Source organism: Hemitrygon akajei, chromosome 26 (genome assembly GCF_048418815.1).
Source record: "Hemitrygon akajei chromosome 26, sHemAka1.3, whole genome shotgun sequence".
Taxonomy (NCBI): domain Eukaryota; kingdom Metazoa; phylum Chordata; class Chondrichthyes; order Myliobatiformes; family Dasyatidae; genus Hemitrygon; species Hemitrygon akajei.
In genome coordinates, this window is record NC_133149.1 from 39377846 (window position 1) to 39874399 (window position 496554).

Here is a 496554-nt window from a genome sequence, read left to right on the forward strand (position 1 = left end):
TCCTGCACTTTCAACAAAGGAAGTTTACATATTTATGTATTTTGCTTTTGTGTATTTATTCCATAAAGTGAACAATGAAAAACATTGTGTCCTGCTCTATTTACTTGGAGGTGAGTCCATTCCTTCTGGAGTGTCTATTATTTTCAATTTTGGAATGTCTGCTTCTATCTGTGGTTGATGGGGGTGGGGAGAAATTGAAGAGTGAAAAGTACTTCATAGATTATTTGAGATGTCATTTTTGAAGCACAGGAAGTTTAAACAGTGAAATCATGACGAAGTAATCTTTTTTTGGCAATGGTGGTTTAGAGATTAACTTTGCACTTGGGAGATATTGCTCAAAGCTGACCTCAGTGACCTTTTATATCCATCTGAAGTTCCCAAAGCAATCAGAAGTTGTTCCTCTCTGCGCCTTCTGACACATCAGGCGGCAACCTTTGTGGTTTCCTTAGCATTTGTCTGGTTTTTTTTTTAAACAAGGCCAAGTTGCTAGCTCAGCGCTGAACCCAGCACTAATGGAAAGCATGCAAGGAGCCGGCCGGATTTTAACCCGGAACCACTTGCCTCGAAGTCCAGTGCAGATGCCTCTACACCACTGGCCGGCTAGTCTGGAATTGTTTTACACTAATTAGTGCAGGATAAAGAAATACATAATTATCCTTGTACTGCTGACCATTTTGTGCGCGTGTGTGTGTGTCCCAATTCTCTTGACACTGCAGAAATTAAAGAGTTTTGTCAGCCTAGTTCCTGGAATGGGGGATGAGTTAAAGAAATTGGATTTATATTCCTTGAATTTAAGAATGAGGTATGATCTCATTGAAACTCCTAAAGGAGCCTGCTAGAAGATATATTAAAGTGTTTCTATTCGTATAAAGTCCCAAATGAGGGGATATAGTTACAAAATAATGGAATGATAATTTAAAACTGTATGAATTTCATCTCTGAGATGGTAGTGAATCTCTGGAATTCTCTACCCAGGTATATGTGGACGCTAGATCATTGGAACTATTTAAAGTGGAGCTGGGTAATTTTTTGTAAAATGAAGAAATTGAGGGTTATGGGGAACTGGCACAAATAAGCAGTTGAGGCCTGGGACAGATCAGCCACAACTAATCTGAATGGAATGGAGGACATGAGGAACCATGCCCTATTCCTGATGCTATTTTCTTGTCACTTTTTTTTTACCATAATTGGTTTGGCGAACAGTTAGCTTACTTTGGCATGCCAGATTTAGTGTGCTCTGCTCTTTGCTAATACAGTCAGCCCTCCTTATCTGTGAATTCTGCATCCGCGAATTCAACCAACCGCGAATCGCGGAAACCTGGAAGTGCTCTTCCAGCCCTTGTTGTTCGAGCATGTACAGACTCTTTTTCTTGTCATTATTCCCTAAACAATGCAGTATAACAACTATTTTACATAGCATTTACATTGTATTAGGTATTATAAGTAATCTAGAGATGATTTAAAGTATACGGGAGGATGTGCGTGCGTTATCGTGCATCGGGATCGAAAAAAATCGGAAGTTCTGTTATTAGGTAAGTCGGAACACGTACATCCGGTATTATTTAGCGTCAGTTAGTCAAACATTTGCATTCATATATAGTATATATTTTGCCTTTCTGTGCATATAAAACACTTAAGAACGCGTGTTTCAGCGCCGTGCTCGGGAAGTTCCCGAGGTCAATCTAGTGACAGATCGCTATCGAGCGCGCTCTCCACTGTGCCGGGTTGACGTGGAGGATTTAAAAACCCAAAACCCCAAAACCCAATAATTAAACCACTGCGTTGCTTAGTAATAATTGTAGCTTTCATCGGGGCAGGGCCTTTCTCACTTTATCCTTTAAAATTGTTCCAATCGTTGACTGACGTAGCCTAGCGCTTTTCCAATAACCGAGGGCGTTTCACCTCTTTCCAATCGCTTTATTATTTCCACTTTATTTTCAATCATTATCATGATTATTTTCGTGAACAGAAACACTGTGGATTCAGATCTCTGCCGCCGGTTCTTAATATCCACCGCACTGAGACAGGTTGAATAAGGGACTTGAGCATCCACGAATTTTGGTATCCGCGAGGGGTCCCAGAACCAATCCCTCACGGATAAGGAGGGCCGACTGTATGATGCTAGGTTATGTTTATTCGTGTGAGTTAGGCCTTGGAACTCAAATACCAAAGTCCATGAGACATAAAGTTGCACAGCTCAGAAATAGGCCTTTCAGCCCAACTCATCCACACAGATTCAATTCTGTAAGGAGTTTGTACATTCCCCCCGTGACCGCGAGGGTTTCCTCTAGGTGCTCTGGTTTCCTTCCATGGTCCAAAGATGTACTATTTGATAGGTCAATTGGTCATTGTAAATTATCCTGTGATTAGGCTAGGATTAAATCGGGGGATTGCTGGGCAGTGTAACTCGAAGGGCCATTAGGGCTTATTCCTTGTTATATCCCAATAAATAAATAAAGTCTCCAAGCATAGCCTCTTTGACACCTTGCACAACTAAAACATCCAACTTCTGCACTCAATGTCATGACAAATGAAGGCCAGTGTGCCAAAAGCTGCCTTCACCACCTCTCTACCTGTGATGACACCTTCAGGATGTAAAATGTGGTGGGTTTGGAACCAAGGTGGTGTTTAGCTGCCAGTTAGCAGATACGCCGAGATGGGGGACAAACATTTCACCTCTTAGCTCTTTTTAATGGTTTTTGTGAGTGTGTGCTCATCGAGGGATCAGCAGTGGAAAGGGTGACCAGTTTCAAGTTCTTGGATGCCAACATCTCTGACGATCTATCTTGGGCCCAACATATTGATGCAATTACAAAGAGGGTATGACAGCAGCTACTGTATATTTCATTAGGAATTTGAGGAGGTATTGTAAAAACCCTCAATACCTTCAAGTTAGACATTTTTTACAAAAATATTTAAGTAATTTTCCTTACATATTGGAGGCTGACTTGTTAGATACTATTATGAGTATGAACCCTTCGATGAAAGGTTCTATTGGAAGAATTTATAATTTATTATTACAATGGGATAAGCGTCCTTTATTTAAGATTAAACAGGATTGGGAAAAGGAACTCAATTTGACTTTTATATGGAAGGACTGGGCGCAGATTCTGAAGCTGGTTAACTTTTCTTTGATCTGTGCTAGTCATTCACTGATTCAATTTAAAATTGTACATTGTTACCAGTTGATGAAGGAGAGACTCTCTAAAATATTTCCCAATGTTGATAGTTATTGTGATAGATGTAAAACTGAGATAGCTACACTGACACACATGTTCTGGTCATGTTCTATACTGGAACAGTTCTGGAAGTCAGTCTTTTCGACAATTTCTAAAGCACTCAATCAATTTACAACCTAATAAATTGACTGCACTTTTTGGAATAATTCCTCAAAATATCCATGGTATTTCTGTGTCTGACCAACATGTTATTGCATTTGTCACATTGATAGCTAGGAGGGCTATTCTGTTGAAGTGGAAGGATATATCAGCTCCTACTTTGTCACAATGGTTCTCTCGAGTGAAGCTATGTCTTAGTTTGGAGAAAATTAGAAGTCGAACCTTTGAACCTTTATTTGATTTTGAGAAGAGATGGGGCTCATTTGCTTGCTATTGTCATTTGAGCTAATTGATAGATCTTCTCCACGATCTAATTGTAAATTTTTTTGATATATTCTTTCTTGCTGGTGGTTTGATGTTTATTTTTAGAAGCTTTTTGCTTAGTAGGGGTTTTTTTTTCTATTCACAAAATCTTCGATCTTTAAGATAATTTTTTTTTTCCTTGAGGCATTGTAAGTGTTGTTACTTCGATGTACTTGTGTTATTTTTGAATAATAATAATAAAAAGATTTGAAAAGGAAGGATTTTGAGGAGACTTAGTAGCTGCCCCCCAACATAGAGGACATCTTTAAAAGGCAATGTCTCAAAACTGCAGCATCCGTTATTAAGGACCCCCATCATCCAGGGCATGCCCTCTTCTCGTTGCTTCCATCAGGGAGGAGGTATAGGAGCCTGCAGAAGCACATTCAATGTTTCAGGAACAGCTTCTTCCTCTCTACCATCAGATTTCTGAATGGACAATGAACCCGTGTACACAACCTCAATATATTTTGCTCTCTTTTTTGCACTAGTTATTTAGCAAAGTTAACAAATTTCATGATATGTGCTGGTGATATTAGACCTGATTCTGATTTAAATTTTAAAATAAATGTCCTTTTGTAATTTATAGCTGGGTTTTATTATTATATGCAGCTGCTGCAAAATAACAAATTTCTCAACATATCAGTGATATTAAACCTGATTTTGATTCTGATTCTGCTATATGATTCTGTGACCACTGAATTTCAAGAAGAATGGAGATTAACTTCCACTTCATTCACCAAGCACTCTTGGGGTTAATCTATTTACACTAATAGTTTGTTTTGGAAGCTTGCAACCAGTTAGTGAGAGGCAAAATCTTAAAAAAAAAAGGTTTGGAAAGCCTCTCTCCACTACAAAGTCTGGCAATCTTTGAGCTCACATAGTAACAGTGAAATTTAAATCACTGCAACAGCTGTTTTAAAGGGCATTACTCCTCTTGGAATTTCTGTGAGCCTGATAGATAAAGTTATGTTTTTATTAAAACTGGCTTATTTTGCTGGCTTTAACAAATGTATCTCAATACATAATAGTGGTTCTGATGACGGTGACAGTCATTTCTCAATATACAAGTGACAAATGATGCTAGTCTTGGGTGTGGAAGTTAGTGCATCACACCCAAAGACTTAGAAAGAATCAGAAATGAATCATAACAAACCGTCATCAGTTTAGTAGAGACTGATTCTGGAGGGTTCCCATCTTGTTATGATGGGCCGTTCCAGGCCTGGAGAGTGAAATGCGATGACTCCTAGCCTAATCAGTTAATTATTGACTATGACCACCTTAATCACTTTTCACTAAAATGGGCTTTGTGTTCTTTTTGTTCGAATCGTCTTCTTTCATATAAAAATTGTGGGCGATTGATGTTTAATTTTTTTGCTCGTGAATGTTGTGCATCAAAATGCTGTGCTGCCCGTGATGTTGGTACAAGTGAGTTTTAATAGCACCTGTATGCACGTGTACTTGTGCATGTGACAATAAACTTGACTTTGGCTTTTGATTGGTTAAGTATGAGAAAAGTCACATCATGCTGCCAGCTGGTATTCTATGGCTCAGGGACTATCAACCTCCTTTCCTCTCAGCGCCCTTAAGTTCTGACAAGACGAAACTTGACCCGATAGCTTGTACTAAGTGTGTGCTTATATAACCAAGTGTTACTTTTCCCTTCTGAAATTCTTCAGTGGAACTAAATTCCAGCAGCAAGATTATTTCTGCAGGAATATTACATACATAAACAAGGTTGGAAGAGTACAGAGAAAATTTACAAGGACGTTGTGGCTCTGGAGAGCCTGAGTTATATGGAAAGATTGAATAGGTTAGGACTTGATTCCTTGGAATGTAGAAGATTGAGGGGAGATTTGATAGAGGTATACAAATTTATGAGGGATATAGATAGGGTAAATGCAAGCAGGCTTTTTCCGCTGAGATTGGGTGGAACTACAACTGGAGGTCATGGGTGAAAAGTTTAAGGGGAACATGAGGGGAATTCTCTTCACCCACAGGGTGATGAGAGTGTGGAACAATCTGCCAGTGCAAGTGGTGCATGCAAGCTCAATTTCAATGTTTAAGAGAAATTTGGATAGGTACATGGACAGTAGGGGTATGAAAGGCTGTGGTCCAGATGAAGGTCGATGGGAGTAGGCAGTTTAAATAGTTTGGCATAGACTAGATGGGTCGAAGGGCCTGTTTCTGTGACATTTTTCTATGACTGTATACATGTTTAGTGCAAACTTCGTCTTTGCTAAGTATCCCAGACTAACATAAAGGCTTCTCTGTTTAAAATGGTATATGGAAAATCAGAGTGGAGATTAATTGGTTTTGCTATGTTGTATTGATATTTCTCATATGCAGTTTGTGGAAGAATGGTGGAGGTACTGTAGGTTTATCAGTAATTTGCAAAAGACACTAGAATAAATACAAATCAAAAGTATTGTGGTTTTGAGGAAATAGTAGACATTTTCAACATATAGCAATGCTGCCATTGTTGCTTTGCTGGACTAACTGGTGATAGAAGCCCACATACGTAGGACATAGAAGAGTACAGCACAGGAACAGGACATTTGGGCCATAATGTTGTGCCGAACCAGCGGAAAAGCAAATCAAAGACACCCAAACAGTAATCCCTCCTACCTGCATAATGTCCATATTTCTCCATTCATGGGCCTATCTAAAAATCTCCTAAAATCTTCGAATGTATTTGCCACTGCCACCATACCAGGCAGCGCATTCCAGGCATCCACCACTCTGAGTAAAAATACCCCTCACATCCCCCTTGAACTTACCCCCTCTTGCCTTCAATGCATGCCCTCTGGTATTAAACATTTCTACCCTGGGAGACAGATACTCCCTGTCCACTCTACCTATGCCTCTTATAAACCTCTGTCAGATCTCCTCTCTGCCTCCAGAAACTCAGGAGAAAACGACTCAAATTTGTCCAGCCTCTTGTGATAACACATGCCCTCTAAACCAGGCATCATCCTGGTAAGCCTCTTCTGCACCCTCTCCAAAGCCTTGACAAACTTCCTATAGTGGGCGATCAACATTGACCATCAAGCACCCAATTACAATAATCCTATCCATTTTATTCTTTCCACTTTCTTATCAGCTTGTCTACTTCCTCCCCACCCCCAGATCCTCCCACTCACCTACACACTAGGGGTAGATTACAACGGCCAATAGACTTCCTAACTGGCACATCTTTGGGACATGGGAGGAAATCAGAAGTTCCAGAGGAATTGAGGCTTATGGGGAAAAGGCAGGTAGGTAGAGATGAGTTCATGGCCAGATCAGCCATGGTCTTATTGAATGGCGGAGCAGGCTCGATGGGCCAGATGGCCTACTCCTGCTCCTATTCCTTATGTTCTAACAAAACCCACAAAGAATGTGAAAACTCCACACAGACAGCGTCAGAGATCAGGATTAAACCCAGGTCTCTGGAGCTGCATTGTTAAAAGATTTTTATCTTGGAATACACAGAGATTTTAAGGACTATACTTTGTAGCTTTGAAAGCATGCTCCTATTCTTCGAAGGAAGTTAGATGAACAGTGAAAGCAAAGTGTACGTGTCTAGGCTTGAAGTATTAATTAAACTCAAAATTAGATTCACTGTAAAAGAAAGCGGAATGAAAGGCAATGATTGTTAGACATTAGTTCTGAATTAGCTATGCAATAAATTGCAGTTTTGGAAATAACTTGTTAAAATGGCTTGAAGCAAGTAAAACTGCCCACACAATATCATACTGGTCTGGGTTGCATATTTGAGAGGGTGTGAGAATCATCCCTGGAAACCTCTGTAAAGGAAAGTGGAGGGGGAGGAGGTGGCTGGCTGAAGCCAAGGCCTGGAACTCAGGAGAGCCAAAGGCACTGAACAAAGGCTGCCTTCTCTTCCTATTCCAGGCAGATCAGGAGATTCAGGGCTTCGAGTTACTCCATTGGAATACACCTCACAAGCCTGTGGAATTTTTTTTTTAAGATATGGAAACTATGTTATAAGTAAAGGGCTTTTCAACTTGGCAGCAAAGCTGAGTGAAGAGAGATTTATTTAAGTTTGTTTTATTAAAAGGGGAAGCGTGGTTGGAAGAGTTTAATTTGTAGTTCTGTTCCCCCGTTTTGTTTGTGCAAAAAATGCCATGAAGATAATTTTTGCACGTACTTGTTTGAAGACCGCAGGATGTCTGAAATGGGAGAGCTCACCTGATGTAAGGAAATGTTTGTTTTCCTCTCTAAGCAACTTTTATCAATCTCAGGACCTGCACCGTAAAGTGCAGGGAGTGCCAGGTAGGAAAATAGTGAATAAAGTTTATTTTTGAATTCAAAATAAACTGATGCTGTTAGCTTGGGTATAAGTTTGTTTAATTAAAATCTGTATAAAAGTTATTTTAAAAAATAACTACCGGTATGTTATCTATTGATCTCCTCAGATGTTTGAAATATTCTGGAAAAAAATGGGGTGTGTTTTGGGTTTAATTATTCTGATGTCATCATGAGAATTTCATGAAACTACTAGCAGATCAAATGGCTCACTTGCTCCTCTCTTCACGATGCAGTTATTCTGAAGTGCCATGAGGAATTAGTCACTGACCTGGCCAAATTCCCAACCTTGGCTGCTGTTGCACTTGCTCCCCGTGTGTGCAAATTCCATATAGACAGACCACGCAGATTTCTGCTAGTGCTGTTGTCTCCTCCCATGTCTCGAAGATCTGCTCGTTCGGGTTAGTTGCCCCCGTGCAGGTATTTGGCAGGAGAAGCAGAGGTTGATGGGAGTGTGTGAGAAAATAAGGTATAAGGAAATGGGGGTATTGATTCTGATGAGATTATTCTTAGGGTTTACATAGACTTGATGAGCCAAATGGCTTCCTTCTATTTTCTTGCTAAATATAATACTACGTTAACAATAGTATCTGAAGATACCAGTTCAAACTCGGATCCAGACAATGCCAGTGAATGGAACAATGGAATTCTGTGTTGATATCCAACAGGATCCTGCCATCTAATGGGTGTCTTAAACATGGATTGTGGAAATCCATAGACAACTTCTCATGTAGGACTAAACACTTCCCCAACCCTCCGTTGAGGCTTCCTAAAGCATTGGTCAGACTGCACTTGGAGTATTGTGAGCAGTTTTCAGCCTCTTATATAAGAAAGGATGTGCTGGCATTGGAGAGGGTCCAGAGCAGGTTCATGAGAATGATTCCAGGAATGAAATAGTTAATGATGTCTCTGGGCCTGTGTTCACTAGAATTCAGAACAAAATAAGGGGTGACTTTACTGAAACCACATTTTAATGCAAGGAGTATCATGAGCAAGACAGATGAACTTAGGGCGTGGATCAATATGTGGAACTGTGACATTGTGACCGTTACAGAGACTTGGATGACTCAGGGGCAGGAATGGCTGCTGAGTGTGCTGGGCTTTAAGTGTTTCAAAAAGAACAGAGAGGGAGGCAAAAGAGGTGGGAGAGTTGCACTGCTAATCAGGGATAGTGTCACAGCTGCACAAAAGGTGGAAGTCATGGAGAGATTGTCTACTGAGTCTCTGTGGGTGGAAGTCAGAAACAGGAGGGGGACAATAACTCTACTGGGTGTTTTTTTATAGACCACCCAATAGTAACAGAGACATCGAGGAGTAGATAGGGAGGCAGATTCTGGAACGGTGCGACAGTAATAGAGTCATGATGGGAGATTTTAACTTTCCTAATATTGACTGGCATCTCCTGAGAGCAAGGTGTTTAGATGGGTTGGAGTTTGTTAGATGTGTTCAGGAAGATTTCCTGACACAATATGTAGATAGGCCAACTAGAGGAGAGGCTGTACTTGATCTGGTATTGACAAACGAACCTGGTCAGGTGTCAGATCTCTCGGTGGGAGAGCATTTTGGAGGTAGTGATCACAACTCTATCTCCTTCACCATAGCGCTGGAGAGGGATAGGAACAGACAATTTGGGAAAACATTTAATTGGGCTAGGGGGAAATATGACACTATTGGGCAGGAACTTGGGAACATAAATTGGGAGCAGATGTTCTCAGGGAAATGCATGGCAGAAATGTGGCAAATGTTCAGGGAACATTTGCATGGAGTTCTGCATAGGTATGTTCCATTGAGGCAGGGAAAGGATGGTAGGGTAAAAGAACCATAGTGTACGAAGGCTGTAGAAAATATACTGGTAGTTAAGAAGAAAAGAAAAGCTTACGAAAGGTTCAGAAAAACTAAATACAGTTAGAGCTCTAGAAAATTACAAGGGTTCCAGGAAGGAGATCAAGAATGATATTAAGAGAGCTAGAAGGGACCATGAGAAGACCAGGATTAAGGAAAACCCCAAGGCATTCTACAAGTACAGTGGCATGCAAAGGTTTGGGCACCCCTAGTCAAAATTTCTGTCACTGTGAATAGCTAAGCAAGTAAAAGATGACCTGATTTCCAAAAGGCATAAAGTTAAAGATGACACATTTCTTTAATATTTTAAGCAAGATTACTTTTTTATTTCCATCTTTTACAGTTTGAAAATAACAAAAAAGTAAAAGGGCCCAAAGCAAAAGTTTGGGCACCCTGCATGGTCAGTACTTAGTAACATCCCCTTTGGCAAGTATCGCAGCTTGTAAATGCTTTCTGTAGCCAGTTAAGAGTCTTTCAATTCTTGTTTGGTGGATTTTCGCCCATTCTTCCTTGCAAGAGGCTTCTAGTTCTGTGAGATTCTAGGGCCGTCTTGCATGCACTGCTCTTTTGAGGTCTATCCACAGATTTTTGATGATGTTTAGGTCAGGGGACTGTGAGGGCCGTGGCAAAACCTTCAGCTTGCGCCTCCTGAGGTAGTCCATTGTGGATTTTGAGGTGTGTTTAGGATCATTATCCTGTTGTAGATGCCATCATCTTTTCATCTTCAGCTTTTTTACAGACGGTGTGATATTTGTTTCCATAATTTGCTGTTACTGTATTTAATTGAATTAATTCTTCCCTTTACCAGTGAACTCTTCCCCGTGCCACTGGCTGCAACACAAGCCTAAAGCATGATTGATCCACCCCCGTGCTTAACAGTTGGAGAGGTGTTCTTTTCATGAAATTCTGCACCCTTTTTTCTCCAAACATACCTTTGCTCATTGTGGCCAAAAAGTTCTATTTTAAATTCATCAGTCCACAGGACTTGTTTCCAAAATACATCAGACTTGTTTAGATGTTCCTTTGCAAACTTCTGATGCTGAGTTTTGTGGTGAGGACGCAGGAAAGGTTTTCTTCTGATGACTCTTCCATGAAGGTCATATTTGTGCAGGTGTCGCTGCACAGTAGAACAGTGCACCACCACTCCAGAGTCTGCTAAATCTTCCTGAAGGTCTTTTTCAGTCAAACAGGGGTTTTGATTTGCCTTTCTAGCAATCCTACGAGCAGTTCTCTTCGAAGGTTTTCTTGGTCTTCCAGACCTCAACTTGACCTCCACTGTTCCTGTTTGTAATTACATTACGAACTGAGGAAACAGCTACCTGAAAACACTTTGCTATCTTCTTATTGCCTTCTCCTGCTTTGTGGGCATCATTTATTTTAATTTTCAAAGTGCTAGGCAACTTTTTAGAGGAGCCCATGGCTGCTGATTGTTGGGACAAGGTTTGAGGGGTCAGGGTATTTATATAACTTTGAAATTTGCATTGCCTGGCCTTTCCTAATGATGACTGTGGACAAGCCATAGTCCTAACAAGCTAATTAAGGTCTGAGACCTTGGTAAAAGTTAGCTGAGAGCTCAAATCTCTTGAGGTGCCCAAACTTTTGCATGGTGTTCCTTTCCTTTTTTTTCCACTCTAAAATTGTACAAAACAAAAATAATACACTAATCTTGCTTAAAATGTTGAAAAGAATGTTTCATCTTTAACTTTATGACTTTTGGAGATCAGTTCATCTTCTACTCACTTAACTATTCACAGTAACAGAAATTTTGACCTGGGTGCCCAAACTTTTGTATGCCACTGTATATGAAGAGCAAGAAGATAAGACGTGAGAGAATAGGACCAATCAAGTGTGACGGTGGAAAAGTGTGTATGGAACTAGAGGAGATAGCAGAGGTACTTAATGAATACTTTGCTTCAGTATTCACCAGTGAAAAGGACCTTGGCATTGTAAGAATCACTTACAGCAGACTGAAATGCTTGAGGTTATAGACACTCAGGAAGAGCATGTGCAGGATTTGAAAGGTATTAAGTTAGATAAGTCGCTGGGACCGGATGAGATTTTCCCCCAGAAAATCTGTGGGAAGGAAGGGAGGAGATTGCTGAGCCTCTGGAGATGATCTTTGCATTAACAAAAGGGGCAGGAGGATTGGAACCTTGAGGGGGTATAGTTTTAAGGTGCTTGGAAGTAGGTACAAGGGGCTATCAGAGATAGGTTTTTCACACAGAGAGTGGTGGGTGCATGGAATGCACTGCTAGTGAAGGTGGTGGAGGCGGATATAATAGGGTCTTTTAAGAGACTCGTAGATAGGAGCTTAAAAAAATAGAGGGCTGTGTGGTAGGGAAAAATTCTAGGCCGTTTCTAGAGTAGGTTACATGGTCGGCACAACATTGTGGGCTGAAGGGCCTGTAATGTGCTGTAGGTTTCTATGTTTCTATAAACCTATCGAATATTGAAAGGTCTTGATAGAGTAGATGTGGAGAAGATGTTTCCTATAGTGGGGCAGTCGAGGACCAGAGGGTACAGCTCCAGAATAAGTGAATGTCCTTTCAGAACAGAGATTAGGATGAATTTCTTCAACCAGAGGGTGGTGAATCTGTGGAATTCATTGCCACAGACAGCTGTGAGGCCAAGTCATTGAGTGTATTTAAAGTGGAGATTGATAGGTTGTTGATTAGTCTGGTCAGCAAAGGTTATGGGGAGAAAGCAGGAGAATTAGGTTGAGAGAGAAAATAAATCAGCCATGATGAAAAGGCAGAGCAGTCTTGATGGGCTGAATGGTTTATTTCTGCTCCTATGTCTTATATAAAGATAGTCCTGTCAAGCTGTGGAACTTTTCACTATGTCACACTTGTATCCAAGAGTGAAACAACATCTTCAGCTATAGCAGACAGCTGCTTCCTGCCCATCATCTAACAGGAAAAAGGCAGCTTTCAAAGCAGATGATTATAATTTTCACTTGACCTACTGACTGACTTGTAAAAGTAGTAAAAGGAATGGGATGACAGTTGATGCTATTGATTTCACCTTCTCAAGTCTGCTTTTAGTTTGGCCATCATGTCTCTCACCATCTGTCTCATTTAAATTTGGAAAGTGTTGCATGGTAATTTTCTTTTTATTGTACAGTCTTTTTGTAATTTTGTTTAACATTAACACTTATCTGTTATTTGGGTATGGTTCCCTAACCCTTTTGTTTTATTAAACTAAAGCAATATTTCTTGGTTAAATTTGTTGAAAATACACATATCACTAGTTTCTGATTGTTTGATATTTTCTAGAAATTGCAACAACTGATTCATATTGCATCTCTGAATGCTCCAAACTATTTAATGTTTCAAAGCTATTTAAATCTGTCAAATGGAAACTTTGATGTAATATAGAGAAATGTGGTTCTCCATATGCACAGTCCATATCAACATAATTACAATCCGATGATCTAATTTTGAGTACAGTAAATTTGAGACTGTTTCAGTAGAAAAAAATTGTCAAGAGATATCATGGTTAGGGAAAGACCATGATCACTTATGTCAGACAGGTTTGAGAGGGAAATATCATCCAGGTGTTAAGCTCAGTAGCGAGAGTGCTTTCACTGTAGATAGAATCATTAACATGAGGACAGATCATTTTGACTTGATGTATTCCCTTGATGATAGAACCAAGATGTGAAACAGCCACGTTGGAGCTGGAGAGGAGTTTGGAATGGGAGGGAAAAACACATTGTCCATATGGGAACTAAGGCCTCAGAAGGAACAAAAAGGAAGTTCTGCTGAAAGAATGTGAATAGCAAGGATCCAAGTTAAAGCATAAGAACATAAGAAATAGGAGCAGGAGTAGGACATTCGGCCCATCAAACCTACCCGACCATTCAATAAATTCATGGCTGATCTGTCCGTAAACTCAGCTCCATCTACCTGCCTTTTCCCCATAACCCTTAATTCCCTTACTATGTAAAAACCTATCTAACTGTATCTTAAATATATTTAGTGAAGAAGCCTCAACAGCTTTCCTGGGCAGAGAATTCCACAGATTCACCACTCTGTGGGAAAAACAGTTTCTCCTCATCTCCGTCCTAAATCTTCTCCCCTGAATCTTGAGGCAATGTCCCCTAGTTCTACTCTCACCTACCAATGGAAACAACTTTCCTACTTCTATCTTATCTATCCCTTTCAAAATTTTGTATGTGTCTATAAGATTCCCTCTCATTCTTCTGAATCCCAGAGAGTATAGTCCCAGGCGACTCAATCTCTCCTCATAGGTTAACCCCTTCATCCCTGGAGTTAACCTGGTGAACCTCCTCTGCACTGCCTCCAAAGCCAGTATATCCTTCCTCAAGTATAGAGACCAGAACTGCACACAGTACTCCAGATGCGGTCTCACCAGTACCCTGTATAGTTGCAGCATGACCTTCCTGCTCTTAAATTCAATCCCTCTAGCAATGAAGGCCAACATTCCATTTGCCTTCTTAATAACCTGTTGTACCTGCAAGCCAACTTTTTGCGATTCATGAACAAGCACTCCCGAGTCCCTCTATACAACAGCATGCTGCAATCTTTCACCATTTAAATAATAATCTGCTCTTCTATTATTCCTTCCAAAGTGGATGATCTTGCATTTACCAATGTTGTATTCCATCTGCCAGACCTTGGCCCACTCACTTAACCTATCTATATCCCTCTGCAGACTCTCCACATCCTCAGTACAATTTGCTTTTCCGCTCAGTTTAGTGTCATCAGTAAATTTTGCTACACTACACTCAGTCCCTTCTTCCAAATCATCAATGTAAATGGTAAACAGCTGCGGGCCCAGCACCAAACCCTGCGGCACTCCACTCTCCACTGACTGCCAACTGGAGAAACACCCATTTATACCAACTCTCTGCCTTCTATTGGTTAACCAATCCACTGTCCATGCCAATACACTTCCTCCAACTTCATGCATCCGCATCTTTTTTACAAGTCTCTTGTGCAGCACCTTATCGAATGCCTTCTGGAAATCCAAGTATACGACATCCACCACAAAGCTTACAATTTCAGAATTTTTGTCTAATCCATAAATAAATTGGCATAGAGTCATTAAGTTGAAAATCTAGCTGAGAGATTGGTTTGGGAGAAGTAAGTCTTAATCCATAGGAACACACACAAAATGCTGATCAGGCGGCATCTATAGCCAAGACTCTTCAAGGACTTCCAGCATCTGCAGAACCTCTTGTGTTTAATCCATAGGACACTGGCACACTAACTGAAGGAAGAGGATTCCATTAGGATTGGCTACTCCTGTGTAGGACTAGGACCAGTGTCCTAGCAAAGTAAATACCTACAGCTGTAAGTGAAGTTTGAAAGTAAGTAGTGGGTGGAGAGTTTTGGTGAAAGGAATTTTAGGAAATTAACAAGGACCGAAGAGATGGCATAGGGTAGGAAACTGCACAACAATAACCAGAGGGAGGGACAGAGTATACCTTAAATTAGTGCAGAGAAAAATTGTAAAAGACAACATTGAAGCCTCTTTTTCTGAATTTAACACTTGATAGAAGAGTCAATGGTATAAATAAAATGATAAGATCTAATGAACAGAAACGTGGTTACATAGTGACTGAGTTTGGACACTTGACTTTTAGAAGAGATGGCAAAATGGTGGAGGGGAGGGGAGTGCCCTAACAATAAAGTTTGGGTAAAGGAAGTAGTGATTAAAACTCTAAACTCAGAGAACAGAGGTAGAATCAGTTTGGTTGGAGTTGAACAGCAGCAATGTGTAGAACGCACTGGTTATGTAAAGATTCCCAAACAGCAGTGCTAATGTAGGTCATGGCATAAATCAAATATTAAAGATGAATGTGATAATGACAATATATTTGTGGGGGACTTGAATCAGCATATAGATCTGACAAGCCAATGAGATAAATTAAGGAATGTACAGAATAAAGAATGGTTTTCCAGATCAGCATGTTGAGTGAACATGTTATTTCAGTTAACAACAACACACACAAAATGCTGGTGGAACACAGCAGGCCAGGCAGCATCTATAGGGAGAAGTTATTTATATATTATAGGGAGAATGTTATTTCAGTTCCAGTAGTCTTCCCCTTTGCACTTTAGCTCTACATAAAAACAGTAAATTGTACCACACCACTTGCACTCAGAGCAGAAGTGGAATCCAGTGTGGTCTTCTGCTGTGACCCACCCACTTCAATGTTCAACATGTGCATACAGTGATGCCTTTCTGCACACCACTGTTGTAACATGTGGTTATTTGAGTTACCGTCACCTTCCTGTCAGCTTGAACTAGTCTGACCATTCTCCTCTCACCTCTCTCATTAACAAGGCGTTTTTGCCCACAGAACTGCCACTCACTGGGTGTTTTGTTTTGTTTTTCACACCATTCTCTGTAAACTCTAGAGACTGTTATGGGTGAAAATCCCAGGAAATCAGCGGTTTCTGAGATACTCAAACCACCCCATCTGGCACCAACAATCATTCCAAAATCACTTAGATCACACTTCTTCCCCATCTTGATATTTGGTCTGAACAACAGCTGAATCTCTTGACCATGTCTGCTTGCTTTTGTGCATCGACTTGCTGCCACATGATTGACTGATTAGATATTTGCAGTAATGTGCAGGTGTACCTAATAAAGTGGCCACTAAGTGTACTTGTGATAGGAGGAGTTTAATAAACATTGAACCTTGAAGGAGTTCATTTTATAAGGAGTAATTAATTAGAATGGGCTTATATGCTCTAGAGCTTAGAAGAATGAAAAATGAGCTCTTGAAACAGGATTGAAATGAGCAGAAATTTCTTCTTTCAGTGGATAGGAATGTCTGTGAAGTTAGTCACTGAGTGTATTCAAGACAGACACAGACAGATTTTGAATATTGAGGGAGTTCATGGATAAGGTGATCATGCAAGAAAGTGACACTCAGGTAAAAGGTCAGCCATAAATTGACTGAGTGTTAGGGCGAAACTCAGGGGGTCAAAAGACCGACTTCTGCTTCTATTACCTACAAATGGCTGGATTTCAGGTGTGTTGTTCCAGCTGCAGTCCTTTATGTGATCACTATCCAATGATCCTTTTGAAAAGCATAGGTATGGATGTTGTATGAGGCCTCGGGTGTGATGATAAATTGAACTTATGCTTCTGGAATGACCATCTAAGGGAAAAAGTGAAGGGTGGTAGGCGACTCTTTCAGATAACTGCCATAAATTGGAAATTGGTACGTTATTGTCACATGCACTGAGGTAGAGTGAAAAACATGTCCTGCATATCGTTTAAAAAAAAATAAAAGCACAAAATACTGGCAGAACTCAGCAGGCCAGACAGCATCTATGGGAGGAGGTAGTGACGACGTTTCGGGCCGAAACCCTTCATCAGGAGTTGAAGGAAGGAAGCCCTCCTGATGAAGGGTTTCGGCCCGAAACGTTGTCACTACCTCCTCCCATAGATGCTGTCTGGCCTGCTGAGTTCTGCCAGCATTTTGTGTATTTATTTATTTCCAGCATCTGCAGATTCACTCGTGTTGCCTGCATATCGTTTGTACAGATCAGATTATTACACAGTGTATTGAGGTAAAACAATAACAGGATGCAGAACAAAGTGTTCCAGTTACAGAGAAAGTGCAGTGCGTGTAGACAATGAGATGCAAGGTCATAATGAGGTAGATTGTGAGGATAAGAGTCTATCGTATCCTGAACTCTGCGCATTTTCCATTCTTCTGCAAGAATCTGTCCTCTAAGGAAGTACCAATGAAAGAGAAATATTATTTTCCTACATTTATTTAAAAAACAATGAAGGGTCTTGGCCAGAAACATTGACTGTTTATTCTCCTCCATAGATGCCGCCTGACCTGCTGAATTTCTCCAGCATTTTGTGTGTTTCACTCTTGTCTTTCAGCATCTGCAGAAACTCTTGTGTTCAAAACTACTTTGGTAGCTATGTGAATTTTGTGAAGCTATGTAAAACTATGTGAATTTTAAGTCATTTTAAATTCACAAGACTTAAAATTATGAAAGCACAAACCAGGCAAGGGTTCTGAAGTTGAAGATCTGAGAATTTCAGCTGTTGGTTCCTTAATTCTGCAATATATGACAGTGGTGACTAAGGAAATGCTGAACTGCAACATAAAGCCCTGTCTATTAGGAAAGGAAGTTGATTTTTCTTTTACTGTTTGTGCTGCTCATGACATAACTAGTCTAACAAGCCACAATATTCAAGGGCAATTGAGATGACCAAATGTGGTCACTGATACCCGTGTCCCATGAATGGTTTGCATTGACAACTCTGCTGAAATCACAAGGACAAAGTTTAATTGAGCGAATGTTTCATATTAATAGTCTCTCTTCTCACAGAAGCTACCTGATGAGCTGAGTATTTTCAGCATTACATTTTTTTAAAAATTTAAGCTTCTGGTATTTACAGTATTTTGCTATCTTGAGCATAGCGATGAACAACACCTAGGCTATGATATAGAGGGATATTAAGAGTATTGTTTTTGTTCCTCTTTCTTTAAATAGCTTTATTTACTGGCTATAATAATGTCAGAGGAGAAACGGACATTTGGTTTAATGGGACATTTGAAAGGAGGGTAAGTGATGTAATTTCCAATAATAAACCCAGTCAGTGGCGGCAAATGTTTGTAATTTTTAGATTATTCCCGTTAAAGAGAACCTTTCCAATCTTTTCATTTCCTTTTTTCATTTTCAATTTTTTTTTTGTTTTTTAAACAAAAAAAGATACAAATCAGAGGAGAAGTTATAACAAACACATAATGCAAAAAGTGTACGAAAGGGATATATACTGTCAAAGTCATGTAATATTCAGCTATTGCTATAAACAAGAAACCACAATTCCTCCTGGCAAATCATAGAAAAAAAGACTGGAAAATTTTATGAATAAAGAGAAAAAAAACCCCACTAACCTAACCTAACCTAAAACACAAAAAAAGAGAGACTAGGCAGTCCATTTGAGGATAAAATTAAAAAAAGAAAAAAGAAAACATCCTTCTGGTCAGTTCTGAACCTTTATGGATGAAGAGGGGAAAAAAACAAAACAAACAAAAAACAAAAAAAAAAGATTTTTACCTAAAAAAAAAAAAATCCGATCTGATAGAATGTCTGGGGTAATGGAATGAGCTGGCTGTGTTTAGAGTATTCCTTGCATTTGCAACATGTTAAACTCAGCTTTAAAAATGGTATGTTGTGCTCTGCTTTGATCAAATTTTTAATATGAGGAGTACTATGATTGCAAAGTTGCTCAGCTTTGTATTTGGAAGTACAGAGAGAAAGAACCAAAATAAGTCAGCAATTGCAATTTTATTCATATCCTTGTTTTCTAATTCAGAGAGGAAAAATCAATTCTGTTCCCCTGCTGTCCATTCGGGCTTGGTTAGATTGCCCATCATGACCAATGATTACCCACGAAATGTGTCCAAGGTGCCAAATGTGAGTGTATTAAAGCACAAACTAAGTCTCCAAAATTACATATTATGTTGGCAAACAAATAACAAAGTTCTGCCCAAGGGTTTTGGTCCGAAACGTCAACATCTTTTCCAAGATGCTGGCTGGCCTGCTGAGTTCCTCCAACATTTTGTGTGTGTTGCTTCGATTTCCAGCATCTGCAGATTTTCTCTTGTCTGTGATCTTCAAAAGTAGTGCCTAAAGAAGGCAGATCCCACAGAGACCCCTCACCATCCGGGACACCCCTCTTAGCATTGCTACCATCAGGGAGGAGCTACAGGAGCATGAGGATGCACACTCAATGTTTTAAGAACAGCTTCTTCCCCTCTATCATCAGATTTCTGAACAGTCCATGAACTTCATTATTCCTCTTTTCACTATTTACTTATTTTACTTTTTATTGTAACTTAAGTAACTTTTTTATGTCTTGCGTTGTACTGCTGCCACAAAATAACAAACTTCATGACATACTTCACGATAATAAACCTGATTCTGATTCTGAACCCTTTGGCAAAATACCTATTCCTGTGTTCTCCAATCCATTCTGTTAACCTCTGTTTATTTTTTCTATCTATCAATGGCATCTTAATGATCTACAGTATGTGTATGGGCTCACAATCTCTTTAGACCACTACTGCATTTTGCTTTTCACAAATTGAAGTACTCTATTTAATCAACTTACGGTCTAAAGTTGATGAACTCACAAATGCCTTCATTAAAATCCATTCATCTCAATGTTGCGCATTCATTAAGTTTATTAAACTCACTGGGATATTTATGCTTCCATCCATATTGATTATTGTAGTGCCTAGATTTCTGCATTTGTGTGCCATCATCTAAGTAATAAGAAATGAGAACAAGAGTTGCCAATTAATCCCTCAAGTCTATTCCCTCATTTGTTCTTTCTCTCAGGCAATTGAAGGTGATTTGCTTTTATGCTGGTTTTCTGGGTTCTGAGGTGTAAGAACCACAGACACTTTTGCTGGTGCAACAGGAGACATCCAATGGACAGATGGTTTAGCCCTTCCTTGTCTTATGAGGGGACCTGTGATGCAAGGCCTCAAGGTTCTCAGAACCATAATGAATGCTCCTCTACTTTGAGTGATTCTTGGCATTTGCAAATACAGTGGATTCCAGTTAATTGGACCATCAGTTAAGTGGGACAGCCTCTTATTTGGGATAACTCTTAATGATCAAAAACTAATTGAGAAAATAGCCCTTCATTTATTATGGGCAGTATGCTGCTTGATTGGGACAGGAGACTGTTCCTGAACAGTTTCTAACTAGCATCAGTCATGTGCGATTGTGTGGCTGTTAGACTGATAGGCTGTTGTGCTTTGAGCAAACAATTTTTAAGTGCAGTCAGTTGCGTGTGTTTGTGTTCAAAAAGCAGTGATTTTTGTCACTGACAGTCGCTGAGAAAAAAGCAGTAAGACTGTTTTGCTCACTGCGGTTTCAAGCATTCAGGTTTGCAGATGCCAGAAACAGCCAGCAGTGAAAATGAAATGATTTTACTACTTCAACAAGTTAGGAATTACGAAGAATTTGAAGGTATGGAAATCAGCTTGAATGTTACAATGAAAATGAAGATTTGGAGGACGCAATCATCGATAGCAGTGTATGAAGGCTGTTCGTTATCTACACTAGGTGCCAGCGCTGATTTTGTTCATTTACAGTCAAACAAAAGGGTGCAGTATCTTCTATTGATAATTAAAAGGAACTAATACACAGTTTTATGGTACTGAAATAATATTTGTAGTGTTTTAATTCTGTATTTCATTTAAATACATAATTTGTTGTCCTTTTTTTTAATACCTTTTTAACTATTTCCATGAAACTTTGGCTAATTGGGACAGCCACTTAATTGGGCCAAAAGGCTTGTCCCAATGTGTCCCAATTAACCAGAATCTACTGTATTTTATTTTTATATTTTAATTTTTTAGTTTGTGTTGCGGTGCAAAGTAGGCGCTTCCGGCCCTTTGAGCCATGCCATCCCAGCAATCCCCAACAAAACCCGATTAACCCTAAGCCAGTCACGGGACAATTTACAATGACCGATGAACCTACCCAGTACGTCTTCGGACCGTGAGAGAAAACTGGAGCACCCAGGGAAAACCCGCACATTCCATGGAGAGAATGTACAGATTCCTTACTGGAATTGAACTCCGAACTCCGGACTGCCTCGAACTGAAATAGCATCACGCGAAGCGCTATGCTATCATGGTGCTTAATACTGTGAATAATTAATTCCAGCCTCACATAGGACCCCTCTAGATACACACTGCAGTTTCTCCCTTTCTACTTGCAAACCAGCCCGTGTCCCTGCTAATTCAATAAATCATCTTCAGTTCCTTGAAGTTCAATTTTTGCAAACAAACTGTTGTGACTGGTATTATCATAAGTCATCTGGAAGTTTATATAACTTAAGGCCTTTGGCATTCACCTGTCACTAGTTCAACCGCCTCTCCAAAAAGTTCAGTTTGGACTGTCAGGCATGATCAACCTTTATAATTCCATGGTAACTCCCTCTGCTGATTCATTCCCTCATCAACTATACGCACTGGTAATTAACTGATAGGAAGTATTAAGATATTTGGTCAATAATTCTCATATTACCCCCTCTCACTTTACTGAAAGAACATAGTGGAATGTGCAAATACGCTAACCTGAATGAATAAACCCCGAACCAAGAGAAGTTTGGAAAAATTGTATCTATTAAGGAATATCCAAGGTTCCTGTGAAAACTTTAGAATGACAACTCATTTGGTATTTCTCTCTCTCTAATTCAACTGAACGCCATGGATGCTTTACTAAATGAGAGAAAATCTTACAATGTTAACCTTCCATTTTCTTCTTATTGCTGCCTTCTCCACACAGATGTGTGGACACTGTGACATGCTCTGTGTTAAACGTTGCACCAGCACAGAGAGCAGTTGATTATATCCTAAAGTGGTACTGGCCAACATTACGTTCACCACATATTATTAAGAAACTTTGAAGCCTTGTGACTGCTTTAAATGTATTTTTTCTTCTAATTATAGATAGATAGATGATAGATAGATAGATAGATACTTTATTCATCCCCATGGGGAAATTCAACTTTTTTTCCAATGTCCCATACACTTGTTGTAGCAACACTAATTACATACAATACTTAACTCAGTAAAAAAAAATGATATGCATCTAAATCACCGTCTCAAAAAGCATTAATAATAGCTTTTAAAAAGTTCTTAAGTCCTGGCGGTAGAATTGTACAGCCTAATGGCATTGGGGAGTATTGACCTCTTCATCCTGTCTGAGGAGCATTGCATCGATAGTAACCTGTCACTGAAACTGCTTCTCTGTCTCTGGATGGTGCTATGTAGAGGATGTTCAGAGTTATCCATAATTGACCGTAGCCTACTCAGCGCCCTTCGCTCAGCTACCGATGTTAAACTCTCCAGTACTTTGCCCACGACAGAGCCCGCCTTCCTTACCAGCTTATTAAGACGTGAGGCGTCCCTCTTCTTAATGCTTCCTCCCCAACACGCCACCACAAAGAAGAGGGCGCTCTCCACAACTGACCTATAGAACATCTTCAGCATCTCACTACAGACATTGAATGACGCCAACCTTCTTAGGAAGTACATTCGACTCTGTGCCTTCCTGCACAAGGCATCTGTGTTGGCAGTCCAATCAAGCTTCTCGTCTAACTGTACTCCCAGATACTTGTAGGTCAAGTTCTTGTCCTGGATTCAATATAATTCTTCAAAAAAATTATCTGGAGTGGACTCTTTTACTGCTATTCCAAGCACTGATACAGTAATAATCCAACATGCCCTCCATTTTAGAGCATAAGACATAGGAACAGAATTGGGCCATTCAGCCCATTGAGTCTGCTCCCCAAACCTGACTTTCTCTTACTTTCATTGACAACTCCACTGTTACCTCTTTTCTAGCATGGGCAATTGAAAGAATGTCAGTGTAACTGTGGGTGGGACATCAGTGTCTGTCGTCTGTGGTGCAGTCAATGCAGGGTCACCCCATTTTGTGTAAATATTTGTAAAGTCTTTTGTATTAATATGGGGAGACCAAATATGAAACAATAACTTACTTTTGCAATAGCAACCTGGAACTTTACTTCTTTATCACACCCATCCCTAATACCGCTGTGGAAATCTCGGTGTGATGGTTGCCTTTGAATTCCATCTGCTCAGAGTCTGATGAATTCCACCTTCATTGTCTGGCAGTGCTAATTCCTTTGCCTTCATTTGAAGCAGTAAAAGAGTCCAATTGTGCTTGTGCAGTAATCCGTAACTCAGCAACTAATTCGGAATTATCATTGGATGCAAATGTTCTCTTCCACTGGAGCACATAAAAGGGCTGAGTGTGGGGGAGCTTTTCCACATGCATCTTCCTCATCAAATCCTACATGGAATGCTTCTTATGGATTGGGATGCTTTTTAAAAATAATCTGTGTTAGTCGTCTGCCTTGGCGAAATCAGCAGGGTCTATGTTCTGCACCTTCGAAGAATATTTTGCACCATGGAAATAAGAATCAGGAGAAGGCTATTCAGCCCTTCGTGTACCCTGCTGTTCAATATAATCAGAGATAATCATTCAAATTCAGAATTCTCTTCCTCCTTTCTCTTCGTACACTTTGAGCGCTTTAACCTGACTGCTTCTTCAATATACTTAATAATTTGGTGCCTCTGGTAAAGAATTCCACAGGTTCACCACCTCTGGGTAATAAAAAAAACTTCAAATTTCAGTCCATAAGCAGAATTAGCCATTTGGTCCATCAAGTCTGCTTCACCATTTCCTCATGGCTAATTTACTATCCCTCTCAACACCATTCTCCTGCCTTCTCCCCATAACGTTTATTGCTCTTTCTAATCAGGAACATCAACCTCCACTTTAAATATACCCAATGATTTGGCTACCACAGCAGCTTGTAGCAATGAATTCCACAAATTCACCACATTCTGGCTAAAGAAATTCCTTCTCATCTCTGTTCTAAAGGGATGTCTTTGTATTCTGGTCTTAGACTCTCCCACTATAGGAAACATCCTCTTCACATCCACTCTATCTAGGCCGGGAGTTCCCAATCTTTTTTATGCCATAGACTCCTACCATTAACCAAGGGGTCTGTGGACCCCAGGTTGGGAACCCCTGATCTAGGCCTTTCAATATTCAATAGGCTGCTAAATATTCTGTCCATATCCTTAGGATGTGGCCTCCCCACCACCAGGAACATCTTTCCTACATTGTGTTTGTCCGTTCCCATAGAATTTTCATAAGTTTCACGTGCATTATCTTCTTGCAAAAAAAATCTATCGTTAACATTGCTTTTAGTGGTTTACATCCTTTGTTTGTTCAGCTTTTCTCTGACCAGTAACGAGCCGAAGGTTTAGATCCCAGCAGTGAGTTCTATACCTGCCATAGGATGAGCAACTTGGCGGGTGAATTACCAAAGGGCAGCTGTGCTACTGGACTTGTAACCCAACCGCTTTGGGGAGGAGATGGGGGATTTGGAGTTGTTTTAAGGCTCTCTCTTCCTCCTCGTTCAATCTTTGCAGGACTTCTTAAACTGGTAATCTGGTGTCAGACTTCAATATTGATCAGTAAATCAACGGCCTGACCAAGTTTCAAAGGCTGACACCATCAGGAACTGAGCTTGGGGCTGAAGCACAACTGTAATGGATAAGCCTTTGGTGCTCCATCCTTCCAAGTGTGAAGTGCTGACAGCTGTCGTGGTAACGTAGCTGACTGAATGGGCAGAGCTGGTATTATGTGACGGAAGCAAAATATCAATGCACTGAGCCTTCTGTCTTTGCAGTTTCTGTGAAAAATGCATATTGGATATCATCTGAGGGGAACATATGGTGGGAATAGAAGACACCTGTTGGTTAGACCGGTAGGACATTGACTCCCATTTGTTTGAATGCTTAAGGAGGGTAAATATCCTTCACAATAAAGGTCAGAAATAAAAACTCCAAGAATCCTTTTGAAGCTCAATTGAAAACATTAGTTCCGAGAGTAGTGAATTCAAGTAAAAGGTAAGATTACCCAGACGTGAAGCAAGGACACAAAATAAATTAATGTAATTAATTGATGGGCTATTTATTATTAATTTATTCAGATTTATTTATCACATGTACATCGAAACATGCTGTGAAATGTGTTGTTTGTGCTAACAAGCAACACGTCCAAGGATGTGCTATAAGGGCATCACACATTCCAGAGACACCATAGCATGCCTACGATGTTCAGCAGAACAGCACGAATAGCAACAACAATAGAACAAAACAAGTCAAGAATGGCAAAACAAGCCCTTTCCCCACCCACTCACACACACACAGCCTGTCCTTGACCCCGGGCTGTCAGACTTGGGGAGAGATCAGCCATGATGGAATGGCAGAGCAGAGTCGATGGGCTGAATGGCCTAATTCTGCTCCTATGTCTCATATCTTAGGGAGAGGCCTCCCTGTTCCTGTGTCTACCAGTTAGGTTTTTGAACCTTTTCATTGAATCCCCAGATTGTGTGGACCATCTGTTATCTGTACAGAACCTGTATGTATGGGGGGGGGGGTGTTGAGATGATGCAGTCTTTAAGCTTGCTGGTTAAAATGGCAGCACTCATAGAACTGCAATTTGATGTGACTTACTGTCACATAAGGAAGAAAAGTACAGCAAACTGAGGCATTTATTTTTGTTCTATTTTCTTTAATAAAATTAACTTTGCTAGACGTCAGCAGATAGGGATGCTAACACTGTCCTAGACACAACGAGCAATAGGGAGATAATTCCCAAGGACTTCATCACTGCATAAAAATATTGTCCAGAACATAAGAATAATTGTTTTGCTAAATTCTGTGGAACACCATGATCTCAGCAACTTGTAATCTTAGGACACTGTGGGAACTGTTTAAAGTTTGGATAAAGATGGCACTTGGTTTGTATCACTAAAAGAGTTAATCTCACCATTTATAGTTTCTGGGATGTTGCTAATTGGTAGTCTGCAGATGCTGGAAATCCAGAGCAACACACCAAATGCTGGAGGAATTCAGCAGGTCAGGCAGCATCTATGGAAATGAATTAACGTCAACATTTTGGATCAAGACCCTTCATTAAGACTGAAATGGAAGAGGGAAGAAGTCAGAATAAGAAGGTGGGGGGGGGGAGGTGGGGGGCCAGATTTTGTTTCTTCCAGACAAGAAACAAGAAGATAGTTAGTAAGAGAATTGGAAATTAAACCCAGCTGCTGGTTGATTTCACCCTTCGGACAAGTAGGTAAAACATGTTTGGTGCACTCTCTGTTCCTGGTTCTGCTTGCACCCTTGGAATTTACTTGAATAGTATTAAAAGTAAAGATGAAATACTTCCACTGACAGGAGGGCTTGGTAAAGAACACAGATAACTTGACAAAAGAACTGAAGGCAACAAGAAGAATTTTTTTTTCTACTTTTGATTTATGGTCTGATCTGTCTGACAGAGTGTTGGAAGCAGACAGCAGTAAATTCCAAAGTGAAGTTGGTTTGATCATCAGAAAGAAAAAATATCATAGCTATGTGGAAAAAGTAGAGGAGTAAGATGAATTAGATGGTTCTTCCAAAGATCCAGCATGGGCATATTGGTGACACACACAAAATGCTGGAGGAGCTCAGCAGGCCAGCAGCATCTATGGAAAAGGGTACAGTCAACATTTTGGTCCGAGACCCAAACTGTCGACTGTATACTTTTCCATAGATGCCACATGACCTGTTGAGTTCCTCCAGCATTTTGTGTGTGTTGCTTTGGATTTCCAGCATCTGCAGAATTTCTCTTGTTTGTGACTGGGCATATTGGACTGAAATGCTGATTCAAAGTTGCAAAGTCATTCCCTGGGTCGCTCTGAGGCCGATAGGCTGTGCATAAATAAACTGTAAATTAGAATGATCATTGGCTGGCTGGTGCTGTAGTGGCATCCGCACTGGAATTCAAGGCGAGTGGTCCTGGGTTCGAATCTGGCTGGCTTCTTGCACAGTTTCCATCCGTGCTGGGTTGGCCATTTGGGCTAGCAACTCCGCCTAAAAGAAAACAAACGTTAAAGAAGCAGCAAAGTTGCCACCAGATGTCACAAGGTGTGGAGAGAAATAACAGAATGGTCATTCCATGTAGTAACTACACAGTGACTATGTGACAGGAATCCATGTATAGAATAGTTGCATTAATATCTAGGAAACGGAGGCAATGGAGGTCTAAGTGGTCCCGGGGAAACCCCAGATAGTTCAATAACTTATCAACAGTAAGGTCTAAATGAACCTGGGCAGAGGAGGTCCTCCATGCAACTCAGCAGCCCAGCGGGTTGATGCTGAGTGTGGTGTGGGTGATCGTAGAGCAAGGCAGGGAGATCACCCGTACGTGCAAGGATTGTCATGCAGATGGTGTGCAGTGCTGTCAGATGAATGGAAAACTGATCTGTTCGCTCAGCTGGACAAGAGGGGGCCAGAGGGTGGGATTAGTGAGGCTCTCTGATCGAGTCATGTTGGATATAACGGGTCAAATAGCCTCCTACTCTCTCGTGACCATTGCTTTGATTCTCTTTTCCATGATTGAAAATCAACATGACAGGGAAGAGTAGGGGTGGTTATTCTCTCTGGCCAATATTTATTCTCTAATTAAGAGAACTTGATTTGTCATTCTTGTTGCTCCTCCAATCCCGGATGTTCTTTCTTCTTGCTCTCCATCAGGCGGAAGTTCAAAGGCATGATATCGTGTGCTACCAGGCTCAACAACTGCTTCTGTTGTAAGATACCTGAACAAACTCGCTATATGATCATCTTGATGTGTTGATCTCTCAATGTCACAGCCCTTGCACTTCACTTGTCTACCTGCACTGCACTTTCTCCATAACCAGAACACTGTATTCTGCATTTGTTTCCATGCTACCTTGATGTACTTATGTATGGAATGATTTGTTTGGGCGTCACACCAGCAAACTTTTTCCACCGTATCTCAGTACATGTGGCAATAATAGACCAATTATCAATTACAACTGTTCATGAGAGCCTGCTATTGCACAGATTTGTTACTGTGTTGGCCGCTTGAAATTCAGTAAAAGTGGACGTATCAGTAGGCAGTTGCAGCAGAGAGAAAGTCGCGAAAGGTTAACGGAAAAGTTGGCAGGTTCCGGAAAATGCTAACTGTTATTCTGAGCTGCCCTGGTGAGTGAAAGGACACTTGCTTCTTTGTTGACCTCCATTCAGGCAGGCAGTGTGTGTTTATATTTCAGGGGAGTGTAGGTGGGAGTCCACAGAGCTTGCTCATTGTCTCGCTTCCTCGCTACATAAAAAGGGGAGGACGATTTCCATTTTAAGTGCTCTGCCGGTTTGAACAGAGAATGATCTCTCCTCGAGGGCGGGGGAGGAACGGCATTCGGGAGTTCCAAGTGCTTTATCCTTGTGTCTCTTCTCCCTGACAAGCCTGTGCTGCTCTGACTGATGCAGCAAGCGAAAAATCACCTGCTGTGCGAGAGAGAAATCAGGAAGGAAGAAATGCTTCCGGACAACAGATTTACTTTGATTCAAGGGTCGTTTTCCTGAGACGTTTGGCGTGGCAATCGGTGGTGCAGGTGCTCCCTGACCTCTTCCAAAAGCCAAGGGATTGAAGGAGAGACATGAAGGAGAAGAAGGAAGGCCAGAGAGTGCAGGAGGACTCCAGCAACCAGGTCTCCCTGCTGCTCGAGAGCAGGGCACAGTACAGCCATGGTGAACAAACCTCTGCCTTGCTGGTGGTGGACAACAAGAGAGTGGCAAAAAAAGTGCGCTTTAAAGTAAGTCCTCCATTTCTGTGAGTGAGGTTGGGTAACGTGGGAGGAGGCTTTAATGGAGCAAAAAATAACAGCGCAAATTGGCAGGGCCGGACGGACAGCTTCTGGGCTCCAAGTTCTGTTTAATCCATCTGCTGAGCAAGTAGTTTGATTTTCACTGTGCTTGTGAAATGTTCCCATTCCTACGGAGTCCTCTGGGAATGTGGGAGATCTTTGGTAAACCGATTCCTACTGTTTTAATCTGAGCTTTGTTTTAGTTAATGGTGCAATATTATTCCACTGGATAATAGCCAGAATTTGTGAGTACAAATGCTATTACTATACGATAAGAATTTAAACTCAGTTCTTTAAAAATATTGCTATCAGGTAAAGTAATTATAAAGTTGTTGCAAAAATCACTGGTTGTTCAGCTGGGCTGCACTGACTTTTTGTTTAATTTATTTCACTCCAGTAACTTCACTTGCATGCCATTACTCCTGGAATCCCGTAAGCTTGGATCAGTCCTTTGCTCATCTCCCTACTGTCTCCTTATAGTATTAGAAAATGCAACAGGGACAAGAGTATAGTGAATCTGTTACTGGACAAACATCCAAAGGCCTGGATCTTTGAACCCGAAGCACAAATTTGAATTTCACTACGGCAGCTAGAAACTTTAAATTCAAATAATTAAATAAACCGGGAATAGAGAAAAAATAAGTCTGAGTCATCATGGAAACAGGCCCTCCGATTCAACTCATCTATGCGATCAAAGATGTCTAGCTGAGCTCATCTGATTTGCCTGCATTTGGTCCATATCCCATGAAGTCTCTCCTATCCATGTACCTGTCCAAATGTCTTTTAAACATTGAAATTGTACCCACCTCTAAGGCTTTCTCTGGCAGCTTGTTGCATATACCTACCACCCTCTGTATGAAAAAGTTACCTTCAGGTCCCTTTTAAATTTTCCCCCTCACCTTAAATCTAAGTCCTCTAGTTTTAGTCTCCGGTAACCAGGGCAAAAGATTTGTAACCTGATCTGAATTTATATACCCCTATGAGGTCACTGCTCAACCTGAACCTTCTGATTTTCTCTTTATAACCCAGCGACAGCCTTCTGAATCCTTTCTGCACACTTTTGAACCTAATGACATCATTCTTATAGCTGAGCAACCAGAAGTGCACTTAGGTTTCTGTAATAATAATCATTAAATCTATTAGATCAAGGTAAGAAAATGATTTGTTCTTCAAGGATGGAAATTTGCATCGTTGCCTTAAATGCCATTGTTTGTGAGTCTAGATCCAAACAAATTCACCCCATTCTCTAATTGTATGAATATTGCTGCACTCCCCGACTTGGTTCTCCTGCACAGTCTGAATTTAGACATCCCACAGTAAGAGCTGTGAGTGCTTTCGGGGTTCTAAGCTCCAGAATTCTTTTCTTAAGCTTCTCCATCCCTCAGCCTCTCTTTCTTCCTTTCAGATTCAGCTTAAAACCTACTCTTTTGTCTAAACTTTTGGTTACTGTTCTTATTTCCCCTTATTCAGCTCCAGGTCATATTTTGTTTGATGATGGCCCCATTGAAGCATCTTGAGACTCTTCATTAATTTTAACCTCTATATAAAACCAAATTGTTGTTGTTGATGATGAAAAACTAAAGCACAATCCATGTTGTTGTGTGTGGTGGGTGTCAGACAGTTGAGTATAGCAAGTCCTCACAAATCTCAAGAAAATAAATGATGCTGATTAAGAAACAAAAGTGCTTTAGATTTGCCATGAGATTGTTCATATTTGTTTAGAGTGTAGACAGTACCTTGGTTCAACTCTCATCTAAGAGAATGTAGATCTGAGGTGTAAACCATAAACACAAGGGATTCTGCAGATGCTGGAAATCTAGAGCAACATACACAAAACTCAGAAGGTCACAGAACACCTATGGATTGTCAATGTTTCAAGCTGTGACCCTTCTGAGGCCTGCAGCCTTTCTTAGTTCTTCTCTGTGTGTATTAACTTAGAGTAAGACACCAGATCTTTGAACTGGGATCTGAATCTGAAATTATAGACCAAGACGTAAGAGGCAACCCACAAAGCCATGGTTGGTATTTACAAATTGTCACTGAACTGTGTGAATGTAAACGTTGCGGAAGATACCTGACGCTTCAGATTGAAGTGTCAGAACAAATCATTCAATCAGAGCTGGAAAACACCACAATATCTGAAAGCTAGAATGTGCCTTCCTGTGTAAAGGGACTGTCAAGTGGATGTGTGGCAACCAGCCGTTAGAATGTGGCTTGTACCTCTGTGAAGACTGTCAGTACTTCACTATGCTTGAGGGCTCAACATCTGGAAGGAGGTTTAAGATGGAGAATGTTTGATAAAAGGTAAACTTACATTGGAATTTCTTATGTATCTGTGGAATTTCTGTCAGACTTCTGAAGGTTCGAAATTTGTGAGAAGTTTCCTCCCAGCAGGGTGGGGGAGGGTGCTATGGATGCTAGAATGCAACAACTATCTATGGTAGAATACTAGTTGGTAGGAAAATCTGTTCTCCATAAACTATTTCTCAAATTTATCTTTTCTCTTGCCTCCTCTGAAGTTGGTGATTCGATTTGCCAAGAGTTTCTTGCAGGCACAGGTTGGCATCTTGTTCTGATCACAGAGCAATAGAAAATGATCAGGTGGCATCCATTTGGCCCATTTTCCCTGCACACCCCAAAAAAAGAAGTTTGCACTTATCTGGAGCTTGTTGTGTCCCAAAGTAAAAGGTAACCATTGAAATACATATAGAAGAATTTATGCCCATAAGTAGCATGGTACAGAGCTAGATAATTAATTTTTAGTGAGGTTAACTGAAAAATAAATATTAGCCTAGGATATTAGGGAGAAATTTGAGAGATTTTATGGACAGCTCAGAGGGCAGATATTTGATTGAACAATTTCTGAGTTTCTTTTAATTTTCATTAATGGAATGTGGACACGGTTTGCCAAATTCTAGCCTTGATTCCCATTGAGCAGATGGTGTGAGCTGTCTCCTTGAACCACAGCAGTCCAAGAGCGAATTACTCCCATAGTGTATTTCTGCATGCACAGCCACTTCAGACATTAGTTAAGAATCGACCATGTTATTGTGGCTCAGCTCATGTGAAGGAGGGAAGGGTGGCAGATTTCCTTCCACTGAAGAATGCAGATAAATCGGATTTATTTCTTTTTACAACAGTCTGTTAGTTTTGTTAGCTTTTTAATTCAACATTTATTAATTAGTTAGATTTAAATTCACTACACTTAAATACATTACATTTGAAAATAGATGTGCTGTGATTTGTATTTGTAATGCCAAATTGCTTGGCTAGGAGGCCTCTTGGTTACTAGTTTAGTAAAGTCAGCAATACACTACTGCATTCCCTTTATAGTATACTTTGAGCTGGTAAATAATGGGCAAACTATGCTTTCCTTCTTTCTAATAAAACCATAAGATATAGGAGCAGAATTAGGTCTTTTGGCCCATCGAGTCTGCTCCATCATTCCATCATGGCTGATTTATTATCCCTTTCAAATCCATTCTCCTGCCCTCTCCCCTTAGCCTTCAACACCCTTACTAGTCAAGAACTTATCAACCTCTGCTCTTAATGTACCCAGTGACTTGGCCTTGACAGCCGTCTGTGGCAATGAATTCCACAGATTCACCGCCCTCTGGCTGAAGAAATTCCTCATCATCTCTGCAGGTGTCTAAAGGGACGTTCTTCTATTCTGAGGTTGTACATGTACAATTACACATCCAGAAACACACTGTATGGTAAATCAGATCTTCATTCTCCACTCTACAGTTCAGTAGGATCACCTATGTCACTATCCAGTTCTTGTGCCCCATCTGTTACTTCTTTACAAAGCTCTGAAATCTACCAACAAACTAGTTCACTCTGTGTGTTTAAAATGTGGAACTGAACACTGTGACAGCGTGGTGTGTCTTTGCTGCAGGTACTGTCACAGCACCTGGATCAAAAGAGGTAATTCTCAAAAGCACCAGCTCAAATTGGAGTAATTGCTGCTTTTGGAATTGATAGCAACACACACAAAATGCTGGTAGAACGCAGCAGGCCAGGCAGCATCTATAGGAAGAAGTACAGTCAATGTTTCAGGCCGAGACCCTTTGTCAGGACCCTCCATCGAAACACCTGGTGCTTCTTAGGCCCACTGCTCTTTCTGGATCCTGATAGGATTAGCAGTCCCTAATGTAAATGGCTTTGTTCGGGTGACTGATGCACCATCAATAACTCTCGGAGACGGGAGGTGAACGATAGGCTTTTATTAGCTGCAAGAGACCACGATCAGCAGCAAGAGACCACCACACAACATCCTGGAGACTGAGGGAGGAGCAGTGCCTCCAACCGCCTTTATACAGGGGTCTGTGGGAGGAGCCACAGGAGCAGTCAGCAGAGGGGCATGTCCAGACAGGTATATGTAGTTCACCACAGTGACACATTAGAACACCCTCTCAAGTAGACCTAATTTTGAAGAAGAGCAGGAAACTTCTAACCTTCTGCCAAATTTACATTTTAACCGGCACAACCAAGACAAAACATCTGATTACTAAGACGTTGCTATTTGTGAGGTCTTGCTCTGCACAAAGTGGGTGACAAGTCTCCCTTCATGTTACGGTGGTCGCTGGCAGGACTTGCACCCAAGTGCGGAGGAACAGCAGACTCTGTCACAGTGAGCATCGGCAGTGACTCAACCCAGGAGCAGAGGAACGGCAGATCCCACCCCCACCCCCCCATGGGAACAAGAGATTAAACATATGAATACCAACAGGGCATCGGTGGCACGATTGAGCGACACCACGACACAAGTCATTCTCCACACAAGGACTCCACTCCTGTGCTAAATGAGAGACCCCTTAAATAATCATAGAATGCAGGAAACCCGTGCCAGTCACAATTAACTTGACAAGATTAAACAGAAAACACCGGGCTTAATGGCTCTAGTTAAGATAACAATTGGTAAATATAGGTACTCGGGAAACCTAGAAGCCCAACGCAAAGGGCCAGCAGTGCTCGTGACACTTCAATACAGTAACTGCACTATAGGAGTACAACTTTGATGGTAACACGCTGTGTAATGTCCTTAGATCATGAAAGGCACTATGTAAATACAGGCCTTTTATTTACTATCAGACTATTAAAGATGGACAAGGAAATCCACCGCTTACACCCCCCACATCAAACCCATCCCCCGCCCTGCACTAAAAACGAATAGCATCCTGATTATCAACCCCCTAAATCCCCCTCCCCCACACAAAACGGAACAAGAACATCAACCCCCAAAAAACAACCCCTCCCCACACAAAAAACTAACAGAACATCAACCTCCAAACACTCTCCCCTTGCACAACAAAATGAAAAAGGAATGGGCAATTAAAAAAACACAATATAAAAAATAAGTCTGAAAAACTCCACAGTACATAAATGCAATAGTCCAATCCATAAACACAGACTGCGATACCATCATCTGGTATCACCGACATTCATCGAAAGGGACGGACACCATATGAGGCAGAGAAGCCTCCCCATGTGCCACGGCGAGGCGCATAGCGATAGGCCGCTCACAGACTCCTCGGCAGTGATCAAAAGGATGGCAGTCATCGCAGAACTCTCACTCTCACTCGCCTTCCACGGTTACATTGGTTAGATTGCACTACTATGTATAGTTCTGGTTGCCAAACTATGGCATGGATGTGGCAGCAATAGAGAGGGTGCAGAAGAGGTTCTGCCACTCCCTTTTGGTTTTCCTCTGGGTGCTCCGGTTTCTTCCCATGTCCAAAAATGTATGGATTAAAGAGTACCATGATATGTTGGTGCAGGAAACATGGTGACACTTACGGGCAACCCCCAGCACAATCCTTGGACTGTGTTGGTCATTTACGCAAACAACAAATTTCACTGTATGCTTTGATATACACGTGACACACAAAGCTAACCTTTTCTCTTTATCTTTAATCTTTTGAATTCTGTCTGTATTTTTTTATTCAATGAAAGATTAAACTATTGCATCTGAAATCAAATATTATTCACTGTAAGTCATTCCCTCTTGAAACTCTACAACGTGCAGGATCTACGCAGGCTAAGTTTATCACATACAGCACTCACTATTTCCATTGTTAATGAATTGATGACAAAAATGTGGCTTTCAGCATACGAGGTGTAAAATCACACCTTCAGCAGTATTTATAACAGCTGGGAAATAAAGTTCATAAGATTTGCATTTTCACAACCTCATAACATCCCAAAGTACCTTACAGCCCATGAATCTTTTTGAAATATAATTGTCTTTGTAATGTTGCTATGCCTCCGTTTTAAAATCACCTTAAATCCAAGTCGGAGTGTAAATGAATCAGTGAACTGACGACAGGAGCCTACGGCAGGCATTCCACTCGTTTCACAGCCAATGCAAGTCCTGGGAGAGTGAATGGTTATCTCCCAAAAGTGAAATCAACCTGATTACAATGGTAATAAACACTTGTAAGTGATTATAAGCTTTGGAGTTTGGAGCAGGAACTGCTGATGGAAGCTGTAGCTGAATGAATTGTAAGTAACGTTTGTAATGTGAAGTCATTTCGGTATGCCAGATGGAGCCTGGATGTGCCAGAAAGTAAGGTTGGATGTTAGTTTGCACCTGTGATTCCTCAGTATGGTAATGACCTTGACCATCCATTAAGGAACGGCTTTAGGGGGAGGCAGGTGGTAGTTGACTGGAACACGCGAGTGTGGTGAATGATGTGTTTTTAAATGTACTGATAATAAGACCATTGACCTGAAGTGTTGTGTTTGATTCCAGATATGTGCTGAATCCTTGGGTCTTGGTTGAGACGACGATTGTAGTGCAAACAGGCCTTAACTGATAGTGGGAATACTGATTAATACATGGATCTTAGGACTTTGCAAGGTAGTGATGGGAATACTTGGATAGTTATACAACTCCCTCTTGCATTTTGGTCCCTTCAGCCAAAAGCTTGACAGGTAATTGTGGAATTATTATCCCATTGGTAGCCGTGTCTCAGAAGTGTGGATCTGAGATGTATATTGCTGGTTGAAATATTGGAAGTAGTCCATCAATTTTTCATCTTAAAAGGGATACAGTTTATGTCAGGGTTCTCTTCCTGTGAACTGTCCATAAACCGAGCAGTTCGCAAGTCAGAATTGCAGTTGCGAATGAAGTTTCCAGGCAATAGAAGATGTTTACAGTCCCATAGCAGTCAACAAGGCTAGGGTTAAATCAGAGGTTGCTGGCAGCATGGGCCTATTCTGCGATTTATCTCTAAAGAAAATAATGAATAAACAAACAAATGCATTCCCTTGGTCTCCCAGATGCTCATTTGTGTGTGTAACCTGGGGGGGACCTATAGTTGAGAAAGAGGGTGAATTTCTTATTTAACACACACAAAATGCTGGAGGAACACAGCAAGTCAAGCAGCCTCCATGGAGGGGAATAACCAGTCAACCTTTTGTGCTGATGAAGGGTCTCGGCCTGAAACGCTGAATGTTTATTCCATTCCGTAGATGCTGCTTGACTTGCTAAGTTCCTCCCGCATTGTGTTTGTGTTGCTTAAGATTTCTAGCGTCTGCAGAATCTCTTCATTCATGCATTTCTTATTCATTTGGACTGAGGCTACTTCTTAATGAGTGAGGCAGGAAGTCATTCTAGCTAATGTAATGATGTCTTCCAGCTGTTGCTTTATATGGAAATAACATTGTAGTTTTGGGGTCCAAAGTTTTTTACAAAAATGGAACATGTCCTGTCTGCTCTGGATGAGTAGGGTGATTATGAGCCAGAATTTCTGCACAGCACTCAAATATTTCCTCACTTATAGACTCTTAGTTGGTCAAATCATTTGGTTAGTGCAAGATGATCTAAGGCTGCACAATCCTGAGCTAATGAACCAAACGATCTCCTTCTGAGTTGTTAATCCCTATGATTCAATTGCAATTTGTGTCATTGTGAATCTTTGCAGTTGACAATAGCCTCAAGATTAATGGCAGGATGTCTTTTGCACTCCGTGTTGTTAGTGCTACTTATGATTTTAGAAGGGATATTGAAAGAATAATGAATCATTTCAGCAATTTTTTTCTGATAGATTTCCAAGAGGAGATAATTAATCAACAAAGTCAAAGTCAAGATATTATCAAATTATATATATATATATATGTCATCGTATGTTTCTTTGTAATTCACTTTCTTTCTGGCATTTACAAGAAAATTAAAAAAATACAATAGAATTCATGGAAAATTACACATACATACATATACACATCACGTAAGCCCTAAAACGAGATAAAGAGAACCCAATTAAATGAGTAACACACAAAAAATGTGCTGCATGACCTGCTGAGTTCTGCCAGGATTTTGTGTGGGTTATCCTGGATTTCCAGTATCAGTATCTGCAGAATCTTTGGGGTTAACTATTTAGTTCAGAGCTTTGGCAAGAAGTCATTAACTTCTTTAGCATTTGTCTATTTTATTTTAATGAGGCAGAGGTGCTAGCTCGATGCTTAACCCAGCACGATGGAAAAGGGTGTAAGGAGCCAGCCGGATTCGAAACCAAGACCACTCGGCCCAAAGTCTGGTGCAGATGCCACTAGACCATCAGCCAGCATGCTTAAGAGATACAGCACAGTAACAGGCCTTCCGGCCCATTGAGCCCGCACTGCTGTTTTCATGAGTGTGCTTTTTTGTATCATCAAACCACTTTATTAAGCTTTAGTAGTGATACAGCACGGTGAGAAGTCCTTCTGGCCTAATGAGCCCGCACTGCCTAATTACACCCATGTGACCAATTAACCTACTAACACGTATGTCTTTGGGATGCGGGAGGAAACTGGAGCACCTGGTGGAAACCCACGTGGTGACAGGGAAAACATACAAACTCCTTACAGACAACAGCAGAATAGAATCCATGCCACTGACTCTATAATAGTGTCACACTAACTTTTGTGCTACCATGCGGCCTCCGTCAATAAAACATACATACACATACATTCACGTATATCTATCTCTTTTATGTTAGTCCTACAATTTGATAGTTTAGTCATGGCTTTCTTCATTATATAGAAAGGGTGGTTCTGCATTCTTCATTGTAGTATTGGTAGGTAAGGGGTCAGCTTGGCCAACTAGTAGCACCTTCTTCTTGAACCAAATTATGGGTTTCGTTCACAGAGATAGCATCTAATATGGCATGGAGTGAGTGCTTTCTTGATGGAGGAGCCAACTTTCTAATCAGAGGTTTAATCAAATCCTTTTCAACTGGGTGTAAAAGATTCTGCAGGGTTATTTTAAAGAAGACCAGGTGAGATCTGCCTGGTGTCATATTTACGCCACCAAAGTAGACAATCTGTTCTTGTTATATGTTACTGTGAACAAATTGCCTCCTACGTTTACTGATTTACAATAGTGACTGCACTATTCCCCCACCTACCCACAACCTTCACCCTCACCTTGCCTCACTTATCACCTGCCAGCTTGTACTCCTTCCCTTCCCCCCACCTTCTTTTCCCAGCTTCTTCCCCCTTCTTTTCCAGCCCTGAAACGTTGACTGTTTATTCTTCTCCATTGATGCTGCATGACCTGCTGAGTTCTGCCAGGATTTTGTGTGTGTTGTCCTGGATTTCCACTATCTGCATAACCTCTGGTGTTAACTATTTAGTTCAGAGCTTTGACAAGAAGTCATTAACTTCTTGGTAACATATAATCAAAATCAGAGCCCAATATCTGACCCGATACATCTCCTAACTGGCGATAATGAGTACACAATTAATCTTTCACTGGTTGTAATTTGCTTTGGGTCTAATTGAGATTGTACATAATTAATTTGATTGATCTCTAGTTAACATGTGTGGAATAATATTTGGAAATGATACAGATGAGCTAGACACAGGAAGCTGAAGCCATTGGGCAAGTGTCCAGCAGCTGACATGGCTACATTTGAAGCAGTTCAGATGCAAAGATCCAATCATTAAATATACAGTTCATGTTCTCACAATATTCAGATCTCCAGCCCCGCCCCTTGCAGTAAGTGAGCAGTCATGAGATGGCTTGGCCATGCAACCAATATTTGCAATTTCTTTCTCTGCTTGTGAGTGGGCATCAAATAACAACAGGTGGAGTATGTACCCGGTCCTGGGAACATCCAACTCCTGTGTGAATATTCCCAAGCACCAGCTCAGAAACTGGAAACTTTTACTGGGGCTCTGTTTGGGTGGAACAGATTGCTGGTTTGCTTCTCACTTCCTTGCAGCTCTTGTGAGAGTACGGTCTTCTGTATGAGGCAGTTGGATTTCTGAATGCAATCCTAGGTTGTCCTTTCTGTAATTAACCAAACGCCGTCCTTCTTCAGCCTGTCATGGGAAATAGATTGTCTCTCTTCCGGAAGACACTTCAGGACAAAAAACTAGTTGCAATGTACTTTAAGGTATTTAAACTTTAATACTATCGCATTTTATTTTCATAATTGCAATATTTATTTAATTAAAAAATTAATTTGTAATCCTGGTTAAAAAAATTGAAACAAAAATAGCAGAAAGATATAAAAAAAGCATAGGTAGAGATACAGGAAATAGCAGAGAGGATGGGGTGTCACAGTAGCATAGCAGTTAAGTAAAACACAATTACAGCACCAACAATCTGGGTCCAGTTCTGCCACTTTCTGATGAGGAGTTTGTGCGACTGTGTGTGTTTGCTCCGGCTGCTCCAGTTTCTCTCCACGTTGAATCAGATGCATGGTTAGTAGGTTACACGGGTTGTTGTAGCTCCTTTAAACAGGTTGATTGCCAGGACTGCAGCCCAACATGAAGGCTGTCTTTATTCTCAGCTCCTGTCTGACTTGTATCGTCTTCACTTCTCAACAGTTGGAATCCATTGATTTTCCACAGAGAAGGTAAATATCTGTCCTGCTTCCATGATGAATTGGCAGTGGTGTGGAGTGTGTGACCAAATGTGTGAACAACCCTGTTTCATATTGCCCTGTAAATTAACAGGGGTCATAACACATGCTCTCACACACTCATACACACAGACACAGACACACACACAACACACACACAAACTCACACGGACACACACACTAACACAATCAAATACACAACATGCACACACACACTCATACAGACATGTGTGCAAATACACACTCTCACACACACATTCTCACACACACACACATTCTCAAATACACAACACACACACTCACACAAACCCATGCAAACACACAGACATACAGTCTCTCAACACACACATTCACATGCGCACAAACACACATTCACAAAAGCACTCACACCAGACACACTCTCACATGCATTGACACACACGCACACTTAATAAACACATACATACATACACAAACATACATGCACACCCACACAAAAATACACACGCACACACTCACACAAACACACACACACACACACACACACACACACAGACACATGCATACACACACACATAAACAGACATACACACACATTCACACAATTACACACACAAGCACACACACATGCACACGGACACTCAAACACACACATACACAAAAACACACCCACACACTCTCGCGCACACCGACACATTCACACAAACACACACATACAAGAACACAAATATACACACTCACACACACACATTCACACACACACACACACTCACACAAACCCATGCACACACACAGACATACAGTCTCTCAACACACACATTCACATGCGCACAAACACACATCCAGCCCAAGATCTTAAAGCACAAACTAACGGAGATGGGAGTAGACTCTCACATGGTGGATTGGATAGTGGACTACTTGACAGATAGACCTCAGTATGTGCGGTTGGGAGACTGTAGGTCTGACACGGTGGTCAGCAGCACAGGAGCGCCACAGGGAACCGTACTCTCTCCGGTCCTGTTCACCCTGTACACATCAGACTTCCAATATAACTCGGAGTCCTGCCATGTGCAGAAGTTCGCTGATGACACGGCCATAGTGGGGTGTGTCAGGAATGGACAGGAGGAGGAGTATAGGAAACTGATACAGGACTTTGTGATATGGTGCAACTCAAACTACCTGCGTCTCAATGTCACCAAGACCAAGGAGATGGTGGTGGACTTTAGGAGATCTAGGCCTCATATGGAGCCAGTGATCATTAATGGAGAATGTGTGGAGCAGGTTAAGACCTACAAGTATCTGGGAGTACAGTTAGACGAGAAGCTAGACTGGACTGCCAACACAGATGCCTTGTGCAGGAAGGCACAGAGTCGACTGTACTTCCTTAGAAGGTTGGCGTCATTCAATGTCTGCAGTGAGATGCTGAAGATGTTCTATAGGTCAGTTGTTGAGAGCGCCCTCTTCTTTGTGGTGGCGTGTTGGGGAGGAAGCATTAAGAAGAAGGACGCCTCACGTCTTAATAAGCTGGTAAGGAAGGCGGGCTCTGTCGTGGGCAAAGTACTGGAGAGTTTAACATCGGTAGCTGAGCGAAGGGCGCTGAGTAGGCTACGGTCAATTATGGAAAACCCTGAACATCCTCTACATAGCACCATCCAGAGACAGAGAAGCAGTTTCAGCGACAGGTTACTGTCGATGCAATGCTCCTCAGACAGGATGAAGAGGTCAATACTCCCCAATGCCATTAGGCTTTACAATTCAACTGCCAGGACTTAAGAACTTTTTTTAAAGCTATTATTAATGCTTTTTGAGTTAGTGATTTAGATGCATATCATATTATTACTGAGTTAAGTATTATATGTAATGAGTTTTTGCTACAACAAGTGTATGGGACATTGGAAAAAAAATGTTGAATTTCCCCATGGGGATGAATAAAGTATCTATCTATCTATCTATCTATCTATCTATCACACCCATTCACAAAAGCACTTACACCAGGCACACTCTCACACGCATTGACACACACACACACACTTAATAAACACATACATACACACACAAACATACATGCACACCCACACAAAAATACACACGCACACACTCACACAAACATACACACACACACACACAGACACATGCATACACACACACATAAACAGACATACACACACATTCACACAATTACACACACAAGCACACACACATGCACACGGACACTCAAACACACACATACACAAAAACACACCCACACACTCTTGCGCAAACCGACACATTCACACAAACACACACATACAAGAACACAAATATATACACTCACACACACACATTCACACACACACACACACTCACACAAACCCATGCACACACACAGACATACAGTCTCTCAACACACACATTCACATGCGCACAAACACACATTCACACCCATTCTCAAAAGCACTCACACCAGACACACTCTCACACGCATTGACACACACACACACTTAATAAACACATACATACACACACAAACATACATGCACACCCACACAAAAATACACACGCACACACTCACACAAACATACATACACACACACAGACACATGCATACACACACACATAAACAGACATACAAACACAAATAAAAAATACACACACATTCACACAATTACACACACAAGCACACACACATGCACACAAACACTCAAACACACACATACACAAAAACACACCCACACACTCTCGCGCACACCGACACATTCACACAAACACACACATACAAGAACACAAATATACACACACACACACATTCACACACACACACACTCTCAAATACACAACACACACACACTCACACAAACCCATGCACACACACAGACATACAGTCTCTCAACACACACATTCACATGCGCACAAACACACATTCACAAAAGCACTCACACCAGACACACTCTCACACGCATTCACACACACACACACACTTAATAAACACATACATACACACACAAACATACATGCACACCCACACAAAAATACACACGCACACACTCACACAAACACACACACGCGCATACACACACACACAAACAGACATACACACACAAATAAAAAATACACACACATTCACACAATTACACACACAAGCACACACACATGCACACGGACACTCAAACACACACATACACAAAAACACACCCACACACTCTCGCGCACACCGACACATTCACACACACACATACAGGAACACAAATATTCACACTCACACACACACAGACACAAACACACAGACACACACACTTAATAAACACATATATACACACATAAACAAACACACATGCACACACGCACCCACCTACACACACAAATACATACATACTCACACAAACATACAGTATATACTCACACAGACATACACACACTCACACACACAGACACAGACAGACACACATAAACACATGCACAACTCACTCACACAAACACAGCAACACACTCAAATACACAAGCTACACACACATACTCACATACACTCACACAAACTCATGCACGCACTCACACAGAAATGTGCACAAACACACACTCTCTGTCACACACACACACAGACACACACACAAATGCACACACAGACACACACACACACTCACATAAATACACACGCACACACAAATATACAGACGCACCCACCTAAACACACACACTCACACAAACATACACACTCACACAGACACAGACACACTCACGCACACACACAGACATACACACATAAATAAAAAAATACACACGCACATACAGACACATTAACACAATTACACACACAAAACACAGTCCAGCATAAACTGATAAATCTTCATCTGGTTATTTGGTCTACTCACTTTCTGATCACCGTGGGACGTATTCTCAACTTGAATAGTGACATTTAAGAAGAATCTTTTATTAGCCAGTGCTTGTGTGTGATAAAACAAATGTATCTGGGTCTGTCTATCTCTCCGCCTGCCTTGTGTAAACATGTGTATCTTTCTGATGTGCATGTCCATAGTGAGTGAGTGTGTGTGTGTGTGTGAGAGAGAGATATCTGAAGATAGGAGCAAATATGACATGCAATGCCTGTTGCAAATATGGGAATCCAGGTCATTATTGGAGAGAATTCATGTTTTATTCATGTTTCGAAGTCTTGTCTTGTATGTAGATATGACCCGTTCAAAACACATTCACTGCTGACCATGCTGAGATTGCTGGTAATTAATCCCATAGGCTGGCCCCAGTGCTGATGCACTGCCTGACTAAAGAAACTGAAAGTTGTATCTGTGGCAGAAAGTCTCAGTTATTTCCCAGCAGTCCTGGGTTTGGTCCATGTCTGCCATCATAGTGGTTGGGGATTCACACGTGCCATTCATCCATGGCAACTTCAAAACCAGGCCCAGCCCAGTCATTGGCTTCTGTTCTATTTGGGCATAGGCAAATCTAGAACTGATTCATTTGACCCAGTACCTTATGTAGGGGCCGCCGGGGACAAGTGCTAGTTGTAGTAAAATCTTGAACCATGTATCGGGAGAGAGGATGGGATGTGGAGCACAGATATGCTAACCTTTAGAACTGAACTTTGAAAGATATCCCTCAGCCCCAACCACCCATTCACGATGTGAGCAGCGGTCTTCCTTGAATCCTCTTTCTTCATCAACTGTTATGACACCACTTCTGTCTCCCAGACTCGTACTTACCCCTTCTTTTAATCTCTCTGCTTTTTCTTTTCCTCTCTGTGTAGATTTGTGGTATCTCTTTCCTCAATTTCTTTTCCCCATCTCCTTCATAAACACATGCATAGTAGATTCTCTCTCTCTCTCTTTCTTTCTCTCTCTCTCTCTCTCTCTCTCTCTCTCTCTCTCTCTCTCTTTTTCTGATCTGAGCTCCTGCAGTCAGGATGTGACATATCCTGTGGCTGAGGATTGAGTTTATTCACACCCTCTGATATTACTCAGGAGAAACCTGTTGTCTTCGTTGTCAATCCTACAGGATGTTTGTGGCGATTATCTCTTCAATTAAAGGGCTAAAATTAGTCAGACACTGTAACTACAGGAAGTTCAGAACACTTGTGATTATACCACCAAGTTATGTGCAGTTTATTACTGGGACACAATAAAGTCATGAGAAAAAAAATCCTCAATATCCTGTTGAGTACACAGTTCATTGAAGGAGACTGTTCATTTTTTGACAATCCACAAAATAAGACCAGGGATGTCAGGTAATAAAATTGCAAGCTCTTCTGTGTGGGAATATTCCACGGACAATTCCACTCCTAGTGGGGAAATCTCTCTCCTTCCCGTATCTTCACCAATCTCTGTCCCTGCTCTGATATCCAGGTGAGCCACAAGTCTTATTTTCCTGTGCCAATCTATGTTGATGCTCACTGCAAATGCCAGAGTAAATTAATATAAAGGTCAGGCTAAAGAACACACGATATATAACTCAGCTAAGCAGATAGTATTTTGTTCCAGCTGTAGAATTAGGAACAATTCTTTTCCACACAAATGCAAGGCTCTGCTTTGATCCAACCCACTCTGACCTGTCTTTGACACACATAATTTCTGACATCTGAAGACCTAACTTTCCTCATGCAACTACAGTGGGTGTAACTCCTGACCGGTTGATCTGAGGAGTGGCAAAGAACAACTAATAAAGACAACAGGTTTTTCCAGAATAACATCAGACTCTGCATGCCAATGAGCCATTTCCAGGGATTATAGCCGCTAATCGAGCCCAGGTTTGACTGTACACTTGTGTTTATGGGAAAATATATAGTTTTAGTAAATGTATCATAGTTCAAGTTCAAGTTCCAGTTTATTGTCATTCAACTGTACATCATGTATACAATTAAATGAAATAATGCTCCTCTGGGTGCAAGGTGCAAAACACAGTATATATGTCACATACAGCACATATGTCACATATTAACAGATAAAAAAATCTGTTGATGTACAAGTTGACTTAAAGTACATTTACGCCATATGGTTAAATATACAAAAGTATAATGTTACTGGCACTGTCATAAATGTGTACAGGGTGGTGGCAGGATGTTCAGAAGTCTCAGTTGAGTGTTTGGTTTGGGTCTGTGCTCTGGGGTTTCATTCCTATGGTTTAATAGCCATTCCAGTGACTTGATCACTTCCATCTTGGCTCTTATGATTAGTACTGAGGAAGTGCCTTACAGCTGAAGATGGCATCATTAAAACAAGGCCTTGTTTGCTCCTTCTGAAATATCCCTTGTTTCTACTTCGAAAAGAGGAGGTGAGTTCTCGCCTGCATCCTGGTCTGTAATTAAAATAGAAAATGCTGTAAGTACCTAGCAGGTCAGGAGCTATACCCGCCGTAGTTGCAGGAAGGGAAGTTATGTCTGGAGATGTCAGAAATTATGTGTGCCAAAGACAGATCAGAGTAGGAGTAGCATGCAGAACTAAGGTGACACAGTACAGCAAATTCTTGCCACCATTCTGTTGCATTGGGCTCCTTGCTCTATTTATAATTGTATTTATTACTGGATATATGGTTTATTTTGTGTGAGATTAGACAGAGACTACCTTTATTTCAAAGTTCCAAGTAAATTTATTATCAAAGTACATACACGTCAGCATATACAACCCTGAGATTTATTTTCTTGCGAGCATACTCAGTAAATCCAAGAAACAAAATAAAATGAATGAAAGATGGCACCCAACAGGATAGACAAACAGCCAATGTGCAACAAACTATGCAAGTGCAAAAGAAATAACAGTAGTAAATAAATAAGCAATAAATATCGAGAACATGAGATGAGTCCTTCAAAGTGAGTCCATAGGTTGTGGGAACAGTTCGGTGATAGGGTGAGTGAAGTTATTCTCTCTGGTTCATGAGCCTGATGGTTGAGGGGTAACAACTGTTACTGAACCTGGTGGTGAGAGTCCTGAGGCTCCTGCATAACTTTCCTGATGGCAGTAGCGAGAAGAGAGCTTCTCCCTATAGATGCTGCCTGGCCTGCTGTGTTCCACCAGCATTTTGTGTGTGTTGCTTGACCTGGATGGTGAGGGTCCCTGATGATGGATGCTGCTTTCCTGCAACAAGGCTTCAAGTTGACATGCTCAATGGTTGGGAGGCTTTACCCATGATGAACTGGGCCGTATCCACTAGTTTTTGTAGGATTTTCCATCCAAGGGTATTGGTGTTTCTATACTCGGCCATGATACAACCAGTCAATATACTCTCCACCACACATCTATGGAAGTTTATCAAAGCTTTAGACGTCATGCTGAATCTTCATATACCTCCAAGGAAGTAAAGGCGCTGTTGTGCTTTCTTCAGAATGGTACTTACAAGCTGGACCAAGAAATACCCTCTGAATGTTAATGCTGAGGAATTTCAAGTTGCTGACCCTCTCCACTTCTGATCCTCAATGAGGACTGGCTCATGGACCTCTGGTTTCCTTCTCCTGAAGTCAATAATCAGCTCCATGGTCTCACTGACATTTAGTGAGAGGTGTCATTGTGGCACCACTTGGAAAGATTTTTAATCTCCCCTCTATATGGAGGAGATGTTGTCAATCCAAACTGACTGGGGTTTGCAAGAGAGGAAATCGAGGAGTGCGCAAGGAGATATTGAAGCCAAAGTCTTGGGGCTTATTGATTAGTTTTGGACTGAAGAAGGGTGTTGGCCCTTCGATAGATGCTGCCTGACCTGCTGAGTTTCTCCAGCACTTTGTGTGTAACTTTAACTCTTTTGCCACTCAAAGGTGACCTTTCACTGACCAGTTAACCTACCAACCAGTATATCTTTAGGATGTGGGAGCAAACACATGTTTACAACTCAAGTAAACTCACAGAGAGCACGTATGACGTTCACACTGATGTACCAGAGGCCAGGAAAGAACTCAAGTGGTTGAAGCAGTGAGACTGCGACACTGTGCAAATTTGCAAATAATGGGATCCTTCTAAATCTATATAGGTTGCTATGCTCCCTACAACACCTCACAGAGTAATACATCATGGACACAGGCTTTTCAGTCCAACTCATCTCTGCTAACCAACTTAGCCACCTCAGCTAGTTCCATTTACTTGCATTTGTCCCATATTCACCTAAATGTATTTTAAATATTGCTATTGTACCTGCCTTAACTACTTTGTCTGTCAGCTTGTTCTATATACACCCCCTCCCCCGAGTGAAGCCATTGTCAGGTCCCTTTTAAATCTTTCTCTTTCACCCTAACTGTATTCAAGTATAGATTTTGGTTCCATTTGCCTGGGGAAAACTCTGCATGCATTCACCATATCTATTCCCCTTATGACCTTTCATGCCGCTATAAGGTCACACTCACTCTCCTATCCTCCAAAGAATGGAGTCCTCGCCTACCCAAACTCCCCTGGAACTCAGGCCCTCAAGTCCTGGCAACATTCTTGTAAACCTCCTTTGTACTCTTTACATCTTAACCTGATGTCATAACAAAATCATTGGGTATAAAGCACTTTAGGATATGCTGAAGTTGTGCTGTATAAAAATGTTAATCTGTATCAGTGAGCTTCAACTGCATTAAATTGTGAACTGGAAGCCAAGTGGGATGTTGACTGTGTGTTTGTTTCTTTCTATCTCAATAAGTAGCAAACACCATCAGGCACCTCCCAGTCTCCACCCAGCTAACAGGAGTCACCTGCCACTTGTTCACAACACATCACCTGCAGCCTATTTAATCCAGCTCTCATCTACAATCTTTGTTCGCCCATTGAACCAACTAAACTCAATCAGTTCTCTTAACCTTCAGTTACCTTGTTGTAACTGAATTGAATTGAGAGTATCTGTTCTCTCTCATTTTGTGGCCCCTTGTGGTTTGTTATTTTGCCATTTATTAGTAAAAAAATTTTCACTGCTGAAATTGTCTCTGCTGCTCTGTTTTTGGGTCAAGCCTCCTTCACACTTACTGACAAATACAACTCTAACAGGCCAATACAAAGAAACAGAGCATGTAAGCTCAATCATGGATTATATGAAGGACACAAGCAAAATGAAAAAGTGAAACCTGCATTCAAAATGAGAAGAAACACATCAAGACTGGTTTAGAAACCAGAGCCCACACATTTCCAAGAAGTCTGCATCAGAGGGCTTGGTATTTCTCACATTAATACACAGTCTGTAAAAGTCATTAACTTGGAACTCCCATCAAGTTAAGGTCAATGGCTTACTGAATGGACCAAACTGTTTTGGATGCAAAAGATGCTTTCCTAGTCATTTAATTGAAAGATTGCAAGCTAAAATTAGTATTAGTTCTTTTAGAACTTTTTAAAATAATATGTTTTAAGTATTTTTGGTTAATAATTTTTAAAAATATATATATATTTTACAATTTTCATATCTTTGGAGGTAAAGTGTAAACAATTGCTCTTGATATCAAGGTAACCAGGAGCCCTGATAAATGTGAAGTTGAAGGATATCAAGGAGAAAACATTCCAATGGTTAGACTCAGACCTCCAGAAGGTGAAACAATTGCAGTTATTGGAAGTTAATCAACCCTGGCTGTAACTTCAGGAGTTCCTTGGAGAGCTCAACTAGATTTAGACCTGGATATGACCACCTTCATCTGTTTCATTAATGATCTTCCTTCCATGAGACCATAAGACATAGGAGCAAAATTGGACCATTTGGCCCTTTGAGTTTGCTCCACTGTTCTATCATGGCTGATTTGTCATCCATCTCAATCACATTCTCCTGCCTTCTCCCTGTAACCTTTGATGCCTTTACAAATAAAGAAGCTATCAACCTCTGCTTTAAAGATACCCAATAATTTTGCCTCCACAGCTGTCTGTAGCAAAAAATTCCACAGATTCACCACCCTCCTCATCTCTATTCTTAAGGGACGTCCTTCTATTCTGAGGCTGTGTCCTCTGGTCAAAGACTCCCCCTCAATCGGAAATATCCTCTCCACATTCTATCAAGGCCTTTCAATACTCACTAGGTTTCAATGAGCTCCCCTCTCATTCTGCTGAAAACTGCTCACAATATTCCAAGTGCTCTCTGACCAGTGTCTTATAAAGCCTCAGCATTATATCCTTGCTCTAAATTCTAGTCCCCTTGAAGTGAATGCTAACATTGTATTTACCTTCCTTACCATGGAGTCTACCTGCAAGTTAACCTTTAAGGCTCCCAAGTCCCTTTGCATCTCTGATTTCTGAATTTTTTTTCCGTTTAGAAAATGGTCTATGCCTTTATTCCTTCTACCCAAATGCATGACTGTATACTTCCCTACACTGTATTCCATCTGCCACCTCTTTGTCAATTATCTTCATCTGTCTATGTCCTTCTGCACATTCCCTGCTTCCTCAACACTATCTGCCCCTCCACCTATTATTGCATCATATGCAAACTTGGTCACAAAGCCATCAATTCTGTCATGCTAATCATTGACATACGTAACATAAAAAGCACCAATCCATGTGACACACCACTCATCGCCAGCAGTCAACCAGAATAGGCCTGCTTATTCCCACTCTTTGCTTCCTGCCAATCAGCTAATTTTCTACCCATGCTGGTATTTTCCCTGTAATACCAAGGTTTCTTATTTGTTTAGATCTTAAAACGAGAAAGTGAATGTCACTGGTGATTACATAATGTTTAATTCCATTGACAACTCCTTTGAAAATGAAACGGTCCATGCCAACATACGAGGGGTCATTGATAAGTCCGTGGCCTAAGGTAGAAGGAGATGAGTTCTTCAGCTCTCGTTACATGCACATGCAGTTCAACTCTTTGAGTGAAAATGCAGAAAGTTTGACGTTAATAACTCATCTCCTTCTACCTTAGGCCACGAACTTATCAAACACCCCATGCTGTGGACCACTTTCTGGAGGTCCAAGACACCGACTTCTACAAAGAAGGGATCCGTATGCTCCATGACCACTGGACTAAGTGTGTAAATGTAGGAAAAAATAAATGTGCTAGGTTCTCTAAAATTGACTCCTTCTACCTTAGGCCACAAACTTATCAATCACCCCTCATATCGCAAGCCTTGGGTAACATTTGGGGTAACACAACAAATATTGAAAGAGGAAGAACCACATTCCAGGCACCCCATCTGATCTCCAGAGGAGCAAGCTACGGTTATTGGGGTGTCATGGTAGCATAGCAGTTTGCGTGATGCTATTACAGCTTGGGGTCAATTCTAGTCCGTCTCTAAGGAGTTTGTACTTTCTCCCCGTGACCGCATGTGTTTCCTCTGGGTGCTCTGGTTTTCTCCCACAGTCCAAAGACATACCGGTTTGGAGGTTACTAATCATAGGTTTTTCTCCTATGATTAAGCTAAGGTTAAATAGGTGGGTTGCTGGGTGGTACAGCTGTTTGGGCCAGATTGGCCTGTTCTGCACTGTATCTAAAAATAAATAAATAAAAATAGTCATGGGGGACTTTAGTGAAAAGTTGGCAAAGTATGACGAAGTGTTGTAACACACGCAAAATGCTGGAGGAACTCAGCAGATCAGGTAGCACCTATAGAAGAATAAACGGTCAATGTTTTGGGCCAAGACCCTTCATCAGGAGGATCTCAGCCTGAAACGTTGACTGTTTACTCATTTCCACAGATGCTGCCTGGCTTGCTGAGTTCCTCAAGCATTTTGTGTGTGTATGTGTGTGTGTGTCTGTTGCTTGGATTTCCAGTATCTGCAGATTTTCTCTTGAAGAGTTGTAAAGTGGTTTGGGATGGTTTCTTGGCACACCATATTTTGAAGCCAACCTGAGAACTGTACCTGGTTTTGTACAGTAAGACAAAGCCCTGGACAGCAGCAATCACAACACAATTGAATTTTAATTTCAGTTTGAAAGAGATAAGAAGGGATCAAAGAGTATTATTTCAACTTAAATTGAGCAATATTGAGGCCATGCAAGCAAACTAAATTAACCTGTTAACAGAGTCTGAGAATCATAGAGCACAAGTTGAGGGATTGGTTAGCTGTGATATCAAAGGAGATTTTTTGCATTACAGAGAACAGGAGAGGATCCATTATCTGTCATTAACTAAAAATGTTAAAAGTAGTATCAAATTTACAGGGGAAAAGAAAGCATAGCATTGTGCAAAGATGTGTTGCGGATCAAAAGTTTGGACCCAATAAAAACAACAACAGATAACAGATAATGATTTATAAGGAAGGTAAAATTGAAAGAGAAGATAAGCATGCCCAGAAACATAAGAACATAATATGATTTTCTGCAAGTATTCAGCAAAGAAAATGAACAAGGGGAGCATTAGCCCTGGAACATCTGGACCGCATTGACTGTGGCTTATGTACTATCACCTCCTTGAAACTAATCATAAGCTCCAAGTCCTAGGCCTCAATGCCTCTTTATGCAACTGGATCTTCGATTTCCTCACTTGCAGACCCAGCCAGTTTGGAATGGTAACATCTCCTCCACGATCTCCATCAGCACAGGTGCACCGCAAGGCTGTGTGTTTAGCCCCCTGCTCTACTCACTTTAAACTTTTGACTGTTCTGGCTAAGCACAGCCCCAATGCCATATTTAAATTTGCTGATGACGCCAGTGTTGTAGGCCGAATCAAAGGCGGTGATGAATCAGCATATAGGAGGGAGATTGGTGCCACAGCAACAACTTCTTATTCAATGTCAGCAAGACCAAGGAGCTGATTATTGACTTCAGGGGAATGAAATTGAAGGTCCATGAGCCAGTCCTCATTGGGGGATCAGAGGGGGAGAGGGCCAGCAGCTTTAAATTCCTTGGTGTTATCATTTCAGAGGATTTGTTCAATTATGAAGAAAGCATGAAAAAACACCTCTACTTTCTTAGAAGCTTGTGAAGATTCATCATGTCATCTAAAAATTTGACAAACTTCCATCAGGTCAGTGGGACTAGGCAGAAAAATGGTTCGGCACAGCCAAGAAGGGCCAAAAGGCCTGTTTCTGTGCTGTAACATTCTGTGGTTCTATCAATACATGGTGGAGAGCATGTTGACTGACTGCATCACCACCTGCACAGAAACACCAATGCCTTGAAAGCAAAAGCCTACAAAAAGTAGTGGACATAGCCCAGTCCATCACCAGTAAAGCCCCTCACTCTCCCACCACTGAGCACATCTACATGGAGTGCTGACACAGGAAAACAACATCCATCATCAAGGATCCCCACAATTCAGGCCATGCTGTCTTCTCACTGCTGCCATCAGGAAGGAGATACAGGAGCCTCAAGACCCACAGCACCAGGTTCAGGAACAGTTATTACACCTGAAGCATCAGGCTCTTGAACCAAAGGGGTTAACTTCACTCACCCCAACACTGAACTGTTCCTACAATCTATGGACTCACTTTTAAAGACTCTTTAGCTCATGTTCTCGATATTTATTGCTTATTTATTTACTTATTATTTATTTTTATTTTGTTTCTTTTTGTATTTGCATAGTTTGTTATCTTTTGCACACTGCTTGTCTGCCCTGTTGAGTGCAGTCTTTAATGTATTCTATTATATTTCTTGCATTTACTGTGAAGGGCAGTATATGATGGCATATATGTACTTTATTAATAAATTTACTTTGAACTTGTAGAGCAAGAGCATGAGGAATTAAAAGTGGAAAACAAAGGAATGGCAGATTAATTAACCATGTCATTTGGATCAGTTTTCATAATAAAGGATACAAGTAGCATCCTAGCAAGGATAGGAAATCAAGAGGCCAAGAAAGACTTTGGAAAACTTCAATCTTCAGGCAATGTTACTGAGCAAAGGGTTAAAGCTGTAAGGCTGACAAACCTCTGGGACTGCTTCTTAAAAATGTGACTCCTGACTTAATTTCATGGAATGCCCACGATCAGCGATATGCTCCATATGTTGAAATATTACAAATCTAAACACTTTATTCTCAATCTGAAAGCAGAAACTGTAAGCCCAGGACAGGTTAAGTTCCTTAACATCTGTTATAGAGAACTTGATAGAAGCTATCACTACATTTGTAAAAGGAGGTACTTAGAAAAATTACCAGGCAATGTCACCATGGTAAAAAATAATATAATTCAGATGTTGAAAACCTGGAATAAAATGCTGGACTCTCAGCAAATCAGGTTTATTACTATTGTCTTATATGATGTGAAATTTGTTATTTTGTGGAAGCAGTGTTGTGCAAAGCCATAAGATGGCTATAAATTTAGGTCATATAGAATAGTGACAGTAAATCTAATTCTGAAATTGCAAAATAAAAAAACCCCTATATTTTAAGAAAGAAAAGAATAACAAAATAGTTTTCATGGATCATTCTGAAATTTGATAGCAAAGAGGAAGAAACTGTTCCTAAAATGTTGAGTGTGTGTCTTCAGTCTCCTGTGCCTCCTCCTTAATGGTAGCAATGGAAAGAGTGTGTCTCTTAGATGGTGAGGTTTCTTAGTGTTGGAGCCACCTTCATGACACCCCACCTCTTGAAGACCTCTTCAATGATGGAGCTGCCTAAGTTTATAACCTTTTGCTGCCTTTTAAATCCTGTGCGTTGAAGCCTCAATGCTACTCAGTGGTGCATCCAGTCAGAATGCTCTCCTTCATACATCTGTAGAAATTTGGTGACATACTAATTCTGCTCAAACTCTTAAAGCAGTTGCATTATTAGCATGCCTTCCTCATGATTGGGTCCAGAATAGATACCTCAAAATGCTGACTCCTTGGAACTCTTTCTACCATTGACTCTTCAATGTGGTCTGGTGCAAGGTTGTTATTACGACACCACTTTACCAGCTGATTACCCATTCCTGTATGACTTCTTGTTGTCATCTGATATTTTACCATCAACAGTGGTGCTTTCTGCACATTTATTGTCAATTGGAAATAAACCAAAATTAACATTATTGGCCAAAGTGCATTCTTTTTTAAGTAACACCAAGCTGGTTTTGTGAAAAGGAAACTAATTTATTGGAGACTTAATAAATTACCCTCAGCAATATACACACTGAGGGTAAAGTGGAAATGATGGTTATAGATCAAAGTTGTGGTGTAAAAAGTGCAGGTAGAAGATTGGTTGGCAAACAAGAAATAGGATATACATAATTGGATCTTTGTCTGGTTAATGAGTCACCTAATGTAATGCTGAGGCTTTATAGTGCATTGGTTAGACCACTCTTGGCATATTATGAAAAGTTTTGCTGACCTTACAGAAGGTCCAGAGGAGGTTTACAAGAATGATCCCGAGGTTAATATATGAGGAGCGTTTGATGGCTCTGGGCCTGTACTTGCTGGAATTTAGAAGAATGAGGGGTTATCTCATTGAAACCTGTTGAATATTGACATGGACATGGAGAGGATGGTTCCTCTAGTGGTGGAGTCCAGGACCAGAGGGCACAGCCCCAGAATAGAAGGACGACCCTTTAGAACAGAGATGAGGAGGAATTTCTTTAGCCAGAGCATGGTGAATCTGTGTACCTCATTGCCACAGACAACTGTGGAGGCCAAGTCATTGGGTGTATTTAAAGTGGAGGCTGATATGTGGCTGATTTAAAGTGGAGATGTTTCAGAGAGAAGGCAGGAGAATGGGGTTGAGAGGGATAATAAATCAACCATGGTGGAATGGTGGAGCAGACTCCATTGGCCAAGTGTCCTAATTCTGTTCCTGTATCTTATGATCTTATAGTATTCCTTGCTGCCTTCAATACCACCAATTTTCTTATCTACGAGCTTCCTTATCATTACCTCCTGTATTCGCATTCAAGTTAATAATGCTTCTCGCAAACGTAATGGCCCCAGCACCGATCCTTGTGATACACCACTAGTTACAGATTTCCAGTCAGAAAACAACTCTCCACCAACACTCTATAACTCCCACTATTAAACTGATTTTGGGTCTAATTTCTCACACTGCCCAGATTGCATTTGCTCTCACCTTTGCCAATAACCATATAACCATATAACAATTACAGCACGGAAACAGGCCATCTCGGCCCTTCTAGTCCGTGCCGACGCTTACTCTCACCTAATCCCACTGACCCGCACTCAGCCCATAACCCTCCATTCCTTTCCTGTCCATATACCTATCCAATTTTACTTTAAATGACAATACCGAACCTGCCTCTACCACTTCTACTGGAAGCTCATTCCACACAGCTACCACTCTCTGAGTAAAGAAATTCCCCTTTCTGTTACCCTTAAACTTTTGCCCCCTAACTCTCAACTCGTGTCCTCTTGTTTGAATCTCCCCTACTCTCAATGGAAAAAGCCTATCCACGTCAACTCGATCTATCCCCCTCATTATTTTAAATACCTCTATCAAGTCCCCCCTCAACTTTCTACGCTCCAAAGAATAAAGACCTAACTTGTTCAGCCTTTCCCTGTAACTTAGGTGCTGAAACCTAGGTAACATTCTAGTAAATCTTCTCTGTACTCTCTCTACTTTGTTGATATCTTTCCTCTAATTCGGTGACCAGAACTGTACACAATACTCCAAATTCGGCCTTACCAATGCCTTGTACAATTTTAACATTACATCCCAACTCCTATACTCAATGCTCTGATTTATAAAGGCCAGCATACCAAAAGCTTTCTTCACCACCCTATCCACATGAGATTCCACCTTCAGGGAACTATGCACCATTATTCCTAGATCATTCTGTTCTACTGCATTCTTCAATGCCCTACCATTTACCATGTATGTCCTATTTTGATTAGTCCTACCAAAATGTAGCACCTCACACTTATCAGCATTAAACTCCATCTGCCATCGTTCAGCCCACTCTCCTAACTGGCCTAAATCTCTCTGCATCTCTCTCCAATAATCTGCACATCCTGAACAATCCATTCCTGCAGGTGGTACATGTTCTGAGCAACCACCTATGATCGAGTTTCTGTCTACCATTGTACAAGATTTCAAAGTTCAAAGTAAATTTATTATTGAAGTACATATATGGTACCATATGCTACCTTGAGAGTTGTTTTCTTGCACTTATTTACAGGAAAAGTAAAAATATACAATAGAACCTATGAAAAAAAGTACATAAACAAAGATTGACAAATAGCCAAGGTGTAAAAGAAGACAAACTGCAAAAAAAACTTCAAATATGAATTGTAGAGTTCTTGAAAGTGAGTCTATAGGTCACTGGATCAGTTCGGAGCTGTGGTCAGTTAATTTATCCATGCCAGTTCAGAAGGCTAATGGCTGAAGGGTAATAACTGTTTCCGAACCTAGTGATGTGGGACCTAAGTCTTCTGTACCTCCTGCTCAATGTTTGTGGTGAGAAGAGAGCATGGATTGCATGCTGGGGTCCTTGATGATGGACGCTGCTTGCTTGTGGTGGCGCTCTGTGTAAATGTACTCAGTGGTGAGGAGAGCTTTGCCTGTGGTGGGCAGAGCAGCAGTCACCATTAGGGATCAGCTGGCTCTTCACTGCAACCTCTTGTGACTCAGGTTTTCCCGTATAAGTTTATATAGAAGTCAGTGGTGAGCACAGGTGGTCACCAATAGATTTGTAGACAGCATTCAGCCAGCCTTTAAAGTGACCAATCCTTCTGTTTCTGGCTGCATGTTCCCTCCTTTCCCCCTTTCAGAGAACCTACAACAGTACAGCAGGGCCCTTTAGCCTATCATGTATGTGCCAAGCATGATGCAAAATCAAGCTAATCACAACTGCCTGCATATGATCCATATCTTTCAGTTTATTGCACATTCATGCATCTATTTAAAAGCCCCTTGACCTCCACTATCATAGCTACTTCCACTACCGCACTGGGTGGTGTGCTCCAGGCATCAATCATTCTCAAAGTATTTGCACAAAGCAGATATCCTCGTAACTTCATACGAAGATGCCTGCGAGGTTGACAGTGCACCAACCACGAAGCATCTAAATGAGTTATCTTTTCATGCATTTGAAATATCTCAGAAGTGACAGCTGACTGCTCCAAGAACATAGAATTTCAGTCGCGCATATACCAACAGCAACATTGAGAAGAACAGACCAGGCAATTGGGCAAGATCAATGTGGTCTACAAAATCCAATGTGGGGACCGCAACAAATATTACGTTGACCAATCTGGGACGAGCGTGGAGGTTGCTATGGTCAATAAGGATCAGTTGGGCTGAAGGGTGGGTTACACTCTGTATGTGTTGTAGTTTAACGGTAAACTCTTACCACTAAGCATTACATAATTTAAAAATACCGTAAGAAACGATAAGATTTGGATTGCAAACGCAAGAAAGTTGCAGATTCTAGATATCCAAAGCAAGACCCTGACCTGTTGAGTTCCTCCAGCATTTTTTGGGTGTTGCTTAAGATTTGGATTGGTTCAGTTTCAGATTACGAATAGTGAAATGGATAGAAAAGATTTCAGGAAGAGAATGCCCCAATTGATTCAACACGTAAGTTATTTATCAAGAAGACAGGAGGTATTTTTCCTGTTGAGACTAAGTATGATTTGACGATTACCCAGCAATGACTGAAAATCCTGTGTTTGATTACTGAAATGTGTTTTGTTTGAGTGACAGCTGCCTATTGCATTTTAGGGAAATAAGCCCTAAATAGGAAACACTACCACAATTTTAGTGATGATGATTGTTTTCTGTAGTTTATAGTAATTTAGTTGAAATATATTCAGTAAATTGCTGCAATCTGTTGGAAATATATTTCTACAGTGCCTATAAAAAGTATTCACCTCCCCCCCCCCCCTTGGAAGTTTTCATGTTGCATTGTTTAACAACATTGAATAACAGTAGATTTAATTTGCCTTTTTTGACACTGATCACCAGAAAAAGATTCTGCTGTGTCAAGTAAAGACAGATCTCTACAAAGTGATCTAAATTAATGACAAATATAAAGCACAAAATTATTAATTGCATTAGTATTCACACCCCCTCCCCTTTCATATGACACACAAAATCATCACTGGTGCAGCCAATAGATTTTAGAAGTCACACAATTAGTTAAATATCTCAGAAGTGACAGCTGACTGCTCCAAGAACATAGAATTTCAGTCGCGCATATACCAACAGCAACATTGAGAAGAACAGACCAGGCAATTGGGCAAGATCAATGTGGTCTACAAAATCCAATGTGGGGACCGCAACAAATATTACGTTGACCAATCTGAGACGAGCGTGGAGGTTGCTATGGTCAATAAGGATCAGTTGGGCTGAAGGGTGGGTTACACTCTGTATGTGTTGTAGTTTAACGGTAAACTCTTACCACTAAGCATTACATAATTTAAAAATACCGTAAGAAACGGTAAGATTTGGATTGCAAACGCAAGAAAGTTGCAGATTCTAGATATCCAAAGCAAGACCCTGACCTGCTGAGTTATCCAGCATTTTTTGGGTGTTGCTTAAGATTTGGATTGGTTCAGTTTCAGATTACGAATAGTGAAATGGATAGAAAAGATTTCAGGAAGAGAATGCCCCAATTGATTCAACACGTAAGTTATTTATCAAGAAGACAGGAGGTATTTTTCCTGTTGAGACTAAGTATGATTTGACGATTACCCAGCAATGACTGAAAATCCTGTGTTTGATTACTGAAATGTGTTTTGTTTGAGTGACAGCTGCCTATTGCATTTTAGGGAAATAAGCCCTAAATAGGAAACACTACCACAATTTTAGTGATGATGATTGTTTTCTGTAGTTTATAGTAATTTAGTTGAAATATATTCAGTAAATTGCTGCAATCTGTTGGAAATATATTTCTACAGTGCCTATAAAAAGTATTCACCTCCCCCCCCCCCCCCTTGGAAGTTTTCATGTTGCATTGTTTAACAACATTGAATAACAGTAGATTTAATTTGCCTTTTTTGACACTGATCACCAGAAAAAGATTCTGCTGTGTCAAGTAAAGACAGATCTCTACAAAGTGATCTAAATTAATGACAAATATAAAGCACAAAATTATTAATTGCATTAGTATTCACACCCCCTCCCCTTTCATATGACACACAAAATCATCACTGGTGCAGCCAATAGATTTTAGAAGTCACACAATTAGTTAAATATCTCAGAAGTGACAGCTGACTGCTCCAAGAACATAGAATTTCAGTCGCGCATATACCAACAGCAACATTGAGAAGAACAGACCAGGCAATTGGGCAAGATCAATGTGGTCTACAAAATCCAATGTGGGGACCGCAACAAATATTACGTTGACCAATCTGAGACGAGCGTGGAGGTTGCTATGGTCAATAAGGATCAGTTGGGCTGAAGGGTGGGTTACACTCTGTATGTGTTGTAGTTTAACGGTAAACTCTTACCACTAAGCATTACATAATTTAAAAATACCGTAAGAAACGGTAAGATTTGGATTGCAAACGCAAGAAAGTTGCAGATGCTAGATATCCAAAGCAAGACCCTGACCTGCTGAGTTATCCAGCATTTTTTGGGTGTTGCTTAAGATTTGGATTGGTTCAGTTTCAGATTACGAATAGTGAAATGGATAGAAAAGATTTCAGGAAGAGAATGCCCCAATTGATTCAACACGTAAGTTATTTATCAAGAAGACAGGAGGTATTTTTCCTGTTGAGACTAAGTATGATTTGACGATTACCCAGCAATGACTGAAAATCCTGTGTTTGATTACTGAAATGTGTTTTGTTTGAGTGACAGCTGCCTATTGCATTTTAGGGAAATAAGCCCTAAATAGGAAACACTACCACAATTTTAGTGATGATGATTGTTTTCTGTAGTTTATAGTAATTTAGTTGAAATATATTCAGTAAATTGCTGCAATCTGTTGGAAATATATTTCTACAGTGCCTATAAAAAGTATTCACCTCCCCCCCCCCTTTGGAAGTTTTCATGTTGCATTGTTTAACAACATTGAATAACAGTAGATTTAATTTGCCTTTTTTGACACTGATCAACAGAAAAAGATTCTTCTGTGTCAAGTAAAGACAGATCTCTACAAAGTGATCTAAATTAATGACAAATATAAAGCACAAAATAATTAATTGCATTAGTATTCACACCCCTTCCCCTTTCATCTGACACACAAAATCATCACTGGTGCAGCCAATAGGTTTTAGAAGTCACACAATTAGTTAAATTGAGATCTGTTTTTGGAGACCCATGTGCAGTCAATGTGTTTCAATTGATTGTAGTAAAAATACACCTGTGTCTGGAAGGTCCGACTGCTGGTGAGTCAGTATCCTGGCAAAAACTATACCATGAAGACAAAAGAACACTCCAAGCAATTCCGCAAAAAGGTTATTGAAGAGCGTAAGTCAGGAGATGGATACAAGAAAATTTCCAAGTCACTAAATATCCCTTGGAGTAAGTCAATCATCAAGAAATGTAAAAGATATGGCACAGCTGTAAATCTGCCTAGAGCAGGCCATCTTCAAAAACATAGGTGGTTTACTGGCAGCAGGAGAGAGGAACTAATGTAGTTGCTGATGCGTGTTGGTTCTAGTAACACTAAAAAGTTTAAGCCAGACTCCAGAGCTGTGCACACATGATTCAAACTGTCTTGGAAATCCTGTACTGAGGGGGTAGTTACGGTATTAAGAAACTGTAGTGGGAGCTACTGCTGCACTGAACAAAGCCAGCTGAGGGAGTATTGCTCTGCCGAAGAAGTGGCGCAGACTAGCTTTGGAATTGTCAGAGGTGCGATCACGAGGTTTGCTGTATCCAAGTACACAGTGTCAAGGGCATCCTGCGCTGATGAAGGATTAGTTATGAGGGGGTGTTACATAATTGGAGGAGCAGTGCAGAGAGAAATTTGCATTCTTAAAGGGGCAGTAGTGTCAGCAAGGCAATGCTGAGGGAGCACAACATATTTTATGCTGGAAGTCTTGAGCAACACATGCAGGGTGCTGGAGGAACTCAGTAGGTTTTTTAGGTTCCTTCTTCAGCTCTTTACCTTTTCCACCTATCCCCTCCTAGCTTCTCACATCACTCCACCCACCTTCCTCCTTACCGGTCTCACCTATCACCTGTCAGCTTGTACTCCTTCCCCTCCCCCTTCACCTTCTCATTCTGGTTTCTGCCCCCCCCCCCCCCCTCTTTCCAGTCCTGATGAAGGGTCTTGGTCTGAAAAGTTGACTACTTGTTTTCCTCCATAGATTGGAAAGTTGAGGATCAGAGGGCACAGCCTCAGAATAGAAGGACGTCCTTTTAGAACAGAGATGCGGAGGAATTTCTTTAGCCGGAAGGTGGTGTATCTGTGGAATTCATTGCCACAGATAGGTGTGGAGGCCAAGGCATTGGGTATATTTAACAAAAAGGTTGATAGATTCTTAGTAAGGGCATCAAAGGCTACGGACAGAAGGCAGGAGAATGTGGTTAAGAGGGATAATAAATTTGGAGAATGTGCGATGAGACAGTTTCACATTGTTTGAAGGAGAGTTTAGGAGAGGAAGCTTTTATGAGACAATCATTGCCAAAAGATTGGCTGAAACCTTTTCAACTGTAGTCTTAGACTGCAACAATAGTAATAGCAATCGAAGGAAATCTGGAAGGCTCCCAGGTAAAGCTGATGGGAGTAACACCTAATAAGCAACCCAGAACCTTGCAAACATGGAAAATATAGCTTTTCAGCATCTGAAGCTGTCACATACCCCTCCTCAGTAAAGCTGCTGATTTGCAGAACCTCAAGTTAACTTACGGCCCAACTGATCCATGCTGACCATTTGGGAGGGTGGAATAAGGGTTTTGTTTTGCTGTTGTTGTCTTGTTACTTTCCTTTTGCTGTCTTGTTTTGTTCTGGGCAACATTCTGGTGAATGTGGCCTCCTCTGTAATGTGACCATGTTCTTCCTGTAGTGTGAATGAGGATGTGGTAAACTATGTATACCTGTCTGGACACGCCCCTCTGCTGACTGCTTCTGTGGCTCCTCTCACAGACCCCTGTATAAAGGCGATTGGAGCACTGCTCCTCCCTCAGTCTCCAGGATGTTGTGTTCCCTTTTTGCTGTTAATAAAAGCCTATCGTTCACTACCAGTCTCCTAGAGTTATTGATGGTGCATCAGAGGACAATATGTATATGTATATTAAAATAATCTTATAATCCAGAAGATTTTGTGAGATGAAGTTGTATTGTACATGAAGCTATCTTCATATATGGGTTCAAATCTGCTACTTAGGCTGGGACTCTGTAATAGTCACTTCATTAACGACCAGAACTATCTTCTTCATTCGGCTTAGATGGTGATGGCATTCTTTCTGACTAATTGCTGCTGTCCCTGATTGTGTATCTTAATGTACTGTGTGAAAAAAAAGTCATTAAGTGTCACAAATCTGTGCAGTCCTGGTCACCTTCCTACAGGAAAAAGAGTGAAGAGAATTTACAAGGATGTATCTGGGACTTGAAGACCTGAGTTATAGGGAAAGGTTGAATAGGTTAAGAATTGATTCCCTGGTGCATAAGAAAATGAGGGGAGATTTGATAGTAATATACAAAATTATGAGGGGTATAGATGGGGTAAATGTAAGCAGGCTTTTTCCACTCAGGTTGTGCGAGGCTACAACCAGAGGTCATGGGTTAAGGATGAAAATTGAAATATTTAAGGGGAACATGAGGAGAAACCTCTTTGCTCGGTGTTGAGAGGGTAGAACGAGCTGCCAGTGAAAGTGGTGGATGCGGGTTTGATTGGAACATTTAAGAGAAGTTTGGATAAATACATGGATGGGAGGGGTATGGAGGGCTATGGTCCCGGTGCAGGTCGATGGGACCAGGCAGATTGATAGTTTAGTCAAAGGGCTTGTTTCTGTGCTGTCGTGCTCCATGACTATTTTCTAAACAACATTTGGGTGATATAACAACTCTAGAGGGCAGTGGTGAGACCACATCCAGACTTCTGTGTAAAGTTTGATTCCCATTGTATCCATTTGAGATGATTCTGAAAAGGGTCATTAGGTTTGTTCCTAATGAGGAAGGGTGGAACAAGCTGGATCCATACTTACTGGAATTTAGGCATAAAACATGTAAGTTTCAAAGGGGAATTGATGTGGTGGATGCTGAGAAGATATTATCCTTTAGTGAGGACTTTAGAACAAAGGAACATATATTCAGAAAAGATATTGTTGATGTAAGACAAAGACAAATTGAAAATTTCAATCTCAGAAGCTCGTGGATCTGTAGAATTCTCTACACCAGAGAGACTGAATTATTGAATATATTTAAAGCTGAGATAGAAATGTTGGTCTGCAAGGAGTCAAAGTTAACAGGAAGGAAGGAAAGAGAGACTGGGGCCAAGGTTAGATCAGCTCAGTTCTTAAAAAATGCTAGTGCAGAATTGAGAGATGATGTGATTTACATCTGCCCTTTTTGTTAAGTTTGCTGGCCGTGGCTGCTGCTTCCCACTGCCATATGAGCACACACATGGGACATCCCTCCTCTCCACTTCCTTTCAGAAATTCACTGAGTCCATTCTTTCCAGGGCTGTTCCATTCTTGAATATCTCCTGGGTCAGCTCCAGTACCAGAACAATTCCTCTTTTTGTTGTCATCACAATACATCTCTAAACTAGCTGTAACTGAAGTGAGCTAATTCCAACTGGTACAGACTAACTAACTCGTGCAAATAAGCTCCAATTAGTGCCAACCAGCTCTAATTTCTGCAGCCAAATTGCCAATGGTGTAGACTAGCTCTAACGTCTGTAGATTAACAAAAGAATGTAGATTAACTATCTGGTACAGATTACAGTCGGCCCTCCTTATCCGCGAGGAATTGGTTCCGGGACCCCTCGTGGATACCAAAATTTGCGGATGCTCAAGTCCCTTATTCAACCTGTCCCAACACAGTGGATCTTAGGACCCAGCAGCACCCCAGATCTTATTCAATCTGCCTCAGTGCAGTGGACATTAGGACCCGGCGGCAGAACTCTGAATCCACAGTGTTTCTGTTCACAAAAATAATCACGATCACGATTGAAAATGAAGTGGAAATAATAAAACAATTGGAAAGAGGTGAAATACCATCGATCATTGGAAAAGCGCTAGGCTACGTCGGTCAACGATCGGACCAATTTTAAAAGATAAAGTGAGAAAGGCCCTACCTCGATGAAAGCTACAATTATTACTAAGCAACGCAGTGGTTTAATTATTGGGTTTTGGGGTTTTGAGTTTTTGATCCTCCACATCAACCCGGCACGGATGGAGAGCGCGCTCGGAAGTGGTCTGTCACTGGATCGAACAACTTCCCGAGCCTGGCGCTGAAACATACGTTCTTAAGTGTTTTATATGCATAGAAAGGTAAAATATATACTATATACAAAGACAAACGTTTGACTAACTGACGCTAAATAATACTGGATATACCTGTTCCGACTTACTTAGTAAGAGAACTTCCGATTTTTTTCGATCCCGATCCACGATAACCCACGCACATCCTCCCGTATACTTTAAATCATCTCTAGATTACTTATAATACCTAATACAATGTAAATGCTATGTAAAATAGTTGTTATACTGTATTGTTTAGGGAATAATGACAAGAAAAAAATGTCTGCACATGCTCGAACAACAAGGGCTGGAAGAGCACTTCCTGGTTTTCGTGATTCATGGTTGGTTGAATTCGCAGATAAGGAGGGCCGACTGTAGTTCTAAATGATTGATGCAAGTTAATTCTACCAGTTAAGTGGTACAGGCTAGCCTCACTCGTGAGCCATCCAGGTGTAGACTAGCTTCAGCTGGTGTAGAATACCTCTAACTGGCTAGCTGCTCACAAAACAGGACAACCAGCTGGTGTAAAAGCAAACAAGCCGGACAAATAGTTCTACCTGATTGCAAAAGCCATGCTAATGTGAAGGTAGCACCACTTTACACATGCTACCTACACTGAACCACGAGTTAAGTCTGTGATTCCACTCCTGTCTCTGTTTTTCAAGTTCCCCCTCCCAATATTTCACATTCTAGGAAGATATTTGGCCTTCAAAATCTGTGATGACCTAGTCCTTTCCTCAATGGTACTTTTTTTTAAAAATTCCAATTAATTCCCATGCTTCTGTTTTCAAAACTGTGCACTATTTTTTTGCCTGCCACATTGCTTCTATATGTGTATATTAAACAAAGCTGCTCAATCCAAAATGTTCAGCTTTATCTCTCATTCCACAAATACAGTGCTGGAGGTAAATTCAGAACAAATCATTTTATGCTTCAGAAATTCAGCATCTGTTACTTATTTTCATTTACTATATATGCATGTCAACTTGTATTTGTGTCACAATTGTTCACTGTGTGCTGTATTACTGCGTGTGTACATAGGCATTTGTGTGTGTGTGTGTGCGTGCGTGTGTGTGTTATGCGTGTCTACACTCCATGTGTGTGCATGTAATGTGTTCTGCACCCAGAATCAGAATTATTATCACTGACATATGCAATGAAATTTGTTGTTTTGTGGCTGTAGTGCAGCACAATAATTTTTTAAAATTACTATAAGTTACAATAAGAATATGTTTTAAAAATGTAGTGCAAATAGTGAGTAGTGTTTATGGGTTCATGCTACTGGCCGTTGCGCCGTGGGTGTTCAAGGCAACAATGAAGATCCTCCATCTCTAGTGGTGTTCAGGGCTTCTTTCACTGTGTCAGTAGCTTCCTCTCGGTTTTCACTACTGTCTGCCATGCAAGTCCCAGGTGGAGACTCAGGAATACCGTCGCACTCAGATGTAGAAGGATTCTTCATCGCTGTCTCCGTAACAGTTTTGTTTGACCACTCAGGGTTGTTAGCCCTGAGCTGAACCCCTGAACCTGGAGGACCGGTGGACCACTCTTAGTCTGACCTTTATCCTTTGACCTGTTTGGCATGGGTGACCCTGCCAAGAGGCAAAGCATAAAGCCCTGACTCCAGCCAACACTGTTCTCTGGGTCATTGAGGCGCGCAAGCCTCCAAACCCTATGACAAGGTAGTGGTCCTCTTGGAGGAAAGGGTTCATGGGTTCATTCAGTAATCTGACAGTGGAGGGGAATGTATGTATATGTGATATGTGTCTGCACTCTGTGTTTGCGTGTGTGTGTGTCTTTCTATCTACATGTCTGTTTGTGTGCATGCATTTGTAAAGCAACTGGATCTACCATAATGAGCTATTTGCTTTGATATTTCCTACACTTTTAAAAATAATACAATTATTTCACTAACTCACTTAATAAGCACATGCAGCCTAGAGCACCAAGCCTACATAATTGCCCAGACTACTCGTTACAAACTAATATTTTCATGCTAGATGAATTTAAGCTGATAATTAGTAAATATAATGCTGTAAAACTCTGTTTATGTGTTTATATTAAACAGTTATTTTAAGCTAGAAGCAGGGTTTTATTTTAAATGTTTAGGCCTGTGAACTTTGACTAATGAGGTAAATCTGTTTGCTTTGCTTCACCCCATTGTGTCAAGTTATATTAAATAAAACTAAAAATTAAAGAAAATTATCACAGGCAAACGTATCAGGCTTCTTTCCAGCAAGGGTGGAAGTGAGGCTGAGTGCGATATTCATTGGGGTTGTTGATATTTAATGCTTACACTTTAACATTCTGGCATTTTAAACTGTGGACCTTTTCTCCCTTCGGATGAACAAGTGCTGTGTTATTGAGGCCTTTCCAAAGGAATAAAGGCAGCCTTGTTGTTTGACGGGGTGGAGGAGTAGGGTCACATTGCCTTAGGCAGGGCTAGTTTGAAAGACAACCCTCAGTCTGAGAGCTCCCATCCTTGCCAGTTCCCCCTTCTCTCCCCTCCCTGCACTCTCTCACTTGCACTGTCTGTCTGCATGTGTCCTGATTTGTGAGAAGGCTACGGGCAGTTGAGTCGGGCTAAAAAGGGACTGCAGAGAAGGTTAGCCATGGCTCGGGTGTTTGCATGAGCTTTTGGGGAATTAATTCAGGACAGGAACACTCAGGGACGTCCTGATACTGCCGGATTAATTCATAAAGGAGCTTCTGAGTGGAGTGAAAGGTACATTTTTTTCACCATCCGAACTATTACTTTGTATAATTGACAGACAAAATGCTTTCCTTCACAGAGCATTGTTAATCATTATGATGCTGAATTGAATTATAACATTAGAGCATCATCTCGGATCATGGGGGAGACCATTTGATCGATTAAGATTGTGCCAATGCCAATATCAGGAATTAGATTTACTAACGATGTCTGTTCGAGCCCCATTTTCTTTATTCCATATTATTTTCTATTTTTAAAGCTCAACTGTTTATTCTGTGTCTGGTGAAACATTCTGTGGTCTCACTATGTGCTGGGCTGGACGACGATATGTGTTGAGAGTAGGTCTGTTAGTAAGGGGTGCGTGAGGTAATTTAGGTTAGATGTATTCGTGTGGGATATATCGAGGGATCCCGTGTGGGAGTGTGCTGGTGAGTGTAAGGTTGTGTAGGATGTGTGCGTACCCAGTTGGAGGAGTGAGTGAGGTGAATGAGTGATGTTGTATTTGTGCACTTTGCAGAATTCAAGGGCAGATTGCATTCCTTCAAGCATAGTTGATCACTATTCTACTGAACCGAAGTATAACATTATAGCATAATTGCAGATCAGATCATGGGAGGAGGCCATTTGACCATGAGTGACCAGGCTTACATGAGTGAGTATGGGTCTTAGTGTGGGTATATCTGTCATGGTGGCAGTGTATGCTCAAGTGTTGAAGTCCAATTGGTGGGGGATGTTAGTTGTGTCTGATAATGTAGTAACAAGAGTGTGAGGGTAAACGTTATGTTGATGCATTGGAATGATGGCATGTGAATGTATCTAGTGGTATTGTCTGTGATTATGCGTTGAAGGTGTGAGCGTGTATGTTGGTGTGCTGGTGACATTGTACGGTGAGTGTAAGAGTGTGGATGTGCTTGTGTGCTGGATGGTGCTGAATGTCTGTGCTGGAGCGCTGATGGGTGTCGAGGGTTTGCGTGTTGGAAAGACTAAGGTAAGAGTGTGCTTGGCCACACATTTCTGCTCACTGTTCTGTAGGAATGATGAGACTGCACTGGAGAGGATGCAGAGGAGATTCATCAGGCTGTTGCCTGGGATGGAGCATTTCAGTAATGTGGGGAGACTGGATAGGCCTTGGTGAAGACCAGACTGAAGGGGACCTGGTAGAGGCATATAAAGCCATGTTGGCATAGATAACATTGAAAGTGGTAAAGTGTTCCTCACAGCAGAAGTGAGGGTTTGGGTATGAGGTAAGGGATAAGGGATCCAAGGAAGAACATTTTCACTCAGATGCTTGGACTGCCTGAGTGGGTGTTGCAGGCCAGTACTCTCACATCGAAGGCTATGGACCAATTGTTGGTTCATGGGATCAGCATTGATGGATACTTAATGGCTGGCATGGACCTGGTGTGCCAAAGGTTCTAAGTCAGTGCTGTATGATTCCGTAACTTTAATCCTTCTATTGCCCCCATTTATTTAGAGATACAGTGTGGAACAGGCCTTCCGGCCCAACAAGCTGTGCCACCTGGCAACCCACCTATTTAACATTAGCCCACTTGACAATTTATGATGACCAATTAACCAATTAAGGAAACCAGAGCATCCGGAGGAAACCCACGCAGTTCATGGGGAGAATGTATAAACTCCTTACAGACGGCTCTGAAATTGAACTCCAAACTCTGGCGCCCTGAGCTATAATAGCATCGTACTTACTGCTACACCACCATGGCACCATTTTTGTCAGTATACCAGATCTCTCAGTATCTGCTACACAAACTCATCTCTTCTAACCTCATGACTTATTCCTCCTTCTGTTTGCCCTTCCTTTCATCCCCCATCATGTCATAAGGGACATAAGAGACTGGACTCAAATGCAGGACACAGACACTGAAGTACTAGGAACAGGACGGGACAAAACTAAAGGACGGGACAGGTCGCAGACTAGGCTAGGGAAGCAGGGCCAGGATGAGGGACTGGGAACAAGGAGCCTGGAGTGGACTCTGAGCCCGAGACTGGACAAGGACCCAAAGCATAGGTCTTGACTCGGGCTCGGACCCCAAACCAGGCGAAGATGTGACGAGGCCTGGGTTCTCGGGTCTTGAGTCTCGAGGCCCGAGGCTTGGGTTCTTGGAGCTCGAGGCCTGAGGCTTGGGTTCTTGGAGACCACTCCTGGGCAGCACGCAAGACTCTACCCAATGGAGGCAAGGGACAGGAAGGGACAGAACCAACCACAGGGTAACAGCAAACAGCCTGGCTTACCCGACGGAGGCAAGGGACAGAACCTACTGCAGAACAGCCAAATCCATAACTCAATGAATGTACTAGCCTTCCACCAGTGGATAGCTCCAAGGGAAGCCTGACAAGACAACTTCCCCAACCACACACAATCTCAGGTCCACTTATATTCCCAGCCTCCAAGATGAGCATCAGGTGCTTATGTTTAAGTCCAATCGAAACAAGGGACAGTCGGAGGACCCAGAGTCCGGAGTCTGCGGACCAGACCGTGAACCGGAATGCGGCCTTCGGACCGGACCATGACACATCATTCCAATCCAGGCTGCTTCAAACTTGGCTAAGTTTGGAATTGGCAACCCATCCTCACCTCAGCCAAGTCACAAACAGGCCCTTCAGCCCACCTGGTCCATGCCGGCCACAGCATCCTCACTGCTAGTCCCAGTTACCCAGCCTCAAGGCCCGCACCACCAGGTTCAAGAACAGTTACCACCCCTTAACCATCAGGCTCTCGAACAAAAGTGGTTAACTACACTCACTTGGCTCATTATTAAGATGTTTCCCACAACCAATGATCTCACTTTAAGGACTCTTTATCTTGTTATCTATTGCTATTTATTTATATTTGCATTTGCAGTTTGCTGTCTTCTGCATTCTGGTTGATCTTACATTGATCCTGTTACAGTTACTATTCTTTAGATTTGCTGAGTATGCCCACATGAAAATGAATATCAGGGTTGTATATAGTGACATATATATACTTTGTAATAAAATTTACTTTGAACTTTGATAGCCTCATATCTCAGAAGGCAAACAGGAACACCAGAAGACACTGGAGAGTGGATAAGATGCTGTAGGTGACACATAGGTGTCCTTGTAACCAGTACAATAGCAAACCTATCAGGTTGCAGTTTGGCTGTTGTATTTTAAGTACTTTGATAACTATTGGGAATGGTTAGAGTCCTGCTGTTCATGCTGGACCTTCACCAGTAACCCTTTCCATCCTAACTTAAACAGCACATTCAACACCTGTAGCTTAAGGGCACAGGGGACCAGTCTCTGTCAGCAGTAACTGGGCATGGTTCCCAAACAAATGTAAACACAAGTTTTACAATGTCATTGTGTGATTCATTGCTCGTGCTGTTGCAAAAGCTTTTGCAGGCTCACAAGTGCCAGCATCATGGATAGCTGCCAAATTGACATGCACTGTTTGTAGTGGTCCTTTCCCATGGGTATCTTCATCTGTTCACTTGGCCACGATCTTCAGCATTTATCTTTTCATGTACCAGGCCATGTACAATTAGCAAGGTCTGCCCAGAGTACACCCGGAATGTGACACTGGTGTTTACCAAAGGAGTTCAAAGCTCAAAATAAATTTATTATCAAAGTACATATATATTGTCATGTACTACCCTGAGATTCATTTTCTTGCAACTTGCGTGGTCCATGAATAAGTGATCTTCATCCATGTCAATCGCCACTTTTCACCAAAAAGGTGGCATGGTCGGGTAGCGATAAGTGTAACGCTACCACAGCTCCAGTGACATGATTCAGTTCCGTCGCTGTCTGTAAGGAGTTTGCACGTTTTCCCCATGATCATGTGGGTTTCCTCCAGGTGCTCTGGTTTCCTTCCACGTTCCAAAGGCATTAGTATGTTAATTAGTCACATGGGTGTAAATGGGCAATGTGGGCTCATTGGGCTTGTTACCGTGCTCTATCTCCAAATAAATAATTTATTTTCTTCTTCTCTCAACCATCGATTGGGATTAAGGATGCCTCCACTATGGTTTCATGGGTTCTGCACTGATTGATTAGGTCAAAGAGGGAACCACTGATTCTTCCACAAATGGAGTAAGCAAAGGCCAACAGGTGGGTATGACACATGATCTCACGGTCTTAAGTACCATTCCAAATGCTCCACTTTGAGTGGTGATTGGCCAGAGGTTCCCAAGTGAGAGTGGAGATGTTGAACTTCATCAAGGAAGTTTTGAGCACTTACATTAATTTTTTTTCCTCTGATCTTCTGGCAGGCTCTTCCCATGATGAGGAATGGAATAGTATGTCTACTTTGGGAGTCTGATGTTGAGCGTGAAAACAATGTAGCCTGCCCAGTTGAGCTGACTGAATGATGTAACAAGGACCTTAGAGTTGGCTTGTGAGAAGATACTGATGTTAGTGCACTTATCCTTAAAGTGAATTTGAGGGATTTTCCAGAGATGGCATTGATGGTAACTGGGCAGAAGCTTTTTCTTGGAACATGAGCCACATGTGTAGCAGTTCAGGAACCATTCATGATAATCTTGACCATTGTATTAGAAATCAATAATCTGTGGGATGCTCTGTGTTCCTGCAATACTCCAGTCAACTGAGCACCACTGTACTACTGCTTTCCACCATGGTCTCACAAGTCTTCTCAGCTCTTCTTACACCATAATTTCACACTCTATTCAATCTATGATAACATAATGCTGTGGGTAAAGAAAAGAAAATCACTATTACTGTCTTTTGCCTGCTTGAACTTCACCTTGAGAAAATGCTTTCTGTTCTTAAGAAATTTCCATGGTCGTCCTGGAATTCCATTGAACATTAAGGACTCCTTATAAATTCATCTGAATTCTCCCATCTGCTATTCCATCTCTAAGCAAACCCACATTAAAAAACCTGGAAATTGTACCATTTTGCCAGTGTCTTTAACCTTGTCACAATTTCACCAGCTATTTCTTCTTGTCTCTGGTTTTGTTCTTCCTCGTAGGCGGTCCCTCAGGATTAGAACAACTTACTTCCTCTCTTGTGTATGGGCTCTGATATGACTATTGAGACCACCAAAGGGAACCACAGAGGTCCACAGCTGGGCCACTGCTAGATATTGCTGCACTAAATTTGTGGCGTTGCTGAAATAAAAATTCTCTTCTAGGTTTTCATCATGACACCCAATCAGTAGTTTAAGGATATCAGAGAGATCACCAGCTTTCATACATATTCGGTCCTACTTGGGATGCATATTGCTATTACAGCACCAATGATATGGGGTCAACTCCACCACTGTTTGTAAAGAGTTTGTATGTTCTCCCTGTGACTGGGTGGGTTTCCTCTGGGTGCTCTGGTTTCCTCCCACAGTTCAGTACCGTATGGTCAGGGTTAGTGAATTGTAGGTATGATGGCGCTGGAAGTATGGAGACACTTGCAGGCTGCCCAACACAACCCTCACTGACTTGCTTTGACGCAAATGACACATTTCACTGTCTTTTCTGATATTTTGATGTACATGTGACAATTAAAGTTAATCTTTAATCATTTCCACCACTGGGAAAAATCTCTTCACATACACAAGTCTCTGTTTTGTGTCCTCTCCCAAAGATATAATTTCCCCTCTGGAATGTTTCCTTTTGTTCTATGAGAAGTGCAAATGGTTGTGGGTGCTTCTCTCACTTGAGCTTAGTGATGTACTATATCTAATAGCTCCACTGCCATACTTAGGTAGTTCCATACTCTATTTTGTTCACACCTAAACTTTGCTGGCCTCCCAGTTAGCAAGACCCCAAAATCAGCACCAAGTTTCTCTTGTGTCGCTGCTCGCAGAGGCAAATAGCAGAAATAGAAACATTCAATAGAATCTCATTTTCTGAATGTTCAAAATCATTCCATCAGACACAGATTCTTACAGGTCCCTTCCCTTTCACTTATTTATTCTACCAGAGGGACCAGGAAAGAAACTGTGCCATCCAAAATGGAGATCAGTTCAAATATCTCTATGTGAAAGATCTTATTTCAGTTTAGTCAGAATATCCATGACAACCACCTTGTATACACTTTGCATATGATGAGATTATTGGCAGCGAATTTGCTGTCATTGCTGATCATTGTTATTGAATTAGATCATGCCTTTTGTTATTCGTCATGCTGCCCCTGCTTCATATTTTGTGTCTATCTGTGAGTTGCGATGCCGCTCAATTATATCAATCAAGTGCAGTTACGTTAAAGGCTGATCCTAAATTTGTCATAGTGCCAGAGTTCAAGACCTGCTCTAAACAGCTTGTGGACACACATCCGTTCATGTGAATGGTTATTGTGTCTTGTGCTGCTGTTGCTTCCTCTTTGTAGTATTGTTTGTGCCATAATCTCCAGATCAGAGACTGGTGAATAATTGTGTCTGAATGTTTTTTTTAATTCTATTTACAGACATTAGTATGGAGTTACTGTGTTTCCAAGAGCTCTTTTTTTTTACATGCCAGAGGTGTAGGACTGTTAAAGAAATCTCCCTTTGTAAGTTTAAAGTCCTCTGTTAATTGAATCCTCAGTCTGTGCACGATAGTTCTAACCTCACGGTTCTGGGTTCACCTTTTCCAAACGTCTTTTATATCCTTTATATGGTAAAGCCACAAGAACTATACACTTTCTGAAAATGATTTAACTAAGACAGAATCAGGTTTAATATCACTCACATAATCAGGAAGTTTTGTTTTGCAGCAGCAGTGCAATGCAATACAAAAAAAAATGCAAATTGCGATAAGGAAACTTACTAATAAATACATATATAATGCAAAAAGAGAGCAAAATAGGGAGGTAATGTTTGTGGACTGTTCAGAAATCTGATGGTAAAGGCAGTTTTCGATCAAGAAAATTATTTCTTGATAGCAAGCCTCCTCCCCCTTTTCATTTCTACTTCAGAAATAATCCAAAGGCCTTCTTAACCCTGCTTTACTATCTTTATGGAGTTGTATATTTGTACTTTGTCTTTTAGATTATTACAATATTTGTCAACCAACACAAGATCTTTTTTTTGAAATGCAAGTTAATTGATTATCCCGTTTGGTCATTTACTGGGGCTGGGGGAGGCTAACTAGAATGGTTGATCAGATTAACTACCTGGGGGAAGTAACTTTTAAGATGGTGTGAAGCTTTTGTTTTAATAGCCATATAGTGCTTTGAAGAAGGGAGCTTTTTGGAAATCCAAAACCCAATAACTTGGCCTCCACAGCCATCTGTGGCAATGAATTCTATGGAGTCACTCCCCTCTGGCTAAAGAAATTCCTTTTCATCTCTGCTCTAAAGGGACGTCCTTCTATTCTGAGACTGTACCCTCTGGTCCTAGACTCCACCACTAGAGGAAACATCTACTCTCCGTTCTAATCTTGAATTGTTTCTATGCAAATATGATGTGACTTTTGCCTGTATACCAAAAAATGATTGTTTCACTAATATATTCCTTTCAGATTTGCAGATTGTCCCTAATTCTTAGTGTTTCATATTGTGTGTGCTTAGATAGGAATGAATTAGGGTGTTTCTCTAACGAAAATGACTCAGAGCAATTCCTGAGAGATTTGTAATGATGTAATTAAGTTGTAATTTGATTTTGGGGTTAAAATTAGTAAAGACTTTAATTGATATCTAAGTTTTCTGAGTCATTTTCTGTCAATTATATCACAGGAAGATAACAATCTCCATTTTGTCCCCAAAGCAGTGGATCACATTCTCCTCCATCTTCACAGAGTTTGACAAAACATCAATATACAGTAAATTGTTATGGGCAGTTACAGAGAGTGAGCAGAAATGTTAATGGAATACAGGTCTTTACACCTTGGTCACTGAGATACAAAAAGGTTGGCTTTTAAGATGGCGTGAAGTTTTTGTTTTAATAGCCCTATCGCACTTTCCAGAAGGGAGCTTTTGAAAAAGGCAGTTTGCAGGATGCTGGCCGGTGGTGTAGTGGCATCTACACTGGACTTTGAGGCAAGTGGTCCTCGGTTCAAATCTGGGCAGCTGCTTGCACGCTTTCCATCAGTGCTGGGTTGAATATTGAGCTAGCAACTTGGCCTCATAAAAACAAACAAATGCTAAGGAAATGGCAAAGGTTGCTGCCTGATGTGCCACAAGGCATGGAGTTGAAAAACAAATTTTCAGGATGCAGGTGAGTTGTAGAACAAGCTGACTATTCATACATTATTCATTATGATATGGAGTGAGTCAAATTTGGCATGATAGAACAAAAGAAAAGCTTGATGTTGTTCTGATTAAATTACTCCATGACACGATTCATAAAATCCCCTGATGACAAAATCCACTGACGTCCAGATTTACCATATATCTCTTAACAGATTAACTTTTCATTATTTAATTGGTGTTTTGGGAAGCTCACTGTGCACAAAATAGTCACATTTCCTTACAGTAAGGCAGCCTCAAAAGCAATTCATTGAATGTGAAGCACCTTTAGTTGTGAAAACTGCTATATAAATGCAAACCTTTATAAGACCATAAGACTTAGGAGCATAATTAGGCCATTCCATTACGGCTGATTTACTATCCCTTTCAATCCCATTCTCCTGCCTTTCCCCCGTAACCATTGACACCCTGACTAATCAAGAACCTATCAACGTCCGCTTTAAATATACCCAACAACTTAGCTTCCACAGCTGTCCATGACAATGAATTCCACAGATTCATCCTCTGGCTAAAGAAATTCCTTCTCATCTCTGCTCTAAAGGGACGTCCTTCTATTCTGAAGCTGTGCCCTCGTCTTAGACTCATCCACTAGAGGAAATATTTATTCTCCATTGAGTCCATTTGTTAGTCTTGAAATGTTTCTCTGCACAGGTGAAGTGACTTTTTTGCCCATATACAAAAGCAAGTGACTGTGTTTCACTAATGTATTTCTTTCAAATTTGCAGATTGTCCCTAATTCTTAGTGCTTGCTGCTTCATATTTTGTGTGTATAGATATGAATGAATGGAGTGTATCTCCCAAATGAAAATGACTCAGAGCAATTCCTGCATAAATGTGAGAAATTTTAATGATTCAGTTAAGTTGTATTTTGATCTTGTGGTTAAAACAGTAAAGATTCAATTGATATCTAATTTTTAAGAGTTATTTTCTGTCAGTTCTGTCACAGGAAGTCAATAGTCTCCATTTTGACCCAAAGGCAGTGGACCACATTCAAAGATTCAAAGTACATTTATTATCAAAGTAGGTATGCAGTAGACAACCCTGAGATTCGTCTTCCCCACAGACAGCCACAAAACAAAGGAACACCATGGAACTGTGCAAACATAAGCATCAGTCCACCTCCCCTCACCTTTACAAAACATCGATATACAGTAAACTGTTATGGGCAGTTACAGAGAGTGAGCAGAAATGTTAATGGAATACAGGTCTTTACACCTTGGTCACTGAGGTACAAAAAGGTTGCACGAAGCCCTCCGTTGCAGCACACCTGGAACGTTGAATAGTCTGAGATCACAGTTCAGAAATGATGTATTAGTCTTGGAAGTTTAATCGGACTAGTGCCAAATGTCCAAGATTTAAATTATGAGGTGAGATTATATAAACTAGAGTTTGTATTCTCTGGAATTAGAAATTTAGGAGGTGACTTCACTGAAGTTTTCAAGATATAAAGGGAAACTGAATTGGTTAATAAAGTGAAGCTGGTCTGGAATGTATAATCTTAAATTAAGTCTCCTGTTTTCAGGAGTCGTTAGGTAATGCTTCTACATACAGTGATGGAAATTTGGAGTTCTCTTCTCCAGTCAGCATTTGATGTCAATTTAGTTTTAATTGGTGGATTTTAATTAATCAAATATAGTTCTGGATGTGAGGGAAATTTGGGGTCAAGGAAATGGCGTAGATCTGCCATAATCTAATTAACTATTTCTTAAACTGTTTTCCAATATTTTAATCTTTTCCATATTTTCATGGGCTCCTTCATGGCTCTGTCCATACCATTCAACACTGAAGAGAATTAACCCAGTATGAACTGTAGAATGTGATTCATTTATTATTGTCCTGTTGCCCTTTTGAGCCCAAAAGGGCAACAAGATAGTAATGAGTGAATCATAAAACAGAATTAGATTTTGACCAAAAGGAATGTGCTATAGATATTGGCAAAGCAATGGAAGCTCACTAACTGGGCAAACACTGCAAGAATGGTGAATTTGGACTCTTCTATCCAGAGTGGCACTGTGGCACAGCTGGCAGAGCTGTTGCCTCTTAGTGCTGAGACCCAAATTCAATCCTAATGGTGTGTGTGTGTGTGTGTGTGTGTGTGTGTGTGTGTGTGTGTGTGTGTGTGTGTGTGTGTGTGTGTGTGTGTGTGTGTGTGTGTGTGTGTGTGTGTGTGTGTGTGTGTGTGTGTCTAGTTTGTATATGCTTCCTGTGACCAAACGGCTTTTCACAAGGTGCTCTTGATAAGTTAATTGGCCACGGTAAACTTCCCCTTATGTCTTGGTGAGTGCTAGAATCTGGCTGGGAGCTGAGGTGAATAAGATTAATGTAAAGTGGGGGTCTGATGGTGGGTGTGGATTCAATGGGTCAAAGAGACTGCTTCTTTGCTGTATGCCTCAATGACTGAGGACCCAATGGAACCATCAAAGTCCCAAGTTCAGAGTAAATTTATTATCAAAGCACATATGGTTTATGTCACCATAAATTACCCTGAGATTCATTTTCTTGCAGGCATTCACAGTAGAACAAAGAAATACGATAGAATCAATGGAAAACCACACACAAAGACAAACGACCAATGTGCAAAAGAAGATGAACTGTGCAAATACAAAAAAAATACTACTACTGATAATAAATAAATAGTAAATAATATAGAGAACACGAGTTTTAGAGTCCTTGAAAGTGAGTCCATAGGTTTAGCAATCCATTCAGTGTTGATGTGAGCGAAGTTATCCACACTGCTTGAGGAGCCTCATGGTTGAAAGATATTAACTGTTCCTGAATCTGGTGATGATAATAACAAGAGAGCATGGTATGGATGGTGTGAGTCCTTGATGATGGATGCTGCTTTCTTGTGGCAGTGATACTTGTAGATGTGCTCAATGGTGGGGAGGGTTTTACCTGTGGTGGACTGGGCAGTATCCAGTGCTTTTTGTAGAATTTTCCGTTCCGGGTTATGACCAGTCAGTATACTCTCCACAGTGCATCTCCAGAAGATTGTCAAGTTTTTAGATGGCTATACATGCCAAATCTGCACAAACTTCTAAGTTCAGGACTTTGGGAGAAAATTGGAGGTAGTCGAATATTTGGGAATACTTCCAGTCCAGCTGTCATGTTAACAGTTGGCTCTTTCCTAGAAGTGGAATTCTCTGTTGTGCCTGGTTTCCATAGAGTCATTATATTTGAATGGCTACCTTCCAGGGTGAGGCTGTCTTACTGTAACTGCTTACATAACTGCTGTGTGGATTTTCTGAAAAGAAAATATAATAAAAACCAAAATCTTTTGAGTTTTGGAGTCGTGATCAGAGTATTTTCCAAAATGGTGAAAATTAACCTAACAAATGCCAGTTATGAAATAGAGCACCAAATTTCTCCCACTAGCTGCATCTAGAAGTGTTTACCAATTACTACTGCAAAGTCTGGCTCTATTTTGTATTGTTAACAGCAGCAGTGTATAATAGTCAATACTCCTTTGCACAAGTATAGGGAAATCTAACTTGCTTAAACACACTTTTTTGCACTTCTCTGATCGCTGGTGAATCACCACCATTGCTGCTCAGAGCACTCTGAGAATTGCCTATCAAATACTGTCAATCTTACTCAAGACACCCTGAAGATTTCCCCTCCAACGCTACTCAGCACACTCTTGGAACTCTCTGCTATTGCTGCTTGCTGAAACTTTAAAATTCCCCACCAACGGTGTTATCTACACCCTTGATCTAGATAGATAGATACTTTATTGATCCAAAAGAAATGACAGTGTCACAGTAGCATTACAAGTGCACAGATAGAAGAGAAGTAAGAAAGAATAAAAAAATAAGTTACCACAAGCAGTCTAACAGGAGAGAGTCATCACTTCCCCGGCTATAGGTTGACTCATTATAGAGCCTAATGGCCGAGGGTAAGATTATCTCATATACCACTCTTTGGAGCAGCATAGTTATCTTAGTCTGTTACTAAAAGTGCTCCTCTGTTCAGCCAAGGTGGCATGCAGAGGGTGAGAAATGTTGTCCAGAATTGCCAGGATTTTCTCTAGGGTCCTTTGTTCTACCACAGCTCCAGTGTGTCCAGTTTGACTCCTATATCAGAGCCAGCCATTCTAATCAGTTTTTTGAGCCTGTTGGCATCACCCATATTGATGTCATTGCCCCAGCACATCACTGCACAGAAGATTGTAATGGTGACAACAGACTGGTATTTCTGAGTCATCAGAGAATTTCTGCAAATGACATGACTCAGTGTTAGATCTGAAGTTCGAGGTATAAAAGGTAAACAGGAAGGGAGCCAATACAGACCCCTGTGAGACCCCAGTGCTATTTATAGCCATGTCTGAGACACAGTTCTGAAGCTGCACAAACTGTGGTCTGTCAGTCAGGTAATCCATTATTCAGGATACAATGGAAGTGCCAATCTGCACTGAACTGAGCTTTTCCCCCAACAATGAGGACTTGAGAAATCAAAAAAAAATGATCGTCACAGTGCTGCCCTGCTTATCCAAATGGGGGTAGGCTCTGTTCAGCAGGTAGATGACAGCATCGTTGTCTCTAATGTGCTCCTGGTAGGCAAACTGCAGGGACTGAGGGCTAATCTGACCAGGGGTCAGAGATGAGGCATACCAGCCTTCCTAGGGTCTTCATGATGCGTGAGGCCAGGGCCGCTGGACAGTAGTTATTCAAGACTTTCATTTGGCCCTTCTTGGGTACTGGGCCACACATGATGTTTTCCACAGTCAGGACCCTCTCTAGGATGAGACTCAGATTGAAAATGCGCTGGAGAACTTCACACAGCTGCTCAGCACACTCCTTCACAATGCTTTGCCGTGCCTGAGTTTCCCCAGAGCCCTTCCCACCTGCTCAGTAGTGAAGGTGAGTCCATGATGACTGGGGAGTTGGTGGGAGGTGATGATTAGGACAATTACAGTTAGTATGTGGAGGTGTGGATGATAGGTGCAGGGCTACCTTGGACTACCTACCAACTCTGTTGTACACTCCCAGGTTTCGGTTATGGGATAGGTTTTTGGAACATACACCATGCTTCCTGCTCAGAAATGTCCTGACCAATGAAAATAAGTTCTCCCAATCTGCACTATTAACTTCATTTTAATATTTTATCTTCAATCAAATCACCCCTGATGCTTTGGATCTCTTGTTTATGTAATTGTTCTGTGTTCAAAGTAAAATGTATTATCAAAGTATGTATATATTACCATATACTATCTTGACATTCATTTTCTTGCAAGCATTTACAGGAAAATAAAGGAATACAATTGAATTTACATAAAACTATACACAAAGAGCCAATGTAATTTGTCAAAGAAGACAAATTACACAAATAAAAAATAATAGTGACACCATGAGTTGTAAAGAGTCCTTGAAAGCGAGTCTGTCAGTCATAGAATCAGTTCAGAGTTGAGGTGAGTGAAGTTATCCATGTCGTTAAATACGAGTGATTGTTACTTGTGTTTAACTTTAAACCAGGCAGCAAACCAGATGAACTGGACTCCCTCCAAGGCCAAGATATCCATCCTAAAGTGAAGGAGATCTTTCATTTCAGTTTTATCCAGTCAGACAGTTTCCTTCCTTTATTTTCTAGAACTATTCTGAATTTGATTAGCTGATGAGATTGGGCAGAAAGTCCAGAAAAAGGGAACATAGTTTTAAAATTGTTGTTTTTTGTGGTTAAAATAAGAAACACTTTTTCACACAGAAATTTCACGCAAACTGAAACTCAGAAGAATGAGGGGTGACCTAAATGAAACCTAGCGAATGGTGAAAGGCCTTAATGGAGTGGGTGTGGAGAGGATGTTTCCTCTGATGGGAGAGTCTAAGACCAGAGGGCACAGCCTCAACATAGAGGAACGTGCATATTTAATGGAGATGAGGAGGAATTTCTTTAGCTAGAGGGTGGTGAATCTGTGGAATTCGTCACCACAGGCGGTTGTGGAGGCCAAGTCTTTATGTATATTTAAGACAGAGGTTGATAGGTTCTTGAATGGTTAGGGCACGAAGGGATATGGGGAAAAGGCAGGAGATTGGGACTGACAGGAAAAATTGAACAGCCATGATGAAATGGTGGAGCAGATTTGATGGGCCAAATGGCCTAATTCTGCTCCTGTATTTTATGGTGTTATGGTCTAAAATGTAAAAGTCATCTGAAACTCCTACCCTATGAAGAGCTGAAGTTCTAACATCCAGGAACAATAGATCTTGGTGAGTGACTTCAAAGGATTAGAGCAAAGTGTCATTGAGATAATATTCTATCTGCATTCAGCTTAATGGCAGAAAACTTTTGGGGGGGGGGGGTGAATGACTATCTATTGTCCCTCTAGCATTAAGTTGGAAGTTACTGGTACTTACTCAAGTATTTTAAAAATGACAATTAAAAAGCTGGAGATTTTGTAAATTTGAAATGGAAACAAAAAATGTAGGAAGCACTCAATGGATCAGGCAGCATCTGTGGAAAGAGCAACATTTACTGTTTTAGGTTTGGTCCTGGAACATTAATGGTTTCACTTTCCACAGATGCTACTTGACTTGCTGAGAGTTTTCAGCATTTTCTTTTTTTATTTTCTATTAATAAAATGACAATACATTAAAGAAACAGTTGTTTACATTGGATAATAAATCAAAAGAGACACAAGAGCTATTGAATAATTCTATGTGCATATTGACAGAAGTATTCAAAAGGTGGCTTTGCACAGCCATAGTCCAATTAGAGAACCAGATCACCTCCTTGGATGTTTTGTTTTGGAGATGAACGTCAAGATTGGATTACAGTCTGCCCATCATTCTTTGGCAAATGTCTAACATGATCTCTAATGAAGTCAAATTAATTCTCTATTGATTTAACAAATGAATAAGTCCATGGCCACGGTGCAATGATGTGAAATTGACTAACACCACTTCACAGAAGGTATCAAGAAAAGTTGGTTTGAAAGTTGCAAAAAGTCACAATTATCTTTGGTTTTGCAAAATGACTGACCAACACATACAGTTATTTTGAGGTTGCAAATATGGATTCAAATATAAAACAAACAAGGTTGACAATGTGTTCTACATTTCCTTCATCCCTTTGGTACACTCATCATTTTGTGCCAAGTTGTACAAACTAGTAAGGTGTCAACTTGGTACTCATATCTCAATAAGACTGACTTCATGACCTCTCAGTGGAGGAAGAAATGCGTACAAATTTGTACCTAAATTCTGTAATAAGTTCTATGGCTTTTTGATGAATGGCACCAAGCTCTTTTATGATGAGGATCTTCTTCTCTGAAAGTGTTGAATTCATATTACTTGAATTTACATTTAATTAAAATGCAATTGCAATTGTTCAAAGAAACTCAAGAAGGATTGTTAATGTTATGCAAAAATATTGTACAATTATTTTTGTGAGTATACAATTAAATCCCCTTTCTCTAAGGGGGTTTAATATTCACCAGTAGGGACTTTATTAAAATGAAGACAAATATTTGATGCTGAAACCATGACAAGTTGCAACACAAATTCCTGTTGGTAATGTAGTAATATGGGGATCTTATCATTAAAAACTTGACAACAACTGGAAGTAGGAAAAGAGGTGGGCTTTAAGGACCCATCTGTGGAGAGCGAGGCTTGGAGACATTTGGTGATAAAAAGAGCCGGATAGTGGTTGAGCAGTTAAAACTGAAGACGCACAAGAGCTAGAGGAGAGGAGAGAACTCATAGAGCTCTGGGGCTGGAAGAAGAGGACAGGACTTGGTGTAAAAAAGGCAACGGGTTTTGGATGAGCCTGTACAAGCTGGGAGGTTAACCAGGAGAGGGATAAATAAAGCATTAGTGCCACCTTCCTGCTCCATCAACAGCTCCAAGGAGCAACAATAGTGAGTTTACGAACTTGTTGAGATGAAGGACGAGGAAGGCTTGGGGAGTGGATGATAAAGTACACACTTATTTTGAACTAGCCATTGGAGAGAAATTTGACTTGAAATGGGCTGGAAGGAGTTAAGGGAATGCTTTGCCAGCCCAGGCGAGTTTCTTTCCAACTCTTTCTCCACCCATGGCGTCCTGTTCCTGTCTCCTTCCCCTGAAAATTATTTTTAAAACTGCAGAAGGTGGAGAGAGGGAGGGAATAGAGACAGAGAATGTTTCACTCCTGAGCTCTAGCAGAATTTTCGTTTGAAACGCTCTTATGATGTTAACATAAGAAACAAACTACTACAGTGGAGACCCAGTTCTGGAAATGAGAAATGTCAGTGTTAGTCTGAAATGTTACATGAACAGACTGCGCAGTGAAATTCTAGCTCAGTTCCAGACTTCATGATTAACTCTTTGGTTACCTCGGCTCTTATATTTGGACAGAGTTAGGCAGCTTCTACACATCTGTGAATTCACCCTTTGTATCACCTTTCTATCTTTATGTGGCTCTGAAGGAGTGGCTGAGGTATGCGATTCTCACCAGTGTTTATCACTGAGGGGAAAGAAATCTTTCAGGTCATCGGAGATTCCCAGGTACCTGCCTGGCCTCTGCTAAGCCCAGTGGAAGCATGAGATGGACTATAGAAAACTGGCTCGAGCAACCTGCCGTCTGAAGTTAACCACTGCCTTACTGCCTAATACAAATGTACAAGTTATTACCAGGGTAAGTAACAAACAATGTGTTAGCAGGCCAGGCAGCATCTATAAGGAGAAACACTGTTGACATTTCGGGCCGAGACCCTTCGTCAGGACTCAGTCCAGACTGAGTCCTGACGAAGGGTCTCGGCCCACAACGTCGACAGTGCTTCTCCTTATAGATGCTGCCTGGCCTGCTGTGTTCCACCAGCATTTTGTGTGTGTTGTTGTTTGAATTTCCAGCATCTGCAGATTTCCTCGTGTTTGAACAATGTGTTAGAAATGCTTTGAAGGATTATTTAGAAAGGAATTTTTTGTTGTACTGTAAATTGTTAAGAACTAGATGGGGAATGAAGGGGAATAAGTTAGCAGCTATAGGAAAGAGCATGGAGAGGGATTAGATAGATAGAGACTTTATTGATCCAAAGGAAATTACAGTGTCACAGTAGCATTACAAGTGCGCAGATACACAAATATTAGAAGAGAAGTAAGAAAGAATAAAAAATAAGTTACCACAAGCAGTCTAACAGGAGAGAGTCATCACTTCCCCGGCTATAGGTTGACTCATTATAGAGCCTAATGGCCGAGGGTAAGATGATCTCATATCGCGCTCTTTGGAGCAGCATAGTTATCTTAGTCTGTTACTAAAAGTGCTCCTCTGTTCAGCCAAGGGGGCATGCAGAGAGATGTTAATTAAACATCTATATCAAGGAGCCAGCACTGGAGTGATGGGCCATTAAGTCCTTGTGTTTATTGTTCTCTGGCTTGGGATAGTTGGTATTCATGAGAAGATTTTAAATGTGCAGGACTAAAGAGCAGTGTGATGGCACATTGGGAAAGTTACCCAGTAACATTCTGGAAAGGGCATTAGTTGACACACGACGACCTCCTAAAGAGGCATCCAAATGTGACAATTTCAATGTTCTGCTGGTCCGCTTCCCTCCTCTCACTATTCACAAGGTTTTGTTCATTTGTACATTTGCTGGCCACATTGTGACTCTTCTGTGGTCAAGGGTATCCATTGGAATGTTTAACTAAGTCAGAGCACCATTTGTCATTATTTACAACACTGCACAAATTGTTGTTGTTACCTTAGAAATGGATTGTAATTTATTCACAAGGCTGCAGTAATTTGCAAAGGTGGCCTCTTGATGCAAAAGAGTTTCAGACAATTATTTCAAGACTTCTCATTTTGTGGATATTGCAAACATCAGCTGAAGCACACCTTCGAGTTATTTGTCTGTAAGGAGCAAGAGGACAGATTTATGAAACATCTTTCATGAGATAACATCACTCACAAGTACTTCACAGGCAAAAAATACTTCTCTAACAATGAAGGGGGATCTGAATGAAACCTATAAAATATTGAAAGGCCTTAATTCAGTGAACATGGAGAGTATGTCTCCAATAGTGGGGGATTCTAAAAGCAGAGGACACAGCCTCAGAGTGAAAGGAAGTCCCTTTAGAAAAGAAATCTGATATTTGAAGATAAATATCAGAGTTGTATTGTACATGCACACTTTGACAATAATATTAACCTTTGAACAGAGATGAGGAGGAAGTTCTTTAGTCAGAAGGTGGTGAATTCATTGCCACAGATGACTGTAGAGGTCGTCATTGCTTACTTGGGCCCTTAGCTCCCAGTTGGGCATAGGCCATTGATGACCTCTCGTCTCCATTGTCTTCTGAAGTCGATGGTATGGTTGGAGTTCATCAATGTTTCTGCAATCTGTTGTATCCACTGTACTGGGGACTGGCCTATGCAGTTTCACCAGAACCCTCTTGGCTGGCCTTACCCGTTTCCACCTCTCTCGACGAGGACCTATAGAGTTAGAAGTTAGAATTAGAATTTATTTAGATCTTATCCCACAACGTGAGGGAGTAAAAATCTTTGCAGTATGACTCCGTTGCAATGTACAGACATGTGAATTTATAAGTCCAATGGCTTGTAGAAAGAAGCTGTCCCGGAGCCTGTTGGTCCTGGCTTTAATGCTGCGGTATTGTTTGCTGGATGGAAGCAGCTGAAACAGTTTATGGTTGGGGTGACTGGTGTCCCCAATGATCTTCCAGGCCTTCCTTCTGCACCTGCTGCTATAAATATCCTCACTGGAGGGAAGTTCATATCCACAGATGCACTGGGTTGTCCGTACCGCTTTCTGCGGTGCCCTGCGATCAAGGTTGATGCAGTTCCTGTACCAGGCGGTGATACAGCCAGTCAGGATGCTCTCAATGGTGCCCCTGTAGAAAGTCTTGAGGATTTGGAGGTCCATGCAGAATTTTTTCAGTGACCTGAGGTGGAAGAAACACTACTGTGCTTTTTTTGCCAGAAAGCCGGTGTGTACAGTTCAGGTGAGATCATCGGTGATGTGTATACCAAGGAACTTGAAACTACTCACCCTCTCAACTGCAGACCCATTGATGTTGATCGGGCCGAGCCTGTCTCCATTCCTCCTGTAATTCACAATCAGCTCTTTTGTTTTTTGGACATGAGGGAGAGGTTGTTATCCTGGCACCACTGTGTCAAGGTGTCAACCTCTCCTCTGAGGGCTGTCTCATTACCGCTCGAAGTAAGGTCGATCAAAGTTGTGTCATCTGCGAATTTGATCAGCAAATTGGAGCTGTGTGTGGCAGCACAGTCGTGGGTGTAAAGGGAGTAGAGGAGGGGACTCAGAACACAACCCTGGGGGGTACCCGTGTTGAGGGTCAGAGGGGTAGAGGTGAGAGAGCCCATCCTTACCACCTGTTGGCAATCCGATAGGAAGTCTGGGATCCAGCTGCACAAGGCGGGGTGCAGACCGAGGTCTCTGAGCTTCCTGTCAGGTTGGAGGGAATTATGGTGCCGAATGCTGAACTGTAGTCTAGGAACAGCATTCTAATGTATGCATCCCTCTTCTCCAGGTGAGTGAGGGCAGTGTGTAGTGCTGTGGCTATGGCAAAATCGGTAGACCGGTTCTGTCAGTAGGCGAATTGTAGGGGGTCCAGTGTGGCTAGTAGTATACTGCAGATATAGTCTTTAACCAGCCTCTCAAAGCATTTGCTTATTATTGTGAGTGCGACAGGGCACCAATCGTTCAGCCATGCCACCTGGGGTTTTTTAGGTGCAGGGACAATGATGGACGATTTGAAGGAGGAGGGCACTACACACTGGGAGAGGGAGAGGGAAAGATACACACCAGCCAGCTGTTCCACACACACTCTGAGGATCTGCTCTGGGATGCTGTCCAGCCCCGCTGCTTTGGAATATTCTACATACCTCAGCCTCGGAGATGACCAAGGTGCAGGTCTCATCGGCGGATCTCCTCGGGGGCTCAGTCCTGTCAACCTCAAATTGAGTGTAAAAAACATTTAGCTTGTCTGGGAGTGCGGCGGCAATGTTGGCTGCACTGCTGCATTTCTTCCTGAGGTCCGCGATTATTTGCAGTCTTTGCCGTTGTCGCAGAGTTGTGAGTGGACTTTGAGAGGCGAGACCAAGTCATTGGGTATATTTAAAGTGGAGTTTGATAGGCTCTTGATCAGTCAGGGTGTCAAAGATTATGGGAGAAGGCAGGAGAATGGGGTTGAGAGGGATAATAAATCAGCCATGATGGAATGGTGGAGCAGACTTGATAGGCCAAGTAGGCAAGTGCTACTACTAGTCATTACTACTGTAACGTAGGAAGCATAGCAGACTTGCTATGGAGTCTTGATGTTTGCCCCCACAGATGCTGTTTGACCTGCTGAGTTTCTCCACTAACACACACACAATGCTGGAGGAACTCAGCAAGCCAGGCAGCATCTGTGGAAAGAGTACAGTTGATGTTTCAGGCCGAGACCCTTCATCAGGACTGGAAAGAAGGGGAGAAGTCAGAGTAAGAAGGTGGGGGAGGGGAGGAAGAGGTACAAGGTGATAGGTGATAGGTGAAACCGGCGGAGGGGGTGAAGTAAGGAGCTGGGAAGTTGATTGGTGAAAGAAATACAGGGCTGGAGAAGGAGGAATCTGGTAGGAGAGGACAAGTAGGCCATGGAAGAAAGAAAAAGGGGAGGAGCACCAGAGGGAGGTGATGGGCCGGCAAGGAGATAAGGTGAGAGAGGGAAATGAGGATGGGAATAGTGAAAGGGGAGGGGGAGGAAACTACCAGGTTCAAGATATCAATGTTCAAGCCATCAGGTTGGAGGCTAGCCAGATGGAACATAAGGTGTTGCTCCTCCAACTTGAGTTTGGCCTCATTGCGGCAGTCGAGGAGGCCATGGAGTGACAAGTCAGAATGGGAATGGGAAGTAGAATTGAAGTGGGTGGCCATCGGGATATCCCGGTTTTTCTGGCGGATGGAGCATAGGTGCTCGGCGAAGCGGTCTCCCAATCTGCGTCGGGTCTCACCAATATACAGGAGGCCACTCCGGGAGCACTGGATGCAGTAGATGAGCCTAACAGACTCACAGGTGAAGTGTCGCCTCACCTGGAAGGACTGAATGGTAGTGAGGGAGGAGGTATAAGGGCAGGTGAAGCACTCGTTCTGCTTGCAAGGATAAGTGCCAGGAGGGAGATTAGTGGGGAAGGATGAATGGACAAGGGAGTCGTGTAGAAAGTGATCCCTGCGGAACACAGAAAGAAGGGGGTAGGGAAAGATGTGTGTGGTGGTGGGATCCTGTTGGAGATGGCGGAAGTTACAGAGAGTTACGCACTGGGCGCGGAGGCTCGTGGGGTGGTAGGGAACTACCCTGAAGTTCCTCCACTAGTTAGTTTTTTGCTGCAGACTACAGTATGCTCAGTTTCTTGTGTGAACATTCCAGTCAAGTTGTTCAGAATAAGTTTGTGCTGAGAAAGTACCTTACAAAATTTCTTCATGTCATAAGAGGCTATTCAACCCATTGAGTCTATGCCAGCTCAGTGAATCAATCCCATTCACCCACTCATTTCTCACACATACCCATCAACTCTTCCCACCCACCTACACCAGGGACAAGTTACTGTGGCCAACTAGCTATCATCAAGTGCCTGCGATGTGGGAGGAAGTTGGAGCATCTTGAGGAAATTTACACGAAAGAAGGAAGAAGACACAAACTCTTCACAGTAGGCAGCTGAGATCAGATTCAAACCTGGGTCACTGTAACTATGCATCAATAGCACTAACTGCTGCACCAGTGAAAGAATCATTTGTCAATCAAACTTCTTGAACATGACATCTCTGTTAACACCTTTGGTGAATAAAAATAGATGCATGTTTCTTGTTGTCCTGGAAGAGATCTCTAGAGAGAATTAGACCCAGATGTGCCACATGTGTAAAGACGATCAAGGTCCCACTATGACTTGGACTTCTGGCCCTCTGCAGTTTTAATGACAAAACATGGGTATCAAAAATTTAAAATGCTCTCTTGCCTCCTTCCCTCTGCTTCTCCACAGAAATCAAACCCCTAGTTCTCTTTGTTACTCAGACTAACAAAGAGAGTTTATCCAGCTGCTGTTTAGCATAAATATTTGTGCTATGTGCCAGAAAAGAATGGAGCACTTGAGCGGTTGGGGATCAGTTCTACATACATGGCTGACATGCCTTGAATTCCAGTGATCTTGAGAAATTGAATGAATTTTGAATGGTGACGCCTATGAATAGCCCTCAGTCTTTGGCAGAAATTCCAATAAAAAGCATGTATTGCAGCCTTTAGAAAGCACCAGCAGCAATTTGGGCCATTTCTGTGAAGTGAGGATTGTGCTAAAGGGCACTTCATCTTCTCTCAAAGCAGCCTTGTGTGTGTATGTTTGAGCAGCATCCCAGTCCTGAAACAAACCCCACCCCAGCACCTGACCCCTAAGCCTTTCTGCCTTGGTACTTTCTCTTCCTTCAAGAGGCATTTGTCTAGCCTCTGTCACAACCTGCAAATCATTCCTCAGCCAACAACTCCAAAGACAAATTATCCATTCATAAACATGAGCGATTCTGCAGATGTTGGCAATCCAGAGCCCACACACACACACACACACACACACACACACACACACACACACACACACACACACACACACACACACACACACACACACACACACACACACACACACACACACACACACACACACACACACACACACACACACACACACACACACACACACACACACACACACACACCCTGATGAAGGGTCTCGGCCCGAAAGGTTGGCTTACTCTTTTCCATGGATGCTGCCTGGCCTACTGAGTTCCTTCAGCATTGTGTGTGTTGCTTAAATTTCTTGGTAAAATCCTTAGAACAAGGTTGTAAAAGGTGCGATGTAAATGTATGCCCATCACCTGTTTTTCAGTGATGAAATCAGTAGGGAAATAGGCAATGCCAGACAAAGTTAGTGAAGGTGTTTGGAAGGGCAGTGAAATAAATTTTCCTGGTTATAATTCTCATAATCTCTGGAGAAAGTTCTTTGAGATATACATGAGTAATTTCACTTTGTGCTTTGGGCATCTTACACCATAATAAAGCTGATGGGGGTTTTCAATGAATGGGAGGGCTGATAACCAAAGGACATGGACTTAAAGTTACCTTATAACGACCTTGATGAGATTTGTAGAATTATAAGGGCCATAAATAAAGTGAATGGTCACAGTTATTTTACCAGGGTAGGGGAGTTTAAAACTAAAAGGCATAGGTTTAAGGTGAGGAGACAGATTTTCACACAGAAGGTGGCGGGTATTTTTTTAAACGGTTAGCTTTATTTGTCAAAACATACAGTGAAGTGTGTGTTGTTTACGTCAATGACCAATGCAGTCCAAGGGCGTGCTGAGAGCAGCCCACAAGTGTCACCATGCCTCTGGCACCAACATAGCATGCCCACAACTTACTAACCTGTACGTCTTTGAAATGAAGCAGAACACCCCGAGGAAACCCGCTCCTTACAGAGAGCTGCGGGAATCGAACCCCAATCTTATAGCCGACTCTGTAAAGCATTACAATAACAGTTATGCTACCGCGCCTTCTACTCTACTGAGTATATGGAACAAGGAAGTGACAGAGGCGGTTACGATTACAACATTTAAAGGACGTTTGGACAGGTTCATGGATAGGAAAAGTTTAGATGAACCTGGGCCAAACGCAGGCAAATGGGACCAACTCCAAAAGCAGCTTGGTCAGCATGGATGGGTTGGGCCTAAGGGCCTGTTATGACTCCATGACTAATCAGGAAAAGGGGAGATGGGAAAACTTCCTTTACTGCATTGAGTTTTTCTGAATTTGATCGACAAGCTGAACCAGATTTAGCAACTTATGAAAGGGAACTAAACAAATCCTTGGAAAGTGTGGCACAAGATGGTGGAATCCTTGGAAAACTTTTCAGAACTCTAGGAAAACTAGAGGGAATAGAATTAATTCCTACCACAAAATCATTAAATACAATAGAACAGAGTACCACAAAGTAATCATTCAGAAAGCCAGTATATGTACCATGGGCTGAATGCCCTTTGATGCCATATAATTCTAGACACGTTGCATGCTTAAACCTTTCAGTGCATGGCATATATGTAGAAATAATGAAATAATAAGATACCACATCTCAAGTGGGTAGCATTTGTGACCAGTTTAGACAAGCAATCAGCATGAAATCGAAAGCACGGGCAGAAGTCTTGGTCTTCTCCTTGTTTTGTGTTCCCAGGTATAAAAATAATCAGAAGTACTATTCTGAGATGTGTTGTTCTTTAGTTGAGTAGTTGGTGCTGTTCGGAATACTGAGCAGGTTGGAGCTCTTTTCAATGGAAGGAAAAAGAATGGGGAGGACCTCAGGATTTGATTTAGACTGTCAAGTACTTTATGAAGATTACCAGGGTTCCAGGGATTTGAGTGTGAACCACAGGTCACTTCGGGCAGCTGGTTGACAACTGAATTCCTCCCAATCACATACAGCACAGACATGCACTTGGCATCAAAGCTGCATGAAGACACAGTTAGAATCTTGGAGCTGAATGTTCTCAGGATAAGCTGCCTGCAGGTCTGTTTTCAGATGTCTAAAACAATGTTTAAGGATTTGACAGTGTCGAGGCAGGGAAATTTTTTCTACATGTGGGATTGTGCTAAACCAGGTCTCATCACTTATTCACTGACGTCAGTCAGGTCTTCAGGAGAAATTTATGTATCCATTTACTGATTATAATATTGAATTTGACTGATTTATAATATGGAAAGTGAGGGAAATACTCACTATGTCAGCCAGCAACTGTAGAGAGGAACAGAACTAATGTTTCATGTTGATAAAACTTCATCAGAATTGCTGTCACATGGAGTAACTGAGGTGAACAGCACCAGACTCTTTTAAGAAAACACTAGATAAACATGAAGGCAAAAATAATGAATATAGAAAAGCGTGAGATGATGTCGAGTAACAGGGGACTGACGTGGAGCATAACTATGGGAAAGACCAGTTGAACCAAACACTGATATTGTTCTCCTATTTGGGATGAAAGCCACATCATTTCTGGGAGGCCGTTCTTCTGTGCTTGGTCCATTCCATCTGAAAACTTCCAATAGCCTGCATTAAAGTTACACAGTTAGAATTTGCAAGCAGGAGGCTCCTGCTTCTGTTGCCTTAGCATGGACTCCAATCCAATAGATAGATTTTATTGAATTGCTGCCAGCACGAGATACAGCAATCACAGTAGCAAAAGATACTTTTTCTTCCATATCTCTGAAGATTTCAGTGTGGTTTGGTTTTGTGTTTGGCTTTTATCTGTGGCTCAGCGGATATCACTCTTGCTCTAGTGAGTCATGGAACTCTACAGCACAGGAACTGGTCCAATGGCCAATAATGACCAAGCCAACCATTTTGCCCTCTACACTAATCCCATTTGCCTGTGTAAGGACTATATCTTTCTAGCCTTTTCTGTTTAAGTGTATGTTATAGAAACATAGAAAACCTACAGCGCAATACAGGCCCTTCGGCCCACAAAGCTGTGCCAAACATGTACTTACTTTAGAAATTACCTAGGGTTACCCATAGCTCTCTATTTTTCTAAGCTCCATGTACCTATCCAGGAGTCTCTTAAAAGACTGTACTTAAGTGTTACTTAAGTGAATGCCTACACTGTACTGCTGCTGCAAATCAATACATTTCCTTGTCATATAAGGCAGTAATAATAAACCTGCTTCTGATTCTGTTAAGGAAAACAATTTTGATTATATACACTATGCTTCTCATAATCTTACATACTTCTCAACCCCTTTGTTCCAAGGAAAACAGCCTATCCAATCTTCTCCCATAACTAAAGTCCTCCAATCCAGATGACATCCTCTGTACCCTCTCCAGTGCTGTTACGTCCTTCCTATGGTGCGGCAACCAGAAATACAGACAATATTTCAAGTGCAACCTACCTAGTCTTTTGTAGAGTTATAATATATCCCTCCAAATGTTATATTTTATGCTCTGACCTATGAAGGAAAGCATGCCATGTGCCTTTTCAACTGCATTGCCAAATTCAGGGAAATATGGACTTGAACCTCTTCATCAACACTCCTTAGCACCATACCATTTATTATATATGCTCTGCCTCTTTTCAACTTCTCAAAATACATCATTTTCCACTTGTAAGGATTAATTTCCATCAGCCAACACTCAGTCAGCTTTTCATCTGATTGATATGGCTTGGACCCACATCTCACTGAGGTGTAGGTTCAAAACCCAACCAGAGTTTTGAAGGCAAAAAGGTACTCCAGGGTATTAAGGGTTGCAACATTGTCATTTGGATAAAGCGTTAAACCTTCTGAGTAGACACAAAGGTCCAAAAGCACTCTTTGAAAAAGAGCAATAGCCTTATTCCAGTGCCTTGGCCAATAATTATTCCTTAACCAACTTCACTAGAACACTTACCTGCTCATGTCCACATGGGACCTTGCTGTTTGCATATTGATTGCTTTGTTTAACACACTTCTGGCAATTCAGCACACCCTTACCACTGGGCTGATGCATCAGACTGGCTTATGTACTCACGACTAAGCTTTGGATCGATAAAGGGCTAAGAAATAAGAGAGTTACTGACTGATCCAATCTCTGAAAGGCAGCACGATAGTGTAACAGCGTAACGCTATTACAGTACCAGCGATTTAGCTTCATTTCCTGCTGCTGTCTGTAAGGAGTTTGTATGTCCTCCCTGTGGAATGTGTGGGTTTTCCATGGCTGCTCCAGTTTCCTCACACAGTCCAAAGACGTACCAGTTAGTAGGTTAATTGGTCACATGGGTGGAGTGGGCTCATTGGGCCGGAAGGGCCTGTTACTGTGCTGTATCTCTAAATACATAAGTCATTGTCTTCTCTCAACCATCAATTGAGATTAAGTATGCCTTGCCTCCACCATGGTTTAGTGGGTTCTGCACTCTGGGTATCTTTAAATGAAATAAATAAATCAATCTCCCTTTAGGTACTGTTTGCTGGCTCAGGAAGTTTGCTTCTGTCAAGGTTCTTCATGATTGCTTGTCAGTAAACACTTCATAGAGTCATAGAAACATACAGCATGGAAACAGGCCCCACGGCTAACTTATCCATGCAGACCAAATCGAGCCAGTCCCATCTGCCAGCATTTGGCCCATATCTCCCCATCCATGTCCCTGTCCAAATAGCTTTTAAACATGGTAATTGTGCCCACTTCTATAGCTTCCTTGGTGTTTCATTTCATAACCCCTACCCACCCTCTGTGGGAAAATGTTAACCCTTGGGTCCCTTTCAGATTTTTATCCTCCCCTTAAACTCTAGTCTTAGACTCCCCTACCCTTTGAAAACATTTGTGACTGCCCACTTACTCTGTATACAGTATGTCCCCATGATTTTATATAACTCTGTAAGGTCCCCTCTCAACATCCCATGCACCAGAGAATAAAGTCCCAGTTTATCCAGCTTCTCCTTATAAGTCAAGCCCCCTAATCGTAGTAATATCTCATGAATCCTTTCTGCATCCTTTCCAGCTTATGACATCCTTATCTTCATGCAGTTAGTTTGCAAAGGTTCCAGGAATGTCCTCAATGATAAGAGATTGCTGTCACACATCACATTCAAAACACTGAGTAAACGCAAAGAAAAATAACACTTGTGTCTTTTATAGACCGAAAGGTCAGTTTTCCCCGTAAGTCACGACGTGTTGGCTGGCTGGCCTGCAACCACAGGGAGCAATGTATGTGACCAAGTGAATCAGGTGGCCTGCTCTCCAGGCAACCAGTCAGAGTTGTTTTAAAACAAACAGGCCCTTTTTTATTCTGTAAAAGCTACATGAGACATTTGACACATGCACCGCATGTCTGCTGTCTGAAAGAAATCATTCATGAAGCAAGTTTTAGGGAATGCCAGAAAAATTCCATTTAAATCTCAAACTTAATTACTAACATAAGAGTTCCCCAAGCTCTGAACATTTGAGTGATACTTAATTTTAAAAGATTTTTTAAAATCTTTTGTGTCAGCAAAAAAACTCTTTGGGTCAGGCAGCATCCATGGAGGCAGAGTGATGGTTGATGACTACAACATCTGAACCTCTTTTGTCTCTGTTATGCGGGCTATTTGACTTGATAACCTTACAAATGCATTTTCAAATCTCAGCACATATGATGAATTATATTGACTGTTGTGTGTTACTTGGTATGCAGATAGATTCCACTGACAGTAATACAACAAGCGATCAGGTTAACGCTGCAGTGGGCGGGCTTTGTTGAAGGATATTGGCCTGAGACCCTTGGCTTTTGGAACTGTCTCCAATTTCTCAGAAAAGTATTGATGTAACTCTGGGGAGAATCCACATGCTATCCTTCCCCACCTGATAAAACGAATATGAGTTGAAGCATACTTAAGTTGTTTTTTTTATAAGTTCCCATAAAGCCCCCCACTAATCCTCTCCCCCATTCGTACACCCCGTTTTACAATGTTTCCATTTTGCTCAATGTGTAGGGTTGGATGTTTCATGTTCATCACCTCAGGCAGTGCAGGGAAGTGACTCTCAGCTCCAGGGACACAGGTTTAATCCTGATCTTGAATGCTGTCTATGTGGAGTTTGCATGTTCTACCTATATCGCTGTTGGTTTCCCTTTGGCATTCCAGTTTCTTCACGCATCCCAAGCATATGCTGGTTGGTTAATTAGGTATTGAAAATACCTAATTCACCTTAGTGTTGGTGAATGGCAAATTGAAAATACCTAATTCACCTAATACCTAAAATACCTAAAATACCTTAAAATACCTAAAATATTTAAAATACCTTAAAATACCTTAAAATACCTTAAAATACCTTAAAATACCTAAAATACCTAAAATACCTAAAATACCTAATTCACCTTAGTGTTGGTGAATGGCAAATTGAAAATACCTAATTCACCTTAGTGTTGGTGAATGGCAAAAAGAAACCATGGAGAGTAGATGGGCATATGTGAGGGAAATAAATTGTAGAGATGCAGAGAAATAATGTGAAGGAGAATGGGATTGCTCCCTTGGTGCTGGTAATGGGCAGAAATGTCTTCTGTATTATTATTATTGTTATTTAAAAAATATTTTTTCTCAGCTCCAGCTGGTAAAACACGAGGTACGGGCATAGCCAAGCACATTCATTTCTCAATTACTAGGAATTTTCAGACTATTCTAGTAGTGTTCAGTATTGTGGCTTTCTGAAGATTTACTTAAATATTGCTGTGTGGACCTAATTGTTTACTGCTATTGTGTAGTGACTTTGGGATGATACCAGTTGTAGATTATTACTATTGGGACAATGTATACCCTGTTCATGTTGCATAGTCCTTCAATTTCCTCTTTTAATTCAGCATATTTCTGGTGTATTTCACTTACTGATTTCTGTACATTGCATGTGTTTGGTTTGGTTATATCTATTAATTAAGTTGTTCTTGCTTGTTTGTCCTGTAATATTATATCTGAACGGTTATTATGGATTGTCCTATCTTTAATAACGGATCAGTCATAATGTAATTTTTGAGACTTTGACTCTAAAACTGGACCAGATTTGTATTTATAATAAGGTACGATATCTTCTATTATTAGTTTGTATTTTAAAGAAAATTTTGGTGAATGAGGTTTGCCATTTGATTGTGCCTGTGTAAGTAATCAGATTGAGTTAAACTGCTGCAGGATCCTGTAATGTGCTGGATTTGTCTGTGAAGGTTCTCAGTCATCCAGGTCATTGTACATCATTCAGTAGTAAATCAAGGCAACTGGACTTCCTGAGTTGTCTGGAAGACATTTCACCACTCATCCAAGAGGCTTCTTCCATTCTAATCTACAGTGGGTATTTTTTGGGGTTTCAACTCTGAGAGTTGTTCAAAGGTATAGCAATCACATGAGGATCATTAAGAGTCATAGAGGTAATGAGAGGATGATTAGTCTTATCTTTGGTGAATGGAGGTGTGAACTGTTGTGGATATGCTGGGGTAGAGATGTTAGGAAGTTCTTTATTTTAAAGAAGCCATCTTTGTTAAATTGGAAAACCCATCCCTGAACAGAGGGGGTGGGGTATGACACCACCTATCAGCTACTTACAATGTAGTCCTAACATCTCTACCCCTGGCATGAGAACAGATTAGAACTGGAGAAGCGTCTCGGATGAGTGGTGAAAGATCTTCTAGACAACACAGCAAGTCCAGTTGCCTTGATTTACTACTACTTGATAAATGTGTTGGATTGTTCCTGGCATTTTCTGCATTTACTATCTGGAATTTGTTGATCCTTTATTATGTATTTTTGATTATTTTAAAAAATATTATTATTATTATTATTATTATTAGAAGGCAAGATATTTGTTAGAAGTTAGCTATAGGTAGAAGTAACTATAGGAAACATTTAAGATTATTGTTAATGAAGAGAAATTGTTTCCGGTGGTAACCAACTCAGTAACAGTTTTAAAAAATTGATATAAAGAGAAAGGAAATTGTGTTTCTGCAATGTGAAAGCATCTGTCTGAAAGGGTGATGGAAGCAAATGTAATAGTACCCATTCAGAAAGAAGTGGAAAAACAATCTAATGTCACACTGTATGGGTGCTGCAGTGCCAGAATTGTCATCTCGTGATCAATTAGTTCCACTCCCCTGCCTTTATCCTACATCTCTGGAGACATTTTCCTTCCACATGTTTGTCCAGTTCCCTTTTAAAAGGTTACTATTAAACTTGCTCACTGCCCTTCCAGACAGTGCTATGCAGACTGTAACATATAGTTTTTTTAAAATCTCCCATGTCTGTTCATTGTATAAGACCAGAAGACATAGGAGCAGAAATAGGCCATTCAGCCCATTGAGTCTGCTCTACGATTCAATCAAGGCTGACTTATTATTCTTCTCAATCCCATTCTCCTGTCATCCATGTCCCTGTAACCTTTCATACCCTGACTAATCAGGAACCTATCAACTTCTGCTTTAAATATACTCCATGACTTGGCCTCCACAGCTGTCTGTGGCAATGAATTCCACAGGTTCACCACTCTCTGGCTAAAGAACTTCAACCTTATCTCTGTTCTAAAGGGAAGTCTTTCTAATTTGAGGCTGTGCCCTGTGGTCCTAGACTATTATTTTAATTCTGCTCGAGTTACTTGCCACTGAAAACTATTTTATTACGTCCATCAAAAGCCCTCAAACATGATCAGCTCTATTAAAGCTTCCCTTAACCTTCCCTGCTTTAAGATTCAAGATTGTTAACTAAGGTCCCTGACTAGAATCTTTGAAACACTACCTACGGATTTCAGACTCGTGCCACTTTTGGGAGCTGGAGAAGCCACAGCATTTCTGTGCACCGCCATTTCTCCTGTTTAAGGAGAATAATCCTCACTGCTTCAACCTCTCCTTCTGCCTCCTTGTTTCTGAGTATCAGGGAATTATTCTTGGAAGAATTGTTTCACTGAGGTAGTGGAGACTTCCTTTCATACTTGGAATTGGCACCCTATCTTGTGAAAGGAAGCCGCTGAGGCTCAGTCTGACAAGATACAAGATTCAAGGCTGCTTAAATTCATTTCAGTGTCATTTCCTGTACACAGGTGTAAGGAGAACAAAATATTTGTTACTCCAGATCCAAGGCAGCACAAAAAACACAAATTATTAAGAACACAATAATATAATAACAATTTTTTGACAGAAGGTATAACACATCTCTTACTTAAAGGAGAAATCACAAATGGCTCATCAAAATATCATCCTATTGCTTGTTTACAAACTATGTATAAAACTGTAAAATCGCGTATCTCCCAATTACTCACACTTGCTTAGATAACCACAATATGCTTTCAGAAGAGCAAAGGTTGCTGTAAGAGTATGAAAGGATGTAAAGAAGAACTAATAATAGATTCTGAAATTCTGAATCAAGCTCAGTGGAAAAGCAGAAATCTTTCATGTTGTTATATTGACTACCAAAAAGCATTTGATCCTGTACCACACTCGTGCTTAATAGAAGCTCTTAACATATATAAGTGACACTCAATACTTGTGAAATTCCTTCAACATCTGATGAAACATTGGTGTACTATAATCACCCTATCTATGAACAACAAAAAAAGAGCAACCAGCATTGTCAATAAACTGGGGTATTTTCCAGTGTGACTCTCTAAGCCAACAATGGTTTTGTCTAGCTTTAAACCCGTTCTATAGTTTACTGAATCGGACAAAAATAGGGTATCAAATCAGAAACAACCAAATAAATTCTACCTTGTCACACCTTCTATACATAGATGATTTGCAATTACATGCTCCTTCATCATTAAAGCTAAAACAATTAATACCAATAGTAGAACTTTTTTCTAAAGATATAAACATGAACTTTGAACTAGATAAGTGCAGAACATAAGTTTAAAGAAAGGTACAATAGAAAACAGCACAGCAGGATACAACAGAACCAATGGATAAAAATGTAACATATCTGAGATATCAACAAGCAAAGAAAATAGATCATACTGCAATAAAGGGAAAACTTTCAACAGAATTTACTTCAATGCTTAAGAAAATCTGCCAGAGAGAGCTCAATTGTAAAAATATTCCCAAGGCAATACACACTTTCGCTATACCCATATTAATAGCTTGGTCCAAAACTGATCTGGAGAATTTACAAGAAATATAAGAACTGAAATGACAAGTTTTAGAAAATGCTATGCACACTTGAGCACACTCATATTAACACTGCCTAGGAAAGGAGGAGGAAGAGAAATAACAGACATAAAAAATTGACACTACAGTCAGATAAAACTTCTAAGGATATATTTTCACCAACAAAAAGAAGATTCAGCACTCCACAAGAGCATACACAATTCTGATAAGAAGTACACACCACTGAACTTAAATGAAAGCACAACCCAGAAAAATGAAGAAATTATCACTATAGAAGAAAAAGTTAGCCAATGGAAGAGCAAGACCCTTCATGGAAGACACCGCCACGATCTGAGCAGGCTAGATGTCGATAAGGAAGCATTGAACGCCTGCTCAGAGTCAGAGACCTCTTCCCAGAAACAGAGAGGTTCCTTGTGGCAATTAAGGACCAGGTGGTTAACACAAAATGTTCTCAAAAATGCATAATAAAAGACCAACAAATTCAAGACAATAAATTCAGAAAATGGCAAAAGAAACCAGAAACAGCCCAACACATTACAGGATCCTGCGACAGCTTCACTCAATCTGATTACTTACACAGACACAATCAAGTGGCACTTACACATCATTCACCAAAATCTTGCTTTAAAATACAGAAAACACCATAGCTTAGTATAAATACAAGTCTGAACCAGTTACAGAGTCAGAGTCGCACAAATTATATTGTGACCAATTCATTCTTATGTAATTTTTTTTTGAAGTTCATCATCAAACAAACATTTCCATAAGGTGTATTTCAGACATTGTATATATATATATATATATCATTTAATCATATATATCACAAATCTCCACAAAGTATTTATCTGAATAGGGTGATCCATAGTAACCATCCAGATATAATAACACAGGACAAACACGCAAGAACAACTTACTGAATAGATAGAGCCATTCCAAACACACATAACATACAGAAATCAATAAGTGAAAACACCAGAAATATGGTGAATTAAAACATTCCCATGAACAAGGTCACCACTGTAATCATTTCCAAGAAGTACCATCGTACACTATGTAACCTACTCTAAGATCAACCTAACCCTTCCCTTCCACATAGCTCTCCATTTTTCTATTATCCATGATGGATCTTTAATTCATCATCTTAGAGTAGGTTAAAGGGTCAGCACTACATCATAGGTTGAAGGGCCTGTACTGCGCTGTAGTGCCCTATGTTCTATAACAAGCACAATGGCGGTCACTAGCCATAGTTGATGTTAATTTTCCATCTGGGTTCTGTTAATACTTGCATGATGTAATGGGGAGTTTTAATAATATTTACAAAGAGACCCCCATCCTTAGGAGTGAGTCATTATCTAAGTTTGTCTTCAGGTGTGTTTAAAAACGATTATTCTTAATGCAATGGAAGTTGGATCTCTATATTGTCCCCACATAAGAAAATGGCCTCAGGAGTTTAATATATATACATGGAAAACATACTGAGCCAGGAAGTATCAGAGAGCCGACTAAAAGGAGTTGGTTGATCACACGTACAGTATAACTTGTTAGCTGTATTTATACATTTGCCTCCAATATAAAGAGACCATTCTAAGTCCTTGGTTTACCCAAAAAATACATTGGTAGGTTTCAAATTTCACAGAATTATGGTAACTTCTTCACAAACAGTTCATTACTTGATATGTTCAGTCTCTGGAAATTTACCATGGCATAATGTGGCTTTATAACTTAAAATTACAGCTTTTATTTGAACAATCAAGAAGTAAGTGTGTGTGTGTGTATTTTACACTAATAGAACTATTGGATCTCATTATAAAGTGATTCTTCCTTTAGGGGTTTTATGTAAAGTTTATTTAACTAAATTTGAGAGAATGAATTGTTAATGTGTAGAAATCGATCCAGTGTAATGCTGAGTGAAATTGAATGCACATTTCCTGGCTAGAAAGGAGCTAGGTCCTGTTCTTTTTAATCTCAGGTGAGGTATAAAGAGGGGTTACTTACCTTGACCTTATCACTTGTGTGTTAGAGTTGTTGTGGGCTTCCTATACCACATCATAATGTTGTTTATACTGCAAAGCACATACGAGAGGAGGGCATCTTGGCTTGGCTATGATGCTGCTTGCATCTGATGCTTAGTATGGAGAACAGTGCTGGTCTGTGTTGTTAGTGACAAATGAATGCTTTTATTTAGAGATACAGCACAGTAACAGGCCTTTTCGGCCTAATGAGCCCTCACTGCCCAATTAACCTACTAATCATACGTCCTTGGAATGTGGGAGAAAACCCACATGGTCATGGGGAGAATGTACAAATTCTTTTATATAGAATTAGGTCATATAATCCTACTAAGTAATAGGTCGGTACAACATCATCAGCTGAAGGGCCTGTATTATGCTGTAATGTTCTATAATCACCTGTGAAATCAGAAAAATACAGAGGAAGATCCTACCCCTCATAAAACTCTAGCTTGGCAGTCAGGTTCCGTATGGCAGCATGTTCCATGCACCCAACACTCTCTGTGTAGAAAAGTAATCTACCTCTGATATCCATTGATACATTTCTCCAATTATCTTAAAATTATTCCCTCTCATATTAACCATTTCCGCACTGGGATAAAGGCACTGGCTGCCCACTCTAACTATTCCTCTTAACGTCATATAAATGCATATTTATCAGACAAATGCAAGCTGTTTTTTATTTATTACAGCAAGGAGTCAAAGCCTCTGAAGTTGAAGGTGTGAACGGGGCTGAGAAGGTGTAGCGGGAATTAATGATGAAAAGTGTCACATGAGTTATTAGAAAGTTGTCGGTTTATCTCTCTGGGGGGGAGGGGAAGTAACAGCATTCACCTCTGTGAATTAGCTCTCAGTTAGTCAGTATATCAGTTTAATTTTTTCATCTGCACAATCATCTCTTTCTTTTTCAATCCCTCGTTTTCTCTTCTCCTCTAGTTCCACACCCTGGTGAGAGCTCTAAATATTGAGAGTTCCACCTTGGACCATTTGAGATCCTTCTTCCTTGGCTCCTCACCCCTCAGTAACCTTGACTTCAGCTTTCTGGGCCCTAAATTCTGCAATTCTCTCCCCAGACATTCACTTGCCATACCCTGGCTTATCACCTTTAAGACATTTTTTAATGCCTAGCCTGTTTACCTGTTAATGCCTACCAATACACTACATCTCATTATGCTGCCCGGTGTCACTTTTGTGAAGTGCCAGGAATACCATTACCATTTGCAATCATGATGGAAATGCAGTTTCTTTCAATAGATGAACACTGGGATGTGAACACAAGGGATTCTGCAGATACTGGGAATCTTGAGTAACACACACAAAGTGCTGGAGGAACTCAGCAAGTCAGGCAGTATCTGTGGAGGGAAATAAATAGTCAAAGTTTTGAGTTGAGACCCATCATCAGGACTGGAAAGGAAGGGGGAAGAATCCAGAATAAGAATGTGAGGGGAGGGGAAGTTGGGGTAGGTGGTGGAGGAGGGGTGATGCCATGAGAAGCTGGCAGGAGATAGGTGGAAAAGGTAAGGAGCTGAAAAAGAAGAAATCTGACAGTAGAGGAGCGTGGGCCATGGAATAAAGGGAAGGAGGAGGTGATAGGCAGGTGTGGAGAAGAGAAGGGGTAAGAGGGGAGCCAAAGTGATGAGTAGAAGATGAGAAATGGTGGGGGGGGGGAAGAAATTGCCGAAAATGAATGTTCGAGATGTCGAGTTGGAAGCTACCCAGAAAGAATATGAGGTTTGCTCCTCCAACCTGAGAGTATCCTTATCGTGAACAATAGGACGTATTGGAGGTGGAACTTGTGAACCGCTGTTTCTGATTTGTTTCTTCTGCTTAGACTAATTCCCAATCCCTCTCCCCCACTATCCACTCTTCCTACACGAGCCCAGGTTGTTGCTGGGCAGAAAGTTTTTTTTTTGTAATTTATTTTTTTATTGAAGTTTATCATCAAACAAACATTTCCATAAGATGTATTTCAGACATTGTACATATATATCGTATAATCATATATATCACAAAATCTCCACAAAGTATTTATCTGGAGTATACACTTATAGAAAAGAGTGGAAAGAAAAAATAAGCAAAAGGAAAGAACTATGTACAAGTAAGGAGTGATCTTTTTTTTTACAACAGATTCATTGATTTATGAGAATAAAATCAGGCCTATGAGGCATTATGTAGTTAAACTATTTTGCCCAGTATGAATCAAATTGTTCCAGCTTATGGTTAACAGATGCTGTTATCTTCTCCATTTTGTAAATGTCCATTGTAATTTCCATCCATGTATTTAAAGTTGGGCTCTCCTGTGATAACCATTTCCTAGTAAGAGTCTTTCTACCAGCCACCAACAGTATATTCATTAAATATTTATCTCTTTTCAACCATTCTTGAGGTATATATCCAAAATATATGGTCTTACTCTCCAAGGGTATTTCACATTTAAAGATGTCTTGTAGGGCATTGTGTATCCCCCTCCAATAGTTTTTGATAACAGGGCAGTCCCAAAAAAATATGACAATGATTTGCATTTTGACTTCCACAATTTCTCCAGCAAACAGGGAGGTTACTATCATAATGGGATTTCTGAGAGGGTGTAATAAAATATCTTATCAAGTTTTTCCATCCAAACTCCCTCCATTTCTGTGAACTGGTACACTTCCATTGATATCTCCATATTGTTGTCCATTCTTCCTCAGATATAATTATCCCTCCTTCCTTCTCCCATTTTGTTTTAACGTATGAAGTCGAATGTGTTTTAAGATTTGACAACCCCTTATACATGCTTGAAATGATTCTACTACCATTATCTGAATTATATGCTTTTCTAAAGAGCTCTATCAAGCATGTATTTGCCTTGGTTACATTTTTAAGCGTCTTATTAACATATTGTCGCATCTGCAAATACCGATAAAAATCTTGTTTTTCTAATAAGTGTTTCTCTTTAAGCATTTCAAAACTGAACAGTGTTCCTTCTTTCATTATTTTGCAAAGAGCTGTTATTCCTTTAGCTGCCCAATCCTTAAATCTAGCATCCAATTTATTTGGTGTAAAATCAGAGTCATATGCACACCATTTAAGAATTGCAATATCTCCCTCTAGATTATATTCTTTTATAGTAGTTTTCCATATTTTAAGAGTCAATTTCACCCATGGGTTATCAATAGTATTTATGTACCTTTGCAGGTTGTTATCAGCCAAAATTGCTTGTATGGGGATGGGAAGTACCCGCTCCTCAATGTTTTTCCATTGAGCGTCATATGATGGGTTGCACCAACATATCACAGCTCTCAACTGTGCTGCAAAGTAATAATCTCTAAGAGAAGGCAAGCCCCATCCCCCCTTTTCCTTTGCTAATTGCAAAGTTTTGAGACGAACTCTCGGCCTTTTACCCTGCCAAATGTACCTTGATAGCATCATGTTCCATTCATTGAATTGATTTTGATTAATCTCTATTGGTAGGGTCTGAAAGAGATATAACAGTCTAGGCAGTATATTCATTTTAATAGACTCAATCCTTGAACTGAGACTGAGAAAAGGAATCAGTCTCCATCTTGCCACATCTTTAATTTTTTTATATAGAGGCTGATAATTACATTCTGATAATTTTGCCAAATCTTTTGGCATAATGATGCCCAAATATTTGAAAGACTCTGTGTGCCATGCCCAGGGATATCGACTTTCAATTTCTCTTGGTGGGCTATAGTAATATGAAAGTAATTGGGTTTTATCTATTTTGATCTTGTGTCCTGATAGTTGACCATATTGTTCAAAGGATAGCATCAAATTAAGTAAAGAGTATGTTGGTTGCCCTAGATAGATTAAAATGTCATCCGCATAACAAGCCAATTTATGCTCTGTCTCTTTAATAGTAATTCCCCTGATATCTTCATTTTGTCTGATGTATTGAGCTAATGGTTCCAGATATAACGCGAAGTGTAGTGGTGACCATGCACAACCCTGTCTCGTGCCCCTTTCTAGGTTAAGACTATTTGATAAATATCCATTGATTTTAATCCTAGCAGTAGGATTGTCATATAGTGTCTGTATAGTTTTAATAATTGTGTCTTGGAAACCAAATCTATGTAAAACTGTGTAAAGAAAATTCCAATTAACCGAATCAAATGCTTTTTCAGCGTCCACGCTTATCACTATTGCTTCGATTTTATTTTTTTGTATATGATCCATAATGTGAAGTGTCCTTCGTATATTGTTTTGAGTCTGGCGTTGTCGTATAAAACCTGTCTGATCATTACGTATCAATATGGGTAGAAACTCCTCTAATCGTTTGGCCATGATGGAGGTAAATAATCTATAATCTACATTAAGAACGGATATTGGTCTAAATGACCTGCATTCCATTTTATCCTTGCCTTCTCTAGGTATAGCTGAGATTATCGCTTCCTTCCAACTGGGTGGCATTTGTGCCTTTTTTAGAGCCCAGTTCAGTGTGGGGAGTAAAACAGGAATTAGCTCATTTTTAAATTCTTTGTACCACTCTGCCGTATACCCATCTGATCCTGGTGACTTGCTTAATTTAAGCCTACTAATTGTAGCTTTTAATTCAATTTCAGTTATGTCAGCAGTCATCCTTCTATTTTGTTCTTTGCTTAAAGAGGGTAACTCTAGAGAGTTCAAGAAGGTGTCAGTTTGGGTTATGCTTCCCCCTGGAACTTTGGAATATAGCGTTTTGTAAAACACTTCAAAAGCTTCTTAAATTTCACTCAGCTTATTTTTTATCATTTTCGTTCTTGGGTCCCTAATTCTATGAATTGTATTTTCTGCTATCTTTATTTTCAGTTTCCACGCCAGTATTTTCATAGATTTCGATTTCAGAAACATTAAGTTTTTTCTGATTTCTTGCATAGCCAAATTATTTATTTCATTCCTAATTCTTGTCATGCAAGGCCCCTTGGGTAAGAGTGACCATAATATGGTGAAATTCTTCATTAAGATGGAGAGTGACATAGTTAATTCAGAACCAAAGGTTCTGAACTTAAAGAAGGGTAACTTTGAAGGTATGAGATGTGAATTAGCTAAGATAGACTGGCAAATGATACTTAAAGGGTTGACGGTGGATATGCAATGGCAAGCATTTAAAGATCGCATGGATGAACTACAACAATTGTTCATCCCAGTTTGGCAAAAGAATAAACCAGGGAAGGTAGTGCACCCGTGGCTGACAAGGGAAATTAGGGATAGTATCAAGTCCAAAGAAGAAACATATAAATTAGCAAAAAAAAAAGCGGCACACCTGAGGACTGGGAGAAATTCAGAGACCAGCAGAGGAGGACAAAGGGCTTAATTAGGAAAGGGAAGAAAGATTATGAGAGAAAGCTGGCAGGGAATATAAAAACTGACTGTAAAAGCTTTTATAGATACATGAAAAGAAAACAATTGGTCAAGACAAATGTAGGTCCTTTACAATCAGAAACAGGTGAATTGATCATAGGGAACAAAGACATGGCAGACAAATTGAATAACTACTTTGGTTCTGTCTTCACTAAGGAGGACATAAATAATCTTCCGGAAATAGTAAGGGACCGAGGGTCTAGTGAGATGGAGGAACTGAGGGAAATACATGTTAGTAGGGAAGTGGTGTTAGGTAAATTGAAGGGATTAAAGGCAGATAAATCCCCAGGGCCAGATGGTCTGCATCCCAGAGTGCTTAAGGAAGTAGCCCAAGAAATAGTGGATGCATTAGTGATAATTTTTCAAAACTCCTTAGATTCTGGATTAGTTCCTGAGGATTGGAGGGTGGCTAATGTAACCCCACTTTTTAAAAAATGAGGGAGAGAGAAACTGGGGAATTATAGATCAGTTAGTCTGACATCGGTGGTGGGGAAAATGCTAGAGTCGGTTATCAAAGATGTGATAACAGCACATTTGGAAAGAGGTGAAATCATCGGACAAAGTCAGCATGGATTTGTGAAAGGAAAATCATGTCTGACGAATCTTATAGAATTTTTTGAAGATGTAACTAGTAGAGTGGATAGGGGAGAGCCAGTGGATGTGGTATATTTAGATTTTCAAAAGGCTTTTGACAAGGTCCCACACAGGAGATTAGTGTGCAAACTTAAAGCACACGGTATTGGGGGTATGGTATTGATGTGGATAGAGAATTGGTTGGCAGACAGGAAGCAGAGTGAGAGTAAACAGGACTTTTTCAGAATGGCAGGCAGTGACTAGTGGGGTACTGCAAGGCTCAGTGCTGGGACCCCAGTTGTTTATAATATATATTAATGATTTAGACAAGGGAATTAAATGCAGCATCTCCAAGTTTGTGGATGACACGAAGCTGGGCGGCGGTGTTAGCTGTGAGGAGGATGCTAAGAGGATGCAGGGTGACTTGGATAGGTTAGGTGAGTGGGCAAATTCATGGCAGATGCAATTTAATGTGGATAAATGTGAGGTTATCCACTTTGGTTGCAAGAACAGGAAAACAGATTATTATCTGAACGGTGGCCGATTAGGAAAAGGGGAGATGCAACGAGACCTGGGTGTCATTGTACACTAGTCATTGAAGGTGGGCATGCAGGTACAGCAGGCGGTGAAAAAGGCAAATGGTACGTTGGCATTCATAGCAAAAGGATTTGAGTACAGGAGCAGGGAGGTTCTACTGCAGTTGTGCAAGGCCTTGGTGAGACCGCACCTAGAATATTGTGTGCAGTTTTGGTCCCCTAATCTGAGGAAAGACATTCTTGCCATAGAGGGAGTACAGAGAAGGTTCACCAGATTGATTCCTGGGATGGCAGGACTTTCATATGAAGAAAGACTGGATTGACTAGGCTTATACTCACTGGAATTTAGAAGATTGAGGGGGGATCTTATTGAAACGTATAAAATTCTAAAGGGATTGGACAGGCTAGATGCAGGAAGATTGTTTCCGATGTTGGGAAGTCTAGAACGAGGGGTCACAGTTTAAGGATAAAGGGGAAGCCTTTTAGGACCAAGATGAGGAAAAACTTCTTCACACAGAGAGTGGTGAATCTGTGGAATTCTCTGCCACAGGAAACAGTTGAGGCCGGTTCATTGGCTATATTTAAGAGGAAGTTAGATATGGCCCTTGTGGCTAAAGGGATCAGGGGGTATGGAGAGAAAGCAGGTACAGGGTTCTGAGTTGGATGATCAGCCATGATCATACTGAATGGCGGTGCAGGCTCGAAGGGCCAAATGGCCTACTCCTGCACCTATTTTCTATGTTTCTTTTAATTTCCCCTAATGTGTCCTGTGCCAAATTCAATTTGTGTTTTTTCTCCAGTTCCTTCAGCCTATTTTGTAATTCCTCTAATGTTTTATTCCTTATTTTTTTCTTATATGAAGATATCGCTATAATTTTCCCTCTTAAGACCGCCTTCAGAGTATCCCATAAAATGGGAGGTGAAACCTCTCCATTATCATTAAATTCTAAGTAGAGACCAATTTCTTTTTTAATTTGTTCCTTAAGATACGGATCATTGAGTAGACTTATTGTATTCTTTGTTTGTAGGTCAAAATCAACAGATAAATATATAGGTGCATGGTAACTTACATTTATTGTCCCAATTCCACAGGTGTTTATTTTGTCTTTGTCTTTTCCAAATGTTATGAAATAGTCTATTCTTGTATATACAGAATGTGGAGCAGAGTAATGAGTGTAATCCCTTCTGTCAGGGAAAAGGTCCCTCCATATATCAATTAAACCAACATCCTCAAAAAGTGTATTAACTTTCTTATGTAAAGATTTTGTTTCATAGGTTTTTCTATTGGAAGAGTCTAAGTTTGGTTGTAATTGTAAGTTTAAGTCTCCCCCACATTATCAGGAGACCTTCTGTTTCCGTTACCATAACATCAGTAATTTTCTGAAAGAAACCAATATCACTTCCCAGGGGTGCGTATATATTCAATAGAGTAACTGAATTGCCGTCTATATTTCCCCCTTACCAGAATATATCCGCCTTCTTTATCTCCCATTTCGAATATTTTTTCAAAATTTAGCTTACTTGAGATAAGAATAGCAACTCCTCTCGTGTCCTGATTTATATGAGGAGAAAAACAGATTTGTGAAGCCCATTCTCTTTAGTTTTTTATGCTCATTATCACTTAAATGAGTTTCCTGTAAATATACTACATGGGCTTGTTCTTTTTTCATTTTGGATAAAATTCTCTTACTTTTGATTGGATTTAATAGCCCATTTACATTAAAAGAAATGAATTTTACCTTGTCCTTAGCCATCTGTATTTATCTGTCAATGTATCATTGAAATTAGAATAAAACTTAATCAATCTACTCCCTGAACAAATAAGAAACAAGAAACTCAAATAATAACAAAAATGGCAACGAACGTGTGATTCCAAGGCTGAGGTCTCTAGTAAATGACCCTGCGTTGAGCTAGAGGAAATGTCTAGCTGTGGGGGATAACCCCACCTACTTGTGAGTTGAGGGCCCCCATTGCAGTATTCATAAAAGTCAGTGAACAAATCCATTACACAGAAAAGATTTCCCTGTGTACTCCTCCTATATATACATATATATATATATATATATATATATATGCACACACACACACACACACACACACACACACAAATATATATATATATATATACACACACACGCATACATATACACACACACACACACATATATATACATACATACACACACATACACACATATATATACATACATACACACATACACATATATGCACATATTCTCATTTTGGTGGGGAAAAAGGAGTAAGTGAGCGAATAAAGAATAACAACTAAGTAATATAAAATCCACATTATAATAAGTATTTCTCGAGATAGGTATATCACCGTGTACTTTTGCTTCTGTTTAGCTTCTCAACATTTTTTAAGTTAGCCAAACCTTATGGCTCTTCTGAAAGGGGTGAGGACTGTCTTTGGGAAACTCCTGGTCTCTTCCTGATATGTTTCTCTTGGCTTCCTCCCGTCTCCTGCCTTCTCGTTTCTCGCACTATTTCCCAAGCCGAGCGGGACAATTCCTCAGCCAGGCTTTCTTTCGTTTTGGTCATGCTGACGGGCAACCCTCTGGCCTTCATGTCTGTCGTCGCCTCTTCCACTGTCTGGTACAACCACATCCTGTTGTCATAAAACACTCGAAGTTTAGCAGGGTACTGAGTTTGAAATCTAATCTTATTTTGCTTTAATACTCGCTTTACTTTGGAGTATTCTTTGCATTTCTGGAGGACCGCAGGGGGGTAATCTTGGTTGAAATATATTAATTTATCCTCTAAAAACACTCTCTTCTTACCCCAGGCCCTTCGTAGAATCTCCGCCTTGGTGCTGTACCGAAGGAATTTAATTATTGTTGAGCGTGGCTCTCTATCCTGGGTAGGTTTTGGGACTAACGCGCAGTGGGCTCTTTCGACTTCCAGCTTCATAGCCGGGGGAAGATCCAGCGCGTCCCGCAGTAACTTTCCGACAAACTCTGTCATAGACGAGCCCTCCGCTCCTTCGGGAACGTTGCAGATTCTGATATTTTTCCGCCGTGATCTTCTCTCCAGATCAAGCAGTTTACCTTTTTGGTGATGTATTATTTTTATTGTCTTGCTCAGTGTCCGTTCCACATTTTGAACGCGATCTTCCACCTTCTAAATGCGAGTCTCTGCCACCGCTATTTTTTGATTGACGCTGGCGAGCTCTGACTTAATATCACGGAGCTGCTGCTTTATATCTTTCTGGACCTCCATTATTTCTTTCAGGATTTCGAAGATATTCGCCGCTTCGTCAAACAAGGCCCGGCATCCGCCTCGCTCGCATGCAGTCGGGTGGGAGAGCCGCTTGCTGCACTCCTCTCGGATGCAGGCTCCGCAGTGTCGCTTTTTTTATTTACACTTCTTCTCCCCATTCTTGCCCCTCTTTTCAGTTCAATTATTTTTTGAAAAATATTATATTTGATGGGTTAATGGGGCTTAATATGCATTTTTCCGGAGGAGCTAGTGACTTAAGCTGCCATTCTCGACGATGACGTCACTGGAAACCCCCTGAGCAGAAAGTTTTAACGATGTCATCTCCCTCACTGACCTACAAAATATCAGACATCATGTGATGTGACAAGAGCAGTCATTCCTAAACCTGTGGACAGATTGTCCATTCCTCCATAAATGGCACACTCTCACATAAATGGCCTTCCCTCCTGCATTGTGGATCCAGCCTGCTCTCAATGCAATTCCCAAAGGAACTTGTGGTGAATTTTTCCATTTGAATCATGAATAGGGAAGGTTTCTGTTCAGGCCACATGTGAGAGCTGTGTGTAACACTCTCGCTCTAAGAACAAAGAGCAGTCCTGTTTGCACGATTGTGCTACAGAATGCACAAGCTGGTTGCATCATTTCCTGTTTTGCAACAGTAGTGGCCATATTTCAAACCTCAGAATGTTTGGTCAGGAAAGGTGCAGAAAAATAGTTAAATGCATGTTGAGCCATTTACATAACTGAAGACTTTTTGTATTTTCTCCCAGCTCCTCTGATAACTATTTGCTCAGAGGTCTAAGCAGTGACTATCTGCTGGCTAATTGGAAGTAGCATGGTTGACCTGGTTTAGTAACAGCCTAACCACAAAGCACTTCAGACTTCAGCCTCAACCAGAAGACATAAGAGCAAATTTAGGCCATTCAGCCCATCGAATCTACTCCATCATTTGATCATGGCTGATTTATATTCCCTCGACCCCATTCTCCTGCCTTCTCCCCATAGCCTTTGATGCCCTTACTAATTAAGTACCTATCAACCTCCACTTTAAATATACCCAATGACATGACCACCCCAGCCATCTGTGGCAATGAATTTCACCACCCTCTAGCTTAAGAAATTCCTCCTCATTGTAGCTCTAAATGGATGTCCATTGTGTATTTCATATTTCAGTAATATTGTAAATGTATTCTTTGATTAAGCATTCTTTGTTGTTTACATAATGCATTGCAGGGTATAGGTAAAAGTATGTAAATGGCATACGTCATCACGCCACCACGTGATAAGTGCGCGCCTTGCTTAAAGTGAAAAATAAGAACATAAAAAATAGCAGGAGTAGGCCATTTGGCCCATTGAACCTGCCCCACCATTCAATAAGATCATGGCTGATCTGTCCGTAAACTCAGCTCCATCTACCTGCCTTTTCCCCAAAACCCTTAATTCCCCTACTATGTAAAAACCTATCTAACTGTATCTTAAATATATTTAGTGAAGAAGCCTCAACTGCTTCCCTCAACAACTTATGAAAATGCCTGATCAATTGCAATGGAAGAGGAAAGCCAATTATGTTGTTGAGAACTTGGTGTTTGCTGACGGGAGCACGTGGAAGCCCAGTGAAAAAGCAGGGTGTTAACCACCTAGAGTATCCACAAAAATATCATCTATCACCTCAGAACAGACAGAACCAGAGGGGAAGCAAGTGGTTCTAACCATGAGGGAATACCAGAGATGAAAAGGAAAAATACAGACAACAATGGCCTTGAGATGAGACAGGGACAACCTTAGACAATAGGGGTAGTGGATTAGCATGTGAACAAAAGTGGAGCACATCAGAGGAATAAAACTCTTGTTAAAAACATAACCTGATATTTTAACATAACTATTAGGTCTAAAGAATGAGGCCATTCAGCCCATCTGATCTCTGTCATTTTATGTTCAACATGAGTCAATACACAACCTCCATCATTCTGTCACCAGGTCTATCTATTTTGTTTTTCTCTTTTGTTCCTATCTATCATTCCCTTACTATATCTGTACAGATTGCCATAAGTAGTCCATGTAGCAAGTTCCATATTCTTATCAGTAGTTATTCCTTTTGTGGATTTATTGTTGAGTATTTCAGTTTGATGGCAACCAGTTCCAAACTGTAATTTCTCTCTGTCCTCCATATTAAACTGCTTCATAAACTTAAAGGATATATGTCAGGTGATTCCTTTCACCTCTCCAGAGTAAAGAGCTTTAGAGGATTCGGTGATGTTTCTGACTTCTGATAAAGCATCAACAATTTTCATTGTTCCTGAAATTTATGGGCTACTTCCGTGGAATTTTCACTTTGTTTACCTGCCACATTGCCCCATTTCCTTTGCATCTTATCCTATCGTCGGTGCAGTTGGTGGAACCTGAGGGGTTGTTGATGGTTGTTGTGTCCCTGTGGGATGGATTGGAGGAATACATATCCTGCCTGCTCTGCTTTGTACTTCCTGTGAGGCTCCAGTACATAAAAATAACCATCCTTCCCCTGCTGGCCGCATCAATTAATGTAGAAGCACATTTCACTTCAGGTCAGAGGGACGCACCTGCAGCCAGTTAATTGATTAAGTCACGGAATGAAACAAAAGGAAAAGGCTATTTAAAAAAGCGATTCTGAGGATGTGTGATATCAGGGAAGACCAGCAGTTATTGCCCGTTAGTTGTCCCTTGAGAAGACGGTGAAGAGCAGACATCCTGAACCATACAGTTTGTATGGTGAAGGTTCTTGTACTTCCAGGTCTCCTTCCCCAATGGTTTTACCATATTATAGCAGCAGGTGAATCACAGTCAGGTTTGTTATTACTGCCACACGTTGTGAAATTTGTTGTTTGGCAGCAGCGGCGCAGTGCAATACAAAAGAAATCACCGTGAGCTGCGATAAAAATCTATTAAAAAATAAGTATTGCAAAAAGAGAGCAAAGAGTGAGGCAGCGTTCATACCATCATGGGCCATTTGGAAACCTGATGGCAGAGGGAAAGAAGCTGCTTTTAAAATGTTAAGTGTCTATCTTCAGGCTCCTGTACCTCTTCCCTGACGGCGGGAATGAATAGTGGGCATGTCTGTGATAGCGAGGGTCCTTTATAATAGATGCCACCTTCTTGAGGCACTGGCTTTGGAAGGTGTTCTCGATGATGGGGAGGCAACTGCTCGCGATGAATCTGGCTGAGTCTACAACCCTCTGCGGCTTTTTCCGATCCTGTGCAGTGGCCCCTCCACACCAGACGGCAATGCCACTAGTCAGAATGCTCTCCACGGTACATCTGTGGAAATTTGCTGCAGTCCTTGCTGACATGCCAAATCTCCTCAGACTCCTAATATATGAAGTATAGTTGCTGGCATGCCTTCTTTATGACTGGATCATTACATTGTGCCCAGGTAGAGATGGGCTCACTATTTATTTGTTTATTGAGATACAGCACTGAGTAGGCCTTTCTGACCCTTCAAGCCACATCACCTAGCAATCCCCTGATTTAATCCTTGCCCAATTAATGGAGAATTTACAATGACCAATTAACCTACCAACTAGTACGTCTTTGGACTGTGGGAGGAAACCAGAGCATTTGGAGGAAACCAGAGCACTTGGAGGAAACCCACGCAGACACAGGGCAAAGATACAAACTCTTCACAGGCAACGGCGGGAATTGAACCCGCATCACTGGTACTGTAAAGTCTTGTGCTAACCACTACACTACCATGCTGCCCTGAGTGACAACAGGAATGGGGTAATGTATGCTGACTTTGCTGGTCAGAAGATCGCGTTTATATAAAGTTTGAGCATCGGATCAAGCCTGGTTTTCTTGCTGTCCTCTGTGAAACAGTCCATCATCCAGAACTGCACTTCAAGGATCAAGGATCAACTTTGTTCGCCACATAGAATTACATGAATTAGGGATTCACTGTGGCTTGTGGTGTCATATGCAACAAAAACAATCCAACAATGATAAAGAATTATATAAAAAATTAAGTTAGAATTGAAGTACAAATATGGAATAAAACGTGCATAAATTCCTAAATACCAGCACATATTTACAATGCAGACAACATTATAAAAAATGGCTTAAAGTGTTGAAGGGCAGTGCAGTGACTGTGGTAATAGATAGAGGGGTGGGGTGGCTAACTAGAATGGTTGATTAGATTACTGCATTGGAGAAGAAACATTTAAGATAGCATGAAGTTTTTGTTTTAATAGCATTTTGTCTTAACTGAAGAGTAAAATGATGCCATTAACCAGTGCTTGTGAAAGTGCACTGCAAGAGCCAAGTCTTTTATGAGAGTTCTGTAAAATAATTGGAAAAGAGTAGATGAAGGGCTTCCATTTCTGCAATACCATGGCCTGAAGTAATTCACAGCTAATGAAGTACCTCTGAAGTTTGCCACTGTAACAGTGTATGAACTTCAGCAGCCAGTTTGGAAAGCAGCAAGATCCCACTGACAGAAACGTGTGAGTAACAGGACCAGATGTTTTTATGATGTTAACTGTGGAACCTGGCCATGCTTATACACACATCACTGGTAGCTAACATGCAATTGTAGCAGGGGATGAGGAAGGTAAATGTTAACCTTTGAAGAGAATATGAAGAAAGGAGAAAGGAATTTTTATTGCAGTTACACAGGATGGAGCAGGCTCAAAGGGCTGGTTGGACAACTACTGCCCCTATTTCCTACAATTCTTATGACCCAGGATTACTGACCTGTTCTTCTTCAAAGAAGAACCATGGAAGCTGTTGTGTCCTTCAGGTATTGTTCCCCTACACTTAGAGCAGCTCTGGAATACCAATCACGATCGTTGTGCAGAAGCCTCTGAAGTAGGCCAAAGCCCCAAACATCTGATTTGGAGATAAGTGTGCTGCCAGCTAAGACACAGCTGACAGATGGACTGCAGCTCGAGGCATGATGCGATGATGCCACTGTGCTGTTCACGTTTGTCAGCTTTCACTCACCCGTCATTCACTAAACTATATTTACTTTGGCCTATTTATAACTCTTGAAGGGAAGGCAGTGCAGACAATGGCTGTCAGCTTGTTGGTGTGGCTGTTCCGTCACTGAAGGTTTGTTTTAGCCCAGTGCCCGGTAATCGAAACAGATGTGGCAGCTGATTCCTACCAGCCCCCACACAGAGGCAGAAGCCTTTCCATGTGCTATTTATTTTGCTACAGCCACAGAAAGGATGTGTTGTGACTAAACTTCCAAACAGTGTCTCAGTTGACGGTATTTCCATTGGTGAGTAGCTCAAGGCAACGTGAAAGCCTTGATTATTTTTCTGTCCCAAAGTCTGTGTGCTGATTTTAGCTGGTGTCAGCCAAGGTGGTAATATTGACACTATATTTGGTTTTAGTAATGTAGGACCAACAAAACAGAATTTTTTTCTAGCTCTGTCACAGCATTAAGATGTCCCAGAGAGCTTTACAAATTGATTTTGCCATATAATGTTAACTACCAAATGGCCAATTTACTCATAGCAAGTTCCTATCAAGAGCACTGGGACAAATGAACAGATACCCTAGTTTGTGGTGGTTTTTGTTGATGCCTGGAATGAACCTCTGGCATTCCCTCCTCACCTTCCTTCCAATGAGTCTGGGAAGAGTATGGAGGAAGGTCCATCTCATAATGAGGTGCAACGAGTCATGGTCTCAGCCCAGTACATCTCAGATGCATTCCTCCCCACCATTGGTAGTATCTATATGAGGTCCTGCCTCTAAAAGGCAGCATCCATTATCAAAGATCACTACTATCTGGGCCATGCCTCCTTCTTGCAGTTGCCATTGAGCAAAAGGCACAGAAGTATATTGCCCCACTCCACCAGGTTCAAGAACAGCTACTTCCCTTCAACCATTCAGTTCTTGAACTAACCAGCACAACCCCAAATGCTACCTCAGTAAAGCAACACTATGACGACAGAGGGTTAGGAAGGTCCTGATGAAGGGCTTCAGCTTGAAACATCAACTGCTTACTCTTTTCTATAGGTGCTGCCTGGCCTGCTGAGTTCCTCCAGCATTTTATATATATTACTTTGATTGCCAGCATCTGCAGAGCTTCTCTTGTTTGTGACTATGACAACATTGATCACTTTGCAGATAATGGACATGATTTTTTGTTCCAATTGTTTTCTTTCTTGTAAAAGTTGTGAATAATTTACGTTTTATTTATGGTTTTCTGATGAATACTGCTCACATGATGCTAGATGTGCTTGTGAAGTGAGTTTTACATTACACCAGCGCATACATGTACTTGTGCACGTGACACTAAACTCAACTTCGACTTGCATTTTCATCGCCAACCCAGTAAAGTTACTGGAGTCGAGCCACTTTTGGTGCTGTAGCCCTCAGCTCTGTGGGCTGGGCAGCCTGAATGCAAATGTAGTACTGCACCATGTAGACTGTGGCTGTATGGTACATTCCAACTCCAACAATAACACCCTGCATTCATGTAGCCCTCTTAACATTGAACACCTGATGGATGGGTTTGAGTGGAACAGGAAAGTTGTTAGTAGGGCTTGAAAAAGAAAGGGGTAGGAGGAAATTCTAGAGTTTTGGCTGCTTCTTCAATCTAGTGCCTAGTTGAAGTCCCTCATCCCTGGAACCACTCTAGTAAATCTATTTCATTCCCTTAGTAGGAATTTCACATCCTTCCTGAAATGTGGTTGATGGAACTGGACACAGTACTGCATTGAAAAGGAATTCCATGTCGGTTTAGCCAAAATTCCTTCCTTTTATACCCTGTGCCTCCATTTATGGATCCAAAGGTCCCAAGGTGTATGTGTTGTGACTACTTCTGGATGTTAGGTTACTGGTCCACTGTAAATTAACCCTTGCACAGGTGACTATTGGGTGAATCAGAGGGGATTTTGGTAGACGTGCAAGAGAACAGTTTACAGGAGAATAATTAGGAGAATGGGATTGATGAGATTACTCTGACAGTGACTATAGATTCACTGGCTGCATGGCCAATTTCAACATTCTTGCAATTACAAATAGAATAAGGACATGGTTTCATTGGGGGGGGGGTACAGGGGAGATTTTTCTAGGATGGAAGGATTTAGTTCTATGAAGAGACTGGGTAGGCAAAATGATAAGGGCAGAGACAGGGTAAATAAGGTGAAGCTTTTTTTCCAACAGGAGAGGTATCTAAAATCAGGTTAGGCCAAGAGGTTTAGAGGTGATCTCAGAAAGAACTTTTTGACTGAGCGAGTGTTTCGAATCTGGGTTTGAGTGATCGAGTATTGAAGGCAGAGTTGTGGACCAAGTGGTGTAAAATGGGAAATGTATAAATTATTCTGTGATGTTTGGCCTGCAGTGGGAAAAGGTTTGTTTCTGTGACAATATTATAAGGAATCTGAATCAGAAACAGAATCAGGTTTAATATCACTGGCATATGTCATGAAATTGGCAGCAGTACATTGCAATACATAATGATAAAAATTATAAATTACAATAAGTATATATAATAAATGGAAATTAAATTAAATAAGCAGTTCAAAAAGAGAGGGGAAGATAATGAGATATTGTTAATGGGTTCACTGTCCATTTAGAAAACTGATGGCAGAGGGGAAGAATCTGTTCCTGAAACACTGAATGTGTGTCTTCAGACTCCTGTCTAGATTGGCTGCTTCAGAGGACAAGAGTCAATCCCATTGGACTGGGAATTAAATCAGTTTGAGGTCTTGTAGACCAAAGAGTCTGGTGAACCATTTGGAGATTTACAACTCTCCACCCAGATGAAGGGTCTTGAATGTCAACTGTCCGTTTCCCTCCACAAATGCCTCCTAATACACTAAGTTCCACAGATCCCAGCATCTGTAGCCTCTTATGCATCCAGCTTGATGGTCACTTTTTTTCTGTCAGTTTGTTTTAACTTTCAGATATTTAAAATCCAGTTCAATTCTTTCCAACAGTCTGCATGGAATTTGAATGCATTCTCTGGAGCAGCCAAACAGGAGAACCATGGTATTGCCCACACTTAATTATGACTGAAATGAGAAATAGTTATTCTCCAGAACTGACCAGTCAGCATAAAATTCACAAAAACAGTTAACAAAAGATTCTCTCAGTTAAAGTGCTCAATGCACAGAGAAACAAAAGGAGCTTTATTACAGATGCTGGTACATTAGCAGTGGAAAATATCAGTTGCCTTGTTGAATGGATAATGGAAGGTTTGTGAGTCTGAAAGCCAGAGGCTCTGGTACAGTGTCGGAAAATAAAATAAGAGCAACCTCATCAGTTGCCTCTCTCGGGGTGATAAAGAAAATAAATTTATAAAAGGATTGAGCACCCTTTCACATATCAAGTGAGGTCCTCGAACTGACTGTTGTGATTAATGTTGAAGACATGCCAGATATTTTTAAAGAAAGCCTTGCATTTATGTGGCACTGTTTAAGATCTAATGATGTCCCAAACTGAGCTATTTGAAATGTTTTGAAGTATTGTACAATGATTGGGAAATTTGTTATCGTAATTGAGAGTTACTGGAGAATGGTGCTGTTTCGAGTATATATGCTGTAATGATGGAATGATGATGCTCACAGGGCCTCTGAGGGATCTGGGCCAGCATGTGTAGAACATTACCTGGAAAAGGCATGCATTATTCTTTGTGAAAGGTGACTGCAAAGATCTCTCAGGCTGCTCTGGATGTTCCTGGTGTGAGAGTGCTGGGGTCGACCACATGTGAATGCAGTCCCAAAAACTACTGGGGCACCAGCACAGTGGCAAACCATTGGAGGCCATTGCATTCTAAAATGTGGTCTGAAGGAAAGGTAGCTGAGGTTTTCTCTTCTTAGGTGGCCTCCCTAATGCAGAAATGAGCAGCAATCGATCAGGTAGACCAGTAGCGATCGCTTGGAATGATCCTGTTCGGACTCAGATCAGATTTATTTATCGCATACACACCGAGACGTAACAGAGAAATGTGTCATTTGCTTTAACAACCAACACAATCTGAGGATGTGCTGAGGGCAGCCTGCAGGTGGAAAGAAAGATACAAGTGACCTCCACCCCCATGCGTGAGGCAGTCCAGGAACATGACCGAAGCTGCCTTTGAGATTGTAGGAGGTCACAGATCTCAGTGAGGACAGTATTGGTCAAGTCCATCTTCCATAGGCATCAGTCCTCATAGAAGTCTGGGACAAGGAACATGGGTCTCTGTAAACTTTGATACATACAGTTTTGGATGATGAGGCCTTCTAAATCTCCCAAACGGTCCTCAAGGCTGCCTGTTGTTCTTCTGATGTTTATAGTCCATCCCCATCTGGCGAAGGTCAGATCTCCTGGCAAGAGGTTTGCAGAAAGATTCCTGTAAGGGACAATTGCAGCGTTTGCAAGGTGCAACATTGCGGTGCATTAGTAATGTTGTTGCCTCACTGCGGAAGTGACATGGTTTGATCCTGGTAGCTGTCTGTTTGAAGTATGCATATTCTTCTGTGATTGGTTAGGATCCTCGCACAGCTCACAGGCAGGCGGGTTGGCCATTCAAAATTTGGTGCTGTGTTCAGTTCTGGTCACCTACCTACAGGAATATTTTCAAAGAGGTTGAAAGAGAGCAGAGAAAATATATAAGTATGTGAGGACCTGAGTTATAGGGCAAGGTTGAATAGGTTTGGACTTTATTCCCTGGAGTGCAGGACAACATCACCTGACTGTGCGGGTGATGCCTCCCTCCCAGATGCGCTGAACAACTTCTACGCTTGTTTTGAGGCGGAAAATGACGTGGCGGCGAGGAAGTCCACCCCTCCCCCAAATGACCAGGTGCTGTGTCTCACCGTGACCGATGTGAGAAGAACCCTGTGCAGGGTCAACCCACGGAAGGCTGCTGGACCAGACAACATCCCTGGTAGAGTGCTCAGAGGATGTGCAGACCAACTAGCAGATGTTCTCATTGACATCTTCAACATCTCCCTGAGCAGCACCGTCGTTCCAACGTGCTTCAAGGCCGCCACCATCATCCCCGTGCCAAAGAAGTCTACAGAGGATGTATTGAGAGCATCCTGAGCAGCTGCATCACTGCCTGGTTCGGAAATTGCACCATCTCGGATCGCAAGACCCTACAGCATACAGTGAGGTCAGCTGAGAAGATCATCAGGGTCTCTCTTCCTGCCATCACGGACATTTACACTACACGCTGCATCTGCAAAGCAAACAGCATTCTGAAGGACCCCATGCACCCCTCATACAAACTCTTCTCCCTCCTGCCGTCTGGGAAAAGGAACCAAAGCATTCAGGCTCTCACGACCAGACTATGTAACAGTTTCTTCCCTCAAGCTATCAGACTTCTCAATACCCAGAGCCTGGACTGACACCAACTTACTGCCCTATTGTCCTGTTTATTATTTATTGTAATGCCTGAACTGTTTTGTGCACTTTATGCAGTCCTGGGTAGGTCTGTAGTCTAGTGTAGTTTTTTTCTGTGTTGTTTTTATGTATTTCAGTGTAGATTTTGTACTGTTTCATGTGGCACCATGGTCCTGGAAAACACTGTCTCGTTTTTACTGTGTACAGTACCAGCAGTTATGGTCGAAATAACAATAAAAAGTGACTTGACTTGACTTGAATGAGGGGAAATTTGGTAGAGGTACACAAAATCATGAGGAGTATGGAGAAGGTGAATGCAAGCAAGCTTTTTCCCCTCAGGCTGAATGTGAACCAGGTAGACAAGGGTCGAATTTCACTTTGCTTATCCCCGGGTGCCAAGAAACCCAGAAATAGCCATGATTTTCCCTTACTCCTGGATTAAGTCTATTTTTAATTGCACAGCATAGTTTTTCTAAGTCTTTGAGAAGGAATTTCCAAGCAGTAATTCAGGTAGTGTCTAAATTGGGCTAAATAAAGAGACTTTGTTCGCCAAAACAGACACTTGCTTCATTTCGAGTTACTTTTCCTCTCCCAGCCCCTCTGTTCTTTCAGGGTTTTTGAGAATGTGTCAGAACTGCAATTTCCAGCAGTTTCTGCTTTATTTCAGATTTCCAGCATCTGCAGTTTTTTTTTGTAGCCTCAGAAAAAATACACCCGCAGGACAGCAAATACTTTTTCGGGTCTTTAATTCCTTCATCTGTTTTAGATGTTTTAATACAGAAAGAGAGTATTAAAAAAATGACAAAATGGATTTAAAAAATACAGTTCCTGCTGTTACAATCTCAGTCCACACCCTTGTTACATATGCAGTATGAAAATAAATAAAACAAAATATACAAAACCAATACAGGAGTAAAAAGTACAAACAGCATTAGAACCCCACCAACCCTGTACCTTATACACAACATCAAAATACGTATAAATAAATCTCATCTTAACTAAAAGATATACTCCCTTTGGCACACATGTGCTTAACTTCCAAACACATAGACCCTGAAATGAATTCTCCTCGCTCATGCTACGTGAACCGAGATTAACACATTCACATTACTCCATTACATTCACATTCGGTCATGAAGCAATAAAGAAAGACAAAAATAAACTTTTACAAAATCTTTTACAATATATTGACTTGGGGTTTAAATTACTAAAAAGACTAGGCCGATAAGGAACTTTGCACAACCATGCTATCCAGCGCTGATACCTTTCTCTTTTTTTTAATAAATTTTTTTAATTGAGTTTTCAAATAGTTACAAAAGGAAAAAAAATTATCAACCCTTCCCCCTCCCCCCTAACATATCCCTGTAGAAAGAGAAGAAAAAAGAAAGAAAGAAAGAGTGCCTGGATATCGGAAGATCCCCACATGCTTCACGGAGTTCGTAATAGCTTTAGTATATATATTTATTTCTTTCTCTAAATAACCAATAATTTTATCTTCAGAGCACCTATATATTTAATCCTATCTTTTGTAAATAAGGGCACCAAATTTTCAGAAATATTTCATATTTATCTCTTAAATTATAAGTAATTTTTTTCAAGTGGAATGCAGCTGAAAATTTCATTCTTCCAACGATCTATACTTAAGTATGAATCCAATTTCCAAGTAACTGCAATAGCCTTTTTGGCTACTGCCAATGCAATTTTTATGAATTCTTTCTGCTATTTATTCAGTTTGGATTTCGGTTTTATCCCTTCAATATCGCCTAGTACAAATAATGTTGGATTATGCGGAAGTTGTGTTCCAATAATTTGTTCCAATAAAACTCTTAAATTTGTCCAAAAAGGTTGAATTTTAAAACAAGACCAAGTAGAGTGTAAAAAAGTACCAATTTTTTGATTACATCGGAAACATTGATCAGATAAATTTGGGTTTAATTTATTTATTTTTGTGGTGTAATATATAATTGATGTAAAAAATTATATTGCACTAATCTTAACCAGACATTTGTTGTATTTGTCATACTGTCAAGACATAGTCTTGACCAACTTGTTTCTTCAATTTTAATATTCAAATCACTTTCCCATTTTTGTCTTGACTTATGAATTCCTTGTTTAATTGCCTGCTTTTGAATCAAACTATACATACAAGAAATAATTTTTTTAATTTTTCCTTTTTGAATTAAAGTTTCTATTTCATTAGGTTTCGGCAATAACATTGTTTGACCCAATTTATCTCTTAAATAAGCCCTAATTGGAAATAACAAAAAAGAGTGTTGTTTGATATTTTGTATTTATTCTTTAATTGATCAAATGACATTAATATACCTCCTTCAAAACAATCTCCTATATATCTAATCCCTTTTTGAAACCAATTGTATAAAAGTTGGTTATTCATTGTAAAAGGAATAAGTTTATTTTGAATTAAAGGTCTCTTTGCTAATAAAGATTTCTTTATCTCATCATCAACATTTATCTTATCCCATAAATCAATCAAATGTTTTAATATAGGAGATTCTTTCTTTTCCTGTATCCATTTAGATTCCCACTTATATATAAAATCTTCTGGTATATTTTCTCCTATTTTATCTAATTCTATTCTAATCCATGCCGGTTTATCTTCATCAAAAAAAGATGCAATAAATCTAAGTTGATTTGCTTTATAATAATTCTTAAAGTTTGGAAGTTGTAACCCTCCTAGGTCAAATTTCCATGTCAATTTTTCCAACGATATTCTTGACATCTTGCCTTTCCGAAGGAACTTCCTCACACATTTATTTAACTCTTGAAAAAACTTCTGCGTTAATTGTATTGGTAGTGTTTGGAATAAATATTGTAATCTAGGGAATATATTCATTTTTACAGCATTTACTCTGCCTACTAATGTTATTGGTAATGTAATCCATTTATCAAGATCTTCTTGAATTCTTTTCAATAATGGTAAATAATTTAATTTATATAAATTCTTTATATCATTATCAACTCTTATACCTAAATATTTTATACCATTTATTGGCCATTTAAATTGAGTTATTAGTCGACATTGACTATAATCTCCTTTAGTAAGGGGTAGAATTTCACTTTTATCCCAATTTATTTTGTAGCCTGATATTTTCCCATATTCTTCCAATCTAGAAGATAATTTACGCAGCAAATACAATGGGTTTGTTAAATAAAGCAGAAGATCGTCAGCAAATAAATTAATCTTATATTCTTCCTGGTTAACTCTGAAACCCATAATATCTGGGTCCGTTCTAATTAATTCAGCTAATGGTTCTATCACCAACACAAATAAAGCAGGTGATAATGGACAACCTTGTCTAGTTGACCTTGTTAACTGAAATGATGTTGAAATTTGACCATTTGTCACTACTTTAGCTTTGGGATTAGTATTTAAGGTTTTAATCTATTTTATAAAAGATACTCCTAATCCATATTTTTCCAATACCTTAAATAAAAAATCCCATTCCAATCTATCAAATGCTTTTTCTGCATCTAAGGCAACTGCCACACTCATTTCCTCCCTCTTTTGTGCCAAATGAATTATGCTAAGTAACCAAGTTACATTATCTGCCGATTGTCTATTTTTGATAAATCCTGTTTGATCCATATGTATTAATTTTGGTAAGTATTTAGATAAGCTATTAGATAAATTTTTTGCTATTATTTTATAGTCGGTATTCAACAAAGAAATAGGTCTATATGATGTTGGCTTTAAAAGATCTCTATCTTTTTTTGGCAATACTATTAAAATAGCTGTTGAAAAAGATTCTGGAAGTTTATGCGTTCTTTCCGCTTGGCCCTGTTGGAAAAGAGAGAGATATAGAGATACCGCTTCTACCTCTTCCAACGATTCTGAGTGAGGCACAGAGAGATCGGTATTTACTGACAATTACCTTTATTGTTCAAACTAACAAATATGTGAATTCATACATTAAATACCTTGTGTGCACACCTGCTAAGTACCCCTGACTCTCCTGGATAGTCAAAGAATAGCAAAGGTATTACCCGGGCGGAGGAATTTACGCTGGCCAGGCGTTCCTTGTTCCTCGTGGTCCCGACTCACTCTCCACGTGTTCATGCAGGGTTCTTCTCGCTTGTGTCTGCGATGGTTATTCTTCGAAGTTACCGCCACCGGCGCACACAAAGCATCCACTTTTATATCCATTGCTTATCAATTCAAATGTCTCATTCCCGTGTCATTGGCCGCAGGTCACGTGTCTGGCCTTTAACACCTGGTCATTGGCTCTGGTCCAAGCCAGCATCCATCTATTGTCCTCTCCCCATCAAGGGACAGTTGCTGACTCATGGCTCTTTGTTCTCAGTCAGCAATGAGCTCGAATCACCTCAGGCATTCACAATCCTGCATGGTATAGCCAACCAAAGAACACCTCACAAATAACTCCTTATTTGGAAATAACCTCCAGTCCAGCAGATTACCGGAAGAGTCTTTGTGCCTTCTTTAAAACACTAATCAAGTCCAGCATGTCAAGCTCACAAAATGGAGAATCGAGTGTCTTCACAAAATGGCAGCCTCCATCCCCCAAGCACACGGCAAGAACAAAGACTGCTTCCACTGTCCTTGATTTATTTGAATTTACTGATTTGAAGATTGTCATTCTTTCTGGCCAACAGTATATTAACTCCATAAAAGGAGGAATTAGTAAATCTTTAAACTTTTTATAAAATTCGGGCGGAAAACCATCCTCTCCTGGGGATTTATTACTCTAAAGTGATCCTAAAGCTTCTTCGACCTCTTTTAATGTAAAAGGCATATCTAATCCCTTCTGTTCTTCCGAATTCAATTTTGGAAGGGTTATTTGTGATAAAAACCTTTCTATCTCGACATCATCATTTTGTGATTCTGATTGATACAATTCAGAATAAAAATTCTTAAAAGTTTCATTAATTTCTAAAGGTTTATAAGTAATTTTATTTACACTTGTTCTAATTGCATTTATCGTTTTGGAAATCTGGTCTGTTTTTAACTGCCAAGCAAGAATTTTGTGTGATCTTTCACCTAGTTCTTAATATCTCTGTTTAGTTCTCATAATTGCTTTTTCTGTTCGGTATGTCTGAAGTGTATTATATTGTAACTTCTTGTTAACAAGTTGTCTTCGTTTTTCTTCTGTCATGTATCTTTGAGATTCTTCTAATTTTGTAATCCCTTTTTCCAATTGATCTATTTCTACCATATATTCCTTCTTAATTTTAGAAGTATAACGTATTATCTGGCCTCTCAAATATGCCTTCATTGCTTCCCATACTATAAATTTATCATCAACTGAATGTAAATTTGTATCTAAAAAAAACTGACTCTGCTTTTTCATGAAATCACAAAAATCTTGATGTTTTAATAGTATTGAATTAAATCTCCAACTGTAAATCGATTCCTCTTTATCCATCATTATCATTATCATTGTCAAGGGGGAATGACCTGACAATATTCTTGCTTTATATTCCATATTTTTCACTCTGTCTTGAATATTCATTGATAATAGGAAAAAATCTATCCTTGAATAAGTTTTATGTCTATTTGAATAAAATGAGTAATCTCTTTCTTTTGGATTAATTCTTCTCTATATATCAGTCAAATTTAAATCTTTCATCAATGATAAAGTTAATTTTGCTACTTTTGATTTTGTAACAACCTTTGTTGATCTATCTAAAACTGGGTCTAGACAAAAATTAAAATCTCCACCTATTAATATTTTGTCATGTGCGTCAGCCAAATTCAAAAAGGCCTCTTGTATAAATTTTACATCATTTTCATTTGGTGCATAAATAGTCATAAGAGTCCATAGTTCTGAAAAAATTTGACAATGTATAATTACATATCTCCCCGCAGAATCAATTAATACATTTTGTATTTTAATTGGTAAAGTTTTATTAACCAAAATTGCAACTCCCCTCGCCTTTGAATTAAATGAAGCTGCAATAACATTTCCAACCCAATCTCTTTTTAATTTCTGATGTTCTATCTCTGTTAAGTATGTTTCTTGTATAAAAGCTATATCTATTTTCATTTTCTTAATGTATGTAAAATTCTTTTTCTTTTCACCGGTCCATTGAGCCCATTAACATTAAAACTTTAAAAATTCAGTAAATCAGTCATTATTTTTAACAGGGTTACTCCAGTCTATAGTAATACCTAACTTTCTAACTTTCGTAGTACCTTGGGGAATCTTTTTAAAATTCTCCATGTTGCTATGTGTCTCCCCCCCGATTGTCCAGGCAAAGAAAGAAAGATTAAAGAAAAATAGATTATAAAGAAAAATATAACAAAATACCCCCCTACTAATGTTGTGAATTTTAAAAAAACACAACATTACCCCCCTCCGTTGTACGGGTCATGGCAATCGCCATGATTACACACGTGAATCCCGTAGCAATCGATCCGAAGTTCCTCCAGCTCCCCCGTAACATAAAAAAGTATATATAAGAGAAGAAAAAATAATATCACTACTCTCGATTAATATTTCTCAAATTTTTACCTTTCTCCCCCTGTATCATATAATTAAGAATATATTAAAATATTCTTCTGTCCTTAAACATCCATCAACTCCATTCACTGTCCCTGTCTTCATCTTTAATCCGTTTCACTTTTAAATCTTTGGCTGTGATTAGCGAATATTTGGGAGTTCTTGTGCAAATTCTTCCGCATCCCGGTAATCAGTAAAAAATCTTCTTTTTCCGTCATCCAAAAAAATTATCAGGGTTGCCGGGTGGCGCAATATAAATTTATAACCCTTTTCCCATAAAAAAATTTTCGCTGGGTTAAATTCCTTCTTTCTCTTCAAAAGGTCATAACTTATATCAGGATAGAAAAGAACTGTTTTCCCTTCTATCATCAATGGCCCGTTTCTCTTTCTGGCACGATGGGCAGCCGCCTTCAGGATCTTTTCTTTATCTTGATATCTTAAGCATTTTATCAAGATTGATCGTGGGTTTTGATCAACTTGAGGTCTTGATCTTAAGGCTCTGTGAGCCCTTTCAATTTCAATTAACTGGGTTCCTTCTTCCATTTCCAAAATTTCCGGAATCCATTTTTGAAAAAAATTTATTGGATCCTCTCCCTCTATACCTTCTTTAATTCCAACAATCTTAATATTATTTCGTCTGCTAAAATTTTCAAGTACATCCACTTTTTCCAACAACCATTTTCTTTCTGATGTCCAGGCAGAAATATTATCTTCCATTTTATTCACTCTATCAATGGTGTCTCCCATTATTTCTTCCAAGTTTTTAATTTTTTTGTCCATTTTGTCCTGTCTTTTCATCATTTTATCAAACATAATCTTCATATTTTTAATATCTTTTTATTACTTTTAATGCTTTTAATTCATGCTTTATTTGCACCAAAGATTTTTTTATGTCTCCAATATCACCTTCAACCTCTTCCTGTTGCTCTTCTTTATTTGTCTCTTCATCTTTGTCTGATTTATCCAGAGAATCTGATTCCACCTCATATTCACTTTCACTTTCAGTTCCGGTCATAGCTGGGATTTGTAGTTTGGGTTGCTCGTGTTTGCGCATGCCCCTTCCTTCACGCATGCGCAATTCCTGTTGCTCTTTTTTTTTGGAAGCGGTTGATGTTGCCGCAGTTTCCTGTTCTGTATCGCCGGAGGTAAATTGCACTTGAGCCCGAGGCTCTTTCATGGCGACCGGCCTTGATTCTTTTCCAACTTGTGTTGTCTTCAAAGTAGTAGTTTCCTTCTGCTTCTCTTTAGGAGACATATCTTAAGACAATCTTGAGTAGTTTATAAGTAATTTTAAAAAAATAGTTACTAACTTTTCTTCACTTAAACATTATTTTACTGGTTTTTACGGGAGAGCTGGATTTCCATGTCTCGATCCTACGTCATCACGTGACGTCCCCCTGATACCTTTCTCAGGAAAATCTAAAACATCCACAGGTAAAACATGTTAAATTACCGGCATTCCTGATTTACAAACAAGTGAAAATGAATTTACATGGAAATTATCAAATATTATTCACCTTTCTTCACCATACAACTAGCATTCGATGCCCTTTCTAGAACCTTGCAACTCTTCTTTCTACTACACACGTGCAAAATTACGTCACCATTTTCTCCTAAAAGCACAGGCAACTATCTTAGCATTACCAGGGTGAATACATAAGTGTACTTTAATAATAAAATTGACATTCAATGGTCACCTGGTTACATTTTTATCATTAGATGTAGCAGGTTCTGGTTACTGGATGCAGCATCAATTTTATACACTGCCCTAAACAAAATGCATATCCTTAAGTAACGTAGACAGCAGCAACACAGATTTATGTTGTTTGTCATACACAGCCAACACCTTTATAGTATGTAAGGTGGGAAGTAAGATCTTGGTGAAAACAGAAAATAAGGACAAGAAGTTAGAACTCTTAAAAGTTAGGAGAATTATTTAAAAATAAACCGAGGGCCAACTTTTACAGGCAGAGGGTGGTGAGTATATGGAACGAGCTGTTTGTGGAAGTGATTGAGTCAGGTAAAATAGTAGCATTTTAAAATAGCACTTGGACAGGACATTGCAACTCGCTAGTGGACAACATGGTTGCTACAGACTCATTGAGTTGAGGGGCCTCCATCCGGGTTTTATTGCTCCAAGTGGATAGCCTTCAGGGATTTTTTTGGGAGAGAGAGAATGTTCACTGTGGGCTTTTCCGTCTGCTTTTTCTGGATTGTTACCCAATCTCAGAATTTTATTTTACTTTAAATTTGAGATGGATTGATTTTTGACCACTGAGCAATATTTAAGCCAAATGATGTTCAGATACAGGTCAGGGCCAAAGGGCAGAGTGGTTTCCTGTTGCTTATCTTATCTGTATCACACACAGCTCCTTACAAATCTGGATTGTTGGACCAGACCTGATTACATGCTCTGTAGGAATCCACCCCAAAACATTGTACCATGGATTACAGAAGATGTATGAAGCAAGACTATAATGTAGATTGGTTGTCTGAAAAATTTGCAGGACACAGTCACATTCAGTTTAGTGAGAGATTTGCATTTTACATTGCAGCTGTTGTAGAGTGAGCCCCACCTTCTTGGCAAAGAGCCCATCTCTGCAGATTGATCTGACTGATGGGAAATAATTGGATTAGTTAGTTGTGAAAGGCTGCCCGTCTGAGTGTAATTATTTGACATGAAAGCGTCATGATTAGTGCTGACATTTCAAGGCTACTGCCTGGTGAAGGATTGAGTAAATTGTTGCAGTGTCTCACGTTTCGAAGGATCTTGCACGAATCCCGGAGCTCTTGAGTGCTTTCCAGACAATGAAGTATTTCTAGTGAGATTATTTTGGTCATGTTGGAAAAATCACAGCCAAATTTGTGCACAACAATCGCCCACAGGCCAGAATGCTGTGAAATCATTTTGTTTTCAGTGACAACTGAACTGAAGGATGAATATCGGTCATATCACTAGGAAGACTTTTCCTGTTCAAAGTAACATTGGAAGATTTCTTTATGTCTACTTGAAGGGGCAAAGGTGGTCTTACTGTAAAGACTCATGCAAAATATGGCATCTCTTCAACTTGGTGCTGAGGGATCATTTTCCCACTTGATAAATGGTTTATGATTGTCACATATACCAAGATAGAGTGAAAAGCTTTTTGTTTGTATGCCATTCAGACAGATCATTTCATGCATACATACAGTGAGGTAATGGAAAAGCAAAAAAAAAACAGAGTACATAGTTACAGAGAAAGCTATTAAAGAGACTAGCCATTATTTACTTATAAACATTGAAACATACAGTGAAATGCATCAATTGCATCAATGACCAATACAGTCTTAGGATGGGCTGGGGGCAAGTGTTGCCATGCATCCAGTGCCAATGTAACATACCCACAACTTACTAACCCTAACCCATACATCTTTGAAATGTGGGTGGAAACCAGAGCACCCGGAGGAAATCCACGTGGTCACGGCGAGAATGTACAAACTCCTTACAGACAGCAGTGGAAATCGAACCCCAGTTGCTGCCAGTGTAAAGCATTACGTTAAGTGCCACCCCAACTTTACAGTTTGCAACATGTGGGCAGTGCAGGTAGACAATTAAAGTATCAGGGCTATGATTGAGAGATTAAGAGATCACCTTAAGCATATAAGGGGTTGATTCAAGAATTTTATAACAGCTGAAGGGAAGCTGCCTTTGAGCCTGGTGGTACGTGTTTCTCAAGCTGTGTTGAGGACGATCATGGTGGAGCTGTTGCTGCCTATCCTGACTGACTACGGTTTGCTAGTCAAGAATCAGAATCAGGTTTATTATCACCGGCATGTGACATGAAATTTGTTAACTTAGCAGCAGCAGTTCAATGCAATACACAATGTAGAAGAAAATACATAAATAATATGTATATTGTATTCAATATATGTATATTGAATAGATTAAAAATTGTGCAAAAACAGAAATAATATATATTTGAAAAAGTGAGGTAGTGTTCATGGGTTCAATGTCCATTTAGGAATCAGATGGCAGAGGGGAAGAAGCTGTTCCTGAATCACTGAGTGTGTGCCTTCAGGCTTCTGTACCTCCTCCCTGATGGTAACAGTGAGAAAAGGGCATGCCCTGGGTGCTGGAGGTCCTTAATAATGGAGACACCGCTCCTTGAAGATGTCCTGGGTACTTTGTAGGCTAGTACCCAAGATGGAGCCAACTAAATTTACAACCCTCTGCAGCTTCTTTCGGTCCTGTGCAGTAGCCCCTCCGTACCAGACAGTGATGCAGCCTGTCAGAATGCTCTCCATGGTAGAACTGTAGAAGTTTTTGAGTATACTTGTTGACATGCCAAATCGCTTCAAACTCCTAATGCAGTATAGGCGTTGTCTTGCCTTCTTTCTAGCTGCATTGATATGTTGTGACCAGGTTAGATCCTCAGAGATCTTGAAACTGCTCACTCTCTTCACTTCTGATCCCTCTATGAGGATTGGTATGTGTTCCTTCATCTTACCCTACCTGAAGTTCACAATCAGCTCTTTCATCTTACTGATGTTGAGTGCCAGGTTGTTGCTGCGACACCACTCCACTAGCTGGCATATTTCACACCTGTACGCCCTCTCATCACCATTCGAGATTCTACCAACAATGGTTGTATCAACAGCAAATTTCTAGATGGTATTTGAGCTCTGCCTAGCGTTACAGTCATGGGTATAGAAAGAGTAGAGCAGTGGGCTAAGCACACACCCCTGAGGTGCACCAGTGTTCATCGTCAGCGAGGAGGATATGTTTTCACCAATCCACACAGATTATGGTCTTCCCGTTAGGAAGTGAAGAATCCAATTGCAGAGGGAGGTACAGAGGCCCAGATTCTGTAACTTATCAATCAGGATTGTGGGAATGATGGTGTTAAATGCTGAGCTATAGTCAATGAACAGCATCCTGACATAGGTGTTTGTGTTGTCCAGGTGATCTAAAGCCATATGGAGAGCCAGTGAGATTGCATGTGCCGTTGACCTATTGTGACGATGGGCAAATTGCAATGGGTCCAGGTCCTTGCTGAGGCAGGAGTTCAGTCTAGTCATGACCAACCTCTCAAAGCATTTCATCATTGTAGATGTGAGTGCTACCGGGTGATAGTCATTAAGGCAGCTCACATTATTCTTCTTAGGCACTGGTATAATTGTTGCCTTTTTGAAGCAAGTGGGATCTTCTGCCCATAGCAGTGAGAGGTTGAAAATGTCCTTGAATACTCCTGCCAGTTGGTTAGCACAGGTTTTCAGAGCTTTACCAGGTATTCCGTCAGTGCCTTCCGCTTTGCGAGGGTTTACCCTCTTTAAAGACAGCCCAACATTGGCCTCCAAGACAGAAATCACAGGGTCACCTGGTGCAGCAAGGATCTTTACAGCTGTTGTTATATTCTCCCTTTCAATGTGGATATAGAAGGTGTTGAGTTCAGCTGGTAGTGATGCATTGCTGCCATTCGTACTATTGGATTTCGCTTTGTAGGATGTAATGTCTTGCAGACCCTGCCAGAGTTGCCGTGCATCCGATGTCACCTCCAACCTCATTCAAAATTGTCTCTTCACCCTTGAAATAGTCCTCCGCAAGTCACACCTGGTTTTCTGGTACAGACCTGGGTCATCAGACTTGAATGCCACAGATCTAGCCTTCAGCAGATGACGTACCTCCTGGTTTATCCATGGCTTTTGGTTTGGGAATGTACAGCTAGTCTTTGTAGGCACACACTCATCCACACAGGTGTTAATGAAGTCAGTAAGAACTGCAGCGTACTCATCCAGGTTCAAAGATGAATCCCTGAATACAGTCCAGTCCACCGATTCAAAGCAGTCCTGTAAGCGCTCCTGTGCTTCCCTTGTCCAAACCTTCTTGGTCCTCACTGCTGGTGCTGCAGTCTTCAGTCTCTGACTATACTCAGGGAGTAGAAGTACAGCCTGGTAATCAGACTTCCCGAAGTGAGGGCGTGGAATAGCACAGTAGGCATTCCTGATGGTGGTGTAGCAATGGCCCAGTGTGTTGTTTCCTCTGGTACTGCAAGTGATCTGTTGATGGTAATTGTTTAGTGATTTTTTTCAGACTGGCCTGGTTAAAATCCCCTAAAACGATCTGAAGACAAGGATCCTGTTACAGAGGGGGTTGCCAAGTCTTAGATCTAGGAGTTTGGCGATGAGTTTGTTTGGCATCATGGTATTGAAAGCAGAACTCTAATTAATAAATAGGAGTCTGATGTAGGTGGCTTTGTTCTCCAGATATTCCAAAGATGAGTGTAGGGCTAGGGAGATGGCACCCAGTGTGGACCTCTTTCTTCTGAAGGCAAGTTGCAGTTGTCTTGGAGGCTGGAGTTGGTGTGTGTCATGACCTGCCTCTCTGACATAATAGGAATCAGAGAGGCCAAGCTTTAGCACACAAAAATGGGGAAGACTTCCCACCTGATGAATTCTTCAAAGTTTAATGTAGTAATTTAGATATTTCTAGTTGGTTCCTGATTGGGCAATGTAAAGGCAGTACACACATTTACCACATAAAAGACAGGAGAAATTCAACTTCTGGACAAAATTATACACATCTTACCACTTGTGAGACTGAATTTGGCTGACTTGTAGTGAACCTGTTTTGTGAAAGGGCCGTCTGTAAGCACCACAAAATTAAACAGGCAGCCGATTGCCTGCCTAGCAACTAGCTTGCGTCATACTTGCAAAAAGCAAGTCTAAATGCCTTATTTGCACAGTTGTCCGCTGATTCATGGGCTACATTGTGTTTCCAAAATTGTTGCAGGCAAATACAAAATTCTTTGTAGGCAAAAGCGCAAGAGATCGTGTATGAAGTGGCAGATTTGTGTCATTTTACAATGGCTCTGGATTTGCTGCTATAATAATGGTGAAGGAGATTGTCATAAGGGGGACGTTGGGAATGGACCCAAATGCAAGACACAGACACTGAAGTACTAGGAACAGGACGGGACTAGTTGCAGACTAGGCTAGGGAAGCAGGACCAGGACGAGGGACTGGAAACATGAAGCTTGGGCATGGACTCCGAGCCCGAGACTGGACAAGGACCCAGAACCTGGGTCTTGACTCGAGCTCGGACCCCAAACCAGTGAAGACATGATGAGGACTGGGGTCTTGAGGCTTGAGACTTGAGGCTGGGGTCCTTGGAGCTCGGGGCTTGAGGCTTGGGTTCTTGGAGCTTGAATAACTCAGAGGCTGGAGCTTGGAGGCAGTCTAGGAACTGTACATCAACGTTGAGCCGGGACTTATCCTTCGACAAGCCGGGACTCATCTTTAACAAGACACTAACATGAGACTGTGTAGTACATAGACATAGAGCCGTGACCTATCCTTCGACAAGCCGAGACTCAACTTTCACTCCACACCAAGGTGGGGCAGGACCATCCGTTGGGTAATGGCAAAACAGCCTGACTTACCCGACGGAGGCGAAGACAAGACAAGACAGATCATCCCGCAGGGCAATGGCAGAATGGCCTGACTTACCCCACAGAGGCGAGGATAAGACAAGACAGATCTCCCCGCAGGGCAACGGCAGAACGGCCTGACTTACCCCACGGGGCGAGGACAGGAAGAGACAAACACCGAAGAATGACAGACAGTTCCATCTCTGCATCGGGGTTGCTCCAAGTCGCAGGTACGGCCAGCAACCTTGGCTGGCTACGGAAACAACCGGATCCCTACCTAGCTCGGAGTGGCTGACGGCCACCCAGCTGGCCCGGGAAACGGCTGAATCCATACCACAATGACAGCTCCGACTACTGACAGCAAGGCTCCATGAAGCAATGGTTCTCCAACACAGCCTAAAGATGGCAAGTGGCCGCTCTAGCCTTCCACCGGCCATTTGCTCCCAGGGAATCTTGACAAGACAACCCCCCAACCACACTCAATCCCAGGGCCACTTATATTCCCAGCCAACAAGATGAGCATCAGATGTTTATGGTTAAGTCCAACCGAAACAAGGGACAGCCAGAGGACCCGGAGTCCGCGGACCGGACCATGGCAGAGATAGTGCTTTGATGTTGTTATTGCATAAACTTGACAGCTGCTTTTGGAGTCTGCCCATGAACAGTGAAATATCAACTGGTTTAGTTAGTTGTTCATGATGTATGGACATTACTGGCGATGCCAGCATTTATTATCCATCCTTAGCATCAGAGCTAACAGTCAACCACATTGGTGGGTCGACAGTAATGTTTTATGTATTTATTTATTTAGAGATACCCAGCAACCCTTGACAACCCCAATTTAGCCCTAACCTAATCGTTGGACAATTTACATTTCACCTAAACGATACGTCTTTGGACTGCGGGTGCAAACTGGAGGACCTGGAGAAAACCCACACATTACACAAGGAGAACGTACAGAGACTCCTTACAGAGGAGGCTGGGACTGAACTCCAAACTCCAACACCCTGAGCTGTAATAGCATCACGCTAACCTCTATGCTACCATGCCCCCCAATGTACACGCCAGACTGGGTAGGATGGCAGGTTCTCAGTCCTGAACCCATTAATTGTATTATTAACATTATTGAGTAAGGGTTATTTTCAGGGAAGTTTCTGCTAGTGAATCCCTGTTTCTTACAGAGTGCTGCTGGTGCAGATTTACAATGATTTTAATCTAATTTGTTCATATCTCATTTTTATATTTAATCCCACATGATTGCTCCTGTTTTTATTGTAATTCATTTTAAGATAACTAAAATGTAATCCACGTTTTTCCTCCCTGGTTTGCTTTCTTAATTCTTCACTCAGATTTCCAACTCAGGCTTCTGATGACTTCACTTGGATGCCACAAATTCCCATAGATCAGGGGTTCCCAACCTGGGGTCCATGGACCCCTTGGTCAATGGGGTAAGCTCCATGGCATAAAACAGGTTGGGAACCCCTGTTATAGATGGTACCAGACTAAATAGGGGAAATCAATGCCACAAAACCCACTGAACCTTTGTGCATAGATCCTTTCTCTACAAAATCAGGGAAAAATCAGAATTCTCTCTTCTCTACAAAATCAGGGGAAAATCAGAAGCTCTGGTTGGTGTGGACAATTTGGGCAGAAGGGTCTGTTTCCCCACTGAAAAGCTCTATGACTAGATGACACCATGTTAGCTTGGTTTTGGAGTACACTTTCTATTGGATTGACTTGGAAAGCTTCATTAGGATGTAAATTTCTGCTTCATGGAATTCCTTTGAAAATAGTATACAGCAATCAAAGTAAAATTTATCTGGCCAAGTAATATCCAAACTCAGATGTGCAATTCATAGTTTCCTCTGTGTCAGTAACTCTTGAGTAAACCAGTTAGCCAATGATGTTGGAAATATGTTAATTTATGCTCAGGACTCAAAGCTTCAAAGTACATTTATTATCAAAGTATGTATACAGTATACAACCCTGAGATTCATCTTCCCACATGCCATAGAGCCCGTTTAAAGAAAAACCCCACACAACAAAAACCATCGACCACCCAACACGTGATTAAAAGAACAAATTACACAAACAGCAAAAAGCGAGCAAGTAACACTCCGAACGTTAAACGACAAACTGCAGAGCCCACGCCCACGAGCTGCCGAGGTGAGTGAAGCCACAGCTACTGAGCCAGTCAGTTCAGTGCTGCGTCGATGGCTGCAGGCCACAGAGCGCAGAGCCAGTTCCGCGCTGAAGTGCCTCGATCAAATCGTTTAGTTGGCTCAAAAATACATCCTTAAGATGGAAATTACAGGTTGCAATTGATCACAATTCAGCAGAAGTATATTTAAAAGAAGAAGAGTATCTAGTAGTTTCCTGAGTTGTCTACAGGAAGTTGCCGTTGTTTGCTGGCGCCATCTTGCCAGAAGAGCCCCTTGTCTATTATACGTCCATTCAGATATATTAATTGAGGATTTTGTATTCTGCCAGCTGTCCAAACTGTTTATTTCCATGGGAACTTTGGAGAATTTAATAGCAGCTCTATGCCTGACCTGGTTACAGTTAATGCACTGCTTGTTAGTTTGGCATTTGCTCACTCATGTGGCAATCTGTGCATCCTTTAAATAAAACCCCTTTCCAACCAATTGTGTGCATCCTTTAAATAAATCCCCTTTCTAATACATCACGTATGTCATTTAAATAAATCCCTGTACAATTAATATACGTCACATAATTAAGACCCTTTTCAGCCTTTTTGCAAACAATTTAAAGTACTCTACCAACCAATTGTGTGTGCCTGTTAAATTAATATTCTTTCCAACCAATTGTCAAGTCTTTAACTAGACACTCCTCCCATCCAAGTGGAATGAGCTTAAGATTTTGAAACTTATGAATTATTTAGATTTTCATTCTGTGGTGTCAACATTTTAAAAAATCACATTTATTTATATGAGTAAACCTAATTAACCTCTTGTTTGTTTTATACTAATATCGTTCAAAATATGAAAACTCCACTTCCCATCATCCACTGACCTCAGTTTGTCCACTATAGGCAGAAAATGGACCTTCTGGCCTAAAAGACATGAGCCAAATTAAAGCATAATTTAGCTTAACAGTGGAGTCATGGAGTCATACAGCCTGGAAACAGGCCCTTTGGCCTAACCACTCCATGTTGACCAAGATATCCATCTAAACTAGTCCTATTTGCCCATGTTTGGCCCACATCCTTCTAAACCTTTCCTATCTGTGTACCTGTCCAAGTGCCTTTGAAATTCTATTGATGTACCAGCCTCAACCATTTCATCTGGAAGCTCATTTGAACCACCCTCTGGGTGAATGAGTTGCCGATCAGGTTCCTGTTAAATCTTTCCCCTCTCACCTTAAATCTATACTCTCTAGATCTTGATTTCCCATTCCTGGGATGCAGGCTGAATGTAACTTGTGATGTTCCAGTCTTTTATACAAGGCCAAATTCATCATTTCAGAATGAGCAACACTGTATTGGATCCATGTGCCTCCACTGAAAGTGTTCCAACTCAACATCGAACCCCTGTCAAACGACCCTTGCCAGTATTAAGAGTAAGAGCAGCAAAATGCTTTGGAACATTGACTTCCCCATGATTCACATAATCCCAAATTGGACAAATATTATCACTCTTTCATTATAAGGGGATGGAAATCCTAGAATTTCCAATGCCATTTTGGGAAAATCATACTTGGGCAATGAGTAAAAGGCCAACTCCAGAGTCTTGGGACAACTAAGAGCGGACAGTATATATTAACACTGTATGTGATGTTCCTGACTCAAGAATAACCGTATTGGCCTTTTACTGTGAACATCTGGGCAACTGCTTCCTTCATCAACTCTGCCACTTTGCTCCTTGTTGATGTTCCCAGAGGGTTGTCTAATTTATCATCCAATTTCCGGTAGTTTCCATTTCTCTTCCCAGGTTTGTTTCTTTTCCTGGGTTTATTGAAGATCCCAAACCAACTCAGCAGGTCAAGCAACATCTGCAGTAAGAGAAACAGAAAGAACATTTCATGTAAAGATCAATAGATTTCTTAGATATTAAGGAAATGAAAGGATATGGAATTATTTCAGGAACATTTCTGGGATAAAAGAATAATCACAATCTTATCAAGTGGTGGAGTGGGCGCAAGAGCGAAAAGACCTTCTTCCACTCTTTAAAATTGTGGGTGGGATGGTTTCTGTCAATGGCAAAAATTGGATTTAAATCCAACAAGTTGTCCTATCACCACCTTATTTTCATTAACATAAACCTCTTGTGAGGAAACGTGATCATGCAGGAACATAAAGAATGAGTCTCAAGCAGCAATAAGGCAATCACCAGCAATTCTGTTAATTTTAGCAATGCTTGAAAGATTAACTATTGATAGATAACTGGAAAGGATGGCTTTTCTCCTTGCAAGATCTTAAACACTCACCTGAGAGTAAAAAAGCTTTGCTTTTCGGTAGTGCTTTTCAAGATCTATGAAGTCTGAAAGTACTTGGCAGCAAATTAAGTCCTTGGTGTCAGATATTCACCGAGCATTGCAAGCTTCCACAGACAGTAAGGCGGTAATGGCTAGGTGTTGTTTTACTGAGGTTGCACAAGGAACAAACGTTAAGCTGGGAAGCTGGGCAGACCTCTCTTGCCCCACTTGGAATAGTGCTATCCTGTCAATACCTGCGGGAGTTTAAGTTTGAAGGATTGGTGTGGAACTAAGGAAAGGGATTTTCAATGAGAGAATGGTAAAGCTTTGTGAAGTTGCTGGAGGCAGAATCCCTCATTGTTTAACTCATTGAGTTTCATAGCATGGAATCAGGCCCTTTGGCCCAATGATGACTTCCCCATGAGTGAATGATGATGGCCCTATTCATCCATGCCAAATGTGTTAGTCAAAGAGCTAGCTGCATCTGTCCACATTTGGCCCGTATACCTTTAAACTTTTCCTATCCAGCTTATCTAGATGGAATTTAAATGTTGCTAAATGTGCCCACCTCAACATCTATTTCTGGCAGCTGATTTCAAATACACACCCACACTACCCTTTGTGCGAAGGAGCTGTCCCTGATGTTTATAGGCTTCCAAATAGCCCTCGGGACACTAAGGAGCAGATAAGCAGGCAGATTTTAGAATGGTGCAGGAAATACAGGGTTGTAGTTATGGGTGATTTCAACTTCCCTCATATTGACTGGCACCTCCTGACTGCAAGGGGGATAGATGGGGCTGAATTTGTCAGGTGGCATTTCGCTGGGTGGGGGAGCATTTTGGTGAGGGTGACCACAGCTTCAGCATAGCTATGGAAAAGGATAAAAACAGGCAAGATGGGAAAGTGCTTAGATGGGATGAGGCAGGAACTAGTGAGAGTAAATTAGAAACAGATGTTCAAGGGTGAAAGCACAGAAGTAATGTGGAGGAAGGTTAGGGACCACTTGTGCTGGGTTCAGGATAAGTTTGTCCCACTGAGACAAGGAAAAAATGGTAGGAAAAGGGAACCGTGGCTGACAAAACATGTGAGGCAACTCGTCAAGAGGAAGAAGGAAGCATATGTCAGATATAAGAAGCAGGAAGCAGGAGGGGCTCATGAGAAATATAGGGTAGCCAGGAGGAGCTTAAGAAAGGACTTAGGAGAGCTCGAAGGGGGTATAAGAAGGCCTTGGCATGTAGGATTAAGGAGAACCCCAAGGTGTTCTATGCGTATGTGAAGAATAGAAGGATAACAAGAATGAAGGTGGGGCCACTAAAGGATAAAGAAGGCAACATATGCCTGGAGGCGAAAGAGGTTGGGGAGGTCCTAAATGAATATTTTGCTTCAGTATTCACAGGTGAAAAGGACCTTGATCAGGATGAGGTTGAAATAGAACAGGCCTGTGTGCTGGACAATGTGGAGATTAAGGAAGAAGTGTTGGATCTTCTTAAAAACATCAAGATTGATAAGTCCCCAGGGCCGGATGTGATATACCCCAGGTTGCTGTGGGAAGTGAGAGAAGAGATGGCTGGAGTAGTAGCTATAATCTTTGTATCCTCTTTGGTTGCAGGGGAGGTGCCAGAGGATTGGAGAATGGCAAATGTAGTTCCCTTGTTTAAAAAAGGTAATAGGGAGAATCCTAGGTACTGTAGACCGCTGAGTCTTACGTCGGTGGTCTGCAAACTATTGGAAAGGATTCTTAAGGATAGGATCTACGAGCATTTGGAGTACAGTCTACTCAAGGATAGACAACATGACTTTGTGAAGGGAAGTTCATGCCTCATGAGACTAACTGAGTTTTTTGAAGAAGTAACAAAAGAAATTGATGAGGGTAGGATGGTAGATTTGGTCTACATGGATTTTAGCAAGGCATTTGACAAGGTCCCCCATGAGAGACTCATCCAGAAAGTCATGAGGCATGGGATCAGTGGAACCTTGGCTGTTTGGATAAAAGAATTGGCTTACAGGAAGAAAGCAGAGGGTAGTAGTGGAAGGAAAGTATTCTGCCTGGAGGTCGGTGACTAGTGGAGTGCCACAAGGATCTGTCCTGGGACCCCTGCTCTTTGTGATTTTTATAAATGACCTGGATGAAGAGGCAGAAGGATGGGTGAGTAAGTTTGTGGATGTCACGAAGATTGGAGGAGTTGTGGATGGAACTGTAGGGGTTGTCGAAGGTTACAAGAGGATATAGACAGGATGCAGAGTTGGGCAGAAAAGTGGCAGATGGAGTTCAATCCGGACAAGTGTGAGGTGATGCATTTTGGAAGGACAAACCAGAAGACTGAGTACAGGATTAATGGTCAGTTACTTAAGAGTGTGGATGAACAAAGAGACCTTGGGGTTCAAATCCATACGTCCCTCAAGGTCGCTACACAGGTTGATAGGATAGTTAAGAAGGCCTATGAGATGCTAGGCTTCATTAATAGGGGGATTGAGTTCAAGAGTAGAGAGGTCATGTTGCAACTCTACAAATCTCCGGTGAGACAACACTTAGAGTATTGTGTTCAGTTCTGGTTACCTCATTATAGGAAGGATGTGGAAGCTATGGAGAGGGTGCAGAGGAGATTAACCAGGATGTTGCCTGGATTGGAAAACAAGTCATGAGGCAAGGTTAGCAGAGCTGGGACTTTTCTCTTTGGAGCATAGAAGGATGACAGGGGACTTGATAGAGGTCTACAAGATTATGAGAGGCATAGATAGGGTGGATAGTCAGTACCTGTTTCCCAGGGCACCAATAGCAAACACCAAAGGGCATATGTACAAAGTTAAGGGAGGGAAGTTTAGGGGAGACATCAGGGGTAAGTTTTTTACACAGAGGGTTGTGAGTGCCTGGAATGACTTGCCAGGGATGGTGGTGGAGGCTAAAACATTAGGGGTATTTAAGAGCCTCTTGGACAGGCACATTGATGAAAGAAAAATAGAGGGTTATGAGGTAGTGTGGGTTTAGTACTTTTTTTAAAGGAATATATGGGTCAGCACAACATGGAGGGCTGAAAGGCCTGTACTGTGCTGTAGTTGTCTAGTGTCTAGTTCTAGTGTCTAATGTCCCTTTTAAATCACTTCCCTTTGACCTTAAACCTCTGCGCTCTTGTTTTTCACACTCCCTCCCTGGGAAGGAGACTTCATGCTTTTACCCTGTCTAACATACCTCCACCAGTTCACCTCTCAATCTCCTACATTTAAAAAGGATCTAGAAAACAAGAATAAAAAGAGAAAAATAGGGGCAGGAGTAGACATCTGACCCCTCAAGTGTTCCCTGGCATTCTATATGATCATGGCTGACCTTTGTTGGCCTCAACCCCTCTTCTGTGCCATTTTCACGTTGCTCTTCTAAATACCACTACTAATCTGTCTCTACCACCCGCAAGGCAGAGAGAAGAGCAACGCACAAAATGCTGGAGGAACTCAACAGGTCAGGCAGCGTCTATGGAGGGGAATAAACAGTTGAGGTTCCAGGATGAAACCCTTCGTTATGAGTCCTAATGAAAGGCCTTGGCCCGAAATGTCGACTGTTTATTAATCTCCATAGATGCTGTGGCCTGCTGTGTTTCTCCAGCATTTTGTGTTTGTTACTCTGGATTTCCAGCATGTGCAGAATCTCTTGTGCCTTTGAGAGGAGAAATTTATATTTGTTGTGCTGATGTCTTCAAGGATACAGAATGAAGGACATGGGATGTGGCTCAACAGCAATTTTAAGCTCTATTAAGACCATCCTCCCCTTGTGGTGTAATATCAATATAGTGCTGTAGGGCCCTGCATGTCTGTCTGAGTGGCTAGATAAAGTGTTGAGCTGAAATGCCTTCTGAATGACAGAACCTCTGTTAGTGTTGCAGTCTCTCAATCCCACTCCACTGGGACTTCTTATGCTGTCACCCCTGGAATGGGACTTAAACCCTTGGTTTCCTGCCTTAGGGTGAAACTGAGTCATGGCCACAAGGGAAAGACAAACAGCTCTACAATATTTCCTTTGGCTGAAGCAGCCCACAACACCCACTCAGAGAGCATCCAGATGATATTGAAATTGGCTCCAATTCCATTCATTTCAAGAATAAAGATTACTGAGTTTAGCACAAGGTATTTTATTTTTAAATGAAAAATGATTCAAGGCTAAGTCTTGAGTTGTGCTGCTCAGAAAGATGAATTTCTCTTCTTCTAGCTTTTCGGATAAGGGGTGGTTTTGCTTGACTAATTCCTGTTAAAATGGGTATTTTGAATTAAATTTACTTTATTACTTACATCCTTCAAGTACATGAGGGGTAAAAATCTTTACGTTTTGTCTCTGTTCAAATGTGCAATGTGCAATTTATAGTAATTTATAATAAATATTATGTACAACAGGTTAGTCAATATAACATAGAAATAAATTTGCGTCAGCATGAATTAATCAGTCTGATGGCCTGGTGGAAGAAGCTGTCCTGGAGCCTGTTGGTCCTGGCTTTTATGCTGCTGTACCGTTTCCCGGATGGTAGCAGCTGGAACAGTTTGTGGTTGGCGTGACTCGGGTCCCAATGATCCTTCAGGCCCTTTTCTCACACCTGTCTTTGTAAATGTCCTGAATAGTGGGAAGTTTACAACTACAGATGTGCTTGGATGTCCGTACCACTCTCTGCAGAGTCCTGCGATTGAGGGAGGTACAGTTCCCATACCAGGCAGTGATGCAGCCAGTCAGGATGCTCTCAATTGTGCCCCTGTAGAAAGTTCTTAGGATTTGGGGGGGCCCATACCAAACTTCCTCAACCATCTGAGGTGAAAGAGTCACTGTCGTGCCTTTTTCACCACACAGCTGGTGTGTACAGACTATGTGAGATCCTCCATGATGTTTATGCCGAGGAACTTAAAGCAGTTCACCCTCTCAACCCCAGATCCATTGATGTCAAAAGGGGTTAGCCTGTCTCCATTCCTCCTGTAGTCCACAACCAGCTCCTTTGACTTTGTGATGTTGAGGGAGAGGTTGTTTTCCTGACACCACTATGTCAGGGTGATGACTTCTTCCCTGTAGGCTGCCTTGTTGTTTGAGATTAGGCCAATCAGTGTGGTGTTGTCAGCAAATTTAATTAGCAGATTGGAGCTGTGGGTTGCGACACAGTCATGGGTATATAGAGAGTAAAGGAAGAGGCTTAGTACACAGCCCTGAGGGGCAGAGGGGCAGAGGTGATTCAAAATAAAGCAAATTCACTCTGTAGCAGAATTTACACTTTCCACCTCTCCAAAACTGTCAGGGACCTCCATTATTAAACTAAATCACTTTACCATCCTTTCCTTTGAGCTTTTCATTTTCAAAGTTCAAAGTTCTAAGTAAATTTATTATCAAAGTACTATCTGTCACCATATACAACCCTGAGATTCATTTTCTTGTGGCATACTCAATAAATCCATAATAGAATAATAACCAGAATAGAATCAATGAAAAGCCACATCAACTGGGGCATTCAACCAAAAGACAACAAACTCTGCAAATACAAAAAGGAAGAAATAATAATAATAAATAAGTAAGCAATAAATATTGAGAGCTTGAGATGAAGAATCCTTAAAAGTGAGTCCATTGGTTATAGGAATAGTTCTGTGATGGGGCAAGTGCAGTTGAGTGAAGATTTGTTATTACACACTCTGAGGCATGGATGAGTATTTAGTCTCAGGTTAATCCAGTTGGAGAGCAGTGAGATTATTCATGATTGGCGATGGGGAAAATAGCAGGAGTATGAGGGCTGACGAGTATCACTGCAAAACCAGCATACTGCAGCATACCAAATGTGAGACATCTACTCAAGAGGAAGAAGGAAGCATACTTGTATTTTAGAAAGCAAAGATCAAACAGGGCTTTTGATCCTTATAGAAGGAGCAGAAATGAAGAGTGAGCAATTTCAAGTTCCTGGATGTTAATATCTCTGAGGACCTATCCTGGTCCCAGCATATAAATGCAACTATAAAGAAGGCAAGACAGTGGCTATGTTTCATTAGGAGTTTTAGGATTTTTTGGAATATCACCTAAAATACTCGAAAATTTTTACAGATGTTCCGTGGAGAGCATTCTAACTGGCTGCATCACTGTCTGGTGTGTTGGGAGGATCCACTGCACAGAGTTGTAAAATTAGTCAGCTCTATTATAGGTACTAGCCTCCATGGTATCGAAGACACGTTCAAGGAGCAGTGCTTCAAAAAGGAGGCATCCATCATTAAGGACCCTTATCACCCAGGACATGCTTTCTTCTCAGTGTTACCATCAGGAAGGAGGTACAGGAACCTGAAGGCACACACTCAGTGATTCAGGAACAGCTTTTGTCCCTCTGCCATACGATTTCTGAATGGACATTGAAACCATTTTTAAAAATTTAACTATTTGATATATATATATATATATATATATATATATATATATATATATACACTGTACACTTACTGTAATTCACAGTTTTTCCCCTATATTGATCATATATTACATTGTACTGCAGCCGCAAAGTTAACATATTTCACGACATATGTCAGTGATAATAAACTTGATTCTGATTGAGAATTATAAGGTAGCCAGTAAGAAATGAATTAGGAGAGCTAGCAAGGGACATGAGAAGTCCTTGGCGAGTAGGATTAATGAAAACCTCAAGGCATTCTACACATTCATGAAGAACAGAAGGATGACTAGAGTAAGAGCAGCATTGGTCAGGGATTAGAAAAGTGAAATATGTGCTTGGAGATGGAGGAGGTAGGACAAGTCCTTAGTGAACACTCTGTTTCAATATTCACCAGTGACAGGGTCCTTGACAAATGTGAGCTTAGCATAGAACAGGCTAATAAGCTGGAACATGTCAAAGTTAAGAAAGAGGATGTGCGAGAGTTCTGGAAAAATGTTATGATAGTTAAGTCCTAGGACAAGAGGGGATATACCCCAGGATACTACAGAAAGAGATGGAAGAGATCGCTGCATCTTTGCAAGTGATCTTTGTGTCTTCACTGGCCACATTGAGCATTTAGAGATGTATGATCTGATTAGGAATTGTCAGCATGGCTTTATGAGGATCAGGTCGTGCCTCATGAGCCTGACTGAATTTTTTGAACAGGTGATAAAGCAAATTGATGAAGATAGCGGTGTGGAGGAACAGAGGAATCTTGGGGGTCCAAATCTATAGATCCCACAAAGTCGTTACACAAGTTGTTCAGGTGGCTAAGGTGTATGGGGGTTGGCCTCCTTTAGTTGGAGAATTGAGATCAGGAATCACAAAGTAATGTTGTAGCTCTATAAAACTCTGGTTAGATCACACTAGGGATATTGTGTTCAGTTCTGGTCGTCTGTTAATAGGAAGGATGTGGAAGCTGTAGAGAAAGCACAGAACAAATTTACCAGGACGTTGCCTGTATTAAAGAGCCTGTCTTATGAGGGTAGGTTGAGCAAGCGAAAGAGGATGAGAGGTGACTTGATAGAGGTATAGAAGAAGATGAGAGGCATTAATAGAGTGGACCGCCAGTGCCTTTTTCCCAGTGTGGCAATGGCTAATATGAGAGGGTATGACTTTAAGGCGATTGGAGGAAGGGAAAGGAGAATGTCATAGGTGGGTGTTTTCACACAGAGAGTGTTAAGTGTCTGGAGCACACACTGCCAGTGGTATTGGAAACATTAGGGCTACTGAGACTCTGAGATGGGCCCGTGGATGAAAGAAAAATGGAGGTCATGTGGGAGAGAAAGGTTAGATGATCCTGGAGTAGGTTGAAAAGTCCAGTGCATCGTAGTTTTATGTTCTTTGTTCAAATGTTTTAAGAACAGTTTTTTCAATTTTTTTTTCTTCTGAGGGTACAGGGGTGAGTTCTGACTTCCAGCAGCAGTGTAAATACACTGGGTAGCACCTTAGGCAGTGCTGGGCTCTCGCTGGGAGCTGAATGAAAGTAACTGAGCCCCTCAAGCCAGCAAGATCACCGGCCTCTCTCTCACTGTCCTGCCTATTTTCCTTGATTTGCCTCTGGACTGAAGTCAACAGAATTGAAAACAATGAATCCAAGAGCAACATCTCAAACAAAGCCAGAGAGGAGATCAGTTAACTGAACACAGACAGGGTATCATTTAAAACATTTTTTATGTTGACAGAGAGATCAAGACACTTAACTTGAGTGTCAGCCTAATTGAATTTTGTCATCGACATTTTGTACTGAATTCCTTCAGGTCTTGTTTTCTTAACAAAGGATATTGGAAAGTTGGACAGCTTATCTGAAACACAGTCTTTCACTGGAAACAAAGGATAAACTTTAGTTTCTATAAAGCTTTTCACAACTGCAAGAAAATCCGAGTTGCCTTACAGCCACTGAAGCACTATTAGAAATGCAACAGCCAGCTGTGCACAGTATGACCCCTCAGAATGCAATGTGACAAATGTCAGATAATCTCTTTTTTAATTAGATTCTTGAGGGTAAATTTTGGCCAGAACACTATTCTACTCTGCTTTGTAATAGTACCATTGAATATTTTACATCCATATTAGAAAGCAGACTCAGCTTAATATCACATCAACATTAAATTGATAAGTTGGTTTATTGTTGTCACATATACCGAGGAACAGTGAAAACTTTGTTTTGTATACCATCCATACAGATAATTTTATTACAATGGTGCATTGAGACAGTACGAGGGACAGCAATAAAAGAATGCAGAGTAAATTGTCCTGGTTACAGTGAAAGTGGAGTGTGGGCAAGGCCATGATGAGGTAGATGGTGAGGTCAAGAATTACTGCACCAGGGGACCATTCAATAGTCTTATAACAGGAGGACAGAAGCTGTCCTTAAGCCTGGTGGTTTGTGCTTTCCGGCTTTTGTATTATCTCTAACACTGCAGCTCTTCTCCAGCACTTTACTACAAGCATCAGCCTATATCAGAGCTGTACACAGAAAATGCTGCAGGAACTCAGCAGGTCAGGCAGCATCTATGGAGAGGAATAAACAGTCGATGTTTCGAGACTCTTCATCAGGAAAGGTGATAGGCCTGATACATTGACTACATAGTTGCTGCCTGACCTGCTGAGTTCCTCCAGCATTTTCTGTGTGTTAATCTGGAATTCCAGCATCTGCAGAATCTCTTGTGTTTATGATCAGACTATACCACTATGCTCGTCTCTAAGATACAGAACAATCCTGCAAGCTCCTGGTTCCAATGTAAATGTGCTATCCCCTGCTCAGTTGACTAAGTACAGGTCTTATACCTGGGAGCTCTCTGGAATCTTGAGTAATTTAGTACAACTGTTACATCTCTGTGGACAATTACTTGGACCGACCATCCCTGTATGTGTGGTTTTGACTCCAGGCCCATGAATCTGCTCCTAACCCACTGCCAGCTTCAATCAGTCTGTGTGGTCCCTGGGAATCCAGTGTGCTGGCCTGTTGATCCCAGAGACCTGGGTTCAAATCTGACCTCAGCAGTTGGACAATTTAAATTCAAGTAATTAAATAAATATGGAATCAAAAGTTAGTCTCAGTACGGTGAATTTGAAACCATCATATTGCTGTAAAAACCCCATTTAGTTCACTGATGTTGTTCAGGGAGAAAATCCTTACAGAACAGTACAACACAAGAACAGGCCCTTCAGCCCACAATGCTGTGCCAAACTAATTAAACTAGTTTATTTAGCTAAAATGCCGAACTAAAGTAAACTGCTCTGCCTAGCCAATATCCATATCCTTACATTCTCTGCACATCCATGAGCCTACCTAGAGTCTCTTAAACATCTTTATCATATTTGCCTCCACTAGCTTGGCAGCTCATTCTAGGCACCTATGTGGACAACAAACTTGCCCAGTACAACTTACCCCCTCTCACCTTGAATGCATACCATCTAGTAATAGATACTTTGGCCCTGGGAAAAAGACGCCGGTTGTCTACTTTCTCTATGCTTCTCATAATCTTCTAAACCCTATCAGATCTCTCCTCAGGCTCTGCCGCTCCAGAGAGATCAACCCAACTTTTCCAACCTCTCCTTATAGCACACGCCCTCCGATCCAGGCAGCATCCTGGTAAACCTTGCCTGCACCTCTCTGAAACCTCGACATTATTCCTGTAATGGGGCGACCATAACTGAGTGCAAAATTTCAGATGCGGCCTAACTAGAGTTTTACAAAGCTGCAACATAACTTACCAACCATTGAACTCAGTGCCTCAACTGAAAAAGCGAACATGCCATGTGCCTTCTTTACCACCCGATTAACCTGGGCAGCCACTTTAAGGGAGCTATGGATCTGGACCCCGAGATTCCTCTGTCTTTAAGGGAGCTATGGATCTGGACCCCGAGATTCCTCTGTACATCTGTTAAGGGTGTTAAACATTGAAATGTCCGGCTTGTTCTATATCTGACTTCAGACTATTCATTGTGGTTGACCCTAGGCGGCCCTACAGAATGCCCCAATAAACCACTAAATTCAGATGACAATTAGAACAAATCCCAGCCTTGTCCATGACACCTACATCCAATCAATGAATGCCAGATATCCCAATAAATATCAGATTCTGGTTGCCAGAAAAGGCAGGATCTCCAAGTGGCTACCCATTTCAACCTGACTTCCCATTCCCATTCTGACATGTCTGTCTGTGGGCTCCTCTACTGCCATAACGAGGCCAAATTCAGGTTGGAGGATCAACACTGCATATTCCGTGTGGGTAGCCTCCAACCTGATGGCATGAACATCAATTTCACTAACTTCTGGTAATTTCTCCCCCCTCCCTCCTTCTCTCTTTTCCATTCCTCATTCTGGTTACCCCTTCTCTTCTCCTCACCTGTCCATCACCTCCTCCCTCTGGTTCTCCTCCTTCCTCCCTTTCTTCCATTGTCCACTGTCCTCTCCTATTAGATTTCTTTTTCTTTAGCCCCTTACCTATTCCATCTATCCCCTCCCCAAACTTCTTACTTAACTTCCCTCCCCCACCCATCCACCTTAAACCTCACCTGGTTTCACCTATCACCTGCCAGCTAGTATTCCTACCTCCCCCCCACCCCCACTTCCATCTTTTTATTCTAGCTTCTACCCTCCAGTCCTGATGAAGGGTCTTAGTCTGAAACCTTGACTGTTTATTCCTCTCATAGCTGCCACCTGACCTGCTGAGTTCCTCCAGCACTTTGTGTGTGTTGTTCAAGATTCCCAGCATCTCCAGAAACTCTTGTATTTAAAATATCCCACATTGTTCCTGTAGATGGCATTGTGTCTGAGCTAAATGCAGCTCTCCACAGAAAAGTTTAAGGGATAAAGGAAACAGGAACAGTGGAATCAAGTAGCAACAGACCAGCCAGACTGACAGTATACATTTCCATGGCCTCTGCCTCTAGAATTACTGTCGGTCAGTATAATGATGCAGTCTGTCTATTTATACTGTAGGCTCTTTATCTGTACTGCAGGTTGAATCAAGAAAGGTCATTTCAACTGGGCAAAAGCATGAAGAGACAGTGACTAATTTTTTTGCATGTTCTTCAATACCAACCCTTCAGACATTCTAAATTCTAATTGCTCCTCCATGGGCGATAGGCTTTAAGTTCCCTGGACTCTCAGTCTTTCTTTAAAATGTTCAAATCAGTGTTGACTGAGCTTGTGATCATCTCTTTTATTCCACTGTATAATGTATACTACGGTGCCAAGTGTGGAATACACTGGGGGTTAAATGATCCCACTGCGCTGCTGGACGTTCAGGGGTTCTGTAATGTACTGAGGTGAGGGACCAGAAACACTTCTTTTCTGTTCCTTCAGCTTAATGCATACAAACAGGCCCATTCGTTTGAAAAGGGCCATTTCACAAAAGAAAACATGAAGACTTTATCTACTCAAATTAAATTAGTATCAACATTTTCAGTCAGTAAATTGAAAAGGGCTTTTAATATATTAGAATTACATAGAAGTACAGCACAGAAACAGGCCTTTTGGCCCATCTAGTTCATACCAAAACCATTTAAACTGACTACTCCCATTGACACCATAGCCCTCCATACTCCTACTATCCATGTACCTATCCAAACTTTTCTTAAATGTTAAAATTGAGCTTACATGGACCACTTGTGCTGGCAGCTCATTCCACATTCTCATGACCCTCTGAGTGAATAAATTTCCCCTCATGTTCCTCTTAAAATTTTCACCTTTCACCCTTATCCATGACCTCTGGTTGTAGTCCCACCCTGCCTCAGTGGAAAAAGCCTGCTTGCATTTACCTAGTCTATGCCCCTCATAATTTTGTATACCTCTATCAAATCTCTCCTCAATCTTCTATGTTTTAAAGAAAATAGTTCTAACCTATTCAATCTTTCCTTATAACTCAGATCATCCAGATGCAGTAAAATCATTCTTTTAATTATATTAATTTTTAAAACTAGTTGTATGTTTTTCAGCAGCTTCTAAATGCCCTCAATGTCTCTGATCATTGAATGTGATTAGAAATAGTAAAAAGGTCCTTGCCAGCAATAGATATCAGAGGATTATCTAATGATCTGTGAAAGGGGCCTGAGTTTCCTGTATATGTGGTCAGGCAGCCATGGCAATAGTGGTGAAGCTGAGTCATGAGCTGTGTTCAGAACGATCTGGAGCTGTTTCCTTCTGTGAGTTATGGTAAAATTTTTGTCTGGTGACTCTAATGTGAAGTGCCCTGAGAAAATTTACCCTGTTGAAGGTGGCACAGGAATACAGATATTGGTTTCTTTTTAGTTTGGAAGTGTGCTTTTGGTGGTATTTCTAAAATTTTACTTAGAGACACAGCATGGTAACAGGCCCTTCTCGCCCAATGTGCCCAAGCCATCCAGTTACACCCATGTGTCCAATTAACATACTAACCCGTACAGCTTTGGAATGTGGCAGCAAACTGGAGCATGCAGAGGAAACCTATGCGGTCAAGAGGAGAACATACAAACACCTTACAGGCAGCAACAGTAGTTGAACCCAAGTTGCTAGCATTATGTAAACCGTTACGCTCCTACCCCTGTGCCGCCCACAGTCTAAGCTGGAAGGACCGAATTGCCTCTCTCAGTATAATGACAGTTATATCATTTCTATGATCTGCCCTAGGTATGGCTCTGAAGATTAAGTTATATGATGCACCAACACTTTGTGTCATACAAGGTCAACTATATGAAGCATTAACTGTTTCTCTCCCCGCTGGTGCTGACAGGCCTCCTGAGTATTTATATCACTTTCAGATTTCCAGCAGCTGGAATAATTAACTTGTGTAATGTTGGGTTTCACTGAAGTCATTTCTTTTTCTGGTTGAACTTTGCATGACAAAGAATTCTAAAACTGGTTCTAAGCTGGAAAAACAATACCACTCACATCACCAAAGCCAGCACTTAACATCTGTTCCCGGAAACCAGCCCTTGGGATAGGTCTCCACTGAATACAATAGGACCAGATCTATTGCTCCCTCATGCAATCCTTTCCAGCTGTTGAACACTTCTATGTTTAGTTGTGCCAAACATGTCACTCCTGAGTTAAAACGATTCACTTGCATTGATGTTTTGGAAAACATAGATCTGCATTTATCCTATACTTTTAAGTAACTGATGTGCCTTTTTTATTTAGAGATACAGCATGGTAACAAGCCCTTCGAGCCCACGAGCTCACACTACCTCGTTACAACCATGTGACTAGTTAACCTACTAATCAGTGGGAGGAAAGTGGAGTACCCGGAGGAAGCCCATGCTGTCATGGGGAGATCATGCAAACTCCTTACAGGCAGCAGCAGGGATTGAACCCATGTCGCTGGCGCTGAAATAGTATGACACTGACTGCTATGCTACCAAAGGACCAAAAGTGCCTGAGATGTAACCTGGGGTCGTCGGGTGATTCAGTTCTTTCGACATAGGACACTCTCGGCCAGACGATCCAGCCAGATCAGGCCCTGGTTTCTGTCCCAGTGGCATCGGTCCACGACTCACACCTCTTGATCCATAGCTATCCGGAGGCTCACTTAGTAGCCTCTATGATGGCCCTGATGCCGCTTTGCAGCCCTCACAGTGCCAAGGAGAGAGTAGGTTCTGCAGAGCGAGCAGCTGGCAATACCTCCACACCCCACCTCTATATGCTCACATTGTACCCTCCACCCCTGTCTCTGGCACTGCTCTACCAGCTCCTGGTATTTGGCTTTCTTATGTTCAAACACCTCCTCAATCCAGTCTGTCCGAGTTAATGTCAGTTCTACCATGATCACCTGTGTCGAGGTTTCTGACTGAATGACCACGTCAGGCCTCGGTGATGAGGATGCGATGAAGTCAGGGAACTTTAATTGCTTTCCCACATCGACTTTCAGATGCCAGTCAGACGCCGTGACAAGCAAGCCTGCTGGCGATCTGGGCTGAGACTGTGGTTGGTCTCCAGCTCTGGAATGGGTCTTGAATCAGTGCAGAGGCAACAGAACAGCACTATCTACAAATCCTTGTTCTCAAGCCAATATTAAATTTGCATGCAAATATGCTTTTGTTTCATTTGTCATTTAGACAATCCATAAGTATTGAGCTTTCAAATTTTCCACAACGGGTTTTGTTCCAAAAAAATAGGTCTTTATTCGAGATGCAGTGACTTTTTACATCATCAAGCAAGTTGCTTCCATGGAAAGGTCACATTTGATCAGTTTTCTCATTTTGGCTTCAATTCACTTAAATCCCTACTGCATATCCCATCTCTTCATTACTTCCTCTCATGGAATTGGGAAATGCAGGAATCTCCTTTGCAGCATAATTACATCACTCTCACTCTCACATTTAAGTAGTTGACAGCATCTGATAGTTTGAAGATAAGTGTCTCCATGGACACTGGAACAATGAAGGTCGGCTGCTTGTGATTTTGAGTGTTGCAGGGGTGAATAGGGAGGAGGCTTCCATGGACTGGCACCTTCTGATTTAGAACCATTTCCTGATCAGCTATTCCCACGGTATAATAACTATCCATCTGACTCCTAGGTACAAGTGCTGGCGATGGAGAGCGTCATCGTGTCAAAAGCTCAGTTCAGGCTGTTGATTCAGCTGCTAATTCAAGAGGCCTCATAGACAATGCCACCTAAAGCAGTAATCTAAGATCATTAAACAATATTCTCCACCCACAACACAAACAAGCATAGACAGATGGAAGTGAAACAATATTATTCATAATTGTAATCCTTCCTAATGGTGTATGTTACTGCTGTGCATACCCGTCTGGTACGGGAATTGCAAGGCATCTGACCACAAGACTTTACGAAGGATGGCGAGGACTGCTGAGGGGATCACCAAGGGTCTCATTAATCAGGAGCATTGCATACACAGGGCCTTTAGCATTGTCAGTGATCCCTCCCATCTGTCCCACCATCAGGCAGGATGTACCGCTGCATTGGGACAAGGACGATTAAGATGGAAAACAGCCTCTTCCCCCAGTTCGTACACAACTGAACTCCCTGCCAACACCCAGATCTCAGCACATATGAGGCGACAGTAGCGTTCTACTGGTTACTTTTTAACTTGTGTCATAAATGCACCTTACTAATTTATTTGTGATAATATTACTTTATGCATTGTGTGTGAGTTATATGCACTGTGTTGTGTACCCATGACCCCGAGGAACATTGTTTCATTTGGCGGTATACATGTATACAGTTGAAATGACAACAAACTTGAACTTGAACTGGAATATTTGGAATAATAATACACAGCAGGGGAAATAATTGAACTGAAATGAGGGAATGTCAGTTTAGCTGGTACATCAGTACAGGACACTAGAACCCCACACTGTCAGAGGTGGCGTCCCCTGGATCGTACACTCAGTGGTCACTTTATTAGGTACACCTGTACACCTGCTCGTTAATGCAAATATCTGATCAGCCAATTATGTGGCAGCAACTCAATGCATAAAAGCATGCAGACATGGTCAAGAGGTTCAGTTGTTGTTCAAACCAAACATCAGAATGGGGAAGAAATGTGATCTAAGTGACTTTGACCGTGGAATGTTGTTGGTGCCAGATGCCATGGTGTGAATATCTGAGAAACTGCTGATCTCCTGGGATTTTCACACACAACAGTCTCTAGAGTTTACAGAGAATGGTGTGAAAAAAACAAAACAAAACATCCAGTGAGTGGCAGTTCTGCAGGTGAAAACGCCTTGTTAATGAGAGAGGTCAGAGGAGAATGTCCAGTCTGGTTCAAACTGACAAGAAGGCAACAGTAACTCAAATAACCACATCTTACAAAAGTGGTGTGCAGAAGAGCATCTCTGAATGCACAACATGTCGAACCTTGAAGTGGATGGGCTACAGCAGCAGAAGACCACACCAAGTTCCACTCCTTTGCCTAATAAACTGGCCACTGAGTGTACATTAAACTGATGCCTTGGCTGCTCTTTGAAGTAGGTGTGAAATGTTCCCATACTACCATTCAAAGAAAAGCAAGCCAACTCTCTCTGGTGTCCTGGCTAATAATTTTTCCTCAGCCACTTGTTTGATTATTGGATCATTATCTCATTGTGGGCAAATTAGCAGCTCTATTTCCAACTTTACACCAATGAGTGTCTCGGGAATGGATTGTCTGGTAAGTGGTTTGGGATGTCTGGAAGCCGTGCGAATTGACAGACAAATGTGAGTCTTTCTTACATTTTATGCAATGTACATTAAATGATCCTTTCAAAGGGTTCTCACCAGAAAGAGGCCAATAGGTATCAAAACATGGTCAAACATAGGTTTGAAGGACTGAATGGCCTGCTCCTCTGCCTCTCTTACTTCATAGTCCATAATACACTGTCTAGACATAGGCTTGAGTTTGGAAAGCCACATAACCCAACTGACCAAATTTCTCTGTCCGAGTTTAAACATGAAAGTTCCACACCCTTGCACACAGAATGGTAGTCGAGGCAGAAACTATGAATAGTTTTGTAAGAAACTTGAAAAGATTCTGCAGTGCTTGCCTTGCATGGGGGAAGGAGGTGAGAACGATGAGTAAGAGAGGGGAGAAACAGATGTTGACTGGGTGTAGTCTGTGTCGAGGATAAATTTAGTCATTTCAGTAGTTTATGGGTTTGGCTTCAGTTGCAAGGAGCAGTTTTGTCTGACCACACAGCTCCAAGTCCAGGGAAGTCGTATGTTTTGATACATATTTACTTTAGACAGTAGAAGTGAGTTTCCCTTCTCATGACTAAATGAATAATTTCAGATCGCAATGGTAAAATACAAAAATTAGGAAGGAGAGGAGGAAATGCTGCTAGCTTGAAGTAAACCCACAATAACAACCATAATCTGTCTTCACATAGAGGTTTAACATAGTGCGTTGCCCAAAGTGCAGGGCAGGGGTATTATTTTTAAAAATCATGCAATTGAGGGTGAGGGAATAATTTTTAAAATTTGAAAAGAGTTTGTGAGATTTTTATTACCAAGACAAGATGCTGAAGAAGGTATTTTGAATATCATGTACAGTACAGTTTTAGTTACCTTGTTATAGGAAAGACGTCATTAAGCTGGAAAGAGTGCAAAGGATATTTACAAGAATGTTACCAGGTCTTGAAGGCCAGACTTATAGGGAGAGGTTGGGCAGGCTAGGATCTTATTTAGACCATAGAACATATTATAGTACTGAGAAAGTACAGGCCCTTTGGCCCATGATGGTGTGCCGATTTTTTTACCTACTCCAAGATCAATCTAACCCCTCCCTCCCACATAGCCCTCCATTTTTCTATCATCTGTGTGCTGTCTGAGAGTTTCTTAAATCTCCCTAATTATTTCTTGGAGTGTAGAAGACTGAGGGGTAATATTATAGAAGTGTTATAAAACCATGAGGAGCACAGATAAGGTGAAGGCAGACAGTATTTTTTCCATAAGGCCATAAGTCCAGGTCACTTGCCCATTGAGTCTGCTCCACCATTCTATCATGGCTGACAACTTATTATCCCTCTCAACGCCATTATCCTGCCTTCTCCCCATAACCCTCTATGCCCTGACTAATCAAGAACCTATCAACCTCCACTTTAAATATACTCAATGACTTGTCCTCCACAGCCATCCGTGGCAATGAACCACATTCCAAAGACATACTGTTGTGTCCACTTGCCTTAACACCTCCCTCTTGAAGACAATTATCTGTAGGATGTGAGCCAAGGGTTGATTTAACGTGGAACAAATAGCTTGTGCTGGCGATCAGTCCTTCTTCACGGTTGCCGGCTATCCCAGTCTTGTTGCGATGTTTGTTGCTTTTGCTCACCTTAACACATACCGATTAGGGTAGTAACTTGTGAGCATGTAATGTTGGTGTTGGAAACATGGCAACACTTGCGGGCTGCCCCTGGCACATTCACAGATTGTGTTAGTCGTTGACACAAGTGATCTATTTCACTGTATGTTTCAATGTTTTGACAAATAAAGCGAATCTTTATCTTTAATCTTTTGCTAGTGGAGATGTGAAAGGCTAATGAACAACAAAATGTAAATCTGGGGAGGTGAGCAAGAGAGAATGTTGCAAGACTGGAAATTGTTGAATTGTTTCAGTACACTTTTAACTGCCCAAATTATCAAGAACAATAAACCTCATGAGCAAACCTCCATCACGGTGCAAATGTTTATATCACTACTGTTGATTTAGTGAGGACTCAGATTTTGATTTATTTATCACTTGTACATGGAAACAACTAAGGTTGTGCTGGGGGCAGCCCACAAGTGTCACCACACATTCCAGTGCCAACATAGTATACCCACAATGCTCAGCAGAACAACACAGAACACAACAAGCAACAACAGCAAGTCAAGTCTCCTTCCTCCCTTCCACCCTCCCTTGCAGCTTGCTCCCATGCAAGCGAGCAGTCCTTCAATTCCAGGACAAATGTCCAGTCTCCAGGGTTCAGTCATCATGTCTCAACGTCTGGACTTCTGATCAATGGTGAGGCTTCAATTTTCGGTATCAACCCTTGGACTAGCCGATGATGGGATACCGAACTCTCTGGGTTAGTGTTTACCATTACAAACACATTGTACAGTGAGCTTTTCAGCTGCAGAATGAGTCGAGTAGGACAAATGCAAAGGTCAGGGCACTTTGTGCAATCTTGCAATCTTAAATTAAATACCATTTTGTTTTCTATGGCCAAGGTACCTTTGTAATTATTAAGTATTTCTCTTGTGAAATTTGCAGTTTTTTTGAAACCTTACAGCTTTTTTGAAAGGTTGAGTTGGTGATAATATAATGTGCCATTTTTGAATCAAGCCAATGTTTCTTCTGCAAAAAAAAATTAGCTACTGTCAGAACAGAACAATCCACTCATTATATCTAAAAGTTTACTGCTATTTACTATTACCAATAATGCTGGACAGATGTTGGTGCTTTACTGATAATAATCCCTGGTTCAAATGTCAGAAATAACTTAGTTGATCTTCAGCCTAATGGCTGGTGATGTCATCTCACCTGCTCAATAGATTATGCTCCAATAACTCACAACTGTCCAGCGCTTCCACTGAAGGATGTGATGTGCCAGATGTTCCCAGGCCAGATGTTGCCAGGCAACTCTGGCCCTTTCATTAGATCTAATGAATGGTTGGCTGTTTTGAGTCACGCCACCTGCTGCAAGCCGAGGAGTTGCTGAAACCAGAGTACTTATGGAGAAAATCACCACTAATCCAGCGTAGCTAACATGGCTGAGGTGAACAATCCACCTAAAACCAATCTAAAATCATACCACACCATCTGGAGTGCGTTCTATTAAAACACCACCAAGTAACGTTGTGTAGCAGTGGAGAGCTGCATGCACCAACATCACCCAGCATAAACACTGCCTGGGTCACTCAACCTTATATAGAACAAATGATTCATCTTGAGCAGGACTAGATTTGGTCACGGTGAATGCCATCATTAAAGCATCAATCACAAAGTGATTGTAGATAAGAATTCCAATCCGTGGAGCACATTCCCAAAATGCCTAGTTTACTCTTAATGGGACACCACCAGAAGAAAAAAAATGCATTAATACAAATTAAAAAGTGAGTATTAACCATCACTGAGCATAAAATACACACAATGCCAAATTAAACTATATCTCTTCTGCCTCCAATTCCTGCATACGTATCTGTCTAGCATCCGTTTAATGCCAATATTGTATAAGCTTCCACCACTATCCCTGACAGCCCTTCCCCCCAGGCACCTACTACTCTGTGTAAAAAAAATCTTTTAGCACAAACCTACTTTAAACTTTTCCCATCTCATCTTAAATGCACAACCAAACAACTATGTGACAGAAAGTTAACGTGTTTATGCCTTATGCACGAATAATTTTTACCCATGAAGTTACCAGTGAGCTGATGATGATTCAACAGGGACATCAGGACCTCCAAGAACACAAAACTGGGGAGACTGAAAGATTGCGAAATGAGCAGAGAAAGCATTGAGAAGGAAAAAGATGAATTCACTGTCAAACCAGTGCTAAAATAAAAAGAAAAAGAAGTTGGATTAAGAGAGTGAAGAGAAAGGGCAAAAAGAAAAAAAGAAAAATGGATTTGAAATTTGGCACACCTAACCATGTGATAATCTAAACTTGTAAGGAATGAGAGAGACTAATGCACTCATGAGCTTTGTTTGATCATTAAAAGGAGACTGATGTTGTGAGTTAGTAGACTTTAGAGCAACTCTGAGGGAAACAAAAGGAAATCTACTGATCTTTGGGAGGATCTTTGGGAGCAGTAGGTTTAACCAGCATTTTGCGCTGATTTATATCTTCTTTTGCCATATTTGCAATGTGGTCATCCTACGTGCACCATTCTTTTTCTCAACAAAACTTGGTCATGAACTGTTTCTGCAGATTCCACCTAAATCCCTGTTGATTCCGTGGGTAAAGAAAAGTATTAGAAATGGGAGCAGGTTTAAGCTAGACAGTGCATTGAGCCTGCCCCACCATTCAGTAAGATTCTGGCTGACCAGACCTTGGCCTTAACGTCACTTCCCTGCTCCATTCACATTTCCCTTTGTAGTTTAAATGTCTGTCAGTCTGTGTGAATATATCTAAAGTCTTTGCCCACACAATTATCCGAGGTAGAGAATTCCAAAGATCTAGAACTCTTTCGGAGAAGTTTCTCACCATCTCCATGGTACAGTAGCGTAGTGGTTAGCATAACGCTTTACGGCACCAGCGACCGAGGTTCAATTCCTGCTGCTGTCTGTACGGAGTTTGTACATTCTCCCTGTGACTGTGTGGGTTTCCTCCTGGTACTCCGGTTTCCTTCCACACTCCAAAGGCATATGGGTTGGGGTTACTGAGCTGTGGGCATGTTGCCTTGGTGCTGGAAGCGTGGCAACACTTGTGGGCTGCCCCCAGCACACCCTCAGACTGTGTTGGTCATTGTCGCAAACAGGGCATTTCACTGTATGTTTCAATGTGCATGTGACAAATAAAGATAATATTTAAATGGTTTATTCTGAAACCATGCCCCCTTAATCTAGAGATTTCCACTAAGGAAGACGTCAATCCCATTCTGAGTCTTACCCGTTTCATTAATGGCCCTTCTTATTCTTCTATTTTCCAGTTAGTATGGGGAAGCCTACTGAACCTTTCTTTACATATCATCCCCCTCATACCTAATGTACCTTCTCTGCCCTGTCTTCCTTCTTTAAAGATGTCTCTCCAAACTACACACAGTATACGAAATCATAATCACAACAAATTCTGCAGATGAATCTGGAAATCTTGAACAACACACATAAGATGCTGGGGGAACTCAGCAAGTGTGGAAGCATCTATGGAATTGAACAAACTGTCAACGTTTCAGGCTGAGACCCTTGATCAGGACTGGAAAGGAAGGGGCAAGAAGCCAGAATGAGGAGGTTGGGGAGTTAGGGAGTGGAAGCTTGTGGGTGATAGATGAAACCAAACGAAGGGAAAAGTGGGTGGGCGGAGGAGGATGAGTGGATAGAGTAAGAAGCTGGGAAGGGATAGGTAGAAGAGGTGAAGGGTCAGAGGTAAATGGTAACAATATTCCAGATTTTCCCTCCTTATAAAATTTCATCAAAATGTTCCATTTTTTTATACATCGTGCCCCTTGCATTAGTGAACAATATTCCAATAGCCCTACTCATTACAGTTTAAATACCATCTTTCACTACCTTGGAATGTCAAATGGCCACATGTTGAATTGTGGAAAATACATTAGTTGACGTTGTGCACAACAAGTTGTCATAAACAGGAGGATAACAAATAAATCGTCAATTTCAGTGAGCATAATCATGGATAAACTTCGGCTGGGAATGATCCCAATAATACTTTGATAAACGCCAAAGCATTAGTATATAGCTACTTGAGAAGATTCTTGTGCGTATAAGATCTCATCTGAAAGATGGCATCTCTGGCACTGCTGTATACCCTCATGCCTGCCCTGAGGTCAGTTGATATTTACCTGGAACAGGAATGAGCATTTAGAAGGTTATTTTCCTCATCTGGCGGTGCTGTTGAGGTGAGAGTGCAAGTTTGATGGATAGTTGGGTAATGATAACAAGACTGGCTGTAATAAGTGGTGAGATTGCAAAACGGCCTGTAATGTCCTGATTTTCACATTACCACATTGAGTTCCTGGGCTGCAGTTCACAGCTCAGAAACAGCAGAATCAGAATCAGGTTTAATATCACTGGAATATGTCATGTAATTTGTTGTTTTGCATCAGTGATACAGAGCAATATATAAACAAAATTGACATTACAATAAGAAACATATATAGAAAATTAAATAAGTAATGCAAAAGGAGAAAAAAATAGTGAGGTAGCGCTCATGGGTGGGTTCATTGTCCATTCAGAAATCTGATGGTGGAGAGGAAGAAGCTGTTCCTAAAACCATTAGTGTGTGTCTCAGGCTCCTATACCTCCTCCTTGATGGTAGTCCAAACAGTGTTTCAAAAATTAGAGAGGGCAACAAATCTTTTTGCAAATTTACTTGCTGAAGGGTTGGGCTGAAGTTCTCTGCATTTTAGTGTGGCGGAGCTGGGGTGGAGAAACTATTGTTCCTTGTAAACAGGAAGGGAAACATTATAATTCTAATTTGCCTCTGTAACACACTGTGCCACTCATCAGAAAGATTGGCTGCCTTTGATTATCGTCACGCAGAGTAATTGGAAGTGGGACAACAGAATAATGATGATCATTATATGTGAAATATCCCACTTTCAATATGGTGCTTGCAAATTGCTTCGTGTTTCTGCACAGTGGGAAGAAATTAAATGTGCCACCAATGAATTAATAAGCTGATCTATCTGGAGTGTGGCTAAGCTGCTTATGTTCTGAGCTGTTGGTGAACAGAACAAGTGAAATTCTGATGAAAAGCCATTGGCCTAAATTGATGACTTCCACAGGCAACTGCTGAGGGTTCTCTGTTTCTATTTCAGATTTCCAATAAATGCAGCATTTGATCTTTGTATAAATATTTATCTTGCTTTTAATCTGCCATGATGACTGGATGGCCAAGGAAGAGAACCAAGGACACCTTTCACTGAAGTCACATAATTTAGCAATCTCTTCACATTCCAAGTAGGGTCTCGTGGGTTGGGATTATGTTATAACTTGACAGGGTCAGTGTGATGTGTATTAAAGCATAAGCAATAGATGACTTCCCAGAGCTTGGGACCATTGCTCGGTCTCCTGTCATTCATTCTTCTGCTGGTTCATTTCCAAAAACTCCTCCGTCTCTCCTTCCTCCTGCTCTTATTGATCTTTCCCATAGTTCATAGTTCCTTAAAGAAGTAGGCCAGTCGGCCCATCACGTCCATGCCAGCTCTCAGAGCAGTTCTATTGGTCGAAGTCTCCCCTTTATTTTCCTGTAACCAATTCTCACCCTCACTCTCTTCAACGCCAACCTCTCACCGACTCTTCTGACACCCATCTATACTCAGGGGCAATTTACCATCATTGTTGGTATATAGGTTAACCTATCTTTGGATATGCAAACTCCACACAGACAGCACCTGAGGTCAGAATTGAACTGCAGATTCTGGAGCAGTATGGCTTTATAGTGAGCCTGCTGCTGTTCTACACAATGGCTTGTCAGTCAGCTTCCTCAGAATCTGAGAAATAAAAAATCTGCTTCCTTTAAAATATGCTTTTAATTTGGAGCCAGATGATAATTAGTTACGTCTGATTTTACAAAGTCTGCCAAGCTTTTGCTGCCTCAATTACCTAGGGTGGACCAGACTTTGCAAGATCATGTAAAACAAACGATAATGAGTGAGCAATCAGTTTTTATACCACTTCCCATTTTTGTTTCCTTTGAAGCCAATCAGAAATTCTTATCTGCTTTGTACCATGGGCCAACTTGAAAATCCACCCAACATAAACGTCCTGAAGAAGGGTCTTGGCCCGAAATGTTGACTGTTTATTCATTTCCATAGATGCTGCCTGACCTGCTGAGTTTTGTATGTGCACTTTGTGTGTGTTACTCTGGATTTCCTGCATCTGCAGGATTTCTTGTGTTTATGTTTAAAATGAAAGCTTAGAAGTTAAGCATTAGTTTTCTTAATGGATTGATTTTAGGAATTGAAAAAGGTTGCTAAATTCCTCAGAGCCTCAAATTGTTTTCTTTAGCTTCACTGCGGTACGGTAGCGCTTTGATTTACAGTGCCAGTATTCACCATCGGGGTTCGATTCCCGCCACTGCCTGTAAGGAGCTTGTACATTTGCCCTGGGATCGGACATTCCAATTTCCTCCCACCTTCCAAATATGTACGGTCAGCGTTAGTGAGTTGTAGGCATGCTATGTTGACGTCAGAAACATGGTGACACTTGTGGGCTGCCCTTGCTGACTTGATTTGATGCAAACGACACATTTCACTGGATGTTTCAATGTACAGGTGACAAATAAAGCTGATCTTTATCTTTATGATCTTTATAAAGACCTTTATCCTTACATCATATATTTTACTTAAGTTTAAAGCAGTAGAATCCAATGTTTAGCCTTAGTTTGTGGCCAGACTCTCTTGCAGAGGCACTAATGGATAAGGTCATCGTAAATCTTTCCTCTACCCTTCACGCTGTGCAACCTTTATCTTGATTCAGATTATTTATTCATGACACATGTAATATGTCACAGAATCTTACAACACTGGAGGAGGTTACTTATCTTTTCGTGCCTCAATTGTGAGTTCAAACCCATTCCATACACTTAAATACCTGAACTGAAATTCCAATGCGGGGAGTGCTGAACTATTGGATGAGATGTTAGAGCTCTGGCTCAGATGGATGTGAAGTGATCCCTTTGCAATAGTTTGAAAGAATAATTCTGCATTTCGTTCTTACCCTTCACATCAGATGTGAGCTTTTTCATCTTGTTTGTTGGATTTCCTGTGCACAATTTGGTTGCCATTTCTCCTCCTTTACAACAGGGAGTACAATTTGAATACTTCACTGGGTCTAAGGTGACATGTGAGCAATGTGAAAGGTGGCCAAGTGAATGTAAATCTATTTTTTACATGTGTCTGAGAGATAAGGAAAGAGACTGACAATCTGACGAGGAAAGCGGAGTCAGATGATGAGCCGATGACTTTTCCGGACAGCAGGGAGCTCTGACTGAATGACAAGTGGCACCATCTGTCACACAAGTGAGAGCACACACAAGAAGTAAGAGTAACTAAATGGAAGAAAGAGGTCGCAGAGGCAGAGAAAGGAACAGTGAATCAATGAATGACCAAGATAAACGTTTCTATATTATACGAACAAGGGAGCTTGAAGAGCAGAAAGACTTGGAATATGATAAATTGCCTGTGCATATCTATCAAACAACACACACAAAGTACTAGAGGAGTTCAGCAGGTCAGGCAGCATCTATGGAGAGGAATAAACAATCAATGTTTCAGGCTGAGACCCTTCATCAAAACTGGAAAGGAAAGGGAAAGAAACCAGAATAAAAGGTGGGGGGAGGGGAAGAAGTACAAGCTGGCAAGTGATAGGTGAAGCCAGGTGAGGGGGGAAGGTGGATGGGTGGAGGAGGGGGAGGAACTGAGAAGATGGGAGGTGATTGGTGGAAAGGTAAAGGACTGAAGAAGAAGGAATCTGATTGGAGAGGAAAGTGAACCTTGGGAGAAAGGGAAGGAGGAAGGATACCAGGGAAAGGTGATGGGTAGGTGAGGAGAAGAGAAGGGGTGAGAGGAGAATCAGAATGGGGAATGGAAAAAGAGAGAAGGGGAAAGGGGTGGGGAGAAATTACTGAAAATTAGAGAAATCAATGTTCATGCCATCAGGTTGGAGGCTAACCAGACAGAATATGAGGTGTTGCTCCTCCACTTGGAGTGTAAGGCTCCTCCCCATAACCTGGTGCCACCTATCACCTGTCAGCCTGTACCCCTTCCCCTCCCCCCACCTTCTTACTCTGGCTCCTTTTTCCCTTCCTTTCCAGTCCTGATGGATGGTCTTGGCCTGAACTATCAACAGTTTATTCCTCTCCACAGATGCTGCCTTTCCTGTTGATTTCCTCCAGCACTTTGTGTGTGTTGCTCACAATTTCCAGCATATGTCGAGACTCTTGTGTTTACATGTGCATATTTATTAAAGTGTGGGTTCTTTCTGAAGGGCACTTTGGAGAACAATAAAACAAAAAGCATGAGAATTGTACACATCAACCTGAAATCACCCTGACACTCATAGAGAGATATCAACATTGCTTAACTGTTTATGTACGATGGATTTATATAGATTTCTTCGCCTGTGTGGCCTTGCTTGAAGCCAAGAACAGATTCACGAGGGGGGAAAAACAACCCCGCAGATCTTAAAGGAACAAATATTGAAAATATAGGAAGCTTGAAATGTAAACAGAAAATGCTGGGAGTTCCAGCAAGTTAGACAGAGAAGCAAGTTAACAGATCAGGACAGTATGCTATCGCTTGGTCATTGCAGGAGCATTTGACCCTTTGTGCTTTTTGGTATCTATTCAATGAAATCCATTTCCTCCAAAGCTCTGTAAATCTGCTCTCATATTCATTCAATTTTCTTTTGAATGTTGCTGTTGAGTCTATTTCTCCTCGTTTGTGGGTCATTGCTGTCCAGGTCACAGTAATTCGCTGTGGGTAAAAAGTCATTTCCTCACGTGGACTAAAATCTGAAATCCTCCTATTCACAACTTTAAACACCTTAGAGATATCTTCTCAAATATTCTGCACATAACTTAACTTCCTCCCCCAGTACCAACCTCATAAATCACCTCTGCTCTCACCCGCATTCTAAAATGCAGTGCCAGAATTGAATGCACTGCTCCAGCTGAAGATAAAGTATTATTTATAAAGATTTAGCATAACTTCATTACTTTCATCAACTTATTAGACATCTGTATTTTGTTTAAAGTGATGAGATCAGTCTCCTGTTATTGTTGAAGTTGGATCTCCAGCAAATTCTTGTACCGTCTCACTCATGTCAACTCTCTGCATGAGCCTAAGAGCACAAGATGTAGGAGCAGGAGGAGGGCATCTGGCACTTTGAGGCATTCTCAACATTCATCAAGATCTTTACCAATCTTTAGTGCCTTTTCCCAACACTCTCTCTTTTGATTCCCTAAATATCCTGAAATCTCTATCAATGACATGTGGTTGTGTGGAAGCTATTTTGAAATTATCCTGGGACCAGAGAACACTGAAACAAGCACAGATCCACAAGTCTTTATCCAGCCATTGTAACTGCTTCTTTGCAAAGTTCCTTGTTGAATCATTTGTCTCCAACTCTAATACTCCTTAAAATAGAGAATATCTTGCAAAACTGTTGAGATCTGTGTTCTTTCTGGACTTCCAGCTCTAAATCTTCAAACCCCAGGCACAGACCACCCTGATGGTGTAAAGCAGGGGTGTCAAACTCATTTTAGGTCACGGGCCAGATTGAGCAAAATGCAGCTTCATGCGGGCTGGATCAGTCGGATGCGTGCGAACGCAGCTTTCGTTGCCTCCGTTTTTTCAGCCTGCTCTCATGTGTCTCAGTCTCTGCTATAACTACAAAGTGTTTCACTTTACAAATTCCGTTTCTTATGAAGAAGACTGCCAAGCAAGACTGCCGAATAAACACTAAAAACCCTGAAAACCTGGTACCTGAATAAACTCAGCATTAGCCATATCATACACCATAGGCGCTTTGATTACTGGGGCCAGCTTTAATAGTAATTAGATATTATCTCGCGGGCCAAAGATAATTCCACCGTGGGCCGGATTTGGCCCGCGGGCCTTGAGTTTGACATATATGGTGTAAAGCAACATTAGCATCATTGCAGTTAATACTGCTGCTGCCCCACACCTCCAGTGACATGGGTTCAACCCTGACCTCTGTGTGGAATTTTCTCCTTGTGACCGCAAGGGTTTCATCTGGGGTTCTCTGCTTTCCTCCCACATTCCAAGATGTGGTTGTCATAGAGTCAAAGAGTACTACAGCACAGAAACCAGCACTTTGGCTCATACAGTTCATGCCAAACTGCTATTCTGCCCCATGCTATTGACTCACACTGGACCATAGCCCTACACACCCCTCCCATCTACGTACTTAGCCAAACTTCCCTTAAATTCTGCAATTGAGCCCACATCCACCACTACTGCTGGCAGATCATTCCACACTCACAACACCCTCTGACTGAAAAAGTTCCCCCTCAGGTTCCCCTTAAATATTTCATTTTTCACCCTTAACCCATGACCTCTAGTTGTAGTCCCACCCAACCTCAGTAGAAAAAGCCTGGACTGTACTCATCATAATTTTGTACAGCTCTATAAAATCTCCCTTCACCTACACTCCAGGGAATCAAGTCCTAACTTATTCAATCTTTCCCTATAACTCAGGTCCCCAAGTCCCAGCAACATCCTTGTAAATGTTATCTGTACTCTTTCAATCTTGTTGATGTCTTTTCTGTAGGTAGGTGACCAGAACTGGGATGCAAAGTTAATTGCTCACTACAAATTCGAAGTTAAATATTCAAAGTTCAAAGTAAATTTATTATCAAAGTACATACGTATATATCACCATATAGATTCACCCTGAGATTCATTTTCTTGCAGGCATTCACAGTAAATACAAGAAACACAATAGATTCAATGAAAAACTGCACATAATACAGACAACCAATGTGAAAAAGATAACAAACTGTGCAAATACAAAACAAAAACAAAATAATAATAATAAATAGTTAAGCAATCAATATTGATAATATGAGATGAAAAGTACTTGAAAGTGAGTCCCTAGGTTGTGGGAACATTTCAATGATGGGGCAAATGAAGTTGAGTGAAGTTATCCCCTCTGGTTGAAGAGCCCGATGGCTGAGGGGTAATAACTGTTCCTGAACCTGGTGGTGTGAGCCTGAGGCTCCTGTTCCTCCTTCCTGGTGGCAGCAGCAAGAAAAGAGCATGGCCTGGGTGGTGGGAGTCCTTGACGATGGATGATGCTTTCCTGTGACAGAGCTCCTTGCAGACGTGCTCAATGATGCAGAGGGCTTTACCCATGATGATCTGGGCCGTACCCATGATGGTCTTGGCTGTATCCTATTGTCCATAGTGTGGAGATGAGTGGTAGAAGCTGGCTGGAAAGTTGCAAACAATCTGCTGGAGGAACTCAGAAGGTCAATCAGCATCCGTGGAGGAAAGCCCTGCATCCAGACTCCACAGATTCTCCTCAAGGTACTGATTTCCTCCAGCAGATTGCTTGTTGCTCCAGATTCCAGCATGTGCAGTCTCATATCTCTCTGGTTGAAGAATTGATGTGAATGTGGGGAAATTGCAATGGATTAGTTTAGGATCACTATAAATAGAATTGGGATTGGTTTATTATTGTCATATGGGCTGAGATATCGTGAAAAGCATTTGTTTTGAATGTTATCCAGACAGATCATTCCAAACATATGGACGCTGAGGTAGCACAAAGGGACAAGCAATAGCAGAATGCAGAATATATGTCGTGTTCTAGGTATAGAGAAAGTGCAGTGCAGGTAGACAAATAAGTTACAAGGGCCATGTAGAGGTAGATTGAGAGATCAGGAGTTCATCTCTACTGTACAAGAGCCTTATAGAAGCAGGATAGAAACTGTCCTTGAGCCTGGTGGCACACACAAAACGCTGGAGGAACTCAGCAGACTGGGCAACATCTATGGAAAAGAGTACAGTCAATGTTTCAGGTGGAGACCCTTTGGGCAGGACAAAGGGTCTCGGTCCAAAACGTCAACTGTACTCTTTCCCATAGATGCTGCCTGACCTGCTGAGTTCCTCCAGCATTTTGTGTGTATTGCCTGGATTTCCAGCATCTTCAGAATCTCTTGTTTGAGCCTGATGGTATGTGTTTTCAGCTTTTGTATCTTGTGTTCAATAGTTCAACTGAATATCAGAGAATGTTCTGATGTCTGATTGAAGAGAGGAGGAGAGAGAGTGACTGGGATGGGAGGGAAGGGGTTGATTATGTTGACTGCTATCCCAAGGCAGTGGAATGTAGAGAGGGAGTCAATAGAGAGGAGGTAGGTTTCTGTGATAGACAGGGCTGTGTTCACAACTCTCTGCCATTTCCTGGGCTCTTGGGTAGAGCTGTGATGCATCCTGACCGCATGGTACATGTGTAGGGCTCATTGGGAATTCCCTGTGTGATTTATGATCAACATAGGCATGATGGGCTGAAGGTCCTCTTTGCATGTTGTATTACTATGATGAACCAAATAGCATCACAATAATCAAACATCTTCTATCAGACGTGCCACTTGTGACATTATTGCCAAAACCTCACGTAGGCTGAAAAATCTAAGTCTTGTCTGCAGAAAGGATATCTGATGAGTTTCAGTGTTAAATTTTGTTTGATAATGCTCCTCTGAAGTAGATTAGGACATTTTATTGGGAATTATTCTGTCATATGAATTGCTGTTGTTATTGGAATCGATGTATTTGCATCTGATGTTCTCAGTTCCAAAAGCTAGAAATGACTGGTAAAGGGAGTACTTCCAAGAGTGTCATCAAACCTAGGAGCTTCCACACACAGGGAAATATTCAGATTATGGAGCCATTATTGCTGATTGATCAATATAAAAAAGGCAGCATTGCTGAGAAATCTATTTTGCTGAATGTTGCACCTCAATTGGGACACGGTTATTTGCTATAATGCAATGCATGCTATCATCATGGAATGCTGAGAATTGATTTTACAATATGTGCTGACATATTACATTGCAAAAAATTGTTCACATTTTTGGGTTTCAGCTTGTGTGAACCTGCACGAACAATTTGCTAAGCACAAACATGCTCACAGACTGCGATTTGAGATTTCTTTTCTCTTAAAAAGCATGTCATCTCATGTTCTTATTCTGTATAGCCGGCAATGCCTCCAGGTCCCTTTCCTTCCCCCTACTCCCAGAGAGACATCTGCTCCTCTTATCTGTATTGAACAATGATGTGTGATTAGTTTTCACCTACAGTCGGTCTTAGCTCCCACCGTCAGAATATCTCCTTACCCGAGGAAGCACACTGTGTAAGTGATTACTTCTGTTGTGATTTTCTGTGCGTGTGTGTTGACTTATCTCTCTTGACCCAAGCAAACTCTAATGTGTTTTTCTTTTTTTAAAAAAAACCCTTAATATTGTCATTGACGACCTCGTGGTTTATACATTTGAAAAGCTGAAGTGAGCCAGGTAGAGAGCAAAGGGAAATTTTCTGGATGAGGTTATTTTTAAAAGGTGATGCCTCCATCATTAAGGACCCCCACCGCCCAGGACGTGGCCTCTTCTCACTGCTACCATCAAAAGGGTCGTGCAGGAGCCTGAAGACACACACTCAACATTTTAGGAACAGCTTCGTCCCCTCTGCCATCAGATTTGTGAACGGACAATGAGCCAACCCATGAACACTACCTCATTATTTTTTGGCTCTCTTTTTGCACTATTAATTTAATTTAATTTTACACATGCAGCATATATATACAATATTTCTTATTGTGGTTTATAGTTTTTATTATTGTGTAGTGTAATATACTGCTGCCATAAAACAACAAATTTCAAGAAATATGCCTGTGATATTAAACCTGATTCTGATTCTGAGACTTAGGGCCAGTTAATGTAGATAAACCTGAGAGGGTACTGTTACCTCTAACAAATTAGTACTTGGTTCCCTTTTCAACAATGTCAGTGAAAGAAATGTCCATTGACTCTGATTTCCAGTGCATTTGTTTTACTGCCTCTATGCTTGTTAATCTGCATCAACTCCTGAATTTATGATGAATTTATTTTAAAATTCTTATCTTGGTTTTCAGCTCCAAAGCATTCGAAGTATCTCTGTGCCCCTCAATTTAAGGCTTCTTGCTTCTCCCTGATTCCCAACATACACCTAATGATGATTATGCCTTTTGGAATGAACTCCCTAAATCTTCCTGCAACCTCCTGTAAAATCAAGCTCCTTTGTGACCCATCCCTGTTAGTTCCTTATGTGGTACACTGTCAGACTTTGCCTTATCTAAACTGTTGTCAAACTCCAGTGATCATTTTTACTACTTTGAAAGTGTAAAGAAATGCAAAAGTAATACACTAAGAGGCCACCTTATTGGGTACCTCCTGTGCCTAATAAAATGTCCTCTGTATGTCTGTGGTCTTCTGCTGCTGTAGACAATCCACTTCAAGTTTCGATGTGTTGTGCATTCAGAGATGCTCTTCTGCACACCATTGTTGTAACGTGTGGTTATCTGAGTTACTGTCAGCTTGAACCAGTCTGGCCATTCTCCTCCGACCTCTCTCATTAACAAGGTGTTTTCACCTCCAGAACAGCCGCTCACTGGATGTTTTTTTGTTTTTCACACCATTCTCTGTAAACTCTGGAGACTGTTGTGTGTGAAAATCCCAGGAGATCAGCACCTCGTCTGACACCAGCAATCATTCCACGGTCAAAGTCACTTAGATCACATTTCTTCCCCATTCTGAGGGTTAGTGCGATGCTATTATAGCTTGTAGTGTCCAACTTCAGAATCCAATTCCAGAGTTGTCTGTAAGAAATTTGTACGTTCTTTTGGGTGCTCCGGTTTCATCCTGCAGTCCAAAGTCACACTGGTTAGTAGGTTAATTAGTCTTCATAAATTGTCCTGTAACTAGGCTAGGGTTACATTGGGGGCTGCTGGGCATTGCAGTTTGTTAGGCCGTAAATGGCCAGTTCTGCGCTGTATCTCTAAATAAATAAACAAATGAACCTCTTGACCATATCTGTGTACTTCAATGCATTAAGTTGCTGCCACGTGATTGGCTGATTAGATATTTGCATTAAAGAGCAGGTGTACTTAATAAAGTGGCCACTGACTAAATACTCAGAAGATCAGAAAGAATATTTCAGGTCAATGATCTTTTATCTGATAAAGATAAGGGAGGGGAGACAGTCCAGGAGAACAATCTGCTGGAGGTGAAAAAACAAATGAATAACAAGCGGACTGTCTTGGGCGGATGTCACAGACCAGAAATGAATTCTGAATTTAGCCAAGAAGGAGAGAGAAGAAAAAAATGAATGCAGGAAGTGTGAGATATAAGGCTGTAATAGCCGATATTGTTAAATTTAGTGTTCCGTCTGCAAGGCTGTAACATGCGTAGCTGGAAGATAAGGTGTCATTTTTCAAGCTTGCTTTGAGCTTCACTAGGACTGCGTCGAAGGCCAGACGGAGAGGTCAGAGTCAGATGGAGAATTAAAGTTGCACTTAAAGATGAAACCCCACCATCCAGGCCAAACCCGCTTCTCATTGCTGCCATTGTGAAGGAGGTACAGGAACAATTATTACCCTTCAACCATCAGGCTCCTGAACCAGTGTGGATAACATCACTCACCACAACCTATGGACTCACTTTCAAGGTCTTTACAACTCATGTTGCCAGTGTTATATTACTATTATTAATTGTATTTTTGTATTTTCATAGTTTATAATATTTTGCACATTGGTTGCTTGTGTTTGTGTGTAGCTTTTCATTGTTTCTATTGTATTTCTTTGTCCTGCTGTGAATGTCTGCAAGAAAATGGAATCTCAGGGTAGTATATGGTGACGTGTACATACTTCAATATTAAATTTACTTTGAATTTTGAACTTTGAATGAAGCCTACAGGTAATTCTAGCAAGCTATGTAGGAAAGCTCTGCCTTTGTACAGTGCCTTAAACATTGTCCCAGTGTAATTCAGACATGAATACATCCAAACAAAAGTTTATGAAGAGCCTCTTTGTCTAGAGTGCTCACTCAGATGTGGAGTGGATGAAGCAAATAACAAAGATGCTGAATAACCCTTGAGGGAGAAGGGCGCTGAGGCTGAATAAGAAGAGGCTTGTATGAAGCATAAATACCAGCAGGGACGTTTACCTTGTGGCAACAGCATAAGGTACCTTATGAGTTTACAGCATGTGATGTAAACCTAATCATTAGCTGAGAGTGCTCTCTACCATGATATACTTGTGATCTCGGGGGCTTAATACTTTATTGTCAATTCTGGTTAAAAAGAAATTCTGCCAAATTAACGGTTTGAACTTTACATTATATAATAACCATATCAATCAGATTTAAATTCAGATTTATCTATCACATATACTTTGAAACATACAGTGAAATGCATCGCTTGTGTTAACAACCAACACACCCAAGGTTATGCTGGGGGCTGCCCACAAATGTTGCCACACATTCCACCGCTAACGCAGCATGTCTACAATGTCCGGCAGAAAACAGCAGCAACTGAACAAAACAAATCCCTTTCCCATTCCTCTTCTCTCTCTCTCTCTCTCTCTCTCTCTCACACACACACACACACTCCCTACGAACCTAAAAAAAGCTACTAAGTCTGAGCTAGGACATTGACGGACATTGCAGCTCAGCACCATCTTGACCAGAAGTCAAGACATAATAATAAACTGCCTGAGGCAGAGAGATCATCCTGCTGGTTGGGATATAACTGGGAAAGGGACTGAGCTCAGAACAGGCTGCACTGACCTTGCTTGGGTAGTTAGAATGCCCTTGAATGATGAGGAGGGAGGGGGAGGAGGCTCATTTCTGGACAGGAGTTAGTTACACAGCCTGGGTCCTGTGCCAGAATGACATAAACCTCAGCAGTAAATATTCCATTCTAAATTGTATCTCACTGTACAATAAAAATAGCTCCAACCACTTAAAGCTGTAATTTCATCAGATAGATGTGCCTCTGACCCTTTGATTAATCTGCAGCATGTAACTTACTTTTATGTTTTTGTTATTTTATATGTAAGTCATCCAAACTCTTCAATTAAGTCGCAGCCTATGCCTTATATCTTGTTATTTTTGGGCAATATAATTAAACCACTTCTTCTTAAATTATAATCCAAAAATCACTCCATGAAACTGTTATTCGATGTAGAAATCGCAGAAACCCTTGATTAGATTTCAGCTAACTCACTCCTGGAAACTTGTTATTCTACATATAATATGTATTCTATATGTAAGTTTTTCTGTACCAGCCTGCAGCTCACTCCCACTAATGTTTTCTGCTGAATGCCAATATCATAGAGTTTGCAGAGTGAAATTAGATTCTGGTAACTCTTGAAATAATTCCCTCCCCTGACACCAATGATTGTAATAAGTATATCTGCGGCAATGGTCTTTCCAAATTCTCCTCGCAACTTTAAGTTCCTGCCTCTGGCACACCTCCAGTGTTTAGTGCCCTATAAGGAAACACTCAAAAACTTCTACAAATGTACAGTTGTCCCATTCTGACGGGCTGCATCACCGTCTGGTTTCGGGGGGGGCGGGGGTGGGTGGGGGCTACTGCACAAGATCGAAATAAGTTGCAAAAACTTGTAAAATTAGTCAGCTCTACCACGGGTCCCAGCCTCCGTAGTGTCATCAAGGAGTGGAGCCCTAGGAAGGCAGCGTCCATCATTAAAGATCCCCACCACCCAGGGCATGCCCTCTGCACACTGTTGCCATCAGGAAGGAGGTACAGAAGCCTGAAGGCACACACTCTGTGATTCAGGAACAGCTTCTTCACCCCTGCCATCCGATTTCTGAATGGACTTTGAACCCATGAACACTACCTCACTGCTTTTTTAGAAATATAGAAAGCCTACAGCATAATACAAGCCCTTCGGACCACAATGCTGTGCTGAACATGTACTTACTTTAGAAATTACCCAGGATTACTCATAGCCCTCTATTTTTCTAAGCTCCATGTACCTATCCAGGAGTCTCTTAAAAGACCCTATTGTATCCACCTCCACCACCGTTGCCGGCAGCCCATTCCAGCACTCACCACTCTCTGCGTAAAAAACTTATCCCAGACATCTCCTCTGTACCTACTTCCAAGCACCTTAAAACTATGCCCTCTCATGTTAGCCATTTCAGCCCTGGGAAAAAGCCTCTGACTATCCACACGATCAATGCCTCTCATCATCTTATATACCTCTATCAGGTCACCTCTCATCCTCCATCACTCCAAGGAGAAAAGGCCGAGTTCACTCAACCTATTCTCATAAGGCATGCTCCCCAATCCAGGCAACATCCTTGTAAATCTCCTCTGCACTCTTTCTATAGTTTCCACATCCTTCCTGTAGTGAGGTGACCAGAACTGAGCACAGTACTCCAAGTGGGGTCTGACCAGGGTTCTATATAGCTGCAACATTACCTCTCGGCTCCTAAATTCAATTTCACGATTGATGAAGGCCAATACACCGTATGCCTTCTTAACCACAGAGTCAACCTGCGCAGCTGCTTTGAGTGTCCTATGGACTCGGACCCTCAAGATCCCTCTGATCCTCCACACTGCCAAGAGTCTTCCCATTAATACGATATTTTATTTCTGTTATTTTGCACCTCAGTGGAATCAGCCTGTTACTAAAGGAGCTCCTCTGTTTGTCCAGTATGTCATGGATGGGGTGAGAGGGATTGTCCATAATGCTCCGTAGCTTCTGAAGCACCCTCCTCTCAGACACAACCCCCAGGGAATACAGTTCCACCCCCTCCCCAGAACAGAACCAGCCTTCCTGACGAGCTTACCGATCTTCCTGGCGTCAGTTGCTCTCACCCTGCCGCCCCGGCAGACTACACCGTAGACTAGAATGCTGGCCACCACTGAGTCGTAGAACATCTGCAGCATAGAACTGCCGATGTTGAATGACCGGAGCCTCCTCAGGGAGTACAGTCGGCTCTGTCCCTTCCCGTACCGAGCCCCTGTATTCTTAGTCCAGTCCAGGTGAGTTCCCAGGTGTTTGTAGTCCCGGGCGACTTCCACATCCGTTTCCCTTGATGGAGAGGGGAATGCAGGGTGTTTTCACCTTCCTGAAGTCCACCACCAACCCCTTTAGTGATGTTGAGCTGCAGGTGATCCAGCCCACACCCCTCAACAAAGTTTTCCACCTCTTGACCCCGGCTGATACAGCCCACAACTGCCGAATCGTCTGAAAACTTCTGCAGGAGGCAGGACTCCGAGTTGTGTCTGAAGTCCGAGGTGTAGATGGTGGACAGGACAATCCCCTGAGGTGCCCCTGTGCTGCTATCCGCAGTGTCTGATACACAGCTCTGCCGTCTCACATTCTGTGGCTGCCTGGACAGGTAGTCTGTTAGTGGAGCATCCACCTGCATCTCCGTGAGCTTACTCCCCAGTAAAGCAGGTCGTTAAAAGCACTGGAGAAATCAAAGGAACAGTGCTGCCTGGCTCATCCAGATGGGCGTAAGCCCGTTCAGTGTCCTCAACTCCAATATGTGGTTGTATAGCAAACCGCAGGGGGTCCGGTGATGGATTTACGATGGTCCGGAGGTATGTCAGGACCAGTCTTTCCAATGATTTCTTAACATGTGAGGTCAGAGCCACTGGTCTGTAGTCACTGGGCATGGTGGGACATGTCTTCTTGGGTACTGGAACGAGGCAGGGTGTTTTCCACAGCACAGGGACCCTCTCTGGGCTCATGGTCAGATTAAGGATGTATTGAAAGGCTGCACCCAGCTGAGTAGCACACACCTTGAGTACCCTCAGGCTGATGCCATCCGGGCACAGAGCCTTGCCTGGGTGAAGTCTGCTGAGCTCTCTCCTTCCCTGATCGTCCACGTGTCTGTGGCTGTTGGCTCTCCGGTGTCCTTGGAGAGAGATGGAGGGTGAGGGGTAAGAGGGGCGGAGCTGGTGTGGGTGGGTTGTAGAGGGGTAAACAGAAGCCTCATCAAACCTGTTTAAGTCATTGACCCTGTCCCCGGTCCCATTAAATCACCTGGTCTTTTGTCTTTTTGTACCCTGTGATCATTTTCATACCACTCTCACACATCCTTTGTGTTGTTCTGCTTAATGTAACTCAGTTTTTATCTCTACATTTATTTATCATGTATTTTATTGAACTGCAGCCGTAAAGTTAACAAATCTTACAACATATGCCAGTGATATTAAATCTGATTTTGATTCTGATGATCATTCTTTCATTTGCCTGGGCCCTTAGCTCTGGAAAAATCCTGTTTCTCTCCCTATCTCTTTGTTAAACATTTATTCTCCTACAGATTTCTCAAGAATGGTGTCAACTTTTATCTGTGGAACTCTTCAGAATGTTTTATGTTGAGATCCTCTGTAGGTCTATTGCTGTTGAATAGAATTGCAATCCAAGCATTCCACAGTTCATTTGATAAGATTTCGTTATCAAGTGGGAACTTGTTTTTCCGACATCTGTCTGTCCTGATGTTAACTAATCTCCGTCACAATCTACTTAAAATGTTTTCCAGACTGGTTTCAGTTTGCCCTCAGATTTTGCTGGGTTTGGAGTTCTTGCAGTCTCAGACCTCTCGAGTTCAAATGTCATGGTTTGAAGCTCCCGTAATTGTAACAGAGTCATAGAAACCACAACACAGAAACAGGCCCTTTGGCCTATCTAGTCCATGCCAAAGTATTAATCTGCCTGGCTGTATCAACCTGCACCTGGGCTATAGCCTTACATGCCCCTCCCATCCATGTATTTATCCAAATTTCTCTTAAATGTTGAAATTGAATCCGCATTCACCATTTTCGCTGGCAGTTCCTTCCACACTCACACTTCCCTCTGAGTAAAAAAGTTCCCCCTCATGTTCCCCTTAAATATTTGTCCTTTCACCCTTAACCCATGACCTCTGGTTCTGGTCTCACCAAACCTGAGTGGAAAAAGCCTGCTTGTATAAGTGCTTACAAATGTGCAAATAGTCTGAAGTCTAGATTCAAGTGTTTCAAAGTGGAAACTTTAATTCCTTTGTCTGTATAGTGTACATCTGCCACTAATCCCATCCTGAGGCTGTTAGGGGAGTTTGCAGCTATTCTCCGGTATCTTTCCCAAGTGACCATTCTTTCTATATCAACTTCAATGGGTGCAGGCCGTTCATCACGAGGAGAATGGAGCTGAGACCAGCTCGATGTCTCCCGTTGTCAACACACCCGCTCTTGTACTGCATTTCCTGCATCGTTGGCCATGTCTCCTGAAAGAGGAGCGAGCAGGCAATTGGTGCACTGTCAAAGGTATCATCTTATGAACAGGATGTGAAACTAAGATCTTTTTCGCATGCAGCACGGTAGCATTACCACCATCTGCAAGGAGCTTGAACGTTCTACTCATAACTCTGTGGGCTTCCTGCAAATGCTCCAGTTTCCTCCTGGAGAAAACTGAGATATACACATAGGGTTAGTGAGTTATAAGCATGCTATGTTGGTGCTAGAAGTGTGACACTTGCAGCATAATAATTCAATTTGACACAATGTATTACACTGTATGTTTTGATGTGCTTACAACAGATAAATCTAATAATTAATCTTTTATTAGAATTGCAGACGATATCAGAGGCACAATCTTGAAAAAGTTTCCTGCGAACAGTTATTTCTCAGCCACCACTCTGATTATCTGACCACTTATGTTGCTGTTTGTAGAATCTTGCTGGTCACAAATTGACTAACACCTTGCAACAGCTCTGAGACCAAAATGTTTCACACTGAGGAATTTCTGATACAAGGGTTGATAGATGAAGTTGGGTTTATTATCTTTTGGAGTATAGAGAAGAGTTTTAATAAAGATACACAAGACAATCCAAAACTTAGAACTGGGAGTGTAAATGGGAAACCTGTTGAATCTATAGTTGATTTATAGATAGTTAATTTATACGTATATTTGGAGAGCCAAGGGAATATGAGCAAAGGCAGATGTAAGTAGTTAGGTTAAAGGTCAGCCAATCAGTTTGGCCTTAGAGATGGTAAAGAGAAAGAAACCATTCCCTTTAGCAGATGGTGCAAAGAACAAGAGACAGAGACACAAATGTAGAGTGATGGACAAAAGGCATCGGGGGAGGAGGGGAGGAGGGGGAGGGGAAGCTATGACCTGGAACTCACACCTGTCAGAGACAGAGGAAATTGTGTAGGCACCTGTGGGGAGTGGGGAGGGTAAGTGCCAAGCTATGAAGAAAGAGCAGGGATATTGACTGGATGACAGCAATCTGACACAGACTTGATGGGCCAAATGTCCTCCTTTCCTGCCATGATAACATCTGATTCCAAGCTAATGATGTCAGCGAAGAACAAATTCTTCCTTCATACTTTTAAGTAATGGATTCTCAGTGCAGCTTATTTGTTCGATGAGTTATAGACATTTTAGAGGATTACAGCCAAATAATTGAATTACAACAAGTCTGACTGTGAACTGATTGGAAGCAGTGAGGGAAGTGTTTGGCAGAAGCTCTGCTTTGCCCCTTGCACCCTGCCTTCACCCCAGTGGTCCCTCATGACCCTGCTGATAATTGCCTCCATTATCCAGTCCTTCATTAGAACCATTGTAGCGATTGTTTACTGTAACATTGCTGTTGTGTTGCCATGGCAGCTGAGCTCAGCAGCACACTGTCATCATTTCCCCGACAACCCCCTAGCACCACACTCACACCCCCTCCCCACGGCGGAACGCTGCCAGGAGTGGGGGTGGTGATTTGAGTAGGGACACAGCTGTGATTGAAATGCTGATTGTCGGGGGGATTTCTTTTCCATTCTTCTGGTTTTGTTCTTCTGCTCAAGACGGGCAGCTGGGCTGAAGCATTTTGGTTATTTGATTTAAATAGGAAAGCATTAAACAGGGGTGGCTTGTTAATGACAAAACTCCATCTGACCAGAGGGGGAAGTGGGCAGAGTGTGTGAATCGGCCTCAGCTGAGCTAATATAATTTTTTTAACCCTCAAAGTGCTTTGGCTGTTGGCTTTGGATTCTTTGTCACCAGGACCCATATAGCCATAGAACACAACAACACCTTTAACCCTTTCCTGTCCGTGTACCTGTCTAAATGTCTTTTCAACATTATAAATGTACTCACCTCTGCCACTTACTCCAGCAGTGCGTTCCATATACTCATCATCCTTGCTAGTCCACTGTGCCAGAGGTACAGGAAACTTCAGACCCACACTGTGAGGCTGTGAACTTCACTCACCTCAACTGTCTCCACACACTATAGACTCTCTTTCAAGGACTCTATAACTCATGTTCTCAGTATTATGTATTTACTTTGTGATTATTTGCATGATTTCTCTTCTTTAGCACATTGGTTGTTTGTCAATCTTTGTTACGTATAGTTTTTCATAAATTCTAAATTCTTTATTTCCCTGTAAATGTCAGCAAGTAAATGAACCTCAAGGTAGCATATGGTGACATACACGGTATGTAATTTGATAATAAATTTACTTTGAAATTTGAACTTTGATCCTCCACAATGCAAACCTTTGAAATCCTTCAAGACATTTGAAATCTTTATTAAAATATTTCTCAACCTTCCCTGTACCAGTAGGCTATTCGTGAACTGAAAGTGGAGCAATTTGATTTGAACAAATGTGTCCATTTTAGGTTACCCTAAAGAGGAGAAAGAGTAAATTGGTAGAGGGGTGAGCATGGTATTTCAATCAGATACAGCAGAAGGTGGGAGAGGAAGAGAGAGCAGGAGTGGGAGCAGTGGCCATAGGAAAAGTGACAAGGTTCGAGAAGTATTTCCTTCTTTAGGTGGAAGCACTTGACTGGAGGTACATTTTAAGTGAGGAGAGTAGGGTGAATTTAATCTGAACGCAGTAAGGGGAGAAATGAAAGCAAAATTTGCTGGAGCATCTCAGCAGGTCACTTAGCAGCTGATGCCTGCGAGTCTGCGGGAGACCCGGAGGCCTGCGTGTGTGTGTATGAGTGCGTGGGTGGGTGGGAGGGAGGAATGAGGCTTGTTGCTGTTGATCTGTTGTTGTTGCTTGTGTTGTTCTGCTGAACACTGTGGGCATGCTGCTTTGGTGCCAGAATGTATGGCGACTCTTGCAGGCTGCCCCCAGCACACCCTTGTGTTGTATTGGTAAGGCAGGCAACACATTTCACTGTATGTTTCAAATAAATTAATCTGAAAGATGGAAAATAAAACAGTTAATGCTTCAGAAGCAGCAATCAATCTCTGTAGCTGTTACACTTTTATTCTACGTTCAGTTATTGTTTTATCTTGTTCTACCTCAATGTACTTGTAACGACTTGATCTTTAAAAATATTACGCAAGATGTTTTTCACTGTATTTCCATACATGTGACAATAAGAAACCTTTTTTCAATTTCAATTCCATTTCTAGTCTGCTGGAGGATTTCAGGAGGTTGAGCTGTATCTGTGGAGACAAAAGGAATTGTTGATCTATTGACTCAAACTACTGCAATGAAACATCAACAATTCCTTTCCTCCCACAGACACTCTTTGATCCTTTGAATTCCTCCAGCAGAATGGTTTTTTTTGCAACAGATTCCAGCAACTAGAGTTTCTTATATGGGTAGTTCTTGCTTCATGTCTGGGATTCTTCATCAGAACTGAATAGGTCCGAAGGGGTAAAGTTACCAATCCTTTCATTACTTGCTGAAGTACTTCTATATCTGATGGTGTGACCTCTTTGTCAATCTAGAACTTGCCATAGGAGGCTGACATTCTGAGAAAAGCCTCTTAATCCGGAAAACACACTAATCCAGATGTACAAACGTAACACACACAAAGTACTGGAGGAACTCAGCAGGTCAAGCAGCATCTATGGAGGGAATTGAACAGTCGATGTTTCAGGCCGAGACCCTTCATTAATCTTTATGTATTATGCAAGCTTTCCAGCATCTGCAGAATCTCTTAAGCCCTGAAGTATAAATGCCCATTATCTGCCCCACAATCTGCATAGATCCATAAAGAAGGAGCAACATGTGAACTCATTTTTATATCCTTGGCTCATTTCAATCCAGAGATTGCTTATGAAGAGGTACAACATGACAGTGAAAGGAAGTTTAGAACATAGAACAGTATAGCACGGTACAGGCCCCCTGGCCCACGATGTTGTGCCAGCCCCTTAGTCTACTATAAGATCAATTTAGCCCTTCCCTCCCACGTTGTCCCCATTTTCCTTTCATCCATATGTCTATCTAAGAGTCTCTTAAATATCCGTAAAATATCTGCCTCTACTTCCATCCCTGGTAGCATGTTCCACCCCTATCACTCTTTATGTATAAAAACCTACCTTTGACATCCCCCCCCCCCATACTTTGCTCCAAACACCGCAAAATTATTAAGAAGTGTTGGAGACAAAGGGAATCTGCAGTATGCATTCATAGATATTTAAAAGGAGTGGGAGAGGTCAATGCAATGAGTTAAAAGGCAGATATGTTATTGGTTAAGACAGAGTGGAAAAGGAGGAAGGTACTGTTGAAATGATTACAACTGTAGTTAGACCACAGCTTGAGTAGACTGGTCACCACAAGATGTGATTGCACTAGAAAATGTCCAAAGAGGATTTACTAAGATGATGCCAGGGCTGGGAAACTGTAGCTATCGGGAAGGACTGGATGAGCTAGGGTTGTTTTATTTGGAATAAGCGAGAATACATGGAAATTTAATTGAGATGATAAAATCTATGAGGGAGCCACATAAAATAAATATAAAGGATCTACTTTGCTTTGCAGATGGGTAAAAAAAACAAGAGGGTAGTTGTTCAAAGCTTTAGAAGAAAGATGAAAAGATTTTCTTTCACAAAGGAGGGTGCTTCACATGGTGGTAGAGACAGAAACATTCATCGCATTATCAAAGTGTATTAGAGGCGCTGCAGTTTGCAGACCAAGTGGTTTACAATCAGAATCAGGTTTATTATCACTGCCTTATATGATGAGAAATTTATTGTTTTAAGGTAGCACTACAGTGCAAAGACATACTGTAGAACTACCATAAATTACAAAATAAATAAATAGTGCAGAGAGCAGGAATGATGAGGTAGTACTTGTCAACTGTTCAGAAACCTGGTGGCAGAGAGAGGAAGCTGCTTCTGAATTGTTGAGTCTGGTTCTTCAAGCTCCAGTGCCTCCTCCCTGATGGTAGTACTGAGATGGTGAAGGACTTTAGTGATGGATGCCCCAGATGGCGAGGGTCCTTATGATAGATGCTGTTTTCTTGAGGGTCCTTAGTGGTTGGGAGGGTTGTCCCCATGACAGAACTGACTGATACTACAAACCTCTGTGATCCTGTGAATTGGAGCCTCCATACCAGGCGGTGGTGCAACCGGTCAGAATGCTCTCCACTGCACATCTGTAGAAACTTGCAAGTGTCTTTGGTGACATACAAAATCTCCTCAAACTCTCAATGAAGTAGAGCTGCGAGCATGCCTTCTTTGTGACTTTATCAATGTGCTATTTTACTCCTGTATATCTCCTCATTGCCATCTGAGGTTTTACCAATAATAGTGATGTCATCTGCAAATTTATAGATGCCGTCTGAGCAGCGCTTAGCACATGATCATGACTGTAGACCAGAGGGTTAAGCATGCAACTTTGAGGTCTGCCTGTGTTATTTGTCAATGAGAAGATGTTAATCAGTGTATACTGACTGTGGTTTCCTAATGAGGAAATTGAGGATCCAGTTTCCGAGTGGGGTACAGAGGCCCAGGTTTAGAAGCTTGGTGAATAATACTGAGAGATGATGGTATAGAACACCAAAGAGTAATTGATAAACAGCAGTCTCACTGATTTGTTATTGTTTATGTGGTCCAAAGCCGAGTGGAGAGCCAGTGAGATTGCATCTGCCGTAAACGTGTTGTGGCAGTCGGCGAATTGCAGCAAGCCAGATCCTTGCTCCGGCAAGAGTTAATTCTAGTCATGACCAACCTCTGGAAGCACTTCATCACAAGTAGATATTAATTCTACCAGTTGATAGACGGTGTGGCAGCTGACCGCGCTGTCACTGGGCACAGTGATTGCTGCCCTTTTGAAGGTGAAGGTGAAGGCACTTTATTGACTGGCACTAACCTCATGCTCCCAATGTGTGTTCTCATCTATGAATTTTCCATGATTCTGTGGAATCTATATGTCAATCCAAAAGGCAGTTGAAGCAGATTCAAGAATAATTTTTATAACTACCTGAAAATGAGGAAAAATTACAGAGCTGTTTGGAAAGTTAAACAGAATGGGACTAACTGAACTGTTCTTTCAAAGAACTGAGACAAAGGACAAAATGGTTTTCTCTGTTAGATGCTAGGGCATAAGTAATCTGAAAATAAGAGCTTTTTTTCTCTCTCTCTCTCTCTCTCTCTCTCTCTCTCTCTCTCCTAATCTCAGGATATCCAGGAGTGTGAAAGTGCAATTGTGAATGACATCATGGACAAGAAAAACAGAAATACTCCAGACCAAATGAAAAAAGCACAGAAAACCATTCAGGTAACATATTGGATCAAAAGAGTTTGAACGTTTATGTCTGGAGAGTATTAGCAGCACCTTTTATTGACTTATTGGTCAATTTTAGTATGGGTGGACATTCCAAGACATTGCAGATGCTAATTTGGCAAATTGACTGGTTTGTCTTGTGTACAAATGTAATGTAATATGTATATTCAAGGTTAGCTAATTTCACAGTATTTGTATTTTGGTTCTGGCTCTGTGGATGACATTCATCTCTTTAGTGTTCAAGTTGTTAATTCAAGGCTTACGTCAAAGATTAAATCCTCTTACCAAGGTTGACGTTCTAGTGTAGCACCCATCGAGAGTGCCACGTCAAAGGTGTCATCTTTTGTAAGAGACATCTTCCCCCATGGATAGCTGCAAAAGATTCTAAAATTCTTTACAATCTCTTGGCTGGAACTTATAATTCAAATGATGTCAATGAAATAGGATTATCTTCTTGATGGGAAGTTGCAATGTCCAGATTACCTTCTGAACATGGCTTTCAAACGGCTTTCAAAGGCTGCAAAATTTTTAGTCATCTACTTAGTCATGTTAGTCATCATCTGTCATCTACTGAGCAGATGACAGGAGTTGTAAAAGTGAGAGGAAACAAAATGGTCATATATTAGAGGCACCTTCTGATATTATCCACATTCAACTTTCAGCAAGTGGTTCAATTGCCCTTTATGGAGTTAGTTGATTACTTTATTTTGAAACTTGGTGATAGACTTCTGAGGCAGATTTCAGAAGCCTAGAGCCTGAAACTGCTTCAATGCACGTTTTTTATACAAGTCACTCACATGCATCCTCTGTGCATGTATTGATGAGATAGGTGGTGCTAATGGTTTTTCTCAGTAAGTTTGAGGTGGTGATGGGTATCAGGGTCCGGTTCATTTAGAAAGTGCCAGTTCACTCACAGTAAAACAGAGAGGATTAATGTGAAGAAGGCTGGACAGTGAGGTAATAGCAAACTCCAAAAAACGGATTCATAGTTTCATTCTGCCCAGCTCATCCATGCTGACCAAGACGACTATGTAAGCTGATCACATTTGAGTGTGTTTTGCCCACCACCTTTCCCAGTACAACTAGAATATGTTGTGTTTGTTATTCCATTATCCTTTCTGAGGCTGCAGTATTAAATGCTGAGGGATGCACCAAATCTTGGTGCAGCCACTGCAAGGGTATGGTGGAGAAGGACCACAGTATAGGGTTCTTCCACTAGTGGACAGGAAAGGTCCAGGTTGGGTGAGGGAGTCTCTCAATTATTGTAGTGGTGTACCACTCCAGGGGGCCACATGAGGGGCAACGTCCTATTGGCTTTAAAGAATGTAATAGAACAGTACTGAAATGTAAGAATGTGAATGTAAGAATGAAAAAGCATTGCATGGTTTATTCTTGTAAATATTTTTTATTATGAATAAAGTTTGTTTTGATAAAAATATTTTAAAATTCTTTCTGCATCAAAGTTTGGAACTGAAAATTCACTCATTTTAATGGACTTTGCAAAATGGAAGGCTTCCAGTATGGATGTTTCAGTAATGTTTCCCAGCAGAGATCTGGGCTGATTTAATACAATGAATAAATCCCTGTGTGATCTGTCTTCTGTCACCATTCCTGGTTGAGTGACAATGCTTGGCCAGATTATTCTTGGTGTCTGTCATTTGGCTATTTGATCTGGTTGTAAGCAGAAGGAGGAAAGCTAGTTTAAATTGTGAGTGTCAGTCTGCACCTTTGGCAGTGTTCCCAGTACTCCCGGAATGTGCTGCATGTGTAAATTTATTCTTTCTGCATCAAAGATTGGAATTTAAAATCCAGTCATTTTAATGGACTCTGCATCAAAGAGTGTAATGACAGAAAGCTCCCGGTATGAATTTTTCACCAAGGTTTCCCTCATTATAACAGTCATAAAATGATGGTAACATTTAAAATGTAAAGTAAGTGCTGCATGGTTGCCTGAGGTAATGAGAGGCACTATATAAATGCAACTTTATTCAGAGCCAATGATATATTTCTGAAGTATAGTCACTGTTAAATTTTCAGAAGACAACTGTCAATATGCACATAGCAGACTGCAAAAACAATCACTTAATAATGGTTGAATAAATTATTTTTCATCAAGTTGGCAGAAAGATAAATGTTGGCACAGACACCGGTGACAACTTCCCTCCAGCTTGTTCTTTTTCATCCCAGTTTCTGCTGGCACTACAATTCCTGATTCAGACCCCTGTCGAATATCCAGGAACAAATGAAGAGAAATTTCCTTGCTATGGGAAGACAGAAGGCATCCAGACTGGTCTCTGTCACAAGTTCCATTTTCCAACTATTTTCTGCATCCGAACTGTTATGTGCCTTCCCCTCCCACGCCGGTTTGATACTCTCTCATTAATAGAAACATTTCAACATCTACCCTGTCAAGCCCTTTCAGATCATATGTTTTCAAATAAGATCACTCCTTATTCTTCAAAACTCCAAAGAATATAAATACAAGCTGTCTCACTTCTCTTGATAGGACCACCCTGTCATCCCAAGAATTAGCCTTGTGAATCTCCCTTGGACTGTCTCCTATGCTATTGTATCCTATTTTAGGCACTTGAACTAAAACTCTGCACCATATTCCCAGTATGGCTTCACCACAACTGTAACAAAGCCTCCCTATTCTGGACTTCAGCCCTTTCACAGTAAAGGCCAAGATGCCGTTTGCCTTCTTGACCATTTCTTGGACCTGCCTGCTAACTTTTTGTGATTCATGTACTAGAACACTTAGACCCCTCTGAACTTTAGTCTGTTGTAGTCCATCTCCACACAGGTAATAATCCAGCTTTTGCTTCCCCATGTCAAAGTACATAGCATTACACGTTGAACTCTGTTTGTCACATGGTACGCTCTACCTCCAAACCCAACAACTCCAACTAGAACCATCCATAGAAAGTCACCCTGCTCTATACCTGCATCAGCTCAACAGCTTCTGAGACCCTCATTCACATCTTTGTACTTATAGACTTGTTCATCCAACACATTCTGGTTGGCCTCCTTCCTTCTGCTGTCCTTGAACTTGTGATCATCCAACATTCCATTGCCTATGCCCGCTCCAAGTCCCAGACACCCATTTGTGCATTTGTCCTATTTACTGAAACCACAATGAACATTTCAAACTGGAGTTTCAAACCACTCCATGCCTCTCTCCCCTCTCTAGCTCCTTATTCTCCTCCAGCTGAGATATCTGCACCCCTATTATTAAGGCTTCTTGATCACATTCAAATTTAATAGCTGTACCATTGGCAGTCATGCCTTCAACCAAAGCAATTAGGGTAAACACAAAATACTCTGCAGATGCTGGCGTCAAAGCAAAACGCACAACACACTGGATAAACTCAGCAGGTCGGGCAGCATCCGTGGAAACGAACAGTCAACGTTTCGGGCCGAGAGCCTCGTCAGGACCGAAGAAGGAGGGGGCAGGGGCCCTATAAAGAAGGTGGAGGGAGGGTGGGAAGGAGAAGGCTGGTAGGTCCCAGGTGAAAAACCAGTAAGGGGAAAGATCAAAGGGTGGGGGAGGGGAAGCAGGGAGGGGACAGGCAGGAAAGGTGAAGAAGGAATGTAAGGAGAAAGCACTATGGGTAGTAGAAGGAGACAGAACCATGGGGAGGTGATAGGCACCTGGAGAAGGAGGCAGAGTGAAACTGGGATGGGGAAAGAGAGGGGGAGAGAATTACCAGGAGTTGGAGAATTCAATGTTCATACCAAGGGGCTGAAGACTACCCAGACGGTATATGAGGTCCTGCTCCTCCAACCTAAGTTTGGCCTCATCATGGCAGTAGAGGAGGCCATGTATGGACATATCCGAATGGGAATGTGAAGCAGAGATGAAGTGGGTGGCAACCAGGAGATCCTGTCTGTTGTGGCGGACGGAGCGGAGGTGCTCGACGAAGTGGTCCCCCAATCTGCGTTGGGTCTCACCGATGTAGAGGAGGCCGGGACAGAGTTCCCCTTGTCCTCACCTACTACCCCACCAGCCTCCGGATCCAGCATATTATCCTCCACAACTTCCACCACCTTCAACAGGACCCCACCACTAAGCACATCTTTCCCTCTCTACCCCCTCTCCACTTTCTGCAGGGATCGTTCTCTCCGCAACTCCCTGGTCCACACGTCCCTCCCCACGGATCTCCCACCTGGCACTTACCCTGCAAGCAGAAGTGCTACACCTGTCCCTACACCTCCTCTCTTACCACCATTCAGGGCCCCAAACAGTCCTTCCAGGTGAGGCAACACTTCACTTGTGAGTCTGTTGAGGTCATCTATTGCATCCGGTGCGGCCTCCTCTACATCAGTGAGACCCGACGCAGATTGGGGGACCGCTTCGTCAAGCACCTCCGCTTCCCCTCCCCCACCCCTTGATCTTTCCCCTTACTGGTTTTTCACCTGGCACCTACCAGCCTTCTCCTTCCCACCTTCCCCCTACCTTCTTTATAGGGCCCCTGCCCCCTCCTTCTTCAGTCCTGACGAGGGTCTCAGCCCGAAACGTTGACTGTTCGTTTCCACGGATGCTGCCCAACCTGCTGAGTTCATCCCGTGTGTTGTGAAATAAATTAAGTAGTGAAGTCTTGGACCATATGTTTATTATGAGGAAGGAGGTATCTGTGGTTTTGAAGGTATTCTTTATTTTAGGGGTTTCCAGAATCTGCAGTTGTCTTTTTATATCTTAATTTACTGTAATATTCTGACTGATTACATCTTCCAGTAACTCACATGCTCTTATGTTCTTGAAGCATATTAAAGTGGGCAGATCCCCACGTCTTGAGCACATGCACATTCAGGCTTATGGGAGGCCAAAGAAGAAAGGGGCACCTTTGTAGAGATATTTGCTTCATTGTTAGATTAGTGAAGTCCCAGAAGATGGCTAACGCGTCTACAGGGGACACAAATCCTCTGGCTTTCCACTCAGCTTTGGAGCACCTGGACAACATCAAAAATGTGTCAGGCTGCTGTTTATTGATTCTCTTTTCAGTGCTTAATACCATCATCCCTCAGTACTAATCAACAAGCTTTGATACCCGATGGCCTGTACCTCCCTCTGCATCTTTCAGATCCTTGAATTCCTCACCGGAAGACCACAGTTAGTTTGGATTTGTAATAGGATCTCCTCGGTGCTGAAAATCAACCCAAGAATACCTCAAGGATGTGTGCTTAGCCCTCTGCTCTACTCTTTCTACACTCATGCCTAGGCACAGCCTGATGTCCATCTGTAAATTTGCCGACGATACATACCACTGTTGTTGGCAGAATTACAGATGGTGATGAGGAGCCGTACAGGTCAAGGTTGTGCGACTGGTTGAGTGGTGTCTCAACAACCCTGCACTCAATGTCAGCAAGACCAAGGGATTGATTGAGGACTTCAGGAAGGGACATGAGAACACACTCCTCATTGAGGGATCAGCTGCAGAATGGGTGAGCAGCTTCTATCCTGGGTCCAAGACATTGATGCAACCACTAAGAACCCAGTGACTAAACTTCATTAGGAAGTTTGCTGATGATAAGAGATTAGGGGGTCTGTTTTGACATTCAACCCATGGTAGGACCAAAAAGTAGATGACAGGGCACTGACGAGTGTTGTGGATGCGAGGGATCTGGGAGTACATGCACTGCTTGTTGGAAGTGACTGCACAAGTAGACAGGGTAAGAAAGTGTTTAGTGTGCTGGCCTTCATCAGTCACCCATCGAGTTCAGGAGAGAGGACATTATGTTTGTTGTTCAGTCGTTAAGTCAAGTCTGACTCTTCATGACCTTATGGACCATGGGTTTTCATGGCAAGATACAGAAGTAGTTTGCCAGGCCTTTCTTCTGCACAGATACTGCTGCTGTCCAGGTTGGGACCCGGCTGGGTTTGAACTCAGGACCATCTGCCCTGAAGTTCAGTGCTGATGCCACCACACCACCAGCAGTGTTATGTTTCAGTTATATAATTATTTGGTACGGCTGCATTTGGGAGATAGTGTACTGTTTGGTTACCCTGTTATAAGCAAGACGTTGCCAACCGGAATTGGAATTGGTTTATTATTGTCACATGAAACATAATACAGTGTGTAACAGCTACAGAGAAAGTGCAGTGCAGGAAGACAATAAGGTGCAAGATCATAACGAGCTGGTGGAGTGCAGGAGAGATGTATGAAGATGCTACCCGGACTAGAGGATCGGAGTTATAGGGAAAGGATGGCCATGCTGGACCTTTGATCTTTGGAGCAAAGGAGGATAAGGGATGATCTCCTAGAAGTTTATAAAATCATGAAGGGTTGCTCAGGACTTGAGTCCAAAATTTGAAGGCACAAATAAAGAATATGAGGGGGAGAGTTTTAAAAGAGATATGAGAGTAAACTTCTTTACACAGAGGATAGTGAAGTATCTGGAATGAGCTGCCAGAGGAACTGTTCAAGGTGGGTACAACTGCAACATTTAGGAGGCATTTGGATAGGTACATAGAAGGGAGTGGCTTGGATGATTTTGGGCCGAATCGATTGTATTTCTATTGTATCATTGATTCTATTATATTTCTTTGTTCTACTGTGAATGCCTGCAAGAAAATGAATCTCAGGGTAGTATATGGTGGTGTATATATATACTTTGATAATAAATTAACTTTGAACTTTGAATGCAAGCAACTGGGACTAGCAGGAAGGATGCTGTAGTTAGCATAGAGCAGTTGGGCTAAAGGGCCTTTTTCTGTGCTATATGAGGTGACTCTAACTAGGACCTTAAACCCTGAAATTACCTCCCAAAATGTCCTTGCCTTATGTTCTACCCTTAACATGACCACCTTTGGTCATCTTATCGAATGTCACCTTACATGTCCCAGAATCGACGTTGATCTGAAACTTTCTTCTCTGTTAATGAAGCTCTGTAAATGAAAGGTGTCTCTGCATGGAGCTTCAGTCTAGATTACATGCTCAAACTTCTGGAATTGGTTTTGAACCCTTGACTTTCTGAACAAGAGGCACTGTACCACACAGACTGAATTGAGTGTGATTTCTGTCCATTTTGAGTTTAAAAAGTGCTGAAATCACATTGATGCCTGAGTGAATGTCGTTCTCAAATCATTCCATACATTGCATTGCTGATACTGTGAGATCTTTCATCTGACTATAGGAAGAGTTGGTTACAAATACTGCAGAGTCTATCTCTTAATCGCTTTTGTGAGTTTGCTGCCAAATCATTTTAAATGTAATTGGATGACAGTAATCTTCTTAAAACACCTCTGCTTTGCCTGCTACACTTTTGGAGATGGTGTGTCCCACAACTCCTCATTATGGGATGGGATCACCATCTTTGCCATGTTGGCAACAGATCCTGACTGGAGGAATTCTTACCTTTGTGTTGAAAAGCAAATAGTGCTGCCTCTGCTTTTTCAGCCAAAGCCAGTGTTTTAAACCACGCTGTACAATTGTCACACCTTGAGAATGAAAGTTCACGGTTTATGTGAAGCCTTTCACAACCTGAGGATATCCCAAAGCAATTTACGGCTTTTTATAGCCATTGTTGTAATCTAGGAACAATAAACGTGGATCAATCTAAAGGAAAAAGGCTATTTTAATACTTGAATATACACCCTCTCCATACGTGCACACATCTTCACTTCTCAGGCAGCCTCTCTGGATCAAGGGTAACTTGCTTCCACTCTGCTTTGTAGGTTCCTAGGAACAAGACGGACTGCTTCTTGCACTACCATGGTCTTGTCTTCGGCTTTTTGTTTGGCACTGATGTCTCATTTTTGCACAGACTTCTTTTCTCACTCTTCAAAGCCTTGTATAATTTAGATATGATTTACAGTATTTATAATTTACAGCATCTACAGTCGTGCTCCAAACACAAGTTTCTTACCATACTTCTGCACATGACAATAACTTGATTTGAAATTCTCAGTATCATCCTGAAGGTTCCTTCTCCACTCTCCACATTGACCAGTTATGGACTAAAAATTCCCAGGAGTCAGTGGGGATGTAATTTTTTTCAAGGAGGTTTTTGAGAACATACTTGAATCTTTTTCTCTCTCCTCCTGGAAATCTCTTGGTGATCTGTTAGTCTTTGTGCATGAGAGGGGTTGGGGGTGTTTGGGGCTTGCGAGTTTTTGGTTCTTTTTCTTTTTGTGCAGGGTGGTGAGGAATTGATGTCTTTCTTTCAACTACTTATATGGCTTTCTGTATTCTATGGCTATCTGGAGAACACACAATTCAGAGTTGTATTCTGCATACATACTTCAATAATAAAATAAACCTTTGAACCTTATGAACCTATTTTCCCCTGACAGAGCTTGTTTTAGGATCCTAGTGTCAGGCACTCTCAACAGACCTTAATGAGAGGAATCAGGACCTGATACTGGGCATGTTGGTTTAGGAGAGGACACTGATGGTTATGCAGTTATTCTTTTGGTGAGTTTGTAAAATGTTTTAGAGATGGCAACTTTCCAAAGTACATACACAAACATGCACACATACACACGTGTTTGGTTGTTTGGAGAGGGGGTTGATTATCCAAGGTATTAAACAAAACTAAAATACTAGAGATTCCACAGACGCTGGAAATCTTGAGCCACAGATGCAAAATGCTGGAGGAACTCAGCAACTCAGACACCATTTATGGAGGGTGTAGTGTGATGCAATCACTCAAGTTGTGGATAATGTTCTACTAAGGGGTTGTCTATTGGTGGGTCTTCAGGTGGCTGTAGAGGCTATCTGCCCTTAATGGAGAAAGTCTGTGTGTGACTTTGTTTAATGAGGGGAGTCTGATGCATAGACAGCCATCACACAGTACTTAACAGATTGAGGTCAGGGTCCAGTGCCATCATCTTCTGACATCTCCTTGACCTTACCACCATGGGTGACCCTGGCAGCAGCTAAGCAACAGATGACTAAACTCCAGACAGCATCACTCTCGGGATATCAGTAACTCACAAGCCTCTCCACCACGACAAGATGACAATCCTTGGAAAAGGGAGGGGAGTAAGCAGTCAATGTTCCAGGTCGAGACCCTTCATCAGGAAAAACAGAAATGGTGTTTTCTTTTGTTCATCTCAGTTACAACCAGTGATTCCCAGACACATTAGACTGGGGATTCTCTGGTGCGATGCGCTGCAGTTCCTGTGATTGATGAAATGCAATGAGCACTCGCTCATTGAAGGTTTAGAAGGTGACCTCACAGAAGCCAGGCTCTCTGAACCGAGGGTGATGGCTTGCTGATTAATTGAAACAAGGCTGTAGCGACATTTCTCAATAAACATCTCCCATGAGTGAGCAGTTGGAATTCAAAGGATTTGTAGCTGCCATGGCAACGTAAGTATTCAGATGTCATCCAGTTGCTTACTTACCAGGAACGACCCTTGTTGTAGAAAATGAAGGCTTTTTGCTACAGGTGGCAGTTGTTACTCAGCGGGTAGTTTTCTTGCCCCAAAAAGGCGCAGACCCAGGCTGGCAGCTCTGCTGTACTGAGAAGGTACTCTATTGCTTGTGTGTATTGCCCTTAATACATCAACACCTCAATCCTGCAATGTTAAAGTTAAATTACATTTATTTTCAAACTGTGAATGTTACAATATGCTATCTTAAGATTCATTTCTTGCAGACATTTACAGAAAAATAAAGAATACAGTGGAATTTATACACAAAGACTGACAAACAATCAAAGTGCAAAAAAAGACAAATTATGCAAATAGAAATTAAGTAATACTGGGAACTGTAGAGCCCTTGAAAATGAGTCTGTAGGTTGTAGAATGAGTTCAGAATGTGGTGGGTGACATTATCCACGCTGGTTCAGGAGCCTGATGGTTGAAGGGTGGTAACTGTTCCTGAACCTGGTGGTGTGGGACCTCAGGCTTCTGTACCTCCTGCCTGATGGTAGTGGCGAAAAGAGGGCATGGCCTGGATGATGAGAGTCCTTGATGATGGACGCTGCTTTCTTGTGGCAGAGATCCTTGTAAAAGTAAATGTGTTCAATTGTGGGGAGAGGTTTACCTGTGAAAGACTGGGCCATATCCACCATTTTCTGTAGACTTTTCTGTTCAAGGGCATTGGTGTTTTCATACCAGGCCATGATGCAACCAGTCAATATACTCTCCACTCTACATCTTTAGAAGGTTGTCAAAGTTTTAAGTGACAAACCTCAAAGTAAGTAGAGACTCTACCATGCCTTCTTTGTGATAGCATTTATATGCTGGTCCCAGGTCAGATCCTCTTATGTGATAATGACAAGGAATTTAAGGTTATTGACCCTCTGCTCTTGGACAATCTGAATGAATGCAGGATAATTCATTTACAGCTGAAGCCATAATCATATTCTATTTATCACTTACGGTGGAATCCTGTATCAGAATATTGTCTGTAAAGTACATGGAATGTCCTTAGGTTGTGAAAGGCACTATACAAATGAGTTAATATCTTTCTCCTTTAAGACTGTTGGCATTAAATGATGGTGGCATAATCCAAAATAAATCAAACTCTGGTTTGGACTTGCTTCTACTGGAGGTTTAGTTGGTAGTCACATGCCAGTGTTGAAATGAAGTAGTGGCAGCTCTTAATCACCACTGTGGATGGACCAACTATGTATAAGGAATGGAGAGTCTTAGAAAGATAGCAATTTAGGCAAGGAAGAGGTGGCAGAGACGGGAATGTCTATGAATACATGTAAACTAAAAGAATTCTCAAATGGGTGGAGAAGAGGAGTAGGAACCAATCAGTCAGCAGCGGCAGGGTAATGAGTGAGTTGAATTGGGACAATGTGAGCAGAGCTGAAATGCCTGGGTGTGAGGTGGGATGGTTAATAAAGGCACGAATGAGTGTTTATGTATAAGTGGTGCTGAGGAGATGGGAGATAAACCAGTGGATATTTCAAAGGTAGAAGCAGAGATTTGTTATGAAATAGTGAATGTGCATATGCAATGATGATGTCCTGTGGATCACAATGTTACACTGGCCTCCCCACTCAATATGTGGGATCTCCATAAAGGGGTGATGTAGCGCAGGGGGAAGAAAATCTGTCAGATTCTTAGTAGTAATTGAAACTTAGCCTGAATCTCACCCAGAAACAGGTCCAGCACTTGTGTAGTCCATAAGACTACAAGGCAGAATCAGAATCAGATTAAAATCATCGGCACATGTGGTGAAATTTATTAACTTTATGGCAGCAGTACAATGCAATACATGATAAATAGAGAAAAAAATACTGAGTTACATTAAGTGTGTGTGTGTGTGTGTGTGTCTTAAATAGTTAAGTTAAAATAAGCAGTGCAAAAAAACTGAAATAAAAAGTAGTGAGGTAGTGTTCATGGGTTCAATGTTCATTCAGAAACTGAATAGCAGAGGGGAAGAAATTGTTTCTGAATCACTGAGTGTGTGCCTTCACATTTCTATACCTCCTTCCTGAAGGTAACAGTGAGACAATACTGTAACAGGAACAGAATTAAGCCATTTGGCCCATCGAGTCCGGTCTGCCATTTCATCATGGCTAATTTACTTTCCATCTCAACCCCATTCTCTTGCCTTCTCTTCATAAACTTTGACACCCTTATTAATTAAGTACCTATCAACCCTTCTTTAAATATATCCAATGACTTGTCCTCCACAGCTGTCTGTAGCAATGAATTCTACAGGTTCACCAACATTTACTTCTGAAGCAATTTGGCAAGCCATTCCACTTAGCATTGGGCAGAATGCTTAAAGTTGAAAATGGAGTTGTGATATAGGTTTGCTGTGTGTACTTGGGAGAGGAAGCAAGTGAGGGTCTTTCCTGAAGGCTGGGCAACAGAGTGCAGCTTATGCAGAAAAAATGAATTCAGCTGGTATGTAGGGTTATTGAGGAGAATGAGGGGAGGATATGTCATGGAGGATATACCATGACATGTCGTGTTGTTCATGCTTTGATAATTCTGGGTTACATCTGAGATCCAGAAAAATGTTGTAATGTTTGCTGTCCCACTGTGCAAATTTTAAGTCAACCGAGCCAAGACAAACATCCTATCCATATGCGAGCTCACTACTTTAAACATTTCGTGTCCATTGTTTATTAAAAGGTCTGTGTTACTGAGCAGGGGAAAAAAACATATTTTGTGTGGTTTAGCAGAATGAAATTGTTGAAATGCATCAGATTCTTGTGGGACGCTGAGAGGCTGTTTCCCCAGCAGGAGACCTTCAGGCAGAGAGCCTCAAGGGATCTGCCATCCAGGACTCGGATAAGGTGAAATGTCTTCATTTTGAGGGTTGTGTGTCTTTGGAATTCTCCGAATCAGAATACTGAGGGTGTTCAGTTGTTGAATATGTTCAAGACAAAAATTGAAAGGATTTTTTCAAAGTCAGTCAAATTTATTGTCATGTGCTCCAGTACATGCATTCACACATGCACTGAAAAACTTGCAGCAACATCGCAGCACAGAGCATCAGATAGGTTGCATTCAGAAAAAAACATAAATTTAACATAATTCATACACAATTTGTACAAGAGGACACAACAAAAAAGTCCATTTTAGTGCAAAGTGATCAAAGTGTTGCTACACTGTAGTGATTAGGGCTGTGCTAGTTTGTTCAAGGACCGAATAGTTGAAGGGGAATAGCTATTCCTGAACCTGGTAGTGTGGGGCATCAGCTGCTGTACCTCCTGCCTGATGGTAGCAGTGAGAGGTTGGCATTGCCCAGATAGCGGGGATCTCTGATGACGGATGTTGTCTCCTTGAAGCAGCATCTCGTGTAGATATACCAATGCTGTGAGGAATGTGTCTGTACTGCATTACTGCTTCTCACTGTAGAGCTGAGTGGAGTTGTGATGATCCATTGATGATGTGACGCATAGGAGGGGGATGGTATGAGGGTGGGTGGCTTATTGCAGCTGCTATTATCCTTAACTATTTGGTAAACATGTGTTGGCCTTTTCCTTTCACTTCCAGAATACACCTCTGGACCTGATTGACACAGGGAAGGGGCTGAGAGTACAGACGGACAAGCCGCACCTGGTCAGCCTCGGGAGTGGTCGTCTAAGCGTCGCCATCACATTGCTTCCACTTGAAGAAGGTGAGAGATTGCCGGGGATGCCTTTGGGACATTGGCTAAATAGTCATTAACATTAACCCAGTTTCTCTCCACGCAGATGCTGCCTGATTTTTGGCATTTCCAATGTTCTTGTTGTTCTGATTACCAGCAGCAGTTGAGTTCCCCCTCTCTCCTCTCTCCTCTTTCTCATTAATGTTTCAGTTCAGGACCCTGTCAGAACCGGAAAAGAGAAAAAAAAAGCAATTTAATTTTCAGTAGAGAGAGGAATGGATAGAACAAAGGAAATATCTCAGATAGGGCAAGACCAAATGGACTAATGGATACAGCAGCACTCACATGAAACTGGTTTATCTGTGTAGTATGTTGTAATTGGCAAGGCATTACTAATACACAGAATAAGGAAAACTGAGCCAAAATGATCTGAGACAGAAATGGGCATTTCTGATATAGATAGAAAGAAAGAGCCAGTTGTTTAAAGTTGAAGACTTCAGCATTGAGTCTGGAAGATAAGACTTTGTTCTTCGGGCTTGTGTTGGGCCTTCTTCTAACAGGTCTAGATACCCACAGATAGGGTGGAAATGGAGTGAGAACTGTGTAGAGGAGACCACATTGTGGTGCAATACACCAGATTGGAAGAAGTTCAAGTTGACCACTGCTTCAGCAATAGAGGCTCTTTGATTCAGTGAGTCAATGTTGACCACATACCCACACAGCTAGTCCCAATTTCATGTGTTTACTTCATATCCCCCCAAGCCTTGCCCTCCACATAGCTACCTGTTTTTCTCAAATTATGCGATTATAGCTCCCTCAGCTATCTCCTCTGACAGTTTGTTCCATGTACTGACCACCTCTGTGTGAAAAAGTGGCCGTGCATGTCCTTTTTAACTCCTTCCCAGCAAGAGCTGTTTTGTGCCTGGATGGTTGGAAGACCTACAGTGAAAGGATGGATGTTGTATCTCTTTCAGTTACATTGTAAAGTGCTTTAAGCTGAGGAGTGATTGGTAAGAACAGAAGAGCAGAGAAAAGGGCCGCAAAGGGAATTGATCTCTTTGAAATGCTGAAAGGGGAATGGAGGGAAATACAAGTTGCATAATGGAATCTTGTAGGAGCCTTCCAGCACCAATATCTAATTCACTAACTTTAAGCAACTTCTTTTCTTTGCATCTCTATCAGAAATGGCCATTTCTGCCAATTATAATTTGCCCCCATTTTCCTTATTCTACTCATGTTGTCTGGTCAACTGGGCACATCTCACAACCTCACCATTATCAACACGTTACATAGACAAAGCAGTCATTAACCCATCTGGGCTCATCCTGCCAGAGATTTTCCCATCTACCCATCTACCCACAACCATCCCTCTTACTGAAAACTCAACTCACTTATCAATTCTACCGATGAGCCTTGGGCCAGAAGCATTAAATGTTTTTCTCCCAACAGGTGCTGCCTGGCCTGGTGTTCTAATGTTATTTCATATTCTAGTTTCTGCATTCTTTCATTTTCATTTCCTGTAATTTTACATTTTTTTGGGATTATGCTGAGTGCCAAAATGTAGGCCATCACTCCCAGACATCCATTCTGAGGACTTCTTCTGCTCTTTCATTTCAGTGAATAGATCCCATCACACATTTTGTAAAATGGCTGATGAAGTTCTCCCTGGTGACCAGGCCAATATATGCCCTTCATTGCTGTTTCTGACAACAGATTATTTGATCATTGCCATGTTGCTGTTTGAGTATATGTGTTCAAATTGGCTTTGTGACTGCAATGTACAAACTCCAAAATTAATTTGTTGGCTGTGCAGCCCTTTGGAACATCCTGTAGTTCTGAAAGAGCTTTATAAATGTCATCCTTTTTCTTCCAATTTTCGTGTCAGCTGATTCCATTGCGGCATTTCTTCTGTGTCTCTGATCATGTTCCTCTGGCTTGCGTGTCTCCTTATGCTCCATCCTCACTTGCAAACCTTCTGCCATTTTGTCTGTATGATCTACAAAGCTCTCACTACAGCCTTCCAGCTTGGTCCCCTCTTCTCAGACTCCAGATCAAAATTTTAAGCCTAGGTTTTACCTGGTCATCCACCTGAAGCAATGGAAGGGTTAAGAGGGTTGCCTGATGACATGAGTATTAAAAAAACTGTGCTCAATGTTATTTTCTGTGTCTGTTAGCACAGAAAGTGGTATTTTGTTTCACAAACTGAACACCTCTCCTTCAACACCTTGAGAACCCTGGTGTGAATATATAGCACATGATAATATTCCTGGATTGTACCTGGTAATATTAAGGATTGAGATATACAATATGCTTCTCAAAGCAGCTTGGAAGGACAAAAGACCAAAAAAAACAGAGCAAGATCAGGCAGCCCTGGAGCCTAGGCTGCCATTCAAGAAGGTCTTGTCCATTTTGATCTTAGAATTCATCCATTTTCCTCCCCAAGCCCATGATTCCACCCTCATCAAAGAATAAATCTGCTGCTGTCTTGAAGATACTTAATAATGCAGTTTTTATAATCCTCTGAGCTAGAGAATTCCCAGCACCCAGAGAGAAGTAATTCCTCATCACCTCAGTCTTAAATGGCCAACCCTTATCCCAAGGCCATACCTGTTGTGATGATATCTGTGCAGTCTTACTGTGCCAAAGTTTTGCCATCTGAAATGTTAATATTTAACACTAGCAGATTCTGCTGCCTATTTCTGACGCTTTTTGACCCCACTGGTAATTACTGCGTTTCAAACTCTGCCAGTATTTTCCAATCACCTTTAAAATTCTTTGGAAGTTCAGATATTAATTGTAAAGAGGAAAGACAAATGAGAAAATCCTCTAAATCTTCCATGTCAAATAAAATGAAGTAAAGAAACCAATAATTATGTATCACTTCCAACAGATCTTCAAATAAACTGAAATATCACATCCATAAAAGGTGTTAGAATGATTTGTTTGTCAATTTTGCTGGAAAAGTAATATTCGAAACAAAAGCTCAACTGTACTGACAAGTTCTGTTGAGAACATAACTTTGGGAATTTTTAAACTGAGTTTTGGAAAGTATTGTAGGCATATTGCTGGACATCCCATTCTCCATTCTTGAAGCCTGCCTTTGCTCCCAAGGAAATGGATCAGTGCTGGAACTGGGGATTAAACATCAAATTAAATTTCCCCGGAATGGCTGTGCAGAGAGAGATAACAGGCTGCCTGCACACAGCATTCAGGCCCAATCTCTGCACAGTAGACCAATCAAGCCACTGAATGTGCTCAGTGCAGAAGTCACTTGTTTCAGTTGAGTAGCACTTTATCAACTAAATGAGGAACATTTTCAAAGCTGCATCACAACTACTAAATTGTAATCTGGTTCATTTTCTCCCCCTTGCATATAAAGATTTGAGGTAAGTGCCTTTTTGAATTTTTTTTCCATGTTGTGCTTTGGACTGGAGTTCTTTTTCTTGCTGCCTGTGGAAGTTAGCAGCTGATTCCTGAAGTTTCTCATTTTCTACATTTTACTTTTCATGGTAGGCTGCTAAAAATCCCGCCGAGTTTGGCTAGAAGGCCTCACTGGCTGCCCGACCTTGTCACCTTATTTGCTCGATGATTTTCCTCAGTCCTGTGGTTCAGTGGGTTCACAGTCATGCCTTTGAAATGAGGTCCTGACTGCTCTCTCAGGTGATGCTGAAGATACCACGGCACTGCCACAAAGAGTGTTTCCTGTTTTCATGGCAAATTATTCTCTCTAATCAACACTTAATGGCAGATTATCACATTGCTTTGTGGAACCTTGCTGAGCGCAAATTGGCTGCCACATTTCCCACATTGCAATGATGACTGCTCCACTCAGATTTAGCTTTAGAACTCTGGGAGGTTTTCATACCTTCTTTCTCGTTCTCTTTCATCTGCCCATTTCTTTCTTTCTGTCTGTACTTCTACCCTCTCTCATATTCTCTCTCCTCTTTCTCATTGTCTCTTCTTCCCCTTTTCTCTAAACTACCATCAGGGAGGAGGTACAGGAGTCTGAAGACACACATTCAGCAATTCAGGAACAGCTTCTTCCCGTTTGCCATCAGATTTCTGAATGGACATTGAACCCATGAACTCATTACTTCTTTCCTTGTACTATTTATTTATTTTATAATTTATAGTAATTTAATGTCTTTGCACTGTACTGCTGCTGAAAAACAACACATTTCACATAATCTAAGAGAGCAATAAGTCTGAATCTGATTCTAGCATTCTCTCGTTCTTGTCCCCTACCTCTCCCTCTCTTTGCCCATACTCTGTTTACTCTTTCCTTTCCTTTCCTCTCCCTGCCCCCTTCTATGTTCCATCAGGGAGGGGGCTACGTACGGTAGCATCCACACCAGGACCAACAGACTCAAAAGCAGATACTTTCCTCAAGCAGTAAGACTGATGAACAACTCCACCCATTAACCCTCCTTAATACTACTTTATTATTTCCTGTCACTCACCTTATGTACAGACACTCCTATGCCTAGTGTCAGTCTATGGACATAAAATCAATCTATGTATATAAGAATTGAATTGAATTGACTTTATTTCTTACATCCTTCACATACATGAGGAGTAAAAATCTTTACATTATGTCTCCATCTAAATGTGCAATGTGTAATCATAGTAATTTATAATAATTTATAATAAATAGAACAGTCAGTGTAACATAGAAATACACTCAAAATAACATGAGTTAATCAGTCTGTTGGCCTGGTGGAAGAACCTGTCCCAGAGCCTGTTGGTCCTGGCTTTTATGCTGTGGTACCGTTTCCCGGATGGTAGCAGCTGGAATAGATTGTAGTTGGTGTGACTCTGGTCCCCAATGATCCTACGGGCCCTTTTTACACATGTGTCCTTGTAAATGTCCTGAATCATGGGAAGTTCACAACTACAGATGTGCTGGGCTGTCCGCACCACTCTCTGCAGAGTCCTGCGATTGATCAGTAATCGGGGTTCAATTCGCACCTCTGTCTATAAGGAGTTTGTACGTTCTCCCCATGAATCCATGGGTTTCCTCCAGGGGCTCCAGTTTCCTTCCCTATTTCAAAGATGTACAGTTAGCATTAGGGTGAGTAAGTTGTGAACATGCTATGTTGCCACTGGATGTGACACTTGTGAACTGCCGCAGCATATCTTCCCTGATTTGATTTGACACAAATAACACATTTCGTTGGATGTTTTGATGTACATGTGACAAATCAGGCTAATCTTTATATCTTTATGTGCACATTTCATTGGTGTGCCTGTGCTTTGCATATCAGTTTGCCCACTTATGTGTCTGTGTCTGTAGGCTAGTATGCAGTGTATATGTATCTGCAGCTATTGGTGCATAGATGTGTAGTTGTGTTTATGTGTTTAGGTACGTGCGTGCACTCTGCGTGTGTCAGTTCCTTGAAATATATTACATCAGCTTGTGGCTTCAAACAAGCTTTTTGGTAGTTTAATTCTTTAAATTCACTCCACTTGAAATGAGTTCCAATGTAAAACACAGCAAAATATGGAAGATGAAATGTTCTCATGACTAGTTGTAATTTTGCTCATGATTTTTGATGAAGACAGTTATGACCCAGCTAACTGTTGGCACAGCTGCTGTGTGAAGGGGAGGTGACTGCGTGAAGCTGTTGCCTTCCATCATAAACCAGGTCACGGAGGCATGTGTGCTCCTTGCACCGTGTTACAAGCAGAGTTGGGAGGGAACTCATCCAACTGTAAAGTGAGCCTTGGCCTGGATGGAATTGATGCCCAAAATAGTTCATGACAAGGCTTTGCAGCTCATTTAGCTTATGAGCCAATGTCGGAAATGCCACAGGCTTGAAGATTATATCAAGTCCTGTTGAGATTTTCTTGTTGACCTTTGTTGCCACTACAGTGTCAATGAGCAAGAAAGACTAAGATTTAAGGATAACAACAGTGCACATTTATATAGAACCTTCAGGGTCGGTTTGCTTCAGGAGAAAGCTATCAAACAAAATTGGCGCATACCCATCAAGGTCAGGGTGACTAGTTCATTCCAAAGATTTAAGGAACATCTTAAAAGAAGAAGAGGTGGATGGAAAGAATTCCAGAACTTAACATATAAAATCTTTGGCTTGTCTAGTGCTGTTTATATTTTATTGTTAAACCATTGGAAGCGTACTTCCCATGGAATGAAATGCAATTATGTCTCAGTTTAGATAGTTTCGAGTCACTCCAGAAATGTAACTAAGTACTTCTCAGTGTCAATATCACTTTCCATGTCAGCTGCACATCAAATTACCCCTACTCCTTTTGGGTCACTGGGGAGGAAATTAGACCAAGTTGCCTTGGGAGGTGCCATTAGATTAGGCGTTCACTGCATGTTAAATCCCACTTCCATCTTTTGCCCTTCAGCACCCCTCTCCCAACAGATCCCTTCCCCATGAACATGGCATTAACCTTTCTCGTATCAATCAAAATCTTCATCAGACACACCTTACTACTCTCTGAGGCTCTTGTTTGCCTCCCCCACCTCCCCCCATCACCTTATCTCCTTCTAGGTTCCCCCTTGCACCAGATCCCAAATTCCAGATCTCTTTTTTTTTGGAGATGAGGCTGTCAATCCCAGATTTTATTTTGGAGATGAGACCCAAAGCATTCTCAGTCAGATGTAAACAAAATCCTTGTTCATTACTGTGAAGACATGCAGGGGATGTTATCCCTGGTACCATGGGCAATGTTATTTCCTGAGTCAAAGTATGAAAACAGATTCTCTGTTTTTTTTTTATGGCATTGTTGTATGTGGAATCTTGCTATGAACCAATTCAATTTCCATAGTGTCATAGAGTTGTACGGCATGGAAATAGGCCCTTCAGCCCATCAAGTTCATGACAACCATCAAGTACCCTTTTAAACTAAGCCCATTTATTCTCCTCACATTGCCATCAATTTGTCCCACATATCACGATGTTGATAGATTTATTCAAAGGTACCTCAGTGGCTAAAAAATGCTTGAAATTTTAAAGGTGTCACGCAAAATGAAACTATGCTATAAATGCTTCAAACAAACTAATAAAACACTATAAGTAGCTTATTTGATCTCCTCACTACTCTCCCCACACAAAATAAGATGCATTTACGGGAAAGTGCACCTTACCACATCTATATTTATAAGAAGTAGTGAGAATAACCACTGTTGTTACCCAGAAATAGGTTCAGGCAAGGATCCACTGGTTTATTTTTATATATTCACATGAAACTATTTTTTTAAACTTCACAATTTTTTTTTTTGTTTTTAATGTAATATGTTAACCAGATGTAAACTGTTAATTTCTTAAAGCCCAATGGCAAATTGTAACTAATTATATTCCTGTCAAGTCAATCTTCTTTTAACTGTAGGCTATTCTAAAAATTGATTCTGTCATGTGTTCTTATGAAGCAGTCAGATCAATATATATATATATAAAATGTCTTAAATGTATCTCACCAGAGCCACTGTACAGTAGGAAGTGTGTTCTGTTTTTTTTTATGGACCAAATTGAACTTACTTACCTAATGTACTTCTGATGAATTTTGTAATGAATTTAATGACTCTCTGTGCACTCTCTGTGCATGGAGTCAGGATAGGTGGAGTCAGTGTCCTGTACTGTTAGCTAATTTTCTCTGTAACATAGTTTAATTCAAAAATATACATTATTCGTAAAATATACACAAAGGGTACATAACGTATGTTTGTTTTGGGGTGGTTTGGTAGATTGCAGTTAGTGCAATGCTTTACAACACCAGGGATGCGTGATCGAGGATCACCTCCCACCACTGTCTGTAAGGAATTAGTACGTTCTCCCTGTGATTGTATGAGTTTCCTCCTGAAGCTCCCAGTTCCTCACACATTCTAAAGACATAAGGTTAGGGTTAGCACGTTGTGGGCATGCTACGTGGATGCCGGAAGGTGGCTACACTTGCAGATTGCCCCAGCACACCCCTGGACCGTGTTGGTCATTGACACAGTCGACATTTTGCACTATATGCGATGTACACGTGGCAAATAAAGCCAACCTTATCTGATCCTATCTTACAATCAGAGCACATCTCTTTATTGTGCCATCAGATCAATACAGTGGATCATTGAGGATCGTTTCAGCTTTCAACAATAAACGCACAGAACCCAGCCCCTCAGTGTCCAGTGGCTGCAACACTCCAGACTGTGGCCTTTCCCCACAAAGTCTTTAGTCTTTGATCTTTAATGGGATCTTCAACATGATAGTAGGCCGGAGGGCCATTTTCTGTGCTGTACATACCCTGTGACAGTACAGAGGATGGTATATTTGGATTCAGTTCCCTCGTCCTGGTTGTGGCCAAGTGACAAGGTTCCTACCTCTAGTATTCAGTAAGGAGAGTGTCAGCCCCCAGTGCACATGCTCCCCATGGTGAAGCAGTCCATTTAAACTTACTGCCTGGTTGGACAGACCATATCAAAGCAAATGACTCTGTCTGCCAGATGAAGGATCTTGACTGAAAATGTCAACTGTCTATTTCCTTTCTCAGCTGCTGCCTGACCTGCTGAGAACCTCCAGCGGTTAATCTTTTGTTCCAAGTTCCAGTCTCTTTCATCTCCAAATGTTTCTCTCTGTTGGGGAGCAGGAATATGGGAGTGGGTGGTGGAGAGCGGAGAGGATTTGGAGCACCAAGGCTTTCTTGTTTTACAGTGGCCTTTGCCTCCGTTATCATCTGGTACGTATAAATGAAGAGTGAGTCTCCTGACATTCTTCTCAATCTTGCCTCACAGGGAAGACCACGTTTGGCAGCTCGGATAATCCCTCACAGGACGTCAGCATTCAAGGTCCGGGTATCGCAGCTCAGCATTGCTATATTGAAAACCAAAATGGAGTTATAACACTGTACCCATACGGGAATCTGTGCGCAATCGATGGAGTTCAGGTGAAACAGCCCACGCGCCTAACCCAAGGTAAGAGAAAATGATCAAAAAAATAAAATTCCAGTGCATTTAAATATGATATGAAACTTGCATTTATAAGGTGAGGTGTGTTTGCCAGGCAGAAGACATCCCAACTTCTTATTGCAAGAAAATCTTTTTTTTTCCATCCAGTCTTGGGATGTGAGTGTTTCTGGCAATCTAAACATCTATTTCCATCTCATTTTGTGATCAGAAGGCAGCATTGAGCCACATTCTAAAAGCATTGATGTATACTTACAAATATATTCACTGTGACATAGTGTTAGGGAGCTCCAACATCAGGTCTAAGTCTGATGAGGGATCAATGACATGATTCCAAGTTGGAATGGGCATTTAGTTGTAGAGTTTCGCAGTGTAGGACAGGCCAATTGGCTCACCCTATCTGTGCTGAGTATCAAATATCTATACTGATCCCAATTCACAGGACTCATTCTATAGCCTTCCACAATATGTCATGGCATTTCAAGTGCTCTCGAAGTGCTGTGGAAGTACTTGCCTCCATCATCCCTTTAGGCAGTGAATTCTGGACAAACAACCCTCTGAATGAGAAAGTTCTTCCTCAAATTGCCTCTGAAACCCTTAGTCCTAGTTCCTCAATCTCCACTGAATTTTTAAAAATAAAGATTATCTTTATTTTTCATATGTACATAAAAACATACAGTGAAATGCACATTTATGTCAAGGACGTGCATTAGAGGACAACCCGCAGGTGTTGCCAAGCTTCCAGTGCCAACATAGCATATCCACAACTTACTAACTCTAACCCTACCCTGTATATATTTGGAACGTGAGAGGAAACCGGAGCACACGGAGGAAACAGGGAGAACGAAACAGGGACACAGTCAGAAGGAGAACGTACAAACTCCTCACTGACTGCAGCAGAAATTAAATCCCAATCTTAGAGCTGCCGCTGTAAAGTGTTACGATAGCCGCTATCCACCCCATTTGTTCTGATGATAATATTTTCTGCACTGATGTCTCTGAAATGTCTTCCTTTTCCTGAACCATAGATTCCCCTCTACCATAGTGAGCCCTTGACCATGGTTCATGCATTTCCCACAGCTCTGCTCTTAGCTAAATCCTCCAGGGTCCTCACCTTCACTCAACCAGTCTCCTTCTACAAACAGCAACAGGGTTTCCACCACTAAAACTATGTTTGCCTCTCTTCCCCTTTCAGCATTTTGAAGGAACTGTTCCTTTACGACTCACTTGTCAGATGTTTGGTTCCCAGTAGTCAAAAGATTCAAAGAACATTTATTATCAAAGTGTGTATGCAGTATACAACCCTGAGATTCGTCTTTGCACAGACAGCCACGAAACAAAGAAACACTATGGAACCTGTTCAAAACAAATACCGAACACCCAACACGGAAAAAAAAGAAAAAAATTCGCACAAATGGCAAAAAAATGAATGAATAGCACACCAAATATTAAACTTCAAACCATAGAATCCATGAAACAGTCTGGGAATGTTCAATTTAATTCAGTTCAGTTCAATTTAGTGCTGTGCTATTCGTTGACTGCAGGCTACAGAGCCGGTCCCCCCCGATCAAAATCACACAAAATAGCAATAAAACGGGAGTAACCAGAAACACATATAAAGTGAACTGCAGAGTCCGATCAACAAACTGTGCAAATCAGACCTTGCCCAAGACCCAAGACTCCTACACCTTCCTCCAGCAGCGGTGAGCGAGAGGGAGACAGACTGGTCAAACGCAGGCAGACGCCGACGCCTTTCACTCTCCTCCTCGTTTATTTCAACCTTGCTCAACACGTTAATCGGTGCGATCAGCAAGATTGGCAAGAAATGGAACCGATTATGGGCTTGCACTCTGCTACTAGGCCTCACACTCCGTTCTCAGCCTTGCTTTCAACCATGCTGAATTCTCTCAGAGACATCGAAAGCGGCACATTGCTCAGTCGGCCCAAAAACACATTAGCAAAATGTAAATGACAAGCTCCAATTGCCACAGATTAGTAGTGGAAGTATATTAAAAAGAAGAAGGAGAAGTAGTTTTGTGAACTGTCTGCAGGACATTGCCGTTGGTCACGTTGGTCGTTGGCACCATCTTGCTCCTATCACTGTCTGTCCTATGACACTCTCTCCTGTAATTGCAGGAGATGTCCTTCCACCTTTTCAGATTAATGCATAATTCTCATCTTGTTGTCTATCATTTTAAATCACCTTCTTATAAATCTATGGACAGATTCAGATTTATTTATCACATGTACTGTACATAGAAACATATATTGAAATGTCTTATTTGGTTTAGCACCAACAAAGCATGCCGGCAACATTCAGCAGAACAAAACAAGCAGCAACGACAACAACAGCAGAACAAGCCCTTTTTCCACCCTCACACACAGAGACATGCCTTCAACCCCAACCCAGGCCAATTCCGGGTCTCCAGTCGGCCCCAGAATCTCAGATTTGCAGACATTAGGCCTCAAGCCTCCAGTCCCTGGCCTGGATTCGCAGTCTCAACCTTCGGGCCTCTACCTTCAGACTCACCGACCTCAGTCTTCAACCAGAGGTTTCTACTCTGGACTCATGGAGTCTGGACTTAGCCCTTAGGCTTTACCCTCTCGACTTGCTCAACACAAGCTTGTGAAACAGCACCTCATTTTCTTTCTAGGTATATTGCAGCCTTCCAGACTCAATACTGAATTCTCCAACTTGAGTCAACTCACATTTGCTGTTTCCATCTGAACTGTCCATTATGGCTTTCTCTATTCCTACAGCTAGATTGCTAGGCATGGTCCACAGGCCTGCTCTTAGCAATCTAGAACATGGAGGAAGAAGTATAATCAGCCTCTAACTACTCTACTAACGCATTGTTCTGGGTCTCACCCTATCACAAACATTTCCTTTGTCCTATCCATCCCTCCTACCACCTTCTCTGTGACAAAATTATCTTTACTTGATATATTTTCCAGTTGTGGCAAAAGTTCTTTGACTTAAGACATTAGTTTATTTCTTTTCCTGCAAATTTTTGCCGGACCTGCTGAGTATTTCCAGCAGTTTTTATTTTTTATTTCAACTTGTTCGGTCTCTCTTCATAACTGAAATGATCTACCCATACAACTTCCTGGTGAATGTCCTCTGCACCCATTTCTGTACTTCACATCCTTCCCTATAGCGTGGTGACCAGAACTGTGCACAATATTTCATCTATGGCCTAAACCAAATTTCATTTATTTTACCATAACATCTCTGCTATTATATTCTAAGCTCCACTTAATGAAAGCAAGTATCTTAAGTGACCAAGGAAGGGAATTTAGAGGTGACGATATATCTATTTCCTTTCTGTCCTTCTCTGGGGTGGAGATTGTGAATTTGGGAGAAGCCTTCGAGGAAGTCTTGACAGTTAGTGATACAATTATATCTGTGAAATTTAATGAAAAGTTTTTTAAAAATAATTTGGCCTAGAGCAGGAATAAGAATGAGGAGTAACAAGACTATAAAGCCATAAGACATAGGAGCATAATTGGGCCATTCAGCCCATCGAGTCTTTTCCACCATTCCATCATGAATGATTTATTATACCTCTCAATCCTTTTCTCCTGTCTTCTCCCCATAACTTGTGACACCCTTATTAGCCAAGAACCTATTAACCTCCACTTTAATTATACCTAATGACTTGGTCTCCACAGCCGTCTGTGGCACGAATTCCAAAGATTCACCACCATCTGGTTAAAGAAGTTCCTCCTCATCTCTGTTCAAAAGGGATGTCCTTCTATTCAGAGCTATGCCCCCTATCCTAAGTTTCCCCATTTCTGATTTGAAAGAAGGAAAATAAAAACAAAGGACTTCCGTCTATGTCAGCCGTCCAAATCCTTAGGATGTCCTCAAGCTCTGAACAGCCAATAGAATACTTCTGTTTGCTTAAACTATTGTAATGTAGTAAATACAGTCACCATTATAATCTCCAGTGCAATTCTTTGAACAGTACATTAGGATATTTTTCCTTCATCTTTGGGGATAGGGTCTCAAAGGGAAGTCTACACTACTGACAATGCGGAGCTTCCCCAGATCTGCACTGGTTTGGTGATTTTTGGATTTAGTGATCAGTGCTCTGGAGCGGAATGATCACAATTTTGCAGTTATCCAAGGCTGAGAATTCCAAGCATTCATTACTCTTGGTGAGAAGAAATTCCCACGCACTTCAGTTTGAAATGACAACCCCTTATCTTTGTAACCATGTATTCTTGCTTGAGCTGCTCCATCTCGTGAAAACATCTCAACATCTATCGTGCCATGCTTCCCTTAGGACCTTATGTTTCATTAAGATAAGAATATAGATCCAGTTTCTTTAGCCACCTAATACAACCCTCTCATCACAGGCTCCAGTTCCGGGCTATCCTGTTTTTTTGCATAAGGGGACCAAAACTATCTATAGTACTCCAAATGTAGCCTCACCAACACCTTGTACAATAGTAATGAGAGGAAACATTTTCTAAATCTTTCTGATAACATCAGATTTTCTCAGGCATATTAGTTCCCTGTTTACTACACTATTTCTTAAATGTTATTATTCTAGGTAATTTATGTGTTAATTGGTCCTTAGTGTGATCATATTGAGTTTATTCTCTCAAGCAATATGATAGAAGGGATTAACTTGCCATATACTGTAGTTAATTGGACCAGGAGGAATGCTTAATTCTTTTAATCCGAGCTTCACTGCTCTGAAAACAAAATTCCTCCTGTTTTCATTTTATTGCTCTTACCTCAAATTCTAAAAATGATCCATTTTAATATCTTCCACTTCAATGTAAGCTGTTGCCTGCTTGCCTAACGTGCAGGACTGACACCATGGAGCAGGTGCCTGATACAGAGTTTCTGAGTTTGCTACAGATGGTGAAGGGACCCACAATCATAACCTCCAGCAGATTGAACAGCAGAACCTAATCAAGGCTGACTCGGTCAACAGCAAAGTCTTGTCCAGTTTTGAATGTCGGGGATGAATTTGATGATTTAAGAAGCAAATTTGTGTCCACTCCATATAGGCCTGTGTGCCTTGATAAGCTCTTGCTTAGTAAAGGCATCAAAGATTACGGGAAGAATGCAGGAGAATAAGGCTTAGAGGGATAACAAATCAGTCATGACCGAATGGCAGAGAAGACGCAATGGGCTGAATGGCCTAATTCCACTCGTGTGTCTTATGGTGTCACAGTCAACATTATTCACACCAGAGGCTGCGTAAAATTAGAAGGTAGGGAGCACATTTATAGAAAACAGCAGGTTTCGCACACTTTTTTTTCAGTTTGAGTGGAGAAAGGGAGGGGAACAGGAGCAAAATATCTTTCTGAAATGGAGTACAGCATAAAAGATCTTTTGCTTTGTTCTGTCTATGAGATATACCAAGGCTCTTCAACAGTATCTCCAAAACCTGTAACCTCAAGGACAAAGGCAGCAGATGCATGGGAACACCAGGACCTTCAAGTTCCCTTCAAAGTGACCCACCATTTTGACTTGGAAATATATCTTCATTGGGTTTAAAACCTCCCCATCAGCACAGTGGAAGCACCTTCACCAGAAGTATCGAGCAGTTCAAGAAAGTAGCTCCCCACCACCTTCTCAAGGGTAACTGGTGATACGGCTTAAATTGCTTTCCAACCGACAACGTCCACCTCTACAACAAAAGGATAAAAATGAATGGTCAATAGGAAGGAATATTAAAGAATGATACTTCAGAAATTGAATGAAGGCAGTGAGTTTATCAGTAATTCGGTAAATATTCCTTTGTTTCTTTTTCAATGCCTTCCAGTTCATTACAGACAGACCACACCCTTAATGTGACAAGCTCAAACAGGACTGTCACAAGTAAAGCTTTATACTAGTGAATTGTTTGGATTTGGACCGTGTCTGGCTGTGCTAGAAAAACAAAGAGCAAGAGACAGGCATCGAAAGAAAAAGGGTACTCTATACTTTAGAGATTGTAATTGTGGCTCTGAGACTGATGTTATCACAGACTGATAACTGTTATCACTCTGTGGCAGATGTAAATGCGTGCCAGTTTTAAATGTGAACTTTTAAATTGGTGGGGACAATATTGAAAGTCTCAAGACTAGAGGCGAAAGGTTGAAAGATGGGAAAATGGAGGACTCAGAACCAGTAATCTAGGGAAGAGCTGAGCGAGACAAAGTGAAGAACCAAATATGAGATCCAAAGAATGATTTGGAAGTCAGTATGAAGTGGGAAAACAAGCCTGAGTGAGATAGGGTAGAGATTCCACAGCTTTAGAGCATCTGGAGTTTGTATAAAGCTCTTTGCCAATTGAAGTCTGGACAAATAAAATATGGTTTTCAGTTAAAAAGACAGAGATTATCTTCAGAGTCTACATTAATGATCATCGTGAGATATGAATATTTAACAAGAAGTGGAATACTTTCATAGTGAGAGCTCATGAGATCCCTCAGAGAAAGAGAGATGCTATGTCTTATAATGGCAAAGCATTTCAGATAACAGTGCAACTGGTCTGTCTATATTTTGAATCCAGTTTTAAATACCTTCAGCATTTTCATTTTCATGGCTCAGTGGGGAGCACTGTCACCTTCAAGACAGGAAGTTGCGAGTTCAATTTCCGCTCCAGAGTCACATACAGACCCTGAAACAGACCTTTAGGATCACCATGTTCATGCTGACTATCAAATTGTATCCATACTCATCGTAGGATCACAGTGCATGCAAACAAGCCCTTTATCCCACTTCGTCCATGCCAACCTTGATGCGAATCTGTGCTAATCCCATTTGCCTGCATTAGGTCTGTATCCCTCTTCTTCTTTCCTTTCCAAGTAGCTGCCCAAATACCTTTTAGATGTTGTAATTGTGTCTGGCTCCACCACTTCCTCTGACAGCTCCTTCCTGTACTCACCATACTCTGTGTGAAAAGCCTACCCCTCAGAGCTCCTGCAAATCTCTTCCCTCTCACCTTAAATTTATGCATTCTCGTTCTGGACTCTGCTGCCCTGGGGAAAAAAAAGACTCTATCCTCCCTATATCTCTCCTAACTTTATGAATCGCTTAGCTTCCTGCATTCAAGTGAAACTAAACCCAGTCTGTCCAATCTCTCCTTATAATAACAACACTCCGTTCCAGGCAATGTCCTGGTAAATCTCTGCAGCATTCTCTCTATGCCACCACACCCTTCCTGTGGTGACCAGGAACAAAATCCCCCCTTATAGTAAACACGAGGAAATCTGCAGATGCTGGAAATTCAAGCAACACACACAAAATGCTGGTGGAACACAGCAGGCCAGGCAGCATCTATAGGGAGAAGCACTGTCGACGTTTCGGGCCAAGACCCTTTGTCAGGACTAACCGAAAGGAAAGATAGTAAGAGATTTGAAAGTAGTGGGGGGAGGGGGAAATGCAAAATGATAGGAGAAGACCGGAGGGTGTGGGGTGAAGCTGAGAGCCGGAAAGGTGATTGGCAAAAGTGATACAGAGCTGGAGAAGGGAAAGGATCATGGGACGGGAGGCCTAGGGAGAAAGAAAGGCGGAGGGGAGCACCAGAGGGAGATGGAGAACAGGCAGAATGATGGGCAGAGAGAGAGAAAAAAACTAAATATATCAGGGATGGGGTAAGAAGGGGAGGAGGGGCATTAACGGAAGTTAGAGCAGTCAATGTTCATGCCATCAGGTTGGAGGCTACCCAGCCGGTATATGAGGTGTTGTTCCTCCAACCTGAGCGTGGCTTCATCTTGACAGTAGAGGAGGCCATGGATAGACATATCAGAATGGGAATGGGACGTGGAATTAAAATGTGTGGCCACTGGGAGATCCTGCTTTCTCTGGCGGACAGAGCGTAGGTGTTCAGCGAAACGGTCTCCCAGTCTGCATCGGGTCTCACCAATATATAAAAGGCCACACCGGGAGCACCGGACGCAGTATACCACACCAGCCAACTCACAGGTGAAGTGTCGTCTCACCTGGAAGGACTGTCTGGGGCCCTGAATGGTGGGGAGGGAGGAAGTGTAAGGGCAGGTGTAGCACTTGTTCCGCTCCCAAGGATAAGTGCCAGGAGGGAGATCGGTGGGAATGGGACGTGGAATTAAAATGTGTGGCCACTGGGAGATCCTGTTTTCTCTGGCGGACAGAGCGTAGGTGTTCAGCGAATTACATGTTGGACCTAGAGGCTGGTGGGGTGGTAGGCGATCTCCCTCCTGGCACTTATCCTTGCAAGCGGAGCAAGTGCTACACCTGCCCTTACACTTCCATTCTGATATGTCTATCCATATCAAGATGAAGCCACACTCAGGTTGGAGGAACAACACCTCGTATACTGGCTGGGTAGCCTCCAACCTGATGGCATGAACATTGACTTCTCTAACTTCCGTTAATGCCCCTTCTCCCCTTCTTATCCCATCCCTGATATATTTAGTTTTCTCCCCCTCCTTTTTTTTCTCTCTTTCTGCCCATCACTCTGCCTGTTCTCCATCTCTCTCTGGTGCTCCCCTCCCCCTTTCTTTCTCCCGTCCCATGATCCTTTCCCTTCTCCAGCTCTGTATCACTTTCGCCAATCACCTTTCCGGCTCTCAGCTTCACCCCACCCCCTCCGGTCTTCTCCTATCATTTCGCATTTCCCCCTCCCCCTCCTACTTTCAAATCTCTTACTATCTTTCCTTTCAGTTAGTCCTGACGAAGGGTCTCGGCCTGAAACGTTGACAGTGCTTCTCCCTACCTGGCCTGCTGCGTTCCACCAGCATTTTGTATGTGTTCCCCCTTATAGTATATCCCTACAACCTTTTACCTATTGCCTTATATCTATCCATTTTGTTTTAGACACCTTCCCAAGGAAAATAGGTTCTTCCTATCTACCCAATCTTGAAACCATAAGACCATAAGGCACTCTCTTTAGCCAGAGAGTGGTGAATCTGTGGAATTCATTGCCACAGGCAGCTGTGGAGGCCAAGTCTGTATGTATTTTTAAGGCAGAGGTTGATATATTCTTGATTGGTCAGGGCATGAAGGGATACAGGGTAGGGGGGGAAGGATAGAGATTGGGGCTGAAAGGAAAAATAGATCAGCCATGATGAAATGGTGGAGCAGACTCGATGGGCCAAATGGCCTAATTCTGCCCCTATGTCTTATAAGACATCATGGCTGATGTATTATCCCTCTCGACCTCATTCACCTGCCTTCACCCTGTAACCTTTGATATCCTGAAGACTATGAAGAGTACAATAAAATGAAATTTCTATTCTTCTTTCCATAAAAATTTCTCATAAATCTCTTTTCAGAGAACAGAAGTGTTCCTGATCTGAAACAGATGGTCTATTCCAGCTCCCAAATTAGACAAGCAGTCTTTGAATCACACCCTTTGTGTAACTGGCTCAGAAACAAGAGTCACAGGAAAAGCTTTATGCACCTTAGATAGGGAGCTTTTCTTTGCAGTTTGCCTGTTACAAACAACCAATGATTTGCACCATTGGGCTTCAGCTTTGCTCCTCCTTACTGTTCAGTGAGGATGGGATGGTATCATGAGCCATCACCAAAATGCAGCTTTTTCCATTAACTGAGGACCAGGGACATTCAATAAATGTAATTCACAATCGTGGAGTCCTGACACATGTCATCAATGACTCACATTTTAATCAATGTAGTCTCACTTCTATGGAGTTCCCTCTGTGTAATCCTGCTCCACTGTCCCCTCCTTATCTATATCACTCCATTAGGTCCCACTGTGTCGCTTTTGAATGTCTTTCTCTACACTTGCTCTCCCTGCACTCTCCCTCATCATGTTGCCTCAACCTGCAGCATCTCCCACTGACCCTGTCACTTAGCACTGTCTGATTCTGCACTCTTACTCATTAGAGCTTGCTGAATGTGCTGTAGTACAAAGGCAACCTGGTTTGTTCATATTATCAACTCATCACGACTGTTCCTGTTTGTGCATTTGGCTGAAGTGCTCTGATTTCCGGGTCTTGAATAGCTCCCTTTTCAGTGAATACTTTGCCACCTATAGGGTCAGGATCTGCTGCTTGCCAATGCTCCTGCTTTTCGAAGCATCACCAAGGGCAGCTCTTTCGTTCCCATTCCATTACCAATTGAACAGAGTTTGGACAGTTATGTATCACATTATATTTACAGGTTGGAAATATTTATTTCATGTATTTTATTGGAGATACAGCATGGTAACAAGTCGTTCCAACATAATGAACCCATGCCGTGCCGCCCAATTACATCCATGTGACCAACTAACCTACTAACCCAAACATCTATCGGAGGAAACCGGAGCACCTGGAGGAAACCCACGTGAACTCAGGGAGAACGTACAAACTCCTTACAGAGAAACCTAGCCCTACTCTATTCCATCTCCTCTGGTTATGGACATTGAGATGCCTGTAATTAATATAAGCGACACTGGGCAGATACAGTATGTGACCGAGATCATTGTAAATTGTCCCATGATTAGGTTAGAGTTAGTCAGGTTTGTCAGGAGCTGCTGGGGAGGCATGGCTCAGAAGGCCAGAAAGGCTTACTCTATGATATATCACTAATTAGACTTGGAGATATATATTTATAAGACCATAAGGCACAGGAGCAGAATTAGGCCATTCGGCCCATCAAGTCAGCTCTGTCAATCCATCATAGCTGATTTATTTTCCATCTCAACCCCATTTTCCTGCCTTTTCTCATAATCTTTGCAGAGATGATTATTGAATTTGTGGATGTCACTTAAGTTGTGCGGTTGTGGGTAGTGAGGGACATTGTCTAAGGCCACAGCAGGATGGAGATCAGATGGAAAATTGGACAGAGCATTGGCAGGTGGAATTTAACCTGAAATGTGAGCTGATGCATTTTGATAAACATGAGAAATTCTTCAGATGCTGGAAAGCTGGAGCAACACACACAGAATGCTGGAGGAACTCAGCGAGTCAGGCAGCATCTATGGAAAGGAATAAGCAGTCGACGTTTCAAGCCAAGATCCTCTTTAGGACTGAGAAGGAAGAGGGAAGATGCCATATCAAAAAGGTGTTGGGTGGGAGAGGAAGGAGGCTAGCTGGAGGGTGATAGGTGAAGCCAGGTGGGTGGAAAAAGTTAAGGGCTGGAGAAGAAGGAATCTTCTGCTTGCATTTTAAGAAGTCAAATAGGAGTAGAACATATATAGTAAATGGTAGAGTGCTAACGGATGTTGAATTCAGAGGGATCTTGCAGTTCAAGTCTAGTCTTCCCTCAAAGTAGTGGTACCATAGACAGGGTGGTGGAGAAGACATCTGACATGCTTATCTTCAGAAATCAGGACATTGGATATAAAAATTGGGGTGTTGTGTTTCAGCTTTACAAAATCCTGGTCAGACAACATTAGAAATACTGTGTGCCATTTTGGCTGGTACATTAGAGGAAGAATGCGGTTGCACTGACGATTCACCAGGATCAAAGAATTTTGTGGATAGTGTGGGCTTGCTTTCCCTGATAGAGTAATATTAAATTATGAGAGGCAATCAGAATGTATTTCCCAGGAGAGGCATGTCAAAAAAAAAGGGGGTATAGGTTTAAGGTGAGTGGAAAGTGTTTAAAGGGTATTTGAGGTGACAGCTTTTTACTCAGAAAGTGGTTATTGTCTGGAACTTGCTGTCGGAGTGCTTGATGGAATCACTATCACTATACTTAAGAAGGAACAGTCGCTGTGTGAGCAAACAGGCTGAGTGTGAATGGGTGAAAATGTCAGCATGGAGTTGATGGACTGACAGGCCCATTTTTGTGTACTGTGTGACTCTGACTCTGCACAGGCACAGTGGATGAAGTGGCCTCTATCTGAGCTTTATCACTCACCGATTCTATCAAATGTTAGAAAGAGGTGAGAGGATGCCTCGTACCTTGCCGTCTACAGATTCCTGATGGATTGGGTTATCACTACTCCAGCTGTATTTACGCAGTAACCTACCCTGTAAAACAAAAGCCTGAGTGATAGGCCAGTTAAATCAAATATCCAGAGGGTCTTTTCTGCACATCTGGCATTATTAGGCAATCTGCCCTTTTGTTTCCCCACCAGCTGTTTGATCTTGCATTGTAAGTACTTACAGATTCTCTAATTATGTATTCATGTGTGTTACACAGTTTCGCCTGGACTGTTCCTCGTAACACTAAACTGTCCCACAGCATGCTTCAAAGAACACCAGATTTTCTGACTGGATTCTGGGCCAATGTTTATCCAATAATAACCAAACCCTTAGAAACAGTAACCAGGTCATCACCACTACGCTGTCTGAGGGAACTTGCTGTCATGTTTCCCTATATTACACCAGTGCATATGATTCAAGAATACATCAGATTGGTTGTAAAACACTTAGTGCTTGGGATCATAATGCTTGGAACAGTTGGGGCGATGAGCACTGGCAGATTTAACAGTTTGCTTCGTACAGGAGGAAAAGTGGGATGTGCTAATAGGTTGGGATGAAGTCAAGCTTATGTAGACCTTTAGCACTGGCATGAACTATTAACTGTTAGCAAGATTGTCTCAAGTAATTGAGTAAGAAAGGAATATCAGCAATATACAGGGGAATGAGTGAAATCTGGAGAAACAAGAGATTGCAGATGCTGGAATCTCGACCAATAAACAATTTGACCGAAGAACTGAATGGGTCAAACAGCATCTGTGGCTTTGGGTCAAAACCTATCATTAGGACCTGCAAGGTTTCGGCACCAAAGATGAGGAAGATAAAGATTAGTTTTATTTGTTGCATTTTATTCTATTATAGATTTATAGAGTATATCGGCAAGAAAATGAACCTCAGGGTCATATATGGCGACATATATGTACTTTGATAATAAAATTACTTTGAACTTTTGCGTTGAAACCTCAAAACATACAATGAAATGTGTCATTTGCGTCAACAACCAACACTGTCTGAGGATGCGCTGGGACAGCCTGCAACGCTTGCCACGCTTCCGGTGCCAACGTAACTTGCCCACGACTCACTAACGTTAACCCATGTGTCTTTGGAATGGGGGCAGAAACAGGAGCACCTAGAGGAAGCCCACTTGGTCACAGGGAGAACGTACAAACGCCTTACAGACAGCGGCAGAATTAACCCTAGGTCGCTGGCACTGCAAAGCATTACACTAGCCACTGTGCTATCGTCCTGCCTTTTCCTTTCCTCCCACGGATACTGTTCAACCTACTGAGTTCCTCCAGCGATTGTTTGTTTTCTAGTAGTTGATGACAGAAAGTCAATGACCAGCCAATGCATGAGGAGTGGATTTTCTGAGGACGAACCGTTGTGTGGCTACTGAAAGCTGCGGGAATCACCAGATAGGAAGGAAATAAAGGCTTATGAAACTTAGGAACTAGGTTCTACTTACTTTGCTTGTCTTTTTGACTTATTTATGAAGGCAATGGCATTTTGAGTTTCTGGGGCCAGTGATATGTACATACTTATCTAAATCATAAGCACAAAAGATTATGCAGATGCTGGAAATCCAGAGCAGCACACAGAAAATGCTGGATGAACTCAGCAGGTCAGGTAACATCTAAGGAAATGAATAAACACTCAACATTTTGGGCTGAGGCCCTTTTCAGAACCGAGAAGGAAGAGGGGAAGATGCCAGAATAAAAAGATGGTGGGGTGGGGGAGTGGATGAGGGATAGCCAGAAGGTGATAGGTGAAGGCAGGAGGGTGGAGAAGAAGGAACCTGATAGGAGAGGAGAGTGGACAATGGGAGAAAGGGAAGAAGGAGGGACACCAGGGGGAGGTGATAGGCAGTCGAGAAGAGATAAGTGGACAGAGTGAAGAATAGAAGAAGAGGGAAGTGGGAGGAAAGATTACCAGAAGGAGAAATTGTTGTTCATGCCTTTTGAATTCTTATGCTTATCTGAATTCTGTTTCTGTCCGTCATACTTTCTTGAAGGTCCAGCAGTTTGTAGGGATTGTCTGCAAAAGCCTTTCTGATAGATTTGCATCAGAATCAAGTTTGTTATTACTGACATATGTTATGAAATGTGTTGTTTTTTGTGGCAGTAGCACAATGCAAGCCATAAAAAAATACTATAGGTTACAAGAAAAAAGCAAAATAAATAAATAAAGTGCTTGAGAGGGCTGGTGAGGTTCATGGACCGTTCAGAAATCTGATAGTGGAGGAAAAGTGCTGCTAGATTGGGATGTGGCTTTTGTGTTATTATTGCCCTGTTATCTCAGTGTGCCAGGGATAAGAATCAGAGATGGAGACTTTGGTAACTGAGAGATTGCAAAGGCGTCTCTATTCCTGAGGGTGCAGGAGCATAGGGAGCATGTCTTTTTTTTCATCGGGGCCTGGAAACAGCTGAAGCAAACCTCAGTCTTCTGAAAGCTTCGGGTCACTGCTTCCAGACCAATTATCTCTACAAGGCTGCAGGAAGTAGTGTTAAGCTTTGTAAGCACAAGATCCATAATGCAGTTCCAGAAAAGTGCCTCCAGGTTGTGGGATGGGAGAGACAAAAATGGCAGCTCCATTATGATATAAAAATTGGCTTCTTTCAGAGACATACGTTCTGATGGACTATAGGAATTCTTTTCTTTCTAAAATTCAGAATCAGAATCAGGTTTATTATCACTGGCATGTGTCATGAAATTTTTAACTTAGCAGCAGTAGTTCAATGCAATACATAATATAGAAGAAAAAAACAAAATAATAATAATAATAAATAAATAAATCAATTACAGTATATGTATATTGCATAGATTAAAAATCATGCAGAAAACAGAAATTATATATATAAGAAAGTGGGGTATTGTCCAAGGGTTCAATGTCCATTTAGAAATGGGATGGCAGAGGGTAAGAAGCTGTTCCTGAATTGCTGAGTGTGTGCCGTCAGGCTTCTGTACCTCCTACCTGATGGTAACAGTGAGAAAAGGGCATGCCCTGGGTGCTGGGGGTCCTTAATAATGGACGCTGCCTTTTTGAGACTCCGCTCCCTAAAGGTGTCCTGGGTACTTTGTAGGCTAGTACCCAAGATGGTGCCAACTAAATTTACAACCTTCTGCAGCTTCTTTCGGTCCTGTGCAGTAGCCCCTCCATACCAGACAGTGATGCAGCCTGTCAGAATGCTCTCCATTGTACCTCTATAGAAATTTTAAAAAGACTTGCATTTACATACTCATTTCCTGACCTCAGAAAGTCACAAATCACAGCCAAAATAGTAGAGTCACTGTTGTAATGTAGGAACCATGTTAATAAAGAGCAAGATGCCAAAAGCAGCTATGTGACATCCCTTTTTTTAACATAGTGAGGGATAAATATTGGCCAGGACATTGGTGTGAATCCCCTGTTGTCTGTAGGAATTACTTCTTTACATCCAGTTTGGAGGACAGCTGGGGTCCTGGATTGACGGCTCATCCAAATAATGACACATCCAACAATATAACACTCGCTCAGTACTGCACTGGACAACTAGACCCATCCTGTGAAGTAAAATTTGAACCACATTCTTTCCACTGATGGTATATCAACAGTGGCTGTCCTGAAACCAAAAGTGGTTTAAGCGGTATCTCTCAATGTAATAAAATCAACTAAAAACACAAAGCATCTTTAACCATTTAAAATTGATTTAGAGATACAGCGCAGAACAGGCCCTAATGGCTCTTCGAATCACGCCACCCAGCAACCCACTAATTTCACCCTAGCCGAATCACAGGACAATTTACAATAACCAATAACATACTAACCAGTACGTCTTTAGACTGTAGGAGAAAGTCAGAACACCCACACACGGGAAGGAACACACAATTTTGCTTACAGAGGATGTTGGGATTGAACTTTGAACTCTGACGCCCCGAGCTGTAATAGCATCTCACTAACCCCTAAGCTACCATGGCACCCCAAAATGTTGAACAAAGTAAAATAATCTTACCATGTGGAATCCATGAGTGGATTTCCAAGCATAAATGCTCGGGATTCTCTGGAACTCTCAGCTCCATGAGAATTCCAGCAGGGGTGGGGAGGGGATAACATAGAAAATAGAATACTCAGAAACAGGCCTTTTGGCCAGGATGTCTGTGCTAGCCATGATGATAAATGAAACTATTCCCATCTGCCTGCACATGATCCATATTCCTCCATTCCCCTCGTGCTTAGTATACGTCTAGACGCCACTGTCATGTCTGCTTCCACACCCACTCATGGGAGTGCATTACAGGTACTACCATGTGTAAACAATTTTTCCCACTCAAACGTTCCCCCTCTTGCCTTAAAGCTATGCCCTCCAGTATTTGAACTGGGAACTCACCAGTGCCAGCCAGATCATCTCTTCTACTCTCTTGCAAGAATCCCAAGGTTTGATCACATTCTCGTGGGTAAGTTCCAGACCCAACACAATGTGGGCCTGATTGATTGTTTGATACCTCTAATGACACAGTGGAGTCCATTCCGTGCATGATGACTCACTCTGCTTTCCCTGTATTCCTGCAACTTATTCTTTCTCACAATTGACCATTCATTTTGACATTGGTCTCCTCTGACGCAATTAACCTACCAGTTTATTGTTGAGATCTGGGTGGAAACTGGAGCTCCAGGTGTAAACCCACGCAATCACAGAGAGAACGTGTCAAACAAATTGATGAAGGTAGAGCAGTGGATGTGCTGTATATGGATTTTAGTAAGGCATTCAATAAGGTTCCCCATGGGAAGTTCATTCAGAGTCAAGAGACACGTGATCAACATAAGAACATAAGAAATAGGAGCAGGAGTAGGCCATCTGGCCCATCGAGCCTGCTCCGCCATTCAATAAAATCAAAGCTGATCTGATCATGGACTCATCTCCACCTACCTGCCTTTTCCCCAGAACCCTTAATTCCCCTCCTATGCAAAATACTTGGAGAAACTTCAAGAGAAACTTGGTTCTGTGGGTTCGGAATTGGCATGCCCACAGAAGGCACAGTGTAGCTGTAGATGGAGCATATTCTGCTTTGAGATTGGTGACCAGTGATGTTCTGCAGGGATCTGTTCTTTGTGACTTTTATAGATGACTTAGATGAGGAAGTAGAAGTTAGTAAGTAGTAGTAAGTAGTAGATGAGGAAGTAGTAATTAGTAAGTTTGCAGATGACACAAAGTCTGTTGGTGTTGTAGATGGTGTAGAAGGCTGTCATAGGTTACAATGGGACATTGACAGGATGGAAAGATGGGCTGAGTAGTGGCAGATGGAGTTGAATCCAGAAAATTGTGCAGTGACATACTGTGGAAGGTTGGGCTTGAAGAAACAATTCAAGGATTCTTAGCAGTATGAAGGAACAGAGAGATCTTGGGGTCCAAGTCCATAGATCCCTCAAAGTTACCACACAAATTGATAGTGGTTAAGAATGCCTATGGTGTGTTGGCCTTCTTTACTCAGGAGAAGAGTTCAAGAGCTGTGAGGTAAAATTGCAGCTCAATAAAAATCTGGTTAGACCACACTTGGAATATTGTGTTCAGTTCTGATTGCCTTATTATAGGAAGGATGTGATTGTTTTAGAAAGGGTGCTGATGAGATTTACCAGGATGTTGCGTGGATTAGAAAACATGTCTTTTGAGGATAGGTTGAGCAAGTTAGGGCTTTTCTCCTTGGAGCAAAGGAGGATGAGAGCTGATTTGATAGAGGAGGGAGTGTAAGATGAAAAGAGGCATAGAGAGACTGGACAGCTAGCTCCTTTTTCTCAGGACAGCAATGGTTAATATGAGAGGACATACCTTTAACATGATTGAAGTATAAGGGGTTGTAGAGGTAGGCTTTTTACATAGAGCGTATAAGTGCATGGGATGCACTGCCAGGGTGGTTGTCGAGGTAACGTAGAAAAATGTATGAAACTCCAAGATAGGCACATGGATGAAAGAAAAATAGAGGTCTCTGTGGGAGAGAAGGATTAGATTGATCTTGGAGTAGGTTAAAAGTTTGGTACAAAATCATGACCTGTGCTGTTCCATGTTGTATGTTGTATAGTCTCCTCAAACAGCACCCGAGATTCCCAAAATTAGAACATAGACCACAGAACAGGTCCTTCGGCCCACAGTGGTGTGAGGAAGCAGCAAGAACTGGTGAAGAACTTTCATTTTTAAAATGCAGTTCACAACCTGAGCACATGCCAAACCATTTCAAAGCAAAGGAGTTACTTTTCAAAAGTTCCCTCTTGTCCCTGGGGCAGAACGTTCAATAGACCTGAATGCCAAGATGCAGGCCAACACTCTGGTGGAGGGGCTTTAACGCAGAAGTTAAACTGAGTCTTCATCTGCTCTCTCAAGTCTACACTAACGATTGCACAATTTCAAAGTGTTCTATCCAGTATCCTGGCCAATATTTATAATGCTATACACCTAATAACAGACTAGCTGGCCATGTTTCACCCTATTGTTTGTGAGATGTTATTCTCACAAATTAAGCACAACATTTCCTACAGATCAACACTAATTACACTTCAGAGTGCTTCATTGGCTAGAAAATATTTGGGAAGTTTTGATTATGTGAAAAGCAACGTATAAATGCGAGCCTTACTTTTACATCACACAGACTGACGCACAAAATCACTAGTGGTTGCTGCATTATCCTAAGGGGTATTCTCAAGATTAAAGATCAGTTTTATTTGTCACGTATGTCAAAACATACAGTGAAATGTGTTGTTTTGTTTCGAATCAAATCAGCAAGCTCACAAGTGTTGCCACACTTCCGGCGCGAACATGCCACGTCTACAATTCATTAACCATAACCAATATGTCTTTAGAATGTGGAAGGAAACCCACATGGTCACAGGAAGAATGTATAAGCACCTTACAGAGGACAGTGAGAATTGAACCCCCACCTTAAACAGCAGGCACTGTAAAGCATTGCACTAACCACACTACTTCTTTCATAAGGCAAGAGTAGGTGTTCTCCTTTCTTCTCTCAAACACTGACCAATGTTCTTCCTTCATCTGGGAGAGAATTTCTGGTCAATTTCTCTAGGATTATGTTTTGTAAACTGGTTGTGACAGAACATGGAGACAGGACCTTTGGCCCTGTGACACCACAAAAAAACCATCAATTACTGTAATCCCAATTTATTCTTCCCCATTCCTACCATCTCATCCCGAGTTCTACTGTACACCTACCAAGTAGAGGCTACTTATAGTGGCTAACTACTTACGAGCCTACTCGCTTTGGGAAACGCTAGAGAGTGCAGATGCTGGGATCTGGAACAACCACCAATCTGCTGGAGGAGCTCAACGTGTTGAGCAGAATCAGCAGATCTGTGCAAGGAAAGAAGTCAACATTTCGGGTTGAGGTCCTGGTACCGGGTTTTGGCTTGAAAATGTCAACAATCCTTTCTCGCAGATGCTGCCTGATGCACGGAGTACTTCCAGAAGACTGTTTGTTGCTGCACGTTTTGAGATATGGGAGGAACTGGAGCACTGGAGAGCATCTATTATTGTTCATTTTACATTGGAGGTTGATGGATCCTTGCTAACTAAATATATTTGGATGAACTGGAGCTGGGTCTTCCTCAGAATGATCTCATCAAGGGCAGAGCTGCTCTGGGATGGGTAGATGGGCTCCTGCAGGCATTCCTACTTTGGAGGGTAGTTCACTTTAAAAGCAGAAGCACGCAAGAACCAGAGGAACTGTTGTTGATAAACGGCTTGCGCAGAAAACAATGTTTTTGAACATCTGAGCCGAGCTACTCCCACACACTGAGCACAAAATGCTCAAAGATTCATGAATAAAATCCTTAATTGAGTCATCACACATCCCATCCTGTAGCAGTCATTTAAACACCTTGACATTCGTGTTAAGGTGGAATGTTCTGTTTTGCTAGGGATAATCAATGTGAATACATCACCCAAGGTAACATTTAACAGCCTGGAATATTCAAGCAGCGCTTGATTTTTTTTGTCACTAAAAATGATTCTACCCACACTCTGATCATGGAGTGTCTGTAATTATAACCTCAGGCCATACTTCCTACAATAAGTAATGTGGAAGCCTGGTTTCTCCCTGTCATTAGTGCAGGCTGTGTAGCTAAAGATACAAAACAAAATTGACAGAGTAAGGACGGAGGCGTTGATTAGAGTGCCACTGGCATTTTTCACTGAGTCTCTAGCAGACCCAGTGCAGGCCACACTAGCCCCAGTCAGCAATGTTTCAGGTGAAAAATCTCCAGAAGTCTCCACGATGCAGCTGAGAGAATCACAAACAAATAAAAATATCAAGATAGTTAAAAACAAAATATCTTATTTAGTGCCCCTCCTCTCTCCATGCTGCACTATCCTGTCCTATCAGATTCCTTCTTCAGCCCTCACCTCTTCCATGTCTCTCCTCCCAGCTTCTCACTTCATTCTCCCCCCACCTCCCACCCTACCTTTCCCTTCACCTGCCAGCTCTTGCTCTTTCTCCTCCCCTCACCTTCTTATTCTGCCTTCTTCCCCCTTCCTTTCCAATCCCGATGAAGAGCCTCAGCCCACAATGTCCACTGTTCGTTCCTCTACATAGACATTGCCTGACCTGCAGATTTCCTCCAGCATTTTGTTTGTTATTCTTCTGTCATTTTTGTTGATCATTTTAGCTGAATGCTCTCTCTCTCTCTCTCACACACACACACACACACACACACACACACACACACACACACACACACACACACACACACACACACACACACACACACACACACACACACACACACACACACACACACACACACAATGTGATTATCAATGAGTTGTGAAAAATACATATGTAACAATCAGGGATCCAGAGTATCAGTCATTGCTATCCCAAAAACCTGCCTTCAAGACAGGAATTTCAGCAGAATTTTGATATTGTTACAAACTGGGAGAAAGAGAGAGAGAGAAGAAAGAGTTACAAAGAGAAAGATATAAAGAATGGGGGAGGGGCAAGCCCTGAAGAATTTTTTAAAGTGAGAATTGAAGACATTAATACACTTTTATTTTTAAAAAGATGGAGCTGACTGGCAGTGAAGTTATATTTGATATTTATTGGACTATTGCTGGGCAACCTTAGGAATACTGGGTACACTTCTGTTTGTTGTATTAGAGTTGTAGAGTGTTATAGCACGTAAACAGGCCATTCGGCCCACCAAGTCTACACCAACCATCAACCATCCATTTTACACTGGTAGTATAATAGCCCCTTTTTAAATTTTCCCCACATTCTCTTCGGACTCCACTACTCACTAACACACTAGGGCAATTTACGGTTGCCAATTAAAGTTCAAATTTCAAAGTAAATTTATGATCAACTTGTGTATCTGAGGGATGTGGGAGGAAAATAGAGCACCCGGAGGAAACCCACAAGGTCACAGAGAGAACATACAACTGCACACAGACAGCACCTGTGATTAGGTCTGAACTTGGGTCCAGATCTGTACAAAGACAATGGCTCTATTATCCATGCCACTGCCTAAATATAAAAGCACTGAAAAGGTGCTTAAAAGATTTGCATTGGTAGTACCAATCCGTAAAGTATTATTCATGGTAAAAGATGACCATTTCTGGAATGGAAAAGGCTGAGTAGTATTCCTGTAGAAGTCTTCACTCAGATTCTAGTTGTGCTCTCAATGAAAGTTCAGCATAAATAGAGACATTTCCATGTGGTGATGATTAAAAATAACAGCCTGCATGTAAGATTGTCACCAACAAAATGAAAGGAATTTGAAGGAAAATTCTTTCCCAGAAAATGCTATGAAATTCACTGGAAGTGTTTGAGGCAAATACTTGGATACCGTACATTCTGAAAGAGCAGAACTGGATTAGAAAGTACAGGAGGTGGACTGAGAGCCAAAGCAGGGACATAGAGTAGATGGGCTGAATGGTTTGATTCAGAATATTCAGGCCATTTATTAGATTCTTGTGAATAGACATACAATCTGAAATAAGGAACAATGACAGTTAGGGGAGAGAGAGAGAGAAGGAGGAGAGGTCACAATTTTAAGTCATTTCTTGTCATGCACAAGTATGGTGAGGTACACCTGAGGGAACTAATGGCAAATTAAAGCCCGGCGTTCCCTTGTGTGTCTGACAGGACAGAGTCAGTAAAGGAAGCATTATGCTGCTGAACTGAATTTGTGAGCAATGTAGAAGAAATTCATATACTTTTTCCTTTCCCTTATAATGTTAGAGTCCTTCTTGCCAACTGTATTCTAATAAACTGACAATAAAGAAGAAAGAGAAAGAACTTGATTTATGTTGGTCCTTTCTCATCCTGAGGATATTGCAAGGCACTTTGCAGTACCTTAATTACTCTTTAAATGCTTTTCCTGTTGTTAAAATGACAGAATTATGGGTCTGTGATGGCGACCAGGTTATTTGCTTAGTGATGCAGGTTGAAGGGTTTCAGGAGACTGAAGACAATGACTCCTCAAAGCAATACTAACAGATCGTTCACACAGTCTTATCCATATCTAAGAAAGGAGAGGGTCCAGAGGAGGTTCACAAGAATGATTGTGGGAATGAAAGGGTTAATGTATCAGGAGCATTTGACGGCTCTGGGGCTGTACTCACAGGAGTTTAGAAGAATGGGGGGGTGGTGGGGGGGATCTCATTGAAATTTACTGAACATTGAAAGGTCTAGAATGGACATGCAGAGAGAATGTTTTCAATAGTGGGAGAATCTAGAATCAGAGGGTACAGCCTCAGAATAGAGGGTCGTCTCTTTATTACAGAGATGAGGAGGAATTTCTTCAGTGAAGGGTGGTATATCTGTGGAATTCATTGCCACAGACAGCTGTGGGGGCTATGTCAGTGGGTGTATTTAAAGTGGAGGTTGAGAGGTTCTTGATTAGTAAAGGTGTCAAAGGCTATGGGGAGAAGGCAGGAGAATGGGGTTGAAAAGAACCATAAATCAACCATGATGGAATAGTGGAGCAGACTTGATGGGCTGAATGGCCTAATTCTGCTCCTAAATCTTATGTTCTTATGGTCATGAAGTGGAGCCTTGAGTTAACAGCTCATTGCGTGGCAGTGCCTCCACAGACGTTTCAAATGTTGGGATTATGTGTTCAAGTCACTGATTCACTGAAGCCATCGATTCAGCAGCGGGATTGAGATCCACCGAGCGGATATGATGGATGATAAAGTGAGGACAGAGCAGGGATAAGTTGTGTCATTAAACAGTCCATCCTTGTCCCCCAGTCACATGTACCAAGATACAGGGAAAAACATTGTTTTGCATGCCATCCATAAAATTCATTGCATTGCAATGACAGAATGCAGAATAAAGTGTTACAGTTACAGGCAGACAATAAGATGCAAGGCCAAAACAAGTGAAGTCAAGAGTCCATCTTATCATACTAGGGGACCTTCAATAGTCTTGTAAATACAGAATAGAAACAGTCTTTGGGCCTATTGGTATGCACTTTCAGGCTTTTGTATCTTCTGCCTGAGCCTTGGTGTAGTTTTTTTCTGTGTTGTTTTTTACGTAGTTCAGTCTAGTTTTTTGTACTGTGTCATGTAACACCATGGTCCTGAAAAACGTTGTCTCATTTTTACTATGCTCTGTACCAGCAGTTATGGTCGAAATGACAATAAAAAGTGACTTGACTTGACTTGGTGCAGTCACTGCAAGGGTTCAGTGGGGAAGGACAGAGACAGGTTTTTCCACTACTGGACAGGGAGGGACCAAGCTGGGTAAGGAAGCTTCTCAATTATTGTAGAAGTGTATCACCCCAGGGGGCCACATGAGGGGCAACAGTCCTATTGGCTTTCAGGAATGTAATAAAACAGTACTGAAGCATTGACTGTGAATGTAAGAATGAAAAGGTATTACACAGTTTATTTTTGTAAATAAATTTTCTTCTACCTGATGGTGGGGGGGTTAGAGAAGAGGGAACATCCGGGGTGGGTGGGGTCTTTGATTTTGCTGGCTGCCTCGCTGAGACAGTGAGAAGTGTAGACAGAGTCCATGGAGGGGAGGCTGGTTTCCGTCACAACGGGTAAGCAATGCAGTGGGGTGTTTGAATGTGACTCATAAACAGTCATTGATTTGAAGAACACAGGTAAGTAGTTCAGTAAACACAGTGGATAACATAGAAGGGTATATCAATTGCCATGAGCTGAACTGGATGGGAGGAGTTGAATCAAGTTGTTGAGAACTGAAAGACAAATGGGAAGAGAGCTCAAAGGAAGGTGTTTACTGTCAAAGGATGAGACTGGGAGGAGTGATATTCCTGGAAAAATGAGTAAGGGACGTCTGCGGCAAGAGATCTGTCACATTTGAGTGACAGTTAATGCTATAAATAAAGTGTGGTGAAATTAAGCAATAATGGTTTTTCAGGCCATAATGAGGCCATGAGTTATAAGACCGTCAGATATAAGAGCAGAATTAGGCCATTCTGCCTATTGAGTCTATTCCGCCATTCCATGATGGCTAATTTATTTTCCCTCTCAACCTCATTCTCTTGCTTTTTCCCTGTAACTTTCGACACCCTGACTCATCAAGAACCTATCAATCTCTGCTTTAAATATACCCAATGACATGGCCTCCACAGTTTTCTGTGGTAAAGAACACCACAGATTCACCAGCCATTTCTACTGGTTTATTTTAGCCACACTAATAAACCAATACCAACACCAAGCCGCTGCTCAGCCTCTGGGAGGAGGCAAGCATGGAGGACCGTGGCAATAGCTTACTCTGTGGCAAACAGGAAAGAGACCCCTCCCCAGTTTATTTCCCCCCTTGAAGATGTTTGCACTGAGGCCCCTTAGCATGTCCTCCTCTCCTTAGATGTGGTAATACAATAACCACAAGACAGGTTAATCAAGTTATCAGAAATACTGTGGAGAACAAATTCACAGAGTCCACAAATTCATGCGTTAGTACGTTGAGAAACTGGCAAGGGAACGTTCTGTTCTAGATTTAGTATTGTGTATGAGAGACAGTTAATTAACCATCAGGTAGCTAAGAAGCCTTTAGGGAACAGGGATCACAATTTTGTATTGACAGTGATTTCATTCAATCTCAAGGCAGGTTCTTAAAAGCAAACCCTGGAGCTATGAGGTGTGAACTGGCTATGGGAAATTGGTAAGCTATATAAAGGGGTTAATAAGCAATGGTTAACATGTAAAGAATTCATACACCAGCTTGGTTTTTTACTTGTACTTACTTACTGCCCATTAAACCACTGGCATTTAGGGGCAGCAATGAGGGTCCTCCATCTCTGGCAGTGTTCAGAGCTTTCTTCATCATGTTAGTAGCTTCTTCTCGGTTTTCACTGCTGTCAGTCATGCAAGTCCCGGGTGGAGACTTAGGAATACCGCTGCCCTCAGATGTAGAAGGATTCTTCATTGCTGTTTCCGTAACAATTTTGTTTGACCAGTCAGGGTTGTTAGCCCTGAGCTGAACTCCTGAACCTGGAGGTTTGGTGAACCACTCTTAGTCTGACCTCTACCCTTTGACCTGTTTGGCATGAGTGACCCTACCAAGAGCCAAGGCATAAAGCCCTGACTCCAGACAACACAGCTCTCCGGGTCACTGAGGAACGCAAGCCTCCAAACCCAAAGGCAAGGTTGTAGACCTCTTGAAGGTTTTTACTTGTAGTTCACAATATATAAAAATGTACTAACATAGTGGATATGGAAAGGATTATCCCCCTGGAAAAGTATATTACTAACTGAGGATCACAGTTTAAAAATAAGAGATGCCCATTTAAGACAAAGATAATGTGATCTTTTTTCTCTTAGTTGGTCCTGTGCCTCTGGAATCTTCTTTCTCAAAGTATGGTAGATACAAAGTCTTTAAATATTTTTAAAGGAATAGATAGATTCTTGATAAACAAGGAGGTGAAGGGTTACCAGAGGTAAGTGAGATTACAGAATTAATGTTGCAGTTAAATAAACCATGGTCTCATTAAACAGTGGAACAGATTTGAGGGAACTGATGGCCTGCTTTCACTCCTATTTCATCTGCTTGTAAGTTAAAACTGGCTTCGGTGCTATTTATGATAGAAGTTTATGGGAGTATTTATGGTACAGGAATATGAGGTTCTCCCATTTAAATTAATTCAGTCTCATCCTGTATGAGGTTTTGACACTTTGCCTCTCTCATTGATGGTCTTTGGCTGTTCTTTTCCTTTAATTCAGCCCAGGTTTCTGTCTGCTCTGCTCTGTATAAACACACATTCAGTCACAGCTCCCAGGTTAAACTTCAACTGGTTAGGTTAATACCTGAACAAGATAGGATTGTCCATCTCCTCAATCCCACTCCTCCATTCAGTTACATTACGACTGGACTTCACTCCAGCTCCATGACCCCACCCTTGTCAACCGCAGCACAAAAATCCACAAATGTGTTTTGTCAAGAAAGGGGATGTGTTTGAAAAATAAACTGTTTTAATGACTCGGAGCCAAGAACAGATCAATGGAATGATGTGGGGAACTAGAGCAGGACTTCTAAGTGAAAAGATTCCTTCTGTTCTGTAAAACCCTTAGACCTCCTCAATCTCAGTCTTGACAGTGCTACTTGGCCTTCAGCCTTCTAAGGAGTGAGTACCTCATTCCCTCATTCCCTCTGACCTTTGTGTAAGCCCTGCTTGGCTGAGTATGCCTTGGTGAGTGAGCTAGTGCCCTGGAGTGTGACAGAGGACCCGCTAACTCATGATCCTTCACCCAAGGATAACAACAAATTTGTTCCTCGCACAAAAGGGAATTTTAAACAGTACTTACTGTTCTGATAACTAACACTTCAGTGGTTTAGTTAAACTTTGAATAAATAATTAACTAACATTTTAATATTTTACAGAACTGGTTTTGAAATCCTGATAAGATTTCATTTAAAATGAGAATTGGAATATAATGCCTAGAAATATTTGGTTACAGTACAGATGAATCTCTCCAGAGTTTCTCCTGTCATCCTGAAGGAGTTAACGGCCCCAGATATTGATTGTATCTACTCCAGGACCCTCTCTTCAATGGCACGCTGTTTGCTTGAGGACCAGTACTATAAGAACTTAAGACCATAAAACATGGGAGCAGAATTAGGCCACTTGGCCCATCGAGTCTGTTCTGCCATTCCATCATGGCTCATTTATATTCCCTCTCAGCCCCATTCTCCTGCATTCTCCCTATAACCTTTGGTCCCCTTACTAATCAAAAAACTCATCAACCTTCGCCTTAAATATACCCAATGGTTCAGCCTCCATAGCCGTCTGTGGCAATAAATTCCACAGACTTATCACCCTCTAGCTAAAAGAATTCCTAATTTCTACCCTAAAGGGGACATCCTTCTATTTTGAGGCTATGCCACCTGGTGCTAGACTTCACCATTATTGGAAACGTCCTCTTCATGTCCATTCTACCTAGGCCTTTCAATATTGTTTAAATTTCTATGAGATACCCCCCCCCTCACTCTTCTAAACCCCAGTGAGTACAGACCCAGAGCCATCAAACAGTCCTTGTACGTTAACCCTATCATTCTCATGAAGCTTTAATGCCAGCATATCCTTTCTTAGATGAGGCCCAAAACTGCTCACAGTACTGCAAATATGTCCTGAACAATGCCTTATAGAGACTAACCTACAGAGGTCTAGTTGTACTGCATTGTGATTACTTCCCCACTTCATTACCCTCCCATCTTCTCCTGCTTCCTTTCCCTTGCTCTCTCATTGCATTCATCGTATTCCTCCCCCCGACCTTTCCCTTTCTTCTCCTTTCAGTCCCTTTGCATTTACTCAGTCTCCTCTTCCTTTCTTCCCTCTTTCTGTGCTTTCACCCTTCTCCTTCATCTACCATTTTCTCTTCCTTTCCCCCCACCCCTTGGTCTGCAACCTAGGAGTATCAAAAAAAAACAAGAGAAAGTAACCTGGGGCCATTAAGAGAGAATTCCTTTTCATCTCCATGTGTGTTGGAAATGAGTCCAAGGACTTGCATGGGTCAAAGATGAATATATTGTATTTATACACTTTCACATAGTCTGTACCACCAGCTGTGTGGTAAAAAAGGCACAACTGTGCCTCTTTCACCTCAGATGGTTGAGGAAGTTTGGTATGGGCCCCCAATTCCAAAAAAACTTTCTACAGGGGCACAATTGAGAGCATCCTGACTGGCTGCATCACTGCCTGGTATGGGAACCGTACCTCCCTTAATCGCAGGACTCTGCAGAGAGTGGTGTGGACAGCCCAGCACATCTGTAGTTGTGAACTTCCCATGATTCAGGACACTTACAAAGACAGGTGTGAAAAAAGGGCCTGTAAGATCATTGGGGACCCATGTCACCTAAACCACAATCTATTCCAGCTGCTACCTTCCGAGAAACAGTACCTCAGCATAAAAGCCAGGACCAACAGGCTCCAGGACAACTTTTTCCGCCAGGCCATCAGACTGATTAACTCACGCTGATTTGAGTGTATTTCTATGTTACGTTGAGTGTTCTATGTATTACAAGTTATATAAATTACTATGATTGCACATTGCACATTTAGACGGAGACGTAATGTAAAGATTTTTACTCTTCATGTATGTGAAGCATGTAAGAAATAAAGTCAATTCAAATTCAATTCAATTCATGAATGGGGTTTCTGAGACAAGGAGGGTGGCTACTGATCAATTACAAAAAAATACCTGGAATTTCCATCAACACACACAAAATTCTGGAAGAACTCAGCAAGTCAGGCAGCATCTATGGAGGGAATAAACCCTTCTCGGCTCAAACCGTTCTCCATAGATGCTGCCTGACCTACTGAGTTCCTCCAGCATTTTGTGTGTGTTGCTCTAGATTTCCAGCATCTGCAGAATCTCTTATGTTTGGGAGTTTCCATTGCCACCCACCCCTTTCCTATGTCCTTCCTTCTGCTCTCCCCACTCCAATTCTGTCCAATCTTTCTCCTCGTGAACCACCCCCAGTATTGAAATGGTGACAGCCAAGATTGTGAATTAAACATTAAGGCCCTGGATCAGCTTCCTTGACAAATTTAACACATAAACAGATTGAAACAGAGGGGTGCCAATTTTATATTCTTACAACTTCTGTTTATACATAGTGTTCAAAATTCAAGGCTTGAGGAAAAGCAAAAAGATAAGAGAGGTTTTCTCTTCCTGATGGGATCTGTCACAGCCTCAAAACATCTCAAACATGAATAGAACACCTTTAGAAATTAGTGTAGAAATATAGAGAAATATGGCAGCCATTTTTACAAAGCAAGATCCCATAAAACTGTTTTTCTCCATGATTTTAATTGGTGGGTAAATCTTGGCAAAGACTGTGTCAAACCTTCATGCTGTTCTTTAAATAATGTATGGTACTTTTATATCCATTTCAATGATTCCAAATGAATCTCAGGGTAGTGTATGGTGACATACATGTACTTCGATAATAATTTTACTTTGAACTTTGAACCTCAGAGCACATACAGCTCTTCAGCTTAACACCTGTAGGTCAACAGGTAAAATGGGCAGGGAATGGCAGATGGAACTTAGTTCAAATAATTCTAAAGTGATACTTTTTGGAAGTTTTGTTGGGAGTGTTGTTGAACAGCAAGACTTTGAGGTACAAGTACATAGTTCTCTGAGAATGGGAACACAGGCAGACGGGATGAAGAAGAAGGCATATGACTTGCTTGCATTCATTGGTCAAGGCAGTGGATATAGGAGCCAGAATGTCATGATATAGTTGTACAAAATGTTGGCTAGGCTACACTTGGAGTACTGTATGAACTTCTGGTCTCCATAATAATTTAAAGAGGGTACAGAATATATTCACAAGGATGTTTCTGGGATAGGAGGGTTTGAGTTATCGGAAGATATTGGACGGGCTACGTTTGTTCCACCTGGAGCAAAGAAGACAGGGAGATGACATAATACATGTATATAAAATGATTAGAGGCATCACTAAGGTTCAAAGTTCAAAGTAAATTTATGGTCAAAGTACAATATACTACCTTGAAATTCATATGCGCAGGCTACATTTTGGTCGATATGATCACTTGGCTTTCCTTCTCCTACCTGCATATGGGTAAAGGCTAAAGAGCAAAGCTCCAGAGATTAATCAAGTAAGTTGAAAGGGAGTGCAGGAACTGGGGCCTTGAGTGGAAAGAGTGAGTGAATGAGGCCTCCATTGGTCAGTGTCGACCATGAATGTTGTGTCCTAGCTGTTGAGGTGCACAAGCCAGAGCAGCACAATATGGAGAGCGTTGCCCATGTAGCAAGCTCCCCCCTCGACACAACTGATGAACCAAAAGGAACGGCAGAGATCATTACCAGCAGCATTACAGGAATTGCCAGTCAGCGATGAACTAAACATAGGATTGCCTTAGGGACTCCAGCTCCGGAATTTTCCCTCAGGGTTCACTCTGAAAGCCTTCCCCATGAGTGCATATAACCGCAAGGCAGCAGAGGTTTGAGATCAGAGTTTTCCTTCTCCTAGATGAGCTGCCAACCACGGCTGACAAGCCCCATCTGCCCAAAGCAAATGGTTTTAAGGTACCAGTAGTAACCCTCCTTTGCCCCTTCTCCTGTCAGTAGAAGTGGTTCCGCCAGACTTAGTAGATAAGCCACACGTGAAGGCCAGGAGCTGGACTTGGTTGTCAGAGGCTATTTGAGATACACACCATCAGGAGCATTTAATAGATAGATAGATACTTTATTCATCCCCATGGGGAAATTCAACTTTTTTTCCAATGTCCCATACACTTGTTGTAGCAAAACTAATTACAAACAATACTTAACTCAGTAAAAAATATGATATGCATCTAAATCACTATCTCAAAAAGCATTAATAATAGCTTTTAAAAAGCTTTTAAAAGTTCTTAAGTCCTGGCGGTAGAATTGTAAAGCCTAATGTCTCTGGATGGTGCTATGTAGAGGATGTTCAGAGTTATCCATAATTGACCGTAGCCTACTCAGCGCCCTTCGCTCAGCTACCGATGTTAAACTCTCCAGTACTTTGCCCACGACAGAGCCCGCCTTCCTTACCAGCTTATTAAGACGTGAGGCGTCCCTCTTCTTAATGCTTCCTCCCCAACACGCCACCACAAAGAAGAGGGCGCTCTCCACAACTGACCTATAGAACATCTTCAGCATCTCACTACAGACATTGAATGACGCCAACCTTCTTAGGAAGTACAGTCGACTCTGTGCCTTCCTGCACAAGGCATCTGTGTTGGCAGTCCAGTCTAGCTTCTCGTCTAACTGTACTCCCAGATACTTGTAGGTCTTAACCTGCTCCACACATTCTCCATTAATGATCCATATTAGGCTCCATATGAGGCCTAGATCTCCTAAAGTCCACCACCATCTCCTTGGTCTTGGTGATATTGAGACGCAGGTAGTTTGAGTTGCACCATATCACAAAGTCCTGTATCAGTTTCCTATACTCCTCCTCCTGTCCATTCCTGACACACCCCACTATGGTATCCCCTCTACCCCAAACCTCCCCACATCTGGCTCTAACAACCTTAAGGAAAGGGACCATGGCAAACATTACCCAATAAGCTAAATGTCGAACCATGAGGTTTCTAAACAGTTAGATAATAGATAATCAGAGTCTTATTGTACAGGCTGTTTAAAATTCAGGTTAAAACCAAAATGCAGTACCGCCAGATTCCTACAGGCTACATTGTTAAGTCCAGCAGCTCAGTACTGCCATTGACAAGCTGCCTGTGGTACTGCAACTAGAACTGTAGAACATTACAGCACAGAAACAGGCCTTTTGGCCCTTCTTGGCTGTGCCGAACCATTTTTCTGCCTAGAACCACTGACCTGCACCTGGCCCATATCCTTCCATACACCTCTCATCCACGTACCTGTCCAAGTCTTTCTTAAATGTCAAAAGTGAGCCCGCATTTACCACTTCATCCGTCAGCTCATTCCACACTCCCACCACTCTCTGCGTGAAGAAGCCCCCCCCCCCCCAATGTTCCCTTTAAATTTTTTCCCCTTCACCCTTAACCCATGTCCTCTGGTTTTTTTCTCCCCTAGCCTCAGTGGAAAAAGCCTGCTTGCATTCACTCTATCTATACCCATCATAATTTTATACACCTCTATCAAGTCTCCCCTCATTCTCCTACGCTCCAGGGAATAAAGTCCTAACCTATTCAACCTTTCTCTGTAACTCAGTTTCTCAAGTCCCGGCAACATCCTTGTAAACCTTCTCTGCACTCTTTCAACCTTATTAATATCCTTCCTGTAATTAGGTGACCAAAACTGCACACAATACTCCAAATTCGGCCTCACCAATGTCTTATACAACCTCACCATAACATTCCAACTCTTATACTCAATACTTTGATTTAACTGATGATGAAGTTTGCTCAAAAGCAAAAGGATGGCATCATTTTTCCTGATAGCAGGCATCCAGGACAAAGCACTTTACTTTAAAATGTAGAGCAGTATTATTCAGGATGAAATCAAGAAGCATTTTCTTTTAGCTGGAACTCTCCCCCAGAAACTCACGAGGCCTGGTGTCAGGAGCAGGAGTATAGTGTGAATGAAAACTTTCAAAGTAAGCTTTGATAGGTATTTTTGGTAAGAGTAATCAGGGTCACAGAAACAAGGTACGTGAGTGGAATTCAATCAAAGATTATTATTGCAATAGGTCATGGCAATATGTTAAGGACTTAAATATAAAAATAGAGATTGTCTAATCATGGGAGAGCTCCAGGAGAGTTTATGAGGTAACAATATTTCTCCAATGAAGGAGATAAGTGTATTACTTTATCGTCTATAATCTGTACTTTCTGGTCTATAACCTGAGTTGCATTGTCTGACTCATGGTCTGTCTATCTATGCTCACAGAAGAGTTATAAATATTGACCTGTTTATGACCAGATGTTGTTGACAAGCCATCAGTATCTTTGATGTGGATAACCAATATTAAATATATAATTGAATAGCTAAATAGCCTCTTCCTTTCCCATGTATCCAATAGACACTGCAGAGCATAAGGATCAGAAGTCAATAGTTAAGAGGTATGTTTCTCCGGTGTATCGCAAGAAGAATGGCCATTTGTGTGAGGATAGAAGGAATGAAAGAACAAAAATATCTCTCACAGCAAAAGGAAACTGCCTGTACATTTGCAAGGAGAGTATTTGGTTTTCTGTTTGCAGTTGCTCCATTGAATCCCTCAGAGACTGTCTCAGCCCATGCTTGCCTTGAGTTTCTCGGTTCCTCTCCCAAAGGTTCCCTCACGAGTGAGTAATCAGATTGCTCCCTGACAAATCATAACTTTCCACAACGAGGGTCACCACAAAATTGTGGAACTGTAAATCTGTCTAGCCAGAGGACAGGTTATCCTGGAAATATCCTTTGGTTATATCTTTCATTCCAGAAAGATTTGGCAATGTTTCCTTTCTTTTATAGAGTTATCTTAAGTATAGCTTCCACCTCCCCCATCCCCGCTTGTCTCTCTTTGTTCATCTTTGTGAATTGCTGTCTCTCAGTTTTTCAGAATGTCTCTCTACTTGTTGCTTATCTATGTGTGTCTTTCCATTACTTGATGTTTTTATGTCAGTGTCAGCATCTTTTACCCTGTGTGTCAGTATGTGTCTGTGTCTTTGCTGAGTGTTTCTGCCTCAATGTATCTTTCTAAGTGCTTACGTCTCTTTCTCTCTCACACACTCCTCTCTCTGTATATGTGTACATGTCTTTGTCTCTGGTATTGTGTTTGTGTGTTTTTACAATGTATTTTGTGTGGTGTGGTGTTTATGCGTGTATCTTTGCCTCTGTATTTCTCTGCCTACTTGTCCATCCACTCTGCTTTCTGTCTGGCTGAAAGAAACCCATTTATTTTTAAATGATTTTGGGACAGGGTGCAGGAGGAGGAGGAGGAGGTGGATAGCTGGAGTGCTTTTGGAGTGGGAGGAGATCTTCAGTGAGGTCAGTAGCAATGAAACTGGATCCTTGCAGTGCTCACACCAAGAGAGGAATGTTCATTACTCTGTGCCGCGAAGTAGGAAGGCCAGCCCCTCGAATAGAATCAGCTACAGCCACCATCCAGTTTTAACTGCTTTCCCCCCTCCCCCTTCCCCTCCCCACCCCCCACACACCCACACACACACACCACCCCCCTACAGCCCTTTAACCAACACACAATCTCATCCTGTCACAAAAGCAGTGTCACTGAAATTACTACTCCCGTCTGGAACAACTTGGTGTGGCTCCGAGGACTTATTATTCAATTTTGAAAAGCAAAGGGGGAAGGAAGAGGGAAGATTCTGGAGAAACACTGGGATTGATTTAAATCCGGCAGCACCGCTCTGACCTCCTTTTGGACGGAGGGCAGTGGAGGAATTAATTCGAGTCGGGCAGTCTGTGCGGTCAGCTCGCAGTTGGAACCAGGAGAAAGGTGAGGGAGAAGTGGACTGACAGATTTACAAGTCTCGCTGCCTCACTCGCTTTGTTCTTTTGTGTTTTCCTTTTCTCTTTGTGCGTGGCTCACTTGTCTCTCTTTGTGCGCCACAGTTCTCCCTACATGGGAGACTTTGCCTGTTTAATTTATGTGTGATTTCTTTGTCTCCGATGTGTGTGTACATGTGGATGTTTTGAGCCTGTGTGTGACTCCGTGTGTGCATGCAGGTGTGTGTGTACATGTGGATGTTTTTGAGGGTATATATGTGTGTGTATGTGGATGTTTTGATGTATGTGACTCCATGCATGCGTGTGTCTCTATCTTCATATATTTGCCCTTTTTTGTTTTGCTTATGCTCTCCCTGTGCCTCAAGTTCCATCTGACCTTTGCTCCATGCATATCTTTTTCAACTTTGTCTCTCCATTCCTCCAACTGTCCATCATTCTGTCCCTCCTTTTATCTATCTCTATCTCTGTTCAGTCTTTACACGTCAAAACTTGACTTAGATGTAGGAGCAGTAAATCCCACGGCATGGAGTGGACTGTTTCCCATTTAGACCGGCAATACTGAGAGTTGTCTGAAGCTTTGATGTTAGAAATGTGATCCTCGTGCCAGTGTAGAGAGTTTCCCCATTCTCAGATCAAACATCTCAACATTCAACCAAAGAACAAAAGGAACAAATGTACAAAATTGGACTGGAAAACAGAAGTTTGTTTTCTAGACAGATTTAAGATGATTTCGTTTCATACATTTTAAGTTATTTGAAAGTGCAGCTGTAATAAAAATGAAATGGAGATATAATTGTGTGATATCAAAATTTGCTTTATATGCGATATCCTGATAGATTGTCAGCATTTTCAGCAAGAGTTTCTTCACTGAAGCTTTGATATTTGGATGATCACAAAATGGCCCCATTGTTGAGGTGCTCACGGTGTGACCCCATTGTTGAGGTGCTCACGGTGTGACCCCATTGTTGAGATGCTCACGGTGTGACCCCATTGTTGAGATGCTCACGGTGTGACCTCATTGTTGAGATATTCACGGTGTGACCCCATTGTTGAGGTGCTCACGGTGTGACCCCATTGTTGAGATGCTCACGGTGTGACCTCATTGTTGAGATATTCACGGTGTGACCCCATTGTTGAGGTGCTCACGGTGTGACCCCATTGTTGAGATGCTCACGGTGTGACCTCATTGTTGAGATGCTCACGGTGTGACCTCATTGTTGAGATATTCACGGTGTGACCTCATTGTTGAGATATTCACGGTGTGACCCCATTGTTGAGGTACTCACGGTGTGACCCCATTGTTGAGATGCTCACGGTGTGACCCCATTGTTGAGATATTCACGGTGTGACCTAATTGTTGAGATATTCACGGTGTGACCCCATTGTTGAGGTGCTCATGGTGTGACCTCATTGTTGAGATGCTCACGGTGTGACCCCATTGTTGAGATGCTCACGGTGTGACCCCATTGTTGAGATGCTCACGGTGTGACCTCATTGTTGAGATGCTCACGGTGTGACCCCATTGTTGAGGTGCTCACGGTGTGACCCCATTGTTGAGATGCTCACGGTGTGACCTCATTGTTGAGATATTCACGGTGTGACCTAATTGTTGAGATATTCACGGTGTGACCCCATTGTTGAGGTGCTCACGGTGTGACCCCATTGTTGAGGTGCTCACGGTGTGACCTCATTGTTGAGGTGCTCACGGTGTGACCTCATTGTTGAGATGCTCACGGTGTGACCTCATTGTTGAGATATTCACGGTGTGACCTCATTGTTGAGATGCTCACGGTGTGACCCCATTGTTGAGGTGCTCACGGTGTGACCCCATTGTTGAGATGCTCACGGTGTGACCTCATTGTTGAGATATTCACGGTGTGACCTAATTGTTGAGATATTCACGGTGTGACCCCATTGTTGAGGTGCTCACGGTGTGACCCCATTGTTGAGGTGCTCATGGTGTGACCCCATTGTTGAGATGCTCACGGTGTGACCTCATTGTTGAGATATTCACGGTGTGACCTCATTGTTGAGATGCTCACGGTGTGACCCCATTGTTGAGATGCTCACGGTGTGACCTCATTGTTGAGATATTCACGGTGTGACCTCATTGTTGAGATGCTCACGGTGTGACCCCATTGTTGAGATATTCACGGTGTGACCCCATTGTTGAGGTGCTTACGGTGTGACCCCATTGTTGAGGTGCTCACGGTGTGACCCCATTGTTGAGATGTTCACGGTGTGACCCCATTGTTGAGGTGCTTACGGTGTGACCCCATTGTTGAGATGCTCACGGTGTGACCCCATTGTTGAGATGTTCACGGTGTAACCCCATTGTTGAGATGTTCACGGTGTGACCCCATTGTTGAGATGCTCACAGTGTAACCCCATTGTTGAGATGTTCACGGTGTGACCCCATTGTTGAGATGTTCACAGTGTGACCCCATTGTTGAGATGCTCACGGTGTGACCCCATTGTTGAAATGTTCATGGTGTGACCCCATTGTTGAGATGCTCACAGTGTAACCCCATTGTTGAGATGCTCACGGTGTGACCCCATTGTTGAAATGTTCATGGTGTGACCCCATTGTTGAGGTGCTCACAGTGTAACCCCATTGTTGAGATGCTCACGGTGTGACCCCATTGTTGAAATGTTCATGGTGTGACCCCATTGTTGAGATGCTCATGGTGTAACCCTGTGTTGAGATGCTCACAATGTAACCTCATTGTTGAAATGTTCATGGTGTGACCCCATTGTTGAGGTGCTCACAGTGTGACCCCATTGTTGAGATGCTCACGGTGTGACCTCATTGTTGAGGTGCTCATGGTGTGACCCCATTGTTGAGATGCTCACAATGTAACCTCATTGTTGAAATGTTCATGGTGTGACCCCATTGTTGAGGTGCTCACAGTGTGACCCCATTGTTGAGATGCTCACAGTGTGACCCCATTGTTGAGATGCTCACGGTGTGACCCCATTGTTGAGATGCTCACGGTGTGACCCCATTGTTGAGGTGCTCATGGTGTGACCCCATTGTTGAGATGCTCACGGTGTGACCCCATTGTTGAGATGTTCACGGTGTGACCCCATTGTTGAGATGTTCACAGTGTGACCTCATTGTTGAGATGTTCATGGTGTAACCCCTTTGTTAAGATGCTCATGTTGTGACCCTGTGTTGAGGTGCTCATGGTGTGACCCCATTGCTGACATGTTCACGGTGTGACCCCGTTGTTGAGATGGTCACGGTGTGAGCCTATTGTTAAGATGCTCACCATATGACTCCGTGTTAAGATGCTCATGTTGTGATCGTGTGTTGAAATGTTCACAGTGTAACCCCATTGTTGAGATGTTCATGCATGGTGTGAGCCCATGTTGAGATGATCATGGTTTAACCCCATTGTTAAGATGCTCGTGGTGTGACCCTATTGTTGAGATGTTCATGGTGTGAGCCTGTGTTGAGATGTTTGCGTGTGACCCCCCTGTTCAGATTCTCATTTTGTGACCCTGTGTTGAAATGTTCACAGTATAACCCCGTTGCTGAGATGTTCACAGTGCAACCCTGTATTGAGATGTTTTCGTGTGATCCTGTGTTGAGATGACACTGTGACCCCATGTTGAGAGGTTCACATTGTGACACCATTATTTGCACCCTTATGTTATGACCTCTGTTTAGATTTCTAGACTGGCCCTATTTTTGGGACCCTTAGAGAAGATGGCTCCCACTGTTATTGGAATTCTTAGTGTGTGATTTCTTTTATGATGAAATTATAATCCTGTATCATGGCCCCCCTCTGTCACAGAGATTCTTCTAATGTGGCTCTCTCTGAGGATACGATCCTTCTGATGGGAACCTCTGTAGATTATGTGACTACCCCTTTATTGTTGGGATCCTCATATGAGTTCCTGGGAGAGTCAAGTCCTTAGGATGTCACTCCATCTATTCATGGATCCTTCCAGTGGTATTTCCTCCATCACTGGGATCCCTTCATTGCAACTCATTTATAATTTGGATCTGTTTTATGATGTCCCCTAGTGAGTGTGCTCTTTTTTTAATATAGTCGTACCATCGTCTTGACAAATGCAGGCTTAATATTGTCCTTTTCATAAAACTGACTGGAATCTATAAGTAGTCATACAGTTTTGACACTTTACAGCAAAACGCAGCAGGTGCATAGCGGATGTATCTGATTGATATTGATATATGGCCTCAGGCAGAGGAGGTACAGTCTGAGGGCGGAGTCGCAACGGGGGATCAAGAAGAGACTCCAATTTGCATTCAACAACAGGCCAAGTGAATTTTCAATGAAACAAGTGGGAAGGTTAAAGCACTTCTTTTCCGAATCTGAATTGGGTTTGTTGCTACTGACATATGTTGTGAAATTTGTTGCTTTGTGGCAGTAGTATAATGCTTATAATGCATAGATTGGTTAAGCCATATCCTATATTAGGATGTCAAAACTTGAAAAAGTACCTTATTTGTTGTGGTGTTCTTTATATTGTCTTAAGGTCATGTAGCTTGTGAAAGTGCAGTTTTTTCCTTTCCTGGTCTTAATAGCAATCTTCATAGTGCTATTCAATTGTGGAGGGTTTGTCCCACACCAACTTTCAGTTACTGTTAATACTGGCCCAGGGCAGTCCCACACCTGCCGTTAATAGCTCAAATGTTACCATACCTGCTTTATCTTGCACCCACATTAGCAAGCACAAACATTTCTGGGTTGTCATGCAACTGGACTTTTCTGAATGTAGACCCACAAATTTTCCTCCCTCCCCCAACCAATTTCAGCTCCCCGGCTAACATTAGCATTTGATTTCAGCTGGAGCCCAGGCTGTGATTTAAAATACTTTAATTGCCCATTTACAGCCTGGCTGTCAAAGGCTTTTCAATTTCTATTCTTTTTAAACATCCAAGCTAAAGGTCCATTGGTCAACCAGTTAGTTTTCCTTGCAATTTACATCTGATTAAGCCTTCTGTTTCCTAAGGTGCTGGAGTTTTATCAATCCCACCCCTCCACTGTAGCCAAATTGCTTCTATTAATCTGCATAGCCTCAATGCTTGACTGGGCCAAAACTGGGAGTGCTGGGTTTACAAGGCGATCAAGTCCATCCACAGGATTATGAAGGTCTATGAAGGTTTGGCAGTCTACATTTCACAGTTTTACATGTTGTATTACAACCACTTCACGGTGTAAGAAATCCATGCAGCAGAGAGTGATAGATGAACCCTGGGTTCAAAGTCAAAAGTTAGAGTAAAATTTATTATCAAACTACATATACAGTATGTTAGCATATACTGTCTTGAGATTCATTTTTGCAGGCATTTACAGGAAAATAAAATACAATAGAATTTGCAAAGAAAGCTATACATAATCAAACACTGACAAACAGCCAATGTGCAAAAGAAGACAAATAAGAAAAAAAATAGTACTGAGAACATGAGTTGTAGAATCCTGTAGATTGTGCAGTCAATTCAATGTTGAGATGAGTGAAGTTATCCACGCTGGTTCAGCAGCCTGATGGCTGTAGGGTAATAACTGTTCCTGAATCTGGTGGTGTGGGATCTAAGGTGCCTGTCTCCTGATGGTAGTAGCAAGAAGAGGGCATGGCCTGCATGGATGGGGTCTTTGACGATGGTTCTTTCTTCTGACAGCACTCCTTGTAAGTGTGCTCACCGGTGGGGAGGGCTTTCCTGTGATGGACTGGGCTGTATCAGCTACTTTCTGGAGACTTTTTCATTCCTGGGCATTGGTGTTCCCATAGCAGGCCGTACTGCAACCAGTTACTCTTCACTGTGCATCTATAGAGTTTTGTCAAAGTGTTTGGTGACATGCTGAACCTATGCAAACTTCCAATAAAGTACAGTAGAAACCCTGTTATACCGCCTTTGTGATGGCAATTCCATGCTGGTCCTAGGTATGATCCTCTAGTGTGATGAATAGACTCTTCTTGGGCTTCCAGCCAGGTACAGGTATCAGTTATAACTGACGTTTCAATGACAAACTTTGCCATCTTCTTCAGGGATGATGCCTGGGCATGTCTAGACCAGTGGTATTTATAACCCTGTAGTCTGTCCCTTGGTTATAAATATTACCAGTCTAGACATACCCAGGCATTGTCCCTGAAGCAGACGGCAGAGCTTGTCATCGAAACCTCAGTTATAGTCGAAACCAGCAGCTAGCTGAAAGCCCGAGAAGATTTTATTTGTCATATATGCCAGGAAAGCTAGATCCTTTTTGTCTAGTGTGATAACGCCAAGGAATTTAAAGTTACTGAGTCTCAACAGGTTCAATAGTTTCAAAGGTACATTTAATGTCAGAAAAATGTATACAATATACATCCTGAAATTCTTTTTCTTCACAAACATCCATGAAAACAGAGGAGTGCCCCAAAGAATGAATGACAGTTAAATGTTAGAACCCCAAAGCCCCCCCCAACTCCCCCCTCCCATGCACAAGCAGCAGCAAGGCAATGTCCCCACCAACAAAAAGTATTGGTGCCCTCCACGGAGCTCTCAAGCACGCAGCAAACATCAATAAAGACACAGACTTGCAGTGCTCCAAAGAGTACTCATTCACCCGGTAATTCGACAGGCTGTGTCCCTAATAAGGGAAAAAGAGGTGTCCCCGTTTCACAGCGAGAGGTGAGACATAACAAGCAAGTCACTGATTTACGATGTTAAAAGTCTGTTGAGTTGTTTTTTCCAAGCTCTGCTCCCAGAGAATCGATCCTGGAAAGGCTCAGGTTTCTGGATACACAGCTCCTGATGATCTGTGTTCTCCCGCGACGCCTCAGTCAGGGGCACCAGCCTTGAATCAGCCGGTCTCCAGAGCCAGGAAAATCTGGCACCCTGAAGATGCGCTAGTCTTCCAGGCCGTGACCTTGGCATATCCAAAAGCGGCCGGTTGTGATGCCCTGAGAGTGAAAAACCAAAGTCAGAGTGTAAATCCAGGTCAGGGTCTTCAAAAGAACCTTGAAAAGGGAAAAGAAGAGATATCAAAGATAGAAACAGAGCTGTTTCCAAAGATGCAAACAAAGGAGTCGCCGTTTAGCACCATCTCTCCAACTCCGATCCCGTAATGAGGACCTTCGGCTTCTTCCTCCTGTAGTCAGTAATCAGTCCCTTGAATGAACAGATCTGTCTTGATGCTTCTAGATTAACAAGGCAAAATATTCCCTCTGCTGGTAAATGCTTCCTGGCTTCTGAACATATGGAAGCTGTACATAACTGTACATGAATCTTCATCTGTGCTGTTTATATGTGTAAATCTAGATAGACACACGTGTGTGTGTATGTATAAGTTTACAAGGTATGCACATGTTTGCACACTGTTTGTAGATATATGTATGTTTGTGCTTGTGTATATCGGGTTTGTGTCGTACACATCCCTTTCAAGTTTATGCAGGCAGGTAAGTCTTATTTAACTTTTAGTGATGTTGGCAACAATAGAATCAGCTCAACATTGCTTACAGCTTGGGGTCAAACGTGACCAGTTCATTTGGGAGAGCCAACTCAGGGCTGTCAGTTTCCATCGGATCAACAAAAATAATCAAAGCTTGTGGCGGATAAATGGAGATGAAAGCGAGAGAAAACATCAAACAGTGCAGTCCATGATAGGATCAAATGAATCAATTAGTCTCCAAGAGCTTGCTTCCTCTGGGAGTCGTGAGTTAGCAGAATAACAAACAAAATATTAAAGCATCTCACAACATTGTGTTTAAATGCAAGTGAAAACCAACCAGGAAAATGTGATTCAGTCTTGGGTAAATAGCCCAGGTTTCTTCCATTCCGAGTGAAAATTCAATAGGTTTCAAAGGTACATATAATGTCAGAGAAATGTATACAATATACATCCTGAAATTCTTTTTCTTCGCAAACATCCATGAAAACAGAGGAGTGCCCCAAAGAATGAATGACAGTTAAATGTTAGAACCCCAAATCCCCCCCCACAAAATAAGCAGCAGCAAAGAAATTCCTCCTCATCTCTGTTCTAAATGTTCATCCCTCTATTTTGAAGTTGTGCCCTCTATAGGAAGCGTCCTCACCCACTATAGGAAGCATTCTCTCCACTCTATCTAGGCCTATCAATAGTTCATAGTTTTTAATGAGATTCCCCCCCCCCCAGTCTTCTAAACTCCAGCGAGTGCAGACCCAGAGCCACCAAACATTCCTCATGTATTTCCTCTTTTATTCCCATCTTCCTTCTGTAAAATGTTGAAAACTTCTTTGCAATTCCTTCTAGCTGTTGGCACCTGAGCAAGGACAGGGTGTTGATGGTGGGCCTTCTCATGGTGAGATTGATGTCAGTGAATGGCCAGCAGATTTACTGTACTTTAGAGGACAATTGAGAGTTAAATGAGAAGGAGAATTTGCATTTCCATAGCACCGTTCATTATCAGGACACCTCAAAGCTTTTCACGGCCACTTAAGTGGTTTGGAAATGTTGTCATTTATAATGTTGGAAATACACACGTTGGTCTGGGAACTGGAATTGCATAAAGGACAAGTGGGATTAAGATGCCATGTTCCCTTCTTCGGGGAACTGCCTGGATTTATTGCAAGTTATTGGTCACATTTAACGACGCCTGCTTTTTAATTTAATAATTTTAACACTGTTCAAATGGAACTGGTACTACACTGAACTGAGCTTTGGTCCTCGTATCTTCTCCAAGATCAAAGACAGATTACCGCTTGCCTGAATACAACTCCAACCCTGCCTCAGCACCTCCAGATATAATTGTGGCAGTAAACTGGTGCACAGCCTCCCACATTACATGCTCCATACATTTTCTCACCTCTCACCTGAGTCCCAACCTACCCAGTCTCCTTCACCCATCAGTGTCCCGCTCACTGATCGACAATGCTCCTGGTTCCCCCTACATATTGATTTTTAAATTCTCATTCCTATTTTCAGATCCCTCCATTCAGCTGCACCACCATCCCAGATGTCTCTTGCTTCTTGGAGACATTTGAGTTTGCATTCTCTCTCCAATGCTGTCCAGTTGTGCTAATCTTCTCTCATCTTCCGAAAAGCTTCGTAGTAATAATGTTGCCAAACATTTTGACCAGTCCTTTCAGCCTCTATTCCCACATTTTTTCCCCCTGTTAAGTTCCTTGGTGCATTTTATTACTTTGTAGGTGGGTTGCAAATTTTAGTTCGTGATCTGAAACTCGTAGCAGTCCATATCCATACAATTTTGCACTTTATTTTCTGTTTCCCAAACGTGTGACTTCTGTTGCCACAGATTCTGATGTGTAGTCCAGATTTCTGCTGATAAATGGTACAAACTTTTGCAAGATTGGGAAGGGAGCCCTCTGGGGTTTGCACAGATCTGCAGGGAAAGATACCACACACAAGGTAGTCTGCACTGAGTTACTGAAGAAAGAGTTGCATTTGTAAAATGAGTGTCAAAGAGAGAAAGACCTGTTGTAGATCTCTGTACATTCTCTGAAAAGGAGGCCTGCTGTACATTGTGCTTACCTCTCCACTAGCACATGGCTTGTCCCTCTTCTGGAAGCATTGCAATTCTCAGCTGGAATCTCCAGTGTGTTATATAGGTTGTCGGGTTTCCGAGGACTTGGTTGTAAATTCTGCCATCATTTGACCCGAGTGCCTGTGGTGTAGAACCAAACTTTGACTTGCATTTGAACATCCAAATCTGAATTTCTCAACTGTACACCCAAACTGGTTTGGGCTGGAATGGTGAGGGGCAACTGCACCTGTGGCAAATGAAGCCTGAATATACACATAGGTGTTTTTTTCACTCCTTTACAAAGGAGTTTTCCATTCTTTTCCTCAATATAGTTAGCATTCTTGCCTAATCTGAGGTCATTTAGCTTGAACACTGACATAGTAAATTTATGCTCTGCCAAGTATAACTGCAATGGGCAGAATGGCCTCCTTCTTGAATTTCTATGATTCTATTGCTATAAAATGCTGAAAGCTCCCAGCGGGCCAGGAAGCAGAGAAAGAACTTGAGCCGATATTAAAAGCCGATAACCATGCAATGGATAGGTGTTGAAGAGGGCTGAGTTGAAGAACAGTTTTGTTATTCAGTAGGGCAATGAAGCTTCAAAATTCTCTACCTCAGAGAGCTTAGTTGCTGAGTTACTGAGAGCAAACATGATAGGATTTTGGAATGTGGGGAAGTGAGGATTAAGTGGAACTAAAAAAGATAGGATCATATTGAATCACGATGTTGGCTCTGCTTTGACTTTTAACATTCTTATATAATGTAGAAATGTTGTAGTGAAGTAGTGAAGACCAAATTCAAAAAAGGGAGTGTTTTCCTAATTAATGTTGGTTATAGAGAAACAGGTTCAATGGCCAAATAAGAGTGAGATAGCTTGTAGATAGCACATAGAACAAAGAATTGTTATGCTCTATAACTTCAAAACATTAAATTAATTCCAATGAAGACACAGGAAGTACGGGTATAACTTTGTCTGTACTTTAAGTGAGGTGCACTTGTATCACATGGTAGTGTGATGATGTATGCAATTAATGTATTTTTACATATTACCTGTAATTAATTACAGGCAGTCCCCGGGTTATGTACGAGTTCTGTTCCTGAGTCCGTCTTTAAGTCGGATTTGTACGTAAGTCAGAACAAGTACATCCGGTATTATTTAGTGTCAGTTGGTCAAACGTTTGTCTTAGTATATAGTATATATTTTAATTTCTATGCATATAAAACACTTAAGAAACATATGTATTCCAATAATTAAACCACTGCATTGCTTAGTAATAATTGTAGCTTTCATCGGGGCAGGGCCTTTCACATGCTCCATTATTCTCACTTTAACCGTTATCCTTTAAAATTGCTCCGATCGTTGACCGACAGTAGCCTAACGCTTTTTCAATGACCGATGGCATTTCACCTCTTTCCAAACACTTAATTATTTCCACTTTATTTTCAATCGCGATCGCTTCCCATCAATGGAACAGAAACACTGCAGGCGGCGGGTCCGGACCTGCGCCAGCTCCCGAGGTCCGCTGGGTCCTAAAGACCTGCACCGCACTGAGACAGGTTAAGTGGGACAAGTGGGGGCTGTGCTGGGTTTGGGTATTTGATCCTCCTCAGTATTCTGCGTGGGAATTTAAACTGGAGGTGGCAGTGTTTTTCTTTTAACGAGGTGGAGTTGCGAGCTCGACATCAACCCGGCACGGGAGCGGTCTGTCATTAAATTAAACTCAGGACCCTCCGTTCTCTAGCCCGGCGCTGATCTGACTGCGTCACCAGCCGACCGGAATGGGGGGGGGGGGGGGGAGGGGGCGGGGTCAGGGAGAATCTTACTAAGAAAAATTGTCAATGTCAATGGCAACGACTTAAATGGCGGACGGTATTCTCCTTCCTCGGTTCATAAGTACGAGTTGTTCGTAAGTCGGACGTTCATAACTCAGGGACTACCTGTAAATGAACAAAAATACTCAGTCAAACAATATATATACATACAAGATTATTCAAATATCATAGAAATATTAAATACACAACAATAACAGTACAGGCCCTTCGGCCCATGATGTTGTATCGACCCTTTAATATAGTCCAAGTTCAATCTAACACTTCCCTCCCACATAGCCCTCCATTTTTTTTCCACACATGTGCATATCTAAGAGTCTCTGAAATGCCCCTAATAGTATCTGCCTCTACCACCACCCCTGGCAGCTCATTCCACACGCACACCACTCTGTGTAAAAAAAACCTACCTCTGACATCCCCCCTGTACTTTTTCCCAACACCTTAAAGTTCTTCCCTCTCGTGTTAGCTGCAGGCACATGTATATGCATGGGATTTGCTTAATTGGGCATGATGGAAAACAGACATCGTGGGCTGAAGGGCCTGTTGGTGCACTGTTCTATGTTCTAGGAGGCAAGTACCTTGTGCTTGTACCTGAATGGTATTGAATGGAGCTTCCTTTTCATTTGTGCTTGCTTGCACATTTATAGATTCTTCAGACAGCAGGATTCCAAATTGCAAAATCATATTTCCATTACTACTGTTCCCCTTGCTGACTCCATTAGTACAGTGAATAAAAGCTTCCTCATGGGCAGTGCTCCCCAAGGCCTTATAAAATGTGGTGGATAATAAGTTTAAATTAAAAGGCAATTCAGATAATATCATACATAATTACCCAGCCCACTACAGAGTGATTGTGTTCCATTTTATGTGGAGCAACTCTATAAAAATGATGAGACGTGAAAAATTTCAAACAAATATTTACACACCCTGGTGAACCTATTTCCACGCACAGAATTAGTGACACACTTACAGGTTCCACTTGAATTATTGCCTCTCAAATACTAAACTGGGGCAACTCCTGCAAAAACATTTCAGGGAAACCAACCCCTGCATCCAGAGATGTTATTCAAAGGATATCCCGAGAGATCATTGTAAATAACAATAAACTTCAAATGTGGATATTCATGTCAGGGCAAATCTTGTACAGTTCTGTTCACATGTATATATAGTTAGGGTGCCTAAGACTTTTGCACAGTACTGTACATTGGTTAAACTAGGATGGTGGTTGGCAAACAGAAATAAGAGTACTTCGCTTTGAATTAGCGAATGTTAATAGTATTAATAGCGAATAGTATTAAATGTTATTTGGTAACTGGAAAGACATAATATATAGTACCATGCAAAATTCTTATGCACCCTAGCTATATATACTGTATGTGCCTAAGACTTTTGCGCAGTACTGTATATAGTGATACATTTTAGGGAAAGCCTTGCAAATGTAGAGACCTTTGGAACCTCAGTAGGTATGGATACATTTTAGGACACCCCAGAAAACACTAATAAGTTTGGGGAGCTCTTCTAAGTATTTGTTATATGTTATATAGTTACATAAGGATTTCAGGGCATCCCCGCAAATAAGATACATTTCCAAATAACCTCTGTAATGTGGGTATATTTCAGGATAAGCTCTGAAGACTTTGAATCATTACGGAGGAATCACTGTCAAGTATTGCCATGTAATTAAACCCCTACAAAAACTGACAAGTTTGACTGAGGGAGTCAGTTATCAAAACTATTGTTCAGTGGCATTAATTAGCAATGAGAAAAGTGAGTAATCTGGTATTGGAGATGGCATAGTAAATAGCAGAAATCTAATGATCTCTGCCTACAACTTGGTTTGAAAGCCCGACATTCACGACAGACAAGTGAGCTATTCCAGTAGCACTGCTGTATTAAATGTTTTAACGCTTTCAGTGGATAAATTGAAACGAGTGATGAACAGTTAGACACAGTCTGTAAATCCAAGTGAGTGCTCCAGGAACAATACACTGTTTGATCCACGGTCCACTGAGAAGAGGTCTACAAGATGGAGAATTCAAAATATTTGTTGTAGGAGGTCTTATACTTAAACCTAGTTTTTCATTCTGAATATTAATAAACTGTAAAGTTATTCAGTATTGGAATAGCTGGCTGAATAATTGCTTTACTTGAAGACGGAGGCTCAACATAGTGAAATATCCCAAAGAACCAGAAAGAGGATTGCACACCATGAGCCTGGTCTGAAACGTGGGTTTTAAAGGGCTTCATAAAAGAGTTGGAGAATTCAAGGGTTTTCTGGAGACAGATGGCTTGACCATCAAAGTTGGAGTGAAGAGTGCAAGGGTTGGAGCGGTGTGGAGTTTTCAGGAAGTTGGAGGGCTGGAAGGAGGGATATAAGCAGGAAATGGAAGTTTGTTTTAAGTTCTAGGTTGCTGGACCAAGAGTCATTGTACATCAGTGAACATAGGGTCGATAAGTGAAATGGACTTGATGCATTACAATATATTTTAAAGCACTGAAAATTTACAACACAGTTGTTCCATTGGTCCTAAGCCTGGCAGATTATTATCCTTGTAGGATTCATCCAAATACTGTTCAAATGTGATGGAGGTTTGTGCATCTACACATTTTTGGGTAGAACAATCCGGTTTCCTATCACCTTCAGGTTCAAATCACTTCTCCTCTTCTCCCTCTGTCAACTATTTTAGTCCCATACTCCTGACATATTGACCTGTTAAGAGACAGTGGTCCTTTCACTTGAGGTTCCCAACCTTTTTTCTGCCATGGACTAATACCATTAAGCAAGGAGTCCATAGAGTCTCAAGTAGATCATGAATGGATCGGGCGGGGCAAGAGAGATTTTGACCCAAATAAAGTATAAGTTCAATTTGTTTTTGAGCATGTAGGTATCAGGTTCAACATCATCTGCTTTTGATCTCCATAAAACATAGGAGCAGGATCACGCCATTTGGCCCATCTAGTCCACTCTACCATTCCATTATGGATGATTTATTTTCCCTCTCGACCTCTCCTGCCTTCACCCCACAACCTTAGACACCCTTACTAATTAAGTACCCTCTAAGTTTCTTGTTGTTTAGCCAACAGATCACTTACGTTATGGGGGTCACACTTTACAAGATAACACATCTATTTTGATTGAATTATAAGGTCATGCTTCAGCTGAGTGGGTTTGAAAATGTCTAAAACATCCCAGGCTGAATTATTACCTCTTCATTTACCAGAGAGCTAAGCACAACACACTCCCTGTCAGACGTCAGTGCTGCAGATTAATAGGTTGTAGGCTGTTACATATGAAATTCCTTTCTCCTCTTGTAATGTGGTGACAAATGTTTTAAGATGTCTAGCTTTACGACTCGCCTGCATGACATTGTTCCATTGTCAATTGCTGTTTCAGTTCATTCATAAACTAAGATTCTTTCTTCAGCACAGTGGATCGGACCATGGAAAGGTTAATCTGCTTCAGACCCAAAAAAACATGGTCCAAATCCATCAAAAGCAAAAGCCACAACTATCACCCTGTGTCAAAAATAAACTACTGTAGACGTTGGAACCTGAAATTAAAACATAAAATTGTGGATACACTCAATGGGACTGCGGTGAGACAGAATTAGCTTTTGACTGTTGCCAGAAACAACACCTTGCATTTTTACAGTGTATATAATAATGTAAAATAGCCCAAAATGCATCCAGAGTATTTGTCTCCAAGTCAAATTTAAGAAGGATTAGAATGAGTAGATAGGCTTTAAGAAGCATCCACAAGGAGTCACGTGAGGCAGTTAAGAACTTAAAGACTGAGTAGCTAATAAATAACTGCAAAGTTGGTTGATTAAAAATTGTGATACATAGGGCCAAGTATTGGACAAGAGTAGATAACTTGAAGGAATACTTTCTGGGACTAGAAGAGCTTCCAGATTTGGGAAAGGTCAAGATCCTGGAAGGATCTGAAATCAAGGATGGTAGTTTTAAAATGGAAGCATCATCAGATAGAGAGCTAATATTGGCCAGGGAGCAGGTGTTGATGGCTGATTCAGACTTGAGGGGCGGTCCTTATGGTTTCTAAGTGGAAAAATAACATCTACTACTGCGGTAAGTGGAGTCCCCAGCAAAATTCAGGACAGATTGGGGTCAGGGTCTAGTGGTATAGAGTGCAAGAAGACTGGGGACGCTCCATTGCTGCAGCCTTCTTCCACCTTTACTGCCGGTATGACATGTTATCATCCTCCACCAGTTCCACTCTTTGTCTGGAACGTCCCCCTTCCACCATTTGTGACCTACCAGGAGCTAAGCACCAGATAGCTACACTCTCACTCTCATGATCTCAGGAACACACCATGTGACAAAGTAATGATCCTTGGAGAAGTTAAAGCCTGGTAAAATGAAAGCAGGACCTCCAGTGATGTCATAAAATGGCTGGAATAAGCAAGGGGCAGGTTGGGAAAGTGGTAAGCATCTTTTTGGGCTGGTGAAGAAAACAGAGACAGGGATAGTGAGGCCAAGAAGGACTTTTGACAGCGCTGAGGCTAACAACTGTTCGAAGTCAACAGCTGCAGGAAGGAAGGCTAGATGCGACTCAGTGGGTGCCTGTGGTTTGGCTGGGTAGATGGTCTTGGAGACTTGAAAAAAGGACTGCTGAGGCAGGAGGTAACAAAAGCCCAGATGAGGGGCAACAGAAGATGAGCTGAGGTGGGCAATTTCTTTGTGGGGTCTTCTCAGGAAGAATCAGAGCACATTAGGAGTCAGTCCTGATGAAGAATCTCGCCACGAAACATCGACAATCTATTCATTTTCATAAATGCTGCCTGAGATGCTGAGAGAAACTAAAAACACCAAGAGAAAATTTTGAAGGCATCGAAGCAGATGTGGTGCTGGTAAATATATGGATTACTGGGATTTTAGATGAAATGTTTAAATTAGCTTCCACAACACAAAAGTATATGTTGGACAGATGTCAGCTTTATGTGAAAATAAACTATTTCTGGATGTACTGTATAATTACTTCACTCGTGAAGTTGGCAGCCCCTGGGCCTTGAGGTGGTGTGTGTCGCAGAGCTGCATTTCTCAGCACAATCCTTGATTTAACTTTATGACTGGTTCCAACAGTTATGTGTGTGGTTTACAGCCACTAGTGGACAAGGGAACCTGGTCATGGCCATCGCAATCAGAATCAGCTTTATTATCACTGACGTACTGTCTGTTGTAAAATTTGTTGTTTTGCAGCTGTAGTACAGTGGAATACATAAAAATTACTATAAGTTACAATAAGAATATATTTTTAAAAATGCAAAAGAAGTAAAATAGTGAGGTACTGTTCATGGGTTCAGAGGGAAAGAAGCTGTTCCTAAACCATTGAGTGTGGGTCCTGTATCTCCTCGTTGATGGTAGTAATGAGAAGAGGCATGTCCTGGATGGTGAGGGTCCTTACTGACGGATGCTGCCTTTGGAAGATGTCCCTGTTGATGGGGAGGCTAGTACCCATGATGGAGCTGGCTGTTTACAACCCCCTGCAGCTTCTCTGATCCTATACATTGACGCCTCCATGCCAGTCAGTGATGCAACCAATCAGAATGCTCACCACGGTACATGGAAATTCGCCAAAATCTTAGAACCGTAGAACACTACAGCATAGTACAGGCCCTTCAGCCCTCCATGTTGTGCTGACCCATATAATCCTTAAAAAAAAGTACTAAACCCACACTACCCCATAACCCTCCATTTTTCTTTCATCCATGTGCCTGTCCAAGAGGCTCTTAAATACCCCTAATGTTTTAGCCTCTACCACCATCCTTGGCAAGTCATTCCAGGCACTCACAACCCTCTCTGTAAAAAACTTACCCCTGATGTCTCCCCTAAACTTCCCTCCCTTAATTTTGTACATATGCCCTCTGGTGTTTGCTATTGGTGCCCTGGGAAACAGTCTTTGGGTGCCCCAGAGGTGTAGCGCTTAGCATGATGCAATTACAGCTCGGTGCTTCCCAGAGTTCAGGGTTCAATTCTGACGCAGTTCTGTGAGGAGTCTCTATATGTCCTCCCCATGGAGTGCTTGGGTTTTCCCTGAGTGCTCCGGTTTCCTCCCACAGTCCAAAGATGTACCGGGTAGGTTAATTGGTCATTGTAAATTGTCCAGTGATTAGGGTTGTGGGGTTGCTGGGGCATCATGGCTTGAAGGGTCGAAAGGGTCTGCTCCACACTTTATCATGAAATAAATACTGGATCAGAATCAGGTTTAATATCACCGGCATGTGTCGTGAAATTCATTAACTTTACGGCAGCAGTACATTTTAATACATGATAATATAGAAAGAAAAAATAAGTAAGTTAATCAATAAGTAAGTATATACAAGTATATTAAATATAGTGATAAACAGAAATAATACATATAAAAATTAGTGAGGTAGTGTCCAAGGGTTCAATGCCCATTTAGGAACCGGATGGCAGAGGGGAAAAAGCTTTTCCTGAATCGCTGAGTGTGTGCCTTCAGGCTTCTGTACCTCCTACCTGATGGTAACAGTGAGAAAAGGGCACGCCCTGGGTGCTGGAGGTCCTTAATAATGGCTGCCACCTTTCTGAGGCACCGCTCCGTGAAGATGTCTTGAATACTACGGAGGCTAGTACCCAAGATGGAGCTGACTAATTTGCCAGGTTCAGTTTGATAGCTGCTGGGGACTGGAACAACCCCCCCCCCCCATCCCTCCCCTCCATTCAGTCTGTTGTTATGGAGCAGTCAATCCCAGCAAAGATTCGTCTGTAAAGTCAGAGAGTAAAAAGTGAGGGAGTTAACAGTAGCCTTCATTATTATTCAGGCCGGGCATACCATTTGTAATTTATTATCTCTAGCAGTCAATGCAGAGCCGGTTTACAGACAGACAGAAAGGAATATTTACTGCATGAGAATGGGTCGTTCAGGCCAACAGTTCTGTTTATTCTCCAGCACATCCTCCCACCCTCCTTCACTCAACTCCACACGCAAATCCTTTCATCCGTGTGATCATCTAGCTTTCATTTTGAACCTCCTTGCTATTTGCCTCAAATGCTCCTTGTAGTAGTGAGGCCCAGATGTCAGGCACTGTCTGGATAAGGACATTTATTTTTCCTCTATTTCCTATTGTTATATCCATGGTTCCTTATTGCCCATTTCCACTTTTGAGACTGACTTAGAAGCTCTGACTTCACATCTGTCACAAGCATGGGCTGGATATGCACTCCATTGTTCGAGCCGGAGCACGATGGACACCTCTGGGCTTGATTCTGTTCTGTGCTGTAGGTCAATAGGAAAATAGCTGGAGGAACTGGTTTCAAGAACCTGAGTGCTGATGAATCGTCTTAACCCGACACGTTGACAATTGGTTTCCTTCCACAGATGCTGTCCTACCTGCCAAGTTCCTCCAGCATTTTGTCTGTTGCTCCAGATTGCAGCATCTGCAATCTTTTGTATCTCTGATATAGATTGTCCATCATTAAAGGCTGCCCAAGAGCTGACTATGTGCAACAGTCATCTTTGTTCCTGCCTTGGTGTGTACAACAGGACAGACAGTTCCTGTCTTTGTGCACCAGGGTATCTGTTCAGGTGTTGATACATGCTGCCACAGTACACTTTCGGTCTTGGTGTGTGAAACAGGGTTGACCACATCTAGATGAAAGGTCTCGACCTGAAAAGCCAACTGTCCATTTCTCTCCCTGGACATAGCGGGGCTCATTGACTTTGTGTAGCACCTTGTATGTTGCTCCAGATTCCAGCATCTGCAGTCTTGTCTCTCCAGAGTTGACTCATTTCCCATTAACACCCCAATGTCCCTTTCCCACCCATTACTTAGGACGAACTTGCTAACAGTCATTACGCAATGTTTAGAGGGACATGGTCCATGGGCCACAGGGAAATGGAGCAAGCTTGGATAGACAACTTGGTTGACATGGTTTGAGTTAGGCTGAAGAGACATAGCTTTATGAATCAATGCCCCTTATCACTGAATCTGTTTTAATCTATGTAAGCTCTTTTTAATACCTCACACCTCTGCCAGCTCTAGCCTAAAAATTGGCAAACCCTCTGCTCTCCCCCTTTCCCCACCCCTCCACTCCCACTAGTTCTGAAGGGGTGTGACACCCCTTCCACAGATGCTGCTTGACAAGTTGGGTTCTTCCAGTATTTCAGTTCTTGAGATTCCAGCATCTGCAATTTTATTTGCTAATTTATGTGAAAAATAAATGAATCTAAATCTGTACAGGACTGACTGCCGTGGACCCAATTGTGTTTAGGACAAGATTTATTGGATAATAGCAAAATTTGTGGTTGCCACAAAAGTACATTTTCATTCCACTTTTAACTTTATCTTCAGTTCTGTGAGATTTACTTTGATCCTGATCTCCCATCTGAGTGGAACACCATGCCCTGCACGCCGCGTTTACGCAGGTACCCTGAGGCCATTTGAAGCCGAATTCTCATCTTGACTGAGATCAGCATGGTCAATACAGTTCTTGGAATTGAACCAGGAATTTTTCTTGAGAGTGCTTCTATAAGAAAGCTGATGGCACCTTCTAATATGGCAATTTTAAGTTCTTTATGACTGCACTTGCTCTCTAGGGAATTGAATCAACTTCCTCCCAAATGCGTGACCACCAACACCCAAATGAACAACAAACCAGGTGAATGGCAACAAAACATACTGCAGATTTTGGGAATCCAGAGCAACACACACAAAATGCTGGAGGAACTCAGCAGGTCAGGCAGCATCTATGCAGGGGAATAAACAGGATCGTTTCAGGTTGAGACCCTTCACCCGGACTGGAAAGGAATGGAGAAGAAGCCAGAATAAAAAAGGTGGGTAGATGGGCAGGAGAACAAGCTGGCAGGTGATAAGTGAAACCAGGTGAGTGGCTGGAGGAGACAGGATGAAATAAGAAGCTGAGAGGTGATGGGCAGAAGAAGTAAAGGGCTATAAAAGAAGGAATCTGTCATAGGAGAAGGGGGAGGAGGAGAAGCACCAGAGGGAAGTGATGGGCAGGTGCCAGCATTTCTTCTCAGAGTTCAGCCACCTCAGTCAATTTTAGGACATTAATCAGCTGTTCTTTGGGTTAAGGTCTTGGAAGGCTCAGCCTTGGAGGTTAATGGTAATAAAACGGACACACAAGTGACTAGAGGGTTAAAAAACGTGAGCTCACGAGCACTGTCATCACATTCTCTCTCTCACGCATGCACACACACACACACACACACACACACACACACACACACACACACACACACACACACACACACACACACACACACACACACACACACACACACACACACACACACACACACACACACACACACACACACACACACACACACACACATTTTCTCAATAGCAGTGACTGATGGGTGATAGTTGCCAGATCACCTGTGATGGCAACTTCAGGAATGAATACAAAGTATGTCAGTAGCTTAAAAGAAGTACAGTAGCAGTGTCCAATGGAAGTGGTAGCAGGGTTATGTGGCTGGTGGTGACAAATCAGCATTTAGGAGGGAGATTGAAAATCTGGCTGAGTGGTGCCACAACAACAATCTCTCTCTCAATATCAGCAAGACCAAGGTGCTGATTACTGACTTCAGGAGGAGGAAACCAGAGGTCCACAAGCCAGTCCTCATCGTGGGATCAGCAACTTTAAATTTCTCGGTGTTATCATTTCAGAGGATCTGACTTGTAAGTGCCATTGCTAAAAAGACACAGCATCACATGTACTTTCTTAGAAATTTGCAAAGATTTGGCATACTGTAGCGGTGTGCTACACGCAGCGCTAAAATAACAACACGGAGTCGGTAAACTGCAGTTAAAGAAGATTTTATTCGAACTTCACAGCCTTGCTTTAAAGCCTCCCTGATCCTGCGGGCGCGGATGCTGTAAGGGGCACGTACTCACAGTCCCCCGCAGGCTTTTCCCTTTGTTGGTGAAGCAGACCTGGCCCTTGTGCCGGCGCGCTGGTTATTTGTGAGCCGGTTCGAGTGCGCCAGGAAGTGGGTCGCCACAATACCATCTAAAACTTTGACAAACTTCTATCGATTTGTGGTGGCGAGCATATTGACTGGTTGCATCATGGCCTGATATGGAAACACTGATGACCAGGAGTGGAAAAGCCTACAAAATGCTGTGAATACAGCCCAGTCCATCACAGGCAAAGCCCTCCCCACCACTGAGCACATCTACACGGAGTGATAGCATGGAAAAGCAGCATCCAATATCAAGGACGCCCACCACCCAGGCCATGTTCTCTTCTCTTCTCGCTGCTGCCATCAGGAAGAAGTTAGTTAAAAATTAATCACGTCAATGGACGATCATCTCAGTGTCAACAAAGAACAGGCACTAGGACGTTCTACCTCTGTACTCAGTGAAAATGTAAGATTCAATTTAAAGTGTTTTCCTCCTTGTGACCCTGTTAAACCAAAGTCACACCACAGTCACGATTCAGTGTAATTCAGATTTATGGTTTGGTGTCAATTTAAGTCAGCTGACACCTCTCCAAGGAAATGGCAATGAGTGGTGGAAAGTAAGGGAAGTATCTCTTTGCCTCAGCGATTTCGGTCAGGCTACTGTAATCTCTCCCCCCTCAAATAAAGATAGTTTATCATAAATACCCCTGGTTAGGTGATTGGGAATAGTATAGATATGGTGGGATGAAGAGTCTGTTTCTGTGTATGACAATGATTTCTGTAGCTAGTGGTAATACAATTCCTGGTCCATTGTAAACATAGATTAGCAGGGGGGACACCAATCTGACACAGACAGTTTGTGTTGAGTGTTAAATGTTTTATTCATTACCATCTGGTGTTTTTCAGGTCACAGGCACCTCTGGAATAAGTTAACAACACTAGCCGGGTTATTTCAAATCTGGTATTTATTTTGATGGCACTTCAATTTATTTTGAATTGGGAAGAGATATTAAAAAAACTACTCAAAAGGTGAACCAAGATTTTGATCAGTTGCTAGTAGGTACCGAGCTCAAAGGCACTTTTGCATACCTTCAGTCCAGTTTGTCCTTGTGCTGACAGCCACAACAGTTACTTGTACGAATGTGGTGATTTTAAGGCAGAGAAAGACCAGAGGAGCAGAGGACAAATTTAATGAATTTGTTCATGGTAATTGTGGGCATGCTATATTGGTGCCAGAATGTGTGGCAACACTTGTTGGCTGCCCCCAGCACATTCTTAGGTTGTTAATGCAAAAGATGTATTTAAAAAAATTTAAGCTTACAGGCCTTCTGGCCCTTTGAGCCACACCACCCCAGCAACCCGTGACAAACCCGATTAACTCTAACCTAATTACGGGACAATTTCATGATATCTTTCAGTGTGCACATGATAAATAGATGAATCTGAATTGGAACCTGTCACTGCTCCTTCAGTTTAATGAAAGGATCACGTAGGATGCCAGCTGGGTGAGCTGACAACTCATCTGTCAACTGTGGGTCATGGAGAGTGGATGAGTGTCTAGAGGAATGATTGGGAGAAATTTATAAGCAATGCTGTCATTGTGTGTAGGGGGTGAATTGCTTGAAGAGATGGTTGAGTCAGGTACAATAATTTTTAAACATTTGGACAGGTATATGTATAGGAAAAAAGAAGGATGTGGGCTAGACGTGGTCAAGTGACACTAGCATATCGGTTGGCACGGATGAGTTGGGCTGAAGGCCCTGTTTCTGTGCTTTATGACTCTGGAACTGATTGCCACAGACAGCTGTGGAGGTCAAATTATTGGGTATATTTAAGGCAGAGGTTGATAGGTCCTTGATTAGCAAGGGTGTCAAAGTTTACAACAAAAAGGCAGAATAACAGGGTTGAGAGAGAAAATAATTCAGCCATGGTCAAATGGCAAAGCAGTCTTGTTGGGCCAAATGGCCTAATTCTGCTTCTCTGTCTTATGGTCTTTAAATTTAGGCATTTAGAGGAAACTGGAACAAAGAGCTCTGCAAACACCAAGCAAGCAAGATTATTTGTGTAGCACTTTTCAAACAGAAGGCAGTTCAAAGTGCTTTGCATGGAACAAGATATAAAAATCAAACATTAAATTTCAGACAATATACAAGAGAGTAAAATCACATAAAATAGATCTGATAAATTGAAGTTACAGTGCAGGAGATTCTAATTAAAAGTAACATTGAAAAGAAAAGTTTTAAGCCTCAATTTAAAAGAGCTTAAAGATGAGGCAGACTTCAGATCTTCTGGAAAGTTATTCCAGATACGTGGAGCATCATGAGTGAGTGTGCAGAGCTTGGCTTGGGAGAGCACAAGAGAAGCAATGGTTTGGTTCAGTAGCCGTCTGTGGATGGTGGAGGATAGGAAGCCAGCCAGGAGAATTTCAGTTTGTATAATCTTGTGGCTTCTGTTTTAGCCCAGCAGCTGAGGCACAGTGCAAGGTTCTGTCTCAAACAGGACTTCTAAACACTCTGAACCACTTCAACATATCAAGAAATGCAAGCCAGATTTGTTTTTCAAAGTATTTACAGTACTGTATTAAAAAACTTGGCATTGAAAACCATAATTAACCTTGAATAAGACTCAAAGGCATTAGAAGACAGTACAGGACAGCTGTGAAAGGCTTGTATTTCTGTAGCAGCCTTCAGGATTTTGAGATTCTTTTGAGGTAAATTGATTGCTGTAGTCTTTTAAGACTGCTCCAGGTTGTGAAAAATGTTATGAAACTGTTAGTTCTCCTTTGTAATTTGTTTCTGAGAAAGAGTGTGCACCACAGCAAGATTTGTCTGGACAAGGTGCTGAACATTAGATAAAAATGAGGTTAGCTTTTTTAGCAAATCTCCCAGCTTTGATCTGTTAAGTTGGCAACTAGTCATTGTAACAGGACTGTTAAACCCAACTATAACATTCACATAAATGGAAAAGTTTTGTCTGATTTTTGCACGGGAGCGGAACTGTTAGTAATCTTCGGTTTGCTACAGCTTTAAGCTGATTTGCACTTATACAAATGGCGAAGACTTTGATCTTCAGACCTCTTCCTTTCGTCTCCCCCACTTCCACCATCCTCTCTAGCTTCTGGCTAAGGCTATAACAACCACAAATATGAACATGTCTGAGCTTGTTTCTGATATGCTTGCAGATTGAAGAAGTCCACATGAGAAAAACATTGAATTAAAAACGGAAAGTGAGATTTGCATTGATGGACCCTCCAACCTAGGCTTCTTAAAAGACCTTTGAAGAGCTAAATGGACAAGATTACTCAAAAAAATATGAAATATAATGACTGTTGTCACACAATGTAACAACTGTTTTGTGCATAGCAAGATTCCATCGGCCATCATAAAATGGCTAACCCCTTTATCAGTCTGGATATTTGCAATATCCAAAAAGTATAATGTAACAAACTCACATCATTCAATTGCATAAGGCTGCTTTTTTTACTCCTTAGTCCTCTCTTGCTTTTCTCCAAACATTTCTAAAATCAATCAGCCGTGTGCCCCAACATTGATGCTACCCCAGCAGTGCAGGAGATGCCCACTTTATCAATGCCTCATAGCAGCTACAGAGGACAGATATATAATAAGATGCAAATCATAACAAGGTGGATTGTGAGGTCAAGAGTCCGGCTTATCATACTAGAGAACTATTTAATAGTCTTTTAACAGTGAGCAAGAAACTGTGTGTGGAGAGAGAGAGAGGTTGCTCAAGTGTGAAGACTGGTGCTCGTTTAATATGGAGCTGGAGTGATATTTTCAGAATGATGGAATTGGAACCAGCTCTTCAAACTGTGAAAAAAATTAATGCCACTATAAAGTGTTTAATTTAATTGTGTATGTCCCTGAGTGTTGTAATAAAACACTGGAACATTTTCATTCATTATTTTGAATCACATCTGGCACTCCTTTCAAAAGCTCTTCTGATGTCGATTGTGAGCTCTCAATAGGAATATAAATTGTGACGTCAGTCAGGGAACTTCTTCACTCAGAGGATGGAGAGAGCGTGGAACAAGTTACCAGCAGAAGTGGTGGATGTGGGTTTGATTTCAGCATTTAGACCATGAGATGTAAGAGCAGAATTAGTCCATTTGGCCCATCGAGTCTTCTCTGCCATTCAATCATGACTAATTTATTATCGCTCTCAACCCCATACTCTTGCCTTCTCCCTGTAATCTTTGACACCTTAACTAATCAAGAACCTATCAACCTCCATTTTAAATATACCCAATGACTTGTTCTCCACGGCTGTCTATGGCAATGAATTCCACACACTGGCTAAAGGATTTTGTCTTTATCTCTGTTCTAAAGGGAAGTGCTTCTATTCTGAGGCTGAGTCTTCTGGTCTGAGACTCCCCCAACATAGGAAATATCCACTCTATTTCCACTGTTTCTAGGACTTTCATTATTTGATAGGTTTCAGTGAGATCCCCCCCCCCCCATCCTTCTAAACTCCAGCAAGTACAGGCCCAGAGCCATCAAACACTCCTCATATGTTAAGAGACGTTGGATAGCTACATGGATGGGAGAGACGTGGGAGGGGTTATGGTCCAGGTGCAGGTTGATGGGACAGAATAATCATTCGACATGGAGTAGGTGGGCCTGCTTCTGTGCTGTAGTGTGCTATAACTCTATGAAAAACAATGTGAATGTTCACACCTCTGGGGATGTGCTCCACCAGTGTAACTAAGCATCTAGGGTCCTGGGAAGAACCCTAATCATTCCTCCTGCAAATTGCTTATCCTCATCTAAAGTCTGATCTGTGGCATGTAGCTCTTTAGAAGTGAGTTCAATTGATTTCAAAATGTGAACAGTCTGATGTTGTCATTGTTAAAATAAACACACAACTGTGATATTCCTCATAAACACAGGCCTGCCCCTTTAACATCTCCCAATAAACACAGGCCTGCCCCTTTAACATCTCCCAATAAACACAGGCCTGCCCATTTAACATCTCCCAATAAACACAGGCCTGCCCCTTTAACATCTCCCAATAAACACAGGCCTGCCCATTTAACATCTCCCAATAAACACAGGCCTGCCCCTTTAACGTTTCCAATTAAACACAAACCTCCTACTATGATATTGTCCAGAAAATGTGGATCTATACCTATGAATCTCCCCAGTAAACAAATGCCATTCCTTATATTCCCTAATTAGCACATGATATTCCTTAATAAACATGGTCCAGTCTCCACAATTTTTACGATATATACATATCAGTCCCTACAGTAATCCCCAGTAAGCAAAGGTCTATATCATAGTTAAACAGGGAGCAGTGTGCTGGAGTTGCTTGTTTAGTTACGATGCATAATCATTTCGATGTGTTGTTTTGCTGGTGTGCTGTAAAGACCTTTGACCTGTCTTGTGGAAGTTGTGGTAAGACAAAAGTTAACATAATATCCAGACAGAGTGCAGACAACATCGGCAAGAATGAGCTTTGAGGACCATATTTCCCTTTGTATTACTGAAGCTATTTTGCTTACTGGAGTAAAGAATGTAATAGAAAGATGCGAAACACACACACAGCAATTAAGGAACAATTACATTACTAACTTCAAAATATGGTCAGTTGTTAGCTTGTAGCTTCTATTGACTTTTAACACTTGTATTGTGAATGATGATTGGTCTTGCAAACAAGGAATTCAAACATACACATTTACTAACTGGTCAATACCCGTAACTGGTTGTCAATTTTGTGTAAAAATAGCATTCCTCTGTTCAGACTTACTTCAGTCTGGTGATAGGGGTCATGCTGTTCTCCTTGTGCACAAGTAAATAAAGTATGGTTGATGAATGAGTCCAGTTAATCGGCGCTGACTGTCATACACAAAGGCTGGTGTTTCAGTTAATTGACCAGTTTCTTCTGCTGCTTTATTTTAATAAAGTTCTCAGAAAAATTGCAGGGAAGATAAATCAATGCACCTTTTGCTTTCTCCTTACAGGGTGCATGCTCTGCCTTGGGCAATCAACATTTTTTCGCTTCAACCATCCAGCTGAGGCTCACAAAATGAAGAGCATGATGTCCGGGAACCAAAACTCTGCAGTGACCTATGGCCGTTCTTCAGGTATAGTGTCATCACCGTGCATTATTCTATGTTGAGGTGTATAGGTTTGTAGCAGCCAGACAGATGTCAAGTATCCCATCTGTATCATTATTAGGCAAAGTTATTGCCTGGTATGATTTATTGCGTGTTTAATTCAGCAACAGGTTCATTGTTGGTCTTTAGAGATGTGGATAAGCACCGGGCCTTGTGAAAATAGGACAGAGGTGTGAAGGTTTCTACTTACTCACTAATTGAAATGCAGATTATGTTAATGAACTTGTTATCCAAAGATCTACACTAGTAACCCAGAGACAGAGAGTTCAAAAGGCAGAATCTGAAATAAAGAATAATTTTGCAATAAAAAGTTGGTATCAGTAGGATTGCACTGAACAAAAAGTCAACTGGTTGACTGATATCTATTCGAGTAAGTAATCTTCTGGTTTTATATTTATTGTCTGCCTATACTGTATGTGGTTACTTTGAAGGAAAGCTAGAAAAAATCAAAGAGAGAAGGGATAAGGAGAAGATTTATTGATAGGATGTGTTATAGGATGGGAGGAGGCTCATGAACTCTGGACACTGGGATATGAACGTATGAATTAAGCTACTTAAAGCCTTCAATCTGTCCAGTATTTAATAAGATCATGGCAGATCTTAATATAATCTTGACCCCCCCACATTGATATATTGACCAGCTGAGTTAAGTGCTATACCTGCCCTATGACATTTATCTCTGAATTGTCCCAGTAACCATTCGGTTTTATGCTATTATACTGGAGCTGAAGATGATCTGTGAAATAATCTGTCATTTTTTTTCTTTTGCTCCTTACTGTGACACTCATGAGCATTTCTTTCTTGGTGTGATCTCCGTGCGTTAGTAATGTTTCGTCCATGTCTGAAAAGGTCAGAAGTGACTTTTTTTGTTGTCAGTGTCTACTTCCTTAGTATTGCAATATAATGTCATGAGACAGTTTTGTTGCTCATCACAGATGTCAAGCCTTTTACTTGCTTGGAAATAATTGAGTAAAAAAACACTGCAGGAAGTGGGGCAGGGGGATAAAAAAAAGTGACGGTGAAGCTTTTTCCATTTATTTATTTTTTATTTATTTGGAGATACAGCGCGGAGTAGGCCCCTCCAGCCCTGCGGGTCGTGCCGCCTAGCAATCCCCAAAAAATCCTGATTCACACGAACCTAATCACACGACAATTTACAATGACCAATTAACCTACTAACTGGTACATCTTTAGACTGTGAGAGGAAACTGGAGCGCCTGAAGAAAACCCACTCATCTTATGGGGAGGGTGTACAGGATTGAACTCCGAACTCCAACGCCCTATGCTGTAATAGTGTCACGCTAACGCTATGCTTCCGTGGCACCCATTGCTTGACCACTTACACATTATGATGCTTATTTCTCATTAGTGCTAAACTATGCCATGCGTGGGCTCCTGCTTAAACCACTGTGCTATGGTGAAATATTTGAATTTGACCAAGGGGACTGACTCAACAGTAAGTTTGGGTATTGTTTGAGAGAAGATGCGAAAAAGGCTGGGGAGTTTGTCCCTGTTCATAAGCAAGTGAACTCCAGTAGGTAAATTGAAATGTAGTTATGAGATAGATAAAACAAAACGTCCACTCTGGTCTCACCATGAGAAACAGTATTGGGATCACATTTTAGTGCATGGATATATGAAAGATATAGTTTACCATTCAACTCAACCAGCAGGTTGGTCTTTGTCTTCTAAAACAGAATCTAGTTGTAACTTTGTTGGTAGCCTATTTAGTGCATACCCTCCTGAATTTTAAAATATACACTGGAAGGGGCTTTTTATTGTATTTTGACACTTCCTTGCACTCTGAAACTCTACTAATAGTGTAAATGATGCAGAGCAAGACTGAGAAGTTGCAAATAGAGTTCAACCCAGAAAAGTGTTAAAGGTCAAATTCGAAGGCAGGATACAGGGTAAATGACAGGATTCTTAGCAGTGTGGAGGAACGCAGGGATCTTGGGGTTCACATCCATAGATCCCTCAAAGTTGCCGCACAAGTTGATGGGGTGGTTAAGAAGGTATCTGGTGCGTTGGCCTTCATTAGTCGGGGGATTCAGTTGAAGAGCCACAAAGTAATGTTGCTGCTCCATAAAACTCTGGTTAGACCACACTTGGAATATTATGCTCAGTTCTGGTTGCCTCATTGCAGGAAGGATGTGGAAGGTTTAAAGAGAGTACAGAGGAGATTTACCTGCAGATGCCTGGACTAGAGGGCATGCCTTATGAAGATAGATTGTGTGAGCTATGGCTTTTCTCTTTCGAGCGAAGGAGGATGAGAAGCAACTTGATAAAGGTACACAAGGTGATAAGAGAGATAGATCGAGTGGATTTTTTTCCCAGGGTGGAAATGACATAATTTTAAGGCATTTAGATGAAAGTATTGGGGACAATGTCAGAGGTAAGCTCTTTACACAGAGAGTGGTAGGTGCGTGGAATGTCCTGCTAGGGATAGTGGCAGAGGTGGATACACTAGGGATATTTAAGAGACTCTTATATAGACCCATAGATGATAGCAAAATGGAGGGGAGGGAAGTGTTAGATTGATCTTAGAGTAGGTTAAAAGGTTGGCACACCATTGTGGGTCAAAGGGCCTGTACTGTACTGTTCTATGTTCTATGAAACCAGCTAATTGATCTGAAACTAGAAATGGGAAACTGGTCCTCGCTGAAAATTAGGCAAAAGTAAGGGAGGGAAAGAAGAATACACAAAAGGAAATTGACCTGATATTTCCCAGTAACATCTGCGTAATAAATATCCTGCTGTTTCCCTGATAGCTGACTACCACCCTACCCAGCTTGTTTGAACAGAAGGGAGCTCAGCAGTAAGATAATGTTTACTCAGGATATTGGAATAATTGTGATCTGATGCAGACATCTGAAAATACAGGGACATTCAACATTGTCCCTGGCGACTGAAAGAGTTGTGGTCATTAGATATTGGTTGAATGTTTCCAGCAGGAAGTAAGAGATGCAGATGAAGGTGTTATTTATTCCACATGACAGCACTGACACTGAGAGGTGAGTAACTGCAAAATCACTGGGCTTCTGTTGTCACATTAACCATTTCATCTCATCTGGGATAAAATCCTGTTCCCAAGGACAGCGCTCCTCTCAAGACTCAAGATTCAAGATTGTTTAATGTCATTCTTCAGTTAACAAGTGTAAAAGAGAATGAAATGATTGTTACTCCAGATCTAATGCTGCATTAAAAAACACAATAAATATAAATATATATGTAAATACAAAAGACACTCACCATTTAAAAAAAAACCCTCAGGTGAGTGGACAGAGTTGGAAGGAATTTCCGGTACCAAACGCAATAGCTTCATCCCTGCCCTGAGACCCAACCTTGCATTTGAACATAATGTTTCTGGTCTTATTGCATTAAACAGAATGTTAGAAAGGAACTGAATGGTAGAAGTTGGGTCATAAGGAACAAAAACTATAAGCACTGGTCAATTCCATGGCAACATCATAGCAGGCTTGTCAGGAGCAGGGATGAAGGATCTCTAATAGACCATGACAGTAATAAATTTATTGCGGCCTTGCGATCTCAAACTGTCAGATCACAAGCTACGCAGCCACCCATAGAACTCAATGGATTTATATTACATGCCACTGCAAATAATTTCAGAACAGACAACTCTTATCTGATCTCACAGTCTGAGTAATTAATGTCGTTTCCCAGTTGGACAATGCAGTTACACAGTTTGCAGTATAAATCTTCAAAGTCAATCAGAAAAGGGGAGATTTCAACTTGAGATCCTAATAATCTTAACATCAGTATCTGTTGACAGATGAGGAACATTTACCATCAAAAATAGTTAAATGTAAATATTATGGAATATGACACACTTTGTAACTCTAATCAATACAAATGGCTCGGTAGCGGAATTTGTGCTCCTTTTTACAGAAAGATTGAACTTTTGTTGTTCTCGTCACTTCTGTACAGCTGCCTCTAAAAGCTCAGTCTTTCCTAGTCTTCCCTCCTCAGTGGTATGGACCTATCTTGCTGGGAAAGGGACAGAAGCAGCCATGTTCAGTTCAGGAGTTGGTCAACAATGAGAGTGTTGAAACTTCTCACCATCATCAATGTCTCTCTAAACAGGATTGAAAGACTTATTTTAGTCCTGGTTTATGATGTCACTGATATTTTTCAGACCACCCCTATACAATACTTCACTTGTCTCATGAAAGAATAGATAATAATAGGTCTAGCATTCAATTAAGCAATGTAATAGTTCTCAATTTCAGCCAACTTCTTTTTCCTTGAGAAACAGTTTTGTATCGTTTTATTTTCTGTGCCTTCGTGACGCTTGCAAGGATAAGCAAAGCCTAGAACACGTGAACAGGATATCAAAAAGACCTTGTCTAAGATTTATTTATGATGGAACTGGTGCAGCATGCCAGTACTGTGATAAACAAAATACAAATTATGAAAGTAACACACACATAATACAGGAGGAACTTGGCAGGTCAGGCAGCAGGGGAATAAACAATCGATGTTTTGGGCTGAGACCCTTCATCAGGACTGGAAAGGAAGGGGGAAGAAGCCAGAATAAGAAGGTAGGATGAGGGGAAGAAGTACAAGCTGACAAGTGAAAGATTTTGGCTTCTTCCTCCCTCCTTTCCAGTCCTGATGAAGGGTTTCAGCCCAAATTGTCGATTGTTGATATATTTCCATAAATGCTGCCTGACCTGCTGAGTTTCAGATTGTTTAATTCAAGATGGTTAATGTCATTTCTGGTACACTAGTGTAAGGAGAACAAAATAATTGTTACTCTGAATCCAATGCAGCACAAAAAAACACAAAGTAAAAAGAACACAATGATAATAATCATAAAAACACACAATAAATATAAATGCATAAGATAACGCTTGTGTTTGTGAAGTGAAAGGTATGGCTGTGGTTGTGAGTCTGGGTGAGTACATGGTCGAAGAGTTGGAGGGCATCACAAATCACAAGGTGACGCAGTGAGAGAGGGTCTCAGTGAACTCCCATTGAAGAGAAGATTTAAATTTCTTCAGGATAGACATCCATCAAAGAGACTTTGCACTGGAGCAGCAAATCGTAAACACAAGAGATTCTGCAGATGCTGGAAATCCAGAGCAACACACACAAAATGCTGAAGGAACTTAGTAAGCTGCGATCTTTCATTAGGACCCTTCATCCAGAAGTAATGTTATTTACTTCATATCGCTGAGACCGCACCATCATCCTGCCATTCCACAGCTCACATCTCTGTCAACTGCTTGAGATTGGGACTGGGTCAACCATGAATCAGTGTGGATTCAATGTCCACTTGAAGGCTCACAATATTTCTTCCAGGCCTACTGTACATGGATCTGTGTTACAATGGAATGGAATGTGATACCTAGCAGCCAAGATCCCATCTAACATCTCAGGAGCTTAAAGACATCCAGTGTCACTACTTTGAATAAATGCACTTGCTTTCTCTCATGTGTTTTGCTTATGACTAGCAGCACTGGATAAAAGCTAATCTGGATTGTAGCTCGTTGGTATTTGGAAGTGTTAGCTGTGCAGAAACCAGTTGCAGGCCTCTCTATGCTGGAGCAATAACAACACCTCAGAATTATTGACTATAAAGTGTTCAGGAGTGACCTGAGAGATAACCTTTGGAACTGCACACTGTTGTTTCTGCCACAGTGAGATTTACAAGGAAGGCAAATATGATCGATGCTTGACCTCAATCTACTTCCTTATGATTTTGCTCTTTATTGACCACCTGCACTGCACTTTCTCTGTAGCCATTACACTTTATTCCATGTTGTTATTGTTTTACCTCGTTCTACCTCAGTGCACTGTGTAATGATTTGATCTGTAGGAACAGTATACAAGATGAGTTTTTCACTATCTCGGTACATGTGACAATAATAAACTAACACCAATAGCAATACTGTTTGATCGTTTGATGGCTTTGGGCCTGTACTTGCAGGAGTTTAGAAGAATGAGGGGGTATCTCATTAAAACCTATTGAAGGGGGATCAGGAAGCCAATGCACCCCTCCCCTTTCCTTCACCATTCCCCATCCCCTTTTCCCTCTCTCACCTTATCTCCTTGCTCATCCATCACCTCCCTCTGGCGCTCCTCCCCCCTTTTCTTTCTTCCAGGGCCTTCTGTCCTCTCCTATCAGATTCCCCCTTCTCCAGCCCTGTGTTTCTTTCACCAATCAACTTCCCAGCTCTTTACTTCATCCCTCGCCCATCACCTGGTGTTTCTCTCTCCTCTCCCCCACGTTTTAAATCTACCCCTCATAATATTTCCTCCAGTCCTGCCAAAGGGTCTCGGCCCGAAACATTGACTGTACTTTTTTCCATAGATGTGCCTGGCCAGCTGAGTTCCTCCAGTATTTTGTGTGAGTTGCTTGATTATTGAAGGACTTAGATAGAGTGGATGTGGAGAAAATGTTTCCTATAGTGGGGGAGTCTAGGACAGGAGGGCACAGCCTCAGAAAAGAAGGACGTCCCCTTAGAACAGAGATGAGGAGGGATTTGTTTTGCCAAAAGGTGGTGAATCTGTAGAATTTATTGCTACAGATGGCTGTGGCGGTCAAGTCAATGGGTACATATTTAAAGCGGAGGTTGGTAGTTCTTGATCAGTAAGGGTATCAAAGGTTATAGGGAAAGGGCAGGAGAATGGGGTTGAGAGGGATAGAAATCAGTCATGATGGAATGGTGGAGCAGATTTGATGGGCCAAATGGCCTAATTCTGCTCCTATGTTGTATGGTCAGTTTGGGTAGCAGGAAGAGGATTCTTACATCATTTTATTTGCAATACCTTCCTAATGTTTGCAAGGACAAAGAAAGTTCAGAACTCATAAACAGGAAACCAAAAAGACCTTGATAAGGATTTAGTTCCATTGGACTGGGGTGTAACATAACAATGTCATAGTTCACGTAATAAGAGAAATGGGAGCAGCCAGGGTTCATGCAATCTTTTCCATAAAATGGTGCTTCTCACCTCCAAGAGTGCTGTATTTGAGATTCAGTAGTCAGTTCTAATCAATATCACATCTATCGCTGTAACTCAGTTGGTAAAGTTCATCCCAAACAAAGCTCTCTACTAAATCAACTGGTCTGGCAAATTTGCTTACCCCCAATTGTGTTTCATTGACAACAATCAACCCCCCCCCCCCCCAAGTACGTTTAATACAGTAATGGCAATTTCCATGTTTGCCACAGTCTTAACAAATAAACTGACTGTGTCATTATGAATAGAAACAAGGGAAGATCTACAAGGGTGCCGGAAATCAGAGTAATAAGCACCAAATGCTGGGAGGAACTCAGCAGGCCAGGCAGCATAAGATCGTAAGATATAGGAGCAGAAGTAGGCCATTCGGCCTATTGAGTCTGCTCCGCCATTCAGTCATGGGCTGATCCAATTCCTCCAGTCATCCCCACTCCCCTGCCTTCACCCCATACCCTTTGATGCCCTGGCTAATCAAGAACCAATCTATCTCTGCCTTAAATGCACCCAATGACTTGGCCTCCATAGTCGCTCGTGGCAACAAATTCCACAGATTTACCACCCTCTGACTAAAGTAATTTCTCCGCATCTCAGTTCTAAATGGACGTCCTTCAATCCTGAAGTCATGCCCGCTTGTCCTAGAATCCCCTACCATGGGAAATAACTTTGCCATATCTAATCTGTTCAGGCCTTTTAACATGCGGAATGTTTCTATGAGATCCCCCCTCATTCTCCTGAACTCCAGGGAATACAGCCCAAGAGCTGCCAGACGTTCCTCATACGGTAACCCTTTCATTCCTGGAATCATTCTCGTGAATCTTCTCTGAACCCTCTCCAATGTCAGTATATCCTTTCTAAAATCAGGAGCCCAAAACTGCACACAATACTCCAAGTGTGGTCTCACGAGTGCCTTATGGAGCCTCAACATCACATCCCTGCTCTTATATTCTATCCCTCTAGAAATGAATACCAACATTGCATTCGCCTTCTTCACAACCGACTCAACCTGGAGGTTAACCTTTAGGGTATATTGCACAAGGACTCCCAAGTCCCTTTGCATCTCTGCATTTTGAATTCTTTCCCCATCAAAATAATAGTCTGCCCATTTATTTCTTCCACCGAAGTGCATACACTTTTCAACATTGTATTTCATTTGCCACTTCTTTGCCCATTTCCCTAAACTATCTAAGTCTCTTTGCAGGTTCTCTATTTCTTCAACACTACCTGCTGCTCCACCTATCTTTGTATCACCGGCAAATTTAGCCACAAGTCCATTAATACCATAGTCTAAATCATTGAAATGCATCGTAAAAAGCAGCGGTCCCAACTCTGACCCCTGTGGAACTCCACTGATAATCAGCAGCCAGACAGAAAAGGATCCCTTCATTCCCACTCTCTATTTTCTGCCGACCAGCCAATGCTCCAACCATGCTAGTAACTTCCCTGTAATTCCATGGGCTCTTGCTAAGCAGCCTCATGTGCGGCAACTTGTCAAAGGCCTTCTGAAAATCCAAGTACACCACATCTACTGCATCTCCTTTGTCTACCCTGCTTGTAATTTCCTCAAAGAATTGTAGTAGGTTTGTCAGGCAGGATTTTCCTTTCAGGAAACCATGCTGGATTTGGCCTATCTTGTCATGTGCCTCCAGGTATTCCGTAATCTCATCTCTAGCATTCGATTCCAACAACTTCCCAACCACTGATGTCAGGCTAACAAGTCTATAGTTTCCTTTCTGCTACCTCCCACCCTTCTTAAATAGCAGAGTAACATTTGCAATTTTCCAGTCATCCGGTACAATGCCAGAGTCTATCGATTCTCGAAAGATCATTGTTAATGCTTCCGCAATCTCTCCAGCTACTTCCTTCAGAACCCAAGGGTGCATTCCATCAGGTCCAGGAGATTTGCCCACCCTCAGACCATTAAGCTTCCTGAACACCTTCTCAGTTGTAATTTTCACTGCACAAACTTCACTTCCCTGACACTCTTGAATGTCCGGTATACTGCAGATGACTTCCACTGTGAAGACCAATGCAAAATACACTTTCAGTTCCTCTGCCATCTCTGCATCTCTCATTACAATATCTCCGGCGTCATTTTGTATTGGTCCTATATCTAGCCTTGACTCTCGTTTACCCTTTATATACTTAAAAAAGGTTTTAGTATCTTCTTTGATATTAGTTGCCAGCTTCTTTTCATAATTCATCTTTTCCTTCCTAATGACCTTCTTAGTTTCCTTCTGCAAGTTTTTAAAAGCTTCCCAATCCTCTATCTTCCCACTAGCTCTGACTTCCTGGTATGCCCTCTCTTTAGCTTTTATATTCAAAAATTTCTTCTTATTTGGAATATATCTGTCTTGCACTTCCCTCATTTTTCGCAGAAACTCCAGCCATTGCTGCTCTGCTGTCCTTCCTGCTAATGTCCCTTTCCAGTCAACTTCGGCCAGTTCCCCTCTCATGACATTGTAATTTCCTTTATTCCACTGAACTACCGACACATTGGGTTTTATTTTTTCCCTCTCAAATTTCAATATGAACTCGATCATATTGTGATCACTCTTCCCTAAGGGTTCCTTAACCTTAAGCTCTCTTACCACCTCTAGATCATTGCATTACACCCAATCCAGCAGAGCCAATCCCCTAGTGAGCTCAACAACAAGCTGTTCTAAAAAGCCATTCCTTAGACATTCTACAAATTCTCTCTAGGTCCATGATGCACCATCAATAACTCTCTCTGAGACGTGAAAGCGAGATATCGGCTTTTATTGACTGGAAGAAAGAACAAGCAGTAGTTGACCACCATACTACATCCTGGAGACTGAGGGCCGGGCTCAGGCCTCAATCGCCTTTATACCGGGGTCTGTGGGAGGAGCCACGGTCAGTGGGAGGGGCCACAGGAGCAGTCAGCAGGGGGCGTGTCCAGACAGGTATATGTAGTTCACCACAGTCCAGTACTGACCTGGTTTTCCCAATCCACTTTCATGTTAAAATCCCCAACGATGATCATGACATTGTTCTTCTGACATGTCTTTTCTATCTCCTGTTGTAATTTGTAATCTACATCCCGGCTGCTGTTTGGAGGCCTGTGTACAACTACCATTAGGGTCCTCTTACCCTTGTCATTTCTTAACTCAACTTATAGGGACTCTACACCTTCCAATCTTATGTCATCTCTTTCCAATGATTTAATATTATTTCTTACACACAGAGCCACACTACCTCCTCTACCTACTAACTTATCTTTATGATATATTGTATATCCTTGGATGTTCAGCTCCCAATGGCAGTCATCCTTTAGCCAAGTTTCAGAGATGGCCACAAGGTCATACTTGCCATCTATGGAAAGAGTAAATATTCAATATTTTGGGCCAAGATCCTTCATCAGGACTGGTGAAAAAAGAGATGAGAAGTAGAGTAAGAAGGTGGGCCCATGCCAGTCCATGGCCTCCTCTACTGCCGCAATAAATCCACACTTAGGTTGGAGGGGAAACACCTTATATTCTGTCTGGGTAGCCTGCAACCTGATGGCATGAAGATGGATTTCTCGAACTTCTGGTAATTGCATCTCCCCCTTCACCATTCCCCATCCCCTTTTCCCTCTCTCACCTTATCTCTTTACCTGCCCATCACCTCCCTTCGGTGCTCCTCCCCTTTTCTTTCTTCCATGGTCTTATATTCTCTCCTATCAGATTCCCTTTTCTCCAGCCCTTTATCTCTTTCACCAATTGACTTCCCAACTCTTTACTTCACCCCTCCCCCTCTCCCAGTTTCACCTATTACCTGCTACCTTGTACTTCTTCCCCTCCCACCCCACTTCTTACCCTGACTTCTTATCTAATTTTTCTAGCCTGGAATTTACTCTTTTCCATCGATGCTGCCTGATCTACTGAGTTCCTCCAGCATTTTGTGTTGTATTACTCATCATGAATAGAGGCATTTTATTGCAGTACATAACATGGGAGTTTGTGTTGATCACAGACTGCTCTGCCCCAACAGTCCAAAATCAATTTTAGATTAATGCACCCATTTACAGGTGTAATTCCCACCTCCTCCCTTCGCTAGGGTGGTAACAACAAAATAGCCATCATGAGATCATCCCAGTCCTAAACTTGCAACTCTCTCTGGGTAGCAGAGTTGACAGTGAAGGGAACATCCAGGTGTTGAACACAATGACAAAGGTATTACTTACACTGTCCTACTGGAGACGAGTCAGTGCAGGATATTCCCTTCAATTACCCTGAGGTTTGCAACAGGGACAGGCAGACCCAGTGTAAAATCAAATTCTTAGGTATATAACAAACCCATTGAAGATAATTGCATAAAATAATCTCTGTGTAAGAAAGCTTCCTAAAAGAGTTTTTCTCGCTGTTCTGGTCAGCATGGAAATGAGCTGTAAGAGAGCCCAGGTTCAATGCTGAATCTGAACTGAGATAGTTGATGTGACCTGGGGCAAAATTTAAGCATTATGATGCATTTTTTGCTTGGATAGTGATTTTCTTTATTGTTCAGTGATCCTGCAGGAGGTTTAATGTTGACTAAGGATAGTAGTGGATTGGAATGAATGTCATCCAAAGCTGACATGACAGGTGTGTAAAATAAAGCACGTGGGATCCTGAACATTATAAGTGGGTGATGGTGGTCTATCATGTCCGACAATGACAGGAGACCTGTGGGAGAGCTTTTAAAGTGGAAAAGCCATTGCATTGGGGCAGTTCCACTCTCTTGATTTCAGAAGTCCGGGTCTAATGGTACAAGTGGTCGTCACTACTGGGGTCTTCCTTGATTGTCGTGGACCCCCATGACTTCTTCTGTGCCTTGTCATGCCCTTTGCTCTATTATCAATATGGAGGTGGAATACAAATGAACGAATTTCAAGAGATGAAAGAAAAATATAGGAGGAAGTCATAAGATGGAGCTCCAAACTTTTTAGTACTTCTGCCAATGATAGCTGAGGTCAGATGAAAGGAGCTCACATGCCTGAAGGAATCCTGAATGGAAGTGCAGGTGAAGAACTTGTGTTCAGAAGCTGGGATTGTTCTTCTTAGAGCAAAGAAAAAGTTTAATGGACACACAAAGTGCTAGAGGAACTCAACAGGTCAGGCAGCATCTATGAAGGGGAATACATAGTTGACATTTTTGGTGGAGAGCCTTCATTAGAACTTCAAAGGAAGGAGGCAGAAACCAGAATAAGAAGGTGGGGGAGAGTAAGGAGTACAAGTTGGCAGGTGATAGGTGAGACCAGGTGAAGGCAAAGGTGGGGGGGGGGGTGCAGGGGACAGGATGAAGGAAGAAGCTGGGAGGGGATACGTGGAAGAGGTAAAGGGCAGAAACAGCAGAATCTCTTCTGTTTTTGAGGCTTAATGGGGACACGTAAAACTTCTGAGGAGTTTGAAGGGTCTAAATAAGGAAAATCTGTTTTTGCTGGCAGGATGTTTAGTAACCAGAGGGCATAGATTTGTAATTATTAACAAAATAAATAGAGGGAGATTAGATCAAAATTGTTACATATCAGGTTGTTATGATCTGGAACTTGCTGCCTGAAAGGGTGGTGAACACACACTCAAACATTCAAAAGGATACTGGAAAAATACTTGGAAAAGAAATTCATCGCAGAGCCACAGGGGAAGGACGAGGCAGTGGGACTAATTAAATAATTCTTTGTAAGGTGTGCCACAGGCAAGACTGACTAAACAGCCTTCTCCTATACAGTATAGTTCTATCTAAATTTCACAGAGGAATAAAGAAAGATGTTGCATTTAGCTGGGGTCCAACAAGGAGTTAATGCCTTCAGTCAAAAACAAAGGTACAGAATAAAGGTGGGGGACTCACAAACTACGATTAAGTAAGGCTCTATCACCTTATAATCATAGTTAGACATTGATAGAAACATAAACAGCTTGTTTGATTTGCCCTATTCTAACCACTATGGACCTGTCCAAACAAGGTAATGTATTAGTTTTCTTTAAAAGAAATTACACAGACACACAAGATTGCTTTCAATCCTGCCCTCAAACGATTGCTCATGCAAACACTTCCATAGAAACAGGCTGTTTCCTGCCTCCCCTTCGTGCTTGTAGGCATGCAGCTGGTGCCTCAGCCTGCTTCTTGAGGGGAGGGTTTTGTTGGTTGGGTTTGGAGAAGGGGTGGGGGGGGTGTCATGGGGTTGGTTGTGGAAGAGAAATCCACCGGTGATATTGCTCCAGGGAAACTCTCTGCCACTGTTTAAAGAGAGATGGGTCGGCATCTTGTCTCTACCCTGCTGCGATCATTACCTCGGCTGGCTATCTGGTGAGAAGCAGCTATTACTGGGCGAGCTGGTGAGTCCGATTAATGCAATTAAAGGGCTATGTTACTTTATTACCTCTGAGATAAACCTGATCAAAGCCAAAGCCCATTGTCTCTAAACACACCAGGAGAGATGCCAGTCAGAGGAACAAAGTAAGTTAAAGGGTTGTTGCTGCTTTTCTTTTTAATCCATAACTGCTTTTCCAACTGCATTGAATAGATTTAATAAACCATCCAGGGAATATGTTCCTAGTTTCATTAACTTGCGACAGCTGGATATTTGAGACTTAGAAATCTTTAAGACAGATAATGCTTTAGTTTCTTGAGACTTGTATATTGATTGTTACAACGAGAGTTTATTCCCTGGACTTTAAAAGAATTATTAAGGGATTGAGTAAATAAAGAGAGTAGGTTCTGAGCTATGATATATGTATACTTGTTTTTACTTGTTGCACCTATCAGATTTTAGCTGCTGTTTGAATCATTTTGATTCCAAGAGAGTTAATGAGTGCTGTTCCAGTCTGGCTAAATCCACAGGGTTTTATCAGTTAAATGTCCTAATAACTGTAATAATAGTGCTGGATCTTTTTGTTCCCCACTGAATGGGAAGAGTTTAAAGGGTCTGTAATTTTATAAAGAAGAATTGCCGGTGTTTCTTATAATCTCAGGATACCCCAAGTGTTTTACTGCCAATTAAAATACTCTTGAAGTGTGCCCACTGTTGTGATATAAGAACCTTGACAGCCACTTTGTATACATAAAGCTACCAAAAATAACAATATTATACATAACCGGATTATCTGCTTTCAATGTTGGTTTAAGTAATGACCGAGACATGGGCATGAATTCGCTGACTCTTCTTCATGTCCTGCTTCTGGAATAAATAGGCGGTTCCTCCATTTTAAAACATACCTTTATTTAAAGGCAATTGTTGTAAGTTTTATTAATACCGTAAATGTCATTGGAAAAATAGGGCCAGTGTGAAGTAGATTTAAGATATACACTCAGTTATCATATTCTTAGATTCCTCCTGTACTGGGTGTATGTCTGTAGTTTTCTGCTGCTGTAGCCTGTACACTTCAAGGTTCGATGTGTTGTGTGTTCAGAGATGCTCTTCTGCACACCACTGTTTGTAACGTGTGGTTATTTGAGTTACTGTCACCTTCCTGTCAGCTTGAACCAGTCTGGCCATTCTCCTCTGGCCACTCTCATCTACAAGGTGTTTTTGCCCACAGAACTGCCACTCACTGGATGTTTTTTTATTTATTTTTCACACCATTCTCTGTAAACTCTAGAGACTGTTGTGTGTAAAAATCCCAGGAGGTCAGCAGTTTCTGGGATACTCAGACCACCCTGTCTGGCACCAACACTCATTCCAGAGTCAGAGCCACTTTGATCACATTCCTTCCCAATTCTGGTGTTTGGTCTGAACAACCGCTGAAACTCTTGACCATGTCTGCATGCTTTTATGCATGGAGTTGCTACCACGTAATTGGCTGATTAGATACTTGCATTAACAAGCAGGTGTAGATGTATCTAATAAAGTATGTCACCATTAATGTCGCTAATTAAACAAATCTATAATATTAAGGTAGCAATGATGAATATTGAATGGCTGGATTGTACTAAAAGCCATCCTAAAACCTATCTGAGTCACCTAAGCCATCTTTACCTAGATTGACCTATGTGTAACTACCCCAGTAATGATCTAGAAAGCCAAATAGTTCAAGAGGAATTAGGATGGGAAACAAATTTATTTAGAGATACAGTGCAGAGTAGGCCTTCCAGCCCTTCAAGCCTCATTACCTAGCAACCCCCAATAACCCTGATTTAACACGTGGGAGAATCATGGGAGAATTTGCAATGACCAATTAATCTACCCAGTACATCTTTGAACTGTGGGAGGAAACCGGAGCAGCGGGGAAAACCCACGGAAATTCTAACCTTGTCAGTGACACGTGTCCTGCAAATAAATATGAATAAGAAATTAACAATGCTAGAAGAGGTTTAAGGGTCTGAATGGCTTACTGCTATTTCTATGCAGTACTGCAAACACATAAAATGTCATCACATTGGTGGAAGCAGATGTCCCTACACTTGCATCTCTGGGAAAGACAACACTGACACCTCATAATAATTCTTTGGAGGTCTCAGCAGGGCCATTGAATGGATAGGAGAACTGCAGGTGGCATATAATGCCAGCTGGTGCTTGATTAAGTAAGCATATACTTAGAATGAAGTAGGAAGAAAGGGAAAGTGCCTTTTACAAACACAAGAAGTTCAAAGGGGTAACTGTATTGAGTGAATCATAGGAACCAAGTTGCAAAATGCAAGCTCCAGCAATAATCGTTCAAATCCATTTGATAATCTGTTCGATTGGGCTTGTTTATAGGTTGGATATTGCCCAGAAATCCCCTGCCTCAACATTAGTAGAGGACTCTGCATAATTTGGTCACTTGCTTGGCCAGGTAACATATCCCATAGTTCCATCCACATTAGATGGAACTACAGGATATATCACATGGCCAAGCAAGTGAGCAAGTGCCTCCAACAAAGCCGGACTCCTTCAGCTTGGTCAGTCAGATCTCTACTCAAGTGTGTGGATTGGATCTTGAACATGTGCACATTTGGCACAGGCAGGGGCGTGCCATGCACCGAGAAGGGTTGACAATTACAGGATTGACCATGAGCATCATGAAGTCATGTGAAATGAATATTATCCCCTCAAAACAAGAAGCATTTGAGTAGCTATTGAGGGACAGCCACACCCTGATATCTTTATCCTTGTTCTGTCTCTGAAACTTTCATCAAAAAAGATATGGCAATGCATTTTGTCAGTTGTATTGCTCGGGGAAATTTTGTGATGCTATCTTGTCAGTTGGATGTCCTTCTCCAGGGAATGCAGCTTCTGTCTTACTTAAGCATCTGAAGTGTTAGCCATTCTAAGTAATGTCATTTATAAATATATTTGAATACTTGATAAAAACCCAAAGAAACATAGTGAGAAAAATTTAACTTGGTGAAATATTAATGTGTGATCATAAGAAACTTCAATCAAGTGGTTTGAATCTGGAATCAACTATAGAACATAAGAGGCACTTGGACAGGTTGTTGCTATTCCTCTCTGTGCCTTGTGGCTCATCGGGCAGCAATCTTGAGTATTTTGTCATTTTTTATGAGAACAAGTTACTAGCTTGAAGCTCAACCCAGCACAGGTGGAAAGCATGCAAGGAGCCGGCTGGATTCAAACCCGGGACCAGTCACCTTGAGGCCCGTGTGAACGCAGCACTGCAGCATCGGCCGGTACAAATGGGCAGGTGTATGAACAGGAAAGCTCGAACGCTTTTTATGCAGATGATGTAGTTCAAAGTACAATGGGATAAAGGCCAAACATGGAAATAAAAGACAGAAAGATGTTAGTTAAAAGCAAGGTTAAATAAATAAGTTTTGAGCTGGTATTTAAATGTGTCCACTGAGTCTGTGTCGCTTATAGTCTTAGATATTGAATTCCACAGTTTAGGAGCATAGTTCAATAAAACTGACCTGCCAATTATCTTTTGAGAGAGTCATTTAAATTTAAGAGACTGGTGGAAGAAGACCTGAGAGCTCGAGCAGGATTATATAATGTAAACAATTCTGTTATGTACTCTGGTCCCAGACCATTAAGAACTTTAAAAACAAGTAAGAGAACTTTAAAGTCCATTCTAAAAGATACAGGAAGCCGTTGCAGAGTAGCTAGTACGGGAGTGATCTGTTCCCTCATCCTGGTTTAGGTTAAAATCTAGCAGCAGCATTCTGAATGAGTTGAAGTTTGTCATTAGATTGCTTTGGAAGGCCAGTAAAAAGTGCATTGCAGTAATCTAGACGATTTGATATAAAGGGGTGAATTAGTTTTTCAGCTTCATTATATGACAGAATGTACCTTTGCAATAAGTGTAGAAATGCAGCCCTGGTCACATTCTTATTGTAGGATTTAAAATTCAAATCTTAATCAAGGATTACACCCAGGTTTGTGACTTCTTTTTACAGGCAAATGATGAAGCAGGCAAATGCCACTAGCCGATATAGACCATTATGATTGGCATGGACAAGTTTCTATGCTGTATTACTCTATGTAGTGTAGGCAGTAACCAAGGGGGTTGCAAAATACAGCTGTGTAAGGAAGGCACTAAATGGATGAGCCAGAAGAGAAATGTTACCTTAATGGAGAATTTTGCCTGGGAGAGATAGTAGGTGAGATGCTTCAGTCAAGTCATCCATGCAGTCACCAAGATGGTCAGTTTTCCTTTCCATAAAATCACCCAACCAATTCCACCCTACTTAATTTATTTGTTGCTTAAGCCTTCATTCAAATCAAGATGTTATTATCTCAGCATACTCCTGGGCAGCCTCCTCATTCATCCGAAATTCTGCCACCCATTCCCAATTCCCTTGAAGTTGTGTTCACTCAGCATGCCTGTGTTCACTTCACTCTCTTCCTGACTTAAACCAACAAAAGTAATGGTTTAATTATACATTTTTCATCCTTGCCTTCAGATCTGCTCTTTCCTATTTCTACAAGGTCATTCAATTCTTCACCACACTCTTCAGTTGAATCTATCCAACGTTCTGCAATTTCCTTCCTGAACATCTCCCTTTCTCCACCTCCTATCTCTTCCACTGCTTAAAACATATTTCTTTAGCCAAGCCTTTGTTTACCTTTGCTAATACCTTTTCATGTGACATGACGTCAATATTTTTGAGTAGCGCTCTTATCAAGAGCCTTGGAACAATTATTCAAGTTGTAACATTATATAAATACATTAATAAAAGTAGAAAATGTGGGAAACACTTAAGTGGTCAGGTCAAAGACCCTTCACCAGTTCTGATGAATGACTCTTTTCACAGATGCTGCCTGACCTGTTGAGTATTTCCAGCAACTTTTGTATTTAATTTGAAATTTTCAACATCAAGAGAAATACAAATTGTCGTTGTCACTGGCCACGACCCAAGATGCGCGTGTCTGATTTTCCTGACTACTTTAGGCCAGGTGAATGCGGAATCAAAATGCAAAGAAAGTACAAAAGCAGATGAGGCCACCTTTAAAAGTACCAATATCAAATCAAAATTTGACAAAATAACTTGTGATTGCAAAGGCCATCCAAACACAAACCAGTGTTTATCCTTTAAAAGTTTAAATGACATCTCCCTTGTTACAGAGGATAACATTTCTCTCTGTTATCTTGGCAACATCCAATTAACTCTGAGCTGTGGGCTTAATGATGGAGCAAAGAGCAAGCAGGAGCTCTGGTACCATTCCAGTATTACTGATCTCATTCATTTTTATTTAATAAAACTGGAAACATTTCCAGATTATGGGCAGAATAAAGATTAAAAGAACCCGGTGATTGTTTCTCTAACTGGGTGATGCAGTCTTGCAGTATGAGTCAGCAAGCTGAAACAAATTAAATGTCGAATGGAATATGTGATTCAATTGCATTCAAATACCAACGTGTATTTACATAGTGCCTCTGAAATGGTCCAAAGTATTTTACAGTAAATAGCCATAGACTCAAGAAAGGGCACGAAAACCAGAGCACCAAAACTTTGACAGAGTAGTAGAATTTCTTGAAGAGGCTGATGGAGGGGCCGAGCAGCTGAAGGCCAGGCCATCAGTGGAGAGACAATGCCGATGGGGAAGTGGGAGTCAGAGGTCTTAGAGGGTTGTAAAACTGGAAGGAGTTATAGGGAAAGAGTAGTTGGTTGTGCTGGAGTCAGCCTCAGCGTCAGTCCCAACCTTCCCACTCTTCATCGTGTCACGAATCCCGTGACAAGTTGAAAAGGACCGGCAGAAATGGAACACGCTTGGAGTCTGGTTTACTATAAATTAAGACTATATTTATTACTACTATGAATTAATATCATTAAAACCGGATAATACAATACAGGTTATAAACTATATATATATCTCCGTAAATGTGTGTGTGTGGATACAAAGATAATAGTCCCGGAGGTAGATATCAGTCTTACGGTGTCAGGTAAGTTTAAGCAGTTCAGTTCACTTTGTGTTACGTCGTGTTGAATTGATGGAGAGAGAGAGTTAATTGAGTTGATGTTCACATTGGCAGCTTTAGTTGTTCTTGCTTCCGAAGTCTTTAGAGTCACTTCGTGTGAACCCCACACAGACACAGACGGACAGAGCCCCTTCTAGGGAATGGTCTACTAACCCATGGCACAGGTTCACCACCAGCAGACCCCCACAGGCAAGCTCTTACCCACACTGGTAATCACGGGTCAAAGTTAATCGGTCCGTGGCCTCCACCCTCGTGGTGGTCTTAAACTCCACCAGTGGTTTCTCGGGTAGCTTCCGCAATTCTCCTCTGCCGTTATCAGACCTAAAGCCTCAACTTTTTATATTCCATTTGAAATTCCAGCCGTCCGTTAGCTCAACCACTCTGAACTGTTACCATGGTGACTTCCCAGCTCATGTCTCAGCTGGCGCCGTACTCTCCCTCCCAAGGTCACAACCAAAAGTGTCATCAAAACCAAGTCAGAGTCCTCTCTCTCCCCCAATTGCCTCCTTGTTCACCAGACTGCTGAATTCTCTAGCAGTTTCTCACCTGCATGACAATCGTCTACCACTTGTTAAAAAGAAGTCCAGCCATTTAGTAAAAGGTCAACTATGGCTAATAAGAGAAGTCAAAGACAACATAAAAGACAACAAAAAAAGTAATTAAGAAGGTAAAGATGGAATACGAAAGTAATATTAAAGAGGATACCAAAAGTTTCTTCAGATACATAAAGAGGAAAAGAGAGGTGAGAGTGGATATTGAATAACTGGAAAATGATGCTGGAGATGTAGTAATAGGGGAACAATGAAATGGAGGACAAACTGAATAAGTATTTTGCATCAGTCTTCATGGTGCAAGACACTAGCAGTATGGTGGCAGTTCCAGGTGTCAGGGGTCATGAAGTACGTGAAATTACCATTACTAGGGACAAGGTTCTTGGGAAACTGAAAGATCTGAAGGCAGAGAAGTCACCTGGACCAGATGGTGCACACCCGGGGATTCTGAAAGAGGTGGCTGAAGAGATTGTGGAGGCGTTAGTAATGATCTTTCAAGAATCACTAGATTTTGGAATGGTTCCAGAAAACTGGAAAATTGCAAATGTCATATCGCTCTTCAAGTAAAGAGAGAGGCAGAAGAAAGGAAACTATAGGCCAGTTAGTCTGACTTCAGTGGTTGGGAAGAGGTTGAAGTTGATTATTAAGGATGAGGTCTCAGGGTACTTGGAGGCACATGATAAAATAGGCCGTAGTCAGCATGGTTTCCTCAAGGGAAAATCTTGCCTGACAAATCCATTGGAATTCTTTGAAGAAATAACAAGCAAGATAGACGAAGATGTTGTGTACTTGGATTTTCAGAAGGCCTTTGACTAGGTGCCACACATGAGCCTGCTTAACAAGCAATGAGCCCATGGTATTACTGGAAATATTCTAGCATGGATAAAGTTGTGGCTGATTGGCAGGAGGCAAAGGATGAGAATAAAGGGAGCCTTTTCTGGTTGCCCACCAGTGACTAGTAGTGTTCCACAGGGTTCTGTGTTGGGACCAATTCTTTTTATGTTTTTGTCAATGATTTGGAAAATGTAATTGATGGCTTTGTTGCAAAGTTTGCAGATGATACGAAGGTAGGTGGAGAGACAGGTAGTTTTGATAAAACAGGGAGGCTATAGAAGGAATTAGACAGATTAGGAGAAAGGGAAAAGAAATGGCAGGTGGAATACAGTGTTGGGAAGTGTATGGTCATGCACTTTGGTAGAAGAAATGAAAGGATTGACTATTTTCTAAATGGAGAGAAAATACAAAATAAAAACTGAGATGCAAAGGGATTTGGGAGTCCTTGTGCAGGATTCCCTAAAGGTTAATTTGCAGGTTGAGTCCGTGGTGAGGAAGGCACATGTGATGTTAGCATTCATTTCAAGAGGACTAGAATATAAAAGCAAGGATGTGATGTTGAGACTTTATAAAGCATTGGTGAGACCTCACTTGGAGCATTGTGAGCAGTTTGGGCCCCTTATCTTAGAAAGGATGTGCTGAAACTGGAGAGGGTTCAAAGGAAGTTCACAAAAATTATTTCAGGATTGAATAGCTTGTCATATGAAGAGCAGTTGATGGCTTTGGGCCTAGAATTCAGAAGATTGAGGGGTGATCTCATTGAAACCTATCGAATGGTGAAAGGCCTTGATAGAGTGGATGTGGAGAGGATGTTTCCTACGGTGGGAGAGTCTTAGACCAGAGGACGCAGCCAGAGAATAGAGAGGCGTCCTTTTCGAACAGAGATGAGGGATTTCTTTAGCCAGAGAGTGGTGAATCTGTGGAATTCTTTGCCACAGTCAGCTGTGGAGGCCAAGTTTAATGTATAGTTAAGCCAGAGGTTGATAGATTCTTGATTATTCAGGACATGAAGGGATATGGAGAGAAGGCAGGAGATTGGGGCTGAGAGGAAAATTGGATCAGCAGACAATGAAATGGCAGAGCAGATGATGAGCCAAATGGCCTTATTCTGCTCCTATAGCTTATGGTCTTATGATCTGAAATTAACTGGATTTGTCTAAAATTGCTTCTAAGAACATAGAACAATGTAGCACTGGACAGGCCATTCAGCCCATGATGTTGTGCCAACCTAGATACCAATTAATAATCAATGTCCTCCTCTTGCGTGTCATCCATATTCTGCCATTCCTTTCATGTTTCTGTGTCTACCTAAAAGCCATTTAGGAAGCCGCCTGCTTCCACCAGTACCCCAGGTAATGCATTCCATTATCACACTCCGCGTAAAATCTTGCTCCTCGTGTCACTTTTAGACCCTTTCCCCCCCACCAGCCTTAAAAGCTTGTCTTCAAGTGTTTGACATTTCGAACCAGGGGAAAAGACAGACTCTCTGAAAAGGAATGGCCTGGTAGCTCCATAAGGGATAACAGCAAGGCCATTTTGGTTGCTTGTTATTGATGCCATGTCCCAGAATACCAAGCATCCAACAATAATATCACTAGAATGTGAAATAATCTCTAGTAACTGAGCTTGTTTCTTTTTCTTTATTCAGATCCCACCAGTCTGGTCAATGGCAATCACCAAACTCACCTTAACGAAGCTTCAAACAATCCGCCATCAAGATCCCAAGCCACTCCCAGTTCACTGGTCAGCTCAATCGAGAAGGATCTACAAGATATCATGGACTCTTTGGTGATGGAGGATGCTACATCTCCTGGTAAAAAAAAGGCAGCCAATGCCCAATCGCCTTTATCCCCCATGATCAATGGAGGCGAGAGGTACCTTCTGTCACCTCCTACGAGTCCTGGCGCCATGTCAGTGGGATCAAGTTATGACAACATGTCGCCGCCATTCTCCCCTCTGTCCTCTCCGTCGCCCGGCAGCAGCAGTAGTTGCACCAGCCATTCCCCAGGTAGTCAGGAACAAGGGCCAACATTGCCCCCAACTGTGCCTATTAGATCTTCAAGTTATAATCACACTGTGCAGCCTCCATCCCCTCGGCCTGTGCCAACCTATAGTGGCATGGCGATTGACCTGACTAAGTGTAATGGTCTTGGCCCAGGGATGCAGCGGGTGTCAGAGAGTCCACGTGCTCACAGAAAAGTACCCAATGTCCATGAAACCCCGCCGAGCCCAACCCTTAACCGCAGAGGGTTTCCACTTGATACCTTGAATTCAGTGATGCTTAATGAAACCAGGAAGATGCCAGAGAGTTCAAAACTATCACTACAAAGTCACCATCTACCATCAGTATCTGTTAGCCCAGGTGACTTCAGTGGAGGAAGTTCCAGAGTTCAAGTTGTGAATGTTCCAAGCAGCCCTCGAGCTGCAGCCAAGGTTCACCCACCTTCAAGCCCGAGGACCAAAGGAGCTGCCCTTCAAGAAAGGCCTCCAAGTCCTTTCAGAGAGGCAAAGGAAACTCCCATTGATCGATCCATCACTTCCAGCCCGTCTCGGCAGATGTCCCCAAGGGGTTTCCAGCCATTGGAGAGCTTGGGATATGTTCATGTAAATCAACCTGTCCAGTTACAACCAAGAAGCCTGCAGCCTCCTGAGAGCCCCAGAATGGGTAGACGAAGCATAGAAAGCATGAGGGAACTGCCTCCATTAAGTCCTTCCATGACAAGGAGGTCTGGACCAATCCCCACATTCTCCAATCTACCAAATTCTCCTCAAGCGAGGACCTCTCGAGATATGGTCATTCACAATAGTCCCTCCCATCAGATGAAGCTGGTCAAGGAAATGCCAGAAAGCCCTCGATTTAGACGCAAATATTCCTCAGGCTCATCAGAAAGGAATGAGGACTTCTTAGTGCACAGTACCCCCGGGTCAAACACCTTAAGCACTGGGAGAGGAGTCAGGGATCGCAGCCCATCCCCAACTTTGCTGTCTGTTGACCATTCACGGAAGGCCTATGGGAATACCTTAACCCCGGCACACAGCTTGTCATCTTTGTCCATCTCAACACCACTGCAAAGCCCAAGAATGCAGAGGAAAATGGTGGGGGATGAGAGGATCCCAGTACCACGACAGCGGAAAAACAGTATCTCAGAAATCAGTGACAATGAGGATGAACTCCTGGATTATCACCGGAGACAGAGGGAGGAACGAATCCGGGAACAGGAAATGCAGATGCTGGTGAGCTTATAGTTTCAATTTTCTTTCATCTGCTAAAATATAGAATGATAAAGCAGCCTCCATGCTGTTAATGCTTTCTCTTCTGTTCTTGCACTACACATTTTTCTCTTTCTCCTGTTTCTCCTTACTTCACTCTCTCTTTCCCTTTTTCTGTTTTTGTCCCTCTTCCTCCCTTTTTTCTCAACTTCTCTCCTTTATTTTTCTCTTTTAGAGTCAGTCATAGAGCACTACAGCACAGAAACAGGCCCTTTGGCCCATCTAGTCTGTGCCAGACTGTTATTCTGCCTAGTATCATTGACCCACATCTTAACCATAGCCCTCTGTACCCCTCCCATCCACGTACTTATCCAAACTTCTCTTAAATGTTTTCCATAACTTTTCCTTATCATCTTTCTCTTTTCTTTCTCACTGTCCCCCTGATCGTTTATTTCTCATTCTTCCCTGTTTTTCTGCTTGTTTTTCTGCACTTTTCTCTTTCTCTCATCTTCCCTTTCTCTTTTCTTGCCTTACTTCCTTTCGTCTTCTCCCTGGGCTCTTTGCCATTCCCTCTCCCCTTGCTGTTACCATTTCACAAAGAACATTCCACAATGAGGGTGTCATTGTGTTTTGACCTTAAAGTGCCCCAGGCTGTTATTGTCCACGTTCATAATAATCACTGTTAAAACCCCTGCGGCAAAGTCAGGGAGCTGTCGCAGTCTACAGAATAGTTCATATTGCAGAATGTAACAGGTTCCTGTGAGTAATTTCAAAGGAGTAACCATGAAATCCTCTGATAAATTACAAATCAGTGAACGTCACATTTGATCTTCTTGTTTTTAAGTACTTTGATTGGATTATACTCTTAATCATTTTTAGCAATCTTATATTACACTCATAAATTCTGAATTACGGTAAATTCAGATCTCAACCTGTTCCTCACTACCAGCTACTGATCTCCAAAGTGGATTAGTTCCATCATGCTTCTGACAATGTAACTCCACCCAGCCTCCGTTATGTCACATAGGCACGCTATTATTAGTTTTTCAAAACATTTTACAAAATTAAAAACCCCAAATCCCAATGGGGAGCATTAATGCAGTGCAAGATTAAGCATACAATAGCAATATGCTACAAAGGAAGGGAATTTAACAAAAAAGCACCTAAATTAAAGACAAGTGAGCTTAGTGTCCTCCCCAAGCCCCACAACACAAGAAAAAAACAACAACTCCAGACCAACCACCACACAATATAGAGAGTATAAGTCCGGACAGTCAAACTCCCAGACTGTGAATACACTTAGTAACAGAGGATAATAATGCCTACTACCAGAAAAAAAAGGGAGCTGAAAGCAAAGAAGAAAAAGAAAGAAAAAAAAACCCCTAGTCAAGAGGAAGGTTATGAAAGTACTCGATAAAAGGTCCCCAGACCTTATGGAACTTTAGATCCGAATTAAGAACTGAATAATGAATTTTTTCGAGGTCCAAGCAGGCCAAAATGTCGTTAAGCCATTGCGCATGAGTGGGCGGGGCAACATCTCTCCATCTAAGGAGGATCAAGCGTCTCGCCAGGAGAGAGGCAAAGGATAGTATTCGGCATTTGGTCGGACCCAGACATAAATCTGTCTCGCCCCAAAAACCGAACAGAGCAATTAAGGGGTTAGGTTCTAGGTGCTAGTTCAGAATACCCGATAATGTAGTGAAGACATCTTTCCAGAATTTCTCCAAGCTAGGACAGAACCAGTACATGTGGATGAGAGAGGCCACGCCCCTCTTGCATTTATCACAGAGCGGACTAATGCCAGGGTAGAATCGAGATAGTTTAGATTTAGACATATGGGCTCTATGAACAATCTTAAACTGTAAGAGGCAATGGCGAGCACAAAGGGAGGTTGAGTTAACCGATTTGAGAACTGAGTCCCAGCTCTCCTCGGATAAGGAGATATTTAAATCCTGCTCCCAGGCCATTTTAATTTTATCCACAGGGGCCCGTCGTAAGGCTGCTAGTTTATCTCGGATAATTGATATTAAACCTTTACCTAGTGGATTAATGGAAAGAAATAGGTCCATAGCATTTTTCGCAGGCATTTCAGGAAAGTTAGGAATTAAAGGAGCAGTAAAGTGTCGGATTTGGAGATATCTGAAAAAGTGAGCGTTAGGCAGGTTGAACTTAACGGAGAGCTGCTGAAAAGAAGCGAAGCGATTATCAATGAAGAGATCTTCAAAATGTCTAATGCCCTTCCTGTACCAAACATGGAATGCTGAATCGTACGTAGTAGGTAAAAAAAGGTGATTATGTGCGACAGGGCTAGAAATGGAAAACCCCTGGAAACCATAGCATTTCCTGAACTGAGCCCATATACGCAAAGTGTGTCTAACCAGAGGATTAGCTATTGATCTGGGCAGACTGCTAGGGAGTGCAGAGCCAAGAAGTGCAGATATAGATAGTTCTTTAGTGGAGCTCAACTCCATTGCCACCCAGTTAGGGCACTCGGGTTGACCGTGGAAGAAAGACCAGAAGGCAGCACAACGTATATTAGCTGCCCAGTAATATAAGCGAAAGTTAGGTAAAGCCATGCCACCCTCTTTTTTAGATTTTTGGAGGTGGATTTTATTAATTCTAGAGCGCTTATTCTGCCACAGATATGACAAAATAATAGAGTCTAAGGAATCAAAAAAAGATTTAGGAATAAAAATTGGGATAGATTGAAATAAGTATAAAAATTTGGGGAGAACATACATTTTAACAACATTAATACGACCTACCAAGGACATAGATAGAGGTGACCATTGTACCAGACTCTGTTTTATAGCATATGAAAAATTGACAAAGTTTTCACGAAAGAGATCTTTAAACTTCCTTGTGACTGTAATTCCAAGATAAGTAAATTGATTATGGACTACTTTAAAAGGGAGATCACGAAATATTAGTTCTTGTGCTTCTTTATTAATTGGGAAAAGTTCACTCTTAAGTAAGTTGAGTTTATAGCCAGAGATCTGGCTAAACTGGTCAAGAAGTGAAAACATTAGAGGTAAGGATGTAGACGGATTTGAGAGAAAGAGTAATAAGTCATCAGCATAGAGAGAAACTTTATGCTCAACACCCCCTCTCCAAATCCCGGTCAATTCAGGACAATTTCGAAATGCTATCGCCAGAGGTTCTATAGCCAAATCAAAGAGAAAGGGACTTAAGGGGCATCCCTGATGGGTGCCACGTTTGAGATTAAATACTTGGGATTTCTGAAAATTAGTTAGAACAGAAGCAGTAGGACACAGGTACAGCAATTGGATCCAAGAGATGAAACTTTGGCCGAGGTCAAATTTTTCTAAGACTGCAAAAAGGTAGTTCCACTCTATACGGTCAAATGCTTTCTCTGCATCAAGGGAGATAACACATTCAGGAGTCCCAGTTGGAACTGAGTATAAAATATTAAATAGACGCCGAATGTTAAAAAAAGGAGACGGTTTTTAATAAAGCCTGTTTGGTCATCAGAGATAATGGAGGGAATAACGGTTTCTAATCTATGAGCCAACACTTTAGCTAAGATCTTTACATCAACATTGAGCAGAGAGATCGGCCTGTACGAGGAACACTCTGTTGGGTCTTTGCCCTTTTTTAAAAGAAGAATAATAGATGCCTCATTGAAAGAGGGTGGCAATTTGCCGCACGCTATTCTTTTAACAAAATCTACATGAAATAAGGACATTAATGTGACCATATTTTGTGAAAATCTCTGGAGATCAGTGTTTATTTCTCCTAGAGGGTTGTGGCACTCCAGCGTATAATTCAAAAGGTACGTGAAATTGCTCAGAATCCTCCCTTGAACAACTGTGCTTCCCAGGATGGGAAGCATTGCAGCGTATTCAGTCATAAGATAAATAATCATCACAGTGAGGTATAAGTCCACGATAATAATAGACTTGTGCTTTATGCACTTCCTGTAGCTGCCATGCTTGTTTTCGGTACCGTAGACTCCCTCCCAATAATGATCACTCTCATTTCTCTGATGGGGCCCTTTATTTCTTGATGTAGTCACACTTGTTTCCTCTAACATGCTGACATGCTTTTCTATACTGATCATGCCTAATTCTATAAATAATACACCGGAAGTGCTCAGCAGACTAAACAGCACCCGTGGGAGGAAAAGAATTGCTGACGTCTCGGCTAGAAGGTTCCTTTCCCTCCACAAGTGCTGCTCAATCCATTGAATTTCTCCAGCAGATTGTTTTTGATCCCCATTGTAGCATCTGCAGTCTCTTGTGTCTACACCCATTTCTAAAATGGCCGCACATATTCACTTCTATGGCTACCAAACACCCTGTTATGGCCACCCCATTTCCAGGTAAGGTCACATCCACCTCCCATAATGGTCAAATTAACTTCCTGGTATGTATGAATACCCATGCATATTTCACTTCTGTATAATATTTTCATCAATGAATTGAAGCACAGCAAGAAGATATAAGACCATAAGACCACAAGACATAGGAACAAAATTAAGCTATTAGGCCCATTGAGTCTGCTCCGCCATTTCCTCATGACTGAATCCATTTTTCCTCGCAGACCCAATCTCCTGCCTATCCTGACCAATAAAGAATCCATCAACCTCTTCCTTAAATATGCATACAGACTTTTCCTCCACCACCAACTGTGGCAACAGATTTCCAATATGCAATGTAATGGAGGTTTCTTTGCAAGATAGCATGCTGACAATTATCTGTTGAGTTCCTAAACTGTTCGTGTAAACTGAGTATTTATGACAATTGTTGTAAATTAGGCACACCTCGATGTTCTTATGTCCAGTCAGAAGCTAGACATGTAGGTGCACAGAGAACAGCATACTTCACTGTATATAATTGCACAATCATTGAATCCCAGGCATAATTTGTAGAGCTCTTCATGCTTCAGACGTATTACTCTGGAAGTTACAATATTAAGAAATTGTCGGAGTGCATACTGTATCTTACACTTGCACTTTGTATAATATGTTCAACTTATTTTCTTCAAAAGACACTCTCATTTCCAGGAATGTTCACACTCATATCTGTATCAGAAACACTAATTTTCCATATCATTAACACTCATTTCCACGGGTATGTTCACATCTGATTGCTTTGACAGAAGCAATAATTTTCTGTAAAATTAGCATTAATTTCCATATATGATCACATCCATTTCTTGTAACAGAAATACTAGTTTCTTGGAACATTAACACTCATTCCTGGTATGCTCACACCTGTTTTCTATGCCAGAAACAATAATTTACAGTAATATTAACACTCATTTCTGGGTATGGATATACACGTTTCCTGTATCAAGTGCACTATTCTGATGCAATGGGTATCTTCTTCTCGCTGCAAACATACCACAAGACATTGGAGTGGATTTAGGCCATTTGGCCCATCGAGTCTGCTCCGCCATTCCATCATGGCTGATCCTTTGCCCTCTCAACCCCATTCTCCTGCCTTCTCCCTGTAACATTTCATGCCCTGACTTATCAAGAATCTATCAACCTCCACCTTAAATACACTCAGTGATCTGGCCTCCACAGCCGCCTGTGGCAACAAATACCACAGATTCATCACACTTTGGCTAAAGAAATTCCTCATCTTCATTCTAAGTAGACACCCCTCTATTCTGAGGTTGTGCCCTCCAGTCCTAGGCTCCCCACTATAGGAAACATCCACTCTATCTAGGCCTTTCAACATTCAATAGGTTTCAATGAGATCCCCCTCATTCTTCTAAATTCCAGAAAATACAGGCCCAGAGCCACCAAGTGCTGCTTATATGGTAACCCTTTCAATACTGAAATCATTCTTGTGAATCTCCTCTGAATGCTCTCCAATGTCAGCACATCTTTCTTAGATAAGGTGCCCAAAACTGCTTGCAATACTCCAAGTGAGGCCTCACCAGTGCCTTAAAAAGCCTCAGCGTTACATCCTTGTTTTTATATTCTAGCCCTCTCGAAATGAATGCTAACATTGCATTTGCCTTCCTCACCACAGACTCAACCTGCAATTTATCCTTTAGGAAACCCTGCAGGGTGCCATCAGTTCTGTCATCCAAACCATTGACATCCATTGAGATGTTCCCACAACCAATGATCTCACTTTAAGGACTCTTTACCTTGTTCTCAGTATTTATTGCTATTTATTTATGCTTGCATTTGTACAGTTTGTTGTCTTTTGCACTCTAATTGATCTTTCATTGATCCTGTTATAGATACTATTCTATAGATATGCTGAGTATGCCTGCAGGGAAATGAATCTCAGGTTTGTATATGGTGACATATATGTACTTTGATAATAAAATTTACTTTGAACTTTGAACTTTAAAAAGAAGCCGTCCTAATACCGACCCCTGTGGAACACCACTAGTCACTGACAGCCCATCAGAAAAGGCTTGTTTTATTCTCACTCTTTGCCTCCTGCCAATCAGCCACTGCTTTATCCATGTGTGTATCTTTCCAATAATACCATGGGATCTTATCTTGCTAAGCAGTCTCATGTGTGGCACCTTGCCAAAGGCCTTCTGAAAATCCATGTACACAACATCCACCAATTCTCCTTTATCTAGCTTGCTTGTTATTTCTTCAAATAATTCCAACAGATTTGTCAGGCAAGATTTTCACTTAAGGAAACCATGTTAACTTTGGCCCATTTTATCATGTGCCTCCAAGTACCTCAAAACTTCAACCTTAACAATCAATTCCAACATCTTCCCAACCACTGAGGTCAGGCTAACTGGCCTATAATCCCTTTCTTCTGCCTCCCTCCCTTCTTGAAACATAGAAAACCTACAGCACATTACAGACCCTTCGACCCACAAAGCTGTGCCGAACATGTCCATACCTTAGAAATTACCTAGGGTTACCCATAGCCTTCTATTATAGAAACATAGAAAACCTACAGCACAATACAGGCCCTTTGAACCACAAAGCTGAATGGAGTGGCATTTGCAATTTTCCAGTCCTCTGGAACCATGCCAGAATCCAGTGATTCTCAAAAGATCATTACTAATGCCTCCATGGTCTCTTCAGCCACCTCTTTCAGAACCCTAGGGTCTAGTCCATCTAATCTAGGTGACTTATCTACCTTCAGACCTTTCAGCTTCCCAGTCACCTTCTCCCCAGTAACAGCAACTGCACTCACTTCTCCCCCCTGACACTCTTGAGCATCCAGCATACTGATAGTGTCTTCCACAGTGAAGACTGATGCAAAATATTTAATCAGTTCATCTGCCACTTCCTTGTCCTCCATTACTACCTCTCCAGCATCATTTTCCGGTGGTCCGATATCTACTCTTGCCTCTCTTTTATGCTTTACATACCTGAAAATATTTTGGTATTCTCTTTGATATTATTGGCTAGTTTACCTTCATATTTCATCCTTTCATTCCTTTTGGCTTTTTTAGTTGCCTTCTGTTGGTTTTTAAAAGCTTCCCAATCCTGTAACTTTCCACTAATTTTGCTCTATTAAATGCCCTCTCTTTTGCTTTTATGTTGGCTTTGACTTCCTTTGCAGCCACAGTTGCATCATCCTGCCTTTAGAATACTTCTTCTTTGGGATGTATCTATCCTGGGCTTCCGAATTGCTCCCAAAAACTCAGCCATTGTGTCAGTGTGCAATATAGATCTGGGATATGTCTCAATCTCAATAGATTGTGTTTCATACCCCACCTCCAGCCTCTCCTCGGGTTCCTTGTACTTTATTGATTGACTAGCTGTTCCTGGCATTTTCCGGAGCAAAAACAAGCAATTAGCTCTTGTAACTGAGTCCAAGTACCTGATTATACAGAAGCACACGTGAATTAAGTGTAGATTTCCAAACCATTACAGCAAGGTTTTAGCCACAGTAATATATTCATACATATTCCCTGGTATAAAGGATGGTGAGGGGTGACCTTAAGGGGTTTATAAAATCATGAGGGCCAGAGATAGTCTTTTATTCAAGATGGAATAGTCTAAGGCTAGAGAACACAAGTTGAGAAGGGAAAGATTGAAATGGGCACTAAGAGCAGCTTTTCTATGCTCTACAGTATGTTCTATTTTCTTAAAAGCGATTTCCACACAGAGAATGGTGGGTATATGGGACAAACTTCCAGAGGAAGTGATAGAAGCAGGAACAATTACAATGTTTAAAAGATATTTAGACAGGCACATTCATAGAAAGGGGTTAGAAGGATATGATCCAAATGCAGACAATTGGGTTTAGTTTTTCTTAATATCTCGGTGATCATGGACAAATTGGGTCAAAGGGCATGTTTCTATGGCTCTATGAGTAACACACACAAAATGCTGGAGAAACTCAGTAGGTCAGGCAGTATTATGGAAAGGAATGAACAGTCAATGTTTCAGGCCACAGCCCTTCATCAGGACTGAAAAGGAAGGGGGAAGAAGCAGGAATAAGAAGGTTGGGGGAGGGGAAGGAGTACAAGGTAGAAGGTGATAGGTGAAGCCAGCTGGGTGGGGGAGGGGGGATGAAATGAGAAGCTGGGAGATGATAGGTGGGAAAGGTAAAGGGCTGGAGATGAAAGAATCCAATAGGAGAGAAGAGTGGACCATGGGACAAAGGAAAGGAGGAGGGTCACCAGGGGGAAGTGATAGGTAGGTGAGCAGAAGAGGGGAGCCAGAGTGGGGAATGGAAGAAGAGGGAAGAGGGAGTGGGAGAATTTACCATAAGTCAGAGAAATCTATGTGTCTATGACTCTGTGGTTACATTATAAGCAAATGGGCATTTTGACATTATGAGCAAGGTTGCCTTTGTTTGCCCGAGTTAGTTACTATAATAATACATCTATCATCTATTAAGGATCTTCTTGAATCATTAATTTGTCAAAAATGGTATGAAGGCTATGGGGAACTGAGAGAGAAGAAAGGAAGATGGGCTGGGGCAAGAAGCCAATCCCTACAAAGTCTGAGACGGAAAATAATGGAAACATTCAGCAGGTCTTGCAAAATGCTGCTTGATCTGCTGAGTATTTCCAGCATTTTCTGTTTCCATTTGATATGGAGATGGAATTAAGAAGAGAAATAGGTGTAATATCATGCTGGAAATGCTGATCATGTCAGGAAGCTTTTGTGGAGAGTCAAGCGAGCCGAGGAATTGCTAAGTATCGCTAAAGACTTACTAAAATGTTTGTATGGGAAGCCAGTGACCGTTTCTTACTTACTTACTGCCCATTATCCCGCTGATGTTTAGCGCAGCAATGAAGGTCCTCCATCTCTGATGGAGTTGGCCTCTCTTCTTATCACTTCCCAATCCATCTCCAACATTTCCCCATGATGATTGTGGCAACAACTGTTTCTGGGTTAGGTTTATTATTGTCACATGTCCAGTGAAAAGCTTGGTTTGCATACTGTTCATACAGATCAAACCATTACACAGTGTATTGGACTAGAACATGGTAAAGCTATAACAATGCAGAATAACGTGTAAAAGCTACTGACAAAGTGCACTGCAGGTAAACAATAAAGTGCAAGTTCATAACGAGGTAGATTGTGAGGCCGTGAGTCCATCTTATCGTACAAGAGCTCTGTTCAAGAGTCTGATAACAGCGGGACAGAAACTGTCCTCGAGCCCGGCGGTACATGCTTTCGGGCTTTTGTATCTTCTGCTCAGTGTGAGAGGGGAGAAGAGAGAATGCCCAGGGCGGGTGGGGTCTTTGATTTTGCTGGCTGCTTCACTGAGGCAGCAAGAAGTGTAGATAGAGTCCAGATAAGAGAGCCTAGTTCCTGTGATGTGCTGAGGTGTGTCCACAACTCTGCAGTTTCTTGCGGTCACAGGCAGAGCAGTTAGTCTATCAAACTGCTTATACATCCAGTCAGAATGCTTTCTATGGTCCACTGGCTGTGAGATCACCACTACAAAATCCAGCTGACTCTAGGCTGCTGACAGCCTGGAGCGCACTTTCTTTTCTGTGTAGCACAAAGGACTGGAGGCTGGGGCTTGAGGAGAACAAGTCAATTACTTAAAATATAGGGGTGTTGCATAGTTCCACTTTAGAGCCAGCATTGCCCAGAAACCACTGTGATTCTGTCTGTGACCAATGACAGCCACACATCAGAACACCATGAGCTAATTTCTAGGACAACACTACACTGGGGAACTATGTACATCTGTTGCAGAAATTGTGTCATCAGCAAAAGAGTGAATCATAGCCTGAGTACCCAGATATAACAGCATTCTAAAAACAAAGTAGTTTTAAAATGTGCATAGACCTTTTAAAAAAAAATCAGTGCTGTGTAGTGAATTATGAACTGAGTTCCTGGAAATAATTCCAATCTAGACATTAAAAAAAATGTAGATCCGTTTCCCTTTAAAAAAAACAGAACCCTATATCTGAATAAAAGAGATTCTGCAGATACCAGAAATCTTGAGCAATACACGTAAAATGCAGGAGGAATTCAGCAGGTCAGGCAGTATCTATGGAGAGAAATAACAGTCCTTCAGAGAGGAAACCAGAGGGTGAGTGTGTGAGAGGACATTAGACTTGAGTTGACTTTTTGTTTGATTATGCCATTCAACCCACCCTCAGCATTGCTCCTCACTTTTTCTGAGACCTCCACCACAAACCTTCAGGATCCCTGGGCTCCCCCAGTTTTATCCCCTTTCACTTCTCCCCAATGGTTTGCTTTGAACTATGGAATTACCTTTTTGAATCTATCAATTTCTCTTCCTTAATAAAATCTGGCCAAACATTCCCTTGTGTATCTCTTGCCAATTATTGTTTGATCAAATTTGCAGAGTACCTCTGGACAATGGCTCTTCAGTTATTCTGTGCAAAGCTAAATTGAGTTGATTGATTTCTTTGTTGCTTTAAGTGAGATACAAAAAATGTGAAATGAGTGGATTTATTTTGAGAGATGTATTGCATTTCCAATAAATGATGCAAGCCCTTCCTGTCTATTAATTCCTTCCTCTAACGGAATGTGTCATCTGTGCAAGGATTTGTTCTGTTTCCAAGCAACAGAAAGTTACCCTGTCTAATCTGCATTGAATTGCAACTCTTTTTAGCTCACCTGATGACCCTGAATGTGTAGAGTGTAATTAAAGCCAGGGAGAGCTGGAGATAATTGGCTTGATGGTAGAAAGCAGAGGTTGTTTCTTAAACTGGAGGCCTGTGACTAGTGGAGTGGCTTAGGAGTTGGTGCTGGGCTCAATGTTGTTTGCCACCTAGATCAACAATTTGGATAAGAATGTACAAACCATGTAAGTTTGTAGATGACACTAAAATAGGTGCTATAGTGGGCTAAGCAAGTAGGCCAAGGAATGGCAAATAGAGTTTAATTTGGAGAAGTGTCAGATGTTGCATTTGGAAAGTCAGATCCAGGTCGGACTCTCACAAAGAACAGCAGGGTCCTGGAGAGTGTTGTAGATTGAGCTTGGAGTACAAATGCATGTCTTACCGAAAGTGGAGCCACACGTATACAGGATGGTCAAGAAAGTTTTTGGCATACTGGCCTTCATTAAGTCAGGAGATCATGGAGTTCAGGATGCTGGTGAGGCCACACTTGAAGTATTGTGTTCAGTTGTGGTTGTTTTACTATGGGAATGATTTTATTGAAATGGAAAGAGTGCAGAAAGGATTAACAGGGATGCTGCCAGGACTTGAAGGACTGAGTAATAGGGAGAGGTTGGACAGGTTAGGAATTTATTTCTTGGAACGTAGGAGACTGAGGTTATTTCACAGAGGTGTATAAAATCATGAGGGGTAGACAGTAGATAGGCTGAATGCACTCAGTCTTTTCCCCAGAGCTGCAGAATCAAGAACTAGAGGGTATAGATTCAAGGTGAGACAGGAATTTAAAGGGCACCCTTTTTCCCACATAGTATCTATGTGGAATCAGGTGCTAGAGAAAGTGGTTGAGTTTGGAATGTACCAGTTGGGCTGAAGGCCTGTTTCTGTGCTGTATGACGACGACTATGACTGACAATGTTGGCTGAAGTGCCTGCAATACAACTGATTGCTTTAAGGCACTTATTGTAACACCAAAAGCATAGTGACAGCTATCACACTTCCTACACTCAGCTGTGAGTACATTAAAAAATACTCACTGCTTGTGGGATTCACTGAGTTTGTGAAAAGCATATTGTATGTAAATACTTCTTCCTTGTGCTGTCTTTACTGCATTTGTCTCTCTGAGATGTGATTCATAGAGAGCAATGTTTCAAGATATTGTTGGCTCTGGATAGTAGTAGACCCACCTGAGGTTGTTCTTGTAGGAGAGTTACTACCCCCTCCTCTATTCCCCGTTCAATTGTCTCTTGTCCCAAGATGCCTCTATTGGCCAATCCTGATACACACTGGAGATTAACCTCCCTGACAGAGCTGGTTGCATATCCCAGGGAAAAATATGACCAAGATATTAAACAAAATATTTTGGATTTCCTTAGTCGCTTTCATCTGTCTACTAAAGTAAACTCTTGGGATTCTGACTGTCTAAATTTATTATCAACAGGTTGCCTGATATACAAGATTAATCTAATTAGACAACAAAAGTTCCAATTTTTTTCCATTGAGATAGGACTGTGGGATCAAGTTCAAGATTCAAGATGATTTATTGCCATTCTTCAGTACACGAGTGTAAAGGAGAACAAAATGATTGTTACTCAAGATTTGATGCAGCGTAAAAACACAATAAGCATAAACACATAAGATTAGCTTGTACGTAGACTGATTGTATGTACATAAAGTGATGCTAGGTACAGGAGTATCTGTACATAAGGTGACTGACAGGTAATGGGGTCACATGGGTGTCGTGATGAAATCATCTGGAATATGTCATCAGAAATAGTCACACAACCTTTATGAATATATGTAGATAGAGTGGGGGAGTGTTAAACACAAAAAAGTTCTGCCCATTTTAGTACAATGACATTTTAAACCACACTAAAAGTGTGCCAAGTCTTTGACAGTACCAAAAATACTAATGTTTTTATCATCAGGCATGCTATGCTGTAGATTACCTCATGCTCTGAGAAGTGTTATTAAGCAGATTTAAATGTCACTTCACCGGGGGAGCCAGAAGACCTTTAAGCCATCTCGTTCTAACCTGGTGATGAACCTGGCTTCTCAGAGAGTGAGAATGTCACCTCGGTAATGATCAATGTGTCCACCTCTGCTCTGTCCTCTCATCCTGCATTGCTGGAAATACAGATGAGTGGCGGCAGGGGGAACCCCAGATACGATAGAAAACCACCAACCATCTCTTCACTCTGCCTCATTCCAGCTAATGTGGTTACCACAGGCAATTCCAGAAAATATATCCAAGAATTTTCAATGACTTTGCTGTGTGGGAGAATTCTGCACTAACGTTTTAAACTCTGCAAGAATCCAGTGTTAGAGATAGCTAGGTCATACTAGGCAAAGGAAATAAAATCCTTTTAGTTCACCATCTTGTATTGTGGTGGTTACAAGATATAATGGAGTTGCCCTCTAATAACCACCAACCTTGTGACCAACCATCCATGTCTACAATTAGCCCAACGTGATGAAGGCCATTGGGTATTTAGAGCCCAAAGTCACCCTTGCTCTCCCAACCATGCTACACTTAACCCAAATCAGTTTTCAGTTCTTTGGTTGGACCAGGACAGGCTATTGGTGATGTTCACTCCTGGATACCTGAAGCCCTCAACCTCAATACCTTTGCTGTAGACAAGAGCAGGTGCATCACCCTCCTTCCTGAAGCCAATGGCAAGCTCTTTTGTTTTGCTGACAGTGAGGGGAAGGTTGTTGTCATGGCACCATATCACTAAGCTCTCTATCTGCTTTCTGTATGTCAAATCACAGGACCAACAGTCATACACAGCATAAGGCACATACAGTGCATATAAGACAGCAGAAAAATACTCTCACACTAAAAATATAGTGCAAGACCCTGAGTCCATGAATGTTGCAGGAGTTTGCAGTCAAACACAATCCAGCTTGTCTTCTGCCGAGTGAAGACTCCACCGACTCCAGGTTGGACACTGTGCCACACAGCCTCCGGTGGAGCACACCAACTCTGACGCCTCTCTCTCGGGCGGCTGTAAACAGGTGACACTATGGCTTGAAGTCCTCACTATGACCGAGGTCACGTAGCTCCTCTGCCAGTAAACCAATGAATTGGACTTACAACATGGTCTTGTGACTCTTTCAGGCCTACCTGAGTCCACTGTCTCATGTTAAGGATGAAAGTTTGAACACTGCATTGATCCCTGAAGCTCAGTACAAATCAGGCATCAAATCTAGACTTGATTCACTCACCATGACCAACTCACTGTTTCAAAAAAACAAATTGCTGAGGAACTCAGTGGTTCAAAAACCATCCATTGAGGTGGAGAAATCGATATCATTTTGGATCAAGACCTGGCTTCAATACTGAAATGTAGAGCAGCGTAAAGGGGTTCTGTCTCCCACTCACTGATTCTATAAGGGACTTTTGCCTTAAACCTCCACAGTGGTGTTACTCCTCCAATGAGAAGTTATTTTGGTTTGACATGTAGTCACTATTTTAATGTAGGAAAGAGGTTGACTTGACTGCACGTGTGGCAGGTTTCAACGCAAGAGCAACGTGGCTTTCACAGCCGTACAGCAGTGCTAAGAGTCACATTGGTTTTGTCAGATGAATGTGGAATGTGCTGTTTGTGCCAAATAAGAAGGATGTCCAAAATAAAGCTTCAAAAGAGAGGCTGAGTGTCATGGCAACTCATGGAATGTTGGCCAGTGGATGACATTTGGAAAAAATTCCATTTCACTCCACCTGGTTCCTAACACCTGCTCCTTCTTTGAATTACATGACCTGGGTCTAGAAGTATACCGTGTTAAAGAGATGGTGTTAAAGGTTTTATCCCCTTCTACATTCTGAAGGGTGGATCATTTTAAAGCACGTCCCTTCCTGATATTTCCTATCACCGCTTATGTAATTCAGTGCCACAGTCTGTTTGACACAGCACCGATATAGAATCAGGGTCAGGTTGATTGTCACCGACTAGTTGTTTTGTTTTGTGGCAGCAATATGGTGCTACTTACTGCCCGCCACTGCCGCTGGCGTTCAAGGCATCAATGAAGTTCCTCCATCACTGCTGGTGTTCAGAGCTTCCTAACAATAATTATAAATAAATAATAGTGCAAAAAAGGAATGGTTCAGTAGTCCTGCCAAAGGGTGTCGGCTCAAAAGGTCAGCTATACTCTTTTCCATAGATGCTGCCTGGCCTGCTGAGTTCAGACAGACAGACATACTTTATTGATCCCGAGGGAAACTGGGTTTCGTTACAGCCGCACCAACCAAGAATAGTGAAGAAATATAGCAATATAAAAACATAAATAATTAAATAATAATAAGTTAATCATGCCAAGTGGAAATCAGTCCAGGACCAGCCTATTGGCTCAGGGTGTCTGACACTCCGAGGGAGGAGTTGTAAAGTTTGATGGCCACAGGCAGGAATGACTTCCTATGACGCTCAGTGTTGCAACTCGGTGGAATGAGTCTCTGGCTGAATGTACTCCTGTGCCTAACCAGTACATTATGGAGTGGATGGGAGTCATTGTCCAAGATGGCATGCAACTTGGACAGCATCCTCTTTTCAGACACCACCGTTAGAGAGTCCAGTTCCACCCCCACAACATTACTGGCCTTACGAATGAGTTTGTTGATTCTGTTGGTGTCTGCTACCCTCAGCCTGCTGCCCCAGCACACAACAGCAAACATGATAGCACTGGCCACCACAGCCTCGTAGAACATCCTCAGCATTGTCCGGCAGATGTTAAAGGACCTCAGTCTCCTCAGGAAATAGAGACGGCTCTGACCCTTCTTGTAGACAGCCTCACTGTTCTTTGACCAGTCCAGTTTATTGTCCATTCATATCCCCAGGTATTTGTAATCCTCCACCATATCCATACTAACCCCTTGGGTGGAAACAGCATTTTCCTCCAGCATTTTGTGCGTGTTGCTTGGATTTCCAGCATCTGCAGGTTTTCTTGTGTTATGATTGGATGCCTACTCTGAAAAAGCTTAAATCTTCAAGGGAGTTCAGTGAAACCCACTCTTGCTGCTCCCCCTCTGTTGACTCCTGCTGCTCTCCGACTCTTTGATCACGTGCTTACCCAGACTCCTTCCTGGGAACATGCCTTTACCTCCAGCTTGTACCACATGGCTTCCAGGTCAGTTTTTAAGCTTCTCGATTCAGACCCTCTGAGGACCCTGGGTACTCGCATTCAATCAACTGCTTCTCCCACCGCGTTCTACACGCCACACTTTCCACTGTGAGGAGGTAGCTGGGGTTCCTATCTCAGTCGCTTCCACGACTCTGGGATTCTCTCTCTGCCCCCTGCAATGGACCTGTCCGATACTTTATCCTCCATTGGATCCACGCTTTCGGCTGTCGGTTCTTCACCTTTCTCACGTCCTGCAAGGATCAGAAGGTCACCTGTTTATAGACCACAGAACCTGCTGTCTCCAACACCAGACATCTACAGACCGTGATCCCTGTGGCTGACCTCAACGGTTCCAACAATCCCAAGCAGATTCAGAACCCGGATTCCATCGCCATCAACGTGGGTACCAATGACCCCAGACACTTTGAAAATGCCTATTGCACAACCTCAAACTCTGTCTCTAGCCTGAACCTCAACTGACAGCCCCTCGCACTGCCGCTGGAACCCCTGTTTCCCCTTCCCCCACCACCACTCTGCAATCCCGTGTCTCTCAAGCCCCACCGCCAGCTCTTGGGTCCATCTTCCTCCTACCCCACCTTCCCTGAAAAGCCTGACCCTCCCCTTTTCTCAGACACTACCAACCCTCTTCCCCCTCTAATCCCAGCTCTCATCCATGCCGGGTCTTCACTATTCCCTCTGACCTTCCCCTCTCTGAGGCAGAATGTTCTGTCCTCAGTAAGGACCTCACCTTTGTACCCCTGCCCCATTCAGTGAGTTCCATGTCCGCCATGATGCTGAACTCGTCTTCCACCACCTCTGTATCCGTGCCTACTTCTTCGGTAAGGACTCTCCAGCCCACACCGATGACCCCTTCTCTAATCTTCAACACTCCACCTCTTCTTAGACACCCCACTCTGGTCCTCTGCCTGCTCTGGATCTGTTCATTGCCAACTGCCGTCTCGACTTCACCACTCCTCTCTCCAATTCCAACCTCACTGCAGTCCTGCTGAAGGGTCTCAGCCTGAAACATCGAATGTTTACTCTTTCCCATAGACGCTGCCTGGCCTGCCGAGTTCCTCCAGCATCTTGTGTGTGTTGCACAGCTAAGTAGTGTTTATGGACCATTCAGAAATCTGACAGCAGAGGAGAAGAAACTGTTACTACAGATCTTGTATCTTTGTATCTAGGGATGTTTTATTATAGCCACTACTTAAATGGAAGTTGTAGCTGTTTGAGTGGTTTTACAATTTACAATAGTTGATTTATGAACTTTTTCTATAGTGGTATTGTCTCTTTGTGGTACACACCTTCGATTCACAAAGCTATCATTCGCTATATTTAGTGGGACATCACCCTCCATCTGCAGGAATTCATTGTATTAAAACATACATAATGAATTTCACCCAGTATTTCCATTTACAAAATTTAATTTGTAACATTTTCCAGGAACACATCCCTTTTGTAAGTTGAGGACGTGTTGTATCACACTCACCATTAGGGCAGTCATTGGACACGTTCTAATGGAGTACAAGATTACCATTATTAATTCCCAGGGAGGTACAAAAGACTTTACAGAGGATAAACTACTTGTTGATAAGCAGTCCCTGTTGCAAAGTGTAACTAAGTTTAACGTCCATTCACTGTCCTCAGGAGGGCCGGTTGTCTGAAATTGTTGAATTTAATGACTTGGAGGAGAATGTGGGCAGCAGGGTAAGTTTGCAGATGGTGTGGTTGCCTAAAGTTCCAAGAGGTTCCAGTTCAACTGGGAAAGTGGGCCAAGGAATGGCAGATGAAATTTAACCCGGGCAAGTGCAAATTTAAGCCAAGGCAGGACTTAGGCAGTGTGTTATGACCGAGCTCTAGGGAGTGTGTTAGAATAGAAAGATATTGGGGTACAGGTACATGGTTCTCTGAAAGTGGTAACACAGGTGGTGAAGATGACGTGTGGAATATTTGCTAATTAGAAGTTACACAAAGTTCAACAATACAATGATTCAATGGTTCCATTTAATATCAGAGAACGTATACAATATACAACCTGAAATTCTTACTCTCCAGACATCCTCGAAACAGAAAAAAAACCCATAGAATGAATGGTAGAAACATTAAAACCCCAGAGCACCCCCTCTGCCCTCCCACACACAAGCAATAGCAGAAGTATCGACCTTTCCCCCACTTGCACCTGCAAAAGCACCACTCTCCCCCCCCACCCCCACCATGCAAGCAATAGCAAAAGCCCCCAAAGTGACCTTGATCTGGAGTCAATCAAAAACTACAGTTCATAACCCAGGACTTCGGTATGTCAGACAGGCTCTTCCTCCCCAGCAAGGGAAAGAGAGGTCACCCCTGCAACAATGAGTGTGGAGACCAGCAAATCATTGTTCCTATGTTACAATCTTCCGCACCACTTCTCTGAGTCCCCTGACTTGAGGACCGATAGGTTCTCTGAGGGGAGGGGGAGTTTTCTCTCGATGTTTCAGTCTCCCACGACACATTACTCAGTGAAATTGGCGAGGAACCAGGTCGTCCATGGGGCCGCACCCCGAAGGTACACCTGGAGATATGGAAATGCCGGGCTGCACGGTGAATCTGAGAACCCACCGCTCGTGGCTTTAGCTGCAGCTGTAGCTCGTGGACTCCGACAGGACCCCAGCCACCTTGAAAAGAAAAGAAAGATGAGAAAAGAAGAATAAGCTGTTTTGCGGACAAACTGGAAGAAGTCACCTAGGTTTGGAAAAACAGGAGTGAACATCGGAGTTGTGTTTAGTTCTGGTCCTTTTATTATAGGAAGGATGTAAAAGCTTTAGGGAGGCGGCAGAGAAGATTTATCGCGATGAATGCATGTTATTTTGAGGATAGGCTGCGTGATCAGAGGGCTTTCCCTTTGGAGAGGAGGATGAGAGGTGACCTGATAGGGGTGTAAAGGATGATAAGAAGCATAGGTGGAGTGAGCAGCCAGAAACTTCTTCCAGAGTGAAAATGGCTCATACAGGGGGAATAACTTTAAGGTGATTGGAGAAAAGTATAGGGGGATGTCAGAGGTAATTCTTCTACACAGAGAGTGGTGGGTGTGTGGAACACCCTGCTGGGGGTAGTGTTGGAGGCAGATACTAATGGCAGTAGCGACAGATAAGAGACTCTTAGATAGACACATGGATGATAGAAAAATGGAGGGTTTTGTGGGAGGGAAGGGTTAGATTGATGTTGGAGTAGGTTAAAGGGCATGGATGGGGTGGATGTGGAAGGGATGTTTCCTGTCCTGGGTGAGTCTTGGACTGAAGGATGCAGCTGCAAAGTAGAGGGAGCAGAGGTAAATTTCTTTGTCCGAGGGGTGATGAATCTGTGGAGTTTGTTGCTACAGTTGGCTGTGGAGGCCAAGTCAATGGGTATATCTGGGGCGGGGGCTGTGGGGAGGGATAGTGGATCGGCCATGGCGGAATGGTGGAGCAGATTTGGCGGGCTGAGTGGCCTTACGATCTCTTTCTGCAAACTCGTGTCACCAGAGGAGCCCAAGACCAGAATGACAGGAAGACTAATTTTCATCCTCACTGCCTGCTCGGTATGACAGATTGTAGAATCCATCCAATTTATCTTTTTTCAGGCTGTTTACACTGTGAAGAACATTATTGGAGCAGGTTTCTGTACCGGTCAAGTTAGTGCTCAGGCTGTGTGAAAATGACACCAGTAATTTCTGTTCCCTGCCCCCACATCCTCCTTGACACTGAATTGAACTCCTGTTCAAAGGCATCTCGATTGCAAACAAAAATGCTCTTGATTTTATTAAATATTCATTATAGATTCCTGCCTATTAAGCTTGAAAGCAATTGCTCACTTTGAAAACCACACCTTTATTAACATGCATGTGAGCAAGTCGGGTTTGTTAATCCCCGAATTGAATTTCGGTAGCCATCTGCATGAAGAAGAGTAACTTTGCAGTAAAATGTGACACATGGCGTGACATGTTACAGCTGAACTGTTCGGGAAGATGTGATTCAAATCAATCTTAGTATTTCTAATTGAGTCATGTTTTGTATACCAAAAGTGGCCTGTGAAAGGGTTTGTGACTAAATACAAATGAGCCACATGCAAACTGTCACTAGGAAGTCCTATGCACACAGTGCACCTCCAGGAGAGAGAGGAGTCCAGGAAAATCTAAAAGGAACTCACTCTGCTGACATATTTTATGCTTCAACATAAAGATAACTAATTACAGTCTTAATTGCTATTATCACCTACTTAACCTTAACATTTGGAATGTAGTCAGGTAAATTTACAGTATTTTCAGAATGCAGGGGGATCTCATTGAAATCTATTGAATTTTGAAAGGCCTAGAAAGAGTGGATGTGGAGAAGATGTTTCCTATGTGGGTGAGTCTAGGACCAGAGGATACTGTTTCAGAATAGAGGGACGTCCATTTAGGCCAGAGATGAGGAGGAATTTCTTTAGGTAGAGGGTGGTGAATCTGTGGAATTTATTGCCATATTTGGCTGTGGAAGCCAAGTCACTGGGTGTATTTAAAGTAAATGTTGATAGGTTCTTGATTAGACAGGTCATCAAAGGTTACAGGGAGAAGGCACGATGGAATGCCAGAGCAGACTCGATGGGGTGAATGGCCAAATTCTGCTCCTATATCTTATGGTCTTTTGGTCTTAAAGGGTCAGCACAGCATCATGGAGCAAAGGACCTATGCTGTGCTGTACTGTTCTATGTTCGAAATGTTGAGCAAAGTGTGAAGGGATGGTACTGTCACACACTGCAAGGTTTTATCCAGAGAAAGTCTCAGGTGAGTATTCTTCAGCTTGGGAAATCAGGCTGTTCAGCTATAAAGGCAGTTCAACCATGTCAGAAACCCAGTGCCAACTTTTAGTTTCATAATCCTTCTCTACCACTCCACGGGCACCAAGCTCACATATTCCAATTAACTGCTCCTGGAACTGAGAGATCTCACTCAGAAGAACACGAAGGGTCTTATCCTGAAATGTCGTCTGTTTATTCATTTCCATAAATGCTGCCTGACCTGCTGAGTTCCTCCGGCATTTTGTGTGTGTTGCTGTGGATCTTGGGTAGGAGGTAGAAATGAGCAGTAATGGGATAAGGGTACTATTAGTTTGATGGGAGATCTCCAGAGTTGATGAGGTTAGTGTGGGAGACGGTGACTGACGGTCCAGAGTGGGGTCCTTTGCAATAGTCCTGATGAAGGGTCTCAGCCTAAAATATTTACTAGTTGTTCCTCTCCACAGATGCTGCCTGACCTGCTGAGTTCCTCCAGCATTTTGTGTGTGTTGCTCTGGATTTCCAGCATCTGCAAAATCTCTTGTGTTTGTTATTGGTGATCAAATGAAGTATTCTCCTTGCTGCATCTTGAATGTGTGAAGGGCATTGGTAGAACAGAAATTTTCTAAAGGGCACAAGGATATTTAAACATTTAATTTTCTAGCATTTTCCGCAGTGCCAATTTCAACACATATTCAATTATCCTAACAATCCAATCGCAGACCACTCCTGGAGTTTATATAACTGACCTTTCAATTTATCAGGCAGACTTTCTGTCACTTAGTATAATTGTCTGTCACTCTGATGTACAGTCATTGATTGGTTACAATAAGGACTGCAGCTAATTCAAGAGCCCTCATTACTAATTGCAGCAATGTCAGAGTATAATGGGATATCACAGGGAGCTGTGGGTTAATTGAAGAGACCAGTTGTCTTATGTTGCCATTATTATCGGTAGATTTACTGTTTGTGGCTTTGAGAGAAGGCTGAAAAATGTGTACATGTTGGTTCATGTGGTCTGGTTGGAGGTGTCTGCATGGGCAATATCTGTCTGCTGGGCTGGTCTGCTGTTGTGTTGTCAGGCCACACAGTGTCTGGTGAGCTCATCTCCAGTAAAGTCATGTCTGAAGCTGTTGAGATAGAATTTTAAACACTTCTGAAACTGAGACCAAACGCTCCTGCTCATCCCTCTTCCCTCCCCTGAACACAATGGTTTACATCCCCTCTGCTTCCAGACAGATTTCAGAATCAGGTTTAACATCACTGGTCTATGTTGTGAGATTAATTTATTTAAAATAATTACAATTACTCCCATGTGACCAATTAACCTGTGCATCTTTTGGACTGTGGGAGGAAACCGGATCACCCGGAAGAAACCCAGGCGGTCATGGGGAGAACGTAAAATCTCCTTACAGGCAACAGGAGGGAGGAACTCAGAAGGTCAGTCAGTATCTGTGGAGAGGAATAAAGGTTTCAAGGCCATGGCCCTTCATCATGTCTGATCCTGATGAAGGGTCTGGGCCTGAAATATCAACTGTTTATTCCTCTCTATAGATATCACCTTAGTGAGGTAGGGAGCCAGTTCAAACACTTTATTGAATGACAGCCTTCAAAAGGGAAACTAGGTATGTACTTGAGGAAAAAGTTAGTAAATAAGCAGCCAGCAAGAAAGCTAGCACAGATGACCTCCATTTCATGATGCTGAGACTGTGAGGGGCGATGAACATCAAACGATGAAGTCTGAAGCATCTAGGTACTTCAAAGATTGTGCCATCCGAATTTTAATTCTACTTCATTCCCAGTGGAATGATTTGAGTCCCATAAATAGAGAGAGTACAGCCACACTGGAGCCTGCACAGTCATTAAGAGCTCAGGTGTGGAATGGGAGTCTGACTGAGCCCATGGGCCTGTGTTGGGACTGGAATGCAGTGAGATTGCCATGAACTACAAGAGTAACAGATGGTGATTGTGTGAAAAGCCTTTGTTTTAAAATAGAAAGTTAGAAACAGATGTTTCTGTTACACATGTGTGGCATGCTGCTGCACAACTATCTCAAGGTTCATTTGGAATATTGTATGCCCTCCACAACAAAGACACATTTAAGAATTATAACAGGTTGAAGAAGAGGAACCAGCCAAACACAAAACACCAGGGGCTGAATGGCCTACACCTGTTTCTATTCCATTTGTGCTTTCCCTGAATAAAATAAATTCAAAGGAAATGTGGGGTATTAGAGATGGACAACCATTTTATTACAATCACCTCACAAAAGTGTACCTCCTAAGTTGAGGCAGGTGTAAGTATTTAAGGATCACATCAAACCACCAGAGGGAGCTAAGGAGACAAGTTCTGGAATGGTGGACAGTCCAAAATCTCAGGCCTAGGAGTTTGCATCAACTCATCCATTTAAAAATTGGCCATCAAGTTTGGGTGGAGTGCATCAGTTGTGACTCAAGAATCAGTATTTTTGCTTCCTGAATCATGATTTTGTGAATTTGAGCTATCTTCAGAGTGTTAGCTAACAACAGAGTGCTGCACTGTCGAAGGAGCCGCACACCTGAAAAGTAAAGCTTCATTTCCACTGATGTGAGATGAGAAGTCACTGCCCTCTGACTGAGTGATGGGAATGCTGCCACTGATGCAACTCACTGCCGGGGAAGAATAAGCAGCTGCCGAGTGATTGCATCAGATGGAGCTGTGTTGCTAACACCTTAAAACTATGCCCTCTCATGTTAGCCATTTCAGCCCTGGGAAAAAGCCTCTGACTATCCACACGATCAATGCCTCTCATCATCTTATACACCTCTATCAGGTCACCTCTCATCCTCCGTCTCTCCAAGAAGAAAAGGCCGAGTTCACTCAACCTATTCTCATAAGGCATGCTCCCCAATCCAGGCAACATAATATTTTATAGAAGAAGGAAAAAATATAATAATAATAATAATAATAATAAATAAGTAAATCAATTAAAGTATACATATATTGAATAGATTAAAAATCATGCAAAAACAGAAATGATATAAAAAAGTGAGGTAGTGTTCACAGGTTCAATGTCCATTTAGGAATTGGATGGCAGAGGGGAAGAAGCTGTTCCTGAATCACTGAGTGTGTGCCTTCAGGCTTCTGTACCTCCTACCTGATGGTAACAATGAGAAACAGGCATGTCCTGGGTGCTGGAGGTCCTTTAATAATGGATGCTGACTTCCTGAGACACTGCTTTTTGAAGATGTCCTGGGTACTTTGTAGGCTAGTAGCCAAGATGGAGGCAATTAAATTTATAACCCTCTGCAGCTTCTTTTGGTCCTGTCAGTAGCCCCCCATACCAGACAGTGATGCAGCCTGTCAGAATGTTCTCCACGGTACATCTATAGAAGTTTTTGAGTGTTTTTGTTGACATACCAAATCTCTTGAAACTCCTAATGAAGTATAGTCGCTGTCTTGCCTTCTTTAAAACTGCATCGATATGTTGGGACCAGTTTAGATCCTCAGAGATCTTGACATCCAGGAACTTGAAGCTGCTCACTCTCTCCACTTCTGATCCCTCTATGAGGATTGGTATGTGTTCCTTCATCTTACCCTTCCGGAAGTTCACAATCAGCTCTTTTGTCTTACTGACATTGAGTTCCAAGTTGTCGTTGCGACACCACTCCACTAGTTGGCATATCTCCCTCCTGTATGCCCTCTTGTCTCCACCTGAGATTCTACCAACAATGGTTGTATCGTCAGCAAATTTATAGATGGTATTTGAGCTATGCCTAGCCACACAGTCATGGGTATAGAGATGGTAGAGCAGTGGGCTAAGCACACACCCCTGAGGTGCACCAGGGGTTAATGTTGCTGGCATTGCCAGCATTTATTGTCCATCTTTAGTCACCCCTTGCCCTAGTTGAAAGTCAATCATGTTCCTGGGTATAAGTCACATTAAACAGATCAGGTAACTGGGGAAGCAAAATTCTGCAGATGCAGGAAATCTGAAATCAAAGCAGTACATTGGAAACATAGACATGTTTCGATATAAGCTGGTGGGCTGATTTCTGAAATTGTTGAACTTAATGTTAACGATTTGGATAAGAATGTAGGTGTTATGATAACAGCAAACTCAAGAAGATCTGCAAATGCTTTAAATCCGAGCAACACACGGAGGAACGCAGCAGGCCAGGCAACATCTATGGAAAGGAGTAAACAGCTGATATTTTGGGCCGAGACCCTTCTTCAGGACTGGAAAAAAAAGATGAGAAGTCAGAGCAAGAAGGTGGGGGGGGGGGGGGGGGTGAGGGGTGTATGTTGAACAGTGAAGAAAATTGTCTAAAGTTGCAACTGGATCTAGATGAACTGGGAAAGTGGGCCAAGGAAAGGCAGATGGAAACTAACTCGGACAAGTCCAAAGCATTGTATTTCGGAGATGTAAACCAGACATACACAGTGAGTGACAGGACCCTGAGGAGAGTTGAATAACAGAAAGATTTTGGGGTACATATATAGTTTCCTAGAAGTGGTGACTCATGTAGACAGGTACTCTTGCTTTCGCAGTTGGACCACTGATCACAAGAGTTTGCACTTCATGTTACAGTTGTGCTAGATGCTAGTATGACCACACTTGGAGAATTGTGTACAATTCTGGTCGGCATGGAATAGGAAGGATGTGGTTAGCTTCAAGAAGATGTAATAAAGACTCATAAGGAAGTTGCTGGGACTGGAGGTTGAGTTAAAAGAAGAGACTGGATAGGCAGTGATTGTTTTTCTTGGTATAAAGTAGGCTGAGGGATGAACTTAAGGAGATTTCTAAAATCTTGAGGGCCATAGATAGTCTTTTTTCAAGATAGGGCAGTCTAAAACTAAAGGGAACAAATTTAAGTTGAGAGAGGAAAGGTTTAAATCAGCACTGAGAGCAGTTTTTCCACACAGGGGGTGATGGGTATATAGAATGAGCTTTCAGAGGAAGTTATAGAAACAGGAGCAATTACAAGACATTTGGACAGGTGCATGGATAGGAGGAAATTGGCCAAATACAGGCGAATGGGACTTGTTTGGATAGACACCTTGGTCAGCATGGATGAGAATGTACGAACTCCTTACAGACAGCGGTGTCGCTGATGATGTAATAGCGTGACGCTAACTGCTATGCAAGGACAGAGAAGTTTTCCAAGAATAACATTTCCCCCCCCCCCCACCAGGCAGTCTCAGCAGAAAGGATTATTTCTTGTAATTTTCACATTGCTGTTTTGGGGAGCTTTCTGTGTTCGTGTGACTGTCTATGTAACAACACTCAAAATTCTTCAATGCCTATAAAAAACTGTGATATTCTAAGTAACACAGACAAAATGCTGGAGGAACTCAGCAGGTCAGGCAGCATTTGGAGGGGAATAAACATTTGAATTTTCAGGCTGAGTTCTTTTAATCTGGACTTCTCCATGGAATGCTAAGTTGCTGCAGCATTCTGTGTGTGTTACTCTGGATTTCCAGCATCTGCAGAATCTCTTGTGTTTATGATACTCTGAGGTTGTGACAGGGGCTGATGAACAACTCACATTTTATGCCTGCACACTCTGTGCTGCACTGCTCCCGAAGTCAGGGTCAATCGGGACTGAATGTGCATATGTTGTCAAGGCTTGGTTTTCAGAACAAGACACACTGTCCTGAATTTCAGTATGCTTCCACGCCTTGGTTGCATGGGATTTACAGCATCAAAACTGTCTGAGCAGCAAAACCAGTCGACGCACTGTTGGTTGTGAACCACTCAAAAATTTCTGCAGATGTACCATGAATAGCATTCGAACTGACTGCATCACCGTCTGGTATGGAGGGAGGGGGAGCTACTACACAGGATGAAGTAAGCTGCAGAGAGATGTAAACTCCATCATGGGTAGTAAACTCAGCCTCCGTAGTATCCAGGACATCTTCAAGGAGTGATGCCTCAAAAAGGCAGTGTCCATCATTAAGGACCCCCACCACCCAGGACTTGCCTTGTTCTCATTGTTACCATCAGGGAGGAGGTACAGGAGCCTGAAGGCACACACTCAGTGATTCAGGGACAGCTTCTTCCCCTCTGACATCCAATTTCTGAATGGGCATTGAACCCATGAACACTACCTCACCACTTTTTTTATTTCTGTTTTTGCACATATGGTGTGTTTATATTTAACTGAAGGGCCTGTATTTATGCTGTAAAACCCTATGAGTCCATAACTTACCCCCAAGGTGGTGAATTGCTATTCTAACACCTCCACCCCTCATAAGAATGGTTCTCATTGATGCCCGATTGGACTGTTAAATTCTTTCCGTCTCACTGCTTGTCTACCTTTAATGAGGAGCCTCAGCCTCTCTTTTCCTTGCAGTTCAGGCGTTTCCTGATCTGGAAGTTGCTTGATGTCCTCCTGAATCTGCTGTTCTGCTCGGCAGCTCAGTGACTAGCTGAACTGCTTCTCCCTCTGTTACTGCAGTTTCTGTCTGTTGTGGTTTCTGCTGGAGAGATGGTGAGATCTTGCCACCACCACACCGAGCTGACAGCCTTAACGGAAAACACGTTAGAAGTTTCAGAGAAGCCCATGTATCCTAATTGTTAGTATTTACATGAATCCAATTGTTTACATATTCATCCGTTCTGCTGCCCACCCTACCACTTTTATAACATAGGACACCACAGCACACCCTTTGACCTACTTTGAAGGGTCTTGGTCTAAAATTTTGACTCTTTATTCCCCTCTGTAAATGCTGCCTGGCCTGCTGAGTTCCTCCAGCATTTTGTGTGTGTTTCTCTAGACTTCCAGTGTCTGCAGAATCTGTTGTGTTTAAGACCAATCTAACTGTTGTCTATACTGCAATATTGTTCAAAATAATTTATTGTCTTCAAAGCTCTCAATGCTTCTCGGGAAAATTGAAACACTGTCGACTCAGTTAACTTGACAGCAAAAGGTCCATTTGACCCATTGTGCATCTGGCAACTTTGTGAAATAGCCCCAATGATCCCCTCCTTCCCAACAGCCCTGACATTTTCTTTCCTTTGTCATGCTTGTCTAATTCACAAAATCATTACAAGTTCTTTCATTCAATCCTTCAGTATGTAAAAACATGCTGAATAAATAAGTAACACTTATTCCTGATGAAGCGTTTCAGCCCATAACATCAAATGTTTATTTCCTTCATAGATGCTGCCCGACTGGCTGAGTTCCTCCAGCATTTTGTGTGTTGCTTAAGTATCACTTATATCTTGCTTTTCACATTCCCAAATGTACCAATTAATTTAATAGCTAATTACTTGCTCTTGAAGACCCCTCTGTGACAGACTAATCTGCAGAATAAAACTGGTTACTTTTAATTCTTACTGCCTTTGGAAAAGGCAGACTGAGCTCCTTGAACACATCCTTGTGACCACCCTGGATTTTGAGACGATGAAAACAGCGACCTCCCAGGTTGTAGTTAGCCATTTCCTGTCCCCTGCACAGTTTTTCCTCGTTTTATTTTCCTTTTGATGTCTACACTGTGCGCTGCTTAATCTGCTCAAGATGAGTAAAACTTGGGCCAAACGGATTCTGTGAAGAGTGCTTGCAGTGAGATGGAGCCTGCTTCAGGCTCGTGTGGGTGTCTCCAATCGTGGAGCTTTACCTCCCAGGTTTAATTTTCAGATGTGTTTTCCAGAAATTACCAAATTTCCGCACTAGATGCTTGAGCCAGGACCTAATCCTTTACAGAGTCAATGAACTTTTTCCCTGTGATCTCCTCCCCTACAACCTTCAAGGCATCTACTCTCCTCCAGATGGGAATACTGCCATCTTGCTCTCAATGATGTGAGTCTGGAATCCTCTCCCTAAATTTTGTTCTCCCTTTAAGGAATCTGTAAAAATTACCTCCTCCTTGTCACCTTCCCTAACATCTCTGAATGTAGTTTGCTGTCAAACTTCAAAACCCAGATGAAGTGGCTTGGAATATATTTCTGTGTTAAAAGTGTGAAATAAGTTTAAGTTACTGTTATTACCGTTGAGTACACCTTATGCAATTTAATGTCTAACAGACACTGCACAACCTAAAAGGCATGAATTCAAGGCTCTGTTGACTGACTTACTATATCAGAATCAGACTTATTGTTAGTAACATAAGTCAGGAAATCTTGTTTTGTGGCAGCAGTACAATGCAGGCAATAACAAATTACAGAAAGTTACAATAATCATACATAGTGCAAAATAGGAATGGAGAGGTAGTGTGGGTGAGTTTATGGACTTGTATCATGATGTCATGAACTATAGCCTCATTAGTCTGTCTGAACTGTAGAATATTTTGACTTTCTGCACAATTGTTCCTATACTCTCTCTAATCCCTGCTACAAGTGGCATAACAAACACCACTACAGTGCCAAAGATATAAGCCAATAATCCATTTTAAATGTTGATTATATTCATCATTTTTGCTAGCTGTGGTTCGAAGGACTTTTAGGTAGACTCTGTAGACTGTTTGCTTATGTGCACTGTTTAAATAGGCTTTACTGCTTGAAGTTGTGACATAATGCCTATCCTATCTGTAACCTATCCTATCTTTAAATCATTAGCTGGGACAGGAATGCCAATAGGTTGCCGGCAAAGACCTCTTTAGTGTTAAAAGTACTTTAGAAGATGATTTCCAACTGCACTTTAGAGAAAGTGGCAACATTAGTTAAAAAATAGCAAACAGTCGTTGAACAGCACAAGGTCATTCCGCACAGTCCAGGAGCCCATTGCAGCTTCTCCCCACCTCCACACCCATCCTGTTGTATTCTCGTCGTGTTTCCACAGCCAGCCGGCTGGGATTGATTGTAACCCACACATGGAGCAATCTGTTTGAGGGGCTGAACTCGTGACAACTGTACCGGAATGAAGTTGGGGTGGGGGGAGGTGTGAGGAAAGATTGGGGTTGGAGAGTGCTGAGAAAAGTCAGACCCAAGAAGAAACAAAAGAGAAAGTTGTGCTGGTTTCTCAGCAGTTTAATTATTCAATGGAGTGGCGATCAACGAGTGAGAGAACAAAGACAGCACAGGAGAGAGCCGACAATCAGACTGACACTGGCTGGTTGCACTTACTTGCTTACTCTAAGCTGAATACCGGCTGTAACAAGGATTGGTCGAGGTTCGCTGATGCTTTAAAGCAGGTAATCTACATGGAATTTGAGAGGGGAGTTACATTCCTTAGCATTGAATCTGTTACAACCTTGTTGAAGAGCTCTGTTGAAGGTAAAGTATTGGTTAAACCTATTGGTATTATGGTACAGCATTAAAGGCACTGTGCAATAATCCTCAATCCCTCTGATCTGCTATTTTAATGAACTCTTGCCGTTACTTCAGAATTTTAAGTGCTTCACTCCTCATTTGTATCTTTTTCAGACAGTGTCAACTAGCTGAGTCAATTCTGATAACCGGAACTTCACAGTTCTTCATCTTTCTTTTAAACTTAATTTGCATTTTCTCTGACACCTCTGTATCTATCTTGCGGTACAGAGACTCAAACTCTGTCCAACACCTAGTGAGGGAGAGGTTTGAGATTATTGATTCAGGAATTAATTTATCATTCCATTTCTCACTAATTGAATTTTCTCAGTTAATTGGCTTCATCTTTGTGTAGAGATCATTTAAGAAATAAAATGAAATCTGCAATTTTACTGCATGGACAAGAAGACAAAGTGAGATTCCTGTGTTACTATTTTCATGCAGTGTTTGTCTGTGTTCCATTTTAAATTTCTATTTAAAACTGATTGAGGGGTTCAGCAGGTTCCTGTAAAGACAAATAGAAATCATGCATGAGTTATAAGTGAGACCTAATAAAGGGTTCATTGGGTTTATCTTTAGAGTAACAGATATCTGAGAATGAGTTATGGGCTGTGATTTTCAAGGACACTTACAGCACAAAACCAGAATGGGTCAGAGCCAGTGTTTATGCTCTACATAAACTTCTTCCCTACTGCACTTTTTCTCAGCCTGTCAGCATATTCTTCCAATCATTTCTCCTTTGTATAAATGTGTCAGTTATCCCTCTCAATGGCTTCAAATGTTAACAAGTTTCATATTCTCACCACTTTCCCAAGAAAAGATAGTTTAAGGTTTATAAATTTATGTCCTTAGTTCCGGACTAACACAGAAAAATCAAAATCCTCTTTACATCCTTCCCTATCAAGTTTCTTTACAATTTTACACACTTCATACAAGATTATCCATCAATTTTACTTTCTCCGGACATAAGGACACTAGTTAGCTCATTTCTTCTCCCTGATAATTGTAAACTCTCAATTCTGATGTCATCCTTCTGTGTACTGCCCCGGTGCCTCGATACCATTTGGTGCTACAAAGACAACTCTCCATGTGAGGTTTAATTGAGGACTTGTATCTACCTTTTAATTCTTCCCCTTGAATAACTAACTCTTAAAAGTTTACACTTCTAAGATCTTGTTGACCTGTGGTGCCCTTTTATAATGATATGTAAACCTCTACCTCTAGGTCCCTTTGTGCTCTATCCAGGTGGAACATTTTCAAGGAGTACATGGCACTTTATTTGTTGTCAAAAACTGCAGTTATTTGTGTTTCTAATTTGAAATTCATCTGTAATTTAAAAGCTCACTTGGCATGTTTGATAACATCTTCATGAACTGCTGTTACTTTCATTAACTAATTATAATTCTCACCACCGCTCTCCCCTCAGTTACATTACATATACAAAATTTGTCATAATTGACATAAAGAGAACAGAGAACATTTACAAGGATGTTGCTGGGACTTGAGCTGTAGAGAAAGGTTGACTAGGTTAGGACTTTATTCCCTGGAGCGTAGGAGAATGAAAGGAGATTTGATAGAGGTATAGATTATGAGTGGTATAGATAGGGTAAATGCAAGCAAAGGATGAGTGGGACTAGAACCAGGGGTCATAGGTTAAGGGTGAAAGATGAAATATTTAAGGGGAAACTGAGTGAGGGGAACAGACTCAATAATTATCAACAGAATAAGGAGAGCAAGAAAGATCATTTAACGGATGGTGCTGGGGGTACATTCTCTGTGCAGTTACCCCCCCCCCCCAATTCTGTGCTGCTCCTGCACCTGTTACTAACTTGACTTCTCCCTCCTGGACTGCACTACAGATCAGCTGCCTTTGCAACTCTGCGATGAGTGACGAAATGAATAGTTAAAAGCAGCTGCACAAATAGCAATGAATGGTCGGAGTCCCATGTGAAGACCACTCAATCTGTGCCTTTGCATTAGGGTTTTAAAAAAATATGATCAGCACTTTTTAATGGTACATCTGAAGGGGAGGAGAAAGGCAAGTGGATCATTTATAAAGATCACACCAGTGTGCAAAAGAATTAAAATTTATTGCGGTGGGAAAATATTCTGCAATTAATCTATCTGTTGTTAATTACATGTCAAACAAATGACTAAACTATCTGTTCTCTCTCTTGTCTTGCAAACTTGATACAGATCAAATCATTACACAGTGCATTGAGCTGAAATACGGTAAAACAATAGCAATGCAGAATAAAGTGTAAATGCTACAGAAAACCAATGATAAAGTGCAAGATTACATAACGAGGTAGATTGTGAGGGCAGCAGTCCATCTTATCATACAAAGGACCATTCAGGACTCTGATAACAGCGGGATAGAACTTTCCTATCTTCCAAAGTGTATAGTGCAAATGCCCTCAACAGCACAAAGAAACCTTTGTGTTCCTCCGGAAGTGGACTTAGCACATCAAACCACACTATGGCAAACGTGCTAGTGTAGAGCTCTATTAGAATAAGGCTACTGAGGTAATTTCAAAGATAAATTTCATTACAATACTTCACTGACTGGTAAGATACTGTACTTTTCGTAAATTTTTATAAATTAAATTTTTTTAAAAATTGAGGCTTTAGAAGGCTTTGCAGTATTGTGAGCAGTTATGGGTCCCTTATCTGAGAAAGAGTGTGTTGGCATTGGAGAGGGTCCAGGGAAGGCTCACAAGAATTATTCCAGGAATGAAAGGGTTAACATATGAGGAGCATTTGATGGCTTTGGGTCATGATGAAGGGTTGGGGTGGGGTGATGAGTGGAATCCCATTGAAACCTACCGAATATTGAAAAGCTTATATGGAGTAGACATGGACAGGATGTTTCAAATAGAGGGGGTGTCTAGGACCAGAGGGCACAGCCTCAGAATACAAGGACCACCCTTTAGAACAGAGATGAGGAAGAATTTCTTTAGCCAGAGGGTGGTGAATCTGTGGAACTCAGAATCTGTTGTCACAGATGGCTGTGGAGGCCAAGTCATTGGAGATATTTAAAGTGGAGGTTGATAGGTTCTTGATTAGTTAGGGCGTCAAAGGGAAAAGGCAGGAGAATGGGATTGAGAGGGCTAATAAGTCAGCCATGATCAAATGGCAGCACAGACTATATGGGCAAAATGGCCTAATTCTACTCCTGTATTATTATTTTCCTGTCTGCTTTTCAGTCAACATTTTACTCTGCCTTTGACAGTAATGTTCATTTGACAATTGATGAAAGAAAGTTCAATGAAAGGATTTACCGGGACAATAGAGCATGCAGACTGACGTGGGTGCATCTGTCACAGAACACAGAGCCAGTGACGGAAGTCGAAGGTTGAGCAGACAGTTAGACTGTTGAGTAATTGATAGTTAAGGCAGAGATTGCGAAGAGGTTTTGACAGATTGAAGAAGAAACTGGGTAGGAAACTGGCATTGAAATTAAATGAGTTTTATTTGAAAGGAACCTCTATAACAGTCTCTGAGTCAAATTCTAGTATCCTTGCCTCCAGCCTTGTGCTGGTGAATTGTTTGTGATGGCAGATATCTGCAAATTCACCCACTGAGAAGACTGTTCACTCAATCACTCATCCTCTCCAATGACTTGCTTACCCCATTCAAAGTGGGTCTCTAATTGAACACAATATGGGTAGACATGATTTTCTTTCACTGGAGGCAGCCTCTGCTCCTTCTGAGAACGTCAGCTGCAATTCTCCTGCGGACCCGTTCAGCTGGAGAAGAGGCTCTCGTTTCTGCTCCCATTGCTTGTTCATCCAAGTTTGCTCGGGTTGGCCCCAAGTTTAGCAGAGTGCAATTTTTGCCTCTGCACGAAGCACCTGCAAGTATAATACTTGAGAAATAGGTATAAAGAAGGTGTTCAAAATAAGCAGAAAAAGGAGTAGGCTATTTGTGCTATTCCACTATTCAAGAAGATCATGTCTAATCTTATAGCTCCAAACACTCTTCCCTCTACACTGCTCAAATGCTCCGCGCACAGAATTCATTGCTGCGTAACTGAAAATTTCTTTTGTCTAATGCTAATATAATTTTGAAATCTCTGATAATATAATTGTGAAATACCCTGTAATTAAGTATGTGTTAATAAATATAATCCAGAAATTTTCTAAATAATAAATGTACCACAACCTTTACTTTGAGATATTTTAGAGCTTCAGTGTATTTACATTGTCAATGTTTCAGGTTACAAGATTGTTACAAGTTGTAACAATAATCACAAAATAGAAGTCAGTAGTTCGTTGTTAATAAACCATCAGCAAGCTGAACGCCGACGCCATCTAGTCAAGGCATTTTACTTTTGCCATTGTGCCTGAAAGTTGTTTTGACGGCCTGACATCATTTACTTGTGTTGTGAGTTGTGGTTTGTGTTTGTTTGATGTGTGTATTACAAAAAAGAATCATTTAAAGTGCTGCACAATTTTCGAGCCGTGTAAAAATTTCCTGCTCGGTGCAGTTGGTAAAAAGAATCGGAGGGAACATTAGCACCAGCCATATCGGGGCGGCACAGTAGTGTAGTGATTTACAGCACCAGTGATCATCGATCAGGGTTCAGTTCCCACTGCTGATAAGTTTCATTCCTTGGAGAAAATTTCCAGTGGAGTAAAACCACTGGGGTTTGTTTGAGCCTATAATTTCATTGGCTGGTGGCCGCTCACAAGTGAATAGATTTAACAAATTCGTTTTACTTCTTGCTGTTATGGGATTTTAAATGCATCCGCTACAAAACTCTTGAGGATTTCTGCACTTCTGCAGCTTTGACGCTTGTACATTCCTGATTTTCAGCACCCCACCATTGGTGGCTACGGCTGCAGCTGCCAGAACTGTAAGCTCTGCAGTTTTTTTGTGGGACCTCTCTGTTCCCTTTAAGACGTGACCAATCTCTTTGACCAAGCTTCTGACCATCTGTCATGACATCTCCTAATGTTGCTCAGCAACAGATTTGTTAGATAACATTCCCATGAAGCGCCTGGTGATGTTTCATTGAGCTAATGTGAAATTTTGTGATAACAATGGAAGTAATTGTTATCATTCCTTGTCAATTAGAATAAGCATGGAGTTGTCTTGGGAAGTAAGTTTTAGGAATCGCAGTGCCTTCTTGTGTAGTTTTGTTTCTGGCAAGCCTTTCCTTATATTGCTCTATTGAAGTGATAGGATCTTTGGCAGATATTTTTATTCAGATAATATTACTCAGTAATGGCAGTATTAAACATGAGTTAATTTGTTGTGCAGATAAAGATAACCATGTTAAACTCAGATAATTCCAGCAGCTCAATTTTCACCATTGATTAAATCCAGATAGATCACTGTAGAATAATATTAACCAGCATTAGCTTTCAGTGTATTGGATGAATGAGGTTTGCATGATATTTTTGAGATTTATCTGATGACCACACTGTGAATTCTGTTATTTAACATTTTGAGAAACACGAAGAGGTCGTCACAACCAAACGAGTCTCTCTTCACACGTCCTCACACAGCACGGTTGTGTAGTGGTTATCACAACTCTTTACAGTACCAGGGACCCAGATTCAAAGGAGAGGTCCTTCTGAATGAGTTCACCTCAGTGTCAGAATCACTAATGGTCCAGGATTGCCATGAAACATCTGGAAAATAAAAAGTGACCTCCAGATCACTACTGTCAGTAAAATCCAGAGAAAACAGAGGCCAACTAATTCTCTTGTTGTTCAGAGGTTGTATTCCATTTCTAATATTTCAGTTTTAATCTATTCATTCTTTCGTTATGTGCCATGTCATATGACGTAGGTGATCATGGTCTTTCCACGACCATAAATGTTATTGGCAAATTTTACTATAGAAGTGCTTTGTCTTGTTCTGGGCAGTGTCTTTAAAAATGGGTGACCCCAGCCATAATCAATACTCTTCAGAGATAGTCTGCTTGGCTTCAGTGGTCACATAACCAGGACTTGTGATATGCACAAGTTGCCATGTGACCATCCACCACCTGCTCCCATGGCTTCATGTGACCCTGATCGAGGGGGCTAAGCAGGTGCTACACTTTGCCCAAGGGTGACCTGCAGGCTGGCAGGGGAAAGGAGCACCTTACATCTCCTTTGGTAGCAACGTATCTCCAGCCCGCCACCCAAATCTATAGATCATGAAATAACATGTAGATATGAATGGTATTATACCGTGTAGCCCAAACAAAATGCTGGAGGAACTCAACAAGTCAGACAGCATCTGTGGAGGGAAATAATCAGATGATGTTTCAGGCCAAGACCCTTCATCAGGACTGGAAAGGAAGGGAGCAGGAATCAGTATAAGAAGGACAGCAGGGAGGGAATGAGGACAAGCTGGCAGGTTGAGTCGCTCCAGCATTTTGTGTGTGTTGCTCAAGATTTCCAGCATCTGCAGAGTCTCTTGTGTGTATTATTACCACGTACATTCCTTCTTTCTGATTCTAGTGTTTTATATCAATTGATGGATGATTCCTCCTGGCCATCCTTGTCGAATAATGTAGGTGCAGGCATCTGCCTGTCTCCAGTTCAAATGATGTATAATGAAAGGAACTGGGTTCCGCAAGTGTGTTCACATTTAACGAAACATGGATAAGGAAGGTGAAGGGGGAAAGAATTTCCAGCAGGGACACAGGCATCCAACAGATTGTCTGGCCTGTTGCAACACTTGGTAAAATGTAGTGGCGAAAATGTGATTACTCAACTGTGAAATGTTGCCCTTTACTTGACCCTGTGTGCAGCCCCTGGGTTGCCATTGGCCCTGTCGACATTCCTCAAGTATTTCACAGGGTTGTGGACAACGCCTAGGAAGCTGACTGCGTTAAACTCTATGAAAAGTCAGTGTCGACAATGTGTAGTTAGCTAGTCTAAAGAGCCACACAGTGTTTGGTGATAAGGAACTTATGGTTTGTTTAATTCCACAGATTCTTGTTGATGCAGGTATATGTTCCTTCCAGACTCTGTATCATTTGCTGGTTTCCATAATTAGTTCTGGTGAGTTTTCTCTCCCGCTACACTGTGCAGGTGTACCATACCTCCTGACTGATTATCTTCTTCTTAAGATAACAGGGTGGCAAGCAGGCAAACAGGTTGACAGGCAGTCTGCGACTCCTTTTTAGTGTCTTTTAGCTCAGAAGAGGCCATTCAGTCTGTCATGCTTTTGCTAGTCCTGTAAAGTGTGCTGCCCCAGTTGCTCCACTCTGTCCTGTTCTACTTCCAAACCTTACGGATTTGCTTTTTGACAGGTTATCAAGTTTTCTCAGCAACTGTTTTGCAGAGCGACTGTGTTCTATTCGCACTGACCACCTTGAATCTCCAGTTACAAGTCAGCTCCCATTCTCAATGACCAGGCTGCCCTTGACCTTCTTCACTACCACAGTAAGGCCAAATGCAAACTAGGAGAACAGCACCTCACACTTTGCTTTGATAGTCTACAACCCAAGGGCACAAACACTGTATTTTCCAGTTTCAGGTAGCCAATCCCCTTGTGATTCTTTTCCACTCCCATCAGTCCACACATGGTTACTCTTTCCCTTTGCTCACACTTTCCAATCTTCCATCTCAATTATCTATACCCTTCTCCCTCCCCCACCTTATTCTGTCTGCACATCACCCACTTGGGTTTTTTCTCCAAGCAACACACAAAATTCTAGAGGAACTCAGCAGGCTAGGCAACATCTATGGAAAAGAGTAAACAGTCGATGTTTTGGGCCAAGACTCGAAACATCGACTGTTTACTCTTTTCCATAGTTGCTGCCTGGCCTGCTGAGTTCCTCCAGCATCTTGTGTGTGTTGCTTCGATTTCCATCATCTACAGATTCTCTCTTGTTTGGGTTTCTTCTCCCATGGTTTATCTTTCTAACCCCCACCAACCTCCTTCCTCCCAGCAGCCCTCCCTTGTCTGTTCCCTGATGTAGTGATCCATTGGGCACCACGGTAGCGTAGTGGTTAGCATGATGCTATTGCATCTTCGGCCTCGGAGTTCAGAGTTCAATTCTGTAAGGAGTTTGTATGTTCTCACCATGACCGCTTGCGTTTATTCTGGGTGCTCTGGTTTCCTCCCACAGTCCAAAGATGTACCGTGTAGGTTATAATTGGTCATTGTAGATTGTCCCGTGATTAGGGTAGAGTTAAATCGGGCGGTTGGGGGGGGGGGGGGGGGGGAGGTTGCTGGACTGTGTGGCTCAAATAGTGCTGTATCTTAATAAACCCAAAATGTTGATGATCACTTTGCCTCCACAGAGGCTGCCTGGCCTGCTGTGCTCTTCCACTTCTTTGTTTGTTGCTCCAGATTGCAACATCTGCAGTCTCTTGTCTCTCCATCAGTTTCCTTCGAAATAAAGCTCCCTCCACTCTTTCAGGTTTTGTTCATCTCAGCTCATAATTGATCTAATTACATTCCAAATTATATGCCACCGGAAACAGTTTCTTCTGTTCAAAAGTCTTCATGATACTCGATGTGTCCATTTCAACTGGAGTCTTCTGATTTCTTCCCTGTGCCCATTGGGTAATTCCAGCAACTCCACAGACAGTCCATTCTTGTCCTGGCACTGCTAAGGTTCATGTGAGACCATGGAAAATACAAACCATTTCCCATGTCTTAGGAACCAACTGTCAGTGGAGATAGAATCCATGACAGTATTGGTATTGGTTTATTATTGTCCCATATGCCAAGATACAGAGAAAAGCTTGTCTTGCTTAGTGTTTATTCCAATTATCACTACACAAAGCATTGAGGTAGAATACAGTAAGGCAAGAACAATGCAGAATAAAGTGTAAAAGCTACCAAACGAGGGCAGTGCAGGTAAACGATGAGCTGCAAAATTACAACAGGGCAGATTGTGAGGCCAGGAGTCCATTTTATTGTACAAGAGTCAAAAAACCAGCACAGCCACTGATTGACTGAGGAAAAGGAAGTTTAAAGGTGAAGATCTTAAAACTGGCACTAAACTCACATTCTGCTCGGCAGTAGTATTCGTTTGTGTGTTTCAAATGCTTTGACTACACGCTGCAGGTATTTCAAGGCATTGGAAAAATACCCCCAAAAATTCATAGGAAAGATAAGTTCAAATACCAAAGTTCAAAGTACATTTATTTTCAAAGTATGTATATGTGAGATTCATCCCCTTACAGGCGGCCACAAAACAAAGATACCAAACAGAACTCATTAAAAAAGAGATGATCATCAAACACCCAACTGTGCAGAAAAAGAAACAAATTGTGCAAACAATAAAAGTAAGCAAATAGCATTCAGAACTAAAGTTCCCAAAGTGTCACATCAGGCTGTGACGCTTCATTAGGACTGGAAAAAGAAGGGAGTGGGAGGAGAGGCAGAAGCCAGAATAAGAAGTGGGAGTAGAGTAAGAGGAGGAATCCAAACGAGAAGGTGATAGGTGAAACCAGACGAGGGGAAAGGAGGGTCGATGCAGGATAGGTGAGTTAAGACAACGCACATGAAATGCTGGAGGAACTCAGCAGGTCAGGCAGCATCTAGGGAAATGAATAGTCAGTCAACGTTTTGGGCCAAGACGCTTCTTCAGGACTGAGAAAAGAGAAGAGAATTCAGAGAAGGTGGGGCGAAGGGAGGAAGGTGGTAGGTGATAGGGGAAACTGAGAGAGGGGGAGGGGATGAAGTAAAGAGCTGGGAAGTTGATTGGTGAAAGAGACACAGGGCTGGAGAAGGGAGAGTCTGATAGGAGAGGACAGAAGGCCATGGGAGAAAGAAAAGGGGGAGGAGCACCAGAGAGAGGTGATGGGCAGGCAAGGAGATAGGTGAGAGCGGGAAACAGGAATGGGAATGCTGAAAAGATAGGGGGTGGGCAATTACCAGAAGTTTGAGAAACCAATCTTTATGCCCTCAGGCTGAAGGCTCCTCCAACCTGAGTGTAGCCTCATCATGGCAGTAGAGGAGGCCATGGTCAGACATGTTGGAATGGGAATGGGAAGTAGAATTGAAGAGGGTGGCTACCAGGAGGCCCCCTGTTTTCTGGCGGACAGTGTAGGTGCTCAGTGAAACGGTCTCCCAGTCTACATCGGGTCTCACTGTTATACAGGGGGCCACACCGGGAGCACCTCATGCAGTATATAATCCCAACAGACTCACAGGTGAAGTGTCGCCTTACCTGGAAGGACTGTTTGTGGCCCTGAATGGTAGTGAGGGAAGAGGTGTAGGAGCAGGTGAAGAGAAAAGAAGGGGTAAGAGGGTAACCAGAATGGGGAATGGTAAAAGAGAGGAAGGAAGGTATGAGAAAGAGGAAATGTGTCACCCTCTATCCTCTCAGACAGTCTCAGAAGAGGAGGACATACCCATTTTGCTTTACTTTAACCAAAATGGTTTTGCTTTAATTTGAGCACAGTTCTGCGACATCAATAAAACACAACTAATGCTTTGGAATTTTGGTGATAATAGTCAGTCAGAGCTATGGAGCCTAGGGCAACGCAGGAAAGCAAGGCTGTCTAATGATTAATGGCTAACCTTTAAAATGTCTGGAATGTCCCCAAGGAGTCTCAGCATCTCAAAGTGTAGCCCAGTGATCAGTGAGAACCGCAGTTCCCTCTGACTCAGTCAGACAAGTTCCCTGACTCAGATATAAATGAGCTACCTCAGCTAAGTAATCACAGTTGGGAGCCATGAACACTGAGGTACAGGCTTCCAGGATGAATCCACTATGAGCAAAGATGGCAGCGTGAGGTGTGTACAGCGTTCTTGTCTTTTTAATAGTAATGTAGGGTCAAATTACTGAGGGCCAGCAATCCTTAATATAGGCAACAATTGAATAGAGGGTATAACCAGAGAAAGTTACAATTCATAGTGTGACACTAGTTTCTGTAGGTTCCTCTGTGTTTCTGCCTGTATTGAGTACTGAGGGAAGGACCTATGTACACAGTAATAACAGCAGCATAGGTCAGCAGAGAAGCGGTTATACTCAAGAAGACCACAGTGTACATTGTGGAGGAAGTACCTTCTTCAAAAGTTTTATATTAGTGTTAGATGCATAAAAGTATTTAGAAAAGTATATTGCACAGTGCTGATAATAGATATTCCCAGATTCCCATTCTTGTTCAGACCATTGGGGGTTTGAACACATAAGTCGGGCCGGCATTTCGCAAAGCACAGAGGGAGTTAAGGTCCCATCTTTTCAATCAGATTAAACAGAGACCTTGTTTGCTCTCATAAGTGAGGAAAGTGCTTCTCGTCACATCATTTCAGAGAACAAAGGAGTTCTAACTCTCACCATTTATTCCTCATTAAAAATGATTACTTGTTCATCACGTCATTCATATTCCATAATTTCTTACGGCAGAGGAGTAGATCAATTGGCCCTTCAAGTCTGTCAATTCTCAGTGTAATTCCAGTTCCCCTGTGACCTACTCTTAGCCCCCCCATCCCCTCTCCCATCTTTACATACAGATTTACCACTTGGGGCTAATTACAGAGTCCAGCAAACCCGTGAATCAGCACATCTTTGGGATGTGGGAGAAAACTCAAGCACTCGGACGAGAATGTGCAAACTCCAAGCAGAAAGCACCAGAGGTTTGAGGCAATGGCTCTCCCCTACTGCCTCACTGTGTCACCTAATTTTGGGAGCTTGCTGTGCACAAACTGTGTGTCATAGTACAACAGTGCTTCACTGGCTGCAAAATCAGCACTCTGTGAAACTAAGGGGCACTGACTCAAGATAAGAGGGGAGAGATTTAATAGAGACCTGATGGGAACTTCTTTTCCCAGAGGATAGTGAGTATCTGGAATGAGCTACAGTTGCAACGTTCAGAATTAGAATCAGGTTTAATATCACTGGCATATGTTTTGTGGCGGCAGTACATTGCAATACATAATAAAAAATCTATTAATTACAATAAGAAGTATACATAAAAGAAAATTACATTAAATAATAATGCAAAAAGTGAGGAGGAGAATACTAAGATAGTGTCTGTGGGTTCAGTGTCCATTCACAAATCTGATGGCAGAGGGGACAAAGCTGTTCCTAAAATGTTAAGTTTTTTTCTTCAGGCTCCTTTACCTCCTGCTTGATGGTAGCAAGGAGAAGAGGGCATGTCCTGGGTGATGGGGGTTTTAATGGTGGATGTTGCCTTTTTGAGGCATCATGTTTTGAACATCAGAATCAGAATCAGGTTTAATATCACTGGCATACGTTGTGAAATCTGTTAACTTAGTGGCAGCAGTTCAATGCAATACATTGTAATGTAGAAAGAAAGGTAAATCAATTATAGTAAGTATATATGTGTATTAAATAGTTACATTAAAAATAGTGCAAAACAGAAATAATAAACAAAAGTATTGAGGTAGTGTTCAAGGGTTCAATGTCCATTTAGAAATCGACGGCAGAGGGGAAGAAGCCGTTCCTGAATCTGAGTGTGTCCTCGACGCGCTCTAGCATCTAGACATGTCCTAGATGCTGGAAAGGCTAGTGCCCATGATGGAGCCGACAGATTTTACAACTCTCTGCAGTCTTTTCTGATCCTTTGCAGTGCCCCCCCACCCCCATACCAGACAGTGATGCAACCAGTTAGAATGTTCTCCACAGTACATCTGTAGGAATTTCAATGTATCTTTGGTGGTATACCAATTCCTTTCAAAATCCAAATGAAATATAGCCACTGTTGTGCCTTCTTTGTAATTGTATCAATATCAATTTAAAGAGGCATTTGGATAGGTACATGGAGGAGAGGGGCTTGGATGGCTATGGGCTGAACACAGGCAAACTGGAACTAACAGAGGGATGCTGTGGCAGACACAGGACAGTTGAGCTGCAGGGCCTGTTTACTCTATGACTGTAATTGTCTGATAATGTGTCACTGGATCTTTTACCTAGATTTTGTACTCGGGTTCATTGGAAGAGGTGTGAACCACTGCCACGAGCCATTCCTTCTTCCTGCTCCGCTGGCTAAAGTTTCTAATGTAACCACGCCTTAAACACATAAAAGGTCTGCTTTTGAATGCAGGAGGCTGGTGTGAAAGCCAGGCTCAAGTTTAGAGGGAGGCACCTGACTTCTGCTGCTTGTTCTGATTGGTAGTGTCACGTGACTGTGGGGATAGAGAGGGCAGAAGCAGTAAAGGATCGTTAAATGTTTTGGCATGTTATAGGTGGGAATGATCAGGCAGGACACCTTGAACAGTATGTGTGTGGGAAAGGCTCTTTGAAGTGTTTGGATTTGAAATCTTCTTGCTACTAAATGGACCTACAGATTCACAATGTTCCGGGAGACGACCTCACCAATGGATCAGTTGTAAGTGCCTTGCGCTAGTTTGGAATGGCCTGAAACCTTTTCATTTAACTCTTAAACTGCTGAGCAATGTTGGTCAAATCTCGTATTCAAGTTAATTGCTCTTTGCATTGCTGGTGTTGGTAAGTTAGTTATAGAGAAAGAATCCCTGGGAGGAGTCACCAGGAATATTTTATTTCATTAAATTTAAGAATTCGGATAAAGGAATAGAGCTATTCATTTAGCAGTCTCACCAGGAGCTGAGATGCAACGCCAAGAAAATTGGGAGGTGAAGGAGTGTTTGTTGATGCCAAGTTAGGGTATAAATAGCTGACAGTTTGTAGGACGAAGGGAGCTGAGGGAGGCAGGAGGTCTCACAGATTTGAAGCACTGTGTAGAATAAATTTGGATCAGTGAGTGCTGATGACAGTGTGGTGAAGTGAAAGGAATCAGGAAGTTTATAGGTTTAGAAAGGACCAAAGTTCTGTGTGGAGAAAAAATGATAAGAATGTTACAAGCAAAGAAGGATTTGTCACAGTGAATGGATTCAGGAGTAAAGAGAAAATGGGCAAGAGTGAGGAGTTTTCTCCATCTATGCCACTCTAGAAAGGCGGAGAGAGACTGAGATGGAGGAAAGCCTCTCTGGATACAGCAAGCAGATATTAGCCTCACTCTGTATATTTCACAGTATCCTCCATCTCTTTTCCAGCATCCAAATAAGCGCTCTGCTCCTTCCTGAAGGATTGTCTTGGAATATTTTATTATAGGTGGTTTACAAGGGAACTGTTACAGATTTGGTTCATGGAATGTTTTGCTACATGTATCTTAAATCCTACGTCTCTTCACTCTTGGGTTCTTTGCCCTACATTGGCTTCTGATCCTTACCTTTGTATTGAAATCTTGTCCTTGCCCCCACCCAGCTGGCTGTAAACAACTCAACAACCCTCTTATATCTCTGTGCTCTTCTAATTTTGTGTGCCTCTAATTTCCTTCACTTTCCTAATGACTGACTTCTATTGAAATCACTCTGACTGAATAACTGAACATCCCAGCTGCTTCTGTAAGTAGCACGGACCTGCTTTATTAGCAACATAAAGCATAGAACAGCAGAGCACAGTACAGGCCCTTCAACCCACGATGTTGTGCTGACCTTTTGACCTACTCTGAGATCAATCTTACCCTTCCCTCCTACTTAGTCCTCTATTTTTCTGTCATCATGTGCCTATCTAAGAGTTTCTTAAATGTTCCTAAGATATCTGATCATTGTTACTTTCTGTTTATATTAAAATTCCTTTGTGGTCTCCTGTTAAGTTCAGATTGATGATGCTCCCATGAGCACTCTGGAGATGACGCTGCTTAAATGGCTTGTTTGTGTATTGATCGATGACTGCTTCATTTTCAAATTACCAACCAGTTGTCAAAATACACGGAAACAACAGAGAAACTGGAAAATAAATGTTCACAACATCTGGACCATTGTTTGTTCATTCTAAATTTAAGTTCATGCGGAGAAGCTGAATAGTGACGCAGAAAATGGAAATTAAATGCAACCGATAATGTTCCCCTTGGAAAACATTCCCTTTGGTACAGCATGTTCTTGAACAATTCTAGTCATTTTGCACTCTGTGATGGGGTATGTGTTATTCAGCAAGATATTAGAATGCCGAGGAAATACAGCTGTCAGAGAGCACTGGCTAAGGACACGGAGAAGCTGCTGAAAAATATTTACACACTAATAAAACAGAAAAAGCTGGAAGTATTCAGCAGATCAGGCATTCACTATGGAAAGAAAAACAATGTGTTTCAGGGCCAAGGAGGAGTACCAGAGTTGAAATGTTAACTGCTTCTCCGGTTTCCCCCCACATGCCACAGACAGACAGGGTAGAGTTCGTGAGTTGTGGGCACACTGTGTTGGCGCCGGAAGCGTGGCAACACTTGCAGGCTGCCCAACACGCATTTCACTGTATGTTTCGATGCACATGTGACTAGTGAAGCTCATCTTTCCAGACACTGCCCGATCCGTGCGGAACACCTCCAGCACCTTATTTTGTTGTTTTATTTTAGATTTCTTCCTTCGGCACTTTTTTTTTGACTTCCATTGTATTTACTCACTGTTGTAATCTGAATTCCATGCCAGGAATGGTAGTGACATTGTAGCTTTAGGTTTATTTGTTGGTTTCAAAAGAAGACTGTGCAAAAGATGAGCGAAATGTCTGCCAGAAAAAGCAGGATCGCCCGGTGACAAACCTATTATAATACCATTTCCCATTCCTATTCCAATATGTCAGTCCATGACCTCCTCCACTGTCGTGATAAGGCCACACTCAGGTTGGAGGAGCAACACCTTATGTCTGGATAGCTTCCAACCTGATGGCATGAACATCGATTTCTTGAGCTTCCAGTAATTCCTCCCCCCACTTCACCATTCCCTATTCCCATTTCCCTCTCTCACCTTATCTCCTTACCTGCCCATCACCTCCCTCTGGTGCTCCTCCCCTTCCCTTTATTCCTTGGCCTTCTGTCCTCTCCTATCAGATTCCCCCTTCTCCAACCCTCTTTCACCAATTGACCTTCCAGCTCTTTACTTCACCACGCGCCCCTCTCCCAGTTTCACCCACCACTTTGTACTACTTCCTTCCCTTCCCCACCTTCTTTCTCTGACTTCTCATCTTTTTTGTTCCAGTCCTGATGAAGAGACTCAGCCCAAAACGTCGCCTATTTATTAATTTCTATAGATACTGCCTGGCTTGCTGAATTCCTCCAGCATTTTGTGTGTGTTGCTTGGGTTTCCAGTGTCTGCAGATTTTCTCTTGTTTGTGCAAAAGTATAAGCCGTGATGGCTAAAGGGATGGAGAAGAGGGAATGGAGTCGAATTTACAGAATCCAAAACAAACTTAATAGACTGAATAGTATCCTGTGTTGATTACGCACATAGCGAACTTAATCTGTGTTTTTAATGATGTTGGTTTGAGAGGGGAATATTGGTTAAACCTAGTGGCCTTAACAAACCCACTGTAGGGGGTCCATGTCTCTGTACTCCCGTTTGCACAAATCACTTCAGGTGAAGTTTCTTTCTTTCACAATAAGATGCAGATTAAAGTCTGAAGATTAGCTTTATTTGTCACATGTACACTGAAACATCAAAACGTCCAGTGAAACGCATCGCTTGCACCAGTGACCGACACGCTCTGAATGTGCTGGTGGACGCCTGCAAGTGTCGCTGTGCTTCCAGCGCCAGCTTAGCATGCCCACAATTTAATAATCCTCACCTCTACACCTTTGGAATGTGGGAGGAAGCCCACGTGTTTAAGGGGAGAATGTACCAACTTCCAACAGAATTGAACCCTGGACTTACAGCTGGTGCTGTAAAATGTTACGCTAACTGCCATGATACCATGCCACCCTCACCAATCACAGATAATGTGGTGTTGGCAATCCCATACCATGTTAAGATTTTTATATAGAGTTACGTAGGATGAGGAGTCAGCCAATCAGTCTGATTATAAGCCACCTCCCACCTACTACCTATCAACATATCTTTCTGTTCCTAATACATAATTGGGAGCAGAATTGGATCATTTGTCTCCTGAAGTTTGTTATAGTTTCAACATGGCTAAATTTCCAATTTCATTTACTGCTCTGTCCCTCTTCCCATCTTACAAAAGCCCACCTGGTGTACAGCCTGTATGGAAGAGCATCAGGCTGGGTTCGCTGGCTGCTCTAGGGATGCAGCTATCTGCTTGCTGCATGGGAACTCCGTTCACGGCCACACTTCCAACTTGCAAACTGCTTGGGTCATGAACAGTTCTTAGGATCAGCTTACATAAATTCTATTGTTTTTTTTATTTTCCTGTAAATGCCTGCAGGAAAATGAATCTCAGGGTAGTATATGGTGACATAAATGTACTTTGGCAATAAGTTTACTTTGACTTTGGCTTTGATAGGAATGAAACCTTGTTGTAACCTGGGGAGGACCCTATACCTCTGTAGCTGAAAACAATCAGTCACACTCTTGAATGTTCTCATCTACTGAGCAACTACAACCCTCAGGGGTGGAGAATTGAAAAGATTTGCAATTCTCTGAATGAAGTAATTTCTCCCTTTCTATCCCAAATGGCCAAAACTTTACACATTGGCATCTGCTCGAGTTCTGGATTTGAGACAGAATAAACAGCTTCTTAAAATCTACTCTGTTAAACCATGAAGAAATTTATGTATTACAGTGAGATCACCCCTCGTACATCTGAATTCCATATAATATATGTCTGTTGTGCTTGTCAGAGTAATTTAATATTGATTATATAAATAGCGTGGCCTCTCTGTGCATGGATATTATGGATAACTATACTCTAGTTACTGCTGAATCCATCTTCTGTGAGAGAATGTGTTGGAATTATCAAGTTCCAAGCTTGACTATTCCAATGCATTCTTGCAGATGTTCTTCAGCTCTTTGTGTATTTGAACTCATTCTAAACTCTGCTGTCTTTGTCCTATCTCAAGTGCGCTCACTTGAGTTGAGTATGATGTTCTCCTAAGGGGTTGTGTTTTGCTGGGTCCTCACAGGCTGATCCAAGATGTACATATTCTGGTGCAGTGTTGGCATGAGGAAACGGTGTCTGTGGTTAGTGCTGGGGTCTTTTGGTTGTTCACTCTCTCCCTCTGCAGCAGCCACTTCTTCTCTGTGGTACAGCAGAGGTTGTTACTCCCAATAAGTCCTATTCACTCATCAGTCTCACTGAGCTGCATTGAATTCTGGTGAGGGTTAAAATTCCCTTCCTTGTTTCAAGCCCCGTCTCTGGACTCACCCTGCCCACCTCTTTAATATCCTCCAGCCCTAAAAGGTAGTTGTGCTCCTCCAATTCCCGTCTCATTCACATCCTTGGATTTGCTTGCTTCACTGTTGGCGGATGCACTTCCAACCGCCAGGCTGCTGAATTTTGGAATTTCCTTTCAAACCTCCCAAGACATTCCTTGCAGTTTATTTTTCTGACCAAGTCATTGGTCATTCATTCTAATATTGCCTTATAAGGGATGGTACCAAATCTGTTTGTTCAGGTTTCTGTGAAGCGCCTTGGAATGTTTTGCCACGTGAAGTTCTATATACAGTAAATGTAAGTTATTGTTCATGTTTGTCTTCATCTTTTTTGACACTATAGGAAGTCAGTAATCATTGTATTTAATCCTCCTGAAATATGACCCAGAATTATCAGTCACAAACAATATTCTCAACCCCTCAATGTATGCCCATTGAAAAGCCTCCTGACATCTTTAATGCCATGGCTGCAATGATGATTGAAATTGTATTTCTCAAAGCCAATTGAGTCTTTTGAAGATGTATATAGCAGATCAGATAAGATGGAACCAGTGGATTTGATCAGGTGTCATTCAAAGATTGTCATGGGCTTGCATTTATATATTGACTCAAATAGGGATTGGTTAAAGGGCAGAAAACAGTAGGAATATATGCATCACTTTCATGTTGGCTTTCAACTATTTTTAATCCATATTAATACTTTGTGTTGAAATATTAATGCAGAAAGCTAGATGAGAAAATGAGCTGTGTGGGGGAATAGTTACTGTAAATGAGTGGGTAAGAAAGTAGATTTTGGAGTATGATGTGGAAAATGTAAGATAACCCATTTGCAGTTAGAATAACACATCAAAGTGTTTATTGAATAGTAAGAAGCCAGTTGATTGTGACACAGTAGGAAGTCTACCAATTATGAAGGCAAACGACATTTTTAGGGGAGTTGAGATAACTTTGCTGCATGTATATGGGATTTTGATGATACTGTGTGCACAACTTAGGGCTTCACTGTTAGGGAAAAGATATAAATGCCTTTGTGTCCATGCAAAAGAGAAAGTTAGTCCTGTTTGCCATCATTTGGGTCATAACCTTGTAAATCTTTCCAATCCATGTACCTGTCCAAGTGTCTTTAAGAGTGCTGTAATTCATGGGCATTCTGTACCCCAAAACAGAATGGATATTGAGTTGTTGAATATACTCAAGTTTGTGATCAATATATTTTTGGGCATTAAAGGCCTCAAGGGATACGTGGATTAGTGGACAAGGCACAAGATAGTGAAATAAGCTCAAGGGGCTGTGCATTCCTGCTTCTACAACTTACGTTTAGGTGTAATATTTTTGTGTGAATGACGTATTTCTGAACTCCAATTCTTTATCTCTCAGGAGCGTCAGAGACTTGAAACCATCCTGAACTTGTGTGCCGAATACACGAAAACTGACTCACCCACCAGCCCTGATATGGGAAAGGTGGACCAGGCCAGCGAGCAATTGCAACTTGAAGAGCAGAGACTGTTCCCCAGCTCAGTGGAGCCTGCCCCGACTACAGCCAGCAGAGGAACCTCCATGGACAGATGCACTGGAGGTAAAGTCTACAGTGAGCCCAGCCCAGCACAGCCATTGGAGCCGAGCATGCAGAAACCGCGAGACGGTCTGGAGAGATCAGATGAGGAGAACCTTAAGGAAGAGTGCAGCAGCACAGAGAGCACACACCACGAGGTAGGTTTGGCACAAGCCAGTTTTTTGCTCCTTAAAAAAAGATGTGCCAAGAAATTCCTCCCTAATCCACACTAGTAAACATAATAATTACAGAGTCTCAGAAAGTGTTCAGTGTGGGAAAACGGTATTCAACAGACAAGTACATACTGCCCCATTTTGTCCTAAACCTTACTATCTCACTGGAAACCTACACTTTCTTTCCTTATCTACATCCTTTTTAAGTATCTCAGACAAATCTGCATCGATCACGACCCCAGCGGGGTTTGCCAGATTTAACCACTCACTGCACACAGAAAGTTTTCTTCAAATTTATTGTGTTTCTTTTGCCTATCACCTTCATTCAACATCTCCTGTTTCTTGACTTTTCCAGTGGGCATTGTTTCAATCTGGACTTTATGATTTTAAATACCCTTTTACGCCTGATATTCCAAGATGATTAATCCATGTTTCCCACATCTATCAACACAACTAAAGTCCTTCTAAAGTCCCTTGAATATTTCAGTAATCTCCTCTGCACACTTTCTAATGCCTTTACATCTTCCCTAGTGGCTCCAGAATTGGCCATAATGCTACAGTTGTAGCAGAAGTAGGGCTTTATGCAAGCTTATCTTGACATCGAGCATTATATTAGCAATCTATCTGCAAGATTTGATTCTATTGACTTCAGTACAGCTGAATTTAGATTTGAGGGAGAATGCATAGTCATTGTTGTATAGGGCATTTAGCACTGCTAACTCAGGCAATGAGTTTTCACAGGAACAATATTTTTTCTTTACAGGGGATTGTGGGAGAAGCTAATTTCCACACCTGCAACATTTATTAATCACTTATAAACGTTAGGTTTTCCAAACCTAAGACATTTATAAAGTGATTAAGATTTGAGTAAACCACCATTAAAACCTCTCCCACTTTCTATCTGTTGCATTGCGCAACAGGTACAATATACAGTAAATGCAGAGCAAATCTCCCGCTCTGTTCACATCTTAGTCAAATATTGTGGATCTAGACTGGGGGAAAGGTCAGCAAGAATACCTGAATGGTGTATTTATGCATGGGGTGTGGTGGTGTGTTTGCACATGTATGTGCTTTGAGGACCATACGAAAACTGGAGAGTTGTATATCCTGTGGATATAAACGTTACAGGCTCGTATGAGATAATGGAAGCTGGGCTGACTTGTTTAAAGACCATCATTACCCACTATATTGTATTCCTGGCAATATGCAGAAGCGTCAGGATCATTAATGATGTATAGAAGGCATTCTTGTACGCCAAGGTGCAAAAGGAGTCTGGTTATTCAAAGAATATGAGGAGAGGGTGGCAGATCATATCTGGGTAGCCTCCAGACTGACAATATGAACATTGATTTCTCTAATTTCCAGTAATTTCTTCCCCCTCCCCTTCCCTCTTTTTCCATTCCCATTCTGGCTCCCCTCTTCTTTTCTCCTTACCTGCCCAATACCTGTCTCCTGTGCCCCTCCTCTTCCATTGTTCACTGTCCTCACATATCAGATTTCTTCTTCTTCAGCCCTTTATCTCTTTTACCAATCACCTCCCAGCTTGTTAGTTTATCCGCCCTCCCCCACACATCCACCTTCCCCCTCATCTGGTCTCACCTATCGGCTGCCAGCTTGTACTCCTCCCCCTCCCCCACTTTTTTATTCTGGCTTCTTCCGCCGTCCATTCCAGTCCTGAAGAAGGGTCTTGGCCTGAACTATTGACCACTTATTCCTCTCCACAGACGCTGCCTGACTTGCTGAGTTCCTCCAGCATTTTATGTGTGTTGTGTTGTTCGCTCTCATGCAGATGGAGTTAGAAAAAGGGTTCACTGCCATGAATAGTTATATAATTAGGCCTTTCCAGCCACGCAGCCCAGCAGTCCCTGGTTTAGAGCTTATCCTTATCACGAGACAATTTGCAATGACCAATTAACTAACCTTTCAGCCAGTAGATCTTTGGACAGTTGGAGGAAAGCGGTGCACCTGGAGGAAACCCACACAGTCACAGAGAGAACAGACAACTCCTTACAGGCAGTGGTGGGAATTGAACCAGAGTTGCTGCTACCGTAAAGCGCTTTGTTAACCACTAGGCTACTGTGCCACCCTAACTAGAGTAATTAAATAGTAACTGTTTACTGTGGCAGAAATTTGGTCAACAGAAAATGCAAATTTAAAGAGTTTAAGGGGAAAAAATGACCAAGTCTTTTGTTAATATCTGGGAAGAATTAAAAAGAAAATTGGATAACTACTTGAAGTGAAATATTTACAGGAGTATGGGAAAAGAACACTATTGACAGTGGTAAAACTGCTGGCAGAGGCATGAATGCATTGAATTACCTCCTGTGTTATATCAGGCAAACCACTGGATCCTTTGATTTCTCTATTTTTGTCTTCTTTTTTCATTCTTTAATATGTTTTAATTTTAAGCAGCATGAAGATTCAGCGGGTGGTCAGTCAGCTCAGCAGGTGGCGTACCTGGAGGAGGAGAGGGTGAGAGTTCTCACCAACGTGGATGAACTGAAGCAAAGAATCAAGGAGTTGGATCAACAACTTGAGGAGTCCACACGCGAGGTAGAAATTTGCTCTAGCTATGGGTTTACCTTTAATTTGCAAACTGTCAACTACATTTTTAGAAAATTGATTCTCATTGGGCTGCTAACTTCAATTGGATTTGTTCCCAGACGTTTAACGGGCGGCATGGTAGTGTAGTGGTCAGCGTAACACTATTACAGTGCCAGCAACTCAGGTTCTATTTCCATCGCTGTCTGTAAGGAGTTTGTATGTTCTCCCCGTGACCAGCAGCAGCGAGCGAGGGATTGGGAGATAGCGTTGAACACTCGCTCGCCTTGTGCATTTTCCTTGATGTTTCAATCTTCCTTGCTGCTTTAATCAGCAAGAACTTCCACTCTTTATCCTGATTCTTATCTTCTTTACAACAGCAACTGCATTTGAAGCCTGGAATGTTGTGTCATGCTTTACACACTCAGTGCTCACTTTATTAGGTACTTCCTGTGCCTTCCTGTCAGCTTGAACCAATCTGGCCTCTCTCAATAATAAAGGCACTTTTGCCCACGAACTGCTGCTCAATTGATGACTTTTGGTTCTTGCACCATTCCCTCTCAACTCCAAAGGCTGCTGTGTGTGAAAATCCCAGAAGATCAGCAGTTTCTGAGATACTCAAACCACCCGATCTGGCACCAACAATCATTCCAAGGTCAAAGCCACTTAGATCACATTTCTTCCCCATTCTGATGTTTGGTCTGAACAACAAGTGAACCTCTTGACCATGTCTGCATGCTTTTATGCATTGATTTGCTGCTACATGATTGGCTGATTAGATATTTGCATTAACGAGCAGTTGGGCAGGTGTACCTAATAAAGTGGCCACTGAGTGTAAGTGCAGGGCATTTTTTACTTTGAAACATACACTTTGCAAATGTTCCATTTTGTAACTTCTGCAATGTTGTCTACAGGCGGAGATGGAGCGAGCTCTGCTTCAGGGGGAGCGAGAGTCTGAAGTTGCCCAGATCCATCAGGAGCAGGAGATCATCAGCCAGTTGGAGGAGAAGCTTTCTGAGCTAGAGCACAACATACAGAGAGAAAAAGACAAGGTACTGTCAGTCCCACCTCTGTATTCTTCTAATCTTTAAATGTTTCTTTCTTCAAAAGGACGAGCAGTCGTGGTCTATTTAGTGTGAGCTGGCTGCTTTCTCTTTATACTGCATGCACCTGGTGAACTGTTAGGAAGATGTCACACAGGATTGGACCATAATTGCATTATGTTTGGTCACCACAGCCTTGCTATTCTGTTCAGAGAAGTGACACTATTTCCTTTGGTTACTTTCCTTACAACTCTATGGGTTATGGCATAGTTTATAATTGGGGCCTGGTGGCTATATTCTTAGCCAACCCCCAGCCACACCAGTCTCCTAACATGCTTGGGCAGGGGTTGAAGTGTGATGGGTGTAGGCTTTTAATTGCAGATAAGTTCTTAACAACAATTCTTTGGTAAGATTAAAATTGGAATTCTCTTTATATCTGGGCATGGGACCTTTTCAAGTAGAAAAAGCTCTTACTAGTCCTGATGAAGAGTCTCGGCCTGAAACTTAGACTATTTCCCTCCATAGAGGTTGCCTGACCTGCTGAGTTCCTCCAGCATTCTGTGTGTGTTACTCTGGATTTTCAGCATCTGCAGAATCTCTTGTCTTTAATGTCGATGTTATGCCATATTTGATTTGAGATTCATTAGTTCCTGTGAATAATTTCAGCAATAGCTTCCCTGTAAAAGAGAGGATGCTAATAAACCCACAAGATCGACAGATAACAAGGCCAAGGACAGAAACAATGAGGCCAGTTGTTAAATGAAGTTCTTGGGGAGATCATTGGCCAAACCATCGCAGAGTTTAAGGGAAGAGGGAATGTCTAAGGATTAGTTCACAATGATCACTGCTAGAAAATACATGAATACCACTGCAAGGATTGAATCAGATGCCACTGTAGCAGGCCAGTGGTTAGGTAATATGCCAGCATTTACCCTCTGGGTTAAGTGAATTTGCGAATGATTCTGTAGCAGTGAGGCCTAGTCCTTACTTATTGCTGTTGAAGAATGGGTAAATACCCTGGCCTAAAACAGTTCGTCAGCTTGAATATTTCTGTTGACCTCCCACTATCTACCGACACAGGTTCCTGGTTTTATCTTTTTTATTTATTTCGAGATACAGTGTGGAACAGGCTTTTCCGGCCCAACGAGCCGTGCTGCCTGGCAACCCAAATGTTTAACCCTCGCCTAATCACAAGACAAGTTACAATGACCAATTAGTCTACTAACCAGTACATCTTTGAACTGTGCGATGAAACTGGAGCACCCAGAGAAAACCCACATGGTCACTTGGAGAACATACAAACTCCTTATAGATGGTGCCAGAACTGAACTCCAAACTCCGGTGCCTCGAGGTGTAACAGCGTCATGCTAATGGCTGCGCTACCACGGCACCCTATTATATCACTAGCTATGCTGAATAAGTCAAATGACTGAAACTCTTCAGCAAAAGGCTTAAATAAATTAGCTGTGTATAGCTGATATGACACATGGAAGGTTTTTGAATTTACTTCATGAATACGCAATGAATAAAGGCCTCAAAGTAGCTTGAAATAAATTTGGTTAAAATAAGCCAAAGAAACTCCATTTACTGTTGGCAATAAAACTCCATCAGTTGGTAAAATGCTCTCTGGTTGTCTCTTGTTTAAGCAAACTACACAGGGTTCCAAAATAGATAGAGTGAGAGCGTTTGGATGCACTGACTCTCCGTCCATATCACACAAAGCATCCAAACGCACTAATTTTTTCCCATCAGTTCCTCTCATATTCCATCCCTAACGTTAGGAAAGTGATCATTTGCAGTGGCCAACGAAACTCTTTGGGATGTGGCTTGAAACTGAAGCAGAGGAACCAGACAATGGGAAACTTTTAAAAATCAAAGGAATATTTAATTCATCCAGCTTCACAAACATCAATGTTTAAAATGGACTAGCTTAAAGGCAATGGCTTCTCTGAAAGGTGCAATGAAAATTGGTTGCAAGGATTGCCTGTCCTGTCATTTTATTTAAGACTGACCACAATAATCAAAAATATGCTTAATTGTTGTAAATATATAAATTGCTGCAATGGAAATCTAAATCTGCGATAAATTTTAAACCACTTGCATTGAGCTCTGAACCAAAAACTTTAAATATTTCATCAAAAACTGTAAAGCAGAAGAACAGTTGAATTAAAGAAAACACTGACATCCCAAAGTTTTCAACGTGGGTTAAAACATAGCAGTATTGTAGGTTTTAATTTAAAAATAGAGTACAGCACTAGTGACTTCCACAATGCTGATGTTAGAAACGGAATAGCTTTCATGACAGGGTAGTATAAGAATACAATAGGTTTCTGCCATCCCGACAGAAGAAATTATTCCCCAGATAGGTCCTGATAGTTCCTGCTCTCATTTTAAGAATCTTTGCCCTTGTTCTGGACCCTTCACAAAGAAAACAATTTCTTTTCAATCTGCTGCAGGGAGACATTCTAACAGTGGGATATTCCAAAACTAATGCTATAAATGCTGGAGGTTTATTCATACTTTAATAATCTCACAAGAAGCTTCTTCATGTAGATTGCTGAGAATATGGAAATGCCTGCCAATGGGTGCAGTGCAGGTAATTAGCTAAGCAGATATGCTAATGGATATGCAGTAAGAAGTATATAGAAATGGAGAGAAAAACAATCCAAAACATTCTACAATCTACTCTGTCACAGAACCAGAATAAAAGTTTGACAAGCATCAAATGGACAACTCGTTTCTAGTTGTTATAATATCAATATGGTAAGATATGCTTGAATTAATTGAGAATTGATTGCTTCCTTCAAGATAATGTTTGTGTATGAAATGATTGTTCACCTAGTCTACAGTGATGGATGATTTGTGGTGGGTTAGTCTCTTTCTCTCTGTCTCTCTTTCTCTTCCCCTTTCTACCTTCACCCCTCTTTTTACATCCAGGCTTTTACGTGTTGTGAAGCCTTGTGTTTCTAATATCCTGTAAAACAAATTGATTCCTAAGATTTTCTCCAAAAGATGACTAGATTTTGTGTTGTCCCATCTTAAAATAACTAGCCATCTTATCTGTAGTTCCTCAGTTTGAATTCACCCATATTTTCATTTCCATAGAAGTGATTAAAAGGCATGACAGGTTCAAAACAGTTTGAAAAGAAACAATTTGGGGAAAAGCTTTCTAGAAACCTGGGTGCTGAGGATTGTGATAGATGAAGGGCACAAGGATGGTTGTCTTTTCTCATAATGGGTGTTTTCTTGTCCCAGATCTGTGGGTTCACGAAATGATTTTCAGCCTCTGTGTAAAATTGTGTTTCTTGGGAGAGAGTTAGTATAATCATGCAGCACATTTTTGCAATGAAAGCCAAGCATTTATGGAATTGCAGGGAGATTTGTACAGATTAGCTGTAGTATAAATCAAAATAGTTACTGGGTTCCTGACGGAGATTTATAAAAGATGAAGATGTGGGAAGTGGATTGAAGGTGGTTGTGGCATTTCATTTGAGCTAGAGAGAGATTTCTTCTGTTCAACTTGTGATGTCCTTTCTTTAGGAGAGATGGATACGAGAGCATAAAGTAAGCTTTACCCTATATGCATACAGTGGCCACTTTTTTTTAAGTACACCTGCTTGTTAATGCATATATCTAATTAGCCAATCATGTGGCAGCATAAAATCATATCTACATGGTCAAAAGGTTCAGCTGTTGTTCAGACCAAACGTCAGAATAGGGAAGAAATGTGATATAAGTGACTTTGACCATGGAATGATTGTTGGTTTCAGATGGGGTGGTTTGAGTGTCTCAGATACTGTTGATCTCCTGGGATTTTCACACACAATAGTCTCTAGGGTTTACAGAGAATGGTGTGAAAAACAAACACCATCTCGTGAGCGGCAGTTCTGTGAGTGAAACGCCTTGTTAATGAGAGAGGTCAGAGGAGAATGGCCAGACTGACTCAAGCTGACAGGAAGGTGATAGTAACTCAAATAACAATGTGTTACAACAGTGGTGTGCAGAAGAGCATCTCTGAACACACAACACATCGAAGCTTGAATTGGACGGGCTAGAGCAGCACGGGCATTTTTATGTATGTATTTATTTATTTGTTTAGTGATACAGCATGGAGTAGGTCCTTCTGGCCCTTTGAGCCCCAGCAACCCCCAACAACCCAATTAACCATAACCTAATCATGAGACAATTTACATTGGCCAGTTAACCTACCCAGTACATCTTTGGACTGTGAGAGGAAGCTGGAGCCTCCATGGGAAACCCACACGTTCCATGAGGAGGACATACAGACTCTTTACAGATGGTACCGGGATTGAACTCTGACCTCCAGAACGCCCCAATCTGTAATAGCGTCACGCTAACTGCTGAGCGTGGTGCCCGTACGCTCAGTGGCCACTTCATTAGGTATAGGAGATATCTGATAAAGTAGCCACTGTGTGTATAATTTATATTTTATTTGCTTTGATAAAATATAGAGGGACCTTTTTACATTGTGACCTGTCCATGCAGTGCCTGCCCTGGGACTCTATGAGGGATCGTGGAGGGAGCTCCATTCTTCCTCTGACCAATGCTTGAAATACCAAGGGAGTGTTTGATAAGACTGTGTACAGGGAGATTTAGATCGTAACTGAAATTACTGTACTTGCTCCAAGAATGTTGACATTTTATCAGCAAAAAAACTTAAACTGTGGCTTCCCTGTGAGGGTGAACAGACTGGGCTTTTTTTATGCTGAAGTTATTCCATTCCAGGCCCAACATACACTTTTATTTCAGGAATACCATAATTTTGTTCCAAACCAGCAATTTTCGGAACAAGGAACATTAACTCTGACGATAATCCTTCACTATCAGCAGAGAGCCACTGCTATTGGAAAGCCTGATCTGTGCTCCAAAGGTTTTCTCTGACACTGTAATCTCTGGTGTTATACTTGGCAGAAGATGTTATTTGCCTCATATGGGTTTTCATACTCTGATTTCATCGCTGCAAAGTAATATTGATCTGTCAAGTCCTAAATGTCAGCTCAGATGCAGAGATTGGCTGTTAACAGGCTAGGAGGATGCTGTCTTGGTCAGTTGACATGCTGAGTCACAGTGCTGAGCTGATGCATGTAGAAAAGTCACTGACATGATGTTCTGATGGGATCGATCCTAGGTGGAGTAGTCCATAATGTCAGAAATTTCAGCATACCATGGTGGGACAGGCCTTTAGATCCTACCAATACCTTGTATATTAGGTGGTGTTGATGCAGAGTCAAATCACACTATACCAATTGATCGTAATATGATCATTTTGTAGTAATGACACAAAAATTCAAATACTGACAGCCATTCCTGAGCTGTGCAATGTTTTTTGGTGAGTGTTCAGATTGTTATGGAGACCTTTTTCAACCCCCTCATTCCAAATGAGTCTGATTTTGGAAACAGACTGCTCTTTAATCAGTTCAGGATTCTTAACCATTTCAGGCCATTTGAAGCCACAGGGTCCAGATTACATCAGAAACACCTGATACATAATTTCAGTGAGCTATTGTGATAACTATTACATTACAGGTTTGTGAGTTCTAACCAAGGTATGGATTCAGAGTTCCAATAAACAAGGATTCCAAGCTTTAACCTCCCCAAAATGGTCTCAAACTTCAGTGAGCAATGCAGAGAGAGCCCAAGTTCAAGCTAGCCAGAAGTTGATATTAAAGGCTTACTACACAAGGGTTTTGTGACAGATTTTACTCCTGCTTAAATAATGTCTCTAATTTACTGTGGACTAACTATTTCTCGATGTGTAACTGACCACGCCTGTTTTTGCTGTACTCTTCTGCATGCGTTGTCTGCTGCACGGTGTCCTAGATTAGAGAAAATAGAGGTGACACACAGTAACTGCAACCTTGCTTCCTCTGCACCCTCTCCCATCCTTCTCTTCAGAAGCAACATTACCGATATGACTGCATGTTCATCCACACCTAACAGTGCACAAATGTGCGTGCCCATGAGCTAACCACCTCGTGAGGCACCTCATTTCTCAGCTTATACACATAAATTTGTCCGTAACGTTTATGTATTAAGTTAACTGATTGTAATGACATCTTTCTGCTATTATTCCTAATCTGGTGGCATGGCCAGAGGAAGATGGATGAGATTTCATCGTATACAGCTCACAAGGGGAAGAGGCACCCTTCTGTGCCTTGTCAGAGAAATCAATGTCACAAGTTGCTTGCTTTAAATTAATTAACAACAGAAGTGGCCTGAGATTCTTTCCAAAGTGGATGGATTTCTTAAACATTCGTAAAGCTTCTTTCCCAAAACTGGTAGGATGAAGGGGGTCAAACTAATGCCATTTACTTTGTCCCTAATAAATGAAGCACAAAGTCTACCTAGGAGGTGAAGATCAGGGAAACCACATTTCAACAGGGCAACCTAAAGTTCCTTATCACTCCTTTGGCGCTGGGTGAGATTTAAGGTGCTAATGAATAGGAGAGAAGAAGGTATCCATTCTTCCCAACACTGTGAAGAAGAAACACCACAGGGCGATGGTGGCATGATCGTGATCCAATCAATGTGGGTAAAAAGTGTGAATTTAGACATTTCTTGAGCAAATTAGCCAACTTCCTGTATCAGTGACAAGAGCCATTCTCTGACCTCAACCCGTGATAACCATTAAGAAATAAGGTCAAGCCAAACACAGCCAATTCAGTGCCTCTTTGAAATGGCTCCATCAGCGGTGCTTGTAGAGAGGATGTTTTATGCATTCAACTTATTACTGCATGGATGCAGTATGTATGCCTACAAGTACGTCTTACATAGCCCATACTGGTCCAAAGTGGGGTTCTTTATGGATGGCTAAAGTTGGAACAACTGTGTAGTGCAGTAGTTGGGAGAGTCTCATTTTCAAATATTTTAGTGCAAAATGGAATAAGGTCTTGCCAATATTGGTGGGTTTCTGACAACAAAAATAACAGCATCCCTTTAGAGCAGGGATTATCAACCTGGGGTCCACGGATCCCTTGGTTAATGGTATGAGTCCATGGCATAAAAAAGGTTGAGAACCCCTGCTTTACAGTATCACACACAAAATGCTGGAGGAACTCAATATGTCAGACACTATCTATGGAGAGGAATAGACAGTCAATGTTTTGGGCCAAGACCCTTCACCGGAACTCCCATCCATAAATGCTGCATGACTTGCTGAGTTCCTCCAACATTTGATGTCAAGATTTCCATCATCTGCAGAGTCTCTCATGTCCCTTTTAGAATATAGCTTCCAAAGGATTGCCGCAGCTACTGTAAAGTTGGCATATCACAATTTTCAAGTCACCCAGGCTTGCAACAACAACTTCCATTTATGTAACATCTTTCACATTGCATAGAAGTCCAAGATGCTTCACAAGAACCTAATAAAGCAGCTTTAATCTAAGCTACAAGACTACAGCCGAGCCAAGAACAGACCGGTAATGTGGTCACTAAGATACAACACCACACCATATGAGTGAATAAAAAGGGTTTGGTTTTAATGAGAGATAAAGGGAAAGAAGGAAGCAAACAGCTGAAGGCATCAAAGAAAGGGTATAAAGACACAGAATTTGAGATTTGGAGTAATTCCAAGGTGCTGGAGGAGGTTACAGCGATTGGATGAGGGGAAACCATGAAGAATGAAGATAGATGGATGTAATGTTTAGAACTGAGCTGAGTGTGCAAGAGGCTTGAAATTGGAGTATGACATGTCTCTCAATCCTAGTTGTTTTACAGTCCAAAGTCCCCAGCAATGCCAAGATCTCATCTCCATTTTTTGATGCTATAACCCAGATGGAAGCCCAGCCCATGCTACACCCTGAGTGGTGCTCCTTAGTGTTGACTTTAATGGCCCAGAGATACCGTAGCTTGTGTAAATTTGGGATTTGGAATAGGTATTTAACATGCATGTTCTAGATTATTAAGTCGTGTGAGTCAGATTGCCGTGCCAAGATTGGGAGGGAATAGGATGGAATGAATCTTTCAGAAAGCTGGCAGAGGTAAGATCCAAACACCCTTTTTGTGCTGTAAAGCTTCATAATTTTAGAGACAAGTCAACCGAACTAAAATATTTTTTTTTCATAGAGTCATACAGCATTTCCCTCTGCTCTCTTTCCGTGCCTCCTCTTACTGGGACACAATTCAATAGACTTATAGCTGGTTTTCCGGCTTTGAAGATAATCCTTTCCGCCACTTTAGTAAAAGACTGTAAAAAAATTACCACCACCAGTCTACTGTACAGGCTGGTGTCAGGATGGGAGGGAATTTGAATGTTTACAGGCACCAGTGGAAGACTATCTCATTTGTATAAGTGAACTTCTGCCCTTCCATGGGATCTCTTGTGACCTGCCTCATTAAAGTTACAATGAGAATTGTTAGAAATGTCTAGCATATTATTAGGATAATGATGGGTTTGATGTAGGAAAGATGCTTGCGTTGTAAGAATTATATAAGATAATTACCAATTAATCTAATAATGATCTTGCCAAGAACGTGTTGGAAATTGTCACCACATAGAGAGGTTGAAAAGCATTGCACATATATATTAATGGCAGCTGCTTATGGGGATGTGTAGGGGAGGGACACACAGCCAGGGTGATTCAGGTATCAGATTCAGATTTATTTATCACATGTACAGTACATTGAAACAAATCATTTGTGTTAACAACCAACACGCTCAAGGATGTACTGGGGGCAGCCCACAAGTGTCACTACACACTCCAGTGCCACATTGCATGCCCATAGTGATCTCACAGGAAAGAATAATGTAAGAAGAGAGAGGGTGTTTGTGTGGAGCACTAACACCTCGTAGGTGGCTAAGTGTCTACAGTCTGCTACAGATTATACACAGTGAGGGAGAGAATCATAAGAAAGGCCAAGCCTGACCTTGAGATACTAGAAGCTTATGGTGATGTGTAACTGAACAATGATGGGGAACAATTACCTAGTTGATAGCTTCCTAACAGTGGGATCTCATAGCTGGGGTAAGGAACGAGGAAAAACATCCAAACCAGGGTGAGAGTTCTAGTGGGGGGGGGGGGGGGGGTTGAAAGGGTGGAGTTCCTCCTTGTGACCACCTTGAATATTTTGTTTTGGTGAAGTTCGGAATGGAACAGGAAGTCTTGAGCCAGGGAAGTGAACGGATCCAGCTCAGCTGCAACTTTCAGCACAGAAATTAGAGTGGATTGTATTCTTTGAAGCATCGAAGAATTTAGAGATGGAAACAAAAGTGGCTTGAATCAGATATCAAGAAGATCCAGACTGGGTTGCGGCAACATTTGATAAATAGGAATGAAAAATTGTAAAATATTCCTGTCTAAGAATATAAGAATGTCTCATCAACTGAAAAGACATATCCAAGTAGACATGAAATCACATTGAGCTACTTCATTTGAAATACTTCTGTGTTGATATTACACTATGAAGTTTAGTAACAAGCATGTTCATGTGTTTGAATGAAATCCTCCCTATCTTATTCACAAATTGTATTCAAATGCATTGAATAAAGAACCATGAGCCTCGATAATGCTTCATTATCGTGCTGGTCCCAAGCAATTCACACAGTGGTTTGGTGCATTGACTGGCTATGTCATCACCGTTTGTTTTTGACATCACACATCACAATACATGCAACCAAGAGACAATAGAGTCTACAAAGTTTATGAAAATGGAAGTTGGGTAAACTTTATTACAATTGGGTAACAATTTGCAAAGCAATATTTGAAGTGCTATGGAGAAGTAGATAGGAAGTGGGGCTTAATTGAGAGATGCTGCAAAGCACAGGTATGATGGGCTGAATAGCCTCCTCCTCCCTTGCAAGACTCTTGCTCCCAAAACTGAAGAAAGTTCTAAAGATTAAAACTCAATTTGGCTTCTGTTCTCAGGCCTCTTCCTTAAACTTGCCCCCAAACCTCTTCCAACCTCACTCATCATTCCAACCTTCTATGGCTATATCACTGTTCTAATCTTTAGGCTTCTGCATGGCGTGGATTTGAGAAGTGTGTTTTTTTTTTCTCTTTTTTTTGTTTTTGTTTTCAAATTCAGGAAAGGGTAAAGCTTGATGCAGAGAAAAAAGAAGTAGAGAGACTGCAATCGCATTGCCATGAGTTGAAGAGCCAGCTTGGTAACTGCCCTGAATCAATGAGGGAGCAGTTACAGGAACACCTCAGAAGGGTCAGTTTTTTCTTACCTCATTGGCTTCCCCTCTCTGTGGATCGTGTGACCTCTCTGTCCCTGCACACTGACTGATTCCAGGTACTAATGTCACTGTAAAGAGCCAATTAGGAGCCCTGGAATCAGCACTGTTTAGAAAGGTATTTGCAGTAGTCCCTACAAAATATAAGATTCAGGAAGCTTGCAATGCATGATCAGATATGTGTTGTATATTGGTTTTGGTTTTGTTCTTTACATTTGATTCCATTGCACTTTACTAAATTTAATGAAAGATTTTCATCTTCTGCTTTTTAAAACACAATTAACATTTCCTTTAACAATGTGCAGCACGCATTGATACTTGGCAGTCTTTGGAGGTCATGTTGAAGCTTTAGATGCCTCGATCTCAATATCCTGATAGATTTTGAGGGTGTCAAGCAATATCGTGTGATTGAGCTCTTTGCATCCTATGCCGCTTTTAAACATGTTACGTCAAAGTATGTTGGGAGGTTATTCCAGTCGGAAATGTGCTTTGTATCGCCCCTGCCTGCCGGTAGTGATGGGCCTCTCGTGGCTTGTCTTAGGAGGCAGAAGCTCTGGAATCTGAAGCCAAACTGTTCGAGGACCTGGAGTTTCAGCAGTTGGAGAAGGAGAGTCGCCTGGAGGAGGAGCGGGAGACAGTTAGTCAGCAGCTGCAACAGGATAAGGCTGAGTACCAGCGCAGCACCATGCGGAGAAAGGTACGAGCACAGCTCCCTGCTCCTTAACCACGTCAAATGCGTCAGCAGCCTCCCTTCAGCTTGCTGCATGTTAAAGCTCTTTTAAGTGTAGTTGCTGTTGGAAATAGGACGAAACATGTGGATATTCTGCACAGCAGGATCCTACAAACTGTACTATTTATAATGCTGATGATACGTATTGTTTGTGACCAATGGAAGCCCCCTGAACAACTTAAAAATATGGCCAGGGTTTTACTTACATTCAATGGAAAAGAGATCCCGGGACCCCTGTTTGGCATCTGACCCAACAGCACAACTTTTTCTTGGGTAATGGTTTGGATCAGTCCAGATCTCTTGCTAAAACGTGTCATCTCTACTCCACAGGACAAGGTCTCTGCTCTTGAGAACCAAGCTAATCAAATCCGTTATCAGGCGATTCAGGAGTGTGAGAGACTGAATAGGGAGAAAAATGCAATGATACAAATGCTTCAGAAGGTAACGATACCCACACTGCCAGAAGTCTTTTGAAGAAAGTCTTCTGACTCTGAGTTATTTCCCATGTCTTTTCTCTTGAAGTGATATCAAAGTTAGATAGTCAAATCATAAGGATAACTTGCCTAGTCTAGACATGTATTTCCTTGTGGATAATGGATCTAGTGATAATTTCATCAACACATTGGAAGATTTCATAGGGTAAATGAAGAGGAAATAGATCAGCTATCCAGAACAAGTATTCAGATTAGAACTAGTTGAGGGATGGCATTCAGAAGCAACCTTCATACAAATGTTATTGGAGCGCTCCTTCTCTAAAAGCTGCTGAGTCAGTGGCAGTGATGAGGGTAAGAGATGAGTCATCGGGTTGGAGTTCAATGAAAAACTTGATTTGATTTTTGTCAAAGCAAAGGATAATGGAACAAGATAGTTGGATGGAATTGAGATATAGGTAACCTAAGAAATGGGTGAATGGTAGAAAAACCTTACAATTTTAACTTTCACCTTTTAACATTCTGCTAAATGTATCTCATCCCCTCAGTTAGCAAGAACACAAGTAGAACAAAAATTACAAAGCCCATTACAGTACAACATGGTCATAGTGTTTCTATACTGAGGTAATCATTAGGGTTGTGCAGGTTGGTTGAAAAGCCTAATGGTTGAAGGGAAGTAGCTGTTCTTGAACTAGGTAGTGAGGGACTTCAGGCTTCAGAGACTTGATTGTATAAGAGATCCATTCAGGAGTCTTATAACAACAGGATAGTAGCTGTTCTTGAGCCTGGTGGTATGTGGTCTCAAGCTTTATATCTTCTATCTGATGGAAGGAGGCAGAGACTGGGGTAGGAGGGGGTCTTGGTAAAGCTGATTTTCCAAGGGCTCGATGGTAAGAGCAGGGTGTGTAAAACCTATTAGATAGCTGTACCAATAGGCTTTCACAGGCATGATAGGCCCAGTGGGCTCTTTCAGCTTTGTATTTTGCTGAGGTGACACCAGCCTCCTGGGATGGGACCAGGGCTAGAAAGGATATGGGAATGAGGATGGCTGGGCCAGAGGGCCTCAGTTTGTGCTTCTTTACTTGTATGTACCTCAAAGAAGGACAGCCGTCAGCTGGAGAGGACAGGAAACTCTTGATGTCCTTCCAGCCTGTTGCTATAACCTAGGAGCAGCATCCCATCCCAGTGGTGTAGCTCAGCCCTGGTTTACCCATTGTAGTTCATAATGTAAATTTCATTCTCATGTCACATGTTTCTATCTGAGAGCATTATATCATGAATTCTAATTTCAATGATTTTACTAATTTGCCTAATATCTTCCTTTTTCAGGAAAAAGACAAACTGGCCAATCTAGAAAAAGAATATTTCATGGTGACTGGTGGCAAAGCCTTCTCCAAAAGTTCTACAGCATTGAAAGAGGTAAAATAATCTATGTTAACATGGTTACTTTTTTATTAGCTTCTGGACATTGGATATTTCGAGCATTTAAAGAGATTTATTATCAAATAAAGACCTCTCAAGTGTTTGCACAAATTATAACAGTAGAGCAACTGTTCATACATAAGGCAATAGGGTTGATGCAATGTTGCATAGGCTTGTTAACGAGCCAGATGCTTAGCCTTTTCAAACCTTCTCCAGTGAAAATTGCCCTGTTCAATCCATTTCAGTTAAAATTTATTATGAGTTATTTTCTATCACAGCCCATCTCCCAATAGGTTTCCATCTTTATATGTCCATTCATAAGGTGGTGAATCTGTGGAATTCATTGCTACAGATGGCTGTGGCAGCCAAGTCATTGGGTATATTTAAAGCCAAGGTTGATAGGGTGTCAAAGGTCATGGGGAGATGGCAGAAAAATGGGGCTGAGGAAGATGATACATCAGCCATGATAAAATGGTGGAGCACACTCAATGGGCCACACTAGTGCTGCTCCTATATCTTATGGTCTTATAGGGAGAGAATCACTTGTAGTGGCTCCCCTTCCCGTTGTGTAGGAGGGATCTATCCTTGTCCTCTCCATTTTTCACCTACGAGCCGCCCTTCAGCAATATCGTCAAAAACCAGAAATTGTTGTCCCCCTATAGACTGAGATAACCCAACTCCTCCAACTGCTTTGCCACCAGGTCCTTGACTCCATGCCACACCTTGGCATCCACCAGAGAATGAACCTAATTGTTTCTATTGGACCCAGGGTTACAGTCCACATATCCATGCTATTACTAAGGCTCAATGTATCTCTGTAATATTGTCCTTGTCTCAACTCATCTGTTGCTGAAGTTCTCATCTGTGCCTTTCTTAATCCAGGCTTGAATATTCCAATACGTTCCTGCTCACCAACCCTAGTTTGATCCTTTAGAAGCTTGAAGTCATTCTATCTTCTGCTGTCCTTATCCTAACTTGAACCATCCTAACCATTCTTCAATTCGACACACCCCACACTGTCACCAGTTTAAACACTGCCTTGACTTTAAAATGAACAACTTCCTCTCAAACTCCTCCAAGGTCTCACAGATGATCTTCTGTCCACCTTTGACAATGTGCTTCCAAGCTACTGGGACTCGAAGTTCTGGATTTCCCGCCTGAAATCTGTCTCGTTTTTTTCTTTAAGACACTGAGTTCGACTTATCATATTGACCATCATTTGCCATCTGCCCCCAATATTTCCTTAAGTTGCTTAGTGCCAAATCTTGTCTGGGATATTTTTCTGTATTAAAGGTGCAACATAAATATGTTGTTATTGTTTCAGAGGTTCAGGGTTTTGCAGAATTTACTGATGTGTTTGTTGTTTTCTCCAACACGCTACTTTGTATGATCATCAAGCCCCAAGTTTCTGACAGCTTTGAGTACAAAGCAATGTTGGAGCTGTGTGATATAAAAGTTCAAAGTAAATTTATTATCAAAGTACATATACATCACCATATGCAACCCTGAGATTCATTTTCTTGCGGGCATTCGCAGTAAAAGCAAGAAATACAATAGAATCAATGAAAGACCACGTCTAACAGGACGGACAACAATCAATGTGCAAAAGACAACAAAAAGAAAGAAAAAATAATAATCATAAATATCAGGTGCCACGGCAGTGTAGCGGTTAGTGCAACGCTATTGCACTTCAGGGCGTTGGAGTTCCAAGTTCAGTCCTGACATCCTCTGCAAGGAGTTAGTACATCCTGCCAGTTGAATGAATGGGTTTCCTCCCTCACACGTTCCAAAGACATACAGGTTGGGGTTAGTGAGTTGTGGGCATGCTATGTTGATGCCAGAAGCATGGCAACACTTGTGGGCTGCCCTCTCACATCTTCGGGCTGTGTTAGTCGTTGCATTGAATGAGTGAGAACTTTTGTTCACTCTCAAGCTAATGAAGTGCTCAAAGTCCTCATGTAGGATATTCTGAATTATGCTTGTTACACACATGCCTTCTTCATTCATCACAACACTGCTTCAACCTTTGCCCTTTGAACAGGAAGTTCTTCGTATCACAGAGCCTAACGACTTATTAGAAGAGACTAAATATCAGCATTGCTTACCAGGAAAAGCAGCTTCTCTATCCCCCTCTCCTTCCACCCCATCGTACCCCAAGATACAGGAGGTAACAGCACTAACACTTACTGCATGCTCTGGATTTGCTTTTAAAATGAGTTTTCCCTTGTTCACTATGGTATTGTCTCTTTGTTGAAAGCTTGCAGAGTAAAGTTAATGCAATGTGTTTGAACGTTGATTTCAAGGCCTGGAATCTCAATCATGGCCACTTTGGATTGCTGCTCTGGCTTGATCTGTGCTCAGTGGCCACTTTATTAGGTACACCTGTTCACCTGCATGTTAACGCAAATATCTAATCAGCCAATCATGTGGCAGCAACTCAATGCATAAAAGCATGCAGACATGGTCAAGAGATTCAGTTGTTGTTCAGACCAAACATCAGAAATGTGATCTAAGTGACTTTGATCATGGAATGATTGTTGGTGCCAGATGGGGTGGTTTGAGTATCTCAGAAACTGCTGATCTCCTGGGATTTTCACACACAACAGTCTCTAGAGTTTACAGGGAATGGTGCAAAAAACAATAACATTCAGTGAGCGTCAGTTCTGTGGACGAAAATGTTAATCAGAAGGTCAGAGAAGAATGGGCAAACTGGTTCAAGCTGTCAGGAGGGTGACAGTAGCTGAAATAACCATGTGTTATGACAGTGGTGTGCAGAAGAGCATCTCTGAATGCACAACACATCGAACCTTGAAGTGGATGGGCTACAGCAGCAGAAGACAATGAACATACACTCATGGCCACTTTATTAGGTACTGGACGTAACTAATAAAGTGGCCATTGGATCTTTTTCTGACAACACATCAAACTATCCCTAGCCCCCTCCACCCCTCCAACTCACCTCCAATGGGCACACGTAAGAAAATGCTTGAACCTTTAAGTTAAAAGGTCTTGTTTGCTTTCAATGCATCCAAAATATCGACTTTTTTTCTGAAAGGTTATCTGAGATACATACATCAGAATGTATGCACTCAGCCACCTTGTGGAACTTGGGTAAAGATGTTCTGTTTGTGTATGGTCTGGTTCTACTTTATGCTCCATCAGGAAATGTGTTTGAGGGTGACCACATCCTGACAAACTTGACCCTCCCTACTCTGCTCAAATTTGGTGATCATTTAGTGCTTCTGTGTAGATTTGTGCACAGATCAGCATTAATATGCGAACCTCATTTTGTAGCACAGCTCACAAGTGAGGAAATGAAAATGGATAACGTGGAGAACTGGAATCAGGGATATTTTGCATTAGTGATTCAGAATTTTGTTAGGATAGTCTAGAATGAATTGGAGCTGTAACAAAGAAATTAACACAGCCCTCACAGTAAGACTTTAGGAAAATTGTAGGAAAATACATTCATTATAGAACTGAGTAATAATTATGTTGTTAACGTGGAAATTATCTGAAAGACAAAGAAAGTTAGTGCCCACAATTTATATATCAGACTGAGCCACAGTCCACAGAAGGAAGGATGTTTTTATTAATGATTTCATTAAGAGCAAAGATGTCCATTCAGCCCATTCAACCAGTTCCACCATTACGTTGAATGTCAGCTGATCTGTGACTCAGAATCAGAATCAGGTTTATCATCACTGGCATAGGTCATGAAATTTGTTGTTTTATGGCAGCAGCACAGTACAATACAATAGATTAAAAACTTACTATAAGTCACAAAGAGAAATAGAAAAAATAAATAGGTCGTGCATTCTCAACTCTACTTTCCTACTTTTAATCTACATCCTTTAGCTCCTTTCCCAAACAACAGTTCATTGATCATGGTCAAGGAACTTCTACATCTATCCAAAAATGTTACAACAATTTTTCAGATTCCTTTCTAATGGCATTGTTACCAGGTTACAACATGAATGGCATCATTCTTCAGCTGCAATCCAGATCTAGGCTTTGAAGTGTAAAGTGTTTCCGGCTGGACCATCCATTCTCTTCACACACATAGCCAGTCAGATGGTAATAGAGAGCAGGGATCCACGAGATTCTTTGTAAAAATTCTTTATTCTACTCCCCCGCCTCTCAGATATGAAGTCTTCTCATTTGAGAGAGGAAATTTTATAACTTGTGTTCAGATCCTGTTACGACTTTGTTCCTCCTATCTTGGTAGCCTCCTCATGCTCGGCGTCACTCTGAACTCACTGGGCTTCATTTTTTGTCTCGCACATCCCTGATTTCCTGTGCTCTCCCTTTAGGAGCCCTGCTTTCACTTGCTGGGGCACTTAATCTTTCCATTCTTCCTCCTTAAAATCTCCTCCTTTGAAGCTTTAGTTCACCTGAGCTAAACGGATTCTAGAAAAGCAAGATGTTATTGGAGGACTGGCAAGCATGAAATTATCACTTGTGTTTTACGTATTGACCACAATGGAACAAAACTCCAGACTTGTGTAATAATACAGACTGACTGATTAGCAGAAAATTTTTATGATGGCAGGAAACGTTGATTTTTCATAATATTCTCCCTAAATGGTGAATTTTAATATTTTTTTCTAAACACAGACCATATTGAATTAAACAACATGCTCCATGAATGAGTTTTTAACATTGCTTCTGAATCGTCTTGGCTAAAATGATTGATGTTTCCTTCCTTTATGTTGTGTTATGCATTTGTACAGCAAGTCCTTGTTCTACACTATTGTCCTAATCTTTTTTTTGTCTCTGTCTCTTTGCCTTAACATTGCTCTTATTTTAGGAATATATGAAGCTGGCTGACGTGTTTAAGTTCTACAGTGACATATATGGCACAGGCACTGATGCTGCATTCTCTGCTTCTCCGCTGCGTTCTCTGCCGCTTACTGTACCTCCATCAGTCCATGAGGTACTCGCTTGCCACATCATGCTTTGTTATTATTGTCCTTGGTACTAATTGACTCCTTTCTGCATGACTTGACTGCAACTCTTTTGTCAAATGCTGAAGAATTTGAGCAGTCACCTTTCAGTTCAGCCAGTCCAGAGGTGCTGCTAGCTTCTCTAATGCTCTCATTTCCTCAAACATCCCGGAGACACAAGGGTTTATGAGTTAATTGGCTACCCTAATGTTTAGATGGAATAGTAGAATCTCAGAATCAGAATCAGGTTTATCGTCACTGAGGTAAGTCATGAAATTTGTTGTGCAGCAGTAGTACAGTGCAAGACATAACACTTACTGTAACTTACGGAAATAAATAATGCAAAAGATGAATAGTGAGGTAGTGTTCATGGATTTGTGGACCTTTCAGAAATCTGACGACGGAGGGAAAGAAGCTGTTCCTAAAATGGTGAGTGTAGGTCTTCTGGCTCTTGTATCTCTGCCCCCAATGGTAGTAACACAAAGAGGGCATGTGCCAGGTGACAAGGGTCTTTAATGAAAGATGCTGCACTCTTGAGGCACTACATCTTGAAGATGTTCTCTGAAGAGAAGGGTTGTGCTCAGGAATATTGGGTAAGCATGAACAGAGTAAAATGAGAATAGAATAGGATTAGTGTCAATGGGTGCTTGATGGTCAGTATGCCAAAATGCCACTGTTTGACTCAAATTAATGACTTCACCATCATTAGAATGCAGGAAGTTGACACTTCAAACAAAGATGTCCTCTTTGATGCAGCTGAAGCTGGACTTGAAGAGTAAAGAAGAGGGGATTAATGCATACTGTAAAAAGAAGAAATTAATGGCCATACTGAGTGATCAAAGTCCTTTTTCTTTGTGTTGGCATCTCTCAGTTTGATGTATACAAAAAATAAACAGAATTTAGAATAGTATCTGAGCAAATGATATTACAGGCACTGTTTCTTTAAACACGTAGGTAGATCGGATCAATAGTTGGTTTTGTGTACTAACCGCATATGGAAAAAGAATATTTTTATCCCCTGTTGACAGGTTACGGTTTAGTTGAACCAGGTGGTTTGATTCAAAAGGAAAGGAAAATCATACAAATAATTGTTATGTTATTTTGGAAATTTTACACAGTTTACTGTTTGAATACAGATTTAAAAGCACAAACCTGGGTTTAATTTCTGTCTGAGATCTGCTGACATCTAAATGGAGTATCAGTCCTTGATTTTTCTGATCTCACTGATTAGGAGGCTCAACTCTGTACATTATGAAGCAGTGCAAATAGAATGATAATTTTTCGGTCATGTGGTCAGTAGAAATTTAGTGAAGTCTTAGGGTTAATTAATTAGGTTTCTAAATTTCAGACATTTACTGATGAAACTCGTCATTTGGAGACCTGATCTCAAAATATTGCCAGATAATGTGTAGGTTACATGGTCGGCACAATATTGTGGGCCAAAGGGCCTGTAATGTGCTGTAGATTTCTATATTTTGTAATATTGTATATGACTACCTGCAGATGGATTTCCATATTGAATTTTCCCAATTTAGATGAAAGATATTTTAATCATATGTAATGAAAATGTGGCATCACTATCAAGCAATTGTCCATTGGAAGCTGCTTGTTATCATTTTCTTCTTTAGTTTCCATATGAAGCTTCTAGATAATCACACAGCTGTAACATGGTTTCTGAGAAATGCTTGCCGATCTCGCAAGGAGTTAGACCTATAGACCATGCGACATAGGAGCAGAATTAGGCCAATCAGTCCATCGAGTCTGCTTCGCCATTCCATCATGGCTGATTTATTATCCCTTTCAACCCCATTCTCCTGCCTACTCCCTGTAACCTTTGATGCCCTTACTAGTCAAGAGCCTATCAATCTCCGCTTTAAATACACCAAATGACTTGGCCTCCACAGCCACCTGTGGCAATGAATTCCGCAGATTCACCACCCTCTGGCTAAAGAAATTCCTTCTCATCTCTGTCCTAAAAGGATGTTACTCTATTCTAAGGCTGTGCCCTCTGGTCCTAGACTCCTGAACTATAAGAAAAATTCTCTACACATCCACTCTATCTAGGCTTTTCGATATTCAAATGGTTTCAATGAGGTTTCTCCTCACACGTTAACCCTTTCATTCCCGGAATCATTCTCATGAACCTCCTCTGAACCCTCTCCAATGCCAGCACGTCAATACTTAGCAACACACACAAAATTCTAGAGGAATTCAGCAGGCCAGGTAGCATCTATGGAAAAGAGTAAACAGTCAACGTTTCAGGCCGAGACCCTTCATCAGTCCTGATAAAGAGTCTCATCTCAAAACGTCGACTGTTTATTCTTTTCCAAAGATGTTGCTTGGCCTGCTGAGTTCCTCTATCATTTTGTGTGTGTTGCTTTGATTTCCAGCATCTTCAGATTTTCTCTTGTTTGACATTAATTTTTAGATAAGGCGCCCAAAACTGCTCACAAACTGCAAGTGCAGTCTGACCAATGCCTTATAAAGCCTCAGGTTATGTATCTTTGTTACATTGTTTATGGGAAGTGGATACTGGGATAACATAACAAGGGAATAATTTGCTGTATAGGACAGAGCACTCCTGTCAGTCATTTTGTGGCTGCTTATTCCCCGTGAGTGGGGAATGGCAACAGCTATGGATGAAGTCATGCTACCATCCCACCAGAGGACAGCCCACTCACCCAGGCTACACACCATCCACTGTTAAAGGAATAACAAGCCTTTAGATTGTAAGTAAGGTAATGGGCTTTCCAGGACTGATGCAAAGACCCAACGGGTATTCCGTTTTATTAACCACTAAACTCACAAGATTATAATCAACAGATTTAAGCTTCAAAGCTCCTGTGATGTAGATATTTTACACTCTGCCTTTGAACTTGGATCAAGTGACAAGTCCAGGTAACATTTGGATATTGAAGACCCAGGTTGTGTACAGGTGCTGAGAATACTCTTCAGGAGCAACTCCCAACAATTTGGATGATAGAATTGATGGCTTTGTAGCCAACATGAAGACAGGTGGAGGAGTAGGTAGTGCTGAGGAAGCAGGCAGTCTGCAGAAGGACTGAGGTAGATTAGGAGAATGGGCAAAGAAGTGGCAGATGGAATACAGTGTATGGTCATGCACTTTGGTAGAAGGAATAAAGGCGTAGACTATTTACTAAACGTGGAGAAAATTCAGAAATCAGAGGTGCAAGGGAAATTGGGAGTGCTGGTGCAGGATTCCCTAAAGGTTAACTTGCAAGTTGAGTCGATGGTGAGGAAGGCAAATGTAACATCAGCATTCACTGTGAGAGAACTAGAATATAAAAGCAAAGATATACTCAACTATTTGGACAAAAGTGTCAGAACTGCAGTAATAATTGTTTTATGCAAAAACTCCTGTACATTTAACTGTGCCACCTCTATTAAAAGTGTACTTGGTGTGGACTCAGCTGCTCACATCTTATTGATTGATCTGCTTAGACTAGCTAAATTATTTTCTGACTGGTTTTAGATGTTGCCCTAATCAAATGTTGTTTCTAAACATCAGCAAATTCTATAAGACAAAACTTAATTTGTGTTTATTCTAGTTTCTCCCCCTTCCTTTCCAGCCCTGATGAAGGGTCTCCTTATTCTTTATTCCCCTCTGTAGATGCTGCCTGACTTGCTGAGTTCCTCTGGCATTTTGTGTGTGTTCCTCAAGATTTACTGCATCTGCAAAATCTCTTGTGTTTTAATTTATATTTTCTGCTTCATTAAATTAGCATGGAAGCTTCTCAACTTTTTGAATGTTTCATGAAATTAGCATTTTTATTCCACTAACAGACTGTTTCTTGTCTCCCAACGGTTTCTGCTTTTTCTGCTGCTCTGCCCAGGAATACGTTACCCTAGGTCAGCTCAAGGAGTTGTACGGTAGATCAACAGAGAGTTCAGCTCCAGCCCCATTCCACACTAACTCAGCCACTGCCTCTCTGACTCTGTCTGCTGAAAGCTCCCTGCCCTTGCTGGCTTCTTCCTCTACACTGTTTACAGCTGAGGTTGGTATGAGGATAGTGCTAACTTTCTCTACTTTTCCTCATTGCATGAATTGACAGCAAACTCCCAGTTCTAACCAAGTCCTCCCGCCAAACTGTGCTTTCAACAATCAGTTCCTGTGTGAAGACCAATCTGATGTCTGTGATGTGACTGATGGTCCAGACTTTATTATCTCACACCATTACTCGCATCTGTCAAAGACCTCTAATCTCAAAGTTCAAATTGAAACTTATTATCAGAGTACATACATGTTTCTACATACAACCCTGAGATTCTTTTTCCTGCGGGCATACTCAGCAAATCTATAGAAAGAGTAAGCGTGCAGTAGACAACAGACTGTGCAAGTGCAAATATAAATAAATAGCAATAAACAACAAGAGCATGAAATAACAAGATAGAGAGCCCTTAAAGTGAGATCATTGGTTGTGGGACATCTCAATAGATGAGTGTAGTTATCCCTTTTTGTTCAAGAGCCTGATGGTTGAGGGATAGTAACTGTTCCTGAACCTGGTGGTGCGAGTCCTGAGGTTTTTGTACCTTCTACCTGATGGCAGCAGCGAGAAAAGAGCATGGCCTGGGTGGTGGGGATCTCTGCTGATGGGTGCTGCTTTCCTACGACAGTGCTTCATGTAGATGTGCTCAATGGTTGGGGGTGGGGTGGGGGTTTACTTGTGACGTACTGGGCCAAATCCACTACATTTTGTAGGATTTTCCATTCAAAGGCATAGGTGTTCCCATACCAGGCCGTAATGCAGCCTGTCAGCACACTCTCCACTATACATCTGTGGCAGTTAAGATCAACAGATCTTAGCAAGTCCCAAACACTCTAAGTTGATAAGTTTATTCTGAAATTCTGAACGGACATATTTATGGCCTCTGAAATTTAAAAACATTTCAGATTCAAATTTAGATTTGTATTTCTTCATAATCAAATATTTTCCATAGAGAGAATAACCACAGCCTGCTTGGTCTTATAGGTACCTCAGTTTGGTTGTGAAATTGTTCTCTCCAAAAATAAAAATCATCTTCTCATTGAAAATTTGCTTAAGTCAATGTCAAATTGAATTGAGATGTATTCCCTGTGTCAGAGAACATTTCAGAGCTGTTCACCCTGCAAACTCTGAGCTAGAAATAAATGTAGGACAGTTGTTCAGACCCTTCAGCCCACAAGGTTGTGCCAAACTTTCAGCCTACTCCGAGATCAATCACCCTTCCCACACACATAACTCTCCATTTTTTAAATTATCCCTGTGCCTAAATAAGAGTTTTTTAAATGCCCCGAATGTATTTGCTTTTACCACAATCCCTGGCAGGGTGTTCCACGCATCCACCACTCTTTGTTTAATGAACTTACCTCTGACATCCCCCCCTAAACTTTCCTCTAATCACCTTAAATTATGCCCCTTTGTATTAGGCATTTGGCTATCCACTTGATCTGTGCCTCTTATCATCTTGTACACATAAGTGGGAATAGGGATAACAGGTCAAACAGAAGAATTGTTTTGACACTTTTGAAGGCACTGGAGTTGCTAACTGTCCAGGTAGATCCTGAATTCTCTGAAAATTAAACTTAAACTTCAGGATTGTTGTACTCTGTGTTGTAAACGTGCAGCACAAGTGTGGAGTCACTGATTCTGCCTTTGCCTTTGTTACAGCACTAAATGTATGCAGTCTCAAAAGGTCTATCTAACCAGGGCAGCACAACAGTGAGGCAGAGTGTACTGCTGCCTCACTTCTTTGGGGGTCAGGGCTTGATCTTGTCACTAGGAAATTGAAGCAATTCTCCACAAGAAAACTGGAACTGTTTGTCCCAAAACTGGTGACTAACTGAACAGAAATTGTGTGGGTGAGGTAAATACTGACAGTTCCAAACAGACATACTACAGAATCATAGGACAATACAAGCCCTTTGGCCCATCCAGTCGATGCTAACCACGGTGCCCACCCAGCTGGTTCCAATCTCCCATATTCAGCCCGTACCCATTTAAGTGCCACACTTGCATGATTCTTAAGTAATACTATTGTACCTGCCACACCCACTTCCTCTGGCAGCTCATATCATTACTCACCACCCTCTACATGAAAAAAATACCCTCAGGTCCCTTTTCAATCATCCCCTCTCACCTATGCCCCCTACTGTAGTTTTGGACTTCCTTACCGTGGGCAAGAAATTGTCACCATCCATCTTAGCTATGCCTTTCTTTAAGGTCACTCCTCATTCTCCTATGTTTTAATGAATAAAGACCTGGCCTGGCCAACCTTTCCCTGTAACTTAGGCCACCTAGTCCTAGCAACATGTACATAAATCTTCTCTGTACTGTCTGTCTTTCCTATTACAGGTTGATCAAAACCGTGCCCAGTGCTGGACTACACATTGTACCAGATTTGAAGTGGATAATCAGGGTAGTTTGGACTGTTAAGTGGGCAGTAACAGTACCCAACATTTTTACCTGGAGTTAGAGAGACATTGAACATATTGTAAAGCCCCATATATGTTCAGGAATTTATTCAATGACATCCAATCCTTGATAGGCACATCATGTTATACAACATTAGTTTTCTGTCTTGCACATCCTAGATTTTAAAAGAATCATCTCTTTGGTTAAACTTCTCATGGTCTCGATCCTTCCTAACTCATGCTAACGTGGAAGATTCAAGTACTGCAGTACTTCGTGCATTTCTCTTTCCTTCACTGCCTCATCTTTTCCTTCTTTTGTCTTTAATCTTCTTTGAAACTTTTCATCCCCCTTTCTAATGCTTTCTCATCAATATTAGTGTCCATTCTTTCTCATTTTGCCTCTGATTTTACCTTGGGAGATTTCACATGATAAAGGTACCTCATGAAGGCAGGTTTTTGTGAGGTTTCTGAACCAGCTGAACATTCGATCACAAGTGATTTAAGGGATGACAAAAAAAAAGTAGGCACTGACCAGTGGGGGGTGCTTGGGGGTGAGAGTGAAGCAATTAATGGAAACCAGCAAGGACCTTAAGAGATTCGGAGTAAAGAACAGGAAGGCTACAGAGGGGGAGAGACCTGAGGCATTAGGAAAAAAGGAATTAATGATATTAACTAATTGGTCAGTGAGTGATATGTAAATTAACGTGTCAGAAAGCACAGGACTGGGGGATCAGCCAGGAAAGTGGACTTGAAGAAGTAAAGTATCCATAATCTCAGCCATAGACCAGTGTTCAAACGATTGTTTGATCTACCCTTATACGACTTAAGGTGCTGCTGATGTCTGCCTGATTGAAGATTGATCTCCAAGTAGGACTCAAGAGAAAAATTGTGCCAACGTTAAAGTTAATTTAAAGACAGTACCCTGGAGAGAAATGACTCTGACACATCCATAAATATTACTGGGCTAGAAAGCGGCTGTCTCTGTAAAATTGGGCTGGTGGAGGGAATGTGGGGGCAGGGTTTCATGTGACATTCATACCTTACCCAACTGGTAAGCAGCTACTTACAACTACTGGTAAGTAGTTCTGGTCAGCAGCCCAAAACTGGATCTGTTTGTGAAAAAGGCGTTAAGTTCACTTTCAAGTGCCTGTTGAAATCTTTTTCTTTCAAAGCACTGTGATTTTATTTACAATAATCTTTTAAGTATATCTGTATAGATCTCTGAAAAATGTGTTTTCATTTGTTTTTTCAATTTAGCATTCATTTCTCTCATTAATTATTTTCTATTTGATTTCCTCTTCTCTCTCCACCCATTGTACACCTACCCCTCTACTTCACCGACTTTTCTTTTCTCCCATTTCTCCTCATCTGCTTTCCTGCCCTTTATTGCTACACTCTTGAATTTCTCCCTCTTTTTTCTCTCTCCTTCTCTCCCTCCCTGTGACATGCTGCAGCAGCCTACCAGCAGGCTGCTAACCTCTACGTTGGAGCTAGAGAGATGGTACCAAGAAATAATGGCTAACTTTGAGGCCTCATCCTCTTCACCTCCAATCTCCTCTTCTCCTCCTCCTCTTCCAGCTAAAACTCACTCCATTCGAAGATCCACTCAGGTAAATCTCATTTCTGTTTCCACTCTCCAGTCTTAGAGACCAGATATTTTAAAAGAATAGATTATGTGGGGAGACAGGGTTTTGGATTTGAGAAGACAATTCTGCCCTTTGGCTGATCTGAAACTGTTCTAATTACCTACTTTTTCTCTATAATCTTTTGATATCCTTACCTAATAAACATCAATTGATCTCCCTTGTTAGAGCTCCAGTTCAGTCCCCAGGATCCAAAGCCGGTCTGAGGGCCTTGGTTTATTTTACTTAGCGATGCAGGACGGAGTAGGCCTTTCCGGCCCTTTGACCCACACTGCCCCAGCAACCCCACAGCCCCAATTCACCCTAACCTAATCACAGGATAACTTACAATGCCAATTAACATGCCCAGCACATCTTTGGACTGTGGGAGGAAACCGGAGCACTCGGGAAAAGCCATGCTTTCCATGGGGAGGACATACAGAGACTCCTTACAGACTGTGCCGGAATTGAACTCTGAACTCCGGAATGCCCTGAACTGTAATAGCATGGTGCGAATTGCCACACCATCGATTCCCTCTCCCTTTGTGTATAAAAATAATCCAACGACTTTCAAACTAAGTCTGGAATGCTTAGTGCATAGATTCACAATGATTGCACTCCTTTTAAATTGTTTAGTTTAAGCAGCATTATTTAGAAGAGTGAAGGATAAGGTTTCTGTGCAGTAGATGAAACTCTTTTTACCGGTAAATGATACTAGATAATTGGCAAGTTCTTCATAATAATATGGAATTACTTTGGACACTGATTTACTATAACCTATAACACAATGGCTGAAGGAAAGTAGAAGCAGATGCAACAGTACCTTTCAATGCTTTCAAAAGATTGAATTTCCGAGATAATGAGCTGTTAAATTGAATTCTGCCCCGGAGGTCTACCCAAATGCAGTAGGCCAAATGATCCCTGTGGACAAGGGGAAGATGACAAAGTGATCCTGTTCAAGGGTGAAGGGAGTTTAGTGAGTGTGACTAGAAGTGACCTGCTCAGGTGGTGTTTACTACCTCCTCCAAAATCTGACATATCATCTGATATTGGAAGATATTTGTAAACAGGTATATCTGATCACTGTTTGGTGATTATTACATTTGCTGCCACCACAAGTTCCCACTGCAAAGTGTAGACAGTGGTGTGTATGTGTTGCTCTTCCACAGTTTTGATGGTGTATGTTGTTGCAGGGGTAACCAGGCCGGGGGGGGGGGGGGGGGGGAAGGTGGGAGGGTGCGGGAAGGGGAGGGGTGTGAAGCAAGAATGTGGGATGACAGCTAGAAGAGGTAAAGGGTTGAACAAGTATCTTCTTCATCTGGTCTCACCTATCACCAGCCAGCTCTCCTCCCCTGACCGTCTTTTTCTGGCTTCTGCCCCTTTCCTTTCCAGTCCAGAAAACAGGTCTTGGCCCGAAATGTGGACTGTTTATTCCCCTCCATAGATGCTCCCTGACCCTGCTGAGTTCCTCCAGCATTTTGTGTGTGTTGCTCAAGATTTCCAGCATCTGCAGGATCTCTCGTGTTTAAAAAATTCTTCCTGTCTATGATTTGCAGCTTCTCCTGAAGGATTAGTCTGGTTTTTGCTCAGTGTCATACACTCCCAGCTGGAGATGAGATAAGCTGTCCAGTTGTTTATTGAAACTTCATGGAAAATTACTGTGGATTGGTATCAAGTAGTGGTTCCACAGATGAAGAATTTAAGCCTTGAAGTTAGATTGGGGGGGAAAAGAAACAAATGTTTTCCCTGAGAAAGTAAATAGAAGTGTACAGATCATAGAGTAGTATAGCACAGAAACAGGCTGTTTGGCCCATCTAGTCCATGCCGAACCATTTAAACTGCCTACTCTCATTGACCTGCACCAGGACCATAGCCCTCCATACCCCTACCATCCATGTACCTATCCACACTTCTCTAAACTGTTAAAATTGCTGGCTGTTCGTTCCACACTCTCATGACCCTCTGTGTGAAGAAGTTTCCCTTCATGTTCTCCGTAAACTTTTCACCTATCACACTTATCCCATGACCTTTAGTTGTAGTCCCACCCAACCTTAGTGGAAAAAACTTGCTTGCATTTACCCTATCTATACCCCTCATATTTTTGTATACCTTCATCAAATCTCCCCTCAATCTTCTACATTCCAAGGAATGAAGTCCTAACCTATTCAATCTTTCCTAATAACTCAGGTCCTCCAAACCTGCCAACATCCTTGTAATTTTTCATGATGGGTCTGAAATAGATGCTGCTCACATTAGTCAAGGTCCAGGAAGAGACAAATTTAACGTGAAGGATGAAAGTACTGCAGAGTGTGGTAATGACCTGGAACTCACTGGTGGAAGCTGTCAACCAAATCCTTTAAAAATGGTGTCAATATCCATGAGGGAAAATAACTTGCACGGTGGTAGGGAAAGATCAGGGGGATGGGATAGGAAACCAGCATAGGCTTGATGGGCCAAATATCCTCCTGTTATGACTTCCAGGGACAATTTCGGGTTCAGATCTGACATGACAACAGCATTTTTGTTCAGATCACCTTCTAACACAGTCTGACCAGTTTCCCATTGAAGGGTGCCACCTCTCTGGGTAAGAAAAAAACTAAAATCTTACTGTGAGTTGAACCACAGAGAAAAGGCAAGAAAACTGGAGTTACCAAGTGCCAGGACTCCTGTAAGCTGACCTCGCCTCTCTGGATCATTCAGCCTTGGTCTTGAATCTCACTGCTGAGGTCAAGTGTACACCAGCCATTCTTTGCCCTTGTGGTTCTCCTGGGCAAATTTACAACCTCACCTGCAGTTGAACAGTTGACCACTTCCAACACAACAAGATCCAAGGTCCAACAGCTTGATTTCGTGTTCTCTGTGTCTTCTTGCCTTAGGTCTACCGATCCAAAATGGAGAGTGATGGTTGTGGCACACTACCTCGGACAAAGACGGGGTCTGCCCCCCCCTCACCGTTCACTGCCTCAACACTCGGACGAAATCTTACTTCCAAGGTAGGAAGACTCAGTAAAATAGTAATTAATTGCTAAGGATTACATGGTAGTGTGGTGGTTAGTGCAACGCTTTGCATTGCCAGCTGTAAGATCGGGGTTCAGTTCCTGCTGTTGTCTGTAAGGAGTTTGTACGTTCTCCCCATGTCCACATGGGTTTCCTCCGGATGCTCCAGTTTTCTCCCACATACCAAAGATGTATGGGTTATTAGGGTAATTGGTCACATGGGTGTAATTGGGTGGAGCCGATTCGTTGAGGAGGAATGGCCTGGTACAGTGCTGCATCTCTAAATAAAAAGAAGTAAATAAATAAATCCCCCTTTCCTGGGCATCAGGGGCTGATCCCACAACCTCTAGCTGAAACCCTCAACCATAAGTTTTCCCGTCCCTGTCCGTTACGATTCTATTTGGGGCTTGATGGGAGCTTAGGGTTAGTGAGTTGTGGGCATGCTATGTTGGCACCAGAAGTGTGACGACACTTGCGTGCTGCCCAGCACAGTCCTTGCTGATTTGATTTGATGCAAATGGCACATTTCACCATCTGTTTCAGTGTACATGTGACAAATAAAAATAATTCTTTATCTTTAGTTGGCAGGTTATCCACAGTTTCTTGTCAGGGAGCCGTGTGCTTTGTCTCACAGCAGAGCACAAAGACGTACTTGCCTCAATTAAAGAAGTGTTCTTCACTCCAACATTATTCCCTCAAACATACAAAGCAGATGAACCAGTCATTCAGCTCATTGCCAATTGAGGAATCTTCCAATCTGCAAAAACAGTGCATTATTCACATACTTAACAGCCACTGCACTCCAAAGTACCAGGAGATTCTGTTTTTAATCATGGTGCTTTAGGAAAAAACTCTGAAGAAAGAACCTTGGAAAATCACCTACTCTTCAGAATTTCTCGCTTTCTCTTTTAATCCTTTTGAGAGAGCAGCAAAATGTCAGTTGTGTGCTATCTAATTGCAGCATCTCTGAAAATGCACCATTCCATTGTCACTGCACAAAATGACAGCCTGGATGTGGTGCAGTGCAACTTGAAACCACAAACTTTTGTAAAGTGTCACTGAGCAACCGTAAGACAAGTCATTCTCAACACGAGAACGCCGTAATCAGCGCTAAACAAGGGTCTGAATTAAATAATTATAGAAAGTGGAAAATCCACGCCCGTCACATTTAACTTGCAAGATTCAGCAGAAAACACAAGGGGTTAATGACTGTAGTTAATATAACAATGAGTTAGTACAGGTGCTCAAGAAAGCTGGAGGCCCAACGCTCTACGGCTCACTGCAGAGGCCCGCAGGACAATACCTCCCTCCCTATGGCCAACACCGGATGGCCCAAGGAGCACTGCGGAACTAGAGACAGGGCTGGAAATCCTGGAACAGAGCATATAACTTGGAAACATAGCGCATATAACTCGGGAGCATTGCGCATATAACTCGGGAGCATTGCGCATATAACTCGGGAGCATTGCGCATATAACTCGGGAGCATTGCAAATACCTCAGAAACATAGCAAATAGTCTGGAAACTTTGCGCATATAGCTTGGAAACATTGCATAAAGCTCGCGGGCATTGCAAATAGCTCAGATACATTGCATATAGCTTGGAAAAGTTACATAAAGCTCGCAGGCATTGCAAGTATCTCGAAAATGTTGCAAATATCTCGGAAATGTTGCAAATATCTCGGAAATGTTGCAAATAGCTTGAATATATTGCATATAGTTTGGAAACATTGTATATAGCTCTCAGGCATTGCAAATATCCCTGAAACGTTGCATATAGCTCACAGGGATTGCAAATAGGTCAGAAACATTGCAAATAGCTTGGAAACATTGCATATAGCTTGCAGGCATTGCAAGTAGCTCGGGAACATTTTATATAGCTTGGAAAAATTGCATATGGCTTGGAGACGTTGCACATATAACGCGGGACATTGCGCATTTAACTTGGGAATTTTGCAAATGTAACTCAGGAGCATTGCAAATAGCTTGATAGCATTGTATATAGTTCAGAATCATTGCAAATAGCTCTGAAACGGTGCTAATAGCTTGGAGACATTGCGCATATAACTTAACAACATCGTGCATATAACTTGAGAACATTGCAAATTGCTTGGAAACATTGCACGTTGCTCCAAGACATTGCATATAGCTTGGAAACATTGCCAATAGCTCAAAGACATTGTGCATATGACTTGGGGACATTGCGCATATAACTCGGGAATATTGCACGTATAACTTGAGAACATTGTGCAAGTAGCTTAGAAACTTTATGCATATAACTGGGGGCATTGCGCATATAACTAGGGAGCATTGCATCTATAACTCGGAAACACTGTGATTAGATCTGAAACATTGCAAAAATAGCTCGGAGACAACGCATATGGTTTGGAAACATTGAATACTATGGGAGACCTTATGAACCTCGCCAACCCAGAGAACCTCGGAAAATATTCTTGAACGTAGACTGGAGAAGCTCAGAAAATAGACTCGGGGCTCTTGGGACGTAGATTGGGGACACTCGGAGCATAGACTAGAGACACTCTGAGCGTAGACTTGGGACACGAACTGAGTAAAGGAGGCATCCTCACCTCCAGCTGACTGATGTCCAAGCCACTGTTGTACCTCTGCTGGGTCCATTGATGGCAAAGTAATTCTGTCACTGTGCATGCCAGCATGGACTCGACCCAGGTGCGGAGGAACGGCAGACTCCCATATAGACGGAAACAAGGGGTTAGACGTAGGAATACCAACAAGGCATCAGTGGCACGACCAAGCGGCACTGTGAGACGTCATTCTCAACACACAAGGACTCTGCCATCAGCGCTAAATGAGAGTCTGAATTAAATAATCATAGAATGCTGAAAACCCATGCCAGTCACAATTAACTTGACAAGATTAAGCAGAAAGCACCAGGCTTAACGATTCTAGTTAAGACAACGAGTAAACACAGTTTCAAGAGAAAGTTAGAAAGCCAACACTCTACAGCCCGCCGCAGAGGCCTGCAGGGCTCATGACAGAATCATTGTTGCTGAATAACTTCACCGGTGAGGTCTTGTTTTCCCCTCAGTCAAATGCATTGTGTTAACTTTCCAGAATGTTGCACTGGCACAGAATGGCACCAGCAGCTTACCACGGAACCTGGCTGCAACCCTTCAAGACATCGAAGCCAAGCGCCAGCTGGCGTTGCAGCAGAAAGGTAGGCAAAGTTACTGATACTGAGGCAAACTCTTAAACGGAGTGCAGAATAGCATGGGATATCATAATGGAGGAAGATAGCCATTAGGAAAAGTATCCAGTTCCCCAGAGTCTTGCAAATCTCTTCTCTTCAAACACCTTTTTACAACTGACTATCAAAGCTACTTCTGCTGTTTTTCTGACAGCACATTGCAGATCAGATCACCTAAAACATTTGCTTGTCATTCCCCTCTCTGACTATCTTAAACTTTCAACCTCAGGATTACCAAGCGTCCTAATATTACACAGTTTTGTCTTATTTATTTGGGTTTACATTGTTCACTTGATCTGGAAATCAGAAGTTTGTAGTCCCACGAGAGAGGCTTGAGCACATAAACTGGGGTCTAATTCCACTGCAGTACTAAAGGAACTGCTACCAAATCCAATGAGGTGTTAAACTGAGCTTCCATCTGTCCTCTCACTGGTCTGTAACCATCCAAAATAAACCATGGGAGACTTTTTTGAGATTAGTTGCAATTCTGTGCAGTGTCTCTGTTTCGGAGTAGGTACAAGTCACACATTTTATGGGACAGAGATGTTTGAATGTCCCTTTTAATTTTTTTCTCATTGACTTCTGAATGGGCAGGATAGCTTGTTTCTGTACAATTCTGTGATTTGAAGAGCAATGAAACTTACAAATTGATGCTAACCCTACCAAATTTTGTGTGTGTTGTCCTGGATTTCCAGCATCTGCAGAATCTCAGAATTGGGCTTAATATTTCTATGTCATATATCATGAAATTTGTTAACTTTGCAACAGCAGCAATACATAATGATGGAGAGGAAAAAGCTGAATTACAGTAAGAATTTAATTATATTAAATAGTTAACTAAGTAGTGCAAAAAAGGAAGAAATAAAAAAGTAGTGAGGTAGTGTTAATGTCCTTTCAGAAATCAGATGGCAGAGGGGGAAGCTGTTCCTGAATTGTTAATTCTATGCCTTTTGTACCTCCTTCCTGATGGTAGCAATGAGAAGAGGGCATGTGTCCCTTGGGTTTATTGATAGTAGGGGCAGTCCAGCCCTCAAAGAGACCAATTAGTTCATGCTACCAGATATGCTCGACTGGCACTGGTATTGTATTTCAAGACAATGCTGCAACATTATGATTGCAACCACTCCAGCAGCCAAAGTGGATTGACTCTTGTCCCTGGCTGTGACATCCTCTGGAAGGAGAAGGATGATTCATTGTACATTGATGTACAATTTTTTTAAACTTTTAACCGGTTATGAGAACGAATGCATTGACAACCATTGCATTGATTTCCTCATTTACCTCCAGTACTTCAATTTTTAGTGTGAGATACACGTATCTTGTAATGTTTTAAATATACAGTATATATATTTCCAAGTCTCTTGTTTAAAGAAACACTTACTGTATTTTTTTTCTTTTGCCTTCTTCTTTTCTGCTTCTTTTCTCTTTGAACGGCGCGTGACTCCTCACTTCTGACTCTACCTCTCGCGCTCCTCTCTCCTTTCTGGTGCTGTGCAGAAACAATAGGGATATCCAGATCGGATCACAGAAGAGGTAGGAATTCTGATTGGAATTGGAAGAAAGTTGTGGTTTGCTTTATAACATAGGTTAGCGCCTGGGTTTGCATGAGGGAATTTTGGGTGCTCTGTGAATTGGTAGTCCTTCTGTAGATCCTGGTAAGACCAGACTCAGATTGCAGTGTCGTTCTGTAATGATAGGCTTTCAACAGTATTTAGGGTCAAGAGTAAGAATCAATTAATTCAACCTTGCTCTTCCATTCTGAGCTTTCAACTACTTTTCAAAACCCTCCATGGTCTCACAAACACGTCCCCAACCTGCTCTAATTCTGTAACCTCCCTATGCCTTACAACTGATTGAGGCCTCAGTCCTGCCCCACTTCTGGCCACATATCCTTTCTTGTTAATAATCTATCCACTGTCAGACATTGCCTGCCTCAGCCCTAACTCTATGCTTCTCTGCCCTTGTTTAAGATAACTCCCTATCCTTCTTTAAAAACCAATTAACTTTTGTCAGCTGACCTTATGTGGTTCTGACTTCACTAATATCCTTGGAAAGAATGATGGGATATTTTGCAGAATTAGGGTGTTATATAAATTCCAATTGCTGTTTTTTTCTGGAAGAATTTAGTGTCATAATGGGGAGACTTTGTATTTGAGGAACAAGTGCGGTCCAGTTGTGTAATTAGGTCTGGTTTCTTAGTTCCATCAGACTGCCTTGAATTCTGTCACTCATGCCATATATGTAAATCTTTGTGCAGGCCATCAGGTGATTGAAGAGCAAAAGCGGCGATTGGCAGAGCTGAAGCAAAAGGCTGCAGTCGAGGCCCAGTCGCAGTGGGACGCCCTGCACAGCCAGCACTCGCCAATGTTTGTTCACCCAAGCCAGCCGTGCAACCTGCAGTCACACCTCATCCACCACAGCATCCTCCACCACCATTCTCAGCCCCTCTCTGCTCAACATGGCACAGACGTGGATCACGCCTTTGACACGCTCAGTCTGGAGAGCTCAGACAGCATGGAGACTAGCATATCCACCGGCAACTCGGCCTGTTCCCCTGACAACATGTCGAGGTAAGAGAGCAAGCTTGGGGAGGGGGAAGGCCCTTCGTTGATTCAAGGAGTCACAAAGGTAGATAGAATGAAATGATTTCTTCTTCTGGGGTTTTCAAAGTCAGAGTTCAATTGTCAATGACTGTGGTAAAAACACACTCCCTCACACAAAGAGTTGTGGAGATCTGGAACTCAAACACCACATCCCCTCCCCTCCACCCTGGGAAGAAGATGTTGAAGCCTGTAAATGCAAGTACCTTAAACTTTTTTTGCAGCTACTATGCACTTCCTGCATTGTGACAGTGACTGCTCTTCAATAGCACTTTAATGGCTCTAAGGGACTTTCATCATCATCATTATGTGCCGTGTCGTTATGATGTGGGCGATTATGGGCTTTCCATGACCGTAATTGTTCTTGGCAATTTTTTCTACAAAAGTGGTTTGCCTTTGCCTTCAGGGCAGTGTCTTTACAAGACAGGTGACCCCAGCTATTATCTATACTCTTCAGAGATTGCCCGCCTGGCGTCAGAGGTCACATAACCAGAACTTGTGATATGCACTGGCCATTCATACAACCATCCACCTGGCTTCACGTGATTCTGATTGGGTGTCTAAGCAGGTGCTACACCTTATCCAAGGGTGACCTGCAGGCCAGCAGAGGGAAGGAGTGCCTTCTACCTCCTTTGGTAGAGACGTATCCTGACCCTAAGGGACTTGGGGAACCTTAAAAGAGTTGTGAAACATGCTATGTACTGTCAGTGCAAGTGGAGACACAAGAAAGCGCAGTTGCTGGATTCTGGAGCAACAAACAATCTGCTGGAGGAACTCAGCGAATCAAGCAACATCTATGGGGGCAAGGTCCTGCTGTACGGTTGCAATCTGAAATGCCATCCCACGGATGCTGCTCGACCTGCTGAGTTCCTCCAGCAGATTTTTTTGGTGCTACACATAAATGCAAGACTTTAAATGATTATCCAGATGTGGAGTTCAATGGTTGTAGCAATGGGAACACCTTCTACTTTGGGATAATATTGAAGTTTAATTCAAGCCTTTTAGAGACACAGAATGGTCAGAGACAGATTCCAACCGCCCCCCCCCCCCCCCACCCCCCCATGATGTGGCGGAGGACCTTAGGACCAGTGACCAGAGTTCTATTAGTTTTAAAATAGTAATGGAAAGGGACCGAACTGGTCCACAGGTTCAGGTTCACAATTTGAACAAGGCGAATTTGACCATATAAGATGGGAGTTTGCAAAGGTGTACTGGACTATGTTGTTTGTGAGCAATGGGCCCACAGGCAAGTTGGAGGCTTTTAAAGGTGACATAATGAGAGCTCAAGGTCTACTTGTTCCTGTTACAGGGAAGGGCAGGGTTAATAGGAGTAGGGAACTCTGGATGATGTGGGATATTGAGAGTCTGGCCAGGAAACAAAGGAGGCATGGGTCAGGTGTAGACAGTAAGGTTCAAATTAATCCCTGGAGGAGTACAAGGAATGCAGAACTATCCTCAAAATGGAAATCAGGAAGGCAAAAAAGAAACACATCATATAAATTTGACAGAGAAGGCTAAAGAAAATCCCAAGAGATTTTATAAGTACATTAAGGGAAAGAGTAACTGGAGAGAGAATATGGCCTCTCAAGCAGTGAATACATGGTTCCCTAAAAGTAGAGTCCTGGTGCTGGCACCCTGGCCTTCATAAGTCAGGACATTGAATATAAAAGTTGAGAGGTCATCTTGCAGTTGTACAGGACATGGTGAGGCCCTACTTGTATTATGTTCAGTTTTGGATGCTCTGCTGTAGGAAAGATTTTGCGAAACTGGGAAGATTGCAGAAGAGATCTACAAGGACACTGCCAGGACTTGAGGGAATGAGTGACAGAGAGAGGATGGACAGGCTAGGATTTTATTCCTTAGAGCATCGAGATGATCTTATTGAGGTGCATAAAATAATAAGGGGCTTAGATAGCCTGATTGTACTTGCTCTTTTTTCCCCACAGTTGAAGTTTCAGGAACCAGAGGGCATAGGTTTGAGGAGATACGGTAAGATTTAAGAGGAACTTGAAGGGCAACATTTTAACACCAAGGATGATATTTTTGTGGAATGAGCTGCCAGACTGTCACAACATAACAACTTTTAAAAGACAGTTGGACAGGTACTTGGATTAGAAAGGTTTAAAAGGTCATGCAGCAAACCCTGACAAATGGGACCAGCTTGGATGGGCGTCCTGATCAGCATTGACTAGTTGGGCTGAACAGCCTGGTCCAGTGCTGTATAGCTCCATCTTGCCACAGCTGATGTTTGGTAAATTGAAAGGGAGTCTCATTGAGTGATCTTTTATTGTTGATTTCTGCCCCCATAATTTTGCTTCTAATACACAGCTTGTTTTTCAGCTCTGGTGCCCAAGTCTTTGAATCCATCAAAGAGAATTTGGATGGAAGTTACCTTTAGTACAAAGTTCACTGCTAATGTACAGAAAACTAACCCAATCAGTCAGTTGGGCACCAGAGGAGCCCATGGTGAAAAATAGCTCTGATTCATTGGTCCTGGAGATTCTGGCCTTTTTCACCTCAGGCTGGGAACCCCTGGTCTACTAGGATATTTTCAGTTGTACCTTGGCCCCACTTACAGCAGAGGAGGTATTCAACGTTGGAATGATCCCTTGCTTTGGCTTTTAAGAACTACCAGATGCAGAGTTCTAAATGTCTGACAGGATGTTGAATGTTCTTTTTCCTGGATGTCTTTATAAAGCTCCGTAGGTCTGCTTTAACTGAATGGGCAGGGATCACAGAGCAGACATTGCTGGTGGCTTTCATCTCGTTCACTTGACAGCTGTCCAGTTCCAGCACGTTACCTTGGTAATCGATTGGGGTGGCAGCTGTGTCTGTTCCAGCTTGGTGCTTGCTGATGCAGGGCAGCTCATGTGATGTCCTGTCAGCTTCTCTCCACGTGCGGTGCCAAGGAAATAATTCAATCCTGACTTCTCTGTGCAGTGCCCACTGGATAAAAGACAATGCAGTACAATTTCTGTGCAATGACCATTCTCAGACCATACTCAACATTCTCCAAATAAGAATTATTATGTATTAATTATGTGTCACTCAGTAAGGTTTTGTTCTTGCTGTGCAACACAAGAGCTACATGTCCAATACCCTGTGATGAACAGTTCATTTATGTCTTGGTGTTGAGTATACACTGTATTTTACAGTATTGTCCACAGTTTGAATGTATCTAGTAATGTTCCAATCTGCCTCCAGTACTGTATGACCTATGTTTGCCACAGAATCTGCCCTTGTACAGCTGATAAACATCTGGCCCATATGTACCATATGCCCCACATTGTTTGCTACCGTATGACTGAGCGTCCAGTAATTAAAGGTTATTGTGTGGTGTCCATTTGTTGTATCACATAATCCATGTATGGATTCTAATGGAATATCGCCTGTAGTTTCCTCAGTGTCTGCTTTTACATGAACTGTACCCATCCCAGTGTCTGCTAGACTATTGTCTGTATACAGTATGTCATAGTGCCTGCCACCACACTGCCTGTAATTAAAAAAGAAAACACTGGACCAGCCCAGGGGTTTAGGCAACATCAGTAGAAGTACCAGTTAAGGTTACACGTTGAAGGTACTTCATCAGAACTGAGAAAGGGAGTAGGCTTCATGTAACAGAGAAGGTGGGAGGGGCAGTGAGATGTCAGTAATAGAGTGACAGCAGCTGAGGAGGCTGAGAGCTTGATTTTGCACATCTGTACATCCTAACATGCCGCATCACTGCGTGGTACGGAAACTGCACTGCGGCAGACGGGAAGGCTCCACAACTGGTAGCCTAAACTGTCCGATGCCTACCCGCCATCAAGATCATGTATATACAGAAAGGTGCCAGAAAAGGGTCAGTGACATCATGAAGGATCCCACCCACCCTGCTCATGGACTGTTTGTCCCACTCCCTTAAGGGAGGAGGCTACATAGCAGCCGTGCCAGGACCACCACACTCAAAAACAGTTACTTTCCCCAAGCAGTAAGGCTGAACAACACCTCCACACACTGACCCACCCCTCCACACCCCCAATCACCACTACTTCATCATTTCCTGTCAGTCATCTTATGTACAGACACTCCTGTACCTAGCATCACTTGATGGACATAATCAGTTTATGTATATAAGCTATCTTATGTATTGCTGTTTATTGTGTTTTCTTTTTGTGCTGCATCAGATCCGGAATAACAATTATTTTGTTTTCCTTTACACTTGAGTTCAGGAAATAACATTAAACAATCTAAAATCTTGAATCTTGAAATGGCGCAGCCATTGAATGGACAGTTAAGCCTCCTTGGTCTGTGTAATGTGTTGCTAATGTTGTGAAGTCTGGGTGATAAAAAATAAACTGCTGGAGGAACGAAGCGGGTTGAGCATATCTGTGGAGATAAAAGAATTGTTGATGTTTTGGGTTAAGACCCTGCAATAATCCCGATCCAGGGTCTCATCCTGAAATGTCCATGATTCCTTTTCCACTGCAGATACTGCTCAACCCCCTGAGTTCCTCCAGCAGCTTACTTTTTGCTCCAGGTTCCAGCAAGTGTAGTCTCCTTGTGTCTCCAAGCCTAGATGATGCTGTACAGCTCAGCCTACTGGAAAGTGGTGATTAGGCCAGAATGTACAAATTGAAAGAAAAATTGATGGTAAATAATAACTGCCTACTTCTGAAACAAACCAAAGGAAGGAACAGGTTGGAAAATTCAATATTGAGTCATGCAAGCAGCAACATGTCCAGACAAGAAATGAGGTGTTGTTCCTTCAGCTTAAATTCGGCCTCATTGTTATAGTGCAGAACGCCACGGCGAGATTAGAGTGATAAGTGGGATGGTGAGTTAAAATTGCAGGCGACTGGAAGCTCAGGGTCACTCCTGTGGTCTAAGTGCTGGCATTCCACGACACTATTTGGTTACAATACTGCCTGCATTTGCTCCTGTGTCTGGTAACTTGCAGTTCACAGGTGCCTTGGTGTTTGGCAATATATGGTGCAACACACCCTGCAAGACAAGATGGTCCACAATCGGTTCCCAGAAAGAAAGTCTGGTATTTTTCCCACAGCTCTTTTCATAACACCGTAAAGACGAAAGGACTTTGTAGCCAATGGAATACTTTGAAGTGTGGTCACTGTAATAATATAGCAAGCACAGCAACCAATTCTCATAAAAGAACATGGAACATAGAGCAGTGCAGTACAGTACAGGCTCTTCAGCCCAAAAATGTTGTGCTGGTCTTTTAACCTTACTCCGAGATCAATCTAATTCTTCCCACATAGCCCTCCATTTTTCTTTCATCCATGTACCTAACTAGGAGTCTCTTAAATGTACCTGATGAACAGATTTTTTAAAAATAATGTTGATTGAGAAATAAATGAAGCCCAGAAAAATCTTCTCCATTCTTAGATCATTTACCCCCACCCTGAAAGAGTTGACATGGCATGACAGTGTCAAATTCTAAACTATAGCATGTCTAACTGTGCAGCAAACCCTCAATAAACGTTTTGTCCTCTCATCCCTGGATTGAGAATTGAACCTAAAACATCTGAATCTCTCCATCTGGTGCCTCTCGTTCCTTGCCTATGGCAGAGTCACACAGGTTTCCTTGCTCAAGTTCCAGTTAAAGCTGTGTTTGAGCCCAATGGTGTAATTGGCACAGATTTAAAAATAAGACCCCCATTCAGACCAGTTTGGGTGCTTTTGACACCTGCACATTAAATATAAAGAGGCAAGAACTGAGCATAATGTATTGAGGTGGCTGAAGTCTAGTTAAAATTCCTCTTCAATAGAATGTACAGCCTAGGGGGGTGCATCGCCCTCTCTTGAAGCCACGATATGTTGCTGATCAATCCTTACAGACCTGGACAAGGTTATGGGAGAGACTGGCTAACTGTTAGTGTCTGGTCCCAGAGGGAGGTCTGTGTCTGCAGAACATATAAACCTACGGAAGCTACTCATCCCTTTGTGCCTTGTTCCAGCATGGTTAAACCTACAACTTAACCCCATCTACCTCTCCCTGTTCCATTACCCTATTACCTGTGCAAAATGTAAATTCACAGTTTACGTTTTCATTTGACCCCCAACTTCAACATCAGTTTGTGGGAATAATTTCCACTACATTTTTTTTTTTGTGAAGATGTGCTTCTTAGCAGCTATTCAATAGAGTAAGGCATTAACTTTCACTTATGCCCCTTGTTTAAGATTTGAAGATGTAGCATTGTTCTCTTTGTAGTCCATCAAATCCTCCAATGACACAAGAGCACGGTGTGGCCAAAGAGCCTGTTCTGAGCAGTACTGTTTTGTGTTCTATGTTCTAACACAAGAAAATAGCTCAAATTTCAAAGTAAATTTATTATCAAAATATATATATGTCACCACATACAACCCTGAGATTCATTTTCTTGCAGACATACTCAGTAAATCCACTAACCATAACAGAACTGATGGAAGACCTCGCCAACGATCAGTGGGCGACAATCAGTGTGTAAAATACAACAAACTGTGCAAATACAAAAAGAAAGAAAAAAACAAATAATAATAAGTAAATAAAAGTAATAAATATCAAGAACATGAGATGAAGGGTCCTTGAAAAGCAAGTCCATAGATTATGGGAACAGCTCAGTGATGGGGCGTGAAGTTATCCCCCTTTGGTTCCAAAGTCTGATGGTTGAGGGGTAATAACTGTTCCTGAACCTGGTGGTGTGGGACCTGAGGCTCCTGTACTTTCTTCCTGATGGCAGCAGTGAGAAGAGAGAATGACCTGGTTGGTGGGGATCCCTGATGATGCATGCTGCTTTCTTGCGACGGTGTTTCATGTAGATGTGTTCAATGGTGGGGTGGGTTTTGCCCATGATGGACTGGGTCATATCCACTGCTTTTTGTAGGATTTTCCATTCAAGGGCATTGGTGTTTCCAGACCAGGCTGTGATGCAGCAGTCAATAAACTCTCCACCACACATCTATAGAAGTTTGTCAGAGTTTTAGATGTCATGCCGAATCTTCGCAAACTGCCAAGGAAGTAGAGGCAAAGCTGCTGTGCTTTCATCATAGTTGCACTTACATGTTGGGCCCAAGACAGATTCTCTGAAATGATAACACTGAGTTGCTGACTGTCTCCACCTCTGATCCTCTGATGAGGACTGGTTTGTGGACCTCTGGTTTCCTCCTCCTGAAGTCAATAATCAGCTCCTTGGTCTTACTGACATTGAGTGAGGGCTTCTTGTTGTGACACCATTCAGTCAGATTTTCAATTTCCCTTCTATATGCTGATTCCTCACCACCTTTGATTCGGCCTACGACAGTGATGTCGTCAGCAAACTTAAATATGGCATTGGAGGTGTGCTGAGTCATAAGTGTAAAGCGAGTAGAGCAGGGGGCTAAACACAGAGCTGTGTGGTGCAAGTAGCTGCTGGAATAGGCTAGTGGGCCTCAACGTCTCTTCTGTGCTGTTTCTGCATTCACACTATTCCTCAATCTAACGAAAATCCAGCGGCACATTAAATTCTTCAAACGATCCAGCTTCCACCATCCACTGGGGTAGAGAATTCCAGAGACTCACCACCTCTTCAAGAAGAAATTACTGTTTAACCCAGTTTTAATGACTGGCCCCCTATCTTGTAGTTAAGTCCCATCTGAAAACATGCCAGCATCTACCCTTTCAAGCCCCCTTAGGACCATAATAAAAAACAGACATAGCACAGGAACAAGCCCTATCTGTGCTACCATGATAGAAGAGCACGATGCAGATCCTTCGATCCAGGATGTGCTGACGTGCTGTATATAGATGTACTTGATGATGCCAGTTTAGTGCGTATCACTCCACGCCTGTTCACGTGCCTGTGTAAGTGCCTCTTTATGTGTTATATATTTGGAAAAGGTCACCCCTCATTCTTTCATACTCCAAGGAATAGATGCCAAACTGTTGTCTCTCTTGATAGGATAATCCACTCATCTCAGAAATTTAGCTTGATGAGTCTCCATTGTACTTCCCCTCAGTGCTTCTTTTAAAGTAAGGAGACTGGAACATGACAGAATATTCCAGAAGAAGCTTCATCAGCACCTTGTACAATTGCAACAGAACCTCCTTTCAACTCCAATCCCTTTGGATTGAAGGCAAACGTGGTGTTCGCCTTCTTAGCTACTGCCAGATCTGCCTGCTTGATTCTTGTGATTCTTTCATCAGAAAGCTAGATATCTCTGCACTGCTCACTCGTAGCCTCACTTCATTTAGATAATAATCTCCCTTTTGTTTGTTCTTACTGAAGTGCATGACCTCAGACTCTGCATTATACTTTATTTACCACTCTTTTGCCCACTCATTCATCTATTTATATACCCTTTCAGAATCACAGTATGATCTTCCATCTTCCACCGTAGCAATAGCAAATTTGGAAACATTATGTACTGTTATTCCTCATTAATGTAAATACTGAACAACATTCCACTTGTGTTCTCTTTCCTGTCTGAAAAGGACCCATTTATTCCATCACTTTGCTTTCTGTAGGACAGTTTTTAATCCATTCTAGCACCAACCTCCTCTGTTGCACCTTTTCAAATGCTTTTTGAAAATCTAAATGCACTCTATCAACTCTCCCTGTTACATCCTCAAAGGATTTAGGAAAGGTTTTCAAACATGATTTTTATTCTATTTATTTTTATGTAGAGATACAGCACAGTAGCAGGTCCCTTTGGGCCAATGAGCAGTCCTGCCCAATTACATGGATGTGACTAATTAACCTTCTATCACCCTGTCTTTGGACTGTGGGAGGAAACCAGAGCACCCAGAGGAAACCAACATGGTCTTGGGGAGAATGTACAATCTCCTCACAGAAAGCGATGGGTGTTGAACCTGGTCGATGGCTCGGTAATAGCATTGTACTAGCTGCTATGCTACAATGGCACCCAGTATAATTAAACCTAATCATGATGGTTTTATGATTTAGCTTTCATTAAACCATGCTGACCAGAAGTCATTATATTCAGCTTTCCAAATTGATTAGCTATTTTCTCTTTGAGTACTTATTCTAGAATCTTATCAATACTAATTGTTAAACTAACTGGCTTGTACTTCCATGTCTTCTCCCTTTCTCCTTTTGTGAAAAGGGGAGTCACATTGGTTGTTTCCAATCTTCAGGTTCCCTCCCAGAACTCAGCAGCTTAACGAAACTTCAACCACTGGGTCTGCAATCTCTTCAGCCACTTCCTTTAAAAGCCTCGCGTGCAATCCATCAAGTCCTGCTGATTTCTCCCCACCCCCATCCATGTGTCTCTCCAATAGTCTAACAACTATGGTCTAAGTCTTAGACCATAAAGCAGAGGTGCAGAATTAGGCCATTCAGCCCATCGAGTCTGCTCTGCCATTCCATCATGGCTGATCCTGGATCCCACTCAACCCCGTAAACCTGCCTTCTTGCCGTATCCTTTGATGTCCTGACCGATCAGGAAACGATCAACTTCTGCCTTCAATATACCCACAGACTTGGCCTCCACCGCAGTCTATGGCAGAGCGTTCCACAGATTCACTACTCTCTGGCTAAATAAATTACTCCTTACCTCTGTTCTAAAAAGTCACCCCTCAATTTTGAGGCTGTGCGCTCTAATTCTGGACACCCCCAGCATAATCCCTTGTCCCTTGTAATTGGAATTTTTATGAATTCAACTATATAATTTGAAATTACCCCATCTGATATCTTCCACATTCAACCTATGTGCCATTTTTACTTCCTGCTGTTAATTCTTGAAAATGTACACATATAGTTATCTTTCTACTTTTATATCAATAGAAACTATTGACTGTTTGTTTTAATACATGTTTTTTTCTCAAAATTCATCTCCCTTTTCAGACCATAAGACTATAAGATATAGGAACAAAATTAGGCCATTTGGCCTATCGAGTCCGCTCCGCCATTTCACCACGGCTGGTCCCATTTTCCCTCTCAGCCCCAATCTCCTGGCTTCTCCCCGTATTCCTTTATGCCCTGACTAATCAAGAATCCATCAATCTCTGCCTTAGATATACTGAATGACTTGGCCTTCACAGCTGCCTATGGCAATGAATTCCACAGATTCACCACTCTCTAGTTAAAGAAATTTCTCCTCATCTCCATTCTAAAAGAGCGCCCCTCTTTCCTGAGGCTGTGTCCTCTGATCTTAGACTCTCCCATCATAGGAAACATCTCCTCCACATCCATTCTGTCTAGGCTTTTCACAATTCAATAGGTTTCAATGAGGTCACCCCTTATTCTTTGAAATTCCAATGAATACAGACCCAGAGCCATCAGCTCTTCATATGACAAGCCACTCAATCCCGGAATAATTTCATGAACCTCCTTTGAACCCTCTCCTGTTTCAGCTTATCCTTTCTACGATAAGGGGCCCAAAACTGCTCACAATACTCCAAGGGAGGCCTCGCCAGTACTTTATAAAGTCTCAACTTTACATCCTTGCTTTTATATTCTAGTCCTCTTGAAATGAATGCTAACATTGCATTTGCCTTCCTCACCACAGACTCAACCTGCAATTTATCCTTTAGGGAACCCTGCATAAGGACTCCCAAGTCCCTTTGCACTTCAGTTTTTGTATTTTCTCTGCATTTAGAAAACAGTCAACCCTTTCATTTCTTCTACTAATGGGCTTATAAATTTTATGAGCTTTTTAGTCTTCTGCTGGATCTTAAATACTTCCCAGGCCTCTGATCTACCTGTATATAACCTTTGTCACTTTGCATACCTTAGTTTTCAATTAGAAGAAAAGCTGAACTCATCCTGTCTTTCGGGGTGCCTTGTAACGTGTGACAGGCTCACCTTTCAGTGGAGACTGTTGACTGTGCACAGGGAGTTGTGCTTGACTCCCCTGGCAGTTCCATGGCTCCAGTCGGTGATTCTTGTGATGATAGGGGCCACTATCTCAAGCAGATCTCGGCCTGCCTGCTCCACCCTGCGCACTTTGCACGTTCTCCTCTGTGGAGCCAGAATGTAGCCGGAGGGTAAGGCTTTTATTACAGATGTAATGGCATGTTGAGGCCCAAAATCTCTTGACAATTTGTGGCTCTGAGTGAATCACTGTTAAAGGGACTATCGCAAAAACAACATAGCATTCCAGTGCAGGCCCACTGCCTGCCCTTGTCTTCTGGTAGGCTGGACAATAGCAGGCTGAAACACTCAAGATATACAAGTGTGCACACACACTCACACTCACACTGACACACTCATATACACACAGGCACAGATGCGCACACACAGACATACACACACACCATGGACTAGAGGAACGTTGCTTTGTTCGTTTGTATATACGTACAGTCAGATGACGATGAACTTGAACTTGTATACATGGACATTCCCTTTTACCAATGGAGCTTTTTAATTCTGCCGCTTCCTTTGCTAATTGGTGATAACTCAGTTTTAAAATTCTCACCCTTGTGTTCAAATCCCTCCAAGGCATTCTCTCTCCACTATCCCGAGAGTCTCTTCTGCCCAGCCAACCTTCCAAATCTGGCCTGCTGTACACCTTTCACCTTAGCTGGTCTTCTTAAATCCACCCTGAGTCTCCACTACACTCCCTTACCTTGCACAGCCACTGTCTGCTCTCTTTAAGGGTTTGCATTTGACCTCATTGCGTGTCAGTGTAGGTGAGCAAACACGGGACTTCATATAAGTCTGGATATGGACTTTCCTTGGAACTTAATGACTATTGACTAAAGTTCAGGTGCTTCAGTTCCTCCTGCAGTCCTTAGTTTGCCTCCGGTTTCTTGGGAGGTGTATCCCTCCATTAACTTGCCATGTAAAGCAGAGTGGAGTCTGATGATTTAGTTCTCTGGATGAGGTTGGGAAAAAGGCAGGACATCGGATGAAGATTTCCAGTGGCTGATTTTTGTCCCCTAGGGATACTGAGGACAATGGAAGGAGCTCAGCTGAGCTGAGGTGAGCAAAATCAGCATTAACAATTTAATTGCCATTAAAGATATTCCTTTTCTGGAATATCATGTTCTGTGTGAGATAGAAAATAAAGAAATTCTGGCAGTGGAATGGGGCTATTCATGATCTCAGGAGGTTTAATCTCAGTGGTGAAGTGCTTATGGAAGTCCTGTTGATGTTCCAGTGTGGTAAATGATGTTCAAAGTAAATTTGTTATCAGAGTACATGTACTGTATGTCACCATATTAGCCCTGAGATTCATTTTCTTGTGGGCATTCACAGCAAATGGAGAAAACACAAAAGAATCTGTGAAAGACGGCACCCAGCAATAACCAACATGCAAAAGCAACAAACTGTGCAAATATAGAAAGAGAAAAAAGAAATAATAATAAAGTCCCTAGCAATTGAGAAATGAGTGTACTTCACTATGTCGGTACCTCAGGTTCTACCAGATGAGCTAAGAAAGAAAACCTATAACAATAGTAGTAAATACATAAACAATAAATCTTGAGAAAATAAGATGAAGAGTGAGTCCAGAGGTTGTGGGAACAGTTCAGTGATGGGGTGAGTGAAGTTATCCCCTTTGGTTCAAGAGTCTGATGGTTGAGGGGTAATAACTGTTCCTGAACCTGGTGGTGTAGGACCTAAGGCCTCTGTATCTTCTTCCTGATGGCAGCAGTGAGAAGAGATCATGACCTGTGTGGTGGGGGTCCCTGAGGTTGGATGCTGCTTTCCTGCGACAGCTCTCCGTGTAGATGTGCTCAATGGTGGGGAGGGCTTTACCTGTGATGACCTGGGCCATATCCACTACTTTTTGTAGGATTTTCCATTCAGGGGCATTAGTGTTTCCATACCAGGCTGTGATAAACCAGTCAATATACTCTCCACCACACATCTATAGAAGTTGTCAAAGTTTTAGATGTCATGCCATATTTTTGCAAACTTCAAAGGAAGGAGAGGTGTTGCTGCGCTTTCTTCCCAATTGCACTTACCTGTTGGGCCCAGGACAAGTCCTCTGAAATGATAACATCAAGGAATTTGAAGTTGCTGGCCCTCTCCACCTCTGATCCTCCAATGAGAACTGACAAATGGACTTCTGGTTTCCTCCTCCTGAAGTCAGTAATCAGCTCCTTGGTCTTACTGACACTGAGAGAGAGAGAGGTTGTTGTTGTGGCACCACTCAACCAGATTTTCAATCTCCCTCCTATATGCTGATTTGTCATCACCTTTGATTCAGCCAATGGCATGGTGTCATCAACAATTTTAAATATGGCATTGGAGCATTACTTAGCTTCACAATCATAGGTATAAAGTGAGTAGAGCAGGGGGCTAAGCACACAGCCTGTGGTGTACCCGTGCTGATGGAGATTGTGGGGGAGATGTTGCCAATCCATAAAGACTGGGGTCTGCAAGTGAGGATTGTCCAAGTCTGTTTAAGAAGACGTTTGTTATTTTTCTATATTTGTTATGATGATTTGGGAATATTATTTATAAGAATGAAGCACCAACAATTTAATCAGCAATTGAAGGACTTTCACCAGGATATTCCAAAGCCATTGACTACTTTTGAAGTGCAGTCACTGGTGTAAAGTTATTTCACAGGCCATAAAATGCTTCAGGACACGGAGCTGAGGAGAGGAGCTGTTTAAATACAAGTTAAGTTTTGTTTCCGTGAGGTAGGGTGCTGTTTACCTCAGTGGGATGAGTCAAACACTGCAAAACTCAACAGTCAGGCTGGCTACACTTGCATGCCAAGCTTCATTAATCACGGCTTTCAAAGGGATTTGCACAGGCACTTGAGGGATAATGGTTTAAAGGGGAAAATGGGTCTGGTGTGACGGCTCCACCAGGAGCTGACAGAGAATAGCAGAGAATAGATTTGGTTCTGGTATAGGAATGGCTTCCTGTACCATAACAGTCTTATGATTATATAAACTATGATGTTTTTAGGACTATAAATATGTTCATAGAAGATAAAAATATTTTTTTATTTCCTCTATGATTTCCCCTCTTGGTGTCCAGATTATAGTTCATTTTCCAGATCTTCAGAACAATCTTGGGGTTAGCAAAGCCCAGCATTCCTCTAACCCACCTTAGATGCGGATGACACCTGTCTTCACCTGTGGACTGAGCGGCATTGGTTGGGTATGAACGTCATTGGTGATACATCCAAGCTGCATAGATGGAGTTGAGATAAATCTCACCCATACTCCACTTGAACAGCAGAACAAGTTCAAGAATTTCAATGTGGTTCAATATAAAACTGGTCTATACCTGGAGCTTGAGCAGCTGCACTGGGCTATGGATCTTGAGTATATGTATCAGGGTGGGGTGGGATTTCAAATGAATGAATTAAAAACCCCAGATTTGCATCAGATATGATCAGGCCAGGCCATTTAGTTACAGATAAAAGCGGGAAGGTCATTACTAAAAGATTTTAAAGGCTGACATCCACTGAATGTCAGGAAACACAGGAAGCAGCTTCTATTGCTTTCAAGTCCAGCTACTTGACCCTGGTTTTTACTACTACATGTATTGGGTTTAGGTCAGCTCAGGTAGCAATGAGCAACAAGCCCTTGTGTCAAGTTCAGATTGACAGAGCTGTATGTTTGGGTAGTAATTCCAAAAAGGCAACTACATCCCCCAGTATTGGAGAACTTAATAAATTAGATTTTTGATTTGAGTTCTCCAGCAATAAATTTGATTGGTCACAACTGTCCTTACCATGCATAAATGACATCTGTGGTGCAGCCTTGTCTGTGTGGTAAACTGCACCAGTGCTAACGTGATGATTAAGTTCAGATCAGCATTATTTGGCACATGTACGTATGCACGTGAAATACATTGTTTTGTGTCAACAAACAACACAGTGGAAGGATGGGCTGGGGGCAGCCTGTAAGTAATGTCATGCTTCCAGCACCAAAATAGCATGCTCACAACTTATGAATGCTAACCCATTCTTCTTTGGACTGTGGGAAGAAACCGGAGCACCCGGAGGAAACCCATGTGGTCACAGGGAGAACGTACACACTCCTTACAGACAGTGGCAGGAATTGAAGCCCCATTGCTGATCACTGGAGCTCTAACATAAGAACATAAGGAATAGAAGCAGGAGTCGGCCACCTGGCTCATTGAGCCTGCTCCTCCATTCAATAAGATCATGGCTGATCTGGCCATGGACTCATCTCCACCTACCTGCCTTTTCCCTATAACCCTTAATTCCCCAACTATGCAAAAATCTATCCAACCCTGCCTTAAGTATATTTACTGAGGTGGCCTCCACTGCTTCATTGGGCAAAGAATTCCACAGATTCACCACCCTCTGGGGAAAAGCAGTTCCTCCTCATCTCCATCCTAAATCTAGTCCCCTGAATCTTGAGACTATGTCCCCTAGTTCTAGTCTCATCATTATCAATCCCTTTCATAATTTTATATTGTTCTATAACATCTCCTATCATTCTTCTGAATTCCAGCAACTACAGTCCCAGGTGACTCCATCTCTCCTCATGTCTAACCCCTTCAACTCTGGAATCAACCTGGTGAACCTCCTCTGCACTGCCTCCAAAGCCAGTATATCCTTCTTCAAGTATGGAGACCAGAACTGCACACAGTACTCCAGGTGCGGCCTCACCAGTACCCTGTACAGTTGCAGCATGACCTCCCTGCTCTTGAATTCAATCCCTCTAGCAATGAAAGCCAACATTCCATTTGCCTTTTTCATAGCCTGTGCACCTGCAAACCAACCTTTTGTGACTCATGCACAAGCACTCCCGAGTCCCTCTGCACAGCAGCATGCTGCAATCTTTCACCATTTAAATATTAATCTGCTCTTCCATTTTACCTTCCAAAGTGGATGACCTTGCATTGTACTCCATCTGCCAGACTTTTCCCACTCACTTAACCAATCTGTATCTTCTGCACAATTTGCTTTTCCACTCACTTTAGTATCATCAGCAAACTTAGATGCATTACACTCTTTCAGATTGTAAGCATTATGTCAACTGCCATGTTACCATGGTGACAGTGCTGGCAAACACTCATTGAGTGTAAATTGGAATTAGTGAGAACAATTCATCAGTCAGTGAGAAGACAGTACTGCCATTTTGAATTACTTAACACCAAGCTTGCATGGGTAAGGTCCACCTGTCACTCATCCCATTAAACAAAACCTCATCAACACAGGGGCGAATTAAAATGATAATCACTACCATTCCTCCCTGTTTGTTACAACAATTCTACTTCTCTGGCTTTTGCAGTTTTATAATTGTTTCATCTTGTAAACATTTACAGGGCTTAGTGAGGCAGGAGCTGAAAAGTGTTTTACTGATTTGAAGGCTTCTGCACAATTACTCTCAGACACTGGTACATTAGGAGACGTTTCCATTTGGGAATACGACTGGGAGAACGGGCAGGGGTCACTGAGATCAACACCAGCACATTCTGGACGAGAAAGGTGGAGGAGGGACGCCGGCACAATAGCACATTGCTTTACAGCGCCACTTTTCACTGATCAGTGTTCAATTCAAGTCACTGCCTGTAAGGAGTTTGTACTTTCTCCCTGTGACCGTTGCACCCAGCGCAATCCTTGCTGATTTGATTTGATTTGACATACACGAGTATTTCACTGTATGTTTTGATATACATGTGACAAGTAAAACTAAGCTAATCTTATCTTGCCTAAACCCAAGGACGTGTCTACACAGTAAAGATATCCTCAGTGAAATAATCCACCTGCTGAAGACAGCTGTGCTGCTCTCTAATATTCACTCGGTGGAAGAACAAGCTGGACCAGAACATCATCCCACGCGCCATTAATCTACAGGCCATACCATTCAGGAACTTAAGCTATATTGTATATTTTTTGCTATCATAACCATGTGTGCTGTGTGCTATTGGTAATGTCTTTTGCACCTTGACCTCAGAGGAACTCTGTTTCATTTGGCTATTCATGTATGGTTGATGATAATTAAACTTGAATTTCAACTTGCAAACTTAGAACAGGGCAAAAACTGCATTACCAACGGCTATCAGGGTCTCCTTCTGGAGGAACCTGCAGGCAAAGAACCTCAAGGAGTTCTAGTCCGATAAGATCTATCTGCTGCAGATGGCGTATGTGTCCATTTTATACTTTCTTTTTCAGGTAGCCTAGGAATGGTAGTCTGATCAATCAATCAACCCCTCATACTCTTGAGTAGGAGTTTTCCCTCATTTTGAGCCCTGCATGCCTCATTGTCCCTGTTACGATCTCCTCCTTCCATGGGGATTGGGAATTGTAGGTTTCCCTCTGATTATCATGTGCTCTGCCTGGGCATGCAGACATGGTGCAGGAGAAGATGGCGCCAGCGGACAACGCAATCAAAGGCGACATCCTTCAGATGGTTTACAAAATTACTTCTTTCACTTCTTTTACATCTTCTTTTTCGTTCAAATGTGCTTCTGCTACTGTCGGAGTTTGCAATCTACATTTTGATGGTGTGTCTTCCGGCTAATTGAGCAATCTGGCGCTTTGCTGTCTCCAGGGTGTTTGGTGAGGCTTCGAGCGAAGCATGCAGCCTCGGGCCAAGAAGCCTGGAGACAGGGCGCGAGCCCGAGATCGACTCCATTTTCTTGTCAGTTAAAGCGCTGAGGAGGATTGAAGTCATCAGGGCGAGCAGGTGTTCTGCATTGTCTACCGGCCTCTGGTCGCTGCTGCCGGAGGAGGGTGTCTGTGCGTAATGGCCTCTCCCTCCCCCTCCCCCTTCCTCGATGCGGTTGGAGGATGGTGCTGGAGTGCTGGGTCTTGGGCAAGCTTTAATCAACGTGGTGTGTGGATTGGACTCTGGAGCTGCCGTTTTGATATGTTTCTGGCCTCTGCTGCTTTTTCTGTGCAGTTTTGATCAGGGCGGCTTGCAGAAAATGAATGACACAGTGCTAGAGTAAACTGAACTGAGCTAAATTGAATATGCTTGGACTCTTTCGATGACTCTTGTGGATTGGGGCTTACATTCTGTGTTTTTTGCTATTTGTGTGATCTGTGGGGGGTTTTTGGCACGTGGGGGTGGGGTTGATGTTGTTCTTTGAACAGGTTCCATGGTTTTTCTTGTTTTGTGGCTGTCTACGGGAAGACGAATCTCAGGGTTGTATGCTGCATACATACTTCAATAATAAATGTACTTTGAACCTCTGAATTGCCTTGTCCCATATAAGAAAGGGAAGAATCTCCTACAATCTCACGGCAATGATCATTGACAGGAGATTACAGGTTACTCCCTCCTGTTGAATAAGCTGGCAGTGTGTGCAAAGGTTTACAGTAATGTTGACTACAGCGGAGGATATGGATATCAGAGATAAGTCCTGTCTGTGATGGTCACTATCTGCTTATATTGTGCTCAGCAGGCATGGGTTAATTGCATATAATGATCACACACCCATGTCGAGAAAAGCCATTGTATGTAGCCCCAGTGTATTTTGTGCATCCAAACATGAGAGATTCAAGCTGGCCGTGTCATGCACAATTCCCATGATGTTATGCAGTTTTAAAGAAATGTGATGCTATCAACATGAAACATTTCCTCTGCTCAGATCTAACCTGTTTCAGAGATAGAACAGCAAAAGCCAGACGCTTGAATCAATAAGAGCCCAATTATGCTATCTGTGCTTGCATTCTGTATATTAGACGTGGCTAATTATTTACTGGCATTCTGCAGGAAAGCCACATGGAATGTAACTGATATGCAGTTAAGCTGCTAAAGAAGTTCCATGCCTGTACACAGGATTGACCTGTTGCTGAATTTGAGGAGCACTCTTCAATTTTTTTCCTGGATTGTTTGGTTCTGCTGTGAATCCTGATTTCTGAACCAGGACTACCACCAATTGCCTCACTAATTTCTGCTCTTCTTGCACTACTTATTTAATGTAATTTTACATATTCGCGCACACTCAGTGGCCACTTTATTCGGCACAGGAGTGGAACCTGGTGTGATCTTCTGCTGCTGTAACCCATCCACTTCAAGATTCATGCTCTTCTGCACACCACTGCTGTAACGTGTGGTTATTTGAGTTACTGTCGCCTGAACCAGTCTGGCCATTCTCCTCTGACCTCTCTCATTGACAAGGCGTTTTTGCTCACAGAACTGCCTCTCACTGGATTCGTTTTTTTTTTTGCTTTTCACACCATTCTCTGTAAATTCTCGGGACTGTTGTGCGTGAAAATCCCAGGAGATCAGCAGTTTCTCAGATATTCACACCACTTCGTCTGGCACCAACAATCATTGCACGGTCAAAGTCACTAAGATCACATTTCTTCCCCATTCTGATGTTTGGTCCGAACAACGAGTGAACCTCTTGGCCACGTCTATGTGCTTTTACACATTGAGAGTTGCTGCCACATGATTGGCTGATTAGATATTTGCATTAACGAGTGGGTGTACCTTATAAAGTGGCCACTAAGTGTATATATTTCTCATTGTAATTTATAGTTCTTATGTATTGCACTGTACTGCTGCCGCAAAGCAACAAACTTTATTGCATGTTGTATGTCAGTGATAATAAACTCTGATCTGATTCAGATTTTGATTCTTTCTGCAAGCATCAGCCTCCACTACCTAATCAAGTGCACATCCGCCATTTGTCAGAGTCAGTAAACTGTGCCCAGCTGGTCATCTGCAGTAGAAACCTCTGTTTAGATTCTTTACACAAGATGTCATTTTGTCCTTTACCAGTGTTCAGCAGACCGTGGGCAGGTTAATGCTTACGACGAGTGGAATCAATTATCCGGACTACAGCGTCATCAAATTATCATTGAAAACTCTGCTTGAGGGAAGGTAACTTTAATCAGACTCAACCTCACAGGCTTTGAAAGTGGTTTATTGATTCACCAAGCTGTGAGTAAATAGGGAAACAAAAGGAATAACAGCCCACAAAATGAAAAAGTAAAGCAAGTCCTGATGAAGGGTCTTGGCCCAAAATGTTGACTGTCTATTCATTTCCATAGATGCTGCCTGACCTGCTGAGTTCCTCCAGCATTTTGTGTGTGTTGTTCAAGGAATTTGACACACTTGGGGAAAAACAATAATATTGCATGTCATGGAGATGAACAGGGAAGTCAGAAAGGAATAGAAATTTCATGTTGTGTTCTTTTTGAGGTTCAGAAGTTAAGTGTGGGAACTTGTTGAGGTGTTTAAGGTAATATAGGAGGATGCTAGGCTAGAAAGACCGGAACTATTCCCTCTGGTGTGGGAGAGACCAGTATAAGGGTCTTTTTATCCTGCCTCTCTCCCACACCAGAGGAAATAGTCTCTTCAGGTTTTAAGATTTTAAGGTAAAAGCCTTATGAGTACCTTAAAATCACAGCAAACCTTAAAAGCAAAGTAAGGAAATACATTTTCCTTCAGTGGATGGTATGAGTTTATCTTTTGAAGATTTATGACTGTTTAGTAGTCAAGATAAACGAACAAATTTGTGTTAGATACAGGAAATGGATCAGAAATGGGAAAAAAATCCTGGCAAAGTAAACCAATTCTGGTTTTGCTTCATTCACTTCAGAGTTTTCCGGCACAACATCCACATTATCCACGCTAATTACAAAGCTGTTTATAATTGTCCTTCTAACTTCACCACACCACCCTGGTTTCAAAGCCTAGAAAACAACTAATATACAGGGAAGGGCAGAGTTCCGAGATGGTTCCTTGTGCGCTGCATTGCTGGGATTCTATGGCTGGGCCACAGATTCCGCTCCAGGTTTTCCTGCCAGCTCTCCTCTCCTTTTACGCCCGTGCACTTGATCCATGTTTGCATTTGCCAAAGTTTCACAGAGATACAGAGAGAGAGAGAGATTGCTGTCAGTCGGTTTTACGGATAGAAGCAGCCTCCACTCAATGTCACCTTACACCTAAGCTCTCTTGAAAATGAGAACAAAGAAGAAAGTGTTCCCAGTTCTTTTGTGTTGGGAATAGTGGCCTGGGCTTCACCTAAACCGATGGCTTCTAATTATAACAAGAAGTGTGGCTGGTGAGTGTGCAGAGTGCTTTCTCTACTTCTCTTCTTCCTTCTCTCCCTCTGCCCCTCTCTCCCTCCCTCCCTCTGCCCTTCTCTCTCCCTCTCTCTCTGTCTCTTCTATCTGTCTGAAGGCAAAAGCTCTCCTTTTTTGTAAGCATCAACTATTTCCCCAGTGGGCAGGGGAGGGCATTCTGTGATTGTAGGTTGGATGCAACTTGTGTGATGTCCAGTGTTAGATGCAGAGGGCAAACTGACTCGTGAGTTCCTGGCACCTGGGAGGCGACCTTTAAACCCTTCTCTGACTCCACGCCCTCACACAGCTTGCTGGCAACAGGTCTGAAGTTATTAACCTCTCAAGGGCTGGAGTACAGAATTAGAGTGTTTCAAAAAAAGATTTAAGTAAGACTTTGCCGAAGATAATAAAAGGCTTTGCGAAAGGCTAATGTGGTTTCACAAACAAGAGAAAATCTGCAGATGCTGGAAATCCAAGCAACACACACAAAATGCTGGAGGAACAGTTGACATTTCGGGCCGAGGCCCTTCATAAGGACTGGGGGGAAAAAAGTTGAGAAGTCCAGATAAGAAGGTGGAGGAGGGGAGGAAGAAACACAAGGTAATAGGTGAAAATAGGAGGAGGAGAGGTGAAGTAAAGAGCTGGGAAGTTGATTGGTGAAAGAGATACAGGTCTTGAGAAGGGGGAGTCTGATAGGAGAGGACAGAAGACCATGGGAGAAAGAAAAAGGGGGAGGAGCACCAGAGGGAGGTGATGGGCAGGCAAGGAGACAAGGTGAGAGAGGAAAATGGGGGTGGGGAATGGTGAAGGGAGGGGGGGCATTACCAGAAGTTTGAGAATTCAATGTTCATGCAATCAGATTGAAGGCTACATAGTCAGAATATAAGGTATTGCTCCTCCAACCTGAGTGTGGCCTCATCACGACAGTGGAGGAGGCCATGGATGGACATATCAGAATGGGAATGGGAAGTGGAGATCCTACTTTTTCTGGTGCTTGGAACTTGGCGAATCAGTCTCCTAATCTATGTCTGGTCTCACCGATAAGCAGGAGGCCACACCGGGAGCACTGGATACAGAACATGACCCCCACAGGCTCACAGGTGAAGTGTCGCCTCACCTGGAAGGACTGTTTGTGGCCCTGAATGGTAGTGAGGGAGGAGGTGTAGGGGCAGGTGTAGCACTTGTTCTGCTTGCAAGGGTAAGTTCCAGGAGGGAGATCAGTGGGGAGTGACGAATGGACAAGGGAGTCGCGTAGGGAGTGATCGCTGTTGAAATCACAAAGTAGGTGGGGAGGGAAAGATGTGCTTGGTGGTGAGATCCCATTGGCGATGGCGGAAGTTATGGAGAATTATGTGATGGATGCGCTAGTGGGGCAGCAGGTGATGACAAGAGGAACCTTATCCGTGGTAGGATGGCAGGAGGATGGGGTGAGAGCAGGCGTGAGCAAACCAGGCTTTGACTCCATCCTGATGATGTTTCCATGGCTTTTTTTACTGGATTTTCAATTACTTTTGTAGATTATGCTCCTGCTTTCTCTTTCCTACCAACAGAAATAGCTTTCTATGATCTCCCTTTTCAAATGCTTTATTATTGTGTATACTTCCACTACATCTCAAAGGACTACAACTAATATTCAAGGCAGGAGGTACAAGAGCTTGAAGACCCACAATTAACATTTTGGGAACAGCTTCTTCCTGTCTGCCATCAGATTTTTGAACACCACCTCACTATTCCTCTCTTACACTTTATTTATTGTAACTTATAGTACTGTTTTTTGTCTTGCTCTGTACTGCTGGCACAAAGCAACAGATTGCACGATTTGTGTCAGTGATAATAAAACTAATTCTGATTGTAAAATTCAACATTGTCACCTAGCCTTAGCATTGTTCTACAAGATGGATATTAGTAACAGTTGTGCTTCATTTAGACCTCAAGGCCCAGTCCATTGCAGGCCAGGTGACTCTATCTCACTCCGCCATTTGGAGGAAGGACCGGTAATGTTCCAGGTGTCCTGTTGACACTCTCCCCTGCACAGATTCTTCACGTTGTTGTCCATTTACAGCATCTCTCCCTACCCCGCCATGTAATAGCACAACAAAGCTGTTAAAGTGTGAGGTATTTCCAAGACTTGTGCTCGATGCATGTTCCTGCTTTCATTCAGTATTTTATATATAATGCAGTACTGAGCCAAGCCAATTACAAAGCTCATTATAAAGATAAAGATTTGATTTATTTGTCACATGTACCTAAGAACATACAGTAAAAAGTGCCATTTGGATCAAATCAAATCAGCGAAAATTGTGCTAGGCAGCCTGGAAGTGTTGCCATCATTCTGGCACCAACGTTGCATGCCCACAGCTCATTGACTCTGTCCCATACGTCTTTGGACTGTGGGAGGCAACCGGAGCACCCGGAGGAAACCCACACGGTCACGGGGAGAGCGTACAAACTCCTTACAGGCCACGGCGGGAATCGAACCCTGATCTTACTGCTGGCGCAGTAAAGTCAGTAAAGCTGCATAGTACAATTCTTATTTTATTTAGACTCGGTTGATCCTTGCTGGGTACAATACGGTGTGATGTACTCGTCTTGGTGAAGTGAGGGGCTTCAGCCAGACTGTCACTTGCTGATATTATTGGAAAGGCCGGTCAATGCAATGGAGAAACTTTTTGACATTAAATACCTCACCGGTACGTTTTCACAAGTGTCTCCCACCCAACCATTGAACCTCACCCTTTGGCCTTTGTCTCTGAGTGCCTCACTTTTTCTTGCATTTCTCTGTCCCTCTGATTCCTGATTCTTCATTGAATTCCTGGAAAAACTCAAGTCATGTGTCACCTTGTCCTCCCAGTGACAAGCAAAATTGTTACTAATATCCATGTTGCAAAGCAATGCTAACGGTAGATGGCAATATTGCATTTTAACCATGAATATTTGTGATCGATTGAGGTCTAGTGGAAGCAATGAGGCCACTCTCAGGTTGGAGGAGCAACACCTCATATTCCATCTGGGTAGCCTCCAACTTGATGGCATGAACATTGATTTCTCCAACTCCCAGTAGTTTCTCTGCCACCCACCTTCTCTCTTTTTCCATTCCCCATTCTAGCTCCCCTCTTACCCCTGCTTTTCTCCTTATCTGCCCATCACCTTCCTCTGGTGTCCCTCCTTCCCTTTCTCCCAAGGTCCATTCTCCCCTCCTATCAGATTCCTTCTTTTTCAGCCCTTTACCTTTTCCACCAATCATCTCCCAGCTTCTCACTTCATCCCGCTCCACTACCCACCTGCCTTCCTCCTCACCTGGTTTCACCTATCACCTGCCAGCTTGTACTCCATCCCTTCCCCTTTATTAAGACTTCTCCCCCTTCCTTCTCAGTCCTGAAGAAAGGTCTCGGCCTGAAACTTTGACTGTTTATTCACCTCCATAGTCGTTGCCTGACCTGCTGAGTTCCTCCAGCATTTTGTGTGTGTTGCTCCAGATTTCCAGCATCTGCAGAATCTATTCTGTTTATTTGAAAATAGATGTATTTGAAAGGGGAGATAATGACAAGTGATTTCTGTTGGTCGGAAACCCCCGGGGAAAGAGGAAGGAGAAGTATAATTTCCAAAAGTAATTGAAAATCTATAGAAACTAGAAATCTGAAATAAAGCCAGAAGACATTGCAAACACAACAGGTCAGGCAGCATCTGTGGAAAGAGAAACAAAGTTAACATTTCATGTCAAAGTTGCACCAACAGAACTCTTAATCAACCTGAAACATTAACCGTTTCTCTTTCAACAGATGCTGCCTAACTTCCTGAGTGTTTTTTTTTACTTCCTGAGTGTTTTGAGCATTTCCTGTTTTTATTAATTCTAACTTCTGTTTGACTATTAAGAATTGGTTGTAGTTTTCTAGGCTGATTTTATTTTAATTTATCTAAGGATATTTAGATTTATAGATCAAAGGTGAACTGTTGAGATGCAAGTCATCAATAATATATGGAATATTCGCAAACCCTTGAGGAACTGAATCGATTTCTGTTTTCTACAACTTAAATTGGCCAAACTATTGTTCCTGAAGTACTTCTGTGAATCTAAAGATACAGTAGCATCATGGTTAGCGCAACGCTATTACAGCTCGTGGCGTCGGAGTTCAGACTTCAATTGTGTCACTGTCTGTACGTCTTCTCCATGGAATGTGTGGGTTTCCTCCGGGTGCTCCAGTTTCCTCCCATATTCCAAAGCTGTACTAGTTAGTAGGTTAACTGGCCATTGTAAATTGTCCTGGGATTAGCCTAGGATTAAATCAGTGGGTTGCTAAGCAATGCAGCTCATTGGGATGGAAGGGTCTGTTCCGCGCTGTATCTCTAAATAAATAAATAGTAAATAAGATTTTGGAACTTCTCACTATAAACTATTGGCTCAAACATAAGCTATTTAACAGAATTATATGTCTCAATGCAATTTGTACGTAATGGTGATAGGATTAACTCTTATTACCACCTACACTTACAAAGTGATGTTAATAAAGTTTCCCACTGCACCAGGAGTACCAACAAACTGTGAAGAGATGGGTGTAGAAAGATACAGAGCTGAAAAGCTAGCACCATACTAGTACACCTGCCTCCCTCAGAACTGGTGATTTTGGGGTTTAGAAAATGCTGAAACTCCTCTCATTGAATTCAGCCAACTTTAACTTCAGCCCCTTGCGTACAGTGAAAATGAGATTGGTATCAGTTACACCTGGTTGCAAGGTTGTTATCTGAGCTGTGTACACCCAACTCGCCCCAGCAAGTCTAGTTTCCTATAAACTCCAGTGTTTTTCTGTCATTTATGGGTTTAATTACATAGGACAGATGTTGGTACCGTATGTCACTACCTGCATGTATGCAACAGACACGTAAGCTTGTTTAATGATGAGGGTAGGTATTACTGTTCGTTATTTTCCCCTTGTCATGTGTTGTTCGTTAGACACAGAACATTCCACACATGAATAGTCATTAATTTCATATACCATTTAGAGTCTTATCTCTTCCAAGTGTCTCCATAACAACATATCTTATTTGCAGCAGATTACTCTCTTTCAATCTACCTGATCACTGTTTACCGTGCTTCTTATCTCTTCCCGTGGACAGTTAACATTTCTTGTTCTCCTGCCCTGACCTTGAATAGCAGTTGGAGAATGGGGAAAGATTACTATGTTTGCTCCATCTGGCAAAGCCGCACTTGCGCATTATCTAATTATATCCTAACGAGAGGATGGCCCCTTTGGTGTGCACTGCAAGGAAAATGGTCTGCTTTCCAACTTGGATGACGTTGCAATTCTATCCTTGATTTTTTTCAGTAACATATGAAATTAATTATTCAGTATTTTACCGTCGTTGGGATAATGACTGCAGTGGTTGGTGATTTATGGTTTTCAGCAGAAAATGTCATGAGAGGTACGTCTCCACAGTGGACTTGGTAATTCTGAACATAGTGCAAACCACAAATTTCACAATATATGTCAATGGTAATAACCTGATGCTGATTCGGACTCTGACCTTTGCTTTTGCTTTAAGCCTGTGAAAGCAAGCACTACTCTTGTGTCTGCATCTGTTTTCACCCCTCGGTTTGTTCACACTGTCAATGAAAGTCTGATGTCAATAAGCCTAGTTTGAGAAATGTAATTAAACCACTGTTCGATTTCTGCAAGGGTAGATTTGAAGGTTAAAGGCCATAAGATATTGGAGCAGAAATAGGTCATTTGTCCCATCGAGTCTGCTCTGCCATTCGATTATAGCTGATATGTTATCCCGCTGAGTCCCATTCTCCTGCCTTCTCCCTGTAACCTTTGATGCCCTGACTAATCAAGAACCTATCAATCTCCACTTTAATTATACCCAATGACTTGGCCTCCACAGCCGTCTGTGGCAATGAATTCCACAGATTCACTATCCTCTGGCTAAAGAAATTCCTCTTCATCTCTGTTCTAAAGGGACATCCTTCTATTCTGAGGCTGTGTCCTCTGGTCTTAGACTCCCCCACTATAGGAGACATCCTCTCCATGTTCACTCTACCTAGGTCCTTCAATATTCAATAGGTTTCCGTGAGATCCTCTGCCCCCCCCCCCCAAAGAAGTTTTGTCAAATTTATAGAACCTTGACAAGGAAAAAAGATTTGCAGGACGTTCAGAAACTTGAGTTAGATAGATAGATAGATACTTTATTCATCCCCATGGGGAAATTCAATTTTTTTTCCAATGTCCCATACACTTGTTGTAGCAAAACTAATAACATACAATACTTAACTCAGTAAAAAATATGATATGCATCTAAATCACTATCTCAAAAAGCATTAATAATAGCTTTTAAAAAGTTCTTAAGTCCTGGCGGTTGAATTGTAAAGCCTAATGGCATTGGGGAGTATTGACCTCTTCATCCTGTCTGAGGAGCATTGCATCGATAGTAACCTGTCGCTGAAACTGCTTCTCTGTCTCTGGATGGTGCTATGTAGAGGATGTTCAGAGTTTTCCATAATTGACCGTAGCCTACTCAGCGCCCTTCGCTCAGCTACCGATGTTAAACTCTCCAGTACTTTGCCCACGACAGAGCCCGCCTTCCTTACCAGCTTATTAAGACATGAGGCGTCCCTCTTCTTAATGCTTCCTTCCCAACACGCCACCACAAAGAAGAGGGCGCTCTCCACAACTGACCTATAGAACATCTTCAGCATCTCACTACAGACATTGAATGACGCCAACCTTCTAAGGAAGTACAGTCGACTCTGTGCCTTCCTGCACAAGGCATCTGTGTTGGCAGTTAGTAGAACAGTACCAGAACTGAGGGAGAAATAGTGTAGATACACTAAAGAAGAAACTACCGTAGATTCCGGATTTTAAGCCGCTACTTTTTTCCCACATTTTGAACAGCTTTGAACTCTGCGGCCTTTAATACGGAGCGGCTAATGCATGGTTTTTTTTCATGCCGCCAAAAACATTTTGCCTCGTAACAGTAGACCAATAAAATTGATGAGTAGTTCACAGAGGTCCAATGAAATTGTACGATAAATCAAGCGCACTTTCACAATTAAATTATTGTAAATCAGTCATTTGTACTCACCCTCATCAACATGGAAAACACTCGAAGAAAAGCATTGTGCTGCCTTTATGGCAGTTATTTAGTTTATAATATTTTCGCTTAGTAATTCATTTGTTAGTTAAAGTTAGAACTGTTTTAACTATATTTGTTTTCTGTACTACATCCCGGGATGCTATGACGTCACACCCGGTTTCGCCGTGTCTTGTGGGAAAAATGCCGGTTTGCGATAAACGGGAAGGCGGGGGGCGAGCGGCGGAGCGAAAACGCTGCTTTTAAGTTAAAGGCGATCAATAACTTTTCCTGGTAGGCTGCAGTATATATATTTTTTACCAGTCGTTAGGAGATATTGGAATGTTGTTCAGTAAAAAAGTATACGCAACGTATATTTAAAAGTAGCCGCGTTACAGGCACGGTTCGAAAAAAAGCATTTGCAATATGTATTTGTTTATGTTACCATATGGATTTAATTAAAAGTTTAAAAATCCTCACGTGTAATATCTTTCTGTGTAAATATCTCATATTACAACGTGGGACACCTGCGGCCGAAAATCCGGTGCGGCCTAAAATCCGGTGCGGCCTGTACAAGTACAAAATTGATTTTCTTTCTAAAATTAGAGCCAGCGGCTTTTAATCAGGTGCGCTCTGTAGTCCGGAATCTACGGTACTTAAGCATCAGGAGAAAGGGGTAGAAACTACATTGGGAGGATTAGACAAGTTAAGGTGGAAAAAGGATTGTGTGGATCATAAGCTCTGGTCCAGAATTAGTGGCATGCTCCTGAGCCATAAATACTTTATAGTTTGCAGGTGGATCCAAGACTTTTATGTTAACGTGGAAATTACATTAAGCTGTTTTCCTCATCCCTACACCTGTGGCGGCTTGATCAAGTCAAATGCTTTTGGGAGCATCATAGCAATGTTTTTTCTATCCGTATAAATTAATAAAGTTTGAGTGTCAAACTATCAAGAGGGCCAAAAAATGCAGGAATGTAATTAGCAAAGAGGATATCATAAGGCTATAAGAAATATTGGCAGGTTGAGTGAGTGAGTAAAGATTTGGTAAATTAAGCTTAAAGTGCAGATTCCACAGCCTTTTAGATAAGAGTGACATAAAATGCGAAAGAGTCCGCCATCCAATTTCTGAAAGCTACTTCACTATTTTGCGCACTATTTATATTTATTATTGTAACTTACAGTAATATTTTAAGTATTGCACTGTACTGCTGTCATAAAACAACAGATTTCACCACATGTCAGTGTCAATAAACCCAATTCTGATTCTGACTCTGAGAGTCATAGGGTTGTAGAGAGATACACAGTCCACAAAAGTGCTGACCATCAATCTCCCATTTTTACGTAATCCTTCACGATTGCTTTTTATTCCCCCCCACATTCCCATTTACTAACCCCCTCCAGATACTATCACCCAAACTTAGCTGAGTAAAGCATTAATGAACCTTCTCTCTTTCCACTCCCCCGCCCACCTTTGATTCCATTTAACTGCTGCCAAGTAAGAACCTACATCCCCCAATGGTAAGATGTTCTTCAAGAAAGGAAATTTATTCCCTTCCATTCCCCCTCTCTATATCTGACTCTGTGCTCACACAACTTCTGTTAACTGTTTTCCAAAGTGGGCATAACACAACACACAGTTGTACCAGTTTGCTTAAAGTGGTTCAAGAAAGCCACAACCTATAGACTCTACAACTCATGTTCTCGGTATTATTTGCTTATTTTTTATTTACACAATTTGTCTTCTTTTCCACATTGGGTGTTTGTCAGTCTTTGTTTATGTTGAGATTTTTTAAAAAATCTGTTACATTTCTTTATTTTCCTGTAAATGCCTGAAAGAAAATAAATCTCAAGGTAGTGTATGTTCATGGTCTTCTGCTGCTGTAGCCCATCCACTTCAAGGTTTGACATGTTGTGCGTTCAGAGATGCTCTTCTGCACACCACTGTTGTAATGTGTGGTTATTTGAGTTACTGTCACCTTCCTGTCAGCTTGAACCAGTCTGGCCATTCTCCTCTGACCTCTCTCGTTAGCAAGGCATCTTCGCGCACAGAACTGTCGCTCACTGAATGATGTATTTTTTTTTTGTTTTTGCACCATTCTCTATAAACTCTAGAGACTGCTGTGTGTGAAAGTCCCAGGAGATCAGCAGTTTCTGAGATACTCAAACCACCCCATCTGGCGCCAACAATCATTTCACAGTCAAAGTCACTCAGATCACATTTCTTCCCCATTCTGTTTGATCTGAACATCAACGGAACCTCTTGACCACGTCTGCATGTTTTTATGCATTACGTTGCTGCCACGTGATTGGCTGCTTAGATATTTGCATTAACGAGCAGGTGGTTCTAATAAACTGTCCACTAAGTACTGTATATGTACTTTGGTAGTATGTTTACTTTGACCATTATTTTTTCAGGACGGCCAGGAAACGAATAAGTGTTGACCTTGTCAGCAATGCCCCATTCCAGGAAGAAAGCACTATACAGTTCAGTTTAAAAAATTATAATATTCTTGCAGAGTTAGATTTTCACACCCCAATGTGTGATGATGTGCCTGTTGACATCAGCGTTGTCTTCTCACGTTCCAGGTTTATTCCTTTCTAAAATGGCCAAAGTAATCCATTGTGCTCAAAAGATTGGGATGGTATTTGTGGACTTTGTTCATGCCTCTGATTAATTATTCTGACGTTTGATGTTTTCTCTTCCTCCCTCCGAAAGCGCCAGTGGCGTGGATGTATCCAAGATCGAGGAGATGGAAAAGATGCTGAAGGAGGCACAAGCAGAGAAAGCTCGCCTTTTGGAGACAAGGGTATGTAACTAAAGCCAAAGTTTGAACTCATCGGTTACTTACTAGTCAATAAAATGTGTCATTGTTTGGGTTCTATTTAATCAGGAAAATAACCATTTCCTTCTTACACCAGAATTATGCCCAAAGTTTCATGGCCTCCCTTCCTCCCTCACCAGCCAGATCTGGACCTGAAACGTCAATTGTATTCCTTTCCATAGATGCTGAGTACCTCCAGCGTTTTGTGTGTGTAACTTTCCTTGCCACTGTTAGGACAGTTGTGACCCTTGCCATACATCCTGCCTCACACTGTTCACTCTTGGTGTCATCTTGTTGTCCAACCCATCTCACTCCAGCAGCTTATTCTGGCAGAACGCCCTTTTGTCACTTTCCACATCACTCTGCTTTTAACATTCGAGCTTTCTGAGTCCTAATTATAAACAGGACATGTTTGAATTGTTTACTTGTAACCTTAACTGAACAGCTTAAGGCTATTTCTTTTTCTAAAGACAAAAGGAAGATTGTCATTTTTGATAAAGTAGACATAGGGAAGGTGTGGTGGAATCCGAAGTGTGGGTTACTGTAAATCCAATAAGGAATTTGGAAGAAGCTTCTTTACCACCCACATGGAGGGACTGAAGTGAGCTGCAGAGGTAACTACTTGATAGAGGAAGGAATAATGAGGAAATTTGGATGGACAAGGATTGAGGAGGCTTGTGTTGAACTTAACACTAGCAAAGGTCGCTTGAGCCATTCCTATGCTGTAATTTCACTATCAAGTATATGATAACCATGAGGTTTTATTCTCATACCTGAGAGGGCTACACTGGAAGATAATTGAGAAGATTTTGAAAAGATTCTTTGTCCAATATTTCTGTTTTCATACATCCCGCCCACAAGCATTATTGCGGTGGATTTCAACTCTTCTACTGAGTCATTTGAATAATGCTAATTGCGTTGTTTCACAAACTCTTAAAGGTTATATCTATCCTTAAAATCTATGCTGAAATCTATAGAGACCATGCTTCTTTTCCAGTATTCAATCCTACCATAAATGAACACTTTCTCCGTCCCTTCTTACAGTGGCATCATTACATCCTTAGAGTTTATATGTTGTCTTTTTATAATCATCGTCCCCATCCTCAGTTTGAAATTTATCAGACTCCTTACTGAAAAAGTAAATTCTTCAGGGCAGCACAGTAGTATAGTGGTTAGCACTATCGCTTTACAACACTAGCGGTCGGTAAGGAGTTTGCATGTTCTCCCTGTGACTGCATGCATTTTCTCTGGTGCTCCAGTTTCTTCCAAAGAGGTACGGGTTAGGTTGGCGTTGTAAGTATGGTAACATTTGCGGGCTCCTCCCAGCACATGCTCAGACTGTGTTGGTCAATGACATAAAAACGACACATTTCACTGTGTGTTTCAATGTTTCAAGTTATATGTGACAAATAAAGCTAATTTTTAAGTTTTTAAACAATCTTTAAATGGTCAGAAGCTGAGTTTATTCTGCCTCTAGTAATCAATAGGAATTAAATAATTTTTAAAGCTCCTCACATTAACTTTTAATTTTTTCATTGATGCCATCCCACATTTAGCAAATGTTTATTCTATCGCAGTGTTTCTGACGTGACAACCTGCCACACGGTATGAAAGGGAAGATTGGAATCATGAGCGTTATTTCCTGTTCTGAGATCATTGGCTCTGGAGGCTTCAATAATGCTATACAATCATTTCCTGTTTATCTTTTAGTCGAAATTAAAATGTTTCTTGCTTTGGGAGTTGAAAACTGAGATGATTCTGATATTCTTTGTTGGGTCTGCGATGTGTGGTGGGGATGAACACATGATGTTTCATTGCTTGTCCTCAAAGATAGTCCATTTAGGACCAAGCTGAGAAGAGCTTTCTTCCATCAAGGGATTGAGTTCTCTAACCACCAGGCTTTGGACTTGTCACTGGGATCTTTCAGAACAGTGACAGATAGATTTCTGGCTTTTGAGGGAAACAAGGGATTTGGGAATAATGCAGCGAGATGGAACTGAAGTAGATCACCAGGCATGGTTCTGATGAGTATCAGAGCAACCGGGGAATGCTAACGGGGTTATTCCCACTCTAATTGTGCTAAATAGAGTAAACTACCACACTTGTCTTTAGACTCGGGTCTAAACAGATGTGGTCGTTGTTGTTATGCGAGCCAGCCCTGGCCTAGAAATGCAGGTCTGAATACAGAATATATACAACCCCTCACATCAGCATATCTGTGTCCCATCACTGGACTCATTGATTTCTGACTTCCAGTTTGCTTTGGACATCTGTGTTTTGTCAAGTGCACATGGGATCATTTTGTCTTTAGATGGCAATTCTTGGTGGAACTTCCAATTATATATAAACTCAATCTGCCCCCTAATAATAATACTGTTGGTGGATAAGAGCACATCCCTATTATCATGAGGTTATCCTGACTATGGAATGATCGACTTTCAATCAGAGTAGAGGTGGAGGCTTGACAGGTCAGGGTCAGGGTTTGCAGTGTTAACACTGATGCTGTTTCCTGCACCCCCGCCCCCCCCCCCCCCCCCCAGGCTCGCGAGATGGAAATGCGTCGCCAGGCCTTTGAGGAAGAGCGCAAGAGGCGGGAAGAGCTGGAGAAGAGGCTTCAGGAAGAAACGGTCCATCGGCAGCAGCTGGTCGACAAGGAGGTCAAGATGCGGGAGAAACACTTCTCACAGGTGACTAGAAACTTATTGCTTCTATTTATCACAGATTAGTGGAAGAGCCCATTTAGCATTTTGTGTAAATTGTCAACAACTAAATTGTAAAAGCTTTTACAAATACATAAAACAAGAAAGATTAAAGCAGTCAAGGGTTCGTCCCCTCCAGTCAGAAATGAGAGAACTTTTCATGGGGAACAGGGAATTGCAAGAACAATTAAACAAATATAGTGAGTTCTGATTAATTACATCATCAGTTAATTGGGGCAACCACTTATTTGAGCCAAGTCTTAAAGAATAAAAACAAATTGAATTGTAGTCAGAATTCCCTTCATTTATTTGGGACACTATACCGCCTAATTAGGACAGGAGACTTGCTGAACATTTTCTACCTAGTGTTAGTCATATGCATTTGTGTGGCTGTTAGACACTATACCATGCTAAGAGAAAACAGTTTTTAAATAGCGTCATTTGTGTGGCTGTTAGACACTATACCATGCTAAGAGAAAACAGTTTTTAAATAGCGTCATTTGTGTGGCTGTTAGACACTATACCATGCTAAGAGAAAACAGTTTTTAAATAGCGTCATTTGTGTGGCTGTTAGACACTATACCATGCTAAGAGAAAACAGTTTTTAAATAGCGTCATTTGTGTGGCTGTTAGACACTATACCATGCTAAGAGAAAACAGTTTTTAAATAGCGTCATTTGTGTGGCTGTTAGACACTATACCATGCTAAGAGAAAACAGTTTTTAAATAGCGTCATTTGTGTGGCTGTTAGACACTATACCATGCTAAGAGAAAACAGTTTTTAAATAGCGTCATTTGTGTGTGCTTGTATTCAAAAAGCAGTGATTTTTGTCACTGATAGTTGGTGAGAAATCCGCAGTAAGACAATTCAGAACTGTTTTGCTCACTGCGGTTTCAAGCATTCAGGCTTGGAGATGCCAGAAATGGCCGGGAGTGAAAATGGAACAATTTCACTACTTCAACAAGTTAGAAACTATAAAGAATTTGAAGGTATCAACAAATATCTTGAATGTTACAATACAAATGAAGATTTGGAGGATGCAATCCATCGAAAGCATTGTATGAAGGCAGTCCATTACCTACACTAGGCTGATCCATTCACAATCAATCAAAAGAACACAGCAACATATACAGTGGATGAATTCCTCCGTCGATAACTATTAGGAATGAATACAGTTTTATCGTACTGTAGTAGCACTGATAGTGTTCTAATTTGTTCTGTATTTCATTTAAATACATAATTTGTTACTCAGTTAAACAGTAGTTTGTCTTTTTTTATGCCTTTTTAACTACTTCCATGGAAAATAAACTCTTCTCGGGCTTCCAGCCGGGTACAGATATCGATTTTAACTGACATTTCGATGACAAGTGCTGACATTTTCATCAGGGATGATGCCTGGGTATGTCTAATGGAGAAGAGTTTAGTTGTTATATACACCAGGAAAGCACTAGATCCTTTTTTATTTCCATGAAACTGTGGCTAATTGTGGCAGCTGCTCAATTGGGCCAAGATGTACTGGTCCCGATGGGTCCCAATTAAATCCACTGTACCTTGGTTCTATCTTCGCACAAAAGAATACAAGTAACTTTCTAGAAATGTTTGGAAACCAAGAATGTATTGAAGGTTGAACACTGATGGAAGTTGGTATCAGTAAGAAGCTAGTGCTGGAGAAATCAATGGCATGGATAAATGGGTCTGTTTGGGTAATAGACATGTATTACAATGATCAGTGATTTGGCCTCTGCAATTCACTGTCTATCGGTTGTATCATTCAGTATAATGTGGGACTGAAAAGTGGTGTAAGTGTAATTTCTGTACTTGTAGAGTGGTATTCTTCACCACAGACAAGCCACATTCCTGAATATATTTAAGAAGATAGATAAAAATGCAGATGCAGTCGAGACTGGGGAGAGAGCAGGAACGTGATATTGAGATAAGTGGTCGGCCATAATCACGCATTTGTATGTATCTAACTTTCCACCTTTCCTGATTCCTTCTCATTTCATCATCTGGACTTGAGCACCGCAAATGTTCAAACTGAGAAAGTTCAAAGTAAATTTATTATCAAAGTGTGTGTGTGTGTGTGTGTGTGTGTGTGTGTGTGTGTGTGTGTGTGTGTGTGTGTGTGTGTGTGTGTGTGTGTGTGTGTGTGTGTGTGTGTGTGTGTGTGTGTGTGTGTGTGTGTGTGTGTGTGTGTGTGTGTGACCATATACAACCCTGAGATTCATTTTCTTACGGGCATTCACAGTAAAGCAAAGAAGTCCAATAGAATCAATGAAACATTACAGATTAATAAAAACTGACAACCAACCAATGTGCAAAATTTTGTTTGTGTCTTCCTTAACAGCTGATCCTTCATTCAGGCACTTCATCCTTCACTCAAACGAGTGAGACTTTCTCTCAGCATGTGAGCATTTTGTACAGATGAAGTTCCCACAGACAACATTGTTTCAATAAGCAAATGACTACGGTAGTTTCATTTCCCTTGGTTAAAGGAGAGAATCTGACCAGAACATTGCAGAGAATCTTTCTCTGGGTAAGCTAGACTGTGGGACCTTTACAGCAGGACCTCTATTGGGGGAGCTCTCCCTTGTGACTGCGCAGTAGGAGCTTCAGTTTTGAATGAAGTCCACAAATCCTGGGTTCAGCTTAAACCTTTGGTATTTTTTTTTACTTGTATCTCAGAGTACATCCTCAGAGATGCACTGAAGTACAGCCACTGCCAAAGCTGTGTGAGAAGCAACCACAGTCTAGGATCCAGCTGTCACATGTGAAACAGCCTCTCCAATACTTAATTCTTTAGGGTGGAAGCATTGACACACTGTGAGAGAATTATTGAATTGACAGTAGAAGGAATGTAGAAGGTGTGTACCAATTGTATTTATATATTATGAATAACATTTATTTATGGAAAAAGATCACTTAGATCAGAGTGCTTTCTCTGAGATGTTACATTGAGATCTCAGTGTTGCAGTGCTGAACCCCAGGGGCTTCAGACTAAGCAGAAGGGAGATCAGACTGCCTCTGGTGTGTGATCGCCATCTAGTGGCCATTTCCGGAAAGGCAATGTTGGATAAGGAGCAAAATCCAACTGCTCCGTCAAAGTACCATATACTAACTTGAGATTCATTTTCTTGCAGTCATTCACAGAAAAATAAAGAAATATAGAATTTACAAAAAGCTATATAGAAACAAAGACTGGCAAACAACCACAATTTGTCGTCTTTGCAAAAGAAGGCAAATTGTGCAACTAAATAGAAATAATTCTGAGAACATGAGCTGTAAAGAGTGAGTCTGTACCTTGTAGAATCAGTTTGGTGTTGAGGTGAGTGAAGTTATCCATGCTGGTTCAACATCCTGATGAATGAAGAGTAATAACTGTTTCTGAAACTGGTGTTGTGGGTCCTTTTATACCTCCTGCCCGATGGTAGTAGCAAGAAGAGGGAGGGGCATGGCCTGGATGGAGGGGGCTTTGATGATGAACGCTGCTTTCACGTGGCAGTGCTCCTTGTAGATGTGCTCGATGGTGGGGTAGGCTTTGTCTGTGATGGACTGGACTCTATTCACCTCTTTTTATAGGTTTTTCCGTTCCTGGGCATTAGTGTTTCCATACCAGGCCGTGAAGCAGGTCAGGCAGCATCTATGGATACAAAGGGCCAAGTAGTGTTTTGAGTTGAACACTGATGTGAGTTATCGACCGATCTGTCTTTTTACCTGACCTGCTGATTTCCTCTAAGTTTGTTTTTTGTCCAGATTCCAGCATCTGCAGTCATGCATCCTTAGTGTTGGACCCATCGTCCAGAAATATCATCAGGTTATGGACACCTTACTAAATGTTAATCCTGTTTTTCCTCCAACAGACACTGCCTGATCTGCTGAGGGTTTTGAGTATTTTCTGTCTTTGTTTCAGTGTTCCTGGCTTTCAGAGCATGATTGATCAAGCCGTGCCACTGTGCGGCAACCCTTTGTCAGCTGACACCAGCGGGTCTGGAGGAGGCTGACAAGATTTATTCCGGGAATAAAAGGGTTCAATGATTCAAAGTACATTTATTATCAAAGTTTGTATGGAGTATACAACCCTAAGATTTGTCACAAAACAAAGAAAACCATGGAACCCATTTAAAAAAAAATCGAACAACCCCCACGCACAAAAAAAGCAAATCATGCAAATGGCAAAAAAATATGGGTGACTAACACAGAAAGTAAAACAGAAAATCGAAAGGGTCCAGGTGTATTCAGTTCAGCTCAGTTCAGTTCTATCTAACACTGTGTCGTTCAATACTGCAGGCCGCCTTGATCAAAATTGCCTAAAATAGCAACAAAAAAAGGAGTGACCACAAACCGGAAACACATCGTAATGTAAACTACAGAGTCCAATCCACAAACTGCTTCAATGAAACCTTCCCCAAGAGCAGGACCCGCGACTCCAGCAACATTACATTTGAGGAGCTTCTGATGGCCCTGGGCCCTGTACTCGCTGGATTTCAGAAGATTTCTTGTCCAACTCAGAATTTCTTATTGAAATCTACCAAATATTGAAAGGCCTAGATAGAGTGAACGTGGAGAGGATGTTTCCATTTGAGGGAAGAGTTTAGGACCAGAAAGTACATAGAAGGAACATCCCTTTAGAACAGAGATGAGGAGGAACTACTTTAACCAGAAGGTGGTGAACCTGTGGAATTCATTGCCAAAAATGGAGGTGGAGGCCAGGTCATTGGGTGTATTTAAAGGAGAGGCAGATAGGTTCTTGACAAGTAAAGGCAGCAAAGGTTATGAGGAGAAGAGGTTGAGAGAAATAATAAATCAGCCATGATGGCATTGTAGAGCAAACTCGATGGGCTGAATGGCCTATATCTGCTCCTATGTCTTATGATCTTATCATCATTACATTTACTACAATCATCCTCTTTTAAATCTCATGTTGTGCCATGTTTTCTTCTTATGACCTTGATGTATTTACCTATGGTTTGATCTGCCTGGTATATGCGACAACAGCAAACTAACAAGAAGACGTAGGAAAGTACCCAGAAGTTAATCAGCAATCAACTGCACTGAAGAATCAGCTTTATTCTACAAACATCCTCCAAAATCGGGCTGCGTCAGAGTCAATGGGACCAAATGTGTGGAGACTAGTGCAACTCATAGCCAGGGCCCTCACAAGTACTCACCGCAATTAGTGTGACGCTATTATAACTTGTGGCGTTCCAAAGTTCGGAGTTTAATTCTGGCACCAACTGTAAGGAGTTTGTACATTCTCCCCGTGTGGCTGCATGGGTTTCCTCCAGGTGCTCTGGTTTCCTCCCCCAGTCCATAGATGTACCAGTTAGTAGGTTAATTGGTCATTGTAAATTGTCCCGTGATTAGGGTAGGGTGAAATAGGGGGGGTTACTGGGTGGTGTGGCTCATTGGGGCGGAAAGATCTGTTCTGTGCTGTATCTCTAAATAAATAAATATCACAAACTCTTCTGAAAATAATAAGCCAGCCAGACAGTGGTACTACAAAGGATGTAAAGCTCTTGAAAAGGGTTCAGAAGTGTAAAGGCCTTTGGAGTGGAATCAGAAGATTTGTGTTCCAGGAAGGAGGGCATTGCCGTTAGGTGGATTCACTGGGAAAGTTATTGATAATCTACCTTTGCATTCTACCAGCTCATTCTGAACTTTCTTTCAGGCACGACCTTTAACCCGATATCTACCAATCAGGAAGGAAGATTTTGATTTGCGGTCACATATCGAATCATCTGGGCACAACCTGGAAACCTGCTACCAAATTACCATGTCTGAAAAGATGTGTAAAGGCTACCTGACAAAAATGGGCGGGAAAATTAAATCCTGGAGAAAACGTTGGTTCGTCTTTGATCGCATTAAGCGGACATTGTCTTATTACATAGGTAAATGACCTTAAACCTGATCTGCATTTTGTCTTCAAATCCATAATTGTTTCAAAATTGTCTGCATGGAAGATTAAACTCCCTGGATATTTTGGACCCCAGGAGAAACTAGTGTTCTTAGATGGGTAGGCTTGTTTATCGATGCTACATCAAGAATGAAGGACAAGACAAGAGATGAGGCAATATGTTTAGAACATCTGATCTGGCCATTTTAACTAAAATTATGTATTTCTTTGACAGACAAACACGAAAGTAAGTTAAAGGGAGTGATTTATTTTCAAGCTATTGAAGAGGTTTACTATGACCATCTCAGAAGTGCCTCAAAGGTAAGGACTTTAAGTGCTCTCCGAAGGGATATTTGAGCCTGCGCACAGTAAATATACATATGAACTGCAGCTCTCCATGGCGCGTGTTGGCCTTTCAGTCTGGTTTCCCAGGCCTTGTCTCTGTTCTGTGTCAAAACAACTTCAGAACATGATTGCCTTGTAAATGATAGGGGTCCTTGGCTGACGATCTGAGTTCTCTGAAGGCCACTGAACACTGGTGAGGAGCAGGTTTTTTGTCTGTTTGCCAGAGAAAGAGCAGCTTGGTCTACATCCAGCCTGTGAGGAAAGTAAATCTGTTGTGGCATCCAGGAACAGCTTGTATTTACAGAGTGACTTTACCTTGAAATTCCCAAGACACTTCACAGTCAAAAGCTGAGACTTTAGGAGTAATCAGGATATCAGGACCTTTTTTAAGGCACTTTAACAGAGATAGAGATGTTTGTTGCAACCCAGTATTAATCATTTGAAAGATTGGAAATGCAACACAAAAAGATATAGGAGAAATCAGGAGATTTGGACTTAGAAGAAAATTGGATCAGCAATGATGAAATGGTGGAGCAGACTCAATGGGCCAAATGGCCTAATTCTGCTCCTATATCTTATGGTCTTTGACAGCACCTTCATCACAAATGACATCTCTATCTCTATCACTCTTTCGCACTCGCACTCTCTCACTCTGTCACTCTCACTCTCACACACACTAAGTAAGTCACTCTACCCTCATATATACCAAAACACCACACACATGTAAAACTTCAGCCACAAGCACACACATCCCCTTCAAATCCACACCAACATCAGCTCAACACGCTCACACGTTTCAGGGTTTGCTTAAGTTTCACAGCCAGGACTGATCTTCACGTTGCATTTACAGAACTGGTGGTCTTACACTGGTGAGTTTTGCCGCAATATCTTTCTTGGTAACTTCTTTGATCACACTCGTAGCCATAATCTGTTGGAATGTATACCACTCAGAAATACAGGACAAAATACTGGGCCTGATCCCTCTCCAGTCCAGCCTGTGGAAGGCACATTTGTTGAGCAGCACTTGTCTGAGCCCACAAAGAAAGATGCACGTAGAAACCAGGGGGACAGGTTGGTACCGATGTCTGTTTTTGAAAGAAAGAGAGAGAGAGAGAGAGAGACACCAATGATTTACAGAGGGGATTCCAGAATTTTATCTAAGAAAGGATGTGATGAAACTGAAGAAGGTTCAAAGGAGGTTCACAAAAGTGATTCCAAGATCGGAAGGCTTGTCATATGAAGAGTGGTTGATAGCTCTAGGCCTGAACTCACTGAAAGTCAGAAGTATGAGGGTTGACGTCATTGAAACCTATCAAATGTCGAAACAGTGGATGTGGAGAGGATGTTTCTGATGGTGAGGGAGTCTAAGACCAGAGAACCCAGCCTCAGAATGGAAGGGCATCCTTTTAGGATGTAGATGAGGAAGAATTTCTTTAGCCAGAGAGTGGTGAATCTGTGGAATTTGTTGCCACAGGTGGCTGTGGAGGCCAAGTCATTGGGTGTATTTAAGGCAGAGGTTGATAGATTTGTTATTAATCAGGGCATGAAGGGATACGGGGCAAAGGCAGGAAATTGGGGCTGAGAGGGAAAATGGATCAGCCATGATAAAATGGTGGAGCAGACTTGATGGGCCAAATGGCCTAATTCTGCTCCTATATCTTATGGTCTTGTGGTCTAATTTGGGGAGCAGAAAGTTGAAACCACCAAGAGTAGTAATAATAAAATTATTACTCCAGCTCTGAGAGGGACAGAGTATTATTTCTGGCTGGGATCACTGGGTACCAGTAGGGGTTGACAAGCCTGCTACTTGTCGTACAGTTTAAGAAGACTGGTGAAAGTCTCCAGGTTTCCATGGGCTGTCCTGTGACGTGGTGTTTCAGAGCCAGTGAGGCAAGCAGTCCCCTGTGGGGGAAACTTTCAGAGCCCTACAGTGTTCCAAAGTGCTGTACCACCAAAGAATTGCCTGAAAAATGTGGCCATTTTGGAAAGTATGAAAATTTACACAGCAAGATCCTGCAAGGCTGTGAAGAAAGACCATATTAATTGCTACAGTAGGAAGTAGGGGATAAAGGGCAAGGCACAAGGGAAACCCCCATTGCTTTTCTTTGGAATTATCTCACAGGATCACTTGTATTCAATTTGAAGAAACAGTAGTTTAACAGTTACCGCAGAAAAACACGTTGGTAGCCGCAGTGTTAATCTCTTTGTTGTCTTTTCAGAGCCCCAATCCTGGCCTCACGTTTTGTGTGAAGACTCATGACCGGCTCTACTTCATGGTGGCTCCGACCCCAGAGGCAATGCGGATTTGGATGGATGTGATTGTGACGGGTGCCGAAGGCTACACACAGTTCATGAGCTGAGGAGAAGGGGAAGGTCCCCTCCTTGGGGTGGAGTGAGTTGGCGTCGTGCAGAGCTTCATTGAGTCAACCTGCTCTGTCCAGCACTGCCTGTATTGACTGACTTAACCCCCTGCCTTTCTTATTTTCTCTCTCTCTCCCCCCTCTCCCTCCCTCCTCCTCCCTCCCCCTCTCTCTCCCTCCCTCCCCCTCTCTCTCCCTCCCTCCCCCTCTCCCCCTCTCCCCCTCCCCCTCTCTCTCCCTCCCTCCTCCCTCCCCCTCTCTCTCCCTCCCTCCCCCTCTCTCTCCCTCCCTCCCCCTCTCCCCCTCTCCCCCTCTCCCTCTCTCCCCCTTCTCCCCCTCTCTCCCCCTTCTCCCCCTCTCTCCCTGCCTCCCCCTCTCTCCCTCCCTCTCTCTCCCTCCCCCTCTCCCACCCTCTTCCCCCTCCCTCCCCCTCTCTCTCCCCCTCTCCCCCTCCCTCTCTCCCTCTCCCTCCCTCCCTCTCCCTCTCTCCCCCTTCTCCCCCTCTCTCCCTCCCTCCCTCCCTCTCCCTCCCTCTCTCTCCCTCCCCCTCTCCCACCCTCTTCCCCCTCTCTCTTCCCCCCTCTCTCTCTCTCCCCCATCTCTTCCTCTCCCTCTCTCACTTCCTCTCTCCCTCTCTCCCCTCCTCTCTCTCTCTCTCCCCTCCTCTCTCTCTCTCTCCCCCCACACTCTCTTGTCCTCTGCCTGAACATTGTGGGCAGTAAGTAAAACCTGTCCACTTCGCCATATGCAGAGTGCAAGTAGGCAATGCAACATTTTCTAATGCTTTTACCAGAAGTTGGCTTCAAACAAATGATAAGGAGAAACACCTACACTCATAATTGAAACATAAAGGCTCCAAAGACTCCCATCCAGTATTGCAGTTTGAACATTCTGACTTTTCAAGTGGATGGTGAACGGAGACAAAAGGAAGACAAAAAGACACAAGAAAAGAGTAATTTATTCCCTGACCCGAAACGTCAGGCAGGCTTCAGAAGTGTCAAATTCCCTTTGATGACGTCGCCATGGGGGACAGATTGGTGCTGGTGCCAGCTTCAGGCATGACCTGCGCCACCCCCACCCCCATTGATTGGAAATGTTCAGTGTTCAGTGACAGGCAAAATAAAGGAACGTGATCTCTTCCCAGCGAACGGCCACTTACGTGTGGACTGACTGCAGCGATACTGGCAGCACCTACAGCTGGACGAGCTCCAAGTTGCCTGCAGACAAGGTGGAAATTACGTGCCTTTGAAACTTCCGGTCCAGGGATTCCAAGTGCTCAATCTATGGACTTGTGTTGGCATAAGCAGCATTTCTTGGGAGTTGAATCAGGGATTGAAATATGTTTTATTTTATTAACTTTTGGTCTTGTTGTTGAACTACTCTGTTAAACAACGGCTGCAGCTGAGGTTGCCGTAAGCAAGACTTATCTCAATGCTAAGGGTAATTTTTACAGTTTTTTAACTATTAGAGGCCCAGTATTGCTTTTTGCCTCCCATACATCCTGTGCCATAGTTTGCTTAACACGTCAATAACCGTACCCAGCTATGCTTTCTTAAACTTTGCGTTTTAGCCAGTATCATACTACAGACAAGAAAAGGGAATTCCATTTTGTGTCTCTTGAGGACTATGTGTTAACAGTTTGAGAGATTTGATGATTTCTCGGAAAAAGAGAGGATATGGGAGCTTCATCCTTGCTTTTTTGACTAGACATTGTGATGGTTTAACTGTATAACATGTTGTAGGTCACTTGAAGGGTGGGTTTACCTGGTGGAGGAGCAGCAGCCCCTCTTTAACACTTCACAAACCAGGGAGAACATAGTGTGTTGGTGCTTGAGTTGGCCGTTATCATTTTAACGCGATCGTCAGCCCTTCTTCACCTTTGGTTAGAGGAGGGTTTGGATGGAGATTGACTGAGGTTGTGTAAGCCACCTCTGTGGTTGGGTAGTCCACTGCCATTTGATATGTAGTTTAACCACACATATGGGAACATTCTAGGATCATTTACCAGGAGGAAAGTTGTTCGTCAGACCAGTACCTGGTCCTAGTATCCTCATTACAAGGGGAAGGAATGGATCAAGCTGTTTCTCATTGCTCTCCAGTAATGCCTATTGAATTTGGATTAATAAATTACATTTATATGTTTTACACTTTGCTGTTCTCTTAAACCCAAAGCTGAGTTTTGTTGATAGCATAACTTGGCAACATTTCCCTCCTTCGCTCCTCCCCATAACCTCATGCCCCCCATCCACTCCATTCCCCCAATTCGCCCCTTCCTTTCATCTCCTCCACCCCTACCTCACCTCCATCTAGTTGACTGCTTGGGGGATGTATGTCCACGGATACTCCAGGTACGTTCCAGGATCAATTGTGCCTTGCGGAGGCTGGGAGAAAAGCATCCAGCAGACTGACTTGTGCACCAACCGCAAACAAGCACTTGGAGAAAACAACACCAACAGGATCTGGAGCTTTTAGAGAAAGCGCTTTAGGGCAGTCTGATCTTCATCCTCCTCCCCCTCCCACCCCATGCTATCAAAGGTCATTGCCAGATATAGCCCAACATGGTGCTTTAACCCCCACCCCCAAGGTCATGGTGTCATCTTTGAATATTCACCCTGAAGCAATTTTCCATCAGACTCTGAAGTTTATTATTGAGACAAGTTGTTGTTTTTCCTGAATCATTCACGAATTAGAGTCAAATTGCAATTACAGTCCTATATATTAAACAAAATGCATCTCAGGTCTTTTTTCTCAGAGTAGGGAATATTTTGTGCAGTGTTCATTTAATTTTCAGTAAGTAAAGGAATGCTTTTATGTGGTGTTAAACAAGTCAAGTAACTGCATTAATGCAATGGGCCAAATGGCCTCCTCCATTGCTGTACCATCCTAACACGCTATTTGGAAAAGAGCTGTAGAACTGTCTCCCCAGTTACTGAACTGTTTACTAAGAGAGACATAATTGGATATGAATAAGTCATTGATCATCTTTGGATTCCTGTCAGGAACAATCCTAACTACAATGAAAAAATTCTGGCCCTTGTGTTCCTATTAAACAGCTTGTTGCCAGAATTATTGTAGGATAAATGTCCTTCACTTTGACCAAAGCTAATTGTGTGAAGTGCCTCTATCACTTGGAGTAATGCATTCATTGATTTTCAGTCTATTCATTCATTAAATTGATCCCATCGCCTGCAAAGAAGGATTTATATTTACCAGACTAAGAGCCTTTAGTGTTGCAGTCCTGTGTTATACAACAGTACTGGCCAGGAGTATATAAAAGGGCCCACCTGCACTGATCATTTCTTTAGCGCAGTGCTGGAAAGTGACCTGTACAATACCCAGTGTTATACAATGTATTCATCAGGGTTGCATCCTGGTTCATATAGCAGACGGGTGGGTAATGAAATGCAGTGTTATGTAGTGACAGATCCGTTCCCACCTCTACCAATAGCGAACTGTTACAGAGTGAGAAGTTAAAGAAAGACAGACAGGAAAGTTAAATGTTATCCTTTTTTTGACAATGCTTCAGCTTTTGAATTGAACAGATTTAAAGGATTATACAGCTTTCAAACCCTGATCTCAGCAATTTCTTTTAAATTAAAGGATAAAGCTATTTAAAAGACAATGTTAGATCTTACCAAGGTGAAACCTGTTCCTAACGCTAACAAGTCAGGAAAAAGTGAGTTCAGGAGAATTGGGGTGGCTCTGGTGAAGACCTTATTTACATGGGACCCTGTATATAATTGTATCATATAAGGGTCTTATTAGTTGGTTAAATAATGATCCTTATGAAACGTGATGACTAAAATGTCATATTTTTATATACATAAATTATGCAAATCAAGTAATGAATAATCACTGCCATTCATTCATGTAACGTACTGTGTATTTACACCATAAAGTCATATCCAACAACTTTCTTTCATCAAAGCTGTTAGTGGTTACTGTGAAATCTGATTATCGTTTACACTGATTGCTGTGTTGAATTCTCGGTCTGTTTGACCACCCTAAGCTCGTACAGGTTTATGCAGGTCAGCACAACACTGTGGGCTGCAGAGCCTGCACTGTGCTGTACTTTTTAGATTCTAAAGTGCACTGCATTCATTGGCCGAAGCACCTTTCCGCATCTCTGTGCTCTCACGCGGAGAAGGACGAGGCCACGAGGCAAGTGGGAGTGACATTAGCTGCAGGTCCCTCTCCAAGTTGCAGGGGTAAGCAGTAGAACTGTAGTTATGACTCACTGCCACCTGTTCAAGGACAATTAGCGATGGACGTGAAATATTGGCCTCGCCAATCAAACCCAGAAATAAACAACAAAAAAATGTGGGATCCAACCTAACATGGATGTCCTGTAACTCCCAAGAGCATCAGGCTTGCTATGACAGAGCCGTCACTTAAATTGCTGTGAAATATTACAGTTAGCATAATTCCCGAGACATTATCTGCCATACTCACCCGACGTGATATGTTGACCTAACATTTTAATTCTCAACATTTTGGGACTTTAATTGGAAAAGGAAGGTGTGAATTTAATGTGTTATTCATTTATACCTTGCATTTGATTTTCCAGTAAGGATGGAAAACACCACCACTGGGTTTACTTGTAACAAACACAAAATGCTGGAGGAACTCAGTAAGTCAGGCAGCATCTAAGGAGGGGAATAAACAGTTGACCTTTCAAGCTGAGACGCTTCATCAGGACTGGAAAGGAAGGGGGCAGAAGCCAGGGTTTACTTATCCTGATGTAAGGTTAGAGGGGGTCTTGCTGGACCACATTTGGTTAGTTCCTTGAAAGTGGCCACACAAATTGATTGGTTTGGGGGTAAAGAACACGAACAGCACACTTACCTTTATTAGTTGAGGCTCTGAATTCAAGAGTCAGGAAGTTCTGTTGAAACTTTATCACATTCTGGTTGGGCAACATCTGGAATTGGTCACCCCATTACAGGAAGAATGTGGAGGATTTGCAGATGCTGCAGAAAAGGTTCACCAGGATGTTGCCTGGATTAGAGGGCATGCGCTATAAGGAGAGGTTGGAAAAATCTGGTTTGTTTCCTCTGGAGTGATGGAAACTAAGGGGAGACCTGATAAAGGTTTATAAGATTGTGAGAGGAATAGATAGAGTAGACAGCCAGTACCCTTCTCCAAGGATTGAAATATCTAACACTAAAGGCCATGAATTTAAAGTTCAAAAGAGACGTGTGAGGCAATTTTTTTTCACAGAAATGGTGAACACTTGGGTTGTGCTACAGTGGTGACGTTGGACACAGATAAAATAGAGGAGCAAGCTTGGGCAGCATTTCAAGGAGCACACAAATAAACCAATCCCCACCAATTTCTTGTCATATTCCACCTGACCAAGTTTAAATGTCACCCACAATTTCAAACAGAATGTTGACTCCTCTGTTAACACTTCACATTTACATGACATTCTTAACAACTCGAAATAAATTTCAAACAGATCATGCCATCAAGTAGGATAAAGAGGCATGAGAGCAGGTGATCTGAAATTAAAGTGAGACCGTAACGCTATAGCAGCACCAGCGACCTGGCTTTAATTTCACCACTGTCTGCACGTTCTCCCTCTGACCATGTGGATTTCCTCCGGGTGCTCAGGTTTTCTCCCACAGTCCAAAGGCAGGGGGGTTAGTAGGTTAATTGGTCACATAGATGTAATTGGGCAGAAGGGCCTGCTACCAAGCCATCTCTCAAAATAAATATAAAACTTTCCACAGCTTAGGAGCCAGGCAGCTAAAGGCATACTGAGTCAGTGGAGTGATTACATTGAGGGGGTACGCAACAGCCTAGTTGGAGGAGTGCAGAAGTGCTGAGATCTCAGAGGCTTGTAAGAATGTAGGAGGTTTGCGAGGCTGGAGTGGAGTGGGGGATGATTGGATGGAATTGTATTCACTGATTCACTTGTCAGACCCCACTGAGGTGCATCAGCCCCACTCACAGGTACCTGCTTCAGCTTTGATGTGCATGGCCACAAAATTCTCAAAAGTCCTAGGGCAAGGTAGGAGCTACTTTGTCATCCACTGGACCATGGACCCAACTAACCAATAATCCATGCACTGGATTATTGCCAGAAACAGTCAGATTAAACCTCATATCAAGCTCTATTCTGATCAATATGTTCTCCATTTCCTGCCTGTCACTACTCACTGACTCACTGGACTGAGGAGGACCAATACCTCCAATACCTCCAGGTTGGTTTGCTGGAGCTTTTGAGGAGGGTTTAAACTAATTTGGCAGGGGAATGGGAACCAGAGTGATAAGGATGTTGGTTTACCAGCAGAGGTAGTGTATAGTGAGACTGTTGGGAAGGACAGGCAGATGATAGGGCAAAATTGCAGTCAGTGGGATAGGTTGTGGTGTAAAAGGGGAACAAAATCGAGTACGGTGACAAATACAGGACTGAAGGTGTTCTAATTGAATGCACATAGCATACGGAATAAGGTAAATGATCTTATAGTGCTGTTAGAGATTGGCAAGTATGACATTGTGGGTATCACGGAGTCATGGGTGAAGGATGATTGTAGTTGTGAGCTTAATATCCAAGGATACACAATCTAGTGAAAGGACAGGCAGGTAGGCAGATCAAGGGGAGTGACTCTGCTGGTAAAAAATGAAATCAGATCCTTAGGAAGAGGTGACATAGGATCAGAAGATGTAGAATCCCTGTGGGTAGAGTTAGACACTGCAAGGGTAAGAAGACCCTGATGGGAGTTATATACAGGCCTTCAAACAGTAGCCAGGATGTGGTCTACAAATTACTGCAGGAGATAGAAAAAGCATGGCAAAAAGGCAATGTTGCATTAGTCATGGAGGATTTCAATATTCTGATAGATTGGGAAAATCAAGATGGTGTTGGATCTTAAGAGAATTTGTGGAATGCCTCCAAGGTGGCTTTTTGGAGCAGCTTGTGGTCGAGCGCACCAGGGGATCAGCAATTCTGGATTGGGGATTGGGTAATGAACTGGATATGATTAGGGAACTTAAGGAAAAGGAACCCTTGGGAAACAGTGGTCATAATATGGCAGAATTCACCCTGCAATTTGAGAGGGAAAAGCTATTCAGATGTATCAGCATTACAATGGAGTAAAGGGAATTCCAGAGGCATGAGAGAGGAGCTGGCCAAAGTTGATTACAAGGGGACACCAGCAGGGCAGCAGTGGCTGGAGTTCCTGTAGGCAGTTTGGAAGCCACAAGATAGATACATCTCGAAGAAGAGGGAGTATTCTAAAGGCAGGATGACGCAACCGTGGCTGACAAGGGAGGTCAAAGCCAACATTTAATAGAGCAAAGAGTAGTAGGAAGTTAGAGGATTGGGAGATTTTTTTTAAATGAACATAAGGCAACTGAAAAAGACTTAAGGGGAGAAAAGATAAAATATGAAGAGAAGCTAGCCAATAATATCAAAAATGTTACCAAAAGGTTTTTTTTCAGCTATAAAGAGTAAAAGAGAGATGAGAGTAGATATTGGACAGCTGGAAAATGATGCCAAAAAGGTAGTAATGGGGGACAATGAAATAGCAGACGAACTGAATGAGTATTTTGCATCAGTCTTCACTGTGAAAGACCCAAGTAGTATGCTGGAGGCTCAAGGGTGTCCAGGGGCAGAAGTGAGTGCAGTTGCTGTTACTAGGGAGATAGTGCTTGGGGAACTGAAAGGTCTGAAGGTAGATAAGTCACCTGGACCTGATGAACTACACCTCAATGTTGTGAAAGAGATAGCTGAAGAGATTTTGGAGGCATTAGTAATGATCTTTCAAGAATTAATAGAGTCTGGCATGGTTCTGGAGGACTGGAAAATAGCAAATGGAATTCTTTGAAGAAATAAGAAGCAGTTTAGACAAAGGAGATCAGTGGATGCTGTATACGTTGATTTTCAGAAGACCTTTGACAAGGTGTCACACATGAGGCTGCTAAACAAGATAAGAGCCCAGGGTATACTGGAAAGATACATGGATGAAGCATCGGCTGTTTGGCAGGAGGCTAAGAGTGGGAATAAAGGGAGCCTTTTCTGGTTGGCTGCTGATGATTAATAGTGTTCCACAGGGGTCTGTATTGGGACCATTTTATGTTGTATGTCAAAGATTTGGATGATGAAATTGGTGACCTTATGGCCAAGTTTGCGGACAATACAAACCTAGGTGGAGTGGCAAAGTAGCGTTGAGGAAGCAGAGGGGCTGCAGAAGGATTTAAACTGATTAGTATAATGGGGAAAGAGGTATCAGATGGAATACAGTGTTAGGAAGTGTATGGTCATGCACTTTGATAGAAGGAATAAAAGCATAGACTGTTTTCTAAGTGGGGAGAAAATTCAAAAACTTGAGGTGCAAAGGGATTTGGGAGTTCTCAAGCAGGATTCCTTAAAGGTCCGTTTGCAAGTTGAATTGTTGGTGAGGAAAGTGAAAGCAATGTTAGCATTCATTTCAAGAAGACTAGAATATTAAAGCAAGGATGTGATGCTGAGACTTTATAAAGCACTGGTGAGGCCTCACTTGAAGTGTTGTGAGCAGGTTTGGGCCCGTTATCTAAGAAAGGATGGGCTGACATTGGAGAGGGTTCTGAGGAAGTTCACGAGAATGATTCTGGGAATGAAAAGGTTATAATATGAAGAGCAATTGTAGGCTCTGGACCTGTACTTGCTGGAATTTAGAAGAATGAGGTGGGATCTCATTGAAACCTATTGAATGTTGAAAGGCCTAGATAGAGTGGATGTGAAGAGGATGTTTCCTTTGGTGGGGGGAGTCTAGGTCCAGAGGGTACAGCATCAAAATAGAGATGAGAAGGAATTTCTTTAGTCAGAGTATGGTGTATCAATGGAATTCGTTGCCACAGGCAGCTGTGAAGGCTAGGATACTGGGTGCATTTAAGGTGGAGGTTGATAGGTTCTCAATTAATCAAAGTGTAAAAGTTTATGGGGAGAAGGCAGGAGAATGGGGTTAAGAGGGAAATGATCAGCCATGAGGTGCAGCAGACTTGATAGGCCGAACGGCCCAATTCTGCTGCTATGTTTTGTGGTTTTATTGTCTATAACCTCACTTCTTCCCTGGTAAGTGCAACAGGATTATTTAGAGACACGAGTGATTCTGTAGATGCTGGAATCTGGAGCAACACACAGAAAGCTGGAGGACCTCAGTGGGTTAAGCAGCATCTGTGGAGGGAAATGGACAGTCAATTATTTGTCCGTCTTCAGGTAAGACCAACATATATCTGCTAGCAGGATGGACACTGGCAGGGAAGAGTTTACACTGCTTACATCTCTGATTGTCAGAAAATTGCCATGTCCCATATGACATCAACAGAGAACCTGTCCTGGTAGCAGATACTGAAAGGCTTGGGTAGAGTGGGCCTAGAGAGGATGTTACCATCAGTAGGCAGGTTTAGGATCTGAGGGCACAACCTCCGAATAAAGAAAATTAATCTAAAATGAGGAGGGATTTCTCCAGCTAGAGACTGGTAAATCACGGAATTCTTCTCCATGGAGGAATCTGGAGGTAGAAATTAATAAGTTCTTGACTGTTACAAGGGTTATAGGGAGAAGGGAGGAGAATGAGGTTGAAAATAAATTAACCATGATTGAATGGTGGAGTAGACTCAATGGACCAAATGGCCTAATTCTGCCCCTATATATTAAGATCTGTGGTGTGGCTTACTGGTCCAGACTGGATGGCAGACTTGCCCAGTACAATGCATTGGTGCTAATGAATGCACCAGATTGAATGAGCCTTGGTTTTCATTTACTGCACAAACCAGGGTGTCACAGTGTGTGCTGGCAAAGACTGAGCCCAGGTGTGGAGGAATGGCAGACTTCCAGGTAGAGATGGAAACAAAAGGTTATGCATAGGAATTCCAACATTGGTGACACTGCAGGACAAATCATTCTCGACACAAGGCCCCCACAATCCAAGCTAATCAGGAGTCCGCATTAAATAATCATAGGAAATGGAAAGCCCGTGCCAGTCACCATTAATTTGAGAATGTTAAACAGAAAGCACAGGGCTTAATGACTCTGGTTAAAGCAACAATTAGTAAATACAGATGCTCGAGAAGCCCAAAAGTCTAACACTCTGCAGCTCACCACAGAGGCCCTCAAAGCTCATGACACGGGGATTGATCGGCTACTTATGGAAAAAAAAAGACTAAGATTAAGATCTCAAAGGGAGAAATAAGAGCAATTGGTTCTAAGTCACTCTCTCAGTGGCAGCCTCTGTCTATGCCTCCGTAATTCTCTCACTGCGCCTCTTCACTCTCTCTTCGAAGCTGTCCAAAATCCTTTCACCCAGCCTGGTCATCTCATCTACATGTACTATAACCAGAGCTCTCCATATCTTTCTCATCCATGTACCTATAAAAATTTCTCTTAAATGTTATAAGTGAACTCATATCTACCACTTTCCTTGGCAACTCATTCCACTCTGAGTGAAGAGGCACTCTCAGATTCCCCTTAAATATTTCACCTTTCACCCTTAACCTATGACCTTTCATTTGAGTCTCACCCAATCTGAGAAGAACCCTGCAATCATTCACCCTATCTGTACCCCTCAAATTTTGTGTATTACTATATCTCCTCTGATTCTCCTATACTCTAAAGAATAAAGTTCTAACCTATTCAACATATCCCTGTAACTGATCCTTGATTCCCAGCAACATCTTTCTGAATTTTCTCTGTTTTTTCATTGTATTGTGTGAGCACTGCTAGCACGGTCAACGTTTAACGCTCCTGAGAAGATGGTGGTGAACGCTTTCTGCTGACACCTTCCAGATGGTAAAGGTGGCCTCTCCACACTTCTATGTAGGAACTGCGACTCAACAACAATGAAGAAAGGCTGATATATTTCCAAGTCAGGATAGCATGTGATTGAGGACAACTTAAAGAGTTGTAGACCTTGTGGGTTTGTGATGTGCAGTCAAAGGTTTGGTCAGTTACTGCAGTGCATTTTGTACTTCGTATACTCTGCACCTCTGTGGTGAGAGGGGAATATTCAAGGAGGTGAATGTGATGGCAATCAAATGGACTGTGACCCAATGGTATTAAGATTCTTGACTCCCTTGAAAAGCTAATGTTTCATCTCAGAAATGTCACTTTAAACTTTGGATCAACATTTGTGGAGTGGAACTCTACCTTTCCAGCATTATCAAATGCAATGCACAACTACTGTGCCAAGTCTGGCCACAAAGGACTTCAACTTTTTGTGGAATCTTGCTGTGCAGAGATCAGAACTGTCCAACTCCTTGGCAGCTCTTATTTATGTGTTTAATTCCAAAAGTTCTGGAGACAACTGCTTTCCTTAAATATTTGAAGAGTAAGCACTAAGTCGTTGAATATTTTATAAGATGCAGAAGATAGATTATCAGTATATTGGTTAAGGATTATGGGGCGGAAGATGAAATTGGGGCTAAGATTATTATGATACTGTTGAATAGAAGAACAGGCCCATGGAGTCAGACTGCCTCTTCCTGCTCCTATTTCTCATGTAGAACCATTGGGGAAGAAGCGGACTGTCATTCAGAGTCTCTCTAAACTGAGAGCCCTTGTCCTTTCCTGCCTCATTCTTCGATTCACACTGAACACCTGTTACAATCTAGCAGTAGGAGTCCATTAGCGATCAACGTTACCCTGGGGCATCTTTCTGACACTCTTGGGGGTGGTAATTGACTGGACGAGGGGCTCCCAACCTTTTTATGCCATGGACTAATGACATTAAGCAAAAGGTCCATGGACTCTGATTAGAAACCCAGCTGCATGGTAACAAAGGCTATGTGCACAGAAGCATTTCAGTCACTGTGTGGCCATGCACCTGCACAGCTTAGAGGTAACAGTGGTGCCCATTATATAAAATTTAATTTTTATAAGTTGAAATATGGAGAGGATTGAGGAAGATGTTTGAACTTATTTGAATAAATATGAATGAATGAATGAATGAATGAATAAGACTCTATTATCTTTAGCCAGATAGTAGTGAATCTGTGGAAACTGTTCCCACAGATGGCTCAGGATGCAAAGCCATTTTGTGTATTTAAGGTAGGGATTGATAGGTTCTTGATTGGGTAAGGGTTTCCGCAGGAGTCGGTGTTGGGTCTACCTCTTTTCACATTAATGATCTGGATGATGATATTGTTGGCTTTGTGGCCAAATTTGGGGATGACACAAAGATTGGTGGAGGGGAAGGTAGTGTTGAGGAAGCAGTGAGACTGCAGAAAGATATAGAATATTTTCTAAACAGGGGGCAAATACAGAAATCAGAGCTGTGAAGGGACCTGGGAGTCCTCATGAAGGATTCCCTAATGATTAACTTGCAGGCTGAGTCAATAATAAGGAAGGCAAATACAATGTTGGCATTCATTTCAAATGCATAAAAATATAAAAGCAAGGATGTAATGCTGAAGCTTTATAAATTATTGGTCAGAGTGCATTTGGAGTATTGTGAGCAGTTTCAGGCCCCATATCTAAGGAACGCATTGAAGAGAGTCCAGAGGAAGATTACAAAAATGATCCTGGGAATGAAAAGGTGAATGTATGAGGATTTGATGGCATTGGACGTGTTCTCACTGGAGTTCAGAGGAGTGAGAGGATCTTATTGGAACTGAAAGGTCTAGATCAGAGGTTCACAACCTTTTTAACCAATTCCATTAAACAAGAGATCCACGGACCTGGTCTAGATAGAGTATGTGCGCAGAGGATGTTTCCAATAGTGGGAGAGCATAGGACAAGAGGGCACAGCCTCAGAAAAGAAGGACATTCATTTAGAACAGAGATGAGGAGGAATTTCTTAAGCCAGAGTGTGGAGAATCTGTGGAATTCATTGCCACAGGCATCTGTGGAGGCCAAGTCATCGGGTATATTTAAAGTGGAGATTTATAGGTTCCTGATTAGTAAGGGTGTCAAAAGTTACTGGGAGAAGGCAGGAGGATGAGGTTGAGAGGGATAATAAATTAGCCATGATGGAATGGCGGAGCAGAATTGATGGACTGAATGGCCTAACCTGTTCCCATGCCTTATGGTTGTATGGATGAAGGGTTATGGGAGAAAGTGGGAGAATATGGTTGGAAAAAACCCACAATTATTAAAATATGGAGCAGACTGAATAGGCTAAATTCTGTCTCTACTGTATATCTTATGGTCTCAAACAATTGCTAGTATAAAATATCAACAAAAGTACTTTATTCCTCATACAGCTGACAGAGGCAACCAGCATCCAAGCTATTGCTTTCTTTCACAAAGCTCCATTCTGGAACTTCTGTTACTTTTTCCTCAATGTTTTCACACACAGAGTGGTGGGTATACAGAACAAGCTGCCAGAGGAGGTGGTCAAGGAAGATACAATCACAGTGTTTGAACAGGTATACAGACACATTCCATTGCTACAAAACTAGCTCACAGTTAATCACATGAATGGATACTTCAAGAACTCACATTACCATGACAAGTATGTTACAATGGTCTCTGTTGTAACCTGGGATGGCCAGTACCCCCTGTTCCTCACCTATCCTCCGGCAGCTTGTTCTGTATTCTCATCACCCTCTGTGTGAAACCGTTACCCCTCAGATCTATCTAACCTTCAAATTACACTCAGTGGGCACTTTATTCAATACCTCCTGTACCTAATAAAGTGGCCACTGAGTGTATGTTCATGGTCTTCTGCTGCTGTAGCCCATCCACTTCAAAGTTCGATGTGTTGTTCATTCAGAGATGCCCTTCTGCACACCACTGTTGTAACGTGTGGTTATTTGAGTTACTGTCACCTTCCTGTCAGCTTGAACCAGTCTGGCCATTCTCCTCCGACCTCTCTCATTAACAAGGTATTTTCTCCTACAGCATTTCTGCTCAGTGGATGTTTATTTGTTTTTCGCACCATTTTCTATAAACTCTAGAGACTTTAGAGTCTGAAAATCCCAAAAGATCAGCAGTTTGAGATACTCAAACCACCCCATCTGGTATGGTTAAAGTCAATTAGATCATATTTCTTCCCCATTCTGATGTTTGGTCTGAACAACTGAATCTCCTGACCATGTCTGCATGCTTTTTTGCATTGAATTGCTGCCCCATGATTGGCTGATTAGATATTTAACGTGCAAGTGTACCTCATAAAGTGACCACTGAGTGTATGGTATGTTCTTTATTTTGTCCTTTGCCTTTCCCTTGGACAAAGGCTGTGACTATCTAACCTGTTTAAACCCCTCATAATTTTATAAACCTCTGTAAAGTTTCCCTTAGCCTTCTGTGCTGTGCCAATTCAACAGTAAGATTAAACATCAAGTTCAAAATACAATCAGGATTCAGAGAAATACAGGATTCAGAGGTGGGGCAGGGAAATGGGAAATGGAAGAAATGCACTGTGCAGAGGATAGGATAATCAGAAATGGGAAAGATAGCATTTTCAGAACATGAACATCATCAAATGACAAAAAAGCCAAGATCAGCAGAGGTGGAGCCAATGAGAACCAGGGAGATGATGTGGTGGAGGGAGGGGGAGCAGGTATCTGCACTACTACAGATGTGCTTTGCACTCACCTTCATGACACGAGGGGCATCTCAATCAATAAAGGTGCAACTTGCAAACTCCACCCACTATCGAAAAATGAGCAATTCCTTTCATCTCACAGATGCTGCTCGACCAACTGAGTTCCTCCAGAAAATTGTTTACTGCTTTGGACCCACTCCATCTGGGGGGGTCACTTTTGTTCCCTCTTGGAAGCACATTTGCTGCATTCGGTTATATTCCCCAGTGCCACATGAATCGAGTCTGTGCAGAAGTACAGAAGCCTGAAGGCACACACTCAGCGACTCAGGAAGAGCTTCTGAATCCGATTCCTAAATGGACATTGAACCCTTGGACACTACCTCACTTAATATACAGTATTTCTGGTTCTTGCGCATTTAAAAAAATCTATTCAATATATGTATACTGTAATTGATTTATTTATTATTGTTTTTTCTCTCTCTCTCTTCTAGATTATGTATTGCATTGAACTGCTGCTGCTAAGTTAACAAATTTCACGTCACATGCCAGTGATAATAAACCTGATTCAGATTCTATACTCAGAACACTGTTGAGTGCAGGACATTTTACACATAGGATTCCTGGTCCTCACACCTCACCCACTGAAACCTGGGACTGTTTTCCCATTCTGATCTATCTAAAGATCTAACACCAGTTTCTGGAATGGGAACTGTTGCCAATTCACTCTGCAAGCTTTTCCTTCTGCCCTTTTACTATTTAGTTACAAGAGAAACTTGTTTTCACTTCTGTAAAGTTCGGGCAGCAGTCAGACTGAGTATGAGGTCCAATTGACTCTATTAGAATGTAGGAAATCCTGGGAATCACAGGCAATTAAAATCGTGAGGACTTTATAAAATACATTACAGGGGATTGTAACAGAGATGAGGAAATCCTGAAACATATCGGAAAAAGACTTCAAAGAGGGTAGATTAAAATGATTCCCTCTGTTGAGGGTCAGAGATCATAAATTTAAAGTCTATGACAAATCATCTTTAAGGGAGATGAGATGAAGAAATTCTGCAGATGCAGGAAATCCAGAGTAAAACACACAAAATGCTGGATGAGATCAGAAGTCCTGATGAAGGGTCTCAGCCAAAAATGTCAACTGTTTATTCCCCTCCTTAGATGCTGCCTGACTTGTTGAGTTCCTCCAGCATTTTGGGAGTGTACTAAAGAAAAGTGTTTTCACTCAAAAGTTGTCAGGATCTAGAACACTTAGCTAATGTATGAACATGAGAGGTGTATTCAGTTATTCAGAGCTGTTCCACCAGCCTTTCATTTCCATTTACCTGCCTTGAAATCAAATAGCTTAAGTTCCTCACTTAATGGAAATCTGCAATCAATATTAACCAAAACTAATTCACACTGAAATGCTACAGCGGATGCCAATCCAATTATTAAGCCACTGCTTACAGGTGGTTTAATCTTCCTCACCCATTTAGCACTGATCAGGTAAATAATCCGGCTACAGGGGTTCACTAGAAATTGTTATTTGTAACCTGAATGCAGGCGTGATCAATCTGCCCCCTGTGGTGAATTTACCACCATCCTCATCCCCATAGTACTCCATCCTCTCCTCCAGGATTCAGAACTTCTATGAGATACCATTAACTCCTGAGGCCCTGTTCTCTCTCAGCTGCCAACGTTTTTTTTTAGCCTTGGTAGTCAAGTTTATACCAAAGCCGAATCAAATAATATGCTGCAGGATGGGATCAAGGATGGTCACATCAACAGCAGAGTCGCAACTGAAAAATTCTTTGAAGTGTCCTTTCCAGTGTTCATGGCTGTCTTTCTTTCCTTAATAAATTCACCTTCAGTGTTACTTGCACCTTGTACCTTAGAAACCACTGACAAAGACCTCTAAGCATGACATTGTGCTCAATGAGTCCTAGACCTCTGACCTCCTGTGCTGTTTCTGCCCACCACCTCTTCTTCAGGTGATGGAGTTCTCTGTTGGACCTCGAGCCTTCAGATGCCTGTGAAGCAGCTTTATTTCTCGAGAGCCATAATGAAGCTTCCAACTCAAGAATGCCCTATGTTTGCAATTATTTAGCTCCTAAATTTCATCAAACTAGTACTAATATACTGGCCTAGAGTTTCTTAATTATAGTGATTTTAGGGCAGCCTCTGTTGATTGGAGTATATCTGTTGTTCATGGAGTAAAAGCTAAAGAAAGCCGACTGTGGAATCTTTGAGACCGTTAATGTCTGAGGAGAGGAGGACATGGGAAGAACCTCAAAGATACCACAATCATGACCATCCTCAAGGTGAGGAACAAATCCAAGAGTGGTAACTACAGAGAGGTCTCCACATTGTCTGCTGCATGACAAGTCATCACAAAAGCCTCCCCCACTTCCAAGTTACCACATGGATTCCATCCATCCAGATAGAAACTTTAAGAAAAATTCAAAAAGTATCATCAACCACAATATATGGCCTGTTGACCTCATGAAAGTCCTTGGATCTGTCAATTGAGATATAATTTGGAGCAAAAATAATAAATACTGGAAACATTATTTAAATAAATGCCAAACACTAATAGATCTCCCAATCAAAGCCTCTAACATGGTAGTGGCTCAATACCATAATGGCCACTTCTATCCCTTCTCCCCATAATCCACAAACAGGACTGCCCTGGTAGACCCATTGTTTCTGCCTGCTTTTGCCCCACAGAGCATCTCATTACTTGACTCTTTCTTGCCAGCTGTCTTGTCTAGACCCTTCCCAATTACATCCATGGCATCTCACATGCTTTTAGCAACTTTGAATTCCCTAATCCCCACTGCCTCTTCTTCACCATGGGCACCTGGTCCCTGCACACCTCCATTCTCCATTAGGAAGGCCTTTAGTGCCCTCCATTCCTTTAATAAATTTAAATACCACATTCCTCTCTACTGACACTCTTCTCACCCTAATCAATTTCTGTTTTGATTCCTCTCAGTTTCTGCAAATCAATGTTGTAGCCATGGACTTTTATGTGGGCCCTAGCTATGCCTGCCTGTTCATCGGCTACATGGAGTCCTTGAAAGTGAGCCCATAGATTGTGGGAACATTTCAATGACGGGGCAATTGAAGTTGAGTGAAGTTATCCCCTCTGGTTCAAGAGCCTGATGATTGAGGGGTAATAACTGTTCCTGAACCTGGTGATGTGAGTCCTGTACCTTCTTCCTGAAGGCAGCATTGAGAAGAGAGCATGACCTGGGTGGTGGAGGTCCTTGATAATACATACTGCTTTCCGGCAACAGTGTTTCATGTAGATGTGCTCAGTGGTGGGGAGAGCTTTACCTGTGATGGACAGGACCGAATTCACTATTTCTGTAGGAATTTCTGTTCAAGGGCATTGGTGTTTCCATACAAGACCGTGATGCAGCCAGTCAATATACTCTCCACCGCACATCTATACAAGTTTGTTAAAGTTTTAGATGTCATGCGGAATCTTCGCAAGCTCCTGAGGAAGTTGAGGTGTTGCTATGCTTTCTTCGTAATAACACTGATGTGCTGGGACCAGGACAGGTCCTCAGAAATAATAATAAGAAATAAGAGCAAGATTATACTGAGGTAAATTGTGAGGCCAGGAGTCCATCTTATTGTACACGAGTTCATTCAATACTCCTAGAAGAGTGGCATAGAAGCTGCCGTTGAGTTTGGTGGTACGTGCTTTCAGGTTTTTCATCTTTTGCCGATTGGGAAGTTCAAACATCTCCAAGAAAATGCAAAGCGACACGTTTGCAGCAGAGGGAGCTTGAAAGCTGCCCCGATTTGACAGGAAGTTGGCTGACATCAACAAGTTTCAAAGTGAGCGGAGCAAGTTAACTTTGAGTGGCCGTGATTCCCCACGAATCAAAATTTCCCGACGATTAATAGTTTTAATTAACTATAATGAGGTCGGTCCTTATTTAGCGCAACTCAAGAGTGGGATCTACTCTATAGAATGTTGGAAGTTGTTCATTATGATTCTGCGTCTGAATACAACGTTCTGAAGCTGCCGCTGATCCCGGTCTTAATTTATTTTTTAATGTTCTTTTCACCAACTCTTGTCTGAGAAATAGGCAGCAGGGACCGTTGCCGCGACGATAAACGGGGACCTCAAGTTGTCCTTCACGTGAAGGTAACTTTTCCATTCTCCGTTAACTTGCGTTCAAATTGTTCGAGGCTGGAATTTGGGGACATTGCACGTAATCGCTGTTGTAGAACTCGAACTGCAGAATCTTTTCGAGACGGATTTCGAGACTACAAAATGAGAGCGGAAAATTGGTTTTATTTTCACAAATCTCCCACACACTGGGCGCCGATGTGTAGTAATTTTAAAGTCATTTAACGAATTGCCTCTATTAGCAAGCAAGGGGTAGTGAATCATTTGCCTCTTTCTGAGTCTGTTGGGGATTCAGTCTCCTCAGAAACTTGAACACAATAACCTGGAGTACCGAAAATTCACGTCAGATAAGTCAAGGCCTTGCACCCCCCGCCCCAAGCCAGTGTCTCTGTACAGTGGCAACCACTTAAAGTGAAACATGATCACTTATTTTCTTGCTTAAGGGAGCTTGTCTTTAAATCGACTGTCACAAATCACCGTGTCACGTCCACTTAAACAGCATTACACTTCAGGATATCCCGAGATGGAAGGAAACAGTAAAGGAACACTTTTTCTTTCAAGTTTCTCACATTTTATTCGCTATTTTTGTTTTGTATTTGATTTAAAGAATGTACACTTTCCTTATTTCCAAAAGTTCTGATCAGTTTGTTCCCAGTTGTTAACTCGTCCTCATTTGATCCGACTGAGGAATCCCTACACTTTTGATGCAACAAAGTGGAAAGGGAGAAATGTAAAACTCTGATATCAATTAAGATCGAAAGGGTACAAGGATGTTGCCAACACTTGAGGATCTGAGTTATAGGGAAAAGCTGAATATTCCCTGGAGCAAAGGAGAATGAGAGGAGATTTGACATTTATAATCATGAGGGGTATAGCTAGGGTAAATGCAAGCAGGCTTTTCCACTGAGATTGGGTGCGATTAGAACTTGAGGTCATAGGCTAAGGGTGAAAGGTGAAATATTTAAGAGGAATATGAGGGAGAACTTCACTAGGAGGGTGGCAAGAGTGTGCAACAAGCTGCAGCAGAAGTGGTGGATGCGGGTTTGATTACAACATTTAAGAAAAATTTGGATAAGTATATAGGTAATGGTCTACAATCCAGGCGTGGGTCAAGTGGGGCTTGGTTAAATAACAGTTCAGCATGGACTAGACAGGTGAAGGCCCTGTTTCTGTGTTCTATGACTCTATAAATGTATGTTTTAATTTAATTTATTAGAAGTATTTATTTGCTAATGTCAAAAATAAGCACTATTCTAAAATAACTTAGAATATTTCTATTTTAGTCTTGGTGTAGCGGTGTGCTACACGCAGCGCTAAAATAACGACACGGAGTCGGTAAACTGCAGTTAAAGAAGATTTTATTCGAACTTCACAGCCTTGCTTTAAAGCCTCCCTGATCCCGCCCTCCCCGGGCGCGGATGCTGTAAGGGGCACGTACTCACAGTCCCCCGCAGGCTTTTCCCTTTGTTGGTGAAGCAGACCTGGCGCCCTTTTGGGACTTTGTGATTTGTGAGCCGGTTCGAGTGCGCTAGGAAGTGGGTCGCCACATTGGCATCTTTTTCACCATGGAATTAAATTTGTAGCAAAACTTCAAGAAGCTATCAGATTAGTAAGTTTATACGCAAGCTAGATACTCAACAAGATTGACAAAAATGTATTAATATTTTTAAGGTCTTGCCTCCTTTCTTCCAATGTGTCTGATATTTGCAACTTGATTATTTTGGACACATTCCCAAGATCTGGGTGAGCAAAAATGCTACATTTTTTCAGCAACCATCAAGTCTGTGTATATATCTAATACTGGAGTTGGAGTGAGTCCATCCTATTAAATCAAGTTATACATGAAGCAGCACAAAGGGAATTAAATGTAAGTATTAATCTCAGATGCAATGTTGAATTTGGTGCTGAAACTCTAAACTTGCAGTATATAGTGACACATATGTACTTTGATAATTTACTTTGAACTTTGACCTGAATTAATTTCAAGAGGTATATGGATTGTGTTAACACAGATCATAGAACAGAATAGTATAGGCCCTTCAGCCCACAATATTGTGCTGACCTTTTAACCTACTTAACCCCTTGCTCCCACATGGTCCATTTTTCTTTTCTTTCATCCATGTGCCAATCTATGAGACTCATAAACTCCTCTAATGTATCTCCCTCTGCCACCACCCATGGCAGTGCATTCCATGCACCTACCATTCTCTGTTTTATTAATAAAAAAACACAGCCTCTGATATCCACACCTTAAAATTATGCCCCCTCGTATTAGTGATTTCTGCACAGGGAAAAATTCCCTGACTGTCCACTCTATTTATGCCTCTTAAGCTGAAGATAAATACACAGTAAAAATTCCAAAGTTATCTGTTAGTACAGGAACTCTGAAGAACTGTAAATCAAAGCAACCATTTCATAGGTACATCGTCTTGCTATAATTACAAGCCCAAAGTTGCTGCTGCTGCTGTCCTAACATGCTTCACATTTTTGTTTACACAAATAGTCTGCTCAAAAATGTTCTCTTCTGCTTTCAGTCTCCTTGAGCTGTACTGAGGCAAAAGATTAAATAAAATCTCTTGGATAATTGGTGTGTTGTGCTGAATTGGGATGGCGTGGTAGTGTGATGGTTAGCACAATGCTTTACGGTACCAGTGACATCAGTTCAATTCCCGCCATTGCCTGTAAGGAGTGTGTATGTTCTCCAGGTTCTCTGGTTTCCTCCCACAGTCCAAAGACATACTGGTAGGTTAATTGGTCATTGTGAATTATCCTGTGATTAGGCCAGGGTTAAATTGGGGGATTGCTGAACAACATGCTGTAATAAATGTATTACTCGAATAACCTTCATTTTCCCCTTTTGGAAGGAAAGGCTTGCATGATTCATACTTATCATTGCTGATCCATTTTGTAAAGTTTGAGGGAGATGTATAAACATAAGCAAGCCTTAAAGATGGAAGGGCTGTAAATTGGGAGAAAACAGCAATTTAGATTGTTAAATTTTAGAAATTAACAAATTATTTAATATAGTTGTTAAGCCAGACTATGTACCTATGGATTGGTTGCTTTGTTTTACAATTACTGTATTTAAAAAGTACCTTTGGAGTTTTTACTGCTTTTTGTAGACTTGCACAAGTCATGACAAAGTGCTTAACATTAAATATTTTGGAAGCAAGTGTACATATGTAGTGCACACACCAAGGTGCCATAAGTAGCAGCAATTTTAATTAGTAAATTTTTTTTTTTGGAATGTAGATTGGGGGCTCAATTTTGAGAAGCGATTAGTGCCTTAGTAAGCCAGTTCTCCCCTACTGCCTTGTATTTTTATTTGGAGATGCAGAGTAAAATAGGTCCTTCAAACTGCATCACCTAGTAACCCCCAATTTAACTCTAGCCTAATCGCAGGACAATACACAGTGACCAATTAACCTACCAACTGGTACATATTTGGATTGTGGGAGGAAACCGGAGCACTGGGATTAAAACCCATGCATTCCACAGGAAGGATGTACAGACTCCTTGCTGAAGATGCCATAATTGAACTCCGAACCATGACGCCCTGAGCTGTAATAGCGTTGCAGTAATTGCTACGCTACCGCGGTGCCCAGCTGAGGCACTTAATGACTTTATTGAGGCCCTGTATGTGAATTTGATCATTTGTAGTCGAATCCCAACCAATTTGAATTTGGTTTCCACCTACTCCTGTGGCAAGAAAATCAAACACAACCCAGAACATTTCTGTTCACTTTTATGCTTTGCCATCGGAGTAATAGAGCAGGTAGAGCTCCTGTATGTTTATTCTTTCTGAAAGTCTGCCTCTGACAATGCAGCATTCCTCCAGTACTATACCATAGTGTCAGTCAGGCATTTTTTGCACGTTTCTGGTGTCAAATTCACCACTGTTACCAATGTACTCTTACCCATGTACAGCAAAATCTCACAAACAGCAAATAAATAAAGAATTATTATGAGGTGAATGTTGACATTGGTGTTTGAAATGTGTTGAAAGATGCTAAACTTACAATCTAAACTACTGGAAAAAGAGAACTAGCCCTTCAAGTGAGAAGCGATGCACACAAAATGCTGGAAGAACTCAACAGGTCAGGCAGCCTCTATGGAAATGAATAAAGTCAACGTTTCGGGCTGAGACCAAAATTCAGGACTGAAAAGGAAGAGGGAAGACACAAGAATAAAAGGGTGGGGGGAAGGGAAGAAGGATAGCTGGAAGGTGATAGATGAAGCCGGGTGGGTGGGAAAGGTCAAGGGTTGGAGAAGAAGGGATCTGATAGGAGAGGAGAGTGGACCATAGGAGAAAGGGAGGGAGGAGGAGACCCAGGGGAGGTGATAGGCAGATGAGAAGAGGTAAAAGGTCAGAATGGGAAATAGGGGTGGGATGGGGAAAAATTTTCAGAAGGAGAAATCTATGTTCATGCCATCAGGTTGGAGACTACCTAAACAGAATATAAGGTGTTGCTTCTCCACCCTTCAAGGTGGCCTCATCTTGGCACAAGAGGAGGCAGTGGACGGACATGTCGAAATGGGAATCGGAATTAAAATGCTTGGCCACCAGGAAATTCCACTTCTGCGGATGGAGTGGAGGTGAAGCAGTCCCCCAATTCATGACAGGTCTCACCAATGTAGTGGGGGCAGCATCGGGATGACCGGACACAATCAACGATTTGCAAATTGGGCATTAGATTGAAGCAGGCATCTTTGCCAATGCAATACACTTTTAACAGTTCCCAGGTCTATTTCAGCAACTTTTATCCTGGGTGTGGCATGAGCCCCTGCCTTGCTGATTCCATTTAGGTTGCCATGACAATTTAATCATGAATTTAGAAATCTCTTGTGTCTAGAATTTAGTCATGAATTTGCCATCCTATGATTGAGAAACACTTGAGTTGCAGCATATACATGAGAACTTACGGTAGTTGCAATGACATCTGTAGTGAGTTTAGGATTCCACAAGCGTGCATTACAACCAGTCATGTAATTCTGTCATTGGCTGCAGCCAAAATAGAACAGCGGTTCTTGCACATCATCGATTGTGGCTGGGATTTCAATTCCCTTGTCAGTGATCATCGAAGCATAGAGTAGACGGTTTGTCCTCTGCTCATTTCTTCAGCCTACAGTGAAGGAAGCAGCTTGTCTTTAAGATCAGTTGAATATCGTAGTTTGACAACACCATCCTTGACGTCAAAGGTCAGTCTCTAACCTGCCATGGTGCAACGTGAAGGGCATAGGCAAATTATCTACTACTGCTTTCTGCTGAGGCCCAGTGGGGAAAATGGGAAGTGAAGGGAATTGGAATGCTTAACATTGCTTTTGCTCTAAGTCACATTGGTGCTCTCCTTGAAATGTTGTCTGAATAACAATTTGCATTTGTATTCCAGTAAAACATACAATAAAGTCTCACAGAAATACTTTTCAAACAAGATTAAGCTACCTTTCACTTTCCTCTGGGACAATTTCTCCCACCAGTTTGCTGTGTTTTCATCATCCCTTCTCATTTTCCCCTCTCTAATCCCAAGCAATCAGTCCTCAGCAAAGACCCTGGCTTCATCCTCCTCCAATCCACCCAAATAAATTTCCACGCCTGACTTGGCATTCTTCCTTCGTCTCTGCCCAATTTTTGGTCAGGAGCCTGCACCTCAGATTGTGGAGCTTCAGCTAAAGCACCCAACCCACTGGGACTCCATCCTCTGGATTCTTGTCCTCTCTGGATCTATTCACCTTGATTTTCTACCACCTATCCACCCACTCACTCCAATCTATGCCCTTCTGAGTTTGCAGTACTCCATTCTTAAAGAACCAGCTCCGATGTTGTCTTTGTCTCAATTACAAAGTGGTGTTTTTGAGGTCTCCAAGCTGACCCCTACACAACAGAGACCAAATGTTATCTCTCAAACCTCCCATGTCATCTTTGTATCTCCCTCTGGATTATAACCCCACCATGGAACATCCCATCATTCTCTTCCATGTAGTAATGGGTTTCATTTCCTTGGTAGATCTCCCCTCCCCATCTTTCAACCTTGTACTCTTGCAGCCTGGCACAGCCTACATCCATGATCAAATGGCTGAGCAGATTTGATGGGCCAAATGGCCTAATAATGCTCCTATATCCTGTGGTGTATGGTCTATTTCTGCTTCCTGGGCAGGATCTATAAGTAGGACCGTCTCAGCCAACTTATTTCTTCCTACTTGAACTCCATTCTTTTTTCCCTGGTAGAGTCCCTTCTCCCTTGCACACATGGAACTTCAAATGCCTTCTGCCACTTGGATTGTTCCCAATGTATGGTACCAACTAGTACCATACTCAAATAAGACCCTATCTCCTTCCTTCACCAAGATGGTTTGAGGGTCCTCTGTTTCTTGAAAGAGTCTCAATGAACTCCCCTCCACCAATGCACTTTCACACTGAGCAACGACTCTGACTCCACTCAATTTCTCCTGATCAGCTTTGGGGACTCACTTAGGCCTAATCTTCACCTTTTTGTGGAGCAATTTTTATTTCACTCCTACTCAGGGCCCCTTTTCTGATCCATAACTTTCCTGCAGACCTTCAGAACTTCCATTATTTTTACTGCCTCTTTCTACACTGTCCTCACTTCCACACTGTCTCTGACCTGTTCACTCCCTTTCAGGATCTCTCCATCTCTATTGCAGGGGAATGCCTAGTGATAAATGTCCATTACAAGCCCATGTACTCATAGGGCTATCTGGATTATGCTTGGTCCCAGCTCACCTTCCGCATGAATCCTATTCCAATCTCCTTGTGTCTATCTCCATTTCCATTGTGCTTAGTCCAGTGAGAATTTCCATATAGTTTTGTCTGCGATGTCTTCCATCCTGAACCTTGCTTTGCCGCCCACCACAGTTAACAGAGCCATTAACTTAATTTCACGTTTCGTGGACTCCACTCACCGAGGAGGAATTTCTTTAGCCAGAGAGTGGTGAATCTGTGGAATTCTTTGCCGCAGGCAGCTGTGGAGGCCAAGTCTTTATGCTGATTGGTCAGGGCATGAAAGGATATGGGGAGAAGGCAGGAGATTGGGGCTGAGAGGAAAATTGGATTAGTCATGATGAAGTGACGGAGCAGACTAGATGGGGCAATTGGCTTAATTCTGCTCCTATATCTTATGGTCTTCTCCTTCTGGGTGGTCTCAAGGTCCAACCCTGTGCTTCCTTGACGCTCTAATTCTCTATCCCACTCTCCCCTAACCTAGTCCGCTCTCCTCTCCTATCAATTCCTCCTTCAACCCTTGCCTTTTCCGCTAATCACCTCCCAGCTTCTCACTTTATCCCTCCCTTCACCCATCTGCCCCCTCACCTGGTTTCATCTATCACCTGCCAGTTGTACTTCTCCCCTCCCCCAACCTTATTCTGGCTTCTTTCCCCTTGTCAGTCCTGATGAAGTGTTTCGACCTGAAACATCAACTATTTATTCCCCTCTGTAGATGATGCTGCCTGACTTGAATCAGGTTTATTATCAGCAGCATGTGTTGTGAAAATACTTCCTTCCTGGCGGTAACAATGAGAAAAGGGCATGTCCTAGGTGACGGGGATACTTAATGGACGCCACCTTTCTGAGGTACCGCTCCTTGAAAATGTCTTGGACACTATGGAGGCTTGTACCCAAGATGGAGCTGACTAATTTTACAACTTTCTGTAGGTTCTTTCGGTCCCATCTTCAGGGAGCGGTGTCTCAGAAAGGCACTATCAATTATTAAGGACCCCAACATCCAGGGCATGCCCTTTTCTCACTGTTACCATCAGGTACGAGGTACAGATGCCTGAAGGCACACACTCAGTGATTCAGGAACAGCTTCTTCCCCTCTGCCATCCGATTCCTGAATGGACATTGAACCTGTGAACACTACCTCACTTTTTAAAATATATTATTTCTGGTTTTGCATGATTTTTAATCTATTCGATATACGTATACTGTAATTTATTTATTTTCTTCTACGTTATGTATTGCATTGAACTGCTAAGTTAACAAATTTCGTGACACACGCCTGTGATAATAAGCCTGATTCTGATTCTTGTGCAGTAGCCCCCCCCCCCCCATATCAGACAAGTTATTCCCTGGTGATATTGGCTGTTTTTTCCACCCGCTCTCCTACTGGACATATTGTTCAGTATTCACACCCTTCCCTTGGGTTCTAACACCCTAACTACCCCCATTTCATAGCCCTTACGAACAAAAGAATGTTCTTTCCCTAACTGATCCCATTAATTTATAGACCATGACTTTCTTTGTACAGTACCTTATCCCCATGGTTACAGGAATGTTAGAAGTCTGCCCTTTGATTTATCCTCACTTCCCTTCTCCACTCTCCCTGCAACTTAATACTAGCGTTTTTGTTCTTTCCTTCCCTATTCTGACAAATGTTCTTCAACCTGAAGCGTTATCTCTATTTCTCTTTCTGCAGGTGCTTCCTGACTGTGTCTCCAGCATTTTCTATTTTTATTTCAGGTCTCCATCATCTGCAGTTACTTAAGTTTCTAATTTACATATGTAGATAATGGGACATGTAACCAAGACTTAAAGAGCGTGGTTTTTGTTTTGGCAGGAAGAGAAAGATTTGAGGTCAGGAATTGCTAAGGTTGATTATAAGCAAATGCCAATTATATTAAATGTACACAAAGCCACAATTAGAGGAATCAGCTGGTCATGGACTGTTTTGGAGCTCGGGTCTAACTAGCGTATTTTAATCTTTAGGTACAGTTGCTCCATTGGTGTATCAAGCAGGTAGTTGGAGATTAAACCGTTAAAGATGGAGAGGAGATGTGATGGTTGGTGGGTTACTTGAAGACCTTGGACAAGGGAGGGGAAAAAGATAAAAGGGAGAAAATAGGGCCAAGAACAACAATGGATCTGTGTGTGGATCTTGGAGATGAAGGAGAAGATGAGTGTGGGTCATAGGAACTGAAATGGGTGTTTGTTTCTGTTAATGATTCTGCTTTTGTAACTTTCAGTTCCTCAAGTCATTTGTTTCTTGCCCCATAGCAGTACTGCCCTGAATCAAGGTTTGAATTGAATCCGTCTGCCCGCTTCAGCAAAGATTGTTGCTTGTCTCACTTCCCCATTTGTATCTGCTTAAAAACCTGTAACTTTAACATGTTCGGTTGCATTGACCTTCAAATTGAATGATTATCACTGTCTTTTTCACCATTTGAAGCTTTCTAACACGCTGAGTATCCTTAGTATTTTCTCTTCATTTCAAAGTGATGTCAAAGGGTTTGAATCAGAACCACATTTATTACCACTGACAAATGTTGTGAAATGTGAGATTTTGCAGCAGCAGTACAGTGAAATGTATTTAAAAATCTGTGCGTGTGCGTGAGATGGAGTAGCGCCTGGTAGAAAATTGGGACCTCTTCTCTTGTTTCTCTTGATTGCCAATGGAACAGCGTGGAGGACTATGTAACCTGTGGAGTATTGTTTTTTTTTTATTGTGAATCTCTCTTCAGGGCCGATTTCAAGTATCTCATCTGTGGAGTTAAATTCTGAGGACTATGAGAGTTTGTATAAAATCAAAGGGGAACACCAAGGTGAAATTTGCAATGTTCATTTTAGTGCACATTATACAGGGAAACCAATATCAATTTTATGTGAACATTATAGTTGTGCTTTTTGCTCTTTCCGCACGTGGCGTTGGGGTGATCTTTGAAAAAATCAGCAAATGCAAGTTGTAGTTCACTAACATAAATTCCTGAGAGATTTCAACTCTGACCGGAGAAGTATATATGTAGGATGTCTTGACATTTATGATTGGGAGTTTGGATTCCTCACTATACCTCCATTTTGTCTGCCCTATTATGCATGAAAACTCTCCTTTTGTCAAGGAACTTACAAGGTGGAAATGGACTGTACCTTTGAGTTTCATTCCTCAGATCTGCTCAACAGAACTGACTGAGTGTAATTGGGCCATCAGTGGTGGGGACACTTGTCTGGGAGCGGACACTGATGTTACTTATTCTGCAAAGGATTTGAGGCAAAATTGGTGGTTTCTCTGGTGTTTTGATGTTATTGCTATTCGTGGTCCATATCCATGTACAGGAGGATAGGTATCACTGCTGCCGAAAGGACCTTTGGCTCAGATCCCAACTGCACATTTATCAGTTCAATGCAAGAGAAAGCAGCTTGGCTTTGCAGGTACAGCACACGATATCTATGACACCTATATGGTAAAAACTGTCAGGAAATCCTGAACTTAGTACCCTGTCCCAATAGTAGTTCTTGAATGGCAAGATTTCCAAAATGAGCCCTGTGCTGTACTCTTTGATATTATTATCTCAGTTAAGCTGTTTGCTTAAATTTCTGTGTGCAAGAACTTACCTTGCAGAATTTTTTTTGATGGGGTCTGAAAATTGTTCCAAAAATATGTTACCTGGGCTCAAGCACATCCTGTGCTCCCTTCAAACAGCAGATAATTCTCCATATCTGTGGTGAACTACATATACCTGTCTGGACACGCCCCCTGCTGACTGCTCCTGTGGCTCCTCCCACAGACCCCTGTATAAAGGTGATGGAGGTCTGAGCCCGGCCTCTCTGTCTCCAGGATGTAGTATGGTGGTCACTCACTGCTTGTTCCTTCTTCCAGTCAATAAAAGCCGATACCTCGCTTTTACGTCTCAGAGTGAGTTATTGATGGTGCATCAATATCCTTGGTAATTTAAAGGTTAACAGAAGGGATTCTGCAGATGCTGGAAATCCAGAGTAACACACACAAAATGCTGGAGGACCATGGAGGGAATAAACATTTGATGTCTTAGGCTGAGACCCTTGAAGACCTGAGTATCTTGGTAAAGGATTTTGGCCCAAAATGTCAACTGTTTATTCCTCTCCATTGATGCTGCCTGATCTGCTGTGTTCCTCCATTTTGTGTCAGTGTGTAACTTAAGGAGTAAACTGGGTCAAAGCAGATTAATTGGTCATTTCTCTCATTTATTAGTGAGAAATTGTGCTGCATAATTTAAACATTTGCAAAAAGAGTGTTATCAAATTTCTCAGCTCTGTAGATGTGGAAGATTCAAGACTACTGCTAAATATAGCTTAAATTGTTAGTCTAGACGGAACTCGGTGTTCCTTCCTCAATGTTCAATTGCCAGTGATGCAACGTTCTCCATAGAAACTTGCTCTAGACTTTACTGCAAACTAGGGTAGTGCATAATTCTCCATTCAAATGTCTTGGCGTCCAGTGCTAAACATAATAGTTCAACCAGAAAAGTTGATTTGTTGCACGTTTTATCTGAAGCACACCCTTCCTCTTCTCAAAGCTGCTGGATTAATAATTTAGCAGTGCTTGAGATGATACCTGGAAGTTTACACATCATCTACCCTTGAGGAACATTGATACTTCTGCTCTAGGTTTGCAGAGAGAGATGGACGATGAGCTACATGCAGTTTATAGCAAGTCCTCCCAAAAAACAAAGTAATTTTATTTCTAGGCCCCGATTTGAATTCTGAACTGATCCTTGCCACTCAACGTCGCAAATGATAAAGTAGCATTTCCTCGAAAATTATTGGCGCCTGCCATAGTTTTTCAGAAGAATGGTTGGCATTGTGTGCTTTTTTATTTCATCTGACTGTGCACAGCAGGAATTTCTGTTCCCTCATGAAAAATTGATAGAGACCTGTTGCTTTGTCTGTACTGGAATCAGTAACTATAAGACACAAAGCTACTTGTGTTCCTCAGACTGACTATTATATCAATGTGGTTTAAAGTAGCACATTATTTCCTGGAGGCTGCAAGTCATTGACTAAATATTTAATTTGGATTGGATGGTGCATGTTGATAACAGTGTTATTTCTGGAAAGAGTTGTATTTTTGTTAATCTTGGGAAAACATGAGGGAGGGAGAGAAAGAGAGAGCCAATCTACAATGGAGACTTGTATGCAATCCAGTCTTGTGCACTTTCCACCACCTAGATCACAAAATTTCAATTAGCTTAACACACATACCGGATGTCCCGAAGAGTTTTAGTGTGAAAGTGGAATTTTAGCTCCTTCTAATGTGAATTAACTATTACCCTTCAACCATCAGGGTTTGGAACCAGTGTGGACAACTTGACTCACTGCAGCACTGAACACACAGACTCTACAACTCTTGTTCTCAGTATTATTTATTTACTTATTTTTTTTTGTATTTGCACGGTTGGTCTTCCTTTGCAGTTTGGTTACTTGTCAGTCTTAGTGTGTAGCTTTCATTGGTTCTATGGTATTTCTTTATTTTCCTGTAAATGCCTGCAAGAAAATAAAATCTGAAGGTAATAAATGGTGACATCCACGTATTTTGATAATAAATTTACTTTGAACTTTGACGCTGATTGTGAATCTGTCTTATTCTTTTTACAGGTGTGCTTATCTTGTCAATTGATTCTCACTTTCAGGAGTGCGAGAGTTCTGTGAATGTGTGTCTGGCAGAGACAAAATGCAGTGTGTGAAGCATTTACTCACTGGAATAAAATGGACTTCAGTGAAACTCTGGATGGGAAGCTTTCTTATGAATCCTTTTACTAGTAAGTCCTGAGCTTTTAGCATTGTGCACTATCAGACCAATCAACCACACTTTGTCACTTTATAGCAAATTAGAGTGCTTCACTGATATGGTAGTAGTTGATGGTCTATTCTGCTGATGTGCCGCATTTGCTGTGTGATAGTAAACCAGTAAATATTTTAATAAATTGTTTAATTTTAGTCCTTCCATTTCTACCTCCTCACTGCTGCTGCTGAAAGCCTCATTCACACCTGTATCCATTTGAGCTTGTATCCAGTTGCCATTTCATGAGAACCTTGATGTCTTGATTCCAGATGGTACAGATATCCACAGAACCTGCCATATAACAGCATTTAACTCCAGCACTTTAATGGCATTTCATGTTGGCGATCATCCTCGTTGATCTTCACTGATTTAAAAAAAAATAACTTCTTCACACAGTCCTTCATGGAGTTGCTTCTCCACAATTTCCACTCATCCCCCTGCCCCATGACCACAGGGTAATGGAAGGAGACCATTTGGCCCATTGGAGCCTGTGCCAGCTCAATGCATGAGCAGTGATGTAGTTACCAGGACCATCAAACTCAAAATCAGTTACTTTCCCCAAGCAGTAACGCTGATCAACACTTCCACCCACTGACCCACTTTTCCACACCCCCAAGCACCACTACTTTATCATTTCCTGTCAGAGTGACCTTGCGTACAGACACTCCTATACCTTGCGTCACTTTATGGACATAATCAATGTAAACATGTAATATAGTAGATGTTCTTTATCTTAGTGGTTTTCTTTGTGCTACATCAGATCCAGAGTAATAATTAATCATTTCTCCTTTAGACTTATGTACTAGAAATGACATTAAACGATCTTGAATCCTGAAACGTGAATCTCAAATACTCCCCTGCCCTCTCCTGAAAGCCATGGAATTTCCCCCCTCATTTAATTACCCATTTCCTTTGAATGTTGCAGTTCAGTCTGCCTCCACACCACGGTCTCATTTGAGCAACACTAAATGCTGGAGGGAAATAAAGAGTCAAGGAAGGTCCTTGGCCCAAAATATCAACTGTTTATTCCCTTCCATAAATGCTGCCTGACCTGCTGAGTTCCTCCAGCATTTTGTGTTTTGCTCTGGATTTCCAGTATCTGCAGAATCTCTTGTTTCTGATTGCAGTCTAATTTATTCTGCTCTTTCATTTGGTGCCTCACAAATGCTACATGTCAAGTTACCACGTCAACACTCTTATCACTAAACCCCACCAGATCTATCTCTCTATTTTGAATAGTTTTCGTTGAACAAACCTCAGCGAACTAGTGTTCCATCCCATCCTCCAGCTGGCTGGTATCCATCCATCCTCCAGCTGGCTGGTATCCATCCATCCATCCCTGGTCTTGGGAATATCTTTGAAGTTGTTGCACGTGTCCAAGTCGTTGGGTAGCTCTGCCGGGTTGTCTGACCCGACCGTGCTGCTCCAGCCCTCCTCCAGTTCTCTACCTCTTTCAACATCCCAGCTCTTTACTTCAACCCCTCCTCCTCTCCCAGTTTCACCTATCACCTACCACCTTGTGCTGCTTTGTTACTCTGAATTCCCATCTTATTTCCAGTCCTGATGTAGGGTCTTGGCCCAAAATATCAATTGCTTACTCTTTTCCATGGATGCTGCCTGGCTGGAATTCCTCCAGCATTTTGTGTGGGTTGCTTTGGATTTCCAACATCTGTAGATTTTCTTCTGTTTGAGAGTTTATTTTAGTTCACCTTGTTTGTTTGAAAATGTCACCCATTTCTAAGCAGGCAGCAATGCCTGTGACTTTAATGTAAGATTTCATAAAGCCCTTCCAGAGAAGTTTGTTACAAAGTAAAGAGGCCAAGATAGCTCACCAATGCCTCTACTTTCTCAGGAGGTTAACAAAATGTAGCATATGGCCTTTGACCTTCAATAATTTTTATCGATGCACCAGATGCATCACAGCTTTGTGTGGCAACTGCTCTGCCCGAAACCGCAAGAAACAGCAGAGAGTTGTTGACATGGCAACCAGCCTCTTCTCCATGGACTCTATCTGCACTTCTTGTTGCCTGAGTGAGGCAGCCAGCATAACTAAGACACCTCCTCTCCTGACTCTTGACATTCTTTCTTCTACCCTCCTCCCATCAAGCAGAAGATAGAAAACACTGGAGAAAGAGTTTTTCACCATACTTTAGCATATGTGATGATAATAAACTGATTTACCAATATATATTGACATGTGGAGAATGTATCCACTCTTTGTGAATTGAGTCTGAAAGAAAGAACAATAAATATAGGCAATTACTATTAAGTGAGGCATAACTATTCCAATCAGGTTCTCATTTTAACCAATGTGTTAACCATGAAGTGTCACTGTAACTGAGGCGAATTACATCAGCTATATGAAAAAGGGAAGCTGTGGTTTTTATGAATTGAGATGAGTGGTCACATGAGGTGAAAACAAAGTGTGTGTGATGCATTGGGAACTGTGTACTGAATCCAGTGACTGTTGATTGAGACAGCTTGCAGGGAACTGCAGGGAATCCAGATATTTCAATAAGTCTGGAAGTATTTTCATAAGAACTAGCTGTAAGGCTTGAGATCAGGAGTATTTGATGGATTCCTGGTCACACGGAAGTTATTCTGGAACTACTGTATTCTGAGCATTCTTCAAATTCACTTAGTGCATTTGCTTACCTCGGTTTCTGCTATTGATTCATTTGGCTTCTCACCAGGTGCATGCAGGACAACATCTGGAAGGTTTCAGCATGGGCCACTGCCAAACGTGAAGCAGATTATCTTTGCGATCGCTGGGAACTTGTGAGTTCAGATTTTGAGTCTGCCATCTTGCGTGCAAGAGTTCAGAAGTGGCTGCTTGGCATCATTTTGAGGGAGGCAAAGAGTGGGAATAAAGGGAGCCTTTTCTGTTTGGCTGCCGGTGACTAGTGGCATTCCATGGGGATCAGTGTTGGGACTGATTCTTTTTACATTATATGTCAATGATTTGGATGATGGAATTGATGGCTTTGTTGTAAAGTTTGCATATGATATGAAGATAGGTGGAGGGACAGGTAGTTTGGAGGAAGTTGAGAGCCTACAGAAGGACTTAGACAGGTTTAGAGAATGGGCAAAGAAGTGACAGTGTCGGGAAGTGTATGGTCATGTACTTTGGTAGAAGAAATGAAAGCATAGACTATTTTCTAAGCGGAGAGAAAGTTCAAAAATCTGATGTTCAAAGGGACTTTGGAGTCCCCATGCAGGATTCCCCTAAAGGTTAATTTGCAGGTTGAGTCAGTGGTGAGGAAGGCAAATGTGATGTCAGCATTCATTTCAAGAGAACTGGAATATGAAAGCAAATATATTGAGGCTTTATAAAGCCCTGGTGAGGCCTCACTTGGAGTATTGAGAGCAGTTTTGGGCCCTTAGAAAGGACATTCTGAAACTGGAGAGGATTCAAAGGAGGTTCACAAAATCGATTCTGGGATTGAAAGGCATGTCCTATAAGGATATATAGCATAAGAGCATTTGATGACTCTGGGCCTGTACTCACTGGAACTCAGAAGAATGATGGGTGACCTCATTGAAACCTACTGACTGTTGAAAGGCCTCAGTAGAGTGGACGTGGAAAGGTTGTTTCCTATGGTGAGGGATTTTAAGACAGAGGACACAGCTTCGGAATAGAGGGGCGTCCTTTTAGAATGAAGATGAGGAATTTCTTTAGCCAAAGAGTGGTGAATCTGTTGAATTTATTACCACAGGTGGCTGTGGAGGCCAATTCATTGGGTATATTTCAGGCAGAGGTTGATAGATTCTTGATTGGTCAGGGCATGAAGGGATATGGGGAGAAGGCAGGAGATTGGGGCTGAGAGGGAAAATAGATCAGCCATGATGAAATGGCGGAGCTGACTCGATGGGCCAAATGGTCTAATTCTGCTCTTGTATCTTATGGTTTTATTTGGCAGAATACTAGATCTCCGTGTGCCTCTCACAGCCCAGAAGGACAACTACATTGTATAGAAGTGAGCTATTCAGCCCATCTAGTCATTCCTGTGATATCCACCCAAATCCCCTTCCACTTTCCTCTGTTGCCTTAATAATTATGATGGGAGACACCACCACCATCTATATATTTAAACAAAAAAAGTCCATAAGATGTAGGAGCAGAATTAGGCCATTCGGCCCATTGAGTCTACTCCCCCATTTGATCACGGCTGGGATATCTAGGTCCAGAGGGCACAGCCTCACAATAAAGGACATCACATTAGAACAGAGATGCTGAATTTCTTCAGCCAGAGGGTGGCAAATCTGTGGAATTGATTTCCACATTTGGCTTTGAAGGCCAAGTCATTGGATATATTTAAGACAAAGATTGATAGGTGATTAAATAGAAAGGGTATCTAAGTTATGGAGAGAAGGCAGGAGAATGGTGTTGAGAGGGGAAAATAAATCGGCCATGATCAAATGGTGGAGCAGACTCAATGGGGTGAATGACTAAATTCTGCTCCTGTGTCTTATGGCTTTATCAGTCTTATCTGCACCTCAGAACCAAAGCGAAAACCAGTCTCTCAATCCCAAGCAGCAGCTAAGTTACAAAAATGTTCCATTACAATTGCCCTGCAGCCATGAAGGATGATAGGCACTTGGGCATGTCACAGTACTGTCCAATCTACTGTAGGGCGTTGTATTTATGGTATGTGCTCCAAATCATCTCCAGGCCACTTCATTTAGATTGTTGTGATGGAGGAGCTACTTATCCATACCACCAGCAGTCAAAGAAAAACTCTCCTTTCTCCTTTCCTTTTTCATCCAGAAATCCCTCCACCATTGGAAGGCCTGGATCCGCGCAGCATTACCAATGTGCACACCACCAGTGCAGGGCACTTAGCACCAGCTCTGCTCAAGGTAGGACTGCTTGCAAGACATCGGATTTCTGTTATTCCTTTAATGTTGCAAACCCTCCCTTGAATGTGACGTGGACATTATCAGACCAAAATTGGCAGAGCCAAGAATTAGACATTTAAGAGTTGACTAAAGCCATGCTTCAAAGCGAAGTCTGTGTAGAGCATCTTAAGGAGACGAGAAAGAGCTGGAGAGGCTTGTGTCCTCTGTTCCCAAGACCACAACCTCAGCTTCGGAGTTCAAGACCTCGGCAGCTGCAAGACTGAGTCCCACTTGTAGTGTAAAGGGGGAGGGGTTGCACAAGAGGAAAGGGTTTGAGGATTGGAAAGGACTACAGACTCAATGATGAGCATGACCACCGTTAACTGTAAATTAAAGGATTATGTGCAGTTTTCAAATTCATTACAAGTAAAACAGTGTGAGCTTAACTGAGGTGTACCAAAGAGAGGCTAAGAAACAATGAACAGGTAGGTCTTATGGCTTTTAGAGGAGGTCATTAACTATGAAACAAATAATAGAAGGATAAAGAGAGGAACTGAAAGGTTTTTAGAACCAAAGAGTGGTTGGGGGTCTGAAGCTCAAGTGTTGGGGGCAGAAACCCTCACCACTTTTCGAAATGTGTGTGGATGTGTACTTGGTGGCATGCAAGCCAAAACACTGAGCTAGCAAGCGGGATTAAACTCAATCACCTGATCCTTCTGTTATGAGACCTTTCAATGATCCCCTTCTATAACAAGATGGACTCGAGACCTCACAATCTACCTCATCAGAGCCTTGTACCTTATTGTCTGCCTGCAGTACACCTTCTCTGTAACTATAACATTTTATTCTGCACTGTGTTTTTGCTTTTCCCTTGAACCACCTCACTGTACTGGCACAATGAAAAGATCTGCGTGGATGGAAGGCATGCACAGTCATGGGGCGGCCCAGTAGTGTAGTGCTCAGTGTACCAGTATTACAACACCAACATCCTGGTTTCAATTCTGCTGTTGACTGTAAGGAGTTTGTATGTTTCCCCCCATGACCGTGGGCCTCCTCCAGGTGTTCCAGTTTCTCCCCACATTCCAAAAGGCGTATGGGTTAGTAGGACACAATGAACTAAATGGCCTCCTTTTATGGTCTGTTCTTTGTGCTCTAAATGTGTTTAATGCGGGGCTCTTGAATTGAGATTTAAATGAAGAATCCTTACCAAGCCAAATTCTGTCTGTTTCAGCAGATCCCATTGAAGAGCACAGAAAGCGACTGAAAGCTTGGTTTGGTTTTCTGCCCAGTGAGGAAAAGCAGTTTGGCTTATTTTCAGTGGAAAACTGGCACATAGAGCCAGTGATTGTTGAAAGCTCTCCTGAAGAGAACAGAGAACTCACAGCAAGACTCGGAATCTACAGTCACATTGAACCCAAAGAATCCAAGATCATAAAGCTCAATAAAGTGTTCTCATCTGGGTCTATTGAGTCTCCGGTAAAGAATGTAGTTTTGTTTGGGATGGTGGGAATGGGGAAGGCAACAGTGGTTAAGAGGCTTGTCTTGGACTGGTGTGACGGTGAGTTAAATGAGTTTGATCTGATCCTCCCATTCTCCTGTGAAGATTTGTCCTCACAGAATCAGTCCATTTCTCTGAACAAGTTGATCTGTCAGAAGTATACTCAGCTGAAATCGATTGCCCCTCAAATTGGGTCAGGAAAAGCAGGGAACATCCTCTTTATTTTCAATGGTCTGGAGCAGCTTAAACTTGACTTTCGCCTCTTAAAGAACAGACTTTGTAATGATCCAAATGAGCCCCTACCACCTGGCAACTTGCTCGTCAACCTGCTTCGCAAATACATGCTCCCAGATGCCAGCATCCTGGTCACAACGCGTCCTTCAGTCTTGCATTCGATCCCAACCAAGTATGTAGACAAGTACACCCGTATCTGTGGTTTCAGTGATGTTGCACAGCAGTATCTGTACTTCAGGAACAGGCTGGAAGTGTCTCAGGACGGTAAAACCAATGAAGATTTGCTGATGATGCTCTATAAGAATATGGAAAGACAAAGCCAGATCACAGCAGGCTGCTTTTTACCATCCTATTGCTGGCTGATCTGTGTCACGCTGCATTTCCTCCACTTTACCACTGCGAACATGCCTGTTCAGACACTGACTGGCATCTATACCAACTTCCTGAGATTCAATTTTGGGGGTGAAATTCTAGACTGCAGCAATCAGCAAAGCATGTCAATTGTGCGCTACATTGCCAAAACGGTCGGCAAGCTTGCCTATGAGGGGATAGAAAAGAAGACTTCAGTTTTCAGCGAAGAGGACCTGCAGAGATGCTTTGGATTGGATGCCATGTCAGAGGAAGAGTTGAATCAGGTCACTACATTTCAGATTGATATGCTGGGCTTTTTCATGTCTCCCATTGCTCAATCTAGCTGTGAACCCCTTCTCAAGTTCACCATACCTGCGATGCAAGAGTACTTGGCTGCTCTGTATGTTGTCTTGGGTGAGAAGAAAACCGTCTTAGAGCAAGTTGGAAACATGGTGTCTGAAACCATTGGAAAAGCCAGTGAAGATGTGACTGCAATTTTGTCCATTGTCTCCAAACTGCTGCCATTCAGAATTCTGGCTTTTGTAAGGCTCGTAAATATTTTCCCACGGATCTTTGGAAAGATCAATTGGAAGAGCAAGAAGGCAATTGCTAACACCATAATCTTTGAAATGTTCAGGCAAGATGATGAGTTCAACAGCGATGTTTTGGAACAAATAAATGATAGCATTCTTGGAGAGAGGGAAAGTGGTGGAAAAATGGATGCTCAGTGCTTTGAGCTCTTCCCAACTTTCATGGCTGGTTTACTAGCTCAGGAGAATCGCTCCCTCCTAAATCAGCTTGGGTGTACGATAAAGAATGTAACCGTGCGTGAAATAGCAAATAACTTGAAGAAGCATCTCAGCAGCACTGTCAATCAGCAAATGGCTCCTTCAGAGCTCATGGACCTCCTTATTTTCCTGTACGAGCTGCAGAATGATGCTTTTTCTGGGGAGATCAGCAGAACCTTAAATAGTTTGAATTTATCTCAAGTTAAGATGACTTTATTAAAGTGCATCGTGATTGTATCAGTTATGAATACATCGAACCATCTAATTGAGATGATGGACTTGAGCCTCTGCAACTTGTCAGGAGACCACATAAAAATCCTCCACCCAATTCTTCGCAGATGCAAGAATTTAAAGTAAGTTTTCCAATTTTTTTTCATCTTTGGAAAAGTAAAACATAAAACGGAGTCGAAGTCAGAATTGGTGGAAGATCGTTAACCTGATAAGTTAAATCTCTGGCTCTCTCCACAGATGCGGCCTGACCTGCAGAGCTTTGTCTTCCAGCATTTTCTATTTTGTTTTTGTTTTATTCCCCTCTTTCTCTTTTTCAGTCCACTCTAACCCTTTCTACTTTTCCTGGGAATATCGATTGAAATAGTGTGTTGAGGATCTATATCCAGTGCAGTTCTTCGGTAACTTAAGGAAAAGTATGCACACTCTCTGCTGAGACGTCTCTTGGTTCATTTCGTTCTCGGTCTTTGCTAGAGTAGGTCAAGACGTTGGCTTCGTACAGAAAAAAACATGCAATCACACTACAGTTTTGTAGAGTCAGGGATTGGGACCACAAGTGCCAAATTTTTGACAATTCAATTCAAGTTTAATTGTCATTCAGCTGTACGTGAATACTCATGAATACAGCCAAATGAGACTATTCCAAGGTGCAAAGCACATTACTGACAGTCACAGACAAGAACACATTCATGGAATAAAAGTCCCAACACCCCCCCCCCCCCCACCCACACCCTCCAGCAGCCTGATGCCCAGTCCTCACACATACAAGTCCACAAACCCATTTAGAATATCAGTTAAGTACAACGAGGCCGAATATGCATGTATATAGTCCGGACCCCCAGCCCACCGAGATCATCTGTTGCTAACAGGAGAAAACCTGCATATACAGGAAATTCAGGTAACACACACAAAATGTTGGAGGAACTCAGCAGGTCAGGCAGCATCTGTGGAAAAGAGTGAACAGTCGATGTATCAGGCTGAAACATCTCAGCAGGACGTATCATCTGTCGACCGGCCCCAACACCTGCCAGGCAACCGCAGCTTCGAGGCCCAGTCCTCGCACATACAGAATATTAGTAAAAATACAACGGCACAGAATATGCTTGTATAGAGTATTAAATCTTGTTCAAGTAGATTTCCCTGGCTTCCTGTAAATAATGATATGCCCAATATAGAGAGAATGTGCTTTTCTATCACCCCTTTAATATGCTCCAGTGTTTTATGGCTAATATAGTACATTTGAAATGTGGCCAGTGTAGGAAACACTGCAGCCAGTTGCATGAAGTTGTAGCAACAACACTTTATTGATCCCTAACAACAGTATTCTGGGAATGATGAGAGCAGAAAAGGGGCCTCGGTTTAACACCTGCAAGATGGAAGCTCTGCTTTACTCCATACTCCTTGGGAGGTCAGGTCTAGATTATGTCTAGTTCCTGGAGTGGGGCTTGAATTCTGTTACTGACCACAGATTCTTCAGAGTCCACTATGGCACTGGTACATTCAACTGGAATCTGTGTGATGGAAGGAAACAAAAGTGAATGCTGCCACGGCAGGTGAAGATCGCAAAGATGTGCTTGCTCAGTTTCAACCTTGCAAAAACTGCATGCAAAAAGAGTTGCATAGAGCAGGTGAGGGGCCATAAACCTGCAATATCACCTGTTTCTCTGAAGATTCTGTCTGAGTTGCTGAGTACTTCTAAAATGATCATTTTTACTGCAGAGCTGTATATTAAACAGTTAGGCTGACCTCCCTGGCTCATTTATCTTCCAAAATAGATTTGCCTGCGCTCCCATTACCAATTGGTTAGAGAATTAACAAGAATCAATGCCTTTGGCAAATATTCGATGGACTGTGAGCACACCCTCTTTCTCTCTCCAATCTGATTACAATCTTTTGGTTTTGTTTATTGAAAGTGTAATTTAATTACTGTATTAAAGTTAATTTGTTTTTCTTTGCAGCTTGCAGTTTAACAATTTGGAGATTGGTGCCTGGAAGGAGATTAGCAATCTATTACAGGATCCAAATTGTGCAATAGAAAATCTGTGGTAAGGCTAGATCTTTGTTAAGCCAAATCTGACTCATTTGCCTTTTGTGATGCAAGTTGTTTGTCTTCAGGGGTGTCAAACTCATTTTAGGTCACGGGCCAGATTGAGCAAAATGCAGCTTCATGCAGGCCGGATCAGTCGGACGCGTGCGAACGCAGCTTTCGTTACCTCCGTTTTTTCAGCCTGCTCTCATGTGTCTCAGTCTCTGCTATAACTACAAAGTGTTTCACTTTACAAATTCCGTTTCTTATGAAGAAGACTGCCGAATAAACACTAAAAACCCTGAAAACCTGGTACCTGAATAAACTCAGCATTAGCCATATCATACGCCATAGGCGCTTCGATTACTGGGGCCAGCTTTAATAGTAATTAGATATTATCTCGCGGGCCAAAGATAATTCCACCGCGGGCCTTGAGTTTGACATATATGCTCTATGATATTCCAAGTTGACCTCTTGCTCGACCACAAGACACAGAAGTATTAGGCCATTCAGCCCATCATGTCTGCCCTGATGCATTGTGGCTGTGTTGAGGTTTGTCTCCAAGAAGCACTGCAGCGACTTGTTCAGCAGCAGCTCCCAAACTCACCACCTTAGAAATGAGGGCAGCAGGTGGATGGAAGTATCTCCACTTCCAACATCCCCTTCCAATTCGTGCACCCTCATTTGGGCACCTATTATTGTACTTGCCACTATTGGGACAAAATTCTAAAAGTACCTTCGAGGGTGGTTACACATTAGCTGTAATTCTGATTTTACAAATGATGGTCTCCTTCTGGGAAAGAATACATTAAATTGACTAAGACTGTAATTTTAATTTTCAAGGGCTTCATTGCCTTAAAAGAATACTTATGTAACGCTTAGGGCTATTGGCTTGTGTTTGTCTAGGGGAAAATCCGTCCACCTGCCAAACCGTGTCTCCCATTTGTGTGGATGCTGTGTAATGCACACTGGTACAAACTCGCACACACAATATCAGACAGCACACAATGTACGTTTTACAGATTACTCTTTATAAATCTTCCTGGAGCTAAGTAATTACTAGTGATACAATATAAAAAGAAAGAAAAGGGCGCCAATACTTATCAGAGTTCAATCAGTTCATGCACAACCGTTGAAGATCAATTACCAAAGCCGTCTGTCTACCATTCGATCTTCTCTGACCTCCTCGACCCGCCGCCTGGGACCAACCTCGGTGGTCAACCAGAGCGTGTCCAGCACGTCCTTCCTCTTCGGTTCTCGTCCCGAAAACCCCGCGCACTGACTCCAGGTTCCCACACGTACAGATAGAACAACATCGCTTCCCGTGGTTATAACCATATAACAATCACAGCACGGAAACAGGCCATCTCGGCCCTCCTAGTCCGTGCCGAACTCTTAATCTCACCTAGTCCCACCTACCCGCACTCAGCCCATAACCCTCCACTCCTTTCCTGTCCATATACCTATCCAATTTTACCTTAAATGACACAACTGAACTGGCCTCTACTACTTCTACAGGAAGCTCATTCCACACAGCTATCGCTCTCTGAGTAAAGAAATACCCCCTCATGTTCCCCTTAAACTTTTGCCCCCTAACTCTCAAATCATGTCCTCTCGTTTGAATCGCCCCTACTCTCAATGGAAACAGTCTATTCACGTCAACTCTATCTATCCCTCTCAACATTTTAAATACCTCGATCAAATCCCCCCTCAACCTTCTACGCTCCAATGAATAGAGACCTAACTTGTTCAACCTTTCTCTGTAACTTAAGTGCTGAAACCCAGGTAACATCCTAGTAAATCGTCTGCACTCTCTCTAATTTATTGATATCTTTCCTATAATTTGGTGACCAGAACTGTACACAATATTCCAAATTTGGCCTTACCAATGCCTTGTACAATTTTAACATTACATCCCAACTTCTGTACTCAGTGCTCTGATTTATAAAGGCCAGTGTTCCAAAAGCCTTCTTCACCACCCTATCTACATGAATCTCCACCTTCAGGGAACTATGCACTGTTATTCCTAGATCTCTCTGTTCCACTGCATTCCTCAATGCCCTACCATTTACCCTGTATGTTCTATTTGGATTATTCCTGTCAAAATGTAGAACCTCACACTTCTCAGCAGTAAACTCCATCTGACAACGTTCAGCCCATTCTTCTAACCGGCATAAATCTCCCTGCAAGCTTTGAAAACACACCTCATTATCCACAACACCTCCTACCTTAGTATCATCGGCATACTTACTAATCCAATTTACCACCCCATCATCCAGATCATTTATGTATATTACAAACAACATTGGGCCCAAAACAGATCCCTGAGGCACCCTGCTAGTCACCGGCCTCCATCCCGATAAACAGTTATCCACCACTACTCTCTGGCATCTCCCATCTAGCCACTGTTGAATCCATTTTATTACTCCAGCATTAATACCTAATGACTGAACCTTCTTAACTAACCTTCCATGTGGAACTTTGTCAAAGGCCTTGCTGAAGTCCATATAGACTACATCCACTGCCTTACCTTCGTCAACATTCCTCGTAACTTCTTCAAAAAATTCAATAAGGTTTGTCAAACATGACCTTCCACGCACAAATCCATGCTGGCTACTCCTAATCAGATCCTGTCTATCCAGATAATTATAAATACTATCTCTAAGAATACTTTCCATTAATTTACCCACCACTGATGTCAAACTGACAGGTCTATAATTGCTAGGCTTACTTCTAGAACCCTTTTTAAACAATGGAACCACATGAGCAATACGCCAATCCTCCGGCACAATCCCCGTTTCTAATGACATCTGAAAGATCTACGTCAGAGCTCCTGCTATCTCTACACAAACTTCCCTCAAGGCCCTGGGGAATATCCTGTCAGGACCCAGAGATTTATCCACTTTTAAATTTCTTTAAAGCACCAGTACTTCCACCTCTTTGATTGTCATAGGTTCCATAACTTCCTTACTTGTTTCCCACACCTTACACAATTCAATATCCTTCTCCTTAGTGAATACCGAAGAGAAGAATCATTCAAAATCTCTCCCATCTCCCTCAGCTCCACACATAGCTGACCACCCTGATTCTCTAAGGGACCAATTTTATCCCTCACTATCCTCTTGCTTTTAATATAACTATAGGAACCGTTAGTTCCTCCGTTATCAATAATTATAATCCAAACATTTCAACTAAACAGAGCATTACCAAATCAGTTGCATACAAAGAAGCCATTTTATATATGCAGTTAACATTACAGTTAATAATCTGAGAACCCTGCACTTATTATTTACATAGAAACAAGAAAAATTACAGAGCATGCATCCTCCTGCCCCGCTGAGTTAACTACTGTTATTAATATTGGTTTATAGATCATATGATCAATATGTGCCCAAGTAAATGAGTGTTAGATTGGAATTTGGGTTTTTTTTTTGTGTTCATCCTGAAAATCTTCTAAAGGGGACTCAATTTCTTGTGTTTGGAGTGTTTTGCAGAGGTTTTTTTTCTTTTTTGGCTCTTTTTCATGCAGGGAAACACTAAATGAAGGAGTGGGCTCAGGAGGGGCAATACATGGTGAAGGGCAGGGAGGGAAATAGGGAAGCAGGAGGAGGAGGACAGGTTAAGAGCATGGGATTGAGAGGATGATTAGGGACCGGGCCCTTTCCTCTTCCCTCAGTCATTTTTTTGAATGCCAAGTTACATGGGAACCAGTCTTACATCCTATTCTTGTACAATTCAGTGATGCCCTTAGAAAACATGACCAGCTCCCACCCTCAATCCAGTAGTGAAGCTCCCCTTCCATCACTGATGGATGGGAAATTGTGGGGCACTTTTGTAGAATCTGGATGCACCTAAACAGTGATTCCTAGTGCAGAGAGTGATCACTCTTACAGGGGAGGTTATCACTGGATTAAGATGACTTCCGTAGTTCAGAATCTGAATTGTTTATTGATGCTGACTTCATGTATGTAAAGAAATTTATTGTTTTGTGGCACCAGTCCAGTGCAAGTCATTAAAAAAACAAACTACAATAAAAATAAAAAAGATAAATAGTACAAAAGAGGAATTGTGAGGTAGTGTCCATGGACAGTTCAGAAATCTGACGGTTGTGGGGAAGAAGTTGTTCCTAAAACAATGAGTGTGTGTCTTTAGGCTCCTGTACCTCCTCTCTGGTAGTAACAAGAGGAAGGCATATCCTGGGTGGTGGAGGTCCTTGATGATGGCTGCAACCTTCTTGAGGCACATTTAGAAGATGTCCTCGATGGTGGGGAGGCTCATGCCCGTAATGGAGCTGGCCGATTTTCAAAAGCTGAATAACTGTTGTCTGGAGAATAATTACATGTCCTCATCGAGGAAAATAATCTCAGATTTTTTTCCAGGACTATAAGCTTGTGATCTTTGTTTAACCCTCAGGCTTTGTCACAACATATTGTCAGAGGCTGCGATTAACAGTATTGGAACTTCCATCACTCAGAATCGTTCTATTTCCCATTTCTCTTTGTTTCATACGTCACTTGGTGACGATGGTCTGGGAATCCTTATGCCATACATCAAGGATAACACAAATCTAAAGGAGATTAACCTCGCCTATAATCTCATCACTGATGATGGTGCAGTGGCCCTTGTGGAGATGGTCAAAGAACATCCAACGCTGGAAAAAGTTCAGTGAGTAGTGTCAATGCTTGCCATTTATCTTCATAGAATCCAAGAATAAAGCAGTTGAGAAGGGGGTTTTGGCCCTGGCATGCCTCTACCAGCTCCTTAAGAGATCCATTAAATTGGTCCTGCTCAATACTAAGATATTTTTTATTTGCTTATTAAATACCCTCCCAAAACCTTATAATTTACTTTTCCCTATTAAATTTGTTTTCACAACCCTTTCAAACAACCCATTCCAGATCACAGCAGCTCATTGTGTGACTCTTTTGTTCTGCATCTCTCCTGTAACATTTTTTTGCCAGCCTTTATTAATCTGGCCTCTGGTTATCAATCCTTCTGCGACTGAAACCTTTTCCGAAGTTTCCTTACAATCTCTCTGGTCTAAAGAGAGCAAGCACTGCATCACCACCCTCCGGTTCCTCTCCTCCTTCCCTTTCTCCCATGGTCCACTGTCCACTCTCCTCTCTGATTCCTCCTCCTTTAGCCCTTTATCTTTTCCATCTATCACCTCCCAGCTTCTGACTTCATCCCATCCACTCCCCCTCGCCTGGTTTAACCAGTTTGTACTACCGGTACTCCTTCTCCACCTACCTTCTTATTCTGGCTTCTTCCCTCTCCTTACCAGTCCTGATGAAGGGTTTCAGCCCGAAATGTCGGGCAGCATCGATGGAGAGAGAAATAAGCAGTTGACATTTTAGGCCAAGACCCCAAATTGTTTTGTGTGTCTTGTTCACTTGTGTCCATTCCTTTGACAGATCATAAAGTGTCATTCCCATGTGACATCTAACCATTATGTTGTAGCTGAGCATAACTTCCTTGCTTTTATACACTGTTTTTTAGGAATACTAAGGATCCCAGAATCAGAATTAACTTTATTATCAGTGGCATATGTCATGAAATGTGTTGTTTTGCAGCAGCAGTACAGTGCAATACATAAAATATACTGTGAATTACAATGACAAATATATATTACATTAAAATATATTGCAATATGCTGTTGTTGCTTTAACAGCAGCTGCACGATACACATTATTATCTTCATCTCCCCCAAGATATCTCTGTTCTTGAATTTCCCAACTCTGACTTTGTCATTTCTTTTATTGGTATCTTTTTTAAAAGCTGCAGATAGTGGAAATCTGAAACTGAAGCAGGCGATTGCGGTTAACAAGTGTCACCCTTCTCACCCTGGGTATCTGTTTGTGGCTTCACCGAGTGAGACAGCAGAACTGAAAATAAGTCGGGTCTTTTTCAAGAACACAAAACACTGGGTGCAACAAACTTGTCTTTGATCAGGGACTGGACCCATCTTTTCACTACACCTTCAGTCTTATCAACTCGCCCTCGCACTATGTTTCAATGCTTCCCCCATCTCCACACCACGTCCCTCAACTCCATCGTCCCACCATCTCAAACCCCATGTTGATTCATTTTCACACCTTCTCCCTCATTGTCCCCAATCTTTTTTAATCTTTACTCAGTTTCAACTTATTCATGGACTGTGAATGTCCTTTAGGTGAATAAGTTCTGTGCCTTGCTATCTTACTTTCCCAGTTTAATGTTTTCAGGGTGTTTAATATTGTGGTACTGTAAGAGCAGACTGTAGAGATTCAAGAAGGCAACTCACCATCACCTTCCCGAAGGCAATTGAGAGAAGGCAATAGTTTCTAGTCAGTGAGTTTTTTAAATGTTATCAGTTCTGTACCAGTGATGACTGTAAACCACAAGACATAGCAACAGAATTAAGCCATTCATCCTATTGAGACTGCTCTGCCATTCAGTCATAGCTAATTGATTTTTCTCTCTCAGCCCCATTCTCCAAACTTTTCCCCGTAACTTTTAATGCTCTTAGTAATTAAGAATCTATCAACCTCCATTTTAAGTATACCCAATGACTTGGTCTTCATGGCCATCTGTGGCAATAAATTCCACATATTCACCACTCTCTGGCTAAAGAAATTCCTTCTCATCTCCGTTCTAAATGGATCTCCCTCTATTCTGAGGTTGTGCCTTCTGGTCCTAGACTCCCCCACTATAGGAAACATCCTCTCCGCATCCACTCTATCTGTGTCCTCTGGTCCTAGACTCCCCCCACTATAGGAAACATCCACTCCACATCCACTCTATCTGTGTCCTCTGGTCCTAGACTCCCCCACTATAGGAAACATCCTCTCCACGTCCACTCTGTGTCCTCTGGTCCTAGACTCCCCCACTATAGGAAACATCCTCTCCGCATCCACTCTATCTGTGTCCTCTGGTCCTAGACTCCCCCCACTATAGGAAACATCCACTCCACATCCGCTCTGTGTCCTCTAGTCCTAGACTCCCCCTCTATAGGAAACATCCACTCCACATCCACTCTATCTGTGTCCTCTGGTCCTAGACTCCCCCACTATAGGAAACATCCTCTCCACGTCCACTCTGTGTCCTCTGGTCCTAGACTCCCCCACTATAGGAAACATCCTCTCCACATCCACTCTATCTGTGTCCTCTGGTCCTAGACTCCCCCACTATAGGAAACATCCACTCCACATCCGCTCTGTGTCCTCTAGTCCTAGACTCCTCCACTATAGGAAACATCCTCTCCACATCCACTCTATCTGTGTCCTCTGGTCCTAGACTCCACCACTATAGGAAACATCCTCTCCACATCCACTCTATCTAGGCCTTTCAAAATTCAAGAGATTTCACTAAGATCCCCTTTCATTCTTCTCAACTCCAGTGAGTACAACCGCAGAACCATTATATGTTAACCCTTTTGTTCCCAGGATCACAAGTCTGAATTCTTGTGTATTCTGTGTCCTCTGTAAATGGGGTTGTTATTTCATTGGTAAATGCTATATCTTTGCAGTTACAATGCCCCGTGGTATAAGTGTCTAAGAGTTGGGGTTTTGCCCACCATTTCATTCATACCCCAAAGTAGCCACGATGAACTATTTAAACAGCCATACAATCCTCAAATATCCAAATTCCTTCACACTTCCTAATGGCATCAGAACAGAAATCCAAATTTTCATTCTCCCCCCATGAATACTCATGCTTTCTGGTCCCTACAAAATACTGCCAACCTTTTAACCTGGAGATTTTATTTCAGGTCCTCCAGACTTGCTCTTTGCCATCTATTTAACATTTTCTCATTCTCCAATATATTTATATAATATTTTAATTAACAAGCTGAACACACAAAAGATGAAGTGCCCAATGATTTTCCTCCAAGGTTTTCCTCAGCAAAGTCCAAGTAGCTTAATCCAATCCCCAGAGATTTCAAACTAATCTTGGAGAGTGGAACCTTGTGGTATGGAAGTCCTTTTCTGCATTTCAAAGAATTGTAAAAGCTGCGTACATACCTTACTTTCGATTCCTTAATTTTGATGAACCATCAAATAATTCATATGCTGTCCTGCTGAAAGTCTAACCGTCCTTTGATCTTGAGATGGTTTAATTATCAAACTCAGGGTCAGGAGGTTGAGAGATGTCCTCTAGCAAGATTGAAGCTGTAGTGCAAAGAAGGGTACTGTGCTGCAATGTTCTACGTTAAAGATATCCCTGACTTCCCTGCTCCTTTAAAATGGCCACCAGAACATTTGCCCTTGCATTTGATCATCTGCTGTAAAGCCTCATGTATCTCTGTTTTCTTCATTGGTGTGATTTTCTGTGTTCCATGCTTTCCTCTTGCTGCAATCAGGAAGGAGATACAAGAACCTTGGGTAGCACACCACCAGATTCAGGAACAGTTATTAGTCTACAACCATCAGGCTCCTGAACCAGTGGGGACAATGTCACTCCCCACAACACTGAACTGATTCCACAACCTATGGACTCATTTTCAAGGATTTTACAACTCATGTTCTCAGTATGATTTACTTACTATTATTTTTAAAATATTTGTAAAGCCTGTCTTTTATACATTGATTGTCGGTCTTTGTTTCTGTGTAGTTTTCAATTGATTCTATTGTATTTCTTTATTCTACTGTGAATGCCTGCAAGAAAATGAATCTCAGGGTAGTATAATGTGACATATATGTACTTGGATAATAAATTTGCTTTGAATTTCAGTGAGTCAGTACCTCATCAGTCTTTTTTTTCTCTAGCCTTTACTTAAATGAGCTCAGCACCTGTGAAAAGGAGAAGCTACAGGCGCTCAGACGGGACCCAGAAGGAGTGAACGTCCTGGTGTCCATCACAGAAGGGTCGCATGATTCCACGCACTGGACGCTGACCCTGAAGAACATTGTGCGGAATGCAGTGAACCGGGATAAGCAGAGTGCCGAGGAATACCTTCAGCTCCTGCGGGACGACCTGAGCTTCAGCTGGCAGCAGACGAGGAACCCGTGGAAAAAGATGAAACTCCTGCAGGTTCAAAACCAGTTTGAGTACTTGCAGCAACAAGTCCAGCAGCAGAAAAAATAGATGTGGTCTGGAAAACTCTCTCTGCTATGGGATTTTAAAGGGATGTGATTTCATTCTGTTGACAATCTATCTGCCATCTGTAATTGTGTCTTTCTTACCAGGGTGTATTGAGAGTGGAAAGTGTTCCACTGAGGGTCGCTGCAGATTTGAATTCTAGTGAAACGGTGCTGTAGTGTTCCCCTTTACATGGAGTACATGATGCACCATCAATAACTCTCGGAGACGGGAGGCAAAAGATAGGCTTTTATTAGCTGCAAACGTGACCACGACATCTTGGAGACTGAAGGAGGAGCAGTGCCTCCAATCGCCTTTATACAGGGGTCTGTGGGAGGAGCCACAGGAGCAGTCAGCAGAGGGATGTGTCCAGACAGGTATACACATAGTTTACCACAGTACACAGGAGGGTTAGGTAGGGATGAGAGAGGAATCAGAGGCATCGGTGTCACCTGTTTGAGGACATAGCCCTGACCCTTACTGTGAAAAGCTGGATTTGATATTGGAACCATCTCAAGTTCAAAGGACAGTTAAATTTTCAACAGCACTTCTGGATTAAGAGTTTGATGTTTGATTGAAATGAAGGAAGGGGACCCAAGATGATTCCTACAATTCTTTGAAATGCATTAAAAGGTCTCCCATACCTCATAGCTGCTCTCCATTATGATAGATCCACTCTCTAAAATTATTCTGAAATCTCTGGTCGTTGGATTATGTTTCTGGGACATTGCAGTATTATTTCAGGATTTGCACTATGACTTCTTGTAACACTTAGTATTTGATTAACAACAGCCAGTAACGCTTCAAATCTTTAACACAAGTTTCGGGCTGAGACCCTTCATCAGAACTTTAAATCTACAAGTGGGAAAACAATAACCATAGATGTGGCCAGTTGTGTCCCCAGGAGCTAGAAGATTATCAAACAAAAAAATACAAAAACATGTTTTGAAAGAAAACATGCTCTTTCAACTTGCATGTATTTGACTATCACCTCTTTCCTTGGTATTTGTACACAAAAACATGAAGTAAAATTTCTTCAGGCCTTTGATGGAATGAATGTGGGGAAACGGTTCCTGCAGAGAGTGGAACTTGAAACCTGGGGATACAGATGAAGCACTTGGAGAAAGAGCCAGAGGCTGGTTGGGGTCAAGAATAGGTGGGTTTTGTGGAAGGAAGGGGAGTGAAGTTTTAAATATAGAGTTATTGTATGAGGAAATGAATGGTATTGTATGGTATGAGGGGCCAAACAAAGAACACTAAATGGAAGATTTATTAGGGAGGGTGGATTGGGTATGGATGAAGAAAGTCAGATTTTTAAAAATCTCCATACCTCTATTTGTTGCTGATAATGAGTACTCTATGGACATTAATGGGAGACTTGATTTGAGTTTTTCCATGTACGATTGGAGACCCTTCAGACTCTTTGCTGTGAAGCACTTTGGAGCATTAAAGTTTGCACTGAGATTCCGTGCAGAATCAGGTTTATTATCACTGTGACCTATGTCGTGAAGTTTGTTGATTTGTGGCAACAGTGTAGAGCAATACCAAAAAAAAACTGGAAATTACAATAAGAAAAGTGTGTGTGTGTGTGTGTAAAAAGAGAGCAAGAATAGTGCAGAAGTTCATGGGTTCCTGTGCTGGCTGTTCCGTATAATGGATGGGGAATATTTCCTTTGTAATGAAAAATATATTCTGTAATGACATTGTAGTGTGATTTTTTTAATTAAAAGCAATGAAAATATTGTATGTGAAAGTAACTAGAACTAGTTAGGTATGTTCTGTTTTGGAACAATGTTATAAAAAGCTTTTTAACTTCTGCCCTTACTGAGTTTTGGTTTGATTGCAATCATGAGACAGTGTTCTGGGACAATGGCTTTTTATTTAAAGACTTGACTCCTCTAGAATCTGATGTGAAATGGATGGCTTTCAGAACTTTCTGTTGGTCTAACTGATTACACTTAGTCAAGAGAAGTATTCCTGTGAGTTTCTATGTTTTGGTCATCTCTGCTGCCTTATTGGTGCAGCACAGGAAGAGTCACTTCATGAAATTGTGTTAAACTAATTAAACTAGGGAATAGTTTGGTATTGCATGCACCATTTGCCTACTTTCCTCGCAATTTCATCAGATGGAATCTATACCTTTGTTTCTGCAACTCCCCCCTCTCCCACCAGCACAGATTTGTGACATTAGCTGTTGAAAATGTCCATTAGCACCAAATCCCCAGCTCCCCATGGCCAGATTCAGATTTGCTTATCACATGCACTACATCGAAACGTGCAGTGAAATGCGTCATTTGCATCCACGGCAACCACACCTACATATGTGCTGGGGGCAGCCTGCAAGTGTTGCCACACATTCCAGTGTCAGCATAGCATACCCACAATGCTCAGCAGAACCACACAACCAACAACAGCAAAGCAAGCCCCTTTGTGCCAAAAGCTTTCTTTATGACCCTATCTACCTGTGATACCATTCTCAAGGAATTATGGACCTGGATTCCAGGATCCCTCTGTTCCACCACACTCCTCAGTGCTCTACCGCTCACTGTGCACGACCTACCCTGGTTGGTCCTACTGAAGTGCAACACATCGCACTTGTCAATAGAAAGAGGCACAAGCAGCAAATTCCATTCTGAAGTAGATTTGATGCATGTTAACAGATGTATAGTACTGTGCAAGACTTAGTCACATGCAAGAGAAATCTGTAAAGTGAAATGCTTTTACTTCATCACTATTTAGAAGTCCCAATGAGAGACTGTGCAATACTTGAACTGCTATTAGGAAATGAGATGGGGCAGGTGACAGAAGTTTGTGTAGGGAAACACTATGGCATCCAGTGATCACAATGCCATTAGTTTCAAAATAAGTATGGAAAAAGATAGATCTGGTCCACGGGTTGAGATTCTAAATTAGAGAAAGGCCAATTTTGATGATATCAGAAATGATCTGACAAATGTGAATTGAACCAGGCTGGTTTCTGGCAAAGGTGTACTTGTTAAATGGGAGACCTTCAAAATGCACTTGTCTGCATTAAATTCCATCTGCCATTTTCCCAGTTGATGCAGATCCCTCTGGAAGCCATGATGGTCTTCCTCGCTGTCCACTACACCCCCCAATCTTGGTGTCATCTGCAAATTTGCGATCCAGTTAAGCATATGATTGTTGATATACGGTGCCTATAAAAAGTATTCATCCCTCTTGGAAGTTTTCATGTTTTGTTGTTTTACAACATTGAATCACAGTGGATTTAATTTGGCTTTTTTTTTTGACACTGATCAACAGGAAAAAACTCTTTCATGTCAAAGTGAAAACATCTCTACAAAGTGTTCACACCAAATATTGAATTCATTGTTTTTTTCACAGCTCTTTACAGTGTTTTTTCTGATACTTTGAAAAATTTTAATCATTTTTGAAAGCATTTCACTTTACAGATTTCTCTTGCATGTGACTAAGTCTTGCACAGTACTATACATCTGTTAACATGCATCAAATCTACTTCAGAATGGAATTTGCTGCTTGTGCCTCTTTCTATTGATAACCCAATTTTGGCCTTGGTGACAAAATGTACAATTACATTAATTGTTTTTTTTTCTTCTTTGATTCATATTAAGTGAAAGAAGACATAATTAAAATGGTTATCTTGGTGCTCTCCTTCTATACCACCTCACCCCTGCACACCTCCCTAAATTCAAAATTCTGACTTGTTGCCTTAAAGTTCCCAGTCCGAACCTGGGTTGACCAAAGCTGGTCTTTGTTATTTTAGACACCACTTCTGAATAATAGGACACGTGCTGTTTTCAAAGTGTTTTTGTGAAAACTGCAAACTGAGCATCTGAAAATTATTGTCAGGCCCCTAACTCCATGCTGACAGAGTTAAATCAGGGATTTAAGTCTTTGAAATTAAATCAATATTCTGCAATATACAAAAGAGAGGTAAACATGAAGCAACCAAGTAAAAGTACCGGTTGTGTGCACCACTTTTTACTTTTGTTAATTTTGTCTGCATTTTAAAGGCTTCTGACACCTCTTCCATGCATTGGGAACTGCGTCAGTTGAAGCTTAGAAGTTATTTCAGTCCCTATTCACTATCCACTGTGCCTTAGACATAAGAGGAACCCCTGACACCATTTTCCCTTTTCTATCCTAGTCAATACTTAGCCCAAATGTTTTCTGCTGAGGACTGGAAGTCCCTCACCATGCAGTATTTATTGCTTTTGTTCTTTGTGCAGACAAGTGCCTGTATAATGAAGTCAGTGTGGACTGGCTCAGACTGGGTTTGGTGACAGTGATGTCATGACCCAATGTCTTGCCTCCTAGATAATGGCAGCTGGAACAGAAGAGTTTTAAAGGTGAGCCTTACTTATCACATGTGCATCGCATCACACAGGATTATACAAGTGTCGCCATGCCAACATAGCATGAAATGTGGGAGGCAAGTGCAGTACCTGGTCACAAAGCCCACGCGGTCACGATGAGAATGTAAAGCTCCTCAGAGACAGCAACAGGAAGTGAATCACAACTGGCACTGGCTAGTGCTATAAAGTGATGCGTGAAGCATTAAGCTGCCGTCACGCCATTCTGGTGAGGAAATATGGATGTGTTTTCATTGTCATGGACGAATGTTACTGAATCTACTCTAACAGGCCCACTCTGGGTTCCTCCGTCACTTCAACATCACCTTCTCCGCAGCAGCTCTGACTTTACCCGTGACGTCCATATTCCATAATGAATTAGAGATGAGGACTGTAACGTGGTAAAGTGTGGTGATTCTGGTGGCTGGTTTGCTTCCGTTTCTCTCTCTCTGCTGTTTTGCCCCTTTAAGGCCTGTCTGCTGACAGAACCATCACAGCTGTTAACCCTCAAAGTACAGTGGTACAGCTAGTAATGCAGCTGCTTCACAGCTGCACTGTCCCAGGTTCAAAACTAATCTCTGTGTAGTGTTTGTATGTTTTCCGTGTGTCCACATAGACTTCTTTAGGGCTCGGCCATGTCCTTCTCCTTCCCAAATACGCAGGTTAATTGGCTACGGTACATTGTCCCGCGAATGTATCTGAGCGGAGGAATCAGTGGGAAGGTGTGTGTTATATAGATGGGAAAAGTGGGGATTTGTCTTTGATAATCTGTTACAGTGGGAAGTGGATCTAGCCAACACTCCAGCAGATGAGACATCTTTTTAACTGCTCATCCTTTTGGTTTCAAAAGGCCTTTAGGACAATATCTGTAATTTAAGAGTCAAAGTACTGATCCCCGCAGATCAACTGTCAACATTCTTCACAGCTGTCCTCCTCCAACTCAGCAATGAGGTGCCATGACATTTCCTAACAGAAGTTCTTTACCTTTGAGTGTTTTGGAACTTACAAATGACATTGAAATTCAAAAGCATCAACATTCTATTGCAGTATCAAAGTTCTATGTAATCTCAGATCATGGTGAATCCCTTCTGAATCAAAGCTCATGGAACAATATTTTGGGCATGTCAGTGGGAAGACAGTGCCAAAATAATGGCATGGTGCAAAATCACAGGAATGAGCAAATTCAGATATTTTGCCTATGCCATCCTGCATTTAAGTTCAAGTTTATTGTCATTCAACTGTGCATGTGTATACTGTCTGGACGAAGGTGCACAACACAGTACATATAAACCCACACAAACACAATGCACAAAATAATATTACTACAGATAAGTGAACAACTAATAAAATATATTCCAGAAGATTTAACATTTCGTGTAAGGTGCACTTATGTTGAGTTTAAAAAGTAAACAGTATAATGCTACTGGCATTTCATACATGATGAGATCCGGGTGTGGGCAGGGAGTTCAGTTGTCTTACAGCCTGGGGGAAGAAGCTGTTTCCCATTCTAACAGCCCTTGTCCTAATGCTACGGTACCTCCTGCCTGATGGTAGGGTGTCAAAGAGACTGTTGGACGGATGGGAGGGATCACTGACGATGCTAAGGGCCCTGTGTACACAGCACTCCTGATAAATAGTTTGGGTATGAGTGGAAGAGAGACCTCAGTGATCCTCTCAGCAGTCCTCATAATCCTCTGTAGGGACTTGCGGTCAGACCCCTTGCAATTCCTGCACCAGACAGCGAAGCAGCTAGGTTTAGATTCACACTGGGTAAAGATGCGTCTCTGCCGCATCTGTTCCTAGGATGAGGCTTTCCTTTCCAGGACATCAGAGATGTCCTCCTCCTCCTTCAAAGAAGAGTTTCCCTTCCTCCACCATTGATGCTGCCCTCACCCCTATCTTCTCCATTGCCTGGACAGGCACGCTCACCCCATCTTCCCACTGCCTTAAGAATGATAGAGTTCCTCTTGTCCTTGCCTACCACCCCATCAGCCTCCACATCCAACACATCATCCTCCGCAACTTCCACCATCTTCAACAGAATCCTACCACCAAGCGCATCTTTACCCCCCCCCCCCCCAACTTTCTATTTTCCACAGAGATCACTCTCATTGTGATTCACTTGTCCATTCATCCTTCCCCACTAATCTCCCTCCAGGCACTTACCCCTGTAAGGGACAGAAATGCTACACCTCCTCCCTTAACTTTATTCAGTGTCCCAAACAGTTCTTCTGGGTGAGGCACCACTTCACCTGTGAACCTGTTGGGGTCCAGTGGTCCCGATGCGGTCTCCTCTACATTGGTGAGACCCAACGTAAATTGTCGAGAACCTCTGCCCCATCTGCAAAAAACAGAATTTCCCGGTGGCCAACAATTTTAATTCTTATCCCAGTTCCCACTCTAACATGTTGGTCCATCCCTCCTCTTGTGCCATGTTGAGGCCACACTCGGTGGAGGAGCAACAACTCATATCCCATCTGTGTAGTCTCCAACCTGATGGCACAATCATTGATTTTTCCTTCCATTTAAAAAAAAAAAAAATTTTTTTCCCAGTGCCCTTCCCTCTTTTTCTATCCCCCACTCTGGCCTCTTACCTCTTCTCCTCACCTGCCTATCACTTCCCCCCGGTCCCCTCCTCCTTACCTTTCTCCCATGGTCCGCTCTCCTCTCCTATCAGATTCCTTCCTCTCCAGCCTTTACCTGTCTTACTCACCTGGCTTCACCTATCATCTTTTAACTTGTCCTCTTTCCCCCTTCCCCACCTTTTTATTCTGGCATCTTCCCCCTTCCTTTCCAGTCCTGATGAAGAGACTCGGCCTGAAATGTCGACTGTTTGTTCATTTCTGCAGTAACGCTTGTGTTAATTCTTCCACCTCTCAAGTTGAGTCTATGCCCTCGAGTTTTTGATTCCCTTTCCCTGGGGAAAAGTCTATTTGTATTCGCCCTATCCACGCCCCTCATATTTTATACTCCTCTATAAGGTCAAGAATATAAGATTGTGTTAAACTATTTTATATTGCAATATAAGATGAATTTTCAAATGCATCTTGTTCTGGATTTCCTTGTTTTAGAGTATTAAAGTGGGTAGACACTGACCCAAACGTGGCAATCCAAATTTGCAAATGCAAGGCAAATGTTGCATTCTAAACATTGGCACAGGTAACCACTGCTGTTCTGACTCTCTCCAGTGTTTGGGAAGTTCATGACGGCCCAAAGGCACGATTAAGTTGACTAGCTGCGATATATGGTGTGAATTGATTGAGGTAGAGGGTATATGGGATGGGGTGATGTATTCCCTGTATTGCCACTGAATAATACATGTGCAGGTTTCACTGAAATTGCTTTGACACATTGATAGTCCAAAGATCCATGAATATCATAATCCAGCCTGTGATGCAAAATTATATACACTGACTGGAGAAGGGAAAGAAAAATTGTAAAAGTAATAAAATCAAGTTAGGATAAGATTGGATGTTGTCAAATAAAAACAGTACAATTAGGTTTAAATGTAAAATGGCAGAACCCCACCATCAATGGTTTGTACTTGTCATAACTACATAAACCCAGGGTTCAATTCTTCGAAAGAAGCACAAAAAGGAAGTGTTGCCGCAAACAGGAGAAAATCTGCAGAAGCTGGAAATCTGAGCAACACACAAAATGCTGGAGGAACTCAGTGGGCCAGGCAGCACCTATGGAAAAGAGTAAACAGTGGATGTTTGGGGCTGAAAGCCTTCATCAGGACTGGAAAGGAAGGGGAGAAATCAGAGTAAGAAGGTGGGGGGAGGGGAGGAAGAAGTACAAGGTAGTAAGTGAAGGATGAAACTGGGGGGAGGGGTGTGGAGGTGTGAAGTAAAGATCCGGGAAGTCAGTTGGTGAAAGAGATAGAGGGCTGGAGAAGGGGGACATGGAAGAAAGGCAAGGGGGAGGAGCACCAGAGGTAGGTGATGGGCAGGTAAGGAGAGGAGGTGTGAAAAGGAAACAGGAATGGACAGAGAGGGGAGCCTTTACCGGAAGTTTGAGAAATCGATGTTCATGCCATCAGGTTGGAGGCTACACAGATGGAATACTTGCTCCCTTAGGAGACATCATTAGAGGGCATAAACTTCATTTCCACAGTTACCCAGGTGACACACAATTGGACATCTCGGTTGAGCCCGATGATGATAACACTCTGTCTTCTCTGACTTCTGGTGTGGCTGCAATAAACAAATGGATGAGCAATAACTTCCCAAAACTAAATGAAGATAAAACTGAAATACTTCTGGTTGGTCTCAAAGCCAAAAGAGATAAACTTCTGGATAAACTTGAGAACTTGGCTCCCCTTATAAAATCAGAAGTAACTAGCTTGGGTGTGATCCTCGATTCAAGATTTGAGTTTTAAATCCCACATAAAGAAAGTGACCAGAGCAGCATTTCAACACATATTGCAAAGGTACATTCTGTCATATAATGAAGCTGAAAAACTAATTCACCCCTTTATATCAAATCGTCTAGATTACTGCAATGCACTTTTTACTGGCCTTCCAAAGCAATCTAATGACAAACTTCAACTCATTCAGAATGCTGCTGCTAGATTTTAACCTAAACCAGGATGAGGGAACAGATCACTCCCGTACTAGCTACTCTGCAATGGCTTCCTGTATCTTTTAGAATGGACTTTAAAGTTCTCTTACTTGTTTTTAAAGTTCTCAATGGTCTGGGACTGGAGTAAAATACAAAATTACTTTTGTTTATAATCCTGCTCGAGCTCTCAGGTCTTCTTCTACTGGTCTCTTAAATTTAAACAACTCCTGCAAAGCATAATTAACAGGTTAGCTTTTTTTGAACTTTGCGCCTAAACTGTGGAATTCAATACCTGAAACTGTCAAGGATGCAAACTCAGTTGATGTTTTTAAACGTCAGTTCAAAACCCATTAATTTAATCTTGCTTTTAACTAACATATTTTTATCTTTTATTTTCATGTTTGCCTTTATCCCATTGTAAAGCACTTTGAACTACACTGTATGAAAAGTGCTCCGTACGTAAGTTATCACCATTAAAAGGCTATTTGAAAAGAGTGATTCACATTGTCCTGTCAAAAACATTTAAGAGGAGTGTCATTTTGACCACTGGGCATGAAACTTTAAAAGGGATTATCCGAAATGGGAAAAAAAATATTCGACAGACCTTTGAGAGAAAGAATCAGAAAATGCAGCGGTGCAGATCATAATTTTCTTATTGAAAAATCCTCTGTAAATAAGTTATTCTTGTCAGTATTATTAGTATATTTCATTTGGATTTTGAGGAGACTTGGTATGTTGCCAGACTCTCGCAAATATCTACAGATGTACCAAGCATTCTAACTGGTTGCATCACCGTCTGGTATGGGGTGGGGGGTCACTACACAGGATTGGAACCAGCTTCATCATGGGCACTAGCATCCCTTGCATCGAGGACATCTTCAAAAGACAATGCCTCAAAAAGACTGCATCCATCATTAACGACACCCCTGTACACTTTCTCACTTTTTTCATTTTTTGCTTTGTTTTTGCACTACGTATTTTTGTCATTTGCAGCTTTTATTCTGATGTATTGCATCATACTGCTTGCTCTGCTGAGAGACAGCATGAACTAGGTGACCCAATGTCTTCCTCCTGTGTCATGATGAGTGAATAAATAAGCAGGCCCATGCTCTGTGCTCAAGGCCAGTGATGTGGGCAGGTAACGAAGGACGTCCCGGGGGTGGGTCCCAGGACCGGATGGCTCTGTGAGCACAAAGCATGAGGAGTTCAAGCCTGGAGTTTGGAGTCTTCTCATCAACTAGCCTGGGGCTCAATAATGCAGATTGGAGTCTGAACGTTGATAAGAAGACTCAAAGTCACAACCCGATGGCCACAGACTGGAGACTGGAAGCCCATCCTGGAGTCAGAGGACTGTCCGTGTGTGTGGATGGGTGCGAGGGAGGAAGGGGGCTTGTTTTGCTGCTGTTGTTTCGTTGCTTGTTGTGTTCTGTCTTGTTCTGCCGAGTATTGTCAGCATGCTATGTTGGTGCCAGAACGTGTGGTGACACTTGTGGGCTGCCCCCAGCACATCCTTAGGTTGTGTTGGTTGTTGATGCAAAAGGCACACTTCACATGTACACGTGATAAATGAATGAATCTGAATGTGAACTGGTGGTGAATAGCTGAACAATTATCTACCATGTTTATTAACACTTGCATTCCTTGTACAGGAGGAAGAAAATGTAGATATAGTAGACAGGTCAGACAGAGAATGGGGCTTCTGCTTTGGAGCTGTGGATGTGGTTACACGGGAGTCTGATGGCCCATGGATGATCTAAAGCTAGAGAGTTGTTACTGTGATCGTGCAGATCAAAGTGACTGGGAAGAGAAGTTCCTCGTGTCCTTCACAGTCTAGGTTTGAAAGGGGAGAGGAAGTGAAATGAAATGTGAAAATGATCAGAGAGCGAAACCATCCATAATTGATTGACTGGGAGGAGCAAGGCCATGCAGGATGGGGAAAATCATAGAAATGAGATAAATTGTAGAACTGTATAACACAAGTCAGGCTCTTTGGATCACAACGTTGTGCTGAACCAATTAAACCAATGACTCCAAATCCCTTTTTCCCACACTTTGACCATATACCTCCCTTTTCTGCATATTTATGTGCCTGTATAAGTGTCCCTTAAATGCTCCTGCTATCTGGTTCTTCCACTACCCTGGCAGTACATTTCAGGCCCCTATCACTCCCTGTTGGTCAAAACAAATTCCCTCACACATATCATATTTTTTACTGAGTTAAGTATTGTATGTAATTAGTTTTGCTACAACAAGTGTATGGGACATTGGAAAAAAAGTTGAATTTCCCCATGGGGATGAATAAAGTATCTATCTATCTATCTATCTATCTATCTATCTCTCGCCTTAAATGTATGCCGTCTAGTGCTAAATAGTTCAGTCCTGGGGAAAATATACTCACATAATCTTGTAAACATCTATCAAATTTCACCTCAGCCTCCACCACTCTAGACAAAACTAGAGAATGTGGATTTTGCTCGGGAAAAGGAATTAAGGGGGAGTGAATTAGAGCAGAAAGAAGACTGAAGTATTTGAACTCACCACAGACTGAGGGAGGGAAACAGTGAAGACATCCCACCAGTAAGACTGCAACTCTACCTAGTGGTAGAGAACAAATATTCCTTCCGGGAGTCAAAGTGGTGGAACAAGGAAAATACTGAATGGAGGAGAAAGTGCTAGAGGTGGGGAGCTTGGACCAAGGAATGACTTGGTGATAACTATCACTGGATTCAAATATGGCCCAAGTGCGGAGTGAAGCAGGTCGATAGTTCACAGACTTTAAAGTGAACAGTATTACAGGGAAAAGAAAACAACAAACGCTAGGCCAAACGGCCATTAGCTAAACACTCAAATGGAAAATGAAGCCTACACTGCTGCTGAAAAGAGCAACTAAGAATAAAACAAATGCTGCTAGCCTTCAGAGTCAGTTGACTCGACAGTCCAATTTCTCAGGCAAGGCCGAATGCAACCAGGCAGCGAAACGTTACTGTGCTGTATCCAAGTCTCAACAAATACTACGATGGAATGAATGGAGTTAAATACTATCACTGTGAAATAATAATTAGCTGACACGTACGTATTCATGAGCGCAGTTGCCAAATCTGCTGCACTGCTGAATCTGTGGTTGTGACAGATAACAGCCACCTCAACATTGTGAAAATCTGGATGAAACAAATGATGGATGGGAAAGGTATACGTAGGCTAGGAGGCAACCCTCGACCCTTCAGTCCTGATGAAGGGTCTTGGCCTGAAACTTCAGTTTTTTATTCCTTTCCAATGACGCAGCTTGGCCTGCTGAGCTCTTGCTGCAAAAAGGCCACGTAACCTAAAACAAAGTCTTGGATGGCAAGGGACTTGTACGCCAGTAAGTGGGCATTTTTGAAAAAGAGTTGCAAAAAGGTGCACTATGTTCTCTAAAGTCAAAGTCCACAATGTCAGTCAGCACAGAGTGGGCTGAGTAGGCAGGGAAGGAGATGAGCAGGTTAAGTGCACAGTTGATTATTTGGAGGTCACTATGTGTGTAACAAGGCAAATAGAAGGGGAAACCAGACCTGGTAAGGTCAGAAGGTTAGCGATGACTAAATTATTAGGATAGTGACTTGAAGGATAAACTACTGGAGAGGGTGAAATGAAGACATAATAATTGGGAGAGAGAAAGAGGTAATAAAAAAGGCTAGAGTCTACTGTATCATCCAATGCAGGCATGATCCCTCAAACAGCATCATAAATCAAATAATCTGGTCACTTAATATTTTGCATTCTCTAGCCCTTGCTGTATCTAAATTGGCTGTCTCAATTCATGCATTATAAGAGTAACTCTACTTCAAATGATGCATAAACTCTTCTTGGGCTTCCAGCCAGGTTAAACTCGACACCTGGACCCGGCTGGAAGCATCATATACACTGGGAAAGTACTAGATACTTTTTAAAAATACTTCAAATGTATTTAATTCATTTAGATATTCTTAAGTTGAGAAAGACATTGAAAAAAATACCATCTGAGTAGCCTCCAACCTAAAGGCATGAATATCAATTTCTCAATTTTCTGGTAATTTCTCCCTCCCCTTCCTCTCTTATACCATTCCCCATTCTGATTACCCTCTTGCCCCTTCTCTTCTCATCTGCCCATCACCTTCCTTTCGTTCCCCTCTTCCTTCCCTTGCTTCCATGGCCCACAGTCTTCTCCTATTAGATTGCTTCTTCTTCAGTCCTTTACCTCTTTCATCTATCCCCTCCCAGCTTCTTATTTCGTCTGCTCTCCCACCCACCTTCTCTCGCACCTGGTCTCACTTATCACCTGCCAGCTTGTACTTCTCCCATTCCCCTCACTTCCTTTATTCTGGCTTCTGCCCTCTTCCTTACCAGTCCTGAGGAAGGGTCTCAGCCCAAACTGTCATTGGGACCTATTGTAGTATGATATAGAAATCAGCAAGGACTTTGTCATCAGTTTCGTTATAACACATGCTCTAATTTAGTTTATTCACACTTCGTGTTATGTGCAACTAATATTGTTTAAGAACCACTGGTTTGGTAATGGTTAATATGTTAACAAGCATAATTAAAACTTGTGTGGCTTGGTAATTTTTCATATGACAAGAATGACTTGTCATGTAAGTCGACCGATTGTGTGTATATAAGATTTTCCACTGATGGTGAGAATTTGGTGAGAGAGGGCCAAAACCTGAGAAAAGGCACCTACAGTTCTCAGGACTGTAAAGCAGTAGAATGGGCATGAGAACTATTTTGATTGAGAGCTGTCTATTTCTTGTATTAAATTAATCAGCTTTTCCCCTTTGAACTGTGGTCAGGAGTGATACTGGAGATTATTAACGACTTACATTTGTTGTCACTAGGGGGCTCCATGAGCATTAGAATTGTGGGACTTGTATTTCATAGAGTGAACGGTTTCTCTTTGTTACTTATTGCTTTCTAAAACAAGTTTTCACAAGCTTCTTGTAGAAATCATATTGCAATAAACCAGCATTCTGCAACACCTATTCTATTATTTTAACCTGGGAAGAATGACTGGTCCGATTGTATCCACCATTTCATTTCCAATCCTCCAGTTCATTATATCCTCTGATTTAATGCTGTTTTCACACTTCACCTCTGCAGTAATTATTTATATCTCTCTGAGCTCATCACCTCCCCACTTCATGTGCATTCTAGCTAATTTCTGTTGCAGTTCATATCATCACCCAGTCTTTAGCTCCAATTCTTCAAAGTGACCTTCATCACCTTTCCTGAGGCAATAAGCTGCAGAAACTGGGGGGAGATTTTTGTACTTGTCTTCAAGCCCAGCCCCAATGGTCTTTTATATTCCTGTTTCCACCATTATTTCCAGTCATTCGCTTCCTGTTCTCTCTCAGTGACAATTGAGAGCATAGAACATCAAAGAGTACAGCACAGGAATCGATCCTTCAGCCCAAAATGTTGTTCTGAACAAGCTAAAAAGTAAGTCAAAAATACCCAAAAACTAATCTCTCCATACCCCTCCATCTTCCTCATATTCATGAGCCTATCTAAACATCTCTTAAAAGCCTCTAATGTATTTGCCTCAACCACCATACTAGGCAGCTCATTCCAGGCATCCACCATTCTCTGAGTAAAAAACTTACCCCTCACATCCCCCTTTGAACCTACCCCCTCTCGCCTTCAATGCATTCCCTCTAGTATAGACATTTTACCCTGGGAAACAGATACTCCCTGTCTACTCTATCTATGTGATCCACCTGTTGTATGTTTCTCCATTAGAAGTCCTTGCCTCATGATTCTCCAATCCACAATGTCCCTTGCCATTCTTACTCCAGATGACTCTTTTCTTCATCAATGTAGTTTTCTTCCTTTTTCTGGTCCACTGCCCTTTTAAACACTATGAGATACCCTAAGCCTGAGGAATCTAATGGAAATATAAGAGCAACTTTCATTTATAAAGTTCAAAATTCACAATAAGTTTATTATCAAAGTACATATGTGACGAGAGACCAAGGTGATGATGGTTAGGTCCCAAATGCTGGAGAATCTGAGACTAGAATTGAGACGCGATACAAGACTGAGATGAGGACAGAGTTCTAAACTAGACGATAGATGATAATCCAAAGTTGAGCTGATGATTGAGCACCAAACCTCAGTTCAGCTGCTCTTTAAACATTAAAATCCTGGCGCCAAAACATGGCTGCCAATAGCAGGGCAGGCCTAAGTCGTTAAAGGAGCCGCACCAGCTATCCATATTCCAGAGAGTCGGAGTATTGAAACCCTGGAAATTGACGTGGTCAGGTGCGTATTGTAACAGTATATGTCACAATATGCCACCATGAGATTCATTTTCTTGTGGGCATTCAAAGTAGAACGAAGAAATACAATAGAAGCACCCATAACATGAAAAAAAATCTCAATATGTTATCCCAGAGTGTAATCAAACAAAATTCTACTTGACAAACAAACCCTTCTTGGGCTTCAGCCAGGTATAGATATTGATTGTAACCAACATTTCGATGACAAACTCTGCCATCTTCTTCAGGGAAGAAGGCATACTCATACCCACAGTATACTAGACATACCCGGGCATATATGCCGGAAAAGCACTAGATGCTTTTTTAAAATTCTACCTACTTATTTATTTCCTTAGTTACTTGGAGATACAGCACTGAACAGGCCCTAAGCCGTTCCTTCCAACAAACCACCTATCCAACCCTAACCTAATCACAGGACAATTTACAATGACCAATTACCCTACTAACCGGTACACCTTTGGACTGTGGGAGGACACCAGAGCACCCGGAGGAAACCCACGCGCACATGGGAAGGAACTTTCAAACTTCCTTACAGAGGATGCCGGGATTGAACTCCAAACTCTGACACCCCAAGCTGTAATAGCATTGTGCTATTACGCTACTGTGGCATTTAGATGCCAGATGTTGTGATAGGTTGCCAATAGATTAGTCATTGCAACCTCTTCAAGGAGGGAGGTAGAGAGACCAAAGGTTTCAGGGAAGGCGTTCTAAAGTTTGGAATTTGCCAGTAGTGAGTAATCCATCGGAAATGTCTAGGAAGCAAGAATTAGAGCAAAGATCTGAAGTTGCAGGGCTGGATGAGGTCCTGACGATTGGAAAGAACAAGACCACATAATCAGTGGCGGGTCTGCGTGAATGGGATTTGCTACGAGTGTGGGTAAAAGCAGCAGAATTTTGGATGAATTTGAGTTTACAGAAGGAAGGTTATTGTGATTCTGCAGAGAGCATTTAACATCACAAATAAGAGCAACACAAAATCCTGCTGGAAACCCTCAATAAAGTGCTGAACTATCTAACAGGTCAGGAAGGTAGAGTCATCAATGTCTGTTTCTTTTACCATAACTAATGATCTTCAAATTTGTTCTTGAATCATCCTCTTCCATTGAATGTTGCTGTTTTTGGCTTATAACTTGCTGTTTGTTAACAGACGGCCTAACTCTCTAGGGTTCTGCTTGTCTCTCAGGGTGAAGAAAGACTGATATCACCTGGCTGCCAATTCATTGTTGACCCGAGGTAAGGAAAGCTGCTTTGTGGCATCATCAGTCCCTTCTCTATCTACTGGTATGTCTGCAGACATCACTGAAGATGTTTGTGAAGAAGAGAATCTTTTTATGGAGAAGGACATTACAACTCCGTACAGACAGAGCCGGAATTGAACTCTGAACTCTGACGCCTCGGGCTGTAATAGCGTCGCGCTAACCGCTACGCTACTATGGCGCCCCAATGTTGCAAACTGTGCAAGAGGTTCTTCCCAGTCTAACAATATTAATCCATGCAAACTTTGTCTTCAATTATAAGTCTTCACTGACTGAAAGGAAACTGTAGGGCAACGTGAGACTGAACAGTTAGATTGATTTTAGAATAGGATAAAGGGTCAGCACAATCTTGTGGACCGAAGGGCCTGTACCGTGCTGTAGTGTTCAATGTTCTGTGACTGTCACCAACAAATTCAAATAGCAATGGATATGTAAGAATTCCATAGTTAACCTAACTAATCAACTAACTGTTAAATTCTGGGTGCCAAAGATACCCACGTAAACATTTTTAAGCTCATGGTCATCTGTTATTTTAAGCCTATATAAGGGAAAGTTCCTTAAGGTTGTCACAGCAGGGGGAGGTATAAGCTCCCACTACCTATTAAAAGCTCCCAATGGCGTGTATCTCAAATAGCCTCTGACAACCAAGTCCAGCTCCTGGTCTTCACATGTGACTTAGATGCTAAACCCGGTGGAACCATTTCTACTGACAGGAGAAGGGGCAAAGGCGGGTTACTGGCACTTTAAAACCAGGCAGATAGGGGCTTGTCATCCATGGTTGACAACTCATCTAGGAGAAGGAAAACTCTGATCTCAAACCTTCACCGCCTTACGGCTATACCCTCTCATGGGGAAGGCTTCGGGAGTAAACCCCGAGGGAAAAATCCGGAGCTGGAGTCCCTAAGGCAGCCCTACACTGAGTTCAACACTGACAGACAGCTCCTGAGATGCCATTGGTACCAAACTGTATGGGTCTCTGCTGTTTGTTTGGTTTCATCAGCTATGCAAAGAAGAAGTGCCTGTTACATGGGCAACAGCTTGCTCACAACGTCATACTGCCCTGGCTTGAGTAACGACTGACAGTACTACACCAACAACGTAGGCAGCTTGGACACAACACCTCTGGTATAAGAGAACCAGCAACAGTTTCTCCAACAAGTACCCTCAGAGACATATCAAGGGCCAGAAAACAAGTAAGGTTTCATTTACAAACATGAGAAAAACTGCAGGTGCTGGTAATTCAAGCAAAACACACAAAATGCCAGAGGAACTCAGCAGGTCAGGCAGCGCCTATGAAAAAGAGTAAACAGTTCTGCTGAAGGGTCTCGGCCTGAAACCTCAACAGTTCACTCTTCTCCATAAATGCTGCCTGGCCTGCTGAGTTCCTCTGGCATTTTGTGTGTGTTGTTAAGGTTCCATTCATTTCTTCCTGAGGAGAAATAGAATAGTCTCCAGGCACTGCATGGCTCACCCCTGAGGAATTCCATTGTCTCTCTGCTTTGCTGATCAAGAATCGGCAGCACAGTAGCGATTAGTATAAGGCCACTGCAATGCCAGAGGCGCAGGTTCAATTCCCACTGCTGTCTGTAGGGAGTTTACACGTCCTTCCTGTGTTTGTGTGGGTTCCCCAGGTGCTCCGGTTTCCTCGCACAATCCAAAGACGTACGAGTTAGTGGGCTAATTGATCACATGGGTGTAATTGGGCTTGTTGGGCCAGAAGGGCTTGTAATATGCTGCATCTCTAAATAAAAATAAATACACACAAAATGCTGGAGGGCCTCAGCAGGCCAGGCATTTCGGGCCAAGACCCTTCATCAGGACTGAGTTTTGTGTGAATTACGTAGCTGATGCGGTTAAGTCATTGAGAGCCGATGTAGACTGGGGACCACTTCATCCAGCACCTTCCCATCAATCACATAAGGCAGGATTTCCTAGTGGCCACCCATTTCAATTCGACTTCCCATTCCCAATCCTACATTTCAATCTTCTACTGTCGTGAGGAGGCTGCACACAGGTTGGAAGAGCAACACCTCATACAGGTATTCCGTGTGGTTAGCCTCCAACCTGATGGCATGAATATCGATTTCTCCAATATCTGGTCATTTCTCCCCACCTTCTCTCTTTTTCCATTCCCCATTCTGGTTCCCCTCATACCTCTTCTCTTCTCCTCACCTGTCCATCACCTCCCTCTGGTGCCCCTCCTCCTTCCCTTTCTTCCACGGTCCACTCTTCTTTTCCTATCAGATTCCTCCTTCTTCAGCCCTTTACCTTTTACACCTATCACCTCCCAGCTTCTTACTTCATCACCCCTCCCCCACCCACCCACCTTCCCCCATCACCTGGTCTCACCTATCACCTGCCAGTTTATGCTTGTACACAATTCCCACACACCACTTTATTCTGGCTTCCTTTCCAGTCCTGCTGAAGGGTCTTGGCCTGATGCTGCCTGACCTGCTGAGTTCCTCCAGCAATTTGTGTAGTGTTGCTGCAGTTAGGTTTTTGCTCACTTGTGATGCTAGTATGTTGGTAATGAGAAACTCGAAGATGTTAACGCTGACGAGTGTCAACGATGAGTGCTCCACTCTCGTTTGATGGAGGGGTTTAGCACTTCAGTGTATATTTATAACATAGTTTCTGTTAGAATGTTGTCTGGGTCTTGCTGCATGTAGTTCTGAGATACCTCAGGAAACATGATGCATCCCCACACTTCTGATTTTTGAGTACTGAGGTCCTGGAGCTAAACCCTGACTGGATTTTAATGCAAGTGACTGCAGATGCTGGGATCTGGAACAACAATCTTCTGAAGGAATTCGATGGGTCATGCAACATTTGTGGGTGGAAAGGAAATGTCAACATTTCAGATCAGGACAGGAGAAAAGCTTCTTTAAAATTGGCATACCTCAAAGAAAGTCCATCATGGGTGATTGTGAGCATTGAAAGGAGGAGGTTTGGGCGCGGGGCTTGCAACTCCATCCTGTAAAAACCCAGAGCTACAGAAACTCCAAAGATCTCATCCCTGGGGAAGGAAGAATTGTCGCTTAGAAGATGAATGAAGTCATGTGGTGAAAGCAGAAGGTACAGAGCCAATCGACATTCTCTTGGCCCAGGACAGAGGACTCGGGCGAGCTGCTATCAGTGACCTATGCCTCAGTAGGGGCGATGGACTTAAGAAGAAGAATACCTTGAAGAGACTACACAATACAATGAGATTGCAGGACTAATGCAAGGTTTCAGTCCAAATCCTAAGAACAGAAGATGTTCCTGTAAGCAGATTGTACGCATATTTCTTAAAGCTACATACACACTCAGCGTTTACAACTGAGTAGAGGCAGAAACCCTCAGTACGTTTTATGAGCACTTGATGTCCCATAGTCTGTAATGAGAAGATAGGATTAGTTTAAATGGTTCTCTTTTGTGAACACAAAGACCACAATGTTCTCCATGTGTGCTGTAAATTTCTGTGATTCCCAGGTATTACAATAACATGAAGATATTGGTGTTGAATTTGAACATGCCACAGTTTATCATTACACAGTGATCTTTACTGCTTTTCATCCAAATGCCACGCGGCTAATCAACCGTGATACTGTGTGAGAGATATTCTTGATAGACGTTGATGGGTTTCAGCTGTAAACGCTCTGGGAAACATTTTTATGTCCAACAGAAAGGTTAAAAGTTAACAGCTCCACTGGTGAGCAGGTACACAGGAATTCCATCACTTTTCACTGATCAGCGTAAACTGGTCTGATCCTGGTCTTCATCCAAGAAAAGCACCAATGAGTGATACCCAGATGTCAAGAAGGAATGCTAAGAAATACGATGGAGTTTATGAAAAACTATAAATAACAGACAAACAACCAATGTGCAAAAGAAGACAAATCATGCAAAGTTTTGTTTAAGTTAATAAATTATACTGTGTTGCAGAGTCCTTGAAAATGAGTCTGTATTAAGTGAAATCAGATCAGCATTGAGGTGAGTGGAGTTGTCCATGCTGGTTCAGGTGACTGATGGTTGAAGACTATTCCTGATCCTGGTGTTGTGGGACCTAAGGCTCCTGTACCTCCTTTCCAATGGCAGCAGCCAGAAGAGAGCTTAGGGTTGACGTGCTGAATGTACACAAACTTCTAAGGAAATAGAGGTGAAAGTAGAGTATGGGCCAAGCAGGTAAATGGGACCAGCTTTGATGAGCATCTTGATCAGCATGGGCCAGTTTCCAAGCTGTATAACCCTATGACTGCTTTACATTTTTTATTGCTCTATCACTCTATTTCACAGCAAAGACTGAGAACGAGAATGACATATCCCTTGACTTCTAGTGAATATCTTAGAGCTGTCAGTGGAATCCGGTTAATTGGGACATATTGAGACCTATACATTATGGCCCTATTAAGCAGCTGTCTCAGCTGAAGTTTCATGGAAATAGTTTAAAATATTAAACAGACAAACTGGATAACGAAGTATGTACTTAAATGAAATACAGACCAAAATAAAACCAAAATATGGATCAAGATGACTGTCAATACCTTCAGATTCTTCATAGTTTCTAACTTCTTGATGTAGTGAAACCATTTAATTTTCACTCCCAAACACTTCTGGCATCTCCAAGTCTGATTGCTTGAAACCACAGTGAGCAAAACAGTTTGAACTGTCTTACTGCTTATTTCTCGCCAACTATCAGTGACAAAAATCATTGATTTTTGAACCTAAACACGCGCATCTGATTCTATTTAAAAACCGTTTTCTCAAAGAACGGTCTTGTGTATAACGGCCACACAAGTGCACATGTCTGATGCTAGTTAGAAACTGTTCAGCAACGTTCTCCTGCCCCAATTAAGCAGCATAGTGTCCCAAATAAATTAAGGAAATCCTGGGTATTTTCTCGATTCATTTTTATTCTTTATGTATTGTCCCAAATAAGCAGGTGCCCCGCATTAACTGATGACCCACTTAATCTGAATCCACTCTATATGAATATTTAATCATTAATAAATCCCATAAGTCGTTCAGGCTAACTGTTTTATTCAAAGAATGGTCATGATGTGGAGGAATTTGGGATGATTGACATTGATCTGTCTCAGGGAAGGCTGAACACTTCTGTACATGAAGGAGGAAGGAAGAAGGAAGGAGAGAGAGAGAGAAAGTCTGTGGGATATCAAAATGTTGGAGTGAACAGTTAGTTTTTGATGGACTGTAAGACAATGGTCTCTCTTTGAGGGTTTTGCATGGTGAGTGGTGGGAATGCTGATGCTTTATGTTAGAATAAGTGTGGAGGGGGGAGAGTTGGTGCTGTTTGTGTGTGGGAGGGGCAGAGGGCTTTGGGGTTTTAATGTTTTTTCTGTTATTCATTCTTTAGAGTTTTTCTTCTGTTCAAGGATGTCTGGAGAGTAAGAATTTCAGATTGTATATTGTATACATTCTCTGATATTATTTGGAACTATTTAACTGTATGTTGATGAAGTAAGGCAATAAGACTCAAGGAGGCAGCCTGCCAGGTTTCTGTGCTGTAAACACGGAACTCCATTATCTTACAAGATTACAATATCAATCCTCGATGAAAAGTTCCAAAGATGACCTGTGATCCAGCCCAAGAATGTTTTTCTGTCACCACCCTCCAAACCCTATTTTTGAAAGTAGTCATTTAACTTGTACGTAAATAGATCGAGGTGATCATTAGCTCTTTGACATTTTGTGTGCTTATGAAAACCGTTCCCTTTTTCTTTGCTTGGTGAACTTTGCCTTTACCATCTGTTGATTGTGATAGAAAATCCAGAACCGATGATACAGAAAGCTGGAAAGGCACCAGCAGTCAGCACAGAGGCATAGCAGGGAAACAGGCCTTTCAACCCTGCTCATCCATGCTGACCAAGGTGCTAACTGAACTAATCCCATTTGCCTGCATTTAGCCCATAGCCCTGTAAACCTTTCCTATCCACGTATAGTGCCTATAAAAAGTTTTCACCCCCTCCCTTTGAATGTTTTCAGGCTTTATTGTTTTACAACACTGAA

The 496554-nt window shown here is 41.9% G+C and overlaps 2 protein-coding genes across 30 annotated transcripts; both read left to right on the forward strand.

The window, feature by feature from the left end:
* Positions 1–28735: 28735 nt before the first annotated feature.
* On the forward strand, positions 28736–424107 carry phldb1b (pleckstrin homology-like domain, family B, member 1b). Of its 25 annotated transcripts, none has more exons than XM_073029929.1 (26): positions 28757–29024; positions 186241–186339; positions 199259–199382; positions 208096–208275; positions 269696–269818; positions 292204–293789; positions 343330–343662; positions 346087–346230; positions 347133–347270; positions 357306–357434; positions 357998–358153; positions 358517–358627; positions 359947–360036; positions 362081–362206; positions 364850–364975; positions 368840–369001; positions 372852–373007; positions 375896–376012; positions 379109–379211; positions 380739–380774; positions 381499–381811; positions 412509–412599; positions 415155–415301; positions 420983–421202; positions 421443–421528; positions 423772–424107. In XM_073029929.1, exons 1-26 carry the CDS (start codon positions 28869–28871, stop codon positions 423910–423912), a joined length of 5193 nt encoding a protein of 1730 aa, XP_072886030.1. In that variant the 5' UTR covers positions 28757–28868; the 3' UTR covers positions 423913–424107. The 25 variants fall into 25 exon arrangements, 24 of the variants coding, with proteins under 24 accessions (XP_072886030.1, XP_072886042.1, XP_072886031.1 ...); XM_073029930.1 differs by having other exon boundaries at positions 28758–29024; positions 346090–346230; XM_073029934.1 differs by lacking the exon at positions 28757–29024 and adding an exon at positions 39431–39457.
* An 18102-nt stretch (positions 424108–442209) lies between these two features.
* nlrx1 (NLR family member X1) lies at positions 442210–475905 on the forward strand. Of its 5 annotated transcripts, none has more exons than XM_073029955.1 (8): positions 442210–442530; positions 454877–455040; positions 457757–457841; positions 459832–459923; positions 461134–463126; positions 464960–465046; positions 469441–469692; positions 473775–475905. In XM_073029955.1, the coding sequence occupies exons 2-8, from the start codon at positions 454953–454955 to the stop codon at positions 474091–474093; spliced, it is 2916 nt and encodes a 971-aa protein (XP_072886056.1). In that variant the 5' UTR covers positions 442210–442530; positions 454877–454952; the 3' UTR covers positions 474094–475905. The 5 variants fall into 5 exon arrangements, with proteins under 5 accessions (XP_072886056.1, XP_072886060.1, XP_072886059.1 ...); XM_073029959.1 differs by having other exon boundaries at positions 461137–463126; XM_073029958.1 differs by having other exon boundaries at positions 454912–455040.
* The last annotated feature ends 20649 nt before the right edge of the window (positions 475906–496554 follow it).

Bases quoted from the DNA above. Each gene is read 5' to 3' on its own strand.
- phldb1b (XM_073029929.1), top strand. From the start codon at position 28,869: ATGAAGGAGAAGAAGGAAGGCCAGAGAGTGCAGGAGGACTCCAGCAAC. The intron at 358,628-359,946 runs GTAACGATACCC...TTCCTTTTTCAG, and splicing joins TGATACAAATGCTTCAGAAG to GAAAAAGACAAACTGGCCAA. The intron at 364,976-368,839 runs GTACTCGCTTGC...TGCTCTGCCCAG, and splicing joins TACCTCCATCAGTCCATGAG to GAATACGTTACCCTAGGTCA.
- nlrx1 (XM_073029955.1), top strand. From the start codon at position 454,953: ATGCAGTGTGTGAAGCATTTACTCACTGGAATAAAATGGACTTCAGTG. The intron at 455,041-457,756 runs GTAAGTCCTGAG...GCTTCTCACCAG, and splicing joins TCTTATGAATCCTTTTACTA to GTGCATGCAGGACAACATCT. The intron at 463,127-464,959 runs GTAAGTTTTCCA...TTTTCTTTGCAG, and splicing joins CGCAGATGCAAGAATTTAAA to CTTGCAGTTTAACAATTTGG.